Here is a 504352-nt window from a genome sequence, read left to right as displayed (position 1 = left end):
GTAGGCGGAGCTAAGCGGCTGCTTTTCCGGTCTTTTCAAGTGTTGCGAGTAAACAGTAATCTACTATGGCTGAACAAACAAAGAAAAGATCGATGTCTAAAGATACAACTTCAACAATAAGTGAAAATCCAAAGAAAGAGAAACAAATTGGACGCTCAGATGAAGGCAAACAGTCTGAAAAGGAAAGCGACGGTCAGCGAGGACAACTGTGACACAGGGAGCCAGCCGTGGACGTCTGGTTATCTCGGACGTATATATGCCCGCAATTGCCTTTTATCGCCATAAGGTGCCACCAAAGTAAACGAAACTGAGAACTTCGAGATTATAACTTTAATTTAATTAATATAATGAAAATTGTTGTATTTATTCTTGTATTGATTTCTAATTAATGCAGCCAATGATCAAAATAAAAAAGGCAAAGGGCTGATGATTTGTAAGACTCTGGAGAGGGATTCATAACCATATTGATCAGCACCAGGATACTGGAGTAACCAATCAAAAAACAGTATCATATAAAGGACTTTCAGTTGACATTGAAATGATCTAAATTCAGCTGCTGTTAACACTGAAATCTGTCGATATTTCTTTCTGAAATTAATGTACAGCCATAACTTTGTTCACAGGTCAGAGTCAGACTTCAGTGGTTACACACTCTGACTTCTTTTACTGAACTCTTTACCGTCTCTTCAGGGGAATAACTTAAGACCATGTTTATTACCAAAGTAGTTTAAATCTTCTTTATGAACTGCTCTGGATTAATCTAGATTAAGTGGAGCTGTTTAAGCTGTTTTGAGTGAGTATAGTTTCAAATGGGAGTTCTGTGAGCCTCAACTTTAATCCTTGTGGGTGAAAAAGACAATCAGCCCCTGAATCTCTCAGCGAGTACTGCCATCAAGTTTATTTTTTGGAAGAAAAATTAGTCTCAAAATGTTTAACAAGGGCATTCTTATATGTGTAGTATGTTCTGTTAAGTGAAGTTATACTTTTAAAGAAACTGGGAGTGCCTGTGTGATGCACACGGTGAGTGTATGACACAAGCATCCTGGAGCGTGTTTGTCAGTTTCTCTGTGGCTGTGTTGATTCTCACGCGAGGTATGAGTCAAGCTAATGTGCTCAGCCAGCCGCGCTTCCACGCGTTTGACCAGACAGAGTCGTTGCTGAAGGCACTGAGGGTGAGAAGAAACACTGCAGGACAAATTCCCTTCACTCTCTGTCTCTTTTTTTTTTTATATTAAAGCTCCTTTGAGGAGTTTTTCGATGGTCATGAAACAGAATGAAATTGATTCTGATTACTCTATAAGACCTACAAAAGCAAACCAGACCATCAGAGACAAGACTGATTATTTCTATATAGTCATTCAAATGCCTGAAACCGCTGGCGGGGGGTACATGTCAGACGAAGCCTTTACATTTTCCAGGGCAGAAATTTAAAGTGAGTGATACATGTGACTGTTAAAGAAAGCAGGATGAGATTTTTTGTTAGAAACCAACACTTAAAGGTATTTATCTCGAAGATTTTCATGTAAATAAATGTCTGTTAAGTCACTATCTATCTCTGAATGAGGTAACACAATGGTGATTGAGCCTATGGCCCACTGATGACAGCCTTTGCATTTGCTGTAGTATGGACTGGTTGTCTGTGGCAACTTTTGCGGGGATAAGCGGTTCTTTGTTAGTGACGTGTTTTCCATCACCCAGCAGTGGCTGGTCTGCTAGGGAGGGTAGGCGGAGCTAAGCTTTTCTGGTCTCTGCAAGTGTTGCGAGTAAACAGTAATCTACTATGGCTGAACAAAAAAAGAAAAGATGGATGACTACAGATACAACTTCAAAAATAAGTGAAAAAGAAACAAATCCAACGCTCAGATGAAGGCAAACAGTCTAAAAGGGAGAGCGACCATCAGCGAGGAAAATCAAGAGTTACAATCGTAACAACGGGAGCCAGCCGTAGACGTCTGGTTTAGTTGGGATGTGTACTTCTGCAATTACCGTTTATTGCCATTAGAGGCGCCAAAGAGAACAAAACTTCTTCGAGATTATATCTTAAAGCATGTACGGGAAAAAATCAGCAAAGAGATTCAAGGTACGGCTTTGTCCACAGGGAGCGCCAAAATCAACACAAACGGAAAGTTCCTCACAGCAGCTTTAAGCTTGTGTTGTTTAACCATTATTGTGAAGCAATGAATGCGAACAAAAACAACCTTTTTCTCAGCTCCTGATATTTGTTACTCAAAAGAAAATCAGTATTTGTGGGAAGTTGGAGAAAAACATGTTGCTCTTCAAACCTAAAACTATAAAATAGGTTTTTTCTGAGCCTTTAAAGATCTTTGGCTTCGACTCAGTGAATATAATCCATTTATTGTGACACATTTGCAGCCTTTTCAGAGATCCCCCCGGGCAACCATAGACTTAGAATGATAGATGTCACTACAATGTCAGCGAGAGGACAGAACAGGTAACACTTCAAATATCACACATATTAACCGGTACATTAATTTCTGATTTTATGTAGCAGTTACGCTGATCTTCATACCTGGCAAAATGTATTGAGCCAAATCTGTGTTAATGTTTTATCCAACTTTGACCCATCTTCAGGAAAACCCTTTCCATTTTAAGAACGTAAATTAGCTATGATGTCTTGTTAAAAACGTGCTTTTGATCACTAGCTTGTCTTTCCCTCAAAGCAAACCAATAAGAGTCCCTGAATCTACCAAGGAGGACCTTGAAAGTCAGCGAGGAGTCCTTTAATCTGACCAGCGACAGTTGGAGCCAAGTCTAGTGAACTTTGTGTATACAGCTAGATGATTGGGTTGGCTGTAGTCTTGTGTGTGTGTGTGTGTGTGTGTTTGTGTGTTGTCCGTACAGACACGTGCAGCTCGGGGCGAGGGCGAGGTCAGAGCAGCGCGAGCAGCTCAGTGAGCGTGAAGCCGGCTGTGCGTTTATGCAACAGACAGGACAGGTGCATCTGTGCTGGTCCTCGGGGGAACGGTGAACATAGTGCAGCTCCTCTCAGGTGTGAGATTACAGTTTCTATCACGCAGCGTTTTGAATTTAATGTGCACAGGCATGTTCCTTTGTAGCTCTGCAGCTGATGATGCTGATGGGGTCGGAAATGCCAAAGAGACTTAATGATATTCCTCTCTCGTACCTGACCAGACTTGTCATCAGTTTTTGTGTCAGAGGGAGAAAGTCATCAGGTTTTTAACTGTGTGAGGGAGGGAAGAGTGACAAGGTTAGTCAGTACGTTAGATAGAGAAGTAATTTTTCTGCTGAAAATACAAGATTGATAACAGATCAAATTAATATGACACATTTGCAAGAGAAAAAAGAAAGAAAGAAATCCTTTAAAATCCTTTAAAAATTAACCCCAATGCTGCCTGAATGTGTCCCTTTTTAACCTTCTATGTTTTCTTTTTTTCCTGTGAAGGAGAAGCAATAAACGTTTCTGACACATAAGTCAGACTCTGGATGTCTTAATCAGCCGCAGCCCTTAGATGTGACACAGGAGGATGAGAAAGTGTCTGTGTGGTAATGAGCTTACTCTGTCGGCCTCCCTGCCTCAGCTTCAGCGGAGGCAACATCAGGTTGCTGTCTTGATTCTCCGACAACAAAAGAGGAAAGCGTCCACGGTGTTTAACCAGCTCCGCCGGGGTCAAGAATGCAGCCCACTGCCGAGGGAACAAAATTCCTGACACAAGTGATCTCCCCTCCCTCCTTTTGAAGTGGGACTCGCTGAGTTCTGCGAGCACGGCGGCTCCCTGAATCAGAGGATCTCCGCTCCGCTCGTATCCCAGACTGGCCTAACCTGGAGGGTCACCCCGAGTTTACTTTCTCAGAGACGCCGGGCCTGCCCAAAGAAACAGAATCTATGCAGCTTAAACTGTTGGGTGGGCACAAAGGGAGGGTCATCTCTCCCTCTCTGTCTGTCTCTGTTGACAGTACTGTTTGTTAATGACACAATGGACGGGGAAAGACTTTGGTCTTTATCTCCACAAAAACAAAACACATTTTCCTGCAGACATGTTACCAAATTAGTAGAAAACATCTCTGACTTTCAAATGTGTCTAAATGCTAAAGTCCGGTTCTTTTTTCACTCTTATAACATTTAAATTATTAATAGAGCAGTTTATTTCCACTGTGTGCAATAACACATAGATCCGTGGAACTGCTCAGCCTATTTGGTTAAGGTGAGAAAATATCCAGGCCTAATTTAATCAATCAGTGAATATCAAACAGAAAAACAGTCACAAAATGCATTTAAGTACTCGTCAAATTACACCTATGTGCATGGCCTCTGAGGATGTACAGCTTTATTGGGTTAACATGTTTAAATGTGCAGCCCTTACTGAAGGAGTGAAGCTTTTCTGAGAGCTGAGGGTTACTCATGCAGTCTGCTGTCTGTTATTGCTCGTACTAAACGAAGCGCACAAAGAAATCAGGATTTACTGTCAAACTGATTTTGACCAAGTGCAGCCACATTCCCCACAGAATCACTGAAACTACACTTATTGTCTTTCCTTCTTGCTTTTTTTGTTGTTTTGTTTTTGTTTGTTTGTTTTAATATGCATTATCATCAATTATTTTTCAACCAGTGTAAATCAGAACCCTGGCATTGATTATCATTTTCATTAGGTTTTATTCTGTTAATAGGTCTGACCACAGTGGACAAAACAACCTAAGTTGAATCTAAAAAAGTGGTCCCCTGCTTTAGATGCTTAAGAAAGATTTTTACTTTACTTTAGAGTTTTTGTAATACTTTATTAGTTTAATTTATTTCATTTTTTATTCAAACCAATGTGGAACCATTACCCAAAATAAAAGTACTGATTATATGAAGTAGTGTCGATGATTCTTCCTGTAAATTGGACCTAAAATAACCAAAATCTGTCCTCTCTTCACAGCGTTCTGCTCCACTGCTGCTGCTGCTGCTGCTGATGACCGGACCAGGGGGCGCTGATGGAGACAGACTGAGCTCTGCTGTGGCTCTTGAGTTAAGAGTTTTTTTTAATCAGTTGTTTAAATGTGACGGTTGATTAAAAAACTGCAGAGCTGTAGAAAATAAGTATCAGGATAAAACAGACAAAAAGTTACGGCCCATTTTAAAATATTTGACAAAAAATCAAATGTTAAATCATATATATTAATATATTATAATGTAAATGCGTAATAACTTTACCAAATGTATCTCTTTATTTTTCACTTCTGAATGTGACAATAGCAAATCACTAAGTTTATATCAGGGAATTAAAGAAGCACCTGTCACCTGCCAAATCTAGATTAAATATTGGATGTGGCAAAGGTATGTTTAATATCACCTGCCACTATGACAGATATTAATATTAGTTTTTTTAAAAGCTATTCTTAAATTAAAAATACTTTTCTTATTATTTCAACATGATAAATCCCATATTGTCCTGTCAAACCGTAACGCTGCTGGGTTTAAAGTTTTAAAGTGTAGCAGACAGTTAGACTGGGTGCTACGTTCAAATGCTCCAATAAAATCCGGGAATATTAACACCTGATTTGGACTAAAAGAAACGCTCCTTATTTATTACTAGATTTTAATGTATAAAAGTCCTACAATAAGTGCACCTCTGCCGGCTCACTGCGCAGTTCATTTGTAGAAAAGTCCCTCAGTCACAGCTCACGTGCTGCAGAGCTCTTACATATAAAAACCTGTGGTATTCGGATTATCAGCCGCATGGGATAAAGCAATAAATGGGCCAGTGGGGTCCTGAATGGGTGCAGTGGCGTGGAGGGGAGTAATTACAGCTTCATATTAATTGTGTTTTTTTTCCCTCTCTCTCTCTCTCTCTCTCTCTCTACGCATACACACGCACGCACACACACACACACACACACTGAGCCGAAGCGGTGGTGACATCTAGGAGGGCCACGTCTTTGTGCGGAACACTTCAAGTTTCAAAAACAAGGCCAATTGAAGCGGCGGAGCTCAAAGCCGGCACCATTGTAGGCGAACACATTGAGTTTTGATTGGGGACAATGGTGTTTCTCAAATTTCTCGCAAAAAGAAAGCCATACTCCATCTGTGATCTCAATGAGCGCCTATTCATCAGCTTCCTTCTTTTCTGCTGCTGGAGAAAAGGAGGCAGATGTGGAGGGATCGAGCAGGGGAGAGTGCGTTTTAATTGGCTGCAGTGTGTAGGTCTGTCTCTGTCTTTTTTTTCACTCACTCACACACACACACACACACACACACACACACACACACACACACACACACTGGGGCTGGAGTTATATGCCACTATAGGGAGAGCGAGAGAGCCCAATAATCTCGCCGTGTTGATGAACACTTGTAGCCCATTCATTAAACAAAGATAATCCCTGCCAACCTAGCTCGGGGGCACAAAAACGGTACTGCTTTCTAAGTGTGTGTGTGTGTGTGTGTGTGTGTGTGTGTGTGTGTGTGTGTGTGTGTGTGTGAGATAGAGAGAGAGAGAGTCTGAGTGCAGGCCAACAGCTTTGGCAGAGAGGGACCCTTCAAATGTTTGAAATATTCATACGCCATGGCAGGGTGATCCCCCATTTACCAATAAGTGTTATTCTAGCGCGTGCAGAGTGATGCTTGACAGACCCCTCTGCCTCTCCAGCTCGAGTGTTTGCAGCGCAGGGCCTCACACAGCCACTCCTGCAGAAGTGATCTGTTTGTCTTTGTGACTTTCGCAGTGCTGGGCCGCTTTTTATATTGTCTCCAAATGCAGCAAAGTGCATGTAATGAAGTGCACTTTGGAGCTAGCTCCATGCTAACTGCTGTGTTTACGTTTCAGGCTATTTTTTTATTCCACTACTTTTATAACAGCTGCTTTGATATTTTTATAAATATTGTTAAACTGAATGAATTGCTATCAAACTAGCTAATATTTTGCAGGCTAAAATTAGCTGCACCTCAACTAACAGTTAGCCTACTGCATTAGCATTCACGATCGAATATTATAAGCGGCCTTTGATGCATTTTATTTTTTATTTAACTGTTGAACAACTTTGACTTTGTGATTTTACTTTAAGTAAATGATCCTGAACAAATGCTCCATGCATCAGAGTTAGTGTAAATCTTTAAATTACAGAGCTCATGTGCGTGATTTGATAATAATAGTGTGCACATTATGGCTCCCATGAGGTCATCGTCACACAATATGATGACAAAATCCACGCCATTTATGTCACAGTTGTACGTCATTATATACCTCCACTTCCCTAACAAAGTATATTTCCGCGTCTCCAGCCTCCCCTGACTCTGCCCTCGCAGGAATGCGTTGATCCCGCTCCCTGTCCCCGGCACGCTGGAGCTGGTGTGAAGTGGCAGGTTAAGAGCCTCTTGTCTCTAAGCCCGGGCCTTCTCGGTGTGCCCGTCAAGCGTGTAAATACTTGTGTGAAACACCCCGCGCGTTTCTTTTCTGCCCGGCCTCTTGTCTAACTGCTACTCTAACCTCTGCCTCTGTGGGACGGAGCCGGCTGCTGCAGCGGGAGAGCGCGGGAGGGGATCCGGGCCCGGCCGGGCCGCAGGCGGGGCAGCGGCGGTGGGAGAGGCCGCTAGAAAGCCGCGCCGGGGTGCGGGAGGGGGGCAGCGGAAACATGCTGCTACATATGTTGGGTCAAGCATGGCCTTTGTTGTCATCTTAAAAGGGTGTTAAAAACCCACTCGTCTGTAGCCTTCCTCAAAGAAATGAAAGCATCGCAGAGCTTTTTTTATGCATAGGCCTAATGAAGTGCTTAAAAGAATGTTGGAGTTTTGAAGTGCGCACAGTCACTTTTAATTGCGCAGGGGGGCAATTTTAATTGGCCCAGGAGGGAGAATGGTGAACATAATCCCTGTCATAATGCAGAATTTTCCTAAATGAACTTTCCGTTGCAGACTCAGCCAAAATGATAAAAGTTTGCGTGCAATGGATAAACTTCGAGCTGTGGTTACTTTAAGTGGACACCCTTCAAAATAAAATCTTATGTCCTAAAATCAAGCAGAGCTGCATTATGTCTTTAAAGTTATTTTTTATTTTAAATATACCCTGATAAACACTTGTTAAGCTAATTAAAAGTCATTTAAATCCAATGTTATCAACAGTGGAATCGAATGATACGGGCTGTAACATCAGCCAAACTTTTCCTCTCTCTTCTCGCTTCATTTTGTCTCGGAAAAACACACCATACCGAGCAGCCAGACTAATGAGAAGTACAGGCTGTTTTATTTTGAAATCATCCATCCTGAGGTGAAAGTAAAGGACGCTTAATCTCTCTCCAATGAGCGCCGGGCCTTCTCCGCAGTCTGCAACTATCACTTTACGCACGCAAGACGCGGGCACTTCTCCGCGCGAGCTCGTCGCCCATGCAGATAATTACTTTGAATGTCAAAAAGATGTAGTTTTAATATCGTCTCTATTAGCCTGTTGGCTAGGTAATTAAGGTGCAGATGACAGCGGCGAAGGAAACAGATGGCATTTGCTTACAGTGATTCAGAAAGTAAACAATGAGCCTGGGAGGGAGGGAGAGAGGGAGAGAGAGAGAGAGGCAGCCATTTCTTTCTTCATCACACTCGAGTTGTTCTTCTTCACTAAGACTGTTGTCATCATCATCCTCCAAGGGACTGACAATTGTTGATTTCACAAACGTCTATAACTTTTTAATCTGATTTCAAATATCCGCGTGAGTTCTCTCCTGAGTGAACAGGTGAGGAAGCAGGTGGCTCGCGCGAGTTGCCCTTTTGTAGCTCCGCGCGCGTGGACTCCTTCAATCTCCGGAAGCATCACAGCATTATGGTTACAGGCAGTTATTGTCGGGCAACACGGCGCTGCTTTTTCTTTTAAATCTTATTTTATAATGGTTTCATAAAAAGACAGGACATCATTTGTTAATTTAAAAACATTTTTTAACGGATAATTTTAGAAATACATTTATGAAAAAGAAAAAACAAAAGTCGCACAGACACCAGGCTGCTATTTTTATGTTAAACATTATGTCTGATTAAGGCGATTTATCCTCACCTGTAGACCGAAACAGACTGTAATTAGACTTTCGTTTGTTTTGTCGCTAAAAATAATTGTAACAATAACAATAACATTACTAAACAATATAACAATACTAACACAGTAATTTTCTACTTTTCTCCTTTTAATTGTTATACAGATTAAATAATGTAAATGTTTAAAGGGGAATGAATCCCCTTTAAAAAAATGGCGGATAATTAATAGATGGTAATATAACAATAAGCAAACCTAAAAACAAACAAACAAACATATACAACAATTAAATAATCTTTTACAAAACAATTGAAAACAAAAAAATAAAATATATTTATCTTTTTGATTTTTAAATTAATTTAATGAATAAACATGTAAAACAGATTCTATTTCAGGCGCGTTCGAGTGATTAGATAAAAATTGGGAAAAAAACAGCAACATTTTACAACTTCAAAGTGTAAGTGGGTAAAACGCGAATGATCAAAAAACTTAAGATATATCTAGATATTGTTTTACAAAATTTAACGGCACAAAAAACAACAAAAATTATTTAATTTAAACTTTATCTGAAATATTATTTAGATCCAAAATTATATTCTGGGTTTACGCGCAAGTGCAGACGCCGCGTGGCGTTGTTCGGTTAGTAAGAATATTTTTCACAGAAATAGACTAAATTAAAAAAATAATATTTAAAAAAAAAAAAAGTCGATCCGTCACGTGTAGATGATTTGATTGAGTCTGCAGGAAGTCCATGCACTGTTAAACTGGGCAGGGTTAAACACTCAGAGAGCACATTTAACATTTAACATGGACAGCTTCACTTCCTGCAGTCAATAACTCTCTGCAAATATAAACCCTGTTCTGACCAATCAGATGCTCTTTTTACTTCTTTAATCAATAAAGTAAATGATACTCACCTTCCAGGCTGATGAGATTACAGGCACGCTTCATCTTTAATTAGGGGAATGTGGATCATTAAGTAGCTTCTTATTGGACACATCTGGAGACTTAATATAAAATGATTATTTCTTAAGAAAGTCACAGAAGGTTATTGAAATGTTTGAAATTGTTCCTTCATGTTCGAGCTTTTTGTTGCAGCACAGCGTCCTATGAAACAGCCGAATAAATCGAATAAATTGGGCTATTGTTTTAAATCTATAAAATTCTTTTTTGAAATACACTGCATCGATTTTATCTTGCCGGGAACTCCCTTCAGATTCTTAACACTTGATATTTGGAAGAAGAACTCAGGTGGACACAGTTGAAAAAAAGAGGCAAGCCAATCAGATCGCTCCTTCCCCCTTTGGCCAATGACAGACGCCACATTGTTGTCAAATTTGTCTAATGAAAACGTAGGAGCAACAATAGAGAGGGGAGAGAGGGATCTGTATCCACTGAGGATCTCTGGAGGAAGTTAGTGTCTCAGGCTGCGGCGAGTAACAAGCTCGGCTCCTCCCGGACACTTCAACTTTCTGTAAGGGAGGACTTAGGCTGCTCCGCGCTCCTGCTCGAACCGGATTTAAACTCCACAGTATCTTCATCTTGCTCTTCTTCTGCAGACTCCTTCGACACTTTCCTTTAGAGGTCTGATCATAGATTTTTTTTTGTTAGTAGCTGACTTCACCTGTTGCCGAGAGATGTTCAGCACCGCTGTGCAGATGTGAGCAGATCAAACCTTGTTTAACTCAAACAGATCGTTCAGAACACAGCAGTTTTCCTTTTTAAAGTTTAGTTCAATCAGTACGTAACGCGGGCATGGATCTGAGACCGGAGCTCTCCACAGCCTCCTCCGTCTCCCAAGTCCACCCTGGAGCGGCAGCAGCGGCCGCAGCGGCAGCCTCCATCCCGGTGTCCATGGCCGGAAGCCTGCTGCGCGGGCCTCCGCTGCTGCTGCGGGCCGCGGACAAATACCCGCGCACCCCGAAGTGCGCCCGCTGCAGGAACCACGGAGTGGTGTCCGCGCTCAAGGGCCACAAGCGCTACTGCCGCTGGAAGGACTGTATGTGCGCCAAGTGCACCTTGATCGCCGAGAGGCAGCGCGTGATGGCGGCGCAGGTGGCGCTGCGGCGGCAGCAGGCGCAGGAGGAGAACGAAGCGCGCGAGCTGCAGCTGCTGTACGGCACGGCGGAGGGGCTCGCGCTGGCCGCAGCTAACGGCATCATCCCTCCGCGTCCAAACTACGAGGTGTTTGGTTCCGTGAGCAGCGAGAGTAACTCAGGTGAGTGGAGCAGCTTTACGCATTCATGTGAAGTGATTTCAGAATGAGAAGAAGCCTTTGGTTCTGAAATAACCGTAAAACAGACTTTAAATACAAACAGTTCAAATGTTAAAATACATTTTAAACGTGATATGACAATAGGCCTAAATGTTATGATTCTGTCCATTTATATTAAGCTGGTTTGGGTCCATGTTGGTGAGCTTCATGTGATTGCTGGGTGGCATAGGCTGCCTAAATAATGGTTTTTGTTGGGCATATTTTTAAATTAAAATGAGGTGTTTTTACCTTCAAGCTGCCCTCATGACAACTGTTTGTATAGCAGTTTGATAGACAAAATTTTGCTAAATGAAATACATGTCTTAGTTTTCATTTCCTGACTGCTAATGAGTTCTCATTTTATCCCACTGTATCAGGCACATGTTGGCACATTTTGTCCCATATCTCACACACTGTGATGTTCTCACTGTGTCCGCAGATTCAAGTATCCAGAAGTATGATCTGTTCCCAAAGAGCCAGCTCTCCGGCTCCGCCACCCCTCAGCAGACTGCGGGGAAACCTGCGTCCACAGAAAGTGACTCGGCCCCGGGCATCTCGTCCCCGGACGGCCGACACGGAGGCTCAGGATCAGAGAACGGAGACAGCGAGTCCTTCATCAGCTCTCCTGTCTCCAAGCCTTTAAAAGACGGAGGAGAAACTCCCGGCTCCGTCAGCTCGCTCGGCTCCGACTCCGGCTCTGAGACCGACAAAGACGAGCAGGAGCCGTCCCCTTCCTCCGCGGCCTCCCGGCACATGAACGCCATCGACATCCTGACCCGGGTGTTTCCGAGCCACAAGCGCAGCGTGCTGGAGCTGGTGCTGCAGGGCTGCGGGAAAGACGTGGTGCAGGCCATCGAGCAGATCCTCAACAACAGCGGCGCTCAGGGCGCCAACAAGGCCGGGTCAGAGGAGACATGGACGGCGGAGAGGATGCTCCAAAACGCGCAGCAGCCTCCTCCTTCTTCTGCGTCCACCACCGCCCCAACCAGGCCCATGTTACCCGGCGCCATGACGCTCAGTAACCGCTCCGCGTTCTCTCCCCTCCAGCCCAACGCCCCGCACTTTGGCGCCGACCCCAGCACCTATCCTCTGGGCACCCACCTGGGGCTCAACCCTCTGCGACTGGCCTACTCCGCGCACAGCCGGGGACTGGCGTTCATGACGCCCTACTCCACCACCGGCCTGATGCCCACCCTGGGCTTCAGACCCCCGATGGACTACGCCTTCAGCGACCTGATCAGAGACAGGACAATGTTACACAAGGAGCAGGGCTACGCCGGAGGCCTGTACGGGCCTCTGGTCAACAACACGCCGGAGAAGCAGTGAGGCTGCCAGACTGACCGTAGAGACACATTCCTCTGTATTTGTAGCCACAAGTGTTGAATGTTCTGGAGAAAACCTGTCATGTGTTTTGGCTGCAGGCTGCTGTAAATAAAAGGATTATCCGGCCTGTAGTCAAATGGTCAGAGAGGAAAAAAATCTAACCTCCCTTATGTGTAATTTTCAAAAATAATTTTATATGTTTGGCTACAAACGTTTGGATGACATTCCCAACATAAAAATCTGCTTAAAAAGAAATAACGTGAAGCTGGAAAAGAGATTTCAAAATAAATCACAGCGTCGCTGGAAAACGAAAAAGTAAACGCAGCTGCAAAAAAGGCTAAAAGTGAAAATAGATTCTGCCATCACTGACTTTTGTTGTTGTTGTTGTAGGATTTAAAATAAAGTAACGAATAAAATGATTTATCAGAGAGATATGACTTTTTAAAGGCCACAGTTATATGCGCTGAAGTGCATAAGATTTTCAAAATAAAACTCAGTATGCTTTGAATTTCTCTTTCACACACGGAATAATAAACGAGGCAAATTTAAGTTATTATAACATGTAGCTTACGGATTGTTAACACTATTTCCTGATGTAAAAAAATCAACTAATAATATGTAAATGGCATCCCTTTTTTCTTCTGTATTATTTCCCTTGTCTCACCTTTTTTTGTTTGTTTTTCTTAGATCGTTTCCAACCGCCTGTATTATAAATTGCATTTGTTAATATAAAATGCTCTGCTATATTTGACTTTTCATTTATGCGTTAGTCAGCTCAAATATGTAGTGGCAAAGTGCTGGATGGAGTCAGTTCCTCTTCACATGTTACAAGCTGTGCTGTCACATTGTATGAATTATGCTGGAAATAAATGTTATTTTAAAGAAACGTGGAAAAGTGCCGTTTTTTTATGACTGAAGAATACACTGAACACATGGAGCTCATTTTGATTTGGAAAGATGCTTTTTAGATTATTTACTTTTACTTTTAAAATTATGACAATTAAAATAAGAAGTTAGATAGATAGATAGTTAAGGGAACAAATGGGTAGAATCCGCATCATACACATTAATAAAGCAGACAACGATACACTTTATATATTGTAACACAGTGTCAACAGCACGCAGATTGCACACGTTTTTTCAAAATGTGTAATAAACGTTGTGAGGTGGGCGACAATGGTCCTTCATCACAGAACCGTCCGCACACATCAGACAGGATTTTAACAATATCATGTTTTAGCTTAACTCCCAGTTAAAGCCAAATCGTCATACTTTTCGGCTAAATAATTCTCACGCAAGTAACTCTTAATTATCAGATGCTACAATTCATCATTATATGTAATAGACTATAAGTAGCCTTTAGCTGGTGTCATAACATGCAATATCGTCCTCGGTCATGGTGCAAACTAGAACTTCAGTCCAACAGAAAGCATCATGGGACGCGAGGCATGATGGGTCATCGCTACAATATTTCTTTATTATTCCTTCTTCATTTAGGGTCAAAATGTTGAAGTTCCCTACACTAATTTATCGCTTGTACATACGGAGGTTGCCAAAGGTAGCTGGGGGAAAAAACAATAACTTTTTATTAGGAGCTTTTACATTTCTGCAAGCGGCCAGCGAAGCAGCTGATTGACGTCTGAAGGCCTTTTAGACTTTTTTTGGAACTTTAATTTCCTTCTTGATCATCGCAGCAGATATCACATAAATCAATATCAACTAATAAAAATCAGCTTAATTATTAAATAAGATTACATAATTTATTTACGAAGTATGATTATACGAATCACCAGAAGCGTTAGCTAAATGCTGTAAAAAGTTAGAGAAGTTTGAGCTCGTTCATATCAGTGTAAGAAATGAGCATTGGTGAAGGAATTCATAATCATGACCAGGGGAATAAAATATATACTTTCTCGCAACTAAATATAAAATGTAAAAACATTTATAGTTGTGTCTCATCAGGAAATTAAAATTATAGCTGAGAAAAAAAAACACCTAAACATGAACCAAATCATGTATGAACCCCTATCCCAAAAAATAGTAAAAACACACTGTGTGTCCGACTGGACGCCATACTTTCACCGCTGGTTATACTGGCATACAGATAAACCATTGGGCCTCTTAAATGAGAACACTTTCTTCCGTCTGAGATTTCACTGCTTCAACGGAAGACTATTTTTTTACCAAAGAGCAGTGGCGCCACCTGCTGGCGAGCTGATGTCAGTACAAAGCAGTATTCTCAAGCTGCAAGTGCAGTCCTGCTGCAATTAAATGCTAAACGCTGATTGGTTGAGCGGTAGAAGGCGATATGCCGAATCAGGTGTGCGACAGGAGAAAGAGAGCAAAAACCTGCAGGACAGGAGGAGTTGAGGACTGGGTTTGGAAACGCAAACCCACAGTACACAGAATAACATATTAAAATACTTTTACTTACACATTTTGCTTATAATAGCTGTCCTGTCTATTTATATTCAATACACATAAAGACCTGTGTAAATTAATGAACTCATGCATTCATTTTCTTTGTGGGGCCTGTACTAATAAGCAGAGGCCTTCAGCATTAATTTAGTGAGCTAATAGAGGTCCATCTTAAATATCACATTAAAAGTTATGCCTCCTCATGTTCATACAAATTCAATCAATAATGCCTGTAATGTTCTAAAACCTCTGAAACGCCTCACATCCAATCATCTGTTAAGACAGTATATGAGCACATGTAGTCATGCAGAATCTGTAGACATCCAGCTGATCAGTCATCAACTCAAACAGCCCCGGGAAATTATTACGTATATATCACATTATGTTAAAGGCTGCTGCTGATGCTGACTCCATTCACTGAGGCAGCTGTGTGACATAGACAGCGCCACTAGATGACAGTCTTGTCTAACAAATAGCATCTGCAGCAGCCTAATGCTAGAAGTCATAGACACCTGCAAGACCCAAGACCCCTTATATAGCTTTCAGCGGACACCTGAAGTTACGTGCGTTAAGTCATTGCTGCAAAAACTGGAATAATAAACACAGTCTAAATTCTAAATCTGAACTATATGTACATATTATATATAATTTCTTTAAATATATACAGTTATATATAAAGTACATACATTTTTAAAAAAGCCTCATAAAAAGACTACATTTGATTCGTGTGTGTGTTAAGTAACACTTCAGGTGCTGGCTTAAAAATAAACCAGCACCTGCAGTGTGTGTTAGTATGCTACGGGCAGACAGCGCCCTCTGCTGGCCACTTGTGTGCAAAACATTGGGTAACAGCATTGTAGCCTCTCTGCCAAACCTGACCAGGATGCTGAAGCATAAATGAGCAGATATAGTGTTTGTTTGTCTTGTCTGGTCTTACCTCAACATGTGGTCAAACTGTGTTTTTAACACTATAAAGTCACAGTCTACAACAACATATTAAACTATGACAGACATTATGACCCCTGTGACCCCAACTGTAATCCAATCCAGCTGTAGACTAAGAAGTGTTGAAAGAGGGGAAAAAAGGAGCATCAGTTTGGAGAGTACCGCTTGTCCGCTGCAGGGAAAGAACAACTATTTTTCCACGCCTCTGTCTCTGTGTTCACTAATGAATAATTAGACACTGGCAGATAAATGGCCACAGGCTCCCAGAGCGTGCAGAGGGAGCAAGAGAGAGAGAGAGAGAGAGAGAGAGAGAGAGAGAGAGAGAGAGAGAGAGAAAGGGAGAGAAAGAATCCATTTAGGTTATTACTCCATACATAAAACCCATTTTCATTTTCAGAGCTGCTGTTCGGTTTACTGTCAGAATAACAAATAGATAACAGCAAAACAAACCAACAATGAGACAAAAACAATTGTGCACATTCTGCCCTGAATTTAGAGTCTTAACTCTTATAGCCCAGCGCGCTCACAGTATAATAGATAAATAAATAAACAATACAAATAAAGACTGTCTTGGCTACAGTGTGCAATCAGACACTTTACAGCTTTGCTAGCTCGCCAAAATCATAAACAAAATGAAACCTGTTGCTAACTTATCTTTGCTAACATCCACTCTTTCATAATATAGCTGCATTTGTGATTCAATAGTGCAAACTCAAAACTACACTTCTTAAATGAAAACAAAGTGACAAATGAACTCGAGGCCTTCCGATCCCTTGGGGGTCTAAATGAGCAGTTTTGAGAGCTGTGGTGTTTCCCACTGTCAGAAAAGTGTAAAGAAAGGGAGATAAAATCCCAGGCACAGGGGTGAACGGGTGTGTGTGTGTGTGTGTGCGAGTGTGTGAGCAGTCAGGTGAGGAGTATCGAGCGTGGGCTCCTCGCTGTATGCGTTAATAACAAAACACCCTTGGATGGTATTGATTTGAGAATCTCATTCCCATCTGTCCTTCGATGGGTCCCTTCATCATTCTGCCCCGGGAGCGCACTTCACTAACCTCACCCGCACCCCACACCCCCTCACACATATAGCCCCCTCTCTTTGTTTTTTTTCTCTCCAACAGTCCTTCCATCATATGTGACTTCCCTTCACATCTACTTTTCCTGTGGTGTGGCGGGATCAACGCTGGTTTTCCCGACTGGGACACACAGCAGATCAGTTCGTTTAGTAAAAGGACCAAAACTGATGGCAGTCGTCAGTTTTCTGGGGTACATATCGCCTGAGATAATGCCCCTTTTATGTCGATCAAGTCAGAGAAATAGAGGACAAACATGTTTTGACCTTTGACCCTGACACCCCAAAATCCACCTAATAAAAAGTTAACGAGGACCAAACCTTTGTTAAATGCTGCACACTGGATCAGATTCTGAGCCCAAATAATACCAAGCAAATCTGAATTATGGCCCTAATCAAGAAGCCATGCATGAGCTAAACCTTTGCTGGATATACCTGCTTTTTGGGGGGCATTGGGCAAATATGTTATTCGGTTTCTTGCTGCCTGCAAGTTCCTTTCATGTACAGTTCTCACAGCACACTATAGATGGCAGCTTTGTTATATTGTTTCCCCCTGAAACAGAAACCAACCAATATCACTGCAGGTTGTCTGAATGCTAGCTAGTTTGGGCTAACTCAAAGACAACTCAGACATAAACTTGGAAATGAAGGTATATATTGACACGAAAACCCTCTAGGATATTATGTAATATGTACATTAGGGATAGAAACTCTTAAACAAATTAGGAAGTTACCAAAGTACCAAAACCCAGTCTTCCCATTTGCCTGATTGGTGATCCAACCTTTGCCAAAACCAGCTCAAACTTGGTCCAGGACTTATTCAAAAAAACACAGCTAACACCCCATGACCTCTGCTGCCTACCTCAGAATAAACTTTTAAAACCAGACACCAAACACAGCAGTAAAAAAAAGCCTGCTATTCATAGACAAACTGGGCCCTTACATGCTCTGTTTGTCCCATAAAGACTCCTCATGCAGCCCACTGCGGCCCCATCATCAGCTCAGCAGACTGTAAAATGCTCAAATTAATAATATTAATATGAACAGGCATAAAAAAGAGAGAGAGAGAGATGGAGCAGTTTGCCAGTGCGTTAGCTGTACCCTGCAAGTATCCAGATGGCCTGTGTGTATTTTTAGGGTGCTGTTTGAATCTGCTGCTGTTGGAACCACAAACGCCACAGGCTCCGTCTTTCTGTGTCGCAATTAAACAGCAAACAGCTGATGTTGGGGGACAAACACAAACCGACTAAAATGCAAAGAAATGAATCTCGAGTTTTCACCCAGTTTCAACATTAAATGACCGTGCGCATATATGAAACAAGCAACAATACAGCCATTTTTACTTCCTCTAATCGACAGCAGTGATGATGAAGCAGCAGGTGTGTGTACAGTGAAATTTGGGGACGTGCGCATGGTGGGGCGTGTGCGTGCTTCTTGTGAGTATTGAGGATAAATGGACGTCAAGCTGTGCAGACGCAGCATGAGCACACTTAATCTCCTCAAGTGGAGGGTGTCAGTCAACACTGCCGGGGCAGATAAGGTGTGCAGGAATGTGAAGTGGCAAAGTGTGTGTGTGTGTGTGTGTGTGTGTGTGATTTCTGTTTGTGTTTGCATATTATATTTTTTTACTGTGTGTTTAGTGTGTGTGCATAAAATCCAGCAGGAGATGCAGCATGTCTTTCTTGTCAGGCATGATGACTGCTAGGGTAAATCTCAAAACACAAATACAGTTTGTGCACACACACACACACAGACACACACACACACACACACACACACACACACACGTCGTGCTGTACATCATTGTTAAAGTTCAAAATGCTAAATATAGATCCTCTTTCCAGGAACGTTTGATCCCCGCTCCACACACACAGTGCAAAGTTTTAATGTTTTCTTTCTTCTTATGTTTGTGGTTGTGTGGCAAGTGTAACTGCAGTGTGTGTGTGTGTGTGTGTGTGTGTGTGTGCGCAGCTTCTCACTGAATCTTCAGCGACAGTCGACTGACTGACAGAAGTAGGTCTGTGTGAAACAGCTCTCTCCTCTCTGGCTCTGCTCCTCCTGGTGAGATCTCCTCCTCATCATCTTCCTCACAGTCATGGAGAAGCTTCTCTCTCTTCTCCCCTTCGTCTCTGTTTATCCTTCAGAACCAGCTTCTGCTGTCTGTTTCCACCCGTTTATCCTCCTGCTATTCTTTCTTTCTGTCCATCTTTTTTCTTTCCTTATTTCCTTCTTTCTATTTTTATTTATTTACTCTTTTGTTTCCTCCTTTTTTCTGTCTTTCTCTCCGTCTTTCTGTATTCTTAGTTTGCCTTTCTTTCCCCCCTCTTTCTGTGTCCCTCTTTATATCTTTCTTTGTCTTCCTTTCTCTCTATCTGTTCTTCCTTCCTATCTTTTTTCCCTGTCTTACTTTCTTACTTTCTGTCTTTCTTTCCTCCTTTTTTCTGTCTTTCTTTCCGTCTTTCTTTGTTCTTTCTTTGTCTTCCTTTCTTTCCCTCTATCCATTTGTTTCTTCCTCTCTTCCTTCCTATCTTTTTCCTTTTTCTTTCCTTTTTCCTTCCTTCTTTCCGTCTTTCTATTTTCCTTTCTTTCCTTCTTTTTTGTCTTTCTTTCTTTCCCTCTATCTGTTCTTCCTTCCTTCCTCTCTTTTTCCCTTTTTTCTTTCTTTCTTTTTCTTTCCTCCTTTTTTCTGTCTCTCTTTCCGTCTTTCTTTGTTCTTAGTTTGTCTTTTTTTTTTGTCCCTCTTTCTGTTTCCCTCTTTCTTTGTTTTCCTTTCTTTCCCTCCATCAGTTCTTTCTTCTTTCCTTCCTTCCTTCCTTCCTATATTTTTCCATTTTACTGTCTATCTTTCTATCTTTCTTTCCTTCCTTCTTTCCCTCTATCTGTTTTTCTTCCTTCCTTCCTTCCTTCCTTTCTATCTGTCTTTCTTTCCTTTTTCCTCTTTCTTTCTTCTCTTTTTTATATCTATCTTTCCATCTTTTTTCTTCCTTCCTTCCTTCCTTCCTTTCTATCTTTTTTTTTAATACCTACAGTGTTTTCAGCCTCCCTGCTCTGAGTGAGAGTCATCAAATGAAGATTAAAGACGCTTCTGTTTCCACTGAAAAGCGCACACACACACACACACACACACACCACAAACAGGAACACACACAGTCGGGCACCAGGCACACACAGAGACACACATACATGCTGAAGTACACATGCAAAAACTTTCATGCCCACACACACACACACACACACACACTCCCCCTCGGGAAACCTTACACAATTACGGCTAGAATGGGATTCATTCTCAGCCTTCAACAACTCATTAACTGCATATTGCAAATCGTACGTTTCAGCAGAAAGCATTGATGAGGAACAGCGAGAAAACGGGGGCTCTGGGAGAGGCCGGCATCATTTTAACGTGTGTTCAGAATTCATTAGCATATCACATACAGTACATTGGATGTATATTATATATGGAGGAGGAGGGGAGGATGGCAACAGTGCTTTTCTTTACACACAGTGACCATATGGCGAGCCCTGCAGGTCAAATATTTACAAATGTTCAGCTTTTTTTTTATGTGCGTGAAATCCAAGGAAGCCAGAGTTAGCACAATATAGATAAGCTGTAGGTATTATTATACATGTAGCATATAATAACAGACAGATAGGGATTTAATTCACATTAAATTAAATCCCCAATTTGCTGAAAAAACACTGATCGAAGACCTAAGTAGGTTATTTAAACCATAAAAGTATTCCCAAACTACTTTGTCTACTTGTGCATACTGAGCAAACCGGCCTGTTGGCAATTTAAATACTTTCTAAAGCGTATATTGTCATTCACTTGTCCTTGGCTTTGCACAACAAATACACGCTCTCCTGAGAGCAGTTAGGGAAGACAAGTGCACACCCCGAAACAGAAAGCTAAATATATCCTCCTCCTCCTGCTCAGATCTTCTGTATGTTTCTCCCTGTGATTGTGTCTGAGAGCTTTGAGCACGGGTTTGATTGGGGAGAGAGAAGCGTGTGTGCGGTTTGAGAGGCGAGCAGAGACACAGAGCCGTGCAGAGGTGCAGCTGCAGCAGGCTTCAGCTGATACGTGACCGGCTCATTAAAGTTTCATTGGCTCTTTGTTCCCCCTTTGGGTTCTCCTTCACAGACCAGGTACTCTCGCTCACAGGAGCTCCGCCAGTGCCCACGCATCTGTGTGTGTATGTGTGTGTGTTTGCAAGGGTTGAGAGCATGTTTTTGCCTCTCGTGACACACCCTCCTCGGTTGACAAGCACATGTTTAAATAGCCCCTGTATATTTGCCCTGCTAGTTTTAACTGATGATAGCATGCAGGAATGAAGTGAGAAAAGGACTGTAAATGTCTTATCTGCAATGTGAGACACACACACACACACACACACACACACACACACTGCGCTGATGACTCACTAACTCTCAAATTAGCACATCCTCTCTTACTGGTGTTTTAATTGAAGATGGGAGATGGGATAGGTTAACAGCGTTGTTAGCGCAGCTTGGTGGAGCAGGAAGGAAGAGGAAAGGGAAGAGGAGGGAAGAGGGGGTGGGGGTTCTCCAGCTGAGAGTGTTCATGTTGTGCAGTTCAGAGGGGACCAAAGAAGTGATAGCATGCATTACTCTTTACCTGCAACACCAAGTTAGTGTCAGATCTGTAGGAACTTACTTAACCTGGAGGATTGCACTGGGGATTTGCAGTGGTTCATAATGGAGATCAAAGTTTAATGCACATGAAGGTGCACTTCAAAGGAAAGAGAAATGTGGAATACTCCATGAATGGTTAATATAGATTAACAGAAGCTTTCTTTTTTTCATACATTACCATTGATCAGTGTTTATCAATCAGTCATTTTTAGTTAGCTTGCATTACCTGGTGAGCGTATCCTGATAGTGGGTAAAAAACTACAACTAAAAATGTATTCAGTCTAATGTGAAGACAGGCCATACATGTACAGTTTCTAGCCATGCTAGCACCCTGTGATTGTTTTGACTGCTGGATGAATTGCAAAATAATTTGGTGCAAAAATCCATAGCGCCACACTGAAGACTCTTATTGACTGTAGTAATCCCAGACCATAGTTTTCAATTACCGTGTGAAATATCACGTCTACTAAGGGTGGGAAAAAATGTCAATATGGCAATATATCATTGTCCTAACTCATGCGATACAATTATCGACAGGCTGGCGCCAGATATCCTTCTATTAATTAAAATAAAACACACGGTGCTCTAAACAAATGTCCCTGTCAATTTAACTGACTGCGTCACTACTTCATGACTCCTCGCGGTGGCGCTCACGACATTAATGAGGGTAACATGAACGGATGTTAAAGCATTTGGCAGTGAAGAAGAAGAAGAAAAAGAAGACAGCAGAATAATGTTGGACAGCGGCTAAAAGATGCATTACCAACTTTCAAATCCAAAGTTTGAACCGACTTCGGCTTTTACAACATTGATGGGGCAAACAACATTGATAAAAACTACACGATTTGCAAGAGCTGTCCGGTGAAAATAAAGTACACGGGCAACACAACGAACGTGCAAAGCCACCTTAAATGCCACCGTCCTGATCTCAACGCAGGGAAAGCGGCTAAGGCTAACATCGTAAGTCAGCATGCAGCGATGAATACAATGCTTAAAGCAAAGCTTCCTTTCTCATCGCAGAGGGCTGGAATCACTGAATCAATTGCTGGGTTTATTTACAAGGACCTCCGAGGAACCCAGGTATGAAATACAGAGCAGAAGATATTTCACAGAAAAGGCTATTCCAGCTCTTTATGCTGAGAATCCCTGCATCGCGATATTATCGTTATCGTGAGCCAAGTATCGTATCGTTAGTTACCCTGCGATTCCCACACCTGATGTCTACCTGTGCAATGTCTATCTTGACTTCTCCTCTAGCTCATCGACGAGACTGACTTAAGTGTTTTTTTGTGAAACAACTCTTGGATGGGTTTTTATGAAAGTCACCTGTTATCATTATGCTGACCTTTTGACCTTCCACATAGTGCAGTCATCAGGTCCCAATCACTTTGGTTGATGACCTGCAAAACTACATTCCCATCAGCCTGAGCTGTCCTTTGTGTCTGCTGTTAGCTTGCAAATAGTAGCATGCTAACATGCTACTCTAAATGTAAACATGGTTAACATTGTACCAGCATGTTAGCATTTTGTTATTGTAAGAATGTTAGCTCGCTGCTGTTAGCATTTAGCTCAATGCTGGGTACAGCCTCACAGAGCTGCTGGCATAAATGTAGACTCTTTGTCTTGTTAGTATTTGAAAGTCAAGACAACATTTATCAGAGAAAACCTGCTCTTGAATTATAAATAATAGTAACTTGTTGTGACACAAAATGTATGGATCAATTTACATAATTTCCACAGGGATCAAAGAAAGCTGAAGCTGGATTGGCTTCTCTCAAAGCTGTTATCACATGGCACGTACTTGCTTAGGTAACACTGTGATCAAATTAGGACGTTGGAAAATTCTCCTCCAGGCCTTGGCAAGCTCGGTGCAAACGCTCTCAAGTGTATTTGACAATTCATTCACGGAGCCAAGAGTTATTTTTTCCGAGGCAGGTGTTACTAGGTAGATCATTATCAAAGCAGCGACGTCCTCCTCTGACGCATGAACGCTCAGACTCATGTCAAGAGCAGAACAGATGCTGAGTGAGGGCGTTGTTGGTGCTGGTCCTCCAGGATTAGAGAAACTTCAAACTACACACACAGAACAACTACACACACCGACGGAGAGCGGCAGCAGAAGAAAAGTGATAAATTATGTTGTTTTGGTCTGTGGCTCTTTGTAAATTGAATTGAGAAAAGTGAGGATAGCAGGAGAAGTGAGAAGAAGACAGAGACAAAGAGGAGGAGATGAAGAGGAGAAAAAAAAGAGGGAAACTGGGTCAGGCAGGAGAGCGAGGAGGTGGGGCAGTGGGGAGGACTGGACTGTGGAAACATTATTGACACCCCTCTCCTCCCTCCTCCTCACCCCTCTAGTGTCCACCCCCGGTCTCTGACCAGCAATTACACCTCTCCAAATTATGATCTATACCGGCAGAGTGGAGCTGACCGCGGATGGAGATAGATGGAGATAGATTGAACTCCATCTCCTCCCTCTCATTCTCTCCCTCTCCCCCTCTCTCTCTCTTTCTCAAGTTTTTGCCGATGGAGACAGATGGTGCGGGGCCCCTGGCCTCGGCCCCTGCAGATTGATTATTGATCAGGAGGACAGAGATGGATCGAGGGGTGGAGAGGACACCGAGGAGTGGGGAGAGAGAGGGGGAGGCGCAGGTGGAGAAGTGGGAGGAATTTAAAGGAATTTATGTTTTTAAGAGAGGGGCTCAAGCAGAGGAGGAGGAGGGGGAGTGATGGGGGGAGGATGTGGGCACGGCTACGGTTTTCTTTAGCTCAGCTATCACCTTGAGAGGGAGCTATTGACTAAGCTCAGATTTATAGCCAAAATCTGAAGTGTTTTGGATTCTGTTCAGGATTTCCAACTTACAGCTCATTCTTTGTCAATGAATGTCCCCCGCTCACTTTAAATAGGTGTTAATCATTGCCGGGTGCAGACGCTGCATTTCTGAAAAGCAAATGTTTTATGAATGAAGTGAGACAGCTTAATGTTGAAACATGCAGGTTGAAGGGGTCACAGGATTCATTTTGCGGGGGAAGAATCATCAAAACCGCTGTAATAAATTAAAACTGTCCAGCACAAAGTCACTCTCAAACTATCTTTTTCACGTTGTCTACTTGTAAGTGCAGGGCAGTTGTGTGCAAAGTGTCAGCCGGCGTGTTTATAGGATGAGTGTTTGCGAGCATGCTGATGTGTTGGGAAGGTGAAGCTGTCTCTCCTCGGCCGACAGATGGCTATCAGCAAGGCTCCGCTCAGTGAGTGCTGCTTTACAGCCGAGCCAAGAGGTTAAGCTGCAATCTTCACTGTCTCTCTCTTATTTTTTCCCTCGGTCGCCGTACCTTTCATCTCTGTGTGCATTTGTGTGTGCGTGCGCTCATTTACTCACTTTGCTCTCCTACAGCATGTGTGGATATCAGTGTGCGTGATAAAGGAACAGAAGGAGCCTGTTGGCTGGTGTGTGTGAGTGTGCTGGAGGCAGATACTGCGGGAAATAAACGGCATGCGGGCAGCTGCCCAGCTCAGAGTTTACACCGGGTGCCATCACTGATGGCAATTTGTGACTGTGCGCCCTCCAAAAGTCATTATTTAACTTTAAACGATTATATTCATCTCTCCACAATAACAAAAGAGCACACAAACACCAGAGAAACACACCTCTCTTTATCTATTCATCTGTTGTTTTCTTCATCTCTCTTGAAATTCAAGGTGGCTCCATACATCCATATGTACTCCAGCCCGCAGGCTGAGTGGGAGCAGTGTCCCAGGAGGGAGCTCCTCTGTGGGCTTTGGGGAGTGGGAGGACTGGATGGATGCAGGATGGGATTCTGGGTGGCTCAGTTTGCCCCTTGAGGCTTTATTTAGCCACTAACCGCCTGAAGGGAGATTGCTAAATTGGGAGTTGCGTGTGTACATGTCTATTTTTGCAACAACACATACGGTACTATATTACACATACAGGGAGAGTTTTGTAGGTGGTTTTGCACGATGGCCGCTGGAGGGAGGGGCTAGCAGAGTCTATAGCTCCCCCTTTAAAAGGCTGCTGCAAAAAAATATGTATGGTGTAATAGATATTTATAAAGAGGGACATTGAACTGGCAAGCATATATATAATTATTATCACATTTTTCATTTACGTACTGACTTCCCTGTCACGTGATTGAGGTTGACCTTTGACCTTTCCTTGTGCGATTGAGATTGTTCGTTTGTATCAGTTTGATTGTGTGTGTGGGACATCCTTACAAAAAGTCATGAGTTAACTATTTTACGTATAATAAACAGAGAGATCAAATGATAGCGGTGACGACGACATATAACGATGTTATACGGCTAATTCAGCAATGAGAATGGAGGAGGATACAGGGATGCCAAACATGAGGAGATTGAAGACAACGTGGACAGTGCATTAAAACAGAAAGTTAGCGCCGTTAGCTTAAAGTAACTTCTGTCACGTGCTGTGTGTCTCGAGCTAACGTTAGCTACAGGTGGCAGGCTGCTGCTAGCCAGCTGGAGTCCTGTGCTGCTGTTTCCATCACTGCAAGATGACTTTGCGTAACTGATTCAAATCATCTACAGATGTTTTTTTGTGGTCACTTTGATTTTAATGTCATCGTTCAAGGTTGTTGCTTTGGAGGGGTGCAACAGGAAAGGCTTTAATCTGTTCCATCCGTCTATTCTGTTCAGGGTCGAGGGAGGGCTGGAGCCTATCTCAGCTGTCATTAGTGAGAGGCGGGGTACACCCTGGACTGATCGCCAGTCAATCACAGGGCTGACAGAGACAGACAGACAACCTTTCACACTCACACTCACACTTACGGGCAGTTTTAGAGTCACCAGGTAACCTGACGAGCATGTCTTTGGACTGTGGGAGGAAGCCGAAGCACCAGGAGAGAACATGCAAACTCCACACATAAAGGCCCCCTACGTCCCAACCGGGATTCAAACCTTCTAGCTGTGGGGCGACAGCGCTAACCACTGCACCACCACAATTTCAATTTAATAAGATAATTCAATCTTGTTTTTTCTTAAGTAATGTCACTTGTTATGTTCGTTAAGCAAAAATATCTTTAGCACCTGCTTCCAACTGTTTTGATTTACTTTCACTGCTATCACAGCAACATTTGCACACAGCTGTTTTCAGTCAAACACCCACTGTATGCAACCTGCCAAGCAACAAACGACACACACAGTTAGCAACTACCTGGTGATAATAGTGGAGTATTTAGCAGCCATAGAGCTACATATTGGGTGAGGGAACAATGGACTTAGGTTCATCAGGTGGCTGGAAACAGGACTCAAAATGAATCTAAATGTGTAAAGAAGCCGTCTTTCCAAACAAGTTTCATCATATGTATATATTTAAAAAGTGAGTAAGTCAGTGCCGTGTTTACATCAGATTTCTGCCGCCCCAAAGTTGCCAGAAAAACCAGTCAGAGCAGATCAAAAACAGATTAAGAGACTGCTTTTTAACTGAGGACAAAGGCAGGCCCATGTTTCCCAGAAGGCAACAGTTTTGCATATTGTCTTAACTCAGCGAAGGCAGGGGTCGTGGCACCGCTGCAAAGAGTCATATCAACATAAAATTAACATATGAATGTTTCAAAGGGCCTTGTTATGTGAGTGCATTGTTGCTGGAGCTAAATATCCGCAACCATATAATATTTATTACATATTTTTGCACTTATCCACAGCTCATGAAACACAAGCTGGTGGACCGACACTTTACGGTTTAGCCGGAGTGTGTAATACATCCTGACGTTTAGCAAGTTAGTGTTTACAGCGTTAAAAGGCTGCTTTCAGCCACATTACACATGCACATCTCCAGGATTGGCTGTGTGGCATCGGGGTTAATGAAGTTTCTCTCCGCTACGCCACAGAGGAGAATTATCTAGTGGAGCGGGGGATGGCTGGCTCCCTCTCTGAGTGTCAACAAACAGTGGGGGAGACCTCCTTAAACACCAAGATGTAGCTGGACATATTTAGCTGTATTATGCCGCCGTCTCACCAGAATTTGGTGAAAATGTAATCAGTCTAACCACACAAGCAAATGAGTCCAAAATACACAGATTAATCGTGCACTTCCATGGAAGATTTCCACCAGGATCCACACACACACACACACACACACACACACACACACACACACACACACACACACACACACACACACACACACACACACACACACACACCAGCAAACATGTGCAAACAAACTCATAAGCGCATACAAATAACTTAGCTGGCCGGGTTATAAAAAAGTTCCCCATCCCTCAGATCACAGTTGGGGGTTCGCAGATTCTCCCCGAGTCGCTGCAGTCAATGAGGGATGGAGGGAAAATGTGCAAATTAGGAGAAGAGAAGACGAGGATGAGAAAGGCTCTACAGAATACAAGTATAAAAGGAGTGTGAAATATCCTCAAGGCCTCCTGGTGTATCAAAGAGCACGGCCAGCTGTGTGTTTACCAGCTTCAACAACACACACATACACACACACACACACATATGCAAAGCCCTTAGATAATCACTGAGAAAATCTCTGGCTGGGAAGACTCTCTGTAGCTTTAAATGTATTGGAGATCGAATAATTTCCATGGCGAGGAATTCAGGGACACCGCGAGAGGCAGGGTGGAACTTTCTGTGTTTGTATGTGTGTGTACACGTATGGATATGTGCATGCTATCAGAGAGAGTTTGGTGTGAGGGGAATGTTTTATTCACTCCTCCCCTCCTGTTCCTTTCTGAGAAACTGTTTTTTTCTGTTTACTGAGAGACAACAAGCCTGACCTGAATGAGACGAGCAGAGAGAGAGAGGGAGAGAAGGAGGAGGAATGGTAAACATTTGAAGATGAGCACATAATAATCAACAACATGGAGGAGCTGGGGGTGCAGGTGTGTGTGTGTGTGTGTGTGACTCCACCAGCCAGCAGAGGTGTGTGTATAAAAGTGTTCACATCCCTTAAAAAGTCATTGCAAAGGTAGAGTGTATGTAGTAGCGTTGTGGCATGTAGGTGTGTGTGTGTGTGTGTGTGTGTGTGTAGGGGCAGAGGTGAGACACACTTCTCAACTATCCTGGATGTGTGCGATGTGTGCGCGTTATATATAGGGCTGTAATTGCGATAGCTTTTTGCTCTGCGATATTTATTGCGATTTTAAAAACGCAGTAGATCATACCAGATAAACGCAGTGTGTTTTCATGTCCATATAAACAATTAACGATAATACTTTTTTATTATTTGGGACTTAAGTCTATTTTCCTGTAACAAACAAAAACTTGTAACACACAGGGTTTAGTGACTCCAGCATCTAAACTTGTGGGCTGCAGTTATGTTATACGGTACGTCATCTACCATTTCTAAAGGTGTTCAAATGTATGTTTAATCAGCGTTGCCAACTCTGTGACGGTAACTTTTTTTAAAACCAAAGCTCAACGTCTCCTGCTTCCTGTCGGCACACACAGCCTCATGCTGCAGGTTAGACCGCTAACACTCCGTAGCACAGCCGCTCCATTAACAGTCCGTTTACGTAGCCACAGCATTACCGAGCACCGGTACGAGGTGCCGCTGATAACGGGAGTACACTCACTTATTAGCCACCTTGCGTAACGGAGCGTCTGCTTCGATCATCCTGCTAACATGATCTGTGACGTTTTCTTTTTGCACTGAGCAACAACAAAGTATCAGTTTGACATGTTTCACTTAATTTTGCTTCACTATTGCACGTCCCGCGATATGACTATTGCACATGCGCACAACGCGATTGTTAAAAGACATATCCTGCAGCCCTAGTCACATATGACTCATAACGGACCCTCTGAACAAGACAAATGCTTGTCTCTTTTTCAGCTGGGGGGAACCACTCCCTCACAAACACACAGTGAGGAATACAAATAGTGACCCTGTTATTCAACGTCTCGACAAAATATAGATGATCCCTTCGGCAGAAAAAAACCAAGGATGGGTTAATAATTTTGACTCTGCTGTCATTTTTAAGAGTCGACAGTAAACAACAAATAAGAAAGATGAATTAAGCTGCAGTTCAATTTGTGATGAATATTTGACATGTCGATGGAGTAGAATAAGGCTGCAGGGTGGTGCAGTGGTTAGGGCTGTTGCCTCACAACAAAAAGGTTCCTGGTTTGAGTCCTGGTTCGACATCGGGGGCCTTTATGTGTGGAGTTTGCATGTTCTCCCTGTGCATGCATGGGTTCTCTCCGGTCACTCCGGCTTCTGAATTGGTCGTAGGTGTGAGCCCGCTTCTCACCCAATGACAGCTGGCATAGGCTCCAGCCCCCCTGTGACCCTGAACAGGGTAAGCGGTATAGAACAGAATAAAGCCTTTCCTGTTGCACCCCTTCACAGTAAAGTGTTGCAATTCATCTGTCCCAAAGGATACACTCAGTGCCAACACAGTCGATGCTAACATCACCATGAAAGCAGTTTGAAGGTGTTGCACAATGTATTGGAGCCTTGTGATGTTGGTGATCAGCTACACTATCTAAACTCTCGTGTAAAATATACTTTTTTTTTACAGTCACCTCCTCCTTTGCTCCTCTCTCAAAAGTCGACAGTGATAAATACCCTGGGTAGAAGTCTGCATTGCCTCACACTGAGCAGTGTCAATACTGAGCCTATACCGTCTCAGTCGGAGCATCTTTGTCTGCCTCCATCACTCTTTTGCTGTATCCATCGCTTCCTCTTTTATTCTTCTTTCTCTCTCCTCTGTCTACATACTGTCGCTGTAAAGAAGGAGAGGAATGGGAGGCGCAGATGCCCCTGTGAATAAGAATTGAGGAGGAGCTCGACATTGACCGTGAGCTGGATGAGAGAATGGAAAAGAAAGACAGGAGGAATGAAGAAAAGGGCGAGCAGAATAGAAGAAAAGGGGTAAAAATAAATTGTGAATAATGTATATTGCCGGCCTCCTAATGCTTTGCTGTTTAATACCGGCCTAAATCCCTCAACTTCTCGTAAAAACTTCAACAATTTCGCAGTCGAGTAATCTTCCGATTTAATAACCTTAAGCTTCCCCAGCTCCATAAATCTGACGTTCTTACGCCTTCCCTCCCCAACCTCGTCCTCCCTCCTTTCCTCCCTCATTCCAAGCCTCTGTGCATTTTATCTCCATAATAGCACAAAGCGGCCCAAGCTGCCTCGGTGGGAGAGATAAGGGAAATTCCTGCCCGTATTTTAATAGCTTCGCTCAGCTATCTCTTCCTACCAACTCCTCAGGAGCTGCCAGCCAGCGCACTCACCTTGGATGCAGCACCCAGAGGAGAATCCTACAGAAAGGCATGACTGCTGAACGGCTGGTGTGTGTGTGTGCGCGCACATGTGTTTGTGTGTGTGAGTGTTAGATTGTGTGTCAGAAAAAGAATGAATGTGTGCCTGTATGTACTGTTTCTGTGTTGTTTAAATTCAAGGTACAAATGAGTGCTGTGAGACTGTGTGCTGCAACCAACCTTTAACAGCCGACACACGTCCGCCAACGACAGCTAAACAATGACAGTTTTTTTACTGTGTATTTTTCTTAATTTGTCCTATTTCCTCCAATTTAGGATGGGAAATTCCCAGGTAGCGTCTAATTGGAACATTTATAAAATTATATTTACATTATCCACAAAAGTAACAGTATGCTTAAGTGTGTATGGTGAAGATTCTGCAAACACAAAGTGGTTAGTTCAAACTCTCATCACTCTCCTCACATCCACGTCACTGTATAACGGCACTGAACCGGCCCGGCCCTGCGAGTTCTGAGAATGTTACGTGCGATGTTCTGGTAATGTTTTAAGCGGGAGGTTTTTTATTTGGTTCCCAGAATGTTCCTTTTAACAGCACGGAACGTTCTCTGAAAACATTTTCAGAAAGTTGCAGTGAGAATGTTCAAATCATCAAATCAATCAAATCACATTTCAGGAACGTTTTATAAATCCCGTTCTGATCATTCAGGCCGTACTAACATCCTGAAAAGATCCTCAGCATGTTGCAGTAAGCATGTTCTACCTTTGCTTTAATGTAACGTTGAGCAAATGTTTTATGAAAAGGCGTTCTGACATCCCGGGCCTCAATAACATCCTGAAAATATCTTTTATACTTTATTTGAAATGATAAACAGCCTTAAAACGTTCTTTGAATGTTAGATTAAAACGTTTTCTTTCAAACATCATTAGAACTTGTAGGTTATGTTAGCGTATGTTATGGGAACGTTCCCTGCTGGCTGCGAGTATGCATTATAGCATAAAAACTGGACACATCCAGTACCAATATACAGTCAAGGCAGGAATACCACTTATAATATTAATACCACATATGCTTACCACTTCCTGACAAATTGTTTTTGCCCTCTCTTGACTACTTTGACTACGAATGTCATGAAGTTTGTCTTAAATTGACCAAAATACGCTAATTCATGCCCGGCTCTGAACATGGCCAAGTGACAGAGGAATCATGTTGTTGGTGCTGCCAGGTGGAATTATGACACAGAGACATGTTGTTGTCTTTTTAGGCTTTCCTATCATACACTGTTTTTATCAATTTAAACTCTGCTACCACCAATTTTTACAATTCAACCAAACTAAATAAGATGATGATGCATAATACTTTTACCATTGCAATTTGTAATTTCTTGTATTTCTCTTCTTCCTGTCTGCAAACAACTTTGAAATCTATCACCAATAAACGTGTTTGTTGTCTTTTAAAATAAAAATGAAATGAAATAATAACCTGGTAGGTTATTGGCCGATATAGTAGGCTAATTGACATGCAAATAAGTTATTATTGAGATTGTAAGTCAGTTTGTTTAATGCCAAACTTCAGGACACCTACTTTATCCACAGAATAGAATCATATTTGGAACCCTTACATTCTTAGCAAGCTTGTGACACTAATTACATAAAACGGTGTGCCACTTTCTTCTTTACATTCAATACAATTTTCAGGTCTATTGCGATTAAAATGGTGTAATTCAACAGATGTATTGTATGCCGTGCTCCTCTGTTTTTTGGATGCACAGATGTGCCAATGATGGAACCTTTTCAGAACTTATCATGTCACTATCTGCCTCTGTAATGATACAGTAATGTCATGGTTCATCAGACATTCATCTGACACACCTCAAAATGCATATTGTACAATCCGATACAGATGGAAACAAAGGCTGTTAGACATATCTGCACAGTGTGACGTTGAATGAGTGAGATTGTTATCACACATAAGCGCCTTAATAAGAGGAGAGTAAGGATATGTAGGTCATAAACACCAGCATCACCATACATGGATAGTGCAGAGACAGGTAACTTTAATAATGTGTGTTTAGTCTTATGCTATGTTGCTAAATGCACTCTGGTTCACTGCTACACCCAACAGTGAGCGGCTTCACTTAGTTTGTGTCATAAACCTGGAGATGAAATACCACCCTCACCTCTCAGCCCCCTCTGCACATGTGCCAGGGCCAGCCAGTAGAAGTCGCTGGTGACAAGAATGTGACAAGACATAATCCCTCAGTGGCTTCACACCTTCGCTGCTAATTGTCTTTGATGGAGCGCTGAGCCCAGCAGGAAGCGCCGGGGAATGACACATTTTAAGAGTCAAGGACACAGACCACCATGTTCCTTAATATTTCTGGTCTTGTGGGCCGACTTAAGAAGAAGGTAAACAGCATTTTGTCCCGACAGAGTCTGCCGGTAATGGAATTGTTACCTTCAGGGACCACTTAAAAGTAAAACCTGCACCTGTTTCGGAGGTCCGGGAACTTAATTCAATTTAATGTCTTGCACTCAGAAATTTATGAAATCATCAGAGACAAATTGTGTTTTACATTTTAGGCCTGGTAGCTAATTTTATTATGTGGAGTGGCTTACTGTAGGTGGGCGCATAAAAGACCTGCTGAAGGAGATTTAGGACGGGGGACAGTGGACACAGCTGCTGTGGGAATCAAACCGGGGACAGATGACTCAGGACCTTCATTATTAACCACAATGCACAAAAGGTTGGGACTTTTCCATCACATGTTGAGTGGCTGCCAGAGTTAAAGTGAGTGTTTCAGACTGTTCGAGCTCCATGTACTGCAGGTGATATGGATTCTATTTACCTATACTAATTACCACTTCAAAGGAAGAGATTTAAAATTTGCATTTCACTGTCAGGAAATCCTATTACATTGTTTTGATGTGTGCCTGCCAGAAATGAGCTCAGCACACAAAAGCCCACATGTTCTAATGACTTTTAATCCATCGCAGTCTAAAGCAAGCGAGCTGTTTAGGAATATTAGCAGCTTCTGTCAGAAAAATTCCTAACACAACTATTCCTTGACAACAACTGTGGGATTTTTGGGAAGTAAAAGGGAAAATAGGCACAATTCCATCGCACCAGGAAGTGCGGGCTGCTGCGTTCTGATAGGCTGTTTGCCAGCGAGGCAGAGTGATGGAGTGTGCCGCTCACACACTGTGATGACACTGTAGCCCAGCAAGAGATGCTGTGGCATCACTGACACAGTGTGAGTGTGTGTGTGTGCGGATTCCTACAAGCACAAAAAGAGTGTGTATGTGTGGCACTTAAATGTGTGTGTAAGGGTATAAAGTGTGTAAGCGTGTGTGTAAGTGTGTGCGTCACGGGCCTTGTTCCAAGTGTTTTTTTTCCGGTGTGAGCAAGCAAATGTGTTGTCATTAATATCATCATCCTAGTTAATTTGTGTGTTGTTATTCCAGGATAACTACACAGGAAGTACACACACACATACACACACACACCAAACTTCATACTTAAAAGCGGCACTTTTAGCGCTTTGCCCAGAACTGGTGAGAATTGGAGGGAGATCCAGAGAAACAGAGAAGCCGGAGAAACAAACGCAGATTTGGTGTCTGTTGGGAAGCCAGATTTTAGAGCAAGCCAAACGCCATAATGCATGAAAGCATGCACACACGCACACGCACGCACGAACACACACTTAGGACATGTTTACATCCTCACTTTGGTGAGGGGATGGAGTGGTTCTGACAAGCTGCTTTGTCCAGCATTGTGTGACGACTGAACCACGTTTGCTCATGTTGCGTGAGGATACAATTGTGTGTGTGCGTGTGTGTGTGTGTGTGTGTGTGTGTGTGTGTAGAGGGAGTTGCTGTGGGTGGGGAAGGGTTTGAGGACTGAAGAGTGAAAAGGGAAGAAGCAAAAGGAAAAAAATGGGGAGCTGGGCAGGGATTAAATACTGACATTCTGCAGTTCTCAGCACCCCAAAATACACCATCACCACCACCCCCCCCCCCCCTTCCCTCCCTCTCTCCCTCTCTCTCCCTCTCTCTCCCTCTCTCTCTCTCTCTCCCTCTCTCCGTGGTTTGGCAGTACGCTCTGGCAGTTTCGGGGTAGAGAGGATTTGCCTGTTAGTCACTCAGCTTTTATGTAATAGCCGTTTGCAGCGTTCCAGGGAGGCATCTGTGGAGATGTGACTGAATCGAGAAACGAGCCGTGCTGCTCGGCCGACTGCAGCTGCTGGGGCTCGTGTCAGGAAGAAGGTCCCAGAGAGTGGGAGAAAAGGGGAGAAAGAAAGAGGGAGGGAAACATAGAGGGACAGAAAAGGCAAAAGGCTGTGAAAAGAGAAAATTTTCAAAGAGGAAGGCTGGCTGGGTGATCATCCAGTGGCTGCAGGCCCAGTTGGTAGCCTTAATGTACGCTAGATCGAGGTCTTCTAATCTTTCCTGCCTCCTGTCTTGTCAGCAGGGCTGCTCTAAGCCGACGTGGTCGGATGATAAAAGGTGGATATACGCCTCATCCCATTCTTTGTGCAATCTATTGTAGATTGGGTGTAACACGTGGCTCTTTTTAACATGCCAGAAAAGAGCGTCTTTCCACTGCATGCTTAAGGGTTCTGACACATGTGAATCCTTCCTTTCCTGTGAGTACTTAGCATGGCTTCACCTACTCGTTTGTGAGAGAAAAAAAGAGTTGGACCTTTTTTCATGTAAGAATAGACAGATATGGGCACCGAGGAGCTGAGCAAAGGCATTTGTAACTGGACCGGTTAAGAGGGTCAAAGGTCAAATCAGCCCATACAGTTACATCAGAGGTCATTTTATCAGTTAACCATGCCATGCGTCCTCCCTTTCCCGGGCCATGAAGGATCCATCGGGTGCATGAACACACTTTTAAATGTTTTTCATTTCAACTCAGTGGGAAAGCTAGCTTTACCAATATTGAAAATAACGAAAGGGGCCTTGAAACAAATTATCTTTAAAATTATAGGTTATGTTATGTGACGTTATGACAGCTAGTTAGCCCGCTAGCGACAGGAGCAGTGTTTGGTGATGGAAGGGTAAGGGCGGCAACAGCTGCTGACGCAAACAGGAAATCGTCCGTAGAACAGACCACCTCATCTCAGTTCAACTTTAGCGGTCTACGCAGGCTACCAATGGTGCATCCTCTGTAGAGCGCATCCTTCAAAGGCTCCAGCCCCTGGATTGAGTCACAGCTCATGTCACAACTTGTTTTACTTCCTGCTTTTGTGTGTCTGCCCCGCCCTCATTGGTTTCAACTGTTCAGCCCGGACTCTCCTACTCACGCACCTGTGTTACATTTCCTCTGTCAGCTCCCCAGCATAAAGCCAGCAAGTTTTGGTAGTTTCATCGCCAGTTCACTGTGTTTGCCATTGCTGCCGGATCCTCGCCTGTTTGTTCTCATTTTTGTTCCTGGACTAGTTTCATTCTCCCTCCTGCCTGCCTGCCATTCCTGGACTCTGTAAGCCTTTTGTGTTGTCATTAAACAGCTCTTATTTTTGCACCTACCTGCCTGTCTGTTTGAGCTCTGTGCCTGCATTTGGGTCCAGCTTCCCTCGTGTTCTGTAACGTGCGACGTATTTAGATTAATTTTGGATTGCATATGCGAAAAGATCTAAAGCTTGAAATGTTCATGTTAGATTGAATGAATCTCTGTCTACTTGGTTCTGATTAAATCTCGTAGCAAATTTCACTCTTTCAAGTCAACAGTGGGTGAGGGTTTCATCATCCAAAGACTTTATTAAAGACTGGTTGCCTTCCATTTATCATATTAGCCAAAGTGTTGTTGTTGTTGCTGCTGCATGGTGGAAAGTACAGCAATCTGACCGAAAGGCCATTTCCCCAAACTTCCTCATCTTGTTAATCCCCATGCACACATTTTCTCCCGGAGCTCCCATGAGCCTCAGCTGCAAAGCCAACACTCTCGCATTGTGCTGCTCAGCTTGCTTTGTCAAAGAAACCATGCTTCATGTTTCTGCTGTGTTGTTGCAGCGCTGATGTTTGATGGTTCAATCACAGAAAATTGCAGAGAGAGCCGTTAATCCAGAGTGTTTTTAGAGTCAAGCCTGTGATTAAACAGCCGCAGATAATGGTGCATAAATTGTGAGGTTCGAAACTTTTTAGTTGAGCATCCTGCTGATATTTGTGCCCACTCTCTATTAAGTCCAAACCAGCTCAAAGGTTGAGAAGATCATAAATTATAACGCCTAAATTTCATCTTGGAAAGCTTTGGTTTAATCCATGTGCTGTCTTTAAGTCCAGTAACGTCAAGGAAACTGGGGAGTTTAAAGACGCTTGTTTGAAAAGGATACGCTATTCTTTCATTTCTCCCTGACCCTCAAAGTGAACGTAGTCAGACTGAACTCTAAAATCCCTCTGACTTGTGTAAACTTCATGTGAACTCAATCACGAAGGTTTCTGACTCCGGACCCGGCTAATTACTGGTTAATTACATCCTCAGAAACAGGTCATAGTCAGAGCTGGAGCTAAATATTAACATTAGCTCAACTTTGCTGACAGGAAGTGAACCCGACAAACACTTAGGCTACTTTGCTGAACTTCATCTAAAGACTTTGAGTGAAGCTGTGGAGGAGTTGATGCTATATGGAGTTTCTTAAGTCCAAGGCGTGATTTTTTGTGTCATTAGATAATCTGTTTTTCTTTCCATATTGACACCTTTTCAAGCTAGTCGGAAAATGAGAGCAAAGGCTAGCAGCTAACAGCTTTACAGTTGTCTGATCCTCTCACTTGTGCTACTCTACAAGAGCTGTAAAGAAATGCATTATTAAAAGTTCATGTTACTCTGAGCACTTCCTGCATGTTTCACATTAAAATGATGCCATCAGGAAGGCTTTTATTGTGAAGAAAGGAAATGCTGCTGATGTGTAAGTGCACTCATTTGAGATCAGTTTGGTGAGACATACATTTTCCTTGTGCACATTTTACACCCGACTTTGTTGCAGAGTTGTAGATGGTTTGAAGCTGGCTGGCAGTGACAGGGCCACCTGCATGATAGTGAGCGTTAGAGTTGAACCAATTTAATCTCAAGAAGATCATCAGTTGCTTTTTAGAAAAATACAATTTAAAAAAATATTTACATGGTTTTGTGTCTGTGTTTAAACTTGAAAGCAGACCTGTAGACAGAATGATCCGGAGGTCATGCTTACTGGATGTTAAACACATGGAGATGAATGGTCCTTCAACATGTCTGATTGTTAATAACTGGTGTTTTTAGACATTTTGAGTCTCGTCAAACTATGAGAAGATAATTCACACATTCAAGACTCTTTTTGAAGTTCAGTCTGCTGCAGGTTCAAGCTTACATTCAGTTTTACAGCCCTAAAGCCCCTCATTCATGACAGTTACTACATAATGAATGTTTATTAGGGACTTTCAGTAAATTATTTTAAAGGAATTACTATCACACTGAGATGGTACTGAGAACACAAGGCGGAAAAAATACATCAAGAGCCACGAGGAAAATCCAGTCACACTAGAAGCAGGGTTGAAGGAGGCTGACAAAAATTTCAGCGAGACAGAAGACAACGAATTGGCAGAGAGACAGAGGAAGACAAAAACTAAATACACCGGGGAGGTGACACAGCTGAAAACAATGAGGGAAGGGCACATAATCAAACAAGCGGGTACTTAAAACCCACAAAGGCAGGAAATGGATCAACACAAGAGACAAAGTGAAAGTAAATCAGGAAATGATATCTGAACAACAAATTACCTCAAATACAAAAGTAAACAAGAATAACTTTTAGAAAAAGATTTTCTTGTTAATATTCTGAAAACCTTATTTGTTGTTTATCATGAAGTGCCACAGCAGATTGGTTGTACTTTAGTAGGATTGAAATGTGGTGATGAAGTGTTTCTCATTTAAACCTGATGTAAAAATACAAACAAATTCATACACAAAATGTGAACTGTTAGTAAAAGGCAATATGGCCGAGTAAATAACATGAAGGATACATTTTCGTCGTCATGACAGTCACGTTAGCGTGGCCTGTGACCTGTCAGCGTAAATAAGATGGATGGCCTGAGGAGAAACTGGGAAAGAATACATATGAAAGCTTATTGTGCACATATGGTCCATTAAGCACTTTCCTGCTTGTTTTTATGGCTGGTTTAATCTTTTTTAATCTGTCAGAAAATCAATTTGTTCACGTCGCTGCCAGGTTGCTGAGCAGAGCACTCCATCACGCATCCACAGACCTTGCCTGCCTGAGCGAGGCATTGTGCTGGATGCTAGTCATCAGAAACCGCTATACAGAGATAAATGGATGCATTGATGGACAGATAGGCGAGGGAAAGATGGAAGGGAACTGAAAAAGAACGAGCAAGTTTATGTGAAAGTGAGTGGAAAGATAAATGAACAGACAAACGGCAGACAGACAGACAGATTGCCCAATTTACAGTAGAGGAACTAAAAGGAAGGAAATGTTGTCAACAAAAGTTTAAAAGCTAAATAGTGATAGAGAAACATAAAGGTGAAGCTGTTAAAGGGATATCATATTAGTGCTCATGCACTGTACTATACAATATGATACCATCCATCATCTATACCGCTTATCCTGCTGAGGGTCGCGATGGGTCTGCAGCCTATCCCAGCTGTCATTGGGCTCACACCTACGGGCAATTTAGAGTCAGCTAACCCAATGAGCACGTCTTTGGACTGTGGGAGGAAGCCGGAGTACGCAGAGGAAACCCACGCATGCACGGGGAGAACATGCATACTCCACGTCCGAAACAGGATTCGAACCAGGAACCTCCTAGCTGTGTGCACTGCACCACCGTGCAGCCCACAGCATGATACCACATTATTTATATATAACAAAAGGATTTATAATTCACAGAAATGCCAAAAATATAACGGCTAAGAACAGTAACAGTATGTCTTTTAGCTTATACTCCGAGGATCCAACTCCTCAGCTCAGAGAGATAGGCAGAAAAAGAGGGAGATAGATTGAGCTTCGTTTCCAAAATCCTAAGTCCTAAACCCCACAGTGAACCGGTGATTATCCCGCATTCAGCAAAAAACCAAATAAGTCCTGTAATTCCTCCAAAGGGCCGCGATGCTAAAGGAGCTAATTTGACAGAACAAGTATAAGAGAGAAAAAGTATTTCCAGTAATAATCTGTGGATTTAGCCGGAGAAAGGGAGGATACCTGGGATAAAGCAGGGGTTTGGCTGAATCCATTACACCGGTGCTATGGGATTATTAACACAGCCAGGAGTCACTGGGGCTGATAAATACCCATATGAAGACATTGCAGGGGCAGTGAAATGTGTCGTTTCCACTCCCGTCAGCACAGAAAGGAGGAGAAACCATTAAAATTGCATGCAATTTATTTGTCAGCTTAGAAGAAAAAAAGAGAAAGAAGTCTGTATCTCGTAAAAGTCCTTTTTTTTTCAAAGCATGGAGGCTATTTTCCTCTTGAGCTGCTCGGAAAAGGAATACGCCTTATTAGCCTCTGCGACACACAGAGCGTTATTTGGTTATGCAGTGAAGCCTAAAACAGAGTCTGCGTTTAAAGCTGCTTCGTCCCTCCATCTCACTGAGTGATTACCTCTGTCAGGCCTTCAACAGACCACACACACACACACACACACACACACACGCACGGAGCATAAAACACCTGTCCCCCTAAAACGCCCGAGAGCTCTCATCCTGCCTCTGCCACACCTCAATGTGCAGTAATTCTGGAAAAGGGCCTCTTTAAGATGCGTGGCCATAAAAGCCGGGCGCAGACGGAGCCATTAAACGGCTGCTGTGGGTGCTGGGATGCTTCTGCAGCTCAGAGCAAGGAATCATTCCTAGACCATTAGTCTAACGCTCAGATCTGTAGACAACAGGAGAAGAAGCCGCCTATGAAAATGTGTTTTATTCTTTGTGATGCAAATGCGGTAAATGAAAGGGCGTGGGTGAGAGATGCTCGACAAAAGCCATTTCCGGGGATGAATGGAAAAAGGAGGAAGCTGAAATAACTAACACTGCATCGTTAATGAGTTTTGTTCAAAGAGTAAGAAGCAGTTGGCTCACAGTCCCTCTCCAGCCGGTCCCCTCCTCGCTCTCTCCTTGAACGCTGAAAAACTCAGGAAGAGGACGAGGAGGAAATGCAAGCCGGCGCTGGTGGACGCTGATGTTCTGTTAAACCCTGTCTTAATTAAAAAACATGAAAAGACAACAAAAAGGCAAAGAACCCAAGGATATGCTAGTTAACAGTTTTCCCTGAGCCCTTTCCAAGGACTCTCTCTAAATGTTTAATTTCGCTGCAGACAGTGACATTTATCAGTGGGCTTTCCAGTGGGGATGCTCATAAACAGCCCGCTCCCTGGACAGAGGCGTCTCGGCCTGAGGGGGGGAGGCAGACAGGAACAGAGACGGAGAGTAGACAGACGCAGCATCATCACTTTCTGATTGAAAGGGAGGGAAACAAAGAGAGATAAGAAAAAAAGACAATGCAGTTACGCAACATTCAAATTCAGTGCCCCCTCTCCTCTTCCAATTGTTTGTTTCCTCTTTGAAATTGTTTGCTGGGATTAAATGAGAGAGAGAAGCAGCGTTAACCTTTCACAGACACATTTCTCAGAAGTAGAGCTGCTTCTCCAGGCTCAGATAAACTCTGTCATGGCTGACGCTGAGGAACGACAGTTTTATGGCCAAGTAACCAGGAACTGCAGCCTAATGATTGCTGTAAAGTGAGGTCCACTCCACACAGATGCAGTGCTTTAGTTACTATATCTAAAATAATAAAACTCATAGACCAAAATAAAACTCAAAAGCTACTTTTGAAGTAGCACCTGTCCATGACAGCCCCCAAATCCTGTGGTTACTTAAGACGACATTAAGGGGACCTAAGATCTTTGAGATCCTGAATGGGTTTAGCAGTCGTCCACTTGGGAGGACCAACAGCCCACCAGTGTTCTTGGATGCCATTGCTGGATGCAGAGGTCCTGGTGCCAATCCTGAAGGCGTGTCCAAGTAACGAAGTAATGAAGAAATGCTAAAAAAGGAGAGTGTGTTGGTTGAGAATCTCTCAGAGATGAGGAGAGGATGTATCGAAGTTATGCCCAGAATTGCAGGAAGTTTGCAAAGGTCTCTAAAGGATTCAGCTGTGGTTGGACTTTAAAGTAAAAGACACATGTAAGCTAAGTGACTGGTTCGCTTTAAGTAGAACACCATGGTGTCATCTGTGAAATAAGACGAGGCTTAAAAAAGGAACGATGGTGTGGGTCAAAGTGACGGGGTGAGGTGGTGAGGACACCAAAAACAAGCGAGTACATTGCTTCACAAGTTTGAGCAAAATAAGGAATCCTGAATCTGAAGCAGATTGTTTGGATGCAGACTGACAGGAAGTCTGGGTTGAGAGGTAAGCGGCGGATATGTTGGCTCATGCATGGTGCTATTTGCTACAAATGTGTTAGCTTGATATTGTGTTCATTCTTTTCTCTTTCAGCCCAGTTCTCACTGGTTGCTCTGACCGAGGAATGAACCCAGTTATTTAATAGCTACCTTGTACCTTGTGTTTAGTACTTGAGCGAGCTACAGTGTTATTTAATGGCCTTAGCATAACCATTAAACAGTTAAGTCGCTGCAGGAGCGATTGTAGTGCAGAAGCGGATATTTCAGCAGAAAACAAACTGACGGGAGCGCTGTTTAGCTCAGTCGGTAGAGCAGGCGCCCCATGTACAGAGGCTGCAGTCCTCGTCGCACTGATCGCAGGTTCGACTCCCGGTCTGCCGATCATTTGGTGCATGTCATCCCCCACTCTCTACTCCCAACATTTCCTGTCTATCTTCAGCCAAAAGCCAAAAAAATAATCTTTAAAAAAAAGAAAACAAACCGATGAAATGCATCAACATCGACGGTTTTACTGAAAGTTTAGCTCCAACATGCTGTGACCAGTTACAGTATGTTTCTTCATCACGTTGTTAAAAATGTGTCTGGGCAGCTTTACTTTTCCGTCTAAATTGATTTTCTGTTGCAAATCAGTATGTGAACATAATTTGAAGTATCAAGTTGATTAAGTGTTTTTAATTAATTTATATTTTGAGAACATTTATTTCTCTGCCTGTGGAAGTTTCCCGTCCCTCCCTTATTTAGTTTCTATTTGTTCTTTGACTTCACATGAAAGCTTTACAGGTTTCCCTTGTAGTGAGCACTTGTTATAAAAGCAGTAGAGAGTCGATGTTTCCTGTGAAAGGACTCTATCATTAACTATCAGATGGAAGAGCTTGTTCCTTTGAAACAGGGAAGGCTACTACTCCAAATGACTTGTGCTTATTTGCTCCCCCACATCTCCTCACTTCTGTCTCCTCTCCGCCTGCTCTCTCCCTCCCTCTCTCCTCTCTTCCTCGAGGCACACATTTTCTCCATTCACATGTCACTTCCTCCTTCCACAATCCTAACCCCTGCAGATTTATTCAGGAATACGAAATGAAATCCTCTCGCACTTTTGACTCGTAATAAATGCCTTCATTCAAAATGAGTCTGGTGAAAACGACTTCCACTGAGGAGGTGTCAGAGCATGCAGTCTGTTAACATGCAGGCTGTACACTCGACTTAGCCCCCTCTCCCCGACACATGTGATGTGACCCGACCTGTCAGACGGCGGGGTAAACAAAACGAAGGGGGCAAAGAAGGTTACAGACTAAAGAGGGCGATATTAATCCTCGAGGCCTCTTCAAGATGACAAAAAGAGGCTTCCAGTGAAGCCATTAAAGTGGCTCGCGCTCCTCTATGTCTCTTACGTTCCCCCATTATGGGTCACATGAACCCTCTCCACCTCTACTCAGCATCGCTGCAAACTTTGAGCAACTTGGAAGTTTGATGAGTGTTGAGGCATTAAAATGAAATGTCTGCAATTTCCTCCCCTCATGGGGGAATTTGCATGAGGCTGAGTGTCCTTCAGAGTAGTCATAGACCAGCGCCCTGCTTCAGAGCCAAGTCACCATTAAAGGCACAGTCATCAATCGAGCAGCGTGAGAGCAACCGGATCTCTTCCTTCTGTCATTTACCATCATACCTTTGCTCATATTTGTCATTATTTATGATTAGATTAGCCATTAGAGTCAGTGTTTCTGCCGTTTGATTGACATCGTGCTAAACTCGCCCCTCAGTGTATTTCCGAAACAGCTGACTGCGACTTTAAGACGAGGTGTGTTTGTGAGACTGATGAATCAGCGTTGCATTCAGCAGCCAAACAGATGTTGTTCCCCTCCTGTTAGCAGAGAAATGCCTACGGTGTCCTGCACGGGACATTTGGCACCCTGATGTCTGTCATTATTCATCGTGAGAAGGTTTCCAATAACAAGGGCAGGCAGGGGGCATTTTTGAGCACATTATCCACAGAGATGTGCGTACATAATGCATGGTGCTGCCATGGGGCACGCGAGGCTGAGAGTGGCCCTTGCTCAGCGGGATCTCGCCTGGGTAGCAGAGCTGGGAGAGGAGTGAGAGATTGAGTGTGAGTCCTCGGAGAGACTCTGGTCATCAAGTGTCAGAATGCTGATAGATGAGGAAGGCCTGTGTGATGTGGGTGTTATGTCGATATACAGGAATATCAAGTTGCACATTTTTATATTTCTTCTCCGTGTGGCCTCAGTGGAAGATAAAAAAGATGTAAAAGAAACTCCAATGCAAAAATACCTCCTTTAAATCACGTTTTTTTCAGCTGTGCTGTCTGAAGCAGCAGGCGCTGCCTGCACCATGTGCAAGAGAAATGAACTTCATACTTTCTTTCATACTATATGGAGGGGAGCCGTATTAAAGTAGGGAAAATGCAGCAATGGACGAAAAAAGGGGAGACGAACCGACAGAATGAAAGCATCAGCTCTTTGACAGATGAGGCCTCCCAGGGGAATGTGTAAATAGTTTCACTTAAGAGCTTGAACTTAAAGAGAGAGGAGTGAGTGAGAGCGCTATTAGCAGGGAAAAGATGCATGCTAGTTTTCTCCATCAGCCTCACCTGTCATTTAATGATACGTGAAACCATCAGTTATTACAAATGGACAGAATTTACATGATTTCAGAAAATGGATTTGACTATGACTGTTTTAAAAGTAGCTCTATAGCTAATGCACTTTAAAGTCACTTGTACAGAATAACAACTATGGTCCTGTGAGTCCCATCGTGCCACTTACATTTAGTTAGTAAAGGTGTTAAAGAACTGTGAGGTTGTGGAGATATGATATAATATGGTGATGGTGATGGAGTCTCCCTGTGTGGCTTCCTGGCGGTATGGTGGGGCCCCTGGTGGGAGGTGGCTGCGCAGAGGCTGGCAGCGTATGACCTCAAGAAGGACAAAGAAAGTAGGGGGTAACAAACAAACAAAAAAGGAAACAGTATAATGGGAAAACAAAACTCGAAATAAATAAAATAACATGCCACGCCTCAGTGGTCTGACTTCCTCCATATGGTCTGGAAGTGGACCACAGCAGGACAAGGCCCACAAGCACACGGCCAACACCCTCCTCTGGACCTCGGTCAACAGAAGATCGACCTCCTCTGAGGGTAAAACTGAAAAGTAACTAACAATGGGGTACTTTGCTGGCCTTGCCCCTCCTGTCAACTGCTGTGGGTTCTGGCTGTGCTGCTGGTGGTGGTGCATTGGGAGGGCCTGTCGCCTGCTTCTCTGGTGGCCTAGTGAGGCCCCATCACCCATCGCTGTATAAGTATCAGGGTGGTTATTGTTGCGGCGTCTGTATGTATGTTTCTATGCCTCTTTCCCCCGCTCTTTCCTCGCCATTTATTACTGCAAACCTTCTTGTTGGTGACCAATAAAAAAATCTTTCTAGGTTTAAAAATTGTTGTTAACCAACTGACGGATGATGCTTAGGTTTTGCAGACTATGCTTGACACTCAGAGACCACAGAAAAAAGTACAACGCTTCAGCTACAAAATTGTTTGTTGGCGTTTCTTGCAGCTTTATCTTACAAAGTTTGAAACATTTTACTGAGCCCAAGCTTTATTTTACAAGCAGAAGGTTTCTATTGCAAAAGTGGCTGAGAAGTCTTACTCCACTGTTCCTTCTTACGAGGACCTCCCAGTTGTCAGAGGCACCAAGCCTTCCTCCATGTCTTCGGACTGCATTGTTGAGGATTTGATTGGAAAAAACACCTTTGCAAAGGATGCAAAGTGTGTGAAGCAGCCATCAATGAGATGGTCGCTGTAAAGATCAAAAAAGGTAGAGTCTGTGTCTGATGCAGAAAAAGATTATGGCACCCTGCAAAAGCCGAAACCCTTCAACCATGACTACTGGAACTTCGGAAGGTGGGACAGCTCTGAGTTTGAACTCAAGGACATGAGTCTCAAGGATTACATTGATCTGAGACCGAACCCAGCTTTTAACCTGAAAGAGATACGGCAAATCCTGTGTCCAACTTCTGAGGAGCGTGGGGATGCCTCATACTGATCTCAAACCAGAGAACATTATGCTGGTTGACCATTTGAAGCAGTCGTTAAAGGTCAAAGTGATCGGCTTTGTTCAGCCTGCGATGCCTCCAAAGAAGAGCAGGGTTCATATATTCAGCCCAATTGGTACACTGCTCTGGAGACCATTCTCATCAATACTCGACTCAGAACAAGCCAGTTTTATAAGAAGTCTTGGCCGAATATATACCAACTTATGAAGCCACATGGATCGACTGCATGTTCAGCTCCCTGGATGACCTGAAGGAAATCCAGCATACGCCATACTCACCCTGCTGAAGTTGAGTAGTTTGGCAAAGGAGGCGTGGGCTGGATTGGTGTCCTTCCTCGCTTTTATGCTGAGATATCCACACAAAGTCCCCCAGACATTTTGGTCATCCATGCTGGTGTCAATGATCTAGGACTGATGACCCACAAGGAACTTGCAGCCATGATGAAGAAAGAGTTGATGAAGATCCATGCAGAGTTTCCTTCGATGACTATTTCATATTCCTGCATCAACGAGTGTCAAGTGTGGAGAACCGGAAAGCCATGGAAGACCAACAACGACAGGAACACCGTCAACCAACGTAGACTGTTGGTGGAGTTGACGGAGACCTTATTGAACATTTTGATGAGAAAATATTCCTGCCTGACGGGGTGCACTTCACCAAAGAAGGAAATGAGACCTTTCTGACCAGCATCTGCTGTGCCCTGAAGGATCCTTCAGAAATGTTACCCTAATGACTTTTAAATGTAAATGTTTGCCTGTCTGCCAAGAATGCTGCAGACATTAGCTGACTTTTGAGTGAAGGTGGTAGATTACAGATGGGTCAAGCTTTAACATGCTCTGGGTCTTTGCAAGAAGACATTCAGTTATCTATATAAGTTTAGCATTACGGCACGAGTAGATCTGACTTTGTGTGTCCTAAATGAACGTGTTGCTTGGTTGAATTCATGGTGTATGAGTTTTAGCCTTTTTCTTCCAGCTGTCAAAAGACTTAGGAGCAAATAAAAAAAAATATAAATCGTAATTCAAAGCAGCAAGTAGATTACTTTTACATCTTAAAAGTACAACAAGGGCTTCAGTCAGTGTCCATTAAAGGATGATATAAGTTCAGGGTAAGCAAAAGTGTGTCGACACTCCTTCTCCTCCTCCCCTCTCACAATCTGCACACAGAAGTCATTTGGCTCAAGACAATGCTTTTATACAGGTTGAACTCTTCTCAAACAGGTATGAAAAAATGCACTATAATGATGTTCATCAGTAAGAATTGAACCAGCGTTGTAGCCCTGAAAACCCAGGATTAACCCTGCATTAACTCTCTAACTGCAAATCCTGCTTTGTAGTATACAGGCCTCTATTACTGTCAAAAACTGTAAAATGTCTTGTAGGCATTTCTTTAGTTCTACAACAAGTCTGTCTCTGTGTTTTTGCACCTCTTAAATGTCTTATTTCTGTTTCCATTTCTTCCGTGGTTCAGTTTATCTCTTTCTGTAGGTTATCCAGTGGCTCGTCTGTCCACTGGCTAAGCAGACTTATCACCTCTCTCTCTCCTCTCTCTCTCTCTCTCTCTCTCTCCTCTCTCCTCTCTCTCTCTCTCTCCCTCTCTCTCTCTCCTCTCTCTCTCTCTCCTCTCTCTCTCTCTCTCTCTCTCTCTCTCTCTCTCTCTCTCTCTCTCTCTCTCTCTTCTCTCTCTCTCTCTCTCTCTCTCTCTCTCTCTCTCTCTCTCTCTCTCTCTCTCCTCTCTCTCTCTCTCTCTCTCTCTCTCTCTCTCTCTCTCTCTCTCTCTCTCTCTCTCTCTCTCTCTCTCTCTCTCTCTCTCTCTCTCTCTCTCCCCTCCCTGTTGCCAAGTTTGACCTGCTAGAGGTGTTGGCAGTTCAGACCCCATGTGTCAGTTCTGGCCCCGAGGAGTGAGGGCCTCCGCTCGTAGTGCTGTGGAAGGTCTTTCTGTGAGACTCAGGGCAGCCTTGATCCGGCTCTTTTTCTGCAATCTACACTTCTGCTGAGACATCTGGGGAAATTTCCACGGTACCTTTGGGGACTTAAGAGAGTTTTCCAGTTTTTCCAAGAAGATTAAGATATTTTTTTCCAACTACTCTGCCTTGAGGAAAACCTTGAACTCAAGGCTCTTCTTCTTTCTGAGCAGTAAAAGTCTTCTGAGGTCATTCTTCGGCTCTGTGTAGCCTCTAATATAAATCATATACCACAGTGTCAAAGAAGTACATGAAATGCCCACCATGTTTTAACAATGCATTTGTGTTAGAATATAATGCCGGCAACAAGAAACTATGGCGAAACAAAGTGCACTGTGGAGAAGAAGAAAGCCTTTCTAACATGTGGTTAACGTTGTGAAACCAAGCAGCATTTATGGAACTTTATGGCCGTGCAAGAAGTCTGAGCTCCAGCTTTTCGGTGAGTTAAATGCAAGTATAACTGTATTGATATATTTTAGCACTAAGTAGCAGGTATACTGTGCTCGCTATAGCTGGCTTGTTATCCTGTTCAATATTTATCAAACATTTCTTTATTTAATCGTCACCCAGTAAATAGAGATTACAGCGGACCGTAGTGATGAGAAAATCGGTTATTTTAAGTTTCCCGTTACGTGTCGACTCACCACTATCTCACCATGCGAGCGAGTCCGCTACTTCTTTACTCTGATAACTAAACACCTGCAGTCAGTCACCGTCACAAACAGAATCTCCTCTGGGGGAAACCCGAAGTTAAACTAGCTCATTTATTCTTAATACAGTCTATGGCTAATAACAGCTAGCCGCGCTGAGAAGCATATAGTCTAGCTTCATAGCCGTAGCTTGCTGGTTCATGCGGCCCGCCCATAGTCTTCAGCTATACGCTTCAGCTCGGTCGCGCTCCACCTCTTTGCCCGCTTCTGGATTAGCCGGCTCTGGCATTTCCAGTATGGCGACCCCCAGCGCTGGCACAATTCAGGCCTCAAAACGCTTCTTCAGAAACTGATGGGTGACGTCACTGAGACTACGTCCATTATTTATACAGTCTGTGTGTGAAACGGTTGCAGTTTGATTAAGTTTAGACACCAAAACTACTCAGTAGGGTTAAGAAAAACGATTGTGGTTTGTGTTGCAAAAAGTAGTAACGTCTGTAAGGTAACTAAAAAGTGTTTCGTATGTGACTAAAAGTAAATCAGACAGCAGTGACTTTGGCCTCATGTGCGACTCGAACTGAGTTTCTTGGGTTAAATTCTTGTGTCTATCCACCACCAGATTATTGCTCCTAACACTACATCACCAGACTTTCTAGAATATTTGTGTGTCCACCAAAATAAAGGCTCCTTATTGACCCTTATTGGTTCTGTTCCTTGGTACCACCACAGTATTTTAACACATTACATCCCACCACAAAGTAATGTGGTTGTGGTCATTGTACGTATTCCTATTACACCAGATTATACTTCTGTAGAGCACTGATGATAGAGTATCTTTAAACATAGCATAATATACAGCTCTGGCTTGCACATAATTTTGAATGTTGGATGACAAATGAGAGCATCAAGATTGTGTGCTGATAAAACTGTTATAATGCTTTATCTCTATTCAAACGCTATAATTGTTATGGGCCATATCTCTGTTAAGGTTGCTGCCCTTACTGACTTTTAGGTGTCTTTGTTTTATTCATGGCAAATCACATTTTGACCTCTTTGACCTTAAGCTTTTCGGTCTACTGGTTCTGCTGGACCTTTTAGAAGATCTAGACAATGCTTTTGTGATTCTTTGCAGCCTGAGCCGAGGGCTTATAGTAGCTCTTACAGTAGGTAACCTGCTCTGACTGGGATCAGCGTTCCTTTAAAGACCTACACGACTCTTACTGTCCAAGTCAGCTGACATTTTTTATTGCATTGCTACTTGTGCTTGGTTCCTACACAAATGATAGTACACGGTTTATTAGCTAACATACTTTATTGAGCAGAGGAATTAAAAAGAACACACACATGTTTTTTATACGCATGTGTATCCTCTCAGCATATCAACGTTAAAATGAAACCATCTAGTGCTCACTTGGGTAATAATATTTAGTCCAGACTCACTTGGGTAATAATATTTAGTCCAGAGCTAATAGTTGTTCCACTCTTCGAGTTACATTCTGTCCCAGTTCAACACAAACGCACGTTCTCCAAAGTCTACTTTACCTATAATTGAAGTAATTATTGGGACCCAGGAAGGTCAACAGCATAGCTTATTAGCTTTCACTCCGACTCGGAGACTTTGTGTCCAGCTGCCTTTAATGTTATGCATGCAAAGCTAAATGTAGCATTAGTGGAGCCCTAGAGAGCAGGGTTTGACATTGATGACTTTGTTAAGGGGAACATATGTTTGAACAGATCGCCCCCTCTATAAATATAGGCTGTATTCAATCCCCATGGCCTGAAGGCTGGCGGCGATGTATGTCTGCGTGACATTATACAGCAAGAGAACAAGGGAGGTGAAAAGTGTGCGTGTGAGGGAGAAAGGCACAATGAGGGGAGAGAGGGCAAACGTTTACAGTGTTTTAACATTTATGCTAAAGTGGAAAATTATAGCTCAGGTTGCGCGGTGTTTCAATTTGCTTTGCACTTCATTTTTCCGTCCTGGACTATTTTAAATTGAGCCGAAAGACACAAAGGCAGCTTTAATCTAGACTATTCTGACCTTCATACAATTCTCCTTGCGGAATGACTATGACCGTCTCCCAGCTTCTTCTTAACTATTAATTAAAAACTGACATCGACATTAAATCAAAGTTTGCTTTAAAGAATCATTGATTATTGATTACAGCAGGGATATTTGTGACTACAGGCGCAAATTAGCTGCTGAGCTAACCTCTGCACTTTTACATAGATGCTTTCAAAACGTCAATTTTGATTAATGTGCACTGAATAAAGAAATTATTGATAAACAAAGGTGTAAGGCGCCTCTATACAAAAACATTTTATTTAGCAATACAGATGCATATCACTCTGGCATGCACTTTTAATGTGAAGGATTATGTGAAGGAAAATCACATCTAACACACACACCTGCTCGTAACGTCTTCACAAACATACACACACACACTCACAGTATGGCGATTATGGCCTTACAAAAGATTCTCCTCGACTGCACCGAGTATCACCAGGCAATTATACGTTTTTTTTCTCTCCTGGATGCTGCTGGTGTTGGTTTGTGAGTGGCGGCTAAATGAAGACCATTTTGCAGTGTGAGCAGATGGTGAGCATTGAAGTGCCTGTTGACAGGTAGCCTATAGCTTGTTGTCTAAGCTGGCGTTATCACACACAAGACTCACCTAAAAAAAACACACACCTATACACACACACACACACACACACTGCAGCAGCTTTGAGCTCTAATTGGTACCCAGAAGGGTTTGATGGAGAGAGAGCGAGAGGTAGAGTGGGAGGGAGAGAGAGTGAGAGTGGTATGAAAGAGGAAATGAACATCAAAAACACAGACCAGCTGGTCAACTATTTACCTCCAAAGCACCGAAGAGAAGGAATTTACATTGAATGCTGAATGTCATTGAATGAAAAATGAAATTAATGAACTAAACAAACATGTGAATTTCTCTGTGCAGTTTTAGTTTGATGCCCCCGAGATATTAAGACAACAGAAGCCTTTTTGTTGAAGACAGCTGTCATGGAATCACAGGATCTGTGTCTGTTGGTCTGTCGAGATACTTTTGTACCCGTCGTCTTCAAAGTGACTCACAAATTCATTGTTAATTTAATTTAGTGACATCCGGGGTGATAATTGGATATTGCTGTGGTGTTCAAGCAAGGTGTTCCTGTGAAAGTGAGTGTCAGTCAAATGGGGTAAAGGGGTAACATGTTTTACCCTCATGTTTCAGTAGGGGTTGCCCTTTTGGGGAGGGGGGGGGGGGGACTTCTTTATGGTGACTTTTGCTGCCAATGCTAACTACTAATTTCCTGACAAACAAGCCAGTGGTGCTGTTGCTATAAATATAAAAATGTTCCAGTTAGTGTGTGGCAGAGGAGTTTTACAAGGAAGGGAACTGGGTATGACAGTTAGTACAGACCTTTAACATAACCTAACAGCGAGTTTCACATCTGCACGGTTGTGATAAGTATTGCTGTGAACTTGCAGCCACATATTATACAATATATAATCAGATAACCACCACAACTTTTTTCGTACACTTACTACAATGTAAAACCACTCCTACCCCAACGGATGTCAGCATCAACCAATAGCGACTGTGAAAATAAGCTTTGTCCCAACCCCTTCCACATTTCCTCCTCAACTTCCAACAATTCTCTACAATTTAAAAGAATAAATTTCAATATCCGCCTTCTAAAAAAGTACCTGCAACAAAAAGGATTCTGATGGTGTGCAGGTGAATTCCAATCAACTCAATACACCCAAAGTAGAGTACAAAATGACTTGTGATTACTTCCTCACTCTCAACCGGATAGCTGCTCTGTAGCGTTGTTATCTATGATTATTTAAGTACTCCTGTCTCCTCCCACTGTACATACAAACACAAATGATGCTTTAATCAAACTATAGACTAAACAATGAGAAATTGCTGCATTAAAATATATAAGTTGTCCTATCTGCTGCAGCCTAACACAGCTTCAGCACCATGGACAGCACTACTCCACTCAGCATCAACAGTCTTGCAACAATGCTTATGAAGGAGCAGGAAGCCTGACTGATGTTTGAGTCTACACCTTTGTTCCCAGCACTACAACGGCACAGATTCATGTAATATGCTTTGGCCTGCAGAAAGACTGATGTGCTGCAGTGATAGATAAGGGTTATCCATACATGTTGAAGTTGACAAAAATGTAAAAGCACTATTTTTTCTCTCTGCTGTTTCCATGTGATGAATTTTCATGACTCTCTAGGAACATGTTCAGCTTTAATTTAAAAAAGACAAAACAAATGAGATGGATGCTACAGTGGTTTAAAAGAAGGATACGATAGGGGCAAAGACAACACAGCTGGATAATATATATTCTGAATAAGTGTACACCTGACTTTAAATTCTTATGAAAGGAAAGAAGCCTTTATTTTGCAGTCTGCAGAGCAGTACCCTTTCTACTGCAGAGGTTGTGGCATCAATCTGATGCTGATTTTATAACATTTCATGTTATTTCAGATTTTCAGTCGTAGTTGGCTGCACATGTAAAACCTTGACAGAACATAACCACAGCAACAAAAACACATACCAGGATAACATGTAACATAAATAAATTTAACAAAAAACATAACAAATATATAAGATGTATATAAAATATAATATTAGATGTATGTGGGGGGTTGGGACGCAGCTTATTTTCACAGTCGCTTTTGGATGATGCTGACATGCATTGGGGTAGTGCAGTGAGCAGTGTCAGTGAGTGGTTTTACATATATAAATATAATATTTTATAAAATATTAAAATATAACAAAATATAACATAAATAAATATAAATATAATAAACATATAACAAGAACATAGGAGGACATACCAAAAGCACTTAAAGCATCAGAGAGGTTTAAAGACCTCCAAATGTTAGACAGCTTTAAATGAAGCTAATCTTAGAATGCTAATAAAGTTTTCCAACACACATCCTTGACTCATCAGTAACAGCAGCATAAGGTGTTAACTTCAGGTCGACCTCTGCTTCTGTGTTTACAGCTCAGAATGACTCCTCTGACAAGCACAAACATTGCAACAGCTGACGGTTTGTGTTTTCTGCTGACAGAACATGCTGGAGAGGTCTGTCTTACTCTGACCCCTGTGCTCCTGCCCTTTGTTGGACTTTAAAGTTGTTTGTTTTTGTGTGCTTTTGGTGCAATACACTATGTATGAGTGCATGGGCATAATGACGAACATAAATTTATGCACAAAATGCTGTTTTAGGGTGTGGGTGTGTGTGTGCAGTGAGGGCTTCAGAGTCCAAGCAGTGGTCGTGGGCCAAATGGTGCATGGAGAAGCTTCATCTGTGTAAGTGGCCACTGGGGGCAGTGTTAAGTGTCCTGGAGGGTCTCCAAGGTCATTAGATTCAGAATTCAGAAATGCGTGTGTGTTTGTGTCTGTGTGCATGTGTGTCCTGGAGGGACTGCGGGGTCGTTACCCTACTAATGGGGCCATATGGTCACAAAACAAACACAAACTGTTCCTCCTCTCTGCCTGTAATAAGGTCATGAAGATGCTGATCTCATTCAGACGGAGAAACCAGCAGAAGAGAACGAGCCAGAGGATGTGGACTGAAGTCAGAGGGAGGAAGGTCAATAACCTGCTGCATCTCGTGTCCACAGCAGCTAGAACATTAGAAATTTGACTTATATTACAGGGAGATGTGAGCTACAGAGCTGATCAATAGATGATCTCATGATGGTTTCTGGTCATATACAGTATGTGCTTTAAATAAGTTTAGCTGCCTATGGAAGAACTCCAGTTGCATATGCGTCAACAAAACTTTTGTTGCTGTGGTGTTCACATGGTGTCAGCAAAGACTTTAAATGTAAGGGACAAAATTAGAACGTTATAACGTGTTCAGCAAAATAACTGCAGCTGTGTCCCACATCCATGCAACACCTTAAATCTGAGCAGGCCTTAAGTATGTAGTGTGTTCGCGTTGGAGAAGTCACCAGGGAAGTAAATAAAGTATGCAAGATAAGAGTTTGATAAGACAAGTTTGCTGTTTATGTGGAAAACTGTCCCAAGATACAATGCCTGAAGCCTGCACCTGCAAACATTTTGAAATCAATGCAAGTTACTATTCTTTTTAACACTCAAACTCTACAAGAAATAGTGTACTTACTCTTAGTAGCTTCTTCACATCATGATGCAACAACCCTCAAGATTGCCATGACCCAGGGTCTCTCTGCTCTGCCCCTGCAGGCTTCTGCCTCCAACCTGATTTGCTTTACAGATTTTGAGGACTTAATTTGCACACAAAGAAACTTTAACTCTAAGGTTAAAACATGCTTTTTAATCCTGTACCTCTTTGCTCTGTGACACAGTTAAGGGCTTGTGTGTTTGTTTATAGTGCTTTCTGTTTGCCCAGCATGTGATGCTCATTTTAAACATCATCCCATCATGCAGTCATCTCCTCAATGTGATATTCTTTTCATAAAGAGCATCTTACGTCGTCACATCATCTTGTTGTATTCAGACGCTCAGTGGTTGGCGTGATTGCTCTTTGACAGTCTGTTATGCGAGTTGAGATGCAGAGTGGAGTGGCGCTGTCCATGGTGCTGAAGCAGTGGTGGGCTGCAGATAGGAGAACTTATATCTTTCAATGGAGCTCTCTCTGCAGCAATTTCTTATTGTTTTCTCTACAGTGTGACTATTGTATTATTTGACAAACACAGCTTATGTCTGTGTGCAGACAGTTAAATCTGTGTTGTGTAAATTCTTTACAATCTATCGTATGAAGTTAACTGTAATTTTGTTTGTGCTGTCGCAGTAAATGTGTGGTATAAAGGTTTAAAGTGCTGCAAATCTATACACAGTAATTCTGCAATACATTAAAATTGTATACATTTTGTGTTCATGTTTGTCTGTGTGGTCTATAGGGGAGGGGGGCATTTGTCAATCAAACCACATGGATTAACTTCTGAGTAAATCCAGGCCTGTGGGTGTACAGTATGTTAAAATAATTTCTCAACTTCTTGATAAAATGGGATCAGATTTATTTTTATGAAAAAATACAAAATAAACCATTGACCGCTTTGGCTCGCTGTGAAAACTCTTGAGTGAACTAAAAGTTTTAGTAATTTTATTTATGAAAAACACCTAAAAGACAGTGACAGTCCTCTAAAAGCAGCTTTAAATTACCGCTCAGTGTTGTAGTTTTATATTGTTTTTTCTTCTTGCTAATTTAAAAAAGAGCCACAATATTTGCTAATGCCTATTCCCAAAGCAAAGCATACATTCAGTATGCTATTCAGTACATGTGTTAAAGGGGATCTCGACTGGTTTTCAACACACGGCTCGGTTTGTTCCGTAATGTGGAGAACAACTTCTATAGTTCTTCTATAGAAAAATATAAAGAAAGAAAGAAGTATATTTCATTATAAACTGCAGGGATATGGATGTCGATTGAAAATATACAGTTAGTTGAATTATGGGAAACAAAGGATCCAGCGTTTTTTGGAGCTTGACCTAGACGAGGGATATTTTAGGAAATCTTGTCCTTTGCTTCTTCTATTTGACCATACTGTTTGTAATGTGTCTCGTGTGAGTGCCCCACCTTTATGGACGTGTAATGCTACTTTTAAGAGCACCTGTGTGCCAGCTCATAAACAGTTATGTGTTAAGGTGCTTTAGGGAGACTTAAAGACACCTCTGGTTTGGTGGCGCAGACTACAGTAGATGAGATCAATGTCAGCCAAATCTTTAGTCGAATTCACAAGTAGAATGCTGCCGAGTTTCACAGATTATTCTGATTTATACCTTTCAAGGCTTCACTTTAACCTCATATTCGTCATTTTGGAGGCACCTTTTACAATACAAATTCAGGATAATGTGGTGATCTGCGTCACAAATGTCCTCTTCTGCTCACATATAGTTTTTTAATGTTGTTCTTTAATATTCTATGATGCAGGCCAACTAGTAATTTGACTCTTTTGCCTTCCTGATGGCACAGACAGATCCTTCAGACTTGTGATGGTAAATCACCTGTCGCCTCCAGAGAGAGAAAGGTAGTGCTTCAGTCTGCAGGGAGCGTAGATTTCTTGTAAGATGAGCATCTAAAGTAAATGACAAAATATAAGTGAACAGAATAACCATCTGTATGAATAATTCATGCGAGCGCATCAAACTCTATTACTCTTTGTAGGAGAAGATGTGAGAGATTAAAATGGGAATGTGATGCTGGTGAAAATGTTCTGCCTTCCCCTGAGGACGGGAAATACGGTGTCTCTGTCATACATATTGTAGTTTTAATACCTTTAGGCTACTTTTGAAACTTTGAAGATATGTAGAGGAAGTTTTATAGTTTCTAACTCCACCATAGTGTCCACCGTACATTTCTATCATTAGTATGGCACTAAACACATTAGTAAGAGTATATTGTGATCACATGATATGACTGTAAACATAACGCCAGGCTTTAGTGCTTCGACTCTCTGCAGGTAAGCTATCCATCATTTTCTGCTACGCACTGCTAAATGAGAATACATTGTTTTATTCTACTTCCAGTTTCCAGAGGTTTACCCAGATTATTAATCACTAATAAATGTGAATTGTTGCTCATTTATTCGAGTAAATGAGGCATGAGCCAATCTGTGGATATGGATATGACACACCTGACCACTTGGTGGGGTTGTTTGTCCAGCTATTCTCTGGCAGGTGAAAGGGCAATATGTTTTTTTTTTTCACGCATTAGAGGTCCTGTTTGTGGATGTCAACTGGTGATTTTTAAAGAAGATAATCTGCTATCTGTGAAACTCCGTGTTACCACTAAGTCTCCTGTGAGGGCATTCCCTGTTGAATTGTTTTGTAACAGCAAATCCCCAGACGTGAAAGCCAAATGACTTCAATTCATGAATATTATTTCTGCATCAGAGAAACAACAGTGACATTCTCCCAGGAATAATTATTTAACAGTGCTTGATACCATCTGTTTCTCAAAAACAAGGTGAGAACGTCCAAAAAGGACACATGAATACATTTAATATCACAGTGATGGAGATTAGTAGTGATTAATGGCTGGTGACAGTAGATAATCATGTCAATATTTCTTTATTCATATTCAGATTTTTGTACTTTCCCGGGCCAGGCACAACAAAGTGGCTAATCATAATAATGTCACAGGGAGACTTTAATAGATGCATTAGGATTGATATACCCCAGGGGTGAATGGGTTATTGCTCATAAAGCAGAATCATCTGCACTGGCAATTAAATCTGATAGCATTTAAGAGACTTGTAGATAATGCAGGCAGAGAGAAAATGGTCAAATACATGGTAATTGCAACAAATTTAAGAGTTTGAGGAGGAATACGTTACAGAGATTATCAAAGTCATGCCTGTGTCTGGAGCAGGAATAGAGCCCTGCAACGATTATGACATTTCATTCATTTAAATTAGATTGACTTTGAAATGACTGAGGAAAGTGACCCTGTCCGAGAACACAAACAGTTACAGCACTAAGTGGACTCTCTGTGGCCATTATCCCCACACCCATTTGTTTCTACTGAAGACATCCATCTATTGAAACGGGTCCCAAATGTATACTTTCACTTTTAATTTCCTATAAAGACTGGCTCTTTTAAAGACATCTTCCGTGGCTCTTTTTTTTTAAAAACATTTGGCAAAAAGTGCTTTAGAAGGGACTATTTTCAGTTGAGGATGAATACACATTTGAAGTTCTGGTGAGTATCGACTGCAGGAGCACGTATGCAAGTTTTGTGCAAAATAAACTGCTGTGAAAGTGCTCTTCACGATGTAGGAAAGAATGCAACACTGTAGCTCATTGTTTAATAGCACTAAAGCAACAATGGAAGTCTAGCGTTCAGGGATAAAAGCTATGTATCAGGTGTGGGCTACATGGGGCTTTAATTAATAAGTGGAAACATCACATACCTCTAAAGTGTTCCAAGAATGGGACCATTGAACACATCCTGAGCAGCTGCTCCAAGGAACTGGGCGGGGGTTAAACTGACAGCAGACACACCAAAGCTGAAGCCAAGACGATCATGTTTGTGAAGGATGGGGAGCTGCTGAAGGAAAGACCCACCAACAGCTCTGTTGGCAAAAGACTGGTTGATGACAGTTGACCTGGAGGGAAAGCCAGTTATTCTACCACTGACCATCCATTACTCGTTGAGACCAGGCATCATCTTGGTCTCTAAGGACACAAGACAGCTCATTCTGGACTGTACTGGAGCCTGGGACGAGGGGGATTAGGGAAGTGCAAGAGGTGCAAGAGGGTGATGTAGCAGATGCTGGAGAAGGACTGCTGCAGGAATTGATTAAGGCCCAGATGCATGCAAGCGAAGATGGGAATACTGTGGTTTTGCCTTAGGGTGGGTTCACAGCAGCTTTGTTTAGTCCGATTTAACTGAACCCTGAAGCGTTTGTCCCCTCGGTGCGGCTCGTTTAGGTCAGTGTGAACACCGGAATCAAACTCTGGTGTAGACCAACGAACCAGACCATGGTCCGCTAGAAAACAAGGGACCGTTTCCAAACGAACCACGATCTGGTTTGAGTCTGGTGAGAACCTCAAAGGACTTAAAGCAGGACCTAATAAAGGAAGCAAACCATATAACTGTGCATTGTAGTATGTTTACGGGTGCTGAAATTTGCAGAGACACGCAGCAAGGTGAGTAGAGGACAGACGTGGGGGAACAATGAGGAAATAGAAATATGGCCTGACTAAACAATTTCACAAATGCTTGTGGAAACGCACAAAAACACGGAGATACTCAAACTGTTCAGTGAAAAACTAAAGGAGATGGAACTGATCAAACTGTGGAACGGTGTTGGTTAGAAGTAAAAAACTTCAAAACATTAAAGTCTGCGATCATGTTGAGTGTGACTGAGGAGTGTGCTCTCTTGCTTTGTTTTCGTCAGGGAGTTTTACCACATGGAAATTCTGACCAATCAGAGAGCAGTTTCCCTGCGCATCAAAACTTTTGTTCGCTGGTAAAAGCTGCCGTGTGAACACAAACCAAACTTTCAACAAAATGCACAGTTGTAACAATTTGGTCTTTGATTCAGACCAAATGCACTTTTGGTGTGAAAGCACCCTTAGTCTAGTCTTCTCCTTCTTCTAGTCTTAGCATGGTCGCCAGAATGCTTAGCTGCATGGGCCAAAGCAGGAGGTGAGCCATCAGCAACAACATGGAGGTGACAGTGAAGGCATCTCAATGGCTCTGGCTGCAAAGAGGTGATCAGTTGAGATCAACTTTGGTTTGGTCACCTGGATAAGTTGGTCTGTTGCGAGACCTGGAACACCCAATGTCTGCACCAGTGATGTGTCTAATTATGTGCATTAGAGGATGTATGTAATAACTTGTTTTAGGTCCTTTCATGGGATTGGTTGACAACGAGACAAATATAATATATACATGCTCAGCATTATTCTTATTCCATTCGGTGCAAATATTGCATAACAGAAATGTAGAGGTTTTAAACATTCAGACTTATTTCTAAAGGTTTTATTATATTTTTAACTGTGTTGTGCATTTGAGCAGAACACACATCACAGATGCCGTTTTACCTTACACACGTACACACGCTAACAAAAGTAAGCCAAGAGCCTCTTTCCTTTTGGCCCTATATTTTGAGTCCTTGAGTCAGGCTGCTAGCCCAAAGAGGAATACAGTTGTTGCTTAAGTGTTCGTATCTGTTCTCTTTGTTCGTGTGTGTGTGTGTGAGAGTGTAGAAGGACGTGATTGACATACAGGAAACTACCTTGTATGTTTTCATACGCGTGTATCACAGGAAGTAGTAAATGTCGATACAGAGTACTACTGGCACGTGTGTGTGTGATCTCCAGCTGCTGTTTCACGGCAGATTAAAGCGTCCTGTGGTCATTTTGCTCCCTGATGTCAGGTCCCCTCCAAACACTGGAATCACCCGTAGCCTAGCAACCGTGGCCACAGCTAAGGGAAGCGCAGCCATGCATGCAAAATTCAAGCATTTTAGGTGTCTGCGTGTGTGTGTGCGCGCCTATATATTCTGTAGGAGGGAGTTTTCTTTTATGCTTTTGTCCAATGCTGTGCGCGCGTGGTCGTGTGTGTGCACTTTATCGATCATGTGGATGCTTTAGTACGGATGTTTGTAATGAAAATGGTCCTATTTATTCAGAAGAAAATGCCCTTTTCCCCCCATTTTGTCCACTTTCTCTCATGCTTCTGCACTTAAACCCATATCACTTTTTCTGTCATAATAATATGCTATATTACTCACTCTTTTCCCTCACAATGTCCACCTCCTGTACGGCTCTCCAGGGGAGCCAGTTAGAGCTGCAGAGAGGCCGGGCTTGGTGCACTGTAGCTGGGCGAATGATCTCTGGCCTCCTTGGTTTGGACCGAGTTTGTACTTTAGCCTGACATATAGATTGGAAGGCTCGATAGCTTGAGGCAAAACGGTGATACATATTCCCTAGATAGCACAATGACTCACAAATGAGAGAGAGAGAGAGCAGGGGAGAGAGAGATTCAGCATCACAGCCACAAACCAGCTGGTCAGCCACTTAGATATAAAGCAGATGGAGCGTCTTATCAAGCAGGATTTCCTCAAACATTGAAGACCTCTCTCTAAATGTTTTGTTTGTCCTTAACAACACAGAGAAAGGGAGGAAAGCAAAAATAAGCAGGTGCAAAACAACAAAAGCAGACCAAGATTGGGTGCTTTTATGCTAACTACAATACAATTATTTGTGTAGCATGTTTATAATTCTCAAAGTAAGGGACAGAAAATGGCAACCTTCTAGTTTCTGCACCAAAAGTCAGTTGTCATCTCGACACAGGTTTCAAAAAATTTTCAACAACAACCAGTCGTAGTGGGGAAGAGGTTAAAGCAACAAACCAAAAGGGCAGACACACAAACACAATGTGAGACCAGCTGAACGTGTGCATGTGTGTGTGTGAAAGAGAGCTGCAGGCACAGAGACATGAGCCAGCAGCAGCAGCAGCAGCACTAGATTACATTAGCAAGGCATGAGGCAGCGAGAAGGTCAGTGAATCAGATAGCGGTTCAATATAGCAGCACAACTCGGAGGGCAGGAGCTGAGCTGGTCCGCTGTGCAGGCGGATTGCTGAGGAAGCCTTGTCTTTGCGAATGTGTTTAAGGAATTTGACCACACTGGGAGCGGACAGAAGAGCTGACTCCTGGAAATGGCAGCTCGTCCATTTCATCTGTGAGGGAGGAGGAACTTTGCTGCTGAGTAGATACGTATTAACAATACAGAAGAGCTGCTGTTTTTACATAAAACGAATCACACCTGCATACTGTTTTTGCTTCTATACATCTACAGTACATGTAGTAATGTTTGCAACATTTTGCTGATGCTGTAAGATGCTTCATGAAACAGCTCAAATTTGATCGATTACAAAATCAAAGCAAAAGGAAAGCCACATTTTGTCCTGCAGTACAAATGGTAAAAATCAATTACCGCTACATCCACCCAAGAGCCCAGCGATGAATGAATCTAAATTTTGAGTGGCTATTAAGTCTCTCATAGATCACATTGACTTAGATATGGTCCCTCTAACTTTTAATGGCCGGCACTTACAGTAGATGAGTAGTTCAGCACTCTTAGCCCATTATACTGTTAGTGGACACACAGTGCAATCAGGAGGGTCAAAGATTTTAGTGTGCTCCATTAGTGAAGTGCACTACTCCGTCGGATTCTAATTGACCCGCTGTGAAAAGGGAGTGGACAAGCTGGAAGTGGGGGGAACCATATTACATGTGTAGTTGTCTTTACTCACATGTGTCAACATTTTTCATAAATCAAAAAATCTGATAAATTTGGAAATAAAATGAAAGGAGATGAAATGAGAAAGATGCTTGCTAGGATTTCAGTGGCACATAAGATACAGAACCCTCAGTTAAAATATACAAATGAATGTAAACATGTATACAATGGGTTTCTATAAAGGTTCAAATGATTGTTAAAATTAAAGCATATGAAAAAAACAAGTGCAGAATATATGCAACTTGAAAAATACATTATTTTCCTTTGAAAGATGGCTGTAAGAGAACCATGGCTAGTTATTACTAAAAATGCATTTAGTGAAAAAGGTTCTGTCATTAACTTTTACTTGTTTAATCAGTCCTTACAGGATTTCGCATTTTCTGTGATAGTTGCAGCCAAAAATTTCATGACAGCTTTTCTAAAAAGTTGCAATGCAAGTTGCAGCGTTTTGAGGCTTTTTTCTATTTAACACATCACACATTTATGAGAGCGACTGGGACGAACGCTCCAATAGAGCCATCTATTGGCTAACCAAGCTGTCTTCTGACACTTGTGGTCAATTTCAGATTCAGAATCAGAATCGGTGTTTATTGCCAAGTAGGTTTACACATACAAGGAATTTGTTTTGGTGATTTTGGTGTAGAACAATTAACACAGAACTAGAATAAAATTAAGTCAAAAGACTTAAATAGAATAAGATAAAAAAAAATGGAATAAGAATAAAAATATAAAAGCAATACGTATAATACAAATAGTACAACATATGTACAACAAGTGTGATTAAAAACTGTACAGGTGTGCAGGATATTGAACAGTGCAAAGTTTACAGTATTAATTTAAAAATAGTGCAGTGTATAGACAATATAAGTCCAGTGTGCATTAATTTAACGCATAGTCTGAATTACAGACTTAACACTCATTAAGTGTTAAGTGACTGAGGGGCTGGATGAGAGTCCATGTCACGAAGGGGGGTGGAGGGGGGGTCGGGGGTCGGGGGCCTTGTTGACAAGGCTGGCAGCAGAGGGGAAGAAACTGTTCAAAGTCAAGATGGCAAATAAAATGTGTAAAAAGTGAATGACACTAAAGTCAATAGCCATGAAAGGCTCATTTTGTACTGCATGTGCAGATTACGATGCTATCAATGTGCACAAAGGAGAATCCACATCTACACCTAAGTGGACGGCTAACAGTTTTCAGCTCAGAAACATGGATAAATGATCACGAGAAACCGAGTGTTAGATTTGTTATTATGGAATCACTGTATAGAGTCTCCTTAAAGACTCTGTAGTTGGAGACCGGATTGGATTGCACATGAAAGTTAGATCAAAAGTGAGACGATAGCTCCTGAAAGTGAGAGGATTACATTAGAGCCTCATTTGCAGCTGACTGCTTCACAGCAAAAAAACATTACATTTCTAGCATGCAGCGTTCAAAAGGTCTTGAAAAAGTTGTGGCAATTGGTTGAACTGGTGTTAATTCACGGAAACGTGACATCGCAACTTCCCGAAGGAACAGGATTAATGGATTCAATAGAGAGTCCTGAATGTCAATAGAACTTTATGCCATGCAAGAACTTCGTGAGAATAAGATTTAAACTTGATATTGAGCAACTTAAAACTTCAGCACATAAAAATAAACTGTTTGCATTGTAAGATCCCCTTTTTGTTACTTGGATAAACTGACCTTCCACCAGAGTTCACCAGATCAGCCTCAGTATTCCTCTGCAGATTCTAAAGTGTCTGGACCCTTAAATCTCTTGGGATGTTGATGCTCATCAAACGATTCTGTGAGCGCTCATGCCCTGCAGATTTGATCACTGTGACCACTCCAATTGGTTTTGTATTCAGTCACATCTTTTTCGTCCTTTAAGCAGAGCAGTGGGCCTAAACCATGCGAGGAAAATTCGCCCTATCCCAATTTTCTGCTTGTTGAGAACAGAGTGAAGGATGACCATAGAAGTTTTTCCTCACTGAGCAGGAAGGCCACAGAGTGCATTACTGGACCACTTCACTTGCAAAGGACATTGAAGTTTAAAAATGGTAATGATTCTTTCTGCAGCTCTTGTTTGATTTCCATGAATTTGGTTATCAATCTTTTAAGTTATAACATTTTAACATTGTAACATTTTACGCACCAATCTAATTTTCTAATCTTAAATATGAAGTTAAGAGGTCCTAACAGGCAATGCTAAATGGTGATATCATGTTGTATCACACATGCAAGAGAAAAACACTGAACCACTATGCTACACTAAATTATGAGGTCTGTTTCCAACAGGACCTACACTTAACCACTAAACCAACAGTTTTACCCACTGACACACATGAATGCACACAAAGTACGGTGGCCCACAGGTGATTTACAGTAGGAGAAATAGGTGCAGCAATTGTCTGCAACTTTACATATAAGATACAAAAAACAAGCGCATGACCGCATGTACATAAATTTGTCTGGGTCTGTTGAAGGTGGCGATGCTTTTTGGGTTGCAGTGACCACGAGGGGCCATGTGGTAGGCTACGTAACTTAGAAGTATTGGGATGAGGGCGCAATTTGAGTTTTTTTTTTCACTGAGCACTTATATTTTTCATTGGGACACAAGTATCTTGTGTTTAAGAATTAAAGAACTTCACACCCATAAATTATCAGAATACCTTCATAAAGTAAATTTAGAATTTTACTCTTTTATGTTGTTTTACATAGACGAATATCTTGCATTATACCATTAACAACTCTTTCTTCTATTTTATTGTTAGTGTAGCAGTAGTAGCAATATGGCTGCGAGTGGAGTGGCCAATGCCAGAGCATTACTTTAGTTGCATTCTGCATCCCTCGTCTGCAACTCCGAAATGGTCTGCTCGGGGGTTGGGCACATAAATAACTTACATAGTTCATAGTGTGACAAAGAGTCTGAAACACATCTTTCCATAAATGTTCCGAGCTGGCACCCAGCCAGTACATTTGGATTAATGATGCATTAGCACCCTTACAGCAGCTGGGGTTGACTTTGGGATACATTTTGAGCCTTGGTCAAATTTTTATACCAATGACCATCGGGCTTACTTTGAATTAATATTACCCCTATCAGTTAGCTGCTGAATTATCTTTTTGATAACATCAGCATTTAGTAGTAGTAAGTAATCTGAATCTATACTTTCCACCAAGTAGAGAGCTATGTTTAGTTTCTATGTTTAAGGACATTACGGAAGGACACTTCAGCTCCTGCACTGTTGGGATCACATTTAAGATCTATGAGAGTTACCTGGGTCAGGTTGTCATGTCTCCTCTATTCTCTAACCCTTCCTGAACTACTCAGTGTCCCTTAAATAGAAACAGTGACATGAGTGAACTACCCGCTCTCCTTGGAGAAAAACACAAAGGGTAGGGGAGAATGGAAAGGCAGTTCTGTGCACAAGGTAGAGGTCTGCTTAGATCTCCACAAAGAAAATACAGCAGGGAATGAATTTTTTGACCATCTTTGTTCTGTGGGGCAAAGTCATTTCTCATTGTTAGCTTTCTCCTTTGATTAAGCGTTCCCCTTAGATATGATCTGCTGAGGCTAGAAAACTTCTAAACATTATCCTTTAGAAAATATGTTGTAATATTAGCTAAGAGGTGGCTGAATGCTAAAATTAGCTGATGTCACTAATGGGTTATCAGATATGTTGTTTAGAGGATTTGAGTTTGTCTTCCTCTTAAAAATGTATATCAGCTATTTTAGTATATTTCTTTAAAGCACTTTGGACATATGCAGCTTTATGTTCTTCACCACCTACACAAGTGGATGTTTGGACAGCATGAAAGGTCTATCTGTCACAAGTTAAGTGACGGCAGTCAGGACCTTGGAGACACATAAGACTTTTCTGTCTGACTACACTTTCTAAATAACTTAATGCACCGAGGAGGCAGAGGCTACTATGAGAGAAAATGCATGAATAAAGAATGAAGGTTGTAAGCTATAGATAGTTATGAATGCTCTGCATAGTAGCACCTGAGGTTGAAAGCCCCAAGGCCTGACAGGTCAATAAGAAGCACGAGCCACTATGAGCCTCTCACAATCTTAAATGTTTTGAAGACTGGAGCTTCGCAGAGAATCTATGAGGGAGTGCTTCAGGTTCGTGTGTTTGTGTTGTGCTATGTTAAATAGAAACACAAGTTAAACAAGAGAGACTATTGTTCCTAATGACGAAATACAAATCTTTCATCCCTCATCTATACTGCTTATCCTGTTCAGGGTCACAGGGGCCGGAGCCTATATGCTGTCATTGGGCGAGAGGTGAATACACCTAGGACTGATCACCAGTCAGTCAAAGGGCTGACACAAAGAGAAAGACAACCTTTCACACTCACACCTATGGACAATTTAACGTGACCAATGAACCTAACAAGCATGTCTTTGGACTGTGGGAGGAAGCCAGAGTACCTAGAGGGAATCCATGCATGCACGTGGAGAACATGCAAACGCCGCAGAGAGAGGCCCACTTAGTCTGGGATTCGATCTAGGAACCTTCTAGCTGTGAGGCTAAAGCGCTAACTACTGCAGCCTGTGCAGCCAATCACGTCGAGTGCCCCCTTACCTCGATGCACCCCACCATTACAATGCTCAAGGAGTGCGATGCAACACACTTGCGGCGGATACACGACCGCGGGGTCCATTACAATGAGGCTTCTATGGACCGATGTTCATTGAAACAAATAAAGAAATCCCCCAACATTTTAAATTCTTCACACACACTTCAGTCTGGAATGCAAAGAATTGTGAATGAATCTAAATGCAAGCGTGATATCTCCCTATATAGTCCGACACATTGAAATTATGACAAGCCTATCATTTTAATCTTAAACAATTCTCTGATTAAATATATCACAGCCTTAGGCCCTGTTAATAAACAAGGAGCCTCATTCACCTTTATTAGACTTTAAAAAATTTCATATAATACAAACTGTGATGCAGACTTGCAGCGCTGAGATGAGTAGAGCACGAGCACAGAGGGAGGGAGGGATGATTGCGGACTGAAGTGATGATGTGATATACAACTTAGTTTGATCATGAAGCCTGATTCTCTCCTCTACAGCTCTGTAAGAAATATATGAACTACACAGCAGACTGGAGTCTCTGTCAACAGTCACAGACAGACAGAAAGATCTGTGTGATTAACACAGATCCACGTTATAAAACGTCTGTGTCCTCCCTGCGCTGCGTTTTTATAACCTATGATGAACTGATTGCAGGTTACAGCTCCTGTTCTTGTCATTCACAGCACGTACTTTATACTTTGTAGTAACTTTGCACGGAAATATGGACAGATCGTGCCGTGATTGAGCCAGGTACAGAGCATGAGACACACAAAGATCTGTGTTATATCTGCTCGTCTCCTAACGTCTGTGGTTAAAAAGGCTGCAATAAAGGTTTGGTAAATTAAAATGTTTGGGGCTTTGCTTTGATTCCTTTATTTGCTGTTGCCATTTTTCAATGGCCGTTTTAAGAAACAGGAGCCTCCATTCAGGCTATTATATTAACGGCGTTTCCCCCCATTGTATGTTGTCCTCGTTCTGGTTGACATAGAAGTACTCACCACTCGTAATGTTCGGCACTCGAGTCGAAATCACTGCGAGTGAATTATCGGTGTAACTGGGTGTAGCCACTGCACTACCATACAGCCCCAATATAAATGCTTCACAAATGAATTCAAATACAGCAACACATAATTTTCCCAAAGGAGACAACTGGGATGTTGACTAAATAAAATGCAACGCCTTCACAAACCTGTGTTTTGAGTTGAACTGTAAGCACAGCCATTACATGCATGGCAATGATAGTCGCATAAAGTGTCTTGAAAGTAAAAATTCTAAGTTGGATCTGCAGGCGTTTGATTTTTACTTGAATTATTGGTAAAGGAGTGAGCGTTTGTACTGTGTATGTACTGAAAGTATACACGAGAGGCTTTGTTGACATTTCCCTTCACTGAAGGTTGTAGGGCGGTTTTGCTTCCTTTCCTCCAGCAGTTTTTGACAGCTGCTGCCATTTCTGGTCAACTCCATCCATATCACAAGCTGCTGTTGTTTTGTTCTGTGGCTGATTTTTTTTAATAAAAAACTGTATATATTGAAGTCCTTGACAGTTCACACTTGAACTCTGAAAGCTTTTGTCAAGTGAACCGTAAGAAGAAAAAATAAGGTGAACATTTTTTGATCCCCTCGGGTTAGAAACTGAAAACAAACTCAAGTTGAGCTCAAAACTACAGAAGGAAGCAGCCAAAAATAAAAAGTCAATTGAAAGAGAAGTTATTAACTGACAAAATAGTGTAGTAGTTATAGTAAGTAAACAAAAAGGAAGAAACTTTGGGTGCATTTTGCTTTCTGGACAACCCGATTAGCTGCTTACTGCTGTTTCCAAACTTAACACCAAGTTAAAGGTCTAATGTCAAAGATTTCAATTGCGTTCTCTTTGACGGCACCTATGGTGATAAACGGTAATCGCTGGAGGACACTTCCCAACTTAACCAGACGTCTACGATTGGCTCCCTTTGTAACGGTATAGCCTCTTGATTTTCCTCGCTGACGGTCGTTTGCCTTCATCTGAGCGTCGAATTTCTTTACTTTTCTTTGGATTTTACTTATTTTTGTAGTTGTATCTGTAGTCATCGATCTTTTCTTTGTTTGTTCAGCCATAGTAGATTCCTGTTTATTCGCAACACTTGCAGAGACCGGAAAAGCACCCGCTTAGCTCCTCCTACCCTCTCTGGCAGACCAACCACTGCTGATAGTCTAGTAGGAATATAGGGTCCCCATGCACCCATAGATATATTTTTTGAACTTATTTTTTTGTCATCCTCAAGGTGTCTAGCAAACACATTTTCATGTTCCCAACTCAAAATATTGTCCCAAGGGTTCTTCAGCTTGGATTTCTGAAATTGAAAATCTACATAACTTTTGAACTAGACATCATAGAGAGACAAATGACCCTATTCTGTGTAATTTTGGCATGAGGAATTGATTGAGAGTGTTATAATGATTTTAACAAGTTTATTATATTAGTATACAATACAGTAAACAATATGATCCATGCAAACTGTTGAATACACTAAAATTGACAGTGGTTTGAAGAAAATAGTTGAATAAGTCAAAATAACAAGGAAAAATTTAAAAGATCCTCATAGTCAATCTCTTGCTCCTCTTCCTCTTCTTCACTTTCCTCTACCTCCTCAGCAGTTTTCTCCAGCAAGTCAATGAGGGAAGGGGAGAGGATAGGGCCACAAGACCACACTGTTTCCAAGATACCCTTCATTATTCTCTCAGCAATGAATGCCTTCAGAGGTGCAGCAGCCTTACGATTCTGCTCTGTATCAGTAACACCATTTGTAGCTTGGGCTGTATCTCGCAGATGATTGGCATACTTTAAGTTTAATGATTTGCGTACAGGACTGATGGAAATTGCCCTCTCTTGCAAACAGGTCCTCGCCTTGCATCATGTTTCCATATAGGCTCCTTCAATGCTCCATCCTTGTTCTTAAATACTGGAAACTTTCACATCAAGCCTTCCACAAAAGATACAGTCTGATGGAAACAGCTTGGTGATATTGGATGATGGTAGTTCATGAGGGGAGCGTGAGGCTTCATTATAGGTCACACTAGCTAACCACTTTTGAATAGGGCTACTAAGCTAACGTTAGCTTCTGTAATGTTTGCTATTAACCGTATGATTCAGCTGAATCTGACCTCTCATACATGAACGTGTGTGTGTGTGTGTGTATGTATGCATGTACTAGGGGTGTAAATTTGTGTAAGTTTTCATCACGATATAATAATATATAGATCCTTTAAACAACAATACATTTGCTGATGTCAAAATCTGCCATGATATGATTTCGATTAATTTAATTCAGGGGCCTGCGATTGATATGAGACTATATATGCCCATTAACATTTATATTATCAACTCACAAAAAGCAACAAAAAAAATGGTCTGGAAATAAAATAAATTTATAACATAAAACTTTATAAAATGAAATAAACAAAAGCTGTTGACCACACTGCTGATTTATTCCCCCGAGGGGAGCAAATATCTTCAATGTCATCTTCTTGGCTGCCTGCAACTATCTGTTAGCATTGTTGTCATTTATTCTTGAGTGGGAAGCTCTATTTATAAATAAAGGTGCACCTAAGATGGCGGATCGCGAAATGTATTGATCCTTGCATTTTGCATCGATGACGTTGTATCGTTGGTCATTGAATCGATATATATCCATCCAGATTGACGTATCTTTACACCCCTTGTATGTATGTAAAGTCTTCTAGTATGTGGTAGGCAGTCTTTACAAAATCTAATAGTCTGTATATTATTATCTCAATCATCATTTCTGTCATCATCCAGGTCATCATCTGTCATTTCTGTCATCATCTGTCATTTCTGTCATCACCTCTGTCATCATCTATATCATCATCTCTGTCATCATCTGGGTCGTCATCTTGGTCGTCATCTCGGTCATCTTCTCGGTCATCATCTCGGTCATCATCTCGGTTATCATCTCGGTCATCATTTCTGTTTCCACCACTGGCATCATCACTGTCATCATCTCTGTCATCATTTCTGTCATCATCTCGTCGTCACCACTGTTATCATCACTGTCATCACCTCAGTCGTCATCACTGTCATCTATGTCATCATCTCCGTCATCTGGGTCGTCGCCTCTGTCGTCATCTCTGTCATCATCACTGTCGTCATTCTTGTCGTCATCTGGGTCGTCATCTGGGTCGTCATCTGGGTCGTCATCTGGGTCGTCATCTGGGTCGTCATCACGGTCGTCATCTCGGTCATCATCTGGGTCATCATCTGGGTCGCCACCTCTGTCATCATCTCTGTCATCATCTCTGTCATCATCTGGATCGTCATAACTGTCGTCATCTCAGTAGACATCGCTGTCATCATCTAGGTCTTCATATCTGTCGTCATCTCAGTAGACATCACTGTCATCATCTCTGTCATCATCTCGGTTGTCACCTCTGTCATCATCTGGGTCTACATCTCTGTCGTCATCTCTGTCATAATCTTGGTGGTCATCTGGGTTGTCATCTCAGTCATCATCTCTGTCATGATCTGGGTCGTCACCTCTGTCGTAATCTTGGTCGTCATCTGGGATGTCATCTGGATCGTCATCTCTGTATTCATCTTACTGCGTCATTATACCTGTCGTCCTGCTGTGTCGTCTTACTGCATCATTATACCTGTCATCCTAATGTGTGGTCTTACTGCGTCATTATACCTGTGGTCGTGGTTGTCAGCTTACTGCATCATTATACCTGTGGTCCTGGTTGTACAATACTGCGTCATTATACCTGTCGTCCTGGTTGTCATCTTACTGTGTCATTATACCAGTCATCCTGATGTGTCGTCTGACTGCGTCATTATACCTGTCGTCCTGGTTGTCGTCTTACTGTGTCATTATACCTGTGGTCCTGATGTGTCGTCTTACTGCGTCATTAAACCTGTTGTCCTGGTTGTCATCTTACTGTGTGATTATACCTGTTGTCCTGGATGTCATCTTACTGTGTCATTATACCTGTTGTCCTGATGTGTCGTCTTACTGCGTCATTATACCTGTCGTCCTGCTGTGTCGTCTTACTGCGTCATTATACCTGTTGTCCTGGTTGTCATCTTACTGCGTCATTATACCTGTTGTCCTGATGTGTCGTCTTACTGCGTCATTATACCTGTCGTCCTGCTGTGTCGTCTTACTGCATCATTATACCTGTTGTCCTGGTTGTCATCTTACTGTGTCATTATACCAGTTGTCCTGAAGTGTCGTCTTACTGCGTCATTATACCTGTTGTCCTGATGTGTCATCTTACTGCGTCATTATACCTGACGTCCTTGTTGTCATCTTACTGTGTCATTATACCTGTTGTCCTGATGTGTCGTCTTCCTGCGTCATTATACCTTTCATCCTGATGTGTCGACTTACTGCGTCATTATACCTTTCGTACTGATGTGTCGTCTTACTGCCTCATTATATCTGGCGTCCTGATGTGTCGTCTTCCTGCGTCATTATACCCGTCATCCTGATGTGTCGTCTTCCTGCGTCATTATACCCGTCGTCCTGATGTGTCGACTCACTGCGTCATTATACCTGTCATCCTGATGTGTCGACTCACTGCGTCATTATACCTGTCATCCTGATGTGTCGACTCACTGCGTCATTATACCCGTCATCCTGATGTGTCGTCTTCCTGCGTCATTATACCCGTCGTCCTGATGTGTCGACTCACTGCGTCATTATACCTGTCGTCCTGATGTCTCGTCTTACTGCGTCATTATACCTGTCGTCCTGATGTGTCCACTTACTGCATCATTATACCTGTCGTCCTGATGTGTCATCTAAGTCCTTCATTATACCTGTCGTCCTGGTTGTCATCTTACTGTGTCATTATACCGGTCATCCTGATGTGTCGTCTTACTGCATCATTATACCGGTCATCCTGATGTGTCGTCTTACTGCGCTAATATACCTTTCATCCTAATGTGTCGTCTTACTGCGTCATTATACCTGTGGACCTGGTTGTGATCTTACTGTGTCATTATACCGGTCATCCTAATGTGTCATCGTACTGCGTCATTATACCTGTCACCCTGATGTGTGGTCATACTGCGTCATAATACCTGTGGTCCTGGTTGTCATCTTACTGCGTCATTATGCCTGTTGTCCTGATGTGTCGTCTTACTGCGTCAATATACCCTTCATCCTAATGTGTCGTCTTACTGCGTCATTATACCTGTCACCCTGATGTGTGGTCATACTGCGTCATAATACCTGTGGTCCTGGTTGTCATCTTACTGCGTCATTATGCCTGTGGTCCTGTTTGTCATCTTACTGCGTCATTATACCTGTGGTCCTGGTTGTCATCTTACTGTGTCATTATACCTGTGGTCCTGGTTGTCATCTTACTGTGTCATCATACCTGACGTCCTGGTTGGCATCTTACTGTGTCATTATCCCTTTCATCGTAATGTGTCGTCTTACTGCGTCATTATACCTGTCGTCCTGATGTGTCGTCTTACTGCGTCATTACACCTGTCGTCCTGATGTGTCATCTTACTGCGTCATTATACCTGTCATCCTAAAATGTCGTCTTACTGCGTCATTGTACCTGTCGTCCTGATGTGTCGTCCTGATGTGTCGTCTTACTGCGTCATTATACACATCGTCTTGATGTGTCGTCTGTCATCATCTGGGTCGTCATCTGGGTCGTCATCTGGATCGTCATCTGGATCGTCATCTCTGTCGTCATCTGTCGTTATCATCTGGGTCGTCATCTGGGTCGTCATCTGGGTCGTCATCGCGGTCGTCATCGTCATCACTGTCATCTCTGTTTTCATCACTGTCATCATCTCTGTCATCATCTCTGTCATCATCTCTATCATCATCTCTATCATCATCTCTGTCATCATCTCTGTCATCATCTCTGTCGTCATCACTGTCATCATCACTATAATGACTCATCATCTCCATCATCATCTCTGTCATCATCTCTGTCATCATCTGTCATTTCTGTCACCATCACTGTCATTATCACGGTCACTGTCATCATCACTGTTATCATCACTATCATGACTCATCTCCATCATTATCTCTGTCATCATCATCTCTGTCATCATCTCTGTGTATATATACCCACACACAAATATATATATATATATATATATATATAGATATATGATGACAGAGATGATGACAGTGATGATGATGACAGAGATGATGACAGTGATGATGACAGAGATGATGATGACAGAGATAATGATGGAGATGATGAGTCATGATAGTGATAACAGTGATGAGAGAGAGAGAGACTAAACAAGCAAGTTGTCATTGTTCCTTTCAGTCGAAACAATAAAATGGGGTACAAGATTTTGAGCGGGAAATGAATGTGACTTTTTCATATTTTTCAAGTTTTAATACACCAGAGTTGTTCAAACCATGATAATAACACTCTCAATCAATTCCTCATGCCAATTAATTTAGTCAGAAATCCAAGATGGCTGCAAAAATGGCTGCCAAATGGACCCTTGAGACATAATTTGAGTTGGGAACATCAAAATTTGTTTACTAGACACCATGGGGATTACATAAATCTAAGTAAAAAAAGTATATCCATATCCAATGTGAATGGGTGAATGTGACATGTAGTGTAAAAGCAGCTTTGAGTGGTCACAAAGACTAGAAAAGCGTTATATAAGTACAGTCTATTTACCATCAGTGGGCCATAGGCTCAATCACTATTGTGTTACCTCATTCAGCGATAGTGACTTAACAGAAATGTATTTACATGAAAATCTTCGAGATTATACCGTTAAGCTAACTGACAGCTAATGTTCGTGTGCATTTCCCAATTTTTTTTAAAGTATTCTTAAACTTGAAAATGCTTCTTTCAGAACTGATAACTATAAGACTTATATTCATATGAAATCTAAACTATTCAGCTGATGGCAGCAACCAATCACAGAGACTCTGAACGACCAAACAAGCGACTACTTGGAGCTGCAATAAAAGCCAGATTTTCTCCAATGAGGGAAAAGGGCCTTAACAGTTTTCAAGGCGAGCGTCTGTGTGATTGTTAAGTTTGTGTGTGTGAGTGTGTGCGTCCGCTGATAGGAGCATGTGGCAGACGTTGTCATTCTTCGTGTGTGAATGTGTATTTGGCCGGACCATTGTTGGAAAGCAGAGCGAGGATCCTAGAAGCTGTTGGAAGGAGATGATTGGCTTCAGAACACGGTGGCCCCTTTGTGACAGATGGTTGGGTGCTGGGCTGCAGAGCCCAAATCACCCACTCACACATATGTGGGCTCGCGCCACACTTGCACGTACACACACACAGTCAGGAAGGCATGCAGGATGTCCACACATGCACTAACATGAGCGTATGTATGCATGTGAAATGGTCTTTATGCATATATCTATCTTTGAAAATCAGAGAAAAGCCAATCAGGAACATTGTATATTCACAAAGGCTTTCAAATACATACGCAGGGAATAATGACACTCAAACTAAAGGCGAATAAATCGACACACAGCCTGACAGATGCACAGACAAACACTCAGGCAGACGGGCATGAATTTGGAAAATGGCATGGAAACAATATGTGCTCTAACCAGTGCCAGTGTTTTGGTTTTACTGGGGGGTTTGCAGCCTTGGGTTGAACACAGTGAAGCTTTGCTGTGTGTCTCTCTGAACAAACAGGAGGGGATCTGGTGCCTGCTGCGTCTGCAAGCCAATACTGCTTACACTGTCACCGCCACCATCATCACAGCCATCAGCGGCGCAGCAATAAATAACACCACTGTGCTTGCCATAGAAGTGCACACCGTTACCAAAGCCAAAAAACAAACATCCAGGCAGAGCTGGTGACACAGTCAGGGAGCGACAGAGCAACCACAGGCATGTCTATTCATTAAGAGGAAGCAAACATATTCTTAATATGGGGCTGCTACATGCACAGACATTTACAAGGTCAGTGGCTCTAATAAAAACACAGCAATCACAGAGATTATGCCAAATCAATTCACAAACAGATTTAGTGCAAAGGCACATTTATGACAGCACCAAATACCCATGGAGAACATGCCTGAATTAAAGGATTGGACCAAACTTCTGCTATACCTGCCATACAGCTTTGTCTCATCAAACCTGTTTAAATTCTGGTCACTTATCTGCCCAAATACGCTCTGAAGGAATTGTTATCACTAATGCACATATGTCACTGTCTACATTTTTTTGTAGTAAGAAGTGCTAAGCTCCTGTACCATACAGAAGTCATTAAAAGGATGATGTGTGCATACATAACAAAGAACATAAACTCCAAAGACAGGGGTAAGAGTTGGTTAAGTTTGCTGGCAAATTAAAGAAGTAAACTTTTATTTCAAGTCTGTTTCAAATTTTATTTAATACTTAATCAAGCAAATAACCTTACTACTCTTAACAAGATGCTTTGAGTTGTCTAAATATAACCAAAAAGCTTTAAGCGCCATGAGAGAAAAAAAGTTGACATACATTGCAGAGAAGATTTGCAGGTACAGTTGGGGCCTCCTTTAAGCGCCATGACATAAGCCACATCTATGAGCCTGAGCAGTGTGAGCCCTGGTAGTTTGAGCTCACTCTCCTTTCCCCATCTGCCAGTCCATGGACACTTCCCTTGATATCTGCATAACACTGAAAACAGGTGTGTTAGCCATGACAGGTCATCAATCCTCCAACATTTCAGGGTGAATCTCATCTCATCTACGCCCAGGGGGCTTTACAGAGGTTTGCTTTCCACAGGAACCTCCTTCACAGACATGTCCACCAGCTTTGCTTCCTCTACAGAGCATGTGTGGCATCACAAGTTGTTTTCCACTCCATAGCTCCATGAACATTTCATTTATATTTTACAGTTAAAATGCGTGTAAATCAAGCCACCAATGTGTGAATCACTCTGACATCTGAAATGTGAAAAGCAGCCCCAAGAGCTCAACCTTATTAAAGCAGGGATGTTATACAATACTGTACACTAATTGACTAATTAAATGAGATCCATTACAGAATAAACAATCCTACAGTATCACTTCATTTCAGGTAAACATTCAACCAGTTGTGGGTGATGAGTAAATCAATGGTTTAATGATGGAGTTCATCATGCATCAGGTCATTTAAGCACAAAGACAGAAGTTTCAGAGAGGAGGAATGCCTCACTGGAGGAAGAAGCAAGCTGACAATGAAGACGAAGAAGTCATTGCTGGCTGAGCACAAGCTTAATGGATGTTCCTTTGTACTTTAATGACAGTAGCATTTGTGAAAATCATCCAAAAAGTGATTTTTAGAATATTGACTTATTTGTCTGGAGATGCACATCATCCAAAAAGGCCTAAGGAGCAACGATTTAGGCCACTACATAGACATGTTTTAAAATGTGCCGCACACCCCTGATTCAGATATTAATTTACCAAAATATAAACTGTAGCTATTTTATCCTTTTTATTTGCTCATTATGTGTTAATGCCCATGAGGGGAGAAATATAAAGAAATGAGGTGGACACAGTGTTGTTGGTCAAGTCCAATGTGTAATGAAACAGTCGTACTTAATATTACATGTTTACTTAGCTTTCAAAGCCATGCACAAAATAACACGCACTGTTCCTTTAAGAATAAACAATATATGCATTTTCCCTTAAACAATCTTCAGTTAACAAATATGCATAGTTTAAACATTTAGAAATAAACACATGCACTACATAGCAACTCTAAACCAGTGGTACTAAAGGCCAGTGGTTCAAAACACTGTACATACTCATATTACTCACTCAAGTTTAATAATCTTTTACTCTTACTTAAGCTGCTTTAGTGGTTATGCACTTAAACATTTAGCAAACATTTAGTTCTTTGCCTGTTACACATCGGCGATATTTTAATCGCACAATACAAAATGAAAAGATACACACTTTCTCACAGAGCAGTGCAGCACGTGTCTATCACGTGATTCAAGCTAGCAAGCACGCTGATCGGCAGACACTTTCATGTTTAGTGACTAAATAAACTGACTTAAATGACTTTAAACGGAGTTATATTATAGGCAGGGTGTGCCTTGTAACTTGGGAAACATTTGTACAGAGTTTTATGTATGTTTCAAACATTGCTCTTACCTGTAAGGGGAGAAATGACGCAGACGCGGTGTCTCTTGCTTCCAGTCCAGTGTGTGATGAACGAGCCGCAGCGCCACACTCCTCCTACTGGCGAAACCCGGAAGTAGAAAATAATCAAAACAGATCTTGAAACCAAAGCAATGGATTGCAGATAGGAACTGATAATTAACCTGAGCGAATTAAATGAATATTATAACACAAGTGCGTTTTAAAAAAAATCCTACAACATTAAGGAAATATATTCAGTGTGTTTTAACACATAATATAATTATACGATTAGTGCACCTTATTATATCCATTACATATGCTCTTCAATCTTATTTTTTAGTCACTAGGCCTGCCATCTAGTGTAAAATATTCCTGTTTGCCAATCACCATCTCAGCTGAAGACAATATGGCTCCTCCTGCCTCAGAAAAGTGGCCAATGTGTCATCATCTAATCTTTGCAGCCGCTGCCATCACCACCATTATCCCCGCCATCATCGTTATGGGAAAAAAAACAACACTGCGTTTGCCAGAACAATCAACAACTCCACACAAACAATACCTTTGCATTTGCACACTGCCAGCTACTGCAATCATCATTACTGATCTGGAATCTGTTGTCATTTTTTCCCACAACAGTCACAGACATCTAAGCTGTGAGAGCCGCTCGTCATTGTCACTCATGAAGCTGTTAAAGGGATTCTGCGAACGCCAACATCACAGCCTTCACATCCACATTAGGTTTTGCTGCAGCCAAAACTCACAGTAAAACAGAAGAGCCAAGCAACTGCTGTTTTGCTCTGTAGTGAGCTGTTAGTGTCGAGTTACTGGAAAAAAATGAGAGAGAACATGAAGAGGAAAGAGTTGAGGATGTCATTATGCTTCCAGTTTCTGTCCTGGCAGTTTGCTTTGTGGGGAAACCACACTGTGACTGGAGAATGCCCCCATGATGACAAGAATGTACCCAGATGAAGTGCACTTGAGAAAAACAAGCCCCACCAGATCCAGGCAGCAGGAGAGCGTGCATTTGTGAGTCTGTTCCTTGTCTTCCCTTTGGATCAGAGTGAAGAGAGGCGTTTTCATGTAAATAAAGAACAATGGAAACGTTACATGAAGAGTTAAAAACTAAATGTTTTCTATCCACTGAACGCTTTCTAAATGGGACTTTTGTTCAGATTTGCTGTTTTAGCTCAGACCTCGGATCAACTGAACGATATGGTTTGGTCTTTATCATTGCGAGGGTCACTTTGTGTGAGGGGGAAGCGTTTGTGCATCAAACAAAACTGAGACAGACTTAGATGTTCCCACGAGACGACGTACATTATTTACACACCATCTGCTGGTCCAGTCATCAGTCCTGTCCTGTTTGTCTCTGCTGCATAATGTACAAAACAGCTTAGTTCATTTGACATTGCCGTTTTGCACATGCAAATGAGGACGGAAGGCTGGTGGAAAATATTAGAGTATTTGTTTGTTACATTGCTGTTCAAATCAAGGGTCAGAATTAACATCTTCAATTGGCATACATCCTGCACCTTGATATTATGAATTATGATATGCATAATTATTATGTTGTTTTGTTTCATCTTCCACACAGAGCTTACTCTGACTCAAGCTCATTCTGCACACACATACTGTAATTCTTCTTTTGAAGTGTGGATGAAAAACACAGATCATCATTGTTTGCAGAAGATAACATCACATTTTTAAGCTTATTTAATGCCTACTTCCAACTTTGGAAGAAGATATCGAGGCAAAATACTTATCGGACATATGTGTGAGAATATATTAGTCATAAAGATGCGGCCTTTGGATGGTTGTTGCTTTAGAAAGAAGCTTTGTCACTTACTTATCTTAAGAGGGCCACTGTCACCATAAACAAAGCAACAGCCTGTAAAAGGCTTAATTCATAAAGCTTTGGATCAACCTTAATGGGCAGTAATGGACTCAGAGCCTATGATACCACATTTGGACTGCTGTCTGGCTTTTAACCTGATTTTAAGATGCATAGCCGTAGCTATGTTGGATCAGAAATGGTCAAATGACTCTGCAGTAGACCCGGGTAATTATCAGCATTGATGGGAACACAAAACCTGTGTCGACACGCTCATCTCCTCTCCCTTTCTGCGTGATGCTATGCTCCGTCTGTAACTTCTGTTACTCCTTGTCATCTCAGCTACTAATTCCGTCCGTCTCCGTCGAACATCGTTCCAAATTTGTTGGCGGAGAGTTTGATAAATAGACTGAATGCGTTATAGATACAATAAAGACCTAACCACCGTAACATCTTCACTGTTTGCTAACCCTGTCTCCGGCACGTTTGTGACGTCAGACGGTGACGCAGCAGAAAAGAGACCGACAGGAGGATACTCCACTGGCTATGGGAAGAGAGACAATCGACAATTTCAATGGGAAAGGGGTATGAAGGAGACTTAAAGGCTTGTCGGATCACTACATCTGGAAACAAAAGTAAAATGTTCAGGATAAGTGACATTTAAACACCACAACATTTCAGACTGATGTGAACTCATGGAGGATTTCTGAAGACTATTTAATGAATCTTTACCTTTATCTCACCTTTTTATGAGACCTTACTGCAGGAAGGAGCGCAGCATGGGGGCTTTCTCTGCACGGACTATTAAAGTATTATCCGGCTTTAAGTTTATAAAGCCTCCTGCTGCAGCTCCTCCACAGAGACCAGTCAAGAGCACGACAGAGAACAGAGTTTTTTCAGCTTTCTACGGCTAAAGCCTCCATGGAGAAAAAAACATAAGAAATTGTGCATGTGCTTCCCACTCGGGCCAGTCCTTTCAGACCATCTCAGTATAGAATCCCATTGGTGGCTCGTGCATGGCTGTGATGCCATAACGTACGTCACGACGTGGCAACAGATTGTGTGTACAAGAAAATGCTGCCCCTGAGCAGGAACAGTGTGATCCCATGGTGCTGGAAATGTTGCATTGAAATTAAGAGACTTCACAGGGGAGCAGATTGCCAGCAGAGCCCTCAGGGAGAGAAACTTCCTGAATGCGATCCAGAGCTTTATTAGGCCCTCATGAGTCTCACTTGTTCTCAGAGGAAGTACAAGCGTTCACAGTGCCATCACTGTTCACACAACTCCAAAAGCCTGTTAAACTGAGGGATACAAATATGTGCCATCATTTGTTTAGCATCCAAATACGACTTCAGACCTTCAGAGTAGAAGATCGGATATGGGCAGCATTTATTTCCTGTCCTCAAGTAAACAAGATCTTTTGTCTCATTTAAGTGTTGTTAGCGCTGTCTTGATTTCACCCCTTTTTATAACAGGTTATTTTTAGAGACAGGAGTGAAGAGGGTTAGGAAGTAAGAAAGAGGTGTAAAGACTGTCAGAACAGGGTTATATGACACAGTAGCTACGGTTATTAAATGTGAACGGTGAACCAAAGGTGTGTAAGTGTAATGTCGTGAAAAAAAAAGGATTACTTTTCATGTAAAACTCATGTAACATGTAAAATGTTGTTTTCCTGAGCTGAACAGCAACAATAAACATAAGAAAACTGACAGCAATAAGAAGTTATTTGGACTACAACCAACCTCATTCAACAAGAGCAGTTTTTATATATTTTTCACACAGCAAGTGATGCATTTGTTATAAAAAATTGTACAAAAATGTCCCCACAAAAAAGCCACTGTTGTAGTTGAGTCACCAAACCTTGAGTCCGAGTCGAGTCTCGAGTCCCCAGCGTTGAAGTCCGAGTTACTAAAGAAGAATCCAAGTCAAGTCTGAGCCGAGTTCCCATTACCTGAGTCCAAGTCCAATTAAAAAGGTCTACATTAGGGCCGCTGGTTTGGCTCAGTTGGTAGAGCAGGCGTCCCATGTACAGAGGCTACAGTCCTCGCTGCACTGATCCCAGGTTTGAATCCCGGTCTGCCGATCAGTTGGTGCATGTCGTCCCCCACTCTCTCCTCCCCACATTTCCTGTCTCTCTTCAGCTGTCGTATCAAATAAAGGCAAAAGCCAAAAAATAATCAAAAAATAAAGGTCTGCATTAAAGAAAAATTAGAAGCTTGTCACCATTTCAATGGGAGTTTATTTACTGTGTGACTGTGACAGGTGAACACACGAGCCAGTCCTTGCTTGCCTAACAACAGTCCTTATCAATAAATGAGTCCAAGACCTTCTCTCTATCTTCCGAGGTATACACAGTCAATGCTCAAGTCCAAGTCCAAGTCATCATTCCTCCAGTCCAAGACGAAAAAAATCCCCTTGTACCCTAAAATAGTCTTTTTTGGCTTTTGCCTTTATTTATAGGACAGCTGAAGAGAGACAGGAAATGTGGGGAGGAGAGAGTGGAGGATGACATGCACCAAATGATCGGCAGACCGGGAGTCAAGCCTGCGATAAGTGCAACGAGCAGTGTATGCCTCTGTATGTGAAGCGCCTGCTCTACCAACTGAGCTAAACCAGCGCCCTCAGTCTTAACACTATCTTATATCTAAACTATAATAGTTAGGATGGGTAAACTTTAGAGGAAAAAGGCTGTAATTGTGTCGTAATAAGTTAACACAAGACATAAGATACATACTTACACACATCAGACAGTCCAATCTGTCAGATCTGTGTATTAAAATAAAGTGGACTGCACAGTTATCTGTGTGCAGCTGAGTTAATAAACACCATGCGGCGAGGCAGAGACTATTTTGATTAGGCCGTGTGAAATCTCTAAAGTGGACAAAGGGGTGAGGGGAGCTCTCCCATTAATGTCAGAGTGTGTACCAAGGAGAGCTAGAGGGCAACAACAGCCTCCCCGCCGCTCTGATTTGACTACGGAAGATTTGTCAAAGACAAGTAGCTCCTTATGAAATAATACGCTTCCGACTGTGCGACTCATGCTTGTCATTTGGCAGAGCTGCCTTCTACATCACAGCGCGGCAGGATGCTGACATTCACACCACGCAGCGAGTGTGATCAGCTCTCACCCTGGCAGATGAAAAGTGGTTTATATAGAAAGTGAGAGGCAGAATCATATGGTTGCACCTGGTGACAGACTATGGTGAGAAGTGAGCCATATTAAACCCAACAACTTCCCTGTAACGAGCGCTCCGCCGCTTCCTTTGGAATCCAAACATCTTGTCTGAATCAGATATTTTTAGTGATTTTCATGCTGCATTTTGTTTTACCCACGTCTGAGTCACAGCCGAGCAAATCAGTGCTTTTATAAATCATCAACAGTTGTTTATTGAACTAGCTGTGCCTTTCAACATCCGAGGAGCCGGTTCAAAGGGGACTCGAGAGCTCACGCTGACTCATGTCCTCCCCGTCTAGTGCTCTGGCCTTGATGAGAGTGAAGGATCATTAAGTCGCTAACAACAGGAGAGGAGAGACAAGAGTGGCCGCACATATCACAGTCTAACAACCATTATCTCCTCCACAGTGGCTGTAATGCTCTCCGGTGTGATTTTGATTATAAAGGCGTAAAGCTGGCCTCACATCGGTGGACATTACTGATTATATTGAGAACTCCACTTTGTCTCTTTGCTTCAGGTTGTTCTGGGCCGACTGCTGAAGATTGCATTGTGTAAAAGGAAGATCAGATGCGCATTAGCCACATCAAGGAGAAGCATGGTGTCGCAAAGGTCCTGGATGCTGTGGCGAAGATGCAGGGGGCAGTGTTATCTCACTGATGTAGCCACACTTGACTCCTCTCTCTCTGCTGTCCTGCAGCAGCTCCTCCGAGCGGTGACTGAGATCAGCAGTGCGTTTTATGTCTGCAGTGTTTCTGCCTCGTAGTCGTGACTGTCCCTCAGTAGCTGAAAGGTCACACTGAATGCAGATTAGTTCTGTGATTTACTGTTGCAGGTCTATTGTGTTGTAATACTAATTTGAAACGTTGGCTCGTGCTGAAAGACAGATACAGGAACAATATACAAGTGCAAGCATCTCTTGCTCTGAAGAGGATCTGTTTTTGATGAGTAGAATTTTTTGCTTCATAAAAATTTGGATAATTTTGGTAACAATGTGCATTACATTGTTGAAGGCCTGAAGATAAGATAACTTGCCGCTTGGTTTTTCCACATATCCTCTTTTCAACAGCAAAAAGCAGCAAATATTCATATTTTAAGGTCTGGAACTATCAAGTATTTAGCATCTTCCACCTAATAAGGTGAAGGCAAACAGTCTAAAAAGGAAAGCGACCGCCAGCGAGGAAAATCAAGAGTTACAACCAGAGCCAACCGTGGACGTCACATATGCAACACTGCCTGGATATCTGGGAAGTGATTACCGTTTATCGCCATAGGTGCGCCAAAGAGAACGAAACCGAGATCTTCGAGATTATATCTTTAAATATAAAGATTTTCCGTTTTACAACACACCCTGAATATTCAAGTTATCAGATGAACTTTACATTAATGACATGATTTGACTGTCTTGATTTACCTTATTACCTTAGAGAGGTAGATTAAGAGACGCAAATAATTAAAGGGGAGTGTTATCAGGAAGATGCTCCTTGTAGTACGCACTGTAAAGAGTCTTAGTCATCACGACAAGAAACCTCCAAGCTCTTAACACCTCATTTTATTGTCCCAACATTCAAAAGTACAAATAATTCAAACACAACAGTTTTATGAAAAAGAAAAAACAAACATTTACAGCAAGATTTTTATTTTGTTTCCAGTTTCAGAAATGACCTAAACTAGCAAGGATAACATGAAGTCATTCATCGCAGTAATTGGATTAATAATAAGAATAAGAATACTAAGAATAATAGCAATAATAATCATAATAATCATCATTGATAATTGTTAAGTAATAACATAAGCAGGAGAGAGTAGAGAGAGCCGCGGTCATGGGGCCCCGTGAACATTTTTTCGTCTTTTTTGTCTTTAAAGATTTCGTTTATAGATTTTTCAGATAGTAAACAAACACGTCTCAGGAGGAAAAATGAAAACTGACAAGAAGAAGAGCCGAGTTCCTCTGTTCACCTTCCCTCCTCCACTACTGGCTGCGTTGTTCCTACTGGCAGGCTGCCACTATAAGGCGCTACAGGGGATGGTGTGAGCCATAGGGGTTGGGCATAGAGCGAGGTGACGCAGCCCCATGTTTCAAACACCCTGACATGCACACACTTTCACGCGCACACACACACACACACACACACACACTTTTTACACAAACACGCCTGCTATCTCACGCACGCACATGCACTCAGGGAGACGCACACATACTCTTGTATATATGTGCACTAAACAGACCCAAAATGCACAATCACGCACACACATAATCACAAACACTTAACATATGTGTATACTGTACACACCTGGATGTACTCCACGCTAACAAACATATGAGGACAAACACGCACACAGTTACAGAAAGGAACATGCATACAAACATGCACACATGCCCGCACACACACACACGCGCGCACACGCACAGGGTCTAGGCGGAACACAGGCACGCATCGTAAGAGTTCAAAAGTCATACAGAGTAGGAAATAAGTTCACACGTCAGAACAACATTCTACTGGGGTCGTTGCATAATTCAAGCTCCCGACGGCGGCGGGGAGCATGAAGGGGTCTGGTTGGTTGGTTAATGGGTGGGTGGGTTTGTTGGTTTGTTGCCGTTATGACGTTAGAAAACTATGTGTTCGGATGGCGCAGATGATGACTGGTTAATAGTGATGATAGAAGATGACCCGGCCTGTTAGATGACTGAGGTGTGAGAGAGGAGTATGTACTTATGCGAGCATGCGTCTGAGTGTTTCAAATGCTCTCCACACACCTCCTTCATGTTTTCAAGTCTTAACAACAAACAACAAAAAATCCAATTCCTATATTTATACTTCTGGAACCATTCCCTTACCTTTCACCTTTCAAAATATATAATATATATCATATTAGAGTATATAAAATATAGAATCGGTACAATCCCTTTTCATATCTCCAGAGTACTTCTTTAAGTAGAGCAACAACTGCTGGAAAGAGCAGTCGGTGTGCAATGGTAACAATTTCTCCTTTTTTAAACATTTGTTGGTATGTCATTTGAAAACATGATGAATCTTTTTAAAAATAAGTTTTGACTCTTAGGTGATTCTGACAGATTTAGTCCAGTGCAATGAATGACCCTCAAACAACAATGGGCATTTGCTCCTTTTTAAAATGTATATCTGCCCAAGCCTCCAAGAGCTGAATGTTATATAAAATGTTTCACTGAAAACTGAAAACTATGCTTTCAGACCCACATTTTTGCATAAGGTTTCATCACAAAGCGGTAGTAAGTGGAGGGAGGGTGTGGACGGAGTGGCTTTTTAGAACTACACAAACTTATCACAGGTTATATTGAACCAGAACGACTGTTTATAACATTCTATTAAGACTAAACTTTATTGAAAAAGATCTAAAGATTTCATTTTAACAAGACAAGAAAAAAGCAATAGCAAATTTAACTATTAATAACTAGGTTATGCATAGCGAGTAACTGTTTCTAGTAATAAGGGAAGAGCGTCCCCCAACCCTCCAGACATTTTTTTCAGTTTTCTTGACTTTTAGGTTTTTTATATTGTAATTTTGATATATTGGTACAAAGCACAAACGTACTAAAAGTTCTCTCAGTGCAGTGGACTACTGGAAGAGCCTCTCCACTAGTCGCTTTGTTCCCTTTTGCTCAGAAACGCCCCCTCCCTGTACCAGAATCACGCAAATACACAGACAATGAAACAAATAAATACATAAATACACAGATAAATTAATTAATTAATAAATATAGAATAAATAGAAATAAATAGAAAAATAAATAGTTTAAAAAATAGAGAAGTAAACAAACCAATACAGTTATATTCTAAGCTTTTGTTCGGTTTCTTTTGCCGCGGCAGCGAACTGAAAGGTAATCCAAATCTTTTTTTTTTCTCCACAAGCAACATGACAACAATTGAACAGTTTCCTCACAAGTTTTTCTAAGTAACTGAACCACCACTTCATAATAAGTTGTCATATGAAAAAGACAAGCTCAAACAAAAGAACAGTGACAACTCATATAGTACAGTAGATATTGTAAAACAAATGTAGACTATATATGTATATATATATCATCTATTTGTACACAGCAAAGAAAGACACAGTTGTCATAGATCCTTTTAAGGAAACAAATATCTAGACTAACGGAACTAGCTAATCATCATTTAGTTTTGACAAACGTTTCACGCTCAGCAAGTAACCTAAAAGTCAGCAAGCCAAACAGAAAAGTACAAAAGGAAAGTTTTGTTCAGTGATTCTTACACGGCCCAAATCGGTTCATCTGGTTCTTCAGCAAAGAAATAGTCTCACCAGATTTTTGGGCCAACAATAAACAAATATTAAACAAAGAACAGCAGCTCAAGTCAATGCCAACATCGAAGTATTTTTTTTCTTTAAACAACACATAGAACAACAAACTTGGATATTTAAGATATGTGAATAATGTAGTATAGCACCTACTGTTGATCGCTAAAAGGAAGTTCTTTTCAAATGTAAGTTCACAAACGCAGAGCGAAGAAAATGATATAGATAATGTATAGTATGCTCTCTAAATGGATAGATGTGTATATATCTATTTACTGAGATCCCATATCGACTGATGACAAAACAGGAAAACAAGTGGACAAAGGTTCTTCTTGCTTTGGGCTCTGGACTATAAGGATGGTCAGGCCTCGGAAAGACCCCTCTCCCTTCCCTTTTGGGTATCGCTGTTGAATAATTACGCACTAGTACATATGTGAAAAATTACCAAAATCACCTGCCTTGATTCGCATCCCTTTTCACAAAACCTTCCTTCTACAAAATCACTGCCATCCTTGATTCCCCGAAAAACAAACGACCTTTGATCCTATAAAGTACCACGGCAGAACGACAAGACAAGGTGGTGCCCCCTCCCTCCCGCCCCGGCCCCCCCTAGTTAGCCAGTCAAAATATTTTTCTCTTTTTTCAAATCCAGATTCTTGTAAAAATTCTTCAATAATTATTATTTTAATTATCATTTATAAAAATAGATCTTCTTTCTCTTTATTTTTATCTTTTTCTAAACGCATTTTTTTCAAGCAAAGAGATCTTCTCTTTGGCAACAGTGTTATTTTTTTTTTTTCTTAAATTACTGAACGTGTCATCAGGAAAGCTAACCCATCCCCTCCCTCGCCCCATCTCCCTGAACCCCTGTGAGGAAAGACATTATGTTTTGTTTGCGATACAAAACAAAAACAATGTTAGAAATTCTTTTTTTTTCTACATCAGAGTTACTGGGACTGTGGATCCCGTCTATAATCGATAAGGGGAAGATTTTAATACACACTAAAAATGAATGAATGGTTCACCAATTTAAAAAAGAGCCCCCTCCCTTTCACCGACAGGGAGGTATATAGAATACTAACGACAGTGGATCCGGATTTACAAAAGAAAAACAAATCCTGAATCAAGACAGAGAAAAGGTTTCAATCTAAAAAGGACATTCTCTTCTCTGAAATAAGGGGATACAGGGATTTGCTACTGTTTACACAGAAGAGAGAAATCATTGAACAACCACAACAAACAGAAAGAATATACAACAAAGAGAAGCCTGCATTATCACAGGAGCTTCCAAAGAACTCATGAACATTTTCATCATTTCATTTTTGTAATACTTAGGCAACATTGGCTTATAGGTCCAAAGTTATAATATAAGCCATTTCTAGTTCAATTTGTTTGATGGTTTGTCGGTTGCTTTGTGTTCCGGTTGGAGTTTGAGTTTGCTGCGTTAGATGGCTGTAGTAGGGTGGTAGTGGTAGTGACTGAAGGGGCTAAGGGACGGGTGGAGGTGGAGGGGGGGTGGTGGGGGGATCGGGGCAATTTTGGAGCAGACAAAGTCGCGGGGCAACTGCTTCTACTTGCTAAAGTTCAGGACTTGTGTGTCTTGTTAGTCTTGAAGGAGACTTGCAAGACGCGGTCGCCCAACCTGTAGCCGTTGAGACTGGCGATGGCCATGGCCGCCTCGTCGTAATTCGTCATGGTGACGAAGCCGAAGCCTTTGCACTTGTTGGTGTTGAAGTCACGGATCACCTTGACGTTGTTGACCGCGCCGAAGGGCCCGAACAGCTGCCAGAGCACGCTCTCGTCCGAATCTGGGGACAGGTTGTACACGAAGATGCACCAGCCAGTGCCCGTGTGCCCGGGGATGTTCATGCCCACCAGGCTGGTCATGCTGTCGATGGTGATGGGGGAGAACCTGAGAGGGGAGGCAGAGCGGGGGAAACGGAGAGAGAGCAGACAGACAGGGAGAGAGAAAGAGCACATTTTAGTTGAATGGGTTAAGGCGTACAGTGGCTCTTAATGTCTGCTGCTGGTGTTCATGAAATGGCCATAAACCGGTGAAAAACCTAGCTCCATGTTGGTGGAAAGCCAATTTTTTAGTCAGAATCCTCCATCAGAATCTAAAAGCAACGACTCTCACCTTCAAACATTCTTCTATCTACAGGTAACGAGCATAAAAATGTCACTCTGAAGTCTGTTAACCCATCAAACTACAGAAACTGATCTCCAAGCCAAGAGCAGCATATAGTAAGGATGCATATGTGTGGATGTTATGTGTGCATGTATGTTTATGAGTTTGTATGTGTGTCTGCGTAGCTACAGCTACATCTTTCCCTTGCTCCTCAATTCTGAAAGGCCTCCAATCAGGAGTGACGACAGTGCGGCATGCTGGGCTATATTTCAGCTGAAGGAGATGCAGGCGAAGGTTCTCTCTTTGTGTCCTTGAGTGGCTCCTTTAGGAGCTAAATTGCAGGAAGTTGTTGAATTAAACCGTTGCTAGAAATCCATCAAAGATCACGCACCAGCCTGCTAAATCTGCTCTCATTCGCCTCATAATCTTCTCCTTTTTCTTGTGATGCAAGAGATTTGAATCCTCAGTTGACTTCACTTAATTGCCTTTCCGCTCAAAGGAAAGGGAAGGGAGGGAAAAAAAAAACTATCCCCACTTTTAAATAAAAGGTAAATGAGATAAAAAGGTTCATTTCTTATGCCACCTCTCTCCAAGAAACGACTATAGGCATTATTGGGTGTGCTTTAATTGAGATTTCCGCTTTGCTGCAGCTGTCTCGGAGAAGGCTGCCTTCTTAAGGGGAAAGGAGGGAGGGAGGGAAGAGGGAGCAAACTAAATGGAAAATGGAAGCACTTTACAGCCCAGTGGCATTAAGGTACAAAGTGTATTCCTCCCACTCCTCCCGCAGTCTGCAGGGTGTTCTATTCTGTTCTATTCCCGAGCTCGTGGCACTGATCGATAGCGCTGCTTGCTGCTCGGGGCCCCCACCCGTCTCTCTCCAGCGACTATATATGGCCAGCAATCACTACGACCTTCCAGCGTGACTTTGGCCATGTAGAGTTTGCTTCTAGCCACTGTGGACACTTACAAAAGCACCTAGGGTGGCTGGCTAATTGATGGTAAGAGCTCTCTGTAGAAATTAGACTATTTTAATTAAATGTAAGCACAGTGGAAGCAAGAGAAACAGATATTAGTACATAGCTAGCTATATGATTAAGAGATATAGATTTTGGTGTTATAAATCTATATGATTGAGATGCTAGGGGAGCAGAAAACAGCTCTATAATAAGCTCCAATTTGTTGTTGAGGCAATTTCATATCCTCTACTTCTTTCCAGCATCAAGCAGGTGGAATCTTAGCAGGCCTCATCACGTTGAGGCCTTGTCCGACAGGCTCGGCTGCACTCAGGCCTCTCCTGCCGGGCTTGGACAAAAAAAAAGAACTTGATGATTTGTATTCAAAAGCTTCACGTGCGTGAGGAGGTTTGTGTGAGAGTGTGAGGGTGACGGTTTGAGGGGCGAGCTAACACTGCTGCTGCTAGGATGTGGAGATAATATGGCTGTATGTACATGTGTGTCTGTGTGTGCACGTGTGTAAACGTGCATGCGAGCGTACCCATCAGAGCGGGACCAAACACTAACCAATGTTACAGACGAGACCAAGGGTTGCATAGCAACAGTGTAGCTGACCAGATATCTATTCTGTCCTCTCTAAAGCCAACCATCTCCAGCCAGCTCTTAACACCTTTCTTCTGTTTCCTTTCAAACGCTAACCTTAGATCACTGAGGAGCACTTCTAGCTTGATGATAAGCTATGCAATCAGGACGGCTGAATCATACACTATTTTAACCTTAGAGAATTATTATATAAAGACAGAGAATGAGGAAACAGTGTTTCATGGAAACTAAAAGTTAAACCTGCAACTCGATTCTGAATTCCTGCATTTAACAGAATCACAGCTATTCCAGGGTGCTTTCTTAGAGAACATTTCTCTCGAGCTAAAACTTGCTCTCTGTTTGAGCTGCTAAGCCGACTTCAGATGGTGTCCCCTGTGCTTGCAACATGCAAGATGCCACAGTCAGCACATGAAACATCTATCACCACAGTGGCTGCTGCTCTTGCTTATGTAACACCTATGGCAGCGAGAAAAGCAAAATGAAACATGGAGGCGAAAGGAAGGAATTCGAGCAGAGCAGTGCCGAGCAAAGCTGGAGCTGTCTGCAGTGAAACAGCATTTCCTGTTTCCAGCAGGGATCCAGGTTCATCCAGCCTTATCGTGTGTCCGTGCTGAACACTACTTTATTCAGCCACTACTGCCAAGAAGTTAAGGCAATAAATACTTTAGTCACTGGTTCCAATGCACAGACGTAGATCTATCAAATAGAGGAATGTGTTCTAAGCTAATGTGCATGTAAGGAAGTTTTATTCTAATGGTGTAGTGAGGAAAAATACCCCTAAATAGAAGTTACAAATTTGCTGCTAAAGAGAGAGACTGTTCCCAAGCTACAGCTGTAGAGTGACAGTGACAGGCAGGAGAACCTGAATCCGGTAGAAAAAAAACACACCTAGAAATTAGGAGTTTTACACCAGAGAAAAAAATCCATTCAGTACACAGAAACAACCCAAAAACAATCCAAACAACACCAGCACTTGTCATAATCAAAACAAAGCAAATTCATCACCACTGAAAACAAAGACTGATTGTTTTCTTTTCTCTTTTCTTACACCTTAACTTGTTGGTATAGGGATTTAAATCCAACTCAAGCTTACGTGGAAAAAAAACAAATTAAAGAACCAAAAATGCAGTTGACCTTGAACGAATTGTCAAACGCAAAGTGACTGCAAAAATACAAGGAAACATAAACTAAAAAAAGGAACAGAAAAAAGGATATTGAAAAATCATTGAGTCAACATGGACATCTGGCATTGGGTGAAGTTTTTAATTACCTCTTTACGCCATAGGCCATATTAAGCAAATTGTCCAGCCTGTAAAGAGAAGGAGGGTTCTGGGGTTAATGGTGGGCAGATGGTCGACTCACTCAATGGAACTAATGTTAAGTCCCTGTAGGAACTGCATGGTCCTCCTCACTCAAGAACAAACAAACCCATCTATAGTTGGTCCATTACACTGAGGAGCCCCACCACAAAGTGCTATCATCAGCTAATGAAGCTACAGTACCATCAGTATGGTCGGCACTTGTTTGGACGGCCACTGCTGTGCTACTTCATCGGCTTTAGCACAGCGCTGCGCTAGCTAACGCCAGAGCAGAGTAGTGCAGCACATTGATATTACTCTAGGTGCGACTTTTTCATTGTCATTCAAGACTAGGGCAGTGGACTGGACACAGCTCAGTATTACAGTCACATACAGAGCACTAATGGCAGTGGGTCGGGAGCCAAGGTATGCTAGCATGCTTGGCTAGCCAAATCATCGACTTATTTCAAATGCAGGAAATTGCATGGGGGTATTTATACAATTCATGCCGCCACATTGATGGTTGAATAGAAGATGGAGGTTAATAGAAATTTCTTATCATATACTTTTGTCAATGATTCGTGTTGACTCAATTGAGAGAACACCTGAGATGACTGGAAATGATCCAGAGTTCTGTCAGTGTAATGGTTTGGCGTTTGAATGACGGTGAGTGAGGGAGGTGATGGTATGCTATCTATGAGATGGACCAACAAAAGCACAAGTGAACGGAAAACTAGCCGTGAAATTATGACTATTGGCTGTTTTTGAGGTTCAACCTGTTACGAGCCAACAGGTCAGGTGGAATGGCGTAGTGTTGGTTTAAAGATGCCCTCCGTTTAAAAGGGGGAAATATCAAGTTTAAGTGGAATTTTAACCCCCCTGAGCTGCAGCCATTGCAGTCAGCCAGGGTTAGTTTATGTGGTTTAATAACCCAGTAGGTCTTGTGTGCGTCTGTTTGTGAGGCTGCAGAAACCTGTGGGCTGTATGAAATGTTGGCCCTCTTGGATGGATGCAGTCTGCTCGGTGACTCAATGACCTTCATTCGTCACTTGGGTCTGGCCTGTCTCATGTCTTATTAACTCCTCTGGCCTAATGGACAGAGGCCACGGCTTATTGAGCAACAGCTGGCCAGCGACGCCTCGTTCCTCTTGAAAACACGACAAACTCTCTGACTTTGACTCGACCATCAGGGTTATTTCTCTTCGTGTCTTTCAGTCAAATAATTTGTTTTCTTGCAACACAACTTTACCAAAACCTTCAAGTGACCTTAAAAAATGTAAATAATGTTAAAAGTTCTAATTTTTTACCATAAAAATACTCCAGGTAACCATTCTAAACCTCGCCGTTTAAATGCAACATTATTATTTCCTCACTTGATACACGCACCTTTAATTTCTATTTGATTGCAATTAAGAAAGCAATTAGGTTTTGAAGGCTTAGAATAAATAACTTGTATAATAATAATGACGATCCTATTATTATTGATCATTTTAAATTCAATTTACATTGTATGTTAGAGATAACAGATCAGTCGTCTTTTAATCAGGGACAATTTAACACCAGGGTGCCAGGTAATTGTGTTTAAGCACCTTATAAATTAGAAATCCTGCAGAACGCTGAGTACAGGATCAGGACTGAACAGAACTGTAATAACGTTTCATTTTAAACACAAATTGCTCTCATTTATGCTTTTAAGGTTTAAATTGAAATGTGTAAATAAAGCTACAAGTGCACACACTGAAATCCTCACATTAAAGTCACATTTGTACCATTACTGTTGCACATTTTACATGATCATTTTGAGTACTGCAGCCTTATATTTATATCTGCGTTTAAAGTGTGCCCACACTGTAGCACCTTTCTATCCTAACATTACCAACAAGTAAGAAAGCAGCCCTAAAACAAAGAAAATAGCGGAGAAAAGGAATATACAGAATCATTAAAGCATTAATTAGCCGATTACGTGGGAGGGGAACAAGCAGGCTGCTTTGTGGGTAAATGAGTCAATTGGAGAGGATGCTCAGAGGAGAGGCGCTCCAGGCCCGGGAGCACGAAGACATCTGCTGGCCGCCGGGCCGTTGGGCCCCAACAAAACAACCTGCTGCTAACTCTTACTCGCTCTCTCGCTCTCTCTCTCACACATGTACGAACGCACACTGATGCACACTCACCGCGCAAACACTCCAGCTTTTCACACCGCCTCTCCAAGCTCCATGTAAACAATAGGGCTTTTGTGCATTCTTTCAATGCATGTTAATGGAGGAATGGGCGTTTTGGTCTTTTCTTTTTTGAAACAAAAATCTTTTCAATTAAAATTGGCTCCTGCCCTGGATATAATAAGGCTAATTTGCTAATTAGAACCATTAGTTAACGACAGAGGATCGGATACGAGCCAGGATCTAGGGCTCGGTGTATTGTACTGGAGTCGATTATGTTTGCTGTCTTGGAGAGCAAGCACATTATATGTTCACTAGTGTTACAGCAGGCTCACATGATTTAGTCACGCAGGATTCATGTAATTATTTCAGCAGTAGAATTGTACTGTATTCTGTTGTCTTTTTTTTTACTTGGGCCTCACTATAGGCGTCACAACAATGTTGAAGCATGCTAAACAAGCTGTCGGAACCCATTTAAAAATCGCTACTGGAGTTTATTTTCAGCCCTGATTTACATTTCATTCAGCTTCAGGCGTACATTTATATTTATTTTATCAACTTTGAAACATACTGATATTATAGATCTTAATTTCAAATTAAATGCTGTCTTGTCAAGGATAAACAGGACAGACAATAACACTGTGTCATATTAGTATTCCTTTTGCACTGTTGTCCTTAGAAGATTCAGTAAAAAAAGGGAAACTGTGCACATCGAGCACATTTCTAACTTTGAAAGTGTTGAGGTTTTAGTCGAGGGCTCGGGAGCAGAGAGCAGCAGCACAGGGACACAGTGAGGAAGAGTCCTGTGGTTGTGAGTTGTGATGAGAAGCGACAGCTCTCCTGCCGAGCCTGTAAATTGGCTTGGCGTATCACAGACACACAGCCACGCTACATCGCTCAGGTGTCACACCAGGGAAGCCGCTCCACAAGAAAAATACCTTCCAAGCTCTGACTTTGATGGAGAGTAAACAGCACGACCGGCTTAGTGTTATTGAAAGAGAGAGGAAATTGTATAAGCACATATTCTGTCTGCAATTCTGAAGCGTTCTTGTTGCATCGGATGATGGAGCGTAATATCATCAGATCACCTGGTTTTGTCTTGTTTTTTGTACTTCATGTGAGAATGTTGTATATTAAAAACAAAAGGCTTGTTTGTGTCATTTGTAAGTGAAAGGATATGACAAGGTGTAATGCCACGTATACAGTATGCCAGCCAGATACTGTATATGATGTTAAATGATAGATCGTTTTAGAGATTATTGTCCTGGGCAAAAAAATCTTTCTCAGAATGACTTAAAACTGCTTAAGGTATTTCATATGCACTCCATTTGATTAAGTTGAATTAAGGTTAAAACCACAAATCCATAAATTAATTAGGCCGTCATTTGTTTGAATTGGGATTTAAGACACAAGTCTTCAATAGATTTAGCTTCTACTACAGGAGCTACTGCAGTATTTAATGCAGATCATGTCTTATACAGTCGACAAATATTCATTTGTACTTAAAGCGAGGCAAACTACAAAAAAGCACTACAACACAATGGTTCATTTCATCAACAGTATCAAGCAGAACTGGGTCTTTATAGTTTATAATCTCTTTTGTCTGATAAACATTTAAATATCTTAATCCAAATGCATGTTTTTGCCCAGGCCTCACAGGGAACATTGGGGGATGTGTTGGCTCAATGGCAGCATGATGAAATGAGGGGAAATACGTATTTGTGAACGACAGAACCCCACAGTCTCTTCTGAACAGTTCCTCTCTGATCTGGGTGGACCCACACAGAGCACTCACAGGGCTGCTTTATTGACACCTGCACCAGGTGCAGAGCTAACATCTGTTTGTTCAAAAGGGGGACGTATTTGCTGAAATCAATGTTCACAGGAGAAAAGTTGCATCATTGTTTGCACACAGACGTGGCTGTGACTCATGCTCGCATTGTGTGGGCGTTACATCCCCTGTTCGAACACGGTAAATTGCATTTGGTGCAAATGTTTTCCAAATCAGGCCTGTTGTTTGGAACAATCATGTTTCCTTAATTGGTTACATTTCAGGTCACATAAACCAAGAATAATTACTATTTAGTTGTAAACTGATGACATTAAATCTCTCATATCCACATATGCAGAAGCACTGTTAGTCATTAAACACCACCAAACACACTGGGAGTGCAAAACCTTCAGGTTTTCACATGTTACTCACACTATTAATCAAACAGCATTGGACCACATACCTGTTTATTATCCATTTTATGTATAGATTACAACGGTTTTAAGTTTTGCTGATACATAGGACTTCATTTCCATAATCATTAACTTGGAGATTCCCAACCTTTTGAGCAGATGGCCCCAGTGACCCCATTCTGATACTAATTCTTTTTTATATCTGGGTCACTTTGTGTTTCATTTTGTTACATCATTATGTCTCTGGATTGGAGCTGGGAAGTTAGGGCAGCTCTTGGCTCTGGGAAGTAACACTACAGGTTTGTGTTCTGGCCATCAGTTTCAAGTATTTCAACTTCCTGCTTTAGGAAGCATGTTTATTTTGGGTCCCTTGGTTTATGGCTCTTAATACTATATTTCCAATGAGCTATGGCCACCATTGTCATAATTAGGCAGTCATCCGAAACCTTTAATCACAACTATAGCCAATTTCAACACTTCATTTTTGCAGTTAAGAACAAGATGGCGTCATGGTTGCAGAATGGTTACGATTGCTTCAAACTTCATTTAGGCTGATTTCAGTGTTACCAAAATGCACCTTGGGAGTCATAGTCAAACTCTCACCTTACGTTTTTATGTTTCTAATATGGGACTATTTGAGTTGTTATCACAGAACGTGATATTTTACACTGCAGGGCATTTGTCACTTTCCATTGTTTGTGTCAGAAATTTACATCACTACATTTTGAAGTCTTGGTGGGGTCACCAAATGAATATCAGTCAGCTCCCAAGGTTGGAAAACTCTGCATTATCGACACACCTTTAAAATTACATAACCATCATAAATCTCCATGCTGTGACATCACAACCTGAACCCTCTCCCACCCTGTACTGTCTCTTCTCCATGACCACGGCCATGCCCCGCCCCATCACTCACCTGAACCTCTGAGCCTGGTGGTGGAGCGGGCCTGGGTATCGGCGATTGGGGGACTGGTAGAGTTGCGACAGGAGGGCTTGGCTGGTCTTCTGGCTGGGGTTGTTGGCGAACTTGACGGTGATGGGCTCGGCGGCACCTGATGGCTTCTGTCCATTCAGGCCCTTGATGGCCTCCTCAGCCTCTATCCTCTTATCAAAGCGGATGAAGCCCACACCTCGGGAGCCACCTGCGGGGCCAGCAGATCACAAACAAACACAGGCCCCTTTTACTTTACAGGGTTTAGACACAACATACATATGTACTGTGGCTGTTTCAAAGTGTTTTACTATTTTCGGTCCCAAGTAGTCTTCTGCTTTTTTACATGGCAGACACTGTATTTTATTACAGTTGTTCCAATACTGATACCACTACTGCCTAAAATGCAGTATCCGGTATCCGTGAGTGTGCAAGTCAATGCACAGATCTGCTACCATGATTGTGACTGAGCCTATATGGGTGTATTGTGGCATTGGCCCTCTGTCTGTTTAAAGCCTCACAGTCCGTTCTTCCATCATAGCAGCCCCAGTCACAGTCAGCCACACACACTCTCCTCATGCATTGTTCTCAGTGACATTTGAGCCGTTTCCTTGGAGACATTTTTTGACTGCCACCTGAGAGAAACATTTAGAGATGTGCTTCCTGGGAGGTCCTTTATTGGTGTCTGTGACTGTGTGCGTTACTGACTGTTTTTATATACACACGTGTGTGTTTGTGTGTGTGTGTGTGTGTGTGTACGTGCGCACTGGTATCTATTAATGGATGCTGTGCCTTGTTTTAATGAGGCTGCCTAGATGGCCCAGAGGATGCTCGCTCAGTGACAGCAGCACTCTGCCGAAGAGACTATTTACATAATACTGTGTGTGCACACAAGCATGTCTGTGTGACTGAGACTGAATAAAAGAGAGGCAGCGAGAAAGAGGGGAATTTTGTGTTTGAGCATTATTGTGTGCACTCTCTTTCTCACACATAAAAACCCTCCTTATTGTTATTCCACATTTTTGTACATGCCATCCCTCTCCCCATTTCTTTTTTATACTTCCTGTTGGCTCGTCTCGTGCTGCTCGCTCCCTTGAATTCTTATTCGGAGAAACACCTTGACCGATTCACTCCTCCCTTTTGTTCTCTTTCTCTCTGCAGGACGCAGGCAGCACAAGGTTATTTACTTTGCAGACAGGCTATGAACAAAGAGCTGCTCTTTGAAAGCCAATCATTATTAAAAAATGTCTTCTGTCTCATTATAAGTCCAGTGTTTTATTTAAACGTAAGGGGATTTCAGGTCAAGCGTCTTGTCTTTCAAAGAATCTATAAATATTTATACTGTGTTTAAGATTGTTAGATTAGATTTAACAGTTATGTAATACACAAATCTGGCTAAAAGTCAGACTTCAGAAATACTATTCGCAGTGCAAACACTGCATTTTTGCTGTTTTCCTCACTTAGAGGGACTAAGTAGCTCATTTGCACTTTCTCTGCAATTTCCTCGCCTCTTTCAAATACTGGATGTCTTTTCTTAGCTGTCAACGTTGCAAAAGGGCCTCATTTACTCTAAACTGTGCTGATCGCAGTCCTCCTGCAGCAGTAAACAACTTTTGGGTGCAGTAAGGGGCATAAAACCCATGTGACGACTCTTCATTTTTCAGTTAAAAGTTTTGTTAGGTGTGTCATCAAAAAGGTTTTGGCTTTGCAACTGAAAAATAAGGCAGTTTTAACTGACCACACACACACACACACTCTGCCTGAACCCGAACCACGGCATTTCCCTTCTGCCTGTTGGATGATCTCATTAACGCCGATTCACTGTAAATTATTCCTTTTTGTTCTCATTTTTTACCTTTCTGACTCCCTCTCCCCTGATAGGCTTTCAAATCTCCCCCTCAGTCCTTCCTCTTGTGCCAACTCTGTACCTGTACATTTTAATTAGCTTGTCAGAAGCAGAAAAATAACAATCCTAATGGGATCTACACAGTGCAAACAACAAGTAACGCTGTTCATGCACTTTTCTGCATTTATCACTGTAGTTGTCATGCATGTGAGGTAAAATGTGGGTCACTGCCGTGTCTTTGGGGGGACTGGATTGTTTTCGAGCTGGAAATTGTGACTCAGATTTTAAAATAAACCAAGCATCAGAGCTCATCCAACACCATGCTTCACCTTGATTACAGCAATCTGGCCAATTTCACAACAGTTACCGCTACAAGGCACTTAGCGGCTCCAAGATCCTTGCTCAAGGGCACCTCAGCGGTGGTTAAGGAAGAGGAGAGAGCATTGCTCATTCACTTCTTCCGCCGAGACAAGAGAGGAGAAGAGAGGACCGTATTTGTCCTTTAATCCTCGCACTTGTTTGGCCTTGAGCTGTTCCTAAGCTGGTTCTGGCTGGAGGGCCCCTGGACAAACGCTTGGCATACAGATGAAGGCACGGCACAAACACACACATGCAAATACACACACGCACACACATACTTAAGTGATGACTTGAAGAGGTGCTGTTGAGAATGAAGTGTGAAAAGAGGAGTAGAGATGTCCATGGTCATTTGCAATCATGGTCACTGTGACCAATGCAGAGGTCGTGTATATACTGTGTGTGTGTGTGTGTGTGTGTGTTTGTGTGCCAGAGATTAAATATCTCCATGTGTGGACATTTTCTCATTTAAGTGTGCACCAGCTGCTCTCGTCCTTGAGTTTGTCCGGTAGCCCTGTACGGAGGTGAGAGAGGTGAGGTGGTAGTTGACCCCAACACCCATAATTTTTCCTACATTATGTGTGTGTGTGTGTGTACGTGCGCATGCATTCATGTGTGATTATCACCATGTATCAAGTGCAGACTTGAGCAGTCTGGATTTAGAACATAAATACTGGTATATATGACAGAGCAGATGTTTGCATGAACTCTTATTTTATCTTTGTTTATTTTTTATTATCAGTTTAAGAACCAAACATAACACATGATAATGTTGCAATTGTTGGGCACTATTTTCAGCTGTGGATGCATATGCCATAGCTGTCTCTTTAGATTGTCACTTTTGTCTACCAGTTGTATACACCTCTTATTTCATTGTATTTATTCTATCTATTCTTATTTCTATTTGTATTTACCTTCTTGCCACTTTGTCTTGTGCTGTTGCAACACCCGAATGTCCCCTGTGAGGATCAATAAAGAATTATCTTATCTTAAACAGGTTTGTTTGGTTGTGAGATAAGGACATTTACAGCAGCAGAATGGTGTTTTCTGATTGACTCAAAATAAACTTTAGGGCCAATCTTCTTCAGACTACAAAAAATGAGTTATATCAGGGTTTGGCCATCTGGGCAACACTCAATATAGAATATCACCAACCTTGTCCTTAAATATAAGAAGAATCAGAATCAGCTTTAGTGGCTAGGTATGTACACATACCAGGAATGTGACTCCGGTTTAACTTCGCTCTCTATATACAAGCATTAAACATTAAACATTAAACTAACATGATACGAGAGACAATAGTGCAATACTGAGGAGTGCAAAGGTTGCTGAAATAATATGATAAAAAAATGTAAAAATGTTAAAGATGGGTTCATTTACATGAGGTAGTATCTAAGAGACAAACTATCCCAAAGAATTCACCAGCTTTCAATGAAAGATCTGCTCCATGAATCCACAAAACACTCAAAGTGTATTGAGCTGTTTTTCATTCCCTGCCGTACCATATTACCACTTTAACATTATAACAAAAACAAACTTGAAATCTATGAAGCAAGCTGCCAGTCTTAGGAGTCCAACCTAATGACTGTCCTTTCAACCAGCCCCAGAAGCCTCGGCTACTTATCAACGGCCAGCCAGCCATACAGGCAACATTAGAGCACAATGTACTTACTAAGGTACAGCAATTTGTCTTTCTCACTCTCTCTCTCTCTCTCCTTCTTCTCACTCTCTTTCTCCGCTCTCCCTCTCCTCCACAGTAATCAACAGAGGCTTATGTAACTCTCTCTACCTGTGCTTATCTCTCTCTAACACACACCGACAGGCACATTGGCTGCCTTACTAATAACACGCTAGCTCATTCTGGGGAGGGGGAAACAGAGGGAGAGAAAGGTTGGGAGGGGGGGGCGAGGGGGAGAGAGAGAGAGTGCTGGGGGGTGGGGATGGTTAAAGCAGGAATGAATAGGAGGAAAAAGGAGAGAGAGGGGAGTGAGGAGTGAGGGAAGGAAAGGACAAAAGGAGAGAAGGTGATAGAGGAGAATGTTAGGAGGTGACAGTAAAAGGATGATGATGAAAGGAAACAGTGCTATTCTTGCTCGCTCCTGCCCAAACAAAGCCGCTCTTTCTCTGAAACGCACTATCATTTCCCCAAACACTGACTGACTGACGGAGAGAAATGACTGCTCCTCTGAGAGAGCGGGAGAGAGGAGGGTGGAACCTGGCTGCTGGGTTATGAAAGACACGCACTTGCTTTTGAGGTATACACATGCCCTGATGCACGCATACATAAGCGAAATCTTAAAATGTTTTCAGGTGCTCCGCTACGCCATGTCCCATCCTTTTATCTTTAACTTAAGCAGCTATACTGCGCCAACCGTATCAAATGATTAGACTTGCCTTTCCAAAAGATTTAGAATATGGCAGAGGCAGAAACAAACCCACTTCCTGCTGTCTTTTAATTACAGGGAGAGAAAAAAAGCAGTGTCCTTGTTTTAAGCAGCGTTAGTTTGCATGGGTACAGATGGCGTTTAAAAAAGCAGCACGAGGAGAGACGAAGGGACTTTGAACAGTGGAGGTGCCCTGTGCTTTAGCCTTTGTCAGAGCAGAGCTCCCACCATCTGTCTGACTTGTGTGTGCGCGCATGTATTGATGTGCATGTCTGTATAAGGGTTGTGCGTGCACGTGTGTCTGTGTGTGCACTCTAAAGATTATGTGGGGGGCAGGGGGGTGGGGGTGGTTGGGCAGGGAGACGGTAGTGCGAGTCAAGGCTGCAGTTATCCCACCTTGAGGATGCACCTCTCTGCTCGTATTACCTTGACCGTTCTGTTCTCTGCAACCGAACAGACAGAGAACAGGGATTCAGTGTGGTGTCAGTCTGAAGGAGAACATCCATTATTCAAGTCAAGAGAGGAGAGAATGCACCAAGTGAGCAGGGGAAGGGTAATTCCTCTGAGAGAAAATAGTGCAAACACGAATGGTCTGAATACAAGAAGAAGCTGGAAACTGAACCGGAGAGCCGTGCGAGTTTGTGAGGACTCTTCTAGGCCTCCATTTTTATGGCAGTGGAAAGACAAGCACACGGAGCACAATGAGGTGGCACTTGCCGTAACTTAATATTAATCCTGTTTTGGTACTTTGTACCCAGAAGATTGTGCAACAAATTGACCAAAATGTGCAGCTATAAATTCCAATAAATAATCACCAAAAAACTCACATTGTGATAACTTTGTTCTGCGATATTTATCGTAATTTAAAAAAATAAGGAAATTATGCCAGATTAATGCAGTGTGTTTTCATGTCCATACAAACGATTAACAATCATACTTGTTATTTTTTGGACTTTTAAGTCTATTTTCTTATGACAGCCTTGTGAAAGCTGATATTCAAATGTATATTTCATTACCGTGATCAGCCCAGCGATAGTAACTTTTCAAACGAAAGCTTAAAGTATACTACTTCCTGTTGGCACACACAACTTCACGCCGTGTGAATGCTGCATGTGTAGCTGCTATAAGTAAACACTCCGCGACACGTCCGCTCCGTGAATGGTCTGTTTATGTAGCCATGGACGAGGTGCCGTTGATAACAGGAATACTCTCACTTATAAGCCACCTCGCACAACGGAGCATTACATGACCTGTGATGGCAGCAGTGTCACATGCTTGTTTACAGTTTACAGGCAGGTGATGGAAAGACTCTGCAGCTCAGCGGTCAGTTCGCTCTGTGCTCTTGTGAAAAGCTGTGCTGATGTGATAACAGAGAGTTTTTCTGTAGGTTAGTGATGGGAAACCAGATACTGGCGAGTTTTCGTTTTGCACCGAGCGACACTATCGCACTATTGACTATTGCAACTGAAATTGTTAACGATATATATCGTGCAGCCCTAACCAAAATATAAAGAATAATGTAACTATGGAGAGAGTGTCATTGGAGCTGCCTGCACTGCAGATTATTAAATGAGTGTTAGAAATCATAAAAGCTTTCCCTTCACTTGATTCACATCTACAAGCATCTAGAAGAAGCAGGACCGACAAGGACGTCCACTTTGCTGTTTCTAACAAGAAAAAAAGCCACAACAAGCACAAACTTTGTATGCAACATAATGCATACATTGTATATTCAGTAAGTCATGTAACAAGCATAAAGCTGCTGCAGAATCATGTAAAAAAAAGAATCTATGCACCTGTGCACATATAAGCGGTTTTCCTGGGGACACTTCAGACTCTCTCCAATCTGCTCACGTCTCTCTTGCACCGCTTCTCATTCTTTCATCTAAAAATACCAAACTACAAGGGACAACAGCTGTGTGCTTTTTGGCTTCCTGCCCAAGTTATCAGACCAAAGTGGTGTTGCAGTTATAACTCCAATTTCTTTGCTAATATCTTACAGGGGTGAGTCACAAAGAAAGTAATCTTCAGACAGTTTTGGCAGAAGTGCCATTATTGTTGCATGTAAACATAATCACGCTTTTATAGCCTGCAGCAGAGTCAGTAACAGTTCCTGTGTTGATCAGTGAGCCCAAATAAAAATGTGCGAGCAAACACGACATGACCAGACTTTTAATACCTCCATAAACATAATCTCAACTTTAAAAGGCACATCGTGTGCTTCAGGCAGCGTGTTGGTAATGCAGCACTGAACTGAACAAACAATGTAGTGTTTCTTGTATTGGTGGAGCAGGTCTGAGGTTTTTTTGATGATAATATCCAGAATACAACCTGGCAATAAATAATAACACAGAGTCTGAAAAGCTTTCAAACATGGACGCCTCATATCAGCAACATCTCAAGGTAAATCTGCTTTCATTTAATGCTTTCTGTATCTGGAACATACAAACGTAGCTCAATGCCAAATAACTGTTCATTCAGTGCGCAGAACACACTTGTTAAAAGTAACACTGGCAATCACTATCTTTAGTTGTATGATGCCATGAGCGCTTGCGACTTGTTACCATGGGAATCATTCCCATTGCTTCCTTCCATCCCACATGAATTGAACTCAGCATCGGCCTTTTCACAGCCAATCCTCGCACACACTGAGCAGCAATTTAGTTTCACATCAGAGTTTGCAGAGGCCACGGATGTTGAACGATTCTATTTGCAGCCATTGATCAGGTAAGCATTGACATCTGCTCGTGCGCAGGTCAACGACGGGGAACTAGAAATAGCCGACTATTGATCCAAAGTTGTCTCTGATATCATATCTGTTTGAATTTAAACCAGCTGTTAGAGCACAAGAGCACGGCCTGCCCGCCTTTACTGAAGGGTGAAACAAAGTAAGGACGGAGGATCCAGCCTGCACTATTTGCACTGGTAAAGAGACTAAATATGCTTATCCATTCAGAAGAAATCGATAGACAGAGAGGAGAGCGAGGGGGAAGAGGAAGACATGGAGAGAGATCCTTGTGAATGCGATGTTCGCTCCCACAGTCTCTGGGGCAATTTGGCAGCTTAGTGGTATTTTTTTCAGCCGCCTCTGTCTGCCTGTGATGCTAACTGTGATGTTTTCAAAGGTCCTTGTTGTCTTTATGAGCTGAAGAGTGACTGCAGGGTGCATCCTGCTGATGAGGAGGTCACTTAGAGAATAGACTCCATGTTCCCAATTTAGCAGAGGAGGAGATGGGGATCGTCAGCCCATCTGCCAGTGGTCACTGGAGAACATCCGTCACTTCAACAGCTATGTAGCCTTGCTGTTGCTATGTATTGCTTTGTGTGCATCACTCCTCCTCACAGCCTAATCTATTTCTGAGGAGTGCGTCTCCAATCAGCCGCTTGGTCAGTGGAAACAATGAATCACTGGGTGATTTCAAACACTGATTAGGTCCCTAATTCAATAAATATGAGGATACCTGTGAGTCACTGATGACCTGAGAGTCGTCTTCAAGGCACCACATGATAATAGTGTCAGATCAACAACATACAGCGACGCAAAAAATAAGCTGTGCTGTAACAAAGAGGACGTTTTCTTCTTCTAGAGGGACTTTTTTCATTAAATAATATCGACAGTCAGACATCCTTGACAGTGCACCACCTTTTGGATCAGCCTGATACACCACAACCCTGCCCGTGCCTCCCTTTTCCTCCGTCTTTCTCTCGCTCTCCTTCCTTGTTCAGTGCTTACATTTTTGGCAGTCACCGGAGAGTTTTAATTTGCAGCCCATTTCTCTCTTAATGGCAGCGAGTGTGTGGGTGTGTGTGTGCGTGCGCTCGTACAGTAACCGAGAGAAGAAATAGATGAGTCAATGATGCCAGCATACTATTCTCAGGGCCGCTCTAAAGGCCTCCATGTTTTTAATCACCAGCAACTCTAACATCTAATTAATCATTAACATTTCTCCTGCTGATCCTTATCCCTTTGGAGACACCTTGCAGAACATTTCTCTCTCTCACATTATTATCATTCCAGTCCGTGTTTGAGTGTGCATATAAGAGGGAATGTATTTCAGTATTTCAGCGTGTACAGTAGGCAGGGTGATGGTGAGGACAGCAATTACCGTGGCTGAGGGTGCTAGCAGGGTCACAGTTCTTAAACACCTTCAGTTCTATGTGTAAAAAAGTTTACTGACCAGTGATAAATCTGCCGTCTGCATGCTACAACAGAAACACTGTAGTACGAAATATTGTTATTTTGCTGAACGCTTTTCTATTCACTTGTAGCTGCTGTACTAAAACCAGCAATCATCAGATAACACTACGGTAGCACAAACAAATGAATGAAGCTGGATTTGGTTTGCAACGTAAAGAGGGGGTATCATGCTGTTTCACATTTAAGACATGTATATAATGTTACAATGTTGGATGTCTGGACTTAACGTGGGTGAAGTTTAAAATCTTTAGGCAAAAGTATGTTGGAGTAATCCCAGGCATCTCAGCTCAGTCTGCAGGCTGCTGTGAACGCCAGGTTTCACACAGTTTTTTTTACATGCTGCACTTTGTGACGTCACAAAGTGCGGCCTCAGCAGGCTTCAGAGAGCTGGCCAATCAGAAGAAAGTGGGCTCGTAGGGGCAGGGTTTCTTAAAGAGACAGAGCTGACAGAGGCTGTATGAGGGCCTGCACAGAGCACCAGTGTGAGAAAAATTATGCGTTTTTTTTAACTGTAATTTATGCTAAGCTACTCCACAGGTATCACAGAGTGAAATATTAAGCTTGAAATTAGCATTATACCCCCCCTTTAAAATACTTTTTTTTTGTGCATGTTTTTCATTGATGAATCACTGCACTGTATCAGAAATCATATCAATGTGGGGAAAAATGCTGTGATCTGGTAAAAAAATCACACAAGAAATCGTTTAAAATATATCAAAAATAAAGCCAAATAATATGGCACATAATATAGTTTCTGTTTCTATTTTAATATCACAGTTTGAACTAGCAGTGTCCTAATCAAAGGATGATTTAATCCCTTTATTGTTAACACTAGCTTTAACTAGCCCAGCTCTGCTTACAGCCTCTCTTAACAACACAGGTTAGTCGACCTACGTAATTAACTCTCCCTTGTTTTAATACTATTGTTGTTGGGCAAAGACAACAAGCAAAAATGAGCCAAAAACATGAAACTGCTGCGAGTTATACAACAGATACGCTGCACTATTGTTAGTTAAGTGTATTTTGGCTTGAAGGTGGCATCAGAATTTGTATGGTCTATTGCTATTTAAGGCAAAAATGAGTGAATATTGAACCCATGACTCACTGCTTTAGATCGCAGGATGCGAAAAGAAACACCAGTGTTCATATTATTGACAATGATTGGAATAAACTGGTGCTGCTTAGCTTCATCTGGACATGCTTTTGAGAACCCTCAACTTTAAAACTGTCGAGAATGAACACATGATGAATGTGACAAAATCTTCCCTTCCTGTGACGATTACCACCTGTTTGTGTTTTGTTCACTGCATGTGTCCATAGCAAGGACAGTAAAATCAGAGACGTGCATATGGCTGTGGTTGAACAGATGTTTTCTGCGGTCTTGATGTACGTTGCGTGACAGTGTTGATTTGTTGGGTCTCTACTGAGTGTAAGAAGCACGATGACAGGTCTGTTAGTAAGAAACGATTGGCAGGAGATGTGGCAACTTAATCTAAATGCGTGTTGATGACTGTAGAAATGGCCCTTTCTTTTCTTGTTCTCCCAAGCTCTCCTGTCACCTCCTCTCCTTCCCCCCTTTTCTTTCCATTTCCTCTGCCTCCCTCACCCCTCATCTACACTCCCCCCTTCTCTTTTCTCCTCTTCTTTGTTTTCCTTTCCTCTGCTCTCGCCCCTCTCTCTCCTGCTCTCCTCGTCTGCTCAGTGTGTACAGACAGGCGTGCACTTCAGCGCCAGCAGTGATTTATTCTGCTTAGGCAAATGAGTGTGGCTTACAGCATGCTGCTCCCTTTCTGCTTCATCAGTACACATTGCACATAACACTGGAGCAGGTTGCAGCCTGTAGGCACACACACAACCCCTGAAATGGATCTAAGAGACACGCTGGAGGGGTTCTTCTGCAGCACAATGGGCTGATGTGATTCATTCCTGTGTTTTGGATGTAGTGGAATGTGTAATTGAGCATGTATATTTCACAGCTAGTGAGTCTCATGTAATCAGCGTGTTTAGCACGGCGCCCTCAGACGGAGCCGTATTTATCTGACCCTTGATTTATGATAATGATGCAATAATGCAGTTGAGCGTAGCACGCAGAATCTATTGATAAAGATGGACGTTTTTTAAGAATCCATATGTGTGTCTGGCTGATTCCATGTGTCTGTATGAAAGCGTGAAAAGAGAGGAGGTGCTGCCCCATGGATACCTGTGACCTGGTCGACGAGGATGCGGGAGGTGATGATGCGTCCGTACTGGGAGAAGAGCTGCTCCAGCTCCTTCTGAGTCATAGTCTTAGGCAGGCCGCTCACATACAAGTTGGCATCACGGATGGAGGCTGAGCTGGGTCGCGCATATGACACCTGTGGGAAAAATAACACAACATCTTAGGGTTTGTATAAATAGATTAGGGCTCCTTAGGCATCCTGAAGGAGTTAAATGGAAACAAGATTGAAGTGGGAGTGGTGCAGGGAGTTTATGTGTGTTCTGGATGGGTAGGGGATCGGGTCATTGGAACCAGAGGGAGGAAATTGTGACTGTATTTTCCCAGTACACCTTGCCATGGGGATTAGCGTTGTCAGGAAAGACTTAGCTGCTTGGAACACTGGGGAGATAACACTCGAGTCGTTTGCTGTTGGGAGCAGAGGAAACTTTGTTCCCTTGAGTAGAAACCACAGGTGTTTTACTTTGAAAGGAAAGCCCAGAGTGCCAGGGGAACTGAATAATAGTATTAGGACTTGGAGCAAAGTGTCATTATTCAAGTTAGATGAGTAAAAAAAGAGAGTTTGCAAGTTGTGTCTGCAGGCGTTAAAATCAACATTATCAATGAGCCTTATATTAAATAACTGAAGGTCTTTAAGCTTTGCACCAAATGCCATTTAGCCTTCCAAACCCTGAAGAGAGGATTTGTAGGGTTTAGTTTTATTAAGCATGTAGTACGAAAATGATTATAAAAGATAAAAGAGTGTCTGAATTTTCTTACATACAGGGTGCTGTAAATTCAACTGACAAAAAGACACAAACACACACACATAAAATAAATGACATTCTTCCCATGCAACACTCTCTTGGATGGCAAGACTTTCTCACAATTTCCCTCAATCACTTACATTCATGCTCCTTGTTTCCTCACATGTACAACACGTATCCACACGCACATGTCTATTAACATGCATGCACATACACAGCTGTCAATGCTATTTTCCAGCCAATCACATTGTCATCTGGCAGGAAGTGAACATCTGGTGATACTGTGCTGCTGTAACTCTCAGCTCTCTACAAGTGAACTTTCACTCCTCCAACGTTGTCCCCAGCATACTCGTGCGCAGACCCAGTTTTGCTGGAGCAAAAGTTGCGTAAATCCCATTACTACTGCTGCTGACAGGAGCAGCTTTCCCTCGCAGTACTTTCATTACCTCTGACATGTGGAGACATAAGCCATCAAATAGGGTTAAAGTCAAGCAAATATGGTGGGTATGCAGTCATATCCTTCAGCAGCAGCATGGAAATCCTGCTGAACTCTAACGGTGGAAGAATAGGATTGGGAACAGCTGGCTTTCCCCATGTCTCGCTTTTCTTTTACACATCTTCCTCTTTGGCATCTCTTCTCAGCTCCTGTGTTTTCCTCTTCCTCTCAGCGTCTCTCGACTTTCTGCAGCCTGGATCTTTTCCCTCTGCTTCCTTCCTGCGTGCTGCCTCACTAAACCTTTCTCTCTCTTCCAGATTCTGCTTCTTTTTTGCTCCTCTTTTCTTCTCTGTGCAGCTCTCCCTCATTTCTTCTCCTTGTCAGCCAACTCCAGATGTCTAATCCATCAACACCTCCTCAAGCTGTGAGCGGTGCTGCGTACAAGTGTGGTGCGGTGCATGTGTGGATTGTGTGTGTGTGCCTATGAAAGTTAGGAAAAGTGTGTGAGATTATGTGCATGCATGTCACTGTGAGATCCTCTCACCTTTGGCATGCTGCTTCCCCTCACGCCTCGGTAGGAGAGAAGCATCGCTGACTAAATCTGAGGTGTCATGGTGTAGGAAACGGCAGCAGCAAAACCAACTCAAACACACTACAGAGACACACGTCGCCCGAGAGCATGAGAATCTCTGGCCAAGCGTTTCGTCACAAGTGTAGTGGCAGAGAGTGGGAAGGGTGTGACATGAAAGAGCGCCAAACTTAATTTTAAAATTACCGTGCTGCCTTTTAATTTACCTTGCTACCTTGAGGGGATTTGGGTCTGTTGTGGAGAGAGAAAGCAAGGAAAAGAGGGAAGTGGGAGGGAGGAAATGAAGTGTGAAAGAGCGATAGCGCCAGACAGAGATGCAGAGTTGTCTTCTGTCATTACGAAAACCGCCTTTATCTCAGGGACGACTTGAGGCAACCTCTTGTGTCAGGAGAGTGTGAGAGTGAAAATCTGTGGGCTCAGAAAGCTACGTTCAAGACAGAGCTCAAGAATTACACACTGCAGAAACAACCTTTTTATGTTTCCAGTCTGTATGTTGAAAAAGCTTTAGTGTCCATGTTGGCTGACTCACATGTATAGAGACCAGAGCTCAACACTTGTACTCAATGCTCAGTGAGAGCTCTTAGGGCTTTCCATAAATAAATATAATTATAATTATATAATTATAATAGAATTCGAACGAATTCCATATCACGTTGAATTTGTTCGAATTATATCGAACGCTAACGTCACCCCAATAACTTTTTGCCAGATACAACAACCACATACTGGGTACGTAGTGGTACGTACAGCGCTTCTCAGGTGCATTGGTGTTGAGATGATCAGTTCAGTATTACGGTCTTAAGGTGCTTTTCGATAGCAGGATCCAGACCAGGGTCTAATTTTAAGTCCAGGGTAATTGATTAACCCGCTGAAAAGGGGAACGGAGCAGCAGAGAAGCAGAGAAAAGTGTGATCGCTAGCTGTTTAAAGAACAGAGCTAATGTACAGTTTAGGTTGTGTTGTGCATAATAAAGTCTTAGACTCCTCAAGACCCAAGCTGCGCTCCCGGGTCTGGCTTGCTGCTGGCGTGGGAGTTAGCCACGAAGCTAGCTACAGCTTCGGCCCTGGAGCAGAACAACAAGTCTCCTACGTTCTGACTACGGTTGGGACCTAAGATTGTATAAAAAGATGGATGACATGACAGCTTCCTAAGAGTGAAGCCAAAACATTACTAGCACTGCCTGCTGACTGGCTGCAGTATAGGTCATAAAGCCCACCTCCTCCATGTTAACAGATGGGACATGAGTCAAACTATAAAATCAAAATACATGTTAAATAAATGTTTCTCAAACATTATAGTTAGTTCCTATCATGCTGATTTACATCCAAGTGTTCATTTTTCTGACAAGTTAATTTGTAATTAGTTATTTAATGCTGTAAAAAGGATGATTGACGGCTCTGTTGTCAAATACGGCTCCTGCAGCCGATCTGTTCCGGATCAGCAGAGCAGAGGAGGAACGGCGAGAGGACACGTAACTAAAACAATCACTACAGTCACTGAAGTTTCCATACCTGTGAACGTCTGCTTCAGACCAACACAAAAAAGCTGTTCTGCTGTTAAACACGCCGGCGTGCCGGATCTTTGCTTTTTTTTCGGTAAGTTAAGTGTGTGTGTTTTGGGTAGCGGAAGTGGCTACAGCGGCTCCACCCGCAAATCTCTACTGTGCAGCTCTGCACACAAATACACACACTGATCCATCAAACATACACAAATAAAACCACCACAACTCTTACGTCTAACAAACCAAAATATATACTGGCACATTAAACACATCACACACCATCACATATTTAACTCTATCTCTCTATGTTCTGCTGTAACAAGAGCTGACATGCGGTCCTGAACCAAGGCCAGGTCAGGCAGCGGAGGCCCACACTGTCTAGTGAATGGAGGGATTCTCACAGGGATTGCCCATTCATAACGACTGGCTTATCCTTATGCTATTAGATTAGATTAGATTAGATCCGATGACAGGAAGGGGGAATCCAGGGATTACCACAGAGCAACAGATTACTGTTCAGCTTAACAGCCACAACATATCAGCTAGCACAGAGCCGAGGGGACGATAGTTAAAGATGGTCGAGAGGAGAAAACAAGATGCAGGGGAAGATTTTGATGTTAAAACAGCTTGTAATGTTAACATTTTAGTCTTTTAAACATGTCTGGAGGTGGGACAGCAAAGTGTCAGCATCTGTCTTACCTCTGTGACAACCACCAACAAGCCCGCACATTAGTCATGCCATTTAAACATTGCGTTCTATTATTTTCTGGAAACATTCGATGATTGACGTGTTCCTTCTCTCTAAACACAGAATTTCACCTGTACGTTTTGACATTTACAAAGTAATTAGCATATCAGCCATAGAGGAAAGCTTCTTAAAGTGTCTCTTTGATTTAGATGGTCTTTTTAATTACTGAAGCTCATGCATGTTAATCCCATTTTGCCCTCCAGCTCGTTCGCTAACAGCATCGCTATCTAAAAGGGCTTTGAGGAAGAAGAAAGAGGCTTTTCCTAGCATGACATTCACAACTTGTGCTTTTATTAATCATCATCTAGCGATTCATTTTTATATTGTGCAGTTATGCTTTTTAAATATTCATTTGCTCATAAAGAGGAAACTATTTTAGTGTGTTATAATTAGACATGTTTAGCTGCCCGTGGTGCGAGTTACCTTGATCGTTTTGGTCTGAAGTCTGAGTCCATTTAACGTGTTGATGGCTTTCTCTGCGTCCTTTGGATCGATGTAGTTGACGAAGCCGTAGCCCAGGCTCTGTCCTGAAACGAGAGAAAGAGGGAAAAAACGCTTTTAAAATATTATCTCCGTTTAATGATTTCATACTTTTAAGATTAACAGCAACACACCCTAATTTGTACTCATAATCCACACTTCAGAAGAAATAATCCAAGAGGGGGAACACTGGGTTTACACGATTCAGTCATATGTCAAAAGGATTTGTTGACCAGAGTTTGACCCTTTGAACTGAAAACGACAGCGAGCCCTTGCTGTTTCCATACACATCCTCCTGGATATCATCCTCATGCATCTTTCCTGGAAAATCCTTTCCAACATCTCTTCATCACTACTGACAAGATCACAATGACTCCTGCCCCGAGCGCCGAGAGTCTCGGTGTGACTTCTGTCAACCAAGTGTCATGTGAATCCTGCTCTGTTGCCACATTCCTGCAGTGGGCAAAGGGCCTATTTTATCTCCTCAATAAGATCAGGTTAGAATAGTTCCCATTTAAGAAAAGAGACGTCTCTTCCTGATATGTCATGTCAAAATAATTATCTGATTAAACAGGGAATGTGTCTTAACTCATTATTAGTTGCTTGTTAAATTGGTTAAATCCCTTAAAGGAGCAATCCAACCCTGGAAAAAGCCACTGTCAGTCGAAGCTGGTGTTCTTTGTAATCAATAAAAGCAATAATATTTGAAATTGGCGCCATAGCTGTGGAGAAAGTTGTACAAGCAGCTTGTGATTTCGCCCATTCTACATTCCTACAACACCCAGCGTGCATTGCGCCCCTCCCTCTGAAAGGAACGGCCCAGCGAGAGAAACGCTGGAGTGAAATACTACCGTTTCGCTGCAGGCAATGGCTCAGAGCGGTAATCTGAAATACGACAAGAATATACCGGTGGATCGTCTAAAAAATCTTCAGGTCTGCAGTCTACATTTCAAACCTGATGATTTTGAACGAGACGTGACATCGGAGGCGGGCATCCTAGATTGAGGAAGTGCAGTTAAGCGAGCTCCCTGGCCTCTGCCAGATGACGTATTTTACGTAGTCTGGTGGAGGTTTTCCAGGGCCCATTGGAGAAGCGGATCATGTCCTCCAAAGGCACAGAGCAACATTGCATTTTTTTTCTACTATAATTGCATTAGCTCCTCATAATAGCATGATAGGACTGAGGTTGCAAATCGGCTAACTGGCCCTATTACTTTAGGGAATAAATCTACTGTGGTATTTACATAGAAGTGTCAACCACTGAGTACTTAATGTGTCATAAATTAACCCCAAGTCCTCCCTGAAATGCCCCAGCAAATGTAGTATAACAGTTAGTACAAACAACATATTTGTTACTGTCTTTGCAGCTGTGTGAAAAGAGAGAAAAAAAATACCACCCCCATTTCCCTCCAAGCTCAAAGTGTCTTAGATAGCACACTCCCTTTGAGTGTGAAGCAGGCCTGACATCTCCCAGTGTTTCCCCGACAGATCAAGCCTTTCAACAGGCGTAGGACTTTAAGAGGACGCCTCCAGCCATCAGGGCCTTCAGTCGGCTAGTTTTCAACAAACAGCCTCCATCCACTAACGCCACACACAAGCACAAAGAATCGCAGTCAGTTTAAGAGGAGCGGCGTGCACACATTCACGCTAATGGGAACAGACAGCGGTTAGTCAGAGACAAAGTGAATCACAAAATATGGAGCATGGCTGTTTCACAAAATAAATACATTTGGGCTATGGATATCACAGCGCAGAACAGCTCAGCAGCGAGCGGTGGAAGGGGCCAGGAGGGACTTGTAGTCCTAACATCAAACAGCTGATGATTTTCTCTCCTTCCCTCCTCTCCTCCCTCTTTTCCTCTGGATTAACTGTGGATTATCAGACGCTCTCTATTGTTAATTAAAAACCTGCCATTCTGGAGAGACTTCTGCTATTTATAACTAACCCTCCTCTCTCTTCCCTCTCCTCCTCCTCTGACTCTCAGCTGACATCAGGTGTTAAGTTTGTCAGTTTAAATGTAACTCACAGAGTCGTGCTTTGTGCCTCCTCTATTTAAAAAAGTACACACACAAAAGAGACGGGGAATAATGAGGAGAAAGAAGCGGGTCATTAATTGAATGGTTTGAAAGAGAACATTCATGTGGCTCTAGCTTACCAATAAACCCAAATGGGCCATAAACAATATTCTAAATTACCCAGTACAGTAGAGTAAGCAGACAAGTACTTCCCCCCCGAAATAAATATGTTTAACAGCATTAATTTGAAACTATGTGTTCAATTTACACCGAGTCTGGATTCCAGATGGGTCCAACAGCTGAGAGCTTGCTGCTTGAAACGCTCCTCTCCGGTGTTCGCCATCTTTCCCACCCTCGCCTGCCACTTTCCCATTGCCCTCCTCACCCCTCTCCCTCATCCTCAACAAGAAATGTGAGGTTCGACAAGCGCGACTACCAGGAGGTTAGCTGAAAATGAAGTGCGCTGGCGAAGTGCACTCATGCAGGGCAGTCGAGAAGGGCTGGCTGGTGCTTAATGGTACAGAGACTCTTAGCGCTCGTGGAGTAGACCAGGCAGCCAAATGGGGCCAAACCAGCAGCCATGGACGCTGCCGCTGTGTGACGGGAAGGGAGGGGGGCAGCCACAGTGGAGGTTGAGTGTCTTTTTTAAGTGTCTGTGTGTGTGCACAAGTAAGTTTGCACGTGACATGTGAGTCAGCGATTGATAACAGTCCTGCAACTTTGCAGGCCTGCAGGCCTTGTGAGTGTGGTGTTCAGCAGCTGTTTAATGTAGATGATAGGTTTATGTATGTTTGTGTGCAAGCACTGTCATTGAATGCGTATGCAACATACACATTGAGGCTGGTATTGGCAGATCACCCGCGCTCTTCTTCACTCCCTCCTTGGCATGACTGAGGGCCTCCAGGGCTGGAGGGAAGAGGGTGGGAGCGAGGCTCACTGGCTGGCATCCGGCCCCAGGTGAGCGGGAGAGGAGGGGAGACGGAGGCAGACATCTGCCTGCAGCATCAGGAAAGCTCCAGGAGGGGATTCAACCAACCATTTCCAGCCTGCTACAGAGGAGCTAGCAGCAGGGAGCCACCGGCAGACTGCTCGGCTGCCTGGAGACGCAACGCCAACGCAGCACACAGATGTACACACATGTGCACGCACATGCATGTAAACATGTAATCACTCTATCAGACGCACACACAAACAAACACAAGCAGTAAAGTCTGTCCTCCCAGCAGGACAGTGAAGAGAGGAGCGGCTGGCAGCTAACCAGTGATTGCATCATTGTGTGTGTGTGTGGAAGGGGAGGGTTTGTAGTTCCTACGCTGTTTAGTGAATGTAAACCAAGAGATCTTTTCTGCCCATCCGATCATGTAAGCGAGACTGTGAATGCTTCTCCATCTTACAGTATGCATGCAGAGACGGGAGGCAGTGTGGTTGGCTTCAGCCTGTCACAACACCTGCCCCTGTCCACCTCAGTACTCCCCCAGCAGGATCAGCCCTGCATGCAGCCTGCATTTGGATCACACCATCACGGTGCCCCGCTCTGCTCCGGCTCAACACACCGCGGTTAAGCACAGTTTAGACGCGGTTTAAAATGGCTCAGCATCATTTAACCTAGCATGCTGTCTTATTGGAAAGCAAGGATGACGCCAGCTCAGGCTTCGTCTGCTTCACGTTATTGGAACAACAGAGAAGATGTGTTGACATAAATCGACGCTAAATTGTAATATTTCTAAAGCTGTTTTAAAAAACATTTAAATATTTTTAAAGATGTCAGGACTAATGAGCAACGTCGGCGAGCTAGTTCAGGCAGACAACTCTAGCTGCACTGATGACGGTGATATGCATCACTTCCACAGTCACCTGACAACACTTCCTCCCAATTAGGGGTCTATTTAAGCTGCAAGATTTCCGGTCTCTCCCTCTGCTCTGTCATTGCCATCGCTGCCCTGCAACCAGTACTGCGCTCATACTTTCAGCCCCACCAACACCCCAGCATCCACCTGCAGGCTCCGAATGGGGGGTTTAAGATATTATCTAATCACTCCTCAAACTCTGCATGTAAAATAAATCTGGGAGGAGTGATGAGGTCGGAGCGTATGGGCGCCAAACACAAAATGCAATAAACATTTCAAACTATAACAACGCGAGTTGTCTGACTGAAATGTAAAAGTAATTTTCAATGCCATGTAATCTATCAACTACTGCAGAACAATCACACAGTTTTAAAAGTGTAACAGTATAACACAAATCCTGTATTTGTCCCTCCGTCATGTGTCACAGGAATCGATCCATTAAAAATCCACTGAGTGTGATTTTTACAGAAAAACAACTTGAGTAAGAACTGCATCCGAGGCAATATGGAGAAGCTATTAAAACATGCATGATAAATAGCCTCTAATGGGGCTGTAGCTAACACAAAATCAGCCTTGTGCCGATCAATTAGCTTAATGGATACATTAACTTATATATTTTAATTGTCAATTAAAACCAAGAACCCAAATGATGCATTGCTCCTCATAATGGCCTTTTAATGAGGTTACATATTCATTTGCCTTTGATTTCTCAGTCGCTTACAGAGCCGAATTCTACAACAGATGTAACGACTCAAGGAAATGCTCGGCAGCAATGAAAGGCGGCTTCTTAATAAAAAATATGTTAATTTAATGAAGGCAGAGGTCTTGTATTCAAGAATGTAAATGTAAAATATATAAATAGAAGCATAACGGCTGTTAATGATATTATGGTATATTGGTACAGTATACTCTTGCAGTGCTTCATCATCCAGCGCCATGTCCGGTTTCAGACTAACCACATTAGACGGAGGAGTAAAGAGAGGAGGCGGGGGATAATTTGGAGTCGCCCCTACTCTTTTGGCAGGCCTGTTGTACAACCTGACATAAATTGTAGAGGGAGGTGGGCATGTTTTTCAGCGGTAAAAACACTGCTATTTCTAGTGAGGAGCTCTTTGGTGTGTTAGCGAGGTGTTATGACTAAGCCATTATTTGTTTCCTGAGGAGCAGCAGGTTGCCCAATGTGTGAGATGAGAAAATGAGTGTTCTTCGAGCACTGGTGCTGCCTGCTGTCCCCCACTATGTAATTTCACCTTTGCTTTCGCCCTTTCTGCGCACACACAAACACACACCGGAGAAGGAAAAAGTCACACAACTTATCTATGCAAATTACATATAGTTAAAAATAACTGAATATAGACGTATGGAAGGCTACACTGATCTTATAGACGTATCATCAAGTTAAACATATTCATGTATGACTTTGTGAGGCGCACAGCGAGATCACAATCATATACTGTAAGGTACACATAAAGAGACTCTAGTTGCAAATTTCCTGCCATTATTTGGTGCCCTTTGTTGTCTTATGTGACTGAGAGCCCTGTTCTGCAGACATGAAAGCATCTTCATCTACTGCTATCATCAGGCACGGCTCACATAACAAACTATAGAGCCTTTGATCTAGAGTGGTAGCAACACAATGAAACACAGCTGAAAAGACCCCGCTAATATTCCTCTCTGCAATATATTGGTAAAACTATTCTCTGACAGTTTGCAGCTATTATTGAAAAAGTTAATTTGAACTGCTGATGCTATACTTGGAAGCATTCTGCAGTGGTGACACGACTTCAATTATCCACTTGTTTGTTCTTTGTTGTAGAAAAAGCCCTGCATGAGTCTAAAAATATAAGGGTGCTTTCACACAGGCCAGCTTTGGTCTGGACTTTTGGATTCATCCGGTTGGTTTGGACAGGTGAGAACACGCATTTGAACTCTGGTGCGGAGCAAACCATCGCATTATAAATAGCAGAAGTCATCTGCCAGAAAAGACCGGCTCCAGCCACTTCCAAATGAACCGCGGTCAGGTTCGATTCAGGTGAGAACATAAACAGACTTATAGTAGGACCTAATATAGGATACAAACCAAAACACTGTGCATTGTGGGTTTTTAACGGGTGCTGACACACACAGAGACAGCCACGCAGCCAGGCAGCAAGATGAGTAGAGGACAGACGTGGGGGAGCGACGAGGAAATAGAAATACGGAGGTATTCATAGTGTTCAGTGAAAAATTAAAGGAGAACGTTACTAATCGATCTGTGGTACATTGTGGTTAAAAGTAAAACAATTCTGACGATCGTGTTGAGTGTGATTAAGGAGTGTGCTCTCTCTCTTTGTTTACTTCAGGGAGTTTACCCAGGTGTTAATTCTGACCAATCAGAGAGCAGTTTCCTCGCCGTCAAAACTTTTGATCTGCTGGTAAAAGCTGCCGTGTGAACACAAACATTGTAACAATTTGCTCTTTGATTCGGACCAAACAAACGGACTGTAGGTGTAAAAGCACCCTAAAAATCAGAAGAAAAAACAAACATAATAAGCTATCTCTCTGAAAAACATTCTGTTTTTTCCCACAGTTCCACACACCCCGTCAGCGGAGGAGTCTGCCAGTCATTCAGAGTTCATGGTCGGACAGATCATCAAAGTAGTGAGGGGGGAGTTGCAGCTTCTAGAGATCACCGTAGCTCTGAGCGGTTGATGCTAACACACCTTGAGAGGACCAGCTCCTTCTCCCCAGAAACAAGCAAATCTGTTCAGTCAGTTTTGAATTTAGCGACATTTTGAGACAAGGCGGACGGGAGGGGGAAAAAAAACAACATTTCACATTGTCAAAATAAATGTGTCACACTCACTGCTTCCATCCTCTCCCGTGTTCTGACGTTTCGCCCCTTGCTGCAGCAGCAACTTGAGGTAGTGCTATTTTTGATGGGCCGGCGCGCTCCCCAACGTTTGCAAAGGTGCCCTGTCACCAGCTTCATGTCAAAGTACACTTCACTTACCTTAAAGGGGGTCAACTCCACAGTTAAGAGGGAGATTGCAAAAATATATAGACTAAGAGAACAAAAGACTACAGTGCCTGAAATACGAGCAGTACAGTTAAGGCATATCATGTGGCATGTATTCAGCCTGTTTAAATAACTAAATTCATAAACAGAGCCACGTCCCCCGCACACATGCATCTACTGTAGATCCCTCTCCCACTCACTCATTCAACACATCTTTCCCTCCTGGGTTGCCAAGGTAGCAGCCACTGTTGCAGTCAGGAGGCTCCCACTCTCAGTTCCCAAGGCCCTGTTTCCACCAACACACACGCATAGACACAAACATGCCCACGTAGAAGCTCAGGGACACACAAGCACACATACACACACACGTAAACCACCCCCTCGTGGTGGCTCCCTGAGCCTTGAGGCCAGTGGACTGCAGCCTGCAGTGTGTGGGCTGCTTGGCTGGCTGTGCAGCTGAGAAATAGAAAGCAAGCTGACAGACAGAGAAGCCCCTTTAAAGTCTTGAATAACCCTGTTACGTCAGGTTTGCGGAGCTGACTCTGCTGCACCTGCTCGGACTCACGGTGAGCAGGCCCACGAGCCCTCAGACGTCCGCCCCCAACCCCTGCAGCAAACATTCAGGGGACGGAGGGGGCTGTCTGGCTGTCTTCAGGCCAGGTGAAGTGCACTCACAGAGGAGGGTCAGAGAGGAGAGGAAGCAACCCTGAGGCACAGCCAGTCCGTGGATCTGAGGCCGGCACAGGGGACAGTCGTAACCTCTGTGTTCAGGTAAAGGGCATTCAGAGTGGAATGAGAGGGGACAGAGGCAGTCTGAAGTGAGGGTCACAGGAGGAGCAGTGCAGCCAAGCAAGCTCTCAGGACATCCAATTCTGGGCAAGCGATGAGGGGGAGACGGAGGAGGGAAGGGGGGAGTTAAAGAGGAAAGAGACAGGACATTCTCTGGACCTGGGACTCTGAAACTTTAATGTGTGTCTGGCTGCTTGTGTCTGCACTTCTGAGCCTGGCAGCGCTCTTAATACCTGGCTTTGGAGATGTCAAATCCTTTTTCCATCTTTTTGCCTGTCAGCTCTGTTCACGCTATCTTCAGCCTTCAGAAGCATTTCAGGTTCACATAAATGAAGCCTGTATGTGCAACATAAACACCGCGCCGCATCTCTCTCGGCAGGTTTTATATAAATAGTGTACATAGTGTGTTTTGTCACCAGAGAGAGCATTGCATTTATGTTGCTGAGGTGTTTTGGATGGTGTAAATTGGTCTCATCATAAAACAAACAGAGGAATAATGGCGAGTATTGTTCCCATCACTCAAGCGATGATGCGAAAAACAGCTCCGCTTGCAATCTGAAGTACAAAGAGAATAAGCTTTGCTCCTGTGCGTGTTGTCGATGTATATTTCAGTAGCAACAAAGAGCTGTGGGTAAACTGAGGTTTATATGGTGAATATTTGATCTGCTCCCCGTTAGACTGACAGACCTTGTACAGGAGCTAAGCTCCACCCGGCTGTCCTTGCAGATCAGGGTGAGATGCATATTTTATGTTTGCAATATTTGTGGGTGCACTCGATGTTCCAGAAATGGAGCGACAATGAAACTAATGGAAGTGTTCTGCATGAAGCACACCCCTGTGCGTGCAAAACAAGCCAAATCCATCAAACCTGATTTTTTTTTTGTGCCCATTGTTTATGAATAAGTCTTACCTGTCCTTATGTAAGATCTGGGCTTGCAGCAGGCTTTTACATGGAACTGAAGCTGCCGCCTGTCAGGGGTGCTCCAGCTTGAACTACTCCACAGCTGACATCACAGTCCATCTATTTTTCATAGCCAACATCTGCTTGGCTTGCTACATTGTCACTATGATTTGCATCAGCTCCCCAGATTCCTTGTATAAAACCAACACATGGAAGGTGACTAGAGAGGTGTGCACAAAAGGTTTCACTCAGCCTGCGACGGGATGACGTCTTTACAGGGTTTTGATGTAGAGATAAGAGTTATTTTATCCGCAGGAGCAGAATAATCTGTTATCAAAAGGTTAGTAAAGTTTGCAGCTGAAAGCTGGCAATAAGCAAATGCTGTGACTACCTCAGGAAAAGGTCACACAAGCAGGCAGAACAGCGCAGACACATAGCAGCTTGTAAACATGGTGAACTGTTTACTCAACAAGCAAGTAAAATACAGCCCTATCTTTCCCTCCAGAGTCAGGCTGCGGAGCTTTCTGCCGCCGTAGCTGTCTTAACTTCGTGGTGCAACATAAAATCTCAAAAATGGTTGTCCATAAGACTATAAAATCCTGTCCCCCCCCCCCCCAACACAATCAATTGTTTTTGCAGCATGAAAAGCCATTTTCTTCTCCTCCATGTCATTATGAAAACAAAAGCGTTCAATTCTCGAGTAGAAATGCAGCTGAAGCAGAAAATGTGTCCAAAAAATGACTTACTGACAAGGATCAGTCAATTCCATTTGTGTGCCTGTGTGCATGGGCATGTGTGGAAGTGCTGAATCAGCATATTGTGAAGTCCACATTAACTCTTCCTCTCCATAAAAGTACATCTCAGAGGGGAGAGTTGATCAAGAATCATCTCTAGTGCAAAGCATCTTACAGCCCTAATGTCCCAAGCATTTATATATGTAGCAATCCTTCTGCCTGGAATGCAGGCGGACAAATATAAAAGCTACTAAAGAATACACTCGATTTAAACATGCTTAAGATATCTCCTCTTTAAGAGCACACAATTATAAAGAAAATATTCACAGGTGGAGTCCCGGGGCTTATGTGCAGGTGTGTGTGGGCTGCGGCTAGCTGCGTGTAAGCTGGCCTTAAATAAAAGATTAACCTGCATGTCCCCGCCGTGTTATGAGAACATCAGAGGAAGCTCTGCAAGGAGGCAGAAAAGGTAGGCAAGCATGCAGGCATGTTGGGAGCAAGACAGACACCCGGAGGTGGCTCTCCGACCAGCTGAAGTCCGCCAGGTTGACAGACAGAGCCGGAGCGTCCACGCCTGCCCGCACCCGCCTGAGCCTCAGGCCACACTGGCGTCATCGGAGCTGACAAGAGCAGGTCCGCAGGAAGCTGAGAGGACACTGAGGACCTGTCTCATGTGCTCACACCTTGTCAGCAAACACTCACAGCGGAGTCGAGCCGCAAACGGAAGGGAAACTTAACTTGAGATGCAAGCGAGCAAATACTGATAACTTGTATAGCTTGTGGTCTAGCCGGCACGTCTGCTGCATCTGAAATAGTAAAGCTGACACACAATGTAAAGACGTAGTGAAGTATGTACATCAAAAGACTGCTTGATGCTTTTAATTCATCGGTGGAATACTTCAATCTTGTAACCCTAAATTATTTAAACCAATATCCAAGTGTGTGATTTAATATTTTCATTCAGTGAATGTGTTTAAATTCTTCTACTTTGTTCTATTCTCCTCACACTCTTCACACTGCATAATAGAATACGAAAGCCTTCATATTCCCATCAATATGAATAATATGCAGCTTCTACGGCACACGACCCGTTCTCAGCTCCAGACTGATATTTGAACATCACATCCTTTCCTCCCTCATTCTTCACTCACTGAGAAATCCAGATAAAAATGTGCACATATTTATGGCAGACTAAAAAGGGTGCAAGTGCATATACGGTGTCCTCTCTACCTTTCCCTCCCTCATACCTGGCTGATTTTAGGGTTTGGACGACTGTTACAGACTGAAAAGCCTCTTGGCATCCCCCGCTGGAATGAGGGGATCTGTGCTTTGTTAGCCTAAAAGTTTGCACCAGGAAATTGCACCCATGGGAGAGCAAAACAGGCGTACACCGAAGGGGGATATGGAGGGGAGGGCAGGATTTATTTATAACTGTTTGCGTTGACGCTAAGTCATCAGAGACACCTTGTAGTGCAGAGCACAGAAAGTACCCTAAATGGTTTAGAAGTGAGCGAACAAACATTTTTCTACCTCTCTCGCGCTCCCAATTTAGTTCCCGAGCAGGTTTACAGCAATTTGGGTTCGTTTTGAAACTCTCTCCAAATATCTGCTGCTAGTTCGGTTCCTCGCTGCTGCTTGGGGAAAATCACACTTAAGGGGAAAATCGGGTGGAGAGAGAGAGAGAGAGAGAACATGGTGATGGTGATGGTCATAGCATGAGGTATCCTGGTGTTATTTTTGTACACACCAAGCTCCATTATCCCGGGGTGCCTGACTCTCAGGTTCCATTTTGTGGACCATTACTGAGGAAGAGGAAGGTGGTTTCTAAAGATGAGCTGTGGGGCTGCAGAGAATGTTTCCAAGAACAAGAGAACAGGTAGAGGAATTGCTTCTTAGAGGCTACCTTCAGTCAAAACAGTCCTTCCCGATGTGTGTAATCTATTACTGGGAATCTAATTCTGTAATTATGTTTGCGTTTTTATCTGCGGTATGTGTTTGTTTACTCCCCTTGCCTCGCCTTTTATCCGAGAGCGGCTCGGTGATCCAGACTGCCTGCTTGCCTGGTGCTCTTTAATGAGATTATCAGGAGAAGAGTGTCAGTAAGTAGGATCTAAAATGAAAGCCATTATGGAGCATTATCACAGAGCCGCGCCACGCCAACCCCTCCGATCCATCTGCTGTACGGCCACCCACACAGCCACTACGCCCAGATTACAGCCATGATTAGCACCGCCGAGTGCTGCTTAATTTAAACACCTCTGGAGAACATGTGGCACTTTGCTGCATTGCTGAGTCACAGAGCAAACACAGAGGGCACAGATGGGTTTCTTTTAGCAGAAGGCAACACATCCTCCTCTCAAACACTTCACTTTTTTCGGATTAATGATTGATTTTTGTACATATACGTGAACTGTTCGTTTCATATTTGATTCTTTACTTGTGTGCGCATTCAGCACAAAAATATCAATAAAACATTACGAGAATTTCACTCACTGAAAAAGCTTGAGCACGGACTACTTTGACCCCCGGCTAGAGCAATAAACCGCACAGAAAGAAAGCCATATTATTTGTCTGATTTATGCATGAAGAAAATCCCCAAAATGCACCAACAAGACAAACAGGCCGAGAGGTTCAGTGGCTGAATGCGGTGAGGTGACACATAGCAGACAGCCAGCAGCATCCACCTGTCACTCAAAGCGACCACGCCCTTAAACATGCATAACTTTAACACTGAATAAAATTTAAACGGGTGAGTTACACAACACTAAACCCCCATACAGTTGTCACTGATTAGCTACAGAGAGCAACAACGTTTTTTGAACAAGGCTGTAAACATGTTTTTTTCCTGCTGTAATGTTGGGCATTTTAATATGTGGCCTTGTGGGGATTCAGTTTTTGGAGCCAGCCTCAAGTGGCCACTCGAGGAACTGGCACTTCAGCGTTGGCTTCATTTCTCAGCCCTGGAGGTTTAGTTTTGTTGGACATTTACAATTTAGATTTGGATATTACACTTGAAAAGGACTTTGTTGTATTGAATAAATCCTGTCTTAATAGGTCCTGTCTTAAAGTTGCAGGATCAGGCTGGTATGAACTGTTAAAGAAGAAGAAATCAAGAGGAGAACTGCACATCATTTGCACCCGCTTTTTGCTCGCTCTAAAGATCTGATTAGCAAAGCAAATTGCCCTGATGATATTTCTATAACTGAGTTGCACACTGATAGAGCTCAACTTCTTCCACAGATTGATAATGAGCAGGAAGAGGAGGGGGCAGCTCTTTAACAGATTATTATAAAGTCCAAACTCGACAGGTGTTTTACTAGTTACTCTTTTTGTAACTCAGCTTTATTTCTTGAGCAGTAGCCCCTCTAGATACAAAAATCCCCATCATGCGTAACAGCTGCACACCTTTTCCACACATGTGGACAAAGTGTGCCCGTTGAGCCCCGGACAGCCCCCGCGCCAATTGATCTTACAATAATATAGAGTATGAAACAAACAGCACCTGAGCACAGAGACGCTGTTTGCTCTGCAGCGCTGTTTGGGGTGTGTTTAACCCTGTGTGTGTGAGTCTTTTTTATCGTTTGCACAGGTTTAGCCGGGGAAAAAGCCTCGCAATCCTTTAGTTAATTCCCCCTCAAGTGTCAACTGTAAATCTGCTGCAGCTCTAGATGAGCTCACTAATAGTAGCACACCCACTACAACATAGACACTCTCTTTTCTGTACCTGTGATCTTGTCGCGAACCAGCTTGCAGGACTCGATCTCGCCGATGCTACCGAACAGGCTGCGGAACTCCTCCTGGGTCATGTTCTGGGGCAGGTAGTTGACAATGAGGTTGGTCTTGCTGTCGTCGTTTGTCGGGCCAGTCTGCATGGGCGAGGGGCAGCCGCGGCTGTTGGTGGTCGGCCCGTTGGCTGTGTTGCCTCCTCCGCTGGGGCCGTTTGTCACTGGAGCCTCCATGTTACTGATGATCTGGAGCGGGGCAAAGAGGAGGAGGAAGGAGAGACGAGGAGAGGAGCCAAAGAGAGAAACAGCAGGAAGGAAGGAAGGAGAGAGATAGCTCCATTAGGAAAGGCTTCAGTATTGTGCTCAGCTGTTTGAAAAGCTGAATATGTAGCAAGTCAAGACTCTTAAAAATAGTTCTTTTTAATATTAACTTTCTAAAAAGTCTGACTTTTATAGCATTAAATAAAATCTTCAATCTGGGAGGAAACAGCTTAAAAAAGGTTTTAAACCTGCTTTACACAAAGAGAACAATGTTTTAGAATTGCCATACAATTAGTTCTTGCCTTTCTAACTGACAGGGATTCAAATTTTCAACATATATAACTAAACATATAGTTAACACACTGTACACATTACATAGCACATGTCTAAACATAGAGAAATACAACAAACAGTAGACACAGGGAGGATAAACAGCTATATATAATGAAGACAGTAAGACTGTATGGTTTTAAAAGTATGTGGGACGGGGCAGCGACAGGGGCCGCCATCCAAGCCTGTTTTACGACTGCTGCTGATGCTGATGCTGCTGCTGCGACAGAGAGAATGTGTTTTCATATCTGATTTGGCAGATCAAAGTGTTAAAAGAAGGAACTGTGAGTTTGGTGCAAGTGTGAGAAAAGAGCGAAAAAAGGTGAGAAGGAGCGAGAGTCGAAAGTCGGAGGAGGAGGAGGGAGGAAGGTTGCACTTTGCCTCTCTACAAGAGCACTCTGATACATATTTAACACCAGCAAACATTCATCTCTAACGAAGGCAATGTGTGAGGTGAATGCTAACATTTGTTTGATCAAATTAAAGGCTTTGCATGTATGTGTGAGAGTGTTCCAGTAAATGGTTAAAGTAGAAACAACTAAATTTAACCACTGAATGGTGGGAAGATAAAACATTAAAGGGGGGGTCAGGGGGTTATTATGCTAATTTCAAGCTTCATCACTCTGTCATAGCTTTACAGTTAAAAAAAACTCATTTTTTCTCACACTGGTGCTCTGTGCAGACCCTCATACAGCCACTGTCCCTTTAAGAAACCCCCTCCCTAGAAGCCCACTTTCTTCTGATTGGCCAGCTCTCTGAAGCCTGCTGAGGCTGCACTTTGTGACATCACAAATCAGATCTGAAACTACACCCACGTTTAGTTTGGACATCCAACATTGTAACATTATATATATGTGTTAAAAAAATACCCCCTCTTTAAAATAAGATGGGTGCCCTTTTACAAGTATATAGAGCATCAACCTGATTCAACTCATGTTTAAATAGACCTGTATGCTGTAAACTGACTGTTTCACTCCTAACTGATCCTGTGGTTCCTTTATAACATGTATATAAAAGTGATTCTGCTTCTGCATAAGCAAATCCAGAAAGAAAGAAAAAGCCTGTGCCCATTCAAGCACACGCTCACAAGCTCCTGTCACATTGCTGCACAAGCACTGTTATGACCTAACACGCTGAAATCCAAATTAAGATGCAAATATTCTTTAATCTGGTTCAATCAAATTTTTAAAGCCATCACTCAGATCTCTCCCTTCCCCCTGTTCAACCATTCAGCTCTCTGTCTATTTTTAACTATTCTTAAGTACACGCAGACAGGCTGCACTCGGAAGCAGGGCTGGTTTTAGAAGGAGGAGAAAACTGCTTCGCTCTATTTCTGGATTATCAAAAGGCTGGACCTGTGTTTCTAATAATATAGCTCAAAGCAGAATTTAAAAATTTCCCAGTTTGTCCAGAAATAGTTTCTCAAAACCATTTTAGACGTTTACAATGCGTGTGCTCCTCCGCTTTAATCACTTTACTTTCATCTCTCTACCTGCGTGTGGTGGTAAGCAGAGACGAGGAGCAGTGAAGCATGCGGGCAAACAAATATGTCTGTAGTTATCAGACAAATAACACCTATGTATTTATACTTACATCCATAAAATATGGACTAAAAGAAAAAGCTGTTTTAGCAGGGGAGTAATTATAATTTGCTGATGAATTTGAGATCGTTTGGAGGTCATTTGCAATCCTGAATTTGTGAGTTAAGAGACGATTTGCTCGTTCGCAACCAAAATGATAAACAAGAGAAATTCTATGATGTGTAAAAAGGTTCATATAAGCCATAAGAGCCTGTGTTCATCTTCCACGTATTTACAATATCCTTAAACACTATATAATGTAACGCTTTGAGGGAGCTTACATGGGTTGTACCATCCCTCTTTTCTCTAGCGTTAGACAGACCTTTAAAAAAAGGCTGTGTTTCCTTTTATGTTGCGTTCTTCTCTTCCTCCAGAGTTTAGGAGCAGCACCAACAAAATGTCAGTCTGGAATCTGCTTCCATACTCTCATTTAACACAAACACACACTCGCATGCATGCCCACGCTTCTATGCGTTCATCCGCAGAGAGTGGAAGAGAGCGTCCTCAAACACACACACGTACACATGCATGCAGAGAGAGAACAATGGCCCGAGCCCACAGCAGAAAAACAAACAGACAGGGAGATGTCTAAAAGCTCTCAAGATGAGAGCTGCATGCAAATTGTTCTTTTGACAGTATCCTTTCCTCCTCACTCACCACTCTACCACAACAGAGATACAGAGACAGAGCGAGGAAGACACAGAGAGAGAGAGAGGGAGAGGCAGAGCGCAGAGGAAGGAGAGAATAGTATCTAGCCATAACAGAGTTGATTGGAGAGGGCCTTATTAAATCTGTTTACATTCCCTGCTGAGCTCCATTCTGTCAGAGAGACTTTCAACTCCATGGGATGCTTTCTGAGGAGTTTTTACACCAAAATGGCTGCCTCTAATTAACAGGGACCTGCCGAGTCCCAGTGGCCAATTATATTCCTCTCCCTGTCCCTGCCCACCAGCATTTGTGCTGCTCAGCGGTCCACTTCATGTTGGTTGGGAACACTCTGGCTGGCCCTGCTCTCCCGCTGCGGAGCGTAGCGCCGCGGACAGAACTCGTTGCATGTCCTGTCGACTCGGTACAACACACAGAACTCTCCGGCTCTCCGCTTTAAAGATGCAGCTTCTTTAACTCGCAAAAACACTCATGTAAGAGGCAGAGGCAGGACTCGGCTTCTAGCTTAGAGTAATGCACGTAGATGGTGCGTAGGTTCGGAGCGCTCTGAAAAAAGACGCTTTTCTCTAGGCGGCCGCATATTGATGAGGCCTGGGAGGTTCAATCAGCCGTCCTCCTAACACAGATTATTGCAGCCAGACACACAGCTGACTACCTCGCAGTTACACTAATTGCGGGGAAAGTGTCTGCATGGGTCCCAGACTTTTATCCAATCCAAAAAGTACATTTTAATCTTGGAGGTTAACCGGTTAAGAGTGTCAGTCAAAAAAAATGAAACATCTAAATGCACATCCCTGATACAAAAGTGTTAGAGAAAAATGATCACTCGAACAATGCTGGAGCTACAGTTGCTATAAGGAAAAGGGCAAGGGAGGAAGCAATTATTTTGAGTATTAAGGGGTGTCAGAGTGCTCAAAAGTTGTCAAAAAAAGGCAAATTATTGTTATTATAAATTATTATTGTGAGTGAGTCTTTCTTTGTCTGGGAGGAACTACTTTTCCATCAGCTATGGAGACAAGTGCAGTTTTGCATGTTTTAATGAGTGCTAATGAGCACAATGGATAAAGTATAAATACTAAAACATCACTGAGTCATAAAATTAAAATGTTTTAAGCAATAAGCTTGCAACTTTATTTACTAGCTTCCTCAAATATACACAACTTGCTTTTCTCACATCTCTGCAACCCCCCTGGTCCTTCCCCCATTCATCAATCTCTGCTCCGTCTCAGTCAGCAGCATCACCAACCCGGCGCATATTCATGTGAACACAGTACAATATCAGATCATGTTACTTCATGGGTGTGTAAAATGGCTGGTGCCATCCATTTGGCAAGCAGCAGTAGTCTCCTTACCATCTTTGGCTGTGTCAGCAATCCCTTCTCTGCCCAGCCCTGGAGCTGTGGGAGCTCTGCCTGACGCCACTGTGTCTCTGTCGACCCCTATGGAGCGGAGCACAGGGAGGGAGGGGACGCACGGCCCACCGTCAACATCATACACTCACTTTAGAAGGTTACAGGGGTTGTGGTGGGATTTGGGGGTGGGGGGTGATGGGAAAAAATGGCAGCTCAGTAGAAAAATACAGTTTTGCAATCATGCCACCAGTCAAACTAAAACAAAGACAGGTGGCTCAGGCTGTTTGTTTCATTGTTAATATGACAATTTGAGGTAAATTGGGGTTTTAATTCATTTAAAAAATTCTACCTAACAATTTGTAGCAATAATTCTTCATGCAGGAATGAAACTGCTTGGGTAGAAAGGGGGGTAACAATGTCATTCCTTTCAATCATTTGAGCATATTGAATCAAATTGCATGCGTGTGTTGAAGGCAGCAGATTGGTGTGGTGACTGCAATGACCTTGGCAGAGTTTATAATGAGGGCTTCCCTCTTGCTCTCTGTGGGTAAACAAGCCTGTGGTTGAAGAGACAGAAATGCCACAAATGAGCAGGAAGTCTGTTCACTAGCTCTCCAGCACAGGGGGCTTAAATGCCTGCAGCTATCTACGGATGCTACAAGCAGCCAATTTAACAGGAGAGGAGGAAGAGAGGAGGGATGACCTCTGCCTTCATTTACTCCTTCAGAGAGATGAAGGAGAGGGAGTGAGGGATCAGATGGGAGGAGGGAGAAAAAGGCAAGGGCTGAGTAATGGGGAAGACACTTCCAATACTTCAAAGAAAGAGACAGAGGTGGGGGTGGAGAGAGCGAGAGAGAGAGGCTGTACATGTTCTGTTGTCAATGTGTCTTGTAAACTTAGGCAGGAATGCATAATGGAGGTCTAAATGAGAGTGAACTGTCAGCTTGAAATGGAAGAAGAAGATACAGAAGGGCAGAGGGGTCAGGGTAGAAAAGAGGACAAGGAATATTGTTTCTGCTAGCTGACAGGTAATGGTGGATATTGAGATATTTCGGGCATATTCATATAGAAAGAGCAGGTTGAGCCATGTTTGTTTTAGTCTGAGGAGGGCTGGAAGGGTTTTAAAATTTAAAAACACTCAACTTTTTTAATTTAACTTGGACAAATTGGTAAAAAAGCTTTAGATATTGTGTCTTCTACAATACAGAGGTACATTAATCACAATTAAAAGACCCATCCAACAGCGTCAGGGATAGCTACATCCCTGAGGCCGACACTAGCCAGTGTTTGCAGCCACCACACAGGAGGACAACATATTGTATAATCCGAAAAGCTACCCTGAAAAAGGAAAATGTTAGGCAGAGGTGAAACATCAAGCGCATTTTTCACCCATTCTGCACAGCCGTCATTGTTCATACTCTTGTCAGTGCGGAGGGGAATGGTGTGTCGCAGCAAGCAGGCAGTGCAGTGTTCTTGCAGCATGTACAAATGTGGTGATAAAAATGTAAGAAGCAGCAAGCAGATGTGTATGAGTCTCCATTTGAACAGCCAGCGTACACTGCAAGGGAGCATAATGTTGGCAAAGAGGAATATGACATTTCTCAGAAGTGCGTTTAAGTCTGTGCATCCCGTTTTTGAGACACTGCTCAGCGCTCAATATTCAATGCTCAACCATTCGATAAAACAAACAGTCTCAGGCGTAACACGCACACACACACACACACACACACACACACACACGCACACACAATCTCATCGCTCTTCATATTCTCACCATCCTTGCTTTATCACACGAACACACACGCACGCACACACACACACACACACACACACACACACACACACACACACACACACGTCTTCTGATAAAATCTCAAATAACAGTGGAAAAAGGGTGCAATGCAATTACATTCAGCAACCATTGAGATGAAAAACCGCTCATGGATACATTTTCAATTATTCAGGGAATACATTTCAGTCGGTGCTCGGATGCTGGGAAAACTTATTATATAATCAATACACTCTATAATGCCATTAATATTTGATGCCACAAAAGTGCTTCCTGTCTCCTTGGGCACACGGCCAATGGTGTCTGGGTACTGCAGTCAGATAGGACGAGCCTGATGCGCCTAGAGCGAGGAAGGAGTAAACATTTGTTTTCCTCTAACAGTCGGAATACACCAAAGGCAAGGCAACTTTCCTTCAGGTTTACTGCATATGAATGATTTCTTCCATACTGTGCATTCATCTCACTTTTCACACATGCTACAATTTAGGTGAGTTTATTAGGGATGCACGATAATGGACTTTTTGCCGATATGCAGATATTTTCCAATCCCTTTTGCCGATTCCAATATATAAGGCACATGTTTTTTTCCACCTAATTGGAATTGATATCATACCTACTCATACTGTAGTGGCCAAAACCTGCCATAAAGCAGACATCTTGCATCCTTCTTCACGCTTGACGGAAGAGGCGTTGTACAAAAGGCCCCATGTCTGATCACTCACGTCTCTGAGCGCACCTGAATGCAGCATCCAGTGAGGGAGACATGCCCGGACTTGTTTACTGCACCTACTGCGGAGACATCAGTGATCGCCGACGGACTCTTTTTATCGTGTGTGCGTCCATGAATATATAAGTTAGCGTCGGCTTTGGCCACGAGTCTATTTTCAGCGTGTTTGATGATTTTAAGTCCGGTAACATGACGAGAATGTGAGAGAATGTTAAGAGCTGTGAAAGTTGTTTAACTTCTATTCATTGGCTCGAGTTTCTGTGACTTTTTAGTCTTTATTTGTATGTTGTTGATAACTTTGCGCAGGTAGTGCGCTCGCACACTTGCGCTGAGTTAATGTTGCAGCATGACATCAAGCTTTTTTCGGGAATCATCGAGCATTTAGGCAGAATTAAAGCGTTGTTTTATCGGTGGAAAATATCAGCAGGAAAATGACATATCTGCTGATGCCGATATGTCATTTTCAAGCAATAATCTGCAGATACTGATAATGTGCCGATAATATCGTGCATCCCTAGAGTTGATGTCTTTTTTACCTTTGCCACTTCTCTGCTGCTTCTACATCATGAACCTGCCGCTTTATATTGCCGGCCTAGTGCAAGTTTCCCTCCCCACTTCTTGTTCAGAGCTTAGACAATCAATTTAGCCTGACTTGGCCAGGATGGATGGAGGCTGTTGAGACTGCGGAGTAGACAGTATGCTGCAGGATCTCTGCCGCTGATAGACACACTGCCTGGCAGCTACAAAATGGAGCCAGCATGCAACCATCTGACTTGTTAGACTTCGCCTCACCATCTTGCTTCAGATATTATTTGTGATGTCCTTATGCATCTTTTTTTTGTTTCATTGTTTGGCTTGGGGAAATAAGGAAATAGGATGACATATTTATTGTCAGATGTAGATGTTTTTCAGACCTTTAAAAAAAAAGAAGACAACTTGTGCTTTTTGTCCCCTTCCTGCTCCCATAAAGCAGCCACAAACCACGCTGCTTAACTCGCACTGACACTCCCTCTCTCCCCCCAGAGTGATACTGAATTGGAGTTAGTGATACTGAATTGGAGTTCCTATCAAACCGACTGAGACACAAAGAGATTAATACGACTTTACTATCTCTGCGTCTTGGCCAGTAAAGTTCCCTGTAATGCTCTGTGCGCTATTGATTTTTATTTTTCTCTCCCCGCTCCCTTTCTTCCTGCGCCTCCACCAGCATCTTCCGAAGCTCCGAAACGTCCTGCAGGTCAGACGGATGCTGGGCCGGATCAATCAGGGAAAGTAATCTGGGACGCCTCATGCACGCAAGCACACACACACACGCGCAAACAGACACATCACAGATCCTCACCGACACACGCCCCTCCTCTGTTGCACTCTGGCCTGCCTGCCTCCAGTCTCATCGATCTGCATCTACTTTACCAAATGGATTCTTCTCTTCTTCTGTCTTCCTCCACTTCTTTTCTCTCTGTGCGACTCGGAATAATAAATGTTCTGAACCGTGCGAGACGTGCACGTAAGCAATTTTTCATTTAACTTTGGCTTGACTTCTTTGCTCCTCTCTTCTTTCTCTTTTGTGATGTTTCAGTGTCTCAGTGAGATCGATGCTGCTTTTTCCCACACACTCCCTCACAGCCTCTGGGTAATCGGCACACATTTGCGTAAGGTCAGAGGTCGGGAGATGACAGAAAACAGTCTATTCCCGAGGGCTATGACAGACAGAATATGCAGATTTATATTTCACAGACAATTTTAGAATTAGTTTTGGCAAGTACTCTTATTTTCCAATGTTTATATCTGAAGTTTCACTTGTTTCTGAAGGCTGGCAGAACAAAGGTTTGCCTTTTTTTTGCATTTAAATGTTCATAACTGAAGTGATGTAACTTCTAATATATTCAGATTTACTCAGCTTAATTACTTTTATCCAAAAAGTTTGCTCAAAAACTACTTCATGCTGCTCTGTGGGCAGTTAAAAGACATAAGATCCTTCAAGGACAACGACTGAGGACCTGCAGGGCTCCGTACATTCATAGTCACTTTCCCTCTCACACACACACATAATTACAAACTACATACACACACACCACAGTCTCCTTTTGCTCAGCCAAACTGTAGGCGGAACTGGAGCCATTTGTCCACTGGCTGCATCCCAACTCTGCACCAACGCATGCAGAAAATTGGTGAGCATCTTGACTCTGGAGATGACACTTCAATTTGTGCAGCTCCAGTGACTGGTGCTCTGCAGTTCCTCCCTTGTGGGGGTGTGAGATCAGCTGGACACCTGCCTGGCTGCTTGGCTGAAGCCTGGAGCACGGGGACTGAGCCTTGGAAGTGAAGGCCTGGCCTCGCCTGTCAGCCCAAAGTCCCTGTCCCTCAGCCCTAAACCTCGCCTGGCCTCTCAGGTCCTCATCACGGCTCCCCTAGTTTCGCTCCGGCGCCAGGAACAGTCCCTCGCTTGATGCCCATGACCCCTATTTCTCTATCAAATCCTCGGCTGAAAATCAAAGCAGAGCCATCATCCCAACTGCGGTCTCCCCTTTAAACAGCGTCAAATCCCCATCAACACCTTTGCCAGTCTTTGTTCCAGCTCCTACAGCAGCTAGCAGCTCCGTCACATCAGCGAGATGTCTCTGCTGCGTGTCGCTGTCCGTCGTGCTGTAATCCCCGGGTGTGACGGATGGGACTGATCACTGTCGCGGCCCTCAGCAAGACATTTTGGTGGATTAAAGAGGCTAAATCACCGTCTCATCCCCTACATGGGATTCTCTGCTTAATTAAATGTCATTAATGTGGTTAAAGGTTTTAGTGGAGATGATATCTATCCAACATGCAGGGCGTATTCAGTAAGTGTTTTCTGAGCACATAAGAGGCATTGCGAGTAAGAAAAAAGGGGTAAAAATCGAGCAGGAGAGACCAGAGTGGGATACATCACGCTTGTCATTTAACGTGACATAAAAGGGTGATCCCTCCTCGCCTGTTCCCTCTCTGTGTCTCCCTTTTTCATAACACAAAAATCATGTCTGCCATGACTTTGTTAAAGTCTAACCCGGTTACTTTTACTCACTGTGGCTCCTCTATGAATAAATACACACATTGCTGCGACAGCGCCCGACGAAATCGCGCAACGCTCTTTGATTGCATTCCAGGAAATAGCCTCATGTGCTCATTTCCACGTTATGGAGGGGACGGAGGACACACAGGAGCGAGGCAGGGAGAGCGGGCACGCTGATCCATCTGAGTCAGCACCATGTGTCATGAGGCGAGGACACCACCTCCACAAGTAGCTGGCAGGTGAGAGCGGCCACGCACCTGTGCAGGCCATTTTAGTGATGCTGTCTCCTATCTTTAGCGAAATACACAGAAACACGCCGGCGTGTACATAAACAAACATATGCAAACATGCACATAGCTCAACTGTACGCTGTTACTGAGCCCACCTGCATGTATCAGGTCAGAAAAAAAGCAAGTCAGCACTGTCAAGCTATTGCAACCCACTAGAAAACAACTGTGTAGTCCTTGCTTGCACAAACCTGGAGCAAAAGTGGTTGTATGGATAAAAAAAAAAAGGCCTTGAAGAAGAACAAAACTGGCAAAAGCTACTTCCCCAAAAGTGGCTTCTAAGAATATTTTCCCTGAGCTACATAATAAGAAACCTGTAAACTCCTCTGATTGAACTACATTATTTTTTGTAGAATTCACAGACGAAGTTCTAATTAAAACTGGTTGGAGGCTAGAAGTGGTAATATTGGCTTTGTCGAGCAGGTATTTAAAAAGCTCTAAACAGCCTGGAGGTCTACGATAAGAAGAAAAACCTACAGCACAGCACTTACACCGAGAACAAGGCAGAGAGAAGAAGCAGAGCCAGAGCACTTCCTAATCTAATCACTGTTTCCCCCATCAGCTGCATCTCAGACACAGCCTGCTCGTATATGTGTGTGCGCGAGTGTGTGTGTGTCTGCCTTGCAGCAAAGACACAGAGCTAAATCACATAGACACTAACCGACCGTTGTACTCGAGAATTCATTCCACAGCCTCGGGTTGTGCGTGAGGGTGTGGCTGTGTGTGTGTGTGTGTGTGTGTGTGTGCCGAGCTAATCTGGTTATTGATTCAGCTCTGGACTGGAGCTCATATAATCAAATAGCTGCGAGCGAAAAGGACAGCCGTCCGTCATCTGTCTTAATGAGTAAACAGTTTGATGGAGGCAATGAATAACTGGAAACTACACGAAGAGGAGGTCGGTGCATCCCTGATGGACGCACGAGCTAAAATGTTTGTATCGTCGGGCAAATCTCTTGGCAACCTCGTTTAAATGCTGAGTGACATCATGAATTATCAAATTATTTCAATCCTGTTTTCACACAAGTGGTTTTAAGCCTTGTGGCATTTACAGCATTAATCCTGTTGTGTTTGGACACATTCCCTCTCTGAATATGCTGTCAATGCAACTAATTCAGTCACGTTTCACACGATATAAAGTTGCTTTCTACTTGTGATTACACAATCAATCTGGAGTTTGACTTGGGAGTTTATAGCGAGCCCATCTTCTGTGAAAATCTAATCTCAGCGCAACTATTTATGCTTCTGCTGCAGCAGGAAGTGAGGAGAGGGAGACACAAAAGCCTAAATGTATAGCAGCACGGCGAACAGACGTGGCCCACGGCGCGCCAGCGAAACCATTAAGTGTGGCGCACATTTAAAAGAGCAGATTAATCCCCCCTACTGCCAGTACAGTGCGGAGTAATTGAAAATGCCCACAGGAGGCTATCTTTGCTCATATATTGCGTGCATGTGCCGGGGAGGCAACGTATAGAAGGCGGTGGCTGATTGCCAGAGAAAATTCTGCAACGTTTATTCTGACAGCGTGCGTCGAAGAGACGCACAGCTGCGAGATAGCACGCATCTACCTCTCTACTGTTTCCATTTTCTCTCTCTCCTTTCTTTTCTCTTCTCTGACTTTTTCTCCCTTTACTTCCCAATATCATCGTGACAGGCGCGCAGTTTATCTGCTGCTGACATTTATCAGTCTTGATAAGCATTTGATATCACGTTTCATCTGTTTCCATCTAGTGTAGGAAGGACGGCAAGTCTGTCGATTGGACGGGAATGTGCGTTGAATGCAAGAATCAATAATCCTGTTGGGGCCAAAATCTCCTTTATCAGACTTACTATCTCAAACTGTGGCCGTGTAAGACATCTCTCAACTCTTGTGCGATGCCAAAAAGGCAAACCAAATCTCTGACTAGCAACAAAAACAGTCAGGTATTATCCACCTCCTTCCTGCATTAGCTCAAATAATTCACGAAGGGATAGCTTTTCCGTTTACATGAAGTCTGTCAGCTCTGGCATTATGATCTTTATGAGTCACTGACCACAACTGACTGGCAGATGGACCTTCCGTATCCCCTCTCCTGCCTCTGTGGTATTTGTCAGTGTCCTCGTATATCGTAAGAGCACGATCAGCCCTTTTCTCGCCCCTGTTTTACTGCTGCAATTGATGAGAAAAGGCAGGCTCGAGGCTGTCGTGAGGGATGCTGTGTTTGTAGGCCCTAATGTGTCTATTACCGACCACAATGGTGCCATTTTGTAGCATGTTCAGTTGCATGTTCAATCTATAATTCATCCGGCTACAGAAATATATAAATGTTTAATATGTCAGAGGCGGCGAGGCCTGTCGAAAGCGTGACCTTGAAACGTCCTTTAAACATCACACAGCAGCAACAGCACGGGGGCCGGTTAAGCTTGCCGAAGCCAAACAACAGTCAGCGTGCACACACACACGCGCGCGGCCTGTCGGCGTGCTGATGCTTTCCGCTGCTTTCTGTTCCCTTTTTTTCCTGGGATGCAAAATGCAGATGAGACGAGTCAGCCGCTTGTGCACAGTCTCAGGAGAAACTGCCACTCAAATCCAAACATCTGTATGAAATACCAAAACACACAGGGTACAGTGGAGGATGAGAGAAAGAGAGGGAGGAAGGAAGGATGGGGAAAGAATGAGCAGTAAAGTAGCTAAGAAAGCCAGTGTTCGTCTCTCCTTCTGTAGCTTTGACTGAACAAAGAGCTATATACACATGAATACCTCTTTCCTCCCACTGTATTTTCCATCGGGATATTTATTCTGAAAAGCAGCGATGCACAACAAGGGCTCGGTCCTGTGTTTGCTAGTGGGCTGAGGCGCTAACACTCCCCAGCTGATTATGTGTCTGTCTGTAGCAGTTTGAGCTGCTGCCAAAGGAATTAGGTCTAGTATTTGTGAATGCTGCTCCCCTCACAGCAGAATGCCTCGCCATGCCTCTCAGATTTCGAGCTTTTTTAAAAAGCGAGGGGAATGAAAACATTTTAAATAAATGAAGGAAATCGCTGTGGAAGCCTATTAAATTTTCAACGTGACCGTTTTGTGAGTCTTCATGTGTGTTTAGGCTGCACACAAAAGGAATATTTAAAAACCAAAGCGTGCTAATTGGGACAGAGATTGTTACAGCAGCTTCTTATTCAAACAGGCTTTTGGCTCATTAACTGCTTCCATCCAGCTTTTGTTTAAAGGATAGTGGAAAAGACATTTAAAGACAATAAAGTATTTTATACAAATACTGTACCAGCATACTGATAGACTGCATTATGTATTTACATTAAAAATATGACAAAGCGACCTCTTACTCAATCTGTGAGGGCAAACGAAACATGACTTTATCTTGTTGCACTGCTTCATATTAGTCGAGTCATGTCATCCGAAAAGCAAATCTTTCCTCTGTAATATTTTTAACCACTAGTCGAACATAATATCATAGATGGAGTTTATCACACTAGTGTTATGGAGGATATAGTACAAGGATATTAAACGTGTTGTCTTCAAATGTACAAATATTGTAGTTTTGCAGGTGTAACACTTTTTAAATCATAGCATAAATTAACAAACCGGTTTAAACACGTTACCATTGTGGATTAAATTTTCTCTCTACATATGGAGTAAGACATGAAGCCCTTTAAGGACATTATTGTGAGTTCATCTTACAGATTAAGTAGCATAGTTAGCTATAGCAATCAATTTTCAATGTGTTTTTGTATCACGTTGGTTAAGTTTGTTTTGTTTTAAAAATTGTACACGTTTTAAATTATTTTTTCGAAGTCTCTCTTTCCTCCTGAAATGAACAAGCCGTTTTGCCATCAAAGGTTAGACCTTAGCCACGATTGGCTGACAGTATCTGGAGTGACCGCGTGGCCCCTCCCCCACGTGGGGGAGCGGCCGCACTGCACTGTCACTCCAAAGCTGTAGAAAACATGGCTGCTCTCAGTCATTCGGCCTTATATGTACGAGCCAGAATCGGCATGAGGTATAGGAATGGTAAGTTGAAATCTTGACAACGACTTGACTACGAGTTAGAGCAAGAAGGAAGCCTGAGCTGAATGACGGTGAATGGTGATTGGTCGATTTCAGCAAAAGCAAGGTTCTACGTAGAAACCTGCAGCTGTTCTGAACAGCTCGTTCAGAGGCGACCTTTTTGAACATGTCATTCTGGAAAAACACAAAATTATGCAGTTTTCACTTTTTCACTGTGAACAACAAATGCCCAAAAATGTGAAACCCATATAAATTTGAGAATATCCATTTCAAAGATATGGCCCCTTTAAAGTGTTCAAATAAAAACAGTAAAGGTGAAAAAGCGTCTGTACAGTCCTGCAGGAGTTACCCAGCTGTGCTCGAAGATACCCTACTACACAAATGCAATACAACTACATGTCCTTGCCTAATATCTCCTGCGAATACAATACTATCACCTCCATCTGAAGAACCTCACACCAAATCCTCATTGAGATCTGAGGTCAAAGGTTATACAGTAAACATGTAATTACAGCTGACCCTCCAACTGATCTGTTTATCCACACCTGACTGGAGCTCGCCATTTACCTAATGCTAGAAAAGGAACATGTACAGTATAATAACCACACAATCCATTTACTGTATGTCATCCACATGCATATTAATTAACTACATGCATGAACTATATTCAGATTACACGAACACAAACGCTCAATGTGATCGTTTGACATTTCACCACTTTGTAGCTAATTACTGTGGATGTGGAGAACAGAGAGACATCCTTAGACTACCTGCCCACATGCATTTTTCACTTCCACCTTAATGTTTTTATTTCTGCTGCTCAGTAAAACAATCACAAACTATTAAATTAGCCATACGCCATTTTGAAAGATGCTTCTGCAAACAAATAAGCACGCGGGGCCCGGGAGTATATCTTAAAGGAAGTAAAAACAGGATGCTTAGATTTTGTTATTCTGTGATGAATATCTCAACAGAGCTCGGGTCTGGGTGGTCTGCCTCAGTTTGTTAGCTGTGAGCGTTTACAGGAGGATGCACACGGACAACTGAGGATGTGTATTTTGGAGAAATTGTATTAAATTTAAAGTACATTTAAAAAGGAAAGGAATTTTTTTAGTTTTCTACTTTTAATATGATGACTGTGGGTAATCAGAAGCAAACGTCTAGTAGCGCAATGCTAAACGATCGCAGGTCTGTTTCTCTACATATATGATGCGTCACACCCACCTACAGTCAACCCTAGAGAGAAATATTTGCCCGTAGGAACACAAAAAAGAAGATTAAGAGCCGATTGTTCCCGTGTCTGAACCACTTCTCTCTCTGTCTATTTGCCTGGGATTTAATCAGGCCTCAGTTAACCGTGTCACTCTGCATCTGGACACACGTCAGTCGCCCCTCTGATATACACACTCAAACACAGACGTACAAAACACAGCACGGGCTATCACATCATTTAACTGCTGACGTTATATCCCTTTATCTTCACTTTTTTTTTATCTCATTGTCCGTCATTTCTTTCTCGACGTCTCTGAATCACCTGTATTTTTCACTCCAGGTCTACACATCCATTCCTTATCTTGTGTTCCTCTGATCTGCAGTTACATTAAAATCACTGAGCACACACTCGCCCGCTGCTCTGTGGATAATAAATTCCTCACACACCTCCACCCTATTAGCATTGATGTGTAACCTTGGAGCTTGTGGTGTTCTGCCTGAGGGTAATACAGCCACTGTATGTTTGTGTCTATCTGTGTGCGCGTGAGTGTGTGTGTGTAAAACGATGGCCTGTCTCTTGCCGAGGTGCCCCACTGGTTCCCATCAGGAGACTTCATGGTGCACACTCATATCTAATACCTCCAATACTGATTAGCATTCGACTTTTTCCCCTCCCTCTTTCACTGTTCCTCTCCCTTCACGTCCATCTCTTCACCCTCTCTTCTTAATAATCCGAGCTTTATCTGTACACCAATACAAACACTCTTTCTCTATGCTAACATCAGTTCCTGCTAGGCCCCTCCATCTATACACACACACTCGACTGCTAGCCGTGAGTGTCCAGGGAGACGGCATTATAGCTAGCGTCACCAAACAGGGGAGTCGCCTTAATTCAATTAGCATTTTGATTGCGTCCAGTGGAAGGAAGCCAACACGCAAACAATCAACATTTGCTTGCCGATAAATGAATAATGCTTGCACTGTTCTTCATGCAAATACACGAGTGAGTCACTCCACTTTGTGGATCGTGACACAACCATTTTGAGATCAGATCGATGCCTCGAGAATGCAAAATAATGGTATTGACTGTGTAGTCAGGATGGTGACGCAGTATCCGCAATGAAATAAAACTCGGTCTTATCTGTCAGGTGAAAACGACGAGAGGAGGAAACATGGCCGCCGGTTATGCTAGTTAACCTCTTACTCTGTCATTTGCATGATGGATGAATGGATGTAAAGTTAAAGAGAGTCTGAGGAAAATGAGCACTAAGATAGTAATGACTTTGCGCATGCTGACACTCGTTTTACACAGCACACACATAATTAAGAAAACACACCCACACACTCATATTAGCAGTGAGCTTAAACTTAGAGCATGCACAGCATCAAAATCTATTGCAAACCAGGCATGCGTGTAACTCCAGCACACCTACTCCATCTTTCTCCAGCTCTGGCACAACACATGGACAGCACAAACTCGCACCGGGTACACAAGCAGCGTGACGGATAACATGTCCACACATAGAATTAACAAGGACCGTGTGCATACATGAATATGTCCAGTTTCACTACCATCTTTCACCCAGCATTAACAATGTGCATTACATTTCTGCTGCAGTACTTCATGCAGGTAAATATTTCAGAGTGGTGCAAAGGCAGAAAAAAGGGGGGGACACCTACAGCCCTGGCTTCAACATAAAATGGGTGCTGTTCCCCGATTTAACCCTTACCTCCCTAAGGTCCTCTCCCCATCTTTGCTTACCTCTACTCCTGCCTCCACACCTCTCCTGCTACTACATCTTGCTCTGTCTCTCTCATCCTGCACACAAATCTCCCCAGTGTAACCTCCTGCTGTATCCTCCGTCCCTGCGAGAAGAAACTTCACATTCTGCAAGACAAATAGTTAAATACTATCACCGCATTGCCTGTGCTCAAAGAATATAACACACACTGAATGTGGCTCATAGTAAATCTACAACTACAACCCTCTCCAGCTACTGAAGGCTGCACAAAATGATGACAATGGTTAACAATGAACAGTAGCGTAAAGTGGCAGGCTGTCTTTCTTACCATCTTAAACCCATTCCACTCCATTTGGGAGACGCCGGCCGTTGTCTCACGCTCTCTCTCTCTCTCCTCACACAACAGCTACAGCAACGCCTCAGCAAAGAAAATCCCCTACTCTCTTCCTGTCTGACACTGTCTCCTTATTATCCTCTCTCTGTCTCTCTTCCTGTTTCTCAGCGGCGTGCAGAGAGCAGCATACTACAGGCGCACGGAGCGAGCATCGCCTTCTTCCACAGATGCTGAGAGGAGAATGGTGAGCCTGGATGAGAGAGTGCTGGGCTGCAGCAAGCCTCCCTCCCCTCCCCTCCCCTCCCTCCCTCCCTCCTTCCTCTCCACAGCCACCCGCCCAGTCGCCTGCTCAGCTGGAAGGTCAGAGCCCGCCCACTCCCCCCCCTCCCTCACCTCTCTTTTAGAGTCTGTGATTGGCTTCTTCGCTTGCCTGTCAGCCCCCGGCCTCACCTCCCCCTCCCTCAGTGTTAACACCTTCGCTCTCTGGCTGGCTCGGAGCCCTCCTCGGCACACGCCAGCATCAGCCCGGTTTGGCAGAGAAAAGGCTTTCTGAATCCCAGCAAAGCAATCAATCGCTGCTGAGGTCTGTGCTTGAGTGAGCCGGGCAAGGCAGCGCGCAGCACAGCTCTAGGAGAGTGATTGCAGCCTCAGGCACTATGGTAATAGGATGCCTGCGCAGCACTGTGTATATAAATTAGCTATTACTGGGTGCATGTTAAAATCCCCTGTACATTTACATGACTGTGTATACAGACTCATTCTCTCTTGTACTCCCTGTCTCTTCTCCCTTACATATACAACACACACACTCTAACACATCCATACGAACATGCCTGCAGGGCTTACTGCAGCTTTTGTCTTACAAAATATATATTGGGGCTTTTCAGGAATCTTCTCTCAATTCTATAAATACTATTGCATCTTTTCAAAATAAAAGCATAATGTGACTAAAATAAATATTTGCATTTGTTGGGGTTTTAATGTAAAATCAGAATGGATAAAAACAGACGTTTGGGAAGTCGACACACACCTGTTAATACAGGTGTAGTCCATGAAAGGGAAATAGTAATTTTTTTACACTATTTCTTTATAGCAAATCCAAAAAGCACGGCGTTACACAATAAGCGGCTGTCAACATGCATGCTGCAAGCAAAACAAATCACTACGGCGCTACCTGTCTGCCTGCTGCGGTACGCTTTAAGGTTACATGCACATAAAGCCAAGCTGAAAGAGGAAGGTATGCACATACAGGACGAACACACAGGAATAAAACCTGTACCCTATACGATATCTACTCACCATGACCATTCTCGTGTCAGGCTTGTGTAACGGACGGTAGCAGTCTCGGCGGACAAACTGTAAAAGTCGGTGAAGTCAGCACGGAGAATCGGATGGAGTAACGGCAGCGTGCTACTGGAGAGGATGAATGAACCGACGTGGTGGTGTAGTGAGTGTAGCGGAGCCAAAAACTAAACACAGCGAACCCGTGGGTGTGGAAGACCTGCCTGCAGCTCTGTCCCGCGCGAGAGGGGAAAATAAAACCCTCGTCCAGTTAATAACTAAGAGAAAACAGTGCGACGAGATAAGAGAATCCAAGAAAACACCCCTCTACCTTTCCCCCCAAAAGCCATTTATGGAATGTCCACTCGCCTCGCGCGGGGTCTCCCATTGGCTGAGGAGGTACTGACGGGGCGGTGCGCTCGCGGATGCGAGTGGAGGAGGCAGGCTCGTGTGGTCCACGACGGTGGGAGTAGGGAAGTATCATGCGGAGAGGTAGATGATAAAGTAGTAAAGGTGACTTTTTGTTCGTGACGGCGCATAATTATCCCTCACCTGAATATGTATAATTATGTTTAAAGTGAGTCTACGCTTTAACTCGTGCACGTGAGCTCTGAACCGCCTTATTCGCCCCTTCTTTTGTCATTAAGCTCCTGTGAAAAACAGGTTATCTGCATTGTTGCTGCAGTGTTGGAGTGTATACTCCATGCTGTTGTGGTTTTTCCTCGGCTGGAAAACAACAGCAGCAACAACAACAAAAAGCACAGTGCTTCACAGGGGTTCTTTTGTCAGCCTGAAACGCCATGTTATTTTGTCAACTACAGTATGCACCATAAGTATCAGGTCTGAAAACATTACATCTATTGTTTTAAGGAATTATCACAGAGTGTTTAATCAAACGCTACTATCAAATAATACATATTGTTGTATTGTAAATACGTTAATAATGATAGATAATTACAAAAAAGCTAATTTTCTATGCTCAGCAGCAAACCTGCCTCAGGTTGATTTTTTCCGGCTGGACCCTATCTCTGTCAGACAAGAAGAGGGAGCTCTTGCTTCCTCAAACACAGTCACCTGGCAGGCAGGAGTATTGTGGCTGTACCATCACAACTACACAGTTACACACACACACACAAGCATACACTCAGATCTACACATTAAACGGTTTGGTCCACACCATGCTGTTCTTAATAAGCACTTGTAAGCATGTGTACACACATGCACACACAAACTAGTTACCTAAGTACACATATTCTTACAAGTTCACTGACAAATCAAAGCACCTTATGCTCTACATACAAACATGTAGCCTGGCTCTCGTACAAATATCCTCATGGTGTCAGACACGAGTAGAACATCATCAGTATGCAATCTCATGAACATGCCTTTGTGCTTTAGTTTGCAATTACACAATCTAATCACAATGATTGATAAGATAAATTACTCAATATAAAATACATTCTAAGCTGTAGAAATACTGGCAAGTTATACTTTGTAGAAAAAATAGGATATGCTACTTTTTGGTAGCTTGTAGCAGTTTAGCTAGCAGCATAATTATAATTAGCTCTCTAGCAAAGCATCTAATGTGAATTAAGTCCAGTATGATTTGTTAGGATCTGAATACTGGAGTCAAATATTGCCCTTGTATCTCACGAAAGGCCTCGGTATGTACACATGAGCCTCTGTAGACGGACAATGTATTAAACGCTAGAAAGCATGTACCAAATCACATTTACAGGTTGTGTATTTAAACGGTAAATTTCAACCACATACTCAAGCAGCTACATAAATGAACTCCCCAATGAACACACTGAAGAAATACTGTAATAAGAAGGGTAAGACAAAACAGGAGCAACGAACTAAAACTCCCAAGCCTCTCCACTTCACCTCTGACCTCTCCACATGTCTGGTTAGCTATAGCAAGCTAGTTAGTGTAGCGGAACCATGTGCCTGACATACTAATGAGAATCACCACGATGCCTTCAATTAAGTTGCAGCAGTATATGTTCACATGCGCGCGCACACACATGCACATACACACAGAGGGGAGTATGGTCTGTACAAGCTTGCTATTGTTTCAAATAGAATAGAATATGCTGGAGCAGGCAGTCTGGAGATTTGTACCGATCACACTGAATATAACACACAACAGAGGGAGAGTAATGTAGAAGGAAACACAAAGAAAACGGATTAAAATAGACGTGCACCTTTGTCTATTTTCCTTTATGTGGCTTCATATCTTTTTCAGCCGAAAAAGTAAAATTTACAGCTGAATAGTAAACGCAACAAATCCACCGTTTCCCGTCCATCCTTTATCCTCCTGCTCTGACCTTTTCAATTTCATAAAGGCTTTTAGCTGGACCCGGGAAAAGACATTCTCCACCTCACTGCCTCTAATACTCTCCTCCCAATCATGTTTTTATTGTTGCTTTTTAATTCCCTACTGTAAAGCAGGGGAAGTCAGATTCATGGAAATGACTGACTCACTAATCACATCACTGTTTCTGTCTTTGTACGCACTCAACTTTTAACTGTTGATGAGCAGAGGCTGTGAAGTGTGAAAACACAGGGTCATCATGTTCTTATTTCATAAAGGCTGGTGTTTTGAGGTTGTTTCCTCCCGCTGTAATACGATCCAAATAACCTTTTCTCTAAATGAGGATATGATTTGAAAGTGAAAACAGTCTCTCACAGCGTGTCCTTTCTCTAAATTGCTCTGCAGGACCATTGTTTTATAAAGCAATGAAAGTGACTGCCCAACTCAGTAAATTAGCTATAAAGACAATCTGCTGTTTGCAGTGTGTTAAAGTGTGTTAGTGTGTTTGTGTAGTGATGATGTACAGAGACATACCAAAGATGGAACCACATTGCTAATGTCCTAGTTAAGGGTACACTCAGTGCATTATAATAATGTGTATGGACAGATGGAGGGAGTGGTTGAGATATTCCATCAAGGGCATCCATGCTGAGAGACTCCACAGATTGAACGGTAGATAGATTGCAGTGCAGCTTATTATCTTGTGAATTTGGTCTTTCCTATATGTCGGTCTGGGTACAAAATGCAATGCAGCACTGAATAAATCTTAATATGTCAAAGATGTAATTTAGGGTAATGACTCTCTCTTAGTGACATTCCCACTTTGTAAGACCTTGCACAAAAAAAGCGCACAGTGATGATTGGATGCATTATTTGGCATTTTCGATGATGACTGATGCTAAATAATTTTTGAGGGAGCTAAATGATATTTCTTTCCTCTTGTAAAGTTTTTGAAAGTTAAAAAGCTTTTGTGGCTTTAACCCAGGAAGGCCAGCCATACTGTCAGCAATGTGAAACCCCATCTCACTGATTGGCTCTGGCTCACATCCACAAACACACACCGAGTCCGTACACAAACATTCCTTTCCGCAAAAAAAAAAACCCCATAGAGAAACACACAACTTTTTCGATCTGAAGTGCGTCACGGTCTGACGGCGTGACCGCCGTGGAACCGGAGCTTAAAAGGCCGGACCGCAGAAGAGTGCTTGAGTCTGTGCTTCCAGCCTGCTAATTCGGAAAGCAGAGAGCCGGCTAATTGTCCTGAACTCCTCCTGCCCTCCATCCTGCCCTGCTTGTCCACCCTAAACCACTCCTAGTCACAGACCTTAATGGATTAACTGCAGGCTAATGTTGTCGCTTTTTCGATCTGTCTTATTCATTCTAGTTTTCTCTTCTTTTGCCACGCCCTAAAAAATATACAAATGTTTGAGTGATTGAATACTCAGCACTGATCAAAACACGATACAAGTGTGAAAGAACGGGCAAAAAAAGGCGTCTGCATTATAGCAGGTTTGAATATGCGGCGTGCAGGCAGTGATAATTGTGGTTGCTCTCGGTTTGAGACTTGTTAACTGTCAGATGCAGTGTTTCAACACCTGTCTTATGTTTCACTCTGCATAATAAGACTTCTATTTAAAGGAGGAGAAGTGAAGATGCTAGCAGAGGTGTTACCTCAAAGAGCTGGAAGAAAATACCTTGATTATTAAACAACAGAAAAGAAAACTTGTCTGTTTTTCTCAGCAAAACTGATCTTCCAAATTGCCAGACAGGTTCAGCGCAAATTAATGCAGCAAGGACACGAGACAGTAAACACGGTTAGAAAGTGAATTATTCCTCTGACGCTGTACTGCGACAACACTGTAATTGAAGAGTATTTTAACAGAGCTGCGGAGAACAATGCAACACTTATCAGGCCCGGTTGATTTCAATTGAAAATATCACAGCAGTCTCTGCAGTAAAACAGCCTAATACATTTAATAGCCCAGAACACGCTCCTCAGTATGCTGCGGCTTACTCAGGCTCTTTTTGATTCGCCCTTGAAGGATAGATTTAGTAGCTCTATTGAAGTTCTGGCAGTAGTAGCATCTTGCTGTGCTACTCAGACTGATGATCGCCTCTTTCCTGGCAGGTGTCCACCCTCTGCCGGTAACAATCAACAAATGAGAATCACAGCCTTCAACTCGCCCGTCTCCCTGCCCAGCGACAAACTCCGCATCACTGAACCCCAGACGGCTATTAACACAATGCGGCTGTATCTGCACAACAATGGGCACTTTGGATTCAGTTGACTTTTGTTGTTTGCTTTCAGTGTTAAGACCAGGGGCTTTATTTTCATAGATCAATAGCGGCCACGTTGTGGATACTGATTTCTGTTAATTTCATGGTCAGAGGCGCACAGAGCAGCCGCATCGCTCTTGTACGTTCAATCAAATCACATCTTTTCTTTGTCTTCAAAAGCAGGCAGCTCTGTGCCGTGATGCTCTGACAATTTAGTGATAAAGGGGAGCAGTTTGGAGTGATTCTGCCACAAAAGCTGCGGCAAAGAGGAAGCGGGTTGTTCTTAAGCAGGAGGAGAGCATTATTTAAACCACTGAGAGCAAATGATCTTAAATTATCCTGGGAGACGACAGGGAAGTTCACAGCCAGGCACTGAAATACTAAATAGATGCAGATGAGAAGAAAAGGCTGAACATAAGTCCTGATTCACAGACACGGAGCCCTTAAAGGCATTCAGAAAGCACAAAGCACAGTGACCTAACCTTCTGTTACAAACATCAGGCACATTACTAACATCTGACGCATTTAAATCCCGACCCTGAAAACACATCATTAAGATTTGTAGTAATTTATCTAATGCACAGGTTACATTTTTGAGGCATCTTTTGACAAAGTAACTGTGGAGATCAAGACCAGAGATGTTCTGATAGCATTTTTTCCTTCCTGATACCGGGGCCGATACTGAGTCCCTCTCTGGAACTAGTGTGTTAAAAAATATGCACATAATACTGCTGGAAAACCGCTGATTACTGCCATTTCGCTTGCTTTGACTAAGATTATACTGTCTGTTTGCCTCATTTACCGTAAAAGTTGGTGTATAAGACGCACTTTGAATACATTTTTTCCATGTAAAAAGTGGGCTGCGTCCTATATACCAGTGCAACCAATATATCAGTATAAAAAACAGAGAGAGGAATGCAGTGCTGTTTTGTGTTTTCCTCGCTGTTTGCTTCGTCATGGACATGCACCGTCATCATCCCCATTGCAGCTGCCACCCTCACAGCAATCAACGTCACCGTAGTCTGCCAGCTACCGCTAGCTACAACACCGGTAGCTAGCAGGATTGCAAACTCTATGAACTCTTTGAATGTGTTTTAAGTGACAATAAATTTAAAAAGTGTTGAAATAACTTGTATATACGTTTTTATCAATAAATAGCCATACCCCCAAAAAAGACTGCTTCTTATATTCCGGTGCGACTTATATTCCAGATTTTACGGTACCTGAAAGCAGTTGATATTTGCGGGGCTAATTGGTTCAGACCGGTGCATGGCGTATCCGCAGATACCCGATACTGCATTTTAGGCAGTATGGCAGGCCAATCTATCAGAACTGCGACGTTCATTACAGAATAAAGCTCAAGGCCTTTTCAGTTCATCGTCCTGGTTCTGATTGAATAACAAACTGATGCTTTGCTTAAGACTAACCAAATCCAACACGGCCCTGCCAGTCTAAAAATGTGTTATTCGTGATACCACTTAGGAAAGTAGATCCCCTCAATTGCGCATATTACTTAAATGTACACATAAAGATACAAGTACTTCTCTTAAATGTAATGAAGCTTTCCGTCTACATCCTCTGTCAGTGGCCATGATAGCCAGTCAGCTTAACCCCATGCCTGTGTCACTCTCCCTGCTAGAAACTCCTCAGATCAGAAATGAATTCTTCATGCTGATCCCGGAACAAGGCTGCGCTGCATTTGTCACAGCCACTTTCTTCCACTTTTACTCAAAGCTGTTTGGTATGGCTGGAGCTTTGCAGACTGCAGAGATGTGACAGGGGGCTGTTTGAAAGCTCCGGCTGAACGCTGCGTCTCTGTCTGCGGAAATGGGAAGGGAACGATTTTTCAGACGCTATGTTAACTCGTCGGAAAACAAATAATAAATTAAACAACTCCTCTTTGGAGATTCAATATAAAATCACGCTGCTTTTTGATTAATTAATGTTTGGTGGGGAGCAAACAACAGAAATCAGTCGCGAAAACAGAACATTTCAGGGCTTATTTTGCTTCCTTTCTATTAAGCAAACACATTGATGTGGTTTTTTTAGGAGGAGATAATGGTGGGTCTTTGAGGCTGAATCCTCACACAAATGAGGGAAGGTTTGTTGAGGTGCCCAGAGAGGCTTAGCTATGCATTGGCTGTTGAGTCTGGCATGTGTTCTGGCACAGAGAGTGTATTCTCAACAGGACTCTGGTGGATTAGTGTCCATTTGGACAACAGAGTGGTCCGCAGCTTGGGGTGACATTCAACTTTCAGCAGGCCGGCAGCTCACACAATGACGAGGAAGTTTAGCCTTGCTGTTAATTGCCATGGATGTAAAGTACATTTAATGGCATCTTATTTTAAAGGTATTTTAGTGTAAAAAACAGGCAACATGATGTGTTGTATTTTCTGTTGTCCTCCTTTTGTAGTCTAAACAAAATGACTCTGTTTGTGTGAAATGAGGCGGTGGCCTTTCTGCAGGGTGGAGGGTCAGTGGATCATGGGGTGTAGCGGTGGGCTTCGGGGCTGTGGGGACGGCAGCCCGCTTTGCGTTTGATCCCGGTCGGGGTACATCCATGCTCACAGGGCGACTGCTGTGGTCCATCTGGTGGAGGCTTTAATCACAACTCCCCCCCACTTACACACACACACACACACACACACTGGCACTCCGAGCTCCCCACTTGAGATGCTTTAAACTGCTGCTCACTTTTTATTTCCATTATTTATTTCCGTCGTTTCTGCAGTCATGTATCTCCCCGCAGAAATGAGTACCGTTTTCTCCTTCTTTTTACAGAACCTCCTATCAAGACCTCCGGTGGAAAAGTGTGAGTCACTGAAAACACCACCTGCCAACTGTAATGACGCTTAAAACCCCGTCAAACGTCTCACACTATCACATCCTCATAAACGGCTGCACTACGCTGTTTTAAAAAAAAAAAAAGGAATAACCTTTTAGAAATGAGACGCGTTCAGAGTCAGTCACAGGGCCGGCCTACGGTACTGTGGACCATAACATGCCCAAGCTGCACAAATCCAGCTCTCCAAATGTCACTTCATGCTTAACCGCCCTTTCTCATGCTTGAAGAAAAGCGAGCGGGCGATGCACAACAAGAAAAACTCCACCGGGTTTCAGTTTAAATGCCTACATGCTGGGAGACATGTTTCACTTATGTCGTGATGCTGGAACATTTAGGAAGATATTCTTTAAATTATTTCCCACTATGACAATAAGATATTGTGTACTACAGTCATTGTGCTGTTATATCAAATAAAGCTATGACAGCTAAATATAATAAAACAAAGAGGTAAATTATAATTTTTCTCCTACAGATCTAAACGTATTCCTTTAAATTAGCTCACTGTACAGTCAGTGATGTACAGCTGAAGACAGACTCCATGCTATAAGGTTAAACCTTAATGCTGCTGTAAGAATACATTCATTATTAAAGGGAGTAAAGGGTTAGCAGGTAATGATGATGCTGTGTTGCATCCCCCTGGGTCGTGTGGAGGAACAACTTACTGTTAGCCTCCTCATGGACAAAAATAGCCTCACTATTTAGCTTGATTTAGCTCGCCCTTCATGAACAGCCATCTTCAGATAACCAATCAATTTAGAACAAAAATATATCACACGTTTACTGCACATGCAGTACGCACAGGCCCCAGCTACTAGACACCTCCCAGCAGAGCCGCTGGCCAGCTACTGTAACCCCCGAATGGTCACTCCTCCTCTGCGCTAATGCACAGGTCAGCCGTACATCATTTATTCATGGAGACAGCAGATACTTTGCCTCATCCCCGGCAATTAGCGAATCGATAACAACGCACCGGCTTTGAAACTATCAATTCTGAGAGGACAAAAAAAAAATAGTGTTGTTCATCAACATGCCAGGATGCCAGACGCGGACCATCAGTCAAGTATCGGCGGGGTTTGTCAGCTCAGCATCAACAGGCGCTGAGCTGTCAACGATGAAGCACATTCCCTCACGACATCGCTCTTAAATTAGGGTCTATAAAGGGCAAAATCTGTTACATATTAATAACAAAAGAGGATTTAATGTTGTTTTTGTTGGAAGATTTTGTTGGCGTTAAGCATTTATTTCTATTGTGATGAAGAGATGAGCTTAAGTGAGATTACACACGCACACGCACAGGTCAGGAAAGGGCTCGCACCGGCTAATACCTCTTTTGTCCGATTTTATACAGCTGACATATCTCCTGCACATTTTGATTTCGCTGTCAGTTTTATAATTAATTCAGCAAATCTGCACGATCCAACACACACACCCCTGACTGCTCTTTAGAGGGAACGGTATGATGTTAGATTGAGCTGAATTTAGACCTCTCTCTGTCAGCCTGCAGCTGAGGCATTCTCCTGCTTTTCCAGAATAGATGTTAATGTTTGCTCGCAAATAACAAATTACCAAGAACTCTGCAAATCTGAAACACACAATACTACTTTCTCTCCAGTCATTATTCTCTCTCTATTTATCCTTTTAAGCCGAATGAAATAACTGCAGCTGGGTGTGAAAACATTGTCCAAGAGAGGCAACAATTTGGTCTCTGAAATGAAATGCTTTTCTCGAGCAAGCAGAGGAGCAGCGCTGGGATTTTATTTGGGAATTAAAGAGGAAAAATGAACAGCAGGAAGTGTCGTCTATTCACCCTATTGAACTGTAGATGTAGCTGCTGACTTTAGGTACATCTGCAGTAGAATTCACAGGCCAACAGCTGTGATAATTATGTGTGCCTGCATGCTTTTTTATTACCTCAAGGCGCCTGTCTGTATTCTACAATAAGATTATTATTTACATGCTTTATAGGAGTTTCTCACATTTCTTAACATACAATGATTTAAAACATAAAAAGACCTGCCAGGATTAGGAATAACAGCAGGTTAAAATCTTCTCCTTTCAGCTGAGGGGGCGACCTTTTGTTTACATTTGGATTATGCTCCCCGCCCACCTCTGTGATAATAATATTTCTATGCTTGTTTGTTGAAGTGACATGATCAGTGTGCCTTTGTTCTGCCACCAATGTCGGGATACAATCAGGGCAGAGCGCAGACTCCACTGCTGCTGCTTCTCTCGGAGAAATTACAGGTCGTTACTTCCAGGTCAGAGTACCTGAACACAGAGAGGTGACCTTTGGTTGGGCGTGGGCGCTCGAGATGCTGCAGCAGCCTATTCTGTTGTCGCACTATTGTTCATGGATCACTTCCACATCTCCAGCCTTTTTATTGGTCTCATGTTCACTGTATGAAAAATAGGTGATGATCAAAAACATGAGTGATGAAATACACACTAAAAGGCGCCTTGAGGCGGGGGACTAAACTGCCAGGTTGGTTGTACAAACACAAAGAAAATCTCAAACAGAGACGCAGATAGAGATACAGTGTGAGGAAAGAGAGTTCATTTAGCTTTACAGTGTGTGTGTTTGTATATATTGGTGTGTGTGTGCGCATGTGCCTGCAGACACCTGCTCCATTCTGCAGTGATGGCTCCCAGCGGGACGCAGGCTCAGCTGCTGATCTCTGGGCCCTCCCTGCAGCACTGGTGGCCAGCACACACACACACACACACACACATTCACGCACGCACACATACACAGCCCCATCCACTGAATTTGAACCCTTCAGGCCCCCCCCTCGCTGTGTCTCTCAGTCTCACTGTGTTCCCCGTTACTGACACACCGCATGTGCTCGTATCAAGAGCAAACATGGCACGATGTAGACACACACACGCACATAGCTGCACAGTCTGTGTTCGTATGGTGTTGCATGTTAATTCTATGATACGGTGCGGTCATTACCCACTTCACTCTAATATATACTGCAGGGAGGAAATGTTTGAGTAGCATGTGTTCTTTTTTTTTACCACCCTATAGCTAAAAAGCTGCCTCCATTAAATCTCTGTTTTCTGTTCTCTGCTGTAATATATTTGAAAAAGAAAAACACAATAAAGTAAAATATATATTTTAGCCTTTTCTTTTGCACTTTAAATCTTTTTTTTTAGCAGATTACTAAATGGTGTCAATAAAATATAACACGCATTTGTGTTTCTCAGTCCTGCAATAATCAACCATCATCCCACTTGTGTTATTATTGTTGTTATTTTGTTATTTGTTCTCCGTTTCTGTGACTACGAGCGCCTTTCCCCCCCTCTGTGGCGTTGTGTTGTGGAGCATAAATGAACTAATTTCCTGGATATAGAGAACACTGCAATCAAGGAAAGGGGAAGTGCAGCAAGCGGCAGATGGAAGGAGCTAATCATTGTTATGAAATAGAGATGACCTCTAACTATCTCCTGGCTGCTTTGCACGCGTCTGTGCCATGCCCCCCCCTCCTCCCTCCCTCCCTTCCCCTCCCTCTCTCTCCTTCTTCTTCTGTCTTTCCCTGTTTGTTGTTGTGCTGTTGATGAACCTCTTCAGGCAGGTCTAAAAAAGCAAGCCCCTCTGTGTTTTTTTTTTTTTTTAAATGTTGAAACAGAAAAGATTGGAGTTGTCAAACAAAGCCTGGTGTCACATAGAGAACGGCAGCTGCCTGCAGTGGGTAATCAGTGGAGCTTTCGACAAATTAACAGCATTCAGCTCTGAAGCACGGCGCACTGCAGGTTTTAAGATGTGGGCTTTTTGAAAATTAGATCTCACTGACTGAAATATGGAATAATTAGCAATTTGGTTTTTGCCCACATGCTATTTCAATTTTATCCGCTTTGTGTAAGGTGACGTTGCTGAGATTGCCCGGTCATCCTAATGCCTGTAAACTGATACTGCGGATGCTCGTTTCGAGCAGAGAAAAGGCCGTCTAAATGGCATTAATTGCACGCTGGATCTCTCCTCCGTGTGCCTGATGCTTTCACAATTTATTTCTTTGATTGCTCTTTTACACGAACTGTCCTGCAGCTTGAAAGATACATGAGTGGAAACATGCACCGCACAAACAGACAAGTCAAGCACACACACACACACAAATGCTCTACACAACCTGAACACACAGAGCTGCCAGGGGAAGAAATGGTAAACTTTGCTGCAGGCGTGTTGTGTGTTTCGAGGACGAAACCATTGCGCTTTTTTTTTTTCATTTATCAAAGCACTCACTTCATGCAGTGCTGCATTAAATGGAAATACACAGCAGTGTTTTAATTTTAAACAGGGTGATTCAGGGTCAAAATAACGGATTTATAAAACAATGAATTTGCGGATTTACGGAGGAATGTTTTGCAGTCGTAAAAAAAAAAAATTGTATTTCCGCTTAAAATCGCCGAAGTAAAACACGTGATGCTGCTTTTGAGGCTTCACACACCAAAGCTGCAAGAATCTTGGAGCACATTTGTCTAATGTATGCAAATGATCTTGCTGTGCTTAATGAAGGCACCATTAATCACTTTAACGATGATCTTTTGTAACCAGGGTAATCATGCGCACGCACACACACACACACTCACGCATTTTTAAACGCATGCCTCATCACCAGCAACACAGTGATGACAAATGCACTAAAATAAACCATTACCAAACCATTTCACCAGAAACTCACAGTCACTCACTTATAAATAACAGTGTTTTAAATATGTTTTTTCTTACTTTCCTCCCTTAATTCAGGAAATCTCTGTTGTTGAATTTAACATCATTTGCAACTAGTCATCTGGTCATCCGGCTGCTTAGTAATCACCTCAAATTCTCTTCTTCCTGTCGATAACATGCACCAAAATATGTTAACACGTCAATCACATTTATATAATAAATTCGGCTAATTAGTTCCACTGGTTTCAACAAATAATTTACGCTCCAGCAGCTTTATGCAAACAGCAGATAACACTGTTGTGAGTCTTAATGGGCTCTGGAAAACACAGTAATTTTGTGTGCTGTATAATAACAACAAATAACCGGACAGACGTCTTTGAACTCGTGCAAGAATGCAAAGCAGAAAAAAACTGAAAAACACTTTTTGAAGCCCAACTCCTGACGGACGCATTTCACCGCTTATCCTCGCCGTTCATTTGCATACAGTCGACGGAAACCCCTGGGTACAGTCAGCAGCATGACAGTGGGTTATGAAGGCTTCCGGGAGGCTCTGGGGTGTGGATCTGAGCCAGTTTGAAGGGGAGCCGAACCAATGAAGAGCCCACAGCGGATTAGACACCCACAGCTTCATGTCGCTTTAATGCGGCGAGTCAGGGATTTTCTTACAACGCTTTTGCCTAAACGCTCAGGGTTTTTCTCATGCCCCTTTTTCTCTCTCTCGTTCCCTTCCCCTTGAAGTCATCTCTTCTGTGGAAATGCCAGAGTAATGTTTCCTCCCATGCAAAATATCCCATCTGTCTACAGCTCTCCTGCTTCCACTATATGCTACTTGTTAGCTGTTTATTGAAGGTGAATAAGATTGATGTAATTAGAAACAACTATAAATCCTCCTTCTAAAATACAAATAACATTCCTTCTTTTCAACAATGCTCAGAACGGTACAACTGTAGGTGCACTGCTCACGCCTAGTTATCAATTTACTCTGAAAGTTAATTCACCGTCAAGGGGCAAAATCAAACATTCAATGCAAATACTGCAGACGCCAACAGAATTCACAAAATACAACAAACATCAAATATATTACCCACACAAACACACCCTCACACATGCATGCACACACACACACAAACACCTCAAATTCCCTTGATAACAGTCTGACTGGCAGAGGCTAAAGACGGAGTAGGCGTCCATAATTGAACAAACATAACACTGTAAATATTTACTAATACTATCCATTGGGGATACAGGCGGAATCCCACAATTGATTTGCTCTCTTTCTGCCCTTTTGCTCTTTCCCCTCACACACACACACACACACACACATAGATTCACACACACTAACTACCACTCTCTTCTTTTTTTCTTCCTCCTCTTATGCTCGCCTGTGTTCATTAAAGAGACGGAGATATATTGGTCTGTCTATCCTCTTACCAGGGGTGACCTGTAGCCCATCTGGGCTGGCGATGACAGGAGATCCCTGGGAAATAGCGGCGAGTGCGTCTCGGGGACGGAGCCCACGCCACTGGCTGCTAGTCCCGAGAGCTGCCCGTACCTCGCCATCATCTTGAGATGCTGCTCGCAGAACACACACGCTCATACATAGACACAGGAGGAGAGGGGAGGAGAAAGATAGAGGGAGAGAGAGAGAGAGAGAGAGAGAGAGAGGGGAAAAAGAGAGAGGGAAGGGGTGTGAGACGAGGGAAGGAGAACAGATAACAGCAGGTAGGAAGGACACGAGAATGGTAAAGGACAGAAAAGGGAGTTTGGGAGGGGGGGGATGAAGAAAGAGGAGGTAGAGGGGGATTACAGAACACTTTGCTCTCACACAAATGCATGTGTGAACGCACATACAGTCATACACACCCGCAATTACGCTCATACTGTACGTTCACATACAATTTTAGCCCCAGGTGGGCAATTTCACAAGCAAGCCTGTGCTGCATGGGTTTGATAGCTACCTTGGTTTTGTTACAATGGAGGAGTATAAATCCTCAGCACTAGCTGTCCATTTATTATTACAAAAGCGTAGCAGTCCCTTTTCCTTCGCAGCGACTATCGTGCCCAGGAAATATAATAAACAGCTGCTGTTATCAATCATCCCCTCTGTCTCCTGGCTTTAAGCACACACAAGTGTACAGACACGCACATGCACGGACATACGATAACACACGCATGACAGAATGGTTGGCAGCAGACGTACACAGGTGAGGTGTGAAGAAAGAAGCAAATCCAAAAATGTCTTTACCTCATTGCTCAACAAAGCGGCGTTGAGTGTTCGGCTTATTTCGAACATGTTCAGATTCGGTGCTTTTTTTGCCTCGTTCTGTCCTTTTTTTAATTTTTCAGGTTCTCTTCAGTTCTTTTCTCCCCCTTTTTTTCTCTTTGCTAGGGTTGGGAGTCAGTCCCGGGAACACAAAAAAAGAAAGAAAGAAAGAAAAAATCAATTGAAAAAAGAGGGGGTCAAAAATCCTCTTTAATTTGTCTGATTTCTGGAGTTGTGAATTTTCAGAGCTCTATTTTCTCTCTCTCTCTCTCTCTCCTGTCTGTTGATGCACCTCTGCTGGCTGTTGTGGCTGTAGTGGTGGCGTTTGTGCCCAGGGTCTCCGCACACGTCTAAGGAGTCAATATGCTGCTTCTTTTTTTTTTTTTTTTTTTTAAATCTCCCCAGAGTCAGCACATTAAAACAGGCAGTCAGGCGGACGGTGGGTCGGTGGGTCGGGCTGGCGGGCTGGCTGGCTCCCTTATCTGTCCCCCGCACACTGGCTCACACAATACGCTCCGATCCTCACACTGCTCGCTAGCAGATTAGCCTGTCCCACAACATAGCACTTAGTTTAAACTCCCCTCCCTTTTTGCTCTCTCTCTCTCTCTCTCTCTCTCTGTGTATCACTCCCTCTGGCTCTCTCCTTTGCTCTCCCTCCCTCCCTCTCTCTCTTATGCTCTATCTCTCTCACTCCATCTCTCTCTGCATCACTCTCTCTCTCCCCTCCCGTTGCTCACGCATTGATGCAGCTACAGTTCACCGTGCAACCACAAGGTGGGAAGACTGTTCTAGCAACAGCGACACCATCGCCGCCACATCCCTTTCCTCTCCGTGCCACTCCTATCTTTTAGATTTCCTCCTTTCTCCTCTTTTCATTTGTGTGTATAGCTGGTGAAGAAACGTTTGCACTTATCACTCCCTGTCCAGATCAAACATATATACCCGGGGATAAATGGATTGGTTAGGGGGTGTGAGGGCTAATATCGTGACTCCTGTTATCTAATTATGTCTCTTACAATAAAGAGGTTTTAGCCTGCGGAAGTGTGGAAAACGACAAGGAGAGACTTTTGGGAAGGAAATAATTGAGGACTTCCTTGAAGGTGTTTTTGTGACAGGTACACGAAAAGCAATGGAACGCAATAAAACTGTACACTATCAAGAGACCTCAAGAGAGGGGGAGTAAATGGTACCTCAGCAGAGGGAAAAGTGAGGGCTGGGCTGATGTGAGCATCAAGGTCAGGTGGTTGTCCTTTTCCTCAGCAGGGTGTGGCACAGAGATGACGAAGCAGCCAGTCACGGGCATGGCAGGAGATCCCGACTACGGAACAAACAAACACAGGGAAAAAAAAAGATGAGGGAGACTTGTGCCAAGGATATGATTCACTCTATTTTCGGTTTCAGTTGGTAACACCTGAGAGATTTCAGAGTATGACTCACAGAGTGTTAAAAAAGGTGCACAGAATAAAACCAACATTTTAGAAGGAAACAAATGACTTTATAAAAATGATGCTGACAGAGTAATTGGGAACGCCATCATCCACCTTAATGCTAATCTTAGTGGTGTCGCACTCGAAGCTCCATCAGCGTGGCGAATGAGTTATTCCCAGTGCTTTGAATGCGCTTTTTTCTGCTGTCTTGGATCAGAGCGGGGAGAGCGGCCAGTTAATAGCAGCCTATTGACACTGGACCATCTGTTTAGGTGGACGCTGTCCAGGATAAGCAGATAGGAAGGGAGAAAGGGACAGAGAGACAGAGGAAGTGACAGAAATAGAGAGAAAAGAGGGTGACGATTAATGGGCGAGAGAAGGGGTAACAAGAAGAGGAAGTGTCAGCTAACTGTTATTTTTAATGGATGTTTATGTAAAACAGGAAGATGTGAAATATGCAGAGAGACTCGCACTTATCAAGGATGTGGCCTGAAATACTGTTAACATGTTTTTACATTAGCACAATTCCTCCGTAACGTTTTATGTAGCAGGATATCTGAAAGTATCATCAACGGCATCTCTGTTTTTACAGCACCGTTGTGCCGTCTTGGCTTCAGTTCCATTTTTTCCCCTCAGAAAACGGCTGCTAGCCACATCCCCGCTCTGTAAAGCCGGCGCTCTCTGGGGACGGCTGGTCCGGCAGAGCCCGGGGAGGGGGAGCTGTCAGTTGAATCATCCAGAGTGAGGGCTGATTCCTCAGTCAGCTGCCTCTCAAGCCTTCCTCTCTGACCAAGCCCCACTCCCATGAGCCCCCCTGATTGCTGTCACCATAGTGATTCTCTGTGTACTGCCGGTTGGTCCCCCTCCCACCCCCCCCCATGCCTTGCATCTCACAACCACCGGTCGCCAACTCGCTGCCACTTGTGTTGTGATTTTTGCATGACTTCCTCCTTCATTGATGATGGACTTTATGTGTGTAAGTCCTAAGCTGACGGGAGTAAAAAGGGTTTCCCTGTACTTGCCGGAATACAGATACATCTAATACAAAAAATAGATCTACTCCCTTGACACACACACACACACACACACACACACACACACACATACATACTGTACACACATCTAGCTTCAGGCTAGAAACATAAACAAGACATTCGTTCGTGTCTTTTTCCTGTTATGGTACTGAGCTACAAACGCTGACTTTTTTGATCGTTTTACAGTTTAGAAGAAACAGTATCTTTCTGAGAGAGTGAAAAGCAAGGCTTAAAAATACCTGCGTAGTGCCAAAGCTACTATTTCCCCATGGGGCTTTCTGATATGTTCTGCACGAGATTGCGATGGTGCCGTGTGTCCTACAATCAGCAGCCACACACGCTTAAAATAACCCAGATGTCTTAATGTTTGCGTAGATTCTGTTTTAATCCCTGACAGGTATTTCTACATGTGAAGCACATTCATATGTGCAGAAATCAGAGGTCAAACATGTTGTGATAAGCATGTAAAAATGCACTCTCCAGAGAGATAATTAAAATTTGAGAGACCGCGATGTGGACCGTACGTTTCTTTCATGTTATTCTGTTTTCCGGTGAAAGATGTCTTCATTAAATCATCGCTGCACTTTGCAGGCATCATGACAAGAAACATACTGCATGCCTGCAGTGGTACTTGAGCAGGAAGGAGAGGGGTTATTTTCAAAAGTGTTGCTATTTTTTCTCCTACTTCAGGCATGTTTTAAAGGAGGACAGGCCCATTTAGGAAATAAAACTTTAAAAGAAAATGACTTCAGAAGAACTCCTTTCCATTTTTACAACAGTAATGAGGTAAAGAGTTTTTTCAATGAATTATATCATGTATTGTTTACGCACAGTGTCACATATTACAACGTATTCTTTGTAATAAGTTGCTTTAAACATATGTATGTTATTAGATAAAAAGTCCCCTTCATTTCAGTTTTTCCTGAATATAAACATATCATAGTTTACGAAAGAGTTATTCAAAATGACCATATCTGACTGGATCATGGATCATATTTGTTTTGTTATATCTGTACTAATATTGTTTGTCACAAACCATCAACTTAATGTGAGTTTCAGCCTTAAGATCAGGTTAGAAACAGCATCTAAAGTGCCAGCATCTTGTGCTTTATTCAAATACTCCTATGCAGTCTCTCTATTTGACGAGCGCTAAGAAACAAGAGAAACATGTAGCGCATCTAATTCATTCTTCTCATGCGCCATAATTCAATTTCAATCTCCCCCTTGAAAATGAATGATTGTACCACCATAGAGCTCTTTAATTGGCATAGTGTTAAAGGAATGACATAGCATGGAGGACAGCTATTCAATTTTCAATTTTAACGAAATATTACACAGCACCTCTGTATTCTCTTCCCGTCATCTGAGAAATAATCAGTCCGACCTATCCACTCAGCGGCCTGTTGATGCTTGCCATCAAATACAGATCACACACAGAGAGAAAAATCATTGCCCTCTCCCTGGTCTTATTCATTTGGTCCTGTTACACACAGCTTATAACCTGAAAATTAGCAGCAGCCTGTATGCCTCTTGCTCCAGGAGTTGTGCGGCTGCTCATTTGATGTACTTAATCAGGTGCAGCCTTTGTAATGGGAAAGGAATAGGGCCAGGCTTGATTGGCCTTGATGACATCTATGCTCCAATTGTCTAGAAAACCTCCAGCTTTAATCAATCTACAGGATAATTCCGAATCCCTTGCTGCTGCCTGCAATGATTGGCTTTTTTCTCTGAAAATACCATTTAAAATGCAGGTATGGCTGCAATAAAAACTGAGGCGTGTACAATTTACTGATTACAGGTTACAGGCAGTGTAATAGCAGTCATTTCTAGTTCAGTATTGCTTGCAGAATGCAAATGTAAAAGTATACTTTGTTGAACACAAGCATATTAAATTTTTCCCTATAAAATAGGCTATTTATATTGTTCATTTTAGAGCGTTTTTCTTTTTGGGTTTTCCCGAGCTGACAGCTTTAAGGAATCTGTCATTCTGAAAATGACTGTATTCAGCACGTTTTTCCTTATATGTTTGCAGTTGCCGTTATGATCTATGCACTAAGATGTAACTGCGTAAATCATCAAAACCAATGAAATATCTGCGTCTGTCATTTTGGTGCATATAATTCAACAAATACACTTGGCTTAACTTACATTTATGTTTACGGAAGTCTTGTGAGTCTGCAGCACTGTGCTGATGGAGATGACAGCGCCTCTCCCTCTTCCTCCTGCTCCGTTGCCTTGGAAACACACAGAGAGCGTCGGCAGCTCTGTAACAGAATGGAAAGGAAGATGGAGGAAAACACTGTAAGAGACGTCGAAACTGGTGTGTAAATATGAACCTTACCTGGCTTCCCCTTCATTGCTGTACACGAGAAGGAAGCTAATGAGGCCCAGTTGTCTGACAAATTATAGTTGCATGCTTCGGGCTTGCTGCGTGTCTTTATTATGTCGCTAACGTGAAGTGTGCTAACATTCTAGCTAGCACACAAGATGTAAACAACAGTCATGTCACCAGATTGTTATTAGCTAGCTATGCTGCTACAGACGTTTGCTAACGATATAATTAACGACACCTATGTAATGTACCTCATGAAAAGACTTCGTTAAATTGCTGGCTTATTATCGTTTACCACTTCGTCGTAATATAAGTGCAGGTGCATTGACTCTTAGTATTTGCTAACGTAAGTTAGCTGTGTTACAAGGAGTCGTCAGGGATAGCTCCTCAACTGAACTGCTGTTTAGCTAATTAGCAAACAATTGCAGGTGTTGTGTTGTAGTGTGGTCCCGTGTTAGATAATGTTTCCTGTTGCGGTGCCCTCCGAGGTTATGGTCAGGGTAGAGGTAAGTTTAGGGTTAAGAGAAGCAGGTTGACGTAAGGTTGAGCTTATACCACCGGGAAACGGAGTAAAACACAACACCTGTACCTGAAGTTACTTTCGCCTAAACGTGCTCTTTGTCTGTCGCCATCAAACATTTAAGCCGTATCCGTAAACAGTTACCACCTCTATATTGATGATTAACAGAGATTTGAACCAAAAATGAATGGAAACACTTGAATTCGAGGACTAATACCAGACAAAATAAACGTTTGGGATCCTTTACATCTTTAAAGTCCATCACACTTGTGAAATAGCATACGTTTAGTTTTTTATTCTTATTCTCCATTGTGCTTATGCCTCATATGTCGTAAAAAATGTTTTGGGTTTTTTTTGTCTTAAATATGCATATAAACACACATTTAAGAGAAGCAATTCAAGTGCATGTACCCTTATGAAGTAAATCATTTAGTTTTTCATTTAGGGGTTTGTTTGTTCATTTATTTATTTATTTCAGTTTTTACTAGTAACTTCATGTGAGTTTGGATCTTAGGTACTAAAATACATATAGCAAAGTGACAAAATATATTAAAATGATATTTGAAAAAAAAAAGATATTGTTTTTGAATAATAGTTTTAACTATTTTTAGAAATAAAAAAAACTCTTGTATGAATACATAAACATAAACAATACAAATGCAAATACATAGAAAACATCATAAAAGAAACAAACATAACACGAGCCAAGTACAAAAACAGTACCATGTACAAAGTAGGTAAAGGCCATTTGTAACGACCTGGTGAAGGCAATGTCCCCAAATGTTATAAGAGAACTAATTTTCAACCATGTTGAAATGTATTTGCTTGTTCACAAAAAGTATTTAAGCAGTTACTATAACTTTTTCCAAAGTATAAAGTTTTTCCTTTCATTAATGTAAGCAATTATATGGCCATATGCTTTCGTGCAAATGTCATTTATTTTACAATTTATATATATATATATATATATATATATATATATGTATACATAGTTTATTTCTTCCAAAGTTTATATGCTTTTTAATCTGTATTTTCCCCTTTTTTGATGCAAATTGACAGGTTAGTTTATAGTTTAAAGTGTCTAAACTCACCATTAGAAAAATGTAATGTATTGACAGTGTATCTTAGAGACTATTTTTATTTTCATATTTTACCCCTATTTTACTTTAAGTGGTGACAGAAAGTTTGAAAGACTAATCTATAGAATTAGAAAAAGCTTATATTACACATTTTTACAGCTTTGAATAAAAGCGAGACTCATCTTATGCTTACTTAAAAAAACATGTGTTTCAGGCAGTGAAGCTGGAGGGGAAGATGCCTTGGTGGGGAATGTGAACAAATTGACGGTGAGCCCACCAGGTTACTCAGGAGCTCTACGGAAAGGACATCTGGTTTTTGATGCTTGCTTTGAGAGTGGTGAGTAGAAAACTTGTCAGGCGACATATCAGAAAAATATGGTGGGAGTTAAAGTGGTGATCCATGACATTGTTGTATTGTTCTTTATTGCTCTTTTCGTGTTGGTGAAAAGTGTCACTGTCAGGGGCTGAAAATAATTACAAGCTCCAGTGCTGGATTTTGTGTAGGCATCACTCATCCAGAGACAGCGATAAAACAAACAGTACAGGACATTAAAGAAGTGGATGTTTTACAGAGAGTATGTTGGATTTTATAGATCGTGTTGGTCGTTTCAGTCACAAAACACACATTGACAAATTCTTCAACCTAACTAACATTCTAATACAAACTAGGAAAAACAAACCTGAACATTATAATAAAGGCCAAAGTAGGGGACCATTTAATTATTGTGGGAAAGCTTTTAGCTTGCAGCAGCATCATGCATATTTTGAAATATATAGCATGTTTTGTGTCTCATGTCTTTGTCCATTCTGAATGCAGATACTGTTCCTTTTGTCAGACCAATACAGCTATTTTCACACATCATCCTTAATTCTGATTGCCTTGCAGTTTTGCAGCATCTGATTTCTCTGTGTTTTGCATCTCATAGTACAAAAGCTGCACTGGCGACGAGAATCAAACCCATCCTATCCGTAGCAGATAGAGAAACTCACACACACTCTTTTGTTTCAGCAGAATTGGATTATTTAAATGCTGCCAGCCTCAAATTTCCACCAAACACCTCCAGCTTGATCAAATTAGAATTCTCATTACAGCTAAAACAAATAAATTTGACCGCTGAACACAAATTTCATCCTCATTGCATTGGCTGCCTGTTCAAACTCGAGCTGACATCAAGGTCCTTTTTTTGGATTTCAAATCTTTGTATGAATTAGGACCATCGTATTTATTCGACCTCATCAGGCTGCTTATTCTATTCCACAGTCTCTGGTCATTAGCTGTGGCGTATTTATATAGTCTGAGAATTAACAGGAAATTAGCAGTTGGAAGGCGAGCTTTCACATATCAGGCTTCACATGTTTGACATGCTTTCTGTCAGGACTGCACAGTCCATTAACACTAACCATTAGCATTTTCTAATCAGGATATAAGCCCACAATAATGCTATTACAAGTAGAAGCAGTACAACTGGTGCTTATATGAGCTTTATTTACAGTCTGTGTTACTTTCAAATCAAAGAGCTTTACATTTAAATAATACGACACTCTTAGGTGAACAGTTTAGGCAGGGTCAGAGAATCCAGCCAATAGAACTACGAAGCTGTATCAGGAAATGAATATAAAACCAAAAGCCATCTAAAGCATAAATGATTGAGTTTTTAGGGTTTATAAACCAACTGTGAGTCTGTCGATGTAAGAGCTCTAATACATATATTTGCAACTGTATCATAAAGGACAAGTTCATATATATTAATATATAATATGTATTATATTTAGATACAAGCGCTAGGATCTTAGAGTCTCTTATATGAATAACTAAAAGTCAAAAACCAATTTTCATGCATCTTAATTACCTACCGACATTATGTTCTCCCTGGTCTCTTCACATCTGAAAAACAAATTATCATTTGGAGACGATCTATTTATATCATTATGCTGTTATGTATACATTATATTGTATTGTATATGGGGATGGTACTCATTGTGCTGTGGCTGTGGCTCAGTGGTAGAGTTGGTTCTCTATCTAAATCGGAAGGTTGGGGGTTTGATCCCTGACTGCCCTGTCACATGTTGAAGCGTCCTTGGGCAGGACATTGAACCCCATTGAACCACCTTTTATACAGAAATGATGTGATTTCTTTCTTTAATGATTACTGACTGACCAACAAACTTTGTCATGAGTTTAGCCATGTGGCCAGCTTTTTAAAATCCATTATGTTTGCTTGAAAGAGTGATCAGAATGTTACCTTTTCCTCTTTAGTTGAAGCTGGGGATACCATATGAAGTTACTTTGCTCCAGCATCATTAGTTAAAGACCTTTTGTTTGCTACTTTTTCTCACAAAGAATAAAAACAAAGTATTGGTCAGAGCCGCACACTCGAGCACACAAGTAAAACAGGGAGTCAGTGAGTCAGCTGGGACTGAATCTCTGTGTGGAGATTAGGTTGTGATGGCACTCAGATTTCATATTTCCACAGAGAAGGCCTTTTTATTTTTGCAGACTGAGATGAGCTTTAACATCACTATGTTTACTTTCAGTCCAGCCTTGGTGTCATTGTCAATGCTGTTCTTCTAAGTAGATTTTTTACTGTTAGCTTTTATACGGTAAGTTTTCAAATAGTTACCAGGCAGCAGACGAGATGTGAATAACATTTTCTTAGAGTTGCCGCATGGCCTAAGCCATTAATAATGAAATAGGGAAGCTTATCTACAGTTTTGTTTCACTGTACTCAAGAGGCATGTGAAGGTGAGTGCATATATAGTAGCGGTGCATAACGATCTAAACACTTGCTATATAAGGAGCATCGTGCTGAGATATCAGTGTGGCGATTGGCCTTTTTATAAATTTGCCTTTTTCCCCAGATGACATGGCCAGAGGAGCTCAGACATTGATTAATGGGCGCAGAGCTCCCACACTGAGATCAGCTAACATACCAGTGTCTCTGGCTCCGGATGTATCTCCTGAATGATTTATGGAATTGATATTAATCTCTTTCCAGTAAATGCATTACTAAAGTTAGAAAGGGGGATGAATTGATGTTTGCCAGCTAATGTCAAATTAATGCCCTGTTGCTGTTTCGTTTAAGCATCACAAATTTTGTGCGCCTTGTACTTTAAAGTGAAACTTGTTATTAGTTTATAATAGTTCTTTCACTGTATACTCGATGTGTATGCCTGTACTGAGACGCGATTATTGTTGGATGGTTTTCTGATGATTGCAAACCTGTGGAACGGAATGGAAGTGATTCTGTCTTTAATAACACTTAAGGGCCTGTGTCCACTAACAACAACAATTTCCAGGTCTAGAGCTTCTGCCAGGACACGATTCCTTTCCATTGTTTTTACGTTTTCTTTATAAAATGTCCTTGAATAAAAGCAAATATTTAGCATAATGAGCAATTTAAAAACGACTTAACGATCACTACCAAGGGAAGCGGAGGAGCTGGCAGACAACTTTCGTAACCTAGCAACAGTAAGCGCCGGTGAGACACGCACTGAAATCTCGGTCGGTGGCGGCGCCAGCGCAAATAACATTTGCTGTTAGTGGACACAGGCCCTAAATCCACACGGCCTTTGTGGCCTTTCCAAGACAGCTGAAAAAAAGGCTGTACTTTTCTTAATCCAGTGTTGGTTTGCGACGGAAGGAATTAAAATGTGCACACAAAATAGTGGAGCGGTTTCATTCGCACGTTGAATCATCAGCATTATGGCTGCAACATAAATCTGATTATTATTTTCATTGCAATATAAACTTGCAAGATGAACAAATGGCAAAAGACTAATGCTCAGAATGAATGTGAAAAAATGTCTTAAGTAATCACGCTATGCATTCAGACCATTTAGCCAATCAGAGGAAGTCCCAGCTAACTGACAGCTATACTAAAATTAATTGTTGTCAATTAGGTGGTGACTGCGAGGGTAGCCAGAATAAAGGCTGAGGAGGGATGGAAGAGCAGGAAAATGAGACCGTATAATGAAAAATATCATCACTTCTATTTGGAATTATTTTGGAAGGAGGGAAGAGGACATGTTACAAAATTGAGTACTGTGTAAAACATGCCGAACAGCAGAAGTGTATAGGAGCTGTAAAGGTATAGTTAATATACACACTTCAGTACTTGCTTATGTACTATATGTCATATTATCATTGCAGTATTTAGCAATCTTAATGCACATTGCAAGTTTTCCTCTTTTCATTCAGACCTCACCATTTTACCATTGTATTTTAAAATAGAACAGTTATCATTTAAAGCTACTGTTTGGCGAGGACAGGATGCTGCTGTCTTTAACTGTCAAACAATTATATTTGAAAATAAAAAAACCACCAATTTCCAGGTTCATCTAACTGGGTCCATGACATATTGTTTTTACAGTAGGTGTAGCTCCCATATCCACACTTGATAAGACAGTGTGCTTTCTTAAAGCATCAGTAAGGCTTACAGAATGAGCTGCTGTTTCTCATACATTCAGGCTGATATCAGTGATGCCAATGACAGGAGGGAAATTGGAGACGACTCGTGTATATGCTCCTGCTGCACGGATTGCGTGTTGGACAGGCATGTGTATTTCTCAAAGCTATTGAAATGGTCTTATATGACAGCCTATGTCTTTTCTACTCCTCTTAAACCAGATTGAACGGCCGAAACACGGTATTTGAAGCCGACGTTATCACGTTAAATTTCTGCGGAACTATAACTCACTGAGGTTTCGCGCCCTCCTTTTACCTCCTTTAGGTTGACAGCTGTTTGCAGCCCATGTACATTTTCATAAAGCAAAGATTTTATTTTGTGGTGTAAGTATAGCACAGAATAAAATCTAATTGGTTTATTAAAATAGACACTGGTTATGTAAGCTGTTTGCCAAAGGTATAAAACCTCATTTCCATTTAGATGAGGCTTAATTCACTTTGTTGTCAGCTGTATGCTGATCAAGTCAGTGATGGCCTATAGATTTACATACAGTAGGTGTCTCATCCAACAGGTCCTCTGACACGGAGCTGCTTTAAACCATTAAAAGCCTTTTTCTGTCTCTGCTTAAAGATAACATACTGTATGAGGGTGACCCCGGCTATGTAGTAGCCTGCAACTTCAACATTATGACTATTTTCTTAAGGTATCACGCAGACGGCACTGATTGCTTTAGGTAGTATAAAGAGCAACATGCACATTTTCATGAAACCCTGTGTGCAAAAATAGTTTTAGTGGTTGAGATCATCTTTTTATGCCTCTGTGGACAATGCAAAATCATGGTAGAGAATAGACGACTGTGTTAATCTGTAAACATTAAGTCTTGGCCTATTGTGGTGTATTGTGTCAAGAGGCAGAGATTCATGAACGTGATAAGAGAAGTCTAATTGTTTTTTAGAGTGAAATCCAAATGACATTCTTATCTTGTCTTGTCACATTTGTTTCGTCACACGCTCCAACTGTTGACATTTCCTGCTAAGACCCAAATTCTTTTGTGAGTGCATCCTCGCAATGTCGCTGACTAAAGTACCATCTGTCTCTACAAAGGATGACACTGACTGTGCGGGCGGGCATATTGTTTTACTGCACCTTTGGACTGTGCACCAGATGTAATTAAGCACTCATTGATTAGTCAGACTGCTGTCTGCTGACAATGACTTGCATTGTCAAAGAAATTCCCCAGGGGTGACAAGTGTTTAATGGGGTCCATTGATAAGCACAACTCATAGACTCATCTGGGTTTGCAATCGATTCAGTCGATACGATCCAACTTATACGGCAGACTGGAGGGCAGATATGCACAGAGGGTTTCTGTCAGATAGGACACAACTAGTCAGGCCTTTGGAGATTTGCATGTGTCTGAAACTCTGAGTTGCTATCTGTATCCTTTCACAGCCTGTTTAACTAAAAAAATCTGACATTAAATTAGCATTGAAAAAACGTGATTGTACAGTATGAAAACAGATCTGTAATTTTCCTGTTTAACCTACTCTTCTTAGCTGCTGAAGGAAAAGGGCAATCTTCTTTCACACTTCATCCATCATTTTGATTTGACAAAATACAATGTGAAGTTTTCAGATTACTCTGTTTGGAGATTATCCAGTAGTGACTGTTTGACTGTGGTTAATTATGCAGGACAAAGTCTGACACAATAGAAGCTATTTAGTTAGAGAGCTGAACACTCGCCATGGACTAGATAATCATCAGAGTCCAGTTAAAAGTAGGGCCCTGTAAATGAAGGCTTCTACCTCTGACATTAAAGATGTTATGGGGTTTCTCAAACATGTCACACACTTGCTTTACTTAAATCACCGGTCAGTAAGGGCGCAACAGATCCGGTCTGTGACTTTTGAGGATTGTTTTTCAGACCAGAAAAAATAAATAATTCAAAGGATATTTATAATAACTTTTCTGCTCCTCTGCTGCAATGACCGTCACTGTGCAACTTAATTTAAAATTACAGACGCATCTTAATGTAAGAAATCAGACTACAGCAGTCTGTTTGGGGATTATGCCTTCAGTTTTTGGAACCAGCAGAGCACTATGAAACTGAGTTTCTGTACAAATAGCGTCCGGTAAGTTATTATGTACACAGGGACAACAGTGGACGCCTTGTTTGATGCAAAGTATAAAGTGAAATATCAACATTTATGACCTATTTCTGTGTTAAGCGCACACAAGGGGTGTAAGAAAATATCGATACACATAAATATCCCAATATTATGTTTTGTGATACATGCAACAGACATCGTAACTGTACAGAGAAGTGTGCTGAAAGCTGGGCATGTTGACCAGCTCGTCTTCCCCCACAAAACCCTTGACATTACAAAATAAGCATTGACATACAAAGTGGAATAACATGTGAAATCCAAGTTGAAGGGATCTGAGAATGCTCATTCTGAGAATGTTACATTTGTTTGTTTAATGTTTTCTAAAAATAGTTTTAGAAAATGTTACAGGGACTATTTTATTTATTAACTACTTCAATATGTACAATTTTTTCTTAAATCAGATTTTGTAAAAAATCACAAACATATCATTGCTTACAGTATCCCAATATATATTGCAATGTATTTAATCATAACCCCTGTATTGTGATACATATTATAAAAGACAAATGGCCTTTCCTTAATTTGTAGAGCGGACCTCGTGTCAGACATATGCACCACATGATCGCGTTTCACAAGCTAGGTTTAGCATCGCGGTGAAGCTAGTTTGAGGTTGGATGTTCAACAGAAAGGGGCCAACGTCTGTTGAATATCCAAACTCAAACTAACTTCCCAACCCAGTCTTGCAGCAGCCGCTCCGTAAAAAAATGTCCCCCCCAAACTTCTGATTGGCTTTTGGCACAGCATCTATGCAGTATCATTCCTGTCCGTATGACACCTCTAACCAACTAAGGGTCACTGCAGGGGCGCTGGTTCAGTGCAGTTGGTGGAGCAGGCGTCTCATACAGATGCTACAGTCCTCGACGCAGTGATCGCAGGTTTCACTCCTGGTCTGCCGGTCATTTGGTGCACGTCACCCCCCACTCTCTGCCCCACATTTCCCGTCTCTCTTCAGCTCTCGTATCCAAAAAAGGCAAAAGCCAAAATGAATAAAAGTGCAACTGCAACTCTGCATTGGGATTTAGCAGCAGCAAAATTGTATGTTAAATAATGGTGGTAACTTTTGCATCGGTCCGCGGATCACATGCGTGCCAAACCATGGGTAGTGATTTGTACCGATCACTGATCAGCTATGATCCGTTGAACCCCCACCCCTCAGTCATGATAGTTGATGAAGAAATGTTTTCCTCATCTCTCCACATCAAGAACGATACAGAGAGATAAAGAATGAGAATAGATGTTGAAAAAAATGTTTCCTCTGTTCACTGGAGGTTTCATTGTTTTCTCCTTTTTACTTCTCCTCTTTAATGTTGTTTCTTCCAACACTGAATCGTGTATTTAATCCGTCTGGCCTTATCTATACCCAGAAATTGCCATGTTGCAGTTGCACATCCCCTCTAAAGAATGACTGATATGAATCGTAGCTGAAGCAACATTTACAGAAAGACAGACAGACACAGAGAGCGGGAGAGAGAGAGAGATGGTGGTGAGGAGGAAAAGCAACGCGGAAGTAGAGGAGAAAAGAATATTATGAAGACTGGGGGGGCTGCTGATCTGGAGCTGGTGAGGGGAGAACGCAGTCAAGCTTGTCAGAAGATATTTATATACTCCAGAGTGCCCCATGAATCAGGATAGTTGAGTTTCCATTGATTAAAGAAGAGGGAAACGTTTTTACAATCAAGCTAGATGCTCAGAATGAGTGGCTGTGAGAGGCCTGAGCTTGCCGCAGCATCCAGCTCTCTGCCGCGTCTTCCTCTCCGATGAGACAAACCAGAGAGGAGAGGAAGCTCAAGGATGGAAATATTGTTTATTTCAAATGTCATTTTGTCTTTTATTCACCCAGAACATAATTTAGAAATTAGATTAATCCCCCCCACACGTAAAGATATTACCCAGAATGGTCCAGTCATGCGGCCTTTTAGAGTTTTATTGTATTTTTTTTTTGTATAGCGTCCAAACCTCAGATTTCTCTAACTCTTATATGCTTTCCAAAAGAACATCCTTTAGTCTGAGTGGGAGGGAGCACTCCTGACATCTGATGTATTGAGAGGCACTCCCAGTCTCTCTGTCTCTCTTACATGTCCTTGGCAGCGGAGAAGCTTCACTGCTCAAATCACTAAATGGCCTCTCCAGTTTCCCTTTTAGCAGTTTTCTCTCCTCTCTCTTTCTTTTAAGGCAGGAGTGGAGTATGGAGATAAATTTGAGTTGTCTGGGGACTGTTGGCAAGACCATTGCTTTTGATTTATACTATTTATTGTCCATTTGTATCCATAAGAGATTACTCTTCATTATTACTGTGCTTTTTTATTATCTTCATGCCCTACCTTTTGCTCTCTTCAGGCATATTTGGTCAGTTCTATCCTCTTTTTTCTGCTTTATGATGCCATGTGGGTTGGGATGTGTTACATCGCTTAACCCTGGAGAGACTCCCTGGAGAGAGTGCAAAACTTGAAAACAACTGTATGTGTTTATATGGAACAATCGATCAAATAGCTACTTGTCATAGTGATGAACCGAACTTAAAGGGGGGGTATTATGCTAACTTAAAGCTTCATATTTCACTCTGTGATACCTGTGGAGTAGCTTAGCATAATTTACATTTAAATTAAAAAATGTTAATTTTTCTCAAACTGGTGCTCTGTGTTGGCCCTCATACAGCCTGTGCCTGAAACGACTCAGTCTACAAACCCGCTTTCTTATGATTGGCCAGCTTTACGAAGCCTGCGGAGGCTGCACTTTGTGATGTCACAAAGTGCAGTGTATAGAAAAAACTGACTGAAACCTGGCGTTCACAGCAGCCTGCAGATTGAGCTGAGAAGCCTGGGGATTACTCCAACATACTTTTACCTACAGATTTGAAACTTCACCCACGTTTAGTCTGGATATCCAACATTGTAACATTATATATATATATATATATATGTCTTAAAATGTAAAACAGCATAATACCCCCTCTTTAACTCTATTGATTACCTCTGCTTAAAGAGTGCTTAGAGCATCCTGAAGTTAATTCTTTTAATTTTTAACCCATAAGTTTACTGATTTGGTTCAATGCTTCTGTAGTAGCAATGTTGCTTTCTGAAGAGGAAGCAGGCAGCAGTTTTAACAGGAACGTGTCAATTCAACTGGATTAAGTTAGTTTATGGCTTAGCTGATGTATTCAGTAGTTGGTGAAGAGGAAAACAGAGCCGAAAGAGAGTCAGTGAGAGACATGAAAACAACTCCTAACATGTTCTTGACTCCATATCTGCTAGATGTGTAAGGGCAACTGTTGCTAACAACTTCATTGTTTTTACTAAAAAAGTAAGTGGCCAAAGAATCAGTTCATGCAGGTTTAATTAGCTGATATTCAACTGTTTCCTTCCTGTGTTTGTTGCATGCTTGAACAGAACAAACACTCCAAGGGCTGTCAATCTGGCAATCATAAAAACTACACAAAACAACTATCTCCCTCTATCACGTGGCTTCATGGTCGAATGTTTTGCCATTCGAGGTGAGCAGCGATATCAGTCTGATTGCACGAAACGCAGAGCGTTTGAATAAAAATAGAGCGGTAATCCTGTCTGACATTCGGGCCTGTTGCATATGGTAACGTCTAATCACTGAGCGAGCACATTGGCTCAGTAGTGCTGCGCAGAGACGCCTCCTCTGCCAGGAAGTAGCACAATCAACCTCAGTGTTTTGTAAGTTAATTGTTGATGGCTCCGATATGAGCTATACATAGGAGACCCAGCCTGCACCTCATCTTCTCAAAATGTCACCAAATGCTAGCAGCAGCAGCAGCAGCAGGCTGTTTTGGAAAGTTTGAGTAATGAAAGCATTTGATTATCGACTGTATTCACAGTGTGGCTGAGAGATTTGGAAAGGTTGAGGGAAGGAAGATTCAGACTCTGGATACTTTAACAAAACAAAAAATTGGCATTATTGTTATTCATCCATATTGAAGGATGTTGTGTGACGCAAACAGATTTAACTTTGTTGTTGTTTTTAAATTCCAGCTTTAGGCTATTTTGTGTTCTAAATGTACTTAGGAACAGCACTGCTCATTGGCTCAGGGCCTGCCTCCAGCACTGTGATACAAGTGTGTCGTAAGTGAAAATTACTGCAACTAGATTTCAGCATTGCACAAGTGGTGCCCGCGCACAAGGCTCCAGTGATTCATCCAGTAATTCATTTCCAAGCAATTCCTGACGCCATAAACACAGCTTCAGAGCAGACGTCTCATTTTTCATCCCAAGCAAGACTGTACGGGCCGGGAAAATGGCGAGGATTTGTAATGCTTTACCAGTTCATGTTTTTCGAGCTGCCTGTGTTTATTCTGCTGATTTATTTAGAAAATGTCTCTGTGAGATGAGCTCCATTGATGTGCCAGGGTTTGTTTGATACCACAAATTCATGTACAGAATATGCTTATACAGTGAAGGGTGAAATACTGACAGGAGCAGAATTTTGATAGGATACATTTTGGTCTGCATCCAGGCAGCTATCTTGTAGGTCTGCTGCTCAGAGTAAACAGTATTGAATTCACTCCTCGGGGGCGAATGCTGTTATCAGGATTTTCTTCCGTGGACATTTCAAACATCTGTTAATAGTGAACATGTTGGAATGTGCACCAGCTTTCACAGAGACAAATATAGTACAAATTCTTATTTTTAGAGGTTTTCAGATGTTGATGTTCACTGTACTTTTATTTACAAGGTGTCACATTCAAATGTTGATTGGCAAGCACTTTAACAAAACTTGTTGCATTTAGCATAAGGAGAGTTATCTAGACCCCTCAGCTGTGGACAAAAGCGCTTATATAGGAACAAACCTCAGCTCAAACCTTTGTTAAAAGCTACATAAAATAATGGCGCTAACTCGCCTGAGATTAGCATTAAATTGTCATTGTTTGTATTTTTTAGCTACTAGAGGTCAATGGTAAATGGACTGTACTTATATAGTCTTCCGAACCACTCAAAGTACATTTATACTACATGTCACTGTAGCAGTCAGGGGTCAAACCCCCAACCCCAACAGTTGAGAGACTCTACCACTGAGCCTCAGTGCTCTCATTAGGACTTGTGTTATAGCCACTTGAAGTCCAATATTTGTTTTTGCTCTGTTTTGGTCTTCACCGACTCCTGAGGAAAAAAAAAAATCTGTTTTCAGGCTTCTATATGCTCCATTATGTTCATTAAGATGGAATAACTTTATATTGTCTGGTTCAGTTCAGGTAGGATGTAGCAGATTTATTTAATTCAGTCACTTTGGCACAGTGTGCTGAGACATTAGAAGAGAACTTAATGTCTGACATTTGTGAGCACCAGGAGACGCATGGGAGACATACTGTGGTAAAAATTAAACATGTCTGTCAGGTGACATGGGAGACTCATTAAAATGACATAAGAAACATTAGGTAACAAGTATGTCTTTAAAACAGCGTGTCATCTGCAAAAAGTTAAATATGTCGACTCCATTGATAAAAAAAACCAAAACCTTAACTGCCCGTTATCTTTCCCTGTACTTCAGTTAAAGTTTTATTCATATTGAGGTCAATTATTAATCATGATTATTTAATAATATTAGGGTCTTTTTTTATGTACTTTCACATTTAAACAAACAGAGCAACACTTTCAATTCCATTTTGTGCTACATTCCAGCTCATGTACAAATTTTGCATCTAACTAAGACTTAAAATTAGCTTCTTTACCTGAATTTGGTACTCTTGAGTTAAAATGTAAATAAAACTGTACCAAAAACCTTTTTACCCAAAATGTAACTGACTGAGCTCTGTTTTCACTTCAATGGGCTTCATTCCTGCTTACATTAAAATCTTTGCATCAAACTAAGACTTAAAGCTCCTGTGAGGAGTTTTTCGCTGGTTATGAAACAGACTGAAATTAATTCTGATGACTCTACATGAGCTACAAAAAAGCAAACCAGACCATCAGAGACAAAATTGATTATTTCTATACAGTTATTTTTAATGCCTGAAACCGCTGGTGCTGGGTAGGTGTCAGATGAAGTGATTATCTGCACGCTGCCTTGGTTTACTTTTTCCAGGGCAAAAATGTTAAGTGAGTGATACATATGAAAAATAGCAGGATTTGACTTTTTATTAAAAAACCACCACTTAAGCATGTACAGGACAAATCAGCAAAGAGGTACAGTTATGTCCACAGGGGGCGCTACAGCAGCTTTAAAATAAGGCTATTTACCTGTATTCAGTGCATCTCCTAGAGGCAAACACTAAATAAAATTGGTCATTTCGGTCTGGTTTTGAGAGTTGGGTGGATGTCATGTTGTACAATGTTGCTGTTATGGATGTCTGACTTGACGCTCGACCAGGATGGGAAGTGGCAACGCTTTCCTCATGGCCCTCATACACTCATCATACTGCACTTAGTGGTGAACCGAACACGAATTACTTACAAACAACCAATGATCAGCCGTTTTGGGGGACCAGCTCTTCTTCTTTTGTTCCAGACATCTGACTTTTGTTTCTCCCGACCGGTCTTTGTTGGTGGTCTCTTCCACTCTAAACTGCCCGCTGAAAGGTAGGACCTCCATCCTCTCCTGGAGGAGTGGCAGTTAGTTTAAAGAGTGCATGATATGATATGCAACAGAGTTTTCTATGGACGGAGCACACATTTTAAACGTCAATATCGCCATCGGTCAGATGTATTAATCGTAGGAAGCCAAAATCAGGATAAATATTCGATTAATTGTTTTTACTTTAACCACAACATACTGCCAAGATGTTAAGATGCAAATAAGTTTGGACTCCTGTACCTCTATCATCTCCACATCATGAACTTGGCATCATCTGGAAGGCCCCGCTGTGATGGAGAAACTTCATCCCAGAAAGCTCCCCGCGCTCTTCTTCTCTGATGAATTATGTCTAAATTGAATTACCAAATTATGTGTCTTAATCTCCCATATCCGAGGGTATAAAAAGGGATTAGCTTGTCATAGGATGGATTTGCTTTTATGGTATATTCTAGAAAAAAAAAAAGGTTTCATATCTGTACTGTGTGACTTTGACATGTATGTATTTATTGCTGTGTATCTTAAATTCTCCTAATTGCACGATGGTTTGGTGCAGTGCCTGGCAAAATGATTGCTGAAAAACACCTTGATCTTCTGCCAGGCCGTTTGAATGGCATTCAGTGCTGCATTTTCCTGCTCTTTCATTTTTTTTTTCCTGTCTGAAAAGCTGGCATTGCATTGACAGTACCAGCACTTAGGGTAATTCCCTAGATTGAAAAGCTGTTCCACAATAAGAGATTTCTTCTGCAGTGCTCCGAACTGTTGAAAAAGCCACCCTGGAATTTACTGACATCCTCTCCTGACTCGCCAAACTCCTGGATTTACTCCTGTTACATCAGTTAAATATGGACCAATCTGATTAGCACACATTATACCAGGCGGGTCCATCAAATAGAATCAGAAGAAGTACCAGTGGTTAAATAAATTACAAGAGGGATTCTGGATATTGGAGGTGGAAATGAAGTCCGAGCAGAGGTTCTTCCTTAGAGCAAATACAGCCGACTCCTGGTCAAGCGTCATTTACTGCCGTACTGAATTAACTAGGCTGTACCTCATTTGAGAACCTGCCGTCCAATCTAAGGTGATTTGTTTGGTCTTGAGTTGTAGGACAGAGTCTTAAGAAAGAAAAACTGTCTTGGTTAGAATTATACAATCTCTTTTTCTTAAGATCTCCTGCTTTTTCTACAACCCAACGTTTTCTCTTCTTCCTCAGTTTTTTTCCTTGCTGACCTATCGGTTATTGGCCAGTGATTTCTTGCCTCCCTTGTTTCTCTTCTTTTCTTGCATCGGCTCCCTGTGTTCCTGAACTCATTACAGAGCAATCAGCCCCAGGCGTTGAAGTGTGCACCCAGAGGGAGCAATAACTGTAAATAAACACTACTGCAGGCTCTCCGATAACATGTTACCAAGATGATAACAGCCCTTCTTAGCAGGCCTGTTGACCTTCTCCTTGCCTAAGGCTTGCCAAGGACTCCTTAGCTCCCTACGCTTTTATCTCCAAACTCTCCTCCACCACTGGAGCCGCTGGAAAGATTACTACTGAGGAAGAGAGGAAGGAGGGAGTTACACCAAGAGAATATAGAGAGGAGGAGAACAGAGATGAGGGCGAGTGCTCGGGGAAGAAGACACAAAACAAGATAGAACAACAAAGGGCCGACCTGGCCAGTTGTCCCTCTGCCAGTGCCGCCACCTCCCCTGTCTGTCCTCAGCCTTTGTAGGGCTCAACATAATTAACTTGTTAAAAGATAGCATGAAATTGGAACAGACTTGTATTTACTCAGCGGCCACCAACATACAGGACACAGCAAAAGCAAAAGATAAAGAGAGAGAGAGAGAGACGGGAGATTGACAGACAGATGGAGACAGACAGAAAGAGAGAAAGTGAGAGCCAAACGATGGTCGTGCCCAAAATCTGACACGCACATCATCCGACCATCAAATCCGCCGTTTTAGGCCTGAGAAACAGATGAAAGTGAAGATTGCAATTCCTCATGGTTCACTCCCCAATACTAATGCAGAGTGTCTGACAGTAGCATGTCCAGAGCTGTGGGGCTAAAGCACTGTCTGGATGAGATTGATAATACAATTAAGCCAGTCTCACTATGAATGCATCACTATGACCCATTACCACACCAGCCGCTTCAGATGGAGCATACCAGTCTAGCTGTAGGGCCTTTTGGACGGGAAAAAAATACAATTATAAAAGGCTAGCTGGAAAATGTGTTCTCTTTAGAATGTGCAGGCAGGCCTGTACATCATCAGATATGTGTGGGCTGCCTGCATATCTCTGTGCTGTCCCCGGGCCCAGCTTTCTTCATCTATATTGAAACGAGGAGCTCACTGGAGCAGAGATGGACTCATAACAATCTGATTTTTTCCCTTATTGTCCTCTCTTATTGTCTGCTCTTATCCTGCTTTAGTTGTGTAGTACGATTATTTTCACAACAACTTCTTTTCATAATGTTTTACGAGTACACAAGTCATTGTGTGTGTGTGGGAGGGGGCTGTCTTGTCAGATGTCTATATAAGACATCTGATGAATTTAAATCTTAAATTTAAATGGAAAAGCACTTTTATATTTAGACAATATGGAGGACAACAGAAAATCCAGTCAGTCATCCTAGCAAACACATGGATTAACCATAGACGGTATAAAAAGATGGACGACATGACAGCTCCCTAAAAGTAAAGCCAAAACACCTCTATCGCACCCCCTGCTGATTGGCTGCAGTATAGGTCATAAAGCCTGCCTCCTCCATGTTAACAGATGGGACATGAGTCAAACTATAAAATCAAAATACACGTCAAATAAATGTTTCTCAAACATGGTTTCTGTCATTAAAGTTAGTTCTTATCATGCTGATTTATGTCCAAGTGTTAATTTTTCTGACAAGTTTATTTTTAATGAGTTATTTGATGCTGTAAAAATAATGATTGACAGCTCTGTTGACAAATACAGCTCCTGCAGCGGATCTGTTCCTGATTAGCAGAGCAGAGGAGGAACGGCGAGAGGACACATAACTAAAACAATCACTACAGTCATTGAAGTTTCCATACCTGTGAACGTCAGCTTCAGACCAACAACTTTTTTTTGTAAGTTAAGTGTGTGTTTTGGTTAGTGGAAGTGGCTACGGCGGCTCCACCCGCCGATCGCTACTGCGCAGCTCTGGCTCCAAATGATGGCAGCACATGTCACGGCGGGTATGTTGGCTTCAATTTTGTACGATGAGAGCAGATGGAGACGTGTCATCCATCTATACAGTCATTGGCATTAACCTACACACAACTGGCAGAATGTAGCTACCTACTCTGACTGCTTAAACTGGACTTTGTTACCTTGTGACAGAGTCAGAACAGCTGTGACTCCCATTCTAGACTTTATGCTAAGCTAACCTACATAGCTGCTAGCTGTAGATTAATGAAGTACAAACAAAATGTCAAACTATTCCTTAAAGACTTGTGTGAGAAAGATGTGAACTCATCCTTTAAACTGTTCTAAGAGATAGACTGCTGTTAAGTATACCTGTTAGGCGCTTAGATTGTGGAAACTTGGAGGTGACCTCTTTAATCTTGCCTGCAGATGAAGTGATAAGGCATCGGGGGAGAAGGCAGGCTTTAAGAAGTCATGAGGCAGGAGATTGATGTTGCCTCGGTGACAACTTGCCTTAAGATGGGAGGGGGGGGAGGGAGGGAGGAAAAAGTGGGGGAGAGACAGGGAGAAAACCAGACGTTTAGCTGCAGGTCTAAACTGAGACCCCTTCACTGTGGCTGCTGCTGCTGCTGCTGCTGCTGCTTCTGGCTGGAATCAATTCTATCTTTATCAGTCCCCCTCTTCTGTGTCCAGGAATCCTCCGTACACCCCAGAGCAGCCGGGGGGAAAACTGATGTGTTTTCCAATAATGAAATGGAACACAGCAAAAAATAAGTTTAAAAAGGTGCCTGGCTGCTCTCCCTCAGCAGTACAGCACTCTTTTAATCTCCAGCCTGGTGTTTAAATAAAGTTATGGCCTCGCCTTTGCCAGGAAAACGAAATTGAATGTATTATCTGGCATGGATGTGTTTGTGCGAATATGGCGTATGGTTGGCGGTAACCTTAGCCAAAGTAATTTCTCTTAATACTTATTCATAAACATAATTAATTATTTTCTGGTTATGCTTATTAAGCAGAATTACTGTGATTAAACTTGTGTGTGAAAATATCTAACATTCAGGACATGACAGCCCACACCTCCGCTAAGTAGGAAGCAGTGTAACCACACAGTCTATTTCATTTTGAAACAACTGCCTATTACCATTCTAATGGCTGCTTGTGTGAGTGAGCTCCACCTCAGGCCTGAGGCGGCCGGCCGGCTGCTGCTCTACGATGATCCATCTGCATGGCAGAAACCATCCATCCAGTGGATAGCTACAGGCTGCAGGCCGGCCCATTGTGTGGGCTGAGCACTGTGACTGCTCCCTCTTGTACCTCCATAATGGGATTACATTAGCCAGGTTCTTCTGCTCCCTCTCCAGCTCTCTCTATCCCTCTCTCATGCACACACACACACACGGCCTGAGAGCCCATGTGTGAATGACTGACTGTCCACTTGGCCACCTCATGTTTGCACCCTGTTTACTTGCCTATGGCCCTGTGTAATGATGCAGGTTTCATCCCCATTTTGCAGACACCTTTGTTATGCGATTCCCTCTTTTCTTGAGAAATATTTCGCCTTTTGCTGCTTTTTCTCGTTTGTTTCCTTTGCCGGGTGAGATAGTAAGAAAAAAAGCAACAGAAGGAGAGGAAGAATCAGAGAAAGACACACAAAGATAGAGAGAGAGCGCGAGGGTTTTGTTCAGGGTTTTCCACAAGGAGAGGCTGCCATGTGTGAAATCTTGTTCAGAACCAGCAGTTGTGTTTTGTTGGGCTGCACCAGCACGGCTAAGCTGTTCGATGAAAACCAATTTGTTAATGTCTAAACGCTGCTCGAGTTTTCCCTCAAGGACAAAGATTGATATTCAACATAACATTTCAAGACACCACTGAAGAAGAATATGGAGAGCGATGATACTCAAGAGGAATTATGCAAGAGATCTCAAGGACTAGAAATGGTGTCTTTTTTCCTCTTTCTCATCTTCTTTGAGTCTGTAGCTCATTAGCTTCGCTTACACTAACACTGTCTGTCTGTTGCAAAAAGAACCAAAAATGCTACTTGACAAATCTAATGTAATGTTCATGAAATTTCAACATCATACAGATTAAACATAACTCATCTTTGCTGTATCTAGTGTATATTTAATGCTTTCAGAGGGTACTTCAGAAAAATCACTTGGCCGTTTATGCTAGTTAAATACTAAATGATATGGGATTGATTAAAAGGGTCAGGCTACCGGCCCACCAAAGCGTTCGAATCAGGAGGTAGCCACCAGAAAATTAAAACGGGGATCAATGGCGTGTCATATCCCTGCTGCTCCACGGGCTCAAACATATAATTCTAACATTGAGGCTGCTGCCATCTCTCACGTCTGGCCTTCAAGCATCAGGCTCAATAACCCGGCCGCCCATGACTGCTGTCTATGCCGCCCATGCTACAGTATTCACAAGCAGACAGATAGCAGTTTGGTCTCTCTTCTGGCTCCTTTATAGAAGTTTGGCCAGTAACATTGATACCAGAATTGTATGCACATTAGTTTCTTTGGGATTTTTTAATTTATTATAATCCTTAGGTGGCTGGCATGAGGTTGCAATGATACCACAGACAGCTAGTAGGCCTCACAAGAGTCTAGTACTCTGCATACATTCCTCAAGGAGTTCCTCAAAATGTTCTGTTGTGGTTGATTTTTTGTGAGATGATTAAGACAAACAGTGTGTTGGTTTTATGTACACCAAATGCATTTTTAAATAGCAGCCATTGCATATTTTTCCTGCTCGTCTTATCCAAAGTTTTGGGAGATCTTTCCATCATACATAATGATAGCAAAACGCTGATTTGCAAAAATGCATTGAAAACAAAGTAAATTAAAGTCACAGTTTTCTGTATCGTCTCTGACATAGTCTGTAGCAATCTGTCAAACCATCTTTGGATTTATCAAAAGTACTTTCCTTCCAAGAATGAGTGCAAGAAAGGCATAGCAATCAGAGAACATCTGATTAGCATCATTTTCAGTTTCTGGTCGACTGTGTTGTGAAATTCTGTAAAGATGTGAGCTTGATTTTGATAGTGATGATTCACAAATCAGTTTATGGATTTGTGACAATGGTTTAAAAGTGATTACTCATTTTTAATAACAAAAAAGGGTTGTATAATAATATAATAGGGGGTGGGAATCGCACGGTAACTCACAATACAATATGTGGCCCACGATAACGATAATATCACGATACAGCGATTCTGCAATGATTGATATAATGCGAGACAATCATATAGCGCATATAATATATTTTGTTGATATAATAAAAGTGCCCCTAAGGAGGGGTTATATTTTTATCATTAGATATTTTCCTTAAGACTGACAGGAAGAAAATACCTTCATCATCTTGTTCTAATAGAGAGGGTAAGGGCTGCCTTGTGGTTAAGGTACAAAAGTCCATTATGCAGCCCCAGGGAATTTACTTACAGCGAATCGTGCAGCAATATATACATCAGGCCTGACAAAAATATACAACTGAAGAAAAGATAAGACAGTGAAAAAACGAAGAGAAGATTCAGCTCTACACAATGCCACTTCTCTGCTATAATCACTGCTGACAACCAGGACTTCACCTGCCCTCCAGGACCTCCAGCCTTCTCTCATATAGCAGCTGGGTTATACCAAGAGGCAACAATTAACCATTTGAAGTGTCTCACAGGAGATAGAAACACCCCTCCACCTCCACCATACTTGGCGCCTTCCACAGGTAACACCCCCATATAAGCCAATGGCCTGCTTCACTTCTGTTTGCCAGTTCCTGCATACAAAAGTGGAGTGCAAGCTAGGCAGAGGGAAAACCAGGTGGAAAGTGACAAACATGTTTAACAATGAATAAAACGTATTTGTGCTTTTCTTACACATAGAAAAGTACTTTGATGTAAGGATGATGTTGCTAACTCATGCTATGCTAACAGTAACACAGGCTTCCCAGCCAGCTCATTGTAATAATTAGGAGCGTTTCTGTGTAACATGTATGCGTGCAAGCGCGGGCCCCTTGTGAGAGGGAGTGTTTGGCAGTGTCTGCTCTGTGAATAGCTGTGATGTTGTATGAAAGATGATCGATTTGATGACACATCTGTCTGGAACAGGTGCCGCTCTGCCGTCTATCTCCTCTCTGTGTTGATGCTTGCTAGCTGCAGCTGGGTTTGGTTCAACCCTCCGCCTGCTCTTGGCTTTATCTTCTTTCAATGGCTCGGGATTGCATTGCCAACCAGCCAAGCAGCTAGTCCCTTCCCAAAAGGCCTGCCACTTCTCAGCTAGCCAGCCAGGGTGCACAAGAAACTATGGGTGGACGATAACTCAGTCGTCAATTAAATCCTCTCTCACTTTGTGATAATATAAAAACAAAATATACAGACAGGAAGCACGTTTAAGCCTCTCCCAGCACGTCATTTCTAATGGATAGAGGCCATTGCTTCTTCAGACCCCTCTCAGTATTTACTATTTACTGTCCATCTTACCTTATTTTCTTTTGTTTTATCTCTTTGTTGGATGTAGAATAAGAGTCCAGATAAATGTCAAAACAAAAGGAGTTGTATATTTCAGCCAAGCTCAGCCACTCCCCAATCAGCCGGAGTAGCGCTCTGCAGTAAAGGATGATTTTCCAGGCACCACTGTGCTGGAATGAGACGCCACTCACCATTAGGCCACAGGCTGCGGAAGCTGTTGGTGGAAGGGCTTCAAATGTAAATACGGATCAGTCATCAGCTTATTGTTACACAACAATCTCTTGCAATCTCATTCCCTCTGTTTGTGTATTAGTGTTGCACACCATGCTCTCGATGTAATATGAAATTTTAAACAGAAATACTGGTCTTGTTTGTATTTCTGAGTAGTTTTCTGCAGTCCTATTGAAAGCACTTCAGTGGGCTGCTTCAGTGGAGCAAGGCAAACTGTGTGTGTGTGTGTGTCGCAAGCTGACTAGTGGATTAGCTTTGTCCGGTGGCAGAAGGAGAGGGATCTACTTTGACAGTGTGGTAGTTAGCCCATCTGTCTACAATCAGATGTGTCGGAGTGGGCGTGCTGCTGCTATGCTACTACTCGCCAACAGGTGGTCAACGGTACCCTGATGTAGAGTTGTGAGCCATCGTGACATCATGCCTTGTGGTGGAGCCTCGTTTTCTAGTTTACTTAACTTTTGAAAAAGCTGCTGATTTCAACACCATTGAAGTTTAAAGTAATAATCTTGAAGATTTTCATTAAAATAAATGTCTATCACCGAATGTGATGTGAGTAAACAGTAATCTGCTATGGCTGAACAAACAAAGAAAAGATCGATGACTACAGATACAACTTAAAAAATAAGTGAAAATCCAAAGAAAAAGAAACAAATTCGACGCTCAGATGAAGGCAAACAGTCTGAAAAGGAAAGCGACCGCCAGCGAGGAAAATCCAGAGTTACAACCAGAGCAAGCCGGGGACGTCACACATGCAACACTGTCTGGATATCTGGGAAATGTGCTCCCACAATTACCATTTATCTGCATAGGTGCCGCCAAAGAGAACGAAACTGAGATCTTCGCGATTAGCACTTTAAATTTTGAAATGACACAGCATTGGGTTAAAATAAGCCGTCAGTTCATCATCTTTCTTCTTCATCTTCCCGCTTTTCCCCCCATCTATTTGCTTTGACTTTGATGGTCAATAATTTGCGCTTACAACACAAACGTGTCCCCTACACGTGTGTCCACATGCGAAACAGAAGACACAGACAAGGCCTATATTTAGAAAGCTTGTCATGTGTTCATCTACCACCCAGTCATCTTATAGACAGCTTTGAGAATTGGAAGCGGGGGAATATTTCCCCTTGGATTAATTATGCTTCCACTGATCATCTGGATCTCTTTGCTGTGGATGGTATATATTGTGTGTCAGATATGGATGGCTGGAGCAACCATGTCTGTTGGTCTTTCCGGTACAAGTACTTTTCTCTCCCTGTGGGCACTGTTTAGGTTTTAGTCACACTTTAGTGACTATGACTTATTGATATCTGAATTGAAGCTGTGTTGTGCTGTAGCATCGTTTTGTCTGTTTGTAATGTTTTGACTCCATTGATTGTGAACTCCTGAGGACCGCAGGGGGAATGATCAACTGTGATTGTGTGTTGTGGACCGCTCACTTCCTGCTTAATGCTAATGTAAGCTGTTTCATCGCCTCTGCAGGGAACCTTGGCCGTGTTGACTACATCAGTGAGTTCGAGTTTGACCTCTTCATCCGGCCCGACACCTGCAACCCTCGCTTCAGAGTGTGGTTCAACTTCACAGTGGAGAACGTCTGCGAGACACAGGTCAGCGTGCTGCGTTCATAGTGTTACCATTTATCATAAAAAGGGGCTTCTGTTCGGATTTCATCTTACATTTTTTAACACACGCAGCTGATATACAAACACATCTCACTCTAACGCATCTGCACCCATAACGCCACCAAAGTTGTTTCCCTCAGAACAGAGTCACTGTTCTGTTTCCTACCTCTCTTCTTGTCACAGCCTCTGAGCTTGATTCTGCCACTAGCAGCCTCTGAGCTCGGTGATTGGCTGACAGATGTGGTCACATGCCACAGAGATACACTGTATGTGGGCACAGAAAGTGTGGCTCCAGGGGGGGTGGAGGCTTGGTGTACCATTTAAATGTAACTTTGGAGGATAAGGAGAAGGCAAAAAAAGTGAGAATATTGGCATTTAAGTTTGACTGCTGCTATGTAATTTGAGCACAAACAAGCTCGTCGGGCTTAAGTATGAGGCGAAGGAGAGATAAAGTTTAGAGAGAGAGAGAGGCTGAAGAAACATAAAGACAGAGGGAGGGAGATAGAAAGATGGAGGAGAGAGGAAATGGGGAAAAAAAGGCAAAGAAAACAGCGAGGATGAATCCACGGCATGCTGTTGCTGCTGTCTTCCTGTAGAGTGTCCAACACAGCCTATCTGAGGCTATCAGGCCTATCAGCCCATCTCCCTGCAGTGCTGTAGTCAGCACTAATCACATTTTATGGCTCTGAGATGAATGGGAGGCCTCGGCTTGGAGCCGGATCGATCCCAGGGCCAGATAGACCAGCACCAGCAGCCTGCAGCCTGCGCCAACAGGATATTTGCTGTTGTGGCAAAATGACAGAGAAAGTGTGAGAGAGAGACGGAGAGAAAGGGACTGAGGAGGGGGATAGGACGTAATAAACAACAAAAGATTGATAAGTATCATTTATATGGACACAATATGTACTGAGGCACATGCGGGCACAAGGTTACAGGTGACAAAAACAGGTGAACAAACATTTCCATCGCACACTTCCACGCTCTCTCTCTCTCTATATGCTCCCCCTCAGAAGCTCCTCTCATAGAAATCTGTTTCTTATCTGTCCAATTTCCTCCTTCAAAGAGGCCTTGTGTGAATTTAATCTACTCCAGTAGAAGGTGTTGTGGTTAAGTGCTGCCTGTGCATTTTGCCAAGGTGTGTGTGTGTGTACAGACACTGTGATTAGATTTTGTCTGTGTGCCTGAAAACATCAGGATTCACATAAATCTTGAGTTTACATCCAAATGGTTGCAATATTGTTATAATCTGAAACAAAAAAAATGAAACAGAAATTAAACAGACAAAGAATAATGGTATGAGTAAATAAAGCGACTAAGTGTAGCTATGTGGGGAGAGGCTGTGCTATAGAGATATCAGTGGGTTCCAGGGGAGAACTGGGCTGTTGGAGTGTTTCATCCAGCTAAGCCTTGCTAACTCTCAGCCTGAGCCAGGGGAATGGGGAACAGTAAAAGCCCGTGATATTGGAAGTGAGATGGCCATTTTGAAGGAATGTAAGCTGGTGAAACAGATTTGGTCTGCCTCAATCAGCTTAGCAGCTTTGTGGAAATTGGCTTCACCGTAGCACCGGTTATGATGGATGGCTGGATGGATGAATGTCTCTTTTTTGTATGTCCTTTCTTTTTTTTTTTGTTTTTTGATTCACTCACTTACCTTGAAAAGCTCAGGCCAATTGTAGTAACATTGGTTGCAATGGCTCAGACCGTGTGACACTATTGGATTCCTGCTTGGTTTTGTAAATTTCTTTCCTTAGAACGTGTCCTCCAAAAAGTACTTGTGTGTGTGTATGTGTTCAATACAATCTTGGTGGCTGATTCAGCATGAAGTGCACCCGTCCATACCTGCTTGGCGTGTTAGGTTTGCACATGGCAGATCACTCCAATTTGCTGATGATGCAATAGCATACAAATGACTTGCAACATGCATTTTCAAACATATTAGAAATGGACAAAATCATTTATGCTATGTGACTTTGGTGCAGATACATTTTAAGTCACAACTATTGCACTTGGACTGAAGGAAGACAGCTCCATTTTCATGCAGGCACCTGGCGTAAAGAACAGCTTTGTACCAGCAGAGTGGTATTTTCCTTCAGTGAAGTTGGGCTTATTTTTCTTCCCTTTCACTTGTCAGGGATTTGGAGACTGATCGTTGACTGTAGTGGGCAAAGAGACACTGTAAGGGGAGTGTAACTGTCCAGCAACGGATTGCAATTTCACAATTACGGGTGGGACAAAATATCAATACGGCAATATATCATCGTCCTGACTCGTGGAACTATTGATAGGCTGGCGCCAGGAATCGATATTTTAATATACAAACATTTTGCGCTCTAAACAGATTTCCCTGTGATTCTGACTCACCGCGTCACTACTTCATGACTCCTCGTGGTGGCACTTATGACATGAATGAGGGGTAACGTGAACGAAAATGTATTGGCCAAAGAAGAAGTTAATCAGATGTCGTGATGTATGTCAATTATCGTGTATCGTATCGTGAGGTACTCTTCGATTCCCACGCCTAATTGGATTCCTCATCTACCACCATCAAGATTTACTATTACTAAATATCTGCAAACCCATCCTCTTATATATTTCTTGTGTTTACTGCTAGCTTTAAAATGTTAGCATGCTAAGATGTTTTATATTTTAGTTGTCAGCACTATCATTGACTAACTAGTTTCCCACTTAAATGTAGGGAAGCTTGTGAGTCTCTGGCTTCTTGGGCACAAATGTTTGGATGGAGCGTTTGCCTGAACACATCAAAGATATAGGATTCTTGCATTGTTGACTTTGTCTTATTAGAAATGCACTATTCATTTACCAGAATAGCAGTCATGTTAAGACAGGGTGAAAAGAGCGGTAATACTGTAACAGACTCACAAGTGGTCTTCTGTCTCTCTACATAGATGGGTTGAGTGTTAGCAAACCTGAATTCTAGTAGCATGTTGAAGTGTATCCAGTGGTGAATCAGTTCTCTTCTGTGCTTACTTAGATTTTGTTCTGCATAATGAATGTTGGAGCAGAGGGCAAGGACTGACAGGAAGTGTTTTTTGTATCTCATTTATCACAAGAACCAAAAAACACGAGCCCTTTAAAAAAGTTTTGTGTCTTATGTCCAAACTGAGTGAATTTCAACCAGACATGTACGCTTCAGCTAAAGCCATTTCATTTCAGTTTCTGCCTATGTTATGACCAGAAAGCAGCGGATGAGTTGATATGACACCCCATTGGGTAAGTTGATATGCCATTCCATTCTGCTGTAGGGGTGTGCTTGATGTCAGGCTCCGTGAAGGGCACGGCTGTGAGCTATTATCATAGGAGCCTTCGGGGAGCCATTCATAGAAGACAGGCAGTAAAACCTTGCGCCGAGCGCCTTCAACTCCTCCAACTCCTCCAACTGCTGCAGGGGTGATTTGTAAGCCTCACTTGTCCAGGGAAAGCACAGTGCACGGCGGTTACTCTCCATAATCAGGAAAAAAGGACCAAGTGAAGCAGAATAGGCCATGTGTTACCTCGAATCCCTTAAGAGCCGTCATCGCTTTACTGTTTCAGACAATGCTCACCTATTTAAATTCATCATCAGTGATGTTACGCAATTTGTCGCTGGATGTGAACATCAAGTTAAACATTAAAGAGGATGTTAATACTATCAGTGAACCATTATGAATCATGTCCTGGTGCCGCTAATCAACCGGTTCTACTTTATGCAGCTTCAACAGAATGTGATTGAATCACTTCTGTAAATGAGTACGATATTACATCTCAGATATCACGTGTCAGAATGTCTAATTGGGTTTAAAAGGTGTAATTTACTTATCAGTTTGAAAGATACATCATTAATATTATGATTTTTTTTATGCTAAAGCAGAGCGAAGAATCAGCCAAGGAGAGAGAGAGAGCGAGAGACAGCAAGCGATCAGTGCGAGAGCAGGGTAATGGATGTGATGCACATCGATTTTTTTTCCCCCATACAGAAGCAGGAGGAGAGTTCAGGAGGAGGAGGAAGCACAGTGCTGTGTTTACGATAAATGACTGCTTCATGTAAGCAATACATTTCCCCTCCATCCTACTTTGAGCATGTTGTTCTTGGAAATCAGCTGCTGGTTCTGGCGTGTAGCATCAATGCCAGCTTGTGTAATAGAGGATCTTATCTAAGCTCACTGCTAAATCAGCTGTGGACAATGTTGTAGCGTAGAAGGGCCTGCGTTTCGACGTTTAACTTCCCACCGCTCCTCCCGGTCTTCTCCCTTTGTCGAGTCCATCTCCATCTCTTATCCTACCTTTCATCCATGCCTGCATTGTGATGTCCTTCAGCAGTGACAGAGGGGGACGAGGACAGGCAGGTCTCTGGCGAGCGCCGTTGGATGAACGTGTGCTAATCATTGCTGGCGTAGCGTGGCCACGAGCGAGCGCTGCAGACAGCTGGTTGGTGGCAGTTTCTCGTGGAAGGAGCACATTGGGTCTTCCTATGGGAGGGTTTTGCTGGATATATAGCTCTAGGATTTGACTCCACTTTTACACAGGCGAGGGCTCATGCACACAAAGATGAACACTGTCAAACTCACACACACAAACTCACTTACACGCCTGTCAAGGGGTCTCCCTGTCTCCTAGCCCTGTCTGTCTAAAAAAGACTCCACACACAGGCTGGCCATGTCATTTTTAGTCCTTTGCATTGCCTTTTCTTACCCCTCTGCCTCTGCAGCATATGGCACGAGGTAGATAGGCATGTATCCTGTGCATGTGGTCCTCTTCTTCTTTGGAAGTTCCTTTTTTAAGCTTCCCTTTTCTACAGCCTCCAAAGGAGAAACATTGGCTTCTGTGTGACTCTGCCAAAGGGATTATTTCACTTCAAACACATCACATATATTCAGAAAGTTTAGGATCCTCGTTTTCAAACCCTGGAAGGAAGTTGTGCAAAGACTTGTGTGGTTTTGAAAGACATACAAGACATCAGACAGTCGTGTCAGGGAGCGTAGGGTATCGTTAGTGACCTTGTTCTGTTAAGGCGAACTGAGGCATCCGTCCTTATTGTCAGGGCTGATGCTCCCCAGATCACTTCATAATGACATGGACAAAAGGATATGACAACAGCACAAAATGAATTTTCAAATCGTCTCCCTGATAGCAAAATGAGTTTTCCCTGGGTTATCTCCGCTGACGCAAGGTTCCTTATCAAAATTCATTGCCTTATTTTTAGCCTGATTCCCTTTTAAAAGGAGGCACGGAGCTTAAGGGCATGTTTTGAAATAATGCAGACACTTTTTACTACGCATTAATATGTACTTTATTCAAAGAGCAGAGACTCATGAATGGCTCTCAGTTCACCGTTTCCAGGGACTTGTAGGGTTAAAATGCAATAATTATGCCCTGTTACAGTTTTCTTTCTGATCTCTCGAATGTTCCCCTGCAGTACTTCTTTGACAAAAGAAAAAAGAAAAAACACAAAGTAGAGACGAGATATGAAAGTTTGGAACCTCTGCTTTTATTTATGAGTGATATGTCGTGAAACAGCTTGTGGTTTTCACATGTTTGGCTAACATCTGTAGATGGGTTGTGCCTATCAGGACAGTAATCAGTGGGCCATCCATTCGGAGCCCAGCAGTATGGCGGGGTGAGAAGCTGCCCAAATCGCACTCAAGATGCTAATTTCGCGAATCAAGGCGCAGAGTGCAAAGAGCAGTCAAGTGCGAAAGAGTGTGAGCTCTGTATGTTTGTCAGATGGTAATTTGGGGCACTCATGGAAACAGGGCAGGATTAACTATTATTGTACTGTATATAGAATATGTTCTAAAAAATGTGTTGAAACGCTTATTAGAAAAATGTTTGTTTTTGTAATTTTCCTGTTATATGGTTAATTATTTTGCATCAGATGGTGAGAAAATGCTGTCAATCTTAAAATTGTAGTGGACTGTGAATAGGGGCGGGAATTGCTGGGTAACTCACGATATGATACAACACGATACAATGCAAAATGACACGATGCGATATGACATGATACGATACGAGACGACACGATATGATATGACACGATACAATGCAACACGACACGTAAGATATGACACGATACGACACGATACGACACGATACGACACGATACAATATGAGACAGTACAATATGACACGATACGATACGACATGACACAACACGATACGACACGAGATGACACGATACGATAAAACACGATACGATGCGCCACAATAAAACACGATACGATACGATGCGACACGATACAACATGATACGACGCAATACGACACAATACAACATGGTACGATATGACACGATACGACATGATACGATACCTGATACATAGCCCATGATAACGATAATATCACGATACAGCGATTCTGCAATAATTGCTCAATTGCAAGACAATCATATAATGACACATCAAGATATCTGATTAACTTCTTCTTCTGCCAATTCATTTCCATTCACGTTACCCTTATTCCTGTCATAAGCACCACTCTGAGGAGTCATATATTGTAAATGAAAATATCAATATTTAGCACTAGTATTGCACAAGTCAGGACGATGATATATTGCTGTATTGATATTTTGTCCCACCCATAATTGTGAAAGTGCAATCGTTGCTGGATACACAGTTACACTCCCCTTTCTGTCTCTTTGCCCACTACAGTAACGATCAGTCTCCAAATCCCTGACAAGTGAAAGGGAAGAAAAAAAGCCCAACTTCACTGAAGGGAAATACCACTCTGCTGGTACAAAGCTGCACTTTCCACCAGGTGCCTGCATGAAAATGGAGCTGTCCTTGTTTTTATTACATCATCTTTAACACCTGCTTATATTTAATTAACACATAAACGACGCCTTATACATATACCTCCAATAGTACACACAAGCACAAATACTGATGCACATGTGCATTATATTGAACATGGAACTTTTATAAAACTACAAAAAAGGGAGTTAAAAGTGATGCTTGTTGTTTTACTTGGAGGCTGGTGGTGTTAGGGGGCCTGCAGGGGGCCTGCAGTCGAGGGTTACAAGGAATAGCATGGAATCAAAAGAAAGAGGTTTGACAGTATAAATGCTGTAGAAAAGAAGAAAAGAAAGAGAAAATAAGAGGAGTGAGGCCGTTTTAAATGCTCTTTTGAAAGATCTCTGGCAGATATATTTGGATTGGTTCTAAATGTACTGTTCAAAAAATTAATATTTTTAAGTGTTTATAAATTGTAGATTTCTTTATTCATGCTGATTAATGTCACTTTCTTTGCAGCAGTTTAACTCATGTCACGCTAACAAGTCAGAGAATCAAGGATAAAACTTCAGCATTCAGAACAGAGGAGAAGAAACAGGGAAAGGAGGAGAAAGTGGAGGAGCAGGGAGAAGGACGAGGCATTTTTAAGGTTTCAGGGGGAGGCATGTTATGGTGGCTCGGTAAGGGCCTCGTGGAGCTGCTGTGCATCTGCATGAAATGATGAGCCTGGTGTCAGGACATGGATCATCCTTTTACACCGAGTAATGAATACAGATTGCACACCGGATAGAGCGGCTCTGCAATCTGCTGCACCACAAATGAAACAACTGCCGTTCTAATCAAATAGTCTTTTCATGCCAGCGCAGCCCTCAACTTGGGCTAAATTCAATTCCAGATTCACAGATTTGTGGGTTGGGGGTTGGAGAGATGCAGGAGGCAAGGGGGAGTTATAAATGTTGTAATTAGAGTATTGTTTAATGTGTATGTGTGCAGACGTGTGTGATGTGTGTGTATGTTGGCGTGGCGGGTGGGGTGGGGGCCTCCCTGGCATCATGTTGTCGTTAACCACTTGGTTATTTTAGATAGCAGTCGGAGGAATGGGTCCAATCACAGCAAACACACACACACACACACACACACACACACACACATACACACTGAAATGCACACATTTAGCTAATTATGCCAACTAGTGGCTTGGGAGAACACGTTCTCTGTATTCTGTATTTAGGGAACAGCGAGGAGCTTTGAAGGAGAGCCGCAGCGCCTCTTTGATGCTGCTTTTGTTTTGTGTTTGTGTGGTTTAATAATTTAATCAAGCCAAACGTCCTCCTTCTCTCTGTAACTGTCTGTTGGTGGAGGCTAATTACTCTGCAGATTGTTCTCCTGGTGCTAGAGATGAGAGTTTAGATCCAGAGGGGGGGAGGGGGCTGCTGATGGTTGTAATTTAACAGTGTGCTGATGGGCTAAGCTGTCTGTCGACTGCTGTTTTATTATTTTGGGAGGCTGCTGACGAGATACTATCTAATATGCACCATCTGATCAGAATGCCTACAATGTTGTAGTGCGCAATGTTGTTGTGCAGTGTCTTTGTTTTCCCGTCACTATCTATAAGTCTGTACCTCTGTAGTCTGTCTGCCACCATAATACCATATAACACATTTCAAGTGTGATTACTACATAAATAACTTTATTTATGATGCACTTTTCCGGAGCTTTCCGGAACCGGAGCTACAAGGTGCCTCACAGGCAGAAATATAAGAGGTAAAAACAGGAACACAAACAATGTTAAAATGACCACAATATAAATAAATAAAAAAACATAGCATGAGTGTTAAGAGAAGGCCCTAAGATGAAAGAAAGTCTTTTATAATGACTGAAAAGAGACACTGACTTTGCTAATCTGGGATCCTCTGGCAGGGAATTCCAAAGCTAAGGGGCTCAAACTCGAAGGCCCGATCACAAGGTGAGATTCAGGAAGGGACAGGATGTTCCTGCCAGAGGATCTCAGACAGCCATCAGGTGCATACAAGTAACAAGATCACAGATATAAGGGGGGAATAGTTTGGATACTCCCAAACAGAAGAATTCTACATTGTAAGATACTTTCTTGCTTTGTTAAATGTCTGCTTAAAGAAACAATTTAAGTCAACTATTATTATATCTTTATTTATGATAAAATAAAGATTGTGTGTATACATATACTGTATAGAAACAGATTTGGCAAGGAGCACTGAAGCTGTTCTGGAGGCCTGTGGTGGACTGACTCCATACTGAGACACTTGATGTTAGTTTTTCCTAATTTGTCACCATCTGTAGTTTCATCTTGCATTAGTGATTTTATCTTATTTTAATGTACTCTATTTTATCTTTTCTACTTACTGATCTAATTGTTATTTTATTGATCCCTTTGATATTCTTGCACAGTAACTGAGCATCTCCTTTATTTCACCACGTTTTACTTTGTGCATATGACAAATGAAGAATCCTTGAATTTGTGAAACTAGACTATTACATCATTTAGGGTCTACTGTTGGCCAAAAGACAGACACCACACATTTACCTTCTGTCTCACTCTGTAGCTAGCCTCTGGAGTTCACCTGGGCCCACTGTGCTGCGTTTCTTGGCCAGCTGCTGCTGCGATACATCTTTCAGTGACTTCACAGTATTTTCTTTCGCCATTATACTGTACCTAGCTAACACTGCACTGCTGTGACTGTCTTCATCGCCGTTTAATACACCGAACGTCAACGAGGCCGACTAATTCTGCTGCATTGTATGACTCATACTCGCGCTCGCTCTCTGCTACCTGCCACCTAGTGGTTGGTGGTTTCAGCAGCCGCTGATAGATGGATAACTGAGTCAGGGCGCTGGTGATGTGCACCCTGTCAGCTCCTATCTCCTGTATTGAAGAAGAGCGAACTGCGCAGATGTACAATTTATAACGAGAGTGTACGGGCAAAGATTCTTGTGCCCCAGGCCAGAAACACGTGACCTATCAGCAACTTTAGACAACGTAATTTTTTTTACATTTTATTGCAGATTCTACATTTTATTCACCAACCATGTAATACTTACCATGCTAATAAAATAAATAAATTATAAAAAAAACTTTTCAAATTAATGTTAAGTCTTATTCAATGAAGGTTTAGGATGTTGGGAGTGGTGGGGCGGCACCCTAGCGCCCTCTAGCGGCCCGCCTCCACTGTGTAAAAGTATTATTAATATAAAAATAAACCATAGAAGTAAGAAAGAAAGCTGTTAAACTAGTTATTGACAAATAGCTTACAATGAGTGGTTTCTGATCGATCTCTGCTAATCCCTGTGATTGAATCGTATGAGTTGTGACTTTTACATCTTTGTAGCATCACTCACATTACAGAGCCTAAAATGTAAGCCAGAGGCTTCCAGATCATTTATGACATGAAGGCTGACTAGCCACATTAATGCAAAGAGGCTAACGTTAGCTTTCATTTACTGATCACAGCTCTCTGCTACAACAACCCTCTTTGTTGCTGATCAAACTTTGATGACATGTGATATACTCTCGGGATCGTAGGGTTGTTAGAGTTAAGTTAATGATATCTGAGCTTCTTTCTAAAAGTCGTAAGTCCGACAACACGGCTCATTCAGACTCCCTTTTGCTCTTCAGCAATAACAACAACTGGCCGTTCTGCCATAGTCGTGAAGATTTCATCCCCCGTCTGGAGCTGGGCTGAATCGCGTAACTGATTAGATTTAAAGCTGCTGGTTCTAATTAGTGTTCATGTAATCAAATCAACAGACAGACTGGATTAGTACGCACAACTCCACTGTATATTGTTTCTCACACGACAGGGGATGAACTCATCCCCGTCAGGAATTAATTGCACATGTGTTTGGTAGTCATAGTGGAGAGGTCTGAGCCGGTAATCAAGCCAGTCCTACCGTTATTTTGCAGCAGCAGGACATGGAGAGCTACATTTGAAGCGTGTTGGATATTGTTGGGGCCACTTTCAGACCGTCCTCACTGACCATGTGGTTAGGTCAAGTCAGATTGGCTTATATACTGCATGCACCGTCAGTGACACCGGGTGGGGGTGCAACTGCTGGTTCCATGTCGGCCCAGAGAGCCTGCTGTGAGGAGAGACATTTATAGCTGCCCTGGTGGAGAGTGCGTACATGCTCAGTCACTAATACACTCCTATAGTATGATATAATGTGTTAGCCTTGGAGCTAGAGAACAGTGTGTGTGTGTGTGTGTGTGTGTGATGGGTTGCAGCTCATGCAGAGCTCTATCTCCTGACAGCACCTGGGGTTTGTGGTGTCAGCACTGTGCACCACAATAAATCAAGACTAGGGTCTCCTGTGTGTGTGTGTGTTGTGTCCATGTTTGGTGTCTGCAGGTTTATATTCAGAAGCTGCAATTCAATAAAACAATAAAGAGACGAGTCAGGCTGCTTGGCCTGCGTTAGTGTGTATGTGTTTTGGTACAGGTACAGCTATCTGTTTGGGAACCAATTTGAGTTTCAGACCTTGGGTTGTGAGGACGTTTTTGGAAAGTGTGGACATCCGGGCCGGTCCTCACTTTGGAAAGGCCTTCAAAGGGCTGTTTGAGGGTTCAGACTTGGTTTTAAAGTTCAGTTTAGGAAAAGGATTAGGTTTCAGGCTTGAAATGTAGCTGTTTGTTAAGTTATTATTTTTACATTTCAATATATAATTTGCGCACATGTTAAAACTGGAGTTTTCAATAAATAAATCTAAAGAAAGAGGTTGTCATAAGGGTTGGGGTTAGGCATGACAATATAATAGGAAATGTTAAGGTGAGGCGCTGGGGAATGCATGAAAACGATCCGGGTCCTCGCAAGTATAGAAGTACAAACGTGTGTGTGTGTGTGTGTGTCAGAGCCCCTCGGGGATCCAACTTCCTGTTCTGTGATTCCTCGGTCACATCTGCTATGAATGTTTCATGTCTCTCTAGTGGTAACCTGCTATTTGTGGACACACACACAAACACACACACACACAGAAGCATCAGTATCCTGCAAAGGGAAACATTTCCACCATTAGAGATGCATTTGGAATACCACTTACATTGTTTATAGGCAGAATCATTATTAAAGTCAGCACACATGCTTTGAGTCATTCAGCTGTGATTATACATCCGTTTGCTCAAACATTCAATTTGTAGCAACTAAGTTTCTGCATTTTAATAGTTACACACACGGTAAAGCAAGAACTAAAAAGAAAGTACACAGGACCAGCTTTTAAAACCTCTGGAAATGCTTTGATATCCTTATTGCAGTTAGCAGTTAGCATACACATGTAAAGTTTGCTAAGCTGCCCCTATTTGCCCTTGCTGGGGTCAGCCCTACACATGGGTCTGTATGTGACTGACTGTCTGAGTGAGTGAGTGACGGTACTTTCAGAGCCAAATAAAGTAAAACAACAACAACAGAGTCAGAATTTCAGATCGGGCTTTTACTTCGAAGAAGCATACTGGAAGTGTTGACCTACTTTACTCTCTATTCCTGTGACTTTAATTACAGGAAGAGATGTTAATATTGCTGTCAGAGACCAATAGGATTCATCACAATTCATTGTCACCGTGTTTTTTGACCAAGAACCGTGCGCCTCCTATTCTCTCCATTTTCGGCGCGCGAGTTGCACAAGATACGCGCGTGTCACGCCAGCATTGTGACCACTCATCTGTTTTCATGCATTTCAAATGAAAGTGAACACACAGCCGTCACGCATACACAAAAGCGCACATTGACCTGATGCGGTCAGCCACATAATAGGTTTTAACCTAGTCTTGTTTCAAAACTATGATGGAATGCTAAATGATGGTTCTGAAGCGTTAGCTATTTTTCAAAGGTAAACTCCCCCCGATCATGAACAGCTCACACAAAACTCCAGCAGCTGAAAATAGACAACACACTGAACACATTCAGCGGTCAGACCTTATCCCAAAAATGTTGCTAACGCTGGGCGTGAACAGCTGAATCGCTGCCTTGTGACTTTTTTTTTTTTAGTGGTTTGTAATGGAATGAATTGTGTACTTTTTGTTATAAATAACAGAACATAACCACCCTAATTCAAACCAAGTAACCAAGTTTAACTAAAATGACTAAGTTCTGATACTTTTAGATGCGTGATGTTCAAGAGGCAGGGACGGATACATTTAAGAAGTCGGTGTGACTTTGACGGCTGGCTGGCTTACAGTAATGGGATGACAATTCAAGACTGGAAATACCCAAGGTTTCTCTAAAACCTGGAGAGTGTAGGCTACGTTTCTTTTATATTTTACACTAAAACTTCACTACTATGGCAGCTATGACAGCTCCCTGCTCCATTTCCATGGTGAGTCTAAATCTTACCAATCAGAAGCAAGTAGAGCAAAATTGACTTGAAAGATAAAGCGGTACTTTGCCAGTCCAAGGCCGATCTGCACTGGTGAAAAATGAATTTGTTAAAACTGCAAGCTTGGCTCCGCTCTTACAGAGGCCTGTCCCTGTCAAAGATGCCCCCGACAATTAAAGCAAAGCAAACCTTATAAGGGGATCCTCTCTATAACAGGCTTCAGATTGGGGATCACAGTGCGACAGAGACACCTGACTGCTTTGTTCAAGCCTGCATGTGTGATATCTCCACCGCTGCAGCGGCTCGGCTATAGAGACTTTTTTGAGAGTAAACAGATGTTGTTTGTCTTTGTGATGTCGACATTCAGCATCTCCAGGGATGCAGCGGACCCGTGCTTTCCTCTAAGCTCACAGAGGAATCAGAGATGGAAATAGCTCAAACGGATAAACACAACAAAAGTGAGACAAGGGTTTACCGCGGCACTCGTGGACAGTACGGTCATGTGGTTGACTCTCTTGTTGCAATACAATATAACATTGAAAGGCTCCTTTAGAGTGGACATCATTTTCATTCATAAACAAATACATAATATTAATGCTCATATGACAGCTACATCGTCATGATTGTTAAACTAGCTCATGTATTAATAGACTGTAATGATGTCTTGGAGTAACCATCCATAGCTTCAAAGCTCAACCTGTAAAGATAGTTTAAATATGAGCAATCTGATTATTGCTTCTGATACCACAGGGACGATGTATATACGATGTATAGATGATAGCCGGAGAGGTACATAAATAGAAAGATACAGCGTGTTCCCCTCCCCTTTAACTGTCCTATCATCGTTAGCCAACAGCGAACACTGACAGCCTATATGTGTGCTGTCAAACGCTGAGTCCCAGAGGAACAGCTCGCCTCTGTGGCTACTGGATCTGGCAAGCATACATCAGTACACTCAAACGGAAAAGCCTGAAATGTCGAGGACCAAAGGAACGAGGGGGGGGAAATGAAATGGGGGAAGACGTAGATAAAAAAGACAGAGAGGAGAGGAAGTTTTGCGTATAATGAGCGGTTGGAATGTGAGGACTGCTGCATTAATAAGACCGCTAGAGCTCATACAAAGTAGGCAGAACGCTTTTCATGTGACAAATGTGTAATTAAGAATGATTTTATAACCCCCCTCCACACACACACACACACACACACACACACATACACACACACACAAACCTCTTGATGGACTAGAGGTGGGTGGGAGGAACAAAGCATTTGTGTGCTTCCCTGCATGTGTGTGTGAGTGTGTTTTGAGAGTGTGAGAGCGAGATGAGATGGAGGCTTTAATTACAGTCCTATTAGAATGAAACCAGCCCCCATCGCTCACTGATGCTGAGTGATAGGATGGGATGTTTTCATTTTGGCGTCTCGCCTTTTTTTTTTTTTTTTTTTGTCTTTAAGATTTGACACCATATTTTTTCAGCCAGAACATGTGGATTTTAAAGATAGTTTCTTTCCCAGCCCACACGCACACAGTATTTATTTTGACTCCTCATTTTATCAGCAGCAGCAGAGATGGGTGATAGGCAGGTTTGGAAAGCGTGCCTATAAATTTAGTTTTACTCACTTTGGTCTGGCAAGGTTCGGTTGGCATTTCTTCCGATTTCAGGAATTATGAAGGGGTGTGGGCCAAAGTTACTCTGCAGGAAACTGCATCACCCTTAAGGCTCACTGATTCAACTCTATTTTCTTTTTTAGATTTCCTCTGAAAAATGCAGTGAGCAGATAGTTGGATACATTTTTGTCTTGATTTTATTTCACCTAACTTTCCAATGTGCACTGCTTCCTATTTAAAAAAGAGACTGTTCATCTTGTTTACTATAAATTAGGTCATGTTGCAATTACAACACATTACAAAACAGTTTCCTTAGAAAAAGTGAGAAGAAAAAAGGAGGGGAAACACAGATGAGACAATGCTGAGTCCCTCAGTGAAACTTAAATTATAATTAACTACATTCAGGTCGAAATAAAAGCCATTAAAATTCCAAGATAATTAAGGAATATCACATGAGAGGGAGTGATGTTGTACTGAATGGATGTCATCATGGCTGTGGTTTGATCTACTACAACTACAACTCTAAAAAACTCTTATACAACAGGTAGTTCTGACAAAGTAATCTGATTGGATAAGAGGAATTCCATGAGTGCTGATATAGAGAACAACATTCAGGGACTTTTCACTCTGTGTATCACTCCACCTCAGCCATGTGTTCTGAATACTGTTAATGAACATTACAGCAGACCGTGTGTGTCGACTTTAATCAAGCTGGTACCTCTGGATCACACAGCAGACTCTTATTTCACCGTTTGATGATACATTAAAACAAACAGATAAATGTACATGACAGAAAACAACTGATCTGTGGTAACCTGTAGACATGAGTGCAGGAGAATGTTTAGGTTGCTTGGCAACAAAAGTCCAGTTTCAGTTAAGTTGTTGAACTAGTTGAGCACTATGATCATATTTTATAAAGTTCAAGCTACACAAAAATGTTCTCCAATAATTTAAATAACTTATTATTGATATAATTTTGACTGGTCCTGCTCCTGGTTTTCCCACAAATGAAATTGGATGTGTGAGCCACTGGCAGCCTAAGTGTTGTGTTGTGTCCTTATTGCAGCATTTCTGTATTGGCTTGTTTTTTCTTGTGTCCGAGTCCTTTGGCATTAAACGCCTTGTAAAATAATGTGAAAATAAACAGCACTTTCATCTCATTTCATCATCTTTTCTTGCAATCTTTTCATATTTGCCAATAATAATTTATAATCTCTACAACCTGTGCCTTTCTGACAAAACAGGACGGTGATTGTTGGATTAAAAGTTGCTTTTATTATAACATAATAATGTAACATTAAGCAACAGGTTATTATGGGTCAATGACCTTTGTATAATAACTGTTTTTCACACTCTGGTGTCACATGCAAAATGATGTTGTGACAACTGATAATGAGACTGTAAGATAAAAGAATGACACGTAAACCCGAAGCCATGATCACTGTAATCGCTTGATTTTTGTTTTGTGTGATCTCTGACACCTTAGAAACATGTTGGGTTAAATTATGTCTTTAGACGTTCTCTGCTTGTTGTTGTTGTTCTTTGTTTTGCTGCAGCTGTCGAATGATCAAGATGTCGAGGAATTAACCACTGAGGGCAACCTGTGTGCTACCAAAATACATTATTACTCCCATTTAATGGTGTCAAATTTATGCATTCAAATTGTTGTCTGGATGATGTATTTCCCATTTCTGTTGTAGCAAATAGTAACACTGTGTGTGTGTATGTGTGTGTGTTTATATGGGTGAGTTGCTTGTTGTGCAGCAGAGACCCGCCTGTCCGTCATCAACCCAACTGCATTAACCTCGGCCTCTGTGCCTGCAGGGCCCACCACTTCCATTTCTCTGCAACAAATACAGGTCCTGGCCCAGGGCATCCCGGCAGCCAGCATAGTTAATGACTTATTTACTGTTTAATGGCTGTAGTATACCGCAGCACAACAACAATTAATGAGAAAAAGCCACATTCACAAGCAGTGGGGGAGCCAGGTGGTGGAGGTTATTTTCTCCTTCTAACTTTATCTGAGCTCTGCCTTCTGCTCTTCCCTGATAAACTCCTGCACACCTTACCTGGAGACAGACAGGCTGACAGCCGCGAGGACAGCTACTTTTACAGACTCTGGGAGGAAAAAAATACATACCTTCAATTGACCTTATTTCAACAAAATCTCTCTATTCTTTGCTAACTCTTTTTCTATTTCTTTTGACCTTTCTCACTTTGTATTTCTTATTGTTGTTTTCCAAACTTTGCCAATGAAAAGCCTGAAATTGCGCTAAAAATAATCTTTTTTTTTTTGTGTGTGTGTCCAAAACACTTTCCTATCCTTTTGTGTATCACCTGGTTTGTTTCCCCCTCTTTCCCACAATCCCCTGCCTTTTCTCTCGTCCTCTTTTGTTCTCCCCGGCTCTCTTTAGCCTTGTGAATACCATCGCTCAAGCAGTGAGCTGTTGCAGGCACTTTGTTGCTGACCATGGTGCTGAAAGCCTCCTGCCTTCCAATTGCCAGGGTGTTCATTTCATGGTTCATATACCCTGTTCTCCATTTGTCAGAGTGCCGTTAGCCCCCACGCTTATTTCTTTAACCCCTTCCCGTACAAATAATAACAAATCAAATGCACATTTGTTTCCCCGCGCCGCAGCGGCTCTCCTGCAACTGTCAGGCTTTCAATTAAGGCGGTGGCATTTGTTATGTGTTGGTTGAGTTGGGTGCGGATCATGTTACACGGAGTTTTGTGCTGCTGTGTTGGTCTCTGAAGCGTAGTTATGGTGCGCTTTAACTTGGTGCCTTTTGTTTGTGGTGTTTGAGATTTAAAAAAAGCCAATGTTTTCTACTATATTAAATAATTACAGTCATTATAACATATATACGCTTGTGTGCTGCCTCCATCTGGCTACATTAGGCTCTGATTTCCATAAGAACCTCCTCCTCATATGTGACTATTTTATAAGAAAAAACAACTCTAATGTTACAGAGTCTTGGCTATATGCCATTAAGCACTTAATGTTGCTAAATCATAGTGCTGTGCTCTTTAAATGTGAAAGTAGCATGGTTAACTTGTGGTAGCAACAGACCGACAGACGTGCACTTCCAAGTGAATTTCATATGTATGTTCTTGCCTCAAAGCTATGGTATCAGCATGTAAAATATAGTTTTGCTAACCTTGAAGGCAGCATGCTGCAGAAGCAGAGTACTAAATTTTTTAAAGATGTGAACTAAGAGATATTAATTTCCACTGACCTAAACTGTAGTTACACCTCCACAGCTAGTTAATCCTCTCTCACTCTCCATTTCATTCCCTCCGATGTCCTTCATTTAGAGGTCCGCCTGTTTTGCTTCCAAATTGTCCTTCACGCCAAGCTGGATTTGTGAGCGCTGCTATGCCAGACGCTAAGTAAATGTGTTTTTCAATCTATCTGCTCCCAAACCATCCCACTCTCGTCCTTCTCCCTCTGCCTCCGGACTCCCTCCGGTCCCCTGTGTTTTTTAGGACAATCTCTGCGTCTCCTCATCTCTCGCCCGCCCGCCTCATGCCTTCCTTCCCGGCTGCCCATTGCCCCTGCCATCATTCCCCCCAGGTCTCGATAAATAACCCTGCACCTCTCTGGCCCTCAGCTCTACAGGCTGTTGCCGGAGCACATTTGTTAAAATATCACCTGCTGCAGAGGGGAAATTGATACTGCTGCAGTGTGCTCTGGGCGATAGAGTTTTGTGTTGAGTTAAAATGCCACGACGGAGACAGTTGTCGGAAAGTTCAGAATTTCAAGCAAAACAACTGGGTTGTTCTTTCTATCAAAATGTTTCAAAGGAACAGCTGCCGGTGGGTTCTTGTTGTGAAGCTGTAACAAAATTTTAGGTCAGACAGTTAATTACGCAACAGACACGTACACGAAAACAAACAGCAAGATAATATTTTTAACAATTCCATTAAATAAAGAGACACGCTTAATTCAAAACAGCTCCCCTGCTCCCAAACAGGACTATTTTTATATGGAAATAAAGATGAAATGTTGCCTTTAATTACACACTAAAGAGTCCCACGTCACTGTACCCTGCTAGTTGGTCTCTGAAAAAAGTAGCTTCATTAAAATATGAAAAACTGTTTAGTCTCTTTGGTTCTACTCCATTGCTCCAAAAACAGGCCAGTGATCAGATGAGACATCCCCAGATGACCAGGTAAGAGGAAGAAGCAAAAGTTCCTCTCTAAAATCTGCCATTATCCAGATGGCACCATTAGCGATTAAGCCAGAACATTTCTCCCCTCTTATAATTGACTCCATAGGCTATTAGGCAGGTTGGCACTGGGCTAGGTCCACTGGTGCACACTCCAGATGTTCTCTTTGTGTGTGTGTGTGTGTGCGGTGTGTGTATGCGGTAAGTGAGAGGTGAGTGAGTGAGTGAGTGAGAGTTTGGCTGTTGTTGTGGGTGCTCGCGGTGGGTCCAGGCCTGCCTACAGATGGACATAGGGCTGGGTGGGTGCTGGGAATAAGTCACATTCAATTATATCAACGTCTCTATCAGTCTGTCTGTTCTCAGTCTCTCTCTTCCTCCGTCTCTATATCTCCCTGTCTGTCTCTCTTTCCGTCTAGCCTTAGGGGGAAGAAAGATTAAAGTGTTCTGTTTTCTGTGGAAGATCTTTGTCTCTGCTTTTCGGGTTTATCTGAAGATGAAATTATCTCCCATCCGTTGTTTGTCTCTTTGTGTGTGTAAGCAAAGTGATGTTTGGCAGACGTTATTAAGTGCAGATGCTATTATTACACTCCGAATAATGCTGGGAGACTTAATATCTGTTTTGTTTGTTTGCAGAAGTTGCTAATCATTTGCTCAAGTAACAAAAATTTCTACCAATTTTAAAGCAATTGAAAAGCATCCTTTGAAAAAGGAAGATTTTAGGTGTTAATTTCCCTTATTTAAAGTCGCAAATTAACATACCAATGGAACTAACGGCTTACTCATACGCTACCTTATCACAACCACAAGCCCAAAATTCAGCACAGCTTTCCACCGGGCCTTAGAGAGGAGAAGAAGGAGAGGCTGATTTCCAGAAGTAGCTCTGTAGCAGGCATGAAAAGGCCCTTTTAAAAGTGTTTGTATTACATTACTGAATGGACTTTCAGTAATCCTTTTATAGCTAAAAAAAGAGCTAAAAAGCCATTAATTATTCATCTCCCCATGGCTGGTGGTAAAGAGGAGAGGCGCTCTAGGGTTTCCATCAGCTATTAGTAAACAAATCAATGCTGCAGGCTGAGCTCCTTGTCAGTACAGAGCCATCTGCCCTTTACCATGACTTTCAGGTGAGAGCCAGAAATGGACCTACATGACACACGATCCGGCCTCTTGAGCATAAAAAGAAGCTTGTCGGGAGGAAAATGAAAGTTTGTAATGAGGGAGGCGGGTTCATCAAGTTATTTGGAAACTTATGCAGGAATCTTAATGTAACAATGGTCCCTGTGCAGGAGCGATATTTAATTTATTCATGACATCAATCTAATTTGTGAGAACAGTTGTAGTTACATTACTACCCCAGCTGGGTTTGTTCGACACATTATGCCTCTGCGAGCAGACACTCCTGAATTTGTCACAACCCACCCAACAATGGTATTTGATGTAATCAAACAGCACAGTTTGAAGCCCCTAATCCAATTTCTTTGGCAAGATACATTGTAATTTGGTATCGCCGTAATTATGAACTGAATTGTGAACTGTCTGTAAGGGAATTGAATTAGCCGGCAGAAGAAGAGTAATATGATTGGGAACTGGGAGAAATCAATACAGCGCAGCTCGTCATCTCAAAGTTGACCTGAATCCGGCTTGAATGTGGATCTTTGGGGGATTCGGCTTAATTCAATCTGGTGGAGCTAACACGCTCCCTGTCCCCTCCACACGGCTGACAACAGCTCTGTCTTGATTTAGACTGTCGGGCGGGAGCCCTGCTGAGGGGAGTGAAGCTCTGAGGAGCGGGGCTGCAGCTTGATTATCGCTTTAATTGTATGGAATACATGTAAACATACATAAACACAGCCCTACATGCTACAGTTACCTTTCACTATCATCAAGACAGTAAAAAACATGCCTGCATAAAGCTCTCTGATGACCACAGCACACTACATCACTGCATCTGACACGCAGCTTTTCCTTACACCTGCAGCTGTGCTGACAAATGCTTCTACAGTGTGTGAGTGTCATGCTTGTGGGTGAGGCCCACGGGTGATGGCTCCACCCTGATGGAGGTAGTAACCTGAGGAGGGGTGGCTGCACCATTTACTCGACAGGTATTTTATTCTGACGCCCAATTTTTTTCCTGTTTTCAAATGCTTGTATTTTATTGTCAAAAGGCCCACTAGCTGATAATGGTATGGATCCAACGAGAAAAGGCTCCGCTATTCAGCAGTCTTTGTTTAAGGGAAAATTAGCCGGCGCATTGTGTTGTTCTATTGACCGCTTGACATTCAAATACAGCTCTCTCCATGGACCCTGATAAGAACCTGATAGCTAGCTGGAGGTGCTCTCCTATTAAAGGAGCAGATGGTTTCTTACCATTATTTTATCTGTACAGATAAGATTAAAAAGCCCAGCTTACACTGCACACAGGTAATCAGAGCTGAGAGGAAAGAGCACCTCTGATGCCAAGGAGAGCCCAATGTCAAGAAAATCAATACGTCTGCCCCCTCCCAAAATCAAAGCTGTTTTTCCTCCTCCCTGCGCGGCTCACTCCGATAAAAGCTTTGTGTGCCGTCGTGTAAAATCAAAGCCGGTGTCGAAGTGCAAAATGTTCTTTTACTTACTTTCATTTGAGTTAATTCATTATACGTAGATTGCAACATACATATTTGACCTGTGTCTTAAATTTCAATTGAAGTTTCTCTTACTTAATTGAGTCAGGTTTGATTGTGCGCATTGTGTCGTAGCTCGTAAAGGTTATACAGAGCAGTGAAAGGCTATCTCATTCTCCACATACAGGGTGGGGGGGATGTCCCCGGAGCCAGGTGTTGAATGGACTCTGGAAACAAATAGCTCTTCCTGTCCTGTTATTGGGGATGCACTGATAAGGTGGGCTGAGGCATATTGAAGGGTGATTACTCGGGGGCCTTTTTTATAGACCTCCTCGCAATGATCAGCCCTTATACTTATGCAAACTCATTGTACTGCATCAGCACTGTGAGCTGCACCTCAGCCTTTAGCTACATCACCTGCTGCACCCTGATTCACTGAACTCTGTCTGTGTTGACACCTACTTAATTCCCACAGGTTATTGCAGATCCCTCTCCACTTAAGTGTGTATATCTGTGTGTGTGTGTGGAGGGGAAGCAGAGGGAAATCATTGCAAGCCTGGGAGAAGGGAAAAAGCTATTCAACAGGGGCGCCCACGGTGGCAAAGCCATTTCCAATAATGTCCTCTTTCTGCAACAACAATTGTGTTTAACCCCAATGGCTTCAGCTGCCCACTATTTGTCATCCCACCTCTTCCTCCCGCGCCTCCCTCCATGCCTTCACATACACTGTAGCAAGGAGTGTGCTTCATGACTGCATGGTGCATACTTCGCCTGACTCATGCCGCTGGAAAATACGCAGAAGTGGTCGAACAATCTGCTTTTTGGTGCAGAGGAGCTCCTGAATGAAGCTGTTAAATCGTTTGATTTGACCTCAATCAGGTCGGGTGTGCATGAAAAAAAAAGTCTTGAATAAATTGATCTTTGTTAAGTTTTCAGAGAACATAAGTCAGGGTTATCTCTCCGTCCCTTCATATCTGTTGCTTTTATTCTTTTCACCGCATCTCTCTTTCCCTCTGCACCCCTCTCTAATCTTTCTTCCACCCCCCCTTCCCACTCCCAGCATCCCCGTGCTGGTGAGCTGCGTGTGGAGGTGATTTATCTGTGGCACTCACTGAGGTCCCAATGCAGTGGCACACATACACACAAACACACGCATGCACCAACACGTGCACAGACATATGTAACACACACAGGTAAAGCTGCAGCTGTGATTTATTTTAATTACAGTTTTAGTCAGAAGTAATTAAGGTTTTATATCTAGAGGGACAGCTCAATACCCATCCCCCCCCTACACACACATGCATATGTGCACAGGAAGCCGCACACACTGACACACTTGCAGAGAACCTTATCATGCTTTCCTGCGCTTTTCTTTCAGTACTCAAAAAGTTCAAGTGCCACAAAAGTAAATATGTATCAGAAAAGCAGCGCTTCAAATATGTATTACAAGGACTTGGTTTTATTTTGAAAATTCCTGAGATATCTGAGTTTTAGTACAGATGCCAGCAGAAATAATTTCTTTGATTACTTTGCCAATGGTAAAAAAAATGTGTTTTATTTCCCAAAGTAAGCTGAGCTTCTGAAATCCATCTGTGTTCAATATTGCAACAACACATAGCCATACAAATGTTTCATTAACAAAATTATCGTCATGTATTATCAGATTAAAAAAACACAAGTAAACAAGACTGAAAATGTGAAACGACTTTTGTAACCAATTTACAGAACCTGGCACACGTTTTTATTGGAACTTAGTCAAAATTCGATACCCAGACATGTTTGTAATGTTGTGAGTTTTAGCCACTAACTACAGATGGGTAACACACTTCACAAGCCACCATCACAAGTGACAGTTTCACCTTTTTTTTTCTTTTTTTACATTTTCTGGCACAACAGGGGGCTTTGAATAAGATGTGTAGGATGACGGAAACCGTGGTGAGAAGGAGGAGACTGCAGCCGGATGAGGAGGTGATTTGTGCAGAAACAGATAGGCTTTGCACTGTAAGCTGAGTTGAAGAGCAGATTTGGAAGCTGTAAGACAGTGTTGTGTTGTCGTGGAGTGCTGACAGGGGCGGGAAGGCGGGCGGGCTCAAAGTGTGCTGAGGATTGAGGAAAAAGAAATGTGTTTTGCCGTGTGCGTGTGTGTGTTTCTGAGTGTGTATGTATGGCACAGATGGAAAGACTTCTCAGGGATTACTGTGTAACTGGAAGAGGAGAGAGGTGGTAATTGCATTTTAATTACAGTGTTGATGGTTTTGTGCTCCGCCAGATGGAAGGTTCTTTACAGATATAAGCACAAAATAAATCAGCCCTCTGGAAAATAAATCAGCCCTGAGGTGACTAGTTACCTGCAGAAGTGAGTCTCTAACCTTGTCTCGAGTCACGGGTGATGATGATTAGTTTGGGAGAGTTGTTATGCAAGTTAGACCTCACACACAGACCTCTGTGGCCTCCTACTTTCCTTGTAATGAAGTTTATCCATGCTCTTATACCTCCCTACCAATTAATGCTATTAGACTTGCCAGGTATTTATTGGATAACTACGAGACTCCCATCCGCAATATAAACACTGATCAGCCGTAACATTATGACCACTGACAGGTCGAGTGAATAACATTGATTATCTCATTACAATGGTCCCTGTCAGTGGGTGGGATATGTTAAGCAGCAAGTGAACATTTTGTCCTAGAAGTTCATGTGTTGGAAGCAGGAAAAATGGTCAAGCGTAAGGTGAGCGACTTTGACGATGGCCAAATTGTGATGGCTAGATGACTGCAGCTCTTGTGTGGTTTTCCCGGTCTGCCGTGTTCAGTAGCTACCTCAAGTGGTCCAAGGACGGACAACCACTGAAATGGCGACAGGGTCATAGGCGGGCAAGGTTCATTAATAGTGTAGTCGGCACGCGGGTGTCAGAACTGGACCACAGAGCAATGGAAGAAGGTTGGCCTGGTCTGACGCGCTTTCTTTTCCATCATGTGGATGGCCGGGTGCGTGTGCATCGCGGGGGGAAGACGTGACGCCAGGATGCACTGTAGGAAGAAGGCGAGCCGGCGGAGGCAGTGTGATGCTTTGGGCAATGTTCTGCTGGGAAACCTTGGGTCCTGTCATTTGTGTGGATGTTACTTTGACACATACCACCTACCTAAACATTGCAGACTAAGTACACCCCTTCATGGAAGCGGTTTTCCCTAGTGGCAGCGTCCTCTTTCAGCAGGACAATGCGCCCTGCCACACTACAAACATGATTCAGGAATATGGAGGTTTGAGGAATATGAAGAGTTCAAGGTGTTGACTTGGCCTCCAAATTCCCCAGATCTCAAGCCAATCAAGCATCTGTGGGATGTGCTGGACTAACAAGTCTGATTCATGAAGGCCCCATCTTTAACTTACAGGACTTAAAGGACCTTCAGAGGTCCAGTAGTGTCCATGCCTCAACGGGTCAGGGCTGTTTTGGTGGCAAAAGAGGGTCCAACACAATATTAGATGGGTGGTCCTTCCTTTTTCCTTCCCTCCCCCCTTATTTCTGCTTGTTCTCTTCTCATACCTCCTAGTTTTGTCTCTTCTGTCAGAGGCAGCAGCTTGTTAATGCCGCTTCAGCCTGATAAAGCCTTGTTTTGTGATTCTCTTTCAAGTAGTTACAGTCTCCAGGTTCATACTCAGAAATAGTGGCAAGACACTCTGCTCTCTGGATGAGCTCCCACAGCGGCTTTATGAGAGTGACCTTTGGCAGCTTGCTCATCGAGATCAGTGCGCCAGTCCCCGTCTCCAGCTCTCACCTTCCCAGTTTAATGAACCAAGTATGGCTGCGATATAACCGCCAGAGTCAGCAATTTTAGAAGTCATTCTTACTATAAGGTTAATTCGTTTTATAATTTTCTTTATGAAGTTAGGCTATTGCTGCCTTTTGTGTTATTTTATAACATAATGAGGATGTGAATAACATCAACCTTCAAGAGGAGTAACAAAAAGTAGTGCCAAAATACTTGTAGGTGTTTGATTGCATTGATGTGTGGAACCTTCATTATGAAGCCTGTAATCTCAAAAAGTAGACTTTAACAGATCTTCAAAGGACAACGCCGAGCTTTTGCTGTAGTTTGAGGTGAGGTGAAAAAAGGAAGCAGAAAATTTCCGACAACTTTGCTTCTCCTGATCAAGGTGAGTCCCCCAGCTGTGTGCTTTGTGACAGGATGACCCTTGCAGGGCTGTGAATCTGACACAGCCAACAGTCCTGTGGCTTTATGACCTGTGGCTGTTCCTCTCTCTCTCTCTCTCTCTCTCTCTCTCTGTGCCTCTCGCTCTCTTTCGCTTCTCTGCTCTTTACAAACTGTCAGAGAGAGATAAGGCAGGCCTGATAAGCTGACTTCTGTCAAAATGCTCCCCCATCTTTGCAGACCTGTACCTCAGAGGAGAAAATGTATTTATATATCATACGCTCACATGCCTGCTCCGGGCACGATAGCAACCTAATGGGTTTATGATACACGGGAAGAAAACGCCTGCTGTCTTTACCTTTCAGACTAATATCAGGGATTGCAGGAGCCGGCGAGTCGGATTGGGGGATGGTTGTGTTGGGAGGCATTCAGATGGCTTCACCTGCCTTCCCAGCACTGGTGGCCATTTCTGCTTCTCTCAGCTGGCTCAGAAAGGTCATTTCAATCCTAACGCCAGACTTTATCTGAATTTTTAAACCATTAACTTACAAATTAAACCTCCAGCTACTTTTAACCTTTCAATTAACTTTGCTCAGCAGCACCTCCTTTGTCGGCCCACTTGACTGCGGGTACATGTGTATGTGTGTGCATGCATATGACAGGTAGCGGTAAGTTGGCATACTTAATAGCGTTGGTGTACGGGTCATTTTAATAAATTTACCAATTATAGCAGCATTAATTTTAATCTCATCAAAATCATCGCTGTTGTGGTATTTTCTTGAGCACGTTACAGTTATGTGCTTCAGTCGGTGTAGAAGCTATTCAGGGTAATTTGCTGAAACCTGTGTTTGCTTGAAATATAAGCGAAGCAACACAGTATAAAAACACAATGTAAGCTCCGACAAAATGTTCCCAGACTCGAGGCTAAGAAAAGGGCAGTAATAAAACTTTTTATTCTTCACTGTTATACGATAAACCAATGTGATTGTATAGTAGAAGACACTGAAGATAAAATAGCAAAATACAGTATTCCTCTGTAACCACAACATTTATTCATAAGAGGGTTTTTATGGTATCAATCAGAGCCCTAATGAAGCATTTCTTTCTGTAAGAGAGGAATCTGAATCTCAATGTATTCTACATATGTTTTTTGGTTATTGTATAAAATATGTTTCCTGCACGATGTCTTCAATCAAAAGTCTTCCTTCTCTACTTACGTCACGAGGCAGGCAGAGTGTGTGTTTAGTGGGATTAGAGCTGCTGGCCTATTCGTGTGGTGTCTGCTAACACACGTAGCTCAGTCTAATCTGCTTACTATTGACTGGATGTCCAATAATCCCTTTATGGTAGAGAGGAAACATTACATGCAGTGCTGCTGCAGCAGGAGGGGAACTAACCAGTTGCCTTGCTTTCCAGTCGGGGGGATTGCTAGCTGTCTGTGTGAAGCCACTGGGTGAGATTTAGTTGAGTATTAGAAAAGGAGGTGGCATGTAGTAATCTTCACCCTAACCATGAACTGGTGACTAATCTATCTAGTTTTTATGGACGTTTTTCCTGTGGCTGGTTTGGCCTTTATACACCCATCATGAGACATGGGAGGTTAGGACCTGTGTCCACTAACAGCATTTTTTGTGCTGGTGGCGTCTATTTTCTACACAACACCAATATAGTTCAGCGTTTTCAGTGCTCCACGTCCAAAGTGAAAGGATGCCCAAGGCGTCGGCTGTTTTTTGTCGCTGAACTCACAGCCCTCTCATTTGAAAATAGTTCAACTTTTGGAGCACAGCTGCGCTCATCAATGGCTCTTATCCCTCATTGGCTGGGCTTCCAATGTCAACTTTGTCAACAACGATGGCGGAGGAGGAACTAATCCTGGCATCAAGTGACACTTATCTCATGTTTATCTCGGGTTTTTTTTGATGGTACAATATCCAGGTGTAGAGCTGCTGCTGCTAATGCCAGGACACGATTCCTTTCCATTGTTTTTACATTTTCTTTGAATAATAAAAAATAGATAAAAAATACAAGCAAGTATGAAGCATACAGAGCAATTTAAAAAACGTATCTACCAAGGAAGGTGGAAGTGTCGTGACTCAACTTTCGTAACCTAGCAACAGTAAGCGCTGGTAAGAAGCGCTCTGAAATTGAGGTTGTGGGCGCTGCCAGCGCAACAAACACTGTTAGTGGGCACAGGCCTTTACAGAGAACGGTCAAATCTTAAATCAACATGTTATTGATACAAATACAGTTTGCTGGTGAAGTAGGTAGCACAGGACAGGATGTCCTGATATAGAAAAATAATTAGAAAGGCACATAAAAATAATAAATGTGCCCACATCTGTGGCCGGGGAATTATGTTTTCAGGTTGCATGCCCAGTAATCCTTCCTATTCACAGAACCTAACAAACACCTGGAGGGCATATCTTCAATTTCGGCAAAAACGTCCACTTAAACTCAAAGATGAACTGAATAGAATTTGGTGCTCTAATTTTGACACAATTTCACACACGTCTAATAGAATAAAAGGATACAGTGATGCCATTTTATATGCAAAAGGTCAACTTCCCTGTGACATCATAATGTCATTAAAAACCACTTTTCTCGCCATTTTTTTGGTCAGTCTTGTAAATGCAGCATCTCAGGAGGCCAGGTGGGGATGTCATCAAATTTGACACAATTGTCCACTTGGACTCAATGGATTTGGGTGACCAAAGTTCAAAGGTCAAGGTCACTGTGACCTCAAGTCTGTCCCATTCTTGTGAATGTGCTTTTTCACACATCACTCACAGTCATTGAATGGAATATCCTCCCGTGCTCTATGTTTCTTACGGCCACGGTTACACAGTCATTCTGCAGGAAACTGATGCTCCACATGAAGCTACACTGTATGCTCTGTGAGGAGCTTTCAGACAGAGTTGTGTTCATTATGAGTAAAATGGCTTTTTGCAGACATGTTAGCATTTCAGATTCTACAAAACGATGGCCTCTCGTGTGCAAGCGCTCTCTCCCTCTTCCTCCTTTGCCTTCTTTTTTTGTCGCTTTCTATGTTAAACGCAACAACACACTGTACACACACTTTTTTTGTGTGTGCACACAAGGCACACTTGCATCCCTTGTCTCTGATGTGCCAGCGGTTGTTGATAATGAGATTCCTACAGGATGGGAAACTCCAGGGAGGCTGAGTGACGGCCCACTTTAAACACCGCAGCGTCTCTCTCTCACTCGTCTTTCCCTTGAGACGCAGAGGATGAAAGGGAAGTGGGAAGGAGAGTTAAAACATACTGTATCACATATGGACACATACTTTCACACACAAACACATAAAAAATAGTAAGAAAGTGTGGGGCCTTGCGGTTTTGCTGAAAAACATCAGTGTTGGGTGTTTAGTGAAACACTTATTTGTAATTCTAGTGAGAAAATGTATTGAAGTTTGCACATTTAGAACCGTGCTAACATTAAAACATAAGTCATTATGCAAGTGTTCGTATTACAATGTCTGAATAGTGTCTGTGTTGTGAAGAATGCATGAATAAATGCAATAATTTGGACATTTATATGCATGCCTTTGTTCACGTGTATGCATCTGTCTGGATGCGTGTGATCTATTGTGTCTGCAGCAGGGCCCCAGTGAGGGAGAGGATAATTACGTGCCTTTTGCTGTCATGTCAGGTTGTCTCCTCATAGTCATGCACACGCTTCCTGAGGGCTCAGAGGCCCTGTAACATATACAGTATATCTCTCACATACACAGGTTTGATGAAGTACCTGGTGCCACAGAGGACAAACAGAACTAATTTCCTGTCACTGCCTTTGGACCTCATCTCTATTCTCATTTCCTCCCTTTGCTCAGAATACAATAATGCCACTTTATGGTGCTTCTAGAGAGAGGCATGTTATGTATTCTTGCCCACAGGTTCCTTTTAGAGGATAGCGCTTTAATAAGGCTCTAAAATAAAAGCTATTGCAGGAGATACATGTTTGTATGCTGGACAAGGACAACATGTATGTGATGTAAGTTAAGTTTGTTATGTATCTTTAAAGAGGGGGTATTATGGTACAATGGGGGTACAACTGTGCTGGCCAATAAGAAGAAAGTGGGCTTGTAGGGGCGGGGTTTCTTAAAGCTGACTGAAAGTGTTGGGAATTGCGGCTCTTTGAAGCTAGCCGGATCTTATGGCTACAAAAAACCCAACAAACCTGGTAAAAGAGTCTGTCGGTGCGCACCGATGTCTAAACATGTCCGGGCAAGTCTCCCTCCCTGCCGCATTTCGGGGGGGAAGCGCTGAGTCGTGCTGCATTCAAGTGCACTCAGAAATGTGAGTGATCAGACACGTGACCTTTTTTTTTTATAGTGGAGGGTTATAATGTTGCTCACAGTCGGCATTATGTTGTGGTGACATGATCCCACTGCACGTGACCTAGTAAAGCAGAGCAGGCAGTGAAATTTGGGCACAACTATAAAAAGTGGCTCTCACCTACGACTCGGTTCTCGTCGTTCGCACAAAAGAGCCGTTAAAAAGAATCGGATCGTTCGTGAACGTCACAACACTACTGAGTCGTTTCAGGCAGAGGCTGTTTGAGGGCCTGCACAGAGCACCAGTTTTCTTAACTGTAAATTATGCTAAGTAACTTAAATAAGCATAATACCCCCCCTTTAAGCATTTCTTAGATCTTTATCTGGCTTTATGGAGAATGGCAGAACTATATTCAACTAGAAACGTTTGTTTTTAGCAGGTATTGCCTTAAAAAAAAATAAGTCAAGAAAATGAAAGTCACCATCTATTTTTAAAGTCAGGATTTCCTCAGAGATATCCTCTTCATTTAAACAAATTACAATGGACATATGAACTTAGTACAAGCCCTGGTGAGTTTGGAGAAACATACTGTTCATTAGGCAAAACTGTTTGTTGATCCTTAACCTGCATACCACTCATGTCTAATCGTCTGATTGTACGAAAAGTCAGAGTACAGCAGAGTTGCTGAACTTTCATGCTGTCGGCAGATGCCAAAGCTTTCTGTCAGTTCAGGCCTCATAAGACACGGCGGTAAGAGTACCACGAGATGATTGGCTGATTGGTGTTTTCCTCAGTTTTTAAGTCATATTCCCCGCGCGAGGTGTGCAGTCTGAAGTAATAATCCTGTCTAAATGGAAAACATGGCTTGGTCATAATCCAGCTGCCTCTCTTTTCCCTGAGTGTCTTCGTTAAACAATCTAGCACGGTAATGAAGTGCTAATCTGCTCAGCTCTTTACACAAAGCATCTGCATGTCTCCTGGAGGCAGAGCAGGTACACAACTGACTGCTCTTTTCTTTGTTTGCTTGTTGCATTTGAAGTCAAATAGCACTCGAATGCACAGGCGAGGGAGGAAAACAGCTGTAGTTGCAAAACAAGGAGAACTTTCACTGCCATTGAGTTCAAACTAAAAAGTAACTGCCGTTTGACATTTGTCTTTAGAGTATGCTTCTTTGCCCATGTCTGACGTGGTCATATGTTGTTCCCGTGTCAGCCTGTAAACCCTTATAGCATTGCCTGTTCTTTAATAGAACGTTCTATCTATCAGCAGCTTTTCCAATCATGTTCCTGCAGCAACACATACATTTCATATTAGGCTGTGCTGCACTGTAATCTGTGGCATTAGCGGTCTAACTATATTAATCCATTTGCACTTTCCCCTGTTGATTAGAGCGCGTGTGAAATGTGACGGTGGTTGGCTGGTATAGGGCAGCCGTTGCCTGAGGTGGCAACAGGAGCGTGAGGTTTCATACCCAGCCACGTCCACATTCAGATCATGATTTATTACCCCCCTTACAAACACACTTGCACCTTTAGCAACAATGATATTGACACTAGCTAAAACACACACATGTACGCACACAATGTCTGGCATTTAGGAGAAAACACCAGTGGCTGGAACAGAATGTGACAGCATTGAGTGTGCAATGCATAAATCCATATGCGCAAATGTGAGCTGTCACATGTGGGCATTTGTGTGTGCGCTGTAATTAATCAAAATCTCAATGTGTGTATTCATGTGTGAGTGAACTCATGATACAAAGTGGGTTTTTTTTCCCCTTTTCATGCAGCCTTAACTGCCATATGTGGATCTGCTGTGTGAGAGAGCAGTGCGGTAAACTCGCTGCATTTTATGACAGTAGAGCTCTGCAGCAGATTAAAATATTTTGCTGATGAGGGAAACAAACTTTAGTTATTCAATTCTTCTTTAATAAGGTTGTTTCAATTTGTTTTACAAATACATGTCCGGGTGCAGCACGTGTGCATTATAATCCAGCGCCTCTGCCGGCGTCAGTGTGTGTATGTGTGTGTGTAAGCATGAGTGCCAATGTCACTGTGCACACTTTAATATCCCAGCAGAAAAATAGAACATGGCTGATAAGAGAGCAGAGAGAACGGCGCAGAGAGATCAGAAATCCCATACAGTGGAGAGCACTAGTCCATTGCAAGTGTGGCAGAGGTCACAGTCAATTTCAAAAGGAGCAGGTCTTGTATATTAGAGTCTGGAGAGATGGGAGACCCTCGTGCTCTCTATCATAGAGGGCCCATGCCAGAGCAGGGCCAGATGTGATCAACATGGACCTTGTGGAAATCCCTACTCAACTGGACTGCCTTATTGAGGGGCTGCAGGAACAATAGCAGCCTGAACATGTAGACAGAGGCCCGGGCTTTCTAATCAGTTACAAACCCACAGGAATCGCTTTCATAAGTTTGACATGGAAGAACTGGATTTATACAAACTTCAGCTTTGCAGTGGACAGTTGTAATAACATAAAGCAGCTATATGACAAATATAACGCTGTATTTCCCTCAGCTTGTTCAGCTTGTTAAAGCAGTGGAACTCTTTCCCTGAGCATGTGCTGTGCTTCAAAAAATGTAGTTGCAAAGAATATTTCTTTGTATCCGCACTGGTCAATTTTATGTTATGAAGGAATATATGTAGGAACAATATTTTATTGCTCTTTTATGTGTATTTAATAGATTTTTGAATCGCAGCAGTGCTAATATTCAGTACATCACAACCTCGACTGCGATATTACTTTTATACAACAGTTACACATGCGGCAAATAGTAGTAAAAAGTGACGATCAGCAGCAGATTTTTTTTTGCTTCACCAGCTCAACTACTTCCACAACTTACCGTAATATCCAGAATATAAGTTACACTGGAATATAAAACGCAGTCTGGTTTTCGGGGTATCCCAAAGGGAAAAAGGAGCTGTAGCTAGCGGTAGCTGGCAGCCTACGGTAATGTTGATTGTTGTGAGGGTGGCGGCTGCAATTGCGATCATGACGGTGCATGTTCGTGACAAAACATTAGCAAGAATCCAGTTAGTTTTCCTCGTTTAAAACAGCAAGGAAAACAGCACTGCGGCATATTGTAAATAGGAGACGTTGTAGCGGCTTGGACCCGGAAACAGCTTAATGCAGAGATGTGACGTTACCACTTAACCAGATAGCGCCGTCGTCTGGGTGAAATACTGTAACACAATAACATACCTCTCTCTGCATTTCAAACTGGTATATTGGTCGCACTGAAGACGCAGCCCACTTTTTAGATTTTTTTTAAATTAAAAGTGCATCTTATACAACAAATTTTACGGTAACTGAAACTTTTGTTGCCGAGCAACCCAAACATTCTCCTGCAATCTGTGTCTACAGGTTACCACAGATCAGCTGTTTATCTGTTTCTTTTAATTTATCATCAATCAGTGCGATAAGAGTCTGCTGTGTGAGTCAGAGGTACCAGCTTGATTAATGTAGACCTACACTGTCTACATGCTGTAATGTTAATTAACAGTATTTGGGATACCTAATATCAGCACTCATGGAATGACTCTTGTCCAATCAGATTACTTGGTCGAAACTAACTAAAGGCATTGGTCTTTTTAATGGATTTGTAAGACTAATTAACACTAGACCAAATGTTTACCATTACTAATATACTATTCTTATGAATTACAAAATGGAACATATTTTTTTAACTCATTGTAACAATAACAACCTATCTAGTTTGCTGAACTGTTGTTATAAAAGACAAGATACTTCACTGCTACATGTCAGAGTAACCCATCCTGGTGTACAGAGCCACCATAGAGCCAAGATTATTCTGATTATCTAAGATGCCTTTGTGTTCCTGTGTTAACATTTATAGAGTTATCATTGAAAGAAAATTTTGCCTTCCCTCTTACAGACTTTCCTCCCTGTGTTCCCCGTATGAGCCTCCAACTTGGCCCTTTGAAAAGGTCCCTGCACTTACAACCCAATCAGACGTTAGCATAACAAACTGAGAAGCAATCCCGCTTTTCATCCCTTTCACTCGGTTCACCTTAAGTGGAGTCGAAGCCTGACTCAGTGCATTTGACAACAGTTGGATAAAGTTTGTTTAAAAGCAAAACATTTCTGAGGTGAGGTAGGGGCTTTATTGCAGTCTGACAGATCTTCTTGTGGGCGATGCATTAGTCATGGTGCCTCACGGATTGGCTGCCAAGATTTGCTCTTGGCTCTGGCTCCGGCTTATCCACCTATGTCTGGTTATTTTCTTTGGTTTTACTTGTGAATTATTGCTTATATAGTTGACAGAGCTCATATTTCTGTAAGTTGTCTTTGTGAATTGGTAAGCCTTTTGGAACATGCACTCTGATGCGCCCATGCTGTTGGCTGTAACGTGACTGTGATGCACATGGACTAAATTATTTCAGTGGCATGTTCACCAAACTAAATATTCAGGAATTTTAAGAAGAGTATGTTTTTTTGAAGTTGACTGATGCTAAGCTAAGCTAACACACTGATTTTATAAGTGATCTCACTCGTCCCCTGTATTTTAACGTGTTAACTGGCAGGTGTATTGCTATGCTAGGCTATACATGTGACTTTACTAGCCCAGGAACACTTGTGACCACACTCTGATTTACTGCCGTTGGCCTCATCCGTGAGTTGATCAGTGAAGAAACATAGTCAGAATTAACATGTACATCTCTCTATCTAAACATAGTCCCTCCCTCATTTTTTTCCCAGATTAAACCTCCACACCTGCCTCAGTTCAGCCTCCCTGTGTAACCTCAGAGCTCACCTCACCCACAGTAAACAGGCTCTGGAGAGTCGCGTCTGAAGCTGAGTGGCTACTTGACACTTGCTGGAGCAGGTGTTTGACATTGTGACGACCGCAAACCTGTATCCAAAGTCACCATAGCCCACAGAAGTGAGAGTGCTATCTAGTTGTCAGTCAGCGCTGTGGTGCAGGCAGGCTAGCAGTCAGTGGTAATTGATGTGAGTGGAGCTGACATCCCGGGCAGAGCGCTTCAGGTTGGTCTCCGACTGGGACCGAGCAGCCCATCATTGCCAGTTATTAAGCAGCTTGCGCTCTGCTGCACTCACTCAGAGGGGAACAGGCTGTCTCTGGATGTTTACATACTGTATGAATGTGTGTATATGCGAGTAGGGAAGGATGGTGGAGTGGTTGGCATGCACGGGGGGTGTTTGTGTGCCTGAGTGTGAGTGTTATAGCAGGAGAGAAAGAATTTCTTGCTGTAAAAATAAGATCAGATCAGAACACAGGTACACTTTTCCCCCGTTTAGAGCAATCAATATGGTTCCTTCTACATATCTTCCTTCTATCTAATGATACTTGAGAGACACTCGGCCTGGGCAGGTTGTAAGGTCACACAGTGTTTACAGAAGGAAGCAGCCCTAGACTTCGGGCTTGATTGGCTCCCTCTACAGTTTGTTTCTCTCCTTCTCTGGCCGGCTTGTTGGTCTGTTTGCCCACTTGTTAGCCGACTTGATATTGTTGGCTGTGTGCTACACGCTGCTCTGTTAATGTCCTGATAAAGCTATCTGTGCTCTGCAATGTGCTGGGACATCTGCCCTCTGCTGAGCCTGTGTTGCTGCCGCTGTTGCTGCAACTGCACTTTAGCTGCTTTTATTTCACAGCTTGTAAAAAACTGCTGCTTTCACAAGTCTTTCTCTGGATGTTAACATGTGTGTTCCTTTGGGACCGACTGTGGTCATTGTCATTGCATTAGAATGAAACTTGTTTTAGTTCAACAGTTTCAGATTCAGGATTTTTTCAGGAGATTTTTTAGCACTTGTTGAGCACAATGTTTCTGTTTTTGTCAGTCTTAGATCAACTTTCTGGAAAGGGATGACGTAAGGGATAATGTATAGTGAGGAGGTTGTTATCCCGACAGGGTGAGCAGGTCTTGTCTCATCTTGGTTTGTCCTCCAGACTGTGTGATGAGAGCTGCATCCCTAGCAACGGTCTGTTATTCATAGCAAGGGTCGGCTATTGAGAAATAGCAGACCTCAGAATGCCGTAATTAACCAATCAGAATCAAATGTTTAACACAACCGTGTAATAATTATCAATAAACCCCAGTGTATTTTCAATTTTGCATCACATATAGCTCAGTGCATTCAATTGGACATCCCTAATGCAAAAGCAATCAGCTGTGCTCCTTTCGCTCTCTTTGTCTGTATACTTGGACCACCTCATGGAGGACTCAAATTATGGAAGAACAGTGCTAGTGCAGTTTGTTAAAGATGTTATTTCGAAGATTTCAGGTTCGTTCTCTTTGGCGATAAACGGTTATTGCAGGAGTACACTTCCCAATTTAACCAGATGTCTACGGTTGGCTCCCTTTGTCACGGTTGTAACTCATAATTTTCCTCGCTGATGGTTGCTTTCCTTTTTAGACCTTCTTCTGAGTGTCAAATTTGTTTCTTTTTCTTTGGATTTTCACTTCCTTTTAAAGTATCTGTAGTGATCGATCTTTTCTTTGTTTGTTCAGCCATAGTAGATTACTGTTTACTCGCAACACCTGCAGAGACCGGAAAAGCAGCCGCTTAGCTCCGCCTACCCTCTCTGGCGGACCAACCACTGCTGGGTGATGGAAAACGCGTCACTAACTGGGCACCGCTTGTGATGTTTTCCGCAAATGTCGCCACAGACACCCAGTCCATAATAATACTATATACTGCAAATGCAAAGGCTTTCAACAGTGGACCATATCAGGCTCAATCACCATTGTGTTATCTCATTCAGAGATAGATAGTGACTTAACAGACATTTATTCAAATGAAAATCCTTAAGATTATCACATTAACTGTCTCCCCTTTTACACTCATGCTAAATCTGGTACTTTTAATATCAGCATACCTCTTTGTTTCTTCTGTTAGTTAACGTACAATTTAAGTTAAGTTTGGTTTAGTCTGTCAGTAAACATAAATATTGCTTAAAATTCTTACTATTCACTATTTTGCTGTTTTAATTTAGTGGCTTGCTTCCACAATTTAAATGTGTAAATAGCCTCAGCTAAGGTTGGACTTGTTTGAGTTTGATTTGCTGTAAATTCTAAAACCATCTTGCAGATCATTTTTATGTTACAGGAGATTTAATTCTGATTTAAAAAAGAAACAAAGAAAACAAAGTGTTTATATGTCTTCAGTCAATTCCAGTACGATGTAGCTACTCCTCCTCAAAGATGATGCTATTTCATCTGTCTTCATCTTGCTGCCCCTCCCGGTCTGAGTACTAGAAGTTGTATTTCTTCATTGAAATACATGAAGTACAAGTGTGTCTCCAAAGCAGCGCGTCTCCGTGTGAACACCTCCATAAATAGATCACAAGTGCTGCAAAGAATTTCCCTGTATCTGTTTGAACACTTTATCACAGTACAAGTCGAAGCTGCTGTCAGATGTTACGTTAGCTGTAGTGTTTTTCTTACTGTCAGCTTTGTTGGTTACTTTAAATATTTACTTAAATAACCTAATGATGGAAATTGCAGCCGATATGTGCATGAAGGAAAGTATATACAATGAAATGGCAAGGAAACATGTTTGGGAATGTGGTTTAAATGTTGATTTTACTTTGTTGTATTTTCCAGAGGAGGGGGATGTTTTAAAAACATGTAACATCCCTAAGGCCTCTGCTCACACAGTGAACCACACAGAACTGTCCATGGTCCTGAAACATCTCCCTCTCCGTTATTGCTCAATAACAAGGGCTTCCCTGAATTTCTCTCCACACCCCCAGCAGATCACAATCCTAATCTTATGAATATTAACACAGGCTTCACCATACAGCGGGGAAGCCCTGCAATCCGTCATGAATATTGATGAAGGGTCCCCCATGAGCCTCTGAAATCTCCACATTGGTTTGGTGCCCTATATTCAAACCTCCCTCCTGTGTCAGTGGGCCACGTGAACCTTGCATAACAAGGGTCTATTCATGAGGTTTGTGACAGCAGGTGGGAAAAGCCATTTACTGCACGCTGACTCTGTACAGTAGATTAGCTGGTTTTTAATATTCAGGTCCGGTCCTGGCCTGAGTGTGCCCTCTGAGCAGTCCAATGTGCTGAAATGCAGGCCCGAGCTTGTCTACCAGGGGAACGATGGGCACCCCCTGATGAATATTGCGATGGTCTTTCCCGTTGTAAATCACAGCACACCCAGTGAATATTAATGCCGGCACCTCCATTAGCTTAAGGAAATATTCACGGCTGTTCCAGTGCTCTGAGGCACCCCAAAGAGTCAGTGAGTAATATGATCTCCTCCTAACACCTGTCCACATGCTTCCTCTGTTTATGTGCTGAGATTAGAGCACAACCCTGTGCTGTGTAGCCTAAATCTACATCAAATAAGCATGTCGGATATGTCATCAGTTTTACACCGCTGGAAGTAATATAGACCCGAAACAGCACTTTAAAAGGGCATGTTAGACACACATAGATCCACACGCATATTTACACAGACGGTGCAGCTGGTGCTGACAGATCCAGTGGCTCATCTGGGCCCGGTGGAGTGTGAAGAGCCACCTCTGCTGTAGTCTGGGTCTTGGCTGTGGATCTCAAACGCCGCTCCAAACCCTGTCAGTCAGCCTCTGCTGTCCTCCATGCTTGAGAGCGGCAGGACAGCAGAGCAGATTTCGCTGTGTTTTTCTACACTGGCGAAGGCAGCGCCTGCCAACACACATCAGCACAGCCGCACCTGAAGGCAGTTGACTCCCTTTTCATTACTGCGAGCCGAACAGCTTCTTTTTTTTTCTTTTTTTTGTAGATGGATATGTTTTGTGTGTGCGTGTGTTTGGCGCGTTTGGTGAGCAGGCTGTTATCGAAGGAGACAAATTCAGATAGATGATCTTTGGTTTGAAAAAAGTGTTATAACCCGGAAAGATGTTATTACAGAAGCTTCTAGTCTAACATGACAAAGAGGTGCACACAGACACATTAAATCCATACATCCTTTAGAGATTGCAGATCTAAAACAGAATAATGTACAAGCAGTTTTTGATGAATATTATTTGCTGGTTTTTCTTCTTTTTAGTTCAATTGTTCTCATAAGGATAACTGGTTGTGTCTTTATTAGCGTGGATGCCACTAGCTCGCACACAGCTGATTTTTTGGTACACAGGCAGTCGGGGTTTCTCCTCATGCCTAATTATTTCCTTCTCCACAGGAGGTATACAGAAAACACTGAGATGCATTCCTCTCAGTTTTAGAGTCTCTCGTCTCTCTCCCACTCTCTCCTTTCCTGCTGCGAGTAGCCCAACACTCTAAGGAAATCAACTGTTCTGTCAGAGTTTAGAAAAAAAAAAGTCTAAAAACTACACGGACACCCAACAAAAGAAGAGGCTCATTGTAACGGTAACTCCGCTGTCTTTTTTTTTTTCCCACCCCCTTTGCTCTCGCTCTCACTCTAACTCTCTCTCAATCGCTTCTCTCCTCACTGTCCTTTCGATCCATAATTGGAAATTTCCTCTGCTTAGCCCTGTCGGAGTGAGGGACAATGCGGCATCCATGTTCTGTGGAGCATGGTGGGGAGAAATAGAGCATTGTCTCATGCAGGCGAGGCAAGCATGGTCTGGGGACTTATCTAAATTGAATATCTGTCTTGTTTTTTAAGGCTTATAATGAGAGTGACACAGTGAGCATGGGGGTCTTTCGCACCACTGACAGCCCTCCTCCCTTTGAAAAGTTGACAGATAACATGGAATGGGATACATGAAAGCACATGCTCGGTGGGAATATGCCCACCAAACAGTGTATTATAACAGCAAGCAGTGTTCACACCCCAATTACAGGAGAAGAATATGTAGGGCTAGGATGCAATGCAGGAAGGTATAGGCACCTTCAAAATAAAACAGCTACTATCTTCGGATGCTGAAATTCTGTCAGACAATCCCGGCACTACATTTTGCTCGTAGTCAGAAAAGGCTTTCTTCCCCCTTTATCAAAAAGGCCATTTGTGTTTTTCTCCAATTATAATCTCATGTCTTTCCCAGTAATGGCTTGTTTGTATTTGTGCTGTTTTCTTTGGGCCATGCATCTCTCTTAGCTCCCACAGCTCACCAAAGACACAATGACTCTGCAGTACTAATAGCACTTTTTCTTGATCTTGTTTTGGCTGGCTGCTTTATCCTGCAGCCGGTAAGATAGCGCGGCTAAGATCGTTATTAAATTGGCTCGTTCCTTTAACCTTGGCTCCTGATAATGTCGTCTTTTAGAGGAAATTAAAGTTGGTTGTGAAAGCAATTGAGATATGAGAAGAATGGCCCCGGCTAGCAGGTAGAGCTGTTACTGTATTCAGCCTTTTTTTCTCCTCCCTGTCACAGTGATAAAACACATTGTGGTCATTTGTTTTTTTTCTGTCTGTATCATATCATGGCATCACCCGGGATAAAGAAAGTTTCTCATGAAATATTATTCCATCTCAAAGTATGCCTCTCGGGCAGGCTCGCTGCCCTCCCCGTTCTTCAGGGGGACGTTTGAGCTGCAATGAAAATATCGATGTAAAGAAAACATGTCAGTCCAGAACAAGAGCCTGTGTATAATGAGCAGGCAGATGGTCTTAAGGAGAATACTAAGCAATGGTGATGACAGACAGGCTGACAGGCTGGCACAGACCCTGCCACTCAGAGGAGCAGGGGAGAGGCCAGGGCAGTTTCTATCACTGTCAGTGCCCTCACTCTCTCTCTGTCTGTGCCTGTCTTTCTTTCTCACACGTCTGTCTCGTCGTCCTCCTCCTCTCACACCAACATCCCCTCTTGTTGTTTTGTTTCAAGAGCTTGAAGGAGCCTCTCTTTTTTTTTTTTGTAAATGATGTAAACAGAGGCGGTGTTTGATATCTGATTCGCTGCATGGGCTCCATCCAAATTTTCAAGCATCCATCCTGTGCGTGTAAACATATAGGAGATTGCGTTCAGCTTATTCTCCTATAAGAACTAGTGGAAGATAAAGCCGCAGAGCGTATGCACATGACTTCTCCTTGCTAATGAGGTTGCTAATTAACACTAGCTGGAGCACAGAAGGTGAGAAGCTCTGCTAGGAATAGACGTGCAAGGTCTCAAATATCTTTTGCACAGTGCACTCTCGTGTGAAAACCTGCTGGATAGAAGCTGAAACACTTCAGTGCTTTTGGAAAAAACTTACACGTTGCACAGTTTCTCACAAATTCAAAGTTAAATACATGAAACCTCGCCCTTTGTTCTGCTGCAGTTTCAGACACTCAAGGTCGTCCATCTGCGTGGCAGAAGAATCGGAGCCGGCCGGCCCTTTCTATCTCCGACGGTAGGCTAATATGATAGAGCCGAGCCATGCCGAGTGAAGCAGAGCAGAGCTATATTTAGGACACTTTGGTTCCGGTGACCATGGCTCTTAGATCCACTACAGCCCCTCAGAGCATTCACTTTGTTCAGCCTCCGGAGGTACAAGAGCTCGCTGTTACCCTTCAGGGAGGTATTAAACCGATGGATGCTGCATCTCAATGAGAAACAGATCCTCTTAGTGCTACATTTATTGGATGGAACACAGTATGCTTGTGCTTATTTTGTTTTGCTGTCTGTCATTAATTATATATTTCTGTTTCCCTCCAGAGCCCTGCTGAGTTCTTCTTCCCGTTTAACCTTTTTTTCTCTCGATATCCTGCCCCTTTTACTTGAAGAGGTTATTTTCCTCCTGCTCGGCTGCTTTTAAGTATAACATTTTCTATGTCGGGTCTGAGGTCTTTTTGACGTTATAGTTGATAATGTCTGATAGAAGAATACATAGATGCGTGTAAATGCATGTATTCTCCGACAAGTTTGTCCTTCCCTTTTACTTGCGTCTGAGTTCTGCCGACGAGCCCTCCTGCGAAGGTCATCAGTGGAATTGGAAAGTGCACTTTGCAGAGTCAAACAGATGCAGGGTGCAGATAGTACATTGTTTATCTAATCTTGTATCAGCGCTGTAACGAAGTACAAACAAAGTCCTCGCACAATCTGATGAGAGCTCAGACGCTTTTTACACTGTCAAGGACTTGATGTATCTGCCCTGGAAGCTGTTTACGGGGTTGGATTTGAGCAATTCCAGCAAATGCTCAAAGTAGTTGCTTTCCCAGTCTTGAAAGTAAGTTTGAATTTAAGTGCACGGAGAAATTAAACACGTTTTCTTCTTTAAGCATAAAGCCTCTCCTCCTCTGCTCCATCAGATTTCTCCCCTTGTTAAGCAAATGAGCGCTTCAGAAATTGACTGCGATTTCACCCCCCCCTGCTCGCCGAGGCCCCTGAGTGATTGTGTGCTAGGCCTGAGCTGGTGCCGAGGCCTGGGCGCTCTGTGGGCTGAATAATGATGGCAGCACATTGACTGAGGTCTTAAATTAAGGGTACTTATCTTAATTGAACATCTGAAATAATGTTTTATTTACAACAAAGGGAAGGTGCTGGAGAAATGAAGCAGTCGGCTCTGCACGAGTGCTGACTGCCTCGCTCTCGCTCTCTCCTCCTCTGTGGTTGGTCGAGCTCCGGTCGCTGCAGTATACATTTCTGATGAGCTGCTCATGGCTTTGATATGGCACTCAGGAATGCGGAAGTCATATATCATTAAGCCTTTGGTTCAAAGGTCATGTTTTTTCATTACCCGGCATAGGTTTGGCAAAACCAATCTTGGTTTACTTTCTTTTTTTTGTATGATATTCCAGAGTGCAGAAATTGTATTTTTTTAAGTTGAAGAGCCGAGTGGTTCCTTCTTTTGGTTTTTTTCTGTTACTTTTCTAAGATTTACAGTTTGGAAAACCAGGGTGGCTAATTTCTGGCAAAAAGTTTGTGTTTTTGCATTTGGAATAAAGTGAAATATCCCAAAAATATCAAGGTCACTCAAACACAATTATGGATTGATATTTGATTGATAAAATGGACTGTGTTTGGAACACAGGATTAGCTCATCTTACTAGGGCAACACAATTAATCAAATATTAATCCCAATCACGATTTTGGCTTCCGACGATTAAATAATTGATTGAGGGCGATATTGACGTTTAAAATGCGTGCTCCACTTGTAGAAAACTCAGCTGCATATCAAATCAAGCGCCTCTTAAACTAACAGCCACTCCTACCTCGCAGCGGCAGTTTAGAGTGAAAGAGTGAACAACAGACACCGGTGTTTCGGTTCAACAAGTGACCGTGTTAACTGGTGACTTTTAGCCGAATGCGCCTTTTTTGGCCTTTGGCTTTATTTATAGGACAGCTGAAGATAGACAGGAAATGTTGGGAGTAGAGAGTGGGGGATGACATGCACCAAATGATCGGCAGACCGGGAGTCAAACCTGCGATCAGTGCGACAAGGACTGTGGCCTCTGTACATGGGGCGCCTGCTCTACCGACTGAGCTAAACAGCGCCCCCTCTTAGTTGTTTTTTATTATGATCTCTAACTATACTCATGTCTTACGTCTTTGACGTGTTGTTTGTGCAAACGTGTCATGAAGGCTGAGTCACGTTTTGAACGCTGCTTGAACAGCTTAAACAGAGAGAGCAATTCACTTGTTTAACCTAAAGACCGGTCCCCTAAAATGGCTCGTCATTGGTTGTTGGGAGGTTTTTTGGGTTTAGGGCGACTGATGTTAAGCAAGAAAAAATGAAAAGCAAAATGAAACCTGTGTTGCGCCGCAAAGCAACACAACAAACTAGTTCAACCACCTGAAAAAACAGCACAAGGTGCAGCATGATCAGTGTATGAAGGCCGAGAGGAGTTAAGGGGCTACTCGCCGTTCTTGTCCAGTGTCCTTGTCCAGACCGAAATTACCAATGCATTTTGCTGTGCATTTTGCCGCTAGAAGATTCACCAAATTCAGGTAAAGAACCAAATTTTAAGTCCTAGTTTGATGCAAAATCTGTACATGAGCTAAATGTGGAAGTACATTAAAAAATACATTAACTCAATATTGATCAAAATAATCATGATTATCATTTTGGCCATGATCCTGCAGTGCTCGATCTTCCCCACGGTAAGAGTTTATAAAGAAAACTGTGTATCTGTGTGTGGTTGTGTGTTCCCTCCTGTGTAGACGGTCAAAAAGTACAGCAGCTCTCCGAAACTTGATTACACGATGAGGTTTTTCCCACAGCATTAATCAGTCAGCATTGTTACAGCAATTCTCCTGATTGGCTCCCCATCAGAGTGATTATGCTAATTTTAGCCAACCAAATGTCACGTCCAGCCTCCAGGCACACCTCCCCTGCTCTCCCAGAGGCGATGTGGCGGCCCTGATTGAGATAGCTGATATTTGACTGAGCACCGGCATACCTTCTTCTGATCACTTCGGTGATTACGTGAAATTACTAGTTGTGAGGAAGAAGGGCTGAAGATAGCATTTAGCCAGCAGGAGTGAGAGAGAGGCCGGCTGGGAGAATTGATTGAGATTTGCAACAATTACGCTCCATTCTTTGTGCAAAACATAGGCCATATTGGATTCTGCTATCGTGTTCCTCCCTATGTATGGTGGTGCATTTGAATAAGGCTATTGATAACTTATGTAATAGCAATTTTATAGTGACATTAATGGTGTGTATGCAACGATACGGGAGCCTATTTAAACTTTAACTCAGATTCTTTGTGAGAGCTGGAATTGAGTGCAAGAAAAGCTGTTACATGGCGGCGCGGAGTACTATTTAAAAAGAGGGAGTGCGGTGGGGAAGGCGGCGGGGGTGACAACTACCTCCTACGACTTTTACAAGGACAAGGACAATTGCAAATCCCCAAAAAGCATCCAAACAGAACCATATTAGTTCTGATTCTGGAAGAAAGTTTACTTTTAATAGCTTGTGGCTATGAATGTATGCTGTAAACATGGCGGTATTCTACATGCATGTATGGTGGAATGCACGTGTGTTTATATTCTCAAAATAAAGCTAATTTTGTGCATATAATTTGTGCATATTTGCCTGTGTGTATGTGTGTGTTTGTGTGAGTGTATGGCTCCTCTCCAGTCATGTGTGCCATCTGCTACCTCTGCAGGTGGCGCCACCCAGGGCTGATGTTGTTGATGCATCATCACACCCTGCTCCATCACCTGTCCCACGCTATTACCACACAACACACTGACTAATGAACCTATTGCATACACCTTCTCTTGTGAGTCCCTCTGTGTGTGCGTTAATGTCCGAGTATATGAGCGCGCGTATGTTTGTAGGGCTCATTCATCATTACCTTGTCATTATTTATTGTTCTAACCAACCACAGGTCACGACCTTTAAAGTGCTGCCATATCGGCAGCGTTCTCCCTCCATTGTCTGCCTTTGTCTTCATCAAACAGAACAATTAGAAGTGCTTCCAGCCAGTGTTCCCTTTTATCTTCAGAACTATGTGAAGGCTAATCCTCCACAGGGAGCGATCATATATAATAGATGGCTTCCCTGTCGCTACCATTTAGCCTTGAGAGACCAAGTTCCACATCCGACTTGAAGATCAATGGTGGACTCTGTCTGTGTGCTGTCAGTCAAAACGCCGGCCCTCCTGGCCTGGCGTTGCCCTGTGGAGCGACTTGCTGCCTTTCTGACCACTTGGCCTTTGGGGGGTCGTTAAGAAAAGGGGAGTTAATCCACCCAGGGACCCCCGAGAGCTCCTTCCTCTCCCCAAATATGGCCTTTCTCCTCCTCGTGTCTGTCCTCGTACTTCAACCTTCACTCCCCTAAATTGAGTTCTCCATCACATGCCACTATCTTTATGTTTCATGTTTCTCCATTTTACTCTCCTTGATTTACATCCTCCCATTTCCTTCATATTTCTCCTCTCCTCTCCTCATATTGAGATTATCCCTTCACACATTCAGACAGCTCAGGCAAAGCCTTGCTCAAGGGCACCTTGACAGAAGTTGTCAGAGGAGAGAGAGCAGTGTTTGTCATTTCCCTCCTTCAGCCCGCTTTTCCCAGCCAGTCGCAGCGTTTGAACCGGTGACCTTCCAGTATCATGTCCTAAGCTGTGTATGCGCATGTCATTAAGAGTGATTGTGAAAAAACTCTGAGGGGCAGTTTTGGCTTCAGTAAGATTTAAATTCCAACCTCAGGGCCATTCAGCAGACACTCAGCGCTCCGGAGTGCTTTACATCAGGAAGTTAGTTCCAAACCACTTCTCCTAATTAACCTCTAATAAGTCCAGTGTTAATGTTGCAGAGATGCTCCCTTTCTGTGGTCGTGTGGGCAAAGGAGATGGTGCGTGTGTGGTGCATATATAACAGAGAAAAGAGGCGTCTGTTTGGAGGTCTTTCTTGATATCTCTGTGTCCATCATTTTCTCTTTCCCCATCCTCCCTCAACCAGTCCCTACATGGCAACTCCTGCCATTTGTCTTAATCATTGACACGTGTTTCGGGCTGAATGTTTCTTCAATCACAAAAAAAAAAATTTGTTTTATAGATAGATTGTAGAAATTAGATCTCAGCAAACATATCTGAATCTCTACAGCCACAAGTTTATTAAATCAGAGGCAAATGGAGGATATTTTTTTTTGTTTTTAAATTAATATCACTGTTTTGTCATCAGTATGATTAAGAAAAGTGTATTTAAGTAAGAAATACTGAATCCATGTATACCGTTATTTTTAGTAGTAAATGATGAGTAAGAACGGGAAAGAAGTAAAAAAAGACACATGGAAATTAAATTACATTTTTACTACAATTGTATTATTACTTTCTCAGGAGCTCATTTGTATTTCCTCTCCTTGTATCTCTTTTGTTTCTTCGAATCTTCTCACTAGAAGCTAGTTTGAATCAAACACAAGATACTTGTGTCCTAATGATAAGGACAAGCGCTCAGTGAAGAAGCCCCTCCCCTTGTGTCCTCATCCCAATACTTGTATTAACTTACCACATGTCCCTTAGTGGTCACTGCAACCCAAGCAGCATTGCCAACTAAAAAAGAAAAAAAGAAAGTGAAAGTGAAAATCCAAAGAAAAAGAAACAAATTGGACGCTCAGATGAAGGCAAACAGTCTAAAAAGGAAAGCGACCGTCAGCGAGGAAAATCAAGAGTTACAACCGTAACAAAGGGAGCCAACTGTGGACGTTGGGTTAAATTGGGACATATGCGCCCGGGATTCCTTTTTATCACCAAAGGTGCCGCCAAATAGAACAAAACTGAGAACTTCGAGATAACGTCTTTAACAGCAGAACAGCTTCTTGTGTTGGTCTGAAGCAGACGTTCACAGATATGGAAACTTCAGTGACCGTAGTGACTGTTTTAGTTACGTTTCCTCTCGCCGTTCTACTCTGCTAATCCGGAACGGATCAGCTGCAGGAGCTGTATTTGTCAACAGAGCTGTCAATCATCTTTTATACAGCATCAAACAACACACGCTGATAATATGCATTCCTAGTTTAAGATGCATGCCATATCTGTGTTTATTCCTTTAATATTAGCAAACAATAACTACTTCCTGACATACCACAAAAAAGTTGCGTCACATGTAACGCTGAAAAGCCTGTACCTATCGTAAAGGCTGCAGGGTATCATCAACCACCTCTCCGTACTCTTCGTGCTCTGCTTTTTGCCTCCGTCCCGAGGAAACTTTTTCTTGATCTTTGCTTGAAATTCTCCTTTGATATATTGAAATCTAACTTTTTGTGCAGTTCAAAGCATAATGGTCTGATTGAGCAAACTCACAACCTGAAGCTAGTCGGAAACCACTACAGCAACGATATCAATATCAAGAACAAGGTAGAGGGTACAAAGGTATAGATAAGGGACAAACTATGTTGTTTTTCTTCCTGTTGATTTATTTGCTTTCCACTTTATCCGTCCACCCGCTGCGCTATCAGCTGCTTTACATAATGCTGATTTCTACGGTCCGAATGGACTGCTAGGATGGATTTCTCTGGGCTTTTATTTGCCCTTTGATAGATAACGTACAACAGAGAAAGAAAATATTTTCTTTTCTATCCATTTCTTCAGTTTATCCTTTTGTCTAAGCTCAGTGAGCTGCTACTGTAACTCCTAATCATCCAGCCTGTTTTCTACCTGAGCGTGCTGCCTTCAGCACTTTCCAGCCTGAGACGTATTGGGAGCCTTAGTGCTGGACCACTGCCTCACATCATCACGACTTCCTCCACCCCCCCTTAATGTTAATTATCTTATCGAGCAGAGAAATCTCCCAATGATTAATGTAAGATATGTGCTTTACTAAGGGCGCAGGGGTGAGGAGCGGAGGGAAGGATGGACAAGTGGGAGGAAGGATATAATTATTACTGATAAGTATTGATCCCCCATCTCTGCCCCTCTGTTTGCCCTCCTCGCCCTCCCCGCCCGCCCCTGCCTATTGAGTTACGGGTCTGCAGTGCCTAAGTAATTTGTAATGGGCAGTCACTGTGGCAGTGCAGAAATCCTATTTTGTGATGGCCAGCTAATGTGATCAGGAGCATTTTAAGCTGTGTTTTTTTGGTGCTCTGAAATTACATCTGTTCCTCCGAGGGCTCTCTCCTTCTCTTTGTCTCTCTCCCTCTCTCTCCCAGTGATCTGATTAGATGGGCAAACTGCACCGGCTGGTTGGGCTTCCTTCCTGTATGACACCCACACACACACACACACACACAAACCGACCAACCAACCTTGATACATCTTGTCCCGAATGTTCTGTGACCCATCTGCCATCCCCGCCCCTCCTTCCATCCCTCCGTATCTCCGTCTTTCAGCCCATCTCGGTGTCAGTGACTCATCTTGGTTGGAGAATTTAGCAGACTCAGTCAAACCACTCATCTTCTCAATCCTGCAGCAACAAGAGCAGATTGTAACGCTGACAGGAAGTAAACAGAAGACAAAATAAATAAAAGGAAAAAGAAAGGATCTTTTCTTTTTTAGTCCTACCACTGTTGCCCAAATCTGACGTCAGTATTAAAGGCTAACTCCACCAATTCTTCATAAAAAAAAGTTTAAGTGTCTGACGTGATGTCACTTGAGGCAACATTGGGTGTGGCTGAAGAATACAAGCTGGAATATCCTAAAAAAAAAAATAGGGGGGTTTGAGTTTGAATGAAGTGAGCACGCTTTTAGCACAACACACCTGTGTCTCTGACCAAACTGTAGGTCATTGCATTGCATTGTGGGTAGCGTGGGTGCCAGGTAGGACGAGAAAAACGAAGATTAAATCCCTGATTCTCCTGCATTGATTTTGAGCCTTTGTTCTTCACGAGTCTGACAGTGTTATAGGAGTGCAATGGGAAATAGAGTATTTCAGGAAAAGTTACTCACTTGTTTTTTGTCACTTTAAAAAAGTAGCGTGTTTTTTTTTACTTTATTACAGTTTATTGCAGGATTACAATGACTTTGTTTTTTGCCCAGTCCCGTCAGTAGAGCTTTAATCTGCATTGTTGGTTAGAGGTAGGGCTGCAACTGATAGCTGACTAGTCATTGATTAATGAAACGATTAATTGACAAATTGGATAATGAATTGCACGATTACCAAATGGCTCTTATTTAGCTTTCAGCTTTTACATTTAGTCAGATGTTCTTTTAAGCATGTGATATAGTATAAAAGTCGGTTAGGTCACTATCTATCACAGAATGAGGTAACACAATGGTGATTGAGCCTGTGACCTACTGATGAAAGCATTTGCATTTGCAGCATATAGTATTATTACAGACTGGGTGTCTGTGGTGACTTTCCTGGAAAAATCACAAGCAGTGCCCAATCAGTGACGCATTTTCCATCATTCAGCAGTGGTTGGTCTGCCAGAGAGGGTAGTGGGGTTAAGCGGCTGCTTTTCCAGTTTCTGCAAGTGTTGCGAGTAAACAGTAATCTACTATGGCTGAACAAACAAAGAAAAGATCGATGACTACAGATACAACTTCAAAAATAAGTGAAAATCCAAAGGAAAATAAACAAATTTGATGCTCAGATGAAGGCAAACAGTCTAAAAAGGAAAGCGACCGTCGGCGAGGAGAATTAAGAGTCTGCAAGTCTGAGCAGAGATAGTGAGTATGCAAGATGACTCACTCCTCAGCAGTTCTGCTCTGGAAAACTATGTTATGTCCGCGCAGAGCATGAAAAATGTGCTAAGACGCAACCAACTAATTACTAAGTATTAATAATAATTTGTCTGCAACTAATTTTGTCATCGCTTTTTGTCAACAATGTTGATGTTGCACCCCTACTTAGAGATTAATTCTTAAAGAATTACACCTATAACTTGACCTCTGTATCAGTATAACACTCAATTACTACCAAGGTAATGCCTGCTGTTCTAATGTGTCTATATCTGTTACTGTGTATAAGGGTTGGGAGGAAAGTATGGTGGCAAATGTATGTCAAGATGTATGCATACATTACTATTATTACTTCCTATTATTTTTATTATACATTAAAACAGTAGGTAGGTGTAGTTCATGTGCAGTTTTTGCTAACCTCAGGAGTATGATAAATTCTCTGTGAGCTCTCCAGTGTTTTACAGATCTTATCTTAATGTATGCATTGCTTCTATAGTAGTTGCGCTGCCTGGAGATGTTTATAATGGTAATGAAAAGTTCATCAGTGTTTCCATAGCCAGAGGAGTCTCCCCTGGAGGTAAAAAAAAAGAGGCCTGTTAGATGAAGTCTCAGCTTGGATATTCAGCGAGCAGCCTGAGCCGAAGATTGTTAGAACAAACATCCACTTACAGCTCACGCTTCCCTCTGCCTCTGTCTGAGCACAGCAGCCCAGCCCAGTGCCAGAATCCTGTCAGAAAACTGTGCTGTCGTCAGGAAACATATTTATTTCCTTTCTGCCCGCCTGCCTGCCAATCCCCACGGAGCTGTTTAGTGTGAAGGCAGAGATTTGACGGAGTGGAGGCAGAGAGAGAGAGAGAGAGAGAGAGAGAGAGATACAGACTGAGGGCTTTTGCACATTTATGTGTTAGAATCAAAGTGCTTTGTGTGAAATGGGGAGTTGGTGTGCTCGTGTGTGCGTTACAGAGTGTGTGTTTTGTGTGTCCATGCGGCTGCGCACATGTGTATGCGTGTTGTAGTGTGGCAGTGATAGTTGGCAGCAGGTCTGTGTCTCGCTGTGTGGTGGCTCTGGGGTGCGGCTCACACGAGGGTTAGATGGAGGGAAGGGAGGAGGTTGTGTGTGTGTGTGGGGGGGGTGACAGCCAAACGCTCGCCCTTGGGCTCCCCAGACGCCTCACCACTGAGGAGGAGGGTGTGGTATGTGCGTGTGTGTTTCTGCGTGTGTGTGGGTGTAAGAGAGACCGAGGAAGCGGGCGCACACACATACACATCTGTGTGTCTCTAAACGCTCAGATTCTGCTGATCCAGCAGCCTGCGCTCAGCTCCCCTCCTCCCTCCTCTCCCCCTCCCTCCCTCCCTCTCCTCCGCTCTCCTGCTCTTTATGGCAGAGCACGCAGGTCACCTTCTCAGTTGCTGAATTTAATACTCAGCTGGAGTTAGGCAGGGAAAAAAAGGGGAGTAGAGGACTGGCAGAAAAGTGAGCGGTGGAATTTTCCTTCCTTTTAGAGTGGATTTTTTGAGATCAGTTCAGAGACGGATTGTAAGAACCTGCATACAGCCCAACACACGAGCATCTGCCTGAGTGGATAACTGTCCTGCAGTACTCATACACACACACAGGGACACACGACACACACACACACACAATGTGGTGGTGGTTGATTAGCAGTCGGGTCACCTTTCTCCAGCTGTGAATGTGGTTCATTTAGATGAGAGTGATAAAACAGGGAACACACTGTAGCTGCGGGCACACAGCAGATAGCAGCGGTGGCCACCACGCAGGGAACACATCACTGATTGCTCAACATAACTGACTTTCTGCTTGACAGCTAGGAGTCTCTCATTGTCCTCTACTGTATGAAATACTGAGAAAAACATTTGCTACCAGGTTGTTTTGTCATTTGGGATAATAAGCTGCAGGTTCACGCGAGACAGGAAAGACTCAACCAATGTGGCAGCAGGACACCGGGTCTCTTCAGCACTAATATATAATAACCAGAACTGGTGATGAGGACGATGGCATCATTGGAAACTAGATACTCTATAGTATTCTGTGACTAACTCGACTTATGTAAGCCTCTTTCATGCTGCTGCTGTACATGTGAAGAGCCCATTTATGGTGTGTAATGCTGTGACTGATGCTATAGGCTGGAGAATTGTGTAGCATGGTCCCAGCGGACATGCCTACAACACAGGCCAGGGGGACACACACAGATGTTTTCCAACATGGGAAACCTGGAATCCTGTAAAGCAGCTTTTACAAGAAGGGACAAAAAATGACTTTATTGGGTACCTGTGGTTTTTGGATGTTTCTTAAACACTGCAGCTAAAATTAAAGGGGGGGTATTATGCTAACTTCAAGCATCATATTTCACTCTGTGATACCTGTGGAGTAGCTTAGCATAATTTACAGTTTAAAATAACTCATTTTTCTCACACGGGTGCTCTGTGCAGGCCCTCAAACAGCCTCTGCTTTAAACAACTTAGTGAGCTCTGTCTCTTTAAGAAACCCCACCCCTAGAAGCCTGCTTTCTTCTGATTAGCCAGACAGACTGAGCTGCTGTGTCCTTGAACTGTGCCAGGGGCGCAGGAAGTTCTGCTGTGTCTCGGGCAGATGCCCAAATATAGAGTTCCTCCACTTTGTGACATCATAAAGTGAAGCGTCTGGAGAAGTCTGTGTGAAACCTGGTGTTCACAGCAGCCTGCAGACTGAGACTTTTTTAGCAGGGGATTACTCCGACATACTTTTACCTACAGATTTGAAACTTCACCCACGTTTAGTCTGGACATCCAACATTGTAACTTTATATATATGTGTTAAAATGTGAAACAGCATAATACCCCCTCTCAATGATTCAGGGCTAAAGAGGGCAAAGGAGTCTGGATGGTTTGCAGTTTGACTTTGTAGTTTATTATCATGTTATGCTGCTCCATGTAAAACTAGAACACAAGCCAAACTAGTAACTACATAAAGACAGAAGGTACAGTAGTTTGTGTGCGCGAGTGACAAATGTGCAGACACACGGTGTCTCTCATCTCCCGCTGCACAGAAACTCAATCACAGAGTGCCATGCGCCTGCACTGATGATAATTAAAATGCATAGCGTAGTGCACAGAGCTTAGTTTTCCAGCTCGGGGCTCCTGCCACATGGGGGCATGCCTTGTCTTGAGTGTGCCCTCGCTACTCACTTGCTGCATAAGTGTACGGTCATTATATAGGCTTGTAGGTGTATGCGAGTGTTTATGGTAAGTATGTGTGTTTGTTTGTGTCTTTGGTGCGGGTGAAGCGTCTGTCTTCACCCGTCTGGCAGAATGCCTCCTGTTCAATCTCAGCTCTGTCAAACTCACTTACCTTCCACCACTAACAACAGATGTCTGGCTAGCACAACCTGCACCTTAGGTTGTTGTTTGTGCCCCTAGGTATCTCTACCACGCACGCACACACACACCCACACACACACACACACACGCGCACAGAGCTGGTAGTGTTAGCCGTCTGTCAGTCAACATCAGTAGCTAGCACCTTTATTACAGCAGGCAATAAGTCAGTGTTGGGGTGTGAACGGCCGGAGATTTTGATGGAGTCAAAGACAGAGGACAAGACAGCGCTCAGAAGAAAACGGAGGCGTAAAGAGCTGCTGTTCAGCCTTATTTAGTTCATAGTAGTGTATAATGACTGCTTTGTAAATACAGTCATTTGAATTAGTATGATGTTTTTTCTCGAGTGGTTACTATTCTTCACATGCCACCCATACAGAATCGTACAAATCATAGACTTGAGTATCGGCTAATTGTGTGTACCCCTCTGATCCTAGTGTGATTAAGACATAATATTGGTGGTAATTTAGCTAGCTTTGACTAACTCTCTCTCTGCTAGCACCATATTGTTGTTTCCTGTTGTCACTAACCTGAAACCAGATGTTTTTCGAACTAATTGGTTATGGCACTGGGTCTGTGCTTTGCCATGCATATACGCCAATACCCAATACCCCATCAGAGGCAGTATTGGAACAACTCTACCTTTCCTGGTTGTCCTGCTTTGATGGTGCCTGTGTCCTGCTGGGGGAACTTGTGTTAGCCACTGAGCAGTGGTTAGATGCTTCTGTCTCCGTATTGCTCTCCCAGTACTATTCATTTTCAGCTGTTTGGTGGGTTAGCTCTCGGTATATGTCCCTGCACTGCATCTGGGAGTACACCTTGGATGCTTCTTTCAAAGACATGGCATTTATCCTTTCTGCCTCTGCTTCTGTGATGCGTCTCATTAGCCTGGCAGCGATGCCAGCCTTTGTTTAGCAGTCTCTAGGTCCTCAGGTATGCACATCCCATTGTGTACACTCAATAGTCGAAACCCACCCTTGATCTTTACACCAGTCTGCACGGAGCCAGCCTTTTGCATCTCGGTTTCTTTACTTTCAATCTTAACAAAAAAGCACAACTTTTATTATTTGCATTATACACCCACCAGTGGCTTTAAGAAACAAGTCACCATATGATACATTACTAGATTAGCATCCCAGCTACCATAATTGTAAGTGTTGTCTGTACAGTGTGTCTTTGCTGTGCAGTGAAAGTCATATATCATGACACTGCTGACGTATGGTGCTGTTTAGCTTCTATGTGGACGTGACTATATAGTACTTTTGTTTGGCATTCATTTGGCTGTTGAGGGGGCATGGGCTAATTGAAATGGAAACATCTGCGTGCAAGCTGTGAAACACTTCCAAACCCTTGATAATGTTAAATTAATTTAAGTATGTGATGTTAATTAAAGATCTGCAGTCTAACTTTTAAATGCTATTTCGCTGGAACGTATGGACGTCTATATTGTACTGCATTTTTTTAATTTAATGAAAACCATTAGTGCACTGCATTATGTTTTATCCACTGGAAGAACACCCTAGATGGCACTTGATTACATTTCCATGCACACTGGGCCACCACATGGCACTTCATCATTTCTATAAAGCATAGGAGCTTCCAAGAAGGCACTATTGGGATGTTTGTTTGGAACGTGGGGGCACCAGCGGCCCTCCAAATGTCTGACACAATTTCAAAACAGATTTCAACCTTCCAAAAAAAAATGTCTATAAGCCGTACTCTACTGTAATTAGGCATGCAAATAGTAGACAGTTTGAAAAGAATATATATTACGTTTTTCATAGACTGCATATATAGTGAACGTGGCCATCCTGATGTCACCCATTGGTTTGTCTGCTGCCTTTCTTAAGCCTCAAGTTGGGTCGAAAGAGCTGGAGCGCAGACTTCTTGGATCTCCCTGTAGTACAAATTGTAAACATGTTGAATTCTGCAGTAAAGCTGCGTGTTTTAACATTGTGCATAATCAGGAGTGACTTCCTTTTGGACACTTGAGGAAGTGCAGTTATTGGCACTCAGCCCTGGAGGTTGCTGCATGGGTTAAACAATATTGTTGAGTTGACCAGGACACATTTAAATGTGTCTTAAATCTAATAAACTACAAAATACATCCCCTCCTTCTACCCCATTTTAATCCTAGTTGTATCCTTTATACGATACAGTCTCCATCCTGCAGAGAAACTTTGAAAGCACTGTATCATTAACTTCCTAAATGTGCTGAAGATATCTCAATTGACATGGCTAGACTGGGTGCCATGCTCCTGTTAAACAGTAAAAAACAAAGTGCACATTAGTGTTTTTGCCAAATAACCTCTGGCTAACATCCTTGGCTGAAGACCAAAACAGACACACATCCTCACACACACACACTCCCTCTTTCCCACACAGACACACATCATTACAGTAGTGTGGAATAAGCAGTGAAACATCAATAGCTCCCCCTGTGGCAACTTGAAAGCTGCTGCTGTTTGAATCTGTGCTTGGAGCCAAACTACAGTGTAAGCAGCAGAGTACTCATCTCAGTACGGGCCTAACATTCAGATCTACAGTACACAGACAAAGTTTATCTTGACCTTATTGTTAATAATTCTCTGACTCTGATAGAAACAACACACGATTTAAGTCGTCTTCTTTTAGGAGTTTGTGGTGACCACACTGACAGACATTAGCTTCGTGTTTTCCCCCCACACTGTTTGATTTATGAGCCCTGTAGCCTGACTGTCGTGAGCTTCTCTTTCCACCAGCTCCACTAATTAATTCTGCATTATTTTCAGACAGACAGCTTTGCCCTCAAATGCATAAAACCGCTGTGTGTTTTATGGCTAACTTCACCACAGGCACAATTTATTACTCTATCTTCTCTCGCTTCGTTCTTGGTGTCCTCCCCTGTCCGTCCCCTGTCACCCCTCCTCCCTTTAGCCGCCACTCTGATTAGTGCTAAGTCCCTTTATTTCACACGGTCTTCTCCAAATGACTCCACTGTGTGTGTATTTGTGTGATGTGGTGTATTTATGGTATTTGTTTGAGCCTAAAAGAAGGTTATCTATGGATTAGGTGAAATGAAATGCATAAATGAATAAAATTACTACTTAAATTTCCAGCGACACTTCTTTCTGAGGACGAGGAGACGCGTCCGTGTGTGTGTGTGTGTGACTTCTCATCTTGTATTGGATTCTGGGATAGTGCGACAGAGACGACCAAATATAGATTGCGGTCATTTCCTCTTAAACAAATCATTTCTGTGCGTTAACATGTCCATTAACCTCGGCCAGAAAAATCATTAATTCTTCCGTCAGTGAACACATTAGTCATCAAGTCGACTCTCGCCGCCGTAGCTTCCTTAGACTCCGAGACGCAGCGACAGGCCTCTTCATCACGGGATGGACTGAGCCACACAAAACACATGCAGGCATGACTAACATTCAAGTGCACACATGCATTTGAATGCGCACACACACACACAGCTTGTTCTGTCGCCTGGCTTATCAAGAGTTTTATTGTGCCTCACAATGCTGGGTAATTAGGTGTCCTCTGCTCCGCCTGCCTCTCTCACTAACGCTAGAGAAATAGACCTGTCACTATTTGGGCACTCGAAGATTCAACAAATGCTAAGCAGTAATGGCTTGCTTTGTATCCCTGTAATGCATTGCATTGGCAGCGGGGACACTTAAAAAGAAGACACTGTCTTTTTTTTCTCCACCCAACATTCTCCTCCTCTTTCTCTCTTTCATTTGACTTCTACCTCCAGCGGCCGGGCGAAACTTGCATATGCGATGGTAGCAGGCAATCACGCTGCTTATTCATTTTAAGAGTCATCTTTAAGGTGTATGCTGACTCTGCTGTGTCTTTTAAAGAAGATTAATCCCTAACAATGTAAGATTTAATAAAAATAACACTTTTTTTTGTCTACTTTGCTTTATAGGCGTTACATTTTACAACATACAGGAGCTTGTCCCATGTGGCGGCTGCTGTAGGTCACTTTGTGAGAGGAGAGGATATATAGGAGGAGATGGGGAACACAAGAGGACAGATTGAAGAGCATTATATAGGAGGAAAATATGAGAGGACACTCCAGGAGAGAAATGAGGAAAGACAAGGGCATAAAATCAGAGAGAGAGAACACATGTGATGAGAAAAGAGGAGAAGAAGGACAATAGCGACAGGAGAGGAGAAGAAAGAGTTTGTGGCCTGTGGTTAATCCCTATTTTACCGATTTGGCAGTTCCACGGCTGCTGAGACCAGCACGCTGCCAAACACAGGCCTCCACTCTCCTCCCCATACCCCCAATCTTCATCTAAAACAATTATTCATTCCATTCATTCGTCGTCTTGACCTGCTTATCCCAGTTCAGGGACGCGGGGGGAGTTGGAGTGGATTCTATCCCAACATAAATTGGGCAGAAGGCGGGCCAGTCCTTCACACGGCCAACAAACATCTTTCGCACGGATGCCGCGCTCGTCCTGTGATTAAGCCGCCGAAATAACTCTTCATGTAATATCCTCATTAACATTAACAGCAGTCAAGGACGGTGCATGGACGTCAGGGGTAGAACGCATTTGAATCTATCAGGAGGGAGCAGAGGATTTGCAGTTAAGTAGCTGGGCCGTGAATGGGCCGGCTATGACTTGCATCAGGGAGCTCATTCCACAGACAGCACACTGCATGATAGCGAGGGGTCATACTGAGCTGTCATGGACCAGTGATCTATTTCTCTACCTGTCAACCCCTCAGAGGACTGAGACAAGAGAGGCTAGCCTTTCCCTCACCTCTCTCTCTCTCTCTCTCTCTCTTTCTCTGCATCATCCTGCTCCTCTGCACTGGATGTTATGACAGGAGGCAAACTGCTGTCTTTAGCGGCGATATGACCACAAAAACAGCTCGCTTTGAATGCAGCCGCTGAGGGTAGTTTGTTTCCGACAAATGATATATTCAATTAACAATATGTGATAAATAAAACTGACCTTATTTTGCACAAAACAATTTGCCAACGAGCCTGCTAGGTCAAACATGTTTTTTTGTTTCTGCCCTCCATTGTAACACATAGAAGCATTTTTTATATTAAAGAGGGGGTATTACGCTGTTTCACATTTTAACACATATATATAATGTTACAGTGTTGGATGTCCAGACTAAACGTGGATGAAGTTTCAAATCTGTAGGTCAAAGTATGTTGGAGTAATCCCCAGGCTTCTCAGCTCAGTCTGCAGGCTGCTGTGAACGCCAGCTTTCACGCTGTTTTTTTCTACATGCTTCAGCAGGCTTCAGAGAGCTGGCCAATCAGAAGAAAGCGGGCTTGTAGGGGCGGGGTTTCTTAAAGGGACAGAGCTGACTGAGTTGGTTCAGGCAGAGGCTGTGTGAGGGCCTGCACAGAGCACCCGTGTGAGAAAAAGGAGGCGTTTTTTGAACTCAATCAGGGTTCTCCAACCTTTTTTCATCTGAGAGCTACTGAAAGTAGCCAAGAGCTACTTGCTTAGCATCGCTGTAATCGCTGTTGGCGCCCCATGATGATTCTTTTATCCACGGAAATGTTGGTACCACAGATGGAGCACACACACTTGTCCTTCACATTTATGAATAAACAGGTAGCTCGTGAGCTACCTGTTGGAGACCCCTGAACTAAATTATGCTAAGCTACTCCACAGGTATCATATAAAGACTGAACTCAGCATAATACCCCCCTTTAAATTCTGTACCTGCTTAAAGCTGGTTTATTTGTTGTTGCCTTACAAATTTGATACAAACACATTTGATAATGTCCGATCTAACAAAGCTATATAAAAACTAAAAACAAGTTGTTTGAGGCAAGGTAATGGAAAGGTTTTGGTTTGGGTTGGGGCATTGTGATATGAACATGTGCAATAACACATAGCAGAACACTGAAAGGCAATGAATAAGAAAGTCACTGTACCTGTGTCATGCATTCACTCTCAAACATTTGACTTATCAAATGGAGGCAGTTGGATACATGGGCTTGGCATCAATTGGCCCCTTAGATGGAGCCCAAGCTAGCCCTCAGATTAATTTAATGGCAACTGGAAAATGTCATAGATGGAAGACCTTAGTGGAAGAAAACAACAAAACTTAGTCTGGATACAGGAGAAACAATGTGTTACAAACCTGTGTGCTGTGTACAACAAGCAGAACTGCAGGAAGATGTAGAAACTGTAAGATGGAGCTAATATCTACGCTTATTATTGCTATTATTATTGCAAGATATTTTGTCATCACACATCGCAATTTTGTATCATATCATGCAGACCTGAGAATAAGTAGTTGTATGCCATGAGTAGAACAACACCTCCGTGGTTAATGTTAGCCAATGATAGGGATTATTGTTAAACAAAACCAACAATGACTGTCAATAGTAAACAGGGAGAAAACAGCAGTCCCTGAGTCCTACATTTAGTTCTAATGGAGAGCAGCCATAATTCCCATAGAGGGCTAAGTAACATGAATGTCATAATTGCACTCCACATCTCCAGTGTGCAGTTGCCATGTCTTTCTGTACAGCACATAAATCATTGCACTCTCCCCAGTGTTCTTTCTGCCCTGTCTTTACTTTTTAAATAGCATGAACAACTTTTGCTTCCACTAGTTTGTCTACATGAATGATTTAATTCATGTTGTTAATTTCTCCACTGGTTCAAATCCCATGAATGGCTGTTCAAAGGCTTCCATCACTTGAGTGTAGTTCCATCAAACAGAGAGAGGCCAGTTCGAACGCGCCAAGGCCTCTGCCTGCTGGATAAATAGGGCTGCTCTGTAGTAGATAATGGCTGTGAGTCACATATTATATTTATCCAACTCAATAAAGCAGGAGCAGGCAGAGAGATTACTCTGCCCTGAGTCAAGGAGATAATGATATCTGGCTGCTAGCTGGCCCAGAACAGGCTCCAGACAGACCAACAGGCAGGGAGACAGACAGAAAGTGCTGCTAAAGGAGTTGTACGTGGATGCTGTTAGCATGAGACTTCTGTGGCCTTCCTAAGCCCACGACTGCTTGTGTCAGCCCTCCGCTGTTCCATGAAAGTCACCTTCCCTCTTTCCTTGCACCCATACTTCTTCTACACTTTCACTCCCTTCTCTCATCAGTAGGAACATAACATCTCCCTTTCCCCACTATATGCTCCCTAGCTCCTATACAAGCATCAGGATGGATGGAGTTTTATTGAAAGACTATACATTTGTCTCTCCTTATCTGTAGACAACACTATGTCTATGCGGTCTGCACAGCAAGAGCAGCTTTAGTCCTACATGAGGATCTACACAGTATGCGCTCAGGCACAGTATTCAGTGTAGGTTGCCCGAATTTGGCAGCCCAACACACAATCACTGTAGCTACATGCATAAAATGGAAGAAAATAGACTTAACGCGTAAAAAGGAGAGCTATTGCACAGCCTGTGTGGACAGCTGTATTGATTACAATAGAAGCAGATCTGTTTTGTCAGACACGCATGAAACAGATGAGTGAAAAACATGGCTGAAATGCCTCGCTGATAGGAAAGCCTTGTGTGTTTCCATACACATTTAACACTTTGTTACACTGAACGTTCTTAAATAAATAATTTCAATATTTTGGGATAAATTATGGGAAATAATTGGCTTTGTGAGAAGAGTAAGCTAAAAGTTTAACGGCCTGTTAAACCCTTCGAAATGGTTCCTAAATTTCTGTTTGATCAGTGATTTCAAACCATACAAACGCGCCTGGTTTTTAATAGTGACCACATGTGTTGACAGGAATGTTTTTTAAATTTGTCGGGGATAGGCTAGTTTTCCCCTTGCTCCAGATTTTTAGGCTTAGCTAATCTAATCACCCACTGATGCGTCTATATGAGCTATAAAAGCAAATAAGACCGTCAGCGATGAGATCGATTATATCTTGATGATTATTTTTTATGTCTGTAACCACTGCTGGGGGGTAGGTGTCAGATGAGGCATAACTTTGTGCTGCCAAATCAGCCTTTTTTGTATAATTTTCATGGGAAACCAAACCAGGATGAGATTTTAGGTTAAAAAACGCTTCCAACACATGTCAAGGACAAGATCAGCTAAGAGGAAGCCAAAGTCAACACAAAGCCAAAGCTCCTCAATAGGAGCTTTAAGTGGTTGGAAATAGACTTGTAGTAAACATACAGACCTTTGAAAGACAGTAGGGCTGGGAGGATATCTCCCGATTCCTTACTATCATGATACTTGGATGCCTATTTGGTTAGTATAAGTATTGTGATTCCACAAGTAGTGCGATACTACAATTTATTGCGTGTAACACCTAAACGTGGAAAAAATTAAACGCACTCATGGAAACTGTATATTCGGGGTTTGGGATCGCCAGGTAACTCACGATACGATACGGAATACGTGGCCCACGATAACGATAATATCACGATACAGCGATTCTGCGATAATTGATATATTGCAAGACAATCATATAATGAAACATCACGATATCTGATCGACGTCTTCTTTGGCGTTTCGTTCTTTTTATTCTCATTCATGTCATGAGCTCCACCGCGAGGAATCATGAAGTTGTGAGGCCGTGAGTCAAAATTGCCGGTAAGTTTAATTTCAGCAGGCGCCTTCTGCTTCGAAATACAGAGCTATGTGTTTGTGTGTGTGTGTGTGTGATGGCATTATTTGTCTTATATTGAAATTATAGTTGAGAGACTATGGTTTGTCTTGTCTCTCAGCTGTGTGTGTATCTCAACACTGAGCTGCAGTTTCAGAGATTTGATTGGCTGAGTAGAGTCACATGGGATCATTAACAAAGCTGCAATTGGTCTGTAGGTTTCCTAGTCTGCTAAAGCAGCTCCATTAAGTCGGGCTCTTCAGCCACTTACCTAAAAAGATGTTTGTCAGAGGACATCTCACATTAGCAAACCCTTATTTCTGCCTGGATGTCGCCCAAAATGATGATTTGGCTTGTTGGACAATTATAGCCTTTAAATCATCTTTGATGATGATGAAGATGATGAGGTCAGGAGTTGTGGATGTTAATCTAATGTGGACACTCCAGTCTTCAGCCGGGCTTTATAATCCTGCTCAGGTGTTCTTCTTGAAAACTCTTGGCATAGACAAAACAGCCGCTCTGTCCTCCAGAGTACACCAGGCCTCAAATAGAATAAACTGTAAACAGTCTTGTTATTTGTCTCCTATTTTCCAACATTGAATAATCACCATTGCTCTGGTGATTACTTTGATATTTATCTGTGAATAAAGGCTCCGAAGAGGAAGCCTAATTTGCAACAAAGCTGCACAAATATCCTCAGAGGTGCAGGCTCTGCAAAGACAGCTCACTCAGCCAGGGAGAGAGACACTTGAAGCGCACTTTGTTTCACTTTGTCTCCTGCACGCCTCTCCTTGGTCATAAAGCTCTCCATTTACTCAACTCCGTCCCAGAGTCCATTCCAATTTCTACCTCTTTGAACGTGACAAGTGATAAGGATGGATTATCGTGAGAGCCGAGAATTCCTCAGGATAATCCTTCACAGACAAAACACTCTGACAACCGGGCTTGTTTTTTTTCTCCTCTTACTACACTCAGAGTGCGACGGTTTGTGGTGGCACGGCTGTTTGACTTTCTAAATTTGTTTTAATCAAGGCTTTACGGAGACATGATTTGAGAATCTCTGGTTCAGAGGCAGCAGTTCCTCTGCTTTCTATCTGAGGTCCCGGCCCCCTCCTTTGCTCTGTCTGATTGCTGTAAAACTGTCTGTGTGATTACAGGAGCTCTGATTGGGATGCTGAGGCTCTGTGGAAGTGTCACTCTGCAGAACAATACAACAGGACTGTTTAGTTGGCTTTAAACACGTGTTATCACTGGCCGTGTCTGCTACTTGTACGCTCCAGAAGAGGAAACAATCAGGTTTATATTGTGTGTGTTGGTGAGTGATAGAGAAAGAAAGATGTGTCCATTACTACCGTTACTGTAACTCAGTTTAAATATAGTGGAAGTGGCTATATAACTGTAAGTGTCAAATATATCTGTATGCATTTGAATGAGTTTGGAGTAGTGAATGAAACCAACTAACAAACTAAAGTAGTGGATGATTAGGAACGCATATGTACTCACTAATCATTGTTAAAAGTGTAGTGCAAATGAAAAAGCATTTTGAGGACACTTTTAGGCCCCAATCGTAGACCCAGCAAAAAGTGCCGCGGCACTCAGCGCAAGTGTCATTGCTATTTTCCACCCGACGCAGTTGTCATTTTCACACCCAGCACCCACGTTGTGTAAATAGTCACCATTCGGAGTCGATCACGCCCATTCAAGTCAATGCACGTGATTCCACAGCACGCGCCGCGGTCCGTCTCCAGCGCGTCCCAGAAGCGTCTCTCCGCTCTGTTCCGCTAAAGTTACGAGCCAGGTCTATTTTTGACGGAGGCTGCTTCAAGCACATGACAGAACAGATTGTTCCAAACAGGAAGTCACACACGAAAAACAGCATACAGCATCCGGTCATTTCAAAATAAAACACCATGTACAGACCGGTACAGACTCCCGTTTTTTCCGTTTTCATAACAACAACAACACACACTGAAATCTTGAAAAAAGAACACTTTAATTAAGTAGTGTACTCAGCCATGGTAGAAGCACAAAGATCACGGAATGATACCCAAATGAGCAGATAATCAACCTCAGAGGTGATCTTGTGATCTCGCGAATCGAGGAATCCAGCTGCTTGGGCCAGCGCTGCGCTGCAGATCAGACACGCTTCCTGTAGGCGAGGGCTTGCGCCGCGTGACGGAACAGAACCGCGGCACAGATGGAATGCGCCGGACACAGATCCTGTGGGATCCAGGCGTAAGCAATCTTGCTCCCATGTTAGTACCTATGGGCATGTTGGTCTTAAAAAAATTTGAAAACTGGGCCAAGATTGTACGCCGCTTAACAAAAAAAGTGTGTCGGACACGCCCTAAATCACTTAGCGCCATGCGCTTTAGAATGTGTAAATAGGGCCCTTAAACTTTTACTGTAGATTTACAGGTAATTTACAGGCATCATCTGTGCCAGCTAAGTACTGTCATTTTTACAAGTCCTTACTGTATTTTAGAATGTACAAACTGGAACTAAATTAGCAGTAAGTTGCTGTAAAATTGTAACAACACAATATTGGTAACAGTTGTCAGTAAATTCTTGTATAATTACAGAAAACTTTAACTTTTTTTATTTAGCCTTCATTTAGAGGTAATCTCTTTGAGACACGAGGTCTCATTCTAAAGAGAGGCCTGCTTAGAATGCAAGCTGTATTTGATACACTATCCTGTATTTAATTATAATTAAAGAGGGTTAATAAAGTACTACTACTTTTAATAAAAATAAGTAGTGGTAAAAAAGAATAACATCAATAGAAACATGATAAAAGTGCAAAGAAAAACTGCCTGAATCACCCATAAATCACGGCCTGTTTACTCTTCTTTGTTTCGCTCTTTCTAAAGATGAGACACTTTTCCTTTAAATGACAGTCCTACTTCTGTACATAACTCCTAAAACAGATATGAGTACACTTTATGGAATTAGATTTTATCGCTGAATTTGGAAACAGTTTGTGATTTGCTGCAGTAAGTACTGAATTCATGTGTGGGCAGAGAGTTTGTGAGGCGTATGTGAACAACAAATATGTAACCGTATTTTTGGGTCTGTCTCTGTATTCCTGTTTGCTGAACTCTGCAATCTTCTCTGCTAAAATATAAATATGAACTGTGTTAAGCTCCGTAACAATATTTGCAGAATGAGATTTTTACCGCTGTGAGGTTATTAAATAAATGTTGCTGTAGTAATGAGAAAGCCTCGCCTACGTCTCCGTTCTCTGTTTGTGTTAAAGCGAGGTAAGAGAGGGAGCAGAGGCAGAATGCAGCGTAAGGTAATCGAATGAAATGTTTGTCACAACAGTGATACACTGTGACAGATTATTGCAGATGTAATACAGCTTTTAGAAAAATTTAGTTCACATAAATACAAAAGTGGAATACATTGGTTTCCTGTTTTAAGGTAGCAAAAACTAGAAGGTTTAAAGCTTCGAAAGAGACTCTCTCTCTGTTACTGTCTCTGTAATTACAGAATGAAATGTGAATAATGATGTAATTTATTTTGAGGACATTGTGGTTTAAAGACAGCTGACGCCATACAGTAAACCTCTAGTTAATCCTCTAACTTCAGATTATAAGTGCACAGTGTGCTATCATTGAACTCCAGTTGAAGGGCATCTTCATGTTTAAGCTACTTTAAGAGAAGTGGCTTTGTTTTCTGTGAGAATGTGTTTGCAGTAAGCAGGCTGCTGTAAAACATGGGAAGTAAAGACAATGACGTCACTGTTCTCTTACTGCCTCAACTAATTTCCTGCTCTCATCTGATAAAATGATATGTGGTATGCTGTCTGATGTCTGCCGTAATCCATTTGAATACAGCACAAAGGACAAATAACTGCTTACATTGAAGTAGACGTCGCTCAGTGTTGGTAAGTGTCGACTGAATCGGTCACACCTGTGTTGTTACAGGGTTATTAACCAATAGGACGTCCCCTCACTGTGACCAAGCCATTAGTCGGTGAGACGCGTCTTAGTCGATCAAGTTTTCATTTCAATTTGGTTAGTTGCAAAAGAAAAAATGGCTGCTGGTTCATATGGCTGCCCTCAGCATCGGTGCAGCCCAATGGTGGCCCAGGAACGGCCACTACTTGCCTGAAATATGTTAAGCATACAGCTAACGTACCTGGCTCGCAACGTGTCTGACTTAATGTTGCGCATGCTTATGCTACATGTTTCATCCAAATCTTCAAGTCCCTTTAAACATGAACATTTTTAAACATACCTTTAAACAATGCACAAGATTCATTTCTTCTTTCTCTCCTCCCTGCCACCGACTGTTCCCGTAATTTGTAGTGGCAGTGTTACTGTCATGCTTCAGGACAGGCGCAGGTACAACGGGGAGGGGATGTCCATATTTGATTTCATAATTTCAAGCAATTATGCGTATCTTGGGGCTGCACTGTGGACCAGTGGTTAGCGCCGTCGCCTCACAGCTAGAAGGTTCCTAGTTTAAATCTCAGTTTGGATGTAGTGGGCCTTTCTGTGTGGAGTTTGCAGCTTCTCCCTGTGCATGTGTGGGTTCCTTCCGGGTACTCCAGCTTCCTCCCACAGTCCAAATACATGCTCTAAATTACCCGTAGGTGTGAATGTGAGTTTGTCTCTTTGTGTCAATCCTGTGATTGACTGCCGATGTAACCCCGCCTCTCGCCCAATGACAGCTGGGATAGGCTCCAGCCCCCCGCGATCCTGCCCAGGATAAGCGGTATAGATAATGGATGGATGGATGTCTTGTATTGGCTATAATAATGATGGTGCCTATTGTTATTGTGCTTATTAGGCTGTTCTGTTGCCCCTGTATGGACTGGGTGCGATACACACAGCTTGTGATGTACATACGTAGGGGCAGTGGTGCCTGCAGTAATGATATTCCCTTCACAAAGAGGTCCAGGACCAAGTATTTGGACTCTGTATACACACAACTTTTCTTTTTCATGACTTCTTTAAACTGTAGCTCTTATATCTTTACCTTTATACACATTTAGATAGCGGCACAGTCATTGGCAAAGCTTCCTGCTGCACTCCAATCTAACACTGCAAAAGCTGACTTAAGCTTGCCTTTAAGAAGACCTCCCTGTTCCTCTCTGAGGACTTCCCCGCAGCTCTCAAAGGTCCTTTCTCTTAAATTCAGTTTCCTTGATACATAAATATGTTCCTTCCCCTGAGAAGCCCTCTGAACCTCCTCTCAAAATGTTTTGAGAGGAGGGAGCGAGGAGTGTGTAAGAATCAAAGTTGCCTGAGATGCTGCTCTCCACATTCTGTTTTTCAGGTCTGCTGTCATGCTCTGGTGTGTCAGCTAACAGACACAGTAAACAGCCGCACTGCCCGGCTCTCACTGGATCATTCACTCTCTCTTTGGCTCTCTCTCTCTTTCTCTTCTTCTCTCTTCTCTTAGTTTGGTGCTTATTAGGTCTTAGCGTACCCCCACCCCTCTCTCTAACCCATTTCCCCCTCCTTCAGTGTTTGTGCTAAGTGGGGACCTTGCACTCTCCCACCAGTCCATCCGCTTCACTGCGGCCCCTCCAGGCTCCTTTTGAAGGTGCTTTCATTTAATCATTTCTTTAAAAAAGATTTTTTTTCAGGCCAGCACGAGGTCACAGATCACATCAGAGCTGCTTTCCGACTCAGTGACCATTTAATCAAGCCGAGGTCCATTTCGCCGGCGCTCCTTTCAGACCACCTTTTCTTCCTCGGGCTCAGGGGTGAAGCTCATGGCCTCGGCCCTCTGAATCCCATTCCTACCAAAGCTTTAGAGGTGGACTGGGTGACTTACACCAATTCCCAGGGATTTAGAGCTTGACTGAGTGTCCCGTATAGCCTCGTTGACTTACCTGAAATACTTGCTAGAAATGCTTGCCCCTGACCCCGGCAGATACAGTTCTGCCAAATGTTCTGTCTGACTTCAGTGTTTTCAAGTGCGCAGGGTCTGTGGGTTGATTGATATATATTGATATCTGCAGACCCCAATCAAGGACTTTCAACTGACCAATCGTGAACTCGTAAATGCTAGTTTGGAAAACTTTCAATTTAGACACCAACAATGATGTAGTTTGTGCAATTCGTGTAATATACTGCAGTTTGCAAAGGCTGACGGAAATACTGTTACAAGATGGCTCCAACTTGGCAACAAAAGAGAAAGCCAACAAACTTTCAGAGACTTATTTGGCCAAACCAGCAAAGTAACCAACAAACCCAAACATGCACATCTGTATTATCAGTAGTGTCAAGAGTGTATGGATGAGTGTGTCATGATGTGTGTGTAAAGATGAGATCAGGTGTGTTGAATCCGCCTTGATGACTCCAGCCTTCACCCCACCTGTAGTCAGCCGGAAAACAACACGGAATCAGTAACTGAGGCAACACCCACTGATCGGGACAACCTCACGGTTAAGTGATCTATTCAAGATGTTGGAATCAATCAGCAAAAGGAAACAAACTACCCCATCATCATCTGACCAACTAATACGATTGTGTTTCAAATAGTTTTTTAATTCTTGGTTTCACATTAACAGTCTTTTGTGTGACCAAAATGTCGGGGGTTTTTTTTAACACAATCGGCCTTTTTCTCTGAAGGCATCTTGACATGTCATTGAAGTAACTGTAATGAAAGATAGTAAAATTCCATTTTGCTGCTTCACTTTCAGGGTCCTTGTATTGTGCATGCTGGCTCACTGTCACAGTGACACCAGTTCTTTTCATACTATGATAACTCAAACTGTCTGCAGTTAAAAAAAATGCCTTTTTAAGAACATAAAAGTATCAAATAAATGAAAACGTGACTTTTTTTTGTGTAACACCTCCTTTATCAACAGGGCTGCATTGTTTTTGTGGAATGTGTTTTATCATGCTGCTCAGACCTCAATACTACTACTGAGAACAGGCTGGAATCTTTGCACTTTGAACAGAGTTGCTTCAGGCCATAAGCCAATATTCCACAGGATCCGTGTCCGCCGTGTTCTGTGTGCGCCGCGGTTCTGCTCCGTCAGACGGTGTGCGCCCTCGCCCACAGGAGGCGTTTCTGGTCCGCTGGCCCCAGCAGCTGGATTCACGAGATCACAAGATTGCGGGAGAACTTCATTATCGCACGGGAATTGCGAAATCACGCGATAATATCAATGTTAAAACAGGACAACACAAAGACAACGGTTCAATTTGCACCTCCGAGGTTGAGTATCTGATCATTTGGATATCGTTCAGTGATTTTAGTGCTCTCCAATGGGTGACAACACTACTCTATTAACAGTTTTCTTTTTCCAAAATGACAGTGTGTTGATGTTATAAAAACGGGAGTCTGAACATGGTGTTTTATTTTGAAATGACCGGATGCTCTATGCTGTTTTTGTGTCTGACTTCCTGTTTGGAACAATCTGCTCTGTTCAGTTTGACGCGTGCTTCAAGCAGCCTCCGTCAAAAATAGGCTCGCCGCGTATCTTTAGCGAAGCAGAGCGGAGAAGCGCTGGATACCATTTTTTAATATCTCTAATAAGTAGCTTGCAGGAGGTTTCTTACAGGTAATTTTCAGACACTCATTATTTTACACTTTTGGGACTGGAATCAAGGTTTTCCAAAAACGTATGAGTTCAGAAATCAGATATTTGTTTACCTGCATTTCAATGAGAGTACATGCCGGTTGAATTATGTGTTTAAAGCACTGTGAAATTGTTGTTTTGCTGATAGTATTATCATTCTTGCTTTGTCATGGAACAAGAGTATTCAGTAATGTTCTCTAAATTCAATTAACTCTGTTTGCTCCCCTAGTTTCATAATCCACGTGCTGAATGTTACCAAAGCAGTCTTCAGTGCCACAATGGTTCTTTATCATATCAGTGTTGCACTAGACTGACTCGTAGATGACTTTGCTCACAAACACCTTGTGATACAAAATAAATGTATTGCTATTAATATGAATTAGTTTGGGCTGTAAGTCTGTACCAGAAGTCACTGTTTGGGGAGGTCCCTGAAGTAGCCTTAAATAGTATTCGCTGTCTTGCAAAACACCAACAGGCCTACAGTGGACTTCATGTCTTCATTATGTTTGAGTCTGGGTTCCCTGTTTGTAGAATAGTTGAAAGAAACACCTGTCCTGTATTTTATGTATTAATTGTGATAGATTCACACTCTCTGTAGTGATCGTGTAATTGTAAATACATGTTTGTATTCAAGCATGCAGAAGTCACTTGCCATGAGAGCATCACAGTGGAAGTTGGTGAAACGGCTGATTCCAGTGCTGCGACCTTTAGCCAAGGCTCCTGAAATAATACGTGGAGAGTTGCATGTGGGGTTATCTTTCATGTCTCCCGTGATTTACTACATGGTCAGCACCACCCTGCGGGTCAAAGTATGTGGCCTGGGAGCCGTGTGTTTTCAAGAACACGATTTGACGGCAGTTGAAAACATGGTTCAAATTGAGTCCGATGAGTGGACCGAATCCCTTCCTGTTGTGGCTGTAAAATGTAAAAGTTGATGTTACGTAAAAAAAAATCTAGGAAAGTGATTTCCATGTAATAGGTAAGTAAATAAAGCGTAGGCCTATTAGTCTTAGTTTATATCTACAACTTAACCTTCAACTGACTCATGAGGTATTTTTACTTACTGTTTTATGGCAATCAATTTCCCAGATTTTTTTTCCATGTAACATCAACATTTACATTTTACCGTGTAGTCGGCCCGCTTAATCATGTTACAGGTTCTTTTAGTGCATTACGTTCCCAAAATGCGCGCTTGTCGTAAACTTTATTCATTTAGGATTTTGAGCAGCTTTTCGGCCCACACTTCAGAGTGGGAGGAAAACAGGTCACTACTTCACTACGTTATTGTTGCATACATTATTGCAGCTAAGCTGCAACCTGTTGTTGTTTCCTCTTACTTCTAAATAATATGTGTGTAAGCTGTCTGCTGTCTGCAGCATATGCTATTGTTGTTGCTTGTTGCAAAGCATTCGCTTCTCCTGTGCTTTTATTCATGACGTCATCAGAGGCTCGTCTGCGTCAACTCGACTTTAACCACAGGACTGGTATCTTCTGTCAAAAAAAAAGTCATTCAACCTCAATAACAAAGTATATACATGTGAACACGTCCAGCATCAAACATGGTCATTCATGCAACATGCATGTATGCTGGCTGATGACGACTGTCCATTGTTGATGGTGCTTTCATATCCAGCTTAAACAGATCACGTAAAGGCATCAGTCTGTCTGTGCGTAAGTGTTCACCTTGGTCTGTCAGAGTTTCTCATCCTCTGACAGATCAGCTGTCACACTTGTCACTTCCTGTTGCTTTCTGTCTGTCACCTGGTGTGAACAGAGTTTAGCTAAATTAGACTGAACTCCACTGAACACAGCTGATATAAACCGAACTGACTTTTACCTCTGTTTTTGTGGGGCTTTCCAGCCTACTTAGCTCTTATTCGTGAAACCAGGCTGAGGGGGCTGATTCAATTGCACACGGCAACATAATTGTTTGGCTTGTCTTGATATGGGTGACACGTCAAACAAACTTTGTTCACTTGTTTTTCATCTCCCAAGTCTGCGTTTATGCAATTGATTTGGGACAGCGAGTGCATGAGAGTCAGAGAGCCAATTCCCCCATCCCCTGTTCCGACATTAAATGTTTCATCCTGTCCTGAAATAACTCCCAGCTGATGCTCAGCCAGTCAGTCAATCAGGCGGGTTTGATCCTGATTTTTGCCAATTAGCTATTTGAAGCCTCACCTGTTAACTAGGCGGCAGCTAATGTTGCTTTAAAGTATGCTGTGTGCTTTATTATTCGGATCTATGTTAGTCTATCCTGCATGTTTGCTGCTGCTGCTTTATTGATCTGTTTTGCTGCCAATCGATGATGGGTGTGGTGTTTTCCATGCTTATCAGACTGTAATCAGTCAACTGAAGGAAAACTATCACTTTTTGTTACGTGTGATGATCCAAAGGTTACTCCACGCATTAAATCCATCATGCATTCAATAGACACTGGACACTTTTTTGGTTTTCCTCTTTTCTTCCTTCCCCCTCTTCATGCCCTGGAGTGATGATGCATTCCCTTGTAGAAATAGCCACAGCAGCACTGTTCCCCTGAACCATTAGGAGGCTCGAGCCATTGCTCATCCTGTGACTCTGAGCCATCATCCTGTTACTTCTCCTTTTCTTATCTTCACCTTGTGTCCGTCCGGGGTGTAGTGAAGCAGCAGATGCAGCACTGTTGTCCATTTTGATCCTTTTTCATCATTTGCAGACAAAGAAACCAACTAAGAGGTGTTCCCAGTCAGACAGCAGCTGGAATAAAATGCGATGCCATGTTTTAGCGGTGTCTCTTGGAGGGAGGCATGTAAGCATGTGTGCGTGCGTGCGCACCCGTGCATGTTGATGAGCTGGAGGTGGAGAAGATTGCTTTTTTACAGCCTCTCAATCACAAAGAGACGACAAAAAGGTACACAGCGAAGACACGGTCGACCATTTCTAGAGTTTAAGTCATTGACCATCTCATGCAGCCGGAAACATATCCCCCAGATTAAGTAGCTTGACATTAATATGGGGGCAGAAAGGAGGTGAGTTGTGTCGACCAAACTGCATAAATTCCTGAATTCTCTACGATGTATGGATTTAAACTGCACCTGATTGGTTCATCAAATTCCAGTGTCATGATTATGGTCATGTCAGCCTTTTGATTTGTGCATTTCCACTCACGGAAAGTAGTAAAAATGTCTGGGAATAAATGATCTTGTAACACTAACTGGAACAAGGACAGACGGTGTCATTGAATCCACCTGAAACCAGACACAGGCGATATATCCCAGTTGCTTCAGCAGCAGCACTTTAGACCTGCAGAAGTAGACCTGTCGATGTCACCACGTACAGTTAATGACTTTTTTAATGAGGTTTCATCAATGATCATGTGTGCGTGTGTTTGTGTGTGTGTTGTAATACATATTTAGATTTTGAATCTGTCAAATAGAAAATAGAGTTTGGTTTAGAGTATTTTTTTCTGATGTACCCACACATTAAGGTCTGAATAAAAGTTAAATGGTCATATCGAAGATTTCAGTTTCGTTCTCTCTGGTGGCACCTATGGTGATAAACTGTAATTGCAGGAGCACACCAGATATCCAGACAGTGTCGCATGTGTGACGTCCACGGTTGGCTCTGGTTGATTTTCCTCGCTGACCGTCGCTTTCCTTTTTAGACTGTTTGCCTTCATCTGAGCGTCAAATTTGTTGTATCTGTAGTCATTGCTCTTTTCTTTGCCTGTTCAGCCATAGTAGATTACTGTTTACTCGCAACACTTGCAGAGAGCGGAAAAGCAGCCGCTTAGCTCCGCCCACCCTCTCTGGCAGACCAACCACTGCTGGGTGATGGAAAACGCGTCACTAACTGGGCGCCGCTTGGGATTTTTCACCCAGTCCATAATAATACTATATACTGCAAATGCAAAGGCTTTCATCAGTGGGCCATAGGCTCAATCACCACTGTGTTACCTCATTCGGCGATAGATAGTGACTTAACAGACATTTATTTAAATGAAAATCTTCAAGATTATTACTTTAACTGTAGCTGGTTCAAGCTACTTGTTAGCTTAGCTTTAAACAAAGACAAATAAAGACAAGCAGCGATAAACAGTAATCCTAGCTTCATCTAAAGGTTACAAATCCCTTCTACCAGCACCCTAAAGTTCACTTATTAACACATTATATCTCTGTTGTTTAATCCATACAAAAAATAACGTTTAAAAATGACAATTCAGCTCTCTATTGAGGGCTATGTGCCAATTATTGCCACGAAGAGTCTCTGCCTTTTCCTGGCAACTGTTACATTTTACCATTTAACTCACTGAATGTTAGTGTGATACATACATGAATGTTAATAATTATTAATTAGAAGTAATAAATGTCTACAGGATATTCTCTTAATTTCCAGTATGGCTCTACCAGATAGAGAACTGCCTGAAACATTGTGTCGGGTAAGGACGAGACTGCCAGTCAATACAGCGATCCAGTAGCATAAATAAGTCAGCTGCCAGTGTTTGTGTATCGTGAAGGGGAAATGGTATGGGAACATTTCTACTACCAGCTGCTAACAGGCCATCAGATATGCTAAATGCCCTAGCATGCCAATCCGGAAGTAAAGGACGCAGGCCAGTGAAGCGCAGTGTCGCTGCACTCCTCCCTGCAGTGTTGCTCACCCGCCTGTGTGGTCGGGTCGGCCCGCTCAGTTTGGAGTTGGACAGTGTAGAAAGTGATTGATATTCTACTGGGGCATCTGCCATTCACAACATTCACACTGAATTTAGTTTCTTCAGCACTCTGTGCTTATCCGGCAGGGCTGAGGGGTTAGCGCCCTCGTAGACCCACCTCCACATTCGCAACACTGACCTGTGACATCACTTCCTGCTGACACAGCACAACTGTCAGCGATGAGCCTCAGTGTCCTTCAACCTCCATCCTCTCGCAGTCATGTAGCTGCTGTGAAAACAGGCACAAACACACACAAGCACACAGCCTTCATCCCCCTTTGACCTCGTGTTTTGTTCTGTTTTCAGCAAGCCTTCAAATTAGTCTGAATGTGTTATATCACAGAGTGTCAGAGTAAAGGCCCGTGGCAGCGGCGCGCACGAGAAGAGACTGAGAACATGGGCTGCCAGTCGTGCTGGACTCTCATTAACCTCCCTACCTCCTCTCTCTTCACCAAGTCTCCTTCATCAGCTCATCCAGGCCCGAAGTGACACATGGGCCTCTAGAGTGTCAGTAGCGATAAAGATGCCGCCACTTCAACATTTTAATTGGAACTTCTGCTGTTGATGTGTGAACAGCTGTAGGACGGAGAAGGGCAGATCTATCATCCCTGCCCTCCACAGACCGCCTGAGGTCAAATGGCAGCAGTTACTGTGGCAGGAAAACCCCCAAAGCTCCTGTTTATTTATGATTTTATTGCTCCTCCCTTCTCGCTGCACCGTCACATCTGCATATCCGCGTCTGGTTGTGAAATTAGAGGAAGGGAAAGAGCATCTGGAGGAGTGCGAAGAGGGCTGGCTGAGTGAAATGACCAGCAAGGACATATTTATAGACTCGACGTAGGGTTCACACCCTCACACTAGTCGATACTGATGCACAGAGGCACACACACTCACATGCACTTCTGTGAATCCTTTTCTCTCCCTGCAGACACAAATCCATTATTCATTTCAAAATGACTCATTTTTCGCCCTGTGGCTCCTGGCAGTAGTGCGGCGCCTGACCGAGGGGGGTGCTTTCTCTAATTAATGCAGATTGTGCAAGAAAACAAAAATACCATATTGACTCTGACGCCTGATACAACAAGAGTGCAGGCGTGAAACAGTGCCGGGGGCAGACTCTAGTGTTTGACCTATTAGAGCCCTGCACACTCACAACACATCAGCTTTAACAAAGTGATCCCCTCTGCTTGTAGTCATGCTTCTTCATGTTCTATCAAGTTTTACTATAAGCCAGTGGCTGTGCTGCTCCAGCTTCCTCCCTCTGCATGTGTATAGACCTGATAGCTACAAAGCTAACAAGGCCCAGGTAAGCAAAAGTTAAGCATCACGCCATGTTGTCTAAGCTCGGGGAAGAGCGCACAAACTCTCCTCAAGCTGTCCTCCCGAGATGTGATCGGATTATAATGAGACCACCGAGTGTCAATGAAAGCATCGCGCACATGCTGTATGAACTATGCGGTGTGCTGACGGAGAGGGACCAGAGATCATTATGGAGTCGAGATCTCATACGTGCATGCATGCGTCCTCATACATGCAGACGCACACACACAGTTATCATTACGACGCGCAGGCCGAGATCGAGGTGGGGCCACATCTTCTAATTCAAATATTTGATAAGGCGAGACACAGCGCTGCTTTGCATGCTGTTAGAAGGCAATCTAAATAACATTTACATGTCATTTATGTCTATTACCTTCTTTTTTGAAGGGTGGTGTCAGCACTCGGCGCATATTAAAGCTCATGCTTATTTCAATTGCCAGCGTGGTTCCTCGCCTGAATTTGCAAATGAATGCAAATATGGGTTTCCTCCACTGACAGTTTTTGAAAGGTGGTGCTTATAGGAAACGGTTATTTGGTCTTTATTTTTTAAGCTGATGGTTTTTTTTTGGTCAAGGGAATATCTCGAGGCTAGGGGTTCGTTCTCTGACCTTGGTCTGGTGTTGTGATGTTCGTGGTGTTTTTCAATCTGCTTGAAAGTAAGTGAGCATGATATTTACGGCTTTGTGTTGGTGAATATAATGAAGACAAGACGTTGTAAGCCCTGACTGCTCATTGCGGCAACTTTATTTAGGGGCCCAGCCTCGGAAAATACCGTCAATTAGCGCAAAAAAGGGATAATAATGGAACTGTTTAATTGCATTAACATAATGCCTTTGAACAATCATTACCAAAAATGGTGCCGATAATAAAGCAATTACTATTTTGAGACAGCAATTAGCCCGGTACCTTTCTTCAATGCTATAATTACCATCAGCGAGAGCAACATGGGTGGATGCTCATGTGTTGGGAGCCCGTGAAGGAGCTGGAAGCAGGGGAAAAGATGAAGATGGGCAAGATAGGCTGTCAAAGAGCAGGCATATCACTCCGAGGACGCTATTCCCCTCTGACACATCCACAATAACCCTCAAGAGGAGCAATCGCTTCCCTCTGTCCACACACAAATTTCAATGTTGTTTTGCACACATTTCTCCATTATGAAATCTTTTTTCGGTAACGGAGGAGATGTAGAAATAGAGGGAGCGAGATGGAAGGAGCGAGGCAGGCATGGCTGGTGGAAGGGGAGGAAAGAATGAGAAAGAGAGATTGGTTTTCATGCCTGGTAGTCAGCGAGCCTGTAAATCTCCCAGGAGCGTAGTGGAAGACAGCAGAAGGTTGATAGTCATCCATCACTCCTGACAACCCCACTGCTCTGGAAGGGCCTGACAGCACAGCCCTGCCTGAGAGAGAGAGAGAGGGGAGCGAGAGAGCGAGGAGGGGGGAGAAAAAAAACAAGAAGAAAGATAAATAGAAAGAGATGCTGCCTGCAGAATGAGCAAATTAACTCTTCCATGTTTAAAGCAGGAGACGAAGGGGAAAAAAGGAGGTGAGAAGACAAATGTGTGGAGGAGGGAGGAGGAGAAGTGCAGCAGTTGGCTGTTACTGCTGCTCTGTTCATCCCTCACTGAGTGCCTGTGGCAGCAGCAGTGCCGCTGCTGAGGGAGTGAAGGTGGACTGGATGGAACTAGCTCTGTCATCGTCGGGATATAGAAGCGCAAGTGGCTGGCAATCTAAAAACTTAAAACCTCTTTTCTTTAGGGCTTGTTTTTAATAAGTGTAGATTAAATAAACAACAGAATTTTATGTCTTTATGTTTGAATCAAACAGGTTAATTCCTGACAATTTTCTTGGCTTGAACATGTCCTTTGTCGGTATGAAAGACATATAGCTTTCCAATTGCACATTTGCCTCATGTTATTGCAAACATGTTCACAACCCCGTCTCCTACAAATCTGCCTGGATTGCATTTTTTATAAACACACTGAAGAATTGTATTTGCAAAAGGTCCACTGACTGTGAGTTTCATCTGCTCTCCTTGCAGAGATCTCCTCCGAGAATCTTCTTTTAGCATGCAGTGACTGACTTTAGGTTTTTACAGCTCTCTTTGAAGGCCACTGTTTTAGGACCGATCTGGGAATATTTTTGATATAGTGATTGGTATGGGCTAATCGATCAAAACTGACACTTTCTCTGCTGTTATCGGTTGAGTCTTTCAAAGCTGCTTCTCCTCTACGGCTGCCAGGCCATGCATTGCAAGCATAATTTGCATCAGTGCTGTCAAAAATGGCCCAAAAGTCTGTTCGATATTCCTAAAACTATTCGAATATCATGCAATATGTCCACAAGCGTGCATACCAATACAAGAGACAAACTTGCGTGCACAGATATATTCATTTAAACAGAAACATGCCTCTTAAAAGGTCCCCGTAGGCTTCCTACACCTCGCAAAATAAACAAATAAAATAATTAGCTTACAGTAGGATGGACATTCAGCACTCAAAGCGAGCTGTGCTGTGACAGGTATTTTTATTTAAACATACCTGCACCTGTCTGTTATGCTGGGGGTGAGACTCTCTCTCTCTCTGTCTGGCCGTTTCAGCGACACTAAAATTAATTATTAATGTATAAAGTGACCTGTGCATTCAAAGATGCTCCGTAACCAAGAGAGATTTAATGATCGAATATCCGTTTTTTATTTCAATTCGGTTATATATTTGAATTTAGAATACTCCTTGACAGCCCTAGTATGCATATGTGTGATATTAGTATGGCACAGCGGTGCAGTGACTCCTCTGATGTCCATGCAGTCTGTCAGTGTTCAGACTGTTCATAGTGTTTCATAGTGTTTATTAATAAGGCAGCGTCTCTTTGTATCCGCTGCTATTATTACATGTTGGTCTCACCAGTTTAAATAACATATCACTGTTGGCGTGTCATACCCGCTGTTTGACAGTAAATGTTTCCCCGTGTAACTTAGTAGATTTCCGATCTTTAAACTTTTGTTCCACAAATTCATCCTGTAAGCTTCTCAGATGAAAAGGGTTGAAATCAGGGCCTTCTGTATTTGGATCCTGGAGCATTTTGTAAACAAAAGTCAGAGACAGCTTTTATTTCAATGTTACAGATATTCACTTTGAAAAAAATGGCTCAGACTCAGTGTCTGCAGATACCCTATATTCGAGGACACCGATCGGACTTACCCTGCTTTTATTATAGCTTTCTGAGTAACATGATAAAACAGTAAAAAGATACAGCTGAATACTTACTGTGCTTTGTGCCAACTTGTCATATAGGGTAAGTTACATTCTATTTTGTTGTGACAGCAAGTAAAAAAAGAACATATAGCCCTGTTTCCAAGGAATTAAGTCCCTTTCTGTCTGACAGTATGCAGCTATAGATGACCATGACGCGTACTGTACAGGCCCACTCCAAAAACACCCCACACTGCAGACAAAAACACACTTAAAGACGGTCATTATTGAGTAACAAGATGTGACTAATGCTTATCTCTGGCCTTTTACAGTGAGCTGTAAAATATTCATCTATAATATAAAAGGTTAATGTTTACAGTCCCAGTGTTTGTTTGTTTGTGTGTGTATGTGGTGTTTCTGTGTGGGCGTGCGTGTGACCTCCATCAGTATCTAGAGGGTATTGGCTGTCGCTGTCACTCAGGGTGAGAGAAGCCCTAATTAAAGAAGTTCCAGTTGGACATCGCCTCACAATGGACGGGAGAAATTGCCTTTCAACTCGGAGCCCATTGCCGAAACTTCCTCCTCCTCCGGTTGAATAAAAGAGTCTGATACAAAAAGCCCTGAATGCCTAAACCAAACAAAAGCTCTTTAAAAGACTGTCACCATGTTATCTGATATCTCCTGGAACAGCACTGCTTTGAATAAATCTTTTTCAGTGAAGGAGGGAGAAGGAAATTAAAAGCTGACATTTAAAAGGGCTGCTGCTACTGGGACTCGTGGCCCCCAGGATCAATAGCCAGGTATCTCGCAACTTCCCCCGCATATTAGCTCACTTTTCCACGGGGCATCTCCGGCTGAGTACAAACAAACCCAAACTACTTTAGGAATATTACTGTGTTGTTTTGTCAGTCTACCTTCGGCTGTGTGTATGTGTGTGAGACGGGGCAGGTTATACTGTTTATCTGTGTGTTTGTGTACCTGTAAAGTGTTTAGAGGGTCCCATCCTCCTCCTCTTCCTTGTGTCAGCACCTTGACTTGACATTGGTCATTGGGGACCAGAACTGTCAGCGACATCACAGTGAAAACAAAAAGAGAAGGCGGGACGCTAAAAGAGGGCAGGATGGTTAAGTGTGTGTTGTGTGTGTGTGTGTGTCCGGGGGCTTCTTGTGTTGCTGACATTTACTTGTAGCGGATGACATTGTCCGCATGTGACTTTGTGAGCAGTCTGTCAGGTTATGTATAGCAGCCTTAACTCAAGGTCATGCATGTGCTCCCGAAGGAGTCATGCCTTTGCCCCTGCCTCCCTGACATGCAAACACACACACACATAAACATCCCAGCCTACGCATACAACACAGTGACCTCCGTCCGCTCCCAAAGGGGCTGAGGCTGTCCCTGAGTGTTCCCCTGTCATACTGGTATCCCCACCTATTGCTGGCTTGTGACCTTCCTCACTGTCACGAGGCTCTACAGGAGCTTAGCCACAGCTGAGCCAGCCTGCTTGACATGGCCTTCACCATAATGCCACCCTGGGGAGTCACCCCAAACCACACCAAAACGTGACCCTGTCTTCAGTGAGAATTTAAATAATCAACTGAAAAATTTAAAACCATTATGGTACCACCGGTATGGTGCAGGACTAATTCCTGCACAGCTCACTTCCAGCCTAGCATTGGGAGTGCAATCCCTGGGTCACGCTAATTTCGCTACCCACTGGCTAACGTCTGGCGATATAACCTCTTGGAGAAACAAGCAAGTTTTTTGGGACTTCTAACTAGCTTTCTTTTCTGTTCTTGCCACTGTGTTCGGCCTGACTAGCAACTTGAGAGCAGGAATGGATTCTGCTAATATATGGAGAATGTGCTTATAGAAATGATGCTAGCCTCAAACAATACAGTTTATGACAACTTAGGGTTTTGTTTTAGTACCTCCAGCCATCAGTTCTATTGGAACCAATAGTTAGGGTAGGATAAGACTGTCTTTGCCAAAGTAGCCACCCAGATCTCAGGATGGATTGATATAACTGATAAAATAGATCCAACGTGGACCAACAAACGCAATGAGTTGCGAACAAGACACCTTCAGTGTTGGATATCGAAAACACTTTATTATAAAGTAAAATGGCCCTTTTATATCGTTGGAATAAATTGCATGAAAACTGAACGCTCATTAAGGCAACCATGTTAAGTCAAGTTGACAAGGACAAGGTTGGCCTGTAAACAGCTATGGAGAGGATACAGGACACAGTAACATAGTGTTTGCCTCCAATTTCTCTAACAATCCCAGCTGTCATTGGGCCAGATGCGCGGTCACACCTGGACTGATCGCCAGTCAATAATAGGGCTGACACAGATCCACTCACATTCACACCTATGGGAATATTTACAGTAGGCTCCTGCCGTCCAAACCAGGAACCTTCTAGTAAAATTTATAACAAAAACTATTTTATACGATCTTTGATGGTGTGTATTTGAAAATTGTCCTCTGTACACAAACTAATTCACTATAATACGTTACTTTTCTATAGAAGCACATCAGTTACATTGCACCACTGTTGCACGTGTGTGCTTGTGTTAGACTCTGGCTGTGTAAGCGTATATTGTGCTCCTGCTGGTGGCAGGTAGTCCCCACTACTGTGGGTCGTTGGCACGCTGTGCGTCAGTGATCAGACTGATCAAAGACAACAAGAGAGGAACAGGCAGAGCTGCCAGCAGCAATCAGCCTGCCTGTCTCTGATGGCTGTGGACAGAGCTCACAGATCTGCTCTGCTCTCCGGTGTTGTGCTGCGAGGACCCTGCAGTGCAGCCGGGGTTATTCGGTCAAACACAGTTTGGTGATGAGAACCAGTAACCTCAGCTGATCTGATGGGATGATTTGACTTAGATACATTTTTGTTGTTCTATTTAGACCACTGGAAACAAGACAAGTGCAGGTTTGTGGGACTGAAATGTTTCCATACTGATTTGAAGCCCTCCGTGTCCGAACCAGGATACGAATCAGGGACCCTCTCGCTGTGAGGCAACAGCGTTAACAACTGCACCACCGTGCATCCCAAGTTAAACTCCACTTTCACTTAAATACATTTGCAATTTATTGTTAACTTCCCATTTAAAAGTATAAATCATTTTAGTCTACACCTACAAGTGTATGTTCTCATCAGTAGCCGCCTTCACATTTTGCAGACATGATTACTTTTCAGATCATTTATAATAAAGTCTGCTGAAGCATCACCGTCAAAAGGACAGAGTGCTCATTCTCTCTCAGAGGTCCTCGGCTGCATTTAGAACGCTTTCTTTAATTATTTATCACGGCTTCTTCCAGGAAGCAACGCTATCTGGCCACACGCCGGATCGATGGAGATCAAAAGACAGCGTTTGGGCCTAAATGCAATCCTATCCTGAAGCAGCACCAGGGAGGCTATTTTAGTGCCAAGCCCTGCAGCTGGCTGACTACGCTGTTTAAAGGTTAAGAGGTTGGGGCTGGAAATTATTCATTCTGACACCTCAAACCCAAAACGCTCACACTTAGAGCACACATGCACACGACCCTGCGCTAAGTTAAGATGTCAACCAGCGCAGGTTCAACTGTATAAACTGCCCTCATTATTACAACATCTCATTTGGAGTTATCGCTCTCAGAGAAGAAATAGTTTGACTTAGTTTTGGATGTAATATTTACAGAAGTCTAATGTCGCCTGTGTAGTTTGTGTGTGTGTGTGTTGTGACACTGCAGAGACACCTGTTCCAGTCTGTAATTCAGCAGTGATGGGGACGGCGGAGGGCTTTGACACGCTCCGTCGACATGACAGCTCAGACAGCATGGATGTTAATCTCTTCTAACTGCTCCCAGCTAATTAAATCTTCCAGGGCAGCACACATGTGCAGACACATGAACACACACACACACACACCAGTACACACATTTACACACGTGTTCTAAATTGGTCTGGATTGTGCGTAACTTTTAACGATGTGGAGGATCGGCCCTGCAGCGGTTTGTTTGATTCTAAACTGAAACTGTGTGTGTGCGTGTGTGCATGTGTAAGAGAGAGAGAGAGAGCGAGAGATAGTTTTTTGTCATGTTTGCAAACACGATTTGCCACATGTTGTCAGTGCACTACAATGTTTCTTTGACTTTCTGTTGCGTGTCTGTAAGCTTAAATATCAGTGCAAACAGAGGACCCATACATTGTAAAGACAGCTGTGCATAACACTTCCTTCAAATTGGATCCAATTATTCCAACTAAACACAGACTTTATTCTTGTTTCCATTCCGAAAGTTGTATTTTGAAGTGCATTCGATCTGGACTAGCTTATCAAATCAAAGCGGACGAGGCAAAAGTCAGCTAGATGAAAGGCTTCTGGTGATTTTTGACAAGCTTCTGTCAACCAAAGCCACAAAAATTAATCTTTGTGCTTGCATGTTTGTGATAAGAGTTGGTCTTAGCAGATAGAGGCGCAAGCACAATTTCATGCCAAACGGATAGCAAAATTGCACTGGTCCTCTCGATGTGTGTAAACACAACATCAGCCACGTCAGGCAAACCGCCACGGGACAGTCGGGTACGTTTGTAGACATTAAAGAGGAGGTATTATGTTGCTTCACATTTTAAGACACGTATATAATGTTGCAATGTTGAAGTCCAGACTAAACGTGGGTGTTTAGTTTCAAATCTGTGGGGTTGGAGTAATCCTCATGCTTCTCAGCTTAGTTTTTTCTACACGCTGCACTTTGTGATGTCACAATCAGAAGAAAGCGGGCTCATAGGGGCAGGGTTTCTTAAAGGGACAGAGCTAACTGAGTCGTTTCAGGCTGTATGAGGGCCTGCACAGAGCAGAGTTTTTTTTAAATGTAAATTATGCTAAGCTACTCCACAGGTATCAGAGTGAAATATGAAGCTTGAAATTAGCATAATACCCCCCCTTTAAAATCAAGAAGAGACGCCCAAATCTGGGCAGTTAAACACAATATTACCCAAAAGTCACTGAAGAACTAAACATTCAGAGGTGTATCTGCTGGTCTTTGTTTGAAATGTAATACTGTGAAACTAGATGGATGAACAATTCTGTAGCTGTAGAAAGCCCTAGCTGTCATTTTGGATGAGAGCTGCAGGGATATACTGCTCTAAAGGAATAATGCAACTCTGTGTCTTGAAATGGGTAAACACGTCTTCCCATGCTGGCCTGTGCTTGTTAGTGAATCCTTCAGGGTTTCTCCTACCTTGCTTTTAAGCTTCTACAAGTTCCTCTTGTCTTGTAGGTTAAAGACTGACTGTGATCTGATGTTTAGTTACAGGATGAGGAGATTCTCTGTTAATCTGTCCAGTTGAAATGAAATCAGGGCGGATATTCCTTACCGCCTCTACATTTCCTCTACACCTTTCTGTCTCCTAATTCTGTCTAATTATCCGTCTTTTTGCGTCCGTCCCTGCTGTCTCTACCTACCTACAGCACCTTCTCTCTGCCTGGCTCTCTCCCACCCTTTATTTGCTTATCATTTGGCTTGGGATTCAGCCTCCTTTCTTCTCTTCTTTGCCTGTGTGTCTGTCATCTGTCCAGCCCGAGCTCCCTCTGAGTTAAACAGGCCGAACAAATAGATTACAAACAGTGGGCAGAGTGAAGCTAAGGAGGAAGACAATCTGAATTTGTTGTGGATAAAGAATGAGGGAAGGAGGCTGTGCAGTCAAAGAAAGCCAGTGGAGTCAGAGTAAGGCTGTATTTGCCTGAGGGGAAAAGGCTGAAAAGTAGCTCTCGCAACAGATGTGCGGGGCAGTAAAGTGTAATTGAAATGCCAGCAGCAATGGTCTTATCTCCCTGCTACAGGAGCCTGCTGCCAGTCTCAACATCAGTTAGATGTCATTTTACCTAAGTCTGAATCAGCTTGCCACAATCCGCAATCCCCATTCCTCTGATGCTAGGCGGGAAAAAAAAGGAGAAATGGATGAGGGGGAGGGAAAGGAGAAAGAAAAGGAGGGTGGGGAGTCTGTAATAGGATTTCAGTAGCACCCAGTTAACTTCCACCACCTGGACTTAGTTGGTAATTTGATATGCTCCATCAATAGGATTCATTTACCTCGCCGCAGTATTACCATCGCCATTCATTGACTTTTTAAAAAATATATTTATTCATTTCTCTCCTCACATTTTCTCCTGATCCTAATCATGCACATTCGTCTTAGGAGGAGGGAGGGGCTGTTCTCACAATATTTAAGCTAGAAGGTTCTTCGTCCAGAGGAGGTGCACAGTCCAAAACCACGGCCATCCTCCGCGCTCCAGGCAACGCTTAATGTTTCCCTCTGGGGAGGACTGTAATGTCCTCCCAGATTAGAGGCTGCACTCCTTAAAGCTGCTGCCTTTTATCTGCGCCTCTGATACTGCAACATGAGATCATCTGCAGGACATTAAAGCTGCCTTATCTCCTGTCTGTAATGTTAGCGTGTCCTGATGTGTGTGGTTGGTATCTGTGATTGTAGTTTTACAGCCAAGAACAAGTCACATGAGCAGGAAGTATATTTGAGTTTAGTACCTACTACCTACTACTACCATGACCAAATATTACCCTGTGTAGTTTTCTAGTAACTAAGGATGGGTATCAGGGTACCGGTACGTGATTGGTCAGTCCCGAAAGTACCGATAAGCTCATGGACAAATGGTGCTCCTATTGGTAACATTAACATTCCATCTTGATTAATGTCGTTTTCATTCAATCGTTTCATTCTAGCATACCCGTCCCCTAGTGATGATGAAGCCACAGGCAATGTCGTTGCATTGCTGTGGTCTCCTGCTGGAGAAAGTAGTTTGGGCTCACTTATGTGAAACGGTAGTTGCATCTAAAGGGGTAACACCAGCAACCTCACAACACACATACAAGTTCAACGTTCTATAAACCTGAAGCAGTGCAGCATGTTTGACTGCTTTAGCAAAGCAGCTAATGCTTACGCCGCTGCTAGTGTTACTGCAAGTGCGTCCTCAGTGAGGCCTCAGAGTCCTGGTGACTCCGATAGCAATGCTGCAGATGGGGTTAGCCAAACAAAAAAATGCTGTTAAAACACCTGGTTCTTATAAATAAGCCTGTAGTTATTCAGTCATCGCTGTTAGCTAGCTTCAGTTATTAGCACTCTTAAGTTATGTTCCAATTAAATCCACAGACCGCGTCAGTCGAGCAGCAGCCCCAGCTTCATCAGCAGTGGCTAACGTTAGCAGAAGTCAGACACCCAAGTTAAACCCATTCTTCATCGCTAAACGAGGGGAAATGACACAGGAACAAACGCAGAATGTCACCGAGTTGTCGCCATGGTTACTGTAAAAGATTTACTTCACTACAGTGGAGACCAGCTGGTTTAGGTACGCTAGTAACTGATAGCTCTCCTAAGTGTGAATTTTAAGTTGCCATGACAGCCAGAAAACTGTTTTTGTCTTGCTTATGTTATTGTTACTGCATTTACTGTTACTGTTAACTGTTACTGTCGGGAGCCACAGCCCTTAACCCCAGTTACAACATCCCTTACAGAGGCACATTATCAGACACCCTAATAAAGACTTGTCTTAATTTTTTGCACCAAATAATGTAGAGTAGTATCGATAAGAGTATCAATAAATATCGGTATTGATAAGCAGTATCGGTATCGATACCATTATCGATAAAATCCTAACGTAACAAAGGCTACTGGTAACCAAAGTTATGTTTATATTAAATGTTAGTCACCTGCAGGTATTCTGGGTTTCCTGGGGCCTGGGAAAATGATTTACTCACTTGTGTTCCTCTTCCATTGTTTACATCCACATTTACTAGCTTCTTCTTTGATGGCTTTTTTTTTCTTTGCATATCCCAGCAGCTAAATATCAGTCAGAGAGATAGTGTAAAACCAGCACAGGTGTGTGTGTTGTGTTGCTCTTGTGCTAACCTACTCTTAAATGCTTGCTCCATAGTGCTACTAGTGCTCACAAACACCAATGGGCTGTCTGATTCTGTGGCACTAATGTGGCTTCAATGTTTTTTTTTTATATGTTTCAGAGAGTCATTTTCAATGTGGTCAACTTCTCCAAGACCAAGAGCCTGTACAGAGATGGCATGTCTCCTGTAGTCAAGTCTACCAGCAGGCCCAAATGGTAAGTGTCCAAAAACAACACAGGCAACAATTGTACAAGTATTAACTGCTTGCAAAGTAACGTCATTTCATGTCATTTAAATCCACACCCTTGTCTTTCTGCAACTTTGAAAACTTTTCCTCTCTGTCCAACAGTAGCATTTATATCCTAAACACACACACATGCACACACACACACACACACACACCCCCTAAAGACTGATACTTTAGATTTCCAGAGTGGGTGCGTCTGGGTGCATTAGCATGTGATCCATTGGTTGCCTGTATGACGGCTGTCTGATGTAATAACGCCTGACTGATGGATGCAGAGATATGTGTGTATGTGTGCGCGCGTGTGTGTGTGTGAATGAATAGGTGTGGCAGGAGGGAATGGAGCCCGATGCGGCGGGGTTGGGGCGCTGCGTCTGCCAAGCAGGCTGCTGTATCCAGTGGGGCGAGGAGGCAGAACAGGGTAGCGTGATGAAGTGTTGCCGTCCAAGAGGAGCCCTGACATCTGTCATCAGTTGATGGAGGGCATCGGCAGAAAAGCCAGGCATCTGCCACTCTGAGCTGTCTGCGTCTGCTAGCATAGCACCCGTACCGAGCATACCGTAGCACTGCGGTCGCAGGCTAATGGGGAGAGACAATGGGCACGACACCGTAGACAGGAAAGATGAACTGCTGTCGATGATACAGCGCAGCGCAACATGATGCAGCTCGGCCCGACTGCGTTGCTCTTTCTGTTCTTGCTCTGTGTTTTGTTGATGCAACTTTCCACTCAGTGTTTCTCTGTTGTCGTTGAGCAGATGTGGCTTTTCAACGGTTGCAGCCACTATAATGTCTCAGAGAAGCTGGCAGGTGCGTTCCTCAAAAATAGCATATTTTGTACAAGGTAATTATTGTCCCTCGTAATAAAAAAGCCATTTCCTGAATGGTCTTAACTCCTCGTTTGACTTAATCTTCAATGTCTGAGGTGTTAATCTGAGCAGCAGCCATGTTGCGTCATTAAGGTCCCAAAGCTTTTCCTCATATGCTAATCACGCAACCCTGCTCGTGTTTATGTTTCAATAAGCTCTCATAAATAGGTTTTAAAGCGACACACACAGCAGGAGGTAACATTGCAGAGGCCCGACTCCAATTACCTCCCCGGGCTGAAACAGTTTTAGCTCTCCTCTCAGGTCTCTGCCATCTAAGAGGCATCATGTCTCATGCACTTGTAAGGCCATTTTCAACTGTCTGGGGCCTTTCCAAGACCGCAGCTGACATTGTTTGCGTCCCCACAAAGTGGTCAAGATGCTTTTAACACAACCTCCTCTATTTGACTTTCCATGAGCACAACAAAACGCAGACAGCTCCTAAAGTAGCAATCTTCTTTTTGACAGTTACAGATATGGAATAAATAAAAAAAAATAAAAAAAGGCAGAGCGTGAAGAGCTTCAGCTGTCTGATCCAAACTCACACAGGACAGGATAAAGAAGGAACAGAGAGAGAGAGAGAGGTGGAAAGAGAGAGAAAGAGAAGGTGGAGGGAAAACACAAAGTACAAGAAAGAGAGATTACCGAGACAGGTAGACAGGGTGGAGAGAACGAGAGAAGATTGCTCCCCCGCTGCCCACCACCCACCACCCGCGTCTGTATTTATCAAAAGAATCGTCAGTATTAGCCCAGGAGTTGAAGCCTTTATCTCCCCGTGCAGGTGCCTTATGTCCCGGGGCCCCGGCTTGGTTCGGTCGCTGGAGGCTGCAGGGCTCGGCTGGCCTCGGCTAAGCTGGGCGTCTCAGTGAGAGACAAGCGGCAGATTACAGTCCTGCAGGACGTTCACTGCTACAGGTGGAAGGATCTATCCTCTATCCCTTTCTCCATCCCCCTTTTTTTTCCCCTTCCATCCCTCGCTCCATGACTCCTCCAGCCAGGAGATATCAGAGCTGACAGAGGCTGGGATTTACTGTGTCATGTGGCATTTGAACACGGCTACAGGTTACATGTTTGATAAGAAATTCGTGATGGATAAACGTATTTAAAGGCCTTTGAAATGTGTGACAGATTGAGTTTAGAAGGAGGGAAAAAAGTAGCAAATATTTAATGGAATTTAACAATTAACAATCCTCAGGTAGCAGTTTGTGTAGTTGAAAAGCTACTGAAAAAAAGGCAATCTTGTTTCATCTCACTAACTTTAGCATCACACATTTACTGTCTGTGGATTCCACAAATATGAAATCCTTGAAATAAAATTGGCCCTTGTTTATTAGACGGGGAGGAAACCATATTTTCTGCTACTAGTCTGTCGAAGACAACAGCCCCCTCGGTGACACTAGGTGCCAACCAACGCTCCCCGTGGCCCGCTCGATGTTAGACTGCTAGAGCAAAGAATTGCCCAGCATCCTTATTTTCCCGAGATAAGCTAATTAGAAAGTCAGAGAGCGTGGTGTAATGCAGCTGCTGGAGGCCGGAGTGCTGTGGGGTGGGGTAATGGCCAGGATGGCTGCATGAGACTGATTGCATCAACCGGCAGATGCTCTGTACAGAGTCCTGCGTGGAGCGGAGAGAGAGAGGGGAGAGGGCTCAGCGTGACAGCGGAAGATCGTTTTTAACACTGTATTAGGTCAGAAACTAACGGGTGATTTTATTATCAATTAAGATCTGAAGGTTATTTTCTTAAAGGAGCAGGTCTCCCCTGGAAAAAGCCACTGTCAGTCAAAGCTCTGTAATCGATAGAAGCAATAATATTTGAAATTGGCGACAAAGCTGTGGAGAAAGTCGTACAAACAGATTGTGGTTTCGCCTATTCTACATTCCTACAACACCCAGCGTGCATTGCACTCCTCCCTCTGAAAGGAAAGGCCTGGCGAGAGACGCTGGAGTTTAATACTACTGTTTTTGCTGCAGGCAACGGCTCAGAGCGGTACAGAAACCAAAATACGACGAGAATATATCGGTGGATCGTCTTAAAAATCTTCAGGTCTGCAGTCTACATTTCAAACCTGACGGTTCTGAACGAGACATGACATTGGAGGCGGGCATCCTAGACTGAGGAAGTGTAGTTTAGCGAGCTCTCTGGCCTACGTAAAACGCACCATCTAGTGGAGGTTTTCCAGGGCCCATTGGAGAAGCAGATAGCGTCCTCCAAAGACACAGCAAATTTGTATTTTTTCCTACCATAATGGCATTAACTCCTCATAATAGCATGATAGGACTGATGTCGAAAATTGGCGAACTGGCCCTTTAACTAATCGATTCTTCAGGATGTGAAATGTTGTACCAATAGTGAACAAAATCACAAGTTGATTTTGCAGCAACATCCTCATTGGCATGTTTGCTTTATGTGCAAAGCTACTACGTCACTAAAAGGCCCTTCAGACTAAACGCACATGTAAATCTGATATTATTACTTCAGCCTCACTATCTTAAAAACACGTCTCTCCATAATTTCTGCCTGATTAGATCCGTGATGTATTACAGCTCGGAAATGTTCCGATGTGTGTTGTCTCTTTTAATTAACTTTCCACTTCTTTGTCAGTCAGTAGGTGTGTGGCTAAAAATAGCTACACCTCTAGCTGAGCTAACAGATGAACAGTCAGAGTTGGAGGAAATGGGTTGCAAAACATTGCTTCTAAAGTTAGACGCAGCCAACCTTGATCAAGGGTAAACGCTGTCTCCTGCTTTTTTATGGGGAGGGAGGAAAAAAGAAAACAGAAGTGCTTTTCTTGCAGTTGTGCAGACAGACAGACAGACAGACAGTCAATCAGTCAGTCAGTCAGGGCAATTTTGCTTTTCTACTAAAATCCTTGCTGTAAGCGTGTGATGCAACACCATAGTGAAATTCTATTTGGAGATGTCTGCCTCTCCATCGGGCCGCGTGTTAGCAGTAATTGTTCTGTCAATCAGCACAGCTCTGGCCTGCCTGCTTCCCCTGCCACTTGTTAAGCCCTGGCAGAGGGCGAGGGGTGAGGAGAGGTGAGGCGGGGTGAGGGATGGAGAAAGGATCCCTCCACCTCTCCGTGTGTCTCTCCTTGTTCACCTTTGTCTGTATTTATAGTGCTTCCTCCTCCCTTCCTGCCTGTTTGTCCTCTCAACTTTTCACTTATTCTCACAGTTTTTTTTATCTCTCTTTCTTCGCTGTGCTTGTATTTCTTCTTCTTCAGGGTTATTTCTTATTGTTTGGATTTTTCATATGCTATTAAACCTTCAATTTAAGTTATGTGCTGCTGATATAACTGTTGTAATGTAAAGTCATTCTGAGCAGAAATCCCGACACAAACTTGTGAAATCACAGGAAGAGAGCCAAAAGGTTGCATAAGTCTCATATTTCTACACATAAAGTAGGTCCTGCAGTATAAGGAAAATCGCCCGTCAGCCTCTTATCCAGCACCACACATCCTCTAACTTCCCCACTGCCGGGCCGTCAGGGTCCGAACGCAGCCAGTGTGTGACAGCAGCGAGGGAGACAGTCTCTCTCTCGAGGACGGAGTGTCAGGCAGCAAACCGAAGACGGACAGGATCGTAAAGGTTGTGCGAGAGCTCTCTCCGGCAGACCTCATGCGACTCCTCCCTGCGCTCAGCGAGTCCGCCCTCTCTCCTCTTCCCTCTCCTCCCCTGCCGCCTGAGCCACTTTGTCCAATTAACCATGTGCCATGCCTTTTTAATAATAGACCTTTTAATTGTCGACAAATGAAGAGTGATGTAAAATAGCTAATAGCTCGTGCTAATTATTAGGGGAATTGGATGCTTGTTAATTAAGGGCAAACAGGACAAGGACCGGCTCGGGTAATTTGAGCAATAAAACCGAGACTAACGAGTCATTTCCGAACGGACTCGCTCCATAAAAACATCAGGCGACCCCCGGTCTGCTGCTGGGGAACACGTGCAGCCCCCATCCGGGCTTTTACTACCTGAAACACACACACGGACACACATGCTGACTGCCACGGTGCATACGGGTGATGTAAAAGTGGCCTCCCATAAAAGACTCAACAAATATGACGCAACAAGACAAATAACAACTAGAAAACGCAATAACAGAGATTATTTGCTACAACAAGAGTCCCACAGGTATAATTCAAGCATTAAAACACGATGTATTAAAATGAATCAATTCCCGATGTAGTTGTTGACTTATTTTACAGCCAATTCAAGTTGATATTTAGTGTCTCACCTATTTCCCTCTTTGCTCGTCTCCCCGTGCTCGTGCTTGTTAGACTCGAGGCTAAAGGGGAGAAATGGATCGTCAGCCATGGCTTTACACATCCACCGTCTTCCTCAAGAGAGCAGACGAGCTTTACTGCCTTTTCACATCCATGTTTCTCAATTTCACAATGTTTTACTGTACCGTAGTCTTTATTACACCTATACCGCGCCCGCCCTCCTGCCTGCGGCCTGTATCTCCGCGTGGCTGCGTGTGTGTTTAATTTAAAACAGAGCTGCTGCTGTTTCCTTGCCCGAGCTGTAGCAATCATTCGACAGACAGACAGTCTATGGGTTTCATATAAGATTCCTAGATTAAAAAAATGTTATATACGATGTTCCCTCTCCGTCAACATTGTCTGCGCGATAAGGGAGACGGACAAAATCTTTTAATAAAAACCAAACGCAGGAGAAAGTGAGAGACGAACACACACACAGCTAATTATCTGTCACCGGCTCCGCCGCCAGAGAGGAAATGGAGTGATGTATGAATCTGAGCGAATATTTGGACCAAGAAGAAGAGAATACCTGATGTACTGTGACTCCAGCCAAAATCTGGAGTGCTGTTCATCTTCCGGGACAATTACTTCCCTTTCTACTTCACTCCAGTTGTCTGTAAAGTCTTGAGAGAAGCGAGTGATCACAAAGCTTTGTTTTAATAGATGAAATGGCATCTCTCTCCATTTCCACTTCCATCTGGGAGTTCCTTTTTCTTCTTCTGGGTGGGACAAACCAGGGAGGGGAAGAGGGAGGAAGAGGCGCCAATCAGAACAATCACCAGCACGTGCAGCTTCCTTGTTCACAGAAAGTCATTAGCATGCTGCCAAAGGAAGCGAAAGAGGATTATGTGTGAGAAATAATGGGACAGAATGTAACAAATAGATTAATAATCTTCCAGATGAGGATAAGGAGTGTGTGTGACGTTCTGTGTGTTGCTGCATATGGCGCACGATGACACCAGTTTGCGCGCAGTTTTCCGTGGAGAAAAGGGAGAGAGAGAGAGGCTTCTGGCTCTCCATTCAACCCACAAATGACTTACCTGGACAGTTTTATGTTTGCCTGGAGGAGAATTAAAAAGGCACTTCATTCCCCCTTTTACAGGCCGGGTACGCATGTCAGCGCAGCCCTCCCTGAAAGCGCTCTAATCTAAATGCTTTTGTCAGGGGAGATTTGGTAGATTGCAGCAGGCAGAGGTACAAATTGGTTGTGTCATCTTATAATGAACTAGGTGAGGCGTTGCAGTTTTTCTGCAGCCAGCAGTCCCTTGATTACTGTACTGTAAGTCAGCGGCTGCTTTTAGTGTTGTAGGTGGAAAACCTCACCTTCACGCCTCTTTGTTCAGCCTCATCTCCTGAACGCTGCGAAATGTTCTGTCGCTGTGAGCCAAGACAGATTCTTCAACGGCGTCCTAATTATAAGAAGTATTTGTACACACATGCTGGATTTGGGGAGCATAAATAGCCACCGAGCCTGCCTTCTGTGCAGGATACTGTGGGGGGGGGTTCGGGTGTTGATGCTCTGCTATCTCAACTCAGCACGGTGACGAGTTGACCCCCTGACTCCAACTAAAGGATTATGGGTATCTCAGCGATTCCACAAAGCCATGCTGTCAGGTGTTTACGGGACATATTAGGACACTCTGTAGGGCTTGTTGAGATCTGCGTTCTGCCTCAGACGGGAGTGTGTGTGTGTGTGTGTGTGTCAGACACTCTAATGAATTCAGATGGCTCAGCTAAGTCAATAGTAGTCAGGTGCTCCGCAGATTCATTCATTCAACCTTTATTTAATCTTGTGAAATCATTGAGGAAATGCTTTCATTTTGCAATGACATCAAGAGTACAATTAAAACAGAATAAACAAAAACACAAAAACAAGCAGTAACAGGTAAATAAAGTAGCAGAGTACAGGTAAAAACAGTTACATTTATGGGCGGAGCAATCTCCGTACAACAGTGAACATGTCGGGCATTCCGGTTTAGCCAGCGTTTAGCAATAAGGACTTCCAACCATAGACTGTATAAAAAGATGGACGAAATGACAGCCCCCTAAAAGTGAAGCCAAAACATTTCAAACGCCCCCTGCTGACTGGCTGCAGCACAGGTCATAAAGCCCGCCTCCTCCATGTTAACAGATGGGACATGAGTCAAACTATAAAATCATAATACACGGCAAATACATTTTTCTCAAACATGGTTTCTGTCATTATAGTTAGTTCTTATCATGCTGCTTTACGTCCAAGTGTTAATTTTTCTGACAAATTTATTTTTAATGAGTTATTTGATTCTGTAAAAAGGATGATTGACAGCTCTGTTGACAAATACGTCTCCTGCAGCCGATCTGTTCCTGATTAGCAGAGCAGAGGAGGAACGGCGAGGGGAGACGTAACTAAAACAATCACTACAGTCATTGAAGTTTTTATATCTGTGAACGTCTGCTTCAGACCAACACAAGAAGCTGTTCTGCTGTTAAATACGCCGACGTGCGGGATCCCTAAGTGTCTGTTTTGGTTAGCAGAAGTGGCTACGGCGGCTCCACCCACGATCGCTACTGCGCAGCTCTGGTTCCAAATGACGTCACCATCGCAAGATGGCAGCGGCCGTCACGGTGGCTATTTTGGCTTCACTTTAGTACAATGAGAGCAGATGGAGAAGTGTTGTCCATCTGTACATACAGTCATTGCTTCCAACTAAGACTTCCATTTCCTGTGTGCTGCATTGTTTACCGTCCAATTAGCAACTCGAGAAGCGACCGTGTGTTGAGGCCGCTTTTCTTGTGATTTACTTTAATTAACGGGTCTTAAGTTTGTTGAAATTACAACATCATGAGGCAGATTTGTAAAACGTAACAATGTGAGCTTTGTCAGGTCTGTCCTCAAGAGCAGAAAAGGTAAAATGCTCGTTTGTTGAGTGAGGTCAGTGTATTCTGGTGCATTCGAGGAAGTCTGGAAATCTTAACGCTCATGGTCTTTCATAACACAGCATCAAAGGAATTTGTCTAAAGTTGAATTTTTGATCTAGAGCAGATTGTTAGCATGCAGATGTCTGTTTATAGAGATTAATAAGAAGCTAAATCATCATTAGATGATCGCTGATTATGTTCCGCCTGCTTTTGCTCTCAACACAGACTGTTTTTCCCCGCATACGCTGCAGCCTGTTGATGCGTGATTGCTCGATAATACTCGGACTACAAACGAACCACAACCTGAAGAATCAGAACACTTCCCATGCCAACAATCTGGCCGCGTGCCTACCTAGTCTAACATGACCTGAGGTAACAATTGTATTGAGCTTGAATGTGTGCTGTAAGGTGTTCCAGGTGTGTGCAGCACAAAAGCATGTTTTCCCAATTCGTATGTGTGCTCGTGGCCAACCAACTTTATCGTATAGGATACAAGCCAGATACTATGGTTTTTGTACTGAACTATTGTTTGCATTGTCTGACTCCAGTGAAGAGCATGTATTTAGTTTGCTCTGTGTTCAATTCTGCGTTTAATCTTAAATTAAAAAGTGCTTCTTGCAGTAGTAAAGTGCTTGTTTCAGTGGCTAAGTGTGCAGTGTCAGCAAAGCTTTACAGAACCGTCATCAGCATAAAGAAGGTCATTACAGTTTGTTAATACCGTTGTAATATTATTGATATACATTGTGAAAAGAACAGGACCCAATGTACGGCCTGTATCCGAGGTCAAAAAGTGTTCTGAATGACGTTCTTCTCATTTATACCAAAACATTCTGTATACTCACACGTCAGCATGAGTCAATAACACACACCAGCTTTCACTAGTCCTTTGTCTTACCTCGCTGTCAGTTGAGCATCTCCATACATCTTAAACTGTGCTTTCACCGTGTGTTTTTGTGTATCTGTCACAACTCTTTCATGGGTGTGTTGCTTGTTTGATTGTATTGGAATGGCTCTCCCCTCTACGTGCTGCTCAAATGCGTCTGGGTGTCAGAGATGTGAGCGGTGAAATGGAGTGTGACTGCATTGTCTCAAAACTCAGGGCTGGGATTTAATTACCGGAGCAGAGTGAAAGTTACAAGAGAGAGAAGATGCAGAGAAGATAAAAGAAAGAGGACGTGGAACAATGATTATTTATTCTCCCTCTGACGATTGTCCACGTTTTCTATCCTAACATGCACGGTCATGGATTGGCGCTCAAAAAAAAGATGTCTTATTTTTGTTTGACTGTCAAGATAAAAAGTTAGCTTTAATCGGAGCGTCATCACCTTTTTGACGTCCTATATTTTAGCATCAATCTAGCTGCAGCCATGATAGTGGCTTGTTGCTGTGATGTTTCCAGTTGTTTCCGAATGACTCAAACCATCTGAGAGGGCCCAAACAGTTGAAACATCCATCTGTCCGTCCATTCCTGAAACAGCCATCAAAAAAAAAAAATCCAGCAAACAATAGAGGATAAAAGCTTAAGCTGACAGCACAAACCACTGCGCGCCGGCTAAGCTATTGTTTTCCTATAGAGAGAGCCGTGCCACCCAGCCATACGGTGTGTGTGTGTGTGTGTGTGTGTGTGTGTGTGAGTGTGTGCCTGGGTGGCCTTGGGTGTGTGCGCACCACTTCCTCTGCGAAATGTGTGCATCTGTTTGTACTCGCTTGTGTTTGTGTTTGTCAGCATGTTTGTTGACGACACTGTAGGACATCAGGGTGGGATTGCTCTGAATGTGAGGAAACAGCTCATCTGAATATAGATGGGTCCCATCTGGAGGCGGTTGGCTTCGGCCCTTCATAATTTTGTAAGCAGCTAAGCATCTGGGGCCCGCTAATGAAACTAAAGGCACAGCAAACAGGCCCTGGGCTACCGCCGGCTGCCTTTAGCTGTCAGGAATGGAGGGAGGGGGGTAGGAAGGAAGAAGAGCGGAGGAATGGATGGAGGGAGACTCGGGCCAGGAGGAGAGAGTGCGCTGAGAATATCAGAGGTCTTAAAGAGACTTGGATGGCTCCTTTGAGAAAACAGGCAAGAAAGCCAAGTAGGCCATTTGAAAACTGAGCCATAAAATGAAGACAGTGGTGTCTTTATTGTGGCCCATTAACTAGGATGTTCATGCGGAGATAGCTGCTCTATGTGCCACTGTAATGAGCAATATAACGACGCCACAGCATAGAATGATGCACTGTTAAAAAACACTCTGCTTAAGTAGAATTATGTTAACTGCTAGCATTAGCTTTGAGAGCAGCTTCAAACCCTAATAGGTTACCTGAGTTCTGGGCCCAGCAGGACCTTTTCCTGTCTGTCACTTGTCAACAGTTGCGTTTCGTGTTATCTGCATGAAACTGAAGAAAATAAAGGAAAAACACTTTCATCTTAACAAAAGTAAGTTGGTTAAAAGTCTGCAGAATAGGTGCTTGAATTAGTAAAAATGTCAATAATCATTCATGGACACTCACAGGGAACTAAGATGGACGGCAGTGTGAGTCATTTGCGGAATAAATTACACACTTTTCGTAATAAATTTACAATTTTAACCAACCCGAAATCGAAATGACAATACTTTTAAGATGCGTACTTTAATTTACGTAACACATCAATTGCGTTGTTGAAATGTAATTGTAACGAACGCACCTTGCATTAACCCACACTATTTTTCTTCTCTCAATGACTGTATATAAAGATGGACGACGCATCTCCATCTGCTCTCATTGTACAAAACTGAAGCCAAAATACCCCCCCCCGTGACGGGCTCTGCCATCCTCTGCTGGTGATATCGTTTGGAGTCAGAGTTAGTAGAAATCGGCGGGTGGAGCTGCCGTAGCCACTTCCACTAACCAAATCACACACTTAAGAAAACAGCAAGGATCCCGCACGTCGGTGTGTTTAACAGCAGAACAGCTTCTTGTGTTGGCCTGAGGTTAACGTTCACAGATATGTAAACTGTCAATGACTGTAGTGATTGTTTTAGTTACGTCTCCTCTCGACGTTCCTCCTCTACTCTGCTAATCCAGAATCATAATTTTTACAGCGTAAAATAACTATTTGATGATGATCAACTTGACAGAAAAACGAACACTTGGACGTAAATCAGCATGTTAAGAACGAACTGTGATGACAGAAACCATGTTTGAGAAACATTTATTTGGCGTGTATTTAGATTTTAATGTTTGACTCATGTCCCATCTGTTAACATGGAGGAGGCGGGCTTTATGACCTATACGGCAGCCAGTCAGCAGGGGGCGTTTAAAATGTTCTGGCTTCACTTTTAGGGAGCCGTCATGTCGTCCATCTTTTTATAGTCGAAGGCTGTATTCGAAATGCCATACATTATACTGTATACTACATACTACGCTCGGCGGTAAGGAGCTGTTCAAATGTATTTTGCCGTATGCAACACCAGGCGTCAGTTTCCGGTTTTGGAAACCAAAACAACAGCCTGCCAATAGCAAAAAGCTGCTTCTTTAGCTATAGCGCCCCCTTCTGCTCTTCTGCTGCCGTCTGCCATTTCAACTGCTGTTGTGACGTTTCAGTGCTTTGCATTGTAGGATACAGTAAGTGGGGTAGACTGGTCCGATGCATACTGGAGATTTTTTCCGAATCAGTACGCACTGCTAGTATAGTATGGTATTTCGAACACAGTCTATGGCACTAAGCATTCCTGCGTAGCCTAATCGAAGTCTATGATTTCCCACCACTGCTCCCACCACTTGCTTCACATTCTCCTGCCTTCCCGACAATAAAGCGGGTGACCCTGAGCAGCTGCACTGTCCACAGTGGCTCCTACTTGTGGTTTGCTTTGGGAACAGAAAAGCCATAGGCCCTTTTTCTTAAACTTTATTATTATCGCTGCTTTATTCCTCCCTCAGCCTGATTTCCCAGTGGAAATGAAATGAAAAAGCAATTGGTTCTCCTTTTTATTACTGTCATCTTTGTTTTCTGTCCCAGAGAGTCAGATTGCCTGATCTCAGAGAGTTGCACTTTTACCCCCCATCTGAAGTCACAGGGAAGAAAAACAATAACAGGGAAAATAACAATCAGCATCATAAAAAAAATGACCTGTCAGAACCAGCATGTTTGAAACTGTAGGGCCCGCCAGCACGCCGACGACACCCACCAGTTGTTTATGACGGGATGAGTCAGTCGGAGTCTGACGGTGGCCTTCGCAATCTGCCCACTCCCACAGCCTGGGAAAATATGTTTTAGAGGAGATTAGGATCACAGGCGCAGGGAGGGGGAAGGGATGCGGAGGGAGGAGGCGGAGGTGGGAGAGGGTGGAAGGTGAGAAATACGTTTTGAGGAGAGGGGATGGCCGCAAAAAAGTGGGGATTAAAGGATAGAGGAGGAGGTGAAGGGGAGGAGGAAGGAGGAGAAGTCCCCCGAGGTTCCTAGTAACCCCGTGGAGACAGGCTGACGGGGGATCAGACTCCTCATGCACAGCGCCTCAAATCATTTATTCATCGGCTTCATTAAGAGAGAATTACAAGGCTGCTTAAGGACCCCCAGGTCACTCTCTGTTCTCTGTCATCACTATTCTTAATGAAAGCCTCCAGTGTGTCCTAACTGTCAGCTGTTTATGGCTGCTAATATTGTGGATTTTCAGGAACAATAAAGTCATCTAAAGGACGATATGCAGCATTTACATTGTGTTTAAATCAGCCGTATTCTACATCTAAGTTGTTGTATGACTGTATGTGTCGGCGCAGAGGCAGATGTATACAGTAGCACTGCTAATCACATGTAATGACGCAGAATGATTTATGCAGATGTGCCTTATTCTCATAATGAATGCTTGTGATTTTGAATCAGCAGACAGTAACCTTCATTAACAGCCGGTGTCACTCTCTACAGTATCTCCTGCCTATCTCATCTCACTCCAGCTAGCAGACAGCACAACACAACAGTGATTGTCCTCTGGACCTTCACACGTGTAATTATAACCGAGGAAGATAATTAAGGAGGCGGAGAGGAAGACAGATCTCGTCGTTTAGCGAACAATGCCGTCCAATCTACTCATGTGTATTCTACTTCCTGAATCCTCAGCTGACATGACGGCGCAATCAGCTTGAAAGCTCCGTGCTCGCTTTGAAAGCTTTGAATGTCAACACACAAACCTGTAATCCAGTTACCATCAACAAGTTGATGACATCTGAATATGCAACAAAAAGAGTGTTGCTGTTGTCTCTCATAAGTCTCAGCTCCGGGTCATCAGTGAGTCTGTCGAAGAGCTTTGTGTTTGAAACAGCTTTCATTTACTCGTGGTGATGATATAGACTTCGATATATCAAACAAGACTTACTGCTTCTATGTTCTTCTACATCAACAAGAGTCAACAGCTATGCCAGCAGCTCTGAGTGTGAAGCTGTACATGTAAAAACAGTGGCTATCAAGCTACATGCAAACAGGATGGGGTCTTGCTCACAATGAGGTTGTTAACTGATGATTAGCGGGTATGTTCACCACCTTAGTTTAGCCTGTTAGCATTCTGATAGTTGATAATCAGCACTAAACTCGAGCTGAGGCATGGGTAATCTATTTTGCAGGTACTTGATCATGTTTGACAATTTAAATAACAGCGCTATGAGAAAAGTAAAGGGAGATATTTCCAGGTAAAAGGATTAGTTTGAGTAGTCTGGACCAAGGTGTTGGACCTAGGGCCAGTTCTACCATTTTGGTGCCCTAGGCAAGTTTACATTTTGTGCCCCACACCTCAAATGGTAAATTTTTTTCTGCCACACGATGTCGTCTTTAAAAAATCATGCATGCCATTTTTCAACAGAATTATCCAGAAGAGACCTGATTAGATTTGATATTTCAATAAAGATCAAGCTTACTACAGTGTGTTAGGATATGAGTATGATGGTCTGTTGGTTGGTTGGTCGATCAGTTGGTCAGTCGGTCGGTTGCTCGGTTGGTCAGACGGTCGGTTGGTCGGACGGACAGTGGGTTGGTTTGTCAGTGGGTCGGTGGGTCAGTTGGTGAGTGGGTGGTCGGTTGAGTCAGGAATTAAACTTAATGTGTCTCTGTTCAATTATATTGAATTCATTATGAAAGAATTCAGGGGAAAGGGGGGTGGGTCAAACTACAACTGAAGATTCCTCGCGTCCGGGCTCTTTGTCCTCCTCAGTGAGGGGCAGTTCCACTGGCCTGGCGAGGAGAGCAGAGAGAGCGGTGACTTTGATTACCTCTTTTTAGAAAGGTAGAATCAGAATGCTTCTCCTGAGCTGGTGGGTTCTTCGCTCTCTTGTCCTGGATTGGAGAATAAACAGCGCTGTATTTCGCGTCCTTCGTTTCCTTCTGTGTCTCGCCGCGTGGAAGCTGGGTGACTAAATGCTGGCCCTAATTATCTGATGGGCTGCAGGTGTGACCAGAGCCATGTGCCCAGTTGCTGCAATACTTGGATAGTACACTCCCTCTATCACCTCCCCCAACCTGAGCTCGGGTTGGCCTGGTTGTTTCCCCTGGTTTGCCACACTGTCTAACCATCCGCATCACATTAAACGCTGTGACGAGTAGCTAATTAAACAACAGAACATATATGTACACCAAAACATACTTTCATTACTGATGGTGTTTTGTTGAATTCTTACCTTTCCCTGAGTGGAAAAAGTTTTCTAGGACTTTTTCCTTGAAGCATAAGTCCATGTGTCTATGTCTCAACTGTGAGAGCTGGTCTTGTGTGTTCGAAGCACAGTAGTAGATGTGTAGGAGAGGAGGAGATGGGGCAGAGATTGGAGGTCTGTGGAGTCGGGGCATAGGCACCCAGTGATGCATTCTGTTCAGCCGGCTGTAAAAATGAATGAATACATAAATAGAAATGTTTTTTGATGCTTTCAGCGGGCAGGTCAGGGTTCAAATTTGTTATGATTTTAAGAAACAGGGCTTGGATTTAAATATTGAAATGCACATAAACTAGTCTTTACAAAGTCTCCATCTCTCCTTAAGGACTTGTGATGTCATAAGGAGTTTAAGCTGAGCTGCATGTGAGCAGGTGTGGGCCGAACATTTGCGGTTATACACGTCTAAATAGCATCAGCATACATACACATTTCATGCGCGTGTGTGTGCCCGCATGTTTTTGTTAGTACGGTGTGGGCCTTCACTGAGCCTGGCACCTTCCCAGCCCCCCTGGCCAGACCAGCAGCTGGCAGACAGAGATTGCCCACTCATCAAGCCACTTTATCACCGGCCTCACAGAGTTCAAGGGGGCTGTCAAAGACCACGCTGAGGAGCCTCCTCGCTCCCGCACACTCTCACTCGGGTGGTGTCGAGTGGCTAAAACTTGGCCGCTTAGCCCTTGAAAAGAGTGGTTGTGTGAGTGAAGCACCACAGATAGTTTGACAAAGGCTTAAATAAAGAACAAGAGCTAATGTGTTTGGCAGGAAAGCACGCAGCTCTACATTTTTCAGTGCATTTGGGATTCCTTGGCTGGGCAAGGTGCCCCTTCTGTTCGAAAATAGTGTTTGGAATTTTGTGTGCTGACAGACACAAACACAGCGAACTCACACTTTCTTGCCAAGAGCAGCCTTCAATCCTCGCTGAATTATTAACCAACAGAAAATACTGGCTGTCACCTTGTTTTAGTGGATGCTGTTTTGAGATGCTCCTGTAGTCTTGTTTTGATAAAGGAGTTGGATTACTGATTTTAAACACCTGTATTAAACAAACAGTTACAGTGGGAGGTAATCTCTTGTTCAGGAGAAGGGGTCCAAACCGGTACTAGCAAGGTGTACCTAATAAAGTGGCCAGTGAGTGTAAATGTAATGTAAGGTACAGACTAAGACAACAACTTAGGTATCAGGTTAATGCAGTCCCTTAACGTAGTTAAAAAAGAGACCCTATGTTTTGTGAAATCCTTTTGTTGATCGTTGTGACATGTTATTTTTTCCATCTCATTAAACTACACAACACTCCTGAGTAGAGATAGACCGATATGTTTTTTTTCAGGGCCGATACCAATACCGATTATTAGTTGTCAAGGAGGCCGATAACCGATATTTGGAGCCGATATTCATTTGCAGTAAAAGTGAAAATATTGGCATCAAAATTTTGAATAATACAAACTCCAACACTTAACTTTGTTTAAATGCCTTTAAGCATATGTTTATTAAACAAACAAACAAAAAGCGCAGGGAGTTCCCAGGGTCAGCAGCATCTCTTATAAAGTTAACTGAAAATTTAAATAAATAAATGAATAAATAACTTCCTGAAGTTTTATTAAGTAAATAAAACAAAGTTAAATAAAATTTGCAAAGAAATGAACTTTTTCTCCTCTCCGCCGTGTGTGTGAGCACTCTGCACTCTTATCGGCTGTCGGATAAAAAAAACAACAAAAAAAAACAAAGCGTCAAAATGCCGAATATCGGTGCCGATAATCGGCCCGGTCGATCCCTACTCCTGAGCCATGTCCAGTGAGAAGGAGGAGTGGGTGATTTCCAGTGCATCAGGTGTCTTTCCAGTAGAGTTACTAAGTCCACCAGATCTGTTTAATATGGTGCTAATTGCAGGCTATTCTAACTTTTGTAAGGTGTGTGCGATGAATAATTTCACGTTGGATTAGTCCATGTCTAGTGCAGATTGAAGAGGAATGGACCTTGTATAAAAGTTACAGTAGTGCACACATGTATTGACTTTAGTGTGCATGATTTATTGTCTCCTTTCCCTATGTTGTACTGTATATATTGTGGTTATAAATTGGGTTTCCACTTATCTAAAAGCAGCCAATAATTGGTACCAAATGTCTCAAACTGCTGGCGACCTGGAAGCCGTGACTGATCGTGACTTCATGGTTTCACAGTGGGGCCTAGATACCTTCGCACAGAGCTCTCATCATGCTCTTTACACCTCTGCACGACCAATAAGTAACTCCAAAATTGTTCTCACTCTGGTCCTTGTTGTGACCATTCCTGATCTGCTTTCTCTCCCCCTCTCTAACACTCTCCCTCCCACCTTTGTCCTACTTAGCCAGCTACTGCAAAATCACTTATCTTCACCTTGCTTCCTCTGTCTCCTGCTAATACACATTAGCAGCCAGCAGCCATATGTAATAGGGCTGTGCGTGCCCCTGCTGGTATAATGGCTTCTCTGACACTTCTCCCATTAAATTTGGTCAGGCGGCGCTGCACAGGAACCCTCTGCACACTCTAAAATATTGTTATATAACTACCATAAACAAGCTGCCCAGTGGCAGGGACTTTGGGAATAGCAGGTAGACTATTTTTGGTGTTCTTTTGTTTTCTTATACTTCTCCTTTTTCCGTCTGTTTGTTCCCTGTGACGTGTTATTTTTCTCCTCTCCTATCTGACTTCCCTGCCGCGGGTTATAAACCTTTTTACCAGCGTAATAAGGGAAGCAAAGCTACATTACGAAGCTCATCAGATTACGTTGTAACTAAGTGGACATGTCTGCTATATCTAATGGGCCTGCTTCTTATCTTCCCTATCTCTACAGTAGCACATACAGTAAGCAGATAGCATCGGCCGCTCCTTCCTCTGTGTGTGGCGAGACCCGGGCCGAGTCGCAGATAACGTGATCATCAGCGGCATCCTTAACGGTTACTGTGACAAACGAGAGCTCTGATCCCGCCCGATAAGCAATGCATTCATTTGTTTAATTAAAACAGCTTGTCTGGCCGTGGTGAGGGGTCATTTTAGAGAATGTTAGAATTAAAGCAGGTAATTAAGTAAAGCTCCAGATAAGAAACCCCACAGAGGTGGCTGCTTCTGCCGGTAGGGAAGGCAAACTTAATCTATCCCCTCTGCAATCCCACAAGGTCGTTCACTTTATTAAAGTCTGATGGCGCTACGGCTGCCCACCAGCCCAACATGATGAAATATTTTATGTACTTGTTGGGAACGAGGGAAAGAGGGAGGAACAAGGAGGGAAACAGAGGGTGACTACCGCCTCCAACAGCTCACGGTAAAGTCTATAATACCACTACTACACAAAATTTAAGGCAATTAAAGGCTGCTTGTTATCTTGTCTATGGGAACAGGAGAAGAACTTGTACAGCAACGAGCACCTTGACAAAGATATTTGTTTGGCCAATGGAGTGTGGCGTTAATTATCACAAGCTGATTAAAGGCACCGAGCGGGAATGGATGTCGTTTGTCTTGCCAGCCTTAGACGCTACGACAGCCAGCCAGGGTCATTATTTTAGGGGCCTTTCTGGGCTATTTTTAGAGCAGGAGCCGGTTTCCCAAATGTTTCCGAGCACACAGCTTTTCTCTATTTCACAGTGAATCAGTATAAAGGTGGGACATCAAAAGAGAAGCTGGCAAATGTCCTGTCACAGTGGGGAGCTAAAGAATTATATTATTAAAGCATGGTTCTGATATCTCCATCACTTGTGTTCTGTCCACGCTAGAGCGGAAAGGAAACACTTTGTGTGGTACTTTTTCTAGATGACCTAATTATTATCAAGTGTAGTGCGACTGCTTTAAAAGCAGTGTCTGTTGGCACATGTTTGTGCGGTGTAGAGACAGCTCGTTGTTGGGTGGTCATCTGCTGTCTAAACACTTCTCTCTGCAGATGAAGGGCTGGGCCTTTTCCTTTAGCTTCCTGCCAGTCATAGATTCTTCAGGAGGGCAGATCATTGTTACCTGGAGTGGCTGCAGTTTAAGGGTGTTCACATATTCAGAGAACTGGAGTTACTCCAGGTAACAGCTAGTTCTTAATCTTGATTTTTTTTACTTGAAGTTGCCATATTTGCAGTAGTAGAAGAGTTTGTTCTCAGCCTAAACAACACTGCAGTTTAAAGATACTTAATTGTATCTGTTGTGCATGCAAAATGATGCACAAGTCAAATTACTAAAGGACCACCAACAAACTCTATTATTATGTTGCTTTTACGTTATATTTGTACTCCATTATTAGTTCATTATCACTCATCCTTTATATATAGAGAGAGGGGACAGTAGATGGAAACAGGGCAGGAGAGAGTGGGGACGACACGCGGCAAAGGGAGTCGAACCCAGGGCCGCCACATCGATGACTGTAGCCACTGTATATGGGATGCGCGATCTAACCGCTGAGCTAAACCAGCGCTCACTTCTCCTTTAACTTGTTGGCAGCATTAGAGTTGGTCAAGTTTAACTACAATGCATTTTGTTTGGATTGTTGCATCTACAAATGTATCATATATTTAATTAAAAATGTAAAACTGTAGGCACACTGGATTTTGGTATCGGAAGTCTTCTTGTTTTCTTTTTTGTGCGTTTGTAATCAGAGTAGTATTGACCAATCACGTTTCAGCAGGCCGCGCTAAGAACGAAGGGGGCGGACGCAATCTGCTGTAATGCCATCCCGGCTCCCACGGGCGTTCATCTAATGACGATTTGGCTTTTTATTAATCTCTATAAACGGACATCTGCATGCAAGTGCAGTTACAAATCTGCTCTTAGACGTCAAATCTCAACTACAACTCCATTCTCAAGGTGCCAGTCGGACTCTAAACAAAGCAGCGACCTGAACAGGAAGTCATCGCCGAAAGTCCTTTATTGCCGACTGCTGGCGATACATTGGGAAACCCCGAAAAGTTGGCGTCCGCTCCCAGAGGCTATATCGCTCTCAGACGATAGCCATTGGGTTTAAAGATTGTCAAAATTCATACTTTTGTTATAAAGTGATACAACAAATGAGGTGATAGTGATAGAGAAAATATCCCCCCTTAATCTGTAGTAAAGTAGAACTTTTAAGAAGAATAAAATGGCCATTTAACACCTTAATAGTCCCCCATTTCTTTTCCTTATTTGTAGTTCTACTTGCTTTCTTTATCCTTCCCTCCTACTCACAGGCAACCCCCCCTCCCCTCCTCACTCACACATACACACAAATACACCCCTCCACACAGCCCCTCTCAAGGCCAGGAAAACATATATGCCCATTTTCCTATTTGATTGCGTGTCAGCGTGGGGAGGAAGGGGACAGGTGTGATGCATAAAATGACCCTGCGACTCCATCACACGCACGACAGCTTTATGGTGAGGAGGTGTTTCAATCACGCTACTGCCCTGGAAGGCATCAATCAATACACACACACACACTCACCCACGTACACACACATACTACAAACACACCAGTAAATGTTAACACATTCGGATCATGATGACAGAAAAGGGCAGCAGAGCAGGTGTGGTGTAAGTGCAAACTCTGCCGCCGGCACAAAACACTGAGCTTTGACTCGGATATAGGATTTTATTTTTACTATTTACTTGATTAATTATTCGAGTGCGGCTTTAAATATTCATGAAACCGCGTGGAAATTGTAGTCGTAACAGAAAAAAGGTGATCATCTCAAACCAAAATCTGAACCATGCTATTTGTAACTCTTCCATATAAAGGTAACAATTATTAGATAATCAGTATATCATTAATCTGTCTTTAACCCTGTAATTTGAAGCCTCATTTACTCCTTTGTTCTTTTAAGCAACTCATTGAACATGTTGGCGTAAAACCTGTTTTTAACACCATATCACTTAGCACAGCTTCCAATAAGCAGGGCGGTTGGATGGATCTTTCTCTACTGCTACTTGTGCAGGAGAAATGCCATCATGTTATTCTTCTATGGACTGTTTGTATCTTCTTATGTGAGAGATAAGTGCTGTGAGAGTGGAGAAATATTGCCAAAATAACATTAAGGCTGCTTTGAGTACTAAGAGTGCTAAGACTAAGAGCCTGCAGATATGCTACTGGCTCTGTGAGGCTGTGCTTATGGTAGGCACAGCTGATGGAAGCATGAGTACCTGCTCACAACGCTTTAATGCTACAATATCGACGCTAACATGCTGCTAAGGATCTTATTCTAGCATGGTACCACTATCACATCTGATAATTAGCACAAAGTTGGGGCTGATGGTGATGTTATTACTTAAAACAGTAGTTTGATCATAAACCAAAATATTGGACAAATTGTTATTTGTAATAATGAAATGTATCAAGACAAAAAATGCAATGAAAATACTTCATTAAAAGGCCCCAATGGTTAACCTCGTGGAGGAAGTAGAGTAAGGTCAGTTGGATCACCAAAGTCAGTAGGATTGATCCTCTGGCAGCCATTAATGTCTGTACCAAATGTTGTGCCAATCTATGAAGGGAATATCTGGATGTTTCTACCAATCAGAGCAAAGTAGGCTAGGTAGCTAGTTTCAACATGTGGCTTCTAAAACATATTATACAACAGTTAGTTCCAACCAAGTCATCTAATTGGATGAGAGGCATTCCATGAGTGGCGATATAGAGAACAGCATAACTGGGACTTTTCACTCTGTGTATCACTCCGCCTCAGTCAGGTGTTCTGAATACTGTTAATGAACATTACAGCAGACTGTGTGTGTCGACATTAATCAAGCTGGTACCTCTGAATCACACAACAGACTCTTATAGCACTGATTGATGATAAATTAAAACAAACAGATAAATGTACATGATAAAAACAGCTGATCTGTGGTAACCTGTAGACACAGAGTGCAGGAAAAGGTTTGGGTTGCTTGGCAACAACAGTTCACTTAAAGTTAAGTTGTGGAACTAGTTGAGTTGGTGGAGCAAAAAGTAATCCGTTGTTGATTGTTACTTTTACTTCTATTTGCCGTGATTATCTGGGGTCTCGTGCCTATGACCGAATCACAGCAGTGATGATATTCAGTACAACAGCACGACCTCTCACATGATAGTTATTAAATATACAGATGTTTGGCATCCCATCATTTTGTAACCAACACTTACCATTTGGGGCGGCTGTGGCTCAGTGGTAGAGGGTAGGAAGGTTGGTGGTTCGATCCCAGCTCGACATGTTAAAGTGTCCTTGGGCAAGACACTGAACCCCAAATTCCTCCCAGTGGCATTAACAGTCAGGCACTTTGCATAGCAGCCTCTGCCAACAGCATGTGAATGTGTGTGTGAATGTGCTATGAGTCGTCGCAAGACCAGAAAAAGCACTATATAAGTACTGTCCATTTACCATTTGTGCAGTATGTCACAACATAATGCATTGCAGTGAATAATAATGAAGTCAGTCATTTAATCAACCTGCCCCATATTAGATAAACACTTTTAAATGGCCAGATGGAAATGTGAACAGGAAGTGGTAGAGATGCATCTGCTGGAGCGAATAAATCATAGGCTGGCTGATTTGTCTGGTTCCAAAACTCATGATATTTGACTTTAAAACTTGTCCTGCTGGAAACACCAGAGTCTGCAGGATTCATCATCTTTGCAATTTAAATTTCATGGAAATCTTTGGAATAGTTTTTGTGTCCTTTCAATCAGGACCAAAGTGGTTGATCGCACAACAGACCGCCAGTACCACCAAAGAACCACGCTACTAGTATCATTGCAAATGTTTTGTTTAAAAAAATCTGCACTTGGAACATTTGGCATATATTTGCCACAAATGTCACAACTGTATCAATTCATTATTAACCAGCACAGGAAAATTCACAACAACATGATCAAAGCAATGAGGAACAACGGACAAATTAAATTAGATCTGTTCAAAAACACACTTAATAATAGAGTTAGAGGTCAAAGGGCAGGAACTTGACCCATTGTGGAGAAGATGGGTGGGACTGCATGTCCCCAGGCAAAAAGAGACATGAAAGGTGTCTTTAACAGCACAAGCATACTGTATATTAATGGATGTGTGTGTGTGCTTGTGTAGCATTTACAACAGCAGTGTGGTCCAGCGAGTACAGATACCTTCGGCTGGAAAGCTTGGACCCCCTCTTATGAGGCGTTCACTTTATTGTGTCGTCCTTGAACAGGGCCGTGAATCCCTACCCGCTTCTTTGCAGGTAACCCACACTTTCTAACTACAAGTGAAAATGTATGTATCACCTTGGGACATGTATGCAAAAAAATAAAAAAGGATTAAATGCTCTATTATGTATTGTTTGAACACACCGACTGTGCTAAATTTCCTCTTAGAGGTGTTAGAGCCATTAATGTTTGACAAGGGAAAGAGCAGCGGTGGTAAAAAAAAAAGGCACAGTGGCCTCATGTGTGTGGCTGCAGCATGGACACACACGCACACACACCTATACTGCTTCCTTTAAGCGACTGCAATAAAACATAAAATATAGGGAGAAGCTTTGTGTGTGTGCGTGAAAGAGGGAGAAAAAGAGAACGAGATGAAGACAGAGAGGAGGGGTCTGGCATCATACATGCACATGAGTGTGTGTTTTTGAGTGTGTTGCGAGGGGTTAAATGAAAGTCAGTGTGCACACATGGGGCATCATAAGCAGACAATGAAAAATGAGAGCAGAGAAGGCGTACAGCTCGTTTCCCTGTGGGAGCAGCTACAAGCAGCCGTACGTACCTTTGGTGATAATCGCTTTGTGTGTTTGTGTGTGTGTGTGTTTGCGTTTCAGTGTGTGTGAGTTTGTGAGAGAGAGAAAATGAAAACTGGGGGAGAAACGTAACAAACGGGAGTTTAAACTCGGAGGAGGCGGGGGCTGTATTCACATTAACCCTTTGCGCTTCTCACAGGCACACAGTTGATTAACGCAGGAACCAATTTCTGGGGAATCTCATCTTCAAAGAGTATCAGCACAGCCTCTGCCTTTAATATGGTCTTTAATGAAATGTTCCTTCAACTAAACTGGTGGGTTAAACATCAGCTGGTTTCATTTTTCGGGTTCATACTGCAATGGTTGGATGGTTTTGATAGTGTTTCTTTGTACTCACGAGGAAAGCCCACACACATACCTGAAGTAGTCAGTCACGAACCATCTGTTTAGCTCTAGTTAGATTTCTCTAATTGAATAAGTATAAAATAAGGATTGGCAGTCTCGCCTCTTGGAGATAATTAGAGTTACATGAGCACATTAAGATTACAAGAAGCACGGAATGAGACTCAAAAAGTTTTTATAGTTTCAGGGGGAGACATCATGATAGCAATTAGCAGAGCATTTTAGTTTATCTTATCAGTAACGGCCAAGAGTCATTATTACTTATCATATCTCCGACAACAAAAAATAATATCCTGCACTCCTTCAAACATTGCAGGACAATCTAAACCTTCCCTTTGCTTGATCTTTTTTCTCACATCAACTCCTCTACACCTCTGCCATACCATAATATGCTGTGGTCTTTTGATCTTTTAAAAATGAGACACAACAACTCGGTGTTGCAGGTTGTTGTTTTGGAGGATATTTGCTCTTTTGCCCTTGAAAGGAAATGAAAGGTAGGCGGTCAACAACAACTTTTCCCGTCTTCTCTTTTAACCTGCTCTGATACTTTCCACGTACACACACACAAACACACACACACACAAAATGTGCGCAGAGCCCTGCACAACTCTTGTATAGACCGCGATGTATTGAAAGTAGTACATCAGCAGCATTTTTAGTACATGTGTGGTCCTGTGTGTTGATCTGTTGCTCCACTGCTCAAGAGCATTTTGACAACTCATCATTAACATCTATTATAAGTAGAATAATTCAGAAAGAGTTGTGGGTGCTCACACGCCGGACACAAACATCTTAGAAGTTATTTTGGTGGGTACTTCAGATTCTCCACAGTGTGGAGGCAACAGTTGATTAACATTAATTTTGTTTATTGAAAAACCAACGCTGTGGTACTAATCTTACTTATTTTTTTGGAAAGACAACATAGAAACTTGGCTTCAGGGTGTTTTTGTAATCCTGTTATTTGTCCTGGCAATTTCTTCAGTTTCTTATTTGCATTATTTGACCAAATTCACATTAAGGGCCCTGTTTAGACGGTGGAAGGCGCACAGTCTAAAGCGCATGGCACTAAGTGATTTGGGGTGTATCCAACCGATTTTTGGTAGTTACACGGCGCACAATCTGGGTGCAAACCGAAGCGCAAGGCGCAAAGATGTTGGCTTAAGTCATTATTCATGAATAATGACCAATTCATTATTCACAGGCGTGTTTTCAGCATGACATGAATCAAACCAATCAGAGTGTCAGCTGTCATTGCCTTTAAGAGCCCCGTGCGCCTGCAGGCGGGCGTGTTGCTATTTACATGGCCGATTTCACTCGTTCTTCTTATATAAACCGGACTCAGACCGGCGTATTTAACGTGTTTCATTCCACTGTGCCATGCACATGCAGAACACACACAGGTCACTGTACGATATACTGTATGTCGAAGCATGGACTGATGTTAAAGATGTTAAATGAAGACTGCGTCGGGTGGAAAATAGCAGTCACACTTGCGCTGCATGCTTTGCGCTGGGTGTACGATCGGGCCCTTAAAGTCACATTCAGCTGCATCTGGATGTGTGTTTAGGTTCACAGCTGTCCAACAGAGTGGAGAGATTCTATCATCATGTGTCACTGTTACAGAATCTGTAGAGTCTAAAAGCTGCATCCAGATTCCATCAATATCCTCAAATGTTGCAGATGAGTTAAGATTTTCCCACGAGGCCCTGTTTTTTTCTTCCTTTTCTTGTTGTTTTGGTAAAGATGATAAAAACAATAAACTCTTGGAATCACAATGATCAACTTTTCAAATGAATCCCATCTGCCCAGAAAGATGCAGTGTCTTTTGAAACGAAGCCAGTTCCAGCTGCTCAACCTTTACATGAACACAGAGCGAGCTCTTCTAAAGTCTGTGTGGGTGTGTGCTTGATTCATTGATTGAGCTAACAGACTTTCACTCTGTGGTTTATTTAAAAGAGACACTCCATGTTTAATCTTTATGAAAGAAAACATTGCTTTGCTCACCTCTAGAGGTTGAGAGGTTGAAACTTGTTGCACTTCCCAAAACTGCAGCTCTTGTGGGGTGTTCAGTACCTACTAGAAGTGGTCCAATGAAGGAAGGAAGGTCCAGTGAACCGGCTACAGGGTCATTGATGTCCGATCCAAGTGAAGAGCGACTGTAGCTCGGATTGCTGAAAAAGCTAATGCTGGATCTGATAGAAAGTCTTCAGAACACACAGAGCATTGCAGCTTGTTGTGTATGGGGCTGTGTAGCCGCAGACCGGTCAGGGTGGCCATGCTGACCCCTGCCCACCGTTGAAAGCGCCTACAATGGGCACCTGAGCATCACAACTAGACCAGGAAGCAATGGAAGATGGTGGCCTGGTCTGATGAATCATGTGGATGGCCGGATGCGTTTGTGTCGCTTACCTGGGGAAGACATGACACCAGGATGCACTATGGGAAGAAGGCAAGCTGGCGGAGGCAGTGTGATGCTTTGGGCAATGTTCTGCCGGCAAACCTTGGGTCCTGACATTTATGTGGTTACTTTGACATGTACCACCTACCTAAACACTGCAGACCAAGTACACCCCTTCATGGAAACAGTATTCCGTAATGGCAGTGGCCTCTTCCAGCAGGATAATGCGCCCTGCCACACTGCAAACATGGTTCAGGAATGATTTGAGGAACAATGAGTTAAAGGAGTTGACTCACTCCAAATTCCCCAGATCTGAATCACAACAAGTCCGATCCATGGAGGCCCCACCTCGCAACTTAAAGGACTTAAAGGATCTGCTGCAAACGTCTTGGTGCCAGATACCTCAGCACACCTTCAGAGGTCTAGTGGAGTCCATGCCTCGACGAGTCAGGCCTGTTTTGGCAGCAGGGAACCTAGACAATATCAGGCAGGTGGTCATAATTGGTGTATGTAATTAGTATACCTGGAATGTATATAATTATCTGTTTGGTGTGTTAAGAAGGTCTGCCATTCAACAATACAGGCCTCAGCACTATTATACACACACATTAGCTGTACAGCACAGTCTTATATCCAGTCCCGCAGCAGTCAGGAATAACATCTAACTGTCTAGTTGGTGTGTTCTTATCTCATGTCAGTACAAACATTGCTCTCCTGACAAGTGGTATTTGACTCAGTCGCAAACTGACACGCACCGAGAGAGAGACGGTGAGGATGTAGCAAGAGAGAGAAATAAGAGAGACAAGAAAGCGAGACAGGTCATTCCACAGCACGGCTGCCAATCTTTTTGTCTGATAGAATAATCAGCGTGCACTCGACAGGCGGGTGGAAATTGCCATTCACGCACAAAAACATGGCAAGGATAGTCAATTATCTGCGGGGTTTGTTTTTCTCTCTGTGCCATCTATTTGCATACTGTTTCTATGAGAAGGTGCTTTTGATGTAGTTAGACATTTCTGGTCAGTATGATATTATGTGAATGTGTCTTATTAGCGCGCCGTGTGTGCAGACAGGGAAAAGGTCATAATGTTTCTTTGTTCCCATCGCTCTTTTTCCTCAATTAAAGCTAATCACCAGAGCCCAGCATTGATCCAGCCTCTCAGCTTGGATTCTGATGATCTGTGTGTGTGTGTGTGTGTGTGAGCACTTTATCATAGAGAGAGCAAGCGCAGCACCAGAGACAGAGACATGGTGAATCATGTTCCTACATGTGACCGTGTGAACATGTGTGTAAATGTAAATGCCACTCTGTGATCTCCGGCACATCCAATGATTTACCTCTCTGGTGTAATGGAGCAATTTCTCTCTTTTTTTTCCTGCTTTTCCCCATCTCTCATTTTCCTCCTCTTTCAATCTGCAGTAAAATATTCCCCCGTTTAGCTCCCTGACAAGTCATCTGTCACTCAGAGGAGCGAGGGAGCAGGCTCTCCTGATGGACACAGCCCACTATCTGTGTGTGTGTGTGTGTGTGCGTGCTGTGAACGATGAGGCCTTTCTTGTTAATTTGTTGACTGGTGTCTTTATTAACTAACACCTACCTAATGATTGCTTTAGTGGAGAATGCAAAGTTGCAGTTTGCATGAGATCGAATACATTCTCCAGTTTGCAGAGATACTTTCATGAACAGAATATTTATCTTCTGTCAGACTCATATTGACGAGAAATTGACATATTTCACACTCTGCGTCCACATCCATCATCTTCCCAGGAGCAGTCGGACTCTTTCTTTCTCTCTCCTGTGTCTCCGGAGTTGTTTTTATTTGTTTAGCCGTGCCGAATATTGAATTTTATAGAATAAACTTTGGGAGAGAAAACGATTTTGGGAGTGTACAGACCCTGGAGGCATGCGAGTTAGGCGGATATGTTCCTCATTCAATGATCACCATATCCTGTCCTCTTAAGATTAAATGTGATGATAGATGCTGTCTGTGACACATTCTGTTTAGACGTACATAAAGAACTCATCATTCCTTCATTCAGATCAAAGCAGACCAGAAGTTTCCTGTTGTCTGATATCCACTCTTAACTGATGTTGTCGCCACAGAGGGAGATATCTGTAAAATGTAACAACATGCATATTTGTTGTTAAGCTAATACATAACTTCGGCATAATAGGTCAGTTTAAAGCAGCTTCCCTGGCCAGAAAGCAATTTCCTGTTTTGTAAAGCTTCATTGGGAATAAAGTGAACGAAACCAGGTATCTATACACATTTTGGTTGAAATGTATAGCAGGGGTGGTTGTATTGAATGAGGAAATAAGACACTGAACACTTCAAAGTGCAGCATCATTGCACTAAAGACGACATTTGTATCTTGTATCATCTTATTTTTTATAGACAGTGTCAAAGATCCATAGCTTCACCTATTATTTTAAAGATCATTTGTTTGGCATTCCATCAGTGTTGATATAGAGAACAACATTACTGGGACTTTTCACTCTTTGTATCACTCCGCCTCAGCCGCGTGTTCTAAATATTGTTAATGAGCAGACTGTGTGTCGACATTAATCAAGCTGGTACCTCCGAATCACACAGCAGACTCTTATTTCACTTAGACTTACTTATTCACAACTAACTTATTTTTGATAAAAACAGCTGATCTGTGGTAACCTGTAGAGACAGAGTGCAGGAGAGTGTTTGGGTTGCTCGGCAACAAAAGTCCAGTTTCAGTTAAGTTGTGGAACTAGTTGAGTTGGTGAAGCAAAAGATTATCTGCTGTTGATTGTTACTTTTTACTACGATTTACTGCTTGTAAAACTGTTGGTGTGTGTGTTTGTGCCTGCGGCCTCGTGCCTATGAGAGAATCACAGCCGTGATGATATTCAGTACAACATCACTCCTCTCCTCTCCTTTCGTGCGATATGGCTTAATTAGTCAACAAACCAAATAAAACAACAAAAACTTGCAACACATGAATGTGTCTTGACAGACACATCATGTGGATTGCATGAATTTACATTCAAAGCTTTCGCACATTTGTAAGGGACTATTTTCCGGTGCAGTTTGTTTGATCCGAATCACGGACGATGTTTGATTTTGCCTCGAGTTTGGTTTGTGTTCACATGGCAGCTTTTACCGGCGGACCAAAAGTCGTGAAAGCGAAACTACTTTCTATTGGTCAGAATTTCCACGTGGGAAAGCTACTGAAGTACGCAAAGAGAGGGAACAAGAAGAGAAAGAATCGCAGACTTTATGTGTTCTTACTTTTAACTGATATTGTTCTACAGGTCTATCAGTTCCAATGTCCTTTTGACTTAAGAGTTTGATTCAGCCCATATTTCTGTTAGAGCCCTCATCTCGTCGTTCCCCCACATCTGTCCTCTACTCGTCTCTGCGTGTCAAGAGGTTAACAACCCACAATGCACAGTGTTTTGTCTGCTTCCTATATTAGGTCCTACATTAAGTCCGTTTATGTTCTCACCTGAATCGAACCGGGCTGTGGTTCGTTTAGAAAGGGGCCGAGTCTTTTCTGTTCTGGCAGACCCTGGTTCAGTGGTTTGGTACGAATGCGTGTTCTCACCTGTTCGAATGAACCGGAGTAAAGCCCGAAAGTCCGGAGCCAAGCTGTCAGCTGTCAGGTGTAAATGCACCCTAGAACACATTTGGTGCTCTAGTTAGTACTTATGGCAGCAGGATGGTGTATGTAGAATCAACTCAAACTTATTACAGTGCCCTTGTTCATTGAACGTGCCACCCAGTGCAGTGGCTGGCTCGTTAATGTGTTTTAACAGTGAAGCTGTATGGAACTTAATAAGCCATATAAGGCTTCAGCTTGTTGGTTTATGTTTCATGTCTTGTATTGATGTTGAGAAAGATATAGAATATCACCAGCCTTGTCGATGTGTTCATATATTTTCTTCCCTATATGTTTATGGGGTTTACAAATCATGACATTATATTTTTGCCAATGTCAATAGCAGTCTCCTTTCCTGCAAGCAAATGCCACGCCTGCTTTGCTTTTTCCCCCTATATGTGCAGTACTTGGTGTTTGAATAGAGCTATAAAACACAAGCACTACATCACGGTGTAGATTCATGCTTGTTTTCTATATTTATATGTTGGACGTTGAGCAGGCAGCTGTGTGCGTCGTTGGAAATAATAGGCTGCATGGCTTTTTCGAGAGCCGTAAGCCTTTAAGGGCAGAGCAGCTCTGTCTGCTGCAGCCACGGGCTCTCTTCTGTAATAGCCTGTAATTCCTTCTGTCTAGTGTAATCACCAACACAGCCTGACAGCACGCACACATGGACAAACACACACATATATACAGTGAGTGTATGAAAGCGAGCGAGGGGAGAAAGGCTTTTATCCTGGGGTCATATTCACATGCAGGAGGTCGGCGTCACTCCTGCACAGCTGTCCCTGTGTTTGCAGATGTGTCTGCTACTACATACTGTGACTTGACCCGGTTTTCTTTTGCGCACCTGTTGAGAATGAAGAAGAGGCAAGAAGAAGAGAGGAAAGAAGAAGGGATTGTTTGGGAAAAGGTCAGGAGAGTTCAACAGTTACAGTAATCCAGGTGTGTGTTTTGGTCTGCAAAGCTCGGAGGTAGCATGTGGCCATCATCTCCCTCACAAGGCACAAGAAAGCGTGTGTTTCAGTGTGTGTGTGTGTGTGTGTGTTTGGGTGGGAGTCGGATGGTACAGGTGCCAGACTCTCCCCCCTACAGCCCCGTGGCGGCCGGAGAAGTTAATTGGCAGCATCTGGCTGTCTGAGCGCCCGAGAGCCGGAGCGCCCATCCACCCACACCTCCTGCCACCCAACCCTGTTCCTTCTCCTCCCCTCCTCCCCCTCCTCCCCAGCCCTCCCCTCCTGTGGGTGCCGCTACCACTGGCACACATGGCGACACCAGTCTGGCTGCAAGCTGTGAAAGTGGAGTGTGTGTTTATGTGTGTGTGTGATATACCGGGGAGTATGGAGGCAGACAGGGCAGCCAGGCCCCCAGCTGCCACAGTCGTGCAGAGGGAAATGCGGGCAGACAGGCTGGCATCTCTGTGCCAAGGCCAGCAGGGCCCTGAGGGAGGGTGAGCAGGGAAGGAGGGACACAGAGGCAGGATAGCAGGGAGGAGGGAGGGAGATTTTACACTAGTACAGTTCTATTGATCTTGTGACAAACACAACATGTGGATTGCATGCTCATCACTACTGCAGCCTCAAAGTTTCCTCATGTGTGAGGCATAGGAAGTGGACCTAGGTACTCTGACATCACACAGTGGTTTGTGGATTACCGTTTTAAGGCTTCAAATTCAGCATTTTGGCTGTTGTTATCTAGTTTTTTGGAAGCAGAAGAGATCATATTTGGACAACAGAGAGGTTGTGCATTGTTACGCATTGCCCTGGTAGTGACTTGTAAATCACAGGACGCCACATCCTAAAGCACACCCTGCTTTATCGTCAATTTGACTGTCAATGGGACCTTAATATACGAAATGAGCATCATGCTGGCAGGGTTAGATATATTCTGATAAAGTTATAAATTACTTATTATTAAAGTATTTAAAGTAACATAAGTTATTACTTTCAGTTACTTTTGGATTACTTCAACACTACATGTGCAAATAAAGAAGTGAAAAGAAATGTCAATGCTTTTATAATGCGGATATTTGTTTAAATTAATAGCGGTAATTATGTGCATTTAAATGTACTTTGTTAAGTTTGCCATTCACACTACTTCACACTCAAACTGCCATGAACGTATTCTTGTCTGGGCCTTGTGTTTTCACCCTCACCATCCCGGCCGTGGCCATCACCAGAGTCACAAACTATTTTTCAGTAGTAGTAGAAGACGACATGTTAGCTCACATTTGTAACTGGAACTCATACCTGTAAATGTTTCTTTAAATTAGACGTCGCGTCCTCGGATAATGACAGCATTTTCTCAGCTGGCATAACTTGCACCGTACTGCGATGTTGCTCCCATTTTCTCCTTTGAAGACAAAGTGATGATGAAATTTCCCCCCAGTGAAAGCATGTTTTTCACCACAGGCCATGGCAACCACAGACTGTTGATGGCAACTTTGAGTTGTCGTGTTGTGAGACTTGTGTGTCGTGAAGTGTCGTAACGTGTGCGCGCAGGTGCATGGTATTATCAGAGACGGTCAGAGCATCTTTGGTGTTATATTGTTGTTATTTTAAAATGTTTTTTTTTTTTTATTGTAATCCTCATTTTTAATAAATGTATCTGTAATCTAATTACTTCTTTTTTTCTGTGACTGTAACAGAATACAGCTGCCTTTTTTGGATCTTATTACACAACACTGTTACTTGTATTGCGTTTCCCTCAAGCCCGCATGCTGCATTGAAGAAGACAACTGTAAGGAACATGTCAGTCATGCTGTAACTTGGATAGCTATTTAATCTTCATAGTTATTACAATTATTTAGACAGAAAACCTGAGAATGAAAGAGGAGTCTAAATTAGGGATGCAGGATATTATCAGCATGTTATCGGTATCGGCCGATATTGGCTTAAAAATGAACTATCAGACATCGGCCAACACGCCAATATCCGCCGATATAATCAACCGCTGCTGCATACTTGATTAAATGCCCGACTTGCACGGCTGTGTCTACCTGCAGCATGAGAGAGTTAGAAGCCAAAATGTCCGTGGTGTGGACGTTTTTCAAAGTGTCCGAAATAGATAGCAAAACTGCTATTTGCAATGACTGCTCAGCTTCGGTGATGCGAGGAGGAGCCAAGGCAAAGTCTTTCAACACTACAAACTTGATTAACCATCTCAAGACCCGTCACCCCGACCGTTGTAACAAATGTGATACGAGTATCACCATTATACTGTACGCTAATTCCAATACAGAAGAGAGTTGATGATCTCTGCAATTAGGTCTGCGGGAAAAAAATATCGGTATCGGTAATCGGCTACCTAATATCGTGCATCCCCAGTCTAAATGCAACTCGGCTTCCCAGCTGGTATCACACGGGGGAAGTTGTGGTCATATGGTCCTCTACTTTTTGTCTCAATCCTGAGTACACAGTAGGGCTGTTTAAGAAAACAAATGTTCTCATTATACTGTATAGACTTGCAAGTACACACACGTATTGTTTTTTCTCATTTGCTATCTCTCACACATACAGTATCTGTTTAGTAAGCGAGAAGTGGGGTCTGTTAATGAGTCCATGAATTTTAAAGGACTTCACTTCCTGCCCACTTTTTGTATCAGGTGGCCTATAACCACCTGAACTACTTTTCTCTTCAGTCTTTGAACGTCCTCTCATCCAAACAGCACGGGACAGCAACAATGTGGAAATCAACCTGGTTCAGTATTAAAATAATAACATGAACTCCCCTGTGCGATACGTGAAATTACTGCATTTTTCACAAGCTTACGCGTGATAAATGAACCATTATTGAAAATTTAGCAACACTGATTGTGACTCAAGGGCAATTTATTATTTATTTAGCTCATCATTGCATTATTCAAGCTGTTGGTGATTTTTTTTCTACCACAGCGAGACATTTTGAAAACCATAATGGACTACAGGAGGTGAGCTCATGTGGAATTTAATAAAACAGTGATTTCAGATCGTGTCATGTGTGCTGCATTACCTTCCACCGAGTAAATTTCCAGACAGAATGATCTCATCACTGGGACCTAACGCACACACACACACACACACACACATACAGTACATACAGTAAATACAGGAGCAGCGATGCAAGTCTCTGTGTGAGTCAGACACGGTGAGATCAGAGAGTATTTCATCTATGTCACATTTTTCAGTCATAAAGACGGTGAGATGACTTTATTATCTAAAACAAATCAAAGTATCGCTAGGTACGATTTGACGATTCATTTTTAGTTTTGCGATTTTGATTTTGATCTTAAGGAAATACAGGAAATTATACCAGATAAATGCAGTGTTTTCATGTACATATTAACAATCATACTGTTTATTATTATAAGTGAACTACAAACTCTAGTCTAAAAATCACAGCAATCAGCAAAAGAATCCTGGCTGTCAGAGCACCGCTGTTTTAACCCTGTGTGGACTGACATCCTGTGTGCAGTTGCGAGCAAAAGAGAGAGAGCAGCTGAGGCCGAGTGACAAAGACAGGAAGTAAAGAGAGCGAGCGCCGTTAATGTAAAGAAAGCAGTGAAACAGAGAAACAAGATTTTCTGATTGATTCACAGCAGTTATGCTCTAAACTAACACGCCCACACCTCCGTACGATGCTGCAGGAAGGAACAGGGTTTAGTTTCTATAGGTCGACTGTGTGCGTCTGTCTGCTCCGCCCCCCCGTCACACCTGAAGCTTGCATACAGCGACACAGCAGACTGTTCTCATTCACAGAACGGCAAATGAAGACGTTTTGTGAAGTCCCTTTCACGTGTCATAAAGATGCAAATGTTACAATAGTGTCTGTTGCAGACAGACAGAGAGCAGAGCAGAGAGAAAGCCATGTCACCAACCTGCTTGACTGTTGGCTGAGCTCCAGACCGCTGCCCAGCGACTGACGTCCAGAAATGTCCCAAACACAGCAAAATAATAAGAACAGTAGAAATACAGATGTATGGGCAGATCCACTGCATATTAAAACAAGACAATGACCAATTTTTTCCCCCTAGGTCTTCTGTTTTCGTTGCTGTGGTATCGAAACAGGTATCCAATATCATTTATTTGTACTAGTATTTACAAAGTTTGAAATTTTTCAGATTTGGAACTCTATTCCTTTAATTTCAGATACATTTTGAACATATGTAAATATATCCATTAATTATAACTTTATCATACCATACCAACATAAAACACGAGTTTAACACCAGAATTTCTCAAGACACACTTAACTGTGGATTCCGGGGACTCACTATATTGAAAACCTATCAACATCTGTGCATTACGTTTAAGATAGAAAGGATAAAATAATGTGGGAAAAAAGAGAAAAATAAAATTAAAAAATAAAGTAGAAAATGAATGAAACACAATGAAGGAAAGAGTCAGTGGGCTTGGTCAGACCCCTGTGCTGTTTTACAGAGGACAGCCCTAATGGACTAATGGACTGCAGTAACATCTACTGTGATCACATGACCACTACCCTGTGCACACCATAAACCTTAGAAGTGTTGAGTCTGAGTGTGTATGTATCTGTATATGTATGTGTGTGTGTTTGTCTGGTCTTGTGGAACATTATTATTATGTCTTAGTGTGGCGCCAGTCTGTCTGTTCGGCCCGCTCTCATATGTACGCACACACAAATACACACATGCACACACGCATAGATAATGTGATGGGAGTATAATGTTGCACTCTGGGAAATGCTGCATCACACAATTATAGACGGATGGTCTCTTCTCTCTACTCTTTTAAACTTACACACACACACACACACACACACACACACACAAAAGCCCACTCCTCCCACTAGCTTACACACCACTTCCACTCACCAGGGGCTTAACGCTGACATCATCATTTTATTAGATGTGAGTCCGTCTGTGTGTGTGCGTGTGTGCATGTGTGTGTGTGTGTGTGTTGGATTTTTTATAGTGGTTTCCCCCCCTTTATTCCAGACTGATGTGCACCTGCCCTGTTGCCCCGTAGGGGACCAGTGGCGCCACAGTGGCGAGGGCACAGCGATCATCTGCTTTCTGCTAATTGCCCTGGTGCCCCACAAGACGCAGGGGAGCTAGCTGCTAGCAGGCCCAGCGTGCTCAATCTAGCTGAGACCCCTCTGGGACATATACGGGGCAGGTTTTATTCTTATTTTTTACTGCAGTTGAGGATTTATTTAGGAAAGGTTGCAGCACAGACCATTACAGTGTATTACAGTGTTTTTGTAAGGATGCATGAAACAGAGGATCTGAAAGATGACTTTAACTTCCTGTTTGTCTCGGTCTCTCTTTGTAAATAGTGTTTATAATGATATTCTTTTTTTTCTATGTAATTTTGAAATTTTAGATATCATGTATAGCCCTGTTTCTCTCTCTCTGTGATTTCCCTACTTTTACCTCTCAACAGGTCACCTCTCACTCAAAGGTGTGGCCCTCTACTGGGCCTACCAGGCACTGCTACTCTCTCTCTCCAAGTTATACAGTATATTTCCCTTATCTTGAATAGGACTTGCATTTTGAATATTAAGTTCTATTTATTTGGCTGAACATATTAACAAATAACTGAAATATACTGTGGAGTTGTAATGAAAACACCCCAAAAATAAGCTCCTTCCAGAGAAGCCGATTTAAGCTTCTCGGGATATAATCTGGAAGAAATCTTAGGTTGGCAAAAAATAAAGACTGCACTGAATATTTAATGATGAAAACATTTGAATAAGAAAAAAAAAATGAAAAATTCATATTGTTTATAAATTTTCCTCAGTGCCACTCTCTAAGGCTACATGAGTTAGAGCAGCTACTGTAAAACATCTATTATTTCCATCTCTGTGTGCCACATCAGGGGTGATAAAAGTATCCCCTGTGAATGTAAGAGTGCCGTACATCTCTCACACATCTGATTTAAGGTGGACCAGATTAGGAGTTTAAAATAGAGGCATTGGTGAGAGGACGTTTACATGATAAGATGATCTCTGCTCCTATTCTGATGACTGAGTGCTACAATGTGCATTTTTAAATATGCAACGTGACAAATGAAAAGTAGGCTTCTAGTCTTAGTTAAAGAGTCCTGAAAGTTTTCCTGTGACAATTAAGGAAATGTATGTAATTTAAAAAAGGACAGGAAGTTTAAATAAATCACAGAGCTGGTGGAGAAGGGTTTCTTTTTTCTGCTTGACAGTAAATTAGACGCAGAGGTAGAACATGATATGAGCTGAAGGTGACATGAAAAAGGGATGAATTACTGGAAGAGATGAATTTTTAACACACAAGGGCAGACAATCACACAGACCAGCAGCCGCACACAGATAAAAACAAACACCGCCCCCTCTGTATTATCAGCAGAACAAACTGGGATGCTCCTATGAACAGGAAACATGCTTTATTCAGATGAGGCTCCAAGATTTATGACTGCTTTCAGAATTTAATGGAAATAACTTCTTATGTCTGCTGTATAATCTGAACTCAGGTGAAGCACGGTGGCTGTGATTTGATATTGACCGGCGTCGTTCGGCAAACTCACCTTGTATTGTATCATATCAAATATATCATATTTTATTGTACCGTATAGTATCATATTTTATTGTACCGTATAGTATCATATTTTATTGTATCGTATCGTATTCTATTGTATCATATATTTTATCATATCGTATCATCGTTTATCGTAGCGTATCATTTATTATCATATCATATTTTATCTTATCATATCGTATTGTGTCGCGTTACAGACTTTGTGATTACTTAATCTAGATTAATTGGATTTATCAATACTTTTCGTGACAGGCATCGCAACACATATAGACTTATTTAGCCTCCATTACCCTATTTCTAGTATAATCTATTATTATTCTCCACTTAAATGTGGTCTTAATTTACAAACTACTATCTTTTCACCCTGTTTGCACTCATTTATCGACCACTGATGGTGACGTTGCTGAACTGTTTTATCATCTGCTTCCGCCATGTTCACGAAGGTAATGTGGATGGTCGTTTGCTCAGTGACACGAGGTCAGGGGGCATAATGTAGTGCGATTAATCTGTGTAATTTCTTTTCCTTGATATATTAAATGAAATGTGGGTGTTATCTTGACAGCACTACTGTTAAAACATCCAGCCTACACAACACAACATTAACACAGTTGTGTTTTGGCCCCCTGGAGCCAATATTCACACTTTTTAGCTCCTTTTTGGTCTTCACCAACTCCTGTGGAAAAATACGTCTTCCTTTATTTTTTCCATAATTAATTAAAGTTAACATGTTATTTTGACAGCCCAACTTTTAACAGCTTATTACAAAGCAGAATAAAAAGCAGAGTTTTGTTCCTGACCTGAGACACCTGCTAACGGCCTGTTGTTTCCACAGGTGTGCAACTCTCAGTTATATTGCCCCCTGCAAAACCTTACTGCTGCTAGCTGGAGACCCTAGCAGTAGCATTAATCCTGGTTATTTTACATCATCAGCCCTGGTCATAATACACAAAAGCACAGTGCGGCAGGAAGTTGGGATTAGCCTCTTAAAAATGATGAAAATTAATGCAAGTTTCTCCTCCACTTGAGAGCCCAAAACAGAATCTATGACTTGCTCCTGCACGCCTGATGCTCCTTCATCACTGGTTGTGCCACTTTGTCCAAATTAAATGACACGCTCTCTAAAAAAAGCCCCCATTGTCATAAATATACTATACCACCACACACAATATACAGCAGACCAACCGAATTACATAGAAAGCACAGGTTGCCTAGTAACAGTGTATTCAGAAAGCTTTGTTGCAACTCGATTTGCATCCAAAAAAGAAAGATGGACGCCTCAAGAATATTTATCCCATCATGTTTACACGCACATGGACTCACTTCCCCACACATGAATACACATATCCACACATTTGATGCTCCTGAGGATGTTTCCTGCTTCAGTTAGTATGCAAAACAACATCAACACAGGGCCGTGTTTTAAAAACAATGAGCCTATCTAACATCTGGCATTGTTTTAGAGAGCCAGGAAATATTGCCTCTTCAATTATTGGCGTAGTAACACATGGGGAGTAAAGAAATATGTCATTCAATGTGAAATGTTTGCCAAAAGGACTAACTATTTGTCTTAAATGAGCGGGCGGGGATCTGTGGAGCCCGACAGCTGCACGGGCATACTGGAAGACATTTAACCTTCGTAACAGTTGACAGAGGAACGTTTGACAAGCTGGAAGAGACAGTGTGATAGAAAATAAACAGAGTGGATCAGCGTGTGTGTGTGTGTGTGTGCGTCCAGGCCTCGTGAGTTTTGTCCTGTATGTTCTCTCCTTTGTCTGTGAGAGTGCTCAGAGCGGCCGTGATTGGCGTGTCCTCTACGCTTGATTGATTTGAAAATATAGACAAGATGTCGCCCATATGAAAGCTACCAATTTATAAGCCTTCATCTCGAAACTTCAGAGAGACGCCGGTGCCATCAAAATCAGAGCGGGAGTTTGTAGCTACCGTTCGGTTCAGAGGTAGAAGCAAAGTGACACCTCGCTAAAGGCTGCCTGCTAGCTCTGTGAAACCTTCTCCCTTTTTCTTCTCCTCGTCTCTTTATGTCCCTCCGTTTCTCTCTGACTTTGTCTCTTTACTTCCTCTGTTTGTCCGCCTTTGTCTCCGTCTTTGTCTGAGGTCTCTGTATTTCTGTCTCTTTATTCTGTGAGGCCGCGATGAGACACTCCGCCAGTTAACTTGTCCCACAGCTCGGCGTCAAAGGAATGACCTTGATGTAGCTCGCATACGGTCTGAGTTAGCTGCCTCCTGTCTGTGTGTGACTCTTTGCATATTCCTGTTTGTGTGTCTGTGTCTCTGTAATCACTGAATTGTAAAACCACGTGTGAGCGCGTTATCATCCGGGGGAAGCGTCTCCATTTTTTACCCCCCCTTATCCCACACGGTGATAATTCTGTTTGGGAGCGACGGCACTGTACCACGTCAAGAGATGGGCAGGGGGAGAGGCACAGGGAGGCACCATTTAGATAAAACAAATTGCCAGCTGCCGAGCAGGAGCAGCCACCGCTTTGAAAAAAAAACCCAAAGGGACTGTGTGCATAAGTGTGTGTGTGCTGAGGATTTTGTGCATTTTCATATGTGTGTGTGTGTGTTACTGTCGTTCCTAAAGCAGGTGCAGCCTCTTTCTTAACTTGAACTTCAGGCCTTCCAGGCAGTCGCAGCGCTATTTTCTCCCACCTATAACTATAATGCTGTGATGGGACAAGCAGCAGTAATTAAAATCAATAGCCAGGACTTTTCCAGTCTCCGGCAAGGTCACACGTTGCCCGGTAGAGACAAGGAGAAGGAGAAACGGAGAGAGAAGTGGGATTGCATTGATGGGGTGAGCCAAACAGGGAAATATGTAAAGAGGTGAGGTGTCATCTTATTTTAATTAACCTGCACCTCGGAGGCCTGGCACTACGGTAGCGCACCAGTGTGTGTGTGTGTGTGGGTGTCATGTGGAGGTTTATTTTGTCCTTGCTGGTCACTTTTATTCACAGTATGCTGCACTTCAAACCCATGCTGTTTTAAGAACTTTATTCATACCAACTTTTTTTCCTAGATGAACCATTTTTCTTGTTTTTTTTGTCTTCATCTTCTCCGCTCAGCTTTACAAGGCTGTAAGACAAGGCGGCTAAGCCGGCTCCAGAGGGGAGGCTGGGTGTGGTAAAGCTAGCCACTGGCTGCATTAGTATTCTGCTGAGATAGCCACATGCAGATACATTCCCCCTTCTCCTCCTCTGAAGGAATTATCAGCCCTGCCTCTCTCTCCCTCCTTCGCCTCTGTCTGCGCGAGGCCGAGTGATTTAGCTTTTTGTTTTACTAGCTACCTGCAGGGACATCTTAAAGTGTTTGAAAATGCATGCAAGTGTGTTCACCATGCATTTCTATGCAAGTCTCACGCCCAACCTGATGTATAAGGTGTCTGAGCAAACACATAAAACTCTCATGTGTCTCCCTTCCGTCCTTCCTCTTCAGAGGTGAGTCACAGAGAGAAGTTCACTCTGTCAGAGTAAGCGCAGAGCAGTCTGTCCTGTTTGTTGATTACCGGGTCCTGTTCCTATCACAGCCCCGATAGCATCTCCATCTGATCTGTTGCCATAGCTCAGTAGCCAGCCCCGTCATCACACAGCCGCGGTGCTGCTAGCCGCCGCCGCTTCCCGTATATCTCCGTATCAGGCCCAGATCTGCCATCGCCCTGCTTTCTCATCTTCTTCTTATCTCCTTATTCCACCTTCCTCCCTGCTCCCAACACCCCAAAACTCGTCACTCACCGCCCTCATCTTCCTCATCCTTTTATCCTCCTCCTCTCAGAGCGTCTGCCAGAGCTCATACGGCAGCACTGCCATGCTTGGTCTTCCTCGCCCTAAACTGACAAGGTGGAGTCATTGAGTGACAGGACAAGGCGTGAGAGACAGGAGAAAAGAGAAAGTGGAGAAAGAGGAAGAGAGAAAGGAGGCAAATACAGTCACTTGCATGCAAACGACATCCTTCAGACCGTGTCGCAGTGGCGAGAGCTAAACGAGGAAAGAGAGGAAGACAAAGATAGACAGGTGAAGAGAGTGGAAAGAAAACATGTCGAGTAAGCAGAGAAGTTCTGTGGACTGCAGCAGTACTGTCCTGAAACACATCGATCGTCCAGGAGGTGCATGGATCCGTCAGCTCTATTTCACCGCAGGCCCAGCATGCAACATGCAACATGCAGTCAGCAAAGTACACAACCTAAAAGATACTTGTGATACTCGCAGACAGAAAACAAAATTCTCCAGTTGTTCGAACTCTCCAGAGGTCAAAAGGTCAGCTCACTTTTAAATGTTTGAAAACCAGGTAAAGAGAAAAGCAAGGGCCTGACAAATAAGCACTCCCATTCTTAGCTCACATAAGGATATCAGAATTGATCACCATGTTATGTCAGCAATCTTTGAATGAAGCCCTGTGATTGACTGGTGATCAGCTCTCACCCAATGACAGCTGGGATCGGCGCCAGTCCCTCTGGGAACAGGATAAGCTGTATACATAATGTTAGGATTGATGGATCTTTGAGTGATGACATCTGCGATTTGTCATTCAAAACATTTTGTTGACTTTTTGTTGTGTTTTTAGGGTGATTTCAGTTTTGAAAGGACACAAACAAGAGTAGTTGAATAAGATGAGGATGCACAGCACTTCTGAAAGAGAAAATAAAGTCATTTTGTCTTTGAATTAATCGAGTTTGTTGACAAATGTCTCCTTTTCATCTGATTTCATTGTTTTGCTCTTCACATTAATTTTCATCCTAATCTGTCAGTTACGTTTAGTTGTCAGTGCGTCCTAAATTTGTCTTACATGATAATTGGCTATTTCTGTTCATATGACAAATCTAGGATCATAAAGTAGTGATTAATGAGACATTTGTTTGTACAAATTAGCTTCAATTTCAACAAAAAACATTTAGTTTTATGGATAATCTATCTAAAGAATTGTTGAGTTTGCATTGACCTTACAAAAAAACCCTTCTATTTGTGTCTTTTCCTCATAATAGAGGACTTCTCAAGCTGTCTCAAAATCTCTGGGAGATGAAGAACTGTCAAGTTGATGCAACTCCTGCATAGATTTCTAAGCTTTCAATGTAAAACTCACAGTTCCTTATGTTTGTAATCTTTTGCACTTTTTTTTTTGCTTCTCTTTGCTGTTGTTGTTCCTCATATCTCCACCTTATAAAGTTTCATCCCTTCACCTTTGACCCTGAAACCTTTAAGGTGGGATATTATGCTCATTTCAAGCTTCATATTTCACTCTGTGATACCTGTGCCGTTGAGCAGAGTGGTAGACTGGGCTGCTGCGTGGGCGTGTCCTTGAACTGTGCCAGGGGGCAGGAAGTTCTGCTGTGTCTCCGGCAGATGCCCAAATATAGTTCCTCCACTTTGTGACATCACAAAGTGAAACGTCTGGAGAAGTCTTTTTGAAAGCAACCATTCACAGCAGCCTGCAGCCTAAGACTTTTTTTTAGCAGGGGATTACTCCAACAAACTTTCACCTACAGATTTGAAACTTCACCCACATTTAGTCTGGACATCCAACATTGTAACATTATATATATATATGTCTTAAAATGTGAAACAGCATAATACCCCCTCTTTAAATTTAAAGAGCTGTCCTTTAAATAACCAAAAATGTTTGTATTTTTTTGTTGCAGGCAGAGACTTCCAGCCAAAAACGTGTACTACTACCGCTGCCCTGATCACCGGCGCAACTATGTCATGTCCTTCGCCTTCTGCTTCGACCGAGAGGACGACGTCTACCAGTTTGCCTACTGCTACCCCTACACCTACTCCAGGCTGCAGCACTACCTGGCCAGCCTGGAGCGCAGGAACCTGCCCTACCTGCAGAGGGAGCAGCTGGGCCTCAGTGTGGTGAGTAGTGCAGAAGAAAGCGTATGCGTGAGGTGGAAGTGGGTATGGCTGGAGCAGAGAGGTTGAATGCTAGTGGAGATTAGGTGTGGAGGGTTGAGTGTGTGTGTGTGTGTGTCCGGAATAAGGAGACCCAGATTGGTAACTTACGTGTGCCTGCCGGTCATAACTTCAGCCTCTCATGTTATTATTAGGATTGTTGCACTCTGAGATGACGGACTGTAAGCCTCTGGCTGCATGTGTGTGCCTGTTTGTGTGTGTGTGTGTAAATGGCTCTGTGTGTAATCAGCAGAGCTCTCACCTCGGCAGTAGGAGCGAGTGTATCATACACGCTGCCTCCAGTCTTGTCTGCTCTTATCAAATAATTGTAGGAGAAAAACTCATTAGAAATGCTTGAGAGATTACGACTTTTTCTTCTGTCGTCCAACATTTGTCAGAGAAACGCTCGCTGCAAGGGAGGCACCATGAAAGTGCAGGTATTTGAAAGGAGCACCTGACCGTTAAATAACTCAAATTTAAACACAGCAGCATGAAACCACTGACGATATGCTCAAATACAATATAAAAAAAACCTTTATACCTTTATAAATGAAAATTCTGTTGACATAAAAAAAGACGTTTTTCAGATTCTAAGGTTTTTTCTGAGGTTTTATTTTCCATGCAAATTCAATAGTTAAAAGAAGAATGAAAACATAATTCACCTGTATAAAATGACTTAAAATTTCAGTTTTCAGTTCAAACCTGTGCTTACATATGCCCATGTTTTACAGACCTGTACATATTTAACTTCCCGGTATTTTAGTAATTCTCAATATGCCATTGAAGCACCACCAACAGATCACTTTTTGCTCCACCAACACAACTCGTTCCACAACTGAACTAAAACTGGACTTATGTTGCCAAGCAACTCAAATATTCTCCTGCACTCTGTGTCTACTGGACTCCCTAAAAACACTATATTTCACCCAGATGGGCGTGGCTTTAAAGGATGTGACAGTCCACACGTCGGCGAGCTCCGTGACTGTCAGTCGTCTCAGCGCTAACTGTTAGCAAGCTAAGTTTACGTTAACAGGTTTCCTTTAAAACAAGCTTCACGTGCAGAGCGCTTAGTAACATTTGCCCCATGGGGCTATAAAGCATGAAGTTACCAGAGTCTATTAACGTGGGTTAAATTCTATAACCACATCGTCAGCAGTTTGTCAATAAATTGAAAGTGAATCACACCTTATGCATGTACATGGAAGCTAACTGCCCTGTAAGCTCATTTGAGCTGGGCATCTATTGATGCAAGATACTACATTGATATCAGAGTACAGACCCCCCCATCTGACTATATTTTTGTTGTTGGACATAATTTAGTCTATCTAAATGTCAATAAATTTTAGCACTATTTAGTTGTTGATATAGCAGTCAGGTAGAAGTCATTAGAAAATCTGCAGGGAATTCTTGTCACTGTTGTAGCCATGCCAGCAGCACAACGAGCTGCCTCCTGCCTCCTGTAGGTTTAATCTTTGAGTTAAAGCAGAGATTAGGTTAATACACAAGTTTTTAGGGGTGTCGATTTAACTCAGTGGTTAAATCGTGCGTCCCATACAGAGGCTACGGTCCACGATGGGGTGGCCCTGGGTTTGACTCCCACCCTTGGCCCTTCTTGACCTGTCCCTTCTCCTTCAATAAAGGCATGAAAGGCCCAAAACAAAAACAATAAACAAACAAACCAAAATCATTTTTTTAGGTTATGGTTTTGCAAGCCTATCCGAAAACTGACGAGCCGAGCCGAATGCAAGCCGACAAGAACGCACATCAGGCACACAACACTCTGTGTGACGCAGGATGTAAGGCACCGCCCCCGGGGTGAAATACTGTGTTTTTAGAGAGTCCCCTGTGTCTACAGGTAACCACAGATCAGCTGTTTTCTATCATGTACATTTATCTGTAGGTTTTAATTTATCATCAGCCAGTGATATAAGAGTCTGCTGTGTGATTCATAGGTACCAGCTTGGTCAATGTAGACGTACACGGTCTGCTGTAATGTCAATTAACAGTATTCATAACACCTGGCTCAGGCGGAGTGAAAAGTCCCAGTGATGTTCTCTGTATCAGCACTCATGGAATGCCTCTTATCCAATCAGATTACTTGGTCGGAACTAGACTAGACTTTAACAGGCCGTATTTTATACTCCCAGTTTTTAGTGTTAGTTATGTGTCTGACTTTAATCAATGTTTAAATATTCTATTTTTAAACATATACTTAAGTTACTAGCAGCCTTTTTTCTACTTCTCTTGTACTATAAAATCCTGACAGCCAAATTAATAAAGATCACGTCAAAGTGACATATGAAATACAGTACAAAGTACAAAGGTTAAAGACAGGAGGTAAAGGGCCAGTGTGTCTCCATCTGTACTGCTGCTGTGTTGTGTGTAACATAGTGTAAATAAGCTTTACAAGTCTGCCTGTGCAGCACACAATTCCTGCTTTATTTTAAGCCACATCATTTGTCTGAGAGAAGAGGAGGGGACCAGAGAAAGGACAGACTCGTTGGTTTGGCTCTCAGAGTCAGTATTAGTATTCATAGTCATAGAGAGGTTTTATGGCCGTATTTTTCTCTTTATGTTCTCTGGGCCTGGGTGGCAGACAGCCCAGCCCCACCCTCTCATATCTCTCTTTCTCTGTCTGCTCTCTCTCTCTCTAGCTGTTCCCTGTCTCTATCTCATGCACATATGCAACCACACACACACACACACACACACACAGAGAAACACACACACACATACAGGTCAGAGAGCAAGGGATGAGAAGGGATGAGGAGAGCTTTCTAGCTGCATCAAAGTTTAAAGACGGATTGCCGCCGTTTCCAAGGCGGAGTCTTTGCAGGGACACCACAATAGCTTTAACCTTCTAATGGGTACAGTTATCTCATGAGGATGGAAATACGAGCCAGGGCCATTTGCTCTGGCATTCTTCTATCTTGCTGACTAATTTGTTTTCCGTAATGTATTCCTGTGAACAAAATCGCTGCTATCCAGCCTGCACTGCTCCTCTCAGATACTGTAAAAAGGCTGGCTTGTTTAATTTTTTCCGCCAGCTCTCTTCATCATTATAATTGAGGTAGTGTTTACTGATTTATAAGGCAGGTATTTTTTTTTATTTTTATCAATCTTACTCAACCCCAAGATTCACAAAAGCAGAGTGGATTGAGTTTATTTGAGAGAGGAAGACAGAGGACGGAAACACAGAGAGAGATGTAACAGGATGAATGAAAAGGGCAGACAGGCGGATCTGAATACCATTTTCAGATCAGCCTCTCAATTCTTCAGTCGTTTAAATCCACTCAATCCCCCTGCCAATCGAGACTTGACAATAAGAGTTGAATTCTGTTCAGGAAGCTAACTCTAAACTGTACTTAATGCTGCAGCTCCACTACAGAACAAACAACACCAAGATACTACTTTTTAGATTTGCCCATGGCTGATTTTTAAGAAGTCCTGAGGGCCAAAACATCATCCAACACTTTTATTTCCCACTCCTTATATTTGCTTATTTCCTTGAAGCACTTAATGGCCTGGAGCAAGGCTTTATTTCTGTATAACTGTGCCATTATCAACCTGCACATAGTGTGAGGTCCTCAGGCAAATCACCTGTTAGTGTGTTCTCATGTCAAGGCATAAGACTACAGGTGACAGAGCTTCTGCTGTGAGGGCACGTCAACTCTGGGGCAACCAGTCGGACAAACTCAGATTTGCTAAATTGGTATCCTCTTTTTAATCATCTCTAAAAGGATTATTCACTTTGTGTTGGGGAGTTTGTTAATGCTACGGCTAGCTGGACTGCCAAGCTGTCTCTACAGCCTGGCTCTGTAAGCTGGTTACAAAATCCAACCTACTTTATATACCACAATGTTTTCTGTTAGTTTAACTGGTACCAAAGTTTCACGAGAAGTTATTAGCCAGACTGTGTCTTTACTGGGGGCAGTTGGCAGGCAATAAGTGGAGACTCCAGGATGTTTTTTCTTCTTATTCTTCTTAATTATTTGTAGACAGGTATACTGTGTAGCCCCGCAGGTGAGTTGGCAATGTCATTGCCAAACATAGAAGACATTTGGAGAGTACCAGCAGCAGCAGGCGTACCGGACCAGCTCTTGGTTAACATTTTGTAATTGTGGTACATTTCTTACTTAAATGGGGCGACGCCTGCGAGCTAGTTCAGGCAGGCAACTCCAGCTGCACTGATTTCACACTTGACATGCGTCATTCACCACAATCACCTGATAAACACTTCCTCCCAATTTGGCGCTCTATTTAATCTGCAGGATGTCCGGTCTCTCCCTCTGCTCTGTCATTGCCACCGCTGCCCTGCGACCAGTACTGCGCTCATACTTTCAGCCCCACCACCACCCCAGCATCCACCTGCAGGCTCTGGCTATAGGATGTAAGATATTATCTCATCAATCCTCAAGTTTCTGTATGTAAAATAAATCAGCGAGGAGTGAAAAGGTCGGAGCGTATGGACGCATAACACAAGCTGTGTTCTGCTGCTGCAATAAACATTTCAAACTATGACAAACCTGAGTTGTCTGACTGAACTTTAAGTACTAGTCATAACTTAAGTACATTCAGTAAATCACTCTAGGTTGATTTTTGGATTAGCTTCACACGGGACACAAACAGTGGACTCCCAGCTTGAAGCCTTGTGTTTGTTTTAGGCCATCCATCCACCCGACCTCCACCCCTCGCTTTCTTTATCAGTCTTTATACTACGTTAACTGATTTCTTCCCTCGCTCCTGGCATAATTACTGCGGCCACCAGAGGTTGTGGCCTTGTAATAAACATAATTATCTCTCGTAATTAGCTGTACATACAACCTGAGGACAGTTTGAGATATGCTGCAACCAAATAAGGCTAACTGTTTCCCCTGTTTCCAGTCTTTGTGCTACGTTAACTAGCTCCTGGCTGTAGCCTTATATTTAACAGACGTATAAGAAAGTGGTTCAAATATTGTCCTTTCACTCTCTGCATGAGAATAAACCGACTTTGTAGAATGCTGAACCTTTGCTTTAATTCCTATTATTGCAAAAGGCAGTTTTTAACCTTGTGAAAACAGAGGCTCTTGAAACACACCTTTCCACGAACACACACACACATCGCCAGCAAAGAAAAATATAAGAAGCATTTCTCCTCCTCCCCAGAGGAGAGGGGTTTGGATTCTTCCTGTCCCTGCTCTGCTGGGTTCGTGGCCCCCGTGTCTGCTCCTCTAGTCCCTGTCTCTCTGAACATTTTCTTTGTAGACCATCCTGACAGTATCTGAGCAAACCTCTCTCTCTCTCTCTCCCCCCTGAGGCACCCGTGTCCACAGAGACACAGGGAAAGAGACAACACTCGTTTGACCTGCTACAATGCTAACAAGCCTCTTTGAAAAGATGCCTACTGCTTCCTCCTTTCAAACTATCTCCTCATCTCTGTGTGCTCCTCGAGTGTCCCCCAGCCATCAGGGATTGAAAAGCACCCTATTTGCCCACCTTGCCTGTTGACAAAGCTTTTTTTTCTTCCTTCTCACCAGTAGGCAGTGTCTGCCCTGGAGTTGCGGAGGCAGCATTTTGAGTTTTCCTTCTGCTGGCCCCGCTGGGAGGGCAGGGCGATGACACTATTAGTCACCTCTGACACAGCACAGCCTCGGCCTGCGGACCAGATGGAAGGGAAGTGTAAATGAGAGACCTCAGGGTGCCCGAGTGGACAGGCCACTGACCAACCTTAAGGTTGTCTCAAACGTAGCCTGCGTGCAACTTAAAAGCACTGAATCCTTGCTTTCTGTTATTTGTTCTGTTCACACACCCACATCAAGTAAAAGTATTGATCTACGAATCACAGCGCAGGGATGTCACATCCACTCAGTTCTCGTTTTTTTCTTTTGAAATCTCACAAATCAAAGCCAGATTATGATAGATCGCTGGTGCTGTGTTGTAGAGAGGCAGTAGCCACTGTCAGCTGCAGTGACTTAACATTACTTAGACTGTTGTGATTGAATTTTAGACCTAATCCTGTCTGCTATCAGTGTTCAGGTACCATGTCTGGGTGGGAGTGGAGTCTCCAAGAACAAGTTTTTTTTTATGTCCGTGTCTCCAGCAAAAGGCGGGGAGTGGAGTTGAGTGGGCACTGCAGCTATATCTGCCTGGCTGCCTCTCTCTCTCTCTCTCTCTCTCTCTCCTTATCTCTGTGTTTGTACACTGTGTGCCAAGATCCAATCAATAGCCACTCCAGCCGTGGAGAGAGGAGAAGGTCAGCAGCCACACTGGAGGAGCCGGGCCAGGGAAGCTGATGGAGACACAGGAAACATTGGGAACACATTCAGGCACATCTCTGATCTCTTGCTAATGAGGGAAACTCTTCATTTACATAGTGCATTTTATTATATAGCTATATATTTAGCTCTTTGTCAGACATATAGAAAAAATAGGTAAAGAGAGAGATATACTGATATCTATGTATGTGATAAGGAGTCAGTTTGGCCTTTAATCTTGTTCTTTTTAAAATGTAATAGGCAGGACTTCCCCCTAAAATCACCAAAGAAGAGCATGAGTCGGCTTTTGTTTTGTCAGCCGAATCCCTGCATTTTTAGCTGGGCAACTGTTCACAGAGAAAAGAAGAAGTCGCAGTCTGTAAACTTTAACTGAGTCTCAGAGTTCACATGAAATTTTACTCTGAGCCAAATTATCCAAAGAGGCCTCCTCCTCTCCAAAACAAACAGACCCGGAGTGATTCATATCTCTAAAAACACTTAATGAAGCAGTTTAATGCTACACATCAGTGTCTCTTAGACAATATTTGCAAGAGCTATAGCTCCCACTAGCTTAACTTAAATCCTTCTTTCGGTAAAATGTAAGCTGTGTCTTAATTCTGGGCCTGCGTCCTTCGAAGGATGCGGTCTGCAGAGGACAGGTTATTCGTAGCCTGCGTAGGCGGAACTGAAATGAGACGGTCTGGTCTACGGAGGATTTCCTGTTTGCGTCACCAGCCGTTCCCACCAATAACCTTCCGTCACCAATGCAGCTCCTGTAACCTAGCAACTGGTAGCTAGTGGGCTAACTAGCCATCATAACAAAAGCCGCGTAACTTTATATTTAACATTTGTATCGCTTGCTATTAGATTGAGTTGAAACCAAAAACTTTTACATTTCAAAGTGTATTCCTCGGAATATGTTTGGCCGCGAAGGATGCACCCGATGAATCCTTTGCAGCCCGGGAAAAGGAGGATGCATTTGTGGACCTCATCTGAGGGAGCCTTCGAATTGGGACAGCCTTTCGATGCGCCGCTGTGACGCAACGGCCTTCAAATACGTCCTCCAAATGATGCAGCCACTGAAACTTGTTGGCTAAAGTCTGTTTGACAGCCTGCATGCGCTGTAAAATGAAGGACACATGGAGGAAAAAAAAGGAAAGAATAGTCCAAGCTTCTTATCTTCTTATTGAACAGTCAAATCTGATCAAGCTAACAAAATGCTGACATATACAGCTCAAGTTAATAGATAGGTATGTAAAAGATCCAACTTAAGGAGTAGGCAAGTGGACAAAGAAGATCAACAGATCAGTTTTTATTTGCATCAGAGTCCTGCTGTAACTTAAATCAGAAGAATTAACAGAAGTAATAATGCCTGAGGTGTCAAACACAGAACGAACTGTGCCACTTTTGTGTGAAACTGAGTGATTGACACCAGTAATATCTTCTTAGCACGGCTTTCTTACATCGCACATTGTCATCGAGTAATATAACAGCACCCAGTTTGACAAAGTGCCAGTTTTAATTACAGTAACTAATTAATGCCAACTTTTATTCTGAACGCGCTCTCTGAGAGCTGCGTTCTCCTCACTGGAGCTGCTCTGTAAATGGCTGTGTGATTGGTTTGTAACGAGGAGAGCCCTCCAACCACTGACTGCCTCCTTCAAAGGCCAACACCTGAATAGCCAATCAGCACTACATGTGGATGAGGTGACACTGCAAAGTGAAACCACATGAGAGTTGTTAATGTCCACTTTGTATTTCAGTTGTGAAAGGAAAGACCGGGCTGACTAAGCAGAACTAGACTCAATCTCACAGCTAAGAAAAGAGCATAATCTGTACTGTGACAATGTTTCCCCCTCCTTCAGCAGCACAAACACATGAGACAGATGGGGCCAGGCAGACGATTAGAAATCTAGGATACATGTTCCCCCGGAAACATAGATAGTCGTGTAGCTGTGTTAGCATATATTCAACACATTCGCAAACCCCTCACCAGTCAAGCAAGCTGGCACAACTCAAGTAAGTAAACTCCTCTTCCCCGAGCTGAGAGGTAAACAGCTCGAGATAACAGACTTTTTTTTTTTGCTTTAGTGGCAGACTGTTCATGAATGCATTAGCTGTGGCCTCAACATCAAACAGGGAAAAAAACTTATTTTAAAAAGGAAAATGCAAAAGAAAAAGGCAGAGCAACTGAAGGAATACAGCTACATCAGCGGGTGGAAATTTAATTTTCACTCCATATGTTTTTTCAACGCCGTCAACTGAGCTCTGATGAAGTTTTTCTTCAGCTCGTTGTTAACTTTACGGGTCCTCGCATGACCTTTTTGTTTTTCTGTTCTTGCATTTGTCATAAATTCTTTGTCCGCCTCAGGAAATTTTGTTTTTCCTCGGCAGCAGCTAACAGGTATCTAGATGAAAGAGCCGGACTCTTTATCGTCTAATGATATGTTAATCACTGCCTGCAGCACATCAGCGTCAGAGCTGTGAGGAAACTGCTCAAAAATAGAAAGGTCAGCATTTTATTACTGTGAGTTTCTTGGCAACAATGGTTGTTTTTTATGCTGCTTTGTGTTTCGCTTCATTAGTGAGTGACCCCTATTCTATGCGACGTTTCTAACCAACATGGCGGTGTGTGTCGTCAAGCAGAGGAATCTGGTTGAGCCGTGACTGTCCTGTGGCCCCGGAGAGTCGCAGAGAAGTGGCGTCCGGAGGGAGCAGAGGATAAGCAGGTTTATGATCTATGTCCTTATGTTATTGCGCTGTATGGCCGCTTATCTCCAACCAATGGTTCCCCAAGGATGCTATGTGCTTTATTACGCATCCCCACCCTTGCATCACTCCCATCTCTCTGGCGATCAGGAACGCGGTAATGAGGGAGAGGATGGGGAGGCGGTGGCGCGTGCGTGGTTGTTAATGCGTAGCCCCGTGTGAAAAGGAGGGAGTGCAGATCGGATATCTGTGCCGGTGCCGGTGTGTGTTTGAATTTACAGTTTCACACACTGAGAGTCAGTGTGTGGACAAAATATGGGAGATAAATAGATTAAAGTATCACAGGTGAAGCTCTCTGAATTCGATGGCGTGATGTTCACGCAGCGCTGACCCCTTGTTGATCCTTATTATAATATTGGCACAAAAGCACACAGATTCTGGGTTACTCAGACAGAGATAATATTTATTTTGGAAATTGGAACTTATTCACACCTTAATGGCTTAGTGCTCTCTCTCTTTTCTCTCCCCCTCTGCCTCTTTCCATCTCCCCTCTCCTCTGTGTTTCACTGAATAGGAATAAAGCTAATGAAAAGGTCTCTGAAATGGCTGATGGCTGTCGGGCCTTCTGTGCTTTGAACCGGAGTCGTATAGTCTAAGACCTGGGTTATGAAATCAAAGAAGAAGAAGGATGTGATTTTAAACTGTCAGCAGACTCATCTCTCTCTTTTTTGTGTCTCTTTGTGTCCTCAAATTCGGGTTTCAGAGGCAAATCTATTCCCATCCTCGCAGCTGCGATCCAGCCGTCTATCTGCCCTCTTCTGCCAATGGATATTTACTCTGCCGCCTTCCGAGATGACGCTCAGGATGGAGCACTGAGCAGGGAGCGCTCACTCCGTCTCATTTGGGTGTCAGGACTCAGTTCCCCTGGGGGACACAAAGAGGGAACAAAACAGATAGCATTCAAGGCTTTTAATAAATCAGAATACACCTTTCTGACAGTGTAATTGCTTTCCATCGCCCGACCCAAATTTACCAGCATGCAGGAGAAAGAAGGCGAAGAGAGCGGAGAAAACAAGAGAAAAGGAGAAGACAGGGAGAGGAGAGTAATGCAGAGCGGGCTGTACAGTAGATCATTTGTTTGGGGGAAAAGAATGAAAATTAATGAAAAGAGAGTTGCTCGCCCTCCAAAGGCAGCCAAGCTTGAAATTCACTTTGAGGGAAACTTAATTTGTTGTAAATGGGCAAAAAACATATTACTGCGCGGCGCGTACAGGGGGCTGCACGGTGTGTCCGTCTGCTGCGTCTGTCTGTCGGCATGTGTTTGTGGCAGACGAGGACGCCATGCTCTGAATAGCTCAGCTGAGAGGAGGGAAACACAGGAGCCTGTTAATAACTCCAGTAACAGCATTCTCTTTCTACATGGCTGCTCTCCAGCACTCCCTTCCAGCACGTCTGAATACGACTCCGGGATGTGGAGAAGAACTTGTCAAAAGTTAGCGAGGAATAAAGTTTGTGTGCATACGTTTGTATGTGTGCTCATATGCATGGTTTGTCCCTCAGCCGCTACTAAAGGATTCACATTTGAAGCGTGTCTCAAAGATGTCCACACGAACATTTGGAGGGTGCTCGGTTGCTTTGGTTGTTCCTACTGTCCATAGTTTTCACTAAGAGATCTATGCTGAAAGTGATGCACATGAATGGGGGACAAAGCTCCAAGCTCTTTTTGGTGCAAAAATGCATTACAAAGTACATCTGAAGTCCGTCCGTAACGTGACAAAAACAACGATGTATCAATCGATGAAGCAAAGTGCAATCAAAGAGATTCAGATAACAGATAATGATGCATGTGACTGAAGCAAACCTCAAAGCTTCTGCTCCACTGACTAAAAATCAAGCAGACAAAAACATGGACTGATGAGGAGTCCTTTCTTAAATGAATCCATTGAACAAACAGAAATACCATATTTCCACTATATTCTGTACTTTTTGTTTGACTATTTGATGCCTGACTGGTGCTCTCTTTAGTTGTGTCGCATTGTTGTACCGTCTTTTTCTGCAGTGGTTCAGTGGCACATAGCTAGAGAACTAAGGCCACATGCTGCTCATCTTGATGAACCTTTTCCTAACATTTACATATTGTTACATTGGTGCATTAGCTCGCATTTCCTCTTGCAATTTTCTGGATGTTTGTCTGAAGTTTGCCTACGTTTGGATGGAAACCTGGCAAGTAAGAAGCAGTCTGAGTTAGTCCATCCACCCATTATCTATACCACTTATCCTGTTCAGGGTTGCTCAGGGGGGCTGGAGCCAATCTCAGCTGTCATTGGGCGTGAGTCAGGGGACACCCTGGACTGATCTCCAGCCAATCACAGGGCTGACACATAGAGACAGACAACATTTCACGCTCACACTTACAGGCAATTTTTGAGTCACCAATGAACCTAACAAGGTACCCATAAGGAACACGCAAACTCCACACAGGAAGGCCCACTTCGCCCGAGCTGGGGTTCCAACTAGGAACCTTCTAGCTGTAAGGCAACAGCGCTAACCACCACTGCAGCACCCTGCAGCCATTCAGAGTTAGTCATATCTGTTTAATGCAAACAGTGTTTCCTAGCTGAGTTGTAGCAGAAGGATCGTGACACCACATATTTCTTTACTACAGAGGCATTAACTGTGGAAGATATTCTCTTGGTTCGGTTAACTCAAACTCCTCAGGACTATAATAAGCTTTTGCTGAACCTGAAAATGACTTTTCTTACCCTGAACAAGGACTCTGGATTTTATTTCTCATCCCTTACACTGGAATCGCTGTAAAGGGCAGCTTTTAGGTTGCTGTCCCAAATTAATTAATCTGCAGGGAAATTACACAGAAGCTGGGTTTTTAAAAACTACAGTTACAGTCCAGTCACACGGACTTTTAATATCCAACTCAAAATGGAGAAAATGGATGAAACATGAAAGGAGAATGGACCAGCTAAGTGAATTTATTATATATGGATCTTAATGACAGATGGACACTGAGGTCGTCCATGTAGTCTAAGGGACAGGGAACATACAAAGATTACCAGAAATAATGGGCAGCAAGAGATGAAGAGAAGAACCCCTGGAGTGTTGGGCAGGTGTCTCGCTGAGTGACCACACAACAAAGATCAGCTGGCTCAGTCAGTTGTATCTCACGTTGCAGGACATCTCCATCCTAATATTATCGGTGTCCTCTGCAAGGGCGCCCAAGAGAGCATTTAACCCTAAAATTTAAATTCAGTAAAAATATCAACCCTCAAGGTGCTCTTTCGGTGTGTGAACACAGTCTGTGCACTCAATAACGCGTGGCTGCAAGCTCATTTGTATGTTGCATGTATATAGGTTGGTATTTCTGCAGGCTTAGATTACTTTTGAATCCTAGATACAGGGGATTGATCCAACCCAATATGTTTAGTGATGAGCCGGAGCCGAAAGCCAAGGATGACAGACAGGTCATGGATAAACGGTATGATTGCAGACTAGCTGCAGTTTTATCCTTGCCTACAGTTATAGACCTCACCACTCAATTGTGTGTGATATGAATTCTCTATGAAGCAGATCAGACGTCACATGGCATCAAGTCCTTGACCCGAGCCTGTGCTGTGAGCTCTCAGCTTCCATTTCCTCAGTGTTGAGAGGGTGGGCATGCTTTTTGCGCTTACATGCCAAGTGTGTTTCAGAAGTCCTTAGTGTCAGTGTGCAGCACTCACTGATGTCCTCTATGGTGCCTAGAAGAGTCAAGATTATATGCAGACAATAAAGTGTTTTTTATCATATGGTATTGTATCAAATCGTACGGTATCATATCGCACAGTATAATATCTTACATTATCGTATCCTACAGAATCATATTGTACTCAACGCAAGAAATAACAGGCAGTGACAGTGACTGAATATTTGTAGGTTACATATTCAGTTTAAGTATGGTATGGTATTGTATATGGTATTGTATCGTATCGTACAGTATTGTATTGTATCGCACAATATTGTAATGTATCTTACAGTATTGTATCAAATCGTACAGTATCGTATCTCGTATGGTATCATATATCATATGGTATCGTATTGTACGATATTGTATTGTATCGTACTTTGGGCAAGACAGAGCAGGCAGTGTCAATAAACTGAATATTTTTAGGGTAAATATTCAGTTTATGTATTGTATGGTATTGTATCATATCGTACAATATTGTATCGTATCGTACAGAATTGTATCGTATCGTACAATATTGTATCGTATCGTATCGTACAGTATTGTATTGTGTCGTACAGTATTGTATCAAATCGTACGGTATCGTATCGTAGAGTATCGTATATCGTATGGTTTCTTATCGTACAGTATGGTATTGCATCGTATTGTATCGTACTTTGGGCAAGACAGAGCAGGCAGTGTCAATAAAACTACAAATAATATTTGTAGGGTAAATATTCAGTTTATGTATCGTATGGGATTGTATTGTATCGTACAGTATTGTATCGTATCGTACAGTATTGTATCGTATCGTACAGTATTGTATCGTATCGTACAGTATTGTATGGTATTGTATTGTATCATACTTTGGGCAAGACGGAGCAGGCAGTGTCAGTAAACGTAACATTTGTAGGATAAATCAGACCTTTCATGTTGTATTTCCAATCCTCTTCAGGCCATTGCTGCTTTCTCCAGTCTATTGGCCTCTCACCCACCCTTGAGCAGGGCTCTGACTCTTCACCCTACCCCAGGCTCGGCCCCTCTGACTCGGGCCAGCAGCTCGGCACGCCTGGGGGGCCTGGACGCCCCTGATAACAAACAGCTCTAGCCAAGCCTCTGGCCTCCCCTCGCCTACACAGGCATTTACCCACCACAAACAAACACCTTGCTCTCATTCCAGACAGTTTTTTTTTTTCTTCACCGCCCCACTCCCCAGTTGCGCAAAATACATTTTCTTTTTTCTTTTATTCCATCCTTTTTTTTTTATACCTGAAGTGAGAAAGAGAAAAAAATGAAGGAAGTGACGGGTCCCATTTTTTCTCCTTTTTTCTATTCTCTCTCACTTCTCGTTTTCTTGCTCTCCCACTGATGCCCGGCCCCAGCCTTGTATGTGTGTCTGTGTGTGTCTGTGAGTGTGTGCTCCCCCCACCTCGGTTGAGCGTCGGCCTAAGTGTGGGAGAGATGGATGCCAGAGTCCCTTTCTCTCTCCTAAGGCGCCATGTCTCTCCTCTCTCCTCTGCCGGGCTCGTCTGCACCTGCATATTGTGATATAGTGCCCCTGTTCAGCCAGTCGATTGCCTTTAACAGGACTGGGGCACACTGGCCAAATTGAAAGGGATTGCGGCCTGCTTTTCATCAGAGTCACAGCAGAGCAGGGCGCGGGGTCCATAGGGCACAAAGGGGCAGAGGAGGTATATGGGCTCTCTTTTTCTATTGCACTTTAGCTCTCAAGGTTTCTCCCCCTGGTACTCTCCCTCTCTCTTTTTCTCACCTTTTTTCTGTGTCTCATTGTTTGATGCCATCTGATGGCTGTGGAAACATTTTGCAGGAAATGAGTATTGTGTTTCCCGTCAATCCATTTCTCCATTTCCATGCAGGAGTTTTTCATTGATAGCGAAAAGAGGAAAGAAAATCAACAGCAGTCTAAAAGAAAAATGTCTTCGTTTTTTTTCCATTTGTCTGCCTCTTACCTTTGAGACGTGTCATATATGGGTGCTTTCTCTTTTCAAGTTCATGTCTCTCTTCAATTATTTTGTGGAAGACAGAGTTTAAAGGGACTAAAGCTTGTTCCAATAAAGAAAATCAGTAATATATTGTTAAAGCTGGAAAGCTGGAAGTCCCATTAATACCATAAAAGCCTTGTTAAAGGCCCAAAGGGAGGTTGGCTGAGGTGTTTCTGTAGCTGTGGTAAGTTTAAACCATTTTTCATGTATTGTTTATCAGTTTTCTTCTGCTGCTGGATCCTGTAACAACACGCTGCTGTTGTGGCCCAGTTTCAGTTTCATCTAATCCAATCAGTTTCATCTAATGTGCTGTAATTAAATCAGTGTCTAAGTTCCCCATGTCTTTCTGCTTCAGAAGTTAGCAGTGGCAGGAATGACACTCCTGTCAGACGACTCTGAGATAATCTATTATTTCTGTCTGATCGGTTGAAGTTTACTTCGGCCCAATTGTCCATCATGCAAGATAGAAAATGAGTGAATTCACCCCACTGCTTAGGATAATGGATCGACAATATCCAGACAGATTACTGGCGCCGGTTACACAGGCTAGCCCCTGCATGCTAAGTTCCAAGGGGAAGACTTGACTCCAGTGACTGATGGCTAATGGCAGTGGATATGTGCATGAGTGATGGAGACGAGACTTCCTTCCTCCCGGGATCCTCTTTCTTCTTCCTTCCTCGGTTGCTGATGAAACGTGCGGGTAGATTTGAGATCCCTGTCACCTATTGTTCCACTGAAGTTGTTAAACTAAAGTGCCCACCTGGCAGTCTCACAGGGCCACGTGAAAGCACACGCTCCAAGTAACACACACACGTTCTTCAAGATATACATCCAACACGCACTGTTGCAAGATTTTTACCATCTATTTCGTGTCTTGACCTCAGTGTTCAGTTCTTTTTCTCTCCTGACTTAAAGAATGGCGGAAGGGAAAAGAGGAACCAGGGGTAAAGAGGACAATAGAGAAGGCCCTTGAAGAGGCAGTGACCTATTCCTGCTTGGTGTGTGTCTGATAGAGCCTCTCCACAGTTTGCCATTGTGGAGCTGTCAAACCGCCTCCGTATGAATTCAGAGCAACGCTCAAGAGGTACATAACGCCTCCAGTGTCCATCTTCATTCACGGATCAATAGTTGTCTTTATTTTGGATTCCTTCCCCTTCCTCCTTCTCCTTCTTCTCTCTCTCTCTCCTCCCTCCATTCATCTTTGACAGGGCAGCCCTAAATGTCTGCTTTAACTAGCTGCTCACAGCCCTCCTCACAACACATTTACATACACATCAATCACGCTGTCAAAGGGAAAGGCATGACGCCGTGTAAAAACCAGAATTGGATTATGGCCTTGTCTCATCTCTGACACTGACTTGCTTGGCTGGCTGTCTGACTAGACTGTTGATGCACAAGTTAAACAGCCTGAATTGTTATTGGCTGGTGTTTTTCTCAAAGTGCTTAATGTTTACTGCGCGCGTGTTCCAGTGTGCCAAACAAGTTCTGCGATATCCAAAGAAATGCCTGTTTCTCTCCAACAGTAAACCAACTGTTTGTGACTTATATTCAGTTTTAAGTTAGCCTTCATGGTAGCATGTTTACTTAGATTTAACAGTCAGTATATCTATGCAGCATAATATATCAGTCAGATACACTTTCATCAAAGAATTGTGCATTTAAACAAGTGATTATACATGACCTAAGATATCAGTCATATTATTAAATATCTAAACTAAAAAACTTAAAGTTAATATCTTAATGGGGCAATGCAAGTTAACCATTAGTAGCAGTGAAGCATAAATGAGGCATGAAAGAAGCACGTGATCTACAGTGGACCAACTCTGATGACTCATTTGACCATATGAGTGGCTCGGTGGTCGTCTTACAATCGGAAGGTTGGTGGTTCGATCCCCAGCTCCCTCCAACTACATGTCGAAGTGTCCTTGGTCATGACACTGAACGCCAAATCGCTCCCGATGGCATAGCCAACGGTGTGTGAATGTGAAGACTGATTGACAGTTGGGCACTTTACGTAGCAGCCTCTGCCATCAGTGAATGGGTGAATGTGAAAAGCAGCTTTGAGTGGTTGCAAGACTAGAAAAGCGTGATGTAAATACAGTCAATTTACCATTTTACCATTTTCTCATCTGGATCATTGTTTTAAAAAATGAGGTTTAGCAAGTTCCTTATATCACTGGTTTATGATCAGCCAGTGCTATAGTTAAGGTTTGGTTGGGCCTCTGCATAAAATACTTGTTTATGTGAGGAAAACTTTGTGGTTGAGTTAAGAAAACTTCTTGGTTAAAGCAACTCTTTGGAACTTTCAACTTTTGTTAATTTGGCAGTCCCTGTAGACAAAGCTGTCTTATCTCTTTGCTGATCCTGTCCTTTACATCCTGTATTATTTAATGGAAAATCTCATAAGACATCCTTTAGACTGAATAGCGAACATACCACTCAATGTGAAACTTTCGGCACGGTCAGCTTGCCATAAATTACTTAATGGACACCGACCCCGTGGCAACAGTGAGGGACATGCAAAATAACTTTATAGAAATAGTCAATTTTCTTCCTGATAGTCTTGTTTGCTTTTGTAGGTCACATAGAGGCATCAAAGCCTTTTTTTATAAGCAGTTAAAGCAAACAATGATGGTAATGGTGAAAAGAATCTAGAATTATTCATTCACCCCAATCTCTTTATTTAAATACTTTGCAGCACCTTTTCTGAATCAGTCTTAGTTCGCACATCCACTACAGGGTGGGAGGTGGTACTGGGTCATTAGATTGTTTAAGGCCTTTTAGGAAATAAGCCGTTTAGACCATAGACTGTATAAAAAGATGGACGACAAGACAGCTCCCCAAAAGTGAAGCCAAAACATCCCTATCGCCCCCGGCTGACTGGCTGCAGTATAGGTCATAAAGCCCGCCTCCTCCATGTTAACAGATGGGACATGAGTCAAACGATAAAATCAAAATACACGCCAAATACAATTTTGTCAAACATGGTTTCTGTCATTATAGTTAGTTCTTATCATGCTGATTTACGTCCAAGTGTTCATTTTTTTGACAAGTTTAGTTTTAATGAGTTATTTGATGCTGTAAAAAGGATGATTGACAGCTCTGTTGACAAATACGGCTCCTGCATCCGTTCTGGACCAATACCAGTTAATCCAACCAACTCATCCACATTTATTAATAATTAAAAGGAGGAATTAACCAGCATCACGACACCCGCTGAAACTTTGCATGAATAGATGTAAAGCTCTGATGTAAAGTTCAAACAGCAGCCTGAGGTCATGGGCGAGAAAGTGCGGAGCGCGGCGAGCGGGTAGATGCTGCAAACCCTCTGTGGCCGCGCCTCAGAGACAGCAGCATGTATCACCAGGCCCATCATCACGGCTCATTTGAGTGTTTGATCCTCGCAAAGGCATCCACTCCTCGACGCAGAGTTCATGCCACCCAAGGGTGATGTCTCCGTAGCTTATATTGGCAAACACAGTATGGTGAGAAGGAGGAAGCTTAACCCCTGAGGTATTTCCATCTGCTGGTGTGTCGGCCCCGTATTCCTTCTCTCCACGGCTGGTAATTAACTAATACTACACAGTACTGTAAATGCTATTTTTGCACTAATGGCAGGGTGGGAAACATCACACGAACTCCAGCCTGTTAATTAGAGCGTATTTATGGCAATTAAAGCTTCTGCAGCTCCGGAGACGCTAACTGAAAGAATTCTTAATGTCTAACCCTGAGATATGTATCACTTAACACGTGCTGCTGTGAATACCAACACCATCCTCGGTCCAAGTCATATTTTAAACAAGTGGAGCTGTTTAAAGTGAGCACTGTCGCTTTAAGTCTTAACAGCTTAGTAAGAGCGTAGCTTGAGAGTCAATCTACGATACAGACTTAATATGGTGTCACAGGAAGTTGGCGGTTTTACACCATTATGACAGTTAAGTGTGACGATCTGCCCTCTGTTTTCACTCCGTCCACTGCATTATGCCACTGTCTCACAGCAGGGAGTTTGACCACGAATATTTCACTATCCAATTACCTGGTGAAATTGGCTGTTTAATTTTACAGCCTCAATGAAGGCGCACTATCAGAATGATGGCCATTCGGTGAGCCCCCTAACACCACCCCAGGCTGCCTGCTCATCTGAGAAAACTTTCTGTGTGTGTGTGTGTGTGTGTGTGTCTGTGTGTGCGGACGTGTGCTCGCAAAGTACGCTGAAAAAAAAGCACAGAAGAAATATAAATCAAGCAAGGTGATGATAACTTTGGCGTTGACACTGTGATCTATCGTCTCGCCTCCGCACTGACTGTTTTCATTTTAGCCAGCAGCAGGCTGCGACTGAGAGGCTTTCTACCAAAATATAATTGTTTAGGAGTAATGAGCTGGAAAAGAGGACAGAGAAAAGGGGGAAAGCAAGAGAGGGAGAGAAAGAGAGAGAGCTTGCAGAGTGACTATTAGACGGAGAGAGGGAAAATTGAACTCTCTACAGTAAACATGACTGACAAAACAAGCAGCAATTTGGAAGCTGCATGAATAATATGTCCTTCCAGTACCTGTCTGTCCTCTGGTCTGACCCGTCATGGAGGTTCCCATTTAAATTTGCAATTAAATGCTCCTCATATCAGGATTGTCTACACATATAATGACTCTCAAATGCACATCCTCATCGCAAGGGCCTAGTTTCATAACAATGGCGGGGACGACAACTTCCTTTATTTATTGGTTTATCTTTACCTTATTCTTTATGAGCTCTTATCTCTGTGTATTTATCTCCACCTCAGTGACTATTGCTTGTTGCAGTATATAGGTTTTATCTTTTTTTATCCATTAATTATACATCATGGGTCCTGTAAAGTGATGCGTCTCGCAGCAGGTCCTAACTTATAATAGCTCACGCTTTCATGTGGTGTTTTAATTTCACATGTCCCACTGAATCCAGAGACATTAGGGCAGCGATATTAATTAATATTGTTATTGATAATATTTAAACAAACTGCACTCGCCCAGGGGGAGAGAGAGAGGGAGAGCGGGTGCAGCATATGTCCAGGGTTGGGAGGGTTACTTTAAAAATGTATTCAGATTCAGTTACCAAGTGTCACAATTTTAAAGTAACGTAACTGATTACTTTCAGTTACTTTTGGGTTACTTCAATACTTAATCTGCAAATAAATAATCACCCAGTGAAAGCATTTTTTTTCACCACAGTTGCCATGGCAACCAAAGAATGTTGATGGCAACTTTGAGGAGCGGTGTTGCGAGACTTGTGTGTCGCGAAGTGCTGTAACATGTGGGTACAGACGGACGGTTTAGAAATGAGACGTCAGATGTAATAGAGCATCAAATGGTAATCCTGCTAGTAATCCCCATTTTTAATTAGTTTATCTGTAATATACAATAATTACCTGTTTTTTTCTACATCTGTAACGCAATACAGTGTCGTTTTTATGTATCCTAATTAGGTTACGCTGTTACTTGTATTCCGTTACTCCCCAAGCCTGCATATGGACAGTGCGTACGCGACACAAAAAGTGGTCATCTGAGCATGAGACATGTTCAGTTTAGTGAAGTGTGTGAACTGAACTGTAGACTGGAGTCCTTGTTTACATGAACAGACAGAGTGATGGCTGTCTCATGTGAGCGTCTCCTATGCAGGTTGAAATTGCAACAGTATTAGTAGTAGAAACGAAGTATCACATAAGTGTCGTATAAGTATCAGAATTTTTTACATTTTTGGACAAAATATAACTGGTAGAGATAAATCAGTCATTTCTCCTACAAAGTCTACGCCCTTGCCTCATCGGCTAAAAGGGGTCAATTCTTTAAACCTTGACCCGACCCATGAGCACAGCTGGGCGTGGTCAGGTGTGGCTGCAAATTCCCATTATATCCCTTCTCAATGAAGCCCACAGTGACATCTTCAGATGTCTAGTTGTATCCGACTAATGCTACAAAGCCCAAAGATATTCAGTTTGTCATTGAATTAATCAGAAAACCCGATACATTGGAGACATCTGTGTTTTGGCTCGAACAGATACTAAACCAATAAACTAGTTAGCATGATGGATGCCCTTGATTTTCTTTCAGCTCTAAACACAGCCTAAAACAATTTAGCTGTCACATTGTACACCGAAATTTTGCTAAATAATAAATACTATATCCCAAGTACAGCTGCAACAAATCATTCTCAGTGTTTATTCATCTGTTGATTATTTCCTTGAGATCACAAAACAGTGAAAAATGTCCTTCCCAGTTTCCTCGATTGCACGTCTTTAAGTGTCTTATTTCCCCCTGATCGTGCAAACATTCATATCATGGGTTTACTGTCATAAAAATGTTATATTGTTCTGTTATACGTGTATTATGTTATGTTTATAGCCATCAACCAATTGACTTATTTCTGCAGCTCTGGTTTAAAGCACACTCAGCTGTCATAAAGCTTTGCACTAACATGAGACATGGTCTCTGTTTCCCCCTGACAAAGTTTCATGAGAATCCATACATCCACTTGTGCGGTTATATGTGTGTGTGCTTCTTGTCTGGAAGTGTAGACACAATATTATCAGTGTCTTTACCCTCGTAAATCTATTAGAGATACACTCAGATTTTGTAATGATCCTGCACCCCATTTAATCATGTTAATGTCCTCATTTGCAGGAATCAGCTGACTGAGATTTAGCATGCTGCATGTCCATTAGCGCAGGCAAGTACCCTGGTTTAGTTCCCAGTTTAGTGCACATAAACTGTTCTTGCTTTGATCACCAGTAGGTCTGCAGACATCTTCGTCCTTAGGCACCCAGAGGAGAAAAGGACGAGTGCCTGGAGGGAAATCCTTATCTGACTGCAGGCACACAACATATTAGGAATGTGTTTATATAAACAAGTGTGCCTCTGTGTGTGGACAGCATGCTTTTACTTCCACATGTGTTTTTAATCTATATTACTCTGTTCCAGAGAGGTTTTTTTTTATAAATTAGATGGCTCCAACGTGACTTTGAGGGCGAGCAAGGGCGAGGGAGAGTAGCCAGGTTGGGCAGATAACATTGATTTTGATCAACGCAGAGGAAAGAGAAATACAGAGAGAGAGAGAGAGAGAGGAAGAGCAGCAGGCTGTCTGCAAGACATCAAACTTTCCACTTTTTCCTCAGATCAAAATTACCACCTTAGATTGGAATGAGAATTTTAATTAGAACTTGGGGCTATCTCATCTCGGAGTGTGTGTGGAGCTAAAAGACTAATTCCAAGCACACACTCCCACATCCCCCACCCCTACCTTCACAGGCCACTTTGTCCGTTATTTAATAGGCTCTTTGTTATCTATCTACTTGGGTTTGCCAGGTACTTAGAGCCCCTCCATCGGAATATTAGGCATTCTGATGAGGCAGGCAGCTGTGTGCTTCACGCAGATGGTGCCTGCTGTAATCAGCACTCTCAAAAGAACGGCTCTCATATCTCCCCCAAACTTATCCTTTTTATGATTACAAAACACAGAGCCGCAAATTGTTATGAACAAGATAGATATATTTACTGGCAGCGTAAAATACAGTGGCGCCCTACCATTCAATCCCTTTCAGGTTGGTTCGTGTTGCTGAGTGCACTCTCTTAGATGAGGACATTTGGTAACAGGGAACATGAATGCAATTCGAATTTGCTGTCTTTGAAATGCAGCATTATGTGATGGAATTGGTAGAAATAGAGGAAGGCCGCGCAGTCATGGTCGTAAGGACAAGAGTCATACTTTTGGAAAGGCTGTGATTGATTATGGTTAAGGAGCACAATGAAGAATATCAGCACAAACGCACAAATGTTTAACTGTGACGCCTGCTGCAAAACCTGCAAGCAGAGAGTCGGACAGAGGAAAAACTGCGCAGCTTGCATTTCCCATGTGGATTATCTCCAGATTTCATTAACACCTCATAATCAGGATGCACGCTGCCCGCTTGCAAATGAAAACGCTGGCGTGCGTGAGCCCCACAGTTACTTTAATAAGAAGTTACAGGACACGCATGAGTAAAGCAGGAAATAAGAGACACGAAGGAGGCATTGCATATCATTTTTTGTTTGTTTTGAGTGTGAAATATGTGAGTGTATTTATAGCTGAGATCTGGAGCTGCATGTTCATTAAACAAGAACAAGGAGATGGTGTAGAAGCGTGTTACTTTTATGGATGTCATGATGTGATCCTCATCCCCAAATCCAACATTATTTATGTGTGTTTGTGCATCTGAGTCTTTCCAAATAGGGCTCTAAGCGTTGTCAGGTGTAGGCTGGGACCTTATCAATGAAGCAGCTCAGCCTGTAATTAGTGCCATAATCACCTCCTTAATTCAACCACTGCTCAGCGTCTTACCCAGCTCGCTGCTCCTCTCCCTCTCCTCTCCCTGCTTCTCCCGACTTTGTTTCCAAACAAACACTCTGCCTCCTTCTTTTTCTCAATCTTACTTTTTTTTTTTTTTATCATCTCTCTCTTTATTACATCTCTTTCTTCTTTTCCAACCTGGCACCTCTGTCCTTCACCCGCGTGGATCCCGAGCCAAATGAGGGAATTCTTCTCATTAGTGTTGCATCGGGCCAACGTGCCCGGAGGGAGACCGAGGGATCTTAGCGCTGAACAGCTCAGCAGAGCTCTGAGGGGTCAATGAGCTGGTTAAGGAGTGATGTTTGATACTAGACTGTTAGGGAGCTGGGTGGGGAGGTTCATCGTTTCCTTCACTTGTGCAAAGGGGATTCACTAGATACAGTATGTATGGGTGGCAGAGAATGTATGCACACTCACATACACACAAACCCCTAAAGCAAGTGAATAATAATTAAATCTAATACGTTTGGACCACACATAAAAAGCGCAACACTTTTATTCATATAATACTGTTATTCTTACCGAATTTATTGCATCTTAATATTTTGTAGGCATTGTCTACACCTGGGGTGTCAAACTCAGTCAGAAAACTGGGTCTAAGACGAGGGCCGAACGGGGTCAACGTTATTTGGACAACAGACTTTAATAAACAACATTTTTATCAGAGGTATTACAACAAATTAGTCATACAGAAATATGAACTTTACTGCTCCAAAGACATCTTATAGAATTCAGAACAAACCAAGGTATCAAAAATGTTTACATTTAAAATAAAAGACACAACAGCATCATTCATTTGTTCATGTCTCCCTCTCTATCAGCAGTTTTTCACTGAGTCATTTCCAAAAATGTTTTATCACAGGTATCAAAAACTATATTTTTTCTCAACAAAATCTTAAATATTCAGTTTTTTAAATTCACAACACCCTCAAGAAAAAAAAGAATATTTTAAATGTGACCGATCTGGTGGAAAGCCCTTGCTGCATCATACATGTGCGTTATCACAGGGTCCGGTCCAGAAATGCCAACTCACACAGCCGGTGCTCACAAGGCCTCGGTTGGCACGCCCGCTGTTGCAGTGCATTCTGGGACTTGTGGTGCTGTGTACCGGCAGGCCAGTTATGACAGACATATGTTGTGACATATGTCATCTCGTGGGCCAGATGTAATTGTATATCTGCGGGCTTTGAGTTTGACACTTGTGGTCTACACTGTGACATCAGTGGTGCATGGTTATAGCAAAGTGGCTCACATTTGTATAAATCCTGAAAAGTGTGTAAATTCAGCTAAAGCCGAACATCCTCTGGCCTTCAAAGATTTGATTTGCATTTATGGTACTGCATTTGTACTTCTTAAATCTGCGTTTGCAGTGATCATATTTCCGAAGTACACTAAAACCACTGTCACCAGATAGACACTGCTGTAGCCAACCACCAGGAAAGATAACCCTAAATCAATAGTAAAGTAGAATTTTCCCCTCTCTCTCCTTTGGCTCGTCTGAAGCTTCAAAATTATTCTTCAATGTACTCATAAAATAAAACAATTTTAGTCAGACAACTTGCAGCTTAAATAGTCCGCCAAACTGAGAGGAAGTGTTTGTCAGGTGATTGTGCAGCATGACGCATGTCAAGTGTGAAATCAGTGCAGCTCGAGTGGCCTGCCTGAACTAGCTTGCAGGCGTCGCCCCATTTGTTGCGTCTTAAACCGCTGACCCACACGGCTGATCGGTGTATGTTCTATGAAAAATCTAGTGCCAAAGGAAGAAAGGTCAAAAAGAAAGAAAATATTTAAAGAATAACTTACACTTAATTTAATATGATTTTTTTTTCTGCAGGTCTTTTTAAAGGTGGCTCAACTGCGTTTTGCTGCAAACTCCACAGCTGTACATTGCTTAGTTTCTGTGTGGGTCCACCAACCAGCTTCACAGAGTATGGGCCATACTGACCACCTTCCACTGTAGATTATACACTTTCTACTGATCTACCTCGAACATCCGCAATTCAAAATATCAAACTATTAGCAATCCATGTGCAGCTCCTGTCTGTGAGTTCACTGCTTTTAAAGGGAAGAGCAGCTGATTTGATTGGTTGTTGATTTTTGCATATTTTTAATCGACCTCAGGCAATTATTACGATCAATGCAATTTCTAAAGATGATCTAGTCTGGCCTGTAGCCTGCCGTTGGAGCTACGCTACATTTAGATGGCTGCATTAAAATCAGTTTAATGTGCTGTCATTATGTGACATATACACTATACTGTATGTGGTACCAGTACTGTACCAGAAAACATGCATTCCTGTCTTTGTCTTAGGCTGTATTCATAGAATAAGACAGCTCCTACTGTGTGTATTTTGTGTGTATGCGTGTGTGTGTGTATGTTGTGTATGATTGCCAGAAGAGGCCTGGGGAGATGTATTATGCGCGCACACAAACACACAGAGACCATAATGCAGCCGCCGTGGGGCCACTTGGCATGTAGCCTTTCTTGCGCTCTTCTGTAATGTGATTTGTCCTGACTATTGATACCCCAAAACGCCTGACTCTTCCCCCTCAACCCTCTCGTTAGCCCTCACCCACCCCACTTCACCCCGACTTCCAATTTCCACACTAACCCAATTAGCATCTCGTCAATAATGCTCAGCATTTCATTTTGCTGCTTTAATTAACAAATTCAATTTGCTCGAAAACCGCTGTGAAAACAAATTAAAAGCACGGCAAATTAAAAGCCCTTGGTTCCAGCGGATATAGCTAAGGTGATTACAGATGCGTCAAACGACTGTTTTCTTGTTTGTTTTATCTCGAGAGAGGGAGAAAGACTCCTCTGAGGAGGGGAGGCCTTGACTGTGGTACCAGGGCAGTTATACATCTGGAACTGAAAGAAGGGGAAAGCAGGCACATGGAGGGCGGAGGAGGCTGGGGCATGGTTGGTGACGGCACACCTTTTAGCACAGGGACGCCTTCTGTCATGTACAAACACCTTTTACACACTCACAGGACACGTATATGAAACCATCCATCAGTTATCTATACCTCTTATCCTCTTCAGGGTCGCGGGGGGCTGCAGCCTATCCAAGCTTTCACACTGGACTACAATTAAAACTCCCACCCTCTGCCAGGCACACATGCCTTAATCTTTTCTCACAGGTGGTTAGCTCACATGAAGGAGGGGCTTACCACCAATGAATTGTACTTATATAGCACTTTTCTAGTCTTCCGACCATTCAAAGCTGCTTTTACACCACATGTCATATTCATCCTTTCACACACTGATGCAAAGGCCTAAGTGCCAATCTCCAGTCAGATCTATGCGCATTCATACCCCATGGCTATGCCTTTGGGAGCAATTCAGGGTGCAGTGTCTTGCCCAAGGACACTTCGACATGTGATTGTAGCAGTCAGGGATCAAACCACCAACCTTCTGATTGAGAGACGACTTAGCCACAGCCGCCCACAGTGGCGGTGCGATAGGTTGATGAGATTCAGCCTAAGATTGGGAAGGCTCACAGCTTCCTTGTCTTCTATCTCCTTGGAAGTGAAATGTGAATTTCCAACCTCCCTATAAACTCGTAGTTATTTCAGATTACAGATGTACAACGTTGTCTTAATCTAAATGGGAATAAAATAAGAACATGGAGAAGAAATGTAAGATGAGAGATTTATCTTTCTAAAAAATTGAAGGTACTTTTATAGATTTTATTTTAATTACTGCATCATGATTGCTGCATTTTTCATTCTCTGTACTTTACATTCAAGCCAGTTCTAATCTTTTTCATTTTATCCTCACTTGTGGAGCCCTTTGCAGAGTCTGTTCAATATTAACACTATTAATAAATCATTGATCATTTTTCTGACGTTAAATAAAGATGATTGAGATATCATGGACGATGATGGTTAACAGGTATGAGGGATGAATTAATGACGTGGGTGCTATAAATAGCCACAGCTGTGCGTGATAGTCACTTATAAAGACAGCTGTTCATACCGCACTAAAGTGACAGTACACTTCTTCTTTGCCCTTCTTGTCATTGACAAGTCATAAGACATACAAACAGGTGACACGGCACATTTCTACAGCCATTAATGTTGAAGTGGTGCATGCACTGAGTTCAGCATTTATTGTCAGTTCTTTTAACAGAACCATGCTCACCAACAGCTCAATAAATCTGATGAAAATGATCAGTGTGTATATTTCTGTTCCTGTGCCGCAAAAAGCCTGAAGCCACAAAGCTTCAGTCGTGAATCTACACAGAAAAGTTGAGCAGCTCTGCAGCTCTGTCAATGCCACGCCATGTCATCAATAATTAAACTTTCATAGACACACTCTCAATATGCAGCCAAGGAGTTGAAATTTTGAGTTTAATGGCCATGAGATTGCATGTCTGCTCTTTGCTGACGGCTGGTAACTCAGCAGTTGTCCTGCTGGCTTCATTAAGTATAATTTCCAGTGTGTACTTTGGTGGCTGACTGGGAAGCAGCTGGAATCCCAGCCAGCATCTTAAGGTCTGAGCCCATGGTTCTCTCCAAAAGCTAGTTATTCCCCCTTGGGTTACAGTTGCTGCACCCCAAGAGGCAGATTGGTGAAATGTCTGTGTGGCCATGACACAGCAAAATTACAGAAACAAGCAGAGCCTAGAATCCTTACACCAGTTTGCACATGCCAAGTAAGATGTTGAATTGTTTCCAAACTGCTTTATCCAAGGGTGCAGACCAAAATGCCTCTGGACATTACAAAAAAGGAGACTAGCCAGATTACTTATCTACAGCTGCTAGGCTAGCTTGCTCGTTCCACCATTTTGTTCACATAGGTCCCAGTTCAAAATGAATAACAGAAATTTAGCATGACATGATTAAGTAGCCAACACTTAGCATTTGTATCAAACGTGAACCACTGACGCAGACGTTCCACATTAGCAGCAGCCATCTTTGTTGTTGACGAAAATGCCTCACAAGCACTTAAACATGATGTGAAATGAAATTGTTGTGATTGGTCTGACCTGTATAGGGCTGGATGGAAACCCGAGGGACCATATACCTCAATCAGAGCAAATAAAAACACAAGCTTGCAGATTTCTCTGGTTCCCTGGCTGGAGAAGCCTCGCTGTAAGGTAATCCAGGTTTATCCAACTGGGAAAAGACCCCAGGGCAAACATTATATATGGAAGGTTGAACTTTTCCCATCTAGCCCGGGAAGGCCTCTGGATCCATAGAAGGAGAAGGAGCTACCTTGATTTCCTCAGGAATATAGTTCCAGAGCCTTGGGGCATTTTCTGTGAACGCTCTGTCACCTTTAGTTTCTAATAGGGCTTATGGAACAGACCTCAGCCAAAGTGTGAAGCAGCTTGTATGGTACAAAGAGATCAGACATGTAGCAAGGAGAGCGGCCATGATAAGCCTTAAAAGTAATCACTAAACTCTTAAAATCTATTCTGGCAGTGTAAAGAAGCTAAAACAGGATTGATGAAATCACGTTTTTCGATTGTGTAATTAAAAGTTATGATACTGTCTTTTTTTGGAAATATTTCTAATATGATAAACTTAAATTACCGTCAAACCAAAGACAACATTTAAGACAAGAAAAAACAGAACATCCAGGCCTTGAAATCACAGTTTTTGATGCCCAAGAGGAGGCATGTATAAAGAAATGAAAAGTGGTCCCAAAACAGATCCCTGAGGCACACCATACGTGACAGGAGAAACTGAAGAAATATAGTTGTTCACAGTAGTTTTTAGTTGGGGTATGTATTACAATACATAACACCCCTCACAAAGTAGTCATCTTAGTTTATGTAATTTCATCTTTGTTACATTTTTTTGTGAACAAGTGTTATTACATTCTCAAGCTTTTATCTTGTGTGTATCTTCTCCTCTCTAACGTCTTCTCCACCTGTCTTTATTGTTTCCGCCTGCCTGCTTTTCTTGTCTAAATGAAACTGATAGCTCGGTTGTCTGGCCGTCCCTCGTAACAGGCAGGCCTCAAGATTCCCACCAATCAGAAATTCAATGCCACACCTTTGATCTTTTTCTCACTACTTTCCTTGTCATGCCAAACTCCAGCACAGACAGGCTATACAAGAGAACAGACATGCTCCACAGCAGCACTGCTCAACCTCTTGACCAGCAGAGTTCACAAACACGACACACACACACACACGCAGCTAATCGAACTGGCCATAAGCCGGGTACCTGCGATGGTCAATGCAGCATGTTTAGCTCCCATGTTAAATTGATTTTTAGGTTCTGAGTCACAAGGCAATAGCAGCAAGATGACCCTTTCCTGACAGAGAGAGACAGAGGGAGGCATACAGTGCAGTTTCTCTTAGTCGTATGGTGATGCACTCAATTCTGCTTGTAAGCCGTTTTTTCTCCTCTTCATTTTAGTGTCCTTTGAGGATCTTCTTGCTCCCTCTTCTTTTCATTCTGTCATTTCTTGTCCCACTATGTCTCCTTTCTTATCATCATTCCTAGTCTTCGTAGTTTCACTCTCATTCCAAGCTCCAGTAGGAAGTTATCAAACACCAAACAGTGTGTCCATCTGGTCCACATCTGGAGACAGTGTTGGCTTTTTTGACCAGAGAAGGGACACGACTCTCGCATCTTGCGATATTGTTTGCATTTGTGTTGCAGTACATCTCCCTCAAGCTCTCTCACTCTTTCTCTCCCTTCTCTAGCAGCTAATTATTGTCCCGTTAATTACCAGTAACACAGCAGCCCAGCCGGCTTCAGCTTTAAAGAACTATTCAGCACTCCATCCCGATACATGATTGAACTCAGCTAAATGGAAAAGTTGTGCTGGAGAAAATGCTTTCGTCACACAACATTTTGTTTCATTTCTTTTCTAATATGTCTCTCACTGTCTGGTTACTTGAAGATAACAGACATTTGAATTTGTTTTGGGGATATCATAAAAAAAATAAAAATAACAGATTTTGAAATGGAAAAGGCAGCAAGACTCAGAGAGAGGAAATGTTACACGGCGTGCACACATACACATTCACCAGTCTTGTTGGATCCATAAAGGCAATAAACCAATAGGAACATACACGTCTTCTGACCTTCAGCTCCAATTAGGCCCAGAGGAGAGATGGGTGAACTTTTCAACCTTACGTCTTGTCTATTGATACTCCGATAGGGTTGGTGTGAAGACAAGGGGATCGGCAAGTCAATATTCAAGTTCACTGATGTGCAGGAGCACAAGTTTCAGTTTCAGTCGCAAAACTTTAAAAGTTGTTGAGATCTCGGGAAGGGGCTCCAGGTCCCATATGGAGGAATCTGAGTTCCATTTCCCATCGCTCACATTTGATTGAAGACCGGAAACAGAAAATGATGGAAATATAAGACTATGAGATTCTCCACTATATTACCGGTTTGGAGAGTTATCTAAAGATAAAAGGTTTTATTACTCAGCAGAAGAGACCACACGCGGTAATATAATGGAAAGGCTGCTCTCCTAAACTTGTTGATGAAGGGCACTGTGGGTTTGGTTTTTGATCCAAGACCAGTAGTAGACTTGTAGGCATTCACACATTGGTTCCAATGGCATGCAATCACTATTAAAGAGACCTCAATTTCAATGGATTACCTTTTTTAATATAACCTTTCAGTAGAAGAAGAAGAAGAAGCCATCACTAGGGCTTTTGTCATTCTGTGTGTTTATAGCACTAGCTACCACCTTTTTGTAGAAATGCAAAAAGTAATCAAACAAAGAAAACAGACATGTTTGTACCATATTGATCCGAATATATGGGGTCGTCTTATATTCGGGGTCTAGACTTTTAAAGTCCAATATACATTCACAACAGTAGAAACTTATCTGCAAAGCGAGCGTAGACCAATAGGGTATTATATGTTATAAATAAGTAATGTTCATTTCCAGTGCGCAGACCCAGTAATGTTGGAACAGCCAGAACTTGATCTCTGCTCTGCAGTGCTGCAGGGTTGTCCTGTCTGTTTGTCTGCTACTGTGAGGGCATTGATTCAGCTTTCGCTGGTAAATACCAGGTCACTACACCTGCACTCCATCAGGCAGGGGTCAATCACAGCCCAATGGGGAAATGATGATAGGACGCAGTCCTTCGGTGTGTGCATGTGTGTGTATGCGTGAAATTGTGTGTTGAGGTATCAAGTATGCTATCAGTGTCCTCAAGTCATTGATTGGTCCCCCATGTCAAGACGCTGTCATTGATTTGTTGCCAGGTCAAAGAGGAAACTCTTGGCTCAGCAGGGGCTCTTAGATTACCTAAGTGTGCATGCATGTACACACATATGCACACACTTGCACAGTCATGCAGAGACACACACACTTTGTTTCTATGTACAGACGTGCCTGATGGATATTATGAGCATTCTGCACTCTGTCTCTTGCTTTCATAAAACAAGAAGCAGGCCATTTTCTGGAGCCAAAACTCGCAGCATATACGGAACTACTCATGGCTACATTGGTCCACAGAAGCCAGCCAGGCTCAGCCCCAAGAAACTGACTGGTGAAACTGAAAGACGGTATCCGGTCTAATGTCCTATGTCTTCACTGAAGCCAAACATCTTGACAGTGGTTGTACAGTTGAAGCTGTACAATCTTATTTATAACTCGACAATGATTTGTTGTCCCGTTTCTATGTAGTAACCAGATATACGTATAATCACTGGCTTGCATAGCTGTGAGGCCATCTCGTTCCGGAGAACTAGAGAAATGGCGATATTAAGCGACTTCACTTTTTTCACAGCTTTGATTTTGCACCTCGGGGTTTCTAGGAAACAAAACAGAACCGAACACAATTCACAACACGGGACCTTTAAAGAACAACTCCAGAACTCTGACCCAGTTTATGTACACTGTGGACTACATGTCTTTGTGCGCCTTGCATTCAAAGAGGCTTTTCATACAAGCCCCAAACCTCACTCGCATTATTCTGCTGAAACCAGAGCAAAGTCTCCTCCCTGTACTGGTGGTTCTTCTTCATAATACCTTGATCTGTTTGTTTTTCCTCGTAATTGTCTCCTGACATGAAAGCTCTTAGTCATTCAGCAGGATCTTCAGGTCTGGGGTACCGTAGGGCTGGTTTAAAAAGCACTACATCGTTCTGGTAAACACGGCCATTTTCGACACAGTTTGATGTGAAGTTACTGTGTTTTAGTCTCTTTAGAGTTGTTTCTGCTTGCATTCCTCAAACAACTTACCGTATTGGTCCGAATATAAGACGACCCTGATTATAAGACGACCCCCCCTTTTAAAGACAAATTTTTTTTCAAAAAAATATTTTTGAAGACTGAATTAGTTGTTATTTAGAAAACTGTTTTATGTTAGCTGTTAAATAAATTCACGTTTTTTTTCAATATATTTAAGATTCTATTGTGACATTTAAATGAAATAAAATTCCCTTCAAAATTTCAATAAATCTGTTATTAGGTATGAATAGGTCGATTTATAGAGCTGTCTTGTTCCATTTTTCAGTAACTCACTCTCATGACAATCTCTTAGAGGCGGTCGCTTTGAGGACCACGGTACGATTTAGCATTTTGAAGGCACGGCAGTACGGCAGCCCGTTGCAGCGTTTTTTTCCGGGCCGAGGAGGGCAGGCCCATTCCTGGTGGATTCCCAGGAGCTTAACAAAGGTGCAGAGGGCCGGGCAAAGCCCGCTGAGAGCGCAGCAGGGTGGGGCCCCGTGGCTAGCCGCGCTATAGCCCCTGATCTTTTTGGGCTCCCACTGTGACAACAATTATCTTAAAATTGGCTTCATGAATCCGCCTCAGTTGTCAGTTAACTTGGCCGACTATTAAGCCATTTGTTCCTGACGATAACAGTGTCTCTCCATCTTTCACCCCCCGTGGCACTGTAGTTGTGAGTGACGCCTGGCCTCAGTCATGAGGGGTACACTCGCTTTACAGATAAGTGGCGCCGTCTGCTAAAAAGTCTAGACCCCGAATATAAGACGATCCCACTTTTTTAGATTTGTGTCATGGAAAAAAAAAAACATCTTATATTCGGACCAAAACGGTACTTGTCTGTGGTTTTCCCTTCATAAGAGGGCCTCATATTTAGAGAGTCCACACCCCAGGCTGCCCTCATCTAAGAGTTTGAGCATTGGGAAAGAGACAACTAAACCTAGACTCATGAGGTCCTTCATCAAAAGCAGGCGTTCTGACAGCCTGCATATGACAGAAATATTGAAGAAAGGTCCTCAGCTAGCTTAGCTGCTCTTTTCATTGGTCTTTATGAATATTTGATCAAATCATGATGTAATTAAAAAAAGTAACTGAGAAAATGGTAGCATGGCGTGAACTGACTTGCCTATTCATGTGTCAGCATCAGCGACATGTATTATCTGTACATGCCTGCTGCTGAGCACATTATCAGATTACTGCAGTCCACAGTGTAAGAGGCAGTGCAACACCGGCACCAGCAGGGAGGACTGTGTGCTCCGTGCAGGTGGCCGTGGCTGTCCTTTCCCTCCGCTCAAGAGGAAGCTGCTCTCCGCTCTCAGAAGGAATAAATCTTTCATTTGGTTTGTTGTATTTTTAACCGAGGGCTCCTGGTCACGCAACAAAGCCCTGCTCTCCATCCCCATCCCTCCCTCTCCTCCTCTCAGATCCACAACGCACACGGCCAGACGCTGACATGCAAGTGGAGATACGATCACATTTCTACTGGACAGTTGCCATTTTTCAATAGATATTAACTAATGAGGATTTTATGTTTATGCTTCTTTATTCTTCTTGCAAATCCAACAAATGATTACATCTCTAGCTCTGATCTTTGTTGTGCTAATTTCTTACACTTCATTAAAGACATCATTGTATTCATATGGAAATGTGTAAATCAGAACTGTTATTGTGTGGTTGTAGGAAGCTTTACATCCTGAACACCAGACATAATGTCACACTTGATCTCAGTCGGCTAGACAGCCACACCCAAACATAACCCAAGAAGCTCATCCCATTAGCTCATTCTTACCTCACCTCCCCTCTTTGTCACCAAGGGACCATGACTAAGATACATTTAGGCACACAGACTGGGGTGCTATAGATCAGTGCAGGCATTGTTTATGCGTGTGTGTGTGCGTGTGTGTGTGTTGGGGTTTTAGCTGTGAAAGAATACACAGAAGGGTAAGTAGTGACTCAGATGAGATGCCAGATGAGGTAGACAGCAGAGATGAGATGAGAGGGCCAGAGGAAGATGGAAGATGAGTCAGGCTGTTGACATCCATTCTGTCTCTCACAACCCCATCAACTATCGACCCTTGCCCTGACCCTGGATATATAATAGGGGGACGTTTGTGTGTGTGTTGTGTGTTTATGGTTTAAAGGGGCCAGCTGTGAGGCTGGATGCGGATGCTTTTTATTCCTGTATGTGACCTCATCAAGACAGCATCGATGTAAAACCAGGATCAGCACAGTGTGATAATTACTGCAGTTAGCAAACTGTAATGTCAATTTTGAGTTTAGACAAAAGGCCAAATAATCATGTTGGATTTTGGCCTATAAAACCAATATTCATCTAGCTATAAATATTATTTACATTTTAACTATAGAACAAGTAACAACTTGTAAGCGAAATCTGATACTTATACTGATTAACACGGTGGAAAGTGAACAGAAATAGATCCATATCATCATCTTAAACATGTGCTTTTATTTTGAAATTCCCATGCATATAACCAGGCTTAGGTTAGTCATTGTTCAGGTTTTTTTAATGTTGTTCAGTGGGCATACTGTGCTGCTTGATGTCACTCATAGGCCCCTGAATTCAATCAAATCAAAACCAAACTGAACCATGGATTTTTCTGGATACAGCAAATATTTTATTGTTGCCCAAAGAATGGATATGTAACTTTATGGTGAAGAAACGTGTGATTTACACTCCTTAAGAACACAGAGTTCTGCTGATCCCCTTAACTCTACTTGATTGTTAGAATTACTGTAGGTGCAGCTTATTGTTTTTGTTTACTGGTTTATGACTTACTTACATTTTGCACACTCCTATCACTCCCCCAGAGATGTTTTCCAGCCACCAAAGGCAGCTCTGCTCCAGAAACCCACAGTATACCACCTGCCAATCACCAAACAGCAGACAGACACCATTAGCAACTAGCTGTTGAACATTGAGCATTGACAGGCTAAAAGAGCGGAAGTGTCCCTTTTGAGTTGGTGGAGTTGCATTCATTGGTTACCAGAAACATGAATAAATGGTAATGCTACTGATATTCAGTAAATAGGCACAGCAAAAATACTATTCAATATTCACTGGGAACTACTCCACCATTACTCAGAGATTGGCCGAGGATTGATAAGGAGAGAGAGAGAGACCGTTTACTTTTTCACAACTCTGTTGGATTTATTTTCATGTCAAAGTGTGTACCAAAAAACTCCTATAAAACACAGGGTGTAATAAACTGTTCTTCTACCCTATATAATACACAGACACGGATCCTTTATCTTACAGTTAGAATCAGCCTCTGCGTTGTTGTAGACTCATGACATGCTAGTTTTACGGTTTAAAGTTTGTTCTTGACCTCATATTTGTTCATTTTTCGTCTCGTTCCTCATAGAACTCTCTGGCGGCTGCTGAAGACTCTTCATTTTTCTCTGGTTTTGAATCTCACGGCACTACACACTTTTTACCGACACCTGGTGCTAATGCTTTCTTCTTCTTTTCTTATTTAGCAAACAGCTTTCAGATGCACTACAGCCACCGTCTGGTGGTAGTAACGCATCACAACCAGGCAGCGGTTAAAACAGTTGAAAAACATTTTTTTTAAGGTGAGGTAATAGTTGCATTAACTTTCCAATTTTTTATGTATTAATGACAATTCAAATATTCGAAATTCATGACCCATCAAGTTTGCTCAATCAACTTTAAAGGTTCATTTCAATTCTTTTTACAACTAGTTACTGCCTCCACAGGGTGACCCCAAAATTGGTTTCAAATTTGGATTCAGTTTCATGTCAATGCGAACATGATTACAAGTAATAACAATAATAATAGTATTAATAATCATCACAATTTTCTGGAAACATACGTCTCCCTGAAGATGTAGTTTTTCTTTGATAGTGCTGCCATCCAGCAGCTACACTACATCTCTGTGCAGTAGTTGGATGGTGGCTGTGGCAGTGTAACTTATATTGGCTTTAAATTACTTTGAAATGAGCTGCAAAATGATGTCTGCAATTTTCGTCACTCCCCCTTCTCCCCTCCCCGATGTCTCCTCTGTGTCTTCTCCCCTTCCTCCTCCTCAATCTCTCTTTTTCTGTTTGATAACAATCAGCAAATATGAAAAGTAAATTCTGGAGGAAATGTTGGCAAACGGGCTCTGGGTAGATTGTGCATGAATATTTAATTTTGCCATAAAGTAAGGGTTTAGTACATTAATGGGTTTTCCACTGCTGTCATTGCATCTGACCCCCAACCCCCACCCAGATTAGGTGCCACAGTCGGCTGTCTGGTCTGCTGATTGGTTGTGTTAATGACCGTATTTATACTGATTAGAACATTATAGATTTCTTTAGGGGAGTGGGGGATGTCAGATTCATGTTAGAAGGCTATTTATTAAATAAGAAAACGTTTGTTCTTGAGACTAATAGAAAGTGCTAACACAAATCTTATGAAGGCATAGTTTCAAGTAAAATTGCATCACCTACTTGCACAGTAAAAGACTGAACTGCATCAGGATCTGTGCTCATAAAACATCTGAAAATAGAAGCACGGACACAGGCTTCCTTATCAGGCTGCAAAATAATTATGTTCTCATATAACACTGTAGCTATTTTAAGATCATTTCGGGCTCCAGTCTCTTAGTCTGTATATCAGTATTGTTTACTATTGTGCTGGCTGTAGAGCCCAAGAGTCCACGCTGGCTGGTTAGACCATGACAGCTGGAGTGGCCGTCACCTCTGGTTCCCAGCTGCTTCCTTATTTTCTGACCTGATAACACCGACAGGTCCAGCCCATAGACCGTATAAATAATGGACGTAGTCTCAGTGACGTCACCCATTGGTTTCTGAAGAAGCGTTTTGAAGCCTGAATTGCGCCGCCGCTGGGGGTCGCCATATTGGAAATGCCAGAGCCGGCTAATCCAGAGACGGGCAAAGAGGCGGAGCGCGACCGAGCTACAGCCTATGGCTGAGCTCTATGGGCGGGCCGCATGAATCAGCCAGCTACGGCTATGAAGCTAGGCTATATGCTCCTCAGCGTAGCTAGCGGTTATTAGCCATAGACTGTATAAATAATGAATGAGCTAGTTTGACTTTGCCAGGAGGAGATTCTGTCGGGGACTGACTGCAGGTGTTTAGTTATCAGACTAAAGAAGTAGCGGACTTGCTGCTCGCTCGCCCGGTGAGAGAGCGGCGAGCCGACACGTAACGGGAAACTTTAAATAACCGGTCTTCTCATCACTGCAGTCCGCTGTAATCTCTCCGGGGAAAAGCCAGCAACTCCTGACTCCTATTTACTGGCCGACGATTAAATAAATGTTTGATAAACACTGCACAGGCTAACAAGCAGCTAAAGGGAGCACAGTATACCTGCTACTTAGTGCTAAAAATATTTCAATACAGTAACACTGGTATTTAACTCACCGAAAAGCTGGAGCTCAGACTTCTTGCACGGCCATAAAGTTCCATAAATCCCACAGAGAGAGATTATTTGTCCAAACTTTGAATGAAAAAATCCCCAAAAGTCTCAAACAACACAAACAGGTGAAGTTAAGCTCAGTGTCTATGTGTCTGTGTTGACGTCTTGCAGACAACCACTAGGATCCACCTGTCAATCAAGTGATCCGGCCCCTATGATTTAAGACTTAATAAAATCAAAACGGGTGTGTTATAAAAAAATTCACCCCGTACAGTTATCTTGAACAAAAAAATTAATCTGGAGCCAGCCTCAAGTGGCCACTCGAGGAACTGCAGTTTTTTGCACTTCCGCATTGGCTTCATTTTTCAACACCGGAGGTTACCGCTTGGTCCAGCCTAGATTTACCTGTGGTAAACATCCGTGTACCTGAATAAAGACGTACAATTATATGGAATTCAAACACCAAAAAACACCTAGAATCAAAGGAAACCAATCAATCATTAAGTCAAAAATAAAAACCTGCTGTAATGTTGTACACTGTGTTCTGTCATTATGGTAGAGAGAGGCGGGACACTGGCCATGCAGCCACTCTGACTCTGGGCCGGCTTCAACCAGGGTGTGATCCCTCAGCTTTTGGCTGTATTTGATAAAGATTAATTCAATCCAATTTTCTGCCCTGAAATGCTTTTGCTAATGTAATTCTCTGTGTGTCAGATTCCCCGCGCTCTCTCCCTCTTTGTGTGCATGTGTCAGTCTGTCTCTCGCCCTCCTAAAGAACTCTAAGCACCTTATCCACGTTACAGACTGACAAAAGCAGCAGGAGGAGAGAGCAGGGGTAGAGTTGTAATTCTTTACCGCAGATTTATTATCGGGGTGTAAGTACTCGCAGGCTGAAACGTGCTCATCTGCAGTGTGTTTATACTGCATGTGCGTTTGTATGATGTAAAAATCAATTGATGTTCCTTTAGTGCAAATATGTGTGTTTTCCTGTTTTTCCAGCCTACCATAGTTCCACTTGCAGATAACAGGAGAGCCAGTAGAGGGTGCTGCACAATCTAAGTCATAATTTAATCAACCTCTCTCTTAATGCAGACTTCCATTTGCTGAAAAAAATCTGCATTTGCTTTTATTATTTACTGTAAAAATAGATTAACGGGCAAACTTGAGAAATTGAATGGACTACATTTGAGTCGAGCTACCACCCAGTTGAGTGTCACTCCAAACGAGACTTATGGCATGTCCTGTTTGATAAAAAAAAATCCAATAAAATCTGAAAACAGAATTAACAAAACATTTCAACCAAATAATTACTCTCACAAATTCTGGAGTGTTTAAGGGTTTTAATCAAGGCTTCATCCCCGGCACAGCAGCAGTGAGAAGAACCACACTGTTAATATTTCTCTGATCGTATTGATTCCTGCTGCATCTCTCACTGTAGAGAGCCAGCAGTCTCTACAGGTTGTGGTAGCAGAGTGTGTGTTAGTGAGGCTTGGAGGTTAGGGGTGCATAGTATGTGCGTGTAAATCTGTGTGTGAGTAAGTGTAGCGATGGACCTTTATGATCTCAGTTTGCTCTCTTGTTGCTCTGTGTCTCATGTTGTCACAGTGACCTCTACTGCTAACACGGTCACCCATCCTGGAATCCGTATTACCTCCCCCAACACAAGCAAAAAGCATCAGGGCCGAGCCATCGCTGTACAGGCAACTGCTCATGCAACATATTTTACTCAAGGCAAAATAAGCAAATAAACCCAAATATATCTAAAACCTTCATTTTACACCCCCTTACATGTTACTGGAGCATTTTCCTACTAAGACTATCAAGCAAGCATCTTGTTCTTTCTGTCTCCACATGTTGGGGTGAGCTTCCCTTCACAGCCCAAGCATCCCTCTGCTGTCTGAAGACCCAAGTCTCCAAAAACCCCTCACACATTTAGTATTATCTCCACCACATCTTTCTCATCAACTTTTATATTTACTTTATTAAACTACTGTGCATCTGTTATCAGTGTTTAGCTTTACTTTCATCTAAGATCTTTGCTCTTGCAGATATCTAACTATTCTGCTCAGTAAAACATTTAAAAATCATTGCTGATGTGTGAAAATGTCAGTGACCTCATTTTTTTATTTTTTATTTAATGCTTTTTTGTGTTTTTGTCTTCTCTATAATAAATCAACTTTAGAAAGGTTCCACAGATTTTTAGATGTGTAAGTTAATTAACCAGTGCCTAGGATCCAGTGGTTTTGGAGCTTGACCCATACTTGGTAGGACCCGACCAATATCGGATTTTGAAGGCCGATATTGATACCGATTTTAGAGCAATAATATTCAACTATTACAAATACAGTGGGTAATAAAGTTAATGTACTGTATGAGCTTGTAAGAAAGCAGGCCTTTTCTATGTTTTTGATAGAATTGTGCACGCATATGACGATAAAAAAAAGTAATCAGTGGTGTCACCTCACAGCTAGAAGGTTCCTGGTTCGAATCCCAGTTCAGACATAGGGGGCCTTTTTGTGGAGTTTGCATGTTCTCCCCGTGCATGCGTGCAGTGTGAAAGGTTGTCTCTCTGTGTGTGTCAGCCCTGTTATTGACTGGCGATCCGCCCAGGATGTACCACGCCTCTCGTCCAATGACAACTGGGATAGGCTACAGCCGCCCCGCGACCCTGAGCAAAATAAGCGGTGTAGATGATGAATGCACACTTCAATGAATGAATGAATGCATAATCAATTTAAGTGTGCACCAGTGTTGGCTTTGCTGTGTTGTTCTGCAGACAGTGATGAGAGTATTGTAAACTATGGAGTTGGGGCACGCACTACCAATATTTCTGTTAGTCCCATATCGGCCAATGATATCGGTCAAACGATATATCAGTCGGGCCCTAACACTGGAGACTAAATTATAACTTGAGTCTTCATAATATATAGTAATGGACACACACTACTACCTATCATAAAATAATATTCTTATTTTCAACCCCCTCCTGAGCACATTTCCACACAATGTTACTCTTAAAGAGGGCTATTGTGCTGTTTAACATATGTACTATTGTCCAGTGTTGGATGTCCGGACTAAACGTGGGTGAAGTTTCAGAACTGTAGGTAAAAGTATGTTGGAGTAATCCCCAGGCTTCTCAGCTCAGTCTGCAGGCTGCTGTGAACGCCAGGTTTCACATAGTTTTTTCTACAAGCTGCACTTTGTGACGTCACAAAGTGCAGCCTCAGCAGGCTTCGGAGAGCTGGCCAATCAGAAGAAAGTGGGGTTTCTTAAAGGGACAGAGCTGACTGAGTCGTTTCAGGCAGAGGCCGCATGAGGGCCTGCACAGAGCACCAGTGTGATGATGAGTTTTTTGTAACTGTAAATTATGCTAAGCTACTCCACAGGTATCACAGAGTGAAATATGAAGCTTGAAATCAGCATAATACCCTCCTTTAATGTTGCTTTCTTTACTATCACTACAACATTGGGGAACTTGCATTTGAAGTTATTCCTACATTGCAACTGTTGGTCTAATTCCACTCATATTGCATATTATAAGTCTCTCTGAGTAAGGGTATCAGCTAAATACTAAAATAAGTACTGAGTAGCCTATCAGAGAGTCCCACTCCAGGCAGCACTGTATGTGAGGAGAGAAGGACTCCAAGTATGCTGAGAGTCTCTTTGCTTATCCCTCTCAACAACTGGCTAGTATGGTGCTTGAATATTAATGCAGTCTAGTCCTAAAAGCTGGCTTTGACTGTGACCTAGCTAGACTCTGACACATACAGACACAACACACAACACCCGAGACACACACACACACACACACACACACACACACACACACACACACACACACACACACAGACACACAGACCCTTCATCCTTCCTTAGCATGTGAAGATCTTCTTTCCTAAGGGACTGCTAGATGAGGAGGGATGAGGTGTTGATTACTGCAGCGCTCAACAGTCAAGTGTGTGTGTCTGCGAGTGTGTGTGTTCGTGTGTGTGTAGGAAAGGCAGCAGGTTAAAGAGAGGGGCAGCCAGCTAGCGCCTCCTCTAGACTCCTTCTCAGCTGCCGGAGACATCAAGTGTTAAATTGCACACACTTTCAAATACACTCCATCTAACACCAGGAGGTTACACTTGCACACACATGCACACAGAGTGTTTGGGAAGCTACTAATAGTTAAACAAGCTCGCGGGTTCTTCAAGAATAAGCTTAACAGAAGTAAAGAAGTGAGTTGGAAGAGGCATCTCAAATTATGTTGCAAAAATAATGACACTGCGTTTCTTATTCAAGCCAAAATTGCAAAATAAACTGTACATGTTTAACTTCCTGGACTGGGGAATTAAACTTATGTAGAAATTGTGAAATTATTTAATACAAAAACGGATTATTTCTTGGCATTTTTATAACGTTTGTCTAAATGTCTTCTTTTTTTTTTTGTTCCAGCAACAACGACGCCTCGACCTGTTAACCATCACCAACACTGGTAAGTCCCTTAGTTCCTGTGATTTCACTTTCACCCACTTCAACCACACTCCCACACTGGCATAAAGCTGCTCTGAGATGCTCACATAGCAAGCTCGGTATCAGTACTCCATGTTTTCAGTTTCCCATACCAGTAAGGCACCCTGTGTACTTTACCCTCACCCACTTTTAGCTGCTAAAAGTGTTGCATGCTCCAGTGTGAGCGCCCTAAAGCATGAGTAGTGTTGATTTGATGACTACTGGTTAGTTTCATGTATCGAGGGATGCTGTCTGAGGATGCAATGTATTAAATGTCAAAGAGCTATTGCCCTGGAGCTCTTATAATGGAACAATATGGAAGTCATGAATTCAGTTGTTGTCACACAGGTCTTTATTGTGACCTATAGGTTGTTCAGCACCGGGCCGCGAAACCCAATAAGTGTCTGTGACATTCCAAACATACGCGGAGTCAGAACCGTCGAATGGGCTCTGTGAAGTGTGCAACCGCACAGGGCCTCGCGCCTCTAAAGACACTTCAAAAGTCGCCCAATTCAGCTGGAAAAACCGCGGACCTGGCAACCCTGGCTTCACATCCCATGAAACTTTGATCATGAAGCCTGATGCTAATCTAAAGCTCTGTGTTTATCAGTGAAATATATGAACTACACAGCATATGGGCGTATGACAGCCTGTGGAGACGGAGTTTATACTTTAACTGTGCGCAGAAATACGGACGGATCGCAACTTTACATTGATTCTGGTATGAGCATCAAAACACACACAGGTCTGCGTCATATCTGCTCCGCTCCTAGCGTCTGTCTCCTCCCCGCGCGGCATGATAACTCTGATAAACTCCATGTGGATCATCTCCGGTTCATCTCAGTCACAGCATGTGAAGACGAATGATAAGATGCAGTCTCCTCACTGTCTGTATTTCCGTGCGTGTGACCGGGATTTATGCGCATGCGTGTCGAACCCCCCGGTCCGTCAAAAATATTATTGCTACTGTCTGGTCCGTGAAGTCAGAAAGGTTGGGAACCCCTGATGTAGAGCATATGGGAGACCTCGACAGGTCAGATCTAAGAGTGATCACCAACTGTCGTTATTGTTTTGTTAAAGCTATCCCTTTGTACGACTCTCCTTTTGTTGTTGATATTTCCACACATTTACAACATCATCATTTTAATGGTATTTTGACACATGATTTATTACACCTTTTGGTGACGCTTCAATGTCCTGAAGTATCCACATTACTGAACACCTGTGTGCCCGTGTGTATGTGCATGGAAATGTCTAAAGGTGTGTGTCTATTTAAAGGTTATTTCTATGCTTGTGAATAAAGATTGCTAAATGAGATATAATGCAGTTAACACATCAGAATCAGGAATACTTTTTTAATCCCCAGGGGGAAATCCAGGCGTTACAGTTGCTCTGACACAGAGAAGCAAAGCAACTGTAACAGGCTGCACGTGTGGTTGGCGCATGTGCACTTGTCTGTTTTTCGCACTTTGAAATATGTAATCCAACCCTCATTTGTTGTCTGGAAACCCTGTTGTATACACGTCTAAAGACATGCGTCCTAACTGCGTTCTTCTGCGCATGACGTCTTGACTTCAACTCGAGCTGTAAATCCCTCCACCGGTCCACACAACTTTGTAAAGGACCTGCGCGTCATCCGAAAGTTTTGCTTCCATTCAAGATGGGTAAACTCCACCAGCACAACTCTCTCCCACCAATCTTTGCTGGGGACCTTCATCTAGCGATTTCTGGAGGAGGAGACGGGGGCATTAAGAGGCTTATGCTTCGCAGAGTAGGCCTAACAGCTTCTTGTGCCCGTCTTCTCCCCTCCTTTGCCTCCAGTAGCAGTAAGCATACGTTTATGTCACGCTGTTGCTTCATTAACAGCAAAACAACAATGACTAAAATATTTTTCACATGTTTTAACTGTATGATGGTAAAACGGATAAAGTGTGTTTTATTTTCAGTGTGCAAATGAGAAGTTAATAATGCGTACAGTTTGTAGTGTCAATAGTGTCAAATCCACACCTCAAACTTGTAACGCGCAGCAGTCAGACAACGCATATGGTGCTCCAAGTTTGACTGAGTGTGCAAACATGTCACAAAGTAGTTGTTAGAAATCTGTGCCAGTCCTTTACTGAGGAGAGGCAGCTGTGAGAACGAGGGATCCACTGAGATGGAAAGCAAGGAGAAATTTGAGAAACGGGGGAGGAGAAACAGATGGGGACGGCACGGCGGATACAGAGACCCATATGTCTAAAGTATCTGGATGATCTAATGTGCTTTGATTAGAATAATGCATATGTGAGGCTCGCGGAGACCGGGTTAATTTAGCGGGTTTATGTTGCAGCTGTTCCTCAGGCCCTGGGCAGAGGCAAGTCTCACCCCTGCCAATCACAGCTCGACAGAGGGCAACCAGAGGGGGAGAGAAAGGGCTGGGAAGAGCGGAGAGAGAGAGAGAGAGAGAGAGGAAACTTTAGAGCGACACCTTTTATGTTCTCAAGAAAATCTGGAGAGGTCACCCGGGTGTCTGCACCTGCTTGGTTTGCGTTCTTGTCTTTGTGAGAGGTGGATATATTTCAGACCTATCGGCCTTGACAAGCCGCTCCAGAGATGCAGAGATGTTTCCCCATCTCTTAGGAGAAAACCTACTTTAGACTGGTTACGCTTCATTTCCCTCACAAAGACCCACCTTACACAGTGATCGGAGTTACAGTGGTGCCCACTTCATGGAAGAAACAGAGTTGATTTCACAAAGACTGAGCTCTGTGCAACTTGTTCTAAAACCTATAGATAACACAACTTGTTGGTCTCTGCTAGAAGCTTCTAGGGGATCATTTGTAAATGTGTAAGCTAATTTTTAATACAGTAACACATCATTTAAATGGTAGATACTAGAGATCACACTGTTGTGTAAGACAACATGCTTTCCTTTGTAGACTCACCGGAAGTACTTTCCTCACTTACCTGAGTAGAGGCGTGCGTACGGCCTTGTGAATGTTGTTGCGAAATGAAAGCACACTTAAATAAAGTCATATACAAAAAAATACATAAAAAGTAAAGCTTTGATCATCAATCTTAATTTAATTTTGGTGGCTGGATCCAAACTATCATTGGGCAGAAGGCGGGGTACACCTTGGACTGATCGCCAGTCAATCACAGGGCTGACAAATGAGCCCCTTTTAAACTGCCAGATCAAGGTGGGATTGTTACGCCTCTGTTACGTTTCGTCTTCTATATGAAACGCACAGAGGCGTAATGGTGGGGCGAAGTAGTTCCGCCTCTGAGTGGCATGGGAGGAAGTAACAGAGGTGAAACATTGAAGCGATGAAGCCGGCAGGACAGAACAGCACAGTTTTTTTACTCCTTGTGCACGCCGGAACGCAATGTAAAAACACACTGTGGCAGCTTTACGCCAGCGCTGTTTGTTCCAATGTAAAATGGCAAAGGCAGCATGACGCAGAGCAATTTTAGAGTCAGCAATGAACCTAACAATGTCTTTGGACTGTGGGAGGAAGCCGGAGTATGCAGAGGGAAACTACGCCTGCAAGGGGAGAATCTATATTCTAATGTATTTACACAATAGATGTTGCAAGCTAAATTATGATTTGTTCTGTGGCAGGCAGCGTGTTAAAAACTAGTAAATAAATGCAAATGCAAGTCCAAACAGTCATGTTAAATGTATACTGTAATAAACAGGTTGTAGCCATGGTCTCATAATTGAGCTAAATATTTAATCTTGAAACAGTTCAAAACTTTCTTTTAAACTCTGCACATCTGTGGATGAGCTCCAGCACATTCCAGCGGACACAGTCGGAGTCCCCTCGTTCAGGGTTAAGTCCACACTCATGAAGAGGCCCTCGATCGACTGAAATAGCTTTCAATTATTCCTCACTGAAAGGTTTCTTCCTCTGACCAGCGCACAGCTCAGTGTGCTGTGTAAATTATTGCAGGTCATTATTCAGGCTGTTGTTACGTGTGGCCTTGAAGGGAAGTCTATTATATTCTTAACTTGGCAGACATATTTTATTCTGCCCTGCTGCTTATTACTATTCACAGTGGGTGAGCGGACACACGCACACACACACGCAGGATGAACACGGTGAAGGTTATTATGATGGCTGTATGAAGAGCAGGTGAGGCTTTCAGATGAATGACTCTGATAGGGAAACACAGGCAGGACACCCTCTCCTTCTGCCGGCAGATTAAAGGAGTTTCCGCTCCCTCGCTCCCTTTCTCCTCGCCTCTTTTCTCTCTCTCTCTCTTTCTCCCTCACTGTTGGCACTTCTCCCTCTGCTTGCTTTTCTAAGCATCTCTCATTATCGACTGTTATTTATGAGTGATCTTATTTTATCACATCTGCTTTGTCCTCTTATTTCTGCCCTTTTTTGTGTTGTATTATCCCTCCTTTCTCTATCGTCTCCATCACCTTCATGTAACAGACAACAGGAGGAATCGCAGGGTGTGAACAAACTAATAGTCTCACGTGGCTTCATAACGTACGATTGTGCTCCTGCTGCTTTGTTGGCCTCTCTCTCTAATGGCGTTCATTAGCTACTCTGAGGAAAGATTCACACTTACACATGTATTAACTGTATTTAAACACATGTGCACACAGATGGAGAAAAATAAAACACACAGCACCTCTTCTCATTTCACACGCACATGCACACGCGCCCCCCTCCCTCACCACGCAGACCCACTCAAACCTCACTCGGCCCTCTTTAATTGGACACTTGAGCAGCGCACGGCTGCATCTGGCTCCTGTTGAACACAGCCTGACATTTCAGACTGCTGACCTTTCCAGCCCCGCCACAACTAAATAATGATTAGTCCTGGCAACTGTTCCACCACAGCAGCAGCCAGGTACGCTTAAACACACGCACGCACAGGTGCAAAGAGAACAACAAAAACACCTGCGCTGAGAGCTTTGTCTTTTCACAGTGAGAAAATGGGGTGCAGACATTGATTCGAGAGGCCATTGTCATTCCTTTGGTTTATCGATTAGATTGTCCTTTTCCATATCTGCAGTCAGCAGCCAATAACGTGTTGTTCTGAATTAACTCTGCTTGCCTCTGTTTAGTTTCTCCTCTCCCCTTTATGCGCTCTCAGCATTACAGTGGAAAAAAGGTCAATCATATTCATGAGATCTGGGCAGATTTGAGAGGAAGGGTGTGTGTGAGCGTGTGCACACTTTTAGGATTGAACACAGACGCGTGCAGAACGTGTGTGTGTGTCTGAAGCAATGAAGCAGCGTGGAGATAATAAGCAGCTCTCAGATCTCTCCTCACTTGCTTCTTGTTTCACTCTATCACTTCTCTCTTTGTATCTTCATTTCCCTGCTGTTTCTGTCCGAACACAAGAGAAATGTTCTTCATTAGAGCTTCTCCTCCCACAGATATCTTTGTGTCTCCTGCTTTCTCTGCAGACGAAAAACACCGTACGTATCTCTGAGGTCAGAGGTCATATTTTGCTCAGCCAGATCCTCACATTAAACCACTGTGTCTGAATCTTTTATTTTACGTAGTGTTGGAAAATATGCAAATTAAATGACGTATAGTTGTAATAATAGTCACGATGAATAAGAAAGTAAAATGTATTTACAAAGCGCTTTTCAAAGACAAAGGTTACAAAGGGCTTCACATACAGAAATATAAACATGACAGATAAGAAGGTCGTGTAAGCCACACAAATAAATTAGAAATAAAAGTGTGCAAAAAGTATAAAACATCGTCGCCAGATACAGCAGATAATAATCACAGTACATTAACAATACGTAGGTTGATTAGCCACACAGCTATGTTTAAGATAAGATAAGATCGACTTTATTGATCCCCCATTGGGGGAAATTCACTAGTTACAACAGCTCAAAGTAAAGGGCAGGGTAAAACAAGTGATGGGTAAAAGAAGGCAAGAAACAAAGACAGTAAAATACAAGGATGTGGGCAGAGCAGAGTGCAACCACAACTATTTTGAAGTATTTTTTTCCCATGTGAACAGCCTGGGCAGGGCATATATTTCCCCATATTCCACCATATCTATAAAAATGGTTACATCTTTTTGGTGTTCAGCAGGATCCAGAGGAGTATTCTAAAGTTTATGAAATACACAAGTTAATAATACAATGTTATAGTGAAACTTTTCCAAATCTTTTTTTTTTTCAAATCAGTGTGTCTTGAATTACATAACCCCCCAAAAAACGTTTTAAAAACTGCCCGTTTTTATTGTGAGTATTAATTTGAAGGATGCAGCAGAGTGCTAAAGAAATGTGCTAACCAGCTACAATGAGCTACAGTTAAAGGTCAACTTCTAACTGTAGGACTAATGAATGATAACAAGACATTGACATTTCTGATCTATATCACACTTTCATTAGTGCAGAAAACATTACAATAAGTTTTCTTACTAGGATGGCACCTACAGTTGTAATCTCAAAGATCTCATTCTCTTTGGCAACACCTATGGTGATACATGGTAATTGTGGGAGCACACTTCCCAGATATCCAGACAGTGTTGCATGTGTGACGTCCACGGTTGGCTCTGGTTGTAACTCTTGATTTTCCTCGCTGACGGTCGCTTTCCTTTTCAGACTGTTTGCCTTCATCTGAGCGTCGAATTTCTTTCTTTTTCTTTGGATGTTCACTTATTTTTGAAGTTGTATCTGTAGTCATCGATATTTTCTTTGTTTGTTCAGCCATAGTGGATAACTGTTTACCCGCAACACTTGCAGAGACCGGAAAAGCAGCCGCTTAGCTCCGCCTACCCTCTCTGGCAGACCAACCACTGCTGGGTGATGGAAAACGCGTCACTAACTGGGCGGCGCTTGTGATTTTTTCCACGACTGTACCCAGTCCATAGTAATACTATATACTGCAAATGCAAAGGCCATAGGCTCAATCACCATTGTGTTACCTCATTCGGAGATAGATAGAGACTTGACAGACATTTATTTAAATAAAAATCTTCGAGATTATCACCTTAAATTGCGAGAGCAGCAGTTAATAAAACAAACACACCATTAGAAAAAGAAGGAGCTGTGGAAATAGGTTTCTCTATTGATGTAATAGCCAGTTAGCCATCTGCAACAAGTTATTATGGGCAACTAAAAACAAGACATTACATATTTCCATATATCTGCAGGGCAAAAAGTTTAACAGTATTATGTATTTGTCCTATTTGCATAACGTGTCAGAAAACAGGGACTACTTCAAACATGGGGTCAACTGAGTTCTCTTTTACTCCCACAATGCACCAGCCCGGCCTTCTCTCAGCCGTTTAATAGCTTCTATTTCTTCAGATGAAAGTCTCTGGGCTGCCATCCAAACAATACAGTGATATATCATGTATTTGTGTCTTTGTTGTGGTGCTGCTGTTGTTTTGACTATGATGTATTTTTCTCAGGCCTCTTGCAAATTGCACTCAGAGAGTTCTGTCATACATTGGTGTGGTACGTTTTTCACTCCGGCCTCGAAATCCCTTTGTAATGCTTACTTCATGAAGCACAGGGCCAGTGTTTAAATTCTTTGTGGTGGAGCCTTATTAAACTTCAGACCATGAGTCTTTCTTCTGGTTGCAGATTAATTAAAGTTAACACAACATTTTACCACATTCTTTTTGGGTTTGACTTTGATGCTACGCTCCGACGGTAACTTCTGCGACTCCTTGTCATGTCAGCTACAAATTCCACCCGTATCCATCCAAGCAGCGCTCGAACATCGTTCCAAATTTATCGGCGCTGAGTTTGATACACAGACTGAATGAGTAATAGATACAATAAAGACCTAACCACCGTAACATCTTCACTGTTTACTAACCCTGTTTCGGGCACATTTGTGACGTCAGACGGTGACGCAGCAGAAAAGAGACTGACAGGAGTGTACTTCACAGGCAATTGGAACAGAGACAATTGGCATCTGTAAGCGGGTCTTCCCAGGTCTGAAAAACCTGCGTCAACACGCTAATGTCGGTGGGAAAGGGGTATTATTTCATCCTCATCCAGTCCCCGTTCTGTTTGTGCACCAATCTTTAACACCTTTTAGCCACGCTCACTGCATTTCTTTGAAATGGTAAGTATGACCTTTTCACTCCTTTTAAAATAGAAAAAAAGTGTTAAAGCTCCGTTTTACTGCACCGGGCCTCCTTTGATTGGTAAGAATAAACTAGCCGGTGGCAGCATTTTATCTGTGTACAACAAACAGGAAACATTAAGCTTTAAAGTCAAGGCAGCATTGCTTTTTAGAGCTGGTGTGCTGCCCCTTATTCTTTAAGCAGTGTAAGCCCATACGTTACGTGTAGTTCATTCTGAGTGATCATTTCTATCCAGGAAAGGTAAGAACACACACACGGGTCTGAAACAAGCTGGATGCAACTTCCTGCTTGCAGACCTGTGGTACATGCTCGAGCTAATAGAAATCTCTGGGTGACTTGATCACGTCGGGGTTGACTGGCTTGCAGGCTGCATATCTGCAGTGATTTGTTTTAAGTGGACCATAAGACTTTGCACCTTGAGGGAGGAGGGAGGGAGGGAAGGGGAGAAAACAGAGAAGAACATTACTTAAAAAAAAAGAAAAATCAGTCTTTTGTGTAAATGAGCAGCTGTGAAAACAACACTTCCTATTATTGCCCTAATTATATCCTTTCTGTGTGAATTTGCATATTTTATCTCCCTCCTCTTCATTATGGGGGACTATGCTTCCATTTTGATGCGGTTAAAAAAAACAAAACACATAAAACAAACAAAGACGAAGATGAAGGATGAGAGAGAGAGGGAGGCAGGGGGAGAGAAGAAGCAGGAGGGGAGGGGTGCGCTGGCCGCTTTATATTGAGTATTTTCCAGTTGATTTTGTTGAAGGCTTCTCAGCAGCGTAGCTAAATGAGCAGCAGCATGCTAATGAATGGAGAACGAGTGTGATAATTCAGCAGACAAAGAATGGAGGACTGTTGGAGATTGGAGCCGGGAGGGAGGGAGGGGAGGAGGGGGGGAGGAAGGGGGCAGCACGATATAGAAAATATTTTCAAAATATTTGTCATCAAACAATTATTCCAAACCTGTCTCCAGCTTTTATGCCCCAAGGCTCCTTTTTGTCAGGCCTATATTACTAATGCTGAGAGTAAATATTCCCTGTGTCGCAAATACGCTAATTTCACGCACTGTACACACAGCCGACCATGTGCTTCATGTTTCTGCATGCAGGGAAGGAGGGAGAGATTGAGGGTGCTAAACTCAGAGGACAGTAAATGACAAGAGAGTAGCGTCGAGTCTGTCTGTCCTCGTTCTAAAAGGGCGATGTGACGGAGGCAGTAAACAGGCTGTGAACAGGCTGTGGGCTCTGAGATTATTTCTTTGTCACCAGCAGAGCCACCAGTGTTGCTGAGCACTGCTGTGGAGCAAATCCTCCTAGAGAGGACTGATTGGATTTTTGTTCCAGGGAGCCTTTTGTGTTAGCAGCATAGGGACTAGATAATAGAGGTTGATGCCACTCTGTCTCTGTGTTATGGCTGCTGGATTGAGTTTTTGGACCCTGTGTGTGTCCGTGTGTGTCCGCGTGCCGTCTCTTTAAACAACCACTGCATCACTGTAACTCACAACCTAACGCTTCCTCTTCTTTAGAGCCTATAGAATGCTGAATAATGGAGCATATGGGCTAACATTATGCATACCTGTTACTCATAGCTTTTCCTGCTATGATTAATTGTTAATATGATAGCCTGCCACTCTGCTAAATTGCTCATATGTGAATATTCAATGCAGGTATATGAGCGCTGCAAGACCTGCAACCAAGGTCAAGGTCATTATCAGCCTTCTCTCGGTCTCTTCCACTGTCTCTCTGCCGGAGCTACTTGTGGAGCATGTATGCCTAACGGGTGTGTATGCAGAGGACTGTATGTATAAATACAAATTTGATACATTATTGATTTCCAGGGGGAATCGCTGCTTTTAATTGCCCTGCTTTCACTGCTGGGTCGGCAGTCAGGTTAAGCTACAGGACGGCAGCTTCAGCCTTTCTGCAGGGAGCCTCTGCACAGCAGACGCTTGAACCCAAGGCCTTTAAATTCAGGGAAAATCTCCTTCTCATAATGTACCGTGTGACTTTGCATTGACCTATAGGTCAAGGTATTACAGGAATTACACAGATTTCCACAGGCCAATCATAAACAAGAAAAACAGCTAGAACCGAGAATATTCAGCAGTTATGTTCAGTTATTTTTGAGTGCATTTTGAGTGAGAAAGAAGAGTAATATATTGGTTGTCATTTCTGCAGGTGTAGTCATTTAATTTATGGTGAAGTAAAAATGCAACCTGTACCTGTCTCATCGTTGCAGCTCCGAGGGAGCAGAGTTTGTCAGGTCGTGTGTCTCAGGCCCGTGCAGCAGCTGACTGCCGGATTCCTCCTGACTGTTTTCCCCTCCGCAGAACTAAATGCGTTTCAGCAGCGGGACACACACTGTTTCCCATCATCACATCAGCTGGCATCCTGCATGTGGACGGCAGAGGAGATGCATGACATGTGGCATGCTTTTCCACTGTCAGGGTCCATGTGTCCCGGCTGCAGACGGGTTGTGAGAGTGCAGAGAGGTTAGTGGCAGGTGGATGTGATTCATTAAGATGGAGGAGACAGAGGTGTTGCTTTTTTACCTCAGATTTAAATGGGTTCGGGTCGATGTTATTACAGCCTGAACAAATGAAAATGTGTTTGCATTTAGTTTAGATTTGCTCGCTAAGATGAGAAGCAGATTTGGATATGAATAAAAACATGAAATAAAACGAAGATGCAAAAGAAAAAGGCTCTGTGGCATAAGCACATTTTATTGTACTTCAGAGACTCACAGCTCTTTCAACCGAAATTAATACAGGGGTAATAAAAGAGCAGCAAGAAACGGCAAATAAATAAATGAATAAGACGACTGCTGGGTTCTGATGTGCTTTCTCAGACGCAACAGCTGCGCAAACACTCTGTATTAAGCTCCGAATCAATCTTAACCTCCTCCAAGTGTACAGTAAGCTGCAGGAGAGATTCTGTGGAGGGATTTGTGATGGTGACCTTGTCTGTCCTTGACTTGTGTGTGTATATGTGTGTGTGTTGGTCCATGCCTGCCTGGTCTGTGGTTAAGTAAAGGCTGTAAGTTGTCAGAGCCTCTCACCATGCCCCTGCCCCCCTCATCTGACCCACCGCCCCACCACCACGGGTCTCCCGTCCCTGAGCGAGGAGCAAGCTGCAGGTTGGCCCGCGTTTTATCTGCTATTATCTGTCAGATGCTGTGCACCTGTGAGCCCCGGCTGCCCCTCCGCATGACGGGCGGCTGCAGTCGCTCGTCCAATCCCAGCGCACCCCCCCTTACACACACACACCCCTGCTGTCAGCTACAGCAGCAACAAGAAGTTCTCTGGCTGCCTCCGTCTCTGTCTGACAGCCGCCCTGGAGGAAAAGGGTAAGAGAAGGAAAAGGGGGGAGAAATACCATTAAGATGAGCTGTATTCCCACAGACCAAAGCCTGCCCACCAGCCATGTGCTGCGGCTCACCTGGCTGCCAGATAAGTGGAGATTAGAGGAGAGGAGACGGTGGAAAAAAGGTATTAGAGGCATAAGAAAAATTCTCTCTGAAACCCGGGGACAGCCTTGATACTTTTAGGATTTCTTGTGTCGTGTCTGACATTTGATGCGGACGCAGAGAGGGCACAGACACAGACAGGCCACGCCGCTCTCACGCACACGGGCCAACCTTTATTCTTTAAGGCTTGTTTGTTTCCAATAGTCTGTTTTTCGACACTGTTTAAATTACAGTTTTGCGAGTTCCCCATCTAGTTAGCGGAGAATAACAGTCTGGTGACACTGAAGAGATCAATACAAGGGCCACAGTCGGAGGCAGAGCGGCCCTAATGAACTGAATTGACTGGTGCTGAAATATGATCAGGATTTCTCTGGTGGTCATTATGTTCCTTATGAAGAAGATCAATGTCTCCCGTGTGGATCACTGAGTAAACACAGCATGATGGCAGGGCCAGCGCTGATACCTTTCAAAATACTTAATGAAGGATTTTTATCCGTCTTCCTTCCTTCTGCGTCTGTCTTTCAGTCAAAGGTCTGTTTTCCAGGCCCTGCCGGCTTTAGTCAGCGATGTGCTTGTACGAGGCTGTGCTGTTCATTTCATGGGCTATCACTTTTTAAATTGGTGAATGCCTTCTTCATGGTTGATTAGTAGTTCATGTGGAGCTAATTAAGAGGCATAATAAGAGAAGGACTGGCGAGATGCCGCCAACCAAAATAGGAAGCGGATTCAGCCTGGGATTGTAAACACTTGTGATTGATCGTGGTAGTGCGTCGCCGATGGAAGACGCAAACGCTTCTCTGAATCCGTCATCGTGAAACCAGACATCCATATCTTCATTTTGCTCACTGCTTTCCGAATCTTAGCGCATCTTTCCACAAAGTTGCCTTAATGATCCCTGCATCCCGGCTGTCTAATGCCTGGCATCGTCATTTTGCTGGGTCTGGTGTCCCTGCCAACCGTCGTCACGCACACACCTGTACCAGCATCTGTCCGTCCTGCAGATTGGCACAGGTGCTGCCTTTAGATTGGCCGCCTACGTGCTGTTTAAGTTTATGTACACACCTCCGAGCATTGTAGACATTTTTCACCTAAATTAGAAGACTACATTTTGTCCTCTTTTCCTCTTTATATTAGTTTTTCACACATATTTACACACCCAAACTCATCCCAATCATAAAGAGGTCGTTTATTTAATCTGTCTGTCCATCTGTCCGTGTGTCAGCGGGAACTCTTTATGATTCCCGGCGTGACACTGCAATGATGACGTGTGTACCCGCAGTCTGATTCCATCATCAGCATCATTACTGCTATTATCCTGTGTCTCCCTTTAATGCAGGCTAATGGATGACCAATAAAGATAGATGAGCCTGGCAGTGTGGAGCTAATAGGCAGGACATGATGTCTGGCTTCTGTCCTGACTCGAGTCTTTGCCCGATCAACTGCCGTCATAGATGAAACATAGCTAAAATATTATGTGGAGTTATTCCTTCAGCATCAATTAATCACTGTTTCTCTGGCTGATTAGCACGGCAAAAGTTAAGGACAAGTCAGACTGGATTTAGTTGAGTGAGAGAGTTGAGTGAGTTTATGGGATAAATAGCAGCTGTGCTCTAATTTCTCATAATAAACAACATTTAACCCTTATTTAAATTGCAATATTGTAAGCCCTTTTGGATATGGAAAGGTCATTTTAACTTTTCTTAAAGAGGCCTCATCTTCTCTGTGATTACATGTATAAACTACATACACAAAACACAATACATACAATAAAAGACAAAGACAACAACAGAAGGACAAAGACAGGAATCAAATCATTACAGTTCATTAAAGTTTCTCTGCTCATGTGGACATTAGTCCAGCATAAGAAGCACAATATAATAATAGACAACAGTGAAAGGATGAAGTCATTACAGTTTACAACTGTGGTTTAAAACAAATAAAGACAATATTTCTAATGTTTCCAGAAGCAAAAAAACGCCTTGTGTCACTTAGTGTGGGTTGACATAGTGCTATCATGATTACATTTTTAGAGTCAGATAATCGACTCATACATTTGAACATTACATTTTTAAGCACGGCATGGAAGGTTGGAAGATTATTAGATACAAATGTCGCTTGCACTCGTCCACCTTGGTAACTTAAAGTGATAATCTTGAAGATTTCACTTGCCTTCTCTTTGGTGGCACCTTTGGCGATAAACGGTAATTGTGGGAGGACACGTCTCAATTAAACCAGACGTCCACCGTTGGCTCCGGTTGTAACTCTTGATTTTCCTCGCTGACGGTCGCTTTCCTTTTTAGACTGTTTGCCTTCATCTGAGCGTCCAATTTGTTTATTTTTCTTTGGATTTTCACTTATTTCTGAAGTTGTATCTGTAGTCATCGATCTTTTCTTTGTTTGTTCAGCCATAGTAGATTACTGTTTACTCACAACACTTGCAGAGACCAGAAAAGCAGCCGCTTAGCTCCGCCTACCCTCTCTGACAGACCAACCACTGCTGGCTGATGGAAAACGCGTCACTAACTGGGCGCCGCTTGTGATTTTTTCCACAAATGTCGCCACAGACACCCAGTCCATAAAAATACTATATACTGCAAATGCAAAGGCTTTCATCAGTGGGCCATAGGCTCAGTCACCATTGTGTTACCTAATCCGGCGTTTGATAGTGACTTAACAGACATTTATTTACATGAAAATCTACAAGATAACATCTTTAAGTAGGATTCAAATTGCATCATCGTTTGCCACCTGAAGTTTTTTCATTTAAAGTGTAGTTACTCCACAGGTGGGCTGTATAGAGTGGAGTACAGTAAGCTCTAAAATGCTCTGTTTTAACATCAACTGTGCACATGTGAAATTTGCTTAACAGTATATTGGCTTGTGCACTGGGGCTGCACATCATCATCTCTACGTCGTTCCTTTTAATGTGACCTAAGTATTTTACTTTATAACGACACTAAGCACTTGATCAGCAATAAAAAATGGAGGCAAGTTTTGCTTCTGATCCTCTTTGGTTTAAAAAAATCATGATGACACTCTTTTTTGAGTCAAACTTGATGTCGTACCGCACACCATTTTAAGGATCCAAAAATGTAATAATATCATATTGTGCATAACGACACTGTGATCAATCAGCCTTACAGTTCATATAAAAATTGTTCACTTTATTATACAAAACCTGCAAAAAAAAATGTGTTCACTGAAGCATTTTGACCTGGTTGAAGCCGAACAAGAGAGTTCAGCAGTGCAGCGGAGCAACGTACCATGAAATAATTACTGTGAGAATAAAGGAGTACCTGGGTTTGTGCACGGAAATAGTTCCCACAGAGGCTGACGTGATGTACAGCATCATACTGAGACAAGTTCAGGAAGTTTAAGAACAAAACAGGTAGTAATTAAAAGGTAATAAAACATAAACTGAAGTGAGTCAAAAAAAAAGGACCTGAGATTGCTCTGAAAAAATGTCTGTGTTTTAAAACTTAATGGGGATCTGAACTTATTCTTGTACGTCGAACTTCAGGAGAAAGTTGTTTAAAGTTTTGATTGAACCTCCTCTTATGCAAGACTAAAGTGGTGTTCCCATTAGACAACTGGCCACTTCAAAGAGTGAATCTGAGCAGCCTTATGTTGACAAGCCCAGCCTCGAGGACAGGAGAGCCATTGAACAGAAGCTTAGATTAGCAGTAATCCTCCATTCGACTTGTTGGGAAGCGGCTCAAATCTCTTGTCTGTCACTCTCACTCCCGTTGTAGTTTGAGGGGCCCTCCCAAAGTACACAGGTAAATACGATACCTAAAAAAATAAATGAATCCTCACCTCATTTCTAAAACATTATGTTGCAAAAATGTAACTTCAAATGTATATGAGTGTAAGGTTTGGGGAGTTAAACTTACCGCGTCTGCACAGGAAAGTGAAGTCTCTTAATGAATAGCATAGCCGGCAGAGGAAACCATTCACTTGTATTGAAAACAGCCACAAAACACTGCTCCAGTAACTGAAATAAAATGACTGCCATTATATTCAGAGAGTTATTGTCATCGCTTTGTTTGTTTGTTTTTCTCTTGTATACATCCAGCAGACTCTTGAGTCGGTCATACAGCACAGTGAACAAACATCATGGGGAAACTGGCATTTGAAACAGCCGTAATCATAACTAACTAAATGCCTGAAACTATGAAACGAAATATCAGAGAAGAAAAAGGGCTCTATATAGTTCTGCATCAGTTACTTTTCAATTACGGCAGCCGAAGCAGAACGAAATTGTTAGTGTCATTTATCGACTGTGGTGCTCTCCGTTAGAGTAACAACTGAGAGAAATCCATCCTGTTGTATAACCACCTGGCTGTCTTACAATAACAAAGAGTTCATTTCTGTCAGTTGGCCTTAAGTCTTTCTGTTGTGATACAAGGAACAGAGAAGTGCACACCAGGAAGCACCTGAAAGCACAAAGAGACCAACGAGAGCTGACCAGGCGCGGAATCATCTTGGTGGCTTTTTCCACTGTAGTTCTCTGAAACACGTCATTTAGAAGACACTGTGAGAAGAAATAAGTGTCTATATTTGTAAAATATTACTAAAATATCCAAATTAGTCACTTAAAGCAATGCTAAAATATTTCTGAAATACCTGAAAATGTAAATTCATTGTTTTTATAGATGTAGAGCTTGTTTTTTTATTTATGGTAAATCTTGCTCTAATAATGTCTAAAATGTAATTTAAATAAACCCCATTTTTATATTATAATTACACTACAGGTGCGAGGGGAAATTGTGTTTGAAAAGTTTGACTCAAATATATCAAAATAGTTTTTTAGTACTTTTATATCTGCACATCTCTCAACAGCAAACTTAATGTCATGTCTATTACTTATGCCTTGATGATCTACCCTGGTGATGTGGACCAGGCAAGAGTAGCCGAGCGCAGACACCATCACCAACCCCCCCTTATGTGTATATTTTTTTTAATACTTTGTGAGGAAAAACTGTCAACCATATCCAAAGTGCAGGACCAAAGAGAAGTAAATAATGTATGCTTTTGTTCGATTTTTTGAAGACGATATGTGCTACGCGTTGCCCGTTTCAAATGTGGAAGATTTCAGACCTCTGCACAGAACAGATTTTGATAATCAGAAGGTGTATCTGGTTCACAGAACTGAAGAGAATGGCAGCGCAGGCCAGCCGTGCGAAGCACAGATCCTTGCCCTTGCAGGTAAGTTGTCCTATTAACACATCACCTTTTGTCTTTTAAATGCTGTTTTTCTCTGTCTGACCAAGTACCGACGATGTGCACGAAACTCGGGAATGTGTCAAACACAGTCCTTTTGTCCGATCTGTCAGGACGTGATCAGCTGGAGTCTGACACTGATAGCCACAACAACGTCCTCGGCTGTGGCTAGCTAGACATGCTAGTTAGATATGCTAAGATAAGTTTGATAGGCAGTCATACCTTAATGTCAATGCTTTACAGATTTTTACATCCCAAGTGTCGTGTTCCAAGAGTTGGCTCCCTTGTTACGATAGCGGAGTGCTGCTTGTTAAGCTAAATACGTGGCATGCATCGTTAGCCGTCACAACGGTTGTTTACAACATGAAGCTAACGCTTGCTAGCTTGTGTGTGCGTTCCGCGTTAGCATGTTAGCGCTGACATGCCTGTGTACTGCGTGCCGACACAGAGCTGTCACTACACTGTGAACACATGTTACAACCTGTGGATGATATGTTATCATTTTTGTCGATGTTTTCGAGCGTTGTCGCCAGCCAGCCGGAGAGCTTTGATGGGTTGCGGTTAGCTTGTTAGCTTATCTGAAGGTTTGTGTCAAAGACGGGATGCGGTGCTGCAGTCTGCGCCGTGTCTCAGACATATAGATGCAGACAACATATAGCAACTTCTCCGTCAGTAACATGTCAACGTCATGGCTGTTTCGTAACAACACATCATGTTCGTGTGCTGAAGTGTTCACTTCGAATGATGTGCTTGACGTTAGCTTCATTTACATTCATATTTGCTCACGGACGTTTTTCTATGCTCGATCTTTAACTCGCCACATCACTAATCCCCGAACCTGAGCTGTCTGGGCTGCAAGACCAGTGCGATATAACACCTTCACAGCCGCAGTGATGTTAAAGCGCAGTATAGTCAGGACGGTTTGTTTGACAGTCCGCCGTGAAGCTGAGATTTTAGTCACAAGCTAAGAATGCTAAAGTTTGAAGAATGGAGACACAAAACGCCATCGCCCCGGGTTGGACAAATGGATGAAAGCATGTAGGTAATTTACGTTTGAGTGAAAGCCATCAAACTTTGTTGACAACTTTCTGAGTTTCTTCCTGCTTCTGTTTCTGCACTTCACAGATACAGTAGAAGAATTTGAAGACAGTATAATGCAAAAGAAGATGAAAATTCCCAAGATGTCCATCAAGAATTCAGGAAACTCAATTGAGAACAATTTTGGGGAGGAGAGGATGCCACTCAGGCATAAAAAGGTAGGTTTGTGCAAATAAGACAGTAGTTATTTTATTTTTTAAAGAAACTAATTTGTACATTTTCCTTTATCAACAAATTGTGCTTTTATTTACTGTGACTCCAGTTTTGTGCCATACAATCACACTACTCCTTGATAATTAATAAATAATGCTTATCTATTGATAGCACTGTTAAATTAAAGTTTGATGATGCTATCTTACAAATTAAATTAAGCAAAGTTTTCACCAGTTGGTGCTAAGATAATTTACAATAATATATCATAACAAAATTAAGTAAAGTATTCCACTTTAATGACTTATGTTTACAGTCTTGTGCTGTGTCAGAGAGAACCACTAATATTATCCAACAACATATGCTCATTGAAAAAAGCTTAAATCAACAGGTGTCTGTCCTGTTAATACATATGCAGCAGCAGTCTAACATTTAGATTTATCTATTGATGAGATGTCAATTTTCCATAAACTTGGCTGGCATCCAAAATCCCCCACGCTATTTTTACCATATGCTGGATTAACACAAATTCAGCACTCTGGACAGCTGCCCTTTCACAGACAAATCCTCTGAGCGGCTCATCAAAGAACTCAGTGACTCCTCTCCCCCCAGTTCCTATGAGATCGACATGGTCAAAATAAACTGTTAGCAGTCTGTTTTTTATCATGTCAATTTTAGTTTGATGTCTGTGCTACCCCCGAAATGTCAAATTAAATCACATTTTATTAAAGGTGCAGTTTGTTTCTGGTGCAGCAAAGAGATATTTTCACACCTCCAAAAACTAGTTAAAATTGTCATGTTCATGTTTCTCAACCTTCCTATTATTACAAGAAAATTGTATTTACTGGCCCTTTGTCCAGAGTTTGACAGTTGTTATTTTCTTTAGGCCCTTTCTCAGGACCATGGACGCCCCCTTTCCAACTCCTCCAAGAGCCTGGCAGCAGTAGTGGCTCGCCTGGAGAGAAATGCCGCCAGCTCCTGTATGGAGGGCGAAGAGGACCTGGATGAGGACCGGCTGGCCGAGGAGGGAGAGGATGCAGATGACGAAGATGAAGACATGGAGGCGGAGCATGAGCAACATCATCACCAGCAGCAACAGCAGCATTTGGAGGTTGACGCGGATTGTGTGTCCGGTGTAGCTGCAGCCGTGGTTCCCCGAGTCCTGTATGAGGAGCTGGTTCATAGCTACAGGCAACAGGAGGAGGAGATGAGGAGGCTGCAGCAGGAGCTGGAGAGAACCCGCAGGCAGCTGGTGCAGCAGGCCAAGAAGCTGAAGGAATATGGCAGCTTGCTGACAGAAGTCAAAGAACTGAGGGACTTCAACAGGAGGCTGCAAGATGTACTTCTCATGAGACTGGGCAGTGGTGAGGACCAGAAGCATGTACACAAACACACAGACATTTGCTGCCTATGCCCAAGCGTTTTTAGGGACCTTTAACCCAATCAGCCAATTCAAGAAAATGCCCACTGAAGCCCAATCAGTGGGTATTAACTATGAACACCTATGTTGCATTAAAACTGCAATTTCAGGGGGGTAGAACTGTTCAGCCTTAAACGATTTTTTTATATGGAGGTAAGCATCATTTTAGTGTTTACTGAAATGGCCTACCTGGCCTATTTTAAGAAACATATTGTTATTGTTTTTACTCTTTAAAGCTTTAATAAAGGTGAAGATGCAGCTGGAATATTGCTACACAAGTGTTTTCAGATGAGGCCTTCAAATAGTCATACTTTGTCTTTTTAGGCTAGAAGCTTACGTGTATTGTCACGTAATGTCTGTCTACTTCAATTAGGAAACAGACAAAGTTATAAATTGATCTACATTAGATCAACTTTCAGTTTGGATCCTTTAGTTTGGCTTGCTTCCGAGCTTGGCAAAGAGGTCCAGTAATGAGAGTGACTTTCTAAAACATTGCAGGTTTAGTCCTCTAGAGACGTTCCAATACAATTTTCTCCATCCCGGTACAGATTCTGAAATCCAGACCTGGGTATAAACCATTCCAGGGTACACCTCCACCTCCAAAGTCTAATAAAAAAAAAAACAAGCTCTCAAAGAGAGCTGGAGTCGCCTGATTGTAGACATGAGCCTGTTTTTGTTTTTTTTAATGTTTTGATTGCCAGTTTGATTTATCTTAACTTACGAAAAAAAAAAAAAAAGTTGTAGGCTAAAAATGTGTGATAAGATCACACTGATGCTAAAGCTAGCTAGTTTTCACTCATGTTTCACGCTTCCTGACGTCTGTATTATTGCTGTGTAAGCTAATGTTTTGAAGATATTTTGGAGGCTAATAAGGCAGCCCCCAGCCCCCGTCATTTAGGCAGTATCGTATACATTTTTAATACCTGCTTCAGTATAGGAACAGCTCTAGTCCTCACATATGTTCTGTCAATCACCTGATTTTGACAGAAGCCCCCCTTGTGTCTCCCAGCTGCTCACCAATTGTAAGTCAAAAGTAGAAGCCTTGGCTTTTCCAAAAATAACCACTGTGATAATATTTTTTTAAATATCTTGCCAGTAACTGTTTTTTTCCACATTTCCAGAGGTAAAATATCTTTGGTGATTGGAATTTTATGCCTATTTATAGATTTCCCTAAGCTCAATATTCCCACAACATCAGTGGTTCCTGACCAGACCGAGCTCTCAAGGAAGACTTTGGATATAAAGGGGAATAATAAAAAACAAGCGTTTCGGCAACATGCCTTTGTCAGGGAGTCTTTTTTGACTTCCTGACGAAGGCATGTTGCTGAGTCGCGTCAGAGTTTGTTTTTAGGTTTAACATGATCATGCCAATATAATAATGATTGTTTAAAGAGAGTGCCTTGGAGTTTGGCTACATGTTTCCCTATCCAAAGAGCACCTCGAGCTTTCTCATTTTGAGTCCAGGAAGCACTCCTTACCTGTCGGTTTTTGGGAAATTGGAACACTTTGATGGGAACATTAGCTGGGGTTCAACATCAACTGCAGGGATGAAAGTGGCAGTATTAAAAATGATCAGTTAAGTGTAATAATTAAAGTGTGATTATTATCCAGCAATGGGATTTGAATAGGTCAAGCACTAGATCCAATACAGGAAGTTAAATGAAAGGCACTGTAGTAGTCAGTAAGCTTAAAAGTAGTGTTATTTCAGTGCGCAGTAGTGTACAAACTGAAGTCTTGCCAGATGCTGGTGTTAACCTCAGCCTCACTTGTAGATCCGGACAGATTTGCTTGGCTACAAGCGAGCCCATCTAATGGATAGATTAGAGCACCCTGCGGTGCTGTCGGGATGGGATGGAGTGCACTGACCGATATTACAACTCTTCAGCCACACTGGAGCTTAGCATGGCCAGCCATCAAGCCTGCTTAGTTACTTGGCGTAAATAAGCGGCTGCCTCGAGGCACTGGGGAGCGTGGGTCCAAGACAGGAAGCAAACAGAGAAACAGGGCGGGCGAGGGTGCGCTGGTCCAGGGGTAAAAACCGGAGGGGCAACATGCTCCTAGATGAGATTTAAATGCAACTGGCTCTTTTTAGGTTAGCATGTTGTGTCACTGCATATTTTGTGTTTTTAAGTGTCAGCCTCTAAAGTTGACGAGCTTTGATGGATGGCCTGTGATTTCAACTCAACTTGAACTGCTGACCTATGTGTGTTTGTAGCTCATATTGCTGTAATGTTACAAATCTCCTTTGTATCTCCAGAGCCTATGCATGACAACGGCACTCAGACAATCAAGGCTGAAGTGGTTGAACCCATTGTTGAGGCCCAGGAGACGTGCAGAGAAGAAGCCAACACCAGTTCCAGCTACTCACCCTCACCCAGAACAGTGTACACCTGCAACGATGGCAAGGTGAGTCACGCTCCACTAAGAGACTTCTTTAGTTAGCTTTTCCTTATTCCCTCTGGCTGGCACGTGAATACTACTTTATAATATTGTATTATTTTGTCTTATCCGGTCTAATTATATGCCTTTTTATCTACTGCCAACCTTCCATGAGGTCTTTGTTATCTTCTCTGTCTGTTTTCATCTCCTTCATCTTTTTCTTGTACATTTTGACGTACATTCTTGAAGACAAAATCAGTCATCCACATGTAAACAAAATGTTGCCTCCAGCCATAAAATTTCCTGAAAGATGCCATCACTCAGCAAGTGATTGACAAGCCTTACACATAATCAACAGACAACATATTAATCTTTTTTTTCTGCTGCTAACAGCAGAATGTCAGCAGTAAGCCAGGCCTGTATTTTCAAATGGTTGTGAGATTTTGTACCTTAACTTAAGGTCACCCAAGCAACCCCTCTCACCCTTTGAGAGTCCTGTTCCTTTCACTTCCCCTTCCTGTCTCCCTGGCTCTCTGCCTGGGATTGACCGCAGCCCGAATTAGTGGGAAATGCTGTATTTCCTCTTAACACCGACAAACCTGGGAATATGCCGTCATAGTTGATCAGTCCTTTCCCCCTGGCTGCCCTACCCGAGCAGGTAAACAAGGTTGAGAAGATTATTATTGTTCCTGCAAGCCAAGCCAGCATCATCAGTGTTTATTGGCCTGTTAGAGGTTCTTCACTCCCCCCCACACACTGCTGTAACTCAACCAGCGTCCTGTCTCTGATGACAGGGGGGGAATTGGTACTACAAGCTCTGGGGCCTGCAGCCACTTCAAGCGTGAAGAACACTTGCAAATTAGAACTCTCCTACATCAGGGACCCCATATTAATTATTTGCACGAGAGGAATTTAAAGTGACTGACAGGTTAGCCCTTGTGAGAGAGACAGACAGAGAGAGAGAGAGAGAGTGGGGAAGAGGTTGTAAAGAAGGAGGAGAGATGGAGGGAAAGAGATAAACGAGAGCAACGGAGAGGGAGGATGAAAACAATCTTGTCTAACTTGAGGGCAGTAAAAAGCTTGTCTGCTGGCCCGGGGCCTAAAACACATTAGCTGCACAGGGAAAAGCCTTTTGGATGCTGGCCTAAAGACTTTACAGTGATAAGAGAGTAGAGAGGAAAGGGAGTCGCACATGCCCCCTGCTGCATTAGCTCACCTAGAAGACCAGGGCAGTCTGCCTAGGCTGGCAATCGGCTTGGAGTGATTGGTGCAGGCTTATGCAACGTGCAGCGGCAGTGTGTAGAGAGCTAAGGGCTAAGTTCATAGTGGAGGTAATCCTGGCTACAAGCAGGCAGTGGCCTGAGCTTATTTATGTATCCTTGTTGGTGAAAGTGGTGCTTCTTGGGATTTGTAATTTGGTCTAAGCGGGATCCGGTTCATCTGTGTTCTCCCATGAAAAGCCATGACCTGCCTTGTCCATTTAGATTTAGAAGGTTTACATCCGCATGGGGCATCGCTGATTAGTGAAACCGGATTGGGATCATACAGCACCTAACAAAAGCATCCCAATGTATTTATCGCTTTATCTGTACTGGGAAATGTGTGGTTTCCACTTTCCAGTTGAATCCTAGCTTCTAAGGATCATACCAAATAAATACTGTTAAGTTAGTTTCACTATCTAGGTACTTACTCTTTTTAGATTCCCTTTGTTGACGGTTGTGGACACTTTCTTTAAACATCAATAAGATTTATTGAATTTACCATCCCAGCACCAAATCTAAAAAATAATTGCACTGTAACAACTGTTCTGAATTTTGATGCTCCAGCATCTGTTGTATCTGTTGAAACAACACAAAACCATCAGGGACAAGATCCATGTTTTTGTCCATCTCAGTTCTTCATTTCCTTCATTCCCCTGTTTCTGAAGGTTTGTTTGTTTTAATGTTTAGTTTTTAAAGACATGTCTTAAAGCATTTTTTGTTCACAACTTCCAATGGTTCTTTATGAAACCGTTTGGAAACACTAAGAGCATTTGCTTATTTAAAAAAATATTACCGTAAAATCCGGAATATAAGTCATAGTCTGTTTTTGGGGGTATCCCAGAGGGAATAAAGTTTTCGATAGCTGTTTATTTATAAAAACGTGTATACAAGTTATTTCAACACTATTTCAATTTATTTTCATCTAGCCTCCTGAGACACAAGTTTTTGTTTGGTATGCATTTTTAATTTCTCCTACCTTTTGGGGATTAATAGGACCTAATAAGTATAAAACCTAAGAATTGTCTTTGTGTTACATTGAATAAGTCCCAATGTCCTCATGTGAGTACCTTGTCGTAACGGTGTTGTAGCTTGTTGCTATTGATAAAATTACTCAAATTTGTCTGCCATATCAAGCTACAACTGTTAATACGCAGTAAATTAACAAGTACCTGGTTGAGTTATCTGTAGAGACCACCTGTAACACATTTTGGTCGGGATCACGGCCATCTTGAATGTACACCGATCAGTGCAATTTGCTTTTGTGATCACAGGGTGGTGGACAAAGTGTCCATGAATGAGACCAACGGGTCTAAGTTTCGCAGAATTAAATGTTATGGTGCTGTGAAGCCAAAATGTAATGTCCCTGTATGAGGACGCAGAGTCTCAGGAGGTTAAACAGTCAGGAAAACACCAAACAGCACTGCGGCATGTTGTAAATAGGAGACGTTGTAGCGGCTCGGACCAACAGTTTAATGTGGAGGTGTGACATCACCACTTAACAACCAACAACTTTAACTAGATTATAGCGCCATTGTCTGGGTAAAATACCGTAACACAGTAACATACCGCTCTCTGCATTTTATACTGGTATATTGGTCGCACCGGTATGTAGGACGCAGCCCACTTTTTAGATCAAACAAAATGTATTAAAAGTGTTTCACACCAAATTTCACAGTAATTTTCCTTTTGGCAGACAGTTCTTCTATAGGTATTACTGTTTGGAAATCCTGCATGAGCATACACCATACAAAGTAGTGCTCTGTGTGCATATGTGTCAATGTCATAGTTTGGTAAACCTATACACACAATAAAATATAGACCACTTTTTAAAAAATGTTTGCTCATTGTTCTACGCTCGTCCTCTCTGCAGGTACACCTCGGTGGAGGGATCTGGGTGGAGGAGGAGAAGTGGCACCAGCTTCAGCGGACCCAGGGAGACTCCAAGTTCACAAAGAACCTGGCTGTCATGATCTGGGGCACAGAAACCCTCAAGAACCGTAGTGTCACTGGAGTAGCCACCAAAAAGAAGAAAGACGCCCTGCCCAAACCTCCACTGTCGCCCAGCAAACTGAAAATCGTCAGAGGTAAGATTTTAACCTATCAAATCAAGAGCGTGAGAAAGATCAATCCTGCTGAGTTGCTGCTGATGAGTGTTTTTGAAAGCAGAGACAAGTTGGAAAACATCAGGTACAGAGAAATCATTTTAACCGTTGATACAGGCTTCCAATCATTGAATTACAGTTTATTCATTAGACGCCAGACAAAGATGATATCAGCTCTTTTTGATGAAATGTAGTCTGACTGCTCACACTCGCTCCTTCCCCAGAGTGTCTCTACGACAGAGTGTCTCAAGAGACAGCCGACAGTGCAGAGATTACGCAGAGATTGTCCAAAGTGAACAAATACATTTGTGAAAAGATAATGGACATCAACAAGTCCATCAAGAACGAGGAGCGGCGGGAGTCCAAGCTGCTCATCAGACAAACAGTCAAGATGGAGAACTTCACCTACGATGGCATGTAGAGATCAGCTGTTGTCACGCCAGCGCCTTCTGCCCAGGATATTGAGGGGACTTGATATGGGTGGTTGGGGGATGTTTGTCACAGTTTCAGGAGCAGTTTTTTTTTTTCTGTTGACACATTGGATTTGTTATAACGTGAGACATTTAAACAAATAGAGCCCTTTCCCAGCCTCCCATAAAGCAACTTCCTCAGTGCCCAGTTCCCTCATTGGCCGACAGGCAGCTTTACCCACCACTTAACGGAATTGAAATGAGCTGGTATGAGTGTTTTTATAAGCTTTACAGTGCTGTTGGTACAGAGACATGGTTTATTGACGTGTGTGCATTTGTGTCAAAGGAGAGATTAGATGTAATTGTTAAATTGATTTATTGTTCTGTGTCAGAACATCATTTTGAGTCCTTAAACTTTTAAAAAGTGAGGTTATTTCCATGGATAAAGTCTTCTGATGCTATAAGGATGATGGGGATAGCTTGTTTTAGATCTCAGTCAAGTACACGGTTGGATATTTTGGTGACTACCCTATAACTGCTGAGTGTGTGCTGTTGGTACTTAATGCATAGGATGGGACATCAGGGTGTCAAATGCACAAGTCTTAATTGGTAACAGCCATATTGCTTTATGCAGTAGTGATTCTGTTGCTCAAAAGATTAATGCTCCCCCTGAACTGTAGGTCAATCACAATGTGCCACTTTATTCAAAAGAGGGCTCACAGAGGTTAAATGGGATGTAGAGTCTAAAGAGCGATGTTTATATTTATATTTTTATTTTATGTTGACCTTTTCGGTTTGAGCAGTTGCCATCAATGAGAGAGCACAGGGAAGCTTTTCATGGGATATATCCCTGTGTTACTCAAAATCAAACGAGTCACTTTCAGGCAGTCTGACTGTTTAATTAGCTCTAGTGGTACAGGCATGTGGATGCCCAGAAAGGCCTTAAATGGATTTGGCAATCACCAGGGGCTTGTTTGCCCCCGGGTTTTCTAGTAGGCTGTGATTGTACATGTATAGGAAGCTGAAGCGCCGAAGCTTCATCTGCACTTTGCTGTGAGAATGTAAGAGTTGGCGAGGTACGATTTTCTGTGATTCACTCCAACAAGTCGAGCTGAGCCGAGCTGCTTGCTACCCCTCCTCCTGTATTTACATATGTGGGGACATAAATCAGGGCAGAGCTTTGCACAGTTCAGGTCATCTTGTTGTGGCGGCAGTGTGAGCTGTGGGTAAAGCTGTCTGTTACTCTGTGGTGGTGAAGTTTTCTGGGCCTGCTGAACCCCCGTATTACCCCCCCTCTTTTTCAAGCCACGCCGCTGGGGAACAAAGTAAGGTCGCTCCAGTGACAATTCCCTCTGAGCTATGCCATCAGAACTTTATCAATGTCCTCTCTTTCTTGTATGTTCTTTCTTTTTTTCTTTTTTTTCTCTCCAGTTGTTTATTGTTTTGATCCAAATGGTTTGTGCGGCTGTCTGCAGGCTGGAACTAAACGCTGCAGATTAAAATCTCAACTGTGACCTAGCTGTGGCTAACTGTGAATCTGCTGCAGAGCCGCCCATCAAGCCTCCTCTCCTCTTCACACTCTAGACTCTTGTGTTTCGGTTGGTTAATTTCTCTCTATCTTTTTGTCTGTCAGTTTTTTTTTGTTATTTCAAAAGTTCAGATCAGCCTTTTGTGAAGCTACCTTTTGTTTTGGAGATATTTTAGTGTATATAAAACACATCTTTTTATTTTTCCACCAAACATTTATTTCAGTTTCTACTCATGTTACAGTTTTAAAGATTCTGGCAGGTTGGTTGATCTAATTGATGTTGTTATTCCATGTTACCTGACATTTTCTTGTGTTTCTTTTTACATTTTTTTTTCATATGAATTGTTGGCTTTAAGCTTGATGTTGTATCCAAATGTAGATGAGGAGAATCTACGAAGACATGAAAAAAAAAATCTCCCTTTCTTCGCCAAAGTGATCTCTTGGAACAAGAGAGACGAGGCATCAGATTTAAACAGAGCCCATATGTTATACCACATTCACAACATGTGATATATGATAATCCTCACCTTAGACTCTACCTTCTTATGATCTGCCACAGTTATATGAAACCTGTTATACTCTAGACTGAGATGCAGTAGTTAGATTGACACAAATCATTTACATTGAATGCACTTTAAAGTTCTTGGCAATTCTTCGATCTTAAAGAAATGTATTTGTGGTATACGTCCTTTTTTAAATGTCTATATAGATTAAGGCCTAAAAGTAATTGTATTATTATGAAGCACCTTAGAAGATCTTGGGTTTATTGTTTTTTATGGCGAGAGTATGGGGTATGATATTGTTGTCTGTCAGACGTACAGCTGACACGCCAATCCTCCAAAACATGTTAGATTCATTACTTCCAACTACTCCTTAAAAGTAGTACCACTACTACTTTCTAAATATTTAAATCTTTAAGGTTAAACACGGGCCGTCTTGGCCTCATCATGGCCTCCTGAACAATACACGACTTACTTGGCAAATTTACAAGCAAAGCCCAAAACCACGTATCTAAAGATATTTACCTATGAAATGTGCAAGCTGACTGGAATATGTGCTTTAACTTAATGTGTGAAAATGCTGGTAATGTATTGATATGACTTATTCAGAAATAATGTGTATTTTTACAAGTGAGTGGTAATTGTAAGCCAAAGTATTGAAGGCTGAGATCAAGCTAACGGAGGGGGATGCTGACCGAGGAATCAGCAGGGTTTGCACAAAAATGGCCAATGCCAAGGTAATAGAGCTTAGTGAATCTTAAGTCGCCAACATGGGGACGCTTTATTGATATTTTGTTTTGTTACCTAAAAAAAAAAATCCCTTTCTAATGTCCTTCCTTTTTTTTTTGTTTTACCTGTACAGAGCAACACGTGAGGTTAATGTGCGCTAGCATGTATTGAGAATACATGCCATTTAAAAGAAAGAAAAGATTTCTGCTGTGCAAAGCGACCATGCTGAAATTCTGACACATTGTTGTGTGATGTGTTTGTGTTTGTTTCTTTGTTGTTTGATGCCAAAAGGGGGTGTGGTTAAAATCATGCTTTAAGATGGAGCATTAATAGAGCTAGTACATCATCTGAAACTTCTTTTCAAAGGCTGGTTTCCTGGAGCGCGATTAAGCCTAATCCTTTAACTAAAACCATCTTTAGTGGATGAAAGCTGTATGGAAGTACTGTATGTTTTGAACCCAGATTTGGCTTAATCTGTGATGGCAAGGCCAATCTCTGTCAAATGTCCCAAGTCACTTGCAGAGGAGCAGTTTGGGTTTTAGCTGCACATTAGAGCCATTAACGGACGATACAGGCTAGCTTGGCTCTGTAACACCACACCGGACCTTCCAGTACTCTCACTGTCACACTCAAGTAGCGATGTGGAGGAAATGTAACCTCTCTGGCTCTGTGATCCTCTTCCTGTGCCACCTCTAGTTCCTTACTCCTCTGACATTTATGTGGACTGGATTTAAAAATGCAAATGTATCAAGATAAAAGCAAATCCTATTGCTAGCTTGCTGTTTTGGCTTATGTTGTGAACACCTGTCAAAGTTTCAGAAGCGAGGGAGCTTTGCGTTGCTTTCTGACAGTTTGATTGGGGGGGAAAGTTCGGCTCTAGCTTCACTGAAAGGAGCAAGATAAATGGCTTCATCTAGCAGTTTTCACAACTACGTGTACACGAAACAAATAACTCTGAGCCTCAGATACAATGTCAAACTTACTTCAAATGAGAAAAAACAGGTGGATCACATTGTTGGGCCTATATTTTTCTTAAGGTATCAGTAACTTTGTATACAATCCACAAACCGGTTCTACTTCATCTAACTTCACCGTCCTACCTCATTGTTACTCTGGTGTTTGTTTGTCAGTGACTGTAAACTATGTGTGTATATTAAAAAAAATCTATAGGAAAGGTATACCTGGTTACTCTCAACATGTACAGCATATAAAACTTGTAAAACACCTCAGTACACGATATCATTCTTAGGAGGAATCAGTTTTATTACCTGCTTAAAGATGCTGCTCTAAAGGGGTGTCTGTGTGAGGGGTCGTCTCTGAATATATATCTTCGCTCTTTGCTATGTCGTGCAGTTGATCAGTGGTTGTGTTCTGTCTCTGTATTGCATTCTGAGATTTTTACTGGTTGACGGTGCTACCAGCAAACAGTTCAAAAACTGATCTGTCTCTCGGACCTCAAATGGTGCTGTTTTTCTATGTTTTTATCCTCATACAGCTATGTTTTATTCAGGTGTGTCAACCGCCACTATCCCCTCAGCTAATCAAATTGTAAGCCAAAATGTTTCGCTAAACGATAAACCTGCTATTACTGTATCAACTATATGCTATCCATCCAAATATTGTAGATAGTGATTATATCCTCAGCTGTGATTTTCAGAAGTACCTCAGAACTTGCTGATTTTCAATGGATGCATCTGCTTCTAGCACCTGTTGTCTATCTTACATTGTTGCAGTGTATTTTCAGAAATATGCATTTTTACTGGTTAGATCAGGTCTCACTATAAATAGTACATGATAATTATATCACACTCAGATGACCAATAACTATAAAGGATACCACTGTTCACTGGTTGCATGCCAGATTGTCATATAGGAAATCTCAGTTGGAGAGTGTTAAGGTAGACGAGGTCCTCAGCAAAACCATGTTCGGTTGTAGTTTGTTCTACAGAAACGGGATTCCATTGGTCGTTGGGTTAATGGTCAAAAAAATATCTATTTGAATTTATATTGGGTCTGAGCAAATGATGAAATGTGTAAAAAAAATCAAGAGATGTTCGTTACCATTTCCCCCCATTACCGATACGATACCAAGACTTAAGTATTGGCCGATACTGAGTACCCCTCTGATACTAAAGCAATTGTTACAAATATTTGTGGAAAAAGATTTGGTGATTGCTGACTTTTTTTCTGTCTCAGACTAAGAATGCACTCGCTGGTAGCACCACACCATTGTTGTTTATTATTGTCACACAATAATTGACCTGAATCCAGTTGCTTTTTGGGGGCTAATAGGTTATAGTATCGGAACAATACTGAAACTGGCCCCCGATACTGGAATCAGTGCATTTACTGGCATACTCGCCAATACTGGTATTGATACCAATACTGGTATTGATGCATTGACTGTCATACTCACGATACTCAATACTGTTATCAATGCTGGTATCGGTGCATGAACTGGCATACTCGCAGATACCCAAAACTGCATTTTAGGCAGTATTGGGGGCCACACCGATACAAATATCGGTATCAATACCAGTAGTGGTTATCGGCCAGCATGCCAGTCAATTCACTGATTCCAGTACGGGTATCGGGGGCCGATTCCGGTATCGTGTCGGAACAATATCCTCACAAAAATGTTGTGCAGATCACAGACAGACTGTTTTGGGGGTAGTGCTGGAATGATTGCCTCTGCAGTGACACCAATGGAATCTTTTCTGCACCAAAGTCTTGGACGTATGTTTAATTGACAGGATGTATGTAAATGTTTCCCTTGTTTTTTCTTTCTCTTACCATGTCTGTGAACATGAAATGTGCTGGGGAGCTCCTCTCTACTGTGAGCAGTGTGTGTTTCATGGAAGCACTTAAGCCATTCGTTGGACTGTTTCAAAATGGTTCAATTTTAAGCTTTGCTCTGGTCCAGGGTGTTGACCAAGAGATTTTGTGTGTAATTGAATTCCTATGCAGGTGTTGAGTTGTAATCACCTGGTACCACATCACTGTTGGGTGACGGGCCAACCAGGGGGCGATAACTGGAGAGCGTTCAAATCTTTGAATGTGTCTGCAAAGCCTTGAGATTAAGTGAAAGGGGACAATGGCGACATGACAAATCAGTACAGAACTATTACTACTTTTTCATACTCACAGAGTCGTATTAAGCTGAGCTACACGGGGCTGCTTGGAAATGTTTGTAACAGTTATAACTGCTTTGCAATGTTCATTAGGGAAAGACAGGGTTATTACTGTATGGAGTATTTCCAGTTGGTAAGAAAATGTGAAAAGAATTTGCAGTAAAAAAACTCCTCACCCTACTTTAGCCTCCCGGAGGCAACCCTACATTTACAGAAGATGTTATAAGTATATGCGATAGAGAGTGTATCTGTCTTTGCTAAACCGGCCACACCTCTGCTATGCGAGCAACTCTTTGACGCTTAGCATCCTGTTCTGTGTTTTCTCTTGCTGCATTCAGGAACACCTGTTTAATGTATAGATAAACAGAAATAAATCCAGACTTTTATTCTATCAGCACAAACCTCTTGTTGTCTTTTTTGTGTGTGTGTCTCCTGCTTTGTGTTTTTTAATCAAAGAAACAAACTACATAAGACTCATGTTGGAAACTGAAAGCGAAGATTAAAACACACTCCCTACTTTTAATAATTTCTGTTCTATGCTAGCTCTCCTAAATCTGTTAGCTAGAGCTACAGCCTGTAGCCGAGTTAGCTTAGCGTCCAACCGTGGAAAAAAAACGTACCTACACCAGGCTTTTAAAATAACTTTTCCCAACATCTGTTCTTTAAAACTCTAAAAAACCAAATTAAAAAGAATAGTGTCTGCCTTGTTCCCCCTCTTTTCTCTGTCTCTGTGCTAACCTAAGCTAACTGTCTCCTTGCTGTAGCTCTATGTATAATCTTCTCATCTAACTCTCCACATGAAAGGGAATAACAGTACTTCCCAAAATGCCAAACCTTTGCTTTAATTGCGCCACTTGCATCAAAGGACTTTCAAAATAAAACGAAGCAGACAGACAAATCAGTGTGACTGTGCGCCATTGTTCACTGTGAACACCATGTTTTCTGGAGTTACAGAGGGCTCCGAGTGAGCAGTAACTTCATATCCACAGATAATATTTTCACCTCAATCTGTATTTTTCAAAACCACCAAATCGAGGTGAAATCTGCTCAATAGCTTGAGGCTTAAAGTGTTATTTTTTTTTACAATGAATCCCACTTAACAAATGTCAAAGAGTTTTTATTTTCAAATTGACGGCCATGTGTGCAGAATGGGCTTCAGCAAACCGTAATGACCTCGAGGCTAATTCAAATTTGTCGGCACACGGTGACTCGTTAAACTTTTAATTTAAATGCAAAGATTAAAATTAGAGTCTAAGTTTGCCGTACAATTCACAAATTTACTTTTTAAAGCATCTCATCAAGGAGTCTGACCCCAGGAAGACGGACAGATTTACAGACAGACAGACGGTGGTGTTACTTTTCTGACGACTCATTCCTCCATGCACGCATCGGTGTAAACTCTTAGTGCCTTTTAACCCCACATCTGATGCCAGCCTCCCCTCCTTATAGCCTCTGTAGTCAACTTCCATCACATAAAGATCAGTCCCTCTCCGCTTCACATCCCCGACGCTTTTGACTGCAGCTTTTAGTTTCAACTTTTGGAGTGCATCTGCAGTGAAGGTGAGGGATCAACTGGCATATTGTTCTCAATGTCAGCCACAAGATAACACGCCGCCGCTTCACTGTGGTGTATTTGTTCGCTGGCCCCGGCCTCTGTGCCACACAGCGTGCGGATGATTGGCGCTGAATCTATCGCGTCCTATGTCCAAACCATACTGCGGAATCAACTCAGCTGCACGAGAGCGAGATAAGACAGAGACGCGGTGTGGACATATCGGATAGCTTGTAAGACGGCTTGTTTGCAGGGGCTTGAATCTGAAATGAGCCCCGTGGTTGTCGGCTGGATTTGGTTGAGTCCACATTGGGTAGGAAGTGGTCACTGTGAAGGCCATTTCCTCCCTCTTTCCTCAATGAATACACTGAGCTCAACTCATCTCCCCATCCTCCCCCCCCACTGTCTGGCACTCTGATGCATTTCCATATATTACTGCCTCTGTAAGCAAGTGTGTCGTGCGCCCAGGCTTTTCCTACAGCCCAAGGGGACTTCTCAATGTCATTATCGCTAAAGCCTGCCACATGCCTGTAATGTATTGCCGCCTGGCTTTATTGGCAGCACGATGATTCAGTGCTGGTGATGATGGATTAGTGCCGGCTGGGTCGGGCTGGGCTGGGCTGAGCAGGTCCAGACTGGGCTGAGCTGTGTCGCATAAACACTTTGTCCCTCTCACACACTGCGGTGTAGAGGGAAACATATCGTATTTATGTCACACACGCACGCAACCTAATGAATACGGTCATTTCAGCGCTTTTATGGAGCTTCCTGGAACATTGTCTGATTCATCTTGCCCACCTTTTGCTTTTCATGCAGACACGGTGCACACAGCAGCGCCGCATAATAGGTGGCGGTAATGCCTTCTCTTTATGACATTGTTACTGTTTTGAATGTGAAAATATAACAGCTTTCGGTGCCTCCTGCAAGGGGAAGTTCTGAGAGGGAGCACTGGGTGAATATGTTACCACGGCGTAACAAGGTTTTTTGTCTCCAGGAGCGTGTACACACACACACACACACACACACACACACACACACACAGGGTTTAGAGGAAGGACACAGTGGCATGCTTTATCACTGAATATGAAACACACTCCATATAGCAGCGCCACCCAGGCTGAACTAAACTAAACGGCACACTGGCCACCAACTTAAAGTCTAAACTCAACACTCAGCTCCCTGTTGCAGTCTGTCCACTGCTTCACACAGTCGCAGTAATCTGACCCCGGCTTCACTGCGGTGAAATAAACGCACATTAGTCTTAATTTCTTACTGCTCGCAGCAGCGACGGACCACCTTCACTGCTGCTGTTTAACCTCTGCCGCCCTCTCTTTCCCTCTGCAGAACGTGTAGGCTTGGTTTATCACTGCAGGGGACTTTCAAGACAATATCAGTCAGGGTTTTACGGTATTCAGCGTCAAATGCAAAGGCATGACTGCGTTAAACAACATGTACAGGGGAGTTAAGGTGTCTGCTTTTGCTTCTAGGGGACCCTTCTGTCGCTGTTAATCTGAAAGGTGACAGCAGGGTTAACAGACAATAAGCTGATACTAATAAGTTCTGCACGTGGTGTTCAAAACCTGTAATACACACGAATATGCTACCAATCAAACTCACATTGGCTTATCCTCCTGTGCTCCTTACATACCATCATTCCTCTCCATCCAGCTGCATGTCCCTGCATTGTCACGTAGCTGTATGTACGATAAGATATGCTGGTAGCTTTTGAATGTTAAATTCTCCCCGCCGCCGGCCTTATTCAGAAGTCCTTATCACTTTTAAGAAGCTTATTTTGCCAGTTCAACGATAAAAACGGCTAAAGTTTGGACTCCATCAGCCCCTCCGGTAAGTGGATGCAAACTGAGCTTTAAATACATACGCGCATGCACACATAGGTACGCACACACATGCATACTTAAGCGCAGATCTTCCAAATGGCCTCTATTAATGCAGACGGCTCCCCCAATTAACAGGATTCAAAGCGATGATGAATTTTTCATTCTCTGAACATTTAAGCTAATTATGGCCCAAATGAAGCAGGTTCCAGTGAATCACCATGGCAGGGGCCGCCAATGGCAGCCAATGTCACTGTCACAGTGCCACTCTGCACCAGCACCCTAATCACTACAGCTGCTTAATATTCATCTCCCAGCGCTCTCCTCCTGACTCACCTCTCCTCCCCTCACATATCATCTCCTCTTCTCTCCTCCCTCCTCTCATCTCACTCCTTTCCTCTTGTAACTTGAACTCGTCTCCTTTCCCCCTCCGTCCTCCATTCCCCTCTCTCTGTCTCTCTCCCTCAGCGCCGCTCTCTCTCTCTCTCCATAGATGTGTTGTTTAAAATGGAAATCAACTAATTGCCCTAATAGCATTTTAATGATAATTTAATGTAGTAAATAAAGCTTGTTACAAGCGAAGCAATTTTGCTGGATTTCAAGGGCAATCAATCTGTGTCCGATACAATCTGCTCACCTCCTTGATGACGGGTGCTGGATGTCAGCAGTGTGTTTTCACTCATGCAGGCTGCAGATCCAACTACATTAATGTTAATAAACCAGCAAAAATAGGCACAGCTAACAATCATCCATGCCCGGTTTTTACATCTCCTTCCAGACCATATGTTTGCTGACTAAAGTGTGACACTGTGGATTTATAATTACATTCACAGGAGTTGAAAATCACACTGAATATGTGCATCATGTCTGTGTGCTCAGATTGAAATGAGCGAGAGGGGGCATGAATCCAGACACAGATTGCGGCTCACACCTCTGAAATCACTGAATTTCTGCACGTCCTGTAAAGGCAGCTTCTCTGGCTCTATAGACGATGCACATCTGTAGCTTGAGATAACTTCCACACGCAGTACACGCCCCCCCGGAGGCCTTTTTAATTGTACTCTTTCAGAGCAGCTCTGTACTCCGGCTTTATCCCTGGTCTGTTTTGAAACCAACTTTATGCCCACTGGTTGTCATGCCATTTTGTTGTTTGTTGTTTGTTTAGCTTTATCATAATCAATTCTCCTCAGGAAATTAACATACCTGAGCTGTTTCAAGTCTGCTAAACTCCGCGAGTCATTGTTCCCCATTAAAGAGATTAGATTAGCTTGTAATCGAAGATGAATAGTTCATTTTGCGTTTGGATTCTTCTGCACATTTTTATCAACCCTTTCCTGCAGACTGAACATATTAAAAATGATGAGGAGCTCGAGCTAGAAAGAGAAAAGAATAAAGTGCCGTGAGACAGAAAAACAATTTAATTTCTCTTTTTATGTTCCACCAGTGGTCATTTAGCCGGCCTCTTTATTTAAATGGTAATGTGAGGCTGGCTAAACAGGCATGGCCAATCAGCCCGAGAAGAGAGCGAGACTTCAGAAAAAAATAAAAGGGCTGGTTTTTGAGGCTCCGGGAGTTTATCTGGGCTTCTCCTCCTGACGCCTGACGGAGGGAGGCAGAGTGGGGAGCCGATTGAGCGACAAGGAGAACTCTTCGCGGTGTAGGAGTATAATTAATTAGGTGTGATAAATTAAAGTATTTCTAGCAAACCCTGGCAGCACTGACACAGGCAAACAACAAACACAACACACACACACTCAGAAACACTCGTCTCTCTCCTCATGCAGACATGCCCACACACACAAACACACACATATGGCTGCACATGCATGTCTGTATTAATGTTAGATGAGCATAACCTCTTTGCAAACTCTGCACTGCTTCTCAAATGTTGTCTTCGAGAAAATAAGCAACAAAAATACACGGACTAACTTTTATTTTGCAATCTCAAATCCAGGAGATTCTTCTTCTTTTTGTCAATATCTGCAATTTGCTGAGCGCCCATAAAACAAGCAGTTTTTTTGTCTTCATTCAACCTTTATTGATAAAGGGTGCTCCAGTGAGAGCAGTCCACTCTTTGCATTGTTGCCCTGTAAAGACAGGACAACAGAAGCAAAGGTCAAAGTTCAACCGTAAGTCAAACATCAAATATACAAGGCTGCAATTAAAGGAGAAGGATAAACGTTTGCAAAGGTCAAACAGGGCATTAAACAATAATAAAATAAAACCTGGACATTCTTTTTTTGCCTTTATTATATAGGACAGTGAAGAGAGACAGGAAATGTAGGGAGGGGAGAGTGGGGGGATGACATGCACCAAATGATCAGCAGGCCGAGAGTCGAAGCCTCTGTACATGGGGCTCCTGCTCTACCAACTCAGCTAAACAAGCACCCAAAAAACCAGGATATTCAGATATTCAGAAGTAGGAGATACACTCATTTAAAATGTAAAGATTGTTGAGCAAAATTCTACGGAGGGCAACTAGTTCATGTTTTTATGGAACGCGGATGGGATGATGAGTTAGTGTAACCGATGGGCTTGTGCATTGTGTTGGGCAGGAGTGAATGATGCTGTGACGCCGGGCTTCTCTTAATTGTTCACCACTGTTTAATCTGGCAAAGACATAGTTGGACAGAACCTCCATGTTAATTTCACAGCCCGGTCCATGTCCTACAGAAATAACTAATAAATGCACAGCATGCAAGTTAGCTTAACCTGCCATAACGTTAAGCTAGCTGCGAAACGTATTAAACTATTTTACGGGACATTTAAATTAAATGAAAATATCAACAGGTAGCAACAGATTTTGTGGGAAACAAGAATATGAATAATGAGGGGAGGTATGAAGATAATAACCAAAACATATGAGACCCACCTCTCCCACAGGGTAATGGTACAAGAGTGGAGGGGAAAAACAATGACTGTATATATAGATGGATGATCCGTCTCTATCTGCTCTCATTGTACAAAGCTGAAGCCAGAATACCCCTGTGACAGGCGCTGCTATCTTGCGCTGGTGACGACATTTGGAGCCAAAGTTGCACAATAGAGATCGGCGGGTGGAGCCACTGTAGCCACTTCGGCTAACCAGAACACACACATAACTTACTGAAAAAAACAGCAAGGATCCTGCATGTCAGCGTATTTAACAGCGAGAGATAGAGATGTTTTGGCTTCACTTTTAGGGAGCTGTCATGTCGTCCATCTTTTTATACAGTCCATGGGCAAAACAAATAAACAGATACAACCACAGAAGAAGAAAAGCAGAGGAAGGAGATGTTGTGAACCACGGTACTAGCAAATAATAGAGTTCTGAGGTCCTCACAGTTACACACAGACTATCATCAGGGCTTTTCTTGTGTGGACACAGGACCCTGTTACATTAGCTACAACATTTTATGGGAAAATAACAAGTAAAAGTGCTGAAACCAAATAAACCGTGGATCAACTGAACAACTGGAGAAACTTGTTCCCTCCTGAACATGACTATTACGACTGTGAATGTGGAAGTGTTGTGAAAGGTGTTAAACTGCTGCTGCTGTTTCATCTCAGGTCAACACAGAACAGACATGCTGGTGCTTTGATTTATTTATACCTGCAGTGAGCTGCAGCGAAGTATAACTCCGGACTAGATGTACTGTATGCAGTTGATTGTGTTGCAATGCAGCAACTCACTTTGATACTAATCACGCAGATTAAACATCCTCCCCTTCTCTTGCTACTCTCTGTCTTTATTTCTGACAGGATTCATGGCTGAACACCAAACTGACACTTGTCTGCCCTCCTCAATGTCAACCTGGACCCCTCGTCCATGGCTAACACACACAAACACACATACGCGCACACACATGATGCCAGCAGGCGCCTTTAATGGCCTGGTGTTAATGAGAGTCTTGTTTAGAGCTGTCACATGACCCCGGGCCATGCAGACTGACACCAGCTCCATGTTCACAGCTCTAGAGGTCACCACATGGTCTTTGTGTGTGCGCGTGTTTTGGTTTGCGTGTGTTGTTGCCACAGACAGAATCATTTATTACTCTTAATCACATTTCCAGCCAGAACATTAACACCTTATCAGTCCATCTTTAATCTTTGGTGGTTTAATTTTCAATCAGTAAAGTTGATATTAATCTCAATAAATCTTATCTGTGTAGTCTGTTGTCCCCGTCACAGAGGAGGGTCATTCTCATTGTGCGTCTGTGCGCTCTCTCGACCACACTGTGAGCTATCTGCAGGTGCCCGAAGCATCTCACATCGTATGAATATTATAGTGACACCTAAAAAAAGGGATTAATTAATTTAAAAAGAACTTAAGTAGTTGTCTTCTCTTGATTTGTAAAACTAAAGCTGTAAAGTTACAGTTAATAATCATACTTAATATTATTTAGGACTTTAAAGTCTAGTTTCTTGACAGGCTTGTGGGCTGCAGTGGGCACGACCAGCCCGGTGACCGTACCTTTTTGAACGATAGCTCACCGTCTCCTACTTCCTGTCGGCCCACACAACCTCACGCCGTGTGTATGCTGCAGGCGTAGCCGCTAAAAGTAAACACACAGTAGCCACATCACTTACGAGCACCGGGGCAAGGGGCCGCTGATGATGGGAATACTCTCACTTAAAAGCTGCCTCGTGTAACGGAACGTCGGTCACGATCATCCCATCGGCATTGTCTGTGATGGCAGCTGCACTGTTCGCATGTTCACAGGCAGGTGACACAGGCATCAATAGTCAGATCACTCATGAAAAATAAGAAACTGGCCACTTCCTGTTTTGCACAAAGCGATAATACAGTCGCAGCTTGACGTGTCTCAGTAACTTCACAATCGCACGTCCTGCAATGTGACTATTGCACCTGCGCACATTGCACTTTCGATGGTTAAACGATATATCGCTCAGCCCAATTTTAGTGCCTCATATATTTTCCCACTCATTAATGTCATCTTACGTCATCTGAGCCTAAATGTCTGCTGTTCTGTTCTACTTTTGGGACAATTGAAAGCAGTATTTAGAAAGAAGTTGTTCATTTTTGTATTGATGTCACACCTGGAGGGATGTAACCTTACACGCTTCACAGCTCTCTGCTGAAGATATCTGATTGACTGAAGCACACGAGCATGTTAAGATTATAAAATGCTAACTCAAACTGTAAACTATAAATGTGTCCAAAGAGAGCCTTTGTCCATTTTGACTTTATTTCCTCCTGTGTTATCTTCCCTGTGTGTCCCCTGCCAGTGTTTTCCAACCTTTAGCACACTGGCTGTTAGTCGTCCTTTATGTGTTGACAGTGAGAGTGTGATCCAGCTCGCTGTGTGGAGACCAATTCACAGAGTGGGAAGCGCCTAGCTGTGTTTGTGCACAGCTGAGTGTGTGTGTGTGTATGTATGTGTGTGTGTGTGTGTGTGTGTGTGTGTGTGTTTAAGTAACAGAGACTCAAGCTGACAGTTTGCCAGCAGCCTTGCACCTGCACACAGCTAGGTGTTGATCTCAGATGTGGGGGTGAAGAGGGGAAGGAAGAGGGGACGACAGGCGGAGGGAGGAGGAAAGGAAGGGATCCGACACGAGGTGTTAGGGCTGGATGAGGAAAGACGGGTGAGGAAGGGAGGATGGGAACTCTGGGAGGTGGCGTGGCTGTGACATATAATTCCTGTTTATATGTTTTTCTGTATGTACGTGCATGTGTGTGTAAAGGCGAACGTGCAGCTGTGTGACAGGCGGGAGAGAGGAGCCAATTGGAGTGATGCATTCTTTCAGAGGTAACTGCCAACACCAGAGCGCAACCAGAGCCTCATTTGTCAGACTCAAGGAAATAGCGTTACAGCGAGACGTTTCACTCTGTCTCTGGCGCACACACCAGCAGCTCCTCCGCTTCAGGATGGGGAGGAAGTGTGCCACTCAGGCTACTGTATCCTGCGTGTGAATTCAGTTCAAGAGAAACAGGGAAAATACGTGTCTTCTGCTGCAGATAAAGTCAAAGTTTAATTGTATTTTCTTAACCTTTTGCTGCCGACTGCGGAGCGTTGAAACTTAGAGGGACACTCAACCGCATGTCAGGAGCTCCATGACACTGTCAGCATATAACACACTGCTGGGTGGCCTGAATTATTGATCTCCATAGCATCGATAATTTAATGCAGTCGATCTGTGTTGACAGGGGACGGTTTAAGCGAATAGAAGATTAACAGAAATATCATATTTTGTAACACAAGAGGAGAAAAGTGTCTATTTTTTTAATGCAGCGCCCTGTATGAGGGGATTTACTGCACTGCATGACCTAGTTGAGATCTTGGTAGCAGAAGTGAGAGTGAGAGAAAAAGAGACAGACAGATGGGAGAGGGTTAATTGAAGCTGACATGTGTCCAGTGTTTGTGTGTCCCCGGATGACACCAGGCTCTCGCCCATATGCTTGTGTTGCCTTGTTCGCTCCCTCTCCTCACCACTCCTCTTTCTGTTATGCAGTTTTCACACCACGGAAAAGGAGATGTCTGAAATCATTATGAACCGCTGCGTCTGTTATGCTTTCAGTGTCAGGATCACTGGCAGTAATGTTGCTCTCTTATTTTGCGACGCAGGTCGTGCCACTTGTGTGCCTTTACTCGCACACCAACATGTGGTGCAATAAACGGGAATAAAATGAAATGCATCTGCATGTAGGTGCTCTGTACGTGCATAAAATAGCTGTGCAAATCCACACACACTGGTACAATAGGCACCGTACATTATGTGAAGGGTTCACCCACACCTGTAAAGGTAAATCCTTAAACTACAGTTCTGGTTCCTCTGCTTGTCAGGCAGCTTTCACTTTCCACTGTGTCCTCAGTGTGGCCCCCTCCTGTAACACAAAACCTCTCACTCTGAAGGAGGAAATGTGTTTGGTCCCTCTCGTTGTCCGAACCAGTACAGATTAAAAACGTGACTGGACTTATCCACAATTTGTCAAAACTTTTTAAAAGCCCTCCTTTTGTTAGCATGCTAACATGCGACATCTGTGTAGACCATAGACTGTATAAAAACATGGATGACATGACTGGCTGCAGTATAGGTCATAAAGCCCGCCTCCTCCATGTTAACAGATGGGACATTAGTCAAACTACAAAATCAAAATACAAGCCAAATAAATGTTTCTCAAACATGGTTTCTGTCATTAGACTTAGTTCTTATCATGCTGATTTACATCCAAGTGTTCATTTTTCTGACAAGTTTATTTTTATTTGATGCTGTAAAAAGGATGATTGACAGCTCTGTTGACAAATCCAGCTCCTGCAGCCGATCTGTTCCTGATTAGCAGAGTAGAGGACGATCAGTGAGAGGAGACGTAACTGAAACAATCACTACAGTCACTAAAGTTTCCATATCTGTGAAGGTCTGCTTCAGACCAACACAAGAAGCTGTTCTGCTGTTAAACACGCTGACGTGTGGGATCCTCGCTGGTTCTTTTAAGTTAAATGTGTGTTTTGCTTACCGGAAGGGGTGGGACGTCATTACCGTGGCTCAACCAGCCGATCACTACTGCGCAGTATCTGGCTCCAAAAAAATGTCATCAGCGCAAGATGTCAGCGCCCGTCTCGGGTGTATTCTGGCTCCACTGTTGTATAATGAGAGCAGACGAAGACGTGTTTTCCATCTTTATATAGCCTGCAGTCATTGTTGCAGACTTGCAGTAGCAAAACATGGTGATCGTGTGGCCCATACACGAGCACACATGCACACATACATCACAAAAGCAAAGCTTACAGTCATTGTGTATCCTGAGGAATGTATTTCATTCCTTGCGTCTATTCTTGATAAGCAGGCATACATATGTTTTTCTTTCTTGTTGTTGTTGTTCCACCAAATACAACAAAGGAGCCTGTGTGGAACACAGCTCTCCAAGTGAGGGATGAAAACAAGTATCTGCACGCCCGCTTTCTATGTGCACATCAGCAGCCGTCCATGTCTGTACTGAAGCATGGACAAAGCTTTAGTGGTGCTACTTTTACTTGTCTTTATATGTTTACTATTGTGTTACTCTACCATTGACTGTTAACTGAAACCTAACTTTGTCCGGGTGGTACATAGAAGTGAAATGTTATAACCATATCCCTCCTATGTAATATAATGTATACGTTTATGTATAAAGTTCAGTATTATGTTATTTTTATGTCTTATGTTCCACTATGGAGATCACATTCATTCAGTCTGTCCCTGTCACTGTGTCACTCTGTCTGTCTGGCTGTCGGGATGTGTCCCAGCAGGCTTGCCGTAGACTGGCAGAGTGTTGATCTGAGTGTCAGTGGGACCGGGGGTCTCCTCTCAGCCCTCCTCTCCTCCACCAGCTGACAGACAAGGTCAGGGACTCATGCCGCCCGCCTCTCTCAGCGCCTGACAGCGTTTCCTTTGGGAGACAAACCCCGGACAACCCTGCACTCTGTGGCACGCACCGTCGCCAATTAATATTGCATCACCATTTTCTAATCTGCTCCCTCAGGGTCTACTTCTCAGGGTGTGATCAGGCCACATCGCTTGTCTGCATCTTAGCCTCCTGCAGCCTCCTTCCATAACAGAGACAGGACCCTGAGATAGAAAAAAGATTCACAGAAATGTAGCACTTTCATTCTGTTGGTGTTGTTCAGATTTGTGTTTGTTATTTATGATCTTTCGAGGGTTTTTTTTGCAAACTCATGCATAATTTCTGTTTTGGCTTTGTTTAATATGAAAGGAAACTAAAGCATCTACAGGTATAGTGTGCCAAACATCACCTTGAACTTTCAGAGATAAAAGGCAGCAAGTGACGCACTAAAGATTTAACTTTTAATAGCCATTGCCATCCTTAGCATGGCTCTAAGGATCACATGGCTGTCACTCTGTTGGTCCATCAAGAATGAAATATCTTTACTTCTATTAGTTGGGTTTCATTCTTTTTCATGGTTACCCCAGATGATAAATGTTCCTAGCTTTGGTGATCCCTAATTGTTCCTTTAGTGCAAACATTAGATTGTTTTGGGGGGTTTTAAGGGAAATATTACGACAACTGTTGAGTAGTTTGGGGACACATTTGGCACACACATTCATGTCCCCCTCAGGATAAACTGTATTAACTGTGTTCTTTAACTTTTCATCTAGCCTTAAGATCAGGTCAGAATTTCAACCATATACCTGACAACTAATGACATTCCCATCAGCCTAGCCAGCAAACTCTTCTTTTTTTCAAATACTATTTTTTTGGCTTTTGCCTTTATTTATAGGACAGCTGAAGAGGGAGGGAATGACATGCACCAAATGATCGGCAGACTGGGAGTCAAACCTGCGATCAGTGCGTTGGGGGCTGTAGCCTCTTTACATGGGGCGCCTTCTCCTCTAACTGAGCTAAACCAGCGGCCCTGCCAGCAAACTCTTGAATAGCTTTTAGACTTCAAACCATGGATGTAAAACAGAACTTTACAAAACTAAATATACCTGAAAACATTTTCAAGCGTAGGATCAATAAGGATACATCAAACCTACTGGTCCCAGCTCAAAAAAAATGCTCCTGAGGTAACGAATTTCTATAAACTAAACAGTGTCTGAAGCATAGGCTGTATAAAAACATGGACAACATGACAGCTCCCTAAAAGTGAAGCCAAAGCCTCTCTATCGCCCCCTGCTGACTGGCTGCAGTATAGGTCATAAAGCCCGCCTCCTCCATGTTAACAGATGGGACATGAGTCAAACTATAAAATCAAAATACACGTCAAATACATGTTTCTCAAACATTGTTTCTGTCATCATAGTTAGTATTTATCATGCTGATTTACGTCCAAGTGTTCATTTTTCTGACAAGTTTATTTTTAATAAGTTATTTGAGGTTGTAAAAAGGATGATTGACAGCTCTTTTGACCAATCCGGCTCCTGCAGCCGATCAGTTCTGGATTAGCAGAGTAGAGGAGGAACGACGTAACTAAAACAATCACTACAGTCATTGAAGTTTCCATATCTGTGAACGTTAACTGTGTAGCTGTTAAATCACCCACACAAGGGATCTTTGCTTTTTTTTCGGTACCTTACATGTGTGTTTTGGTTAGCGGAAGGGGTGGGACATCGTTACCGCAGCTCCACCGGCCTACTGTGCCGTGGAACTATAACATCAAAACATCAAACGTGGTTTCTGTCTTATAGTTCGTTGTTATCATGCTGATTTACGTCCAAGTGATTTTCTTGAAAGGTTAACTTTTAATGAGTTGATGCTATAAGAGGGGGTGTGACATTATGATTGACAGCTCTGTTAACAGATTAGCAAACGGGCATTACGGTCATTGAAGTTTCCATATCCATAAATACCTGCTTCAGACCGACACAAGAAGCATCGTCTGTCTGTGTGTACAGTAATCGGTCCGAAGCCGATGAGTTTGTACTGTAAGTGAAGTATGGCCCAGCATCCATCTCTTCCTGCCATGTGAGCAGTCAGAGAGAGATGATGTTATAGATTCCTTCTCCATGTTGACTCATTTTATCATTCTGATGCCTCATGTTAGTCTGGGACTTGGGAACATGACTTACCACTCTGTCCGATTGCTGGAGCTGGGATGAGGAGCACATATGCCATTTGTTTCGGCCTTGTAGCTCCATTCTTCAAACTCTGAGCTACTTGCAGTGAAAGACATAACACCTCCTGCGACCTCAGTGGATGACTTATCCTCCTACCTTTGGGGGCTGACTAATGTGCTTGTGGCTCTGAGAATAGCTACAGGGCTGTCCGTCAGGGCCGGGGTCGGGAGCCACTCGAGTATTTGTCTGAATCACGGCTCCTGGCTCGCACATTTGACTGTTCCTCGCATACGTACACACACACGTCGTACAGACACACGTGCGACTGCTGAGTGTAGCATGATGAAGGAGCGTGGGGGCCATGTGTCACACCTCTGCGGCTAAAGCACTCACCTGGCCTCTCCTCTGCTCTGATGGATTTACAGCGGCCCTGCAGGGGGGGGGGGGGGGGCGTTACACACAAATACACACACACATTGTACTCCAGATCACTTATTGTGGTCTGTGACTTGAAAGATATCAGCCTAGAGTGTGTGAAGGAGAGGGAGAGAACACAGGAAGCAGATGTGGATGCTCATCATCCTCATCATCTTTGCTTCATCACATGAGAAATAAAGAAGCGTAATTTTCCGAAGGAGCTGTCCGGCTGATTTTATTCAGAGAGCTGACTTCCAGACACCCTGCGTGTGTGTGTGTGTGTGTGTGTGTGTGTGTGTGTGTGTGTGTGTGTGTGTGTGTGTGTGTTCCACAGATCGCTAATCTCTCTGAAGTCCTGTTTGTTCTCCAGGTTTGCCCCCACTACAAACATTTCCCTGATCAAAGCTGCTGAAAAGGCCTGCCACTTCAAACAAAAGTACACACACACACACACACACACACACACACACACACACACACACACACACACACACACACAGAGATACACATATCAAATCCATTCCAACACAGCTCTACGGCCGGCACGTTGTCATGGAAACCACATTAATCCTAAACCAACCGGCATGCAGTTGTTGCAACAAGCGAGCCAATCAGGAGCGGGAAGAGAAGGGGACAAACAGGAGTCATGATCTCGATTAGCATTTCAATGCTTGTTTAATTTCTAATGCAGAAGTTTATTTTAGTATAATATAGCTGCTCTGAAGTGTGAATGTCACCATTCATTCAAGCTTGTATCATGAAAAGACGAGTGCTTCCTGTTTCATTTAAATTCACAGCCTGGCTCCTCTCACTTTACAGCTTCCTACATCTGTTTTTTTTTTTTCTTTCAACAGAAATCTAAAATTCCCTTTTTCAAAGATTTTTTTTTAAAGTCATTTAATTTGAAAAGATAAGCCGTGATGTTATCAGAGACATTTGATGTCAGCTTTATCAGCCGGTTGTATTAACAGCAGGTGTAACGCTCAGTTTAAATCCTTTCAAGTTAACTTACAGAGAGATTAGGGGGATGGATAACTCCTGGATTTGTACCTTTTTTAATCACAAAAACAAAACAAAAAGAAAAGTTGATTTAGCCTGTGGGTTCATGTTAATCAGCCAATGGGAGGAGTAATGATCATATTGAGAAGTCTGTCAACACTCTTCTATGTCACAGTGGCGCCTTTCTTTAACCTACTAACACCTGGATCAGAAGCTAAATATTAAAGGGGGGTATGATGCTAATTTCAAGCTTCATATTTCACTCTGTGATACCTGTGGAGTAGCTTAGCATAATTTACAGTCAAAAAAACTTTTCTCACACTGGTGTTCTGTTAAGGCCCTCGTTCAGCCTCTGCCTGAAACGACTCAGTCAGCTCTGTCCCTTTAAGAAAGCGTGTAGAACAAACCATGTGAAACCTGGCGTTCACAGCAGCCTGCTGACTGAGAGCTGAGAAGCCTGGGAATTACTCCAACATACTTTTACCTACAGATCTGAAACTTCACCCACGTTTAGTCTGGACATCAAACATTGTAACATTATATATATATGTCTTAAAATGTGGAACAGCATAATACCCCCTCTTTAAGTACCATTAAGCATTGAGTACATCTCCTCATCATCACCAGTTGGCCCGGACCAGAACAGTTCGCTCTACTTTGACCCATCAAGACTAGAGCTAAACTGTCAATAAGCTGACATATCAGTCGATATTGTCTTATTGCAGATACATCAGTGTTGGTATACACTGAGTTTTCCTTCCTTGGACCAGTTTTGGTAGGTCCTGACCACTGCAGACCGGGAACACCCCACAAGAGCTGCAGTTGTGGGGATGCTCTGACCCAGTCGTCTAGCCATCACAATTTGGCCCTTGTCAAAGTCGCTCACATCCTTAGAGTTGCTCATTTTTTCTGCTTCCAACACATGAACTTCAAGAACAAAATGTTCATAACATATCCTACCCACTGACAGGGGACATTGTAATGAGATAATCAGGGTGTTTTGCTTCACTTGTCAGTTTGTCATAATGTTAGGTATCGGGAAACTGTAATGCAGAAATGTCAACGATAAGTTACCATAACACAGTTTGTCCACCAGAGAGCTCTGACAAGTTTGTCTTGAACAGTTAATGTTGTGTTCTGAGTATAAAGAGTTTAATAGGGTCTTTGGCAAAAGTGTGCGTGTGTCATGTGTTTGTGAATGATTGACTGCTGGCTTACACAATATCATTATCAAGTTTTTAAACGCCAGTTTTAGCTTCAAGCCTAATTCAATATCGTAAAACCAAGATCTGAATTTTAATCAGTTAAACAAATGCAAACGGCGTCTCTGTCTTTATTTTTTCATAGCTTAAACCTGAAAAAAAAAAACAGTGTGAGACTTGGAAAGGATTTGCCGATATCCTAACAAACTAAGCAAGATTTTCTTTGGGATCACTTTGCAAAGACCAACCATGCACCTGTGTTTGATCTGTAAGACTTTCTTTCATGTAAGCATCTTCACCTCAATATCAACTTGACAGGAATGGCAGCACTCATCTTGCAAAAAAAGTGTCTCAAAGGTAGTTTAAGTTGGGAAATTGTGGTGTCAGTTAAAGTCACCGAGTTGAAAACTACGAGTCCTCGATGAAAAATGCGAAGAATTAAAAGACTTAAATCCGTCTCGCGTCCCAAAGCAGGCTGCGTTAGACCGCAGTGTGTGACTGACTGAGAAATGTAACAGAGAAATGTTTATAACTGGAGCTGATTTTCTACTGAGAGCTTCGGAAATCAGTAAAGAGCTGAACATGCCCACGATTGAGTTCAAAGTGTGAGTAAACGATTGATGCACTGAAATGGACTGCGCCTCCGTCAGAGGACTTCTCGCCGGGCGCTTCCTCTCAGACTTCAGAGAGGAGCTGCCGATGCTGAAGCTGATGCTCTTTGAGACGGTCAAATGGAATTAGAAAGACATGCAGGCTGTAGTTTGTCATGTTTGCTGTTATTTTAATGACTTAATTTAAACTATGACTTGTTTTTGTATTTAATCATTTATCTGTCCATAACTGCAGTTTCTTTTTTAAGACACAGCGTATCTTTTCTTCAGACTTTAACCAAAGAGAGCGAGTAAACTGCTTCCTCCTCCTCTGTTCTGGTCTATCAACGAACACCAGGTAACAAAGCTGGCGAGTGTTCACCTGTATCTGTTCCTGTGGACTGCACTCTGTTTAAAGCAGCCCCTCTGACTGCCTGACACACAGTTTTTTTCCTCATGTCAGAGCTGTCCAGCCGGCTAAGGAGGACAGAGTGCAGCTCTTAAAATGGGACACACAACTGTCAGGGATAAAAATACCAGGAACCGCAATGAGACGATCGAGTCTGCTGTCGGAAGCAAACAGAGCTGCACTGTTTCCTTTATTTGTTTTTGTGACAATGAGCTTTTTTTAATACAATTATTCTTTTTCTGGCCAGAAGTTAGATGACAAGTCCAATACCGCTGGTCCGTCTGCGTGTTTCGTTCCAAGCTAATCACCTCCCTTGAGCCAGGAGATGATAAGCTTATAGGAATCGAAACAGGAGCGAAGAGCCAGCCTGGCCCTGTCCGAAGTTCAATACACCTATCAGCACCTCAACACATACCTTTGTTTTGTTTAATCAGGACAAAACAGAAATTAAAGATTTACAATGTTTGCTTTACAGGAAGTTCCATGCTGTAACTATTTACATTTTACCTTCAACCTTCATCGATGTCGTCAAACCTTACGTCGGACGTCTGCCCGTGCTCCTCGTGTCGATGTGTTTCTTGGTGTCCAGCTTGTGTTTGCACCTTTGTGATTCCACTTGTTTTCCTTTGGATTATTGGTTGCTGGGATTATAAAGTAAGCCTTTTGTTTTGCCTTGTGGATTTTGTCTTTTTGTTGGTATTAAGACTTTTGCTCTGAGTTTTTGTTTTGACTCTTTGTTCATTTAATACATTTTTGCTAGTCTGCATCTGGGTCCTCTCCCTTTTTGTTTTTTTGTTATTAGCCTCCCCAGCTATTGTCTTATTTGTGGTTTATTTGCACTATTTGATACATGAAATCCAAAATTGGTATAACAACAAGAATAAAGACTTAAATAAAGAGTCTTGAGTTTCCTATCTTTGCTCAGTCTTTAAAGTAATAATCTCAAAGATTTTCATGTAAATAAATGTCTGTTTAGTCACTGTCTATGAATGAGGTAGCACATTGGTGATTGAGCCTATGGCCCGCTGATGAAAGCCTTTGCATTCGCAGTATATAGTATTATTACAGACTGGTCGTCTGTGGCGACATTCGCGGAAAACATCACAAGCGGCGCCCAGTTAGTGACGCGTTTTCCATCACCCAGCGGTGGTTGGTCTGCCAGAGAGGGTAGCAGCTGCTTTTCCGGTCTCTGCAAGTGTTGTGAGTAAACAGTAATCTACTATGGCTGAACAAACAAAGGAAAGATCGTTGACTACAGATACAACTTCAAAAATAAGTGAAAATCAAAAGGAACAAATTCGACGCTCAGATGAAGGCAAACAGTGTAAAAAGGAAAGCGACCGTCAGCGAGAAATAAATCAAGAGTTACAACCGTGACAAAGGGAGCCAACCGTGAGCTGCCTTAATTACAGATTATTGCCAGTGGGTGATGCTCAAGAGCACTAAACTGATACATTTGTGATTGTGCTTTAATAAAGACATGGGAAATATTATCACAAGGTCTTTGTTGTTGTGTTATTGTTTTTGTCGTGTCCCGGTGGCCTGTTGATTTGAGTGGATCACTAAGTGTTTGTTAATGGCACAAACATGAGTGTGGTTTTAAAATAGCACTCCGCCCATTAGACTGGTATTAACAAGGTAATGGCCTGTTACTAAACTGCTGAATGACATTGTCGCTGCCGCCTAAACGGGCTGATGCCTGCAATGCACACATGACCACACACACACACACACACACACACACACACGCGCAGCTTCCTTGTGCACGGATCCATGCTAGCGTTTTGCAGACTGAAAGTGAGTTTGAGCTGTCGTAGAAAAAGCGAGATGAGAGACACGAAAAGGTGTAGAATCGAAGAGAAAAGAGAGGTAGAGAAATTGAGTGAAAGGAATAGCTTGGAGGTGTGACTGTAGTTATTAAAGCTGGGATGCACTATGGTTGTTTACCTCAGCCTGGCTGTATTGTTGTGGCTCAGAAATAATTGATAGGTAGGAAGAGACAGAGTAATAAAGAAGTACACATCGCTTCTGTCTGTGCGTCCGACTGTCTGACTGCTCTGCTTGTCAGATGGACTTTAGTAACAAAAAGCAACTGTTGTCTGAGTGACATTTAAGAACAAAATGTGTCGTCTCCCGTGCAGGTGTAGCCCATTTCTCCTGCATCCTCCAAACACACGATCCTGTGCAGCACACACACACACACACGTGCACACACACACACTCCTACACTGTGGTGCGACGATAGGGCAGCGCAGTAGGGGGTATATCCCTTGGAAATCATTTCTCCCTCTCCTTTCTTCCTATTTGTAACTTGTCCTTTCAAGCAAGACGGCCCTTAAAGTTCAGTGGCGCATTCTTCAAAAAAGGCTATTACTGGCTGCCTCTGATTCTGTATCACGCCGCGCACACACCAGCCATCCCTCCTTTTTATGTTCCTCTTCTGCTGTCATCATTTTCTGAAGGCGAGAGAGGAGAAGTCGGGGTTTTAGAAAAAGGCCTGTGACCAATGCCTTGAAACCCTAAGCAGTCCCCGCCTCTGACTTTGCGCCAGACGTCCGTATCATATCGCTAAAAGGGCGAATGGCTTTTGATACTTGACAGAGCTCCCTCTTTGTCTCTCTCTCAGTGAATCTGTGTCTCTCTGTCTATCACGCTCCTTCTCAGCACTCACAGGGCTCAGTGAAACACTGTGTGAGTGTAAGAGATACGGGCCGCTTCTGAAAGGCGCTTCAAGTTGTTGTTGTTACCCTGAAGACGAGACAAAGAAGAGTACACACAACACACACACGTCATGAGGTTGAATTTCCTCACCTTTTCTGGCCTTTTAGAGCCGTGGTTTGACAGTTGTCAATATGAAGTGTCTGCTTGCATGTTGCTTCAAATTATACAACGTATTTCAGATAAAGATAATACCAAAAAATACATATCATCAATTAAAGGTCAGGTTTTGCCTGACACACTCCAAGCAGTTGATTTTCCATTAGTTTTCAGAGGCATTGTGTATACTAATTTAATCTCTTGCCATAACAGCTTTCTTTGGTATTAATTCCCAGGATCTCTGACCCTATGACCTTTCAAGGAATAAAACATCTTTTCAAAACTTGTAGGAGGAGGTCACACTTTGTTAAGATTTCTGGAAACATCTCCCAGCCTTCATGGCGTGTCGACATCAGATTAAAGTAGTGGCCACTCGAGGCAGTGCAGGAAAAGTCTACACTATTTGTCAGCCCTTCTCAGCCTATGTATAAACGACAGACACTGGCTGTATTATACCACTTTCCCACCGAAATTAGCGAGTTGATGCAGGTTTTTCAGACCCGGGAAGACTCGCTTATCGATGCCGATTGTCTCTTTTCCCATTGCCAGTGGAGTATCCTCTTGTCGGCCTCTTTTCTGTTGCGTCACCGTCTGACGTCACAAACACGCCCGAAACAGGGTTAGGAAACAGTTAAGATATTATGGTGGTTAGGTCTTTATTGTATCTATTACTCATTCAGTATGTTTATCAAACTCTGCGCCGACAAATTTGGAATGATGTTCGAGCGCTGCTCGGACGGAGACGTGCAGAATTTGTAGCTGAGATGACGAGGAGTCCCAGAAGTTACCGATGGAGCGTAGCATCGTGCTAGAAAGGGGGCGGAGATTGGTGTGTCGACACGGGGGCTTGTGTTCCCATCAATGCTGATCGGAGCTGAGGCGATAATTACCCGGATCTACTGCAGAGTCATTTACCTGGGTCTGAATGCCGATTGTAATCTGTTTTTTTCTGTGGGAAAGCGGCTTTATATTTATATGTTTCTCTTATTTATTTATTTTTAATTATAATGTTTTGTTTCATTTAAAGTTTTTAAGTATCTTAATTTATGCAGTAGTAGCGCTGTCCCCTCACAGCAAGAAGGTTCCTGGTTCGAATCCAGGCTCAGATGTAGTGGGCCTTTCTGTGTTGAGTTGTTCTCCCCATGCATGTGTGGATTCCTGCCCGGTACTCCGGCTTCCTCCCACAGTCCAAAGACATGCTCGCTAATAGGTGACACCAAAATGCCTGCAGGTGTGAGCGTGAAAGGTTGTCTGTCTCTGTGTGTCAGCCCTGTGATTGACTGGTGACCAGTCCAGGGTGTACCCCCTCCTCTCGACCAATGACAGCTGGGATCAGCGGTATAGATAATGGTTGGATTGATGAATTAATGCACTTTGAATTTTGTGTATATTTTGAGGTGCTGGCTTGATCTCCGCTTTCTCAAGTGGCTGTGTGTGACGAGGTCAGGACGACAAACTGAAACGCTAAAGAGACCAATCCATTTCTATCTTCTTAATTGTACTTTATTTGATTTCTGCTATGCCTAATGCTATTCCACCTGGTGTCCAAACATTTAAAAGAGCTGCTTAAACACCCTTGAAAACCCTGTTTTTGCCAACCTCCACTGGTTAAACTTCTCACCTTGGTGCAGTGATGTATACATGTACTCAGGGTGTGTCAGTACTCTGTGACATCACTGTTGGGTGTGGTTACAGACATCTCTGACCACGGCCATTAGAAGTGAAACAGACATGAAACTTTGACCCATAGATGGCAGTGAAGCAAAGCTTCTCCTTGTTTATGCCTGTAGTACACAAGCTGCTCTAATTCAACACCCTGTCTGCATTTTTAACAGTGCACACAATGGGACAGTCATCATTTAGCTCATTACTGTCATGCTGTATCCACTTGAGCGCTCATTTGCAACCCTAACAGGACCAGAGCTCTCAGTGGCGGCACTCTGCTCCTTGGTCAATGATCGCCAAAGGCCGCCGTCTCACCGCCACCTCTCACCATTAACATAATTAGAAAGCCCTTCAGCTCGGGCCTGATGCTGATGTTTAGGACAGATCGTCTCCCCTTCATCCTCCGTCTGTGTGTCTCCCCTCTGTCACTCCCATCGTCTGTGACCTCCACTGTCATCACGGTCGCCCTTGAGGAGCAGAAATCTCTCCATTTCACAGGGACCGGCCATAAGGGGGCTTGATTGCGGCAAATTGATCCGTAATCACACAGCGCTCGGAGCTTTTTATCCTGCCGCCTCTTCATCTCCACTTTAGAGGCCCGCCGTTGCCGTATTTACATGCTGTCATCTCAAGGGTTTCCTCTGCTCCCGCCCTTCTCTCTGTCTCTTATTTCCCCCTCTATCTCTATTCCTCTGTATTTCTCTCTCTACCCTTCATTTCTTTTATGACTCTCCCAATTTTCATCTCTCTCCTCTTCTCTCTGTCCCTCCCCTTTCTGTCTAGATGTGATGCCAATCGGAGTGTCTCGACATGGCCAGTGTAATCCCCTCCCCAGGCCAGCTCTGTCTGTTTGTCTCTCTCACACACACACCAACAAACACACAGTCAGATACACCTCTGACCAACACATCTTTGCTTTTGATTGCTCTTTTCATCCACACACACGTAAGATGGCTATGATGGGAAAGGAGACAAAGAGGAAGTGAGGGAGGCGGGGACAGAGAACAGGGAAGTGGAGATGAGTCAACGACAGGAGTACCTAAGAGTGGAGTCATCCAGTATGCCTCTGTGCAAGATTTCCTCTAGATTTCCTGATATTTCCTCTATTTTTTAGGTATTTTGGGGTTTTACTATCCAAATTTCATGTGGGAGTTAGATTCTACAATTAAAAAAGGAAAAGAAAACACTAACTAACATAAAATATGTGTGGCATAAGTTATAAATAACTAGTTATAGGCCTGTACATGAGGAAACTATAATAAAAGGAAAACATAAGGGGCCCAGGAAGGTACCTTGAGGTGTACCGCAGATTTTCTACTCTTCACCTCTGTCTCCCTGTTTGTCCCTCTTTGCTCTTCTTGTCTATATTATCAATTATCCTGTGTATCGTCCTTCTACTGTCTGTGTATCCTGTAACTTAGTACTTAAGTCCTGAGAAACACCATATACTGAAGGTTAGAAAGGTTTATGCAAAGACTCAATTCCTCTCTCTCGCTGCATCTCTCTCTCTTCTTGCTAGGAGTTTAGCTGTGTAACGTTCACTGTGTGAAGTGACAGCGGATGCTTTATGAATGCGTGACGAGGCCTTGGCAGTGCCCCTGCCTCCCCACTATGAGATGAGCTGAATAAATCTGAGACACGCCACGGGCTCTCCAGCACCTACCTACCGCCCCAAACATACACGCATGCACACGCTCAGAAATGTAAGTCAGGGGGGCCTGGTCAATTCCTGAGGAAGAAAACAGCATCGTAAAACTCTTATCACTTTAAAGCCCTCTTACAGCCGTCCCTCTCTGTCTCTTCTGTCTTCCTCTCTCTGTTTGTCCTTGAGCTGGCGGAGGGTGGTGTCTGCGGGTGGAGCGAGAGGAGGGGGGTGGTGTGAAGAGGTGCAGAGCTTTGATGCTTGTTGGGGCTCACTCAGCTGGGCAGTACACGCTGCTGCATCTCGTCCCAAGGCTCTGTATAAATTCAACGCCTGTGACAATTTACAGCTCGCGCCCATCCTTCGATATGACGCACTGAGCGGGGCGCCGAGCGTGTCTTGTTGCCATCACACCAAAGTGAGGCTAATTTATTACAGTGTAAAACCCACAGAGCAGAGAGAGAGGGGGGAGGCGGAGATATAGAGAGGCCTTGGTGTGAGACTTATGTGGTTTAGTGTGGCCAGTGTGACATTGTTTTTTTGTTGTGTCACTGTGTGGCATGGAGCAGGGTTGCAGCTTTTACGGGAGCATATTTTTCTTCCCCTTTGTGTGCCAAAGAGTTTCCATTTTTAGTCAAATAAAGATGCAATTTGGTGTCCAAAGTAAAACTCCAGTCATGCATTTTAGTGCCAATCTCATCAGCCCGTTTTTAAAAGTTTGGACACTGACAATATTAAAAAACTAATCAAAATCTTCATCTTTTTTCTTGAATCAAATTAACTTTTTAAGTGGGTAAATGTATTTAAATATATGCCACCATGCTTCCAAAAGGTCTTGACAGGCCGTCCTTTGTTCCCGCTGAAGAAGACTGATGAAGACGATCTCAGTTAATTACATCATGTCACAACTTATGAGATTGAACCCAAAGTTCCCGGGCCTGCTGCTGCTGCTGCTGCTGCTGCCTGAGAAAGAGCTGACCAGCACAATCAGGCCTGACCTTCACTTTCCATTAGATTTATGTTGTTTTTCACAGGCACTTTCCTTCTCTCCAGTGATTTACATATTTATCAGAGCTGATCGTAGTTTGACATCCTTTAATTTTTTTTCCTCCCCTCTCGGCGAGCTGCGAGAGAATGAGTGGTAATGTGGCGTACAGTGCAGCGCGTGACTTTGGCAGGTGAGAAATATGCTGAGAGAGCGTTTTGATTTGGAAGTGTGGGCATAAATTCTGCCTCTGCTGCTTTCACTCACTCATTGTCACCCCCACCCTCCCTCCCCTTCCCCTGCTCGGCCTCCGCCCTCTTACTGTAGCCCCCTCTCTTTAACGCTCCTTATTTCCCTGATTCTTACAATTTATAGCCATTTACTCGGAGTGTGGTGACGTGAAGTTTAAGAGGTTGATTATTTGGAGACGTGGCCTCTCAGCAGTAGGTTGTGTTGCACCAGCATGGCTGCAGATTCACTTTTTACTGCCATAATTAATGTACATGAGTGTGATTGCTTGTTTATTGTCAGACATATAAAAAACAATAGTACAGCAACTTTTAATTGATGGTTTAACACATTAAACAACTGTTATTTTATATAAATCAAATGGTTTTTGGACTATTTCTTGAAATAAACATGACATGTTAAGACTCTGCTGAATATATTTTACTACTTTTTAATAATTCTTGCTCTTAAAAATAAATTCACATAACTCCACATTCAAAAAACGTATAAGCAGAAAATCCATAATCGAATTTAGTTGCACCCTTAATGTACACATATGCAAACCCAGTCATCATAGCAAACTTATTGAGGAATATCTTAAAAATAAAGAGACATATTAATGATGATTCATAGTTCTAAAACTTTAACTACTTGTGTAAATAAAATGGCAGTGATGATTGCACCACATGTGAGGCTTTTATAGTTCTGTTCCTCCCTCCTGCTACTTTCTAACACCTGTCTGCAAATAAACAAAAAGAGTCCCAGGAAAGACCGTTTTTGTGGTCTCAGAAAGCTACCTTTCAGTCTAATCCCTCGTCTTCTCTTTCCCTTTACCTCTGTCATTCGCTCCCTCTCTTTATCTCCCTCTCACGACAGCCCCGGCCCCCGCCTGCTGATCTCTACTGACACCTTGAGGTCAGGAGATGCCGCTGCAGCGCAGCAAGCTTTGAGACCCAACCATGACTTGACCCTAACCTTCGAGTTAAATGCCCCCACACCTGAGCCAAAAATTACATTTTCCTTTCCATGCAGCCTCGCTTGCAGTGCTCAGTTCCCTCTGGGTGTCGGGTGCCTATGGAATAGTGGGACTTAATTTTGTGCTACACCGCTTGGATGGGCACAGCCTGATACAGACAGAGCGCAGAGATACAGACACATAAACACAACAACTACTTGGGGAACGTTTGTGAGAGCCCGGAGGAGACATAGTCGCACACTCGCACACACGCTCACAGAACAATGTGGGATAAACAGTGGATCCATTGTAAGCTCCAGGAGCCTGCTGTAAGAGATTGTTTTGATGAAGCAGCAAGGGCACACTAGCACTGAGACTAAATGTAGCATGGCTAGCACGGTTGAATTCCCCGACAGTCGGGACCTTGGCAGCTGCCTCTGGTTTGGCGCACAACTTTCTGGGTTCTTGGTTTTACTGTAGGGAGAAAAGCTGTGTGTGTACGTCTGCCTATGTCTTTTTTTCTACCCTGATTGCAGCTTTGTACTGCGCTGTGTGTGTCTGTGTGTGTGTGACATGGCTGTGTTCTTGTATCAAGAGCCTGTGTGGTGGCCCGGGGTCGAGGCCAAAGTAGAATTTCTAGTGATGGAATTTCACAGCCATCGAGCACCCAGCGGCCGGCCGGACCGCAAGCACTCACATTTACAACAAACGGGCCGCCCCGCTCCACGGAGACTCCTGAATGGCAAAGCCATTTGTCTCTGTGAAGGGCAGAGGGAGAGAAAAGCGAAATAAAATCAGAGGGAGAGTACTTAAATGGAACAACACTTTTGTTTACAACCCCTATCCACTCAAACACACACACATGCACACACTTGCACAAACAACGCTCAGAGGCTAAATTAGAATTAAGGAGAAGGAAAGGTGCATAGCCTGTTGCTAATTAGCATTTTCTCTGCTCAGCAGAAGCGGCTGAAGGAATCGATAAGATATTAAGTTTGTGTATAGCGATGAGACACACAATCACTTTCATCCATTAGCAACGGCAGATTAGAGGAGAAACAATGGCTGAGAAAACAGCAAAATGTTGACCTCTGTGGTTTTCACCTGGGCTCGGTGTTACTCGGCCTGTCTGTTGTACACTCTTTGAGGAATGTGAACAAAAAGTACCCAAAAATATCTCCACGACGTTAACATAACCTCCTACAATTGGAGGTTAATTTAACTTTTGGAATAAAAAGCATTTTAAGTTTTTTTGATCCTCGCTTCAACGCACCGTAGACCACCTTAAATTTACTGTCGAATAGATTTAACACCAGAGATCATTCTAATCTAATTAAAAAGTTAATGCAGGGGAGGAACGAAGTGTCTAGACAGAGAGGAGTCTTCATCCAGACCAGAAGACTTCAATAAAAGAGGACTTCTATCGAGTCTCACCTGTTGCTGGCTGGTCCTGACCTCTGTAGATGTATAATTCACCTGGCCTGTTGAATATTCTGTGTGTGTGTGTTGGTTTGATGTTTGATTCATGTGCGTCTGGCTGAAAATGGATCACCATGTCAGTGTGTGGTTTGACTAAGGCCTCTCACACTGGACTGTAATAGGCTACATGTGTGTCTAACTCTTAAACCGAATTAAGATTGCTCAAGTTGTTTAGCTGCCTTAAAGATTAATACACCTCTGTGTATTAACAACACCGCCTCTTTCTTGTTTTGACACTCTGTCTTTGTTTCTTTCTACAGAACATCTGAGTCCGGAGAGGGAGAAGAAGCTGGTGTTTCTTACATCTCGTGTTCACCCTGGAGAGTCTCCCGCCTCCTTCATCTGTCAAGGTAAAGTTTTAATGTCAGGTCGGCGCCTCGTATCATTCAGCTGATTCAGATGCAGCACCATTGATCATATTCACATGGAGTCCATTTTCCTCTGACGTCACATTCAGAGTGAAAAGTTCAAAATTTGTTCTGTCATACTGCTGTGTCCAGGTCACAAGTAGTGAATCTGACAGCCCCTAACAGAGATACAATTTCACCACTTCCTGGTAGTGGAAATCTAAGTTTAAACAACATATTTGATGGCTCATTAGCTCACTAGCTATGACCAGACAACAGCTAACATTAGCATTTAACCACACTACAGTTAGATAGTGTTACATGTTATGAGAGGAAAGGCCTAAATTCCTTGCTAACGTTACTGTTTGCTAGGAAATTAACCTTTTCTCATTAACTAGCTTTTTAGCAAGCTAAAATATTAGCATAGCCTACCAAGGTTGTAAGCAAATGTAATGTTAGCAACAAATGTATGCCTGTCCTATTGTATTGTGTACTACTATCAAACAGTAATGCTAGCAAGGAAGTGCTTGATGCTAACGTTAGCTGATTTCTAAATGTAGCTAAATCAAAGATAGATCAAAATTGTTTTAACTTGTAGCATCCTCTTGTTATATCTCCCCTGCCTGAATAATGTCCCCATCTTTAAGACTCCATAACCAAGTTATACTAGCTTTCTGCTATAAATCTGAAGTCTCTGAAAGATAACAAAACACCATAAAAGCCGACTGACATCAGGGTAATTTTCTCAGACTTTATGAAGCTCCTTCAAGATTCAAAAGTTACATAAAAATAACTGTTTTCAAATTGCCGAGTACTCCCCGCTTTGTAAACTGAACTTAACACGTAAAACTAAACTTGTGCCGCTTTACATATCACCTAATTTTCAAACACAACAAAGTATGGATTTCTAAATGACTATTTTAAATGTCACCTGTTAATTTATTCTTCAGCTATACAGTTTATAACCTCTGCATGTGAATCTAAGCAGTCTGAATGTTACAGGAATAGCTACAAGAACCTGTGTTTCTATACAATAACTGTGGAAACACAATCTGAGGGTATCATCTGCTTCGCTCCTGAGCTCCTCTGACTCAAAACTAATAAAACAGCCAGAAAAACGAGGAACCTTTGGGAAATTGTCTCCTTGTGCTGTACAACAACCTAAAAGACAGTTTTAGAAAGATTTAATGACTCCGTGCTCCTGTTCAGACTGAGGTGAGTGGGCAGGTTCGCTCCTTCTGGGTCCCACGTCCTTGTTTATAGGTGGGAGGTCTGAGGAGGAGGGGGCTGGTGGGATACAGGAGAGGAGGCCGTGGCTTTACCTGTCCACTACTTTGACTCAGTCAGACAGACTAAGCAAAGTCCATTAACGTTAGAAAGGTGAAGAGTTTGTGAGGAAGCACTGAGGCGGAGAGGTGCTGTAGGTAGAGGGGTATAGAAAATATATCTGTCTGCTTATTTTCCTATCTAATCTCGCTGCAGCATCAGTGTATGTTTGAATGTGTGTGTGCATCATCATGAATCAGATGAGTTGGCTTCTCGCCCGCAGTGTGCTGTCTGTTTTTCCAGCGCCGTCAGCTCCATTCCATTTGTATCGATTTAGGCTTGACGTCTCCTATTCCTCCCCTGATTCTGACGATGCCCCTCGCTGTCCTTCCCTCTCCTTTTGTTTCTCAAAACTCAATTAACTGCGGGCCCGTCTTCGCTTTTCTTTTCAAGTCTATTTCTGTGAGTGTGTCTATGGAATGAATTTATGTATGTATGTGTGTGTGTGTGTGTTTGGTAGGAGTGATTGACTTCCTGGTGAGCCTGCATCCTGTGGCTCAGATCCTAAGAGATCATGTGATCTTCAAGATTGTCCCCATGCTGAATCCTGATGGAGTCTACCTGGGCAACTACAGGTAAACAGACACACAAACACGCAGCTTTTAATTCTTCATTTGAATGCGTTGCTACATTACAAAGAAAACACACATTACATGGTTTTTATATCCTGCTACGTGGGATTATATCCTCTTTACTCCACCTTTAGGGAGCTTAATGAATTCATATAGCTCACAGCAGTGCATTTGTTGGAAGATAGTATTTGGCTGTAGGGCTGTTCTCTCTGCCAGACTCTGTCCAGCCTCTCCTCCGCTCTGTCTTTAACACTGTTGCTGCAGCTCTGTGGGCATCCTCCTCTCCTCTATTCTCTTTCCCTTCTTCATAATTGCCTTTTACTTAATAGGCTCAGCCTCAGGAATACTAATGCACACGGAGATAAGCATCAGCAGCGAGCTCCCAGTGTGTTCGTGAGTGCCATCTAGTGTCGCCTCCCTGTCACTGCCTGCTAATATATTGGCAGGGGAATTTCAGTTGCTCCCCTACAGTGACAATGTCTATAATATTGTTGACTGTGATTGGTGGCTGCTTAAAGGCTATTTTCATTAGCTCCCTTTCACACAGAGAGTGGTGATGAGCGGCGTATTGACTGAAGTTGAGTAATGATAGTCCTCACCTCAACAATCACATGCATTCCTCATTTTTACACATGCATGCAATTTCTCCCCCTCTGCAAATCTCTCTCGCACACATAAAAACACACACAGTTGGGCACCCAGAAAGCACACAGGCAGGAGAGAGCGCAGAACAGACTGAAATGGATTCATGCAGAGCGCAGAATCAATGTCAGTTAACCTGGGATGAGTATTGTGTTCATGGCTGGGTGCTCTGCTCAGTTACTCGACTGTATCAGTTACTCTGATATAATTACCAAGGGCTTCAGTGTATGTCAAATATACATGTGCCTTTTGTCTCTCTATCTTTTTATCTATCTATTTTATATACTTACAGGTACTCTGTGGACTATTTCTTTTTCTTTTTTAATCAAACAAGTTATGTTAAAGTAATAATCTTGAAGATTTTCATGTAAATAAATGTCTGTTAAGTCACTATCTATCGCCGAATGAGGTAACACAGTGGTGATTGAGCCTATGGCCCACTGATGAAAGCCTTTGCATTTCCATGACTTATGGACTAGGTGTTACAAGCGGCGCCCAGTTAGTGACGCGTTTTCCATCACCCAGCAGTGGTTGGTCTGCCAGAGAGGGAAGGCAGAGCTAAGCGGCTGCTTTTCTGGTCTCTGCAAGCGTTGCGAGTAAACAGTAATCTACTATGGCTGAACAAACAAAGAAAAGATGGATGACTACAGATACAACTTCAACAATAAGTAAAAATCCAAAGAAAAAGAAACAAATTCGACGCTCAGATGAAGGCAAACTGTCTGAAAAGGAAAGCGACCGTCAGCGACGAAAATCAAGAGTTACAACCACAGCCAACAGTGGACGTCACACATGCAACACTGTCTGGATATCTGGGAAGTGTGCTCCTGCAATTACCACTTATTGCCATAGGTGCCGCCAAAGAGAAGAAACTGAGATCCTCGAGTTTACAACTTTAATATTCACTGTCCCCTAATAAAAATGAATCGTTTGCAGATGAGGCCTAATAAATTGCATTTTCCCCCTCATTCAACATTTGCAGAGCAGATTCTTGCAAGACTTAGAAACCTACACTGGTGTGTCCAAAATCCCTCCCTATTTACTGTATATAGTGCATCATGTTTAAGCTCCATCATTTTATTGAGTGTTAAAAATAAAAATATGTAAATATTAAGCACTTTAAAGGGGACCTTTAATCCTTTGTAATATTCTTTTGGAAGGCGCACCGTGTTATAGTTTTATATTTAAGAGGTGTGTGTGTGTGCGTGTGTGTGTGTTTGTGTGTGTGTGTGTGTGTGTGTGTGTGTGTGTGTCTGTGTGTGTGTGTGTGTGTTTGTGTGTGTTTGTGTGTGTGTGTTTACAGGTGTTCTCTGATGGGCTTCGACCTGAATCGCCACTGGCAGGATCCCTCTCCATGGGCCCACCCCACGCTGCACGCTGTCAAACAACTCATAGTGCAGATGAACCAAGACCCGGTGAGCATGCAGGCAGACACTACACACACACACACACACACACACACACACACACATATATATAAACACACATTTCCTCCATACTGTGCTCCATACTCCTTCCCCACAGTAATGTCTGCTGGTCCCAAGTAGAGTTTTCTGCCTCCCTGCTTGGTTCAGCATGTTCCTCCACGCTGTGTTTAGGGTGTGTGTGCGCGCTGGGGAGCATGGATAGGCCAGTCAGCACCTCCAGAATGTCAGCTCGGCTCTCCTGGCCATTCAAAACACACTGCTGAAGCAAGTCTCTGAGCTTTCAGTCTCTTACTGTAACTTTTCCCTTCTCCAGTTTTAGTCTTCCAGTCAGAAGAATGCTACACAGGCAGGCGAGGGATTTTTCTCTTTGTTCCTGATGTTAATTATAAGCAGAGCGGCAGGTTGGTGGGATTACTGAAGGTCAGTGAGTGTCCTGGGAATACTCTGCCCTTTTGTACACTCCTCTAATCCTGATAAGAGAGGGAGCGGGCCGGGGCGGGATGCAGGGCAGGCCAGAGATGGGGTGAGGCGCGGGGCTGGCATCGGGCAGATTAACCTTTTCCCCCGGCGCTGACACGCTGATCGATAGACTCTGTCATGGCAGGGTGATCCACTCATGCCTGTCATTCACGCACACAAACACAGACGCATCCTGAGTTCCCAAACACACACAGACACTTACACTTAATCTCAAACCTGTAATACTGCTCTGCACAGAAAAGCAGGTGATTCCCCTGCCAGCTTGGGCTTTTGTCTCTCTTTAGACGCATATTTTTACACATAAAGTTGTAACTTTCACACCTTGATGTGGAGCTGTGGTTTTAAACTGGATGTTGAGCCCTTCCTAAGGGATGCTCACTTAAACTTTTCAAAAATCTTTGCTCTTTTATTTTGAAATTTTGTATGCTTTTTGCTCTTTAGGCCTCTAAGTGTTTTGTAAATATCCAACTTGTGCAATTCAGGTCCTTAATCCCCTGCCACCACACTGACTTTGAGTTCCTGGTGTTGGTAAATGCAGCCCCCATTCAGCACAGTACTGGTCCAATTGTTTACTAAGTCCGCTCCTGCTGGTCAGACGCCTCCCTTTCCCTCTCTGTTGATAACCATCCCACCAGCACTTGTCCTCCTGCAGCCCCCGCCTTTTCCCCAATGATTGCCTTCAGTCTTGCAGAGTTAATTTGGAGGCTTGGGCAACCTCTCCTCTTCTGTCTCTCTCTCTCTCGCCACAGCCAGTTAATCCCATCAGACACACTACTCATGTCTGGGGCTCCCAGATGCCAGTTTCAATGCCAACTCTGCTGCCAGGAGGCCCCGCGCTCCTGCCCTCCATTCATGCTCATCTCACACAGCGGGCATGGAGTCTAATGAGGCTACCAGGGTTGGAGGGCTCCGCTGGAGGACTCCATTAACAGGAGATCAGCGGCAGGCCCAGCACAACAGTTGGGCTAAGCTAGCATGTGGCACATTGACTAGCTGCTAGCTCAGCGTGGTCATTGTGAGAGAAAAGTATAATAAGGGGCCAAAATCAATTTTCAGGTATTTTTTATATTCAAATTGTAACACTCATAAAATAATCACACACTGTCAATAAACACACGTCTCAGCAGCCATTAAGTCAACAGCTAAGACACTGGGATGGATGACCAACACGTGTGAGGACCAGCGAACAAATGAAAGTATTGAACCAGTAAAATATCACTACAGTCAGAATAAAAAAAGATATTTAACTCATTAATTAAGCCTACAGTCGATAAGATTTAGCCAGTCACTCACACAGGTGGGCGGGATGTGGCTGGGGGTCAAATATAGTTTCAATAGAAGCCCCTTTTCATCATCTTAATGTTATTGTCGGTTTGGCCTTGTGTTGGGACGTCTGTTAAGAATGCAGATCCTGATAGTAATGCTTTAAAATGAACTATTCCTGATAAGTACTCATTTCTAAAGACATAGTTATCTTCCTGCACTGATCAACACAAGAACAACAAACTTTAAAGCTTAAAGGAACTTTTAGTTTGTGTTGGTTTTGGCGCCCCCTGTGGACAAAGAAGTACCTATCATCTCTTTGCTGATCTTGTCCTGTACATGTGTAATACTGCAGGTTTTTCAGACCCGAGACCGGAGAAGACCTGTTAATAAATGCTGATTGTCTCTTTTCCCATGGCCAGTGGAGTATACTCCTTTCGGCCTCTTTTCTGCTGCATCACCGTCTGATGCCACAAACTCTCCAACGAAACAAAGAACAAATTCCCCGCTGTATGTTGTTCTTCTGTAATTACACGACAACTGCCGGAACTTCAATGTACGTCATAGCATCGCGCCGGAAATGGGTAGGAGATTAGCGTGTCAACCCGGGTTTTGTGTTCCCATTTTTGCAGATCAGAGCCGAGGCGAAAATGAATACCAATTGTAACCTTGTACTGTCAGCGGGTGTTAGTGGGTTTTTTGACCAGTGGGAAAGGGCTTACATTGTGTTTTCTAGTGAAAAATCCTCTCCTGCTTTCTTTTATCATTTAAAACATACCTCTCATCGAGAATCTTTACCATGACAAATGTAAACAAAGGCTGTTTCGCCCACATGCTGTCAGTCAGCAGCAGTTACAGGCATTTAAAATATCTATTAAGAAATAATCAATCTTATCAGTATTTGGTCTTGCTTGCTTTTGTAGGTCATATAGATGCACCAGAATTAAATTCAGTCTGTTTCATAACCACCAAAAAACTATCTGTATGTTATAATACCAACATGAGACTCACTTACCACTAGAATATAAAATGCACCATAATTGTATTTTGCTACTCACCTTTTTTTTCCCAGCTGTGCGTCACAACTTACAATTCATTTCAGGATTCCTGCTCCTGCATGATTGCAGGATTGGTAGTTATACGACTCTAATAATAGTCTTTAAGAGTGACGTCCAATGTATTTACTGAATGAAGGACTAAAACTGTAAAATCTCTATGCTGGTGGCAACATGTCATCTTACAGGGGATATTAACTTACTTTGTAAGATTCAGAAATGTAAATGGAAACCAGTGCAGCATTATTAAAGGTGTAGTGCAAATATGTTTTTGATCTTTACGTACATAAATCTGACCCCACATTTTTTATTCCCTGTGACTTCTTAAGATACAGACAGATCTCTGCATAAGACAAAATCCAAAGTCACCCTGCCCTCCAATGCAAAAAGAAGCTTATTCAGTTTAAAAACCCATCAGCTATTCCTGTGACAGACACCGTCGTCACTCCAAAGTGATTGTCCATCATTGTGAATTCAGCTGCACTCTCTTTCTGCTAGGGAAAATAGCTACCCTGTTCTGTTCAGGCAATAACTTCCCAGACAAGTGGCATTTGAATCAAAGCTTGTAGTGGGAGCAATCTGCACTGCATGAGTATTGATGGCTGGAAACTTTCATTTGAAAATATTTGTCTATAAATTCAACTCTGTTTAAGACATTTGTGCTCACGAGTGTTTATGTAAACTCTCTCCTGAACAAGAAGTAATGTTTGAGAATCAGAGACATAAAGTCCTATCATTCGCTCACCTGGAAAGGTTATATAGAAATATGAATACAGAGTATGTACAGATGCTTTTTAGCATCCAGGTTATAAATTCATTACTCCTCATAACATACAGTCTGCATAAAAAAGACAAAAAAGGTGGCTTGCGGGTGGAGAAGAAGTTCACTAAATATGTATTACTCCACAGCAGAAAGTAGTCCCCAGCATTGCTCTCTATTGAAAAAGAGTGTTTCAGTAACCTCAACACCTGTGAAACCCCAGCAACCAATAGGGCGTCTTGGAGGAAACGTGTCTGTGAAGGCGCTACACTATACGGCGGCGACCTCCACCACGCTGCAGGAGAGAGACGCAGACTGAGGCTGAGGAAGGAGAGATCCTCCACTAAAAAGGCCCAAACTACACCAAACACCACCTCTGCTCACCCCTGCCTATACTGCACCAAAATATGCCGATCTAGAATCGGCCTCTTCGCCCACCTGAAGACCCTCAAGGGCCAAGGAGGAAGATAGTCATACTCGACCGCAAGTGACCGCCGAAGAAGATGATGACGATGATGGTGCACATATGTATTGCAAAGAGTGGTGTCAGTAGTTCTCAGCAGAAGTAGATTTATTTTGTGATCGCTCCTAAAAGTGTAGTTTAACTGAACTATGCACACTGCTGTAACTCGGTAAGACATGCATTTACACTGGTATGATATGTTGACAATAGGCTTCAGCTACATACACTTGAGATTCTTGCAAATAGGATGACTTCACCCATGTCATGGTAAGGGTTAGGGTGTAAGTGCTGTTTATAATGGCATAAAGAAGCTTGTTGTACCAGCTTTTCTCTTAACAAAAGACCCAGGTGCTTGAGAAGTGATGGAGTTGTCGTTGAGAAGTTGTGGTGTGAATATTAGGCTTAGATTCATCAGGTGATAACAAAGAGGACGTGTTGGGATGCTGATGTTGTGGTGTGTTTACTGGTCCTTTATTGGGGGCAATGTTTTGCCATCATGTTAGTAGAATAATATGTTAAAGTGGTGTTAATCAACGTTCTGTAAGTGAGGGTGTTTGGTTTTTTGCCCCCAGTGGTCCAAAATAGCTTGAAAAGACTCTTGGACATATTGTTCACAAACTAAATACAAAGTGAAATGTAAAACAGAGCTGTGATCAAGAACAGCCTTTGTGTGAATGACAACAAAGTATCTGCTCATAAGCTTGCTGTAAACTTTCCCTCCATCCATCTGAAGGCAACCTTGCTCAAGCTGTTTCATAAAATTCCATCATTTACCATCTGCAGCCGAATATTGGTCAGCAGGGAAAATGGCTGAAAGAGGCAGTGATGCAAGGAGCTATAATCTGTTCCCAAGCTACCCTGTTGTTTGTTTTGAAAAGAGAGAAATGGAGAGGGAGGGAAAAAAAGGAAAAGGGACCAAGGAAACAAATGGACCCATCTCCTTCCTAAAGCGTTGCTTTTCCAGCTCATTTATCAAAAGCAGAAGAAGAATTCTTTTTGATTGGCTGATTACCAGGAGCATTCATCACCGGCCGACATATCCCCACCAATTCGGCACTGCCATTTTGGATAATTTGTTAAAGATGACAAAGAGGTCATTGTTGCCTTGGCTTCTTTTTGACCTTTTTAATATTAGAAAATTAATTTTCAATCTGAAACAAACGTATGAGGTCCTGTCAGAGCACCGAGATAAATTTTGCACCTTGAAATCCTCCCTAATGCCCTCCTTCTGTGACTCCTCCCGCCACCACACTGCAGTCTTTCTCTGTCTCCGTCTCACTCTTTGTTCAACAGTCAGATTTGCCTTGTTGTGAAGCTGTGTGTGTCTTTTTCTTTGTCTGCGTCGTCCTCTGGTGTCAGCCAACCATTTCTGGTCCATTTCTGAGATTTACGGCCAATTTTACCCGATCATCCCTGCGTCGTTTCAATCCCTCCATCATCCCGCTCTTTACCTACCCCAGTTTGAAGCTAATCTGTCGCTTTTTCACAAGAAGATACAGATGAAGCTCTCCCACACTTTTACCATACCTTAATTTTTACATCATGGATCAAATTATTTTTCACCTCTTCATTTGCTTTACTTTTCTCTCTTTTCTGTCTTTTCCCATCACCTCTTCTCTTCTGTACCTATCACCCTCCCCCTCTTCTCCCTCTCTCTCCTGCTCTCCTGGCAGGCCCTCCCGACAGATGTGCCATCTTATGTGGCACTAACAGGCCTGTAGCGGAGGGCTGCCTTCGCCCGTTCAGCCTGATTACAAGTCACCTCTGTGTTCATAAACAGACAAATACCGCCATCAATTTGAGAGCACAGTACAGACTGAGAAGGGGAGGGGGAGAAAGGGGGAGAGAATGAGAGAGACGGAGACAGACGGAGGAAGAGTTTTGTGTCATTTACTCTCGTCCATGAAGCAGGTCATGCCATCTGCCATGACATCATTAGAGGGTCAGTGACCAGGTGCCCCCGTGACGTGAATTGGCTCCTCTAACTAATGAAATGTTGGTTAGAGTTTTACAGTGTAGAAGTGATGTGACGGCCTCTCTCTCCATCCGTTTTGTGTGGGAAAGTTTGACTCAGTGTAAATGTAGAAATCTAACAATTCCACAAATTCACCCGTGGCTCCACTGGAAAAGAGTAGGTTGCTCAAGGGATCATTGTGAATGAGAATGAGATTTCTAGATTTAATCTCACTTGAGGTTCGTATTGTCCATCAGCTAACTCCTTCTCTTGGCCAGCAATTGTCCAATTATACCTTTAAAACCATAACTAAGCCTTTCAATCTTTTAATGTCTTTCCTAAAGTGTTTTAGGAATTTTTCACCGCTCTCCTACACTTAAAATACATCAGAAAAAGTGTAATGTTGCTGTTATGTTAGCTGCAAATGTTAGCATGTCCGGCTGACTAGCGCACTGCTTTCAGTGATGCTGTAACCTTACTATTACTATACTAGCACAATTCATTGCTACCATTGTTTTGTATGGTAACAGGCTGTGTCAAAAAAAATGAATAAAAAGAGCCCCTTCCGAAACTAGCATGTCCACATTGTTAGTATTTGCCTCTAATCGGAGGGCTAGTCCTGAATGCTACTTTATCAGAGTACAGGCTAACGTTAGCATCTCTATTGAATTTGTGTAAGTATGAACTCTGCCAATCCTAGCCAAACGTTCTATTCAAGACAGCATTATGTTTACCAAATACACTGATTAGCCTATCCCTTATCCTAAAAACTTTACACCTGTAACATTTATTGAATCCTACGTACTACATTACAAAACCCTACATATCTCCATTGCTTGTCAAGTATGTAAGCTAAGCAGCAAAAAACACTGCTGCCCCTGTAGCTTCATGTCTTCCACGTGGATCATCAAACGGAGGGTAATAGCTTGTAGCCTGGGACATGCAGCTTTAGCCTCAGTGTTTCAGCACAATAGCATGTAATCATCAGGTGCACATTCACGACCCCTTTTCAGTAACCTTAGAAAAATAATCAGGAAACATTAAAAAGTCAATTGTAGACTGTGTTTCATCCAATTCATAAAGCCAGCGTTAGCTTAATAAGCTAGCTAGATACAACTGATAAAACAAGCTAGTGACAGTTGTTAAAAACCTGGCTTTGCCTTCCAGTGTCAGAAATATATGATCCATTGTTACAAAGATTACTATGAATTTTCTAGTAATACATCTGCCAATGTTATATGGCTAACTGAATATTTTGTGCAAAAACATAACGCATTAAAGGCATAGCAAAAGTAGCTAAGGGGCTGAGGCTTTGTGAGTCTATTGGCATCCCTCCAGTCACCGCCCTGCTAACTTAACATATAGGATATTACCGCCCACTTCAAAGCCCAGCTGGATCCTGTTCAGAAAGCTAAGTCACTCCTCCCACAGGTATCACAGGCAGTATTTAAATGTTGGATAATATTCATTACATGATGAGTAAGTTCAACTTTCTTCTCTTGAACAAGCAGCAGTTTCCGCTCTCTTTAAAAAGGTATGCTGCCGATGCTGAAAGCTTTATCCAGGAGCTTGTAATCCTGCTTCAATCAGCTCCTTTTCCTTTCTGTGTAAAGATAAGCCCCGCATTTACAGCCCTCCCAGCACCCCCCGCACCCCGCTCTAATTAATATGCAGGAGATAAGTACTTGTCTGACAAAATTCATTCGTTTGACCTTCTAGGCTTTACACTAAACTGTTTGCGGCCGCTGCAAGTTCACCACAAGTTGAGAGTTCCCTGGAGTTTGTGCAGCGCGATGGGGCTTTTGTTTCTCTCTGAGAGGTTTAATTTGGACAGCTCACTCTCTCCTCCTCTGTTTCTCTCTCTCACTCGCTCAAATTGTCTTCTGACTTTCATTCGGCAGTCTCTGTTTCTTAATTGCCCCTAATTGCTTAATTACAATTTCAAATGAACAATTCTGGAGGTCAGAGCGGGTTGTTAATTGAAGCATCAATCACAGCGCTGAGGCCTTCAGAGCCATCTCAGTTTGATTGACAGCGCATTAAGTGAGTATTGTAGTAAGCCTGGACATGACATTGTGAGGGCTCCATGGCTGTTACCACTGTTACTGATGCTTCACTACTGTTCTTCACATGACGCTGTGAAGGAGAAACTTTCTAGGTTAGAATCAGGACAGGATAGATGAAACTGAACTGGCTTTGGTTTGCGTCTGCACTCCTACTTTCTCTCTGTTTTTTGTGTTGTTCTTTATTATCAACTTTCCTTTTACGTCATGAAGATAAATACCTACCTCAGGTGTTTTATTCACTCTATGCTGTAGGCAGTGTAAGCATCTTAGTTCTTACAAAGCTGTGACTTAATGTTACAGCGTACAATGATATTCCAGACCGGTGTTGTACTGCTCTAAACTTTATAACCACAGATCCTGACTGGCCCTTTTCCTGTTTCAACATGTCACTGCCTCCTTGCATGTAGTGATAAGGAAGTGGTCCACTGATCATCAAATTATTTTCTTTATTAATTGATTAATCAGTAATTCCACATAAAATGATGGGGGAAATTGAAAAACACAGACGTCTTAAAATGCCTCCTTTATGTCCCGATCATACAGCGCGTTTTTAGCAGCTGGGGGCTTTTCTGTAGTTGCTTTCAATGAGAGGGACGCTTCTTTTGCGCTCTGCTGTGCCTCGCGTTTTTGGGGAAACGCTCTGAGCGCCTCAAGTTGAAATAACTTCAAGTCAAAGCAGAAAGTCGCTCGACGTCATTGCCGTCTTTTGTCATTGTCCAGTCGGATGAATGGAGAGGCGGGCCTTCTGTGGGTGTGACGTCATCCACCTCTGTTTCCCTGTGTTTCATGTTTTTGGGAACAGCCTCTCACCCTCCATCAAAGCCAGAGCAAGTGCTCCCGCCTGTCCATTTTTTAATGCAGATATAATTAATCTATTGAACACAAAGTTAAGTATTTTAGCTAGCTGCTCTCTTTTTAACGTTGGCTTCAACAGAAGAGGCAGTGCGGTGCGCTTCGCATTTTACAGGCTCTGTCTGATCGGGACCTTAGTCTGACTAACAATCCAAAACTCAGTGACAATAAGTTTTATAGCATACACTAAAAGGGAACAGGAATTATTCACCACGGCAGAAATGGATCTTTAGGGAGGATTTTTGCTTAAATATCTTTTTGTCTTAAACACCTCAGTTTATAAAATATGCTTTTGAGCTAAAAATGTATTCAAACTCCAGTTAAACAAATTGTCGCTGTGTGAAGGAAAAACACCAACAGCTGTGTTTGAAATGTTGTGATTTTTCACAAATGCACAATTTACTACACAACCCATTGCTTCTGTGTAAGAATCATTAAAACATTGTTTTATCATTTATTAAAAGAAGAGCTCTAGATTCAGTTTTTGTACATCAGGTTGCCCGTTAATTTGTTATTAATTTCAGCTCCAAATTTGGTGCTGAAGAATTCTACTGGCCTGCATTGACCTCTGACCTTAGTATCAGCACCTGACCTGACAAATTCTTTACCTGGTTGTAGCCAGCAAACTCCTGCAGCCAAGGTCAAAAGGCATGTGTAAATCATTCCCAAAAGAGTGTAAGAGAGTAATATAGCAGCAATTTAATGGATTTAAAATGTTCAATAGACACATGTAAGTGTAAGTTTTCTCCACATACTTTTGGCCATGTTGTGTGTTTAGCTCCTCGTTCTTGTACTTAAAGTAAAATTCACCCTACAGAGCTCCAATTACTTATTCACCTGATTTATATGTAAGCATGTAACTTCCAGTAAACCTCTCTGCTTTACTTCCTGAGCCACTCCTGATCACCCTCCTCCAATCCATCCACCTCCCACTCCCCCTCTCCTCCCTCCTCCCAGCCTCCACCTCCTCCACAGGGGAGAGACCCAGGTGATTATTAGGCTGGTTTCCCCTCGTCTAGACCCCGGCTGGTTGGATGGAACTCCTTCCACCCTCCTCCCTCTGCCTAATGGAGCTGGATTTACCTCTCGCATCCCCTCCCCTTGTCTCCCTCCCCCTCCTCTGTCTCTCCATGTACCCTTCCCCTCTTTCCTCTCTTCCTCCCCCCTTTATGTCTCTCTATATATTTCTCTCTCTGTCCACTGCTCAGTTGGCTCCATTTACTCTTTTTTTGTGTTTTGTTTTTCTGTTGTTTCTCCCTCCCTCCATCCTCTCACTGTCTCCCCCCCTCCTCCCCACCTTCTCCTGCTGCTGCTTCTCTCCTCTGGGGCTCCATCCATCAGGTTGTCGGGGGCTGCTAGCGGCTGACTCCCAGCCACCATATTTCACCGCCAGCCAGCCAAGCAGCTGACAGCACAGCCACCGCCAGGAAATTGCTTTGGCTGTGAGCGGAATTTCAAACACGGGCACACTGCGTCGCCAGGGCCGCCCAAGCACCGCTTCCCCCTCTCTCTCTCTCTCTCCCTTTTTCTGCCTCCCTTTCTCTCCTGTCAATCTCTCTACACACATCTCTATGTCCCTCCCTATCTCTCTCTGTCTTTCTCTCTTTTCTTCTCTCTCTGTTTGTCTTTATGTACTTATTTCCTCTCTTCCTCTCCCCACATCTCTGTATGTTTTTCTGTTTGCTCTCGCCTGCCCCTCCGTCTCTTCACACACGCGCAGCCACAAACCCATATGCATCATTTTTTTTCTCTTTGTCTTTTGTCCGTCTTTGTTGTTCCCCCTCTCTCTCTGCTCTCCCTTCACCTCCCACTATCTCTCCCTCTTCTTTTTCTCCATCCTCCCGTTCTTCCCTGCCTCTCCTCCTCTTTACGACCCACGGGGAACAAGGTGTGGAGCTGAATGTGTAATGAGCGGAGAGGGAGAGAGGGAGGGAGATAAAGAGGAGGAAGAAGAAAAGGGGAAGGATAAAACCAGGAGAAGGAGAATGGAGTTATGAGATAGTGAGAGGAGGGATGGTGGATGGTGCTGCTCCTGAGTTAAGGGTCAGGAGGTGTGTGTGTTCATGTGTGTGTGTGTGTGTTTGTAAGAGGGGCTTGTGTGACTGCCCTTGTCAGATCCAGTTTAAGACCATGAAGTGAGGACGTTTTTGCTCTGTGAGGTCGTTTCTGCTGGTCTTCAGATCCTGGCTGGTTATACATATACACTGTTGGTATTAAAATCAAGGGAATTAATACCATCTATTGTTTCTTATCAAGAAATAATACAAGACGTGCACAGATGGATATCAAACTGGAAAGCTTGTGATTTAAATTACAAATATTAAAGTAGAGACAACAAAGACCAAAGATTCTTGGTTTTTCCCGGGGCTTTCCGATACCATCCTTAAAGAGGGGGTGTTTTGCTGTTTCACATTTTTTGTGATGTCACAAAGCGCAGCCTCAGCAGGCTTCAGAGAGCTGGCCAATCAGAAGAAAGCGGGCTCGTGGGGGTGGGGTTTCTTAAAGGGACAGAGCTGACTGAGTCGTTTCAGGCAGAGGCTGTATGAGGGCCTGCACAGAGCACCACTGTAAATTATACTAAGCTACTCCACAGGTATCACAGAGTGAAATATGAAGCTTGAAAATTAGCATCATACCCCCCCTTTAATTACCTTGAATTATGTGTAACTGCTTCTGCTTTTTATTTTGTCACATTCACCGCACATACAAAACTCAATGCATACTGGTGCTACATGCTCAAATCATGCTTCAGTTCGGAAGTCTTGGAAAACCATCCTTGATATCATAGAGCTGTCATGGGTTTTACATGAGGCATTCCAGCCGACTCCATCCGTATATGCATCTTTGTTGCTTTACATGCAGAATTACGACGTCCAATCTCTCAAACTGCAGAACTCTATAGGCATAATATACCTGACGTGTGCTTCAGTCATCCCGGCTCTTATAGTCCTACACCTCGCCATGCCGTAGTCATGGTTATAGTTAGAGGATGAAGAAAAAGTCAAATCTGTGTGTGTGCGTGCGTGTGTGTGTGTGTGTGTGTGTGTGTGTGTGTGTGTGTGTGTGTGTGTGTGTGTGTGTGTGTGTGTGTGTGTGTGTTTAGATTGAGTGATAACAGAGTCGAGCCAGGGAAACAGATCTTATCAAATCCATTTTACACAGTGTATGGTGCAGAGAAAAGATATTACACACTGGATATGAAGTCAATATTAACCTGATGAATAAGTATGGGGTATGTGATGAATCTGTGACGTCCACATGAGAGAGCATGTTTGTGTCGTTACACCATCTCTGCCTTACATCCATGTATGCAGACTGCAGACGTGCCCTTCAGCACCTTCACACTGAGTGAAGTTATGTGTGGCTGGTTGGCTCCTTTCAAGGAGTTCACATGTGTCATACGTGTCTGAAGGTTTTTAGTCAACGAGCTGGTGAGATCTCATCAAAGCAGAGAGAGGCCTTCTCTTAAAGGGACATGTCGCCACATTGTCCAATCAGAGTTGATTGCTCGGAGAGAACTGAAGCAAAAAACTCCACGTCTTGCTCTTCTGACCAAATAGCTGAGTGCTTCTGCTCACTGAGCTGTGCCGACAATGCCTACATGTATCAGGATGCACTGTGGCCTCAGCCCTACTCGACTGCATTTATCTAGCCGTGTTCAGGTTTGATTAAATACGGCTCAATATCCAGGTTGTCCAGCGTAGTTTTAAAGCTAGTTTGCAATTCAAAGAAGGGGGAAGACTAGAAACTCAAGCTGAAATAGCCTGTAGTTTTTCCGAGACTCAAACTGCGTTAAATAACTGCACTGTTGGACAACAGACTTTGCAGCTGCACCTCAGAGACACTGAGAGAATCAGCAACAACTGCAGGCGTTTTCCACACTATAAACCTAACTCGGACAGTTACAGATAAGGTTGAAAATCTGTTTAATCTCTGTGGAGAATCTGATGTGGACTGTTGCGCACACTGTCAGAAAAAAGTGCCATCTTTTCTCACTAACCTGCTGTTCTTTATCTTTTGTTTGTGTCTCTCTGTCTCTCCGTCCCTCTGTTCTCTCTCATCGCCCCCTTTCCTCTTTTCCTCCATCAGAGAGTCAGTTTGGAGTTCTACATTGATGTTCATGCCCACTCCACCATGCTGAATGGCTTCATGTACGGCAATGTGTTCGAGGACGAGGAGCGCGTCCAGAGACAGGCTGTCTTCCCGAGGCTGCTGTGCCAAAACGCACCAGACTTCTCCTTTGTAAGTCACACAAACAGACACGCACACACAAACACACCAGAGAGGCGGGATTAGGAGCAGAATTTCACCTGCTTCCATCGGGGGGAAGAGAACATGAAATTGTCGTTCTCTGCAACTTCTGGTGAGGTGGTGTTCAGCAAGGCGGTTAATTCCCACCTGCTGCACTCCGATTGGCTTACATTTGATATATAGTTGCACGGGGCAGGCCCCAAGAGTTGGGTTTGAGGCGAGGCTGACTGCATGTATGCATTAGTTAGCAATACATCATGCACACAAACACACACTCAAGGTGACACCCTGACAATTTAGTTCAAGACTGATGAAAGCTGAGAAACTCACATCCAATCATTGAAACTCTAGAATATATTAAAAAAGAAGAAAAAGTTGCAGGTCTAAAATGATGCACAGAACACAGATACAGTATGCAACAGGTTTTCCACACATGTAACCATCTAAATAAATATGCATTGATACCGCATGTATGTGCATGACAGAAAAAGCAAACACTGTATGGTCCCGATGAAGCACAGGACTGTAAAAGTAGACTAGGATATTCATGTTTGAGCGGTGCACGTGTTCTGCTGAAGCTCTCTCTCAGACGGATAAAACTGGGTGTATTTGGACAGGACTGTGTGCAGACAGGAGGGAAAACTGAGGAGGAGATTAAAGTATTGGAAACAAACGGAGGAGGGGAGCACAGAAAACATCCATTCACTGCTTAACCTAATAACACCCTTTCATGCAGGTACATTATCCACCAAACCATTTCCTCTCAGCCCTCTGTCACTCCAGCTGACCTTCGCCTTCTCAGTGACGCTGACATTTCATAGCAGAGCCACTTACACACATCATAAAGAGTAACCTTTATTGCCCATTGACACCCACTGCCAACCTGGATGCAGGGACGAGCCAGGCAGGCGGATGTTCGCACACACATGTATTGAAATGTCACTGATTGTCAGTATCTATATAGTATGCGTGTGTTACGAAGGACGAGTAAAACGCTATTTCAGGGGAATTTATCCCCCCCACCCCCCCTCTTTCTGTATTGCTTGTGTGACAGCTGGCCCAGGGGTCATCTCCCTCTCTGTGCTTTTGTCCCTCTGCCCATTCAGCACTACCTAAAGCCCAATGCAGCCGCAGCAGCAGCAGCAGCAGCGGCAGCAGCACAGCACAATCACGGCAAACTCCCACTGGTGGCCGCCAAGTCTGCATTTCAGCAAGGCAACTCTCACTGCAGCAGAGTGGAGTGACAGTGAATGGAAACTTTTTCCACACTCTTCCCCAGACAGCAACATAGTTGTGTAGTATAGCTGACACGCTGAAACCCAAAATAGACTGGGTGGCTTTTTTCTCCTATAGCCATTTACAGCCAATCCTTGTAATGACTTTGTATGAAGTGAGTCCGTATAAATAAGCTACTTTACCCTTCATTATTTGTCCCCTGAGTCCTGAGAGACTTAGCACTGCAAGTTTGAGACAAACAAATCACAAAGTATAAATGCACAATCACTGTTAAGTCGTGTCAGCAGATATTGAGAGTAGTATTTGTTTTTCATTTATCAAAACGCTAATGTAGTCAAATTATTCAATTGTTATTGTGAGTAAAAAAGTAGCATGATATGACCTTTGTAGCTTTGACTAAACACGTCCCAAATAAGTCAATAGATACTTCATAACTTGATTTAAAGGTATAATAAGTAGGATCTTAGCATTTTGTCAACAACACGTTCAAACTGGGCCCCTCCTCCTGCGCTCTTCGTCACCAGAAGCTTACTCTCACTCTCTTGTGCGAGAACACGCCCACCCCGCCGAGCTAACACCGACAGCATCACAGTTACCTTTGCGCTAGCATGCTAACCGCCGGTTAGCTTGTCCTACCCGGTTTGAGGCACCTACCTGTCCAACAGAAAGAAGACCAACTCTGCATCGCTCTTTTGCCATGTTCGCTGCTCTGACTGGGGCCAAGTTGCTAATTTGAACCACTCACACACTCACCTATACGCTGTGATTGGCTCAGGGAACCACAACAGCACTCCTCCTCGAAACGTCAGGGTCTGCACATACACACTCACCAACACACATATATAGAGGTGATGATTTATATTATATTATAGTTGTAAAAGTCTATATTTTATTTTTCTTGGAAAATCCTACTTATTATGCCTTTAATAATGTTAGTAGCTTCCTCCATTTTTTGGGCCGCAGAAACAAGTTTTGAACACAACATGGACATGTTATCAACTTTTACTGTAAGTCCACATTGTAAAAAATGGCTGTACACATGGAGAAATATTAACAATCAATTAAACATGTATTTCTGTCCATTTGAAGTCCAACATTTACTCTCCTTTTAGCTTTGTTTTTGGTCTCCATCAACTCCAACTCGAGGGAAATATCTTGCTGCTAAATGCTCCACTTTATCCAGCTAGTTGCTTACTCCCCCTGTCTAATGTTTGTTGCTGGGCAGAGCAGGTATTTTTCGTTGTAGTATTTCTCTTTGAAAACAGCTTCCTGCCGCGGCCAACAATGACGCTTACGAGAGCGGTGAGAGTTAACCAAAACAGTGAAGGTGTGGTCCTGAAAAGCAAAACAATGAGCTGAAAGATGCTAAAACCATGCAGAGTTTGGTGATCATTCTCAGTTGATTGAACGCTGCAAGCAAGACAGTTTACATCAAATAAAAAGTTGTAAGCTGCTTTTTAGCATTTTATTTTTAGTTCCTATGTTAAAATATAAATACCATCCCTTCTTTCCTCTCCCGAGCACAGTGGTCAATCATTTCCATCATAATGCACAACTTTGTCGTGTTGACTTTTTCCAAGAGTAGTGATGAGTAAAGTGGAACACAAAAACTTAAAAGCAATATGTCCTTGCTGTATGTGTTTTTTTTCTGTTTAACTGCAAGTGTTTGCATTTTGAGACATAATCTGTTAATCAAGGGCGAGAAAAGACACAATGCGAGACATGTGCAGGGCTTTCAATGCAAACAATATGGTGGAATGTTTCAGCTGGGAAACACTGACCAGCTACTTGAACATTTAACTAGGTATTTAAGGTTATTGGGCATGTTATAGTTAATGATCTTTAGGAAACTCTAGAGTCATGCTCAAATATGTTTTAACCTACTTGTTTTTGCTTTTGTTTTTTGTGTTTTCCTCTAGTCCAACACATCCTTTAACCGGGACGTGGTGAAGGCCGGTACGGGGAGGCGCTTCCTCGGTGGTCTCCTCGACGACACATCTTACTGCTACACTCTTGAGGTGTCCTTCTACAGCTATATGGCAGCCGGCAGCACGGCTCCCGTGCCCTACACCGAGGAGACGTGTATCCTTCAACTGATGTGATCTGTGTGTATATATGCATGCGCAGGACAGTGTGCGAGATGCTGTTCAAGGCGCAGAGAGCAGCAGTTTTCCTCTCTCTTTGTATCACACACACAAACTTTCTGTTCCTCCAGCAAAAAATCTCCCTCTGAAATCAATCCAATTGATCTTGCAATCATTGGAGTCATTATTTTAACATGTATGTCCCTGGTTGTGTTTGTGTGTGTGAGTGTATTTGTGTGTGTCAGGTCATGTGTGCTCAGTAGAAAGCCATGTTGCTCTTTTGTTGCCTCTTGTTGCGACAGATGTGCAGCGACAGAATAGGGATGTGTTAGCTGCGTCTATTGATGTCGTTTACAAAGGCGAGAGGAGAAAGAGGCTTGTGTTGGCATATGTAGCACAGTGTGTTTGTGTGTGTGTGTGTGTGTGTGTGTGTGTGTGTGTGTGTGTGTGTGTGTGTGTGTGGCTTTGATTGCGATAAACAATGGAACCACGCTACAAACATGACTCCTGTCGACTACAATCATGCACACACACCAACGCACATGCATGCATTCATCAAGGGAACCGAAGGTCACAGGTGCCTTAATGGAGCCAGATGGGTGGAAGTTTTCCTTCAGCTGACCTTCTCGGGGCTGAAGAGCTCATGAGAGCTGGCCGATGGCGGTCTGATCTCACCGATAGAGTGAGTGAGAAGAGGGAGGAAGAGAGATTTAGAGAGGGCGATAAGGACCCTACACATGAGAAGTATGTGCTCCCCTACACATGTTCTGCAGGTGGAGGAGAGGGTGGATATAGACGAAGCCCCAGTGCCCTCTAGTGCTAAGAGCCGGCACAGTCTGATTTCACATTCAAACACACATTAAAGTTTGTAATATTTAAGACTTATAGGCCCTATGAGAGTTGGGAATTTGTGCTACAGGCAAAGATGTATCCGTGGAACAAAGAGGCGTTTGGGGACGCTGGGAATAAACAACGCTGGGCATTTCCTTTTAAGTTTTCTGTCCTTATCAATTGAACCCTTCTCGTAAAAACAGGTCTTTGCTTTACATTTGTGAAGCCAGAATGGTAATACAGGCACGTGCGCAGTGCTCCACCAAAGCTACAAACAAATAGCTGGCCTATTATTGAGCAGACAGGTGAACAAACAGCACATAACAAATTCTGCTGTGTGTTTTCATTTGAGTTGGTGACACCTGGTTTAGAGAGCAAGATGAGAAATGTGAGCCAGGTTTCTGTGTGTGTGCAGAGGGGACATTTCTTCTGAAGGTCAAAAACTCAGCCCTTGTGGGAGGACTCGCTTGATCTTTTTTGTTTTTCCAATAGTGTATTTGTGTGTGTGCGAGCGAGGGGGAGGGGCTCCGCAGGGTGGGCATGCAGCACAGGGACCTGGTGTAGAGTGAAGATTGGGGTCAGGCAGGTTGAAGGAACCGACCATGTCGCTTTATACGCCCCAGCAGTCAGCTCGATGGAGCGTGCAAATCATCAACAGAGACCTTTAGCATCTCAACACCCCCCCTCCACCTCTCTCACCTGCTGCACACACACACACACACACACAGAGGCACGCACATACAGTCCTCTAAACTAATACATGACAAATGAATAATAACCTGAACCCCCGACTCTTAGCACCTTCTGAACACGCCGCCCTTACCCTTTTATCTTTCTTGACTCTCCTTCCCCGCTGCTTTGACTCGCAGCCACCAGAAATTGAAATCTTAACCTTTCTCACAGCTGAGACTTTTGTCACAGTTTGAAAGTGCTCCGAAAGAAGCGTGATACAGCGTGTGTCTGTATTTGTTTTCTGATCTCTCCTCTTCCTCTTCCTCTCATGTCCCCGTCTGTCCTCTGTCATGTCCTCTTCTCATCCCGTCTCGTCACCCAGAACATAACAGCTCATTATATCATTTAGTCAAGCTGAGAATCCTCCTCTCTGAAACAGCAGGGACAGCCTCGATCATGTGTCCGTCTTTTCTTCGTCCTCTACTCATTTAACACCTGTGTGTGTGTGTGTGTGTGTGTGTGTGTGTGTGTGTGTGTGTGTGTTTCTATTTCTATGTGTGCACGTACCCACTCCTCCATGTATTCTCACATATTCTACTTAAAGTTAGTTTCAGCAAGGCGAAATCCGGTCTCTCCGACATCCCATCCCCAGAACTGTGATGAAACATTGTGTCTTGTCATTTTCCTCCAGGTTTTTCTATTTTTCACAGTCCAACTGTGTTTTGTGATGGAGCGTCCGGTTCAGACTCTGAAGTTTAAACTGGAAAGTGGAGTGGATGAAGGATGAGAGAATCTGGGACCAAGTTCAGCACTCAGCTTGACGCTTTCTATTGTGTGTGAACAATATGAGTGTGTATGTGAGCTTCGGGGGCCTGCTTACGTAATAGGTGCGTGTGTGTCTGTGTGCTTTTTAAAGACTACTCCCAGTGACTTTGAAGAATTATTCAAAGGCATTAAAAGTCATTCAGGATGTGACTCTTCCCTCAATGATTTTCTGCGGGCTTCCGGTTGCCCTTTTTTGTCATTGTACCGGTTTCCAAACTTTTAACTCTGAGACAAAGAACTTTTTGATTCCTGCAAATGTTTTGTTTTCCTTCAGGAAAGAGATACCTGCAAAGGCATCTAAAACAATGGTCCTTTTCTATCAAGGATATTCATTTAAATACCATATTGGTCCGAATATAAGACGTGTTTTTTATTCCCTTAACATACTTCTGAAAAAGTGGGATCGTCTTATATTTGGGGTCTAGACTTCTAAAGGCCAATATATGTTCACAACAGTATACGGCGCCAATTATCTGTCAAGCGAGTGTACCCCTTATGACTGAGGCCAGCCGTCACTCACAACTACAGTGCCAGGCAGGGTGAAATATGGAGAGACATGGTGATCGTCCGGAACAAAATGGCTCAAAAGTCGGACAAGTTAACCAACAACTGAGGCAGAGTTATAAAGCCAGTTTTAAGATAATTGTTGGCACAGACTGAATGTTGGAAAATGCCGAGCCCACAAAGATCACAGGCCACCGTAGCGCTGCGGAGCACCGCGGCCCCGTTCTCCTGCATTTCAGCGGGCGTAGCCCGGCCCTCCGCACCTTGGTTAAAGTGGTAATCTCGAAGTAAAGTATTTCTGATTCTGATTCTTTGGCGCCACCTATAGCAATACACGGTTATTGTGGGAGCACACTTCCCAGATATCCAGACAGTGTCTCACGTGTGACGTCCACGGTTGGCTCTGGTTGTAACTCTTGATTTTCCTGGCTGACGGTCGCTTTCCTTTTTAGACTGTTTGCCTTCATCTGAGCGTCGAATTTGTTTCTTTTTCTTTGGATTTTCACTTATTGTTGAAGTTGTATCTGTAGTCATCGATCTTTTCTTTGTTTGTTCAGCCATAGTAGATTACTGTTTACTCGCAACACTTACAGAGACCTAAAAAGCAGCCACTTAGCTCCGCCTACCCTCTGTGGCGGACCAACCACTGCTGGCTGATGGAAAACACGTCACTAACTGGGCGCCGCTTGTGATTTTTTCTGCTTAAGTCGCCACAGACACCCAGTCCATTTTACTTTATACTGCAAAAGCAAAGGCTTTCATCAGTGGGCCATAGGCTCAATCACCTTTGTGTTACCTCATTGGGTGATAAATAGTGTCTTAACAGACGTTTATTTATAGGAAAATAATCTCGAGATTATTTCTTGAAAGGCATTAAGAAAGATCAAATAAAATTGTTTTCTTTAAAAAAACTAATTTTGTCTTCAAAAAGTCTGAATTAGTCTTGAAAGGGGGTCTTCTTATAATCAGGGTGGTCTTATATTTGGACCAATACGGTAATCCCAATCTACTAGTGTTTGATTAATTTAAGTCCAGCAAGATTTGCAAAGTTGGCCAACTTAAAGATGCATTAATACAGTATGACCAGTACAACTGGTTTAGTCCTCAGCACTTGACACACAAGTACACACTGATAGCCCTCATTTTCTATGACTGTCATTTCTGTCATAGCAGCATCACCCAAACCTGCACCTCACCACAACAGTGGGACTCCATGAATACCAGAGCTGCCAGTGAAACACAGCGTGCATCACTGAACCTGACACCCAATGGACAGGCTGTGAGAAGTATGCAAATGATATAGCTTGGAGGCAAATATGCTTCACTACCACACATCATACACATCATATCACACAGACACGCACAAATGGATAAGTGCTCACACACACAGACCAAGCACTTACACACACAGTTGATTGCACAAATATTGTTGCTATGCTCAGATAAACATGCATCCTCACATGAGCACTCGCAGAGATGCGCAAACACACACACACACGCCAAGTGTTGATGTAGATTTTGTACATGGAGATAAAGTTGATGTTCATGGAGCTTTCACAGTTACACTGAGAAGTTGCAGTGACAGTTAAATTGAAGAACTGAAATAAGCCTAACTTTCAGTTTAAGTTTTGTGATCAAGGTTGCAAGTGGCAACTCCAGTTATAACTACTTATGATTGATTGTTTAATGACTTTCTTTGATTCTTATAGACAAAGTGGAGCCTTTCCTCAGCAGTGGAACTTGTAAAGCAACATAAATAGGGTCCATTGATCGGCTGTAAGAGTATAGAAGCCTTTTCTTTCCCTCATTTTAATTTATTATTCAAGTTTCCGAGCGCGTCTCCTTGGCAGTGACAGGTCTTCCTGTCAGGGATTTAAATCAGCCCTTGTTTGTCCCTTTGGGAAGCAGGACGTGAGGTCTTTGAGTCGGTTGAATCGCCAGTGGGGACAAAAATGTCCCTTTCTGTATTGCTGTTGTTGACTAGCCTCTTAATTAGCATTGATAATTAGTTCTCAACGTGTCAGAGCGGTGACAGGACCTGTCAGGGCCCCATATTGATGACTTGAATGTCCCCTTGCTTATCTCCTTGTTAACTCCCGTCTGATCTGGACAGCATTCTCCCTGTGTCTTGTCCATTTCACCACTCGGGGCCTTGTTGTCTGATTGTCACCTTGTCCGTCTGTCTGCCAGGACCAGGCACGAGGGACGCAACGGTGAAAGCCGCTAAATGCCGTGCTGACAGTAAACAGCTGCAGTAAACAAGTAATGACGTCCCCTTCCCCTTTCTCTCGTGTTTCCCGTATCTCATCAGAGCCTAAGCTGCTGTGCCCTTGAGCCATGACAATGACCTGTTATTGATTAGACACGACTGTTACGTGTACCGAGAATGTTAAAGAATACACCTCAGACACCTCAGCGGCAGACAGGCAGGATGCTGACAGGCTTTTATTGTGTGAAGCTGGTACAAACACCCATTAACCTCTGTGGAAGTGGAAAATGGTTACACAATGATAATGATTTAAGATCCAGTAGAGATGGTGATACATTATTAATAATGTTGTCAGTGTATGTGTATGAGATGGGGCTGCCTAGTTGTTGTGGAGTTATGCTGCTAAAGTTTTCTGAATATTTCCACTGCCTCCCACCTCTGTAATCCAAGCTACAGCCCACCGACTGTTTCCTGGCTCTCGCACGCATCGCTTCCTGATGCAGCAGAAGCCTCGTTCCAAAGCCTACGGTTTCCCCCGGCAAGCAGCCAGACAGCAGTCAGGGCATCCTCTGTGTCTCCGACCGTTCGCCCCCGTGGATGAAGCTCTCCTTCAGAAGCTGACCGTCCATCACAACACCTCCTGTAATAGACGGTGAGTCGTGACAAGCCAAGCTGAGAGGCCATCTGCGCACGGTGGGGTCGGCGAGATATTTTTGTCGCTGAGCGTGCCCGGCCAAAGAGCTCAGGTCTGGCACCGTGCTCTGCTGATGAAAGAGAACCGAGGAAAACACCAAAAAGTTTCCCGAGGTCAGAATGAAGACGTCAAGGATGAAAGAGGATACACAGTACAGTACATACAGTGTGTTTATGAGTTTTAATATGTGTGGGAATATTAGTGAATCACATCTGAACCACTTGTAAAAGATTTTAACGACCTAAACTGGATACATTTGCTTGTCTCTAGGGACTGAAATGTCGGTCAACTGGTTAGTTGATCCGGACTGAAATATCTCAACAACTATTGGATAGATGACATTTGGTACAGACATTCACGGTCCCAGAGGATAAATGCTGATGACTTTGTTGATCCCCTGAACTTTCCTGCAGTACCCAGCAACACACTACTACTGTGACACAGCCTAACTTTCTTTTTGTTATCGACTTCTTGAATTGTTATGGCGTTTGGTACATTAAGGGGTAAACATTAAATGTATCGGACTTCTTTCGGTGGATTGATATGATTACAGTTAGTCCTACAGATTCTGTGATTAGAGCCGCAGCCCTAGCAACGGTCTGTTCTTCATAGCAACGGGCTGCTATCATGAAATAAAAACCCCCCACTAATGCCGTAATTAACCAATCAGAATCAAGTATTTAACACAGCCGTGTAATTGATACGTTTACTGTATGTCCCCCTAAAGCTGCACGGTGGTGCAGTGGTTAGTGCCGTTGCCTCAAAGCTAGAAGGTTCCCAGTCCGAACCGAGTTTGCATGTTCTCCCCGTGCGTGCGTGGGTTCTCTCCGGGTACTCCGGCTTCCTCCCAAAGTCCAAAGACATGCTTGTCTGGTTAATTGGTCGCTCTTAATTGCCTGTCGGTGTGAATGTGAGCGTGAAAGGTTGTCTGTCTCTGTGTGTCAGCCCCGTGATTGACTGGCAATCAGTCCTGGTGTAACCCCGCCTCTTGCCCAATGACAGCTTGGATAAGCTCCAGTCCCCCCCGCAACCCTGAAGAGAATAAGCTGTATAGATAATGGATGGATGGATGGATGTCCTCCTGAGGATGAACTGTGATAACACTGCTAATCACTCAACCTTCAATTTAGAACCATCGAGATAAAATTTAAATTTGTCCAACGTCTGGCTTACAAAATCATGCTAATCAAAGATGGCAAAGACGGTAACATTATATCTGGTAAACATTAGTATGTTAGCCTTTTCTTGAGGAGATAGTATGCCAAAAGCTCAAAGCACAGCAGGTTTGCTAGCATGGCTTCAGACACCTTGTATTGTTTATAACTATTATCCATCAAAAAATAGATTCAGAAGGATATGAGTATTGTTTGTTCATCTTAAGTTTTATGTCTATTTAATCAGTATCATCAGCCAGCAGTTATGAAACAGACTGTGAGGCCACACACACACACACACACACACACACACACACACACTCACAGGAAGTCTGGCCTGATGCAGGACTAACAGACAAACATCCAGATGGGGTGTAAACAGACTCAGGAGTCGTGCAGAGAGGGTTGCCATCATCCTGCCGGGTGAAGAATGAAGTCCTGTGTAGACTCACGAACATACGCAAAAACACCCCCTCAAAGGCCAAGGTGACAGACTCGCTACAGAGGGGCTTGCTGGCTTATTTTCAGGCTAAACTTACCAGGTGTACCCTTGTGTTTGTGTGTGTGTATGTGTGTGGTGCACAGCGTATGAAAAACGACAGAACCTGAAGTGTACGCCCAGACACCCCGTCTAAAACCAGGATGGATTGTTTACAAGTTAACAGCTTTTGGACAATAGATTTTCACCTTTATAGCAAACAGGATTTATGTAGTGGGCTCTTTTTTTGATCATTACAAGGAATGGGAGAAGAAAATCTCCATCTTTAAAACAAATCTTTTTCAGTATGCCAGTTGTTTCAATCACACAGATGTGACAGACTGATAGTCCAGCAGATGACAGAGCGTATCTGAGTATCAACAAGGTAATGACAGGGGAAAGTGACAGATTATGTCTATGTGTTGCTCCATCATGCTGCAGTGTGGTGAAGAATGGAGGTAGATGAACATCAATGTCTCCAGACAGAGAAAAACCTTTTATTTTTTTTGTTTAGTGTTGGGATCTATGTGAACAGCATGTATGTACATTCACTGAAGATGGAGAATGATGAAGTAAGGATGATGGACATCTTTCATGGATAGATAGATGGATTGACAGCTGATATTGATGATGTTATTCACAGCACTCGCCTCAGTGACAAGATGAAATTTATTTATGTTAGCGACATTGTTCTTATTTATCTGTATTTACTATATCCTCACTCTTGGTGATTGGGAACATTGTTGGCCTTCTGCGGTTCTCCACTTCTTCATTATCTGAACCTGATTGTCATCATTACTCGCTCTGCTCCTCTAATGATCGCAGGCTTAGCAACAGCACTCATAGACGCTCAGCTGTTTTATAAAAGCAGTGAAGTTATTGATAGTGTCCTTAATGTAGTGAGGGACAATTGGGCAGAGGGGATGATGTGTGCGCTCACCTCTGAATTTAAATAAGGTCTCCGTGTGTAAGTAATTGCTTTTGTGTGATTCATACCAGCATCATGCATTTAGCTGACGTGAGTGAAATTCTGGTGATTTAGCCTCACTTAAATCAGAACGCAACACGTTGTTCCTTAAGGATTTACACTGCTCATTTCTCCAATCGCTAGTCCCCAGGTATTTGCTTTACCGCAGTGGGTGTGTTGTTCATGACAGAGGGGATGTAAATTCAATATTACTTCATGTCAAATGTGTCCAAGATTTAAGTGGAGTTTTGTGGGGTGTTTTTTTATGCAAATATACATCATATATATATTAAAAATTAGGAATATCTTGCAGCTTCAGTGATTTTCATTTACACATTCGCAACATAGGCATTATTTTCAAGTTGTGTTGTGTGCCATCTGATTAATGTATGACTGATATTCACTCTCTTTAAGCTGTGTTTTATTTCTCACCAACTTCTGAGGGGATTATCCAGACCCTTAGCTGCTAAATACTCCCTAACATAAACCAGCTAATTGCTAACTTTGTCTGTCTGCATAGGTAGCGTGAAATGGCTTTATCAAAGCATTTTAGCAAAAAGCTACCTGTTAGGAGCAGTAAGAGTGCACCAAATATTGAAGATATGTCTTGTAAAATCAAAACAATGAGCTGCAGTGCAATGCAATGACTCTGGGCCTCTCCATAGGGGCACTCTCCACTTTGGGAGACACAGATCTATAGAATGTTTTGAGCTCATGCAAAGACAATTAGCTTTAACTGTTTCCTCAGACATGAAACTGGGAAGGAATGTGGCTCGAACCTTCCTGGATTACTACAAACTCAACAACCTCATCAAGGACAACAGGCCAACTCACATTCAAAGGTAAAGTTGCATGGCATTACGCATATACATTTAAAATGAAAACAATAACCCAAATATGAATATTATTTTGCATGTAGTTTATACTCAAGCAAATACATTTTTTTGTTAAGCTAAGTCCTGAACTATACTGTACCATCTCAGTTCTTCATATTATGAATATGTTTTTATGTCCAGCTCTGAGGTTAAGTCCCACACAGGTGACAGTAACGGAAAGGGCATCGGTGTTGGAAGAGACGCAGCAGACAGAGAGAGGGAGAAGAGCCAAGGCGTCAGGCACTAGACAGACAGACAGACGGACAGATGGACGCAGACTGAGCATATAAAACGTGGAGCACCGTAGCAGGAGGATCCTTCACACTTCATTGCCTTTAGAAGCTCCACATCTCCCTGGCTATAAAGACTTATTTTCACAGATTTGTAACAGTGGGAAGACTGGTACTTGAAGGACTAAAACGGGAACAAGTTTTCTCCTTGGTTATTTGACTATAAACTATGAAATGTGTGTGACTTTGATATGTGGACTGGTGAACTCCAAGGAAAGACTATTTAAATCTGAGGCCTTCATTCAGCAGCTCTTTTGTTTGATACAGTTGTAAATAAATGCATGATTTCTATATGTTAACTTACTTTATGAATGCATTGGATGCTTTTATCTCTGCTGATATGTGTTCATTAAAACCATTATCACAAAATAATAATGTTGCACCTGTTGCTCTCTTATAGCAATACTGAGAACACAAATTATTTTATTTAAATGAGACCCACAACATACAAAGAACATCTTAATAATCTCTTCAATTGTATTTTGCATTGTTTACATGTGTAGCTCTCTCTGTGGTGATGTAGTCTTTAGTTATTTTTATGGTTTTGGCTAATAAACTGTTTTATAACTCAACTGCTAGTTTAAGTACAATTTAACACACATTTTGGATGTAAGTCAGAGACTTAGAGAGACGTAGAAACAGATTTATTAGTGATTATCAGCTCAAATGTGTGCGCGTGGGTGCGCAGAGAGCTTATGATTGGCCGAGCCTTGGTCACGTGACTGTACATCCGCTCCCTGTGACTGTTGCTGTTTGGCAGCTATGACAACGTACTTCGAAAGTTATATGAATGGCTTTAATGGAGAAGAAGCTTTCCTCCTCTAAAGTGCGCCAGAAGTCTCTGAAATGTACCGTATACTTGGACATAAAGAAAGTAAGTGTATGTTAATGCTGCTCCTTTGCTACAAAACATGAAAACGGACCTGGTACTCTAGCGTATATAGCGTAAGCTAGCTAGCGAGCTTACATCCTCTTCCCTTTGCAAACATTTCCTGCACGTTCTGAAAGTAACGATTAACGGCTGCAACTTAACAAATAGAAAAAATGTAATGATTAATGTTAATTCTAGCTAGTTTACCTACATAACTATAGCTTACCATAAATTAATTTCCTAGTATCATTCTAAACAATATGAATATTATCAAACATGTTGTAACTTCAACGGTTTGTTAAGTTTTAATCTGTAGTTCAGGTGATTTAGATCAACTACAACAGAAAGGCGTGTGTTTAATTATTGTAGAGGCTAGTTTTTATGTCTGAAGTTCTCTATGGCAGTGATTTTTTGGGGTTATATACTAAGTGATTAACTAACAAAGATATCATTGAACATTAAAATGTCTGTAAAGCAAAGTCTATTGTTTTACTACAAATTTAAGTTGACTAATTTTTAAACGTTATACTTCTTTTATTGTGCAGTTGAGAGAACCTTTTTGGTAATCAATTCGGTCTCATTTCCAATCAGAGTAATTAAAAATAATTCCTTTTGTGGATTTTTTAAATCATGAACTTTGCTGTCCCCTTTTGTCGCAGTAAAAAGGCCATAATGCTATTGATAGTACCTCAGAGGATTGCTCCTGTAAATCACAAATTTTTATCAACATGGATTTAGGACATGTGATGTGTAATTTTGGATAGGGCTCAATTATTTTTGAAATGTTGTTTTGCAAGGAAAGGCTTATTTTGTCATATGATTGAAACTAATTGGCCAATAATGATAATATACAACATACAAATGCCTGACCCATCACAAGAGCTACCTATTATGTTTGTGTGCAGGTAACATGTCCAGGAGTGCTCCTGTCTAAAAGGAACAATATCTACCTCAGCGTGTGTATGATGGGCCAGTACAGGAAGACTCCCTGTTTGCCACCTGTGTTTCCTTTACTCTTCCACCACAAAATGGTATTTGTCAAGGTGAGAATAGCTGTGTATTACAGGGATAAGAATACTTAGGTCGGTGTCACTCTACTCATACCTATGTATTGTATTTTTATTCACAAAAGATTAATGGTGAAGAAATCCTTATCCTACCAATAATTTGTTTCTGTCTGAATCCTCTCTTCTTGGAAACTTTATATATTGCAGACTATTGCAGGCTTATTTTTAAGGCCGAAGATTCAAACTAGCAAACCTCCAATTTGAACATTACTGCCCTCTCTCCTGATAAAAGAGGCCTTCTATTCCCTGGAGAGAATGGCAGAGTTAGATACGAGGCTGTCTGTCTCGTCTTGTTATAAGTATTGATTTGCTTCGTCTGTACTCTGTTTTACCAGACTTTCCCTGGCATTGTTGACCCTGCTGATGTAGCTGACCTCCTTGAAGGTAAACGGCCGTCTGGGACTTGCTTCCTCATCTTTTAGTCCTGAATCCTCCGCTATGCAAGCTTATAGGCTATTAGCTGTGATACTGATCATTAGCTCACGGTCTATTTGTACTTTCCTTCCTCTTAGCTGACACAACATCTTTTGAGCTGATTCAGTTGGTGCCTCCAGGTATGCTTACTGATGATGCCTCCTGGGCATGTTAAATCCCCACTTTATCTAGTCATTACACTGCAAAAACAGGATCTCTAACTTGGATTGTGTTTATGTGGGTGTTCCTGTTTACAGTCTGCCTGTGTTCGTTTTTTTTAGAGGGCGAGATCCTTGCTACAATGGAGGAGAGCAGCAGAGATTTCCTGTACCCCGAACCTGGATTGAGCTCAGGAGAAAGAGCAGCAGAGAGAGAGATACTGTTGAAGAGATGCCCCTCCTTTCCTGTAGGCTATTTTCCATCTATTCCTTTTTTTTATTGTTTAATCCTCCATCCAACACCTGAGCCGAGAGTTGGGTGTCGACTCCAATACCTGTTCTGCTTATCAATTCCTTCTTTCCAGATATGTAGCCTTTTTTTATGGTAAGGATTTATTGCGTTTAGAAACTACAGAAGCCCTTATCGGACATGCATCCGTTTCCCGTGATAACGAGTCATTTCTTTTCTTGAGATCTCGACTTATTTATCACATTATCACGAGATAACGACGCTGCACCACCATAACGTCAGATGATCATAACTTGTATCCCCAGAGTTGTAAAAGCACAAAACGGACATAAGATTAGTGTGTCTGTAAAATCACAGTGACCAGCCTGTTGTTTGGTTTTCTAGATCGCCAGAAAATTATCCCATTGTCATGAGAAAACCAGCTTTGTTATCACGAGATTAAAAGAAAAATAAGTCGAGATCTCGAGAAAACGATCAGAAATAGCTTGTTATCATGGGAAAACAGAGTAAATAAAATGTGTGGATGCATGTCCTCTAAGGACTTCCATCAGAAACCAATAAGCACAACCAAAATTCCTGTGTCCATATTCATACATTTTTTAAAGAATTAAATGTACATTTAATTGTGTGTGTGAGTGTGTGCAGTAAGACACATTTATCAAGTGACTAAATCCAACTTACAGCAAATTGTTCAAATAACTTTAAGGAGTCGTTCTCAGGTGCTTGACAGTTTAGTTATCGTATTTTTTTTTGCAAAAACATATCAAATTTATTTTAAAAAGTCACATCAGAGACTGAGAGAATATAATGCTGCATTGAGTGCTGAATTCATCGACAGCAACACACAAAATCGATAGCTGAATTAGCCGTCTTCTCACAAATGTTCAAACAGCTCTGTACTTTATTGGCTGATTTAAGCAACGTGTTGTTGTGTATGACTGATATTTTGGACAATTGAAATGGAGAATGTTTGTGTACTTCAGTCAACAAGGTTCTATTCATAACCAACTTAAGAGACTTCAGGAGCTCTCTTAAAGTAAACCAACTTTCATTCTCAAATTTGTAAACAAGAGGTCAAAGTGAGGGATTTTTCCCTCCTTCTTTTTAAACCTGAGCCGAGGTGTGATCTCACTGTAGAATCTGAAAAGGTGTCCAAACGTCAGTTGATGAGTTTAATGCTGTTCACATGTCACAGCGACCCCACATTGTGCTCGCCATGTGATCCACAGTGATTGGCACCAATATTACACACGTCATTCATAGACTGGAGATTGAACATTGTTGCTCTCTATAAGTGAGTCTCCCCATCATCTCGGTGGCTCACATGTCTGTGCACATGACAGGCAGGTACACTACCAAGATAACCAATTCAAAGGCACTGGCCTGTCTGAGACAAAGTGAAGCTATTTGTTCAGAGAAGATGGCATTTTTCCTCATAGAGCTGTCGACAGCCTTTGCTGCACGGACAGAAAAACTAAACGGAGAACTTCTCTTTCCTCCTCCTCTTCTTATATCATCCCTTTCTCTCCCTACCTCCTCCTCTTTTCATTCCTTCATCTCTCTGTGGCCGCACGTTGCTGTTCCATCCTCCCCTTCTCCTCCGAGGCACTAACTGGCATATTGAAATGTCTTTAAACACCAGTCCCCCTCACCATTGCTTTTATGTGTTTGTGTTTGAGGCCTACATAGCAATTTAGATGTCTCTCTCCAAATGCCATATTATTTAAACGTCACTGGAGCCTCATTCTTTTCTGCAATTTGTTTTTCTCAAGCCAGGCGTAGATTGAAGATTTGTGGTTGTAAATTGGTGTTTCAAGCAGTGCTGTTATCTGTCTCTTTGTCTTCATCTCCCTGTTAAAGGTGTTGTGTTTGTTCCTATTGTCACTCTTCTTTTAGGGAATCGCCCCCAGAGTGGAGTTTGCCACCACATCAGTCATAGAAGAGAGTAATGGGAGAGACAGCCAGCCTGCCTCACCTGTAAGTGTGTCCTTTTATTTCATTTCTTTGCATTACTTCACAAAGTGTGTATCCAGTCTCTTAGTACTTTTAACTTTTGTCTTTCTGTCTACTTAATGCCTGATATCCGACAGGGGCTGGTGCTTTTGTTTTTCTTCTTATGATCTTCAAAACAGCTCAGTCAAATTTTAAACAAATCCATCAAAGTGCCAATCATAAGTCAAGAAAACCGTCCGTTTATCCTTCTCTGTGTAAGTGTTGACCAAAACAGTGAGCAGTTCATCTCTAGAGGGCTTTAATGAGGGGTATCGCTCGCCATCAGATTTGTCTGTTTCCTCCATACATACCCACCTACTATTGTTGCCATGGCTACTGCATCTATCTATCCATACTGGCAGTGTTTCAAGGGTATCTCTTCTCTTCTTGTGAATGTAATTACGGGGAAGCAGATCTGTGATGCTGATAGCGAGGCTCCTCTCACATCTCCGACTGGCTGGGAGTTTTTACACAGTTTTTGTCACGCAACCCGTCAGTCAGTCTCTTTCACTTTCCAAAAAGGCTGTCGCTGTGTGGACATCACAGCGACACGTTTCCATCCAGGGTTGTAGTTAGCTCATGCTTAAAAAATTGGCTGTTTTGACAAATTAATAATTGATTTTCTTTTAAATTTCAAGCCAAATTGTATCTGGTTCCAGCTCCTCATTAACGAGGATTTTCTGCCTTTCTTTGTCTGCTTTTTTCTCAGACTAACAGTCCAAAACTTAAACTGTCCACATCATCTTGGTCTTAAGAAGATTGTGGCAATTTTCACTTGTTTATCAAACTGCCAATTAAAAAAAGGATATGGCAAAGTAGTGGATATCGGAAAACCCTGCCTAAATTGAACCTGTTTCTTCATGTTTGTGAGGTACGTGTGGAGGTAATCTTAGCAGGTGGTTACTGGGAGTTTAGAATAATGTCCCACTTCTGGTCTGAAGAAGAGGATTACTTAAAAATAACAGTGAGGATTGAAATCTTTCACAAACAGTCCTGTTCGCAACATATGATCCACCACACAGCGGTTGGCATGTTGTGCCAAAAACACTACCATGCATTTCCCAGGTGCAGTAACCTAAGCTGAGCCATTTGTTTAAATGGGATGTCATTGACAGGGAAGCAGATTGTCAGAGTGTTCTCCTGGCCCCTCGGGGAGATGTCTGGATCAGAGCACCGCTGTGGCTGTCAGACAGTAGAATTTCTCCATTTTCTCGCTCCTAATGGCTCCTCAGCATAGGCATCTCCCTGACTGCCTGCCCACCCGGCTGACAAACCCTGTCCTCTTCTAATAGAGATTCAGAGTGATGGCAACTTCTGCAAAACCTCTGAAACTAAAAGATACAGTCTTACACCCACTCCTTTGCACATTCTGGTCCTATTATCTTCTGTAATTGTTGCTTTTACCATTTAAATACAGTTTTTAATCCAAAAGTCATTTTTAGCCATGCTAGCAGCTTTGCTCGAGAGGTGGCAGTGTTAGTCAGTCGGCCTGTCTGTGTCTCATTCTGTTCGCCCACCACTTTGGTTTAGACAGAAATATCTCAGCCTGTCTGATGGATTGCTGTTACACTTTATACAGACATGTCCCCAGAGGATGAATCCTGAATCCAGTTCATCATCACTAACAGCTAATGGATGGATTGGCACAATACCTGTCGTAGATAGGCAGAGATTTTTGTCACTTCTGTTTGTGACCAAAAACCTGCAGAACTGATGACACTCGGATCAGCCTCAGGGGTACTTTATGTTTGGTGCTAACTAGCAAATATCATCCAGCTGAGATATTAAAAACTGTGATCATGGCAAAGATTGAGCCTGCTTGGCATTAACATGTTAGCTTGTCATTGTGAACATGTGTGCATCATGGATGTTGTTTTTAGCATTTAGCAGCTGGCGTGGCTGTTATCATTCATCAGCATCCCAAGCTGTGCTGAACAGTGTCTTTAAAAACCATCATTGGAAATAACAGGTAATAACATCAGACAAGCCTTTAACACTCAGCTGGCGACCTGAACACAGACTGGCTCTCAGAGGCCGTCCTGTGAAAACAGACAGAAAAGCTGAAAGAAGTCGATGATGGTGGTGGAAGAGTGGGTGGGAGAACATACTTTGCTTAATTCCATTAAATCAGCCCATTCTCAAATGGCAACCTGCATGAGGATTTATTCATCGTTTAGTTTCTCTTAAAAATAGTTTTAATGTTGTGTGATTTCCCTTATTAGCATTTAGATTATCTTTGTTTTACAGCCAGGTAATGCCTCTTTATCATATTAGACTGGAGATGGCCATCAAATGCAATTAACATTTTATCTTAACGTATTTATCCCAGGTTGGCATTACCCGCAGGAAGTGGGATATTGCATCTGAGAACGATGTTAGTGGCCATTAGAGTTATTGAAGTAATTCTGCAGAGGTTGTCTCCATGGCAGTGCTGACTGCGGGAGCTGTTGTTGTTGTAACACTTAAGCTGAATGATTTAGCTAATGGTTTAATGGTTTAGTCCAGGGAGAGCAAGTCTTTGTGGAGAGTGAGAGTGAGAGCAGCTGCCTTAATGGAAAAAATGGCTGACGCTTGAGTAAAGGAAAAACATTTTGGTCTGTGGAGAAATCTAAACTGCTGAGACAAATGTTATGTGTCACCTCAAAATGGAGAGTGGTGAGGGTTGCTTGACATGTGAGAGCAACTTATCAACATTTTTCTCTCTCTCTCTTATATTCTGTTCCTGCACCCCAGACATGTCTTTCTCCAGTGAGGCCATCTTTAACCCCGTCCAGGCAGGGCGCAGTAAAACAGTCGTCCCCCTCCAGCGGTCAGTTTTCCCACATAGACGACTCGACCTGTGTCACATCAAAAGCTGGGAAGGAAAAGCTAAATGTCGAAGCTACAATTCCAAACTCTGCAGCATCCTCGACCTCCAGACGCTCACCTTCTACTCAAAAGCCCGGCCAAAATCCCCAGAAAAACAAGAAGGAAAGAAAACACGCCTCTCCCCGAGTTTCTGTAGACTCTAACTACCAGCAGCCAACAGTTTCCTCAAGGACACGAGCCTTATCCCCTTACACCCACCGCAAGATGTGCCAACTTTCAGAGGACGCCCGGCAGAGGCTGAGCCATCTCCAGCTGGGGCCTCACCACTTCAGGAAGGAGACTGAGAGCCAGCCGCCCTTCCTGGTTTGTGTTACATCAGATTCATTCCTAAATACTGATGGCAGTTGACGAAAAGCGCTCTGATGGTTTGTTTAATGCCAATAAAACACGTGTTCAGTGGACAGGGGTTATAAAATTAATGGGATCCTGAATTGATGTAGTTCAAACCTCAGTGGGAGCTTCCCAAATTTGAACATCATCTAGCGGGCAGATTAAGTGGAGGGCATAATAAGAGCGCAGTGTTAATCTCTCCACCTGAGCCGTTAATGGATTTTGACGTCATGAAAATGTTTCACGATGTGCGGATGTAATATGGCCTATTATCCTCTCTGAGGGGCCTGACTGTGCTTTAATAGCACACGTGCTAAATTTAGGCTGCTACACAGTCATTTGTTAACACTTTAATTATGGCTGTATCACTGCTATGAGAGATTAGCATATCAAAGGGAGTGATTTTCTGATCACACAGCCTTGGGGAATATACAGATGATGGACAAGAACAACACAGCCTCTAGTTCTAAGCGCCTCCCTCCCTCTGCTCCCAAACGCATTCCTGCTTCTTCATTTACATCAAATCTAATCCTGAGGTATGAATATCAAAATCCACTTGCATGCTGTTATTAAAGGAAATGATTAGGTACCGCGTTGTTTGTTTTTGTCACACACATGAATGGAATTTACTAGAATACAACAGGCGTGTTATTAAAGAGAGGGGCATGTTTTTCCCCTCGCTGCTTTTCCTTGGGGAATCTTCTGTCGACAATTAACCCTCGTAATTGAGAGTCAAGCTGCAATTAACGAATAGATACCTAATGAAGTAGCTTAGCCCCATGGTGAATGCATTATCAGTGCATGTTTCAGAGCCTCAACTCCCCCTCTGTTTGTGTAGAGGGAAACACAATCCTGTACCAAACCAAAGCGAGCTGCTTTTCCTTTAATTCTGCACAAAGCAAAGAGAGGACTGATTGTGATGAATGTACTTTGTTGTTGATTAGAATAGCACAATATAACAGAGAAAACATTTGATTAAATTAGTCAAACTACACAAATAAAGTCAGGTTTTGACTGCAGATTATTTCTCTGTTGTGTTACAGGTGTCTCATTGCAGCAGCGTCTCCGTTATGGGAACTCCGTCCTCCTCTCCACAGAGTGGTAGCATGAGACGACACTCTGTCACCTTTACCACTGATTACACAGGTAGACCCCATCACACATGCAAAAACAATACATGTACAGTTAACACTCCAAAGGCCATGCTGTACTAGCTTAAGACATAACATTCTGCAATTCTTATATATATTATTTGTTGTGTTTTCTTTTGGCTGTTATGAGTATTTTAGGATATCAGAAAGTAATTATACTAACAGCAGGGAGCTACATAAAGGATACACAGATGAAAAATGGCTCTGTATACAGCTTCCTGTATGTAAGGATTCAGCTTCCTGTGTACGGGATAGAATCTTTGTCTAGTAGATGCTATGCTGTCCAAAAACTGCTGCATGTAACTCCTGACTGGTTTTTGTCATTGCAGATCCTTCTCTCCTGGGGAGTTACAGACCGAAAACAACCAGAGTAAGTTTTATTATAATAGTTCAAGCCAGAGCTACTGTTTACATTCAGCAGCACATCAGTAGCATGGAACGTTCAGATGTTGTGAAGGCATCCACTTTATATGTTGCTGGTCACAAGGGCCACATGCTTTCTTTTTATTGTGGATGTAAAAGTAGCCATGACACAGTGTCACTGTATATACACACAGATGGACGAATATGACAGCTCCCTAAAAGTAAAGCCAAAACATTTCAAGCGCCCCCTGCTGACTGGCTGCAGTATAGTTCATAAAGCCCGCCTCCTCCATGTTAACAGATGGGACATGAGTCAAACTATAAAATCAAAATACACGCAAAATAATGTTTCTCAGACATGGTTTCTGTCATTATAGTTAGTTCTTATCATGCTGATTTACGTCCAAGTGTTCATTTTTCTGACAAGTTATTTGATGCTGTAAAAAAGATGATTGACAGCTCTGTTGACCAATCCGGCTCCTGCAGCTGATCAGACCGGGATTAGCAGAGTAGAGGACGATCGTCGAGAGAAGACTTAACTAAAACAATCACTGTAGTCATTGAAGTTTCCATATGTGTGAGCGTCTGCTTCAGACCAACACAAGAAGCTGTTCTGCTGTTGAACACGCCGACATGCAGGATCCTTGTTGTTTTTCTCGGTAATTTAAGTGTGTGCTTTGGTTAGTGGAAGTGGCTACAGTGGCTCCACCCATCGACCTCTACTGCTCATCAATTTCGTACAATGAGAGCAGATGGAGACGCATCGTCCATCTACAGTATATATACAGTCATTAGTATACACACAGTCAAATACAGACACTCAAAACTGACACTGTTTTAGACACTTTATTATTAGAAAAATATTGTGACGTTTTTGTACCATTAATGTACCCTTTCATGAAAGCTAATCATTCTGTATACGAAGCTTAACAACATTAAAGATTTGATGCAGTTTTTAAAACTTTTCGACTCACCTTTTTTCTTGTGACCTCTTCCAGGTGAAGTCAGGTTCGGTCAGGCTCCACTCGTCTCCAGAGACACAGTTCAGACTTGAAGCCCGGACCAAAAGCCCAAAAGCGAGAGGTGCTGCCTTAGATAAGTCCTCCCTCGCCGCTTCAAACCCCAGAAGTCCTCTGGACCTCAGCCATTCCCTCAGAGACAGGTAAAATCTGTAGATAAAACAACCCCTCACCTCAACCTGACCTTAAAAATACATTCATCTTTTTAATGTTCGTTTTAAGATCAAAACCACTTTAAAGAGGAAAACCACACTGACCTGAAAGCAGCTAAATCATCAAAGAACAAAATGTGAGTTCTCAGAATATAATCCTCTGGAACAAAACACACAAGCAGGAAAAGGAAATCAGCATGCACTTTTGATGGATTAGCTAAGAAGCGATGCGCACTGGTAATTAGCATGCTTGTTTCTAACTTTGTGTTGTGGGAAAGTTTGTCTTTGAATGTACATCAGTTCTCAGGATCAACTGAGAGACCTGAGTCTGTGTTTTCTGGCCCCAAAATCAGATGATGACACATAATCCTGTTTCTTGAGCTGTTTGCCCTGAATTTATCCTGACCCATCTGTGTAAATCATCAGTGCTTGCTCAAAGGATCTTAAAAGCAAAAGAGGCACCTGTATGAGTTTCCAATTTTAGTATACGGCAAATATATGACAATCCCATGAGGCGTTAGTCATACACTGCCGCTGCTACGTGTGTGTATGCGTTGTACTAATCTTTAATTTTGATCACACTCGACAGGCAGGATGAATTCCCCTCCACCTCTTAAATTATAGAAGCTGATGTCTTGTCATGTTTGTTCATTACCGAGAGAGGAGGCAGAGAGGAGGAAAAACAAAGAGGAAAATGGTATTGATTTGTGTTTCAGCTCCAGTCTGATGCATTTGACCCGATGCACGCTTTAATACATTCAAAGAGACCTTGTCATCGATCATGGCAGCTGTGAGTTAAACACACCGAGGGGACCGATGTTCTGTTTTGTTTGTTTGTTTGTTTGTTTCGGCTCCCCCTTCCCTCCTGCTCCATAAGTAAACATTAAAATCAATAGACAATCTTAAACTGCAAAGTAAATTGTAGGAAATGAATGATACTTTTCTCTCAATTGAAAACGCGGCAGGAGTCGCAGGGCGGGAGATTAGAGCGGGCCTTTGTAGATTCCCTCCGACCGGCAGAGGGGCACGTCTTACCACAAATCTTTGATCTATAAAGAAAATGACAGATGCCAGTGGCAACGTTTGCTCCCTAAGCCCCGAAGTCTCAGTCTATTCATGTCTCTGGATGATTTGTCCTTGATGACTTTTTGAAGCAGGTAGCAAGTTTATCAGATTACACATGAAAAGCTTCCATTCCCACACCGCGAGCAGGGCCAGGGCGGCAGCCAGTCAGTCAGGCAGTCATCACCCCTCCACTCCCGACAAATAGACGTGGACGAGAAGCAATACTGGCATTTATTACTGTTCACTTCTGTCTGTCTGTCAGAGCCAGCTTTCACTACACAACTGCCTGTGGCCAACTTGCAGACACGTTTGTATTGTATTGCTGAAGCACATTTAAGCCTCCAGCTCAAACAAACAGTTGTTTCTGTCAATCAGGAAATGATATCATTTTAGTTTTGCATAACAAGAATCAAAATTATTATTATGATGGAGGAAACAGTCGTTTATTTTAAAGACTCTTTAACATAGTACACTTAAAGTTAGTTTCAGCTTTGCATCGGCCCTCACATCTTGTGTGATGTTACAGCACAGACTAGTGGACAAATGTATTATCTGTCAGAACATCTGTATAGAAGACTGCAGCACTGTTTGTGGAGGTGATATGATTCAGAGTGACTTTATTTCTCAGTTTAAGTCATTTTCAAGCAAAACGCCAAAACATTCTCATGTTCCAGCTTCTAATGTGTGGATTTGCTGCTTTTGTTTTTTATTTAGGTGAAACTGTTTTTGTCATTGACAGAAATACTAAGATGTCTAATTTTCTGCTATTTTATAAACTAGATCGAGACCCAAACTCCATTCAGTCCAAGAAAAAGCTACAGACCGAGCTCTTTCATGAACACCTCCGCACTTAATGATACTAATGCTATTGATGATGACGATATTTGTGATGATGACATTGAGGATGATGATGATATTGAGGTGGTTGATGACTATGATTTCAAAAAAATCGGTTTCTTTACGCCCTGTGAGTTCCTGTCAGCACCAGTGTCCGATCGCACTTACTGACTTTGTTTCCTCCTGTCCCGATCCTCGCTTGTGTTGTATTAACTCTCAGATGTAAATCGGTTTGGACAAAAGCGTCTGCTTAATAAAATTGTTACATTGTTGTAACATTGTGGACATTGTTGACTTGTGAGCCCTTAAAACAAGTCTGTGCCAAATTCTCCAGCTATGACCAATTCAACCAGATATTTCCAGTCTTTTAATGCCTCGTGGGGACGTGGCTTTAAGATTGGAACCCACAGGATTCATCAGTAATGATAATACATTTTTCAGTCACACCCCGAACATGATCAAAATATTCTTTTTCCATCAAATCAAAATGTATGTCAGCTCATCCTGATGCAGTTTTTTGGGCCTCACACTCTTTGAGTTTTTAATGTGGCATTTCCTTTTTGTGTTCTTCAGACTCCAGACCAGTCAGCCCAGTCCGTCCTACTGGGAGATCCACAACCGTGTTCAGAGGATCCTGCAGACACACAAAACCACCCTGGACCACCAAGTGACCTTTGACCTTTAACTTACTGATGTGCTCACAAGGTGACCAAACATCTTATGTTTCAATACAAAAACGATTTACTGTAAAACTAGTAACTCTTAAAATGCAATTACTTTTAATTCAAAGTTAAAGGCAGATATTGAATTTCATTTGCGCGCACACACAAAAAATCTTCTTAACCTCATAATGAGTCAAACCTTCTCACACACATGTATCTTCATTTATCTCCCTTTTATGTTCATTTAAATTTGAAACCATCCCAAGCACCTGCTGAGCCGTGCTCGTCGTCGTAGTTACTCTTTGAAAAGGCTACGTTCAAAAGCGAAGCAGCGCCGCTTCCCTCCCACCCGTCAGCTGGGCTGGTTTTTTTTTTTCAAAAATGCCCCGTTGGTGAAACCAAACATAGACGTCATTTAATTTCTCTAAAGCTGTGTGTGAAATTGGCTCGGGTATAAAGAAGCTACATTTTGTGTGTACGAGAAGGCGACATGGTGGATGTAAGCTGCAGCTGTTAAGGGCTCATCTTTCGCTACACAAAAGAGACAAGAAGGTAGCCAAGAGCCACCGATGGGAGCCAGCAGCGATACGAGACTGAAGAGATTTAAGAGAGAGAGGGGGAACAAAAGTAATCCTGAATCAAAGAGAAGAAGACACAAAGCGTTTAGCCTTAACATAATCATTCACAGCCCAAGTGTTACGCTGAATGTGTTGAACACTGTTAATTCAGACTGTATGTGGGATGTATGTACTCATCAGAGGTTATCTACTCTCTATAGTGAACACAAAATCTGTCTGGTAGTATTTCAGTCTACCATACGGGCTGAATTTAATATTGTACCAGTGTGTTATGCCCTCTCTTACAGCTATACAGTATAACTAATTTAATCCTGAATGATGCTTCATATAGAAAATGTATTTTATTTTAAAGGAGGGGTTAAAAGTAAGGCTACAAGTCTTTTGGTTTTCCTTGAGATTTAAGTAAATGTGCAGTCTGGATGTAATTAATGGTAAAACTAAATCCCCTGTGCTCCTCTCTTTGAGTCATACTGAACGTGTCCACCCAACCACTAACACTACGTGTACTTCTCTTTACAGCTGCTATCTGTTTAAAGTAATAATCTCCAAGATTTTCATTTAGATAAATGTCTGTTAAGTCTCTATCTATCACCGAATGAGGTAACACAATGGTGATAGAGCCTATGGCCCACTGATGAAAGCCTTTGCATTTGCAGTATATAGTATTATTATGGACTTTTACAAAAAAAATCACAAGTGGCGCCCAGTTAGTGACGTGTTTTCCATCAGCCAGCAGTGGTTGGTCTGCCAGAGAGGGTAGGCGGAGCTAAGCGGCTGCTTTTCGCTCTCTGCAAGTGTTGCGAGTAAACAGTAATCTACTATGGCTGAACAAACAAAGAAAAGATCGATGACTACAGATACAACGTAAAAAATAAGAAAAAGAAACATATTCGACGCTCAGATGAAGGCAAACAGTCTAAAAAGGAAAGCGACCGTCAGCGAGGAAAATCAAGAGTTACAACCGCAGCCGACTGTGGACGTCACACATGCAACTCTGTCTGGATATCTGGGAAGTGTGCTCCCACAATTACCATTTATCACCATAGGTGCCGCCAAAGAGAAAAGAAACTGAAATCTTCGAGATTACAACTTTGAACACTCTTGTTTCAATGTCTTCATCAGATATGACTATTTGTAATGTTACTTCCACAAGCGCAGTCTTCATTTTCAGATTAACGTAGGTTAGAGTCAATTTGAAAATTCTTATAGAACCGCATTTAATGTATTTAACTATAGATATGACAGTATTACAGTGGAAAAATTATGAATTGTTTTTGCATTTAAATGTTAATATTAGCAGGAGTAATAAATTATAAAATATATATTTAATTGTGAAGAATTTGCTATTTAATTAATTTTAAGTCGCATGTGATTGTGCTAAATTCTGACAAGTCACCCACAGGTCATACTTCATCTTTACAGTGTTAAATTGATGTGTGTTACATTTTGACGTGCCTAAAAACTGTTACTTTGTTTTATTTAAATTTTCCTATAGTGTTGTGCTCTTATTCTTCTTCATAAAGTCTTGTAACCTGAGCTGTTACAACATACTGTCAAAACAACAACAATCTCCCAACATTGTTTTGACCATAAATGTCAGTAATGGTATTTTTCATCCCACAGGACGAGCCATATGATCAGAATGTTAATGAGCTTCATTTAGAGAATCTTCAAACATTAGTGCCAGTCAAAAGATATTTTAATGTTCATTTAAAGCAAGTATTTGTAGAATGACTATGATTTCTGTGCAGCAAAATGTGGAAAATACATTTGATTAAAAATCAAAGTTGCTTTCAGTTGTTAATACACTTGTGTATACATTTGTCTCCGTCGTATACAGATGAACTCGATTCATCTTTGAGATGATCTTGAATGGGTGTGATTCAACAGAGCGTCAAGTGTAAGTCCCAAATTATAAAATACGCTCCAGTCTTAAACGACCCACCTTGTGAATAACTAGAGTAGATATCAGTATCTATATGAAAAGCCACTCAGAGTCTGTGTGCATCACATCAAGTCTTCAAATTTACTTCTTATGGAATTTATTCTTCTTCTTGTGTCTCCTGCCGGCTCCTCGTGCTGCTTTCTCCGCCACGATGTTCTGGTACTTCTTTTTGTTGTTTCTGATAAGAGAAGAACAAGAAGAGAAAGTTTTTTTTTTAAGTCAATACAGTTATATGTGGTCTTAAATACATTTAGTAGTTGTGATGCACTTTGTTTACTGCAACTCACTGCTTTTAAATAAGGAAAAAACCTCATCAGAGGATTCTTGCTAGAGGACAAGACCTGGCTACTCTCTGAAATTTATCACCAGAGTTATAGAATACATCTACACACTGTACGCAGAACTAGGGCATATTTCAGATTCATTTTGTCCCTTTTCTTATTCAGCACGACACTAAGCAGGGTAAGGCAACCCTGCTGTTGCCTTACAGTGTCCTCTGCCACCCATCACATCCTGTAACCTGATGAGAACTTTCATCTGTATCGCCAAATCAAAAGTTTACCATTGTTACATACTGTATTTTTGTAGAAGTTATAAAAACTTGTAGGAATTCTGAATTTTCAAAAACTTTTAATATAATGAAAAACTGTCAGCAATGATGGCAGACGTTTTTACCTCCCTTTACAGAGTGTCACAGGATCTAAAGGGTCATAAATATTCAAGGACTCATCCAAATCAAAGTGATCATATTTTGGTGTAGAATCTAATTACATTTCTCATACTTCAACAACAATGAACAAATACAGGTGGTAAACCTGCATCAAAGCAAACCTTAACTTAATCCCTGCTAATAAAAGATAGAGTTGAGAAGTGATCTATGTGAGTGGATTGTCATTATCAGAAACCTTGTCAGAGCTTAATGAAGCCAAATCTGGTGCTAGTGTTCGTTTTCATTTTAACTTACTGCCTGAATTCAGCATCAGCCATCAGCTCCTCCACCATCGTCCTCTTCCTGTCCTTCTTGGGAATACGGGAGTGATAGAAGTCTACTGGGCTGTCCATCACTGTACCAACCTGTATCACACACACACGGTACACTCCAATCAGTGTTTTATGTAGATAATCGATAAGCATGAGCATAATTACTGCGAGTGTTACAGACTATAATATGATTTATATACTTAATTTCTGTTACTTATCCAAATTACAGAAATCTTTCACCCTTAAATCTGCATAACCATGTTTTCTGAAGAGAAAATTGCCTTCTTAAAGTTATTGTACAGTTTGAGGGAAAAAAGTGAACTATGTGTTTTAAAGAGACCTGGAAATATTTGGGAAAGCCATCTCTGTCGTTCTTCTTGTAGAACCTCTTTGGGTCCATGGATCCTCTCATCTTCAGGACTTGGAGGTCTCCTTTCAGCTCCTGAGTGAGCTCAGGGGCCTTCATATTAAACCAGCTGTCTCCTGTTGACTTCTCTCTCTCCACCTGGGAAAAACAGAGGTTTCAATGATTAAGAAAGTATCACAAAAGCCTTTGAAGTACAGAGCTGTTATAAAAGGTTGTATTTACAACCTAATGTTGATGTAAGATAAGATGAGCTCTATTGATCCTCCACGGGAAATGTACTCGTTACAGCAGCTCACACACAGGCAAATTAAATAAAGTACTCAGGTAATACAAATAGACAAAAAGTACAGGTGGCAATATGTGTTTTTGTGTTTTGGGGCAGTGCGTGTCTTCATAACAGAATCCAGTTTAGTATAAAGTGACACAGATCATCTATAAACAGAAGAAAACTTTGCAGGACTTACTCTGTGTTTCAACTTTAAGGCTTGTTTAGATTCGCTGTATGGAGGCACTGCATCCTTCTTTTCAAAGTCCGGTCCCATCACGCTCTTCTTCATCACCTGTGGACAACAACAAAAGAAAAACTGCAATGCTGCAAATCACCAAACTCTATCAACGCCCCTACTCCTCAGAGACAAAAAGCCAAAGTCAAAGAGAACGGGAGAGAAGCCATGAGTAACAGCATCTCAGGTGTTATTGGATTTACTTGTCCTTGCATAACTATAAAGTTCATTATTCATTCTGCATCACAGAGCCATTTCAAAAGGGAAAAATCAATCACTTATTTACCTCATCTTGGATCTTCTTTTCCTTTAGTTTTTGCAGCGAACCGGAGACGGGTTTTGATTTGCTGCCATCAAAATTGATGTATAAACCCCCGAGCTCCTTCACTCTGATGCCTGGGTCAATACGGCTGGACAACTCTTTCCTGAAACAAATCGGCAAAGAGAAAAATTCCTCAGGAAGAGCAGTCATGTCTCATTTCTCACCTCTACACAAAGTTATAATAGTAATGTATAATAATAATGAGTGTGGCTGCACTGTCTATATGCGCTTACTCTTTTATTCTAAACAAATCCAAAGAAAAGACCTAAACAAACTCGCTAACTAGTATTCTTTGTTTATTCAGTGCACATTAGTAACACATACATGAACCATGTTGTTGCTAAAGGTTTCATGTTACCTTATGCAATGCGGTGTACTGCTGGAAATACTCACTAGAGGATCAACTGTGTATTAATACGCAGATGAAAATAGTCCCCCAAAATGTCCTATTTATTGAGTAACTGAACGAAGATGTTTTACAAATCTTTTTTTTTGGAAGGAGACGAGCTAGCTGCCCCACCATCCATTTCCGGTCCTAATGCTAAGCTAAGCTGCAGCATTATATTTAGCATAAAAGCATGCAAGAAAAGTGAATCTATATGATTAATGTAATTTTAGACAGCAGAAAAAATAGAAGATAAAGTTGTTCCTTGAATATTCATATATAAAAAATATTTCTGTTGATGTGTATTAGAGCCCGAACTGATATGAGACCAATACTGATTATAGAGGGGAAAAATCCAATGTAGTGAACACCAAAGAAAACAGATTTATATATGGATTTTGCATAGATTTGACTATGCAATGGTACTACTTTCTTAAACAAATAACTTAAAGAAACAATAACGTTACTAGAGATTGTCAACAAATTCAAGTGCTGACCACCGTCCTCTCAGCTGTGAAGCTCTGCTACATTTGCTCAAGACAGTGCTGAAAGTTTTGTGAACTATGGAGGTGGAGCAAACTCTCCTCGACAAACTATGTCACGACATCATTTCTGAATCATGCCAATTTATGCGTGAAAACATATACGTCAATTACGCTGTATCTGTGGTAGGACAAATCGGCTCGATAACGGCTGACCGATATATCAGTCGGGCTCTGAGGCTGCCACTTATAAACTTACAACTGAGGATTTCTACTCGAGTAGAGGATCATTGCATCTTCGTCATCATCATCATCCCCCTCCTCATCCATAAACTCCTCGTCCTCCTCCTCCTTCTCGACTCCCTCTTCCTTTGAGGCTTTCTTCTCCTCCTCCCTCGCGTTGTAGTAGTGTTCATCAGCCTCCTCTCCGGGCCGCGTGTCAATCATAAACAGTCCGTCAACTGATGTACCTGCGGCTTCACAGCTGTTGGAAGGCCCTCCTCTCTCCTCTGCTGTGTACCCCAGATCCTCCTCTTCCTCCCCTTCAGAACCGTCCCTCTCCTCCTCCTCTCCCTCTCCCTCTTCAGCAGACTCATCTTCATCCTCGCTGCTCTCCAACAGACTGATTACTTTTGTTTTCTGGACAACGACGTCTTTGGGTTGTTGCTCAGGAGCAGAGTCCACTGTGATCTTGTGCTGCTCGCTGGATGTTACCTGAATGGACTCAACCACCTGCTGAGCATCTCTATTCAATGTGCTGACATCCATTTTCTCCCCCTCCTCCTCTTCCTCACGGGGCCTGGTTTCCACAACAACAGCCTCATCTGCCTGTGATGATTTACCGTCCACATCAGCTGCTTCCTTAGCTTCGTCTTTGTCTTCAGTCTCCTCTGCGGCTTCAGGCGTCCTCTCACATAGTGTAACTGTAACTGAAGGCTGTACCGGCTCTGGTGATGGTTCTGTTTCCTGCATCGCTTCCATCTCTGAGGTGTCCCTGTGCTTGCTTTCAGCACATAGCTCCTCCTGCTGGTGTTCGACAGTCACTGCACGCTCACTAACAGCTTCTTCTGACACTTCTTCTGGAATGGCTTCAACTTCCTTCTCCTCTTCAGCTACATCTGCCTCCGCTGATGTGGGATCAACACTATTCACAGCCTCTTTGTCTTCTGATGTTTGGCTCTTATCTTCCTCCAGCAGTGTGCAGTCTGCGTCCTCGATCACTGTACTGTCTAATCTAGAGTCATTGAATGAAGTGTCCTCCTCGACTGGCTCAGCAGCCTTTTCTATAACAATACTGAGATCCTTGACTGAGTGCCTGGTGGCCGGAGCACCTCGACTGCTGCTCCCTGAGCCTGTGCGGCTGCTGCAGGGGGTCCCTCTGCTGCGTGCGGAGGATGGGCTGCCCATTGGGGAATGCACATCTGTCAGCTCAGAGTCCGAGTCGACCATTTTGGGCGCTGCCTTTCCCCGTCTGCGAGTCGTCATACTGTAAGTGGGCCCCGACTCAAACCCTTCAGAGTCACAGGATGGAGGCTCACTGACATCTGACTTTCCTCTTGCTGCCCGTGTCCTTCGAGTTCTCGGTGCAGGGGAGAGAGAGCTTTCCGAGGCTCCGTCTAGGTGGATGGGGATGGGACCTGTTTGCCTCCTGGATCTCGTAGATCTACGGGTAATCGACTTAGAAACTCCTGAGACGCTGGACGCGCAGCTTTCAGCATCTGAGAGTTCGGACTCTTCAGTTTGTTGTTTGGATGATCTGGAGCGAGTTTTTCTCTGACTTCTGGTGACCCTTTTAGAGTCAGACACCACAGAGCTGCAGGACTCTGACTCCGGCACCAAGTCGACCTTTACCCCTCCTGCCCCAACCGTTTTCCTCCTTGTGCTCCGGCGGACACTTTGGCCAGCTTTCAATGCAGATACAGCAGAAGAGCATGATTCCACCTCAGATATGTCCTCGTCTTCCTGACTCACTGTGCGGGGCGCTCTCTTCCTCCCCCTGGTGCGCGTCATCTGTGGTTCGCTGTCTGATACTGCAGAACAGCAGGACTCCAAGTCTGAATGGTCCGCTTCATGGGTGGAACCCACAGGTGTGCACGGCTGCTCTGGGCTGTGCAGTCTGGACGCTCTGGTGCATCTTTTTAACAAGGAGGGAGGTGGGGATGTTTGGGGTCCTGCCTCAGATTTCTCAAGCTGGCTGCTAGTTTCCACCAGGGTATGCTGGGTAGGGCTCTCTGCTTGTTGAGCAGTCCTCCTGGTTCTTCGACCAGTTGAAGGCGTGGCCTGTGAGACGGAAATAAGACATAGTTAATATTGAAGCTGGTCCATGAGCAAAATTTATCTCAAAGGAAAGAACCAATGCTATTTGATTTTTTAATTTACACTCCACAATGTCTTAGTCCGTCTCTCAAGTCATCGTCTTTACAGACATTAATCGACATGGATAACTTTAATCAAACAGGAGTAAATAGTCTATTTGTTGGGGCCAATTTTCAGCTGGAGTTTATACACATTTTGTACTTAAGTGAATATAGGATTGACTTAAAATAATGGGCAGTCACTGTTCATGGTAATGACGAAAAATGTCAGCCAGTGAAAAAGTGTGACACACTGATATATTTACAATTGGCAGTCTGCAAGGTAAGAAGTTTGTAAATAGTAATGGTTAAAAAGACCGTAAACGTGGTCGAAGCTGAATGAATTGAGAGCGTGAGAGTTGAAATCTAATAAAATTCTCCGTTTAAACAGCACTTAGATTTACTTATTTAAGTGTTGTTTGGTTTCGTCTTCTATTTAATATTTTTAAATGTTTTCACCAGTAGATTTGGCCTACTGATGTCACAACATCTATTCGTTTACAAACTATGCAAGGACCCATGGTGTCCACGTGAAGTTTGAGCAGCTACATACAATAGCTAAAAGACACGTCATGGGCTTGATTCACCTCGAAATTCACCTTTACATGATCTCTGAACATTTACAAGTTTAAATAGAACCTCACTACCACACGTACCTGGATATCGGAGGACATGTCAGGGTTTGTTTTACTTGGGGAGTACACGCGTACTCCTCTCCTGGTGGCCACCATCTTGCCTTCTGGCTTCTCTCTTACTTCCGGTGTGATTTCTAGACTCGACTAATCGATACGCGGAAATACAAGTCAGGCCAGTCTTAGCAGACGATCGCAGAAATTCAGATGTCAGTTTGTTTTCACTCCCAATTGAGTAAAGGTAGCGAAACCACACAGTAAAAATCTGTATTAAAATGTATTAAATTGAATTTTACAAGTAATAACAGACTTTAAAATCCAAATTATTTTAACTGTATTTGATTGATAGTTTGTTTATAAACATTTTATTGTGGAACATAAACCTAGTAAGAATAATTACAAAGTATGCAATTAATTTCTCATCAACCAAAATAACTAGTATTCTATTTATGTAAAGTTATATAATTGTTGTAAATTAATCAATTTATCTAACAGCATGCTTGAGTCACTTGATCTCTTTGAATAGTTCTTTTTTCCAATACTTTACTGCTTAAATTTAGGTGGATATCCAAAATTATGAAGCACATACACTTTACTAAATCAAATATTGAGTTGCTTTATATCTGTTAACAGATTAGTTTATCCCAGCAAACATTATTCGAGCCATTTGAGATTATTTTTTTATCTTTCCGATTTTTATCACATTAAAAAAAATGAGTGATGACAGTCACACTTTGATTTGATTGTTTTAATAAAGCCAATTCATGATATACAGATATATGACAACATTAAATATGTTTACAGTACAACTGATAACGTGAGATTTACTGGATCTGAATGACTCTTAAATAAAAACGTTTTTCTCAGAGCAACAAATTTTCACATCTCTTTTGCACGGAGTTTCCAGTGCTACAACAACAATGCATGTAGAGGACATAAAACCTGCTTTGCATGTCATTATTGCTGTACTCTCCACCCTCTAATAATCTCAAGAGCGTGGGGTGGGTAAACATTTCAATGCATCCTCAAAAACAGCGAATGGTTAGAAAAAAAGTGTGACACAATAAAAGTTAGATATACTCACATAGCTGTCTGCTTTACAAGTTAAAAGTCTAATTCAATCAGTATCATAAAATAAACATCTCATGTAGTTGAAAATGAATTAGTGCAGAATTTTTCTAAACCAAGGAATGCAAACGTGTTATATACAGCAAAGTAAATCTATTATCATGATTAAAATCAGATTTTTTTCAGTTTGTTTTAACCCTTTCAAAATGTTTGGAATCATTCTTTGATGAAAAACCTCTGCCTCTTTCTTTCGCTCATCAAAGTCTTCATCCAGACTGGTACAGTTAAAGCTTGAGTTACAGACACACTGGAGACAGAGAGAATGAGGATAGGAGAGATGAGAGGCACTTTAAGTCGGAACAAGTTTAAGATTCTTTACCCTCAATCAAAGTTAAGCAACTGACATTTTCCATCATTAAAGCATAAACGATAAATTGCTGATCTGTCTATGTGCCGCCGTCCATCAAACTTGAAGCTCTCTCAAAACTGACACTGGAGTTGAAGCTGCAGGTTCACCTCCTGCTTTTGATCCCACTGAGACAATAATGAATGCACCTGCTAAACCGAAGAATTCAAAGATGATCGAGAGCAGCCTTATCTGTGAGATGAAACAAAGATTTCAGGAACCATGGTGATCGAGAGAATCCGTTACTCAGAGCTTGTTGTGTGTGTGTGAAAATGTATGAGGAGGAAAATGGCTTCATCCATGTGTCTTCTTCTCCAGTGGGGGGTGCTAGGGGCTCGCCTTCCTCGCACTGACGAGGTAGCCCTTAGCCTTGATGATGCCCCTGCTCTTGACTATAATCGAGTAGCGCAGGACCCACTCCAGCCTCCAGTCAGTGATGTCCGTGTCCTGCAGGTCCTGAAGGCCCCCCTTCACTGCCTCCTGGAATGTGGTCGCTGACATCAGCTCTGTGGACGGAAACACGAGGACAAGAGAAGAGCTGTTTAAAACTCAAGATGAAAAAAAGGACAGTGCTGGTAGCAACTCGCACACAGAAGCACATAGAGGCTCAGCGGTAACCATTTAAGGGCCACTCTCTACTTTCGTGCCTTCTTCTAGGCTCTCAGCATCAAGACCAGTATTTTACTAAAGACGTACATTTTGAAAAACATATCACATATATAATTTAATTGTATGTAAAAAGGTTAACTCAATATCTCACTGTTTAACTAAGCACTGAGAACACCTGATTTGCGACACCTGCACTCTAATTGTGGACCTTTATACATCCTGAAAGGTCCCTATAAACACATCTGACTAACAGAAAAAAGAAACAGACTTTCACCTTTGGGATCGTTGTGTGTGAGCAGCTGGATGTCGAACTCCTTAGCGAAGGCTGTCAGGTCAGGGGGCATCACGCAGCAGGAGGCCAGGTTCACCTGATTACTGCTGGGCTTCACCTGGAACAAGACAGTGTGTGTGGTCAGTGAGTGGCGGTATTTGGCTCAACGTAGGAAACGGCATCCAGAGCTGCCAGGTCCGTCAATAGTGCAATGGTTTAGACCGGGGATTCCCAAAGTGGGGTGCTACCTCTAGGGGGTGCATGTGAGGAAAAATGTAATGGTGGTGTAATGGTGTATTTATTACACCAACAGTTTTTTTTTTACTTGAAAATCCTCAAATGGATCTGCTTTTTGTCCATGTGATCCGTTTCTGAGCCCACGCATGTCAATCTAATTTTTCTTTACTCGGTGGATCGTGTGTAACTTTATTGCAGTTTGATTCAAATTATGCTACTGATGTTCTAATTTCCGTAACCGCTATGTTATGTTTGGTAATTGTAATATAAACTTGATTAAAGTTTTCTTTAATGCAGCTGAAAATATGACAGCATTTTCCCCATCTTCTCTCATGATGATCTGCCTATGTGTTTCTCCTCGCCCTCGCTCATCTTCTTTGCTCTTTAAAAGTGAGGACTTAGGAACATAAGTTTGTTGCTGTGTAGTTTCAGTTTCAAATGTAAGAGCGTATTGTTGTGATCTGTTGAATATTTTGAATGTCTTGATTATTTGTGCAGAATTAAACAAGACGCCTTAATGCGCCTATAAATAGGACATGTTGCGTTTTTTTTTTATGTGTCCGGAGTTGGGGTACATCAAACTGGTCGGGATGTAGAAGGAGGTGCGCTGCATAAAATAAAAATAAAAATGGTAACCTAAAAACACACATTCATGCTGTAAACCTGAACTTTTAAAAAAGTAAACCTTCCTGTTGCTTCCAATGCTGAGCTGACAGAGTACCAATCAAGTCCTGAACTGATCACCTCAATGAAATGTAGAATTGGTTGTTGTTTCATGTCCATCTTTTGGGCGGTCATGACACATTTAATATGAAAGATAACCTATCTGGCTCTCAGACCATCGGGTGGATGTCTGGCATGTCAGGAACTTGGGCCGGTTGTCTTGCAGTTTTAAAAGTGCCACAATTGCTCTCATGGCTGCTGTCCAAAGATGTATATAATATTTTAGGGATGCACTGATACCACTTTTTTCAGACCAAGTACAAGTACTTACATTTGGGTACTTGCCGATACCGAGTACCGATATGAGTACGTAATAATGTCATTAAAGTTCTCATAGTATTTAAAAGCATGTTTAATTTCCATCAGATGTTCCTCACTTTCTAACTGTAACAAAGTAAATTGACAGAATGATGCAACTGTTGCTGACATTGTAACACTCTTAACTTAACAAACATGACACTGCCACACATTTTACTTTTGTGCAACCTGCAACACATTCAGTGGACTTCAATAAAAAATAACATACCATATATAGTGTAAAAAGGTCACGTGATGAGCACTCCCATTTCTGAGTGCACCTGAACGCAGCACTACACAGCACATTCCCTCAAAACAGGGCAGTGACGGAGACATGCCTGGGCTTGTTTACTGCAGCCCCTAGGAGACATCAGTGATCGCCTCTTTTTATCGTGTGCACGGCCATGAATATGCAAGTTAGTTTGCCTTAATGTTTATGTTACACTCTGTTAGCTTCAGTTTGGCCGTGAGTGTTCATGTCAGTGTCTGTGAGGACTAAGCCTCTTTCTGAAAAGTGACATTGCTTCTTCTCCGCCTACCTGCTTAACTAACGGGAGGCTAACGTCAAGCCGTAAAGTGGTATTCGGGTACGGTACTCGTCACAGTTTTATGACTACGAGTATGAGTACTTAAGCTCCGATACCGCCCGATACCCCATACTGGCATCGGTAGTGATATTGTTATATTGGAGCTAGTGATTGTAGCAATAGTAGGAAGCAGTTTATAACATGTTGCAGCTAAAACTATAATCTTGACTGAGTCAGCTGTGATGTAAAAGCTTTGCTCAGCTCTGCATGTATTTTCTTCTTCCTGTCCTAATTCACATCCAGGATCTCCTCTCACCTGAGCCCAGTTGTAGAGCTGTTCCAGCAGGTCTTTGTCCAGGTCCGAGGTGCCAATGGCAGCAATTTTCTGGCTCCTGACCAGAGCCTCCAGCTCCTCCCAGGCAGGCTGAAGGTGAGACAAAGTTTGTCCATCACCCTCCAGGGGCCCAGGTGGGGCTATGATAACAGAGTCGAGCTGAGACACAGCCAGCGTCTGACAGGCTGGTGAAGAGACACAAACAAGGCAGCGTCAGGAGTGAGAATTTAAAAAGTGTGTGGCCTTTTTAAGGCACTTGAAAACTTTGCTAAAAAGATTTAAAGCTCACCCATCTCCACAGCATCTCTGATAGAGGACTGACCCGACTCGCACAGGAACAGTTTGACTGCGTAAAAAAGACAAACAAAAACATGCCGTCACACACTAACTGCTGTTGTTTTGAAGCATCTTATAGGTCTAAATCATTGGTACTAGTTAGGAATGCTCTGATCCCAGGTTTGTTCAGGCCAAGCCACTTAATCTGTGTCCTTTGCCGTTGTGTGTGGAATCTGTGTGCTGTCAGGCTTTCAATAGATTTTGCATCAACACATGCATACATGTGTGTTGGTGAGTGTGTGTGCAGACCCTTCCCTTCCTTCTGCATCTATTCTGTTGTTTTGCTTTGCACGGGACGTTTTCAGGAGGGGCGCTGTTGTGATTCCCTGAGCCAATCACAGCGTATAGGTGAGTGTGGGAGTGGTTCAAATTAGCAACTGCGCCCCATTCAGACCGGCGAACATGGTGAAAGAGCGATGCAGAGTTGGCCTTCTTTCTGTTGGACATGTAGGTGCCACAAACCAGGTAGGACAAGCTAGCATGCTGGCGCAAAGCTAACCAGCGGTTAGCGCAAATGTAACCATGATGCTGTCGGTGTTAGCTCAGCGGGGTGGGCGTGTTCTCGCACAAGACAGTGAGAGTGAGCTTCTGGTGATGAAGAGCCCAGGAGGAGGGGCTGAGTTTGAATGTGTTGTTGACAAAAAGCAAAGAAAAATATTTATTAACATTAAAAAGTGTGTCCAGATTTACAAACTTAATCTCTCACCCTTTTGTTCATCCATCCATTATCTACACCGCTTATCCTGTTCAGGGTCGCGGGGGGCTGGAGCCTATCCCAGCTGTCATTGGGCGAAGGGCGGGGTACACCCTGGACTGATCGCCAGTCAATCACAGGGCTGACACATAGAGACAGACAACCTTTCGCACTCACACCCACACCTACGGGTGGAAGCCGGAGACCCCGGAGGAAACCCACGCATGCACGAGGAGAACATGCAAACTCCGCACAGAAAGGCCCACCTAGCAGCCCCTCCTTTTGTTCAAATGTTTATATATATACAACTGATTGAAGCCCACAAAAAGCACAACTCTTAAAGTGTGTAAGAGTCCAATGAATATGTTACTCAACAGATTTAAACCTCTTCCTGCACACTACAGGATCAGAACTGACCTGAGACTTTCAGCTCCTCCCTCTCTTCAGGTGTGATAGCGTCTGTTGGCTGGGGAATGGAGCAGTCCAGCGTGTCTGGAAGGTCCTACATGACAAGGAGAGCACTTTATTTAGAGACCGTGTCACATGATCTTTTTAGGCATGAAATATGTAAAATGCCATTTTTCTGTTAAAATAATTCTCTTATGTAATTACATAAATGGACAGAAGGGACTCTTAGAGAGAGCCACGATGCTTTAGAGATATTGGACACCTGATACATCAGAGGAAACATTGGAGTGGCTGAGAACCATCTTAGAGTTGAAAAGTTAAGAAATTAAGAGAGATGTGTTTTTCCTCTCACAAGCTGCATCACTAATGGATTGACTTTTGCAGCCAAGCTTCCCTGCGGTGCTTTTTTGTAAACAAACATGTTTTGTTGACATTCAGTGTCCCCTGAAAGCATTGTGTTTAAACATGAAGTCCAACAAATATGATTGATGTATTCCTTCCAAATAAAACAACAAACGTCTGCTTTGCTCACATCAATGATTGTTGTGTGCTGCTTTCATTCAATGTCTCAAACAAATTGGAGGTCTGCTCAGGAAATCAACCGTATGAAAGGCAGAACAAACTTTAGTTTGGCCTTGTAGATGTAATACAAGTAAAGATTTAGCCACAGGATTGTTTACTTCTCTTACCTAATGTGTTCAGAAACACATTTTGATGTACTGCTGGTGGAAAGTGAAAGCGTACATTGCCTACAATGATTCAAACATCCCGTTCTTCATGTTTTCCTGCAGCGGAGGTGTCTAACAATGTTTGTATCTTTGCATTTGCAAATGTTTTTAAACACTTTCAAACCTCCCCCATCCCCATTTGAATCCAGAGAGCGTGGTGATAACAGCCCAACAGATTAGCTGAGCCTAGCAAAACAACCGGAGCAGGGGTGCGTTCAGCAGGAATGATGTTTCACTACTTTGGATCCTGAGGCTATTTTAAATCTGATTTCAGTCTTTTCAGAACATGGAAGTTAAGTGAAAACAGTTAATTCAATGACAACTTTCTAAAATCCTATCACAGTTAACGAACAAACCCCCCCCCCGAGCAAAGTTTCTGCGCCCCCACCGAGCAGCCCACCTCCCATCCAGCAGACAGGCGCACATTTGGAATGGCGCCGTTGGCAGGCAGCCCTGCATGAACATTCATCATGACAGCTACTTTTCAGTGAGCCTCGAGGCATCCTTTGATGTCCATCACTGCAGATATTCTACTTTCCCACTGAAACCTTACTGCATGACAGTGTAGTAACAACCTGTCACTGCAGGTCTGATCATAACTGACAGTCAACACAAATACTGTTGTTTTTTCTTAGCATCATTAAAAACAGTGGCTCCCCACCTTGGCTGTCAATTTTGTTGCAGAAAACCAGTCGCTCAGTGTGGCTTGAATGCAGTCTTGAAGCTGAAATAACAGAAAAAATAGAGTTAAATTAAATTCTTGTTTTTTTCCCAAGGAGTCCTGAATCTTTTATTCTCAGCACTCCAAACATCTGGACAGCTGTGATTACAAGACACTGCGACCTTTGTTAAAAACATTGAAATCTGTTGCGTAAACTCATAAAGCAACAGCTCAGGGTGTGGGAAAATGAGGAGACCATTGGAAGTGCTGATGAATGTCTTATTGTAAAACATAAATATTTACAAAAGGATAAGCTTGGGGAGGTGGAAGACGGTCGCATCAGCGTAAGTACTGTACAGATGAATGGCAAATGTTTGTGTGAGTGTTGAAAGTGTCACACAAACTTAATCCTAGATGTATGGAGCTGAGCACAGTAACGACTGTTAGTACGGATGGCTTGGATGAGACTCTTGTAGAGACTCGACCACATGAGGCCAGAGGAAAATGAGCTCAGCAGCAGCATTCATGTCATGTGGGAGGGATGATACAACAGATATGAAAGAATCTCATGTTTCTGACCCGACAGGGCTCATGCCATCGGACAACTCAAGACAGCCTTATGATCTCAGAGGTGAGTAAAGGTTAAAAAAAAAAAAACTGCGAATGGACAACATAGCTTTACATTTATTAAATTTAGGTTAAAAAGTGAACGACAGACTTCGGACTATTTCAGAATTATTATGTGAAAAGTCAGATATATAGGAACTTAAAGAAAATAAATCCTAATTATCTAAATTACTGCCCTTACTGAAACTTCTTTACAAACGTAAAGCTGATCTGCATGTTCCGCATGCACTTCTCAAATGTAGGACAGGTGAAAACCCTGCAGGAATGGAGACAGGTTGCAACAACAGAGGGGTTTTTCTTTATTTCTGCATTATGTACAGTATTTACAGTTCTAGAAATAATTATGAGACCACTCCAAATATTCCTTAAGTCAGCATCTCTCTCTATAGTTCATGGCCATCCCAATCCAGATCTGAACCCCACTAAAACCTCCTGAATGTGATCAAGAGGAAGATAAATGGCCACAAGCCATTGAACAAGCTGAGCTGCTTGAATATTTGCTCCATGAGTGGCCTAACATCACCCAAAAGCTATGTGAAAGACTGGTGGAACATTTAAGTTGTAATTAAAAATCCGGGGGTTTTCACCAAATATTGATTTGTGAACTCTTCCTATGTTAAAACATTCGTATTCTGTTGTTTAGACATGAACACGAACTTGTTTTCTTTGCATTAATTGAGGTCTGAAAAATCTTTTGCTTATCTTCACCAGTCGTCATTTTCTGCAAATAAAAGACTTAAATGAGAATATGCTATTTGGAAGAGGGGAGAAATGTTGTTTAAAATAAAACCAAAGTTCAATTTACATTTTTTTTTCGGAGCTGCAAATGAAGATTTACATCTTGTGAATCAAACTCATCGTAGTTTCTAAATCCTGTATCTTATAGCTTAGAGTAAACATGTATCTGTTTGTGATAAAGGACACGAAGCACTGTATCCAAATTCCAAACATGCTTCCGAGGAAAACTGCATGTCATGTTTCATATCTGAAAACAATGAGTGCTGTAGTATGTTTCTTAACACAATCATGAAAAACAAGTCTGACCAAACCCTGAGAAGTAACTACAGTTAACATCTATGCAGGGCCAAAATAAGTAGTGGATTACTCAGAAAACAATCATACCTTCTGACAATAAAATAATTGTCCAATTTATTCATTAAGCTCTGCATCATTCACTGGTTTCAACCTCTGTGTTGTATCATTTTAATTTGAATATATTTGGGATTTAGACAAAACAAGCTACTTGTGGTTGTCAATGTGGCCTGTGATTTGTGTGTGACCATTGAGTTGACCAGTCGATTTTACTGACTTAAAATCACTCTATTTTCATTCAACATTAAAATTCTACTCCTAATGAAGGTCACTTTAGTTACGGCACCAAATGAATGACTCGTGTGACTATTTCAATTGATTTTAAATATAAGCTCAGTGCTGGTGTTGAGCACCTGCCTGCAGAGCATGTGGATCACCTGTTTGGTCTTTCTACCTTAAGCCCACAACAATCATTCATCACGTGTTTCTGCCAGTCAACTATTCGCCTCAGGCTGGACCATAAAGTTAGTTGTATTTCACGTTTTCGTCGCATAACTTTACATAGGACACATTTAAACTAAGCTAACGTTTGCTCAGATACTCCAGTTAGTTGACTATTGGCTACAAAATGTGGAATCTTACAAAACCTCAAAATATTCCTGTTTTATTTTCTTTATATTGACGGTTTAGATAACGTTACACCTGCCTTATTATCAGTTAACACACAGCGGTATCATTAGCCTGCTGGTTAAATATTTAGCCAGGTAGCCTAACGTTAACTTAAAGGCTAAGCTAATACGCTAAGTTAAACTGTCACTCTTTAAGGACATTGGTCAGGTAATTAGCGTCGTTTTTTGACAGGTGTTGGGTTGTCTCACCTCTTCGCTGGGGGAGCCCGGACATTTCTTCTTCAGTCGGCTCCGGCTGACTAAATTCCCAGTGTGCAGCCGGAGGGTCTTAGCATGGCTCAACAACATCTTCGCCTCTGTGTTCATGTTGGTGTTTTGAGGGTCCATGTGGTTTTCGCTAGCGAGCTAACAAGTTGCTAATCAGCGTCTGTTACGACGTAACGTGACAAAGAGCTCGTGTCACTGACCACTACTGTAACTGCGGGCTAAGCGCGAGCTAGCAGACAACAGTACAACCCCCGCACAGGTTAAAAAGTGATAGTCAGGATGACTTGCACTCAGTGTTGACTGACCTACTGGTTTAGTGGTTGCTTAGTGGCTGTTATGGAGGCAAGCCGGTCGGTAACGCCCACATGGAAGTAGGTGTCTGACTGCGCCGTAAAACCTGGTCAGGATAACATGGAGTAACCGGCTGAATCCATAACACACAACTGGTTCAGTGGAATGGATTTATGCATTGGGCGCAGTTCCAAGTCTGACCGCTAGATGGCGGTGTCATGTTTCTAATGATTTCCTCGAGGAAAACAGTCAACTTTGTACAATCATTCCATCCTGTAACTAAATACACGTACTCAGGTAGCCTACTGTACTACCTGTATTTAATTTAAGGACATGCATTTTTTTTCTACATGACGTCTTTCAGGGAGGAATTCTGCTCTTATTATATACATTTACAGCTATAACCCAACTGTGCAAATTTAGTATTTCATTTACATGTGAAATACAAAATTAAAAATATTTTTAAATACCTCTAACCCAACCGTGTTGGATATTAGAATCCTGCTAATGTGTTAGTATCAGTAGTAATACTTTATACTGATCACTTTAGTTTACTTAAGAATCTAAATACCTCATCCATTCCTGGTGAACATCAATGTGTGCACACCTTTGGACACTCATTTCTCCTGGAGCTATTTTTATCGTGGTTTGGATTAAACTCCTTAGCCCCTGTTATTGCTACTCTTAATGTTGCATGTCTTTGGCTTGTTTGCTTTCAATTCAGAAGTTTTATTTATTCACATAAAATATTCTTTGTGTCTGTATTCTAATGTTATGAAGATGTGACCTTTGTGTTGGTATTGTGTAATAACATGTAGACATGTACATGTCATGGATAATGTGTGATGTCATCCAATGATATAGCAGTGCGTGGCTACTTTTTTATGTGTGTGAGTACTTTTCACAGTTTGGAGAAGGCCCTTTCCTGTTTGGACATTAAATTCCTCTGTGCACAAATCCATGCAATCCCTTTGGGATGAACAGGAACGCTGAATGTGAGCCTTCCCGGTCTCATGGGCCAACATCAGAGTTGGACCACAGACCGGCAGCCCGTTTCCAAACTCTTGTCGAAAACTTTCCCAGGAAAGTGGAGGCTGTTAAAGCACCGTATAAATGTCCATGGATTTGGAATAAGATGTTTGATATCACATATCGCAATGTTTAGCTCTCCACCTACATCTCTTGCATCTCTAAAAGATCCCCATGTCTTTCCCTGTTTTACAAAAATGCATGTGGTATATGGTAGACACACACATCCAGGGTAATTTACAACACTGCGTGATGGTGATTCAGCTAAACATCGTCAGGTCAAGTGAAGAAGGACATTTGGAAGCAATCAACTCCTTGCAGGGGGGGAGATGATCATGCAGTGCAAAAGAGAAATAACTATCAAGCAAGATTCATAGCACACAGGAGACAGTGATACTTATGAAACTCTGAGGTCACATCCGTCTTATTTTCACAAGGAATATGGGACTTTGCAACTTTAGAGCAGCAAAATTTAACGTTGTTGATTCTACATGCAACATTTTCTCGTATCAATCTGAAAATAAATAAATAAACTTGTTTCTCGTACAGGCTTGGCAGTTTGAAGGCGAGTGATGTAACACCCAAACATAAGATTTTCTGACAGGGGGTTTTGGAAAGAAGAGGTTTCTGTTTAGTAAACATTTAAAAGAGCGGTTTCTTTCAGGGAATATTTATTCCTAAGTGGTTCTTTGAAAATGTCCCAGTCTTTCTCTACTTCAAGCTGATTTCAAAGGATGTTTTACAAGAATTCCCAAAGTGAGATGAAGGTCATTCAAGGTTATAGAGCCGAGACGCCCCCACACTCCCCTACTGCTGCCAGCTCAACCACCATAACACAAATAAACCGGCATGTTTGCAAAGAACGCTGTGAGAAAAGTAACACTGATGAACACAACAGCCATCATACAGTAAAGTATATGAGCCTCCTAACGCAGTTCTATACCCTCTGTTTATGTCTGTATCTGAGCTTTTCTTGAATGTGTGTGATTCCAGAATAAAATATCATCTTGCAGCACCTCGGTGTAAAAAAAATGAGAAGAATAGAATAGAATACTTTATTGTCATTATACAATGTACAACGAGATAAGGAGAGCAACTCCTTTAAAGTGCAGCACAGAAAAAAAACAAACAGCCGACGACGACAACAACAAACAAACATATTCAGAAAATATTGCACAAGATTGGGAGGAAGTGCGTGAGTGTCAGGGTGTCAGTGATTGACAGTGCGTGTGTTGGTTCAGAGTGGTGATGGCTTTGGGGAACAAACTGTTCTTAAGTCTGTACATTTTTGTTTTGATGCACGTGTAGCGCCTGCCAGAGGTCAACAGGTCAAACATCTTGAAACCAGGATGAGAGCTGTCCTTGATAATGTTTTGTGCCTTATTCCCACAGACACGAAAAGATGGACAACACTGCAAATAGGCGTAATAGACCATGAAGTCGATTCCGTGATGGATTCAACATTCTGCTTTATTTGGGAATAAAACTTGAAGCGGGGGAAGGCTGACGGATTAGATGCAGATGTTGATAACCGTGGTGCGCTGATCCAGTTCATTGGAGGTAATATCACTTACCACATAACACAATAAACCTTCTTTGGAAGGGTGGAGCACATCTGGACTGCTTCACTGGCGTTAAGTAAGAAAACAATTTGTGAGTGGAATTTATTAGAAGTGAGTAAAAGTGTTGATTTTTTACACAGTATCAATAAAGTGTAGCATTATGTAACATTTCATTACTCTTTATATTGATGCATTCACTGCTGTCTGCACTGCATTACTCCCCCTCCCCACAGCAAGACAAGACAATAACAGGATGATACACTGTAAAACAAGATTTAAAACTGACTTGAAATTTGATTTTTCTAGTCAGAGTAAGATTTGAATTTGAATTAAACACAAGCTACTTGTGCCCTTATGATATGGATAAGCACTCAGTGACGAAGCCCCTCCCCCTGTGCCCTCATCCCAACACTTATAATGAACCTACCCCATGACCTTTAGTGGCCACCCCAACCCAAGCTGCATTGCCAACTAAAACAGACCCAGGCTCCGCCAGACGAGAACTCCAGGTGCTGACAATGGTGATACTACAACAATGTTTTAAACACAAAAGAGAAAAATGAAGAGAGAGAAGGATAGAGAGAAGAGTTTGTAGAGAGAGATGTGAGAGAGAAAGAAGACGGGGAAGGCAAAGCCAGAGTGAGGTGCCCTGTCCGGGGCTGCGTCTACCCTCCATGTCCTCCTACTCAATCATTTTCATGAGGAAGAGAGGAGAGGAGAGAGAGGGGGTAAAGGTCAGGGAAGGGGGTAACCCCAACCCTAAGCCGATACCTACCCTACCACATGGCTTTTAACGGCTCCCACAACTCAAACTTGTTGTTGGACGGGCAGCGAGAGCCGGAACATCAACAGGGTTATCAAGTGGGCAGTTAGGCCCAAGACACCAACAGTTAGCTCTGGCGTCCCAGAGCCACCCCCCTCCATGCTAGCTATCACCGCCCATCAAAACCTTGTGCTATCAAATCCTTCTGCTACTACTCCTGGTGCCAACGTTAAATACGAAAAAGGAACGGAATAGAAGAACGGAATATTAATTAAGTCGTACTTTTGCGAACAATTCGGTCACCTTTTTCGTCAACATACTCTTTCAATTTGTTTGAACTGGACTTCTAAAGCTGAAAATACTTCATCTACCTACAACATCCAGTTTACCTAACCTCATGTTATCCATCTACCCATGTAGCGTATCCTGTTTAAGGTAGAGAGGGGCCTGAAGCTGATGCTAGCAGCCAATGGGCGAGAAACCCTGAGCAGGCCGCCAGTCAATCACAGGGCTGAAACACAAAGGGACAGACGTGTTCACGTGAACACCTACGGGCAAATGCTGGAGCGGGATTCAAACCAGGGACCTTGTAGCTGTGAGGCGACCACATTTACACTAACTTCTAGTTAAACTGACAATAAATTATAAGTTACCATGACTTATTGTTTTTACAGTGTCCCCTTTTACGATGCTGCCATACTCTGAATGTGATGTCTTCCCTGGTCAGTAGTGGAGTACTCTGTGTCTATAGGCAGGTTATTATGATTGTTTGCTTTAGGTGTTATGCAGTTCATTTGTCATCAGGGTAAATAAACTATCTATTACCAGAACTATTGGACAATAAAATGACCCAACACAGCCATAAAGTTGCGCAAAAACTAATTTTCCCCAGAAGAATTTATGATCCTTTGGAACAAAAGGTAAAATCCACACGTTGCAGTTATATCACACGCACTTGGGTGGTATTACCATCTGTAAGTTATGTGTGTGTGTTTGTGCTTGGCTGGGGGTTAGTTGGGTGATCAAATTGAGTGTTGGCAGAAAAAGGAGGTGTGGTGACGGATGGATTTGATGTGGAGGGAGGGCAGATTTCAGGCATAAGAGCAGAGACACCTCGAGCTGCAGAGCACAGAAGCTTTACTCTCTGGACCTCTTGTGAAATACTGAATGTGCAGGTACGTCTTTCTTGCATGCTTAGGGAACAATGGCTTTGTGTCGTTGTTTCTTGCATTTGTAAAACTGATTTTGCAATCTTTTTGTTATCTGGTCCAAGTGTTGAGTTTGACAGGATGTCAGGGATAAATGCAGGGAGGGAGGCAGGCGTCATCGTCTAACACAAACTCTATGTTTGAGACGAAACAGCTGCACACAGCTGGATTTAGACACTTGGACATCAGGGGTCGTCTTTCACAAGAGTGTGATGGAAAACAGACGGCCAGCATTTATAAGGCACAGAGGGGTGGGAGTCTCAGCCTTTTATTTCTCTGCTTGCTTCGCTCTTTGATTGAATCTGTTTCTGTGCAGCGACGCAGCAGCAACACCAGCAGCCATGAAGTTCCAAGCTCTCTTCTTTCTCCTGCTCCTCACCTGCACGTGCCTGAGTCTCGCACAGGGTAAGTGAAACACCACAGAGTTTATTCAGGATTATGACATTGTAATAGATCTTTTTTTTAAATTAGACTCCACGTTAATTAAAGTGCACATGTTTTTTTAAAGTAGCTCAATATTGTTCAGGTAACTGTTTAAATTATTTTAACCTGGGACTAGTTTCTCAGATCTGCAGACCAAACAGAGTCTGACTTTGATCACATGTGGTTAAACTGTGGCTGCAGTTGTATTTCACAATCCACATTCCTCTTGTGTTTTTGCTGAATCTTGTTTCAATTAGGTGACTTATACTAGTCAAAACCATTTAACCACAACACCTCATACAACAATGTAATCCGTCTAGGAATGCTATTATAGACAGCTTTGTTTTTGCCCCGTGACAGATTTAATTACGATGATTTTAATGCTTATTGTAAAAAGGAACATTTCCCAGCAGCCATATCCAGCACAGATCTTGGTCTGTGGACACTGGAGTTTCTCTGCTGACGCATTGAAACCCGACCACTGAGATGCTTTTTATTTTATTTGTGAAAGAAGATGAGCGTAAAGCTTTTGTAACTTAACTTGCTTTTTGACTTAAATCTGAAAACTCTGATATTATCAAGACTTAAAAGTGCACTCTCTATACACTGTAAGCTTCATTTGCATGACATTAAACACAGAAATACACATTCAAAAAGCATTATAAGAAGTCAGCCAGTTCTCGAATATAAAAATCCAGCTTTATTGTTTTGTCTTTGGAACCCAACTTTAGTATAACAATTAAATCATGATTGTATCTCTCCCTCGTGTATCTCTCTCTTCAGGCTCATATGGCAACTGCTGCCTAGGCTACGTCACCTCTCTAAGACCCAGAGCGAAGAGAAACATCGAAAGTTTCAGGATGCAGGAAACAGACGGAGACTGCAATCTCAAAGCCATTGTGTGAGTAACAAATCTCATATCCGTCCTCATATCAGGCCTTTTGTGTCCCTGCATTGTTGAAACTTTCTACTGTAATGACTAAATTGGCAAAGCTGATGGAAAAAGCAACAAACAAACTCTCTGATCCAGGCTCATTTCACAACGTGCACACTAATGTCTTTGATTGTTTGTAAAAGCTTGTGTAACGATATCGATATGTGCAGGTTCCTGTTGAAGAAGAAGGCTTCACAAACCAAGCAGAGGACTATTTGTGCCAATCCGCAAATGAATTGGGTCCAGGCTCTGCGTAAAGTTGTGGAGTTGAGAATGAAGGCACAGAATTAGGTACGTTAAAGCAGTAAAAGTGAAGTTACACTGAAGCGCGGTGACATTCAGTAACTACATTTTTCATCATGAACTCTTCTCCTTGTAGACCCCTAAACGAGGGAAACGAGAGAGGAATGAGAGAGAGGAGAGAGAGGCTCTTTCACCCCTCTGTCAGCCATCATCCATCACCTCCACCCGTATGGATTATGTTTCAGCACGTCTGTTTCTTTTCCTGCCTCTGACAGAGAAATGTAAATGTACACACTTCACTTTTATACAAACATAGCATATTCACAATGTTATAGCCAGTGTAGCAAAAACCCACTTATATGAGCCATAGCTGTTTTACTGTTTGCCGCTCTGATACGTAGAGCCTGCTAGGAATGAGTCACAACTTGGCAGCTTTGAAATGTATTTCCAGACTGTGTGTTTGTGCGCATGTGTGTAAGTGTGTGTGTGATGTAAAAACCACTTTAGGGATAAGATGAGAGTGTCTTTTTTTTATACAATAGATTTCCATATTTTTGTATCAGCATTGTATTTGTTCTTTGTGTCTTTCTGTTGTAAATAAAGAAGCAAAACAAAGCAGAGTGCTTTAAGAGTCTTTCATGAACCAGGTGAATCAGGTCTGTCACATTCACACACTGATGGCAAAGGCCTAAGTGACACAATGGCTATGCTTTTGGGAGCAATTCAAGGTTCTGTTATGCCCGAGGACACTTTGACATGTGACTGTAGCTGTCAGAGATTGAACCACCGACCTTCCTATTGAGAGACGACCAGCTACCACTGAGCCACAGCCGCCGGCTTGGGGAGGTGCCACCATCCACCCTGCTGACATTTTCACCTAATATACATGAAACAAAGCGGGCTTATCTGTTTTAATTTGGAGTCAGTTTGAGACAATAAGTGGCAACATAAGCCATCTGTCAACACTTTAACACGTTTTCAAAGGCTTGAAGATAATGTTGGTGTGAAATCTTGTTAATATTTTCATCCATCCAGTCCAATGAGGCCTGGTCAGACCACAGTCAGTCAGTGTTGATTATAAAGCCAACATTATGCTTCTACAGTGGAGCAATCTGTACAGATGCAACACAGATAGTGTTTGTCATTTTTGCTAATTGTATACCTCATGATCTTACTCTGGGAAGTGATGATCAGTCTGCGTCAAACTCATAAGGGGATGATTATTATGACTGAATTGTTGTCAGCTGGAATACGAGGACGTTTAATTCACTGAGTGCGATGTGAGTACAGGAACGCTTCACGTGACAAACGCATACAGTGAACTTATATTGGGAGAGACGGCAGGGACGGTTGTTACAGCAGCTCACAAACCTCTGACACAGAAGAAAGAAGAGAGTCTGAGCATGTGACAGCTCATAGCAACAGGACAGTTATCTTTTTCTATATGTTGTCATTTAAAGATCCAAACGTGAACACAGTAAGCAGGCTGTTGATCATTTTAAGTTAATTAATTAAACAGCGTTTGCATAGGAATTATTTTGTACCAAACCTAACAGCTGTTTACAGACTGGGTGGGCACAGAGTGCTAAAACACACAAGAGGTTAAAATGTGCCAGAGGCCAACAAATTTGGGCTTTTACGGTTACATTTTTTGTCTGGGGGAGCATGCCCCCAGACCCACCTAGCTGTCTACTTCTCCCCACTGGCTGAATACTCCATATGTACGGTGGCCCTGAGAGCTCAACGCACAGCAACTTAAGAAAACACATGCAAATTCACTAATCACAAGCAAATTGAGAAAACATCTAAAAAGAAAAAAGAAAGAAAAAAGAAAAAAGAAAAAGAGCAGCAAATACAAAAACGCTGCAAATAGAAAAACGCTGCAAATGTGTTTTGTGTATTTGCATGTGTTTTCTTAAGTTGCTGTGCGTTGAGCTCTCAGGGCCACCGTACATATGTTTGTGGAAAGTCTGAATAATCTGAACAATATTGTACAATATAATGTACATTTCATTCAAATCCTAACTTGTCTTGTGCTCTTCATTATAGTTTGTGTGAAAGAAAATGAAAAAATGCATAGCCAGCTTTGGCAACATGGTGCTTTTTAACGTGTGTAACTTTTGTTTTTGGTGTGCCACCTCAAGATTTTCTGTGGCCATCGCCGGCCACCCTTATGAAAAAATCCTGGGGTCGCCACTGCAGCTCATAGATGCTGATTGTCTCTTTTCCAGTTGCAGGTGGAGTAGCAGTAGTGGAGTGGAGCCTTTTCACTAAGCAAAAAAGCCGGGTGTAAGCGGGTTTTTTGACCAATGGGAACAGGGCGTAAGCGTGTCTTATCTGTCTCCTGTCAGGTTTTGCTAGCTGTCATCATTCCCCCGTTCATACTGGCTTTGAAGTGATCCTTATAATGTGCTTGCAATGTAAGTTGATCTAAGTTTGAATCGAGGTTCGGACGCGGGCAGCCTTTCTGCATGGAGTTTGCATGTTCTCCCTGTACATGTGTGGGTTCCCTCCGGGTACTCCGGCTTCCTCCCACAGTCCAAAGATATTCTCGTCAGGTTAATTGGTGACTGTTAATTGTCCGTAAGTGTGATGTGATTGTGAAAGTATGTCTGTCTCTGTGTGTGTCAGCCCTGTGATTGACTGCTGATGAGTCCAGGGTGTACCATGCCTCTCGCCCAATGACAGCTGAGATCAGCTCCAGCATTCCCCCGCAACCCTGATCAGGATAAGCGGTATAGATAATGAATGGATGGATGGCTTTAAAGGTTTAAATGAAGTAAGATGAGTCACTGTCTTTCTCGTACAACATTCCTCGTTTGTGTTTCACCAGTGTTTCCTTTCACTGAAGGGTTAGTGACCAAAAAAGGAAATGATGAGCTAAAATAATATGGCCGTGGAAAATATCCACTTGATTTGATAAAACCGGACAGCTAAAGTTGGATTTTTTCAGGAAGGGATCACTTCAGAGTCAATATGAAGAAGAAAGATTACAGCCAGCAAAACCATTTTTTCAACGTACAAATGTGCATCTGACTGCCGTCTTAAAACAGGCAACAAAAAATGTGACATAATATTATTAACCTTTTTTGACCACACACACTTTGTAGTCACATTATTTAATATTTTAAGAGTATTTACAAATGAACTGCGATGAGTGATTAATCATATTACTCAAAAGAAGCTGACACCAGTGACCCCGGGGGTTGTAGGGTCCCAGTTATCCCTCCACATCCAGCTTAATCTCAAGATTAATGGAAGCTGAGCTTGTGGTTAGCTCTTGAAAATGTTCATCCCTCATCCAAGATGTCTGTGATTTCCTGGAACAGGAGGGACTGATTGTGAAATGTGTTCAGATGTTATCAATGAGTTCAGGGGATCTACTCCAGGCAAAGACATGCGCCGAACCAGCGTGTCTCTGAGTCAGGACCTTTGTTGCTTGTTATCAGTTAATTGTCTATTTCTTGTAAACTATTAAAGGCAACAAATCATATTATTTAATAAGATGTTTTGGCATTTAGTACAAAACAAAACCAACATGCTCAACAGTTTGTGCTCACAGGAAATGTCATAAGACTTGGCCGGTGCACATCTGTAAAAACTGTAACTCTGAGGCAGCTGCTGAATTAACTTTATTACAAACAACTACAACAAAATATTTCTCCAAACATGTAATACTGATTGTTAATTACTGGAGCTGATTATCGTCCATCTGCAATTAATTCAGATGTTCTGTAGCTGTGGGAAGCGCTTCGCTTTCCTTTGTGCACTGCATTATGGGAAAATAGTGTGTGTCAACAGCACATTCAGACGTCACGGGGGTTTTATGTGTTGTATTCTTTTATTCCTTGAGGGTCATTATTAAGCAACAAATATTTCACAATCACGGGTTCACTGATTCATTTTCGTCTCTAATAACACAGTGCAATGAAAGGACAAAGAGTCTGCAGACTGCTCGCTGTGCCCATCGGATCATTCCGAAACTTAACCTATTCGATATGCAACATATGCTTTTATACTGAAACGCACTGACAAGATACGAAATTCCTTATTTGAAATGTACCGTATTTCACAGTTTATGTTTTCCAGTGTCGGTTCCCATCAGTGAGTGGTTGTTTTGTTGGGCAGGCTGCTACTTTCATTTTCTAAAGTGGGTTCGGATTCATTTACATACCCGAGCGTGGGAGTAATCCCTATCAAAATTCGGGGAAATGGGGCCGAACAAGAACTAGGCACTGATAGCAAAACATGAAGTTCGAGTGTTGACGGTTGTTAAGAGCAGAGGTACAGTTGTCCTTGTTTTCCGCACCGTGAAGCATCGACAAAGCACTAATCAGGTTCAAATCATCAGCGTGAAATAATGACCCACCTAATGAGGAAAACATGATAAACTGCCATAGGCTGAAGGCCTCAGTGTGTTCCTCTCCCTCTCACCTCTGGCTCACTTAGTAAAAAGATTATGTAACTGAAAAAATACTTCAGTAAAAGTGACAGTTAATCATATGGACATGTTAGGTCTCGCCTCAGTTGTGCCCCATTTGAAAATATTTATGCTACGGCTTATGCCTCTCTCTGGAACATCGCGCTTTTAACATCATAAGCAGCTGATGGCAAACAGTGAATAAAGCAGCAGGTCATGCATTGATGAGTGTAAATAAAGGAGCAAAGTTAGCAGGGTTTAAATCAACATATTTTTGGTGACGCATATTGCAGCATCATTTATCAGCTGATGCTCAGATTCAAGTATGTAAAAGGGAAGTGATTACAATGAAATTACATATGTCATCTATCATAAGAGACTACTTTTCCCTCTTTACGCTTGCAACTTTCTCTCACCCGCTGTCCTCTCATTCAGGACAGACTCCATATTAGGCCAAGTTTTCTCTTTCGCAACCATCTCAAGTGTGTTTTTATGAACTGATTAGGATTGTCATCCAGCGCTCAGGGCTGCTCTCTCACTGCCAAATGTAATTACAAACAAACGCTGAATTGCTTTTTGGGGCTAACATCTTGACTCCTGGTGATTATCCCAGAGGTTAAAGAGAAAACACACTGTATATAAACATGGCAGCCGAGCAGAGGAGAAAGTGTTTGTTTGCATGGGTCAAACTTAAGTTTGTTCATCAGTCCTTCATTTAAATCCTGCAGAGATCAAAGGAAATATGAGAACAGGATTGGTTTTATTATCTTTGCTGCTTTTGTGAGTTTTTCTTCGGTTAAACAGATTAAAAATCAGCTTTATAGATTTCAGAGTGGATTACAGTGTTTTAATGACCTCATTCATTCATCATTGTCCTCCTCTGATCACCCCACAGTGATTATACACTTACTTTCCCTAGATGTGCCACATCAACATGTGCATCCACTCCCTTGCATAACTGCAGGATGACTAATCTCTCATAATTAACACAATTCAAAGCATCTTCTAGCAGTTAAAAGGATGATCCCGCAGTTACAATACTCCTCAAGTGGAAATAATAAAAGGCATTTTCACAGGGATATTGAGCAAGAACAGGATTCTTACGTAAACAGCAAGTCAAGACTCCTTCTTGGCGCTAATAGGGGCCCTTATAATCTCCTGCCCACGCACTCTGTACATGATCCTGTAGGAACATGTGCACGTGTACCGCAGAATGGAGCTCATCATGGTGCCAGTCATTTATCAGAAACACTGCAGGTGTGCAGACACTCGCAGAATTGGTGATAAACTGCCTCACAGAGCCTTTTTTTCTCTTCGTTGAGATACTTTATTAATCCCTGAGGGGAAATTCAATTTTTTCATTCTGTTAATACAAACATGCTACAGGCCCGAAATACACACATGCACGGCAAGGACCCTATGGACATGCATTAATGGAGAGATGTCAGAGTGAGGGGGCAGTTGGAGATTTGGTGCCTTGCTCAAGGACACCTCGCACCTCTCCAGCTACCAGCCCCAAATCCATGTTTGAAAATGTGAAAATGTGATGCACTTTTCTGGTGTGAAATCCATGGATTTCACACCAGAAAAGTGCATCACATTTCATCATCAGCTCTTTTACTGAAAGGTCTTGAGATGCAGCCAGAATTAATTTCGGTAAGTAAAGCAAAGAGTCCAAATATCCAGGCTTACAAGGAAGCAAGAAATCATCTAACATCCCAGAGGAAATATCTGTGTAAACAATCAAACCTTGGCGGGAGTTCTGCAGGCTGCAGGAAAAGGCAATAAAACGCACGTGTGACAGTGGGCCCCTCGCCGTAAAACAAAAGGAGAGAGAAGAAATAATTCTCTGGAAATATCTTTATTCTTTTACACATATTTGGTCTTAGTGTTCAGGTTAAATTCACCAAAGAATTGCCTTAAAGACACAAGAGCAAACACAACAATGAACATAGATATGAACAAAATGACTGTGCTCAAAAACTATGCATCAAATTTATAAAAAATGTAACAAATGTTTATTAAATTAAGGCATTTTAGAGTTCACATCTTCTGAGATCACAGCCTCTCACTGTTTCTACATTCTTCTGTCGTTTCATTTTCTCCCAGGACATATCTTTCCCCTTGCCCCTTGGACCACGCATGCTCTTAGCGTCTCTGTTGGGATTACCTGTGGATTATTTCAGTAGATATTTGCACTGACTAAGAGGGATTGGAAGATGCAGATGAGCCATGCAGTGATTGATGAATGTCACGCATCATTAGGCTGGAGGTAGGCTGTAGAGGTAATCAGAACAGAGCTAATTACTTAAGAGCGGTGCAGCCCCAGTCCTGAAGCTATAATTGACTTATTAAGTGGGGCAGGAGTTCCGGCTCAATCCTCAGCCTACATGTCCTGGACAAGTCTGCCCAGCATTGCACAACTCAGCATGAGTTCTTGTCGACATGTAAGATAATAAGTCTTTGAGTGGGCGTATAAGATAAATCAGTTACATGGGTATGTGATTAAGTTCTGTTATTTCTCATTAGAGAATAACACAGACAGCCGTGGGAGTGTGTTTGTCCATAGATGCTACAGACCAGCTCCCAGGACGCCCATACTCATCGGGGTGAAGGGATGAATAACCCACAGCCTCCACCGACCTCTTCTTCTGGACGCGGTGGAGAAGGATCCGGTAAGTCCCCGTCAGCGGGCTCCGACAGTCTAAGCAGGGGTTGTTTTGGAAATGGACTGTCATAATACCCAGCTCTGACAGCAGACCCTTCACCTCCTGCTCCTCCACACACAGAGTCTGGTCAGCGTGAGCAAAGTGGGCCGGGGAGAGGGGCAGGGAGACGTGCGGCCGAGGGTACTCGATCCCTTGCAGCCAAGCACTGCTTGTAATCTGTGTGAGAGAGGGGCGATCAGCGGGCACAGGCCGCAGCATGCCTTTAATGACCAGCTGGCAGGGGTCAGGCACATAAGCAGGGATGCTGTAGGCCCCCTGAAGGATGCAGCGCTTCAGCCGGCTCAGGGTGTCCCCAAAAAAGGGCATAGTGGCCGTCACCATGAAGTACAAGAGGATACCTAAAGCCCAGGTGTCCGAATGGTATCCAACGAAACCTTTGTCCTTAAACAGCTCAGGAGCTGCGTACGGCGGCGAGCCACAGAAGCTGGTGAGGAGCTCGTTGGGGTCGCACTCTTTGCTGAAGCCGAAGTCTCCGACCTTGATGCAGTAGCTGGTGGTGTAGAAGATGTTCTCCGCCTTTAGGTCTCTGTGGACGATGTTGTTTTCATGCTGAAATATGACAGAAAAAAACACTCTATCAATATACTTAGATTTTGTTATTATCAGTGGTAGAACAAAGTAGTAGTTTTAAGCATTTGTAATCAGTCTTATTCTTTCACTTCACAACTTCTGAGGAATGTTTTTTAGCTTTTACCTCATATGCATTTATCTAACAGTTATAGGTACTATATCCTTTTCAAGTAAGATTTTATACAAACATATTGTACACTTATTAAGTGTTATATATATATGTTTAAGAATAAACCAGTGGGTTCCAGCCTTTCTGGCCAATGTTATCAAGTATTTCTAAATAAAAGTGAAAGTTTGAGGAAGGTCAAAAGACCCTCATATTTTCTACTTTCATATTCAATCATAAGGTATTCTGATGGCCTTGGGAAACTACATTGCATGCCATTACACCTCATTTCCTGTCAACTCTCTACTAATGCATATGAGGGAAAGCATGTACAGATAAGAACGAAACTTTATCTGACACTCAGCTTTTGCTGTGCTGTGACTGAGTGTGACGCTGCAGCTCACCATGTGCTGCACAGCAGCTACGACTTGAGCAAAGACCAGCTTGGTCTCCAGGTCGTTGAGTCTCCCCCTGGTGGCAATTCGAGAGAACAGGTCTCCCCCGCTGCCGTACTCCATCACCAGGTACAGCCTCCTGCTGGTCTCGAACACCTCGTACAGTCGCACTATGTTGGGGTGGCACAGCTTCTCCATGCAGCCGATTTCTGAGGAGGTAATCGGCTGCTTCTTGTTATCCGGACGCAGCTTATCCACGACTTTGATAGCGACTCTTTCTGTAGTAGAGGAAGACATGAAGCTTTAATGTCAATGGATGGATTTAGATAGGGTGTAATAAGGTGAAAGGTCAAAATAAAGACAGAAAACATACTTAAGAGACTTAAACACATGAGAAAATAGGGCGATGGATGCTTTTGGTAGGTGCACATGAGTAGATGGCTGCAGGAATGTATTTTTTGAATCGTATTTAATTGGAGGATTGTTGCAGCTTTATTTTAAGGTACGACAAAAATGTGGCTAAGAATCAAGGACCCCAACAGTCCAACATGCACACACACATACACAAGTGGAAACAAATGCTCTGCAGGGGTCTGGTAGGGATCAGGTGTGATCAGAACAGCTTATTCGGGAGATCAGTCCACTGAATATTCACAAAAGTGAATAAAGTAAAACTGTATACATAAGAGAAAAGACAGGCGGCCTAGACTGGACTGAAGGGAATGTGCATTTTTTTAACAGAAAAGGTAGCTTAAAATAGTCGGACATATCTCTATGCCTTCAATCCATGTATAGTTGAGAGGTAAATCAACTGGATGCCAAAGAAAAAACGTGACGGAACCACAGAAACATCCCATAATTCCTGACCTTTCGTTAAGGCGTGGATGCCCAGCCTGACCGTCGAGAAATTTCCCTGCCCGATCTCTCCTCGCAGCTCGTAGAAACTAACTCTTCGCCCCAGCATCAGGTCGTTGACGATCTTCTCGTTGTGGGTCATGTCGTAGACGACCCTCTCAAACGGCGACAGCCTCATTCTCTCCGCTTCAGTCAGCTGTGGGACGGCACGTGTAGGGGCCGGGGCCGGGGGATTGGCTGACTTTTCCATCTTCTTAGCTTCTTCTTTGGACTTTTTGTTCGCTTTCTGTTTTGGCCATAGTCGTGTTTTGAGACCTGAAAGAAATAAGAGAAAGAAGATAAATGAATATGAAAGCAGTGCAGACTTATGTTTCTTTTTGGAGGCCTCAAAAAATAGAGGGGAATAGAATGTGGTCCCTGCTCATTACAAACAGCATTATTATGAGGCTAACTGTACTGTTTGTTCAGCTGTCGACTGGACGTGTTACATGAGTTCGAGGAAATGTTGGAGGGATCTCAAGTCAGTTTTGTATCAGAGAGGTCAATGTCTATAAGTAGAGTAGCAGACTATGTTTGGATCACTGATAATGAGATTAACCTCCAATTTAACTGACTTTGTTTAAATCTGGGAGATCGTCTGGCCTCGTTTACAACAACAACTTAGTTTGTGTCTATTTATAAGTTGTTGATGTAACAAATTACTGTGTAGATTTTAGGTAAGTCTACCTTATTTCACATACCTGTGTTTGAGAAATACAGTTTAAATGAACTGATATCAAACCGAAGAGAGCTCTCGTGCCTGCGTGCTTGTAAATTCCCCCGTTGCAGGATGAATAAAGGATTATCTTATCTTATTTTTTTCCCTTCCTGACACCTTTGTATTGTCCTTATCTGCTTTGCAGAACGAGCCACATAAATATTTATTTTTGGAGCGTGTTCAATCAATTCAACATCCATGTTTTCATTTTTAATGATGGACAAAAGCAGGATGTGTGGACCTTTCCTGTTTTCCTCTCTTCTGGGAATACCATTCTTGTTCTTTGGACACAGTTCTCAGGTATCAGCACATTTCTTTCTAAACTGGCCAAGGTTTTCATTTTTCCCAACAAAGGAGTATTTTGATGGTTTTAACATTAAACAAAACAAAATGAGCTTAAGGGTCAGAGGTCAGATGGTTTATCCGCCTGAGTTTGGACTCTGTGAGTGTCATAAATAGCACAAATAACCTCTAGAGCACATGTGAAGAACTTGTGAATGGGTGAACTAAAGCAGCCAATGTTTAATAATAATGATAACTGATAGTAAACTTTTACAAATCCAATGTGTAATACTGTAACACCGTGTCTTGTCCTGGTCACTGTGGGCTAAATGTAGCCGTGGTACAGTAGGTTCAACCCTCAGAGTTTCAGGATTACTTGCTTCTTTTAGACACTGGATTAGTCAGTCCAGCCAATTTGAAATGGATAAAAATAGACTTAATATAATTAAAAACTTATGTATGTTTACATGTTACATTTACATATGTAAATAACATTGACTGCCAATTAAACAATCTTATTAAGGTAATTTAAGTCTAGATATAAATGTATGTTTAGCGAAACACAACCATTTTGCTATTTAAACATGCTATCGATAGCAAGGCTAATATGCCACTTTTTGTAAGGGGCTTACAGGAAGTAACTATACTGGCTTTATTGATTGCTAATAAATCTCTACCAATGCTTTACAGATGAGTTTAAAGCCATGAATAGGCACAAGCTTGGGGTTGCAAGGTTGTACCTATGGCTTGTATATTTATGCTTAATTTTATCCTAAATATTGGTAAACAGTAATTTGATTCAAATATGGGTTTTATACTTTTTATTAAGCCCCAAAGTCTGCAAATATTAACCGCAGTAACACATTAATCGAAGGTCTACAATAAAGCATCTCACTAACTGACATGACAAGATGGAGGACAAACACAAGCAAAAGGGTCCATTCATGACCTCAAACCCCTGTTATTTTTGTGATGACCTTTACCTGGTCTATACAGCAAGTAAAGGAATTTACCAATTAAAATAGATATGTATTATCTCATACACTCACATTAAGAGTCTTATAGGAGTGTGATAACAACATTTTAAACATTAAACTACTGCCGCAAACTTTCCTACAATTCTGCAGAGACAGAAATATTAGAGAGTAAATAGATTTACCTGAGAGGTGTGGATCCTTCATGTCTCTCCGTCAGGCTGTACCACCAGGCTCTGACTGAACATGTGAATGGAGACTTTGAGGGCTTGTGAGAACTCATCATAATCCAATTAACCCAGAGTATTAGTGGACTGCTCATTGGGTAATGGCACAGGCTAAAGGGATGTGAATGCTGCATACATACTTTTAAAGAATGAGCTAATAGCTATCCATAAACGTTTTAACACTTAATGATTTAGGCTATTGGATATTTTTTTTTATTCAATATAATAGGGAAATAAACAGTTGTTACAGTAAAAGCCTTTTGTAAACACATAAACTCATCACACTCTAAAAACATATTTGCTAGGGACCTAAATGGTTGAAGCATTACACATACAATAAAATATAACCTATACACTGAACTTAGGGAGCTTTTACATAGAACAAAAAAATCATGATGCTGCTTCCTTATTTTCCACTTTACCTGAAAGGTTTCAGCATGTAGTTGAATATCACTTAAACTGCTATAATCCATACTTAATAGTTCAAATTACACCATCTTTGCATAAAGAGTCACTGATCCTATAAGGTCCAGGCAGCAGTTTAGCGTCTTTCAGCCCATTGTTTAAAATCAGTGAATTTTTCTGTTTTTATTTCACTCCCACTTCTCACCTGAAGCTCGGTGTTCAAAGACAGTAGGCACCTATTTCGACCCAAAGGTTGGGGAAAAAAAGGTTACCCACTGTTCTTGTAACAAGACAAACATGGAGCATGTATCATCAGCATTAGCTCTGATATTTACATTGGAAGTTGGTGGACACCTTAACTGAGCAAAAAGTAATATGAAAATATTACTTACATGTTCGTATAACCAGAAACTTTAATCTGTCTTTTGCTACACGTTTGCTAAATGTATAAAACGTTTTTTCATGTCAAATTTAAGTTGGTAACACGGCTGTGTTGAGCTCGTTTCCACTGCCCTCAAGTGGTCAAAAGATTTAAGAAAGCCAGAAAAGTTGGCTTTTTATTTATGCCAATTTTCTGTGAATGAAATTTGCCACTTTAATTAGGATCGGGTAATACTACTTTTCCGGTGTGTAGTTTTCAAACAAATCAAAACATTACTGTTCTGTAACTCACTTTACTAATATCTCTAAATCCCACTGTCATTATCATCAGATGCGAGAGCATTTCCTTTGATTGGCGTTTAGCTCAAGCCAATAGCCAGATCTTAGTTTGCCATCTGTCCAATCACCGACAAATACATCTTGGCGGGAGAGGAAAAGGCGGGACATTGGGGTGTCTGTCTGACGAATCAGCGCAGGCCACTCACAGAGAGCCCGGAAGCACATGCTGCCGCGTTGCTCTTGTTGGTGATGTTGTTGATGTCTGTGTCATGTAGCTAGAAAACGTCAGTGACTTCTCTGTGTGTGTTTTTTTAATATAACGTTTGTGTAAAAACGGAGAATGGCAGCAACAGTGGCTACACCTGTCACCCCCACGGAGCACGACCCTGACCGGTGTGGGAGTGAGGAGGAGAGCCGCGGGGCCGAGGCCGAGGAGGAGAGCAGCCAGCAGCAGACAGGCCCCGCCGCCGCCGCCGCCGCCGCCGTGACCCACACCCGACTGTCTAAACTCCCGCTGGCCCGCATCAAGGCGCTCATGAAGACCGACCCAGACGTGTCACTCGCCAGCCAGGAGTCTGTGTTCATCATCGCCAAAGCCACGGTAAAAAAACAAACCCTGGAGGATAGCCAGCAGCAACCCAGAATGCTTACTGCCTATGCTTTCACAATACTCTTACGATTTGAGAGCAAGCATGTCAATAACTTAATATTGATCTACAATCTGATGCAAGATATGATCGATACGTTCAGTAAAGTTTAGTAGAAACTCCACCAGCTCGTGCTCAAACCTCTAAAGATACGCACTTCACCTGCAACCATTTAAGTTCTCTGTAACCTTGCCATCCCTGCACTTTAACAGGTTTGTCCTCCAATTATACAAGTTAATATCTTGTTTATATAGTATATAATCATATAGGCTAATCAATGCTCTGCATACATATATGCATAGAAAATGTGCCAGGAAAGAGTGCAAGGGTTAAGGGCTGCATAAATCATTTTTTGTGTAAAAAATATATGTTAAATGAACTCTCTCTGCTTGATGCAAGCAGTAGGTGGAAGTTCCAATTGTTTTAAATAAGTAAATAAGTAACATAAGAAGCCTAATGAACATTAAAATATGAAATACTTGGTGAAACAAGCACATTTTGTTGGCTTTTCTTAATTAGACACAAACCATGTTGGAGACGAAAAAAAGGCCAATTTCCCTTGAATTCATTTAGGCTCAGGTCCATAATCATATTCATGGAAAGAAAAAAACTGTCAGTCCCTAGCTGTATATTTTAAACAAATAAAAATGCCTGTCTTTCTCCTAGGAGCTGTTTGTTGAGATGATTGCCAAAGATGCCATGGTGTACGCCCAGCAAGGGAAGAGGAAAACCTTACAAAGGAAAGACCTGGGTAAGTGCTGTAAAAGAAATCTGAGCATCTGCTGATTGCAAATATTACAGAATCAAAATTTTTTACAATGTTGTTCAGTTGAAGAACTGAAAATATGACTGTAGACTGCACATACTCACTAGAATTCATATAGTGCTGATTTTTATAGAGAAAATAATGCAGTAGCAGTGTTTAACATATCCCATTTCATTAACAGCCAGTCTTGACTTTTGAAACTCCCTTATCTTTTCTTTTGCCTCTACAGATAATGCAATAGAGGCCATAGATGAATTTGCATTTCTTGAAGGTAAGCTTTGCCTGGACATGAAGAAACTCTTGTGTTTTTAAGGTCTTTCATGCCTGTTTATTCCCCTAATTCTTCATTTTCTCTGTAGGCACACTGGATTAAATGCAGCTTCAGGAGACGAGAACTCTGAAACCATCCAAGAGACTTTTTTGTTACAGGGACAATTTGTTGTGGAAACCTTTGTGGTACTTTTCTAAGTCATACTCTCAGATTCTGGATTTATAAATGCTTTTCTACAATGTGCCGTTAAGATTTTTCCAACTGAACTTTGAAGACGTCAGTGGTAATGTGTACATTATTTTGTAAATATTTGTGAAATACTACTGTACAATGAAATAAATGGAAGTTTTAGACAACCAGTTCTGTCAGAGACAGTTCATCTTCATCAGTGTGTCACAGCCTGTGTCTGTCATCGATTACAAAAGAGGTAGCTTATTGATTTTCACAATTACCCAGATATATACCCATCACATAAATTAACAATGTAACAACTTAATCAAATGGAAGGACAGGACTGGGTTAATAATTCAGGCAGAGAATCAGATATCAGACAGGCCACTCTCCACACATTCACTGCCCACATGTACCATAATATATCTTTATCTTATAGATATGTTGCATCTTTTAAGTTTTAATAATACACACAAACTGTTTTCATATAATTAGATAGTTTACTACAAGGGAACTTTTCATATATTTACATTTTGTGCAAGTTTGGAAGAATAGTTTTGGACCTACCACTTCGACAGCCTCTGAGCAGCAGAGTGTATATCCACCTGACAGAAAAACAGTATAAAGGTCTTTATTTTCAATATTTTTACGTGGTCACACGTCTTTTGTTTTTTAAGTCTCGATGCCATTTTTTTAGTATTGAATCCTTATTCGTGAATATACACTACCAGTCCAAAGTTTGGACACACTTTCCCATTCACTTGTATGAGAAAATGTGTCCAAACTTTTGACTGGTAGTGTATCTAAAGTTTCCTCTCGGGCGTTCGTCCTGCCTCTTGGCTCCATCTTTTTCTCTTGCTCTCTATCTTTCCTGAGCTTCCCGTTTTTTTCCGCACTGCATGTGTCTAATCGTTTCAAGAGGCACAGCTCATAGTACCAAGTTTAAAGCAAAAGTTGTGTTGTGGCTACAGTTGCAAGAGGCTGAATTTACCTAAAGTTTGTATTGTAACACAGGCCTGACACTCCAGGCCAGTCTGCTGGCCAGACTATAGGATCTCAATGGCCAGTCCAGACCTAAGAATAGTTCATAATAACCTTGTGGGTGAAAAGTTGGACTAATAAAGTAATTTTCTCATTATGACCCAAAGTCATTCTCCTTAGTTCTGTGACTTTTGCATCATGGTCAACACCTCCCACGGCCTCTGCTCGCCCATAACTGCTGAATACATAATCTAGAGTTTCATGGAAGAGGGAGCTGGAGTGACTTTTTATGAAATTATCAGAAGAGAAAAAAAGCAATCTTCCTCAGGAAAGACAGACTCAGAGAGATTACTGAACTAACGAGCACGTGGCTTCTCTTACTAAATATCACAGTCTCTCATTCGCATCCAAGGGCTGACAAAAGCATAGCATCAATTGGTCGACAGAACTGAGTCAAACTTAATTAAACCAGCAATGGTAGAGGTGATGGGATGCAATGAGGCCACGCTCACACTCACAGTCGTCCCCATGCAGTTCAGGTAGATGATTCTTAATATACTGAATCAAAATGTTACTAAGCTTCTGTCTAAGGTGCTGATCTTGGGACCGCCAGGGATGCAGGAGCTGTCCAGGGTACTGTCCTCGTCAACACGTTTAAAGTAAGGCTTCCCTTTATAAAAATAGTCTGATGTAATCTTAAACAACTGGCTTTTCATTATTAAACTGATTTTATTGTAGGGAACTTGGCAGTAAATTCAGCTTTTATTAATTTATTTTTTTACCATTAATTTGTTCATTTTTTAAAAATAATTTCAATGCTAATACAGTATGTTGCTGTTACTAACTTATTGGTTTGAATTTGCTTCCTGATAAGTAAATTGGACTGAAAGACACTGACTCTAAGCATGAGCTAAAAACATTACATTTGATCTTTTGTATTGTGTGTTGTTGAAATTAACCCATTATGGATTCCCTATTTAACACTCAAAAGGCCCTTTAGATTATTTTGCTTTGTGGCTATGGTTGCTAACACTTGGAGTAGAGAGCTACCAATACCAATAATTAAGGCCAATAACTACCATACGCTGAATATCATATCCATGTCAAATAGAGGTTTACCATAAACACATGAAATCTTTATGTTTTAGAATAAATTACATTTTACTAAAGAATTGTGACCACAACATGTACTGCATTACAGAGGAGGTAAATACAGTCTTATAAGGGCTCACTGGTGGAGATATGAAATGACAATGACTCTATTTACGACACTATTAAAGCCATTTATGTACGGTTATTTCTTAATTGATATTGGTTGACATACCTGTTGATACTGACATATCTGTATGTATATATGTGATGTTAATAACAGCCTTTCCACTACCAGTCTGGCTCTATTTTGGAGCAAAGAAAACTAAAGGTATCAGATGGACAAAGATGTTTTCTGTATTTTACCGAACATCATTCTCTTGGAAATGTGATTAAATTATACAGTTCATGTTTCATATTTAATTTGCAGTGTCAGCAGAATGTTTTGGACTTGCATACAGTACAAAACAGGCCGGTGATGAAATAGTGAAGGATACATTTCTTGCTAAACACAGTGAGTGTTGTAGGACACTGAGAAAATCCCATAGATCTGAGTTTGCATTAGGAATGTATCTGAATCTCTCCCGACCTGAGATGTGTGTTGTTCTTTCTGGCAGCATTTGTTAAACACTTCCCAAGTGTTCAGTTTCACACTCTAGGCACAGTCAAACCTCCTGAGTTTTTGCAGTGGGGATTTTCAAAATA

General features: G+C 42.6%; 9 protein-coding genes across 15 annotated transcripts; 5 read left to right on the top strand and 4 right to left on the bottom strand.

The window, feature by feature from the left end:
* Positions 1 to 10724: 10724 nt before the first annotated feature.
* On the top strand, positions 10725 to 13402 carry dmrta2 (DMRT-like family A2). Of its 2 annotated transcripts, none has more exons than XM_069679971.1 (2): positions 10725 to 11187; positions 11663 to 13402. In XM_069679971.1, exons 1-2 carry the CDS (start codon positions 10725 to 10727, stop codon positions 12547 to 12549), a joined length of 1350 nt encoding a protein of 449 aa, XP_069536072.1. In that variant the 3' UTR covers positions 12550 to 13402. The 2 variants fall into 2 exon arrangements, with proteins under 2 accessions (XP_069536072.1, XP_069536073.1); XM_069679972.1 differs by having other exon boundaries at positions 10725 to 11196.
* Positions 13403 to 84890: 71488 nt separating this feature from the next.
* elavl4 (ELAV like neuron-specific RNA binding protein 4) lies at positions 84891 to 160022 on the bottom strand. Of its 5 annotated transcripts, none has more exons than XM_069680337.1 (9): positions 159363 to 160022; positions 143418 to 143543; positions 130601 to 130687; positions 126411 to 126657; positions 113346 to 113449; positions 108888 to 109041; positions 97888 to 98113; positions 92604 to 92642; positions 84891 to 89561 (listed from the first exon to the last, which is right to left on the bottom strand). In XM_069680337.1, the coding sequence occupies exons 1-9, from the start codon at positions 159408 to 159410 to the stop codon at positions 89234 to 89236; spliced, it is 1359 nt and encodes a 452-aa protein (XP_069536438.1). In that variant the 5' UTR covers positions 159411 to 160022; the 3' UTR covers positions 84891 to 89233. The 5 variants fall into 5 exon arrangements, with proteins under 5 accessions (XP_069536438.1, XP_069536439.1, XP_069536440.1 ...); XM_069680338.1 differs by lacking the exon at positions 159363 to 160022 and adding an exon at positions 143726 to 143947; XM_069680339.1 differs by lacking the exon at positions 92604 to 92642.
* Positions 160023 to 164083: 4061 nt separating this feature from the next.
* Positions 164084 to 449646, top strand: LOC138607697 (cytosolic carboxypeptidase 6-like). Of its 2 annotated transcripts, XM_069680335.1 has the most exons (13): positions 164084 to 164161; positions 165987 to 166109; positions 188204 to 188328; positions 274873 to 274967; positions 317952 to 318168; positions 360221 to 360260; positions 419271 to 419360; positions 421144 to 421258; positions 423201 to 423312; positions 436307 to 436459; positions 439624 to 439786; positions 448871 to 448964; positions 449139 to 449646. In XM_069680335.1, exons 1-13 carry the CDS (start codon positions 164116 to 164118, stop codon positions 449242 to 449244), a joined length of 1479 nt encoding a protein of 492 aa, XP_069536436.1. In that variant the 5' UTR covers positions 164084 to 164115; the 3' UTR covers positions 449245 to 449646. The 2 variants fall into 2 exon arrangements, with proteins under 2 accessions (XP_069536436.1, XP_069536437.1); XM_069680336.1 differs by lacking the exons at positions 164084 to 164161; positions 165987 to 166109; positions 188204 to 188328; ... (8 more) ...; positions 448871 to 448964; positions 449139 to 449646 and adding exons at positions 376807 to 377014; positions 378155 to 378285; positions 379164 to 379641; ... (1 more) ...; positions 385209 to 385422; positions 385665 to 386756.
* Positions 449647 to 450077: 431 nt separating this feature from the next.
* On the top strand, positions 450078 to 462529 carry spata6 (spermatogenesis associated 6). The gene is made up of 12 exons (XM_069680641.1): positions 450078 to 450161; positions 451064 to 451201; positions 451561 to 451609; positions 451738 to 451779; positions 451921 to 452045; positions 453944 to 454024; positions 456773 to 456818; positions 456867 to 457210; positions 458281 to 458383; positions 458718 to 458758; positions 459750 to 459913; positions 462398 to 462529. The coding sequence occupies exons 1-12, from the start codon at positions 450078 to 450080 to the stop codon at positions 462507 to 462509; spliced, it is 1329 nt and encodes a 442-aa protein (XP_069536742.1). The 3' UTR covers positions 462510 to 462529.
* A 2212-nt stretch (positions 462530 to 464741) lies between these two features.
* Positions 464742 to 471134, bottom strand: dnttip2 (deoxynucleotidyltransferase, terminal, interacting protein 2). Its single transcript, XM_069680397.1, has 7 exons — positions 471060 to 471134; positions 468309 to 470329; positions 467147 to 467285; positions 466822 to 466917; positions 466331 to 466495; positions 465974 to 466083; positions 464742 to 465187 (listed from the first exon to the last, which is right to left on the bottom strand). Exons 1-7 carry the CDS (start codon positions 471132 to 471134, stop codon positions 465091 to 465093), a joined length of 2703 nt encoding a protein of 900 aa, XP_069536498.1. The 3' UTR covers positions 464742 to 465090.
* A 652-nt stretch (positions 471135 to 471786) lies between these two features.
* gclm (glutamate-cysteine ligase, modifier subunit) lies at positions 471787 to 481188 on the bottom strand. The gene is made up of 7 exons (XM_069680080.1): positions 480872 to 481188; positions 478335 to 478397; positions 476955 to 477039; positions 475797 to 475853; positions 475490 to 475692; positions 473393 to 473507; positions 471787 to 473015 (listed from the first exon to the last, which is right to left on the bottom strand). Exons 1-7 carry the CDS (start codon positions 481007 to 481009, stop codon positions 472837 to 472839), a joined length of 840 nt encoding a protein of 279 aa, XP_069536181.1. The 5' UTR covers positions 481010 to 481188; the 3' UTR covers positions 471787 to 472836.
* A 4428-nt stretch (positions 481189 to 485616) lies between these two features.
* ccl25b (chemokine (C-C motif) ligand 25b) lies at positions 485617 to 487960 on the top strand. Its single transcript, XM_069679922.1, has 5 exons — positions 485617 to 485709; positions 486059 to 486147; positions 486949 to 487066; positions 487270 to 487390; positions 487479 to 487960. Exons 1-4 carry the CDS (start codon positions 485702 to 485704, stop codon positions 487388 to 487390), a joined length of 336 nt encoding a protein of 111 aa, XP_069536023.1. The 5' UTR covers positions 485617 to 485701; the 3' UTR covers positions 487479 to 487960.
* Positions 487961 to 494287: 6327 nt separating this feature from the next.
* LOC138607802 (serine/threonine-protein kinase NIM1) lies at positions 494288 to 498637 on the bottom strand. The gene is made up of 4 exons (XM_069680452.1): positions 498616 to 498637; positions 496430 to 496732; positions 495572 to 495840; positions 494288 to 495040 (listed from the first exon to the last, which is right to left on the bottom strand). The coding sequence occupies exons 1-4, from the start codon at positions 498635 to 498637 to the stop codon at positions 494288 to 494290; spliced, it is 1347 nt and encodes a 448-aa protein (XP_069536553.1).
* Positions 498638 to 499961: 1324 nt separating this feature from the next.
* pole4 (polymerase (DNA-directed), epsilon 4, accessory subunit) lies at positions 499962 to 501754 on the top strand. The gene is made up of 4 exons (XM_069680440.1): positions 499962 to 500323; positions 501036 to 501120; positions 501365 to 501406; positions 501495 to 501754. The coding sequence occupies exons 1-4, from the start codon at positions 500063 to 500065 to the stop codon at positions 501506 to 501508; spliced, it is 402 nt and encodes a 133-aa protein (XP_069536541.1). The 5' UTR covers positions 499962 to 500062; the 3' UTR covers positions 501509 to 501754.
* Positions 501755 to 504352: the final 2598 nt, after the last annotated feature.

Source organism: Semicossyphus pulcher, unplaced genomic scaffold (genome assembly GCF_022749685.1).
Source record: "Semicossyphus pulcher isolate SPU_LCO1_2020_fin unplaced genomic scaffold, fSemPul1.0.p SCAF_4, whole genome shotgun sequence".
Taxonomy (NCBI): Eukaryota; Metazoa; Chordata; class Actinopteri; order Labriformes; family Labridae; genus Semicossyphus; species Semicossyphus pulcher.
The sequence above is the reverse complement of the archived record's forward strand: the minus strand, read 5'-3'. Positions and strand labels throughout refer to the sequence as shown.

Bases quoted from the DNA above. Each gene is read 5' to 3' on its own strand.
- dmrta2 (XM_069679972.1), top strand. From the start codon at position 10,725: ATGGATCTGAGACCGGAGCTCTCCACAGCCTCCTCCGTCTCCCAAGTC. The intron at 11,197-11,662 runs GCAGCTTTACGC...CTGTGTCCGCAG, and splicing joins GAGTAACTCAGGTGAGTGGA to ATTCAAGTATCCAGAAGTAT.
- elavl4 (XM_069680337.1), bottom strand. From the start codon at position 159,410: ATGTTCGAAATAAGCCGAACACTCAACGCCGCTTTGTTGAGCAATGAG. The intron at 98,114-108,887 runs GTATCCATGGGG...CTGGCCCCGCAG, and splicing joins CCTCGTCGACCAGGTCACAG to GTGGCTCCCGAGGTGTGGGC. The intron at 89,562-92,603 runs GTAATTAAAAAC...CTCCCCTCTCAG, and splicing joins ATGGCCTATGGCGTAAAGAG to GTTCTCCCCCATCACCATCG.
- LOC138607697 (XM_069680335.1), top strand. From the start codon at position 164,116: ATGGAAAGGAAGATGGAGGAAAACACTGTAAGAGACGTCGAAACTG. The intron at 166,110-188,203 runs GTGAGTAGAAAA...TCGCCTCTGCAG, and splicing joins TGATGCTTGCTTTGAGAGTG to GGAACCTTGGCCGTGTTGAC. The intron at 421,259-423,200 runs GTAAACAGACAC...GTGTGTTTACAG, and splicing joins GTCTACCTGGGCAACTACAG to GTGTTCTCTGATGGGCTTCG.
- spata6 (XM_069680641.1), top strand. From the start codon at position 450,078: ATGGCTTTAATGGAGAAGAAGCTTTCCTCCTCTAAAGTGCGCCAGAAG. The intron at 450,162-451,063 runs GTAAGTGTATGT...GTTTGTGTGCAG, and splicing joins TATACTTGGACATAAAGAAA to GTAACATGTCCAGGAGTGCT. The intron at 459,914-462,397 runs GTAAAATCTGTA...TGTGTTCTTCAG, and splicing joins AGCCATTCCCTCAGAGACAG to ACTCCAGACCAGTCAGCCCA.
- dnttip2 (XM_069680397.1), bottom strand. From the start codon at position 471,134: ATGGTGGCCACCAGGAGAGGAGTACGCGTGTACTCCCCAAGTAAAACA. The intron at 467,286-468,308 runs GTAAGTTTATAA...GATTTGTTTCAG, and splicing joins TCGAGTAGAAATCCTCAGTT to GAAAGAGTTGTCCAGCCGTA. The intron at 466,496-466,821 runs GTAAGTCCTGCA...TGTTTTTCCCAG, and splicing joins CCTTAAAGTTGAAACACAGA to GTGGAGAGAGAGAAGTCAAC.
- gclm (XM_069680080.1), bottom strand. From the start codon at position 481,009: ATGGACCCTCAAAACACCAACATGAACACAGAGGCGAAGATGTTGTTG. The intron at 473,508-475,489 runs GTGAGAGGAGAT...GTCTTGTTCCAG, and splicing joins AGCTCTACAACTGGGCTCAG to GTGAAGCCCAGCAGTAATCA. The intron at 473,016-473,392 runs GTGAAAGTCTGT...TTCCGTCCACAG, and splicing joins CACACACAACGATCCCAAAG to AGCTGATGTCAGCGACCACA.
- ccl25b (XM_069679922.1), top strand. The intron at 486,148-486,948 runs GTAAGTGAAACA...CTCTCTCTTCAG, and splicing joins GTGCCTGAGTCTCGCACAGG to GCTCATATGGCAACTGCTGC. The intron at 487,067-487,269 runs GTGAGTAACAAA...CGATATGTGCAG, and splicing joins TGCAATCTCAAAGCCATTGT to GTTCCTGTTGAAGAAGAAGG.
- LOC138607802 (XM_069680452.1), bottom strand. From the start codon at position 498,637: ATGAAGGATCCACACCTCTCAG. The intron at 496,733-498,615 runs GTAAATCTATTT...TATTTCTTTCAG, and splicing joins GAAGGATCCACACCTCTCAG to GTCTCAAAACACGACTATGG. The intron at 495,041-495,571 runs GTGAGCTGCAGC...GTCATATTTCAG, and splicing joins TAGCTGCTGTGCAGCACATG to CATGAAAACAACATCGTCCA.
- pole4 (XM_069680440.1), top strand. From the start codon at position 500,063: ATGGCAGCAACAGTGGCTACACCTGTCACCCCCACGGAGCACGACCCT. The intron at 500,324-501,035 runs GTAAAAAAACAA...TCTTTCTCCTAG, and splicing joins TCATCATCGCCAAAGCCACG to GAGCTGTTTGTTGAGATGAT. The intron at 501,121-501,364 runs GTAAGTGCTGTA...TTGCCTCTACAG, and splicing joins CTTACAAAGGAAAGACCTGG to ATAATGCAATAGAGGCCATA.